The 462800-nt window shown below is 45.9% G+C and overlaps 1 protein-coding gene across 2 annotated transcripts; it reads left to right on the plus strand.

Moving 5' to 3' along the window:
• The first annotated feature begins 6820 nt into the window (after nucleotides 1-6820).
• On the plus strand, nucleotides 6821-454480 carry syne1b (spectrin repeat containing, nuclear envelope 1b). 2 transcript variants are annotated; one of them, XM_078556589.1, is made up of 145 exons: nucleotides 6821-6954; nucleotides 13304-13365; nucleotides 35979-36074; nucleotides 38995-39078; nucleotides 41878-41898; nucleotides 43186-43278; nucleotides 43382-43560; nucleotides 45361-45557; nucleotides 48205-48314; nucleotides 53679-53786; nucleotides 55342-55479; nucleotides 56599-56763; nucleotides 59932-60044; nucleotides 61242-61410; nucleotides 64504-64600; nucleotides 64727-64929; nucleotides 66886-67050; nucleotides 67908-68060; nucleotides 69739-69882; nucleotides 72254-72427; nucleotides 72522-72680; nucleotides 74801-74965; nucleotides 76809-76943; nucleotides 79902-80060; nucleotides 84725-84942; nucleotides 90483-90591; nucleotides 91418-91582; nucleotides 94504-94671; nucleotides 96310-96486; nucleotides 97138-97278; nucleotides 98114-98274; nucleotides 101666-101816; nucleotides 102231-102458; nucleotides 102861-102959; nucleotides 103701-103888; nucleotides 105431-105554; nucleotides 107411-107577; nucleotides 108707-108860; nucleotides 115463-116088; nucleotides 119977-120156; nucleotides 120744-120894; nucleotides 125863-126021; nucleotides 126481-126663; nucleotides 128773-128874; nucleotides 130346-130549; nucleotides 130638-130845; nucleotides 136455-136567; nucleotides 137556-137761; nucleotides 138790-138942; nucleotides 142696-142987; nucleotides 146866-147038; nucleotides 149469-149778; nucleotides 151882-152046; nucleotides 156558-156914; nucleotides 158868-159004; nucleotides 160173-160344; nucleotides 194981-195163; nucleotides 196881-197024; nucleotides 197443-197598; nucleotides 200133-200297; nucleotides 201682-201854; nucleotides 203651-203804; nucleotides 209116-209259; nucleotides 212917-213081; nucleotides 213619-213936; nucleotides 215354-215509; nucleotides 217535-217705; nucleotides 219959-220285; nucleotides 222352-222504; nucleotides 223083-223250; nucleotides 224627-224803; nucleotides 225726-225872; nucleotides 227435-227560; nucleotides 230256-230432; nucleotides 231806-232071; nucleotides 232824-234984; nucleotides 242457-242794; nucleotides 247191-247335; nucleotides 248617-248835; nucleotides 250878-251140; nucleotides 255018-255183; nucleotides 257687-257842; nucleotides 261977-262129; nucleotides 264811-264993; nucleotides 266312-266449; nucleotides 266592-266777; nucleotides 271113-271235; nucleotides 272932-273114; nucleotides 273894-274037; nucleotides 278197-278391; nucleotides 278802-278936; nucleotides 284702-284875; nucleotides 287602-287763; nucleotides 287979-288173; nucleotides 290999-291172; nucleotides 294199-294390; nucleotides 295475-295609; nucleotides 296510-296634; nucleotides 298660-298822; nucleotides 299593-299730; nucleotides 299818-299973; nucleotides 300280-300486; nucleotides 303068-303169; nucleotides 305202-305321; nucleotides 306228-306428; nucleotides 306827-307000; nucleotides 309225-309356; nucleotides 312131-312327; nucleotides 317137-317269; nucleotides 319400-319582; nucleotides 320485-320634; nucleotides 326699-326875; nucleotides 328896-329051; nucleotides 329748-329903; nucleotides 331048-331218; nucleotides 334634-334767; nucleotides 341840-342044; nucleotides 346391-346573; nucleotides 347521-347667; nucleotides 350162-350316; nucleotides 352693-352840; nucleotides 355213-355307; nucleotides 356909-357146; nucleotides 359905-360099; nucleotides 363197-363322; nucleotides 363544-363699; nucleotides 375847-376005; nucleotides 377624-377790; nucleotides 401995-402157; nucleotides 405064-405251; nucleotides 407382-407532; nucleotides 408874-409056; nucleotides 413947-414084; nucleotides 417512-417703; nucleotides 424617-424950; nucleotides 427647-427712; nucleotides 428160-428305; nucleotides 430747-430873; nucleotides 432833-433044; nucleotides 435151-435351; nucleotides 436210-436338; nucleotides 440557-440769; nucleotides 442096-442188; nucleotides 444571-444629; nucleotides 453325-454478. In XM_078556589.1, exons 1-145 carry the CDS (start codon nucleotides 6876-6878, stop codon nucleotides 453566-453568), a joined length of 26487 nt encoding a protein of 8828 aa, XP_078412715.1. In that variant the 5' UTR covers nucleotides 6821-6875; the 3' UTR covers nucleotides 453569-454478. The 2 variants fall into 2 exon arrangements, with proteins under 2 accessions (XP_078412715.1, XP_078412714.1); XM_078556588.1 differs by lacking the exons at nucleotides 6821-6954; nucleotides 13304-13365; nucleotides 35979-36074; ... (121 more) ...; nucleotides 363197-363322; nucleotides 363544-363699 and adding an exon at nucleotides 371454-371488 and having other exon boundaries at nucleotides 453325-454480.
• The last annotated feature ends 8320 nt before the right edge of the window (nucleotides 454481-462800 follow it).

Here is a 462800-nt window from a genome sequence, read left to right on the forward strand (position 1 = left end):
GGAGCAAGGATAACCTCCTCCGTTCCTTTGGACTGGCTGGTTTGGAGTGATCACCTTGTTCGCACAGTGTACTCCTGACTGGCTGTTTCTGAAGTTAGAGGATTTTGCAAAATTGCCTGTTATGGAAAATCTCAGCTCCCCGCTCCCCCCTCTCTCCCTCCCCCCCCGCCTCTCTCCCCCCTCCTCCCTCTCCCCCTATCCCCCCTCCCTCCTCCCGCCACCCCCTTCCCCCCCCCTCCCCCTCCTCTCCTGCCGCTGCGATGATCACAGAGATCAGGTGGTTAAAATTCATCTCTCTCACACACTGGTTAGCATCAGATTCCTCTACGTTATTTTAACGAAACTATTAAGCCTTAAAAATCAACTAGAATTAGCCAGCAGTGAAATTTTAAACCCCCAAATTACCACAGGAGGCGATTCTCATCTTCCTGTTAAACCATGAGCGAAAGGACAGAATTGAAAAGCAGGGAAGTTCTGTTAACTTTGCATCAAACTTTGGCCGGCCCACACTAAGAATACCGTGCACAATTCTGACCTTATGAAACAGACATATAGACAGTGGAGAAAGTGCCAAAATGGTTTACAAGGAGGATACTAGAACTACGAGGTTGTGCCTACTCAGACTGGAACAGGCTAGGGCTCTTATCCCTCGAAGAGAGAAGGCTGAAAAAGTTTTGATAGGGTGGACATAGAGAATGTATTCCCATTTGTGGGGGCTATAAGTATGTAATCATGAAAAAAATGCAATAGGGAATTTAGGAAAAGCACCTTTACTCAAGAGCGTGGTGAGAAATTGGAACTTGCTGTCCCATGGAGAGTGGTAAAGGCAAATAGCCTGGATGCATTTAAGGTCATCTTAGGTAAACACATGAGGAAGAACAGAATAGAGGATGGGGTTAGATGAAGTGCGTTGGGATGAGGCTTGCATAGAGCATATGCACACCAGCATGAACAATTTGGGCCAAATGGGCTCTACATTCTATGTAATACAGCATCAGGAGGGTATTAGCTGGGAGGGTTTCCTGAATCTGAGTTTCTAAAGGAGTTGAGTTAATACGGTCGTGAGCCCCCGAGCACCATGAGCACTCTCCTAAGATGAGGCTTTACTCAAAGTTGCTCTTTAAAAGTCAACCTCAGGGATGTATAAAGTTAGTTGTCCTTTGTTGTTAGTCTTTAATGTGATTCTGGTAGCAAGACCCCCTCTTCAATAGACCTTCTTGCACAGAGATTGAAACAGCAGTCACCAGTTTAACATGCCACACAATCGCTTGTGGTTTGCTCAAGTTCTAAACTGAACTTTAGTGCTGAATGATATCAGTGTAACATGAACAAAAGGCTATTGAAATGGCTGTAACGTCTTAATATACTACAGCAAGTAGAAAGGGCTTGTTGTTCACTAACAGTATGGAAAAAGTGACACTTAATCTCCTGCCATTTATTCTTAGTTTCCTGTTGCTTTACCTACTGAAATCATTGTTGCACTCAGGGAGTGTTTAAGTTGTGTTCGTACAGATATATTTACTTTGGAACAAAGTATTAAATGAAGGGCGCGATAAACAAACTGTTTCAGACCCCCAAGTTCTTGTTCAGGGTTGGAAATGCCTCTCCCTTTTCCATAATAATTTGGGAGGGGCGGCAGGCTGGGAGGAGTAGAGAAAGTGATGATGGGAGCAGTGCCTCTTGTGCACATACAGAAAAATAACGCCCACAGGAATAGCTCCCTGCCTACGGCTCGGTGTCAGGGTTCATTCACTCGCAGATGAAACGTTAACTGAAGCTTCGCCTGCCCTCCTACAGCACTATGTCGAAGAAGAACAGGGGTGATACCTCCAGTGCCCTGGCCAATTTGTAGCCCACAATCAACATCACAAAAACGATCTGGTTATTTTGGCATTGCTGTTTGGGGGACCTTGCGTGAAGTGGTTTCCCTAAATTACAACAGTGACTTTGAGAGTACTTCATTAGTTGTGTATAACATTGGGATGTCTTAATGTTCTGAAAGGCGCTATATGAATGCCAGTTTTTCTTTTATTCGGTGTATGAGTACAGAGTACTCCCAGGAGCAGAGTAGCTGTCAGTGATATACAAGGCTATTCTCCTCACTGTTCAGTGTTTCTTGTTCCCCTGTCCTTCTGTTGCCGCTAGCTAATGAGCCAAATTTAAAACCTCCCAGCTTCTACCTGAAGCTCTAGATCCCTCACCCTTCCCACCCGAGAACCTTGTTCTTCCACCCTTCCTCCTTTAGGAATCCCATCCCCCTCCCACCCAAGGACCTTGCTCCCCACCCGTAGTCTGCCGTGAAATGTGTGATGCCACACCCTGTGCTTCTCCCATAGTGAAGCTACAACCGGTGTGAGCAATGATGGGTGTGAGCAGTGATGGGTGTGAGCAGTGATGGGTGTGAGCAGTGATGGGTGTGAGCAGTGATAGGTGTGAGCAGTGATGGGTGTGAGCAGTGATGGGTGTGAGCAGTGATGGGTGTGAGCAGTCATATGTGTGAGCAGTGATGGGTGTGAGCAGTGATGGGTGTGAGCAGTGATGGGTGTGAGCAGTCATATGTGTGAGCAGTGATGGATGTGAGCAGTGATGGGTGTGAGCAGTGATGGGTGTGAGCAGTGATGGGTGTGAGCAGTGATAGGCGTGAGCAGTGATGGGTGTGAGCAGTGATGGGTGTGAGCAGTCATATGTGTGAGCAGTGATGGATGTGAGCAGTGATGGGTGTGAGCAGTGATGGATGTGAGCAGTGATGGGTGTGAGCAGTGATGGGTGTGAGCAGTGATAGGTGTGCGTGTTTGGCATCCTGGACTTCATCCCCACTTTGGGACCTCACAAGACGACTCATGCCAAAATTCGTCATTTCCTCGACCCGACCCAAAGACTGCTCCAAGCTGCCCTCTCCTCACCTGCCAATATTCCCTATTTATCCGTCTGGGTGTTCCCGAAGGTGAAAGGTGAGAGTCCAGTGGCCGAACATTCCTTCCACTTCCCCTCCCCCTCCATCATTGTAAACTTTACAATGAACTGGGGAGAAGTTAATTATCTAGAAAAGCACAATCAATAAACCAAAGGCAGTATGGGGATGGTGCATGGATGGAATGAAGAGCTGGGAGAAAGAAGCTGCAATCAAAATGAACCTAATTTATCAACACTTTTACAGGAGAGAAGAGCTTGAGGCAGAAATATGTTGACCGCGAGTCACCATGTGATATTTTTGTCTTGATCTGTCAGGTTGAGGTAGGGAAAAAGCAGGCCGATTGGGACTAGTTGGTTAGCTCTTTGAAAGAGCCAGTATAGGCTCAATGAGCTGAATGGCCTCCTTTTTCTTTGCTGTAAGATTTTATGCACGGCCTGTGACTGTAAACCCCCCCACCTTGGAATTGTCGGGTGCTCCTCATTCTGTTAATGGCTTCTTTCACTGTGGCCCTACTCCCTGTTTCCAGCACTTTCTATGAGGAAGTTGGTGGTTTCACTGAGGGGATGTTGGGGTTGGGTAAACCGAGGAGCCTTGGCTTCCTCCCACCGCCGCAAAACAGGCCTGTGAGAAAGGCCGGAGCTCCTCAGTAACTTGTTGGAAAGGAGCTTGCCTTTGTGCGTCTCCTGTAATTTTTTCACAGGCCATTAATATAACAGGTAGGGGGGTGGTTTGAGGATTCATGTTGGGGGCTCCTCACACCGAAGTGCTCAGTAAGGAGATGACGATCCAGGCCTCCGGATGAGGGTGGGAATTTTTTTTTTTTACACACGGGATCTGACCCTTCCCCATCTGAGTGGAAGTCTGGCCTCCCACCACCCCACTTCCCTCCACCCCCCAGCCACCCCTTAACTAACAAGCCAGTAGACATCCACTCGGCTTTCTGGCCTTCAACAACCAGCGGTGTGATACAGCTGCCCCCGTCTCCATTACCCTCAACCCCAAGGAGAGTCTCTGAGAGCTCCTGCAATGTTCCAATGAGGCAGGACAGAGCGTCCAATTTCTACCCGTGCTTAGGCCTCAGGCTTTCCAGCAGCCAGAAGGCCTCAGCACTAGTTACCAGGAGTTGGTCCAGCCAGCCTTGGGGGGGGGGAGGAAGGGCCTTGTGCAGAGAGTGTGTCTGGGCCATGCTAGTGACCTGGGACGGTGGGCACCCCACCCCTCTGGTACGCTGGGACACTCAAACTTAAAATCGGCCCCATTACATCTCAGTGTAGATACTAACTCGGAGACAGGGAGGGCAAGCTAGCTGTCAGGTCAGGTCGGGAAATCTGGGAGAATGGATGCTCTGCAGGTCCTGCTGAATTTAGTGGCAGGACCAGATTGAGAGGCTAACTGGTAGTCAGCCAGCAACAGGAGGCAGTTGGCAAGCGGAGAGGAGGGAGAGAGTAATCGGAAGCTTTGGTGGTGATGGTAAGGGGTGGGGGCGGTGGGGTGATGGGGAGCAGTGGAGGGAGCGATTGGAAGATTTGGGGGGGAGGGAGACATAAAGGTTGGAAGGGAAACAAAATACCTGGAAAAACTCAGCAGGTCTGGCAGCATCGGCGGAGAAGAGCACAGTTGACGTTCTGAGTCCTCATGACCCTTCAACAGAACTAAGTAAAAATAGGAAAGGGGTGAAATAAGAGTTCTGTTGAAGGGTCATGAGAACTCGAAACGTCAACTGTGCTCTTCTCCGCCGATGCTGCCAGACCTGCTGAGTTTTTCCAGGTATTTCTGTTTCTGTTTTTGTTTTGGATTTCCAGCATCCGCAGTTTTTTGTTTTTATCTCATGGTTGGAAGGGAGTTTGGAGGCCTCAAGAGGAGAGTGGGGGTGGGGGGGTGGGGGTGGGGGGGGAGTGGCGGTTGCTGCCTGACACAATCTTCCACTCTGAAGTGGGGACAGTTGGGGAATTGCGAGTGGTTCCCGCTGGGGCTGGGGACGGGATGGCTGAACACGCGCGATCTCGCACTGTTCAGCCCATTTACTTAAGCGTCCGAATCTTGTGGCGGGGCGGACAGGAAGTTACCGTCTGCGCTGTTACCTCACGGGCTCGAGGGTCCGGGCGCCACATTTAAAGGACAACTGGACAGCCTTCCTCCTGCCATCCCCCCCCACCCCTCCCCCACTCAGCCTGTCTCCCAGGTCCAGCCACTGTTCTGCCCTTCCACCCCACCCAACCCCGCCATTGCAGCCTTCGCGTTGTTTGTGCTATTGACACCTGGTAAGAGTCAAGTCGTGAGCAATCCCCAAGAAGGCGAAAGCAGCATCTCCGGACCTCACAGTCCATGGAAGAGGTAAAGCTGACCCGGTGCACCCCACTTTTTTACAATTGTAAGAGTGGACGTTCCTAATTTCTCACTGACGGCTACTTAATTACTTAAACTGGAGGGGGATCTTAATCCTGGTGAGGTGACCTCGTAATGAACGTGCATGACTTGCTAATGCCTTGTCAAAGGGCATCCCGACACTGTTCCTCAGGAAGCTCGATCCCCCTTTAAAGTCCCGGGAGCAAAATTCCAGAAGTTCACCCTGAAGTCGGGACGCTGGTTTTTGGCCTCACGCCAAATCAAGCTCCCTCGTTCGCCAAGCTTCCCGCTGCTGACGGGATTGGAAGGCGCCGCCCAAGGTGTGGGTGAAACACACAGTCCTCGCCTCCCTTTAGCTGCCGGCCCAGGTAATTCAGCCGGCCAGGGTTCAACTTAAAATGCTGGCCCAAACTCACCCATCTTGCAGGAGTTAAAACCTGCCTCTACCCACCACCCCCCTTCCCCCCCCCTCACTATTTCTGTATATTTGTTTTGTGAAATGCTGCAAACATACCCTGTACCACTCACCTCTGGCACAGCGACTCGAAAGTTTAAATAATCGATCACAAGCTTTCTCGTTTTATTCAATGCAGGCAGGGCAAATGGATTTGGACTACAGTTCATCATGATCTAATTGAATGACAGGACAGGCTCGAGGGGCTGAATGGCCTCCTGTCCTCAGTCTATAAGAGCATTACAAACGTGAGGTAGAATCGCGAGCGCGCAGTGAAGACAGGCTGCAGATGGCTCCTCTGATCACTACTTTCATCAGATCATTTTCTTTTAATGCGTGCTGAAGGGAAAGTGGACGGTTTGCATTCCAGTCAGTTCTAACTGTTTCTGGATTATAAGCACTAACCAATACAGGGGCCCCAGTTTAAATTCCTAGTCTGTGAGCTGAATTCAAGCCTTGTGTTTGTACCATGCTGGATTTGGATTTTTAAAAAAAAATTGGATGACAGTGCTGCATCATTTATCTTGTGTGTGTGTGTGTATGTGTGTGTGTATGTGTGTGTGTGGAAATGCATTCAGCACTCACTCTGCATTCCTGTAGCAGGAGGAGCACAGTGGAAGCTACGTGAGGGGTGAATTCTGTAGCTAATCTTCTCTGAGATGCTCTGTATGCTTGAGCGCAACTATTACTGCAGCAGGAAACCAGTTTGCTGTCAGCCTGTGCTTAGGCTGTACGCCTGCATGTGTCTCTGTACAATGTCTGCTGAGAGGCCATCTGCTGCTGTGTTTGATCGCTGGAGCTCTTCACTCTGACTGTCACGGTTACAAGGGCAGCACTTCTTCCTGAAAGCTGGATCGGCGCCTGTTGCCCTGCCAAACTAGCCCTCCAGGCGGGGGAAACTGCAGCAAGGTTGTGTCGGTGGAAGACCCCCGGCCCCGGCCTGATTGGCAAGCGGTTAGCTTCACAGGGCGCACGCCGTTGACAGGAGGAGGGAGCGAGAAGGAGTTGTGCTCTGGTCACGCACCCTGGGGAGACTCTGCATGCTCATCCAGAGCCACACCGCCCTTTCGGCAGTGGAGGGTATTCCCGCAGAATCAGACGCCCTCAGGGATCAGCAGGACCCGCATAAAAACTGGTTCATTCCAAGATGCGTCACACATAATGGCCAGCTGCAAGGGAGTCTCTGGGAAGCAGGTGACATCGCTGAACCTAGTGACTGGATTCTTTCAGTACCCCCACAGTAAGTTGTCAATAAAGCACAGACCCCTTTCGATGTCGGCGAACGAGCGACTTGTTTGAAGGTGGTGTCCTGTCAGCTGGAGCACTGAGAGCACAGGGCAGAAATTCCCTGTTAACTGAGCACACACACACTGGCTCTCGCAGTTCAGTGTTGCACAGTGTTCACTAACCAGCTGGCCTGCACCGTGAGTGCTCCAGCAGAATTGTGTTTTTGCAGTCTTAATCCGTGTCCTGGAAAATACAATACCCCATTATGGGCTGTAGGTTGGGAATGATTTGGTAGTTAACGCGGTAGCTTTGATTTATTTTATAACAGCCCCCGTCAACAGCCCGATTCCTTCTGATTGAAAGAAAAGTGCAAATTGAAACAGAAATCAGTTGTTGAAATCAGGTGGTAGAAATGAACCAGTGGGTATTTTACTTCTGGGTATGGCAATTACAGTCATAGCTTCATGTTTGATTATAACAGAAACCTCACTAACACGGGGTGAAGGCTTTTGTGTTTGTGTTTAATTTTCAGTAATTCGTTGTGGTATCAGTGCAGTCTCAGAATAATCTCTGCCAAGGTGTACTGGGTCACAGAGCAGCTATAAGGTCACCTTGCTGTGTGTCTTGTAGTCACTTGTGCTATTTATATGGCGCCCCTGGACCAGGAGGATGCACTGTTTCGTTGCAGCGATAAAGTATTTCTCATGTTTTAAATGAAGGGTCGGCCAGAAACCAGACTCCTTTCCAATCTCACCCAAAACTCTGCTGTCCGTATCCTAACTTGCACCAAGCCCCGTTTGCCCATCACCCCCTGCGTTCGCTGACTTACATTGGCTCCTGGTCTGACTGCGCATCGATTTTAGAATTCTCATCCTTGTTTTCAAGTCCCTCCCTGCCCTGTCCTCTCCCTATCTCTGGAATCTGCTCCAGCCCTGCAACATTCCGACAAATCTGCACTCATCTAATTCTGGCCTCTTGAGTTTCCATCATTTTAATTGTTCCACCAAGGATGGCCCCTAGCTGTGGAATTCCCTCCCTTAGCCTCTCCGACTGTCTGTCTCTCTCTTCTTTCAGATGCTCCTGCACTAAAGTCTCCCTATGTGGCTCAGTGACTAACCTTGTCTGATTTTAAACTCCTGTGAAGCACCTTGGGATGATTTACAATGTTAAAGGTGCTTTATGAATATAAGTTGTTGAACCTACACAGTGATGGAGCCAGGAAGGGCTGGTCATGACCCCTCCAGTAATTTTGAAGTTGACCAAATGGGTTTTTGAGGACCCCCCTCCCTCACTGCATCCTGCTCCCAGGAACCCTTGATACTCACTTGTAGAAGTCTCGAAATGGCTGTGAGGAAAAAACATGTTGCTTGCTGCAGTCAAAGCTCTCTGTAACAGGAATTAATTCTTGGCCTGTTATTAATATCTCCTGCTATCTTGCTGCCTTATTATCAAGGGACCCACCGGCACTTTTATTTTTTGCTTACTACCTGTGTCCAAAAGGAAATCTTTTCACCGCTCCCGGTGTCTCTTGTAATATATTTTTCTAATGTCGCTTTTGATCACGCATCAGACTTTGGTAGCCGTTTAGATTTAAAATGTTTTTTTTATTTAAACCTTCGCCGTTTCCTTAGCCTTTAATAAGCGAAAGGGAGCCAGCTCGAAACTGATCGCTGAGCAAGTGGTCAGTCTATGGATCAGGCTGCCTTGGGAGACAGGAGAAGCTGATGGTGTTGATTCATTAAAATGCTAATTAGGTAAATTTCTCTCAGAAAATAGTACTTTGGGCTACAGAACATGAGCAATTTCAGACATGACTGAGAAATAAAGAAAGAAAGGCTTCCGTTTATGTAGCACCTTTCGCAACCTCAGGGCACCCCAAAGTACTTTACAGCTAATGTAGTACTCTTGAAGTGCAATCACTTGTAATGTAGGGAAACAAGGCAGCCAATTTGCACACAGCAAGGTCCCACAACCAGCAGTGAAATAAATGACCTTTTTTTAGGTGTTCTTTGAGGAAGTAATATTGAACTGGACATTATTGCTCACTTTCGAAGAGTGGCGTGGGGTCTTTACCGTCCATCTTAGTTGGGGGGACTGCGGCTTGGTTTCACATCTCGGCGGAAGGACAGCATCTCCGACAGTGCAGCCGTCCCTCAATACAGCACAGGAGTGTCAACCTAGATTGTGGGCTCATTGCTTTCGACTAGGGTTTGAACCCACGACTTTCCGACTCAATGGCGAGACTGAGCCAAAGCTAACAATCTGAAGAAAAAATGCTTTTGGGTATTCATATGGTGAGCGTAGCATGGCTTGAGAGGAGCAGGTGAGTTTGGACCTATGGTTCTCAAAGCTCTCCACCAATGGGGCTTTCCTCACTGGCATGTCCGTATGTCTTGTAGACTAATTGATAGTGATCAATCGCCGTGATGAGTCAACAACTCCAGAATGGAAGAATGTGAGCTAGATGGATCTTAGTCTTTTTCACCTAGCAATTCCTATGTTCATTAGTTCCTGTTGCTTGATCAGATTGTGTTGGAGTTATCTAGAGGTGGTTATATAGAGCATATCAGATTATTATATGCATTAATTGTATTGCTCTTCTGTTATTATTTTTGTTTTTCTTTTTGGTAGAAGTGTATAGAAATTCTAGCCCATAACAATGGGCAGGATTTTGACCGTCAAGGGGGGTGTGTGTGTGTGTGTGTGTGTGTGTGTGTGTCGGGGGGGGGGGGGGGGGGGGGGGGGGGTGTAGCCGTGTGGTGGGGGGTTGGTGTTGAGTCCAGGTGGGAAAGCCCCATGAAGCTGCCGGGTAATGTGCATAAGTGCAGCTCCAACAACACCCGAGGCTTGACACCATCCAGGACAAAGCAGTCCACTTGATTGGCACCCCATCCACAAACATTCACTCCCTCCACTACCGACGCACAGTGACAGCAGTCTGTACCATCTACAAGATGCACTGCAGAAACTCACCAAGCCTCCTTAGGCAGCACCTTCCAAACTCACGAGCACTACTATCTAGAAGGACAAGGGCAGCAGACATATGGGAACACCACCACCTTGGAAGCTCCCCACAAAGCCATTCACCATCCTGACTTGGAAATATATCTCCCTTCCTTCACTATCGCTGAGTCAAAATCCTGGAACTCCCTCCCTAACAGCACTGTGGTTGTACCTACAAGAAGGCAGCTCACCACCACCTTCTCAAGGGCAATTAAGGATGGCCAATAAATGCAGGCCTAGCCAGTGACGCCCACATCCCATGAATGAATAAAAAAAAAAGTAATTTCAATATTGAAATAGCCAATTAATTGTGAATTTAACCCAGCATTTTGCTTTAACATCCAGCTCATGAGTTTATGAGCTGTGTGGAATTCACCTGGGTGGACAAGATGAGACCAAGGAGGTTGAGGGGATGGGGGTGGAGTGTGATGAACCATTGATCACTGAAACCGACAGGCTAGAAAGCCTTTAAACAGTGAAACTGCGTAGCTGCTGCCCTGCCTGTGTGAAAGACTCGTACTCAAAGCACTTATTCAGACAGCCAGATTTCACTGCTTCACAGGTGATTCCCACCTTTATGGCAGTCATTTCAGCTGCCTTGGGTTTTACTGACCTTCCCTGTTGCCAGCCCATGGGATCAGCTTCTGCCTCTGAGCTTCAGTGTCTCAGGTTTTCACAGCAGGTCATTGCTGACATCTGTAGCCTCCTGGAGTAAGGCTTTCTTCACTGTGGACCAGCTGGGTATGCATTACTAATGGCTGTGAAGATGGCTATCACTGCAAGGCCTCCCACAGTTCTGTCTCTCTCACTCTGGAGTCTTGCACTCTCTTCCACGGAGAGAGAAGCAGGGAGCTATGAGTGTGAGAAATGGATTGCAGGGAAGGGAAGGAATTGCAGCAATGGTGAAAGGTGACTGTGAGGAATGGGTGTGATGCGATGTCAATAAGATGAGGATGAGTGTGAGTGTTGGCTGTTCACAGGGGGATGTGAGGAGGTGCCGGGAGAGAGGGAGAGATGAGTGGAGCTGCAAAGTGTGTTGGTCTGAGTGTTGCGCAGGAGGATTCTGGGGAAGCCAGACCGTGGGGGCTAGTACCTGACAGTGGGATGCCACTTACTTTTGCTGCCCTCATGAGGTCCTTGAACCTCTTGTGGCACTCTCTCTGAGAGACCACATGCCTGCTGCTCACTCCCTTGGCCACTTGCATCCTCGCTTGCTTGGTTGGAGAGGCTAGCCTCTCCCTCTCATCTGCGGGAGACAATGTCTCACTTGGGTCCCTCAGATCCCGCAGCAAGATCTCCAGGGAAGAGTTGAGACTCCAGGAGGTAGCCTTTCCTCGTTTCCATCCCATATCTGTGTTTGCTGAAGCCTCAGGAATCAATGTACTGTTCGACCATTCTGAGCTCTACTGGGGCTCCGTTAAGAACAAATTGACAGATGCAGGTCGGTCAACATGCACGGCCATTATTATTGCTTGGAAATCTGAAAGTGGATCGCTAATGCCGTGGTTTGTCTAAACAGCCAAGGCAAAGGCATCTTCAATGATAAACAGGTTCTCGACCTGTTACCCGTCTCCTCACTGTGAGCGGGTCTGTTATGTCAAAGTTCCGCCCAGCGTCCCTAATTTTCTGTTTCATACATTACTGCACCAACAGACGTTTTGATCTGTGTTGATCTGCGTGGCTAATTTAACATGGAACCTGTAGTGTTAACTGTTCACACGCGAACGACAGATGTAGTTTATAATATGTCTCGAGAGGGAGGGGGGGAAAAAATGCGGTGAAACAAGATTGGCGATTAAAACAGAAAATGCCAGAAATCCATGACAGGTTCAGCAGCATGAGTGAATAGAGAAGAGCAGATTGAAGATGCATTTTAATAGGGGCCTCTGCCTAAAGCAATTAATAAACTCCCTTCTCCTTTCTCAGTACCTGTTGTGTATTTGCAGTTTATATTTTTGTTAATGCAAATTAGTTTGCTGAATTTAACTTTCCCTGCATGAATTCTTTGTTTGAATTCTCTGAATATGAATGCGTGCTAACCAGTCAGTAGCTTAAATTTACAAACGGCTGTAATGTTGAGTTGTGTGTTCTGATTTTAATTTTAATTCTGATCCATTCAGAGTGGGTGAGGAAAGGATGATTCCTCTTGTGGGAGAATCTAGAACTAAGTGGGGGGGTGGTCACTGTTTAAAAATAAGGGGCTGCCAATTTAAGACAGAGATGAGGAGAATTTTTTTTTCTCTCAGAGGGTCATGAGCCTTTGAAACTCTCTTCCTCAAAAGCCAGTGGAAACAGAATCTTTCAATATTTTTAAGGCAGAGGTAAATAAATCCTCGCTAAGCAAGGGGGCGAAAGGTTATCGGGGTAGGCGGGAATGTGGAGTTGAGGTTATAATCAGATCAGTCATATGTTAGTGAATGGCGGAGCAGGCTCAAGGGGCCAAGTGGCCTACTGCTGCTCCTAATTCATATGTTTGTATGTTCATTCGAACAAGGATGAAAGATACGCCTGTGTACTTCACATTCTGTGAAGATAGAAAGCAAAATGGTTCTTATTTAAACAGCACTTTGACACTTTCTCAGGAGGCTCTGTAATCCTTCTTACATACTAGTTACCTCCAAAGTGTAGTCACTGTTAATTTGCAGGTGAACACAACAGCACAGCAAGATCCCACAAATTAGATGAATGAACAATTAAGTTGGTGGGTGAAGGATAAATATTGGCCAGAATATCAGGGATAACTCTGCTACTGTTCTTCGAAATAGTGCCATGGGATCTTTCTCATCCAGTTGAGAGGGCAGGTGGGGCCTCGGTTTAACATCTCATCTGGAAGATGGCACTTCTGCCTGTGTAGCAGACCCTCAGCATTGTACTGGGAGTGTCAGTGGATTATGAGCTCCAGTTCTGCAACTGATACCTCTTGGTATATTTCCAACTCGTCACCATGGCAACGTGCATTCACTGCCCATTAGAGAAAGTGTCTGATTCTCGTTCCCATTGGGTGACCATTCAGCAAACTTTCCCATATCTGTGGTGGCGGATGATGGAAAAATAACTCTGGATGGTGGGGACTGGGAAGAGAGACCCCACGATTAACCTCGTTGGGAGCCCCAAAATCCTAAGTCAGGCTGTCGTGGGGAGCAGTTGCCATGAAGCTTTCCTCTACGTTTTCCACCAGAGGTGAAGCTCCATTGCAGCTCCTGCTCCCTCTTTTGTCCACCTTGATTTGCTTTGTGTGAACACTCGCTGTTTTGAAACCTTGCAGACAAGTGTCGGCATAACAGTGCTTCCTTGCTTCTGTGTAAATCTTATCGATTCCCTCCTGCATTTCTCACATCTGTTCCATCAATGTTTTGCAGATGAGCAGGAAGCTGTACAGAAGAGAACTTTCACTAAATGGATCAATTCTCATTTGGCCAAGGTAAGGAGCTTTTAATTGCCATGATATATTCTAGGGCACTCTACGCACCGTAAGGGTTGTTTTCCCATGACATTGGGGTGCTGGAGAGGGAAGTGTGCCTCGGTAACAACCTGCAGGCTTCAAGCATCCCCAAACCCTGCCAAACATTCCCTCAAAGTTTGGGTAACTTAACCCTGTCTGTGCTTGTATTTCCCGCTTGCTGGTTTGTCCTGGTAGAAGTTCCTGGCCTGGAAGGTTGGTTTTGGTGCTGTTGCCTCATTGATGGATAAATCCCAAATCAGAACACCATGATCACTTTGTATCAGCAATCAGCCATATCCGCAAGTTAATAAGAATAGGAGTTTAACCCGTGTGTGTGTCCCCTGAGGATCCATGGTGCGTGCAAAGCCCACGCACACCAAGAGGTTGGACACTCCTACCTTAAGGTAATTGCAGGTTGTGCAGGCGGAATCTGTCTGGAAACAAATAATGTCCAGCTTCATAAACCTACAGCAGAACCATGCTCGCCTCCTTCTGAGCACCATTGGCCTCATGAGTGTAGTGTTTGCTAAGCTTCTGTTTGGAGTGAGGGGAAAATGTTACGTGCTCGTCTTGTTACAATGCCGTCCCACTCAAGTGATGCATTGTTTTACAATACGGTTTATTCATAGAATGGTACGGCACAGGAGGCTATTCAGTCCATTATGCCTGTGTTGGCACCTTAAAAGAGTTGTCCAATTAATCCTATTCCCCCTGCTCTTTCCCCACAGCCCCCCAAATTTCCCCCCCACCACCCTTTTAAGTATTTATTCAATTCACTTTTGTAAATTACTATTGAATGCAATAATCCTGGAGGATTTAAATCTGCATATAGATTGGACAAGTCCAATTGGCAAAGGTAGTCTGGAGGATGAGTTCATAGAATGCATTGAGACAGTTTCCTAGAACAATGACCGTGGAACTAACCAAGGAAGAAGCTATTTTAGATCTTGTTTTGTGTAGTGTGATAGGATTAATTAGTGATCTCATAGTGATGAACTTAAAGCAATTAATATCAGCACGTGAAAAGAACTGGAGAGTCTAATGGCACGAAAAGCTGACAGATCCCCTGGGCCTTATGGTCCACGTCCTGGGGTTCTAAAAGAGGTAGCTACAGAGACAGTGAATACATTGGTTGTGGTCTTCCAAAATCCTCTCAATTCTAGATCTAGGTGGATTGGGAGGCAGCAACTGTAACACCGCTGTTCAAGAAAAAAGGATAGTGAAAACAAGAGACCACAGGCCAATTAGCCTGACAACTGTCATCAGGAAATGCTAGAACCTATAATTAAGGAAGTGTTAACTAGGCACTTTGAAACCATAGTATGGTTAAGCAGAGTCAACGTGATTTTATGAAAGGAAAATCATGTCTGACAATTTTTTTGAGTGTTTTGAGGATGTAACTAGCAGAGTAGATGAAAGTGGAATGAGTGGGTGTAGTAAATTTGTATTTTCAAAAGGCATTCAGCAAGGTGCCACCTAAAAGGTTATTAAACAAGCTAAGGGCTCATGGGGTTGGAGTTGATTTATTAGCATGGAGAGAGGAACGGTTAACAGGCAAAAAGTGCAGAATGAGGATAAATGGGGCATTTTTCAAGTTGGCAGGCTGTAACTAGTGGAGTGCTGCAAGGATCAGTGCTGGAGCCTCAGTTATTTATAATTCATGTAGATGAGGGTACAGTGAGTAATGTATCTAAGTTTGCTGACAGTACAAAACTATGTGGGAATGTAAGCTGTGAGGAGGACACAAAGTAGCTGCTAAGAGATGCAGTCAGGTTAAATGAGTGGGTAATAAGGTGACAGATGGAATATAATGTGGGGAAATTTTAGGTTATTCACTTTAGTAGGAAGAATAGGAAAGCAGAATATTCCTGAAGTGATGCAAAACTTTTAATATTCATGTTCAGAGAGATTTGGGCATCCTTAAAGAAACAGAATGTTAGCATGATTGTACAGCAAGCAATTAGGAAGGCAAATAGTTTGTTGACCTTTATTATAATGGGGCTGAAGTACAAGAGTAAGGAAATCTTGCTCCAATTGGCTTTGGTGAGACTACGACTGGGGCACTGGGCACAGTGTTGGTCTCCTTATCTAAGGAGGTGGATGCAGTGCAACACTAGATTGACTTCTGGAATGAGAGGGTTGTCCTATGAGGAGAGATTGAATAGATTGGGCCTATACTGTCTGGAGATTAAAAGGATGAGAGATGATCTCATTGAAATTTATAAGATTCTGAGGGGCTTTGACAAGGTAGATGCTGAGTGGTTGTTTCCCCTGCCTGGAATTTGAACTAGGGAGTGTAGATTCAAGATGAGGGCCTATCATTTAAAACTGAAATAAGAGGAAATTTATTGACTTAGAGGGTTGTGAATCTTGAGCATTCTCTATCCCTGAGGGTTATGGCTGCTCAGTTGAGTATACTCAAGGCTGAAATAGGTCTTTAACTAAAGGAATTAAGGGATATGAGGGTTATGCGTAAAAGTGGAGTTGAAATCAAAGATCAGCCATGATCTTATTGAGCGGTGGAACAGGTTCTTTGGGGCCGGATGACTTATTCCTGCTCCTATTTCTTATTTTCTTATAAAATCTGATTCCTCTATCCTTTCATGCAGTGCAACAACTTGCTGTGTAATGTTTTTTCTCATGTCACCGCGCTTCTTTTGCCAGTGATCTTGAATTTGTGTCCTCTGTTATTGACCCTCTGCCCCGGGAACAGATTCTCTTTATTTAATCTATCCAAACCCTTCACAAGGTTGAACACATCTCTCAAATCTCCCTTTAATCTTCTCTGTTTGAAGGGGAATAACCCCAGCTTCTCTAGTTTCTGCCCTTAACTGAAGACCTTCATCTCTGATACCATTCCAGTAAATTTCCTCCCTAAAGCCTTGACATTGTTCCTAAAGGGTGGTGACCAGAACTGCCTACAATTCTCCAGGTTTACCATAATGTATACATTTAGCGACTCTTTGTTTTTAGTTCATAAACACTTCTCCGGAAGACATTGTGGATCATGTCTTAGAGCGCACATCAGGAGTTCAGATATGGAGGTTGATGTGGCTGAGTTGCCACCTGCAGTTTTCTCCCCATTAAATTGGAGAATTAAGTATCAACTCAGATGAGAATTCCCATCACACACAAATTTGCGTGGGGAATGCTAAATAGTAGTAGTTACCCCGGTGCCGCCTCAGGGAGTGGATTTTGTAGGATTTTGAAGGATTTCTGAAATGAGACTTTAATGCGCTGTTAATGGTGACAGTCAAATCAAAGTTTGCACACTGCCATCATCAATGATTCGATTAGGTACTTAGACTTAGAAAATTCCCGCATCTAATGATGCACGAGACAGACGAAGCACATTTGTTTCCATGGCTGCTTTTTTTTGGAACAGGTCACCTGACTGCCGCCAGAGGCTATAGCTTGAGGGGTACCACTCCTCATCAAGCATGGCTGACCAGGGGTCTTTCCCACTCTTACCGCCTGTCACAGATGTATTGGCAGGATCCGCAGGTTGATGATCAACCTGTTCGGCCACATTATGAAAGCACATTCAAAGGCCATCAAGTCCTAGAATGGGACTCAAACTCTAAACTTTTGGCTTGGAGGCAAGCGTGCCACCAATTAGATACTGGCTACTTGAAAATGCAGTGACTTGGCTATTCATTGCCTTAAGCTTGATGGTATTGCAGGCAATAAATATCATTAGAAGCGTAGAGGTTGCTGGACAAAAGAAGACCAAAGTGTATTTAATAAAAACAGTAAATGCTGGAAAAACTCAGCAGGCCTGGCAGCGACTGTGGAGAGAGAAACAACGTTAACATTTCAAGTCCAGTATGACTTCTTTGGATGAGGCATATTAGACTCTAAAACTTTCCAAACAGGTTGGTTATCAACCTACAGATCCTGCCAATACATCCGTGACAGGCGGTAAGAGTGGGAAAGACCCCTGGTCAGCCATGCTTGATGCGGAGTGGTACCCCTCAAGCTATAGCCTCTGGTGACAGGCTGGCAACCTGTTCCAGAAAAAAACTAGCCATGGAAACAGAGGTGCTTTCCCTGCCTCATGCGTCATGCTGTCAGACCTGTTGAGCTTTTCCAGCATTTTCTGTTCTTATTTCATATTTCCTGCATCCACAGTATTTTGCTTTGGCCAAAGTCTATTTTGTTTGCCTTCTACCATCTTAGTCACATGTTGCAACAATAATAGAGTTGTTGGCTAATCACAACAGTTAATCTCCAACAATTAGTTTATAACAAACCCAAACATGAGGTGAGGAGAATCCCCCAGAGATGGAAAGCTTTGGAAACCATAGATCCAGAGTTGCCAATTCCTCCTAAGCATGGTGCATTTACCATGTATGTCACATCTCAATTTACTCGTGCACTGTACATAACCCTCATAATTGTGGCAATTGCAGGATGACAGAACCAAAAATTTTGTTTTAGACTTTTCAATGCAAGTCCAATGTTTGGAATCAGAGTCCTGATGGTTCACTCTACTCCATGAGCATTGTAGTGTCTTGTTTTTTTTTGGAGTACGTGGACAATTTGTTTAAGCCCATGGCCCCCTTATTTTTTTTGGCTCAGGCCATGAATGTGACTTAAAGGTGACGACTTGTGTGCAGCATATGTGGGGCCGCGCAGTTTCAAGGGAACGTTTGTCAAGGAGCAGCTACAAAGTCAACGGTTCCCAGTTCCCTCGCACCTCTGGCATTCCAAATTAGAAACCAGGAGATAATCTGTGTAAACCTGAAGGCTCCAATTTTGCATTAAAAATTTGGAGTTTCGAGTGGAAATGTTTGTTATCCTGGGGAAGGGAGATATGAGATTTGGTGGGATTAACTCTCCCAACCTTTCCTGAGAAAATTCTGCACAGTGTGTCGGAACATCTCTCTTTTTCACTATGTTGCCACTTAACACAGAAATGTGTTTGTGTGTGATCTTCCACTATTGGGATGACCATTAAATAGGCTAGTTAATTAAAAGCCTACGGCCGATAGGAAGTCACATACAGTACACCTATTATGTGAGAATTGTGCAGTCAAAAATTGGCATTCTTTAGGACATGAGCTAGCTCCTGGGAATCTGGGAGTTAATTAGGGTGAAGTGCAGGTAAATGGGGGAGGACGCCACTTTAAAAGATGGATTATGCATTCAGCAGGTAAGGAGAGACTTGACAACCAATTCAGAATCGTCAGTTAACTGCTGGGCCAATACAGGTATGGGATTTATATTCTCTTGTGTGAGTTGCCATGGAAACCGTTGCCTCTGCTGCGATTGCCGTTACCGTGGAGATCATTCTCACAAGAGAATGCAGCGCAGTGCAATTTTAATCTTCAGACACACCAAACAGAAAGTGGGCTTCTTGACTTAAATCTGCTGGCGTCATCTGCAGCGACCAATGCAGCCCTGGTTCTGATTTCCCCCAAGGACATTTCTTTTGGGTTTTATTCCTCACCCTTTAGCCCTCCCTGCCCAATATTTCCCTTCACAACCTGAAGGCGATTGTTGCATATCTTACTCAAGGTCACCCAGATATCGAGGTTTAGTACCTCAGTTGTGCATTGACAGACCTCACAGGATAACCTGGTCATCGTCTCCACATCACGCACACTCTCCAGTTGGACAGTGGTCAAGGAGCTCCAATCCTTGCTGATGTTTACCCCAGACCCTGATGATGTCCAGCCCAGGGTGCAGCTCGGACACATGTAGCCCAAACATTCACGGTTTCAAAAACAGAAATGTGATAATGACCAGATAACCTGCTTTGGTGATGCTAGTTGAGGGCTAAATGTTGGCTAGGGTGTCAAGGAGAACTCCTCAGCCCTTCTCCCAATTATTTCAGTTATGGCTCTGTTGGCAGCATTCTTGCCTCAGGGTCAGAGGTTGTGGATTCAAACCCCACTTCAAAGACTTGAGCAAAATATCTCAGTTGACACTCCAGTGGGGGAATGCAGCTCTCTCAGAGGTATTGACTTTCAGATCAGACTTTAAACTGAAGTCCCATCTTCCCTCTCAGGTGGGCATAAAGGATCCAATTGCACTATTAGAAGAAGAGCCGGGGAGTTCTCCCTAGCGTCCTGGCCAATATTTAACCTTCAAACAATGTCGCTGAAACAGATTATCTGGTCATGATCACCATGCTGCTTGTGGGAGGTTGCTGTGCACAAATTGGCTGCTATGGTCCCTACAGAGAGAACAGTTCAAAAGCACTGGCTCTAGAGTTCTTTAGGGAGGCCTTGCGGCCATGAAGGCTGCCACATAGATGTAAGTCTTTCTTTTAATGTCACGAGTTATTTATATCTCCCTGAGGGCAGACAGCTTGGTTTAACACCTCATTCAAAGAATGTCACCTCCAACAGCGCAGGAGTCCTGCACTAGCGTCTTTGTCTGGATGATGTGCTAAGACTCACTGCCGATTGGAAATTGCATTTTGGATGCCCCTGGTTTAAATGGCTTCAAGATATAGCAGGCATTCATAGTGCTCCATAAGCTATCAGGAAGCTAATGAAACCTCCCCCAGGAGCACCAATGGATTTGCAGGAACCTTATTCAACAGTATCAGTTGGTCTGGATGTTTTGCCTTTACTGTCACTACATGACTTTTAATTATTTCCTTTACGGCATATTTCTCTAATTTAAAAAAGAAACATTTATTAAAATGTATATTATACAATATTAATATATTAATAAACAACAGTTTGTATTTATATAGCGCCTTTGATGTAGTAAAACATTCTAAGGCGCTTCACAGGAGCTTTGTCAAACAAATACAAAAGCAAAATTCTGCGGATGCTGGAAATCCGAAATAAATGCACAAAGTGCTGGAAAAACTCAGCAGGCCTGGCAGCATCTGTCGAGCAAGAAACAGAGTTAACCTTTTAGGTCAGTGATGTTTGAAAGTTCATCAACCTGAAAGGTTAATTCCGCTTCTCCCCTCACTGATGCTGCTTTACCTGCTGGGTGTTTCCAGGATTTCCTGTTTTTTATTATCAAACAAAATTTGACACCAAGCCACATAAGGAAGTATTGGGACAGATGACCAAAGCTTGGTCAAAGAAGTAGGTCTTGAGGAGCAGCTTAAATGGGGAGAGAGAGGTAAGGTTGAAGTCTAGGGAGGGAACTCCAAAGCCGAGATCCTAGACAACTGAAGCTACTGCTGCCAATGGTGGTGTAATTAAAATTGTGTATGTGCAAAAGGCCAGAATTGGAGGAATGCTGAATTCTCAGAGTGTCGTAGGGCTGGAGGAGATCACAGAGATAGGGAGGGATGAGGCTGTGGAGGGATTTGAGCACAAGGAGTTCTGAAATTGAGGGGTTGCAGGACTGGGGGCCAATGTAGGCCAGTGAGCACAAAAGTGACGGACAAATAGGATTTGTGTGCGAGTTAGGATAGGGGCAGCAAAAGTTTGGATGAGCTAAAGTTTGAATTTGCTCAAACCTTAAAAAGCATGGTTCACAACCTAAGCTGCTGCCAACTCGTTGCACTTCAGTCCCCCTGTAGCCTCGAGAGCAATGCTCCTCATCTGATCAGTTTTTGTTGGATTTAACACAGGGTTAGACGGGTAGCTGACCCATTGCATTACTGAGCCTCTGGGGGAGAAACCACTTAATGACCCCGTGAATAAGATGCATTCTGTCCTTTTGCAAAGTCATTTCAGGAAAAGTGGCCATTATGGTGTAATTTAGCAAGATCCTGCTCTAATAAACAGGCCACAAGCCAGCCTTTCACAAGAATGTGGGTAGGTCTTGTGGGGAGTTGTAGCCTGTGGATCAAGGTCGCTGTGCTATGCATGAAACGAACTTACATACATCTGGTCATAGGAATCTTGGCATCATCAGATGCTCCGCAATGTAAGAGGAAGTGAGAGCTGTCAGTGGTTTTGCTGTGGGCTCCAAGAGTTGCCGTGGAATATTTTATTTAGCTCATGAAGGCTTGATAAATTCTAGGTGCCTGATTTATCCTGATTGCTGTGGGATCAGTCCAGCTCATTCCAGTTTTCCCTTCCAAAGACTAGTGCTGGAATTGTGTTTTATTTTTCATCGTACTGTGCAATACCCATATGGCAGTGCTGTCAAAAAGCAATTTTATTTGGTGTTCCAAAGTGCTGGTTTTTGTCTCTCAATCAGCTTTAATCACTTCATGTTCATTCATTTCAACTGTGTAGTTGACCAGAATTGCAGAATTCCGTTGAGATGATTATGAAACAACAAGCTGCCTTGATATTGGCAGAGAAGAACGCAGGGAAATAGAAGTATAGTGGACCATTTCAGTTAAAGGGATGGCATCTGTAATGCGCTGAATGATTCTATGTTTTTATATTAGATATCCCAGTTTAATTCGTGTGTTATTACAATCACCCGGTCTGATGCTAATAAAAAAAGAATTGCAATATGAATGAGAAGAAGGGAAGAGAAACTTGAGAATAAATAAAGTGTTCTTAAAAGTACTTTAGCTGCTGAAACACTGGCTTTTGTGGAGGCAGTGGATATTGGATTCTAATTGTCAAATATTTTAAGTCAGATTCTGTATAACGGGTGCGCTGTATACCCATTTAATATAACATACATAATTGTTCATTATGGGATAATGAGCCCTGAATTGTGCTTGGTGCCTGCAGTTTTACTCAAGGATTGCTTATGCGGTGTTAAACAAAGCATTTGAATGCTTTACAAGAGAAGAGTGAAGACAAATAGATCCTTCTGCTGTAAAATAAATAAGATTGAGGCTGCCAATATCGGCCTCTGAAATTCTGCTCAGTGGTGAAAATCTCCAGAAGGATCGGGGTTTTAAAAAATTCATTCATGGGATGTGGGCGTCGCTGGCTGGGCCAGCATTTATTGCCCATCCCTAATTTCCCTTGAAAAGGTGGTGGTGAGCTGCCTTCTTGAACCGCTGCAGTCCATGTGGTGTGGGTACGACTACAGTGCAGTTACGGAGGGAGTCCCAGGTTTTTGACCCAGCAACAGTGTCACGACTCACTGGGGACAGTGCGCTGTAATGTCAAGCCCCACTGCTCCCTGAGCCGCGACAAATGTGAAAAAGGTTTGATCAACCCACCTAATTGTTTAATTTAGGTTAACAGAATACGAGCACCAGATTTATAAACTTAACAAGTAAATAACTTTTTTGGACAAATTGTCTTTAACCAGTGGCAAAAAAAAAAGAGCTGCCAACTTCTAACTCTACAACTTAAACTCTACCCCTTCTTAAATCCCTCTACACACACATACAAGACACACAAAAACATGGATTTTAAGGGTGGGATAAAACAGTTCAATAGCAGCAATTCCGAAGTACAGAATTCTATGGGTTGATTTTGATCAACGTCTTCCAAATTCCTTTCAGTTCTTTGTTGATGACATGAGGTGGTCTTCCAGCACTTTCAGTCTGTAGTTCACTGGTTGAGCACTTGCCTTTCGATATGTCTAACAGTGATTTTCCCCTTTGCCTCTTGACAGAGGTTTTCAGAGAGAGAGAGCAGGTTATAGAGTTATGAGGAGAAAAAGCCAGCAAGCTATTATTGTAGACTTACTGGAATCTTACACACACAGGAGAGAGAGGTTTTAGGTCTTTTTCCTTTTAGGCTAGGAGCCATTCTCTGCTGCACTGCTCCCACACAAACCCTCGTCATCTGGTCAGGAGCCAATTAAAACATTGTTGCCAGGCAGTTTCCCTTTAGACCTTACTCCTCTTCGGCACCATCCTGTCTTTCATGAAACACTCTGTTCCAGGACAGCAGCATTGTATATATCCCTCACCAGTGGACATGTCCTTCAAACTGCAGCCATTGTAATTTTAATCCACAGTCCAACAAAAATAAAAAGATATGTTATTAACAACAGTGAAGGAATGGTGATATATTTCCAAGTCAGGATGGTGAGTGGAAGGAAAACTTCCAAGTGGCGATGTTCCCATGAGTCTGCTGCCCTTGTCTTTCTAGATGTTTGCGGTCATGGGTTTGGAAGGTGCTGTTGAAGGAGGCTTGGTGAGTTCCTGCAGTGCACCTTGTAGATGGTACACACTGCTGCCGCTGTGTTTCTGTGGTGCAGGGAGTGAATGTTTGTGGGTGGGGTGCCAGTCAAGCGGGCTGTTTTGCCCTGAATGGTGTCAAGCTTCTTGAGTGTTGTTGGAGCTGCTCTCATCCAGGCAAATGGAGAGTATTCCATCACACTCCTGATTTGTGCCTTGTAGATGGTGAGCAGGCTTTGGGGAGTCAGGAGGTGTGTTACTCACCACAGGATTCTTAGCTTCTGACCTGCTCTTACAGCCACAGTATTTATATGGCTAGTCCAATTCAGTTTCTGGTCAATGGTAACCCACAGAATGTTGATAGTGGGGGATTCAGCAATGGTACCGCCATTGAATTTCAAGGGGCCATGGTTAGATTCTCTCTTGTTGGAGATGGTCATTTCCTGGCACTTGTGTGGTGCAAATGTTACTTGCCGCTTGTCAGCCCAAGCCTAGATATTGTCCAGGTCTTGCTGCATTTGGACATTCAGTATCTGAGGAGTCGTGATTGGTGCTGAACGTTGTGCAATCATCAGCGAACATCCCCACTTCTGACCTTATGGTGGAAGGAAGGTCATTGATGGAGCAGCTGAAGATGGTTGGGCCTAGGACACTACCCTGAGGAACTTCTGCAGTGATATCCTGGAACTAAGATGATTGACCTCCAACAATCACAACCATCTTCCTTTGTACTGGTTATGACTCCAACCAGTGGAGAGTTTTCCCCTTGATTCCCATTGACTCCACCTTTTCTGGGGTTCCTTGATGCCACAATCGGTCAAATTTAGCCTTGATGTCAAGGGCAGTCACTCTCACCTCACCTCTGGAGTTCAGCTGTTTTGTTCATGTTTGAATCAAGGCTGTAATGAGGTCAGAAGCTGAGTGGCCCTGTCAGAACCCAAACAGAGCATCCGTGAGCAGCTTATTGCTAAGCAAGTGCCACTTGGTAGCACTGCTGATGACACCTTCTGTAACTTTACTGATGATGGAGAGTAGACTGATGGGTGGTAATTAGCTGGGTTAGATTTGTCCTGTTTTTGTGTACAGGACATACCAGGGCAATTTTCCACATTTGCTGGTTAGGTGCCAGTGATGTAGCTGTACTGAATAGCTTGGCTAGGAGCGCAGCAGGTTCTAGAGCACAAGTTTTCAGTAATATTGCTGGAATCTTGTCAGAGCAGAAAGCCTTTGCAGTATTCAGTGCCTTCAGTTTCTTGATAATCACGTGGAATGAATTGAATTGACTGAAGACTGGCACCTGTGATGCTGGCAACCTCTGAAGGAGGCCGAGATGGATCATGCACTTGGTACTTCTGGCTGAAAATTGTTGCAAATACTTCAGCCTTGTCTTTTGCACTGCTGTGCTGGGCTCCCTCATCATTGAGGATGGGGATATTTATGGATCCTCCTCCCCCGTGAGTTGTTTAATTGTCCACCACCATTCACGACTGGATGTGGCAGGGCTGGAATTGTTTAGCCCTGTCTGTCACTTGCTGCTTATGCTGTTTGGCATGCAAGTAGTCCTGTTTTATAGCTTCACCAGGTATGCCTGGTGCTGCTCCTGGCATGCCCTCTTGCACTCTTCATTGAACCAGGGTTGATCCCCTGGCTTGGTGGCAATGGTAGAGTGGGGGATATGCCGGGCCATGAGGTTGCAAATTGTGTTCATGTACAATTCTGTTGCTGCTGATGGCCCACAGCGCCTCATGGTTGCCCAGTCATGAGTTGCTAGATCTGTTTGAAATCTATCCCACTTAGCACAGTGATAGTGCCACACAACACAATGGAGGGTATCCTCAGTGTGAAGACGGGACTTCGTCTCCATGTCAATGATTTGGATGAGGGAACCAAATGTAATATTTCCAAGTTTGCTGACGACACAAAACTAGGTGGGAATGTGACTGGTGAGGAGGATGTAAAGAGGCTTCAAGATGATTTAGAGAAGTTGAGTCAGTGGGCAAATACATAGCAGATGCAGGATAACGTGGATAAGTGTGAAGTTATCCACTTCGGCTGGAAAAACAGAATGGCAGAGTATTACTTAAATGGTGATAGTTGGAAATGTTGATGTACAAAGGGGCCTGGGTGTCCTTGTACACCAGTCACTGAAAGTAAGCATGCAGTTGCAGCAAGCAGTTAAGAAGGTAAATGGTATGTTGACCTTTATTACAAGAGGATTTGAGTGCAGGACCAAAGATGTCTTACTGCAGCTGTACAGGGCCTTATAAGACCACACCTGGAGTACTGTGTGCAGTTTTGGTCTCTTTACCTAAGAAAGAATGTACTTGCCATTGAGGGAGTGCAGTGAAGGTTCAGCACACTGATTCCTGGTACGGCAGGATTGTCGTATGAGGAGAGATTGGGCCGACTAGACCTGTATTCACTGGAGTTTAGAAGAATGAGAGGGGATCTCATTGAAGTATTAAATTCTGACAGGGATGGACAGACTGGATGCAGGGACTATGTTTCCTCTGGCTGGGGGGGTGTCTAGAACAAGGGGTCAGTCTCAGGATACGGGGTAGGCCATTTGGTACTGAGATGAGGAGAAACTTCTTCACTCAGAGGGTGGTGAACCTGTGGAATTCTCTACCACAGAAGGCAGCGGAGGCCAAGTCACTGAATATATTTAAGAAGGAATTAGATAGATTTCTGGACTCTAAAGGCGTCAAGTGATATGTGGAGAGAGCGGGAGTATGGCATTGAGATAGAGGATCAGCTATGATCATATTGAATGGCGGATCAGGCTCAAAGGGTCAAAAGACCTACTCCTGCTCCTGTTTCCTATGTTTCTATGTTACCACAGGGGCTGTGCGATAGTCACTCCTACCAATACTGTCATGGACAAACAGTAACATCTGGGGCTGGCAGGTTGGTGAGGATGAGGCCAAGTATGTTTCTCCCTCTTGTTAGTCCCTTCACCACCTGCCGCAGACCCAGCCTAGCAGCTATGTCCTTTAGGATTCAGCCAGCTTGGATTATACTGACGCTACCGAGCCACTCTTGGTGATGGACATTGAAGTTCCCCCACCCAGAGTATGTTCTGTGCCCTTGCCACCCTCAGCTGTTCCTCCAAGTGGTGTTCAACATGGAGGAGCACTGACTCATCAGCTGAGGGAGGACAGTATGTGGTAATCAGCAGGAGGTTTCCTTGCCCATGTTTGACCTGATGCCATGAGACTTCATGGGGTCCGGTGGGACAGGACATACCCAGGGATGGTGATGGTGGTGCCTTGGACATTATCTATAAGGTATGATTCCGTGAGTATAACTACGTGAGGCTGCTGCTTGACTAGTCTGTGAGACAGCTCTCCCAATTTTGGCACAAGTCCCAGAGCTTACAGAGGAACAGTTTGCAGGGCCGACAAAGCTGGCTCGAGGGGATTGTCAGCCCTGGTTTATTGGTAAGTACTTTCACCTTTGAGCCAAAGGGTCATGGGTTCATCTGCTGCTCCAGAGACTTGGGGACATCATCCAGGCTGATAGTTCCAGTGCAGTACTGAGGGAGTGCTGCACCTTTGGGCATGCCAGCTCTCAGATGAACTGTTAAATTGAGGCCCCGTCTGTCCTCTAACATGGATGTAAAAGATCACATGATGCAAGTCACGGAAGAACAGAATGGTTATCCCTGGGCTGATATTTGCACCCTAACCAACACTGTTTAAAAGTGGATTATCTGGCCATTGCCTCATTGCTGTTTTGGGACCTTTCTGTGAGTAAATTGGCTGCTGCGTCTCCTACACTTAGTGTGGTACACTTAGCAGTGACTACACTTCAAGATAAAAACGTCCCTTTGTTTGGCTGTAAAGCACTTTGGGATGTCCTGAGGGTTGTGAAAAGTTGCCATGGAAATGAGAGTTTGTTCATTCATTCTTTTCTGTTGCTGGTAAGTTTGATTTACAGAGAGCTGAGTGGTAATCGTGTCTAACAGCAGGGTGGACGAGCAGCACAGACTTTGCTGTTTAGTGAGCGGTTTCCTCAGCCACTTTGACCAAAATGGGCACATTTCACGGTGACTTGGATCAAATGCTTGAATGGTTGGTGTTTATTCGAGGCTGAACAATCGACTGGTGCTTGACACCCTCCACCACTCTGACAGTTAGAAGCATGTTTACTGCCAGGGTCACAGGCTGCTGCTGAAATGTTATCCTTACATCCGTTACTCACTTGCTGTGATTCGAATCGCTTCGTCGGTTCCATTGTTTCTGCTGTCGTTATGTTTCCTGTGTGATTTGAGCATGCTTAGAGAGGTGGTTCGTTGCAATTTATAGTGAAACCCCATGTGGTCCCAAACACATTAGATTAGGACTACCTGATCTCCTGTGGTTTTTCTCATAGGTAGGCAATTGAGTGCGGGAGACGGGCTGGGGAGGTTGTGGGGGGAGTGTGAGAGGGAAGGGCGGGAGCAGGCTGTGTTTAAACTGGTTTGATCCTGCCTCAGGCACTCCCTCTAGGATTTGTAGTTCCAGAAAACCAGATCAGGGGTCAATTATAAATTAATTATAAATTAATTACTGGCAGCACAATGTAATCCCTTGTCCCATTCCCCTTTGATGGAAAACATGACCAAAGCCTGAAAGAAAAACAGCATGAGATGACTGGATTTCTTTTTTTTTGTCCTGACATACTTTTTATACACTTGTTGAGACCCCTAGTCAAAAAGAAGTGTGGTCTTCTGGTTACTTTAATTATTAGTTAAACCGTGAAACATAGGGCAGTTTGAGAGGTAGAGTTATCTGGAGTGTAGGAGTTTGTCTCCAGTACCAGGCTGAAGAGGCTGAAAGACTGAAGTACTATAGAGCCACCTATGGTGTGAAGGTGTAACTGCAGTGTAACACGTTTACATAGGCAGTTTCCATTATAAGTTTATGGGGAGATGGTGGCATAGTGGTAATGTCACTGAACCAGTAACTATAGAGGCCCAGGCAAATTTTCTGGGGACACAGGTTCAACCCTGGCAACTGGCGGATTAATAAAAATTAATAAAATCTTGGAATTGAAACCTAGTCACAAGAATGGTGACTGTGAAACTGCCATCAGTTCTTGTGAAAACCCATCTGGTTCACTGAGGGCTCCTGCCATCTTTACCCGGTCCGGCCTACGTGTGGCTGCAGACCCACAGCAATGTGGTTGACTCTTAACTGCCCTTGGAAATGGCCTAGCGAGCCTCGCAGTTCAAGGGAAGTTAGGGATGGGCAACAAACGCCTGCCTTGCCAGCGATGCCCGCATCCCACGAAGCAATCAAAGAAATAAATGCTGAAGTAGAAATTTATAATGGAGAAAAATGGGCATCACTTCAGTATCAGAAACATGACGGCAAGAAACGTGGTTTTGTAGACCTGGGCTGGGATTTTCCGGACCTGCCGCGGGTGAGGTGGCGCCCCAGCCAGAAGCCCGTTGACTTGTGGCAGGACCGGGAAGATCCCGGCCGTGGGCAGGTGTGGAAAATCCCGCCCATTTTGTAGCTATGGATGGGTTGTTTCCTTTTTGCCGGGCAATTAGAAGTCTGCTTCAGATTTAAGTTGCACCGTATGATTTGAAAGTAAACAGCGCCACACCATCACATGGGAAGGGTGCCACAGGAGAGGCAATCTCTACCTTTAAACAAAAGTTGTGCCATGACCACATGGCATTGGCAGCTCTCCCCTCGCTCCTTTCCTCTGCCCCTACACTGTGTGTCTCCCTTCGAGCTCAGTATACAAAGGGCAATCGGCAACCCTTGAAAAGCTGCTGGGACTCAGTAATGTGTATCGTGAAATATGTGCCTGGAGCATCATTAAATGACATGTGAGCTGACTTGGCTTTAGACGGGATTTAGGGGGCTGGTCTGTGTTAGCGCCCCCTACCCAGGAGGTGGTCCCTAGCTGTTTGCTAATGATTATCCTGATCAACTCTTTGCAACTCGTTCATTGCAATAGGAAAACCTAGTGCCAGAACTTTAAACTGCACAAATTATTTTAAACTGAAGTTTTTTTTTGCACCAGTTCTTTTTAAGAATGATCAGTCTGTCACGCATATAAGAAAAAGACCAGTGAGCACCTTGTGCCTAGGTAATAAGAGTGGCACATGGTCAACAGGCAAGCTTCAGGCCTGTGGCTGCAGTGGACCCTGATTGAGCTGTGTCAGTGCAAGGTGCCATGTTTTAGGTTCACTCCTTCCTGTGGCAGTGCCTCTTGTTACATATCTTCTTATTTCTCCACGGGACGTGGGCTTCGCTGGGTGGGCCAGTCCATGTGGTGTAGGTACACCCACAGTGCTGTTCAGAAGGGAGTTCCAGGATTTTGACCCAGCGACAGTGAAGGAACGGCGATATATTTCCAAGTCAGGGTGGTGAGTGACTTGGAGGGGAAGTTACAGGTGGTGGTGTTCCCATGTATCTGCTACCCTTGTCCTTCTAGATGGTAGCGGTCATGGGTTTGGAAGGTGCTGTCTAAGGAGCCTTGGTGAATTCCTGCAGTGCATCTTATAGATGGTACACACTGCTGCTGTGCATTGGTGGTGGAGGGGGTGAATGTTTATGAATGTGGTGCCAATAAAGCGGGCTGCTTTGTCCCGGATGGTGTAAAGCTTCTTGAGTGTTGTTGGAGCTGCAGTCATCCAGGCAAGTGGAGAGTATTCCATCACAGGCTTTGGGGAGTCAGGAGGTGAGTTACTCGTCACAGGATTCCTAGCCTCTGACCTGCTCTTGTAGCCACAGTACTTATATGGCTAGTCCAGTTCAGTTTTGTGTCAATGGTAACCCCCAGGATGTTGATAATGGGGGATTCAGTAATGGTAATGCCATTGAGCGTCAAGGGGCGATGGTTAGATTCTCTCTTGTTGGAGGTGGTCATTGCCTGGTGTTTTTTTTGCCGTGAATATTACTTGCTACTTGTCAGCCTAAGCCTGAATATTGTCCAGGCCTTGCTGCATTTGGACATGGACTGCTTCAGTATCTGAGGAGTCGTGAATGGTGCTGAACATTGTGCAATCATCAGCGAACATCCCCACTTCTGACCTTATTGTGGAAGGAAGGTCATTGATGAAGCAGCTGAAGATGGTTGGGCCAAGGACACTACCCTGAGCAACTCCTGCAGTGATGTCCTGGAGCGGAGGTGACTGACCTCCAGAAACCACAACCATCTCCCATTGTGCTGGGCATTACTCCAACCAGTGGAGGCTTTTCCCCCAATTTCCATTGACACCAGGTTTTTTAGGGCTCCTGATGCCACAATCAGTCAAATCCAAATGCTGCCTTGACGTCAAGGGCAGTCACTCTCACCTCACCTCAGGAGTTCAGCTCTTTTGTCCATGTTTGGACCAAGGCTGTACTGAGTTCAGGAGCTGAGTGGCCCTGGCGGAACCCAAACTGGGCATCAGTGAGCAGGTTATTGCTAAGCAAGTGCCGCTTGAACCGAATTGCCATGATTCCCCAATAGGGATGAAGGGCTCCCTGCCTAGACAGAGTGAGCCTCCCCATGAGTCCCATTGATCCATTTGAGCACAGACTGTGGTGTTCAATGGTTTAATAGATCTGTGTTTGCTTGTGAGTCTGGTAAAATCTCTATGCTCACTGCAATTGATTGGTTAAGCCTGGGTGTGGGCTCAGAGAAAAGTAAACAGACAATACAGAAAGAGCTGGAGGCTGCTAGAAGCATGGGAACAGCCATTTTATGGTTTGTATAAAACTCTGTAAATAATGTTCCGGCATCCTTAGAAACTAGTGTCATCTCAGCATTGCCCTGAGGCAAATCAAGTGCATTGAATATACAACCGAGAGCAATGGGCCCCTCTTGGAGGAAACCAGCATTGGAGGGATTCTGAGCAAGTTAAAGCCAGCCACACTGCTCCTATCATTGCAGGATGAAGATTTATCTCAACATCTTCATGTAGCCCCTAAAATATTCCAGGATGTAATCCTGAAGACTGCACCAGGATCATATTCTCCAGCACTGACCCTGCTAAGCTCTGTCAGGCCAGCAGATCGGCAGTGGGCATGCAGGCACTGTGAATTCCACAGGCTCATCATTGGCACTTGGCTGGCCGGGAGATTGGGGACCGTTCTATGGGCCTGATCCGTGGAGTTTCTTTGACATAAATAACTTGAAGCTCCTCGGGTGTCTGTGCCACTAGCTGCAGAGTGTAAACCCTCGCTCCCAGCTCTCCCCTGTGCCTGTCCTTTACCTCGTAAAGGATGGATGGAGTTCTCAACCTTTGCAAGGCATTGAAGAAACACTCCAAAGCGCTTCTGGGGGCCGCAGGGTGTCTCTTACAGGAGCATCAGCCACACAATATAAAGAGGTTCTCATTTCTGGCACACCATCAAAGAGGCTGCACAGTAGAACAATCTAGATTCGGTCGCATTGATTGCCTGGCCTTCTACAAAAGCCAGCGGAAGCAGATTTACTCAAATCTGCGCAGCCTGTCTTAAAGCTGACTGCATCTCCTGTCATCTCAGCACATTGCAATTCCGTAAGACAAGTGATCTAAAGCTTTCCAAATTAAATTGTCAGTCAGGGGAGATTTAATGGAGGTGTTCAAAATTGTGAGATGTTTTGATTGAGCAGATAGGGAGGGACAAAGCTGTTTCCATCGACAAGAGAGTAAATAACCCGAGGACACAGATTGAAGGTAATCAGCAAAAAAACCAAGAGCATGAGAACTTCTTTTTCATGCAGTGAGTTGTGAGCGGACAGGATGTGTGGAAGCTGATTCACTTTCAAAAGGGAATTGGATATACACTTGAAAAGGAAAAGTTACCAGGGCTATGGGGAAACAGCAATGGGACTAACTGGCTAGCCCTTTCAAAAAGCACCAATGGGCTGAATGGCCACCTTCTGTACTGTAAGATTCTATGATTCTCTATGATGAGAATGATTCCATGAAAATGCTCATACAGTATTGGCGGAAATAATATGAGATCACACCTAATAACCAGTGTTTGAGAGCTTAAGTCTCCTCGGGATTGTGACTTCTCGCAATGGTTGCACGTAGCATTACTGAGAAATGTGTCGTGGCATTACTGAGAAAAACAACGCTGTACATGGTGACATTATAGAACAATCGCATTTACTGAGCTTCCCACCAGCTCTCCTGGTGGAAGGGGGTGGGGGGAGGTGGAGTTGTGTTAGGATGCTAAGTAGCATGTCACTGCAACATTGTAAGAGTTCTCTTGCTCAGAGAATTCGAGAAGGAATGCGTTAGGAAATGAGCAGCACCTGACCTCCCACCCCCTGATGGGCATGAAACTGTGTTATGCAACATTGGATTGTCCTCTGTCTTAGTGGGGGAATCTGCCACATGCCCATGTGCGTGTGTGTGTGTGTGTGTACATGCATATGCATGCATTTGCATGTGTGTGCGTGCGTGTATCTGCTTGCGTGTTTGTGTCATGCGTGTGTGTGTGTGTATATGTGTGTATCATGCGTGTATGTCTGCTTGTGTGTTAGTATAAACAGGGAGGTGTCCCTCAATAACTTTGAAACACTGCACTGGACCCTAACCAGTTCAACAAATATCTTAAAAACAAAAAGCTAAAAGCTACTGCGGATGCTGGAAATCCAAAACAAAAATAGAATTACCTGGAAAAACTCAGCAGGTCTGGCAGCATCGGTGGAGAAGAAATCAGTTAACGTTTCGAGTCTTCACGACCCGAAGGGTTCTGCCGAAGGGTCATGAAGACTCGAAACGTTAACTGAATTCTTCTCCACCGATGCTGCCAGACCTGCTGAGTTTTTCCAGGTAATTCTGTTTTTGTTTTCAACAAATGTCTTCCCCTCCCCAGACACCAATTGCCATTTAAAATAATTCTAGAGTGATGCAGAAAAATAAACCCCAAGATACATAGCTGCTTTTTTCAGTCAAAATGTAGTGGAGACATATTTTTACATTATACGAGGGTGCTGCTCTTAAAAATTAGGCTATGGGTGGAAGAGAGACATACTGTTAGCTTCAATATCTTATCTTCAATAGCTTCAATAAACATACTGTTTACTGTCAAAATTGTGCTCCTGCAGTCTTCCATTTGCATTTTGTTCAGGCTTTATTATAATGAATGGAACACGAGTGCAGTGTGGGTAAGCTCCATCTGTAATATGTATTGGAGTACCATGTACTTAACCTTTTGTAACAGGGCCTTTTGGAGTTTTCTTATTTACTCACAAGATACAAAAAGTTATCATCGCTGCCCCCTAGTGCACTCCTCCTTGTATAGCCTCAGTCTTTGTGGTAATAGTGTTCACACAAAGGTGAGAGGTAGGGAGCCTTCCATGATGTTGATCCAGCAATAATGAAGGAACGGCAATATGTGTTCCAAGTCAGGATGGTGTGTGACTTGGCGGTGAACTTGGAAGTGATGGTATTCCCACAATGTTGTTCCTCATGCCCTTTGCAGTGATACCTGTCTCAGGTGAGGGAGGTACTGTTGAAGCCTTGCATGTACTGACACCAGAGATTCGGGAGCTCAGTGCCTGTGCCCAGCTCCTGGTGTTTCTCCTGATAAATCCTATTCTTGAAGCCAGGCAGCAAACCTGTAGACCCAATTTCACATGGGATTTACCAACGTAGGTGTGAGAAACTGATTCCCGGAGGCCAGAACACGATCAACACAGAGTTGGTATCAGAGTTTATTTTTTAAAGTGGTTGGCTGAAGACAAGTGCCCATCGCTTGTTGATTATCCTTGGACCAGGGCAGAACCATTCTCTCGGTCAGTGGGTAGCCCACTCATCCCTGAGTCAGAAGGTCGTGGGTTCAAGTCCCACTCTGGGGGCTTGAGCACATAATCGAGACTGACATCCAAAGGAAAAAAAGACTTGCACTGGATGTCTCAAAGTGCTTTACAGGCAATGAGTTACTTTTGAAGTGTAGTCACTCTTGTAATGTGGGAAATGTGGCAGCCAAGTTTTGCACAGCAAGATCCCACAAATTGAAATATGGTAATGAACAGATAAGCTGTTTTTTTTTGTGTGACGTTGATTGAGGGATAAATATTGACCAGGATACCAGTGTTAATTCCCCTGTTTCTATTCAAAATAGTGCTGTTGGATCTCTTACATCCACCAGAGCAGGCAGGACCTTGGTTTAACCAAAGTTTTTATCCAAGAGTTGGCACCTGACAGTGCAGCACTCCCTCAGTATTGCGCTGGAGGGTCAGCCTTGACTTTTGTGCACTCGCCCTGGAGTGGCACTTGGAGTGGGACCTGGAGTGCAGCACTCCCACTGAATCATGGCTGACACTGTTACCTAGTACTGAGGGAGTGCTGCACTTTTGGACAAGCTGGGCCTATTAAATTTAATTAGCTAAGAATTTCAAGGGCCATAAAGCAAAGTCCTGTGAATGGACCTGAAATACAGTTCAGCTACCATGTAAACAAATGGTGCAACAGGCTCAGAGCACAGAATGACCTGCCCTGGTTCCTAAATTCCCATTGGCAGCTCAATAGGTAGAATGTGTGTGGCATGTTCCTGCCACTAACTAGTTGGCCTTGGTTGTCATGTTGGCAAGTGGATGTCTGTCAGTGATGGATTATAATATTTGAGCATTTTATCAAGGACCTCAAGGTGTTCAAAGTTGTGGAGAACAGTTCAGAAAGTAGCTGGACTTTTATTGGTTTGTTAAAGATGTTGGGTGATTGCCTGAAATATAATTGGTAAAATCGTTTGTGCTTGCACATTGCCCGTTTAGTTTCACTTTGACTAATACCTGATTTATTAGTGTATATAACCTGAGAGATACATTCTGTCAGAACTTTGTTTCTCTGCCACTTAGTTGATGAGGAGAGTACTAAGTGTCTAGAAATATTTTCTAGTGAGTTTACCAGCACCTTGTTCACCTGGAGCATCTATGTCTCAGATTTGTTCATCCTAAGGCTGTGTTTGGTTTATAGGTTGGTCGACTTACCTTTGCTCTGGTCACAAGGGAATGTATCAGGGAAGTGTTGGACTCTTAAAGTTAAAACTTCATACTGCATTTTCTTATTTGAAATGACATTCCAGGAGCACTTTGTGTTTAACAGAAGCTGGACAAGGGGTGGGCAGCCAATCTACTCCTAGGAAGTGGGTTGGTAGTTTAAATATTTTAACAATGTTGGTAGTCTCTGAGCTAACCTGCTTTGCAGGTTTATCGATGGTCAGCTGGGTTTCCCAGGCCTCAGAAATCCTGGCAGCTCAAGGAAGGTGAAGACAGCCTTGGGGGAAAAGCTAAGTGACTTTATAGCACTGCTTGTGGGCCAGAAGAAACAGGAATGCCTCATCCCAGCCCAGCAAACTTACCTCTGTGTTTGGGATCAGACCATCCCACTGTCCCTTACTCCCCCGACTATAATCCAAATGTCCACCCTTTAATTGGGGATCGGACCTCCCCTGGGGTTGGAGATTGGATCCCTCTCCCTGCTATCAGATCATCCCCTGGGGTTAGGAATCAAACTCTCCTTGTGAGCCGCCCCTACCTGACTGGAAACCAAGCCTGTCGATCAGACTGACATCTTGGTTTCCCATCCAAAATCCTACCCCCTCACACCCACCCCATCCCACCCCACCCCCTACCTATGTAATCCACCCCTGTTAATATCCGGTCCTAAATGTTCTTGTTTCTTATTCTTGTGTTTCAGCGCAACCCCCCGATTATTGTCAATGATCTATTTGAAGATATCAAGGATGGCGTGATGCTACTTGCCCTGTTGGAAGTTCTGTCTGGACAGAATCTGGTGAGTTTATCAGCTTAAGTCAGCATGAAACTTGTGGTGTCCCACCACCCTTCCTGCTGATGGGTCAGGGAGCAGCTGAACAATACAGATCAGAAACAAGGCTGAAGTTGATCTGAACTGGGATTGTGGTACGAATGTTAAAGTTAATCTCAGTGCCCCTGGGTTAAGAAGGGAAAACTCAGAATCAAATACTTAATAAGCATAGAAGGAGGCTATTCAGCCCTTCACATCTTTGCCTGCTCTTTGAAAGAGCTATCCAAATAGTCCCACTGGCTTGGTCTTTTCTCACGCACATTTTTCCTTCTCAAGCGTTCCATTTTGAAAGTTACTGCTAAATCTGCTTCCACCACCCTTTCAGGCAGTGCATAATTACTCACTGGGTAGAAGGATTTCCCTCCACTACCCCCTGGTTCTTTTGTCAATTATCTTAAGTCAGTATCCTCTGGTTATTGGCCCTGCTGCCTGTGGAAACTAATTCTCCCTATCTACTCTATCAAAACCTTTTTGAAAACCTAATTTTTGAGCGCCTCTATTAAATCTCCCCTTAACCTTCTGTGCTCTAAGGAGAACAATCCCAGCTTTTCCAGTCTCTCCACAGAACTGAAGTCCGTCCTACCTGGTACTATTCCAATAAATCATCTGTGCTCTCTCTCTAAGGCTTTGACATTCTTTCTAATGTTTGGCACTCAAAATGGACACAGTACTCCAGCTGAGGATAAGCAGTGGTTTGTAAAGTTTTAGCATAACTTCCTTGCTTTTGCATGCTGCCTCTTTTTATATACAGAGGTACCCCAAAGGAGATTTCTATGCCCTTTAGCGCGCATGTGTGAAAGAGCGCACTCCCGACTCAGGGAACCTCTCCCCCGCCGCCCGCACAGGGAGCGCTCAGCGCTTCTGGGCATGCGTCATGATGAGGCCCGCCCATGTAAAATGGTGGTGCCCAGCCAATCGCAGGCGCCGTACGGGTCCGCGCCCACCCCCCGCACAACCCCTCCAATGGGGGAAGGTTCTCTCCATAAAGTCAGCAAACAGAGCCTATCTTCTTTTTTTAAAAGCCTTCTCAACCTGCCTTGCCACCATCAAGGATTTGTGTATGTGAACCTCCAGATCTCTCTGTAGCTGAATGCCTTTTAAGATTGTACCAAAGTTCCTACACCTGCTAGGCTTTCCGATAATCATCATTGGATGTACTTGCATGGATATTAAAATGAAGATATGGTTGGGTTTGGTTGCAGTGGACAATCAGCCACTGGACGCTGGCTACCAAAGCTCACATGTGAATGATCGCCACTTGGGTGAGGTACCTGGTCCTCAGTAAGGAGCTGACGCCCTCAGGAGGGGTAGTGAGAGGATGGGAGAGAAGCTGTGTGACAGTCTTATAGCCTAGGCTGCCGATGACTCTCTTAACCTTTGTGGGCCAATTCCACAATTAAAGGGAGTGTGACTTGTAGAGTTGGAGCGACAGGCCTGCCGCTGACCCATGAGCTCAGCTCCCACTGGATTGCATAATGGCAACGGGCCCCCTTTGACCTCATTGGCATCTGATGATTGTGTCACAGCCTCGTAAAGCACTGAGAAGTCCGACTTCTCAAAAGATTCATTCTTGGGATGTGGGCGCCACTCTTCTGGCCAGCATTTGTTGTTGCCCTTGAGAGGATGGTGGTGAACTCCCACCTTGAACTGCTATAGTCCATGTAGTGAAGATGCTGCAGGGTAGGACATTCTAGGGTTTGACCCAGCGACAATGAAGGTTAGGCAATATATTTCCAAATTTTGATGGTGTGTGACTTGGAGGAGAGCTTGAGGGCGGTGGTGTTTCCATGCATCTGCCAACCTTGTCCTTCTAGATGCTGGAGATAGTGGATTTGAGAGGTGCTATCGCAGAAGCCTTGGTGAATTGTTGCAATCTGTCTTGTAGATAGGAACACACTGCAGCCATGGTACACAGCTGGTGGAGGGAATGGATCTTTAAAGGGGGTGGGTAGGCTATCAGCCAAGTGGACTGCTTTGTTCTGGATGGTTCTGAGTTTCTTGAATGTTGTTGGAGCTGCACCTTTCCAGACAAGTAGAAAAATATTCCATCACACTCCTGGCTTATGCCTCCTAGATGGTAGAAAGGGAGTCAGAAGATGAGTTACTCACCACAGAACATTCAGACTCTGGCTTGCTCTTCAGGCATGGTATTTACATGGTTAGTCCAGTTGAGGCTCAGTGGCGAGTCCCTCAGGATATTGATAGTGGGGGATTTTTGGCAATGGTAGTGCCGATGACTTTCAATGAGAAATGGTCAGGCTTTCTGTTGTGTAACCAAAGGACACAGTGCCAGAGTAAGGGGTAGGCCACTTAGGACGGAGATGAGGAGGAATTCCTTCAGTCAGAGGGCGGTGAATCTGTGGAATTCTCTACCCCAGAGGGCTATGGAGGCTCAGTCACTGAGTACGTTCAAAGCAGAGGTTGATAGATTTCTGCGTACCAATGACATTAAAGGATACGGGGACGGTGTGGGAAAATGGTTTTGAGGTAGAAAGTCAGCCATGATCTTTTTCTATTCTTTGACGGGATTTGGGCATCGCTGGCTAGGCCAGCATTTATTGTCCACCCTACATGCCCTTGAGAAGGCGGTGGTGTTCTAGTTAAATGGAGGTGCAGGCTTGAGGGTCCGAATAGCATACTCATGCTCCTATGTTCTTATGTGGAATGGGGGTTGGGGTTGGAGGATTAAGAAGAATTGATGAAAGCCACTATTTCTCCAAATGCCTCACTGTCCCAGGTAAGTTTGCAGAAGTGAAGAGAAAGACCAACGACTCTTTGAAGCTACTGATTAAAACATTTAAATGTACAGTTTGCAACTTAAGTATTTTGAAGTAACGGTTTGAGGGGGAAAATGTATTTGTGATTAACTTGTGATCCATTTTTGCAGCCTTGTGAACAGGGCCGTAAGTTAAAACGCATCCACTGGTTGAGCAACATTGGAACAGCTTTAAAGTTTCTCGAGGGCAGACGGGTAAGTGTGAATATCAGTGTTACGTCTTTCTGGAGTGTTGAGCCTCTGTGTTAAACCCTTCTCTTCAGGACAGTTTTTCAGCGATCACAAGTACACCCAGTTGTGGCTAAGCGAGCGCTCATCCAAACTGGAAGTATTACCTAAATGTAGCTATTTGGACTGGGTGTGATATTAGTGGCAATGGATAAGTTTGCGGGTGTGTCAAACATTCTGAGACCCTTTACCTAACACTCTTTGATGGTCAGTGATCCGTTGGCACAGAGACCTCTCACTGATGTTCATACCTGAGGACTTTCACTTGTGTAGAGATGGGCATCATGCCAGGGCATGGTTTTTCTCAGTGGTCAGTTGGATGTAAATATCTGCCTGGTTTTGTGATAAGTCTGACATTTCGAGTAATGCTTTGCTGTTCTATTGGGGTGCGGGTGGGTGGGGGAAGACAGGTGGTGGGAGGGGTTAGGCCAGTCTGGCCAAATTGGTCGAAGAATGAATTTTATTCTATTCTGAAGTGTTTCTTGGTACAGTTGCTAATTTCCAAATATCAGTCTCTGTGATTGAAACCTAAAGGGAATAACACTGTGTGCCCATTCTGACATGTTGTGCATCTGCCTCAGAATATCCTCTCCACCTTGTTGGAATTCTGTCTTGGGGTGGGATGGGGTACGGGATCTGCCACACTTTCCCACTTTGGCCCATCCAGATTCCGGCCCCAGGAAGAACGAGGGATTTGAATCCTTGTGTCTCCACTGGTGTTGACTTACTGCCTCACATTGTTAGGCTTAACATTATCTTGAAGGCAGTTTCCTTGGTAACATGCTGGCTATATGGAATAAAATGTGCAAAATTTAACAGATAGAGAATAGAGAAAATAACAAAAAAATGTTAAAGCGCTTTGTTACAGTTCAGAAATAAAGGTGGTTCTTAATAATTACTTGTTAAAATTACAACAGGAATTCAAGGTTATATGACAAGCGCAATAAAGCGGGAGGCCAGAAATGTGCAGTGAAAACAGAAAATGCTGATTATTGAACTGAAATTTTGGGATGGATGTTAGCTCGTAACGGGGGACGGAACTGGGAGCTGCTTGAAGGTCGGGAAGTTGGAAGAATGTGTTTCCTGCTGAGCTTAGCGACGGGACCTGATTCCTATCATTTTTGTCTGTTTCCTGGCCACAACCAGCCAGATTGAGAGGCTGCTTGGCTGGCTGGCAGGTGGCTGGGTACGAATTCAGCATCAGGCTGTAGTCGGGGAGCAGAGAGGAGCTGCAGACGTTTGAGGCAGAGGTGACGGGGGGTGGTGGTGGTGTGGGCTGGGGGGGTGGTGGGGGGGGGTGGGTTGGGGGGGTGGGATGGGGGTGGGTGGGCTGTGGAGGAATATCGGAGCCTGCTTCGGGGCAACATCGGGGAGGCCGGGATTGGTTCGATCAGAGGCTAGAGGCAGATTGGAGGCCGGAGAGATCGGGAGCTAGAGGCAAATCTGGGGCCAAGGGGGGAGATCAGATGACTTGTGAAGGCAGTAAATCAACACCAGTGGAGACACAAGGATTCAAATCCCTCGTTCTTCCTGGTGCCGGCATCTGGACGGGCAAAAGTGGGAAAGTGTGGCAGATCCCGCACCCCATCCCACCCAGAGACAGAATTCCAACAAGGTGGAGAGGATACTCCTGAGGCAGATGCCCAACAGGTCAGAAGAGTCAGGGAGATATTGGAAGGGTGTGGGGTGAGGCGGGTGGCTTGGTCAATGGGAAGGGTGTTGGTGAAACAGGTAAACTGGATCCTGCAGGTCAGCGGAAAGGCACTAGCCTCCTGGATCCAGCAGTCCCCACCTCCCATTAGCTTCCCTATTTCCTGCAGCCCAGAAAATTCATCCGGCTTAGGTTAAATTTAAGAAGATGGTTAAAATGTTGGCAAAGCCAGAGCACGCTCCCTGGGCTCTCCACGTTTTATGTTTAGAGTCTTAACATTTTATTCTGAAGGTCAGAATGTTACAAGGGCTTAAAGGGTTAAATTCTGAAGAAGGGATGCAGTCGCATGGCTGGTATTTCATTGGGTTAGAAAAGATTGAAAGGTTGATTGAGGTGTTTAAAATGATTTAAATATAGTGGAAGGGTGGATGCAGAGAAACTATTTCCTTTGTTGGGGGGAATCCAGGACAAGGGAGCATAGCTTTAAAATTAGAACTAGGCTAGTTGGCAGTAAATTCAGGAAACACACATTCATGCAAAGGCTAGTGGAAATCTGGAGCTCTCTCCGCCAAAAGGCTGCGGCTGCTGGGGTGGGAGGAGGAGCACGGGGGGGTGGGGTGGTCAGTTGAGGCCTTCAGGACAGAGATCGATAGATTTTTTTTTGTAAGGCTGGGGAATAAAGGTGTGTGGAGCAAAGGTAATTGAAGGACAGAACAGGCCTGAGGGGCTGAGCGGCCTGCTCCTCCGCTCTGCTCTTGGCTTCCTGCAGGTTAATGCAGCGCATTTAAAGCAAACAGGTTAAGGCCTGACCTCAAATCACGGACAAAGGAATATCCTAAGAAGCCGTTAAGTGTTTGTGAGTCGACATTGCTGACAGGGGGCCACCAGCTGAAAAGGTGGTAAAGTGAAAAGGCTTGCGTTGCGAACTGACAGGGGTGCTCTGGAGCTCACTGTGAAATCTATGTTTAAGGCATAGAATTTGTAAATAATTGGGGCAGAATTGGATGGAACGGCTGACACTTTGTGCTTTGCATTGCGCGAAAAGGGAGTGGAGCACTGTGACTAACCAAACGCAAAATTCTCTTTAATTCCTTTGTCATGCTGCCACCTCCCAGTCCTTATACAGAGGATCACCGGTCAGTAGTTTCGACATCGTTAAATCTCATTTTACAGCATGGTTGTGCTTCTGTTATGTGCTGTTTGCTGATTTATACTCTCCACCTATGGAACAACATCGAGACAAATGCATTCTTTCCCTGCTCTTCGCCAAATAGAATTTCCCATGTGTGATGGTCTTTCCCGGTGGAAACATATGTGTCCCCTGAAATTCAGCATGAAATTTTCTCTACCTACACCCCACCCCCTGGAATTCCCTCCAGAGACCCCTCTGGCTCTCCCCTCCCTCTCCTCCTTTCAGACCCCTCTTAAAACCCACCCCTTTGACCACATTTTTGGCCACGCTTGCTCATACCTCCATCTCTGGCTCAGTGTCCTTTTTTTTTATATTGCACTTTTGGATGTTTTTCTACGTTAAAAGCGCTGCATGAATGCATGGTTTATTGACTGCTGAGTGCACTTACAGATATAGCTTCTTTCAACATCCCTCGCTTGATGTTGGAGCCTTGTCAACAGATTCCATTAGCAGAAACAAGCCTCCTACTCATTGAGACCTTCCTCATTAATTTAATACCTTTTTTTGATTGATGCCTTCAAACAACCTAGGACACAGTGCTCTGAATTTGTGTTGTTTTGGCATTTTTCCATATTTTTATTCTGTTGATTGGAAGTAGGGGCTGGAAGGCTGATACTGTTGGGAAGATGGGATGTTGGAAGGTGAGTGTTTTAAAAATAACTCTAGTTAGGGGATAAATAGAAAGAGCCTGTGTTCATAGGACTGGCCATTTTTTACAGCACCTTTTACCACCTTTGGTCCTAAAGCCAATGCAGTACTCCTGAAGAGTAGTAATGTAGCAAGTGGAGCAGCCAATTTGTGCACAGCAAGCTCCCATAAACAGCGATAAGATAAAGACCAGTTATCGGCTTTAATGATTGGCTGGCCAGGACACCAGTCTGAACTCCCCTCGTCTTCTTCCAGTAGTGCCATGGGATCCTTTATATTGACCTCAGAGGGCAGGCTACCCTTCTTTGGTTGTGAAGTGCTTTGGGATGCCCTGAGGTTGTGAAAGGTGCTATATAAATGCAAATTGTTTATTCTATTTCTCGACAATGGCTCGGGGAAGCAGGGCTCTTTCCTACCTCCATAACAGTTTACTAGTATGTGAAGAAACTATAATGCCAAGGGTTTGCAGGTGTGGAGAAGAGTTTGATAAGACTGAAGGACTGCACCGTACAGTGTGTTACCAACTTGTGGATTTCTAAAACACGCAATAAGATATTGAAAACAAGCTATGCTTTTCTTACAGATTAAACTGGTCAACATTAATTCCACCGACATCGTTGATGGAAAGCCATCTATTGTGCTTGGTTTGATCTGGACCATCATTTTGTACTTCCAGGTTGTATTTCCCATCTTTTTACACCAACTGATTTACAATTATGCAGCTAACAGTGTATTCCACTACAGCCATTGTTTTCATTGGTTTGTCTTCCGGCCCACAGATCGAAGAGCTGACCAGTAACCTGACGCTGCTCTCCTCGCTGTCCAGCAGCACCTCCTCGGTGGATAGCGTGGCAAACTCCGAGACTGGGAGCCCCCCGTCCAAGAGAAAGGTCGTCAGCAAATTTAAGGGAAGTGCCAAGAAGGCTCTCCTGAAATGGGTGCAATACACTGTAGGAAAGTGAGTTCCACTTCAAACCTCCTACCAGTAAAAGAGGGCAAGATGTGCAATTGGATTTTCCAACGTTTTTGCATTGATTTTGTTGTTGTGTCTGAGCTGGAGTTACGGCTCCCACTGGGGTGGGGTTCAAAAGCCATTTTGGAGAGGTGGGATTAGGGGCTGGTAGAGCCACCTGCCTGGCAGGTAGTTGATTTGATGTCAGTAATGACCACTTAAGGCCAATTAAAGGAGGCCGACTAGGGTTTTCCAGGTTCCTGCAGAGGCGGAGGCCAGTTTAGGGGCCTGGTGGTGGGCACCTGGCTGCAAACCAAGAGACCACTGCTTCAGGTAGGCCTACAGGTGTTCCCTGCCTGCCTGGGTGCAGGTGCGGCCCCAGGCCACCATGTAGAGGGCCTCCGCCACCCGCGGTGCTGGCCTTGCTGCTGAGTCATAGAGTCATAGTCATATAGTCATAGAGGTCTACAGCACAGAAAAAGGCCCTTCGGCCCATCAAGTCTGCGCCGGTCAAACAAGTACCTAACTATTCTAATCCCATTTTCCAGCACTAGGCCCATAGCCTTGGATGCCATGGCATCGCAAGTGCACATCCAAATACTTATTCAATGTTATGAGGGTTTCTGCCTCTACCACCTTTTCAGGCAGTGAGTTCCAGATTCCCACCACCCTCTGGGTGAAAAAATTCTTCCTCACATCCTCTCTAAATCTCCTGCCCCTTACCTTAAATCTATGCCCCCTGGTTATTGATCCTTCCACCAAAGAGAAAAGTTCCTTCCTGTCTACCCTATCTATGCCCCTCATAATTTTATACACCTCAATCATGTCCCTCCTCAATCTCCTCTGCTCCGAGGAAAATAACCCCAGTCTATCCAATCTCTCCTCATAACTAAAACTCTCCAGCCCAGACAACATCCTGGTAAATCTCCTCTGCACTCTCTCTGGTGCAATCACATCCTTTCTATAATGCAGATTCCAGAACTGCACGCAATACTCTAGCTGTGGCCTAACCAGCTTTTTATACAGTTCCAGCATAACCTCCCTGCTCTTATATTCTATGCCTCGGCTAATAAAGGCAAGTATCCCTTATGCCTTCTTAACCACCTTATCTACCTGTCCCGCTACCTTAAGGGACCGGTGGACATGCACACCAAGGTCCCTCTGATCCTTGGTACTTCCCAGGGTCCTACCATTCATTGTGTATTCCCGTACCTTGTTTGTCCTGCACAAGTGCATCACCTCACACTTATCCGGATTAAATTCCATTTGCCACTGATCAGCCCATCTGACCAGCCTGTCTATATCCTCCTGCAATCTAAGGCTATCCTCCTCACTATCTACCACCCACCAATTTTCATGTAATCCGCGAACTTACTGATCAACCCTCCTACATTCAAGTCTAAATCGTTTATATATACCACAAACAGCAAGGGACCCAACACCGATCCCTGTGGAACCCCACTGGACACAGGCATCCAGTCACAATTTTTAACTACAGATTTTGAAGTGCCCTCTCTCTTACTTACCTTCCATCAGAGCCCACTTACCCTCTTAAGCTGGAGGGCCTCTGATTGGTTCTCCAGCTTCGAGAGTTTGCCCACTGTCCTTAATTGGACGAAGAACCTGTCCCCATGCCAATTAAGGGGTTATGACTCATGGAGGTGTCCCTCTACGCTTTGCTCTCTGCCTTCTGCTCCCTGCCCCACAGCCTACGCCCCATGCCCCCTGTAGGGTTCTGTCTCAGTATTTTAATATAATATGGCTGCAGATATGGCTTCTCATAGGCACACGCTGTCTCTTTTGAAGGCGTATTGGCATCGAGGTGAAGGATTTTGGGCAGAGCTGGAGGACTGGACTCGCCTTTCATTCCGTTATTCACGCCATCCGTCCGGACCTGACAGACTTGGAGAAGGTCAGGAGCCGGTCAAGCAGGGAAAACTTGGAGAGTGCTTTCACCATCGCTGAAACTCAACTCGGAATTCCAAGGATCCTGGATCCCGAAGGTATCTGATATTGGTTGTGGGTTAGTTTTAAGACATGCTCATGTACGTTTGGCAGTGTTATTGTCGTGGGATCGTCCTGACATTTGTGGTGATTTAGGAAGGACATGGAGGTTTTGAAGAGGGTGCAGAAGAGATTTATTAGAATGATTCCAAGAAGATGAGGTATTAAAGTGAATGGACTGCTTGGTGGGGCGGGGGTTGCTCTCCTTAGAGTAGATAAGGCTAAGAGGAGATCTGATAAAATATTTAAAATCATGAAGGGCTTAGACAGAGTAAATAAAGAGAAACTGTCTCCAGCAGGTGATGGTCAACTGCCAGAAAGCACAGATTTAAGGTGATTGGTTAAAAAAAAGACAGAGGCAACATGAGGAAAAGTTTTTATCACTTAATGAATAATTAAGATTTGGAATGCATTGCCTGATAAATTGTGGATGTTGATTCCATAGGAGCCTTCCAAGACAATTGGATAAGCACTTGAAGCAGAGAAAATTGTAGGGATATAGGATAAGAACTGGAGAGTGGGACTAATTAGATGATACTTTGAAAGCGCCCATGCAGGTTTGATTGGACATGGGAGCTCCTCAACTATTCTATAATTCCCCCAAACACCCACTGTGAATCCAGTGGGAGTCCGGATTCACTCGAGGGAGCTTCCAGGTGGAGTCAGTCCAAGTAACTGGGGAAAATCCCTGCCGCATTTCAGGGCCCTTCATTTTCTTCAAGGAGATGAGCACCTTGCCAGCACCAATATTGAGGGAGTGCTGCATTGCCGGAGAGCAGTCTTTCAGATGAGGCGTTAAATCGAGGCCCCATCTGCCCTCTCGGGCGGACATAAAAGATTCCATGACACCATTCAGAGAAGAGCAGGGGATGCCTCTCGATACCCCAGCCAACATTCTATCCTCAACCTACACCACCCTTCCAAAAGATGAGGTAGTCATTCGTTTCTGTAGCCATTGTGGAATCTTGCTGTGCGCACTTGGCTGGGACCAATGCTTCAATCCGTAATTAGTTGTCTGGGAAGTGATTTGGGATACCCTGAGGGTGCGATAGATGCAGTAGAAATGCACGTCCTTTCTTAAAGTGTATTAAAGGGACTTCCTTTCCATGCGCTTTATCAAGCACTCCATAAAACCAATAGTATCCATCACAACTAAAGACAGTAGATAAACATCTGTCATCCCTCACAGTTATAAGGATCCTGGGTGAAGTGGGTTTGAGATCTCACTTTGAATCTGTGACTTCTCTGATGTGTATGGCTGACTTACAAATTCAGAGCCACCTGGAGACTTGCAGGGATTTGTGCTGATAGATTTTACATAGAATTATGTAAAACTTACACAAGGAATTGGAGCCTGACACTTTCCTGACTGGTAAAACCTCTCCTGTTCTGGTAACAGAACTACGTTCTAGTTGACACAGCTCTCAGTAATGGGAAGATGCCACAGAAGCTCTGATGAAATACAGGACCACCAGCAGGATCAGTGTCACCGACCCTGGACTGAGCGATGCTGGTTTAAGAGAGAGTTGTCGGCCTCTCCCTTTACCAGTGTTCCAGACTGGAAAGGTGGCCCTAACTGGGTCTTTCAGTGCAGCCACCCTATATAATCCCATGGGAGGTGGTGTGAGAAGACCTTCTGGTGTCATTCTCATGCCACCAGCACACTATTTGGATATTCCTACCTGTTCAAGGCAGGAGCTTCCTGTCCATCCCCAAAAGGTTCCAAGGGATTGGTGTCAAAACCCAGCCGCATGGTCCACTGGTCCTCCTCATAAAGCACCATCAGGTAGTACACATAGGCCATTCTCTGAGGCTTTGACTCTCTCCATCTCTGTATCCTCTTATGGCCCTGCAACTCTCCGAGATCTCTACACTTCTCTTGCACATCCCGATTTCCGTTCCCCCACCATTGGCGGCTGTGCCTTCAGCTGCCTAGTCCCCAAACTCTGGCCTCCCCTCCCTACAATAACAACAACAACTTACATTTATATAATGCCTTTAATGTGATGAAATGCTCCAAGGCACTTCACAGAAGCATTAGGAAAGAAAGTACGACACTGACCCCCATAAGGAGATATTAGGTCAGATGGCGAAAAGCTTGGTCAAAGAAGATGATTTTAAGGCATGTCTTAAGGGAGGAAGGTGAGGTAGAGAGGCGGAGAGATGTAGGTGGGAATATCAGAGTTCAGGGCCTATGGCCCACCAATGGCGGAAGCCGCTCCACCTCACCACCTCTCTCTCCGTCTTTGAGACGTTCCTTAAAACCCACCTCTTTGATCAAGCTTTTAGTCACCTGTCCTAATACCTGCTTAGTGGCTTGGTGCCAAACCTTGTCTGGTGGTGCTCCCATGAAACAACTTAGGACATTTTACTGTGTTAAAGTTGCTATGTAAAAGCAAGTTTAGAACCATAGAAAAGTTACAGTACTGAAAGAGGCCATTCAGCCCAGTCTTGTTAGGGACATATATCCACTGTCATCAGATACCACAATGTACACCTGCACCAATAAGTAGACCTGGAATGTACGATGACTTCACCGACAAGCAGGACACGGCTCGCCAATAAAAGAGCACAAATAATTGTATAGTATTTCAGAAGAGGAACAGAACCCGGTTTTCTAACAGAATTTATGTGCTTTATGTACAGATGTGGATGTTGACAAACCTGATGAGAAATCAATCATGACCTACGTAGCTCAGTTCCTGAAACTTTATCCAGATCCACGGGAGACAGAGAACGAACCTGTTGAGGAAGAGGTAAGTCCTTTCTAGTGTTTCCCTTTTGGCTCACTATGGAATCAAAGAATGATACAGTACAGAAGGAGGCCATTTATCCCAGCATTTTGGAAGAGCCATCCAATTAGTCCCAGTCCCACAGCTATATCAATTTTTTTCTCTTCAAATATTTATCCAATTCCCCTTTGAAAGTTACTGCTGAATCTGCTTCCATTATCCTTTCATTCAGCATGTTGCAGATCAGAGCAACTCACTGTGTAAATGTTTCTTTCCATGTGTATACCTATGGTTCTTTTACCAATAACCTTCAATCTGTGCCCTCTGTTTACCAACCCTTCTGTCACTGGGAATAAGTTCTCCTTTTTTACTCTATCAAGACGATTCATGATTATGAACACTTCAGTTAAGTCTCTTAACCTTCTCAGTCCCAGGGAGAACAACCCAGCTTCTCAATTCTCTTCACATAACAGATGAGCCTCATCCTTTGTACCATCTTAATAAATTTCTTTTGTACCCTTTCTGAGGCCTTGAAATCCTTCTTAAAGTCCGATGCCCATAATTGAACATAATGCCCCATCTGAGGTCTAACCTGGGTTTTGTAAAGATTTAGCGTTACTTCCTTGCTTTCGTACTCTTTGTTTCAAATTGAAATGAAATTGGGAAGCCTCCTTGTCTCGGTAAATGTACCACTATCTCCCTGAGTAAATGCATCGCTATCTGCAATGTTAAAGAAAGAACTTGCATTCGTACAGTGCTTTTACAACTTCAAGACCTCCCAACACGTTTTACATTGAAACACGGAAGCTAATTTCTGCACAACAAGGTCCCAAAAACAACAATGTGATAATGGTCAGATAATCTGCTTTAGAAGGGAGGTCTTGTGGCGCAGTGGCAACTCCCCTAACTCTGGGCCATGATGGCCACGGGTGGTGCGTTCATAACGTGGCCAGTCAGGTTAATTATCAGCTGGTAAATCTTTCCAATAAGCAGGCGGTGAAAGTAGGAGAGTTTCCTGGCCAGCCAAAGTGCAGAAGGCAATGGCAAACCACTGCAATACTTTGCCAAACATAATCATGGACCAATCCGCTGGAAGTACCTGAAGGAGGAGGAGGAGGAATCTGCTTCACTATAGTATGCTCAGGAACAGATATTGGCCAGGAGTCCCCTGCTTTTCTTCGAAAAGCAGCATCTCCCACAGTGCGGCACTGCACTTCGAGGTCTGCCTGGATTGTGTACTTAACGTCTCTGGAGTGGGGGTTGAACCCACACCTTCGGACACAGGTGAAAGTGCTGCCACTGAGTCGTGGCTGATATTGTTCAGATGTAGGTCTCTATGCTAATTGTTGACGGGCCACATAACTGCAGGGAGCATCTTGGCAGATCCCGATCCTGTTCACCCACAGACGTATATTTCTGCCAAAGTTACGGAAGAGCAACCAAGTCTCCTCAGTTCACAGCTCTTCCCCCAGGTGAAGAAGCTAGTTGTCGTGTCACATCAGGAGTATGATTCAGCATCTGAACCAATCCGTCAAGGACAGGACTGAACAGTGATGATACTAAAACTCAATCCCATGGTCACTCTTATTTGTTCCCATCGGGGCCCAGCCATATTTTAAACACATTGGGCAGAATTTTACGAGTCGGCGAGCGGGGGCGGGGTCCACTCACCGATGCGTAAAATGACGCGCGGTGACGTTGGGGGGAACTCCTGATGTCACCGTGCCCGATTTAAATTTTCAGGAAGGCGGGAGCGCAGCCAAATCAACTGCGGGCCCGCCGACCTGTCAATGGCCAGTTGAGGCCATTGTCAGGATCAATTAAGCAATTAAAGGACCTGCCTGTCCAACCTTAAGGTTGGCGGGCAGGCCAGGAGCCCTGGCGGGAACTAGAAAAAACATGAAACCTTATCCACGGGCGGGATGAGGCTTCATGTAGGCTTTAAAAAATTTAAATAAAGATTTTGTAAAAATTATGGACATGTCACAACTCGTGTGACATTGTCACATGAGGGGACATGTCAGGGAATTTTTTTTTTCTATTTTTAATATTTTTGAGAGCAGAGCTGATCACTCTGAGGCTGCACTTAGCCTCAGGGATTCCGCCCCCCCTGCCCGCACAGGGAACGCATAGCACTTCCCTGCGGACGTCACGCTGGGCGGGCCTTAATTGGCCCGCCCACGTAAAATGGCGCCGCGCCTCTGATCGGAAGCATGCCCGTACGTACCCGCCCATCAACTTCACCCCCACAACGGGGGAAAAATTCAGCCCATTGTGCCTACCAATCTCGGCTTCTTTCATCTGTCTGAAGCTGATTGTTGATGAGCATTCCCTCCCTGATGTAAGCCTTAAAATCACTGCAACTGTCCAAAATCCTTCTCTTGTGATTAAACAAAACTTGGACCATTCAATCTATCTGTCCTGAGTTTTATATCTGGAGTCTAAAACATTTTATTCATGCGGCATTTTAAAAGAAAAGAAGTTCCAACAATATTTTTGATGGTTTGGACTTGAAGTCTAAGTGGTTTATAAATGGAGCACTTTTCCACAGGTAACCTGGACCCTCAAGCTTTATACTCAAGTAGATTACTTCCTTAAACTTGAGCGTATCCAAAACTCTGCTGCCTGTATCCTAGCTCGCAGCATCATCCCATTTGCTCAGTACCCCTCTACTCGCTGGCCTACATTGGCCCCTGGTTTAGCACTGCCCCAAATTTAAAAATATCATCCTTGATTTCAAATTCCTTCACAACCTTTCCCCTCCCTATTGCTGCAACCCTCTCCAGCCCAACACCTCCAAGAACTCTTGTTTTCCTCCAATTCTGACCTCAATTTCTTTCATCCCACAGTTGGTGGCTGTGTCTTCAGCTGCCAAGGCCCGAAACTCTCTACCTCTCTCTCCTCTAACATTCTCCTTATAACCTACCAAGCGTTTAGTCATCCTTAAGTGACTTGGCGTTAAATGTTTTCTGATAATGCTCCTGTGAAATACCTTTGGGACGCATACTGCACTAAGGCTTTATACAAGTGCAAATTATTGTTGCTGAAGTGAGTAAAAACTTGAGTTCATGAGAGTTACGGGCACCATCCTGTACTTGGCATTATTCTTGCACAGTAGCATGCAGCTTTCCAAATTTCTGGTATTATTTTTGTGCGTTTGCACTGCAAGACTGAACGATTAATAATCATCCTGTCAGAAAGCATTGATACTAAAATGTGTACATTTTGAGAATTTTTTTTTCTTTCATGGGATGTGGGCGTCGCTGGCTGGGCCATCATTTGTTACCCATCCCTAATTGCCCTTGAGAAGGTGGGGATGAGCTGCCTTCTTGAACCGCTGTAGTCCATGTGGTTTAGGTACACCCACAGTGCTGTTAGGGTGGGAGTTCCAGGATTTTGATCCAGCGATAGTGAAGGAACGGCGATGTAGTTGCAAGTCAGGAGGGGAGCTTGCAGGTGGTGGTGTTCCCATGCGCCTGCTGCCCTTGCCTTTCTAGATGCAAATTTATCAAGACATGGGGCCTAAATGCAAGATCAAGCACTCTAGATGTGTCACATGGACTGGCTTTCCTGTTTGCTGTGCCATATATGCTTAGACTGGTGCCAAGTTCTCTCGATATCTTTGATCATTCTCATTGGTAAATGTTTCTGAAATCCTCTCGTGAAGTTGCACCTATTATGACACAGCCGATGGTAAAGGCTGAGTTGCTCAAATCCCACAGGGGAACTTGAAACAACTGTCATAACCCATTTTTTGCAATTTGTATATTTCAAGATGCAGGTTTGAATTCAGTACTATTAAGACCATCGAGTCTCAAGAGGTTTTTTATAAAACTAAATTAAACATTTATTAATACAAGAAGGATTGTAACCATATACATATGTCTACAAAATTACTGTAATAACTACATAAATCCCCTAATTAATCTGACTCTCAATTACACCCCTCGTAAGGCAACAGTAAAACTCATAGATTTAACAGACCTCTGGGAAAGCACATCCTGGACATTTGCATTCAAAATGAGTTTCTTTCAGCTCTGGGTCCTTGCAGACAGACTTGAGGCTCACAGGCTGGAGCCTTCTCATACTTGTTGGATCATAAAATGCCTCTACCTTACACACAATCTCCTTTCTCCTTTATACATATCTTTCTCTTTGAATGTAAATTTTCTATTGTATCACTCGGCTTTTAACTTTACTTCCTCTAACAATAACATCCTTTCATCCCACCAATTCTATTAGTAAGCTGGAAAAAAAATAAACACGTTGCTTGGCGTCTTCTAGCTAGGTGCAAGATTTCACCCACAGTCTTGAATGGATTCTAACAAATGCAAATTTACACTTTACCTTCTACCCTCCTTACATTTATCTAATTAACATCTCAAAACTACTGTATGTCAAAACACCCAGACTAGCTGGTTTTAATCCAATTAAGACACACACGTAGGCACAGACCACACTATTTTAAAAAATAATTTCTAATAACATTATAGACATTAATATCTCTTTATGACAGCATCTGTGTCATTCACAATAATCAGTGAAGTTTACCTAAGGCTTCACAAAAGGATTATGCAACATTGTGAATTTAGGTTTGAGCGAATGCAACTGGGAATAGACAGTAACAAAAACAGAAAATTCCAGAAATACTCTGCAGGTCTAGCAGCATCTGTGGAGAGAGAAGCAGAGTTAACATTTCAGGTTAGTGACCCTTTGTCAGAACTGGTAGTGCTTAAAGATGTTTAAGCAAGTCAGGGAAAGGAGGTAGGGTGAGGAAAGAAAATGGAAAAGAAAGGGTGGAAGTCAGCAGAGATTAAATGACGAAAGGGATGAAGATATGAGGCAAAAAGAGTTGATAATGGGACAAGTAAAGAAACAAAAGATGTGTCTAGAGGAGGTATAAATGGGAATAGCAGATTCACCGCCGGGGGGGCGGAGATCACATCGTGAGCAGTGAACAAAGTACATAAAATGGAAAGAAGTACAAGTAAATCGCCTTGTCACCTGAAAGCATTGTTTGGAGCCTTGGATGGTGAGAAGGGAGGAGGCAAAAGGGCAGGTGTATCATCCCCTGAGTGTGTACCGAAAGGTGCCGTGGGGACGACAGAGGGTGCTGGGGCTGATCGAGGAGTGGACCAGGCTGTCAGGGAGGGAATGGTCCCTTTTGAAGGCTGAGAGGGGAGGGGAAGATGTGCTTGGTGGTGGCATCACACAGGAGGTGGCGGAAATGGCAGAAGACGATCAGTTAAATGCGGAAGATGTTGAGGTGGAAAGCGAGGACAAGGGGAACCCTATCATGATTCTGGAAGGGTTGAACATTTTGCTTCTGCCATTGTTCAGCCTCTAATTACTTACAGCACCATCTTTCACTATTTTGTGTTCTGTCAGCGAGAGGACAGACTGATGCTGAGAGAGGCAAAAGCTTGGCTGGAACAGTTTGAACGAGACATCACAAGGATGCAAGTAGCTGAAGCAGGACTGCAGGAACGATACCGGGTGAGTCTGAATCTTCCACCCCCTTTTGAGGGGTAACCCAATCAATTCCTTTTGAACCTTGTCAGGCGAGATGGGGAGAAACAATTTCCCCATGAGAATCCTGAATAAGGTGGGGGAGTGGGGGCATAACCTTAAAATTAGAGTTAGGTCAGGTGTGAAACCAGGAAGTACCTTTTCATTGGAAGGTAGGAATTTACAACCCTCTCCCCCAAATGGCAGTGGATTTTGGAGCTCAGTTAAAACTTCAAAGACTAAGATCCATAGATTATTGTTGGGTCATGATATCAAGGGATATGGCAGCTAAATGGAGCTGATGTACAAGTCAGCCATGATCTAACTCAATTTCGGAGAAGGCTCAAGGGGCTGAGTGGCCTCATGTCCCTAAAGTTCTTGCCAGTTTTCTCTCATTCCCCTCGGTGGGTGTTGTCTCCTTGCTGGGCCACAGTGGACCTTCAACACCCGCCCCCATCCCCCCCCGCCATCCATATGGTCGAGATGTGTTTATCTCGGTGTTGAGTGGTCCTCAGGTTAATTGACCATGAGATGGGGAGAGCCATTGACAGCCGCGTCTACCTGCTAGAACTTCTAGCAAGAAACTGATCTGGAGTGGGAACTCCCTATCCAAAATGACCCAGGGGTTGTTGAAGACAGACGTAGCACCGCACCAGCTGAGACCAGTCAACTCAGACCAGGACTGAACTCACTGGATGAATCCTAGCTGGGATCCTCCCCTTTTCTGTACCTTTATTTGTGATGGACTACGCTCCACTTTCCTGTATGAGTGCAGCTGCAACAATGCTCGAACAGCTCGACGTTCTCCAGGGTATAGCAGTTTGCCTGGCCGACCAATTTGCCATCCTAACCATTGACTCTCCCTCCACCACTAGCGCACTGTGGCTGCAGGATGCACAGCAACAACTTGCCAAAGCTTCTTTGGTAGTTGATCCCAAACCCGTGATCTACATCAGCTAGAAGGACAAGGGCATCAGGCTGATACGGAGATCATCAGCTTCATGTTCCCCTCCAAGTGACATATACCGTCTAACTAGGACATATATCATTCTTGGTCAAAATCCTGGGACTCCCAGCCTAATAACGCTCTGGGAGCATCTTCACTACACAGGCTGTAGTCGGTCAAGAGGAAGGCCCACCATCACCTTCTCAAGAGTAACTGGAATGGGCTCTAAATGCTGGTCTTTTCCTGAGATTGAATTTGAAACATATCCCCATCACCTCTGACCACCCAATTATTCTGCAGTGAGAGGTGTGGAGGGAGGGGAGTACGGGAGGGGTGGAGAGGTGGGAAAGGGGTACGGGAGTGAAAGGTAGGCTTTCATATCGATGGTTGGCTGTTGCAGTTTTATTTTCGACTGGTAGAGCTATTCCTGATTTAACAGGCCAACCTCGAATAATTACAAAACCTGCTCGAGAATGGCTGCTAAGCAGGAAGTCAGACTGAGGGTTCTTAGCAACCGTTTCACTCTGGATATATATTTTTGGGTATGGTATCATTGCTCTGTTTTATGTATATAATTTTGTACATATTTTTCCTTAGTTGTTTAAGAGTTTTCGAGGTCAGTATGAAGCTAAAAAGAAGCATGTCGAAGCATTAATTCAGCCCGCACAGAAAGATGGAAAACTGTCCCTGGATCAGGTTACAGTGAAGCAGATATGGGAGAGAGTGTCGGCCAGAGTAAGTTATCAGAGTGACTCTGCAAAGTCTCACTTACGTCAGTCTTTCCCTTTTTCTGCTGCTTTTGTTGTAATTTGTTTGTTGTGCTGTGTGATGGTTCCCCGTTGGGATAAGTGCATTAAATGTGGCCCTTTTTGAGATAGGTGTTAGTTATGTAACTCGCACCCCTCTAGATGGTCCGAGACTTTGCATACACGTTGCCGTGTGAACCGCTGCTATTGAATTTTCATTCTGTCCTCACATTGGAGCTAGTGCCTGGAGTTGGATGAATGAGAAGCAGGAGTAGGCCATTCAGCCCCTTGAGCCTGCTCCACCATTCAGTAAGATCATGGCTGATCTGATTGTGGCCTCAACTCCACATTCGGCCTACCCCCGATAACCTTTGACTCCTTTGTTAGTTAAGAATCTATCTACCACTGCCTCAAAAATATTCAAGGACTCTGCCTGCACCGCTTTCCGGGGAAGAGAGTTATAAAGACTCACAACCGGCTAAGAGTAAAACATTCTTCTCATCTCTGCCTTTAATGGGAGACCTCTTATTTTTTAACTGTGTCCCTTAGTTCTAGTCTCCCCTACAAGGAGAAACATCCTCTCAGCATCCACCCTGCCAAGTCCCTCAGGATCTTACATGTTTCAATAAGATATCACCTCTCACTCTTCTTGAACCCACAACCTCCTAGCAAGAGTGCTACCCACTGAGTTAAGCTGTAATGAAATTACCAGCCTCTCTGATGTCGACTGTTTAGAATATATGTGACTACAAAAGTGGGAAAGAACTCTTTCTCCCCACATTTATTTCTCATTGTGATTGAACTTCTTCCACCAAGCAGACAGTCGGAGTTGTTCCCCCATTATTGGCAGGGTTGGAGTTTTGAAAATTCTCTCTCTCGCCGCCTTTCACATACTTCATAATGTACCTTTACTCTCTCCCAAGCAAGTACATCTTCTAAATATCACCATGAGTTAGGGCAAAGGGTTGTAGCCAGGGGCTATGTGTGCTGCTCATGGGCGACAAGGTTGTACTACCTACACAGAACCAAGTCGCACTTCATCTGCTTGCAATGAGACCATTTGATATCTAATAGGAAGCAAGTCTAATGTTTGCTTTGTCTTCCTCAGCTTCTCGATTGGCACATCATTCTGGACAAATCACTCCCTGGCCCTCTGGGCACCATTGGGGCGTGGCTGCACAGAGTGGAGGCTATTCTCGGGGAAGAAATTGTAATTCAGCAAGCGCACGACGAAACAGCCAACATCATCCACAGGAAACTGGAACAACATAAGGTGAGAGGGTGGTGGGGAAGGCGGAGGGGGTGCTGGGGTGTTTGTTAGGATACATCGCTGGGCAGTGCCAGGTCTCCCTCCATGGGAGCACCCATCAGACAACCCGCAATCCCGATTCCCTGGTGGTTCACTACCATTAATCATAAAATCTTATCCGAACCAGACTTGTTCAGGACTTCCTGAATAATGATTGCAGAGTAATATATAGTGTGGAATAACGGGAATATTATGGGAATGGCAGAGCCATTCCTATTGGATATAACTGGAATGACAGTCATTACACTCTGATGAAGAGCTGTTGATCAGAATTGTTGGGTTATATTTAACCTAGGGGTTTCAGGACCCCTCTGTCATGCTTAAGTAGGGCTCAGGAGCTCGCACTGTGTGGGGAACACTCGCTTACTTGTGATCTTTCCCAAATTAGTCAATGGCCAAAGGACAAGCTCGCTGCCCAGTTGAGGATGGATAAGACACTAGTTAGGCCTCATCTGGAATACTGTGTCCAGTTCTGGGTGCCATACTTGGGGAAGGATGTGAAGGTATTGGAGAGAGCACAGAGGAGATTCACAAGAATGGTTCCAGGGATGAAGAACTGTAGCTATGAGGATAGATTGGAGAGGTTGGGACTGTTTTCCTTGGAGGAAAGAAGGCTGAGGGGAGACTTGAGAGAGGCATTCAAGATCCTGAGGGGTATGGACAGAGTAAATAGTGAGAAACTGTTCCCATCCAAGCGAGCGTCAAGAACTAGAGGGCACAGATTCAAAATAATTGGCAGAAGGAGTAAAAGTGATGTGAGGAAAACTTTTTTCACCCAGAGGGTGGTTGGAGACTGGAAGGAATTTTCTGAGAGAGTGGTGGAAGCATGTTTGATCAAGGTATTCAAAAAAGAATTGGATTGCTATCTGAAAAAAGAGAATGTGCAAGGTTACAGGGATAAGGCAGGGGAGTGGGATTAGATAGAAGGCTCTTTCAGAGAGCCAGTGCAGACTTGATGGGCCGAATGGCCTCCTTCTGCACTGTAAAGATCCTGTGATGATGGGTGGACTCTCGAAGGTGGAGGGCCAATAGGAGGCCCTCCAGCACTGAAGCAGCAGCAGGATGCTATTCAAGGTAAGTGAGGGAGAGGGTGCCCAAAAATGGAGGTGCATCCTCTCCAGATTTTTAAATCTAAACACAATAAAAGACCTTATTCGCAGCCTGGCCACCGCTGAGGGGGTGGTGGGGTACCCTTCCACAGAGCGGCCTAGGGTTGATGCAGAAGCCAGCCAGGCAGGCAGGGAGGGCTCCAAAGCTTGCCTGGAGCATGGTCCCCCATTCTACTGCCTCAGAGACCTGGAGGTTGACTGGAAAACTCCAGCCGTGGCCAATAGGCCTCAAAAAGCCTTTGCACACTTTAATAAGCTACCTGCCACTTGTGGGTGGCTAGCCCTGCTTACCCCATCGCACCTTGGGGAAAATGGACAATTGGGGCTTAAAAATCCAATACGTTGACTCTTTTCTCTCTCTACATGTATTATGAGATCTGTTGAGTATTTCCAGCATTTTCTGTTTTCCTTACATTCCACTGTTTGTGTGTATCACAGGGAATGTGAAAGTTGGGTACATTTTGTTACCAGTTGCAAGCTGGCATTGAGTTAAATTAAACCAGTACTGGCCCCACCAGACACATTGATCATTTACACGTGGAACAACACATCTCATGCGTTCAATCTTTGTCAGGTCACAAGACTGGATTTAAGTTGTCTTACATCAGCAGTTTGACGAAATTGGTTCCAGGGATGAGGAACTTCGGTTATGAAGATGGATTGGAGAAGTTAGGACTGTTTTCTTTCGAGAAAAGAAGATAGAAAGGACTTTTGATAGAGGCTTTAAAAATCATGAAGGATCTGGACAGAGTAGGTAGGGGAAAAACTGTTCCCACTTGTGAAAGGATTGAGAACGAGAGGGCACAGATTTAAATTAATTAGTTAAAGAAGCAAAAATGATAAAAGGCAGCCAGCGGTTTGGATTTGGAATGCTCTGCCTGAGAATGTGATGGAGGCAGGTTCAATTGAAGCATCCAAAAGGGAACTAGACCCTTATTTGAAAAGGAAGAATGTGCAGGGTTATGGGGGGAAGGCGAGAGAATGGAACTAAGTGAGTTGCTCCTTCGGAGAGCCGATGCAGACACGATGGGCCAAATGGCCTCCTTCTGCACTGTAGCGGTTCTGTGGAGGCCTGTGTTGCACAGAATTTAAAGCCCAGAATCAGGCCATTCAGCCCAATAGGTCTAGGCTGATGCTAACCGCATGGACAAAGGGAGAGAATCTGCTTTGTGTTGTTACCTCAAGTGAGCTAGTCTCCTAGAACATACTGAGAGTGCATTTTTCTAGTGGGAAAATATCACCCGATGGTCATCCCAATTGAGAGTCAGCAGTGCGGGTGACTCTGGCACTCTCTAGTCAGGGCAGTTCCTTTGGTAACATTAGAGGCCGAATTTGTATTTGTTTAGAGTCTTTCACGTTATCAGAATGACCCAAAGTGTTTCACAGCCAATGAATGGCTTTTGAAGCACAGTCACATTATTTTGTAACCAAGCACAGCAGCCAATTTGTGCAGAACCAGCAGCAGTTTAAGCTGTCTTTGGTTGCGAGATAAAGCTTGGCCAGGAGGCCAGCTCCTCTTTGACATAGTGCCCTGGGGCCTTTATATCTGCAAGAACAGACTGGGCTCCAGTTTAACGTCTCACCTCTGACGGTGGAGTGCTGCACTAGAGTGTCATCCTCGATTATATACTCAAGTTTCTAGAGTGGGGCCTGAACCCTCACAACCTCCTGACTCGGAGGTGAGAGTGTTACCACTGACTATAACCTCACGAAGGTCTGGAGCAGCACTTCCTATCTCTCAGTTTCAACTTGAGCAAATGCTATCTGGTAGCATCTGAAGATATCCCACTAGCCAGTGTGGAGCCCAGGTCTAGTCTGAGACTAGCCCACCTTCTCAAGGTGCAGTCACACCTGGAGTCGCATGTGGAGTCACACCTAGAGTCAAATCCTGAAGCGATATAGTTTATTAACAAATTTGGCAGCTGCTTTATCCTATTAACGAGAACTAATGAGTGACTATCAAACTTGTGCTTTGATAATTTCTCAGAATTAACGCACTGACTTGTATCTGTTTCCTCCCCAGGATGTGATAAAGGCGTTAGAAAGTCATAAACAAACATTCCACCAGATCCACAGGGCAGGATCTGTGAATGGGATACCCATCCCGGTGGATCAGCTGGCAGATGCTGCAGAACGGTGAGCACAATATCAATTTAGGTAAACCCACATCAACTCAATGGTTGAAAGCCAGTGCGCCTGATTAAATACTGGAATGGGCAATTACACCGAAATTTCAAGTATGTTATTTACTGGAAGACTGATGCGTGTCCTGGAGTGTCTTTGTGGAATTTGACATTTTGGACCAGCACTGTGGCTGATTTAGAGATTTTGGGTATATGGTGATAGCTAACTGATGTCTCCTGAAAAAAGGAAGGCGCGATCTTGTATAGCACGCTATAGGTCCTCAAGATGTCTCAAAGTCTCGTGACCAATGATACTTTTGAAGTGTTGTCTCTCTTGTAATGTTGACAAACGCAGCAGCTAATTTGCACACAGCAAGATCCCACAGGCAGCAGTGAGATAACGGGCTGATAACCTGTTGTTTTTTTGAGGGATGAATGTTGACTCATCCAAATGATGTTGAGACAAGATGATAGTTGGTTCTTATTTCGATTTATCCTTTGCAATATCAGCACTAGTGTAAATTGGAAACCACATCGCTCTCTGATTTAGACAGCCCATGGTGCTTACCTGGTGGCCGCTTCCTACCTACCTCCAGTGTTGGGTAGATTTTCCTTGAGGCTGGTAGGTTGAACCTATGACAACACTCTCACCTCTGAGTCTGTAGGTTGTGGGTCTCGAGCCCCACTCCAGAGGCTTGAGCACAAAATCTAGGCTGGTACTCTAGTGTAGTAGTTAGGGAATGCTATACTGACTCAGGTAGCATCTTTCAGATGAGACATTAAACTGAGCCCCCGTCTTCCCTCTCAGGTAGACGTCAAAGATCCCACGGCACCATTTTGAAGAAATGCAAAAGGAGTTGCCCTTACCGCCCCCTGCCCTGGTGTCTTGGCCAATATTTATCACTCAACCAGGATCACAAACCAGGTGATCTATCATTACTACGTAGCGGTTTGTGGGATCTTGCTGTGCGCAAATTAGTAGCTGCATTTCCAACATTATGACAGCGACTACACCTCAAAATGTACCTAATTGGCTGTAAAGAGATTTGGAACATTCTGAGGTCGCAAAAGGCACTATATAAATGCAAATCTTTCTTACTTTTTCCTTTCTTTAAGAAAACAGTGATGTTAATTGTTCACCTTCATGCACCTATACCATTGCCCGTGGCCTGTTTCTAGCATTAACCTCACATTCACTCCCTCTTTCCAGGTTTGATTTCATTACAACTGCATCCAAGCTCCATTTAACAAGGCTGGACTTCCTAGAGTTGAAGTATCGTCTTCTGGCATTCCTGGTCCTCGCCGAAACCAAACTCAAATCGTGGATCATCAAATATGGCAGGAAAGAATCAGTTCAACATCTCCTCCAAAATTATATTGTGAGGAATATTTCAGTGAAATTACATAATCAGCAATACATCAGTGAAATTATACAATCAGGAATATTTCCGTGCAATTATATTATCAGGAATATGTCAGTGAAATTTTATTATGCAGAATATTTCACTGATATTGTATTAAGGGAGGAAGTCTTGTGCGCAGTGGATACCCTCCCTGCCTTTGAGCCAGAAGCTCTAGGTTCGAGTCCCATTCAGGACTTGATGGCCAAGGAAGGTGCGTTCATAACGTGGCCAAACAGGTTTAGTATCAACTTATGGAGGCTAATGGAATGCTGTCCTTTACTACGAGAGGGATTGAACATAAAAGTAGGGATGTTATGCTTCAGTCATACAGGGCATCGGTGAGACCGCACCTCGAATACTGTGTGCAGTTTTGATCTCCTTATTTAAGGAAGGATGTAAATGCATTGGAGGTGGTTCAAAGGAGGTTTACTAGATTGATACCTGGAATGAGTGGGTTGTCTTATGAGGAAAGGTTGGACAGACTGGGCTTGTTTCCACTGGAGTTTGGAAGAGCGAGGGGTGTTTGATTGAAGTATACAGGATCCTGAACGGCCTTGACAAAGTGGATATCGAAAGGATGTTTCCTCTTGTGAGTGAGTCCAGAACTAGGGGGCACTCTTTTAAAATTAGAGGTCACCCTTTAGGACCGAGATGAGGAGAACTTTTTTCTCTCAGAGGGTTGTGCAACTTTGGAATTCTCTGCCTCAGAAGGTGGTGGAGGCGGGGTCATTGAATATTTTTAAGGCACAGGTAGATAGATTCTTGTTAGGCAAGGGACTCAAAGGTTATTGGGGGTAGTTGGGAATGTGTAAATCGAAACACAAGATCAGCCATGATCTTAATGAATGGTGGAGCAGGCTCGAGGGGCTGAATGGTCTACTCCTGTTCCTATTTCTTATGTTCTTATGTTGTAAACCCTTCAAATACGCCTATGGCAGGTGGTAAGAGGGGTGGAGACTCCTGGTCAGCCATGCTTGATGTGGAGTGGCACCCCTCAAGCTATAGCCACTGGCGACAGGCTAGTGACCTGTTCTAGGAGAAAACAGCTATGGAAACAGACATATGCACATGCTTTGTCTGCCTCTTGAGCGAGTCGGTATGGGAAGAGAAAAGATAAAATGAGAAAGTAGATTATATTAAGGTATAGTCCAATTGCTGACATGTACTATAACGTTGTTAATGGCTGTGCTAATTGGATAAGCAATCATGAGTTCAGTCAGTTACATAAAGCTCTTGTTAGATCCTATCTGGAGAACTGTGTTCAGTTCAGGGCATCGCACCTCAGGAAGGATACAGTGACCTCGGAGAGGGTGGGGTGTGGATTCAACAGAATGATATTGGGGCTAAAAACGTTAAATAATAGGACAGGTTGCATAACTTAGCTTGTATTCTTGAGCATAGAAAATTAAGAGGTGATCTATTCAGTTGTTTAAAATCATCAAAGGATTTGATAGGTGTTACAGACAGGAGGGGGATTAATTTAAACAGCCCTGATTTCTCCTCTCACCACCCGTCCGGAAACAGAAAAGTGTTTTTGATTTTTGATTTCCCCCCTTTATATCTGCTGGCATATTTTCCCAACCCCTCAGTTTTGCTGTGATCCAATCCTCTATTAATAACTCCACAGCAAACTCAGGGTAGGGTGAACTAAAAGGGTTAATTTTACAGCCACTCAAAAATGTGGGAGGGGCTGTCACTACATATCCCCCACCCCAGTACATTCATACAATAAAAGAGGGATAAGGGAAAGAAAGAGGTACAGGGCGAAGACCACAGAGAAGATAAGAATTATTGTTTCACGTGAGCCCAGAGTCCAGAATCAAAGTCCAAGGGTGTATCCCTTCATAGAATCAGCAGGCTGAAGACTGATGCTGAATAATTCACTCCTCACAATGACTTTCACAATGGGAGAGGCACATAGAGATGAATTAGTCTTTAAGGCACTGGTACAGGTGTTCAGAAGTTCCAGTAGAAAACAGTGTAGGTGGAGAGCTAGGTAATCAAAAATATGGATCCAGCCCTTTTTCTGCTGCTGCCTGCTAGATGGGAAATGGCAGTCTGCCTTTTTTCAGCTCCACAAGGCAATATTACAGGTTCTTTCAGCCTGGGGGTGGGGCTGGGGTGTCATGTGGCATGACTCCCACTTCTCCACCTTGGTTTGGACAAAGGATGTATATTCCTGGTCCGGCTTCTTGAGATGGTTAATGTTTCACCCATTAATAAGTTCAACAGAGGTTTCCGGGTCCTTTTGCCCTCACAGACGAATTGTCTCCATTGGCCAGGGGCCTGGCTTTAGAGATGTAAAGGGTCTTTGTTCCAGTCCTGGGGATTTGATCTCCGCAATCACAGAGGCATTAGTACCTCTTTAGAGATAACGAGTTTGCTGCTGTTCTGAAGGCCAAAAATTCCTTTTGTGAGAGTCAAAGCCAACCATATCTTCAGTCACTTTAAAGGCTTTGTCAATTTTTAAGAAAAATAATTTTATAGATTAGCCAGGATGATACATATACTTATAATATATACATATATATTTTATAAAAGTATAGAATGAGGTCTTAGACCCCTGACAATAGGGTAGATAGAGAGAAACTATTTCCTCTGGTGGGGGAGTTCAGAACAAGGAGGTTTAACCTTAATATTAGAGCTAGGTCATTCAGGGATGATGTCAGGAAGCACTTCTTCACATCAAGAGTACTGGAAATCTAGAACACTCTGCCCCAAAAGCCTATTGAGATTCTGCACAACTGAAACTTCATTTCCTCCCCTTTGCACCCCCTCTTGAGATAAAGGCAACAACCCATTAGTCGTTTAAGACCGCATGACTCTTCTTCAGAGCTAAAGAGAAGTACGTACAGACTCAAAACGTTAACTCCGTTTCTCTCTCCACAAATGCTGCCACACCTGAGTTTTTCCAGCATTTCCTGTTTCTATTTCAGATTCCCAGCATCCGCAGTATTTTGCTTTTAATCCATTAGTCATATTTAAAATTACTTTTTGTTCCTACGACCTTTTAGTGATTTGTGTAAGGGCCACCCAAATCTCGTTGACATCTTTGATCTTTCTCTGAAGGCATTTGTCGAGGGCAACAAGTTTTTTGGACACTATGAGGTCACCTTCCAGTCTCTGAAGCAAGCGGCTGATGCCTATTTGAAAGTTGAGGATTCAGGTAACAGGCCGCTTGTTAACGTTATCCCTCTTCCCGTGCCGCGTGAATGTTCTGACAAGCGACATCCTCGCCCAATTTCTCTGTCCCACTGTTCGGGATCTTACCCTGTTATTTCTGTTCCTGTAGCTGAAGAGAGAGAGAATGTCAACAAGTTCCTGACCGATTCGATGGTCCAGTGGCGCAATCTATCTGTGGAGGTGCGCAGTGTCAGGAGCATGCTGGAAGAGGTGGTCACCAACTGGGACAAGTACACTAATACAGTGGGAGGCCTACAGGCCTGGCTGGAAGACGCAGAGAAGATGCTGAATCAACCAGAACTTGCCAAGAAGGTAAAACATGATCATATGACGTTAGTAAAATCTGTAGAGCTCTGATTGATACACTGCCACTGTAGAATGTAGAGACATCCAGTTTTATAATTCTTGTTTTAAACAGCTTAATGATCAGCATCATGACAAAGTGAACTGGTACAAGGGCAATGGTGAGCTCCAGGAGGCAAAATAGTGAGAAGGCATTGGATAATGAGCAGGGGTGGGGCAATGGTGAGTGGGAAGGGTCAGTGGTGGGCTTGTATAGGGGAAGAATGAGTCAATACAGTGTTAATAGTGAACGAATGTAGGCTAATGATGAACTGGTATAGGGAAAATTGTGAGCTGGTATAAGGCAATAGTGAGCTGATGGGATAATAGTGAGCTCGTGTTGGGGTAACAGCAAGTTTATCCAGTAGTAATAGCAAGTGGATACAGGGATCAGTAAAGAATCAACTCCCTTGTACACATTGTGTGAAGTGTGTGTTGGATATGACACATTTATAATCATGCTGGAATATATATGATGATATCTGAGAGTGAAGACTTGGGGTGAGTCTAGCATTTGAAAGAGATTCAGGATCAGTAGCTCTCACTGGGGTAAGTCAACTCATAGTCTACTTTGTACTTCTGTTCAGATACCCTACAGCAAAATCAAGGACTTTGTCTGTAAACAGTAAACTTCTAAGGATAGAGCTTAGTTCACCCAATATCAGTCAAATCAGCTCAAAAGACCGAGATATTTCAAAGGCAAATCTCTTTCAGTACAAATTGAGTTTCCGCAGTCTGCTTTTAAAAAGATTGGCTGGAAGCTGACCCCGCCCACAAAACCGACTGCAGCCCAGATTGAATTAATCACCATGGCGCCCAACTGTGGGCCTACAAGGAGGCTCTTCAAATTAACCTTCTATTTAGATGCGGGGACACCCAACAAGCGCTTTCTTGAAGTTTCTGAATATTAAAAAATATCTACTTCCTTAAGAAATTGGTTAGTATGCACTAGTGAAGCTAATAAATATTTTCTTTTAAAGTCATTTTCCCTTATTTAAAATCAGGTTACTCATAGGTGGGGGACTCCTTCTTATTAAAAATGCTTATTTTCTTTTGTGTGATGAACTCAATTTCAGCCTAATAAAACTGCACCAGGTTACCACTCTTAAATATACCAAGGAATATTTTTATTGGAAAAAATAAGCAATTAAATTCCAAAAAGCAGCCCCAAGATGCTGGTTCATGGTAGATTTACATTTGTGCTTATGCAAATGAGTTAGATCTGAAATTTGCACCATAACTTATCTTTGAAAAATAGACCTAAATTTCGGCACAATTTGTGCCCAAATTGGCGATTGCACCCAAAGCGGAAACTTGACCCTAGATTAAAGGAAACTGGAAACGCTTAACTAGCACTATATGGATCACTCAGAACCACCTCACTGCTCTTTAGATAAGGAATGACTTCGGACTGCAATTACTGTTGTTATGCAGGGAGATACAATGCCATTTTATGCATAGCAAGATCCCATAAATGGGGGTTTGCTGACTGACCAGTTAATCTGTTTTTGGTGATAGTTGAGGGAAGAATGTTGACCCTGAGCAAAGGTGAGAACTCTTTGCTTTTCTTCGAATGGGTGCCTGGGGCTCTTTAACACCCGCTTCTATCACACTGACAGAACCTCAGTGCGTTTCTTCAGACGGACAGAACCTGCAGAATATGCAGCACATCCTTGGTAACGTACAGCTGCAGAAAACTAAGGTTGTTGGCTCGAGCACTGGAGTGGAACATTCTGACTCTCAAGTCCCAGCACCTTGAACTGAGCTGACACTTTAAGAAGGTTATGCATTGGACCAGCTGTTGTTTCCCGTATTGTACATAAATGGCAAAGTCAGGTCGCTGCACAATTACCTCATCAAAAGCAATTGCTAATATTTAACGTTCAATGTTCCCTTCTTACATGGCTTATATGTTTGCGTTTGAAGGACTTCTTCCGACACCTCCCTCACTGGATCCAACAGCACTCCGTCATGAACGACGCGGGAAATTTCCTCATTGAGACTTGCGATGAATTGGTCTCTCACGACCTCAAACAGCAGCTGCTCCTACTGAACGGACGTTGGCGGGAGCTCTTCGTCAAAGTGAAACACGTAGGTTGTCCTGGGTCCAACTGTTCCTTCTTTTAGGATTGAATATCATAGAGAATCCTGGAGGCCAGCAGTGCCCAGTGCCCTGGATAAGCGCTGAGGAAAGCGCACAGCACTGCTGACAGGAGCAACTTGCCCGTTATTAGGACTTATGCTCAGCTGCTATGCAAAGAGAAGAGAGGCCACCATTATTTTTTTGTGGCTGTTGCTGGGAAGGCCAGCAATTGTTCCCTTATTCTCAGTTGCCCTGAGAAGATCCATGGTGGTTGTCCTTCTTGTGACTGTGTTTCCTTTCCCAATTGAGTGGCTTGCTGGGTCACTTCAGATCACATTAAAAGCCAAGCTCGTTGTGCTGGACTGGGGTCACGTGTATGCCCAAGCCAGATGAGGCTTGGCTGGCTCCATTCCCTGAAAAAAGCCAGTTAGATTTTTACAACAATCTGGCAGTTTTCAAGTGAGGAAATCATCTACTTCCCACCAAAAGGAGCTCTGAGAAATGATTAGGTATCGTTTTTTGATCAGAATACTTTAGTGGGAACCATTTTGTTCTGATTAATGGATGCCCCTGTTTAATTATGCATCAAGTAATCATTAAACTTAATGTTTTATTGCATTGTATGTTCACACCCTGCATATCCACAGTGATGATTGGGTGGGAATTAATATCTTCCAGCAACTTGTATTTAAATAAAGGTGAGGTGTGAAGAAATTATTTCTGAGTATTTGCACATCAATGGGATGTGTTATAAAATATCCTTTGGAGCCTCCACACTAACTGGCGAGGAGGTTACATCCTGTTACTTGAGGATGGGATTGCTTTCAATAGTCCCAGCGATGCAATGATGTGTTCCTGTTTGTAGTATGCACGGGCAGGTGAGGTGGACAAACTGAAGAAGGAATATCTGGTTGGAGTCTCTGCTTTGAAGAGCTTCGTGGAGACAGCGAATGAGAAACAAAATGCCCCCGTGGATGTGTCTTTCCTCAACGTCAAGACCTATGTGCAAGATATAGAGGTACCAGACTCTGTTGTGATGATGGACTGTGTGTGTGTGCGTGCGTGTGTGTGTGTGTGTGTGTCCATGATTCATTAAACTGGGGCAGGTTAATATAGATAATGTGTCTGTGAGAACTGAGATAAAAGGGTAAAGGTGTTAGGTTCATGCATTTGTAATGAGGGGCTATGGTGTGTTTGGGTCACAGGTAATTAGGTTGGATTTAAATTTTGCGTTATAAGATAAGTAGGGACTTGGCTTTTCAGCTGTTGAATTTCAAGGGGAAGAAGTGACAAAGAACTTTTGCAACTTACAAAGGTTTCAAGGGTAAACAGGGGAAGGTATATTAAATTTTACTGACCTGAACAGAAAGGCAATAGGAAAACATAACAGACTTTATATTTGGAAAAGTTGAGTTCAAAGAGGTGTTTGAGGACAATGGAATTAGAGATGAAAGGGAAAAAAGACATTTAAGGAAAGATGTTTAGCTTACTTGATGTGGCTGTATGGGGAAATGCCTTGAAGACCAAACCTGTGGGATGGCAAGGTGTGAAAGTTTTGAATTTGAAGCAGTCACCCAGTTTTCAAGCCAGAAAAGTCTTTATTCTCAGAAAGCAGTTTATTTCTGAACCTTCTTTTTGGATTTCCACATCAGAGTGGAAGTGTTTGAGGAGTCATGTGGTATACCTTTATTAAAGTGACAATTATTTGCTCTGGGTAATATTACTGGATTTTATAGTTGAAATCTATAAGGGAGTTGTTGCCAAGAAGATAGTTTACTTGTGTATTTTTGACCAGGTGGGTTTTTTGGAGGTTGCTCTCTGAGACTGTTTTAACTGCGTAACTTTAATCTTATGTGCTTACGTTTTATATTCTTTTTAACAAACCTTTTAATTTTTAAAGTTCTAAAGGTGCTACTGGAGTTCTATGATTTTTGGGGTCAGTAGCTCTTCCTCCTCATTTTCAAAATACAAAAACAAACGTTTATGATCAGTACGACAGGTTTTCCTCTGGGATCTGGCTTGCTCAGCAGTAACATCTGCTGTGGTCATAACACTGTACAGGTCGAGAGAGTGGGGCAGGTTTTTGACTTGACACGTGGGTATAAAGCTGCATTTCAGTTGCCTGTTGGGCGATTCCGCGACACCAGTGTTACACCCGGGCAGGCCCCTGCTGAAAACCTAACATGCATGGTGAGTGGAGGATTAGTTGTAGGAGATTTGTCAGGGCGGAATGTAGTGAAAACTAAAGTGGGAGAAGCAACTTTATGCTGAGGTAATTGTTGGATGCAATTTTATTTTGCGTGAAAGGTTGCAAGTAGTAGGTAAAAAGAAATTGAAGAAGAACATTCCTTAAAAGCATAAGAGCAAATGGTGCTCATAAATTTAACTCCTATGGTATTGTACAGAGAGAGGATTTTTTGTACAGATGCATAAAATATCAGTGCTGACAGACTGGGTGCCTGTTCAATGCAAGTCCACAGTGATGGCTTGGGTTTCTAATGTTGATGCGTGGATATGAAGACCTTATATAAGTGATAGTAACATTGACACCGCTGTAGTGTACAGTAAACTGAAGCACAACAGCTGGGCTCTGTAAAAGGCCTTGCTTCATTGATTTTAGTTTCAAAGAGCTGTTTGCTGGCTGACCTTGTTGGATTATCACGAGCTGTTGTTTGTGTTTCTGGTGTGCTTTGCAGGTTATAAAGCAAAAAGTGCCAATAATGGAAGCTCAGTACAAACTGGTCTCCAAGACAGCTCAACAGTTAACAAAAGACACACCCCAGGATGAAGTAACACAGACGCTGGCCACAATGTCGACTGTTAAGGACCAGCTGATAAAAGTAAGAATCGGCCTCTGAACGAGAGGTCAGAACCCTGAGTTGTAATCACCATAGAATTGTTACAGCAGAATCGTTACACAGAAGAAGGCCATTTGGCCCATTGTGCCCGTGCTGGCTCTCCTAAGGAGCGATTCACGTCCTGCCACTCCCCCGCCCCCTCCCCACATCATTACACACCGCTCCCCCCCCTCCCCTTTTCAGAGCTGTAGAAAATTTAGGAAAATTCATCAAACCCACATTCCAAGCGGAGAGTTGCAATCAGATGGAGCCTGGATCTGAAACCCAGTCCAAGCCCCAACCCTGCTCGGGGTTGATGGATTTATCCTTGCATTTAGAGATATTTCACATGGTAAAAGCTTTTTTTGCCACTTGACCACTTTTATTTTCAAGCTGTGGATTTTTAAAATTTCCTCACTTGTTTTCAAACTCCATGATTTAAAAAACATTTTTCTGTGAGTTTTTCTTTTGTGTTTATCAAGACGGGGCAACGATTTAACACAACTTATACAGATCAGCGTTATTCAATAAGGGGCTACTGGATAAATTCGTCAAACCCACATTCCAAGCGGGGAGTTGCAATCAGATGGAGCCTGGATCTGAAACCCAGCTCAACGGTCACCTCCGAGCCCCACGCTTGCTCGGGGCTGATGGATTTATCCTCGCGTTTAGAGATATTTCACATTGTAAAAGCTTTTTTTTACCACTTTTATTTTCAAGCTGCGAATTTTTTTTCATTTCCTCACTTGTTTTCAAACTCCATGATTTAAAAAAAACCTTTTCTGTGAGGTTTTTATTTTGTGTTTATCAAGACGGGGTTAAACAGTGTGAAGCACCAGTGGGGGTTGAATGAGAATCCTGCCTTTCACAACACCGAGACATTCCAGAGCCATTGAATTACTTTTGAAGTACAGGTGGAGTACCTCACATCTGGCTACCCAGAAACCAGTGGTGTCTGAAAACCGAACATTTTTACAATGTTTTCCATGCATCAATTTTAATTGAGTAAAATTTTTAAAAAATGTACCTGGATAATTTAGCTAGATGCATTGGTGCAGTGTGGCCCCCTCCTACTAGTTATCGGCTTCGAACGCCGCATTCCGAGCGATCCTCGACCCGGCTTGACCCGAACTCCCCGAACCGAAACCTGGCTGCATCCGAAATCCGGCACTGCCTTCATCCCGAGGGTACTGGATTTGAGGTACTGCACCTGTATAGTCACTCGTTTGCAGGGCAGTGCAGCATTCAGCTCCCACAAACGGCAAATGCGTTGTTACTCTGTCTTCAGTTGAGGGTTAAATATTCCAGGAGAAGGTCTTCTTCAAATAGTGCCATGAACTAGGAGATGGGACCCCCATTTTATCTCACCTGAGGCACAACATCCCTCGGTACCAATCTTTGACAGTGTAGCACTCATTCAGTAGTGCCCCTCTGATTGTGCAGTGCGCCTTCAGTACTGATCCTCTGACAGTGCAGCGCTTCCTCAGTAATGACACTCTGAAAGTGCAGTGATCTCTCAGTACTGTGCCCTGACAGTGCAGCACTCCTTCAGTACTGACCCTGACCCTCTAACAGTGTAGAAGTAATGACTCTCTGACAGTGCAGCACTTCCTGAGTACTGCTGCTCCAACTTTGCAGCATTCCTTCACTACTGTCCCAGACAGTGCAGCACTCCTTCAATACTGCCTCTCAGGCAGTGCAGCACTCCCTCTGTACTGCCCTTCAGACAGTGGAGCACTCCCTCAGTACTGCTGGTCTGACAGTATTCCCTTGGTACTGCGCCTCAGACAGTGCAACACAGTTTCAGTACTGACCCTCCAACAGTGTAGTACTCCCTCATTACTGCACTTGAGTGCCAGCCTACATTACATGTTTGAGTCCCTAGAGTGGGGCTCAAGTCCACAACCTTGAGAGTCGGAAGTGGCAAAGTCTATACTGATCTCCAAACTAACATTTATAGGACATAAAATTGGAAAATGCTGGAAATACTCAGTAGGTTTGGCAGCCTCCGTGGAGAGAGAAACAGATGAAACATCCCGACCTGAAACGTGAACTCTGTTTCTCTCTCCGCAGGGGCTGCCTGACCTGTGGTGTATTTCCAGCATTTTCCCTTTTATTTCAGACTTACAGCATCTGCAGTATTTGGCTTTTGGATTAACGTTCAATAGGATACAAGGAGAGGGGAGAGGTTGTTAGCCTGTGACTTTGGGGCGTGTTTCAAACGCTAGATCGGAGATGTGAAAGGACAGTGCTCAAACTCACTGTACCAATAGAAGTGTCCCGTAAGCTGCTTGATTTTTCATTAAGGTCCACTCTGATTTGCCTGGCTGATGTCTGTACTTGATCCCTGCCTGCTCTGCTGTGTTTTGTACAGGTTCGAGAGCGTTGCCAGGGTTTGCTCCTGGAAGCCCAGCAGCTGCTGACTCCGCTGGACGAGCTGGAGAAAGACATCACGGAATTCTTTGAATCGCTGAACAGGGCCAATCAGATCACCTCGCCCGGGGAAGCGGAGAGTCACTCCGTGGACAGTTTCAGGATGAGACACCAGGTTGGCAAAGATCATGCTTCTGTGCAGCAGAGTTTGATGACAGCATCTCGGAACTAAAACCTCTGCTCCTTTTATTCCCCCCCACCCACCATAGGAACTGACAGCGTGCCAAGACAAATGCAGGAGGGCGGTGGCTGCAGCAGAGAGGGATATGCAGACAGTTCAGAAACTGCTGACTTGCAGCAAAGTGCTGAGACACCTGGATTCCTCTGTCCTCCAGAAGAAGCTCCTTCAGATTCAAGCAACACTCCAGGTGGATCTCCATTGCCGCTACCCCGACCCGTGTTCAAATCTTCATCGACGCTGCACAGAGTGCCACAGAGCGAGCGTGTGTTTAGACAATTTTACTCACCATGAAAGCGAATTCCTGCAGTATTAGGATTCTAGCACCGTGCACTGTCTGGGGAGATGGTGTTAATGTCACTGGACTAGTAACCCAGAGACCCAGGCTAATGCTCTGGGAACATGCATTCAAATCCCACTATGGCAGCTGGTGGAATTTGAAATCAGTTAATAAATCTGGAATATAAAGCTAGTCTCAGTAATGGTGACCATGAAACTATCATTGATTGTTGTTACACCCTACCTGGTTCACTAATGTCCTTTAAGGAAAGAAATCTGCCATCCTTACATGTGACTCCAGGTTCACAGCAATGTGGTTGACTCTTAACTGCCCTCTGCAATGGCCCAGCGAGAAAATTAGAGTGGGCAACAAATGCTGGCCTTGCCAGTGACGCCCACATCCCAGAAAGAATTAAAAAAATTATAGCTCAGAAGGAGGCCATTCGTTCCATTGTGTCTGTGCCAGCTCTTTGTTCAAACTATCAAATTAGTCCCACTGTCCCATTCTCTCATCATAGCCCCCCCTATCAGTCTAAAACTAATCCCACTGCCCTGTTCTCTTGGCGGATGGTGAGATGGCTGAGTGGGAGAATTTGCTCCGGGCGTGAGGTGGGATAGACTAGGATAGAAGGCCACACAGATAGGCAAGGCTTACCACGGTGACACTTACAATGACAACTTGATTTTATATGTGGTTAAAAAGGAAATGTAAAATGTCCCAAAGCGTTTCACGTGCACGATTGGGAATATTTGACACTGAGCCACATAAGGAAACAGTGCGGAGGCTGACCAAATTCTTGGTCAAAGAGGTAGGTTTTAAGGATTGTCTTAAGGGAGGAAAGAGAGAGAGAGAGAGAGAGGGGTGGAGTAGGTTTAGAGAGGGACTTCCAGATCTTAGGGCTTTGATGGTGGAGCAGCTAAAATCGGCGATGCTCAAGAGACCAGAATTGGAGGAATCTAGTTATTTTGGAGGATTGTAGAGCTGGAGGAGGCTGCAAAGAGAGAGGGGGGAACAAGGCCATAGAGGGATTTGAACATAAGGGTGAGAATTTTAAAAGCGACGCATCACCTGCTGGTGGCCAGGAGTTGTGTCCACATTACAAAATCACACATGTCCTCTACAGTTTCCCATGTGCTATCCCATTGGGTGAGGGTCCCCCGGAAGGGCACAACCCTAAAGCAACTTCCTTCCAACACCTGCAGAGCAGCAGCCATTTTGAGTTAATCCAGAGAATTGAATACAAAATCCGTGCCGACGTTCCACTGCAGTGCTGAGGTAGTGCTGCACTGTCAGAGGTGCAGTCTTCAGATGTTAAACCGAGACTCTCAGGTGGGTGTAAAAGACCCCTGACACTGTTGGAAGGAGAACAGCAATGTCCTTGCTCCCGTTAATCAGTCAACCAGTGTGTAAAACAGGTTATCTGGCTGTTTGTTTCATTACTGTTTAGAATGAAAGAGCTTGTATTACCCAGAGTCATTCACAACCTCAGAACATCCCAAGATGCTTCATAGGAACATAGGAAACAGGAGCAGGAGTAGGCCATTTGGCCCCTTGAGCCTGCTCCATCATTCAACTAGATCATGGCTGATCTCCTACCTCAACACCATTCTCCTGCACTATCCCCATATCCCTTGATATCTTTAATAACTGGAAATCTATCCACCTCTGCCTTGAACATGCTCAATGATCGAGCCTCCACAGCCAATAGAATGGCAGATGGATGTATAAAATCACATGACTCTATTGAAAGAAGATATGGGGAATTCTCCTAATGTCCTGGCCAATATTTGTTTGTCAGCCAAGGTCTGAAACAGATGACCTGGTGATTATCACTTTGCCATTTGTGGGAGCTTGCTGTGCGCAAATTGGTTGCCACCTTTCCTACATCCCAACAGTGACTACACTTCAAAAGTATCTCACTGGCGCTAAAACACTTTGCGACACCCTGTGATCATGAAAGGAGCTAGGGCAATGCAAGTTCTTTTTTCTGTTCTTCATTAACCTTCATCTTGCACGCTGTTTTCCTACAGGACATGGTGAAGCAGGGGGCAGAGTGGAGGAAGTGTATGGAGACAAACAGCAGTCTGCTGAAGAGATTCGAGGATTGCAGGAAGGAGCTGGAAGTGACCCTGCAGTCGGCCCAGACAGCCATGATAGAGGAGGGGAACCCCGAGCGGCTTTTGCCAAGACACACGGTGAGAGCAAGGGAACTTGAGTGAAGCTGACTTTACGGGTGGTCCTCTCTGGCCCCTTCACTGCCTGATTCCCTGACTGAGACAGAGTGTGCTCAAGCACCTTGAAGCTGTGAGAGAGCATTGTGACAGAGGGCCGTTGACCTGGAATGCCAACCTTACATTCCTTTTTCCTCATAATGCTGCCTGATTTGCAGAATGTTTCATGCACTTTTTGCTAGATTTCCAGCATTCACAATATTTTGCTTTCAAGATCAGGGCTAACTTTTCCCACTGTGACCCCACCCCCTGCATGGAGCTGAACCATCGGGAACCCACATCAAGAGTTTGTGGACACCGGACCCGTGATTTGTTTTGTCGAATAATAGTTTGAGTTCTTGCTCGGTTATCTATGTACGCTTCTGGTAGACGAGACTCTCCGTGGGGAATTTCCCAAATGGAAAATTTATCCAACAATGCACAGACTTACCCATCTCTTCCTGTTCTGTGTGGTGGTAATCGGACTCGTAAAGCAGGTTTGGCTTAGTTATTAATTACCGAGGACATGGCATCAACAATTGAAAAGATCTGTTAATCTCTGGTTGGCAGCAGAGCTAGTGATAATGCTTATCTCTGACCATGACAGCTAGGCAGGGACTTGTTGTTGAGTAACCATTCTACAAATGTTAGTTAAACTGTTGCACAAAACCATTAACTGGATATAGATACTGATTGCAATAATGCTCAAAACCCTAAAAACGGAATGGTAAAAGGTTATTTAGTCCATCAAAGCGGCTCGTGTTTTTATTTGCTGTCGGATACACACACACACACACACACGCATTCGCTTCACTCTGTCACATGCTCACTCATTCACATTCCAACTCACTCACTTAAACATATACACGCACTCACATATACACGCGCTCACTCATTCACACCCACATTCACGAAGATTCACTCTCATTTTTTGTTATGGACAAACACACATGCACTGCAATTCTCAATCGTTTACTCATAGATGCAGACTTATACACACACGCACTCATTCAGCCACACACTCACACAGACTCCGTCTCACTCTGTCACAGTCATGCAATCGGATTCCCATTCATTCACTTACAGATACACGCACACTCATTCACTCACACATACACTCACTTATGAACTCACACACACTGTCACACACAAACTTTGTGCCTCTGTTATTCTTTCTTTCTTTCTCATTCCCCTCTCTGTCTTTCTCATTCCCCCCTCTTTCCTTCGCATTCTGCCCACCCTTTCTTTCTCATTCCTCCTCACACTCTCTCTCTGCCTCTCCCTGTCCCTGCCGCTTTTTATTGTTCTCTGCTATTCTGTGGAATGCTGAGATGAATTGCAGAGCATCCACTAGTGCCCTAGCTGAGACTAAGAACCCAATCCACCCTAACACAACCCATCCAGGGTTGTTGAGGGCAGCTTGTAGTGTCCCTTCCATCTCACCCCTCCCGGTTGCAGTCAGTTTACTCAGTGCAGGCCTAGAATCGAACTTGGTCACTGGGTAAACTCATGCAGCTGTTAAGGGAGAGACATTCAAGTTTTTTAAAATTCTTCCATGTGATGTGAACATCGCTGGCAAGGGCAGCATTTGTTGCTCTCCCCTTACTGTCCTTCAGAAGGTGACGGTGAGCCTCTGCAGTCCATCTTGTGTCAGGTTACGCTCTATCCCACTAAAATAAATCTATCCTTGTGAGTAATAAGTGATTGAGATTCTGTGTGTGCGCACAGCATGGGGTATAGGCAGTGAGTACGTTTACAATGTCGAGTTTGAGACATAGGCTGATTGGTGACGATTACTCTTATTCAAGACTCAATTGCTTCCCTCCAGGATTTCTTCGGCCAGTTGGATCAAAGAATACTGAATGCCTTTTTGAAGGCTTGTGATGAGCTGACTGACATTCTCCCTGAACAGGAGCAGCAAGGCCTCCAGGAGACTGTCCGCAGTCTGCACAAGCAGTGGAAGGTTGGTGCAAATAAAACTCAGGGTATTGGGTGCCTGGGGTTGAGGGGGAGGTGGGGGGGGAGGGGGGGTGGGGGTGGGGTGTCCATAGTTACATAGAATAGGAACAGGAGACGGCCATTCAGCCCCTCAAGCCTGCTCCACCATTCAATTAGATCATGGCTAACCTGCCAGGGTCTATTAACCATCAATATCCTACCGTTCAAAAATCCATTGATCTCAGTTTTCAAATTTTCTATTTTTCAGCCTTGGCATCCACAGCTTTTGTAGGGGAGAGAGAGGAAAAAATGAAAGTTACATAATGCATTTATATGGCATTTGTATTTCCAAGAAAGGGGACCTTTATTGCATAAAACAAAATTCTTTAACAAATAACTTGAGCTTTAGTCAAATAATGTGTACATTTTGTAAATATCTCCTGAAACAGAACTAAAAATGACTCGCATTTGGATAGTGTCTTCCATGACCATTGGACATCTCAAAGCTTTTACAGCCAGTGAAGTATTTTTGAAGTGTAGTCACCTTTGTAATGTCATTGCAGACTTTCACTATGCTTTGTGTAAAGAAATACTTTCTGGCATCTCGCCTTAACAGCCTGGTTCTAATTTTATTTGTTCTGTACTCCCCCATGGGAGGAAATAGTTTCTCTCTATTTATCCTATTAAATTTCTTAATTATCTTAAACATCTCAATTAGTTTGCCATTTAATCTTCACCACTCAAGGGAATACAAGCCTAGCCTATGGAACCTGGCCTCGTAATTTAACTCTTCAAGCCCTGATATCATGTGGTGAATTTGTGTCACACTCCCTCCAAACCAATATATCTGAGTATTGCCCAGAGGTCAACACTATGCTCCAGATTGAATCTGACCAAGGCTCCAAACAGCTGAAGCATCATTTACCTCCCCTTTGTGTTCCATCCTCCTTGAAATAAAGACCAGCATTCCATTAGGCTCCCTTTTTTTTTGTCAATGTACACATGCAGTAAGCGTGGTAATAGAGCTGGGGGCACGAGGTTAGTGAGTGAAGTATAAAAAGGCTTTTGTATTATACCACTACTGACATGCTGAAGGAGTCCTAAGTTTCAGTCCTAGTGTCCCTCAGTTTACCAATCCAATGTGCAGTAAGGCCTACTGTCACCCTGGATGTCGAACCAATGTGGGCCTAAAGCCTGGTGTCCCTCAGCGTACAAATTCTGAGGCCTAGGGCCAGATTTTCATTTTGGAGGCAGGAATTGGGAGTTGGTAGATTTCCTGACATCGCAATCCCACCTCCTGACCGGCAAAACCTGCCCATGCTATTTTCATGGTAGGGTGGTGGGAGGGGCTGGAGTCAGGCCTGAGGTGGAGACAGAGGGCGTTGGATGCTGAGGCAGGCAGGTTAAAAGGCATGCCTCCATTTGCTTGGACATCAGCACAGATCTGGAGATGGGTATAAGGTCCTCTAACCCTCACCCTCATCCCCTTACCAGCATACCCTCTCGATACTGTACCCCCTCACTCCCCCATATCCACTCACCCAGTATCCACTATATACGGAATGCATGAGCCCTACAATAACATTGGCAAGCCCTTGCGAAGCTCATAAAACTGCCAAAAATGAACAGACAGTACTTATTGAAACAATATTGAAACATATAAGAGATATGATCCTGAGGGGATTTGATAGGGTGGATGCTGAAAGGATGTTTCTCCTTGTGGGAGAGACTAGAACCAGGGGACACAGTTTAAAAATAAGGGGGCTCCCATTTAAGATGGTGATGAGAAGAAATTTTTTCTCTCACAGGGTCGTGAATCTTTGGAACTGTCTTCCCCAGAGAGTGGTGGAGGCAGGGTCAATGAATAGTTTTAAGGCAGAGGTAGATAGATTCTTGACTAACTGGGGAGTCAAATGTTATTAAGGGTAGGCGGAATGTGGAGTTGAGGCCACAATCGAATTAGCCATGATCTTACTGAATGGAGAAGCAGGCTTAAGGTTCCGAATGACCTACTCCTGCTCCTAATTTGTATGTTCATACATACTTCAAAATCCACTTTAAAAAACAAAGCATTATGAGTGGTTAAGAGGATTATCAATTTGATGAAGCTTATAGTCCTCTTGACAGCTGTGCCAACACCCTCTGCTGAGCCAGATCAATTGGTAAGGTTGGAACTCAGATAAACATTCATAATGAGATTCCATTGAACAGCTGTGTAAACAAAACTTCCAGAGCTGAATACATTAAAGCCTTTGAAGTCAGCCAGAAGCTCAGCCATCTGTCGAGGCTTTGAAATAGCCAAGCAGATGGCTGAGCTGACATTGACCTGAATGCAAATGGGACAGTTTACACAGTCAAATCTGAATTTCAATATTGCAGAATGTAGAATAGCACTTAATCAAATGGATAATGTACTCTAATGCATCTGAAGACTTTCCCACTTTCACAATGCTGTTCAATTTGATGGTCACTTACCGTTTCAAAACAAAGCCCTTTCATCAGTCACAGTATTAAAAACATTTCATAATGACATGTGTAGTTAGCAACACCTTTTGGACTTACCTGTCAAATGGCTCCTGTTTACAAATTAGGATCCCCCGTGGTTCAGAACAACTCTGGGCTGGTGTTATGCATGTCATCTTCAAAAGCCCCCTGACAGTATTAAAATTGTGGGGGGTCTGAAATGTCCCCTTCCACATTGGAACTGGCAATGTCAGGGCAGCTGGCTGCGGGCTCATGACCTGCAGCCTTATCCCGTGCTGATCAAAACTGCCAGCGACACAGGTTATGAGCAGTTAAGAGGATTATGTATTTTAAGGTGGATTTTGAAGTGCATGCGAAGCCCTGAATTTTTAATGCCCACCCAATGCGGGTCGCCCCCTCATCAGGAATACAAAATCCAGCCCCTAATGTTCACCAATATATAGATCCCAGGCTGTGAGTATTGGCTTTGATTTTAATAATATTTCTTGGATCATTTCAGGACCTTCAGGCTGAAGCTCCCTACCATTTGCTCCGTCTTCAGATTGAATCAGCAAGAAATAAACTGATAGAAACGGTTGAGGAGTGTAAGTTGGAACTTACTCGGGAGAACAAGCTACTAACTAGCACTAACAGTGAAGAGCTTATTACACAACACAAGGTAAGCACAGTGAAGGGTCACCTTGGCAGGCTTTGATCTGTACATAACCTGATTAGCAGCTGAGCTGCCTCCTTTTGCTTCATTTGTTCTTGGATGTGGGCGTCGCTGGCAATGTCATTATTTGTGGTCCATTCCTAAATGCCCTTGAGAAGATGGCGGTGAGCCAACTTCTTGAACCCCTGAATTCCATCTTATGTAGATACACCCAGAGTGCTCTTAGGATGAAGGTCCAGATTTTTGACCCAGTGACAGTGAAGGAAAAGTGATATATTTTCAAGTCAGGTTGGAGTGTGGCTTGGAGGGGAATCTGCAGGTGGTGGTATTCCCAAGCGTCTACTGCCCTGGTCCTTGTAGGTGACGGAGGCTGCAGGTTTGGTAGATGCTGTGAAGGAGCCTTGGTGAGTTGCTGCAGTGCATCTTGTAGATGGTACACATAGCTGCCACTCTACCCTGGCGGTTGAGGGAGTGAGTTACAGCGGTGAATGGGGTGCTGATCAAGAGGGCTGCATTGTCTTGAATGGTGTCGAGGTTCTTAGTGTTGTTGGAGATGCACTCATCCATCCAAGTGGAGATTATTCCATCACACTCCTGACTTATGCCTTGTAGATAGTTTGTAGCCACAGTATTTATGTGGATGGTTCAGTTCAGTTTCTGGTCAGCCTCCAAGATGGTGATGGTAATGCTGTTTAACTTCAAGGGGAGATGGTGGGATTCTCTCTTGTTAGAGATGATCATTGCCTGGCACTTGTGTGGCACAAATTTACTTGCCTCTTACCAGTCCAATCTTGAATGTTGGTCTGGTCTTGCTGCACATGGACATGGACTGGTTCATTATCATACGCTGCAAAAATTGAATTAGGATCTCGAGATCTCGAGAAGATAGTAAGAAAGAAACCTAAAGTTTTGAAAGACAGTACATTGAAACAACAATAAAAATGACATAATATAGCATAGAGTTTAATGAAATTACATAAACAGGCTATTTGGTCCAATGGCTCTCTGCTTGTGTCTATGCTCCACATGAGTGTGCCAGAGGATTGGCAACATGAGTTGGACATATTCCTGAAGATGTCATCACATGACCTCCTGTCTTCAAACGCCCCACCCCCATACTCCTGCCATTGGTCACCCATACTTGTGGCGCCCCATCTTCTACCACCAATAGGAAAGTGAACAGATTCTTCTTGACCTGATTGGTTGATTCTGGACTCTCAGTCAAATAGCCTTTTTCCCCCATGTTTGATATTTTTGTAACTAATGAACTAAATTAAAAACCCTAAACACAATTTTTAATGCCCCTGTGATTTTCCTCTGTGTTTCGTTCCCAGTGGTGTCCTGGAAGTTCATTTTTAATTCCTCCAGGGCAATCTGGGAGGGCTGGCAACTCTAATAAGCCTCCTCCCACCTTACTTCATCTAATGCTATCAACATTTTCTTTTATTCCATTCTTCCTCATGAGTTTACCTAGCTTCCCCTTAAATTCATCTATCCTGTTTTTCCTCAGCCTCTCCATGTGGTAGTGGGTTTCATATTCTAACCATTGTCTGGGTAAGGAATTTTCTCCTGAATTCCTTATTGAATTTATTAGTGACGATCTTATATTTTTGCCCCTTAATTTTGAAGTCCCTCACCTTCATTATGTCTACACTGTCAAACTCCTTCATAATATTAAAGAATTTTATCAGACTACTTCTCAATTGTCCCTCTTCTAGATAAAAGACCCCTGCTCTTGTATTATCCTTGCAAATCTCCTTTGCAATTTCTCCAGTGCCTCAATATCCTTTTTATAATATGGAGACCAGAATTGCACACACAAGTGTGATTTGACCAAGGTTCTATTTAAATTTAACCTAATCTCTCTTTAGGAATGAGCCCCAGTTCTTTGTTTGTACTTTTTATGGCCTTGTTGGCCTGCATTGCTGCTTTTAATAAAATCAAAATATTGCAGATGCAGGAGATCTGAAGTAAAAGCAGAAAGTTCTGGAAAATCGGTCTGGCAGCATCTGTGGAGAGAGAAACAGAGTTAAAGTTTCGAGTCCAATATGATTATTCTTCCTCCAAAGAAGAGTCATGTTAGATTTGAAACAATAGGTCTGTTTCTCTCTCCACAGGTGTTGCCAGACCTGCTGAGTTTTTCCAGAACCTTCTGCTTTTATTGCTACCTTTAATCATTAGTGAGTCTCTATCCCCTTGATCTCTCTGCTCCTGTACCCCATTTAGACCCTTATTTTCCATGGATTGCGTGGCTTCCATTATCTTCCCACCAAAATGCATCAGCCCTCACTTATCTATATTGAAACTTGTTTGCCACTTACATGTCAAATTATATAGGTTAAGTGGTTTCATTTTGTCTGATGGCTCATGGATTTTAGGCATATTTTGCATGCCATTGCATTCAAAAGCTCGCATTTCTTGTGGCTAAGGGACAACACCAGTCTCGGGTTGACTGGAGGGATGTTGCTTGGAGAATTAGTGCAACAGCCTATTGTCCTGTCACTGCTGGGAGCACTGAATTTACCCCAAGTTGCACTACCCACAGCTGTGACACCATCAAGTTATGTGTTACACTGCCAGCCATTTTGTGTGGCACTGGGTGCCATGTTCAAGCGCATTTAGGGACAGTCCCTTTGTCATATTTGTCTGTCCCGATTTAAACTGAATGCCTTGTTGTCCTGTATTTTTAATTCTCAATTGAGTCCCCGACCATTTTTCTGCCTCCCAAGCAACCAACCAGTACTATGATTAATCCTCATTTACATCTTTGACCTGTCCTTATAATATGCTGGGAGAAAGCTAACTTTTTCTTTTGCACTTCATCAGTATCTAATATTTTTTTCTACAACACCGGTCACCCCTGCCGACTTCACCCTAATGTAGAATGAGAGATGCTTCCATGCTTGCTCATTCAGTAGCACAGAAATCTCTATCGCCTGAACCACCCAAATGTTTATCTCTAACTTACTGCCAAATCTAGGATACTCCTTTTTGATTATCGAGTATATTTTTCAATGCCTTTCTCCAAGGCTTCTCCAGTCCACTCTATTCCCCAGTCAATGCGTGTGGCTCCCCATCCGGTATTCTTCTTTATGGGGAGGTTGTGGTGTAGTGGTAATGACACTGGCCCAATAATCCAGACGCCCAGACTAATGCTCTGGGACATGGGCAGAAATCCCACCATGGCTGCTGGTGGAGTTTAAGTTCAAGTGATAAATTCAATTAAAACAAATCTTGAATTGAAATGGTGCCCATGAAATGACCATAACTAAGATGAGGGCCGTGAAAGCATGATAGCTAAACTTGCAGATGACACAAAGATAGGTAGGAAAGTATGTTGTGAAGAGGACATCAGGAGGTCGCGGGCAGTTATAGATAGGTTGAGTAAGTGGACAAAAATCTGGCAGATGGAGTATAATGTGGGAAAATATGAAATTGTTCACTTTGGCCAGAAGAATAAAAAAAGCAGAGTATTACTTAAACAGAGAACAGCTGCAGAATTCCGAGCTGCAGAGGGATCTAGGTGTTCTAGTGCATGAGTCACAAAAAGTTAGTATGCAGGTACAGCAAGTAATTAAGAAGGCTAATGGAATGCTATCCTTTATTACGAGAGGAATTGAACCTAAAAGTAAGGATGGTATGCTTCAGTTGCACAGGGCACTGGTGAGACCACATCTCAAATACTGTGTGCAGTTTTGGTCTCCTTATTGAAAGAAGGATGTAAATGTTTTGGAGGTTGTTCATAGGAGGTTTACTCGGTTGATACTTGGAATGAGCAGGTTGTCTTATGAGAAAAGATTGGACAGACTGGGCTTGTTTCCACTGGAGTTTAGAAGAGTGAGGGGTGACTTGATTGAAGTATATAAGATCCTGAACGGTATTGACAATGTGGACGTGGAAAGGATGTTTCCTCATGTCCAGAACTAGGAGGCACTGTTTTAAAATTAGATGTGGCCCTTTTAGGACTGAGATGAGAATTTCTTCTTTCAGGGGGCTGTGCGATTTTGGAACTCTCTGCCTTAGAAGGCGGTGGACGCGGGGTCATTGAATATTTTAAAGGTGGAGGTGTACTGATTCCCTTGCCTAACAAGAATCTAAGGTTATTGGGGGTAGATAGGAATGTGGAATTTGAAGCACAAACAGATCAGCCATGATCTTAATGAATGGTGGACCAGGCTCGAGGGGCCGAATGGCCTACTTCTGCTCCTATTTCGTATGTTTGTATGTAATTGTTGTAAAAACCCATCTGGTTCTCTAGGGGAAGGATACCTGTCATCCTTACCTGGCGTGGCCTACAAGTGATTCCGGACCCACAGCAGTGTGGCTGACTCTTAACTGTACTCAAGGTTGTGGGCAACAAATGTTGGCCTTTCCAGCAATGCCCACATCCCATGAGCAAATAAATAAAAATGCCCATCAGTGGCCACACTAAGCTCATTTGGTCGAGCTTCTTGAGTGTTGTTGAAGTTGCATCCATCTAGGCGGGTGGAGAGCATTCCATCACACTCCTGTCTTGTGCCGTGTAAGTGGCGGAGAGGTTTTGGGGAGGTGCCTCAGAATATCCAGATTGAGTTCTGGGTGGACGGCCAGGTTTGAAAACCCTCTCGCAGCGCATTCAGCCTCTTACCAAACCCAACTAATCAGACTGATCAACCACTGATTTCTTTCAGGAATTTTTCTCGGAGACAGGAAAGTTCGAGTGGTGCAGGAAGCGGGGTAAGGTGATTGGCGACCTCTGCCAGAAGCTCCCGGAAACTCGGAAGTATGAAGGGATCAGGACAAAACACGAAATGGACAAAAAGACCCTGAGAGACTTGCAAGGACTCATTGACGCCACCTATCAGAAATTATTGGATCAGCCAGACAAGTGGAAGGAGTACATGACTAGGTAACAGTAGCGCACAACATAATCACCTAGAATTTATAGCACAGGAGCAGGCCACTTCGACAAACTGGTTCATGCTAGTATTTATGCATCATCTAACTCTATCTGGATATCCTCCTTACTGAATAAGTCATGGGTGGAGTTCTATGCACCGCCCACCCCCTCCCCCACCTCCGCCGCTGGCATATTTGAAAGCTGAGGGACAGAATTAAGGAGTGCCCAGCTCACCACCTTCCCACTCACCCCACAACCTGTCCCCTATGTTACAGCGGATGGGTAAGGTGTCAGGCAGCCTGCCCACCCTTAGGCCTATTGAGGTCCTTAAGTGGCCAATTAATCACAGAGTTGTTACGGTGCAGAAGAAGACCATCTGGCCCATCACGTCTGCACCAGCTCTCCGAATTAGCATTATGACTCAGTGCCGAGCTCCTGCCTTTTCCCCATAGCCCTGCACATTGTTTCTATTTAAATAATCATCTATTGTCCTCTTCAATGCCTCGACTGAACCTGCCTCCACCACACTCTCAGGCAGCGCATTCCAGACCTGAACCGCTCGTTGTGTGAAAAGTTTTTTCTCACGTCACATTTGCTTCTTTTGCAAATCACTTTAATTCTCTGCCCCTTGTTCTTGATCCTTTCACGAATGGAAACAGTTTCTCCCTATCTACTCTGCCCAGCCCCCTCATGATTTTGAACAGTTTTATCAAATCTCCTCTCAGCCTTCTTCTCTCCAAGGACAACAGTCCCAACCTCTCCAATCTATCTTCATAACTGAAGTTTCTCATCCCTGGATCCATTTTTGTAAACCACGTCTGCACTCTCTCCAATGTGTTCACATCCTTCCTGTAGTGTGGCGCCCAGAACTGTACACAATACTCCCAACTGAGGTCTAACTATTGTCCTATACAATTTCAGCGTAACCTCTTTGCTTTTGTACTCCATGCCTCTATTAATAAAGTCCTGGATAGTCTATGCTTTATTAACTGCTCTCTCTACCTGTCCTGCCACCTTTAATGTCCTATGCACATAGACAACCAGGCCCCTCTACCCCTTATTTTATATTGCCTTCCTATGTTCTTCCTACCAAAATGAATAATTTCACACTTCTCTGCATTGAACTTCATCTGCCACCTATCTGCCCACTCCACCAACTTGTCTATGTCCTTCTGAAGTTCTGTACTGTCCTCCTCACAGTTTACAATGCTTCCAAGTTTTGTATCATCTGCAAACTTTGAAATTGTCCCCTACACATCAAGATCTAGATCATTAATATATATTGGGAAAAGCAAGGGTCCCAATACTGACCCCTGGGGAGCTCCACCACAAGCCTTCCTCCAGCCTGAAAAATATCCATTAACCATTACTTGCTGTTTCCTATTACTCAGCCAATTTTGTATCCATGTTGCTACTGTCCCCTTTATTCCATGAGCTATAATTTTTCTCACAAGTCTGTTGTGTGGCACTGTATTGAATACCTTTTGGAAGTCCACGTACACCACATCAACAGCATTACCCTCATCAATCCTCTCCGATATCTCTTCAAAAAGCTCCAGCGTGTTAGTTAAACACGATTTTCCCTTAAGAAATCCATGCTGGCCCTTCTAATCAACCCACATTTTTCCACATGACTATTAATTCTATCCGGAACAATTGTTTCGAGAAGCTTCCCCACCACTGAAGTTAAACTGCCTGGTCTGTAATTGCTGGGATTATCCTTACAACCTTTTTTGAACAAAGGCATAATGTTTGCAATCTTCAGTCCACTGGCACCTCCCCTGAGTTTGGGGAAGACTGAGAGATTATGGCCAGTGCCCCTGCAACTTCCACACTCACTTCCTTCAATATCCTTGGATGTATCTCATCCGGCCTCAGTGCCTTGTCAACTTTAAGCACTGACAGTTTATCCAATACCTGCTCCTTATCAATTTTGGACCCTTCTAGTGATAGAATTTCCTCCTCTGTCACCATGGCCTGGGCAGCATCTGCTTCCTTGGTAAAGACAGATGCAAAGTTTTCATTTAACACCTTAGCCATGCCCTCTGCCTCCATGTGTAAATCCCCTTTTCGGTCCCTAATTGGCCCTACTCCTCCTTTTACCACCCTATCACTATTTATGTGCCTATAGACAGCCTACTCTCGATCATCACTAAAGTGATGGAAAGGGTCATCAACAGTGCTATCAAGCGATCAAGTGGCACTTGCTTAGCAATAGCCTACTCACTGATGATCAGTTTGGGTTCTGCCAGGGCCACTCAGCTGCTGACCTCATCACAGCCTTGGTTCAAACATGAGGTCAGAGTGACTGCCCTTGACATTAACACAGCATTTGACTGAGTATGGCATCAAGAAGCCCCAGCAAAACTGGAGTCAATGAGAATCAAGAGGAAAACTCTCCGTTGGTTGGAGTCATACCTAGTACAAAGGAAGATGGTTGTTGGAGGTCAATCATGTCAATTCCAGGATATCACTGAAGGAGTTCTTCAGGGTAGTGAGGCCCAACCAACTTCAGCTGCTTCATCAATGAGCCTCCTTCCATCATAAGGTCAGAAGTGGGGATTTTCACTGATGATTGCACAATGTCCAGCGCCATTCCCGACTCCTCAGATACTGAAGCAGTCCATGTCCAACTGCAACAAGACCTGGACAATATCCAGGCTTGGGCTGACAAGTGACAAGTAACATTCGTGCCACACAAGTGCCAGGCAATGACCATCTCCAACAAGAGAGAATCTAACCATTGCCCCTTGACATTCAATGGTATTACCATCGCTGAATACCCACTATTAACATCTTGGTGGTTACCATTGACCAGAAACTGAACTGGACTAGCCATATAAATACTGTGGCTATAAGAGCAGGTCAGAGACTAGGAATCCTGCAGCAAGTAACTCACCTCCTGACTCCCCAAAGCCTGTCCACCATCTACAAGGCACAAGTCAGGAGTGAGATGGAATACTCTCCACTTGCCTGGATGAGTGCAATTCCAACAGCACTCAAGAAGCTTGACCCCATCCAGGACAAAGCAGCCCACTTGATTGGCACCACATCCACAAACAGTCAATCCCTCCACACCGACACACAGTAGCAGCAGTGTGTACCATCTATAATATGCACAACAGGAACTTACCAAGGTCCCTTGGACAGCACCTTCCAAACCCACGACAACTACCATCTGGAAGGACAAGGGAAACAGCCCGATGGGAACACCGCCGCCTGGAAGTTCCCCTCCAAGCCACTCACCATCTGACTTGGAAATATATCGCCGTTCCTTCACTGTTGTTGGGTCAAAATCCTGAAACTCCCTCCCTAACAGCACTGTGGGTGTACCTACATCACGTGGACTGTAGCAGTTCAAGAAGGCAGCTCACTATCACCTTCTCAAGGGCAATTAGGGATAAGCAATAAATGCTGGCCTAGCCAGCGATGCCCACATCCCATCAATGAATAAAAATAATAGAAGGCTTTGGGATTCCGTTTTATGTTGGCTGCCAATCTTTTCTCATAATCCCTCTTCACTTCTCTTATTTGCTTCTTCACCTCTCCTCTAAACCTTCAATATTCAGCTTGGTTCTCAATTGTATTTTCTACCTGACACCTGTCATAGGCACAGTTTTTCTTCTTTATCTTAACTTCTATCTCCTTTTTCACCCAGGAAGCTCTGGATTTGTTTGCCCTACCTTTCCCTTTTGAGGTAATATACCTTGACTGTGCCCAAACCATTTTTTCTTTGAAGGTAGCCCATTGTTCAGCTACAGCTTTTCCCGCCAACCTTTGGTTCCAGTTTATCCAGCTCAGCTCTCTTGCCCCATTGAAGTCAGCTCTCCCCCAATTAATTATTCTTATTCCGGATCGCCCATTGTTCTTTTCTACCGTCATCCTAAATCTTACGATACAATGATCACCTGCCCACTTAAGGTCCTCATTCTACCTCCATTGCTATAGTGCGTGTGGCTGGAGAAGGTGGATGGAAGGTGACCAGCTTGGCTGTTTTAGTGCATGAGCTAAAGGTGGGCAAGAAGGTGGGGGGCATCTCCTTTGTGGGGGGTCCACTGTGTCCATTGGGGACGTACCCCTAAGATGATACCCTCTCACCCTACTTTGTGTGTCCCCCTACCCCAGCCTCTAAAACCTGAACCCCCCCATCCCCTTCCCACCCCCCAGTGGAGTCTCCAATCCCTGTCTGACCAAAATGCCCAGACTTACCTTCAAGTCCTGTGCCCATGTTCTTCCTTCCTGGGACTGCCTGTAGTCCTAGCAGTGGCCACTGCTGTCTTCTGGCGCTGCTATGACTGCAGAGCTGCCAGCCAATCAGATTGACGGACAGATCGAGGGCAGAACTTCCTGTCCCTCGGGCAGAATTCCCACCCTCATCTACTTATGGCCACCCCCAGCATATTATCAATATGGGGAAGCTGGATTTAAAGTTGGCGAGATGCTGACCAACTTTTCACCCTGGGGGGGGGTGGCGGTTGAGGCATATGACCCCCTCCCCCGGCCATAAACTTCACCCACTGACATATTGTTTGCCTTATCCTACATTTGTTTTGCCATTGTGCTTCCTGAAGACATAGGTTCCACTATTGACTTGGCCAGGTTTTCAGAGTAGGAGTGTGGAGTTTGTATCAAGAAACCTGGAAGTCCAGGATCCCCCGTGTGCTGTGGAGTTTTGACTCCACAGTGCACACTTTTTTAATGTAATTCCCACTATGGAGGTCACCATGATTGACAGGCTTGTTACCTACCGAGTAAGCAAGTTACCTACCGAGTCTGATGACCCCAAGGGGAAGATTGGGGCTGGGAACTGTGAAGGATCTGATGAGGAGCAAGGCGGCAAAAGCAGAAATGGGCCAGCTGTGGAGCAGGCTGACAGAGATAAGGGTGGGAAAACAAGAGGAAAGAAAGATAGCCAAGAACTCTTCAATTAGGGAGCTTCAATGGGTTTCTGGTCGGAGAATGGCGCTAGTGTTTTACCCCTTCCCCTAGCTTGGGGGGATTCTTCCAAGGGTGAGGGGTAAGGGTAGAGGGATTCCTAAAGGCTGAAGTGGACAATGATGGGACATTCTTGCTGTTGATTGGGATCTGAGAGATGATGAGGCTTTGTAGCATGGCAGGTTTGAGGCTGTGGGTGGGCCAGGGAGCTAATGTGGAGGTGAGGTTGAGTAGGATAGAGAATTTGGAGGAGAGAGGGCAAGAGGAATGCAGGAGTGGATGGAATGATGAAGCATGGGGTAGAGTTGAAGTGGGGAGGATGATGAAGCAATTTCAGTCAGAAACTAACATAGGGCTTGAGAAGATTCTGAGACACTGCAGCTCAGAAGGAGACCATTTGGCCCATTGTACCTGTGGTAGCTCTTCTGCTGGAGCTGCCTGCTCAAATCCCATTCCTTGCCATTTCTGTGTATCCTTCATATTCCTTTTGAAATACTCATCTAATTCTGTTGTAAATCAATCATATTATTAAGCCTCTGCTCCAATAACAACTTCGCATTTTAAGTTAGTGTGAACAGATTCCTTCTCCTTAAAATTTCCTCACTTTCTTGTAGATATTCCCAACTGTCAAAATGGCTTCTGACAAAGGACAAACAGCTAACAGAAATCAGACGTGCAGCCTCCAATCCCAAGAAGTATGGAAGTTTGAAATCTGCACTCGAGGTTTGTTGACCACATAATTATCTCCAATAGGTCGGAGACTCATAAAATACCGGGAGGAATAGGAAGTACCAAAAGTTAAAAAATCCTTGCCCCTCCATCATTAAAAGTATGATCTGAAGAATCATAGCCAATGAAGCAGGCTGACCAAGACAGACTGTCAGCTGGAAAGAGTCTGTCTGATACAATGGCAATAGATGTCTCGTAATGATGATGGGTCAGGGGAAATTCAGTGTTCCTTGTATGGAGCTTTGCTCTCAGGGCATAACTGTGTGGTAGCCCTTCTGTGGAGTGCTGCTCCCCACTGGAAGCACTTAGGTTATCTTGTAAGTATCTCACTGGTAGCATTCTTGCATCTGAGTTAACAGATTGTAGAGTTAAACCATTTAGTGTATAATCTAGCCCAGCAACAACAACAACAGCTTGCATTTGTAAAGTGCCTTCAATATAGTAAAGCATGCCAAGGCACCTCACAGGACATTATCAGACAAAAATGAACACCTAACCACATAAGGAGATATGAGGATTGTTGACCAAAATCTTGATCAAAGGGTAAGTTTTAAGGAGCATCTTAAAAGAGGAGAGAGATGGAGAGTTTTAGGGAGGGAATTCCAGAGTTCAGGGCCAAGGGAGCCAAAGGCACGGTTGCCAATGATGGAGAGAATGAACTTGGCAGAGCTCCAAAGGGAGGCCAGGATTGAAGGAGCGCAGTGATTGTGGAGACCTATGGGTGAGGCTAGACAGGGTTACACAAATTGGGATGGTCTGAGGCCATGGAGAGAGTTGGAAACAAGTATGAAAACATGGTATGTTTCTTTTTTGTATTTAGGGAATTAAGGAAGAGGCAAAGAAAGAGGAACCAAACCTTTCATGGTTGAGATCCAGACTCACTGCATTGGGAGAGATCTCTTCGGAGACTGAAGCAAAAAGAAAAGATCATGAACTGTCCAAACTAATGGCTGAATTCAACAAGCTCCTGACACAAATGGCTGAGGTAGGGGAAAGATCTGACAACGGTGACATGACATTGCAATAGTTTCTAAACATTTATTGCCTCTTGAAACCAAGCATTAGGAGCCTTCTGACTCACTGTGAAGCCCATTGTTTAATTTGCAGCTTCATAAACACATTCATTAACATCTCCTTGGCTCTATCACCCTCCCATTACAGCTCAGTACATGGCATTTTTCTTTTAGCAAAGAGGGGCGAGGCTTAGTGGGGTCAATTTGAGGTTGAGGTGACTCCAAGAATGCTCAAGTTTATTGACCTGATACATGAGCCCAGGAAGTCCACAGTTCTTAAGTCCATCTGGATCGGAGAGAGGATGGAGCGGGGAGATCTGTCACTGGGGCCGGGGTTTCTCCGCAGTTAGCTGTGGGTAGTCCTACAGACTAAGGTCCTCATGGGAAGAATTACTGTAGCCGGAGATGTGACAGGATATTTACCAGTTGGATAATTTCTGTCACCTAAGCTCCAGCTGTGCCCTTGCCCACTCAATAGGAAATGCTGGGCCTGGGCTTTGCACTTAAAGTAAATGAGATGCCTCTCTAAGGGGAGAGAGTGTTGTGCTATTAGGCAAACAAAGCACGACATTGTGGATTCAGATTTCTCAGTTGCTTGAATGGGAGCCTCTAACACATGGGGCAGAGTTTTGCCCTTGTTGGGCGGGCTTGGCGGGGGCGGTCAGGAAGCCGACTGCCGCCCGCAATCGGGGCTAGACCACGGTTTCATGCTGGCGGGCCAATTAAGAGCCGCCCAGCGTGAAACGTGTGTTGCAGCACTCAGTGCTGCCCGTGTTGTGGGGGCGGGGGGAGGAGGAGGGCAAACGGGGAACTTCACTCATGCCTGTGAGTGTGCACTTGAAAACCTCCCTGATGCACAGAGCTGCCTCAGGGAGATGACCAGTTTCCAAAAGAAAAGATTTAAAAAAACATTATGAAACATGTCCCCTCATGTGACTCAGTCACATGAGCAGGGACACGTTGTAAATGAGATGTAAAAATGTTTTTTTTTATTTGCTGCTGGAAACCTCATCCCGCCCCTGGATGAGGTTTCTTAAAAAGTGCAAAGAATGCTTGGCGTTTTCGCCTGCCCGCCAACCGTAAGGTTGGACGGGCAGCGAGGAATTTAACTTAATTACCTTTGTAATGGCCTTACTAGGCCTTTTAATTGTTGGCGGGTGCGCTACTGATTCTCGGTCGCGCCCGCCGACTGAAATATCACACGACTGCAGGTTGGTGTCAGGACGTTCACCCGACGTCAACTCGCGTCATTTTACACTCAAGAGGGTCAGGCGCGGGCCCGCCCACCCCCCAAGGTAAAAATTCTGTCAATGTAAATGAATACTCACATGTACTCTATACCCATGTAGATGAATACTCACGTGTACTCTATACCCATGTAGATGAATACTCACATGTACTCTATACCCATGTAGATGAGTACTCACATGTACCCTATACCCATGTAGATGAGTACTCACATGTACCCTATACCCTGGAAAAGGGAGGTTAATGTTCAATGCTGTGTACAGAGCCTTGGTCAGACTCCACTTGGAATACTGCATTCAGTTTTAGGTACCCCCACCTCAGGAAGGACATGTTGGTCTTGGCGGCTGCGCAATGCCAATTCACAAGAATGAAACCAGGACTTAAAGGGTTAAATTATGAGGGCAGCTGGAATAAATTTGCCTTGTATTGCCATAAATTTGATCTGGTCAAAGTGTTTTAAACTGATAAAGGATTTCACTGGAGCAGATAGAAGGGAACTGCTTCCTCTGCTGGGGGAGTCCAGAGCAAGGGGATATAAACTTTAAAATTGGAGCTGGTCTCTTTAGGGGTGAAATCAGGATATATTTTTCACATAAAGTGTAGTGGAATTCTCTTCCACAAAAATCTGGGGGACAGTTGGAGCTTTCATGACAGAGATTGACAGAATTTAATTAGCGAAGAGTGTCAAGGTGCATGGATCAAAGGCAGGAAGATGAAGTCAAGCTACAGACTGGCCATGATCTGATTGAATAGGCTCAAGGAGCTGAATGGCCTCCTCCTGTTCCTATGTCTTCATGGTGTAAACCTGCTGTTTTTGGGGTGAGAGACAGAGGAGTCTTCCATCATTCATTGAGGCAGGAGTGCAGAGAGCTTTTATTTTAAGTGTCATGCTGAGTGTCATGATCTTTTTTCACAGGTTGCTGTGTCCTTTCTGTGTACATTCAGAACTGGAAGCCATCCAAGTGTTTGTTAAAACAGCAAATCATTCAATTATCTACTTGGGTGCCGAGAGTTTGGGTTATAGTTCACCGACTGTGGAATTCGTTACCATAGAAAGTAGTTGAGACCAAAACATTGTATGTTTTCAAGAAGGAGTTAGATATAGCTCTTGGGGCGAAAGGGATCAAAGGGTATGGGGAGAAAGCGGGAGCAGGCTATTGAGTTGGATGATCAGCCATGATCATAATGAATGGTGGAGCAGGCTAGAAGGGCCGAATGGCCTACTCCTGCTCCCAGTTTCTATGTTTCTATGACTTGCCCAGCATCCCTGCTGATGGGATTAGGATGCAAAATGTTTATATTTCTACCCAGCGTTGAGATGGGTTTGGTGCATTCAGCTGAATGGGAAGACTAAATTTGGATATTTTCTGTTCCTACTGTTTGCACTAACATTCGTTCCTCGCTTCGTCATACTCTACTTTCCCTAAGACGGGTGTCTCGCTGAAAAAGCGATGCAAATTATAAATGAACAGGAGCGTTTGTGGATGTAATGTTCACGTGTCGAATAAAATATTTCCCAGTCGCAGCATCTGAACCTCCCAAGACAATTAGGTTTTATATTTCACATCACATCGCGTGCATGCAGTGGAGCAGTCGTCTCTTTCGTATTTCACGCTATGTTAACTTGCCCACTGTTTCCCCTCAGTCCGATAAACTGCTGTCCACTGTTGGTGAATGTATTCAGCACAGAGGGGAGGTGAAGAGTGCCCTGGAGCAGCTTATTGACTCCCAGAATCATCTGCAGGAGGAGAGAGCCCGGATGCTGGACTCTGACAGTCTGCAAGAAGCCCAGAAACTCCACCTGCATCACCAGGTATAGAGTCTGCACGGAAAGAAACATCTAAATATTTTTCTGAAGGTTCCTGTAGAGAAGTACAAATGGTTCTTTTTTAACTTTTCGACGATAGGAATTGCTAGTTAATTGGAGAAGACCTAGGCCCCTCAATGAGTCTAGAACAGTTTTGCGTATGATATGTGGAAAACTCCTCTGATGGGAGGTTTTGGGAACCCCAGGTCCAAAACCACTTGTTCCTCCCAAGCCATCATCTTAGGCAGTCCATTGGGATTGAAGATGCTTTGAAGGGTTCTGAGATGGCTGACAAGTCCAATGCGCAATGTCCAAAGCCATGCTACACTTCCCACATGCCTTGCCTTAAGTTACTCATAAACTGTATTCCAGAATGTCACTTTCTTGGAATGTGGGGAAGCCTGGAATTAATGACCTGTCCCTTGTTGGCAGGTGAAAGTGGTGGTATAGGCTGCCTTTAATCAATCACTTGTACTGTTGAGTGGTTTGCTAGGTCACTCTGCTAAGATTCATCTACCTAGTCTGGAGTAGTTGTACTTAGGAAAGTTTCATTTTCCTGAGGGGCAGTTTTGAACGGAAATCTAGGATCGATCCTGGTGCCAGTCTAAAAGAAAAAATGACCATATTTCACCTTTAAGGTGCTATTCCAGTACCAGAAGTTCTGGACTCCTATTCATGTTAGGGGCTGTGTGCATGCCATTCAGTAACTAATAACGATTCAGAAAGTCACACTGCCAGCTGCTTATAAAGAGAGACTGGCTTTTCTCTCTATGAGCTATCAAATGCAGGCTGAGGAGCCTTGCAGGAAGTTACTGGTATGGAGCCATGCTTTTCTGTCCATCAAACTTAATGGGCCAGGCACCTGTAACATCCGAAGATGTGTTTCCCGGTAAGCACTGCTCTCCACTCGGAGCTCTACATTGTGCAATGACACCTATGCTCTAGTGTTCTGAGTGTACGTCACAATATCCTATTAGAGGTTTTAATTCCAGCACATTGCATATTACATATGACGCACCTCAGTAGTAATTCCAGATCCCTTTCTACATGCTGCATACACACACACAGCAAGCAGAATGAACAAGCTTCATGAATTCTATATAACAATAAACCTTGGCTTCTGATGATGAATGAACCTGGGACCATTTCTCTCGAGGTTTGAGTTTCATTCTTAACAGTTGTGGTCTGAGCTGAACCAGTCCCTATTGTCTTGCATGTGCCCCATAACTATTTATTACCCAGTGTATCTCCCGTTCACCCATCACTCCTGTGCTTAATGGCCTACACTGACTCAGGGTCCCCATTCCAAAATCTCTGTGTTCCTCTAATTCAGGCATCTTGTCCAAACTCCACAATCTCAGCCCTCCATTGGTGGCCATGCCTTTAGCTCCCTGGGCCCTAAGCTCTGGAATTCCCTCCCTAAACCTCTCTGCCTCTCTACCACTCTCTCCTCCTTTAAGACCCTACTTAAAACTGACCTCTTCACCTATGCTAATATCTCCAGATATAGCTTGGTGTCAAATTTGGTGTGATCATGCTCCTGTGAAGCTTGGAATGTTTTACGGTGTTAAAGACACTATATAAATGATACCGTTGTTGCCTGCATGATGTTAGTAAAATTGTTTTGAATCCACAATTATGCAGCAACAAGTGAAGCAGTTAACAGTGAAGAGGCATGATGTACAGCAGCAGTTAGCTCGCGGGAAGGAGTTACAGGCAGCTGCTGAGCTGCTGAAGTCCTCCCAGGAAGAGCTGCAAAGCCAGGAGGCAGCACTCATCGCAATGGAGAAAACGATGGACACACAAGAGAAAGAACTAGAGGTAAAGTCCAGTCCTGGATACAGAACTACTGCCATGTCAGGATGGTGTGTGATTTGGAAGGGAACTTGGACGTGGTGGTGTTCCTATTGCATCTGCTGCCCTTGTCCTAGGTGGTGGGTTTGAGAGATGCTACAGTGCATCTTGCATTGCAACCATGGTGTACCAGTGGTGGGAGGATTGAATGTTTAAGTCACTGAATAGTGTTGGTCAAGCAGACTGCATTGTCCTGGAATGCGTTCAGCTTCTTGAGAACTGTTGCAGCTGCGTCCACCCATCACACTCCTGACTTGTGCCTTGTAGATGGTCGACAGCCTTTGGGGAGTCAGGCGTTGAGTCACTTGCCACAGGATACCCAGCTTCCAATCTGATTTTACAATGAAAGGCATTTCTGTGGTTGGACCAGTTGAGTTTCTGGTCAATGGTGACCCACCCCAGGATGTTCATGGTGAGGGATTTGGCAATGGTAGCGCTGTTGAATGTGAATGTGAAGGGGAGGGGGCTAGGTATGCCTGAAGGGGAGGAGGTTAGACATGCCTGACCCTTGTATGTGGTGAATGGTACTTGCAAATGAAAGAGTCAGCAATACCATCATAGGACCTGATGGCAATTATAGTGAGCCGAGTTGACATTTTGCTTTGCCTTGTGCTGAAGGAGACACTAAATCAGTGGCAGTGTTTTGAAGAGGAGAAGGGGCAATTGATGGAGTTCCTGAATCGTGCCGGAATGGCCATGGATCGCAATCGTTCATTCAGCAGCCTGGATAGCCTCAGATCGGAGCTGGAACAAACAAAGGTCAGAGCTCGCAGACTGTACTTTTTTTATTCATTTATGAGTTCGGGTGTCGCTGGGTAGGCCAGCATTTATTGCCCACCCCTAAGTGCCTTGAGAAGGTGGTGGTGAGTTGCTTTCTTGGACCGCTGCAGTCCATGTGGTGTAGGTATGTCCACAGTGCTGTTAGGAAGGGAGTTCCAGGATTTTGACTCAGTGACAGTGAAGGAACAGCGATATAGCTCCAAGTCAGGGCGACTTTGAGGGGAACTTCCAGGTGGTGGTGTTCCCACGTGTGTGCTGCCCTTGTCCTTCTAGATGGTAGCGGTTGTGGGTTTGGAAGGTGCTGTTGAAGGAGCCTTGTTGAGTTCCTGCAGTGCATCTTGTAGATGATACACACTGCTGCCATTTTGCGTTAGTGAATGTTTGTGGATGGGATGCCAATCAAGTGGACAGCTTTATCCTGGATGGTGTCGAGCTTCTTGAGTGTTGTTGGAGCTGCACTCATCCACAGCACACTTGGTAGCTGATCTGTAGAAATCAATGCAACCAGTTTAAATAAATAAGCAAATGGCTTTGAAATTGTGCGTTCCATGAAAATGAAATACTGGACTCCTTTTTCTGAAAATAGAAAATTATAAGCAATCTCTACATTTCTAAGATGCCCTGAAATGGTTTCCATAGCAGCAGTATATCCTGGGATTATGATAAGTATTAAACAATTTAGCTTTCCTCTTTCTTGAGGTTATGATGATCATCGCAAGTTCCCAATGTGTTATTGTCTTGAAGCACATTCCGTGTCTTGCAGTGAGCAGTGGCTGCTGATTACTGATGGCTCTTGCATTGCTTCTGCACGCAGGCCTGTTATGGAGACAGTGAAGTCAAGGCAGCTCTGGCTGAGGACCTGTTACAGAAGTTGGAAGGCATAAAGGTTGGTCCAAAGAGTAAGCGCTCCCTGCAGCAACAAACCAGACTGATGAGAGAGGAGGCTGAAAATGTACAGGAAAACCTGAACAATGAGTATGTGATCACACTTTTATCGTTACTTCTTATTAAGTCAATACTTAGGCTGTCCGGCTCAACAAATCCTCCACACAAGCAGTCATCCCGGTTGCAAGCTCCCACCCCTTTTATTCTTTTATTCCCCTTTTCCTTCAACCACCTATCTAATCTATTCTTAACCGTTAATGTTGCCTCTGCTTCAGTCAATCACCAGCTCCCACAGTGCATTCCACAGCCTCGTATCTCCCCTGTGTATAAAAGTAGTTTCTCCCATAAATCTCTTGGTTGTGTGACAAACACCCTCCAATTATAGTGAAATTGATCTCCAGGGTTGCATCTTGTAAGACATGTCAGTGGGAATGTACTATCATGTTCACAGGATACCTTAAACTCGGGACAGTGGACTTTCTATTGTCCACTGTGAGGACTACCATTTTAGCCCATTGTCCTCCACGATGGAGCACTCCCATTTTAGTTCATTTTCCACTATGATGGAAGCCAACCATTTTAGTTTATTGTCTATTACTGTATGATGGAAATCTATAATTTTAGGCTGTTATCCATTAGATGGAGCTCTACCATTTTTGCTCAATATTTACTGTGATGGAGACCCTACATTTTAGCCCATTGCCCACTAGATGGAGACTTATCATGGTAGCCCTTTGTCCATTATGATTGAGTTCTACCATTTAAAGCAATTTGTTCTAAGTTTCAAGTCATTACTGGTGTGTGTGTATCTTTTCCTAGCACAGACTAAGATTCCAGCCTCTTCCACTAACTGTAGGTGCAGGATCTCATTGAAGTGACATCTGTCCCTTTGGAGTGATTGTCCACACATATGCACACACACGTGCACACACACACACACGCACACGCACACACTCGTGCATGCGCACGCACACACACACAGGGCAGAATCTTTCCATTGGCGAGCTGGGGGTGGGGCCCCGACGTCATCCCGCCCCATTCAAATTTTCAGGAAGGCAGGCGGACAGCGAAATCAGCTGTCCGCCCGCCGACCTGTCAATGGCCAATTGAGGCCATTGACAGGATCATTAAGCCAATTAAAGGCCCTGCCTGTCCAACCTTAAGGTTGGTGGGCAGACCAGGAGCCCCAGAGGACTTCTGAAAAAACATGAAACCTCACCCACTGGGGAATCCCTCCCCCCCCTCGCAAAGGAAGCGCTTAGCGCTTCCCGTTGGGTGGCCCGCTGGGCGGGGCCTTAATTGGCCCGCCCACTCAAAATGGTGCCGGGGCCCGTTTCGGCGGCGGCGATCGGCTGCCTACCCGCCGCCGAGCTGGTGGGGGGGCCCGCCCACCCATCGAGGGCAAAATTCTGCCCACAGACACACGCACACACAGATGCACACATGGATGCACACATGGACACGCATGCACACACACACACACACATATATAGACGCACACGCTGTCACGAAAGTATAATAATTCTTATAATATTATTGTGATTTATTATAAAAGTAGGTTAATAGTGGGGTTTGGATAGTGTCTGTATGTGTGATTTAATTACATTTTGTAGCCAAGCAGACTGCAGGTTGAAGTTATCAAAAGAGGTAAGGTGTAGAAGTGTATTTAATATGTTAATAAGTAAACATAGCTGGGGTCTTAGCATGTAAGGTGTAAAGGGAATTTGCATTTTTAGATGGATGAAGGGGGATTTGGTTTTCAAAGGGAGCTCAGTCTGTTTACAAACAGACAGACAAGCAAGCTGAGGAATGTATTTATTTTTCTCAAAGGTTATTGACAATATATAGTGGCAACATGAAAGATTTATATTATGAAAAAGGTAAAATTCCAAAGACATGTGGAAACAATGGAATTTATATTGAAAAGGGAGAAACATGTATAAAGGAGGAAGGCATTGTAAGATCTGCCAGAAGTGTGAGAAGTCTGCAGTATTTGGGCATTAAGGCTGCTGTCTACAGAAACCGAAGTTGGGAAAGGCCACTTTGAATTCTACTGTCCGGGGTATTGTGTTTAACTTGCTGGACCTGTTTAAAATCTATTTTTTTTTACCATTGCCTTAACGGGGGTGTAAGTGGAAGCCAGATTAATTAGGGATTTTCGGAGTTATTATTGTAGTAATTTGTAGACCTATGTATGTACTTGAAATCCATTCTTTTGTTAATAGATGTTTAATTTAGTTTTTGAAAAAATCTCTGAAGTGTCGGTGGACTGATAACTTCTGAATTCAGGGCACGCATCTCAAAAAAATACAAATTGCAAATTTCCCTTGTGGATTCGTGCCATATCATACACACGCACACGCACACACTTTCCCACTGCAACCTATTCTCCCTGTGGTAAATATAGGGCAGCTGGGCAATTGGCAGATATTGAAGAACCACTTCAAGTGGAAGCAGTTAGTATGATTGGGGTATCAAGCATACCACCTGACTCCTGCTGATGGAGTTATATTTTGAACATGTGCTGTGATCTGTCCAATGGAACTTACTCCAATGGAGCAAGTCACAGTTGCTCTATTTTTGTAACCACCCAGGTTTGGCTGAATGCCAGTCCTGTTTGATGAAAGAACCCAAACATCCAAATGTGTCCTTGACAATGGATCATTCAACAAAGCAACTCAGACCTGCAGGCAAAATGGAAAGAGGAGATGATTGACAGTGAATGAGCCATAAAGGAGATTGTTATAAGTTCCAGCTCTCCTCTAGATATTCTCATGGGTTTCAGTGCCACAGGTTACTCCCTTCAACAGAACTTGTACCTGTTACATCCTAGAGTTAACTCAACAGCAGTAGCAAATTGCATTTATACAGCACTGACATGTAGTAAAACATCACAAGGTAGTTCACAGGAGTGGAATCAGGCAAAAAATTAACAACGAGGCAAATAAGGAGACATTAGGACTGGTGATCAGAGGTAGGTTTTAAGGAGCAGCTTAAAGAGGAAGGGCGAGGCGGAGAGACTTAGAGGGGGAATTCCAGAGGGACTCTTAAAGCCTAAGGTTCTTAAGGCGCAGTTGCCAAGGAAGGAAGTGTGGGACGTACAAAAGGCCAGTGTTGGAGGAATGCAGTGTCCTCGGTAGGTTGTAGGGCTGGAGCAGGTTGCAGAGATAAGGAGGGGCCATGAGGGAATTGAACATGAGGATGAGAATTTTCAAATCAGTGCGTTCAGGGACTGAGAGCAGTGGGATCAGATAGATGACCCTATATCTACCTGTATAATACCTAACCTGGGGATTTAGCGTTGTGCTCCTTGTCATACTGGATGCTGTGCCTTTCACACGTTTCCCCACCTGCACTGTTTTAATCTTTGGACTGTGAAACTAATGAACACTCTGGTAAGATGAGGTTTGGAGAACCAAGAAGCTGGTTAATTTTCCTTTATCGATTTTGATTTCACTCATGTATTTCCTCTTTGCTTTAGTGCGAAACATCTGGAAGAGATCAAGAGTCTGTGGGAGAGCTTATTAGCAAACTTTGAGTCATTGGGTCACTGGATGACAGAGAAACAGAAAGAGCTGGATGAAGTGGAGGATTTGTCTATCCCACTGGAGGAAAAGCTTTCCAAAGTTAAGGCACGTCTATCCCATCCAGCGACATTCTCTTTAAACCCTGAAGCCTGACTATGAGAGATAAGCAATCATCAAATTACAGTAATTAAAACAGAAAATGCTGGAAAAACTCAGCAGGTCTGACAGCATCTGTGGAGAGAGAAGCAGAGTTAACGTTTCGAGCTCGTATGACTCTTCTTCAGAGCTCCTGTCACCCTTCCTCCCCCACAGCTCTGAAGAAGAGTCATACGGATTCGAAACGCTAACTCTGTTTCTCTCTCCACAGACGCTGTCAGACCTGCTGAGTTTTTTCAGCATTTTCTGTTTTTATTTCAGATTTCCAGCATCCTCAGTATTTTGCTTTTATCAAGTTACAGTCTTGTTTCCAAGAAACAGCAGGAGAAAAAAAACTAAACAATCTGCTTTCTCGACTTGCAGCTTATTATTGACGCCGTTCTTGGTAAGTCAAAAGAGGTTAAAAGCTTGGAAGAGGAGTCACAGAACTTGGCCCAGTTTGTCAGCCCTGGCGAGATTGCCCGGGTCAAGGCTCGGTTGACCCAAATAACCAGGCAGTGGGAAGAGCTCCGCCAACACACTCAAGAGGTGGACAGCAAAGTGGAGAACCGAGTCTCACTGCAACAAAAGTATGAAGAGGGCCTCAAACAGGTAATGACGCAAATACGCAAGCAAACGTTTTAAAGTTATATTGTGTTCAGTCAGCATGTGAATGACTAAATGTAAGTAAAAACTCATGTACTGTTGGTGGATATTGGGTGTCTTTAGGTCTCATTGGAGGGATACTATGCCTTCAAAAATAGTCTCATGAGCAGCAGGGTAAAGTTAGAAAAATAGCCCGATTTTTGCACATTAAAGCTTTCTTTAGGTTATTATTAATGATGAACTGGTTATGCATTATGCAGTCAAGATGCAGATGTGAAAGTCTGCAGAAAGGCGGAGGTCTAAAGAGTTTCTCCGTCTTTTGTAAACAGATCCTCAAAACCTTGCTTCCTTCAATCTGAAGTAAAATGGACAAGTGATTTTATTTTTTTGCTCCTTTTTTTTATGTAGGTCCAGCAGACACTGATGGACATGGAGACTACATTGATGGGCAGGACCAACAAATGCTCCTCAGCAGTCGAGGCTAACCAGCTGTTAAAGGCACATCTGGTATGAATGTGCATTGGCGTCGTGTGTAAATCACATACCACAGGCACAGCAATAAATCTCTGCCTGTTGAACGGGAGAACAGCTCTTTACTGTCCAAATGGTTGAGGGCGTGCTTATTTTATAGCAAGGACCAAGAAACATAAAACATTAGTTATATTTTATTGTTTGCACTTGTCTTGCTTTATGAAATATCTCCAATCGAGCGGCGTGTATTCAAGCCAAATCTTCTGAGAAAATTTTTAAGCTGCGGCGCTTTCATTCAGAATCTCCCTCTGCGCTTGAATAATTTAGCGGTCCTTCCAGAAGTTGCTACCCATTTAAGAACCTGTCTTGGTGCATAAATAAAAGATGCGGCCGCCGTAATGCATTACAGCATATAAAGGACTGGCTTTTATTCCCCCCACTGGCTGATTTTCACTTTGGCTCTATCTGTGTTTGACCTTCTTGCTGCTCTTTACAGTACATCAGCTGATGTACTAGGGGGCCCATTTTCACTTTCTCTGATGGTGGAAGATGGCTGAAGAACCTGATTTTCATTTACCTTGACTTCCATAGCGCTTTTGCTTTTTCTGCAAATCCCTTTCTTGTAAAAAAAATGACCTCAGACTTCATGCTTTCTGATTTTTTTATTACTAAAAAATCAATTCCCTGCTGAATTCTGTAGGTTGAAGCGTCTGTGAAAAATGCACAGCCCATTGTTTTTACTCACCTGGATTTTCTGCTGCTCTGCTCCCTCCCCAGGAGTTCTGTCAGATTATGGAGCAGATAAAAACCCCGATGGCATCACTCTCAACGACTGCCCGTCGAATCAGCAATAAGGACAAAGCTGTTCAGGAACTGAGTGCCCTGCAGCAGAAGTATGAGAGGGTGCAGGATCAGGCCAAGGAGGCACAGGCGGTGCTGGAGAACCTGTTGTCACTCTGGCAGAAGTACGTAACCCTGTCAAATTCTCACCCATTTTGTTGCTAGAGCTTCGGTCCAGAATTAACCACATAGATCTCACACACATGTGCGCGTGCACATACCCTACACACACATACCACACACACACATACCACACACACATACATACACACATGCCTCTCACACACACACACCTCTCATGTACACGCCTCTTGCACACACACCCCTCATGTACACGCCTCTCACACACACACACACACCTCTCATGTACACGCCTCTCACTCACACACACACCCCTCATGTACACGCCTCTTGCACACACACCCCTCATGTACACGCCTCTCACACACACACACCTCTCATGTACACGCCTCTCACACACACACCCCCCTCATATACACACCTCTCACACACACACACCCCTCATGTACACGCCTCTCACACACACAGCCCTCACATACATGCCTCTCACACACACACACACCCCCCATTTACACGCCTTTCACACATACACACACACACCCCTCATGTACACGCCTCTCACTCACACACACACACACACCCCCCCCTTATATACACGCCTCTCACACACACACACACACCCCTCATGTACACGCCTCTCTCTCACACACGCACACACACACACCTCTCATGTACACGCCTCTCTCTCACACACACACACACATGGGTTTTGGTAGAATAGGTCGGGAGAAAGTGTTTCCACTGGCAGGTGGGTCAGTAACTAGAGGAGACAGATTTAATATAGTTGCCAAAAGAATGAGTGGGGGAGACGAAAGAGAACATGTGTTTTGTAATGAGCTGTTGTGATCTGGAATGCATTGCCTGGAAGGTTGCTGGGAGCAGATCAATAATAGCTTTCAAAAATGGGATTGGAAAAATACTCGAAAAGGAAACATTTTCAGGGTTCTAGGGAAATACCGAAAGAACAGGACAAGTCAGATAACTCTTTCAAAGAGCTGGCAAGGGCACACATGATGGGCTGAATGGCCTTCTTCTGCGCTGTATGATTCTATGATGCAATGAGCCATTTGAATATCCTTGCATATTCCGCCAAACTCTGATAAGTCTGAGGAAATCCCAGGTACTTTTTCTTCACAGAAAGTCTAAACTCTCACCTTCATCAAACGATCTCAGGAACATCCATTCAAGCTCTCCATGCCGGCAGAGTCTTGCTATAACACAAACTGCGTGCACTGGGGCCGGGATTGGAGGTTGCACAGCGAGTAGTCATGATCTGGAATGTGCTGCCTGACAGGGGAAGATTCAACAGTAATTTTTAAAGGGAAGTTGGATATAAACTTGGTAATGGAAAAGTTTGCAGGGCTGTGGGGAAAGAGAAGGGGAGGAGGACTAATTGGATAACTCTTTCAAAGGGCGAGCACAAACATGATGGGTCAAATGGCCTCCTAGGCTGTAAGCTATTGCAAGCTGCAACTGTAGGGCATCTATTCTTCATCGCTGAATTGATGGCGACATTATTGTCTCAACATGTTGAGATGTTTTGGTTTGCTTTTTCTTGGTTTGTAAAACTTTCTTTTTGTAACCAGGTATGAGAAGGACCTGTCCAGCTTTGGCTCGTGGCTTGAAAGGCATGAAGCAATTACAGGCTCCTGGTCCTCCTACCTTCCCTCTGACCAAGCCAAGCTGCAGAATGAAGTGCAGACTCTAAAGGTAAATACCAAACACTGCTGCAGTGTTTACAAAGCAGTCGATGTGCGGAGACCCGAGAACCATACAACTCAATTTGGGACCTAAACAAAAAGCCAGAACACAGCTGTACACCAGCACTCAAATTCAGAACGTCTGTCAGCACTGCCCATCATAGCCACGGCTCAACTCTTGCCCTCTCCCAAAATGAGTTGCCGGCTTAAGGTGGCCCTTTGTCCCTGCAAGAGGTCCCTCACGCACTGGAGTTCCTGAGATAACCATGGTTCTTTCTCTTGATGAAGAGCTACCTTGTCAAACACTACTTGCTTTTGTTAACAGAGTGAGAATCAGTTGTCATAAAATTCTGAAGAAGTCTAAGGGTGGCTATCTTATTTCCCAAGAGGAGCAGCATTAAGAACTTTCCAAACTGTTAAAAGGGAAAAAAGTAAAACTTTCATTTATATGGCTCCTTTGACAACCTCAGGCTGGCCCAAAGCACTTCACAGCTAATGAGGTACCTTTTTGAAGCATTATGACTGTTGCCCTGTTAGAAACATAGCAATTAATTTGTGCACATGGTGAGGCCCCACAGGCAGTAATGGGTTAATGACCAGATAATTTGTGACATTGAAGGAGAAGTATGCCAGGACACTGAGACGAAATCTCTGCTCTTCTTCAAAATAGTGCCATGGGATCTTTTACATCCACCTAGGAGGGCAGAGGAGGGGCCTCGGTTTAATGTCACATACGAAAGATGGCACCTTCAGCAGTGTGCACAGCATTGGAGTGTCAGGCAGGATTAGGCGTTCAAGTCTCAGGAGTGAGGCTTGAACTGACCACCTCCTGGCTCAGAGGCAAGCTCTGTGTCGCTGTATTTTTGGATAAATGTGATTAGGGCACATGTCATTGTCTCCATAATTCTTCCTGACTGTTATGAGACAGCTTTTCGGTAAAGCTGAGTTGTTTAAAAATCCCAGAGGGAAACTTTAAACAACTGTCATAACCTGTATTTTTAGTGATATGTTTGAGATGCAGCTCTAAATTCAGGAATCAGACCATCAGTTCTTGAGAGATTTTATATTAAATTAAATGAAACATTTTATTAAGTTACAACATATTGAACATGTATACATAGCTACAACTTACTACTATCATAACTTTTAACAAATTCCTGGACTAATCTCCATTAAGGCAACAGGAACCCATAGACTTTCAGCAGACACCAGGCAAAGCATTTTACAAATTCAAAGTGAGGCTCCTTTCACTTTGGTTCCTGTGGAGCCAGTTGTAAGCTTACAGCTATTTTGATCTTACATTGCCTCTACCCTGCACACACAAAACCGCTGAAGTTATACCTAGTACAGCTCATCAAATGTAACTTCTCATTGTATCACCAGCCTCTTTGAACAATAAGACCCCTTTCATCGTACCAATTTTATTAGTAATATAAACATATTGCTTAGTCTCTGCTAGCTAGGTGTCAGATTTCACCCACCTTCTTGAATGCTCTATTCAAAAAATGCAAATGCAATCTACCTCACTTACACCTCAAAACTGGTACATATCAAAGCACCCAGACGTGTTGGTTTTAATCCAATTAAGACACACCCACAGACTAAACCCCTGTTTTAAAAGAAAAATATTTTCCAATAATATTATATACATTAATAGCTTCACTGACCTGTACATCTCCTGAAGCTGGGTCATTAGTATAGTATATCAGATTCTAGTTTGCAAAAGCTGCGGCAAATAGCTAGCACGGACGCCGTGGATGGACTGAACAAGTTTGTTCTGTGCTCTCGGTACTTGTGGGGGAACTTTAGCAGGTGTGACAAGTTTGCCCATGGAGTACTGACATGTATTTCTCATCATCTCTCCAGGACCTGCAGTCTGAGGTGATGTCCCAGGAGTCAGTCCCCAGGGGCCTTGTGACGCAGGGAAAGGCCTTGTACCCAACCGCCTCAGAAGAGAGTGTGAAGACAATGAAAGCAGGCTTGCAGCAGCTGGATAAGAGGTGGCAGAGTCTGTCCCACACCATCAAAAAACAGTGAGATTAATTGAAACTTCTCTAAAGTGTGTTTTGAATCTGCTTGAAATGAATTTTTTTACATCAATAATTTTTCAGTTGACCTTGAGAGGTCATGTTTGCTTTTTGTGATGGAACTGTATAAAACACTGGTTCAGCCTCAACTGGAGTATTGTTTCCAGCTCTGGGTACCACACTTTAGGAAGGATGTGAAGGCATTAGAGAGGATGCAGAAAAGATTCACTAGAATGGTTCCTGGGATGAGGAACTTCAGTTACATGGATAGACTGGGGCTGTACTCCTTGGAGAAGAGGAGATTAAGAGGAGATTTGATAGAGGTGCTCAAAATCATGAGGGGTCTGTGCAGGGTAGATAGAGAGAAACTGTTCCCATTGGCGGAAGAGTCGGGAACCAGAGGGCACCCATTTAAGGCGATTGGTAAAAGAAGCAACAATGACAACAGGAAAAGTGTTAGGCTCTGAAACACACTGTCTGAGAGGGCGGTGGAAGCAGATTAACCCAGGCTTTCAAAAGGGAATTGGATAATTATCTGAAGAGAGAACATTTGCAGGCTATGGGGGAAAAGGGAGGGGTAATGGGACTAGCTGAGCTGCTCTTGCAGAGGGCCAGCATAGACACAACAGGCAAAATGGCTGCCTCATGCGCTGGAACCATTCCGTGATTCTAAGGCTGGCAGTAAGGCCGGCGTTTTCTGGCCCCGCCATGGTGGGACACGCTGCTGGGGAGGTGGCGGGCCAGCCAAAAGTCCATTGACTTTGGGGGTGGGGGGAACCAGAAGATGCCGTGGTGGGCGGGGCTGGAAAAAAATCCCAGCCTAAGTTGCCCCTCATAAATGTGAGGGCTCGATATGGTTAATGGCTGTGTTGGTGGACTAGTAGCCTAGAGGCCTGGACAAGTTATCCAGAGAGCGAGGAGAAATATTCTGAATTTGTAAAATTAGGCCATTGATCGTTTTTAAAGGCCCAACTGGTTCCCTGATGTCCTTTTAACAAGGGGAATTTACACTCCTTACCTGGCCTGGCCCCAATGTGACTTCAGTTCCACACCAATACAGCTCGCTGAGTGAATAAAGGAGCTGGAATATTCTAAGCCTGCGCACTAATTACGTAACACTGCTTTTGTTCCACAGGATTCGTCTCCTTGAGGAGGCAATCGAAAAACACCAGCAGTTTGATGAACGCTTGTTAAAGTTTTCTTTCTGGGTTGATCGCTTTCTAAGTGGCCTGCAGTCGACCTCTGAGATCAGCTCCACAGATCTACAAGCTGCTTTGAATCACATAAAGGTAACATTCTGAAGGTCCCTATATTTTTGAAAAAAAAATGTTGTTAAATGGGCGGAAGGGGGGTGTTGCTCGACTGGTAGCTCAATTTACACCAGCTCCATTTTCTTTGTTCACAATGGAAATAGTGTTTTTTTCCCCCCCACTTATCTTATCAAAGCCCCTTCTGGGGATGAGGGGCTTCAGAGAGGGGGATACGTTGGAGAAGCTGGGGCTGTTCCTTTTACAGAAGAGAAGGTTGAGTGGAGATTTGGAAGAGGTGTTCAAAATCATGAGAGGTCCAGACAGAGTAGGTAGGGAGAAACGTTTCCCATAGCAGAAGGGATTGAGAACCAGAGGACACCAACTTCAGCAGAATGGCAAAGGAACCAACGGTAACATGAGGAAAAAACCTTTTAATACAGCGAATGGTTAGGCTCTCGAATGAACTGCTTGAGAGTGTGGTGGAGATAGGGTCAGTTGTGGCTTCCGAAAGGGAATTGGATAATTATTTGAAGAAAAAAACATTTGTCGGTCCACGAGGAAAAGGTGGGAATGGCACTCGCTGAGTTGGCCTTGCAGTGAGCCAGCACAGACACGATGGGCCGAATGGCCTCCTGTGCTGTAACCATTCTATAATTCAATGGCTCTATAACTTTAAACTTTGAATCTGATCTAGTAATTAGTCAAGTGACATAATTAGAAAAAGTAAACAAATTACAGTGGATGCTGGAAATCTGAAATGACGAACAGAAAATGCCGGGGACACTCAGCAGGTGGGGCAGCATCGATGGAGGGAGAAGCAGAGTTAATGTTTCAGGTTGACAGCCTTCCATCACGACACAGATACTGCCTGACCAGCCGAGCGTTTACAGCATTTTCTGTTTTTATATTTTGTGAATAAGGTGTTTGTTTGACTGCACCGTGTCTCACTGAGCAAGACAAGAGACAGAGAAACGTGATTTTCAACATGAGTTCACACTCGAGGGATGCGACAGTGGGTTTTGTTGCAGACAGATTTCCCAGACCATTTTCAATGAACGCGCAGCCTCTGCCACAGGGCAGATAACTAGGGCAGTTAACATCACTGAAACGTACAAACGACTTGGGGTTCTGACAATAGAGAGGATGTTAACACAGTGGTTACGTTCTCTGACCTGCGATCCGGAGATCAGGAGTTCAAGTTGCCCATAGAAGTTTGAGAATTTGAATCCAGTTTAAAAATCTGGACACGAGAGACTGGTGTCAGCGAGAGTGACCGTGCAGCTGTCCGATTGTCATTAAAAATCCAGCTCGTTCACTAGTCCCCTTTAAAGAAGGAAATCTGCCACCTTCAGCTGGCCTGGCCTACATGTGATGCCAGTCCCACACCAACGGTGTTGACTCCTGAATGCCCTTTGAAGTGGCCTAGCAAGTCACGCAGTTGTATCACACTTTATCAGGGTGGCTAGGGACGGGCAATAAATGCCAGCCTAGCCAGCAATGCCCACATCCCGAGAATACCTCCTTTTACATGTTTTCAAAACTGTGCAACTTTCCAGATTTATTCAATTTAGCTTCACAATTTGCCGTGGTGGGATTTAAACTCCTGACCCATCTCATGCCTGGGCCGTAGCAGTTACACCAAACAATGACCCTTAGCTCAGTGATGACATGATTGCCTCAGTTTTAATGCAGACTGATAGGATCCCAATACCTGTGCCCTTCTACGTGTAGTAGGTGAGTAGATGTACCAGCCTTGGCTCAGTGATAGCACCTTTACCTCTTGAGTCAATGTTTGTGGGCTCCAGCCACACTCCAGAGACACAGGCCAGAATCTTGTGCTCTCGCTGGTGATGAGCTTGGGGGCGGGGAGGGGAGGGTATTAACTTGGGCGAGCTGGTAGCGTACTGGAACCCTGCCACCGTCCCGCCTCCACCAGAATTAAGCTCTGGGTTTTCTTTTTATTCGTTCATGGGATGTGGGCTTCGCTGGCTGGGCCAGCATTTATTGCCAATCCCAAATTGCCCCTGAGAAGGTGGTGGTGAGCTGTCTCCTTGAACTGCTGCAGTCCCTGTGGTAAGCGGTGGGAAGGCCTATGGACAACCTTCCACCCTGGTGCCAACTGAGGCCCTTCAGTAGCCAATTAAAGACCACTTAAGGACCTCATCCCACTGCCACTGGTATGAATCCAGCTGCCGGTGAGCCAGTCACCATGCGACGTGCTTGACAGGTCATGTGTGGCCAGCTTGTCACCTGGAGGGGCAGGAGGAAGGTGGGGGTGCCTTCGATCAAAGGCACTCAGTGCCTGATCAAGGGACTGGGTGTCGGGAAGGGGGGTTGGTGGCTGAGAGCCTCCCTTCCCTTGGTGCCGAGCCCCATGCACACTTCTTCCCATGACCCCCACCCCACGAAACCCCCCCCTCCCCGCCCAACATTACTTACTTGTGGCCCAGGTCGCTCTGCGATCCTGGGACTCTGGTGCCTGAACACAAGAGCTGCTGGCCTCTGATTGGCTGGCAGCTCTCGGTAGGCGGGACTGCCACCTTCGGGGTTGTGATTCCAGGGGAAGACTGGTTTGGCTGGTCCTCCCAAAAGAGGCAGCGTGGATCTCTAGCCGGCTGTCTAGCCAGCAGGGGAGACCCCCGACACCTCAATCAAATTCTGCCCATGATATAGCCTGATACTTCAGTGTAGCACTGAGGGAGTGCTACATTGTTCAAGATGCTGTCTTTAGGATGAGACATCAAACTTGCCCTCTCAGGTTGATGTAAAATTTCCATAGGCACTATTTTGAAGTAGACAGGGGAATTCTCCCTGGAGTCCTGGCAAATATATACCCCTCAAGCATCATTTAGGCCCAGACTATTGTCCCTGGGTCGAGTGCACAGACTCAGGAGATTTCCCAGCTCAGCGAACTCGATCTTTAAAATGTCCATCCATAGCTCGGAGTTTTGGTTGATGTTGGGGGCGGGGGGCGCAGTGCCAGGGGGGCAGGGGGCCTGGCAGTGGGGGGGAAGGCAGAGTGGCTGAAGTAGGAGTTGGGGCGGGTAACCCCGAGATGAGTGCGGAGGCTGCCAGGTGCAGAGGCAGGCTGGAGGCAAGGCCTGTCTCTGTGCTCTGGCACTGTGTTTAAGCACATTAAAAAAAAAATCCCTCCATCCTTCAACCCCCCCCAGACAACTCCCTTTGCCCCATCCATGCCAATCTATGGCAACCCATGCCCTCCCCACACACCACCCTTTTCCCTTACCCCCTCCATACCAACTCACCTAGTATCCTTGACACTTCCTGGACAGCTTTGAACTTTCCTGCACAGCTGGACTATGCCTTGATAGCTGGACCAATTCCCTGACAGCTGGACCAATTCCCTGACAGCTGGACAGTTCCTTGACAGCTGGACCAATTCCCTGACAGCTGGACAGTTCCTTGACAGCTGGACCAATTCCCTGACAGCTGGACAGTTCCTTGACAGCTGGACAATTTCAATGAGTTTGTGCGTAAAATATTGTATAATCATGTTTAATTCTAAGAATCACAAAGGGTTCCTTGGCTCTCCCGAAGGTGTCCCAGGACCCGATCCAAAGGGTACCTTGCCTGTCCAAAGGGGTACCTTGGCTATTCGAAGAATCCACCAAGTTCAGACCTCCTCTTACCTGGTCTGCTCTGTGCATTCCAGAATTGGGTTCAAAAATTGCAAGGCAGTGCAGGCAGCCAGTGATTTAAATAGTAAGCTGCCTCTGCGATTTGCACATGTATGAGCCCCAGCCTGACTCCAGCCTCACCCACTTTGGGACTTAGAAAATTTGGCTATTTCCAGGATCTCAGTGATGGTGAAAATCTGGGTCTTAGGTTATTATCACAATGCTGTTTGTGAGATCTTGCTATCTGCAAATTAGTTGCTGTATTTCCTACATCACAACAGTGACTACATTTCACATTGGCTGTGAAGCAGCTTGGAGCCACCTGTGGTTGTGAAAAGTGTTATATAAATGCAAGCTGGTTATTTTTATTTTATTCCTGACTTCACTGAACATCTGATTGCGCATCGTCCATCTGGGAAGAAGGTCATGAGTTAGCACTTCTATCTTGGATGCAACTTACAGGGCAAGATTAAGACTTATCCTATTCTCGCTTCCCCTCCTCAGTATATCCAACTTTCAACCCTGAAACTAAAGTTTATAACAAATTGAAAGCCCCATGAATCAGATAATGCTGGTCAGATCCTCGTGAGACTTCTTCTAATTCACTGGCCAATTCATTGCTTTGTAAGCATACCTAGCACAAAGGAAGATGATTGTGGTTGTTGGAGGTCAGTCATCCCAGTGCCAGGACATCACTGCAGGAGTTCCTCAGGGTAGAATCCTCTACACAACCATCTTCAGCTGCTGCATCAGTGACCTTCCTTCCATCATAAGGTCAGAAGTGGGGTTGTTCGCTGATGATTACACAATGTTCAGCATCATTCGCGACTCCTCAGATACTGAAGCAGTCCATGTCCAAATGCAGCAAGACCTGGATAATATCCAGACTTGGGCTGACAAGTGGCAAGTAATATACATGCCACACAAGTGCCAGGCAATGACCATCTCCAGCTAGAGAGAATCTAACCATCACCCCTTGATGTTCAATGGCATTACCATCACTGAATCCCCCACTATCAACATCCTGGGGGTTACCATTGACCAGAAACTGAACTGGACTAGCCATATAAATATCTGGCTACAAGAGCAGGTCAAAGACTAGGAACCCTGCAACGAGTAACTCACCTCCTGACTCCCGAAAGCCTGTCCACTATCTACAAGGCACAAGTCAGGAGTGTGATGGAATATTCCCCACTTGCCTGAATGAGTGCAGCTCCCACAACACTCCAGAAGCACTCCAGGACAAAGCAGCCTGCTTGATTGGCACCACGTCCACAAACATTCACTCCCTCCACCACTGAGCACAGTGGCAGCAGTGTGTACTATCTACAAGATGTAATGCAGGAATTCATGAAGGCTTCTTAGACAGCACCTTCCAAATCTATGACCACTACATCTAGAAGGACAAGGGCAGCAGATAGATGAGTACACCACCATCTGGAAGTTCCCCTCCAAGCCACTCACCATCCTGATTTGGAAATATATTGCTCTTCCTTCACTGTCGCTGGGTCAAAATCCTGGAACTCCCTCCCTAACAGCACTGTGGGTGTACCTACACCACATGGACTGCAGTGGTTCAAGATGGCAGTTCCCCACCACCTTCTCATAGGCAACTAGGGATGGACAATAAATGCTGGCCCAGCCAGCGAAGCCCACATCCCGTGAATGAATAAAAAAAAAGCTTGTCTACCACTATGTGAGGTGATCTTCAGGCAACAGAACCCCCTAATGGAGTGTGGACTGGATGTAATCCAACATCTCAGCACTCGAAAACCAATATTTCTGGTGTGATTGGGCCTGCCTCTGGGAGTAGGTTTTGAGTAAATGATGGATAAACTCTGGCCGGGGAAGGTTCACTGTCACAATTATTAAAAGTTCTTTCGGTCAACGAAAAATCAGAACAAATGAATGAAATGCAATGGGACTGAGGTAAAAGCAAAGATTTAGTCCTCGTTTCTGTGGTTTGCAACTCTCAACAAAAGCCATTTTTAATTCTATGCGGTCAATTTTTAACCTGGCGTGAGATTCAGGCAGGTGGTTGGTGTGCTGGGAGCAAAATGCTCTTGCTGGCCTAACATCAGGCCTAGGCTTCTTTAACTGCCAGGCTTCATTTGAACACCATTGATCTACACAGAGCAAGTAGCAGGAGGATACAGAGTGATTGCTAGGTCGGGAACTCTTTAGCCACTTCCCCGGTTGTAGGTAAGTAGCAGAGAGGGGATTTCCAGGAGGAAAGCGGAGGGGGAGCGCGAGGAACAATCTGGGACAATCTGGGATCCAAGACTTTCTCTGTGGAGCCTGGAGAATCTTCTAGGCCCCTCTCAGGGATGTTCTGGTCTTACAGGTTTGTGCTCCCTCGCGTATGGAAGGCTGAGGGATGATGCGATTGCGCTGTTTAAGATGATGAAAGTTGCTGGCAAGTTAAATATATTCTGGTGGGGAGCCCAGGATAATGAGACATGGCTTTAAGCTTGGAGCTAGGAGTTTTGGTTTGATATCAGGATGGACATCTTCACACAAATCTGGAACTCTTTCCATTCGCAAGCCATTGTGGCTTGGTTAGTTGAAATTTCGCAACTGTCTTTGATAGTTTTTTATTGGAGTTAAGGAACCAAGGCAGGTAGATAAAGTTATGATAGAGATCAGTCATGATCTAATTGAATGGTGGAACAGGTTTGAGAGGCTGACGGTTTCTCTGATCAAATCCTTTAATCAAATTAAACACCTCAATTTGATCACCTCCTAATTTTCTATACTCAGGGAAATACAAGCCCAGTCTATGTAATCGCTCTTCATAAATGTAATCCTTTTATCCCAGGTATCATTCTGGTGAATTTGCCGGCAGCTCATCCAAGGCCACTATACCCTTGCTGGGGTGTGGTACCCAGAACTGAACACAGTACCCTAAATGGGGTCTAACCAGAGCTTTATATATCTGTAACCAAACTTCCACCCCCTTGAGTTAACCCTTTGTAATTCTTGTCCTGTTGTCTCACTGTGTAGGACCAGGCGGGAGCTGTAGAGCAGCAGTGTGCTGAGCAACAAAGCCTGAAGGACCAGGTGGACTATCTGTGCTCCATGTGCGAACCAGCCGACCAGCTTCTCCATGGCAGGACCGAGGAGTGCTTTCAACTTTTCCAGGAGGCCAATCAGGTTGTTGAGCGAAGGAAAGAGGTCCTCAGACAGCTGGCTTCTTTCCTGGAGACCCACAGAGTTGCAGGAAACGTGCTTCACAGGATTAGGAAGACCGTTGAGACAGCAACTAACTGGGACAAGGTGAAGACGGAGCTGCTGGATAAGGAGCTGGGTGACGTGACGCCAGACATTAAACAATTGGATTCCCAAGCTACAGCCCTTGATGCCCTCATCAGTAAAGCTCAGTGCCATCTGAAGGATGTGGGTTCTGACTCCAGGACCTCCTGTAGGGCCTTGGCTGAAGGAGTAGAGGCAGAACTGGAGTCCGTCCAGAACATCCTGGGCACCAAGCAAAGTGAGGCCGAAGCACTCAACTCCCTGTGGAAATCATTTAAAGAGCGCAAGGAGCGGTTGTTGAAGACCATTGAAGACATTGAAGAAAAGGCAGACAATGCGGGTTTGAAAGAGCCTAATCTGCCAGCTTTACAACTCAGGTGAATATACTCCAAGGGGCTGTGCTGGGTACAATATTGGACACAAATGATAAAGCATGGTTATAAAATGAATTTATAGAATAGTGCTGTTTTTAGCTGATAGAAACAACAAAGGTCACACTGGTTTCCTCATGGACTTTAACCCCGTCAAATATTGGAGAGAAAAATGTTTAGAGTTGGAGTCATATTTGATCTACTTTAAACTCATTCTGCCATCACCCATTCTTCGTACCTTATTCTGAAAGCCCTCTGACATAAAGAGTTTAATTCAAAAGTCTATACCACTCAAAAGAGGGTATTGTCATCATCCTGGTGTAAACAATGAGCCCTTTGATTCTACCTGAAGTAAGGTAACAAAGGGATTCAACTATTGTACATAACTGGAGTAATCTTTCAAAGCCAAGCAATTGAACCTCATTCAACAAGCTGGCAAACTGATTTATTTCAAGGTCTGTTGAGTCATTGAAGCAAATAGCTCAATGTAGCTTCCTAGAAGGAATGATTTCAGTGCCAGCTTGTACAGGAATACTTTACAGACCTCACTTACTGCTGCTATATAACACATTGTGAGTTTTATTCTGAAAGTGCTGACACATAGTTAGCTTCTAATTCTTTTAAACATATTTATTGCTAACTGGTTCATTTTGGATTAAAGAAGGAAAACACTTGCATTTATATCCCAATGTTTCACAACCTCAGGACAGGGGATCTGAGACTTTCTTTGTGGAGTCTGGAGAAACGCTCCTAATCTTCCAGGCCCCACTTGGGAATGTTAGGGTCTTACAGGTTTGTGTTCCCTAGAGTAGGGAAGGTTGAGGGGCGATGCGATTGCACTTTTTAAGATGATAAAAGGAGTTGATAAGGTAAATCTTCTGGTGGGGAGCCCAGGACAATGGGACACAGCTTTAAGCTTGGAACTAACCTGTGAGATCGAGCCCCATTCCAGAGGGTTGAGTACATGATCCAGACTGACACTCCAGTGCAGTGTCGAGGGGGTGCTGCATTGTCAAAGACACTGTCTTTCAGGTGAGGCATTAAACCTATGCCTTGCCTCTCCCTCTCAAGTATTCATAAAATATCCCTTGGCACTTTTTGAAGAAAAACCTGGTGTCCTGGTCAGCATTATCCCTCAACCAAAAAGAGATGAGGTCATTCATCTGATTCTCTGTTTCTGTGAGTTTGCTATGTGCAATTTGGCTGTTGTGTTTGCCAGTGAAATATAGGGCTGGAATTTACAGCTGCAGATCGCCCTCCCACCGCGTGTACGTAAGATACAGCCCGATGACGTTGGGTTGGCTATCAGACATCATCACGCCAGGCTCTGAAATCAAAGATGATGAGCAGGTGTGGAAATTGGAAGCCCTTCGGCCATTTTGAAATAACCAATTAATGAGCTGCTGATAAAAGCAAAATACTGCAGGCGCTGGAAATCCGAAATAAAAAACAGAAAATGCTGGAAAACCTCAGCAGGTCTGACAGCATCTGTGGAGAGAGAGAAGCAGAGTTAACGTTTCGAGTCCGTGTGACGACGTTTCAGAGCTGCTATCGAGCTTGTTAAAGAGCCATTTGTCGGCAGTCTTTCATTCGCCACTCCATTTTTCAGGCGTTGGATGGGGAAATGTTTGGGAGTGATTTGCGCTGGGCATGATGAGGCAGCACAAAGGCAGAATAAAAGGCCTGCCACTGGGACCATGGCTGCATGTGGCTGCAGAGTCTGCTAGTGAAGATGGCTGCTGTCTGTATGTTTTTTGACTCCATTTATTCACTTTTTGGAGGCTGCCATAAGAAATAAGGAGAGACTGCTCGAGCAGGGGGGGCCTTTAAATTGGTGGCCGTGTTTGACTTCCTGTTCACGGTATAACCCTTGACCCTCATGATCTCCCGGCCTAGACTCCCGATTGGGTGCGGAGCCCCCTTTCACATCGCTGATTGGCTGCCTTCTCGGCGGGCAGCCTTTAATCGGCCACCTGACACTTGATTCGCTGAGCTGAGACGGGTGGGAGGGGTGCGGGGGTGAACAGACCAATCACTTTCTGTCCCCCCTCCTTCACCCCGTCGAAAAGGCAAAATCGAGCACATAGTCAAACACTTTGGGACACCCTGTTATAGGATGCTATATAAATATAATCCCTCCCTTTAGAAAACTTTAAGATCCCACTGGTTATTCCAGTTACAAGTAGCACTCTGGTCAGGAATCAGCTCTAAAGATCACCCAAATCCCAATGGAGATTTTCCTGTATGTGTGATTTTGGGATTAGGCTGGTGTGTTCACGTGTGAGCAGTTCCAGGCTCATGGGTTGGTTGGGAGGTAGGGGATATAGAATATGGATTAAGGGAACGCGCTTTGTTTGATGGGCTGTGACAGTGGTGTTCCTGTAGGGATCTGTTTTGGGGCCTCAGCTTTTCACAGATGTGGCACTGTTCATAGTTCATTTGCCTCTGAATCGCAAGATGTTGGGTTCAAGACCCACTCCCGGGCTTGAGCACAAAAATCAAGGCTGACACTCCGGTTCAGTACTGAGGGAGTGCTGCACTGTCGGAGGTGCCGTCTTTTGGGTGAGGCATTAACATGAGGCTCCATCTACCTACTCGGGTGGATGTAAAAGTTCCCATGGCACTATTTCGAAGAACAGGGAAGTTATCCCAGGTGTACTGGCCAATAGTAACCCCTTAATCAGCACCACAAAAAAAAATTATCAGGCCATTATCACATTCCTGTTTGTGGGACCTTGCTGTGCACAAAGTGGCTGCAGCATTTCCTACATTACAACAACAACTACACTTCAGAAAATACTTCATTGTCCGTAAAGCACTTTGAGATGTCCAGTGGTCATGAAAAGCACCATATAAATGCAAGTCTTTCTTTCTCTTGTATGTATTAATACTTTGGATGAAGGAATGGAGAGTTATCTATCCATGTTTGCAGATGACACTAAGTTAGGAGATGCCATAGGCTGTCGGCAATGGTGGTGTAGTGGTAATGTCACTGGACTAGTCACCCAGAGCCCTGGGAAGATAGGTTCAAATCCCACCACCACAGCAGCTGTGGAACTTCTTAAAAAAAAATCTGGCATAAAGCAAGTAATAGTAACCATGAAGCTATTATCAATTGTTATAAAAACCTATCTGGTTCACTAATATCCTCCCTTTAGGGAAGGGAATCTGATCCACAGTAATGTGGCTGACGCTCTGCAATGGCTGGTAATTAGGGGTGGACAATAATGTGGGTGATGCCCACACCTCATGAAAGAATAAATTAAATGGGAGCAGGAAGTTGCAGAGACTAAGTGAGTCAATGGTCATTGGAATTCAATGTGGGGAAGTGTGGGGTTATCCACTTTAAACCCAAGCAGACTAGGCCTGTGGAGGATTTAGGTGCCTGTACACAAATCAGTAAAACCTGGTACAAAAGGTAATCAAAAAGGCTAGTGGAATATTGGCCTTTTTCTCAGTAGTGCTGCATTCATTTATTTTTGAACACTGCACTTCAGGAAAGATATATATTGGCTTTGGAGCGGGTGCAGCAATGATAGAACCAGGATAATACCAAAAATAAAATAGTTAAATTAAGAGGACAGGTTGGATTCCTTTGAGTGTCAAATGTAGAAAGTTAAGGGGTGCATTAATCAAGGAATATAAAATGTTTAAGGGATTTGGTAGGGTAGATACAGTGAAACTAAAACAAAAACAGAATTACCTTGAAAAACTCAGCAGGTCTGGCAGCATCGGCGGAGAAGAAAAGAGTTGACGTTTCGAGTCCTCATGACCCTTCAACAGAACTGAAGTATAGTTACAGTTTGAAACTCGAAAGAGAGTTGGGGAAATTTTAAAACCTGGACCTCGCTGAGGTGCTTGAGCCTAACTAGAGAATTTCTTTACCTTCTGTAGGTTGAGGTTGTTTAATCAGTTTGAGGAAGATCTCGGCACCCAGCAGCATGAGCTGCAGTGGCTGATGGACAAAGCGAAACAACTGGCTCAGAGGGATAAGGTTTTAGCTGTGGAAGCTGAGAAAGAAATTAACCTGTTGGAGGTGACCTGGAATGACACCAAAAAGCTGATCAGTGACATGTGAGTACAGTAATAATGAATCAGAAGAGAGGTTGCATTATCTCACTGATTCATGACTAATTCAGGTTATTTTTATCTTCAGCATAACTAAATTCACCACATGAATAAAGATGTGCAAAACTTCAATAATTTAAATGTAATTTAAGTTGAATTAGATGCTGGATGACCAAATTAGTCGCACATGGCTTAATTTTGTGTGGGCCGTCATTTATTTACGCAGCCTTTCTTTTGAGTATGACACAGATTTATATTTTCTTGACATAGCAAAATTGAATGGGAAATGCTCACAACAATGGCAGTAATGCTTATGGATGGGAATAATGTGTCCTACATTACGTGGTAGAATTTTCTACAGGGGGTGGGTCTCCCAGTCCCCAGGAGGGGAATTGCCAAAGCTGTTTGCTCTGTTTCTCTGCGATTTCCACCAATGTTGCTTCAGGAGATTAGGAGAACGGCGCATGGAAATTCTGCCTCAAGATAGACTACAGATTTTTATTGAAGGACTCTCTGTGGAATTACGTGAATGAGGTACGTTCATCCTCCCCTCCTGCTACACGTCGCACTGAATCACTGTTTCTTCTTTACAGTCAGGAACAGGGCTGCTTCCTGGTTGGCCTCATGAGGGACTACCAGAGTTCAAAGTCTGCTCTTCTCAAAGTGATTGAAAATTCTGAAGCTGTAGCTTTGATCAAATCAAGTCTGTTGGATCAAGAAGACATAAGGAGAACGCTGTCCAGGGTATGTGTTGCTATATCCCATTAATCATCAGCTTCCACGAGTTGCCCTACAGAGTCGGAACACATTTTAACAGAATCCTAACATCAAACAGTTACAAATTCAAATAATGATTTTGGGGATTTTCACATCGCTTTCCCATCTGTTAGTATTCTTAACTGATCGATTCAGACTCTGGTGATCTCCATACAGGCTACATAGGCTGTAACACATGTTGTCATGTACTTTTCAGGCGTGTCTCTCCTTCCCCTGGTGCACAACCATTAGGAATGGGCTCCCTTGGTTAATCCAGAATTGAAATATCATTCGTAACCAGCTCTGATGTTCAAACTGAGGATCCAATACATGGTGTTGTAACCAAAGAAACATCTAGGGTGCAAATTTGGTTTCTGAAGTGCCACCAGGGTTGCCAACTGTGATTAAATGTATTCCTGGAGGCTTCAGCACATGACCTGCCTCCAAGCTCCAGCTCCAGCCATTAGCCGGACAACACATCCATCCTTGTAACACACTGCCTTCCTAGACCAATCGGAAAGCAAAAAGACTCATGTCCAAATGGGTGATGCTTGCATTTTTTTTTTCCTATTTCCAATATTTTTATATCTGGTAAAGAGAAATGTTCAAAGAAAATGACAAAATAACAATCTTTTCAAATGTCCTGATGGTTTTACTCCAGGGTTGTACACAGCAATGTCCTGGAGACTGATCTTCAAATCCTGGAGACTCCAGGCCAATCCTGGAGCGTTGGCCACCCAAAGTGCTATGTAAGTCTCGTACCCTCCTGAAGGTGCGGAGTGTGCAGCCAGCTGCTTCTTTCTGGTGCAGCCTGCACTGGAAGCAATCCTGGTGTCACACGACCCTACCAGTAGATGTGAATACAGACTTCCTAAATGAACCGTGAAGGTCTGTTGAATTAATTTGCGCATCACTGTGCAAAAGAAAAAGGCGGCGAGCTGCAAGATGGGCCTGCACCCAGGCTTTTTAAAGAGCCAGGCACTCAACTTGCAGGCAGGGTGGTTTTGAAGAACCTATCCTGTTGCAAACTTTTGTGGAACGTTTCTAGAGGCACTGCGGTGAGCTCCTGGACTTGCCAGTGAGCGTTGCTGCATCCCGACATGGGGCATGGAGTAGCGGACCTGTCCACACGCAGGCTGCCGCGGGCCTGGTGATTGCAGGCGCTACGCCTCTGGGTCTGCAGCACGTCAGGGAAATAGAGCAGAGGCTGCGGAGAGGGCAAGCTCTGCGTGATACTCTCTGCCAACTTGGAGCCACGCTCCTCCATGCTCCCTGAGATTGACGGGAGGCTACCTGATAGGCTGGCCAATGAACCCAGCATCTCCGTGTACGTGCCCATCAGCGTTCTACAGTATGCGCCCCCCCCCTTTGAGGTCCTCGCCCGAATACTCTGCAGCAGAACTCAGCTGCGATCTTGTCCTCCGGGGAGATGGCAAAAAGCAGCACCCTTTAGCCCTGGCCTGGCTGCAGCCCAGTCGTACCTGGTTGACTCACCCTGTGCTCCAAGGTCAGTAAGGTGCCACTTCCTGAGCTGGAGGCTGTGAGTGTCAGATCATGAGAGAGAGCCTCATCATGAGTGCTGAGCTGGTGCTCTCCTCCTCCTCCTCCTCCTCCTCCTCGGGAAGCTGTGGCTGTTCAGGTGCCAGCTCTTGGGTGTCATAAAGCAGAAAACCAGGAGAGGAAGGTTGATGTGAGGGAAGGGGGTGGGGTTGGAATCAAGAGGTCCATAGACTGACCATTAGCAGCTTGCTCATCAACCCAGACCTCAGGACTGAGGATGAGTTGGGTGTTGAGAAGGAGAATAAGGGAGGAACAAACAGTCACCCTCCATATTCTTCACAATGGCAGATGATAGAGGCTTTGTTGCAGCTTCCTCATGATGCTGAAAGCCATCTTCTCCCTGGGGCTCAGGAGGCGCAGGCATCATTGTTCCCTGCTGGTTCTGCTCTGCTCCCTTGTATTGAGTGCCACCTTGTCAGACAAAAGAGCGGGCAGAATGTCAGTGACTATGTAGCATTGTGTTTAAGTGATGTGCCTGCCATAGCTGAATAGCTGAAGGTATGTGGGGGCAGTGAGTAGTGCATGTGAGACTGGTAGCCTGGATCGGTGCGCGAGAGTGAGGTGAAGCACCTGGGTGTTAGACCTGAGTCCTGAGTGCTAGGAGGTGCTGCTGGGTGTGTAATGGGGCTGTGGTGCAGTGAGCAGCCTGAGAGGCTGGTGGAGCAGTGGGAGAGGTCAGGCGAAGATGCGTTCTTGACCACCTGCATGAGGTCATTAGACTTTCGTGTGGCACTCCTCCCAGGTTGTCAGGGCCACACACTGAGGATTGACTTCCCTGGTAACCTGTTCCCACCCCCTTCTGATGGTGGGCCTCCTGGCTGCCCGCACAAGCATAGCCTTTCTCCTCCTGTTCAATTCCACCCCCAGTGCTTCCAACACCATGGGCTGAATTTTGCCCTTGACGGGCGGGCGGGCCTGGCCGACTTGGCGGCGGGTGGGCAGCCAATCGCTGCCGCCAAAACGGGCTCCGCCGCTATTTTAAGTGGGCGGGCCAATTCAGGCCCGCCCAGCGTGACGCCCGATGGGAAACGCTATGCCCTCCCTCTGTGGGCAGGGGGGATTCCCCAAATGTGAGAGTGCGCTCTTTCGTGCATGCACACAAAAAAGTGCACATCTCCCTGAGGTAAAGTGCTGCCTCGGAGATCACTGAAAGGTTGTCAAAATGTAAAAATAGAAAAATAAAAAAATCACTTGAGATGGGACATGTTAATAAAGTGCACAAAAACTTTATTAAACTTTTTTAAAACCGACATGAAACCTCATCCCGCTGGTGGATGAGGTTTCATGTTTTTTCTAGTTCCCGCTGGGGCTCCTGGCCTGCCCGCCAACCTTAAAGTTGGACGGGCATGGCCTTTAATTGTTTTAACTACCCTGTCAATGGCCTCAATTGGCCATTGACAGATCAGCGGGCGCACAGCTGATTTCGCTGTCCACCCACCTTCCTGAATATTTAAATGGGGCGGGATGACGTCGGGGGTTCCGTCCCCAGCTCACCGACGGAAAAAGTCAGCTCCACACCTGTCACCTTGGAATGGCCTGATGTTCCATTTGCCTTGTTTTAAATTGTAGCAATAATATTCGGTGCAGCTTCCCTTTAAGAGGGTCAGACTGCCTTTAAGAACACGAGGCTGGTTGTATCACATGTTCTCAGGACACTGTTCAGGTCCCGAGGCAGCCAGAATCATGGCAGATGGTCGGCCCTTCGCTACAATCGTGATAATGAGGTGGCAGCAGCTAATTTATGTGCTGCCCGCCTCAATGGAGCAGGTTGCGACTCACATGCCTAATCAGGATGCAGATGAATTCCATCTCACCTTACACTCCAAGTGGCCTCTCCTTAAGTCCCTCTGGCTTGTTACCTCTTTCTCCCCTCCTTCAAAAGCCACCATCTACCTCACACCACCTCTTAATATTGGATCATTTTACTAACTTTTCTGAAGTATCTTTGGATATTTTAATATTTTGAAGATGTTGTAGGGGTAAATTTTGATCTTCACCGCATGGGCACTAATCTGACATTATTGGTTTCTGTAATGGGTGAAGGGGAGGGTTGAATTGTGATCTGCTAGATTACAGCCCATACTGTCAAGAAGAGCACTTGTCCCTCTATCAGTGTACACTGTTGTTCTAGGTTCTTTATTCAGATGATGCATTGACTAAGCATCAACAAAATGAGCCACTATTTTAAAGGCTAGAAAGTTTGCGAGCACACTGCCCGATACCGTAGTTCACCTGGAATCTGCAAATTATTAACACATACTACCTAAAGTGTAGAGAGTGCAAAATATTTTACAAGGCAGTAAATATTCTGTGAAGCTGAATAGAAAGATGAGATGAGAACAAACAAATTGAAGGTCATTGGAGAAAAGAAATTGAAGGTTGTCCTTGTAGAGCAAGAGGGATATGGTGAGAAAGTGGGAATAAGATGAACCAAAAACATGTGGGCTTCTTGACCCAAATAGATAGTTCCTCTTCCTGAATTTCCCATTGGAATCGTAGCATAAGTTCACCATTTTCATAAGGATCATTGTTGAATGTCCTTTCTTCTGTTTGTTCTCACCTATCATTCCAACTTCATAAAATCATAATCTGCCAAGGTGGTCTTTGAATTATCGGTTTCAGCTCTTGCTTGGCGGTTGCTCGGAGCAACAAGCTTGGACAATCCTTGGGTTGTGAGGACGATGATCCTTAATAAATCCTGGGCTTGTGTTGACCGTGTGAGTGAAGTCTTGCTTCAACTTTGGGTGATGGATAATGATGTGGACACCTCAACATGTTGCAACCCAAGCGCAAAGAGACACTTGGCGGGATTTTCCACGCCCGACCGCTTCCGAGATCTTCCGGTCCCGGCGCAAGTCAAAGGACTTCTGGCTGGGTCGCCGCCTCGCCCACGGTGGGTCCCGCCTGCAACTAGGCCGGAAAATCCCGGCCACTGCCTGCATTTGAAAGGCTGACAAAACTCTGCATTTGTAAATTTTTTTTTTAGTATTCGGTGATGCATTCACCCGCGTAATAGATTTTAAAATGCTTAACTCCACCATCACGGGTCAGTTTAGGTCATTAGAAATAATCCTGCAATGTGTTGCAAAAACTGGTCATGGACCGAGGCCAGGATTTTCTGGCCCTGCTGTGTAGCGGGACCTGCCGAAAGGGACGCAGCAGCCCAGCCAAAATTCGGTTGAATTTCGGCGGGACTGGACAATCCTGGCGGTAGGCAGGGCTGGAAAATTCCACCCTGAATCTTAAATTCCCTAAAAGGCCGCTTCCGCTGTTTGCTCTGTATCTGTGGATGTTCCTCCGATCTCCCAATGGAAAAAACGTGCGACAGGTCATCCTTAGTGTTGAGATCAAGTGTCGAATAAAGTCTTTCTCTGAATCTTTTTGTCTGTTGGTCAGCATGAAGTGGCGAAGTCCGAGTTAAACGGAAGTCAGGAGCAACTGGATGGATTCACCTCAAAAGCTAAACAGATGTTGGCTGAACTGAAGAAGATTCATGGCTGTGACCCAGTGTCTCTCAAACACGATCTGGACAACGTCTTGGACCAATGGCTAGATGTAAGCATAATCCATTGTTCTGTTATTTTGGGCCTCTTCTGTGCTCCTTTTTAATGGAAAGGAGAGAGAAACCTTTCCCGCCGGCTCCCTCATTCACAGGACTGCCCAAGCACAGGTATGGTAGCTGGTATTGGACGTCTTCAGCCCAAAACTTCTTCCTGTCAGGGAATTGCCAGTTAATTCTGTTCAGGGGAAAAGAAAATGGTCCTGAAACTATGAGATACAAATGTTGTGGACACTTTTCATGCTTGTCGAAAAATCTCTAAACTGCTGGAAAACTGCACATTGTTAGACATAACTTACATAATCATTGGTCAGAGTCCTCATATTTATAAACTCCTGACTGTTTCTGTGTTGATTAGGTTGTACATACAAAAAAGTGATGGAGCTAGAAGGTTTTGCTGTATATAGAATGGCCAGTTTTATGAACAGCTGACTGTGTACACTCTCCCCTAACAGGTATCCGAGCGACTGGATGACAACATTGAAAGGCTAAGTAAGAGCCTTGCGATGTGGGAAGATGTGCTCAACATCAGCGAGGAGGTTGATACATGGTCCAAAAGTTCTATCTCTGAACTAAATGAAATGGTTAGCAACTTGAACGACAGCCAGAGAGCAGAAGCGAAACTGCTGGAGTTCCAGGTAGGTGGCATGAGGTTACTTCTGGTGGGGTGATGAAGAGCTACTCTAACGTCCTGGGTTACTGTGTGCAATTGTCACTGTTGCCCAGTGGTCAGTTTGCTTGGGTGAGATAGGGAATCGATGATTAAATCTGGCAAACGTCCAAAAAAGCATTAATTAAACCAAGAAGTGAAATTGGGAATTCCTCCTGGCAATTGTGCGAGTAGGAGATGCAAGATTTAGGGTTGGTCAACTGGCATGCTTCTTTCATTGGCACGAGACAAGAGTCAGAGGCCCCACAATAAACACTTAACTGTGGGCTCCCCTTCCGTTGGACGGCCAGCTGATACACTGCACATGTTCTCATTAAATGGCAATTGAGATTCTCATGTAGGCTCTAAGACCCCAATTCGCACATTAAAAGGGCTAACCTCCTGATTCAGATATGTGCTTTGGCCGCCCGGCATTAAGCCCCTTTGGAAGTGGCAAGAGTCAGAGTTACAAATAGATCAGGACACATTCTTTGGTGCTGTTAAATGCCTCGAGTTAAAATCGAAACCCCGGCAATGACTTAAGCAAGCAGATAAGCCTAACCTGCATCTCACTCAGAACCTCACCCTGTGCCCATAGCACCCTGCTTTACAATGCCCAACCTCACTGCCTCCTTAATTTTGACGTGAAACTAGGCAGAACCTTTTGCCCTTTCCTAGTTCACCAGACCTCGGTGCTGGAGATATTTTAGAATGACTCAGATTTGTTCAGTGCAGAAACAGACCATTTGGCCCAACAGATCTGTGCCAGTCTTTATGCTCTACAGGAGCCCCCTCACACCCACTTCATCAAATCCTATGAGCATACTCCTCTATTCCTTTCTCCTTCATTACTTATCTAGCTTCCCTTAAACGTATCTATACTATTCACTTCAGCTATTCCATGTGGGAGCAAGTTTCACATTCTCACCATTCTCTGGATAAAGAAGTTTCTCCTGACTTCTTTATTGGATTTATTGGTGACTCTCTTATATTTATGGCCCCTAGTTTTAAACTCCCACAAGTGGAAATATATTCTCAGTAATCTTGCTGTTCCTGTTCTCTCATTACCTCCTAACTTGTCCTACGCGATTCTTGGTTGCAATGGAATCACCTTCTGCTTATCCGTAAAACCCTTATTTAAATTCCCTCATAAATCGTGATTGTTGCCCTTCAGTCTGTCAGTTAGACTTGATTCTGACTGGAACCTCAGTGGAATTTCCTTCTGTCCACACCTCAAGGACCCTCTTGGAACTAATTTTGCATTTCCCCACATTCAGCTCTTTTGAAATCCAATAGCTGGACTCCATTCTCCTTTATTGCTTAATATTCCTTCAAGAACGTTTCCTCTCAAAGGGCACTCGGGGGCAGGATTTTCGGGTGGTCGGGCGGACATGGCAGGCGGAGCCAGGAAATGGTCCGATTGGCCCCTGTCCGCGATTTCTCGCTGGCTGACCAATTAACGGCCAGCCAGCATGTAATGTGCGCTGAAAGGCGGGGTGGGGGTGGGAGTGGGAGGAGGGCGAGCGCTGAAGTCTGCACATGCGCTGGGAGAACGCGCACTGAAAGCTCCCTGAAGGCAGAGAGCTGCCTCAGGGAGCTGAAGAATTTTAAAATCAAACATAAAGATTTGGAAAATCTGAAAAAAAAATGTCCCCACATAGGCCTCACTCACACGAACATTGACATAATAAAATTTATGTCAAAACATTTTTTTAAAAATTAATGTCGGAAACCTCACCCCGCCCGTGGATGAGGTTTCCTCAAAAATGCAAAGGCCGCCTGGCCGATTCGCCTGCCCACCAACCGTAAGGTTGGACGGGCAGCGAAAAATCTCTCTTAATTAATACTTTAATGGCCTTAATAAGCCTCTTAATTGTCGGCGGGCGCGCTGCTGACTCTCGCACGCACCCGCCAACTGAAATGTCGCGTGAGCACTCGGTGACGTTGGGACGCTCGCCCGACATCACCACGCGCTATTTCACGCCTGATTGGGTCAGGCGCGCGCCCGCCCACAGGACGTAAAATTCTGCCCTAGGTTTTCCAATGACCGGATCTGACCATTAGTCAACTGACACTTCATTCTGTTATTGACTTGCAGTCTGAGGTCAAAATTAAAGGGGAGAAACTCAAGAGTCTACATTCTAAAGTCTGTGAACTGACAGAGTTATCCAAATGTCAGGAGCCACCGCCTGTGCTGCAGGTAAGTGAAAGCTTTCTATATGGTTCTCCCCCACCTTTGCTCATGCTCCACGATGAAATGCAAGGACAGAGATTGCGAGGCAGCACTGCTGGGTGCGGATGCAGAGCTGGACTTGCAGTGCTGAACCTTACCTATCCCTGTGGGGCTCCCTGGATTAATATCATTGAGCTATAAGGAAAGGGTTTGAAAGGTTTGTACTGTGTGCTCCCAGCCAGGATGGTAATTCAGTCACATTCATGGATCTGACCAGGGCCCATCATTCACAACAATCAGGCTTTCTAAGAGTAAGGGGCTTCACCCAAGCACCGAAAATTAAGAGGTGATCTAATTGACTTGTTTCTTCTTCTTCTTTCAGCTTCTCCCATTTTATTTGGGGTTTCCACAACGCTGGTTGATTCCCCTTCTCCTTCCCATTCCTCTTCCAATCCTGCTGCATTTAAGTCTCTCACCATTCCAACTCTCCACCTGGTCTTAGGCCCTCCCCTTCTTCTTCCGGGCCAATCCATCTCCAACACTCGCCTCACCACATTTCCTCTCTCTCTCTTTCCCTGCAACAGATGACCATACCGTTTTCCATCTCTTCTCGGTTACTTTCTTCGATACTCCCACAATCTTCACTGAGCCCCTAATGTACTGTTCCTTGTTTTTGCCCTTTCTCATTACCCCATACATTGATCTCAGCATCCATATCTCATTAGTATCCAGTTATTGTCCCTTTCTTCTTGATGTTGCCCAAGTTTCTGCATGATATAACAAGGCCGGTCTCGCAACTGTCTCGTAGAATCTTCCTTCAGTTTCAGTGATACTTTTCTATCACGTAACATTCCACTGCACTTCTTTCAATTACTCCAACCAGAGCTAATCCACTGCGTAACTTCCATCCCATACTTCCATCTCCTGCCATCCCTGACCCCCAGGTACCACTGACTTTCTCCAAGTCTTCACTCATTTTCTCTACACTTTCACTCTGATCCCCTTTCCTGGACTCAAATTGACAGTCCATAAATGATGGTTGATATGAATTGAGGTGTTTATGCTGATTAAAGAATTTGATGGGGCATAATCTTAAAATTAGACCTAGGCCACTCAGAGGCCCACTGTCAGGGAAGAGAGTGGAAGATTTGCATTTATATAGTGCCTTTCATGACGTTGGGGCATCCCAAAGCACTTTATAGCCAATGAAGTATAGTCACTGTTGGAATGTGGGAATATTTCTTCACACAAAGTAGATGGAAATCTGTTCCAGAAAGCTGTGAATGATGGGTGTCAATAGGAGCTTTCAAGACTGAGACCTTTTGTAAGGGGAAGCATTTCAAGGGATGTGGAACAAGCCGTGTAAATGGGAGTTGAGATACAGATCAGCTACCATCTAATTGAGGAGAAGAGCAGGCTCGAGGGATACAACTGCCTGCTTCCGTTCTCCCCTGTGTTTTGCTGAGTATTCTAACCGACCACTGTCCTACACCCACAGGCAATGGAAGCTGAGTCACAGAAGAAGCTAGAACATGCACAGGAAGTGTCCGAGGCGGCCAGAGAAACGCTGAGAGATTTCAGCGACCAGAAGAGTCAGATGGAGAGCTACATCGAGAAACTCAGCACCTGGCTACACACGGTGGAGCAGTCGCTCTCCGCTTGCACCGACAGCCGGGACACGGAGGGCCTGAGGAAAGTGAAGGTACGGAGGAAATGAGGAGGCGGGAAGCGCAGCCACGTTCGAGGGTCTTGCCCAACTTCTTGTTGATTATCTTGTCCCGTTGTTGCAGGAACTGGACGTGGAGCTGGTCAACCAGCAGAGCAGGATCGACTCTGCTCGAGAGAATCTCAACAGCCTCTGTCGCAAGTATCACTCCACGGAGCTGGAGGGACTGGGCGCCAGAGTCACCCAGCTGATCAAACAGTACGAAGCTGTCAACCAGCTCTCCGCCAAAACACAAGGCAGGCTCCAGGAAGCACTGGAAGATCATTTCAATGGTGAGGAGAACTCTCTACTCAAGTGTATTGCATAGAACGTATAGCACAGAAACAGGCCATTTGGCCCAACTGGTCTCTGCTGGTGTCTATGCTCTCCCACCCTCCTTCATCCCACCCTATCTATGGCTTCTATTCCTTTCTCCCTCGTGTATTTAGATAGTTTCCCCTTAAAGTGATGGAATCATAGAGAATGATACAGCACGGAAGGAGGCCATTTGGTCTATTGTTCCTTTGCTGGTTCTTTGGTTGAGCTTTTTTTTTGTAAAAATATACTTTATTCATAAAAAATCTTCAATCACATTCAAAACCATTTCAAAAACAGCATTACAAGGGTACAATCCAGGTTAAACTTTTACAAAATGTATCACCAGGTGCATCAGTACAAACAATATTACAATCATTTACAGCCTTTCATTTTGAGCTGTACAGCCCGAGGGGCTCTAAACAGTTCCCAGTCTCTCGGTGCGCTGTGGTAGAAAGGTCTTAGACAGCGACCCTTCCCCATTGCGCCTTTGTGGCAGCTGCCCCAAGCTTTAGTGCGTCCCTCAGCACGTAGTCCTGGACTTTGGATTGTGCCAGTCCGCAACAATCGGTCGGGGACAACTCTTTGTGCTGGAAGACCAACAAGTTTCGGGCAGACCAAAGCGCGTCTTTCACCGAGTTGATGATCCTCCAGCTGCAGTTGATGTTTGTCTCGGTGTGTGTCCCTGGGAACAGCCCGTAGAGCACAGAGTCCTGTGTCACAGAACTGCTCGGGATGAACCTCGACAGCAACCACTGCATCTCTCTCCAGACTTTCTTTGCAAAGGCACAATCCACAAGGAGGTGAACAACGGTCTCTTCCCCACCGCAGCCACCTCGAGGGCAACGTGCAGAGGGGGTGAGCTTCCTGGCGTGTAGGAAGGATCTGACGGGGAGGGCCTTTCTCACCACCAGCCAAGCTACGTCTTGGTGCTTGTTGGAAAGTTCTGGCGATGAGGCATTCTGCCAAATGACTTTGACAGTCTGCTCGGGGAACCATCCCACAGGGTCCACCCTCTCCTTATCCCTCAGGGCCTCTAGGACGTTACGTGCTGACCACTGCCTGATGGACTTGTGGTCAAAGGTGTTTTTCTGCATAAATTTTTCCACCAGGGACAGGTGGTACGGCACGGTCCAACTACTTGGAGCGTTCCGCGGCAGCGTGGCCAGACCCATCCTTCGCAACACCGGGGACAGGTAGAACCTCAGCACGTAGTGACACTTGGTGTTTGCGTACTGAGGGTCTACGCACCGCTTGATGCAGCCACACACAAAGGTGGCCATCAGTATGAGGGCGATGTTGGGCACGTTTTTTCCCCCTTTATCTAGAGGCTTGTACATCGCGTCCCTGCGGACACGATCCATTTTCGACCTCCAGATAAAGCGGAAGATGGCTCGGGTGATCGCCATCGCGTAGGAGTCTGGAATGGGCCAGACCTGCGCCACGTACAGCAACAGCGAGAGTACCTCACACCTGATGACCAGGTTCTTTCCCGCAATGGAGAGGGAGCGTCGCTCCCACATGCCCAGTTTCCTTTTCACCATAGCCACTCGCTCCTTCCAGTTTCTAACGCATGCCCCGGTCCCTCCGAACCATATCCCCAGCACCTTCAGGCCGTCAGCCCTGACAGTGAAGGGGACAAAGGATCGGTCAGCCCAGTTCCCAAAGAACATGGCCTCGCTCTTCCCACGATTTACCTTGGCTCCCGAGGCCAGTTCGAACTGGTCGCAGACGTGCATCAGTCTGCGCACCGACAGCGGATCCGAGCAGAAGACGGCGACGTCGTCCATGTACAGGGAGGCTTTAACCTGAGTGCCTCCACTGCCTGGGATCGTCACTCCTCTTATGCCCGGATCCTTCCTGATGGACTCGGCAAAGGGTTCTATGCAACACACGAAAAGGACAGGCGAGAGAGGGCAGCCCTGCCTGACTCCAGATTTAATCGGAAAGCTATCTGTTTCCCACCCATTGATTGAGACTGCGCTACTGATGTTAGTGTAGAGCAGTTGGATCCAATTTCGAATTCCCTCCCCAAAGCCCATTTTGGAGAGCACATCCCCCATGTGGGTGTGCGATATTCTGTCAAAGGCCTTCTCCTGATCCAAGCTGATGAGGCAGGTATCCACACCCCTGTCCTGTACATAGGCAATCGTATCCCTGAGCAGCGCCAGGCTGTCAGAGATCTTCCTGCCTGGCACAGAGCAGGTCTGGTCAGGGTGAATCACCAATTCCAGAGCGGATTTGACCCGGTTGGCGATGACCTTGGACAGAATCTTATAGTCCACATTCAACAGTGAAATGGGTCGCCAATTTCTAATTTCCTCCCTTTCCCCCTTGTGCTTGTAGATGAGGGTGATGATGCCTTTCCTCATGGATTCTGACATGCTGCCGGCCAGGAGCATACTCTCGTACACTTCTAGCAGGTCTGGGCCGATCAAGTCCCACAGAGCCGAATACAACTCCGCCGGCAAGCCGTCGCTTCCGGGAGTTTTACTCTTCTCGAAGGACTCAAGGGCCTTAGTCAGTTCATCAGGAGTTAGCGGTTTGTCTAGGCTCTCCCGCGTACTGTGGTCTAAGACCTCCGTGATAGAGGACAGGAAGGACTGGGAGGCCGTGCTGTCCGTGGGCTTCACGTCATACAGTCCGGCATAAAAGGATTTGCTGATCCTGAGAATGTCGGACCGTGATGACTTTACTGAGCCGTCTTCTTCCTTCAGGCTGCTGATCACAGAGCGCTCTCTGTGTACCTTTTCGAAGAAGAAACGTGAGCACGTCTCATCCTGCTCCACGGAGCGGACCTTGGAACGGAAGATGATCTTGGAGGCCTCCGAGGCAAAGTGCGAGGCTTGCTGGCCCTTCACCTCTTGGAGCTCCTCCTTGACATCGACCCCCATCGACTGCAGCCGGAGCAGATTCTGCATCTTTTTCTGGAGTCGGGACATTTCCCTCTGTTCCTTTCTAGCTTTCTGGGTGCCTTTGAGGATGAAAAACCTCTTGATGCTTCCCTTGATCACTTCCCACCAGTGTGTCAGGGACTCAAAGAGGGGTTTCACGGTTCTCCAACCTTTGTAATCCCTCTTGAGCTCCTCAATGTTCTCTGGGGTCAGCAGTTGCACATTTAGCTTCCATGCCCCCCTGCCCACCCTCAGGTCTTCCTCCAAGTGGCAGTCCGCCAGTAGGAGGCAGTGGTCAGAGAAGAACACCGGCTTGACCTCGGTGGATCTGACTGTGAATGCACGGGACACAAACAGGAAGTCTATCCTGGAACGAATGGACCCGTCTGGCCGCGACCAGGTGTATCTACGCTGCGCTCCGTCTGCAGGGTTGCTGAAGACGTCGTGCAGCCTGGCATCCTTAACTGTTTCCATCAGGGATCTGGACGTAGCGTCCAATCTGCTTCCGGCCCTGCCGGATCGTCCTGCCGCATCGATGATGCAGTTGAAGTCCCCGCCCAGAATGACCGGCCTGGAGGTCGCCAGCAGCAGTGGGAGCTGCTGAAAAACCTCCAGTTCTATCAGTCCCACCCCCTCCTGCTCCTTTCCCATTGCTCTGCAAATATTTTCCCTTCCAGTATTTATCCAATTCCCTTTTGGAAATTATTGTCCAATCTGTTCTCACCAGCCTGTCAGACACTACGTTCCAGTTTGTAATAGATCCAAGTCCTGTTCAGTCTTTTTTCCATCTGTTCCAAGTGCAGCTGAATTAATCTACTTTACTAAATGTTTTCCACATGACATTCAGATTGTGAAACTTTGGCCAATCAAATCCTAATGCCTTTTTTCTGTCAAAGTCAACCAATCAGGTTCCAGAGCCAGGAACCAATCAGATCATTGATTGATCTTTGTGGCGCCCTATTCATGATTAATTGGTTTTTGTCGCTGATGGTTCAGTTGGAAGTATTTTCCATGACGTGCAGTTAACACGAAAGCTCCTCAGCAAACTCACTGTATTTCCACCCAAATGATCATTTAGCACAGAGAGAGCGGGGAAATGCGATTAGTTTGGGATTGCATCAGCAAGGAGTTAGCATAAACACAATGGGCTGAATGACCCCCTGCTATGCTATAAACCTCTATGGTTCTAAATCCTCAAACAATGTGTACATAGCTGTGCAAAGTTAAGCACTTCACAGAAAATTAAGTACTTTTGAAATGTAGTTACTGTTGTGATGTAGGAAATGCAGCAGCCAATTTGAGCACAGCAAGCTCCCACAACCAGCAATTTGATAATGATGAGATCAGCTGGTTTATTTTGGTGATGTTGGTTGAGAGATCAAAAAAGGCCAGGGCACCAGGGAAAGCTGATAACTCTCCCATTCTTTGAGTACTGCCATGGGATTTTTTACATCCACCTGAGAGCACAGGCAGGACAATGGATTAATGCCTCATGCAAAAGACAGCACCACTGGCAATGCAGCTTTCCCTCAGTGCTGCACTGGAGTACTGGCTTAGATTATGTCCTCAAATTTCTGGAGTGGGTTTTGAACCCACAACCTCCTGACTTAGTTACGGTCCCTCAGTGTTACTGTTTGTTACTGTTTGTAACTGTCCCTCAGTGTTACTGTTTGTAACTGTCCCTCAGGCTTACTGTTTGTTATTCTCTCAGTGTAACTCTTCCTCAGTGTTACTTTCCCTCAGTATTACTGTTTGCTATTCTCTCAGTGTAACTCTTCCTCAGTGTTACTTTCCCTCAATGTTACTGTTTGCTATTCTCTCAGTGTAACTCTTCCTCAGTGTTACTTTCCCTCAGTGTTACTGTTTGCTATTCTCTCAGTGTAACTTTCTCTCAGTGTTACTGTTTGTTACTCTCCCTCAGTGCTATTGTTTGTTATCTGCTTCAATGTTACTCTCCCTCAGTGTTATTGTTTGTTACCCTCCCTCAGTGTTACCCTCCCTCAGTGTTAATTGTTACTCTCCCTCAGTGTCACTTTCCCTCAGTGTTACTTTCCCTCAGTGTTACTGCTTGTTACACCCCCTCAGAGTTACTCTCCTCCAGTGTTACTGTTTATTTCTCTCCCCCAATGTTACTGTTTGTTTCTGTCCCTCAGTGTTAGTTTGTTACCCTCCCTCATTGTTACTCTCCCTCAGTGTTATTGTTTGTTATCTCCTTCAGTGAGGGTTACTCTCCCTCGGTGTGACTGTTACTCTTCCTCAGTGTTACTCTCCCTCAATGTTACTCTCCCTCAGTGTGACTGTTACTCTCTCTGTATTACTGTTTGCTATTCTCTCTTGTGTTACTCTCCCTCAGTGTTACTGTGTGTTACTCTCCCTCAGTGTGACTGTTTGTTACTCTCCCTCAGTGTTACTCTCCCTCAGTGTTATTGTTTGTTACTCTCCCTCAGTGTTACTCTCCTTCAATGTTACTGCTTGTTACTCCCCCACATGTGTCATTCTTTGATATTACTCTCTGCAGGTATGACTATTGATGCTGGGTTTCCTGTTGAAATGTTTCCTGCTGCAGGAGTTACAGATCTGAGTGTGATTTACTTGTTATAATTTATTCAGCTGCATTTGCCAGTTTGGCTGGACAGTATTGGTGACATATGTGATGGGAACATTTATTAAATGCTATCTTTTATTTTTGGAAGGGTTTTTGCAGGAGTTTCAGCAGTGGCTGTGTGATGCAAGGGCGTCAGTGAAGGAATGTGGAGATCAGTCAGGAGATATGCATAACATCGAGGAGAAGCTGCAGAAACTTGAGGTGTGTGAACCCTTCAATGCATTGACTGTATCCTGGAGTATTTATGCAAGCCAGAATTTTAGTAAAAATATGAATTAGTGTGCCGGAGGGAAGATTGGAGCTGGCGAATGTTACCTGTTCATGAATCCTGAGGCTGCCGCGTAAACTCCCAGTATTTATGTGGAGCTGCCACCTTCCACTCTGTTTTCTCCCTGTTATTGCAGTGTAATTCTCACTCACTCACCCGCTCCCCATTGCGATTTTACACCCTGCAGGGTAGCGCGGCACCAAATGTCCAGCCCGCCAGGTAAAACCTAGCGGACTGGTGGCTGGGCAGGGGTGGGGCGCCTCCTTTTTCGGGCCCCTTGTTCCCCCCTGGAGGCACCCACTCTACAGATTTGTGACCCTGCTCCCTATGTTCCCTCCCCATTCCCCCCAACCCCCCCCCCCCCCCCCCACCCAAATCTGACCTGTCACTCCCTGAACCCACCCACTTCTCCCCCCCTTGCCGAGGCCTGCCAGTCTGGCTCCAGCAAGACCCGGGACTCACCTGATAGCCCAGGCTCCATCGCTGACTGCCTTCCTCAGAGACTGTTGCAGTCCTGGCAGTGGCCACTGCTCCTGGTGGCACTGCTGGGACAAGAGAGCTTCCAGCCATTTGGTTGGCCGGCTGCTCTTTGATGCAGGACTTTCTCCCAGACGGGGGCAAAAGGCCCACCTCAAGCCAATTAATGGCCTGACAGCTGTTAAATGTCTATGGGGGGAGGGCGGCCAAATGTACCCGCCCCCCAGCCCCCAGCATAAAATTCAGCCCATTCATACACTCTCTCACTTTCTTACTGACTCAACTATTCTGTAAGTATTTTTTATTGTGCTTATCATGTGTTTCTTAGCATGTTGGTGGTTTGTTTTCTGTTTGCACTGAGGTTATGCAGCCAGTCACCCTTTGGGGTATGTTTACAGGCTTTAGTGGAGCGAGTTTTGATCACGCACTTTTTTCCCCCCACAGGAGCTTCTGAGCAGGGTAAGTGTGGGGCAGAATAAGCTGGACACTGCAGTGGCTGAAGGAGACAAACTAGTCCCACATTTACCCAAACCCAGTGCTGCCCAGGTTCAACAGCAGCTGGCAAATAGTCAACAGGAATGGCAGAGCTTCTTGAATCAGTGCCAACAGAACAAGAAGACCCTGACAGACTACGCAGAAGAGTTGACGAGGTGAGTACAAAGCGATATCTTTGAGAATTAAGGCCTTTTTTTTTATTCGTGGGATCTGGGCATCACTGGCTAGGCTAGCATTTATTGCCCATCCATTTTTTAAGAGTCAACACTGCTATGGATCTAGAGTCACATGTAGGCCAGACCAGGTAAGGACAGCAGCTTTCCTTCCCTAAAGGGTATTAGTGAACCAGATGGGTTTTTATGACAATCAATCCAGTTATTTATTGAATTCAAATTCCACCATCTGCCCCATGGTGGGATTTGAACCCTGGTCCCCAGGGTATTACCCTGGGTCTCTGGATTACCAGTCCAGTGACAATACCACGATGCCACCACCTCCCCTTGTGGATCACTAAGATGTCAACTGCAAGGGTCATTTGAACGCTATCGCCGCTGAATCAGAAGGTTGTGTGTTCAAGGCCCACTCCTGAGATTTGAGCGCATAATCCAGGATGTCCCTCCAGTTCAGTACTGAGGGAGTGCTGCACTGTCGAAGAAGCCATCTTTCAGATGGAGTCATTAAACTGAAGGCCTGTCTGCCCGCTCAAGTGGTGTAAAAGATCCCATGGCACCATTGGAAGAAGGGCAGGAGTGTTCTCCCCAGACTGCTAATTATCCCTCACATTTATCACAGCTCAACCACTGAAAACAAATGATCTGCTCACTTCTATTGGTGGGACACTGCTATTTGCAAATTGGCTGCTGCATTTCCTTAGATTGCAACAGGGGCTACAGTTCTAAAGTATTGTAAAGTGCGTTGGGGCATCCTAAGATTATGATCGATGTCCTATAAACGCAAGTTCTTCATTTCTTTGTGTAAGCACACAGACCAGTGAGCATGGTGCAGAGACCATGGGGGAAACATTTCTGAATTTGCTCTCCCCAGCTGTCTTTCTGCAGGCAATGCACAGCGGGAATCTGTACCAGTATTCCCTGCTTAGACACCATGCGCGGGCACTCTGCCTGGTTCTATATCCTGATCATTGCCTTGTGTCCCGGCGACTAAACGTGCCCGTTTATTGCAGCTTTGAGAGCCATCACAAGAAGCTCAGTCTCTGGCTGCACCAGGCCGAAGAAAGGATGGCCACAGAGTCTATCGGAGAGAACAAGAACGTCCCAGTGATGCAAGTGGAGGTGGAGAGGATGGAAGATTTCTATGAGGAGGTTCAGGGACAGAGGTAGACAACTCCATTAGCTTAAAGAGTGAAAAGATGAAGTGACTTTCTTTCCTTAACGGTGTTTAACAGGTAGGGTGGAATTTAATTCCCTCCCCCGGGGGCAGAAACCCCGTCCTCAAGAGCTGCCATTCTGTTAGCCCTTCACTGCAGGCAGTGTCACTGGGAGCAGTGCCAGCTGCTGCCAATGCACCCACCTGAGGCCCAGGATCAGCAAGGGACTCAGGCCACAGTGGGGGTGTCAGATGCAAAGGGGGTGGCTCTGAGTGGGCCTCCCCTTCCCAATGCCAGTTTGGAAGCTGGGGTGGGGGAGGGGGAATTGGCACTTAATTGGGCAGGAGGGTGCCGGGTGGGGACCCTGCTGCGTTCCTGCCTCTGCTTCAATTAAATCCATGGCGGGAAGGCTTGTGGATGCCAACTGAGGCCCCTAAGTGGGCAATTAATGTGCTCTTAAGGGCCTCACTCTGCCACAGCTGGTATTGAACCAGCGGCAGGCAGGGCAGTCACCATGCGGGAAGCCTGAAAAGCAAACCTTGGCAGCTCGCTTGCAGGCTCCTGGGGTGGTGGGGGGGTGGAGAGGGGGGCGGGGAAGGAAGATCCCTTATTCAAAAGCTCTCAATGAGGCACCCAGCATCGGGAAGGGGAGGCCCACTGAGAGTTAGCCCCGGCCATTGCATCCGACCACTCCCATGACTCCCACCTCGCGACCCCGATCCCGCCCTCCCTCACTCACCTGCGGCCCGCGTCCCTCGCTGACCCTGGACCTCCGGTGGGGGGGCATTACCGGCAGCTGCCACTGCTCCCAGTGGCACTGCCTGCAGTGAAGAGCTGCCAGGCTCTAATTGGCTGGCAACTCTTGGGGGCGGGATTTCTGCCTCCAGGTCTTTGACCCTGGCGAAGGCCCGACAGCGGTCACTTGAGTGGTCACTTAATATGGTGGGCCTTCCCCACAGAAGCACCGTGGTTGCTTCAGCTGGTGGATGAGACCCTCATTGCTTCCATTAAATACACCCCATAAAGGGCACACAATGAGAGGCAGGTGCCCAGGTAAATTGTTATAAACGTGTATATATATATATATATATATATAGTTGTATGTATGGATCACAGATAGTATGTAGTATCTCGGCCCAGTGACCTCTCAAATGCGGGAACCTAGATAGTGGTCACTTGTTTTGGGGAATTTTAACAATAAGGGGGAAAAATAATGATCAAACTTGTGATATAAAGACCAGCAGGATACAAGTAAATGGAAATAAAATGGGCGTGGGTGACACCTGGAGCTTGTGACTTGGTCATTCTTTCTGGATTTTTCTTGCTTTCCCAGAACACTTTTCGCATCTTTTGTATTTTCTTTCTTCCTTCAAAATATCGAACGAGCCCGACGGCTTCACAGAATCACTCGGCGCTGCAGGAAGCCCCTCGAGTCTGTGCCCACCCCCCCACTTTGGCTATCCAATTAAGAGAGCAACGTTAAGTAAAGAAATGAACAAACCTTCTTCAAAAATGAAAGAAAATGGAATTCTAGGCAATGCCTAATTACACCAGGCCGGAGTGGGGGGATTTATGGAATGGGTTCCCCCACCCCAGGCCTGTGGTTCTCTCACACCTTGACTCCGGCAGTGTGGAGGAAGCTTGTTTCTAGGCCTCCTGCTGTGACCTGCCTTCTAGTGAGTGCACACTGGCAGCCCGAGCAGCTTGTTGCCTCTTTACCTGCGGAGGCTGAACAGTTACGATCAGCGACGAACACTGGGGAATCAGTGGCACAAACCCTGGCCTCTCACCGGCTACTACAGCAGGGTTGAGCACTCAGAGTGCAGCCCTCCTCTCTCCCCCTATCTGAGTGTTTCAGCTCATGGCAGATATCGATTTGTGAACGTGTGCGGTGAGTCTGAAGTAGGGGAACCTTTCGTTCTGAAACTGCAACGATACGTTTCTACAGAACCTTGAAGACAGAGCGGGAGATAATGAAACCGGGCAAGAGTCGTTTGGACAATTGTGCAAAATGACTAAAAACCAGGTTGAACAGATGGTGTTTCAAAAGATAGAGATGGAGAGAGGGAGAGACTGAATTCTCCTGGCCACAGGGTGGTGGGCTAGGAGGTTAGTGGGGTATGGGTGGGGGGGCCTAGGACAATACCGGGGAACCTTGTTGGGACGCCACCCTGACGCATCCCCGCCAACAGGGATGTTTCGGGAGGGGCAGCAGCAAGTGGATTTGATGCCCCCCCCCCTCATCAGAGATGGGCAGTCAGTTGAAGTAATGAAGGCCCCAATTAGGGCAATAGTTCACACTTGCTGGCTACAGCTCCCCGCCACGCGCAGAGACCATGAGCTTAACGGGGTCAGCTTCCCTGAGGATGTCCAGGGGGAGCCATCAGAGCCAGAGTGGGCTACAGACACCAGAGATCGCCTCCTTGGCTTGTAACCATCCCAAGAGGTTTCCCATTCGATCTGAGGGGCCTCCCACCTTTCCCCCTCAAATGACTCTTTAGGCACCAAGGATGCCTCAAGTGTGATGCTCCCTCGCATTCACCGACCTGCCTCAGCAGCGCCCACCTCTCCCAGCTTGTCGAGGCTCCAGAGCTTCCAGCCCTCTGATTGGGTTGTCAGCATCAGAGGGCCCGCCCGCGCTCCTTAATTTGACGAGTTTGGAAAGCAGCCAATGAGGAGACTGCTGTCGGGAATATCCCTGTGCAGGTCTTGCAGCCGCCAAGCCCAGGCTAGGGTACCCCATTTGGTTCCCAAAGTCCACAGGATAGCTCAGCCAAAGGGGAAAAACACAGTAAAAGCTGGGAAATAAGAGTACTGGTCCGAACTGGTCTTATATACATTAAAATAGAATGCCAGTTCGGACCAGTACTCTTATTTCCCAGTTTTTACTGTTTTTCCGTTCTGACAAGCAGAGTTCAAGAGAGCAGGGGCCAGAAATGTGAAGGAGAGAGGCACAGAAGATCCAAGTTACATAAGAACATCAGAACTGGGAGCAGGAGTAGGCAATTCAGCCCCTCGAGCCTGCCCCGCCATTCAATACGATCAAGGCCGATCTCATTTCGGCCTCAACTCCAACTTCCCGCCCTCTCCCCATAACCTTTCAACCCGATACTAATCAAAAATCTGTCTGTCTCCTCCCTAAATTTATTCAGCGTCCCGGCATCCACTGCACTCTGAGGCAGTGAATTCCACAGATTCACAGCCCTTTGAGGAAAGTAATTCCTTGTAAAAGTTGGGCTTGGAGGGGGTGGCAGGGACGTTGGGAGGGGGGTGGTGGTGGGTGGTGGATGGTTGGGGGGTGAGAGGGAATGTTGGTGGGGAATGGACAAGTGATAAAGTACAGACCGACAATGTATGTTTTATTTGCCTCTCCCAGGAGATTACATGTCTGAGGTGAGGAGGGCTGGGGAGCTGTGGGGCAGGTGGTGCATAGTCTCTAGTGCTCTAGCCATCATGGTATACAAAGCAGTCTTGACGGACTGGCCTGTTAATATTTCTAATACTCATGGGATGGGGTGGAGGGGTGGTGGTGGGCAGTGGGGTGCTGTTGGGGGTATGCTAGATTGATTTGGGAAAAAGCTAATGTTGTATCCTGAGTCCTTGTATCATCAGCATTTACATGACAGATTACAGCAAGGTCGCACTATATTGTATCACCACACTGCATTTTCTTCTGGCCTGTGAAGTTTCCCAACATCAAAGGTGCTATATAAAGACAGGTTGTCGTTGTTCTGATGCCTGCTTCTGTGTTTCACCATCCAGGGATTCTTTCGATAGCTTGTGCCAGAAGGCGCAGGCACTGAACGAGCTGGGCTACGGAGATGGAGGGGCAATGCGGCCGGCCTCCCAGCTGCTGTCCCGGCACCAGCAGCTGGCCAAGACGCTGAAGGAGAAGCTGAGAGCCAGCCAGCTGGGCCTGCAGGAGCACCAGGCCTTCGAGGAAACCCTGCAGAGCACCTGGTCCTGGCTGAGGGGGGTTCAGAGTAAACTCGTCACCGTAGACTGCACCATCGGCAGCAAGTCCACACTGGAGAAACAGCTGCTTCAGATCCAGGTGTGGTATAGATACACGCGGCAGATTTACACAAACTGCTATTCATAACTGGGAGCTTTCCTAAACTGAGCTGGACAGAGAACTGAAAATACCAATACACCCCCAGACTGTCCCTTTAAGTTTATTTCCCTGCCCCTTGCCACCCAACCTGTGAGTATATGGATCTTTTTTCGATTCATTCTCAAGATGTGGGCATTGCTGGCAAGGCTTTCATTTGTTGGCCTGTTCCTAGTTGCCCTGCTAATATGGTGGTGTGGCTTAGTGCCTTGTTAGGCCATTTCAAAGAGCAGTTATGAGTCAACCACATTGGTATGGGACTGGAGTCACATATAGGTGTACTGTCTACGCCACCTAGAAAGGCGAGGACAGCAGTCACATGGGAACAACCACCACCTACAAGTTTCCATTCTACTCACCACCCCGACTAGGAACTATATCACCATCCCTTCTCTGTCACTGCAGTCAAAATCCTGGAACTCCCTCCCTAACAGCACTGTGGGTGTACCTACCCCATGGTTCAAGAAGGCAGCTCACCACCACCTTCTCAAGGGCAATTAGGGATGGGCAATAAATGCTGGCCTTGCAAATGACGCCTGTGTCCTAGGAATGAATTAAAAAAATATATAGATCAGACCGTACAAGAACATCAGGTTTCTTTCCGTAAAGGACAAACTGTCCCGAATTGGGCCTGGGAAACGCCAATGATACTCTAAGATTTTAACGGCCTGCCACACACACCTTTTCAATATGAAGAGGGACCTCCCGAAGTTGAGAGTTATCCATGTAAAATCAGGCCTGGTGATCTCTGTAACCAACCCCTATCCTGTTGGGAGTGTGTTACTAATAAAAATTATCCCTGTGTCTCTCCATGTGCTTCACAGCATGGAGGCTGTGCCTTGTTGCGATGCCCAGTCTGGCCAGTGAGCAGGCCAGTGAGCAGTAGGTGTTTGAGGTTGAAAGGAGTTATCCATAAAGGGTGCCGTATTCAACCTGTGCCAATCATTGGTCAGGGCACAGTTAGAATACTGGCTCCAGTTTAGGGGCACCTTACTTCAGGAAGGACGTCAAGGTCATGGAGAAAGTGAAGACGAGATTCACGAAGATGATACCAAAGATGAGAGGCTCTGGTTATCAGGAGAGAAAATGGGACTATTTTCATCAGAACAGGGAAGTAAAAAGGGGATCATTTTTAAAATTTGTCCATGGGATGTGGACGTCGCTGGCTAGGCCAGCGTTTATTACCCATCCCTAATTGCCCATGGCATTTAAGTCAACCACTTTGCTGTGGTTCTGGAGTCACATGTAGGCCAGATACAATGGTTCAAAATTCTGAGGGATTTTGATAATTAAATTTGCACTGGTTGTCGATTCAGTAACTAAGGGCAGAATCTTGTTCCCTCCCCCTTGGTAGAAGGCCATTTAATCAGGCAGGATAGTGACGGGTGAGGACTCCACCACCTTTCCGCATCTATACCAACTAAGTTTGTGGCATGAAGGCACATGGACGGGTTTCCTGCCTGGCCACCAATTGAGGTCCTTAAGTGAGCAATTAACGCCAACTTAAGGGCATTATCCTGTCGCCACTAGTAATAATCCAGCGGCGGGTGGTGATCTCACTATGCGGGGAACATGACAAGCAAACCTTTGCCTGTGGGGTGTGGGGGTCGAGGGTCTCTTGTTCAAAGGCACTCAGTGCCTGATTGAGAGATCCAGCATCAGGAAGTGGATGCTGATGAAAGCCATCTCTGTGACCTTGCTGCTGACCCCCCCATGCCCCCTCCCCTGTGACCCCCTTGCTGTGAATCTCTCCCCACCATCATTCACCTGTGCTGGGGCCCCTCAGCAATCGGAGGCCTCGGGTGGTTGTAGTACCAGCAGCAGCCACAGTCTTCCCAGCGGCACTGCTGAGTACAGAAGGCCTGTTAGCCTCTGATTGAACTTCTGCCCCTGGGCTCCTTGACCCTGGTGGAAGGCCCAGTGCTGGCCTGTCAGGCGCCTTGGTGACACAAGATGCAGCTGACCTTCCTGAAAAGAAGCGATGTGGGGGTTTCACCGGCTTTTTAGCCGGCAGCCGAGACCCCCATCACCTCCACAAGATTCTGCCCTAAATGCAAAATTTAAGATCACCATCCAGGACAAAGCAGCTGCTTGATTGGCACATCATCCACAAACATTCACTCCCTCAACCAGCAACGCAAAGTAGCAGTAGTGTGAACCATCTACAAGATGCACTGCAGTAATTCACCAAGGCCCCTTGGACAGCATCTTCCAAACTGAAGACCACTAATATCTAGAAGGACAAGGGCAGCAGATAGATGGGAACACCACCTGGAAGTTCCCCTCCAAGCCACTCACCATCCTGACTTGGAAATATATCACCGTTCCTTCACTGTCGCTGGGTCAAAATCCTGGGACTCACTCCCTAACAGCACTGCAGGTGTACCTACACCACAGGGACTGCAGCGGCTCAAGAAGGCAACTCACCACCACCTTCTCAAGGGCAATTAGGGATGTGTAATAAATGCTGGCCTAGCCAGTGATGCCCACATCGCGTGGATGAACTAAAAAAAAAAGACTGAAGGGGTGTGTAGGAGGAATCTCTTTACACAGAGGGATTGTTAGGACATGGAATGTCGACCAGAAACAGCAGTGGATGTAACAACTGGAACAATTTTTGAAAACCAGATCTTGCTGGAAAGATAAGGTCGAGTTCAGAATACACATCATTATTAATGGGCATATTGGCTATCAAATTGAGGGAATTAAGAAAGAGACAGTGCGAGCCGTAACTCTCCAGAACCTGCTGGTCAATTTATGGCACTCCACTGTTTACTTCAAGCAAACAGATGCTTGCCCATAGCCTCCCCAAAATTTTTAAGAGCTTATGGATTTGCACACTAGTTGCCCACCAAACACGCCACAAAAATTGAAGTCCAGAAGATAAGAGTGTAAGTACCCTTTTAATGATGCGGTAATTGCTAATGCAATGCTAATAAATCTCTATGAACCAGAAAAGGAACAATTTAGCTTGTTCGATCTCATCCCTGCAAGAAGTCAATTGTTGTTGGAGATTTAAAAAAAATCATCTTCTTCCTTTGCCTTTCCGCCTCCTCCCTTGACCCAAACTCACCCTCCTTCTCCACTGTTCCTCCGTTACTTCCTCAGTCTTGGAATTTTGCTGTTTGAAGGGATAAACTCTGATGAGCTGAATGGTGCAGGAAAACATCTGATGATGTACTCCGTGAGATGCCCCACTCCAGCAAGATCCAGCTCAATAAATTTAGCAGGGTATTTGGAAAGGAGAGTGAATAAGATTGAACTTTTCAGAGAGCCAGTGCGCAGACATGATGGGCTGAATGGCCCCCTTCTGTGCTGTAAAATTCCATGAATTCTATGATTTGTAAATTCCTTAATATTACCAACTTAAGTTTGAAACTATCAGATGTTTATAAAGTGAAGAGATATTTGTGATAGGGCATTTAACTCAAGCTGCTTAAACTACAGCCAGGTGTAGCACATAATACAAAAGCAAATCACTGCAGATGCTGGAAAGCTGAAATAAAACCAGAAAATGCTGGAAACGCTCAGAAGGTCTGGCAGCATCTGTGGAGAGAGAAATAGAGTTAATGTTTCAGGCTGATGACCTTTCCTTCAAACAGTTCTGATGAAAGGTCGCAGACCTGAAACATCAATCGTATTTCTCTCTCCGCAGATGCTGCCAGACCTGCTGAGCGTTTCCAGCATTCCCTGGTTTTATTGTAAAATGTATCATCGTGCTACTTCCTGCAATGCCTGATGGGAGACTTAACAAAATGGCGTCGCGGGTTCTCTTGGTGCCGCCAGTGATTGTTTTAAACTTGCTATGTTGTCTCGTCCAGGAGATCGTGCTGATGAAGGGGGAAGGGGAGGTGAAGTTGAACATGACGATCGGCAAAGGAGAACAGTCCCTGAAGAGCAGTAACCAGGAGGCGGGGAAGGTCATTCACAACCAACTTCAGGCACTCAGGGAGGCCTGGGCGGAGGTTGTCAGTAACTCTGTGAACTGCCACAGGTACAGCCTGCGTCTGAAGCAACTATGGTCACAGTTTCCAATGCTCTAAACCACCTTTTCAAATTCTTTCTAGCATCAAGTAATGGCTAATTTTAATGATTATTTGATAAATCTATCATTGGAATTTGTGATCTATCGTTCATTTTCTTTAAAACATTTAGATAATATGGGCTGAATTTTAGCCTTAAAAGAAGAGGCAGGTTTTGGTCAGTTGGAGGGTTAAAGTCTGAAAAATCTGTTTCCCTACCTAAACCTGTCTCTAACCCAACTGTTTCCTGAGGCTGGTAGGTGGACAGACAACCAACCTGCTCACTCAGACTTGTCCACTGCTACACCCTTCACTGATTGGTCCCCCGCCCGACTGAAGGCACAGCCTTTCAATCAGGCCGAAATCCAGTTGGTGCCACCACAAGGCCACCTCCAGCTCAATCCTGGGCTCTGGCCTCAGGTGGGGTCCAGCCACCATCTTGAAGACCCTGGTGATGGTGGCGTTCCAGCCCCATTGGGCCAGTAATGGGCCTGATCGACTGCCTGCTGCTGTTGGGTGAGCATCCTTTGCTGTATTCACCCCGCCTCTGGCAAGACCCCTTGGAAACTGCTGGGTAGCTGACCCGACATGCTATTTTCCCATTTTTTTCTCCCAGTCCTGCCTCCTGAGAAAATTCAACCTGCTGCATCCATAACATCCCAAATTTCGGGATCCCCACAACCCTCTGACCTGCAAATGACCAGATGTATCAAACCCCAATTCACAGCTTGCACTGGCGAGATTTGAACTCTCAGCTTTTCTGACCAAACTCTCTCTCTGCGGGTCCACTAAGTAAAAACTCCCTCCTATAACTTAACAGTCCACCCACCCTCGCTGGTCACTGACTGATGCTGAGCCAGACTGTTTGCCAAGTCAGTGTCCCATTTCCACTTGAGGTGGGCTCGTGACCCCATATCCTTGTCACCACCAAGACTGCCCACTTCCACCGCTGTAACGTTTCCTGTCTCTGCCCCACCTCATTTCAGCCCCCGCTGAAATCTTCACCCATGCCTTTGTTCCCTCTAAACTCAGCTGTCCCAGTGTTCCCCTGGCCCACCTCTTGAACCCTCCATAAACTTCAGCTCATCCAAAGCTCTGCTGTTTGTATCTTAACTTAGCGCCAGGTCCTGTCCACACATTGCTCCAGTGCTCACTGTCCTATAATGACTCCTGATCCGCCAATATCTTAAAAATAAAATTTTCATCCTTGTGTTCAAGTCCCTCCATAACTTCACCCCTCCCCACCTCTGTAGCCCCCTCCCCCTCCAGTCCTCCAACCCACCGAGATACCCTTCCACTGCCAAGGGCCTAAGCTGAGGAATTCCCCCACTATGCCTCATCACCTCTCTACTCTTCTCTCCTCCTTTAAGTTGCTCCTTCAAAACCTATCTCTTTGACCGAGATTTTGGACGGCTGCCTGCATATCTCTTAATTTGACTTTGGTCTCAAATCCTGTCTGATTACACTCCTGTGACGCGCCGTGGACTGTTTTGCTGCATTATAGGCACCATATAAATACGAATTGTTGTTGTTGATTTTAACTAATTTTCTTTGGAATTTGGTGAGGGAGAGTAAATGTGCTTAAATTTGAGTATTTGCCTGTGATTAAGAGTGGGTGGGAATGTGAAAGGAAGTGCTGTATAAAAGTGTCACAAGGAGTGTCTAACAATGCATGCTGCAAGTCAGACCTTTAACATGTTCTAGATATGGATGGAGGGGTAGGCACCCTGTCAACTGAGGCAAAGATAATACTTATGAATGGTTCTAATTATTTATTTGTCCTCAGGATTTGAGCAACACTGGGGAGGCTACATTTATTGCCTGAGCGCATTACGAATCCAGCCCATAGTACAGGACCGGAATTACATGTAGGCCAGCTACCTAGACTGGGGGCAGGTTCCCTCCTCTGAAGGACAGTAGTGAACCAACTGGGTCTTCATGATCAACCCAACGGTTTCAAGGTCACTTTTCAGTTGTCAGCAAATGACCAGATTTATCGAACCCCAATTCACAGCTTGCCCTGGCAAGATTTGAACTTGCAACCTCTCGGATTGTTAGTCCAGGACCAGAATCACTGGGCTGCCAAATGCGTCACGGGATCGCCAATGGTTAACCATGTGGGGTAATGCCAGGGGAGGGCAACAATGTGCAGTTAAATAGTATGTTATGTGACCTTCCCTCTCCACACAGTGCGTATAATCTTGTTCTTAGTCTGTTCCCTTTACTCCTTCCCGGTTATTGTCAGGAGTCCTTGGTTTCTCACCCTTTGAGTTACAGTGGGCAAGATTTTAATTCACTTGAAGCCCATCCACTTGCCTAGAGTTAAAATTGGGCCCTGCGTTGCTTTCCCTCATCGGTGCCTCTTCAATAACTCTACATTCTGTTGCTCTTTTGCCTTTCAGCCAGCTTGAGTGGGTGGTGGCTCAGTGGAATAGTTACCTGGAAAGTAAGGGGCAGCTCCAGCAGTGGATGGAGTCCATGGAGCAGGAAATGAGCCAGGACCTGGAGCAGCAGCCCGACCTGAAGGACAAGCTCTCGCAGCTGGAGCGACACCAGAGCCTCTTGGCTGACATCGAGAAGCACTCGGTCATACGCAACCGTTTGATTGAGAAGGCCAAGGAGCTGCTGGAGAGAACGGGCGATGCGTCTTTTACAGAAGATGCACAGCTGGAGATGAGAACCCAATTTGCTGATATTGTTGTTGTTGCCAAGGTAACCGGCCCTTCCTGTTCATGTCCGATTCTCCAGAGTTATAATGGAAATAACATTTACAGCAACGGCGAGGTAGTGTAATGTGGGAGTTGCAACATTAGTTGCCGTTGCTGGCTTCTGGCTGAAAACCCTTCCTTTGCAGAATGTCGTTTGTGTACCAGCATACGCACAGGAAGAGAACAACTCTGTTAATGTTGACTGAGGAGTTAACTCTGTAACTGTAGGGAACCACCCCCAATTCTTAATGGACAAGTGGGAAAAGACACTGTCCTGCGAACTGTCCAGACTCAGTCCTCACACTCAATTACAAGTCTACACCAACCCGCCCAGTCGTCTTGGTGATAAGGTTATGGTTGTATGTTTATGGTGAGCAGGTTATGGTGATTTGGGGGAGAATTTTAATCTCCAAAAATGGGCGGGTCGGGGTCGGGTTAGACGTGAAAAGCTTACAATTCTCAAACCTGACCCCAGCACGCCTACAGACCGCCCACTTCTGGGGTTTAACAGAGGTGGGACAATGGAGGATGGACAGCCAACCTGCTCCCAGGAGGCGGGTTGGTACTTTAAATACGTGTGTTTCTGAGGCTGGCAGCCTCTGATGTAACATGCTTTGCAGATTTAATGGCAGCTGGTCTCAGGAAACCCGACAACTGAAGGGTGGTGAGGGCAACTTTGAGAAAAAGATAAGTGCCTTTTCAGCACTGCCTGTGGGCCAAGAGGAGCAGGAGTGCTTTCCCCCCACCCCTGATGACCCCACAAACTCCCCTCCTCCATCAACCCCCCACACCCCATGCAAAGACCCCCCACACCCCACCCCCCCCCACCCCCGGACAGTCAGAGATCGGACACTCCCTGGGATCGAATGCCCCTCCAGGATTAGGGATCAAACCTACCTACTCCCGCAGCCTGCACCTGAGCCCTCACTGGAGACTAGCTCAAGCAGGCCGACCTCTGGGTGGGCAACCCGTCAAGGCGTAGAACTGAGCAGGGAAACCCAGACTTTCTGGTTTCCCATCCGAAACGCCATGCTCCCCCACCCCCCCAGCCCCCAAGTCCCTCCCACCATTAATATTCAGGCCACAGTTGTGGCGCTGCAGTTACACCAATACACTTGACCTCTTCACTCAGGGCAGGGGTGTGGGAAACTAGCCAACTCTCTCATCGCTCTGCAGGTGTGGGGTGACGTTAGGGTCCCATATGTCTGTGATGAGCTTCATGCTGAAGTAACCATTACCATCGCTGAATCCCCCACTGTCAACATCCTAGGGGTTACCATTGACCAGAAACTGGACCGGACTAGCCATATAAATATTGTGACTACAATAGCAGGTCAGAGGCTAGGATTCCTGTGACGAGTAACTCAACTCCTGACTCCCAAAAGCATGCCCCCATCTACAAGGCACAAGTCAGGAGTGTGATGGAATACTCTCCACTTGCCTGGATGAGTGCAGCTCCAACAACACTCAAGAAGCTGGACACCATCCAGGACAAAGCAGCCCACTTGATTGGCACCACATCCGCAAACATTCACTCCCTCTACCACTGATGCACAGTAGCAGCAGTGTGTACCATCTGCAAGATGCACTGCAGAAACTCACCAAGGCTCCTTAGACAGCACCTTCCAAACCCACGACCACTACCATCTAGAAGCACAAGGGCAGCAGATAGTTGGGAACACCACCACCTGGAATTTCCCCTCCAAGCCACTCACCATCCTGACTTGGAAATATATCACTGTTCCTTCACTGTTGCTGGGTCAAAATCCTGGAACTCCCTCTCTAACAGCACTGTAGGTGTACCTACACCACATGGACTGCAGCGGTTCAAGAAGGCAGCTCACCACCACCTTCTCAAGGGCAACTAGGGATGGGCAATAAATGCTGGCCCAGCCAGCGAAGCCCACATCCCGTGAATAGGCAGGAGGGTGATGGGCCTCTAGAATCACAGGTCAACAGAAGTCACCACCTTCAGGAGAGGTGGGGGGTCTGGGGGTGCAGGGGTTATTGGGTATGTATGATCCAGTGCGGAACACATATGTTGCGGTCATAACAATATCAGTAATAAACATGGTGACATTTATAGCCCATTTGGCTTTGATTCTAGGGTAAAGTCAAAAAGCTGGAGGATATGGTACAGGACCATCAACAGTATAACAGCGCGGTGCAGGAACTGAGCAACTGGCTGACATCGGCTAAGGAGGAGCTCCACCGCTGGTCGGATTTATCTGGAGACTCAACTGCTCTACAGAGGAAACTGAAGAAAGTCATGGTGGGAATAATCACCCCTTATCTGATCTACAGAAGTTAGGCAGCAGGAATTTGTAAGGAGGAATGATAAATCTACATGGGATGTCAGCTGAGGCTTAGTGGGTAACATACTTGCTTTGGAGGCATTAAATCGTGGGTTTAAGCCCCACTCCAGAATCTTGAGCACATGACCTAGGCTGACACTCCCAGTGCAGTACTGCGGGAGCGCAACAATGTCGAAGGTGCCATCTTTTGGATGAGACATTAAATCAAGGGCCTGTCTGCCCCCTCAAGTGGACTTGGAAGATTCCATGGTATTATTTTGAAGAAGAGCAGGGGAGGTAACCCTGGTTTCCGGGCCGGTATTTATCCCTCAACCAACATCTAAAACCAGATGATCTGGTCATTGTCACGCTGCTGTTTACGGGAATTTGCTGTGCTCAATTTGTCTGACACATTTCCTACATGATAACAGTGCCTATACTTCAAGCAGTACTTCATTTGCTGTGTCCCACTCTCAAGAGGCAGGACACTTCAGTAGATACTTAAAACAGGCTCTAACAGTGCAATTAGATGCCTGACTTACAGTTTCCACGTGGGATTCCCATGGCTCAGGAAACCCGGCAGCGCATTGGAGGCAAGAGCTTCTGGAGCCAGAAGGTAAATGTCCTTTGAGAGGACTCCTTGTGGGCCAGGAGAGCTCACCGGTCCCTGAAGGAAGTCTTTTGGCTTCCCGCCCACCAATCACGGCCTTTCTCTCCTCACTGCCACTATCGGTGGCTTCATCCCACTCTTTTCCCCGACCTGCAGCCCCTGATTGCTGGGGACAATCCCCAAGGACCCTCATACTTACTAGTTTTATCCTTGCGTTTCTGTGCTGCCACACCCTCCTTACCTCCCCGTAAATATCAGGCCTATGGTGTTTTGTAAGAAATAGTAGTGTTATCACTCTGTGTTTTTGATTGTAAACCCTATCTCTGTAACCTCCTTCTGTCTTACAATGCTCCAATTCTAGCCTCTTGTACACCCCAGTTTCTTTTGAACCTTGGTAACCATGCTTTCAGCTGCCTGGGCCCCTAAGCTCTTTAAATTTCCTCCTTAAATCTCTCTGCCTCTCTATCCTCTCCTTCTGTAAGGCGCCTCTTAAAACCTAACCAAGTTTTTCGTGCCTAGTAGAATCACTGCATTATACAACACATGGGGAGGTCATTCTGCCCATCATTCCTATGCTGTGTCCTTGAACGAGCCATCCAGTTAATTCCCCTGCTCTTTCCACACAATCCTGCAAATGTTTCCTCTTCAAGTATTTATCCAACCCTCTTTTGAAAGTTACTATTGAATTGGCTGCTACCATCCTTTGATACAGTGCATTCCAGATCATAGCAACTTGCTGCATGAAAAAATTCTCCCCATCTTTGCATTGAGTCTTCTATGCAGTACTTTATCAAGAGCTTTTTGAAAACCCAACTACATTACATCTACTTCATTACCCTTGTCTACTGTTACGTTATTTCTCCAAAGAGTTCAGTAAGGTTGAAACCTATGCTGATTACTCTTCGTCATACTTCTGTTTTCTAGATGTCTTCCCATTATATCTTTGAGTAAGGATTCCATTATCTTTCCTACCACCAATGTCAAGCTGACTAGTTCATATTTCCCTGAACTTCTATTTTCCTTTTAAATGTAGGAATAACATTACCTGCCCCTGGTCCTCTGGCAGTATTCCCTTTTCTAATGAATTCTTATATATGTGTAATAGTGCCTCTGCTAAATCTTCCCTAATTCCTCTTTATGTGTGCAGACGTGATTGATGCAGACCATGGATTTTATTCTCTCTAAATTTGATTAGTTTATCTAATTATCTCTCTCTATCCGAAATGTCTTGATGGGCGGAGTTTTTACCTTGTCGGGTGGGCACATGCCCAACCCGCTCGAGCGTGCCCGATGTCAACGCGCAGCTGCGCAATATTCCGGTCGGCGGGCGCGCGCAGGAATTGGTAACGCACCCGCCGACAATTAAAAGGCTTATTAAGGCCATTAAAAGGATAATTGACTTAAATTTTTCGCTGTCCGCCCAACCTTGCGGTTGGCAGGCAGGCAAAAAGGCCAAGCGGCCTTTGCACTTTTTAGGAAACATCACGCACGGGCAGGATGAGGTTTCCAACAGTAAATAAAAATAAAATAAAACATTTTGTGTCTCATTTATGTGACAGAGTCACCTGAGAGGACATGTTTTGTTACATTTTTAAAACCTTTATTGTATTTTTTTGAAAATCGCTCACCTCCCTGAGGCGGCCTCTGTGCCTCAGAGATTTTCGAGTGCGCACTCGTGCGCATGCCCGAAGTTCGCACTCGCCCTCCTCCCCCCCGCCCGCATGGGCAGCGCTGAGCGCTGCTGCTCGCGTTTCATGCTGGGCGGGCCTTAATTGACCCGTCAGCATGAAATCACGGTCCAGCCCTGATCGCGGGCGGTGGTCACCCCCACCGAACTCGCCCAACCAGGGCAAAACTCTGCCCGATGTCTATTTTGACCTCTTCTTTTAATATCCTGTATCCCTTGTTAGCCTGCCTGGCGATTACTGAGGCAGTGTACTTATTCGGTATTTCTCTAATGTTGTCACTACCTGTGTGCTTGTGTGTATCCCGTAGGGCTCAACCCCCAGTCTGTTTTTTCCCTACGTTCCCTCCTCCAAGGAGGACCCATCCCGGTTTCTCTAGTCTTGACATATAGCTGAAATTCTTCATCCAAATAAACCTCCTCTACACTCTCTCCAAGGCCTTGACACCCTTCCTAAAGTGCAGTGCCCAGAAGGCCAAACTGAGGCCCGGTCAATGAGTTAGAAAGAAAGAAAGACTTGCGTTTATATAGCATTTTGCATGACTGCCGGACATCTCATCTCAATGCACTCTACAGATAATGAACTACTTTTGGAGTGTAGTCGCTGTTGCAATGTAGGAAACGTAGCAGCCAATTTGTGCACAGCAAGCTCCCACAAACAGCAAATATGATAATGGCTAGATAATCTGTCTTTGGGCTGTTGATTGAGGGGTAAATATTGACCAGGGATACCTCCCATGCCCTTCTTCGAAATAATGCCGTGGGATCTTTTATATCTACTCAAGCAGGCAGGTGTGGCCCTCAGTTTAACCTCGCCTCTGAAAGGCATTGCCTCCAACAATGCAGCACTCCCTCATTACTGCACTGTCAGCCTTGACCTTATGCTCGGGCCCTGCAGTGGCCCATGAACCTGGGACCTGATGAGACTCGGGCGAGACTGCTACCAACTGAGCCGTGCTGGCACACGATGCAATATAACTCCCTTGCTTCACAAAGGCTTGCTTTAGAGGTGTTGAAATTTTCCTTGGGGTGAATTTTTCGGTTGGTGGGTGGGCTGTTCGGGAGCGGGTGCGGGTGGGCGGGTGCAGAGCTGATCACCGCCCGCGATTAGCTGCGCGCTGCCACATTACGCGGGTGGGCCAATTAAGGCCCGCCCAGTGTAATGCGCAGCCGGAAGCGCTCAGCGCTACCTGCGTGGGTGGGGGGGGGAGCAGGAGGGAAAGCTGGGGCCTGCGCCCTTGCACAGGCATGCGCACACAAGAGCGCTGCAATCTCCCCGAGGGAGCTCCGTGCCTCAGGAAGATTAAGTTGATGAAAAAAATTTCTAATAAATAAAGTCAAAAATGATTTAAACATGTTCCCTCATGTGACAGTGTCAGAAGAGCTGGGACATGTTTGTGAATGTGGAAAAATTGATTAAATTGTTTAATAAAACCTTCGGGAGACCTCATCCCGCCCGTGGATGAGGTTTCCTGAAAAATGCAAAGGTCGCTTGGGCTCTTTGCCTGCCCCCCCCCCCCCCACCAACCTTAAGGTTGGACGGGCAGCGTTGTTCGTAAGCTTAATTACTTTTTTAATGGCCTTAATAGGCCACTGACAGTTCGGCGGGCGTGCAGCCGACTCCAGCATGTACCCGCTGAATGAAAGGTCAAAATGACGTGATGATGTCGGGAAGCACGCCCAAAGTCATCTCGCATCATTTTACGTGTCGGCATGTCGGGCCTGCCCCTGCACACCGACAGCAATGTTCTGGCCCTTAATTACCTCCCAAAATCTTACAACACAGGGTCAATGTTACTAAAATATAACTAGCTTCCTGAGGAATGCAGAGTGTAATATGTTTTTATCACATTCACCATCTGAAATTTTAAATTGCCTCTATTTATAATGCTAAGATCCTTGTTGACATTTTAAACGGTCTACTCATGTGGCTCGGTGTCAGTGTTTTGTTTGATGCTTCTGGGATGCTTCACTGTTAAAAGACGTCTCATAAATGCAAGTCGCTTTTGAAAATAAGCGCCGTGTGTCGTCAGGTTTGCGAAAATCAGCAGATACAGCTGCCCTTTATCCGGCAGAGTAAGGGTTAATATTTTCTGCAGGATGTTACGCAGCATTTGTTCAACTATGAACTTTCACGAGGACTTATATAAACAGTTATGACAGGGCTGGTAACGGTGCATGTTTTCCATTCCCAGGAACTGATAGTTTCCAGACGGAATGGCAGAGAGCGTTTAAACAGAGCGGAGGCTGTGGCTGGGGAAGTCAGACAGCACACAGCAGCCAGCGGGCGTGAGGCAATAGGCAGGGAGCTGGATGCCCTGCGGACTGACTGGCAGCAGTGGGAAGAGAGCACCCTGCAAGCACAAAACGGCCTGGAGAACATGCTCAGCCAGACCACCAGCTCCGAGCAGGAGTTCGAGGCGCAGGTCGCTCAGCTGGACAAGGACCTGCAGGACTTCAGTGCCAGTCTCGGGGCCTGTTCGCACAGCCTGTCTCAGTTGCAGGACAAAACCACAGATGAAGAAGCCGTAGAATGCTGGCAGAAAGCAAAGGTTTGCCTGGGGGCTCATAAAGGTCCAGTGGGGTCTGTGTAGGGGAGCGGAAAATCAGTAAGGAAAGCAAATTAGTGTCGGGTTGTTTTGGCTCTGGTAATGCTGAATGTTAATAGGGCATAAAAATAACTCCTTCCTAACAGATAATTGTACACCATTCACATCAGCATAGTTATATATTACTGAAGTGAAAGAGCTTTAACTAGACTCAGTGACAGAAATTTCATCTTTGAAAGCTGAAACTTCAGCTGTTTTCTGGGCACCGTACAGTACTGGTGAGTCATTAGACTGATGACTAACTCGGTGTCTCACAACTGAAGGAAAATGCTCCATTAGACTGTAAGACTTATCCAGACTAATATCACACTCTATCTTAAATTGAATTTAGTACAGAATAGATCGCTTTCAAAATGTGAATAGTTTGACAATTTTAAGTGTTATTAGTTGCATAGAACAGAACTCCAACCAGATCAAAAATAGCTCGTGTTCTGCTACACATGCACTATCTCTCCTATGCACAATCTCTGGTAGACCCTCCAAGCACGGAGGATACTTGGGGCGGCTGTTGCACTGTAGCTAGCACACATGGGATTCTGGCTGACCAGGAGATTCTCCCGCTCTTATTGCCTGCCATTGATGTGTTGGAAGGATTTGCAGGTTAATAATCAACCTGTTCTCCCATGTTGTAAGCTCACCTTCCATAGCCATCAAGTCCTCGAGTTGGGACTCGAACCTGAATCTTCTGGTTCAAAGGCAGGGGCACTACCTATTATGCCAGAAGACTTCCACGTATGCGCATTATCCCCTTGACCCACACTATCCCTCCGACACGCCCCATCCTCTCCGACACGCACGATCCTCTCCGACACGCCCCATCCTCTCCGACACGCCCCATCCTCTCCGACACACCCCATCCTCTCCGACACACACTATCCACAAACTACCCCTCCGACGCACACTATCTCTCCGACGCACACTATCCACACACTCCCCCTCTGATGCACACTCCCCCTTCGATGCACGCCATCCTTCTGACATACACTATCCCTCCAACACACCTCTCTGACATACAGTGTCACTCTAGCCCACAGTGGTTTGGATATTAACAGCCCTCTGTGAATGGGCTGGAAGGTTGGGGTCTTGTAAAATGACGAGAGGAGTTAGGGGTGTTGGTGTTCCCGTCAACTTCCTACCATCATGCCAGTGGTGGGGAAGGTGGAAGACGGCACTCCCGGCCAGAGGCCAATTGTTTCACTTGAGTGGCCAATTAAGGGCTTCTCCCCACTGTCACTGGCATTTTACCAGCGGTGATTGGGCCTCCGCCATGTCGGGGAAATGCCTGGTAAACCCTGGCGGGCCTCCCTACAGGTTTGGGTTGAGGTGCGGTCAGATGCCCTCCTATTTGGGCACTCTTAGACCCACGGGGGAGCCCCTGCAGCAACGGTGCTGCCTACCTTCCCCCTCCCTGACCCCACCCACCGCCTGGGCCTGCCTGACTGGCCCTAAATCCCACTTAACTTGCAAAGGCGGCCTGCTTCACCTTCAGCGTTTGGCCCGCTTCCATGGCATCCTCTTCCTCCAGGTGCAGTCCGAGTAGCATCCACCACTCCCGGTGGCGCTGCTGAGCTGCTGCGCCTTGCCATTGGCCTGCCACTCCTGGGGGCATCGGCAGTCCGTAACAGGGACGGCAGCCCTGCCAGCAACCAGTTAGTTGCCTGACCCCCACAGTAGGTCACCAGCGACTTTCAGGCCAATTGTCGGGATCCTTGCTATGAAAATAAAATTTCAGCCAGTGTCACTCCTACCTACACACAATGTAATTCCTACATGGTATCACATTCATGTAATAAAAATATGTAATATTCTATCATTGTACTTTGTGAAGAATGAATGTCATTGTAATCTGTGGCATCCCCTCAGTGACTCAGTATATAACTCTTGTTTCTGATGCAGGAAACAGAAGAGGCTCTGAAAGAGGCAGAAAGCACGAGCGAATCACTGAAGACGCAACTAAATGACCTCTGCAGGTTTTCCAAGGATCTGAGCTCACATTCCAACAAAGTTTCTTCTTTGATCAAAGAATACAACAGGTAAATGGCTGTCAGTCTGCTTCGTGCCGAAGCATTGTGTTTCTAGCCTGGGTTTATTGAGTAGTATTCTCACACCTGAACCAAATGGCAGTGGCTCCAAATGCCTCTTGAGGCATTGAAATCTATAACCTAGGCTGCCGCGTGGGTGTAAGTACTGAGGTAGTGCTGCACTGTTGGAGGTGCAGATTTTTTTGGAGGAAGCCTTAAACTAAGGCTCTATTTACCTGATTGGATGATCCCATGGCACTTTTTAGAGAATAACATGAGGGTGTCCAGCAGACTAAACTTGGAAGCCTTTCCATTCAGGTTGAGTTCCTCTCCGAGGGGACATATTGCCCTGACTGTTGCTCAGATTGATTTCTAAATTTCTTGGCTTTTCGGTCTGTGCGGCCTGCTCCCACCTGGCCAGCAGGACAATGCCAAAGCTAGAGTCAAGCACATGTGACCTTGGAGGAAAGGATGATATTGTCAGATGCTCAGCACAACACAGTGGCCGAAGGGGTTCATTTTCACCTTCAGCTAACTGGCAGAGAGGATTGCCCGACCTGCTATTCTCTACTCAGAGAGTAGTGAGAATGCACAACTCTCTACCACAAAGAGTGCATAGATGCACCTGTGGAAAAGCCAAACGAGGGGAAAGGAATAGAAGGATGTGGTGATAGAGTTAGATAAAGGAAGGCGTGAGGAGCCTCATGAAGGATAAACACCAGCAAAGGCTGAATGGCCTGTTTCTGTGCTGTAACATTCTCTCTAACTCTATGTTATGGAAGTCACCCCATTTGGGTTCGATTGATTTTGATGGAAGCGACATCCTGATTAAAAGTGCCAAGCGAGTCATGTTGCGGGTTGACTCACACTGGGCCAAGACTGTCTGCAATGACACAGCCTCCTCATGTCTCCAATGGCGGCTGGGTGTTGGAGCTGCCTTGGTATCGCAGGACATTGAAACAAAGGCCACGGTATTAACAGTGACCTGTCTGTTGGTCTAAGGGAATCCTGACTGCCACTTGGTAAGAAATATCAGAACCTCAGGCGGTGACCTTGTGCTAAAAACAGAACTTGCTGGAAAGTTTAGGCAGCCCCTGCAACGGGAAAAGACTGGCCACGGCATTTCTGATGCTTAACCCTTCATCTAACTTCTTGTCCCCTTGTTTCTTGCTCACCACAGCCTTTGTTTACAGACTGCGAAACATTGTCGGAACAAGGAAAAGGCACTGGAACAACGATTCCGTACAACTTTCAGAGAGTTTCAACAGTGGATGATCAACACTAAAATTACCACCTGCTTTGATACACCTCAAAATATTGATGAAGCAACTGCAATCATACAGAAACTTCAGGTAAACAGCTCTCAGAACACAGTTATTACAAGAATAGTTACTGTAATAAAACAAGAGAAGTGTTCAAAAGGAAAACATCTACAAAAATGCAAACTATTTGAAGGGGGAGGGAATAGTTAGAGAACTTCCAGTGTACTTTGCTCCTCCTGGTCTCTTAACCCTTTAGCTATGTTGGGTGATAATAAACTTGCAATAATTTGTATTTGATTTGGGGATATTGCAGGGTGATGTTTGTATTTGAATTGGGGATATTGCAGGGTGTTGTTTGTATTTGAGTTGGGGACATTGCAGGGTTTTGTTTGTCTTTGAATTGGGGATATTGCAGGGTGATGTTTGTTTTTAATTAGGGATATTGCAGAGTGATGTTTGTATTTGAATTGGGGATATTGCAGGGTGATGATTGTATTTGAATTGGGGATATTGCAGAGTGATGTTTGTATTTGAATTGGGGATATTGCAGAGTGATGTTTGTTTTTAATTAGGGATATTGCAGGGTGATGTTTGTATTTGTGTTGGGGATATTGCAGGGTGATGTTTGTATTTGAATTGGGGATATTACAGTGTGATGTTTGTATTTGAATTGGGGATATTGCAGGGTGATGTTTGTATTTGAATTGGGGATATTGCAGGGTGATGTTTGTATTTGAATTGGGGATATTGCCGGGTGATGTTTGTATTTGAATTGGGGATATTGCCGGGTGATGTTTGTATTTGAATTGGGGATATTGCAGGGTAATATTTGTATCTGAGTTGGGGATATTGCAGGGTGATGTTTATATTTGAATTGGGGATATTGCAGGGCCCTGTTTGTATTTGAATTGTTGATATTGCCAGGTGATGTTTGTATTTGAATTAGGGATATGGCAGGGCCCTGTTTGTATTTGAATTGGGGATATTGCCTGGTGATGTTTGTATTTGAATTGGGGATATTGCAGGGCCCTGTTTGTATTTGAATTGGGGATATTGCCGGGTGATGTTTGTATTTGAATTGGGGATATTGCAGGATGATGTTTGTATTTGAATTGGGGATATTGCAGGGTGATGTTTGTATTTGATTTGGGGATATTGCAGGTTGATGTTTATATTTGATTTGGGGATATTGCAGGGTGATGTTTGTATTTGAATTGGGGATATTGCCGGGTGATGTTTGTATTTGAATTGGGGATATTACAGGGTGATGTTTGTATTTGAATTGGGGATATTACAGGGTGATGTTTGTATTTGAATTGGGGATATTGCCGGGTGATGTTTGTATTTGAATTGGGGATATTGCAGGGTGATGTTTGTATTTGAATTGGGGATATTGCAGGGTGATGTTTGTATTTGAATTGGGGATATTGCAGGGTGATGTTTGTATTTGAATTGGTGATATTGCAGGGTGATGTTTGTATTTGAATTGGGGATATTGCAGGGTGATGTTTGTATTTGAATTGGGGATATTGCCGGGTGATGTTTGTATTTGAATTGGGGATATTGCCGGGTGATGTTTGTATTTGAATTGGGGATATTGCAGGGTAATATTTGTATCTGAGTTGGGGATATTGCAGGGTGATGTTTATATTTGAATTGGGGATATTGCAGGGCCCTGTTTGTATTTGAATTGTTGATATTGCCAGGTGATGTTTGTATTTGAATTAGGGATATGGCAGGGCCCTGTTTGTATTTGAATTGGGGATATTGCCTGGTGATGTTTGTATTTGAATTGGGGATATTGCAGGGCCCTGTTTGTATTTGAATTGGGGATATTGCCGGGTGATGTTTGTATTTGAATTGGGGATATTGCAGGATGATGTTTGTATTTGAATTGGGGATGTTGCAGGGTGATGTTTGTATTTGATTTGGGGATATTGCAGGTTGATGTTTATATTTGATTTGGGGATATTGCAGGGTGATGTTTGTATTTGAATTGGGGATATTGCCGGGTGATGTTTGTATTTGAATTGGGGATATTACAGGGTGATGTTTGTATTTGAATTGGGGATATTACAGGGTGATGTTTGTATTTGAATTGGGGATATTGCAGGGTGATGTTTGTATTTGAATTGGGGATATTGCCGGGTGATGTTTGTATTTGAATTGGGGATATTGCAGGTTGATGTTTGTATTTGAATTGGGGATATTGCAGGGTGATGTTTGTATTTGAGTTGGGGATATTGCAGGGTGATGTTTGTATTTGAGTTGAGGATATTGCAGGGTGATGTTTGTATTTGAATTGGGGATATTGCAGGGTGATGTTTGTATTTGAATTGGGGATATTACAGGGTAATATTTGTATTTGAGTTGGGGATATTACAGGGTGATGTTTGTATTTGAATTGGGGATATTGCAGAGTGATGTTTGTATTTGAATTGGGGATATTGCCGGGTGATGTTTGTATTTGAATTGTGGATATTGCAGGGTGATGTTTGTATTTGAATTGGGGATATTGGCGGGTGATGTTTGTATTTGAATTGGGGATATTGCCGGATGATGTTTGTATTTGATTTGAGGATATTGCCGGGTGATGTTTGTATTTGAATTGGGGATATTGCAGGGTAATATTTGTATTTGAGTTGGGGATATTGCAGGGTGATGTTTATATTTGAATTGGGGATATTGCAGGGCCCTGTTTGTATTTGAATTGTTGATATTGCCAGGTGATGTTTGTATTTGAATTAGGGATATGGCAGGGCCCTGTTTGTATTTGAATTGGGGATATTGCCTGGTGATGTTTGTATTTGAATTGGGGATATTGCAGGGCCCTGTTTGTATTTGAATTGGGGATATTGCCGGGTGATGTTTGTATTTGAATTGGGGATATTGCAGGATGATGTTTGTATTTGAATTGGGGATATTGCAGGGTGATGTTTGTATTTGATTTGGGGATATTGCAGGTTGATGTTTATATTTGATTTGGGGATATTGCAGGGTGATGTTTGCATTTGAATTGGGGATATTGCCGGGTGATGTTTGTATTTGAATTGGGGATATTACAGGGTGATGTTTGTATTTGAATTGGGAATATTACAGGGTGATGTTTGTATTTGAATTGGGGATATTGCAGGGTGATGTTTGTATTTGAATTGGGGATATTGCCGGGTGATGTTTGTATTTGAATTGGGGATATTGCAGGTTGATGTTTGTATTTGAATTGGGGATATTGCTGGGTGATGTTTGTATTTGAGTTGGGGATATTGCAGGGTGATGTTTGTATTTGAGTTGAGGATATTGCAGGGTGATGTTTGTATTTGAATTGGGGATATTGCAGGGTGATGTTTGTATTTGAATTGGGGATATTACAGGGTAATATTTGTATTTGAGTTGGGGATATTACAGGGTGATGTTTGTATTTGAATTGGGGATATTGCAGGGTGATGTTTGTATTTGAATTGGGGATATTGCAGGGCCACATTTGTATTTCAATTGGGGATATTGCAGGGTGATGTTTGTATTTGAATTGGGGATATTGCAGAGTGATGTTTGTATTTGAATTGGGGATATTGCAGGGTGATGTTTGTATTTGAATTGGGGATATTGCAGAGTGATGTTTGTATTTGAATTGGGGATATTGCAGGGTGATGTTTGTATTTGAATTGGGGATATTGCAGAGTGATGTTTGTATTTTAATTGGGGATATTGCAGGGCCCTGTTTGTATTTGAATTGTTGATATTGCCAGGTGATGTTTGTAATTGAATTAGGGATATGGCAGGGCCCTGTTTGTATTTGAATTGGGGATATTGCCTGGTGATGTTTGTATTTGAATTGGGGATATTGCAGGGCCCTGTTTGTATTTGAATTGGGGATATTGCCGGGTGATGTTTGTATTTGAATTGGGAATATTGCAGGATGATGTTTGTATTTGAATTGGGGATATTGCAGGGTGATGTTTGTATTTGATTTGGGGATATTGCAGGTTGATGTTTATATTTGATTTGGGGATATTGCAGGGTGATGTTTGTATTTGAATTGGGGATATTGCCGGGTGATGTTTGTATTTGAATTGTGGATATTACAGGGTGATGTTTGTATTTGAATTGGGGATATTACAGGGTGATGTTTGTATTTGAATTGGGGATATTGCAGGATGATGTTTGTATTTGAATTGGGGATATTGCCGGGTGATGTTTGTATTTGAATTGGGGATATTGCAGGTTGATGTTTGTATTTGAATTGGGGATATTGCTGGGTGATGTTTGTATTTGAGTTGGGAATATTGCAGGTTGATGTTTGTATTTGAGTTGAGGATATTGCAGGGTGATGTTTGTATTTGAATTGGGGATTTTGCAGGGTGATGTTTGTATTTGAATTGGGGATATTACAGGGTAATATTTGTATTTCAGTTGGGGATGTTACAGGGTGATGTTTGTATTTGAATTGGGGATATTGCAGGGTGATGTTTGTATTTGAATTGGGGATATTGCAGGGCCACATTTGTATTTCAACTGGGGATATTGCAGGGTGATGTTTGTATTTGAATTGGGGATATTGCAGGGTGTTGTTTGTATTTGAGTTGGGGATATTGCAGGGTGTTGTTTGTATTTGAGTTGGTGATATTACAGGGTGATGTTTGTATTTGAATTGGGGATATTGCAGGGTGATGTTTGTATTTGAATTGGGTATACTGCAGGGTGATGTTTGTATTTGAATTGGGGATATTGCAGGGTGATGTTTGTATTTGAATTGGGGATATTGCAGGGTGATGTTTGTATTTGAATTGGGGATATTGCAGGGTGATGTTTGCATTTGAATTGGGGATATTGCCGGGCGAGGATTGTATTTGAATTAGGGATATTACAGGGTGATGTTTGTATTTGAATTGGGGATATTGCACGGTGATGTTTGTTGTTAGTTAGGGATATTGCAGGGTGATGTTTGTATTTGAGTTGGGGATATTGCAGGGTGATCTTTGTATTTGAATTGGGGATATTACAGGGTGATGTTTGTATTTGAATTGGGGATATTACAGGGTGATGTTTGTATTTGAATTGGGGATATTGCAGGGTGATATTTGTATTTGAGTTGGGGATATTGCAGGGCCACATTTGTATTTCAACTGGGGATATTGCAGGGTGATGTTTGTATTTGAATTGGGGATATTGCAGGGTGTTGTTTGTATTTGAGTTGGGGATATTGCAGGGTGTTGTTTGTATTTGAATTGGGGATATTGCAGGGTGATGTTTGTATTTGAATTGGGGATATTGCAGGGTGATGTTTGCATTTGAATTGGGGATATTGCCGGGCGAGGTTTGTATTTGAATTAGGGATATTGCAGTGCCCTGTTTGTATTTGAATTGGGGATATTGCAGAGTGATGTTTGTATTTGAATTGGAGATATTGCAGGGTGACGTTTGTGTTTGAATTGGGGATATTGCAGGGCCCTGTTTGTATTTGAATTGGGGATATTACAGAGTGACGTTTGTGTTTGAATTGGGGATATTGCAGGGCCCTATTTGTATTTGAATTGGGGATATTGCAGGGTGATGTTTGTATTTGAATTGGGTATACTGCAGGGTGATGTTTGTATTTGAATTGGGGATATTGCAGGGTGATGTTTGTATTTGAGTTGGGGATATTGCAGGGTGATGTTTGTATTTGAATTGGGGATATTGCAGGGTGATGTTTGCATTTGAATTGGGGATATTGCCGGGCGAGGATTGTATGTGAATTAGGGATATTGCAGGGCCCTGTTTGTATTTGAATTAGGGATATTGCAGAGTGATGTTTGTATTTGAATTGGGGATATTGCATGGTGATGTTTGTTTTTAATTAGGGATATTGCAGGGTGATGTTTGTATTTGAATTGGGGATATTGCAGGGTGATGTTTGTATTTGAATTGGGGATATTGCACGGTGATGTTTGTTGTTAGTTAGGGATATTGCAGGGTGATGTTTGTATTTGAGTTGGGGATATTGCAGGGTGATCTTTGTATTTGAATTGGGGATATTACAGGGTGATGTTTGTATTTGAATTGGGGATATTACAGGGTGATGTTTGTATTTGAATTGGGGATATTGCAGGGTGATATTTGTATTTCAGTTGGGGATATTAAAAGGTGATGTTTGTATTTGAATTGGGGATATTGCAGGGTGATGTTTGTATTTGAGTTGGGGATATTGCAGGGTGATGTTTGTATTTGAATTGAGGATATTGCAGGGTGTTGTTTGTATTTGAATTGGGGATTTGCAGGGCCCTGTTTGAATTTGAATTGGGGATATTACAGAGTGATGATTCTATTTGAATTGGGGATGTTGCAGGGCCCTGTTTGTATTTGATTTGGGGATATTACAGAGTGATGTTTGTGTTTGAATTGGGGAGATTGCAGGGTGATGTTTGTATTTGAATTGGGGATATTGCAGGGTGATGTTTGTGTTTGAATTGGGGATATTGCAGCGCCCTATTTGTATTTGAATTGGGGATATTGCAGGGTGATGTTTGTATTTGAATTGGGGATATTGCAGGGTGATGTTTGTATTTGAATTGGGTATACTGCAGGGTGATGTTTGTATTTGAATTGGGGATATTGCAGGGTGATGTTTGTATTTGAGTTGGGGATATTACAGGGTGATGTTTGTATTTGAATTGGGGATATTGCAGGGTGATGTTTGTATTTGAATTGGGGATATTGCAGGGTGATGTTTGTATTTGAATTGGGGATATTGCAGGGTGATGTTTGCATTTGAATTGGGGATATTGCCGGGCGAGGATTGTATTTGAATTAGGGATATTGCAGGGCCCTGTTTGTATTTGAATTAGGGATATTGCAGGGCCCTGTTTGTATTTGAATTAGGGATATTGCATGGTGATGTTTGTTTTTAATTAGGGATATTGCAGGGTGATGTTTGTATTTGAATTGGGGATATTGCAGGGTGATGTTTGTATTTGAATTGGGGATATTGCACGGTGATGTTTGTTGTTAGTTAGGGATATTGCAGGGTGATGTTTGTATTTGAGTTGGGGATATTGCAGGGTGATCTTTGTATTTGAATTGGGGATATTACAGGGTGATGTTTGTATCTGAATTGTGGATATTACAGGGTGATGTTTGTATTTGAATTGGGGATATTGCAGGGTGATATTTGTATTTGAGTTGGGGATATTAAAAGGTGATGTTTGTATTTGAATTGGGGATATTGCAGGGTGATGTTTGTATTTGAATTGGGGATATTGCAGAGTGATGTTTGTATTTTAATTGGGGATATTGCAGGGCCCTGTTTGTATTTGAATTGTTGATATTGCCAGGTGATGTTTGTATTTGAATTAGGGATATGGCAGGGCCCTGTTTGTATTTGAATTGGGGATATTGCCTGGTGATGTTTGTATTTGAATTGGGGATATTGCAGGGCCCTGTTTGTATTTGAATTGGGGATATTGCCGGGTGATGTTTGTATTTGAATTGGGAATATTGCAGGATGATGTTTGTATTTGAATTGGGGATATTGCAGGGTGATGTTTGTATTTGATTTGGGGATATTGCAGGTTGATGTTTATATTTGATTTGGGGATATTGCAGGGTGATGTTTGTATTTGAATTGGGGATATTGCCGGGTGATGTTTGTATTTGAATTGTGGATATTACAGGGTGATGTTTGTATTTGAATTGGGGATATTACAGGGTGATGTTTGTATTTGAATTGGGGATATTGCAGGATGATGTTTGTATTTGAATTGGGGATATTGCCGGGTGATGTTTGTATTTGAATTGGGGATATTGCAGGTTGATGTTTGTATTTGAATTGGGGATATTGCTGGGTGATGTTTGTATTTGAGTTGGGAATATTGCAGGTTGATGTTTGTATTTGAGTTGAGGATATTGCAGGGTGATGTTTGTATTTGAATTGGGGATTTTGCAGGGTGATGTTTGTATTTGAATTGGGGATATTACAGGGTAATATTTGTATTTCAGTTGGGGATGTTACAGGGTGATGTTTGTATTTGAATTGGGGATATTGCAGGGTGATGTTTGTATTTGAATTGGGGATATTGCAGGGCCACATTTGTATTTCAACTGGGGATATTGCAGGGTGATGTTTGTATTTGAATTGGGGATATTGCAGGGTGTTGTTTGTATTTGAGTTGGGGATATTGCAGGGTGTTGTTTGTATTTGAGTTGGTGATATTACAGGGTGATGTTTGTATTTGAATTGGGGATATTGCAGGGTGATGTTTGTATTTGAATTGGGTATACTGCAGGGTGATGTTTGTATTTGAATTGGGGATATTGCAGGGTGATGTTTGTATTTGAGTTGGGGATATTACAGGGTGATGTTTGTATTTGAATTGGGGATATTGCAGGGTGATGTTTGTATTTGAATTGGGGATATTGCAGGGTGATGTTTGTATTTGAATTGGGGATATTGCAGGGTGATGTTTGCATTTGAATTGGGGATATTGCCGGGCGAGGATTGTATTTGAATTAGGGATATTACAGGGTGATGTTTGTATTTGAATTGGGGATATTGCACGGTGATGTTTGTTGTTAGTTAGGGATATTGCAGGGTGATGTTTGTATTTGAGTTGGGGATATTGCAGGGTGATCTTTGTATTTGAATTGGGGATATTACAGGGTGATGTTTGTATTTGAATTGGGGATATTACAGGGTGATGTTTGTATTTGAATTGGGGATATTGCAGGGTGATATTTGTATTTGAGTTGGGGATATTGCAGGGCCACATTTGTATTTCAACTGGGGATATTGCAGGGTGATGTTTGTATTTGAATTGGGGATATTGCAGGGTGTTGTTTGTATTTGAGTTGGGGATATTGCAGGGTGTTGTTTGTATTTGAATTGGGGATATTGCAGGGTGATGTTTGTATTTGAATTGGGGATATTGCAGGGTGATGTTTGCATTTGAATTGGGGATATTGCCGGGCGAGGTTTGTATTTGAATTAGGGTATTGCAGTGCCCTGTTTGTATTTGAATTGGGGATATTGCAGAGTGATGTTTGTATTTGAATTGGGGATATTGCAGGGTGACGTTTGTGTTTGAATTGGGGATATTGCAGGGCCCTGTTTGTATTTGAATTGGGGATATTACAGAGTGACGTTTGTGTTTGAATTGGGGATATTGCAGGGCCCTATTTGTATTTGAATTGGGGATATTGCAGGGTGATGTTTGTATTTGAATTGGGTATACTGCAGGGTGATGTTTGTATTTGAATTGGGGATATTGCAGGGTGATGTTTGTATTTGAGTTGGGGATATTGCAGGGTGATGTTTGTATTTGAATTGGGGATATTGCAGGGTGATGTTTGCATTTGAATTGGGGATATTGCCGGGCGAGGATTGTATGTGAATTAGCGATATTGCAGGGCCCTGTTTGTATTTGAATTAGGGATATTGCAGAGTGATGTTTGTATTTGAATTGGGGATATTGCATGGTGATGTTTGTTTTTAATTAGGGATATTGCAGGGTGATGTTTGTATTTGAATTGGGGATATTGCAGGGTGATGTTTGTATTTGAATTGGGGATATTGCACGGTGATGTTTGTTGTTAGTTAGGGATATTGCAGGGTGATGTTTGTATTTGAGTTGGGGATATTGCAGGGTGATCTTTGTATTTGAATTGGGGATATTACAGGGTGATGTTTGTATTTGAATTGGGGATATTACAGGGTGATGTTTGTATTTGAATTGGGGATATTGCAGGGTGATATTTGTATTTCAGTTGGGGATATTAAAAGGTGATGTTTGTATTTGAATTGGGGATATTGCAGGGTGATGTTTGTATTTGAGTTGGGGATATTGCAGGGTGATGTTTGTATTTGAATTGAGGATATTGCAGGGTGTTGTTTGTATTTGAATTGGGGATTTGCAGGGCCCTGTTTGAATTTGAATTGGGGATATTACAGAGTGATGATTCTATTTCAATTGGGGATGTTGCAGGGCCCTGTTTGTATTTGAATTGGGGATATTACAGAGTGATGTTTGTGTTTGAATTGGGGAGATTGCAGGGTGATGTTTGTATTTGAATTGGGGATATTGCAGGGTGATGTTTGTGTTTGAATTGGGGATATTGCAGGGCCCTATTTGTATTTGAATTGGGGATATTGCAGGGTGATGTTTGTATTTGAATTGGGGATATTGCAGGGTGATGTTTGTATTTGAATTGGGTATACTGCAGGGTGATGTTTGTATTTGAATTGGGGATATTGCAGGGTGATGTTTGTATTTGAGTTGGGGATATTACAGGGTGATGTTTGTATTTGAATTGGGGATATTGCAGGGTGATGTTTGTATTTGAATTGGGGATATTGCAGGGTGATGTTTGTATTTGAATTGGGGATATTGCAGGGTGATGTTTGCATTTGAATTGGGGATATTGCCGGGCGAGGATTGTATTTGAATTAGGGATATTGCAGGGCCCTGTGTGTATTTGAATTAGGGATATTGCAGAGTGATGTTTGTATTTGAATTGGGGATATTGCATGGTGATGTTTGTTTTTAATTAGGGATATTGCAGGGTGATGTTTGTATTTGAATTGGGGATATTGCAGGGTGATGTTTGTATTTGAAATGGGGATATTGCACGGTGATGTTTGTTGTTAGTTAGGGATATTGCAGGGTGATGTTTGTATTTGAGTTGGGGATATTGCAGGGTGATCTTTGTATTTGAATTGGGGATATTACAGGGTGATGTTTGTATCTGAATTGGGGATATTACAGGGTGATGTTTGTATTTGAATTGGGGATATTGCAGGGTGATATTTGTATTTGAGTTGGGGATATTAAAAGGTGATGTTTGTATTTGAATTGGGGATATTGCAGGGTGATGTTTGTATTTGAATTGGGGATATTGCAGGGTGATGTTTGTATTTGAATTGAGGATATTGCAGGGTGATGTTTGTATTTGAATTGGGGATTTACAGGGCCCTGTTTGAATTTGAATTGGGGATATTACAGAGTGATGATTCTATTTGAATTGGGGATATTGCAGGGCCCTGTTTGAATTTGAATTGGGGATATTACAGAGTGATGTTTGTGTTTGAATTGGGGAGATTGCAGGGTGATGTTTGTATTTGAATTGGGGATATTGCAGGGTGATGTTTGTGTTTGAATTGGGGATATTGCAGGGCCCTATTTGTATTTGAATTGGGGATATTGCAGGGTGATGTTTGTATTTGAATTGGGGATATTGCACGGTGATGTTTGTTTTTAATTAGGGATATTGCAGGGTGATGTTTGTATTTGAATTGGGGATATTGCAGAGTGATGTTTGTATTTTAATTGGGGATATTGCAGGGTGATGTTTGTATTTGAATTGGGGATTGACAGGGCCCTGTTTGAATTTGAATTGGGGATATTGCAGGGTGATGTTTGTATTTGAATTGGGGATATTGCAGGGTGATGTTTGTATTTGAATTGGGGATATTGCAGGGTGATGTTTGTATTTGAATTGGGGATATTGCAGGGTGATGTTTGTGTTTGAATTGAGGATATTGCAGGGTGATGTTTGTATTTGAATTGGGGATTTACAGGGCCCTGTTTGAATTTGAATTGGGGATATTACAGAGTGATGATTCTATTTGAATTGGGGATATTGCAGGGCCCTGTTTGAATTTGAATTGGGGATATTACAGAGTGATGTTTGTGTTTGAATTGGGGAGATTGCAGGGTGATGTTTGTATTTGAATTGGGGATATTGCAGGGCCCTATTTGTATTTGAATTGGGGATATTGCAGGGTGATGTTTGTATTTGAATTGGGGATATTGCAGGGTGATGTTTGTATTTGAATTGGGGATATTACAGAGTGATGTTTGTGTTTGAATTGGGGAGATTGCAGGGTGATGTTTGTGTTTGAATTGGGGATATTGCAGGGCCCTATTTGTATTTGAATTGGGGATATTGCAGGGTGATGTTTGTATTTGAATTGGGGATATTGCAGGGTGATGTTTGTACTTGAATTGGGGATATTGCAGGGTGATGTTTGTATTTGAATTGGACATATTGCCGAGTGATGTTTGTATTTGAATTGGGGATATTGCAGGGTGATGTTTGTATTTGTATTGGGGATGTTGCAGGGCCCTGTTTGTATTTGAATTGGGGATATTACAGGGTGATGTTTGTATTTGAATTAGGGATGTTGCAGGGTGATGTTTGTATTTGAACTGGGGATATTGCAGGGTGATGTTTGTATTTGAATTGTGGATATTGCAGCGTGATGTTTGTATTTGATTTGGGGATATTATAGGGTGATGTTTGTATTTGAATTGGGGATATTGCAGGGTGATATTTCTATTTGAGTTGGGGATATTGCAGGGCCCTGTTTGTAGTTGAATTAGGGATATTGCGGGGTGATGTTTGTATTTGAATTGGGGATATTGCAGGGTGATGTTTGTATTTGAATTGGGGATGTTACAGGGTGATGTTTGTATTTGAATTGGGGATGTTGCAGGGCCCTGTTTGTATTTGAATTGGTGATATTACAGAGTGATGTTTGTATTTGAATTGGGGATATTGCAGGGTGATGTTTGTATTTGAGTTGGGGATATTGCAGGGTGATGTTTGTATTTGAATTGGGGATGTTGCAGGGCCCTGTCTGTATTTGAATTGGGGATATTACAGAGTGATGTTTGTATTTGAATTGGGGATATTGCAGGGTGATGTTTGTATTTGAATTGGGGATATTGCAGGGTGATGTTTGTATTTGAATTGGAGATATTACAGAGTGATGTTTGTATTTGAATTGGGGATGTTGCAGGGCCCTGTTTGTATTTGAATTGGGGATATTACAGAGTGATGTTTGTTTTTGAATTGGGGATATTGCAGGGCCCTATTTGTATTTGAATTTGGGGATATTGCAGGGTGATGTTTGTATTTGAATTGGGGATATTGCAGGGTGATGTTTGTGTTTGAATTGTGGATATTGCAGAGTGATGTTTGTATTTTAATTGGGGATATTGCAGGGTGATGTTTGTATTTGAATTGGGGATATTACAGGGTAATATTTGTATTTGCGTTGGGGATATTACAGGGTGATGTTTGTATTTGAATTGGGTATATTGCAGGGTGATGTTTGTATTTGATTTGGGGGTATTGCAGGGCCATATTTGTATTTGAATTGGAGATATTGAAGGGTGATGTTTGTATTTGAATTGGGGATATTGCAGGGTGATGTTTGTATTTGAATTGGGGATATTGCAGTGTGTTGTTTGTATTTGAGTTGGGGATATTGCAGGGTGTTGTTTGTATTTGAATTGGGGATATTGCAGGGTAATGTTTGTTTTTAATTAGGGATATTGCAGAGTCATGTTTGTATTTGAATTGGGAATATTGCAGAGTGATGTTTGTATTTGAATTGGGATATTGCAGGGTGATGTTTGATTTTAATTAGGGATATTGCAGGGTGATGTTTGTATTTGAATTGGGGATATTGCAGGGTGATGTTTGTTTTGAATTGTGGATATTGCAGGGTGATGTTTGTTTTTAATTAGGGATATTGCAGGGTGATGTTTGTATTTGAGTTGGGGATATTACAGGGTGATGTTTGTATTTGTATTGGGGATGTTGCAGGGCCCTGTTTGTATTTGAATTGGGGATATTACAGGGTGATGTTTGTCTTTGAATTAGGGATGTTGCAGGGTGATGTTTGTATTTGAACTGGGGATATTGCAGGGTGATGTTTGTATTTGAATTGTGGATATTGCAGGGTGATGTTTGTATTTGAATTGGGGATATTATAGGGTGATGTTTGTATTTGAATTGGGGATATTGCAGGGTGATATTTCTATTTGAGTTGGGGATATTGCAGGGCCCTGTTTGTAGTTGAATTAGGGATATTGCAGGGTGATGTTTGTATTTGAATTGGGGATGTTACAGGGTGATGTTTGTATTTGAATTGGGGATGTTGCAGGGCCCTGTTTGTATTTGAATTGGTGATATTACAGAGTGATGTTTGTATTTGAATTGGGGATATTGCAGGGTGATGTTTGTATTTGAGTTGGGGATATTGCAGGGTGATGTTTGTATTTGAATTGGGGATGTTGCGGGGCCCTGTCTGTATTTGAATTGGCGGTATTACAGAGTGATGTTTGTATTTGAATTGGGGATATTGCAGGGTGATGTCTGTATTTGAATTGGGGATATTGCAGGGTGATGTTTGTATTTGAATTGGGGATATTACAGAGTGGTGTTTGTATTTGAATTGGGGATGTTGCAGGCCCCTGTTTGTATTTGAATTGGGGATATGACAGAGTGATGTTTGTGTTTGAATTGGGGATATTGCAGGGCCCTATTTGTATTTGAATTTGGGGATATTGCAGGGTGATGTTTGTATTTGAATTGGGGATATTGCAGGGTGATGTTTGTGTTTGAATTGAGGATATTGCAGAGTGATGTTTGTATTTTAATTGGGGATATTGCAGGGTGATGTTTGTATTTGAATTGGGGATATTGCAGGGCCACATTTGTATTTCAACTGGGGATATTGCAGGGTGATGTTTGTATTTGAATTGGGGATATTGCAGGGTGTTGTTTGTATTTGAGTTGGGGATATTGCAGGGTGTTGTTTGTATTTGAGTTGGTGATATTACAGGGTGATGTTAGTATTTGAATTGGGGATATTGCAGGGTGATGTTTGTATTTGAATTGGGTATACTGCAGGGTGATGTTTGTATTTGAATTGGGGATATTGCAGGGTGATGTTTGTATTTGAGTTGGGGATATTACAGGGTGATGTTTGTATTTGAATTGGGGATATTGCAGGGTGATGTTTGTATTTGAATTGGGGATATTGCAGGGTGATGTTTGTATTTGAATTGGGGATATTGCAGGGTGATGTTTGCATTTGAATTGGGGATATTGCCGGGCGAGGATTGTATTTGAATTAGGGATATTACAGGGTGATGTTTGTATTTGAATTGGGGATATTGCACGGTGATGTTTGTTGTTAGTTAGGGATATTGCAGGGTGATGTTTGTATTTGAGTTGGGGATATTGCAGGGTGATCTTTGTATTTGAATTGGGGATATTACAGGGTGATGTTTGTATTTGAATTGGGGATATTACAGGGTGATGTTTGTATTTGAATTGGGGATATTGCAGGGTGATATTTGTATTTGAGTTGGGGATATTGCAGGGCCACATTTGTATTTCAACTGGGGATATTGCAGGGTGATGTTTGTATTTGAATTGGGGATATTGCAGGGTGTTGTTTGTATTTGAGTTGGGGATATTGCAGGGTGTTGTTTGTATTTGAATTGGGGATATTGCAGGGTGATGTTTGTATTTGAATTGGGGATATTGCAGGGTGATGTTTGCATTTGAATTGGGGATATTGCCGGGCGAGGTTTGTATTTGAATTAGGGATATTGCAGTCCCCTGTTTGTATTTGAATTGGGGATATTGCAGAGTGATGTTTGTATTTGAATTGGGGATATTGCAGGGTGACGTTTGTGTTTGAATTGGGGATATTGCAGGGCCCTGTTTGTATTTGAATTGGGGATATTACAGAGTGACGTTTGTGTTTGAATTGGGGATATTGCAGGGCCCTATTTGTATTTGAATTGGGGATATTGCAGGGTGATGTTTGTATTTGAATTGGGTATACTGCAGGGTGATGTTTGTATTTGAATTGGGGATATTGCAGGGTGATGTTTGTATTTGAGTTGGGGATATTGCAGGGTGATGTTTGTATTTGAATTGGGGATATTGCAGGGTGATGTTTGCATTTGAATTGGGGATATTGCCGGGCGAGGATTGTATGTGAATTAGGGATATTGCAGGGCCCTGTTTGTATTTGAATTAGGGATATTGCAGAGTGATGTTTGTATTTGAATTGGGGATATTGCATGGTGATGTTTGTTTTTAATTAGGGATATTGCAGGGTGATGTTTGTATTTGAATTGGGGATATTGCAGGGTGATGTTTGTATTTGAATTGGGGATATTGCACGGTGATGTTTGTTGTTAGTTAGGGATATTGCAGGGTGATGTTTGTATTTGAGTTGGGGATATTGCAGGGTGATCTTTGTATTTGAATTGGGGATATTACAGGGTGATGTTTGTATTTGAATTGGGGATATTACAGGGTGATGTTTGTATTTGAATTGGGGATATTGCAGGGTGATATTTGTATTTCAGTTGGGGATATTAAAAGGTGATGTTTGTATTTGAATTGAGGATATTGCAGGGTGATGTTTGTATTTGAGTTGGGGATATTGCAGGGTGATGTTTGTATTTGAATTGAGGATATTGCAGGGTGTTGTTTGTATTTGAATTGGGGATTTGCAGGGCCCTGTTTGAATTTGAATTGGGGATATTACAGAGTGATGATTCTATTTGAATTGGGGATGTTGCAGGGCCCTGTTTGTATTTGAATTGGGGATATTACAGAGTGATGTTTGTGTTTGAATTGGGGAGATTGCAGGGTGATGTTTGTATTTGAATTGGGGATATTGCAGGGTGATGTTTGTGTTTGAATTGGGGATATTGCAGGGCCCTATTTGTATTTGAATTGGGATATTGCAGGGTGATGTTTGTATTTGAATTGGGGATATTGCAGGGTGATGTTTGTATTTGAATTGGGTATACTGCAGGGTGATGTTTGTATTTGAATTGGGGATATTGCAGGGTGATGTTTGTATTTGAGTTGGGGATATTACAGGGTGATGTTTGTATTTGAATTGGGGATATTGCAGGGTGATGTTTGTATTTGAATTGGGGATATTGCAGGGTGATGTTTGTATTTGAATTGGGGATATTGCAGGGTGATGTTTGCATTTGAATTGGGGATATTGCCGGGCGAGGATTGTATTTGAATTAGGGATATTGCAGGGCCCTGTTTGTATTTGAATTAGGGATATTGCAGAGTGATGTTTGTATTTGAATTGGGGATATTGCATGGTGATGTTTGTTTTTAATTAGGGATATTGCAGGGTGATGTTTGTATTTGAATTGGGGATATTGCAGGGTGATGTTTGTATTTGAATTGGGGATATTGCACGGTGATGTTTGTTGTTAGTTAGGGATATTGCAGGGTGATGTTTGTATTTGAGTTGGGGATATTGCAGGGTGATCTTTGTATTTGAATTGGGGATATTACAGGGTGATGTTTGTATCTGAATTGGGGATATTACAGGGTGATGTTTGTATTTGAATTGGGGATATTGCAGGGTGATATTTGTATTTGAGTTGGGGATATTAAAAGGTGATGTTTGTATTTGAATTGGGGATATTGCAGGGTGATGTTTGTATTTGAATTGGGGATATTGCAGGGTGATGTTTGTATTTGAATTGAGGATATTGCAGGGTGATGTTTGTATTTGAATTGGGGATTTACAGGGCCATGTTTGAATTTGAATTGGGGATATTACAGAGTGATGATTCTATTTGAATTGGGGATATTGCAGGGCCCTGTTTGAATTTGAATTGGGGATATTACAGAGTGATGTTTGTGTTTGAATTGGGGAGATTGCAGGGTGATGTTTGTATTTGAATTGGGGATATTGCAGGGTGATGTTTGTGTTTGAATTGGGGATATTGCAGGGCCCTATTTGTATTTGAATTGGGGATATTGCAGGGTGATGTTTGTATTTGAATTGGGGATATTGCATGGTGATGTTTGTTTTTAATTAGGGATATTGCAGGGTGATGTTTGTATTTGAATTGGGGATATTGCAGAGTGATGTTTGTATTTTAATTGGGGATATTGCAGGGTGATGTTTGTATTTGAATTGGGGATTTACAGGGCCCTGTTTGAATTTGAATTGGGGATATTGCAGGGTGATGTTTGTATTTGAATTGGGGATATTGCAGGGTGATGTTTGTATTTGAATTGGGGATATTGCAGGGTGATGTTTGTATTTGAATTGGGGATATTGCAGGGTGATGTTTGTGTTTGAATTGAGGATATTGCAGGGTGATGTTTGTATTTGAATTGGGGATTTACAGGGCCCTGTTTGAATTTGAATTGGGGATATTACAGAGTGATGATTCTATTTGAATTGGGGATATTGCAGGGCCCTGTTTGAATTTGAATTGGGGATATTACAGAGTGATGTTTGTGTTTGAATTGGGGAGATTGCAGGGTGATGTTTGTATTTGAATTGGGGATATTGCAGGGCCCTATTTGTATTTGAATTGGGGATATTGCAGGGTGATGTTTGTATTTGAATTGGGGATATTGCAGGGTGATGTTTGTATTTGAATTGGGGATATTACAGAGTGATGTTTGTGTTTGAATTGGGGATATTGCAGGGTGATGTTTGTGTTTGAATTGGGGATATTGCAGGGCCCTATTTGTATTTGAATTGGGGATATTGCAGGGTGATGTTTGTATTTGAATTGGGGATATTGCAGGGTGATGTTTGTACTTGAATTGGGGATATTGCAGGGTGATGTTTGTATTTGAATTGGACATATTGCCGAGTGATGTTTGTATTTGAATTGGGGATATTGCAGGGTGATGTTTGTATTTGTATTGGGGATGTTGCAGGGCCCTGTTTGTATTTGAATTGGGGATATTACAGGGTGATGTTTGTATTTGAATTAGGGATGTTGCAGGGTGATGTTTGTATTTGAACTGGGGATATTGCAGGGTGATGTTTGTATTTGAATTGTGGATATTGCAGCGTGATGTTTGTATTTGATTTGGGGATATTATAGGGTGATGTTTGTATTTGAATTGGGGATATTGCAGGGTGATATTTCTATTTGAGTTGGGGATATTGCAGGGCCCTGTTTGTAGTTGAATTAGGGATATTGCGGGGTGATGTTTGTATTTGAATTGGGGATATTGCAGGGTGATGTTTGTATTTGAATTGGGGATGTTACAGGGTGATGTTTGTGTTTGAATTGGGGATGTTGCAGGGCCCTGTTTGTATTTGAATTGGTGATATTACAGAGTGATGTTTGTATTTGAATTGGGGATATTGCAGGGTGATGTTTGTATTTGAGTTGGGGATATTGCAGGGTGATGTTTGTATTTGAATTGGGGATGTTGCAGGGCCCTGTCTGTATTTGAATTGGGGATATTACAGAGTGATGTTTGTATTTGAATTGGGGATATTGCAGGGTGATGTTTGTATTTGAATTGGGGATATTGCAGGGTGATGTTTGTATTCGAATTGGAGATATTACAGAGTGATGTTTGTATTTGAATTGGGGATGTTGCAGGGCCCTGTTTGTATTTGAATTGGGGATATTACAGAGTGATGTTTGTTTTTGAATTGGGGATATTGCAGGGCCCTATTTGTATTTGAATTTGGGGATATTGCAGGGTGATGTTTGTATTTGAATTGGGGATATTGCAGGGTGATGTTTGTGTTTGAATTGGGGATATTGCAGAGTGATGTTTGTATTTTAATTGGGGATATTGCAGGGTGATGTTTGTATTTGAATTGGGGATATTACAGGGTAATATTTGTATTTGCGTTGGGGATATTATAGGGTGATGTTTGTATTTGAATTGGGTATATTGCAGGGTGATGTTTGTATTTGATTTGGGGGTATTGCAGGGCCATATTTGTATTTGAATTGGAGATATTGAAGGGTGATGTTTGTATTTGAATTGGGGATATTGCAGGGTGATGTTTGTATTTGAATTGGGGATATTGCAGTGTGTTGTTTGTATTTGAGTTGGGGATATTGCAGGGTGTTGTTTGTATTTGAATTGGGGATATTGCAGGGTAATGTTTGTTTTTAATTAGGGATATTGCAGAGTCATGTTTGTATTTGAATTGGGAATATTGCAGAGTGATGTTTGTATTTGAATTGGGATATTGCAGGGTGATGTTTGATTTTAATTAGGGATATTGCAGGGTGATGTTTGTATTTGAGTTGGGGATATTGCAGGGTGATGTTTGTATTTGTATTGGGGATGTTGCAGGGCCCTGTTTGTATTTGAATTGGGGATATTACAGGGTGATGTTTGTATTTGAATTAGGGATGTTGCAGGGTGATGTTTGTATTTGAACTGGGGATATTGCAGGGTGATGTTTGTATTTGAATTGTGGATATTGCAGGGTGATGTTTGTATTTGAATTGGGGATATTATAGGGTGATGTTTGTATTTGAATTGGGGATATTGCAGGGTGATATTTCTATTTGAGTTGGGGATATTGCAGGGCCCTGTTTGTAGTTGAATTAGGGATATTGCAGGGTGATGTTTGTATTTGAATTGGGGATGTTACAGGGTGATGTTTGTATTTGAATTGGGGATGTTGCAGGGCCCTGTTTGTAATTGAATTGGTGATATTACAGAGTGATGTTTGTATTTGAATTGGGGATATTGCAGGGTGATGTTTGTATTTGAGTTGGGGATATTGCAGGGTGATGTTTGTATTTGAATTGGGGATGTTGCGGGGCCCTGTCTGTATTTGAATTGGCGGTATTACAGAGTGATGTTTGTATTTGAATTGGGGATATTGCAGGGTGATGTCTGTATTTGAATTGGGGATATTGCAGGGTGATGTTTGTATTTGAATTGGGGATATTACAGAGTGGTGTTTGTATTTGAATTGGGGATGTTGCAGGCCCCTGTTTGTATTTGAATTGGGGATATGACAGAGTGATGTTTGTGTTTGAATTGGGGATATTGCAGGGCCCTATTTGTATTTGAATTTGGGGATATTGCAGGGTGATGTTTGTATTTGAATTGGGGATATTGCAGGGTGATGTTTGTGTTTGAATTGAGGATATTGCAGAGTGATGTTTGTATTTTAATTGGGGATATTGCAGGGTGATGTTTGTATTTGAATTGGGGATATTGCAGAGTGATGTTTGTATTTGAATTGGGGATATTGCAGGGTGATGTTTGTATTTGAATTGGGGATATTGCAGGGTGATGTTTGTATTTGAATTGGGGATATTGCAGAGTGATGTTTGTATTTTAATTGGGGATATTGCAGGGTGATGTTTGTATTTGAATTGGGGATATTGCAGGGTGATGTTTGTATTTGAATTGGGGATATTGCAGGGTGATTTTTGTATTTGAATTGGTGATATTGCAGGGTGATGTTTGTATTTCAATTCGGGATATTGCAGGGTGATGTTTGTATTTGAATTGGGGATGTTGCAGGGCGATGTTTGTATTTGAATTGGACATATTGCCGAGTGATGTTTGTATTTGAATTGGGGATATTGCAGGGTGATGTTTGTATTTGTATTGGGGATGTTGCAGGGCCCTGTTTGTATTTGAATTGGGGATATTACAGGTTGATGTTTGTATTTGAATTAGGGATGTTGCAGGGCGATGTTTGTATTTGAACTGGGGATATTGCAGGGTGATGTTTGTATTTGAATTGTGGATATTGCAGGGTGATGTTTGTATTTGATTTGGGGATATTATAGGGTGATGTTTGTATTTGAATTGGGGATTTTGCGGGGTGATATTTCTATTTGAGTTGGGGATATTGCAGGGCCCTGTTTGTAGTTGAATTAGGGATATTGCAGGGTGATGTTTGTATTTGAATTGGGGATATTGCAGGGTGATGTTTGTATTTGAATTGGGGATGTTACAGGGTGATGTTTGTATTTGAATTGGGGATGTTGCAGGGCCCTGTTTGTATTTGAATTGGTGATATTACAGAGTGATGTTTGTATTTGAATTGGGGATATTGCAGGGTGATGTTTGTATTTGAGTTGGGGATATTGCAGGGTGATGTTTGTATTTGAATTGGGGATGTTGCAGGGCCCTGTCTGTATTTGAATTGGGGATATTACAGAGTGATGTTTGTATTTGAATTGGGGATATTGCAGGGTGATGTCTGTATTTGAATTGGGGATATTGCAGGGTGATGTTTGTATTTGAATTGGAGATATTACAGAGTGATGTTTGTATTTGAATTGGGGATGTTGCAGGGCCCTGTTTGTATTTGAATTGGGGATATTACAGAGTGATGTTTGTTTTTGAATTGGGGATATTGCAGGGCCCTATTTGTATTTGAATTTGGGGATATTGCAGGGTGATGTTTGTATTTGAATTGGGGATATTGCAGGGTGATGTTTGTGTTTGAATTGAGGATATTGCAGAGTGATGTTTGTATTTGAATTGGGGATATTGCAGGGTGATGTTTGTATTTGAATTGGGGATATTACAGGGTAATATTTGTATTTGCGTTGGGGATATTACAGGGTGATGTTTGTATTTGAATTGGGTATATTGCAGGGTGATGTTTGTATTTGATTTGGGGGTATTGCAGGGCCATATTTGTATTTGAATTGGGGATATTGAAGGGTGATGTTTGTATTTGAATTGGGGATATTGCAGGGTGATGTTTGTATTTGAATTGGGGATATTGCAGGGTGTTGTTTGTATTTGAGTTGGGGATATTGCAGGGTGTTGTTTGTATTTGAATTGGGGATATTGCAGGGTAATGTTTGTTTTTAATTAGGGATATTGCAGAGTCATGTTTGTATTTGAATTGGGAATATTGCAGAGTGATGTTTGTATTTGAATTGGGGATATTGCAGGGTGATGTTTGATTTTAATTAGGGATATTGCAGGGCGATGTTTGTATTTGAATTGGGGATGTTACAGGGTGATGTTTGTATTTGAATTGGGGATGTTGCAGGGCCCTATTTGTATTTGAATTGGTGATATTACAGAGTGATGTTTGTATTTGAATTGGGGATATTGCAGGGTGATGTTTGTATTTGAGTTGCGGATATTGCAGGGTGATGTTTGTATTTGAATTGGGGATGTTGCAGGGCCCTGTCTGTATTTGAATTGGCGGTATTACAGAGTGATGTTTGTATTTGAATTGGGGATATTGCAGGGTGATGTCTGTATTTGAATTGGGGATATTGCAGGGTGATGTTTGTATTTGAATTGGGGATATTACAGAGTGGTGTTTGTATTTGAATTGGGGATGTTGCAGGGCCCTGTTTGTTTTTGAATTGGGGATATGACAGAGTGATGTTTGTGTTTGAATTGGGGATATTGCAGGGCCCTATTTGTATTTGAATTTGGGGATATTGCAGCGTGATGTTTGTATTTGAATTGGGGATATTGCAGGGTGATGTTTGTGTTTGAATTGAGGATATTGCAGAGTGATGTTTGTATTTTAATTGGGGATATTGCAGGGTGATGTTTGTATTTGAATTGGGGATATTGCAGAGTGATGTTTGTATTTGAATTGGGGATATTGCAGGGTGATGTTTGTATTTGAATTGGGGATATTGCAGAGTGATGTTTGTATTTGAATTGGGGATATTGCAGGGTGATGTTTGTATTTGAATTGGGGATATTGCAGAGTGATGTTTGTATTTTAATTGGGGATATTGCAGGGTGATGTTTGTATTTGAATTGGGGATATTGCAGAGCGATGTTTGTATTTGAATTGGGGATATTGCAGGGTGATGTTTGTATTTGAATTGGTGATATTGCAGGGTGATGTTTGTTTTTCAATTGGGGATATTGCAGGGTGATGTTTGTATTTGAATTGGGGATATTGCAGGGCCCTATTTGTATTTGAATTGGGGATGTTGCAGGGTGATGTTTGTATTTGAATTGGGGATATTGCAGGGTAATGTTTGTATTTGAATTGGGGATATTGCAGGGTGATGTTTCTATTTGAATTGGGGATATTGCCGGGTGATGTTTGTATTTGAATTGGGAATGTTGCAGGGTGATGTTTGTATTTGAATTGGGGATATTGCAGGGTGATGTTTGTATTTGAATTGGGGATATTGCAGGCTGATGTTTGTATTTGAGTTGGGGATATTGCAGGGTGATGTTTGTATTTGAATTGTGGATATTGCAGGGTGATGTCTGTATTTGAATTCGGGATATTGCAGGGTGATGTTTGTATTTGAGTTGGGGATATTGCAGGGTGATGTTTGTATTTGAATTGGGGATATTGCAGGGTGATGTTTGTATTTGAATTCGGGATTTGCAAGGCCCTGTTTGTATTTGAATTGGGGATATTGCAGGGTGATGTTTGTATTTGAATTGGGGATATTGCAGGGTGATGTTTGTATTTGAATTGGGGATATTGCAGGGCCCTGTTTGTATTTGAATTGGGGATATTGCCGGGTGATGTTTGTATTTGAATTCGCGATTTGCAGGGCCCTGTTTGTATTTGAATTGGGGATATTGCAGGGTGATGTTTGTATTTGAATTGGGGATATTGCAGGGTGATGTTTGTATTTGAATTGGGGATATTGCAGCGTGATGTTTGTATTTGATTTGGGGATATTATAGGGTGATGTTTGTATTTGAATTGGGGATATTGCAGGGTGATATTTCTATTTGAGTTGGGGATATTGCAGGGCCCTGTTTGTAGTTGAATTAGGGATATTGCGGGGTGATGTTTGTATTTGAATTGGGGATATTGCAGGGTGATGTTTGTATTTGAATTGGGGATGTTACAGGGTGATGTTTGTGTTTGAATTGGGGATGTTGCAGGGCCCTGTTTGTATTTGAATTGGTGATATTACAGAGTGATGTTTGTATTTGAATTGGGGATATTGCAGGGTGATGTTTGTATTTGAGTTGGGGATATTGCAGGGTGATGTTTGTATTTGAATTGGGGATGTTGCAGGGCCCTGTCTGTATTTGAATTGGGGATATTACAGAGTGATGTTTGTATTTGAATTGGGGATATTGCAGGGTGATGTTTGTATTTGAATTGGGGATATTGCAGGGTGATGTTTGTATTCGAATTGGAGATATTACAGAGTGATGTTTGTATTTGAATTGGGGATGTTGCAGGGCCCTGTTTGTATTTGAATTGGGGATATTACAGAGTGATGTTTGTTTTTGAATTGGGGATATTGCAGGGCCCTATTTGTATTTGAATTTGGGGATATTGCAGGGTGATGTTTGTATTTGAATTGGGGATATTGCAGGGTGATGTTTGTGTTTGAATTGGGGATATTGCAGAGTGATGTTTGTATTTTAATTGGGGATATTGCAGGGTGATGTTTGTATTTGAATTGGGGATATTACAGGGTAATATTTGTATTTGCGTTGGGGATATTATAGGGTGATGTTTGTATTTGAATTGGGTATATTGCAGGGTGATGTTTGTATTTGATTTGGGGGTATTGCAGGGCCATATTTGTATTTGAATTGGAGATATTGAAGGGTGATGTTTGTATTTGAATTGGGGATATTGCAGGGTGATGTTTGTATTTGAATTGGGGATATTGCAGTGTGTTGTTTGTATTTGAGTTGGGGATATTGCAGGGTGTTGTTTGTATTTGAATTGGGGATATTGCAGGGTAATGTTTGTTTTTAATTAGGGATATTGCAGAGTCATGTTTGTATTTGAATTGGGAATATTGCAGAGTGATGTTTGTATTTGAATTGGGATATTGCAGGGTGATGTTTGATTTTAATTAGGGATATTGCAGGGTGATGTTTGTATTTGAGTTGGGGATATTGCAGGGTGATGTTTGTTTTGAATTGTGGATATTGCAGGGTGATGTTTGTTTTTAATTAGGGATATTGCAGGGTGATGTTTGTATTTGAGTTGGGGATATTACAGGGTGATGTTTGTATTTGTATTGGGGATGTTGCAGGGCCCTGTTTGTATTTGAATTGGGGATATTACAGGGTGATGTTTGTATTTGAATTAGGGATGTTGCAGGGTGATGTTTGTATTTGAACTGGGGATATTGCAGGGTGATGTTTGTATTTGAATTGGGGATATTGCAGGGTGATGTTTGTATTTGAATTGGGGATATTATAGGGTGATGTTTGTATTTGAATTGGGGATATTGCAGGGTGATATTTCTATTTGAGTTGGGGATATTGCAGGGCCCTGTTTGTAGTTGAATTAGGGATATTGCAGGGTGATGTTTGTATTTGAATTGGGGATGTTACAGGGTGATGTTTGTATTTGAATTGGGGATGTTGCAGGGCCCTGTTTGTAATTGAATTGGTGATATTACAGAGTGATGTTTGTATTTGAATTGGGGATATTGCAGGGTGATGTTTGTATTTGAGTTGGGGATATTGCAGGGTGATGTTTGTATTTGAATTGGGGATGTTGCGGGGCCCTGTCTGTATTTGAATTGGCGGTATTACAGAGTGATGTTTGTATTTGAATTGGGGATATTGCAGGGTGATGTCTGTATTTGAATTGGGGATATTGCAGGGTGATGTTTGTATTTGAATTGGGGATATTACAGAGTGGTGTTTGTATTTGAATTGGGGATGTTGCAGGCCCCTGTTTGTATTTGAATTGGGGATATGACAGAGTGATGTTTGTGTTTGAATTGGGGATATTGCAGGGCCCTATTTGTATTTGAATTTGGGGATATTGCAGGGTGATGTTTGTATTTGAATTGGGGATATTGCAGGGTGATGTTTGTGTTTGAATTGAGGATATTGCAGAGTGATGTTTGTATTTTAATTGGGGATATTGCAGGGTGATGTTTGTATTTGAATTGGGGATATTGCAGAGTGATGTTTGTATTTGAATTGGGGATATTGCAGGGTGATGTTTGTATTTGAATTGGGGATATTGCAGGGTGATGTTTGTATTTGAATTGGGGATATTGCAGAGTGATGTTTGTATTTTAATTGGGGATATTGCAGGGTGATGTTTGTATTTGAATTGGGGATATTGCAGGGTGATGTTTGTATTTGAATTGGGGATATTGCAGGGTGATTTTTGTATTTGAATTGGTGATATTGCAGGGTGATGTTTGTATTTCAATTCGGGATATTGCAGGGTGATGTTTGTATTTGAATTGGGGATATTGCAGGGCCCTATTTGTATTTGAATTGGGGATGTTGCAGGGTGATGTTTGTATTTGAATTGGGGATATTGCAGGGTAATGTTTGTATTTGAATTGCGGATATTGCAGGGTGATGTTTCTATTTGAATTGTGGATATTGCAGGGTGATGTTTGTACTTGAATTGGGGATATTGCAGGGTGATGTTTGTATTTGAATTGGACATATTGCCGAGTGATGTTTGTATTTGAATTGGGGATATTGCAGGGTGATGTTTGTATTTGTATTGGGGATGTTGCAGGGCCCTGTTTGTATTTGAATTGGGGATATTACAGGTTGATGTTTGTATTTGAATTAGGGATGTTGCAGGGCGATGTTTGTATTTGAACTGGGGATATTGCAGGGTGATGTTTGTATTTGAATTGTGGATATTGCAGGGTGATGTTTGTATTTGATTTGGGGATATTATAGGGTGATGTTTGTATTTGAATTGGGGATTTTGCAGGGTGATATTTCTATTTGAGTTGGGGATATTGCAGGGCCCTGTTTGTAGTTGAATTAGGGATATTGCAGGGTGATGTTTGTATTTGAATTGGGGATATTGCAGGGTGATGTTTGTATTTGAATTGGGGATGTTACAGGGTGATGTTTGTATTTGAATTGGGGATGTTGCAGGGCCCTGTTTGTATTTGAATTGGTGATATTACAGAGTGATGTTTGTATTTGAATTGGGGATATTGCAGGGTGATGTTTGTATTTGAGTTGGGGATATTGCAGGGTGATGTTTGTATTTGAATTGGGGATGTTGCAGGGCCCTGTCTGTATTTGAATTGGGGATATTACAGAGTGATGTTTGTATTTGAATTGGGGATATTGCAGGGTGATGTCTGTATTTGAATTGGGGATATTGCAGGGTGATGTTTGTATTTGAATTGGAGATATTACAGAGTGATGTTTGTATTTGAATTGGGGATGTTGCAGGGCCCTGTTTGTATTTGAATTGGGGATATTACAGAGTGATGTTTGTTTTTGAATTGGGGATATTGCAGGGCCCTATTTGTATTTGAATTTGGGGATATTGCAGGGTGATGTTTGTATTTGAATTGGGGATATTGCAGGGTGATGTTTGTGTTTGAATTGAGGATATTGCAGAGTGATGTTTGTATTTGAATTGGGGATATTGCAGGGTGATGTTTGTATTTGAATTGGGGATATTACAGGGTAATATTTGTATTTGCGTTGGGGATATTACAGGGTGATGTTTGTATTTGAATTGGGTATATTGCAGGGTGATGTTTGTATTTGATTTGGGGGTATTGCAGGGCCATATTTGTATTTGAATTGGGGATATTGAAGGGTGATGTTTGTATTTGAATTGGGGATATTGCAGGGTGATGTTTGTATTTGAATTGGGGATATTGCAGGGTGTTGTTTGTATTTGAGTTGGGGATATTGCAGGGTGTTGTTTGTATTTGAATTGGGGATATTGCAGGGTAATGTTTGTTTTTAATTAGGGATATTGCAGAGTCATGTTTGTATTTGAATTGGGAATATTGCAGAGTGATGTTTGTATTTGAATTGGGGATATTGCAGGGTGATGTTTGATTTTAATTAGGGATATTGCAGGGTGATGTTTGTATTTGAATTGGGGATGTTACAGGGTGATGTTTGTATTTGAATTGGGGATGTTGCAGGGCCCTATTTGTATTTGAATTGGTGATATTACAGAGTGATGTTTGTATTTGAATTGGGGATATTGCAGGGTGATGTTTGTATTTGAGTTGCGGATATTGCAGGGTGATGTTTGTATTTGAATTGGGGATGTTGCAGGGCCCTGTCTGTATTTGAATTGGCGGTATTACAGAGTGATGTTTGTATTTGAATTGGGGATATTGCAGGGTGATGTCTGTATTTGAATTGGGGATATTGCAGGGTGATGTTTGTATTTGAATTGGGGATATTACAGAGTGGTGTTTGTATTTGAATTGGGGATGTTGCAGGGCCCTGTTTGTTTTTGAATTGGGGATATGACAGAGTGATGTTTGTGTTTGAATTGGGGATATTGCAGGGCCCTATTTGTATTTGAATTTGGGGATATTGCAGCGTGATGTTTGTATTTGAATTGGGGATATTGCAGGGTGATGTTTGTGTTTGAATTGAGGATATTGCAGAGTGATGTTTGTATTTTAATTGGGGATATTGCAGGGTGATGTTTGTATTTGAATTGGGGATATTGCAGAGTGATGTTTGTATTTGAATTGGGGATATTGCAGGGTGATGTTTGTATTTGAATTGGGGATATTGCAGAGTGATGTTTGTATTTGAATTGGGGATATTGCAGGGTGATGTTTGTATTTGAATTGGGGATATTGCAGAGTGATGTTTGTATTTTAATTGGGGATATTGCAGGGTGATGTTTGTATTTGAATTGGGGATATTGCAGAGCGATGTTTGTATTTGAATTGGGGATATTGCAGGGTGATGTTTGTATTTGAATTGGTGATATTGCAGGGTGATGTTTGTTTTTCAATTGGGGATATTGCAGGGTGATGTTTGTATTTGAATTGGGGATATTGCAGGGCCCTATTTGTATTTGAATTGGGGATGTTGCAGGGTGATGTTTGTATTTGAATTGGGGATATTGCAGGGTAATGTTTGTATTTGAATTGGGGATATTGCAGGGTGATGTTTCTATTTGAATTGGGGATATTGCCGGGTGATGTTTGTATTTGAATTGGGAATGTTGCAGGGTGATGTTTGTATTTGAATTGGGGATATTGCAGGGTGATGTTTGTATTTGAATTGGGGATATTGCAGGCTGATGTTTGTATTTGAGTTGGGGATATTGCAGGGTGATGTTTGTATTTGAATTGTGGATATTGCAGGGTGATGTCTGTATTTGAATTCGGGATATTGCAGGGTGATGTTTGTATTTGAGTTGGGGATATTGCAGGGTGATGTTTGTATTTGAATTGGGGATATTGCAGGGTGATGTTTGTATTTGAATTCGGGATTTGCAAGGCCCTGTTTGTATTTGAATTGGGGATATTGCAGGGTGATGTTTGTATTTGAATTGGGGATATTGCAGGGTGATGTTTGTATTTGAATTGGGGATATTGCAGGGCCCTGTTTGTATTTGAATTGGGGATATTGCCGGGTGATGTTTGTATTTGAATTCGCGATTTGCAGGGCCCTGTTTGTATTTGAATTGGGGATATTGCAGGGTGATGTTTGTATTTGAATTGGGGATATTGCAGGGTGATGTTTGTATTTGAATTGGGGATATTGCAGGGTGATGTTTGTATTTGTATTCGGGATTTGCAGGGTGATGTTTGTATTTGAATTGGGGATATTGCCGGGTTATGTTTGTATTTGAATTGGGGATATTGCAGATTGATGTTTGTATTTGAATTGGGGATATTGCAGGGTGATGTTTGTATTTGAATTGGGGATATTGCAGGTTGATGTTTGTATTTGAATTGGGGATATTGCAGGGTGATGTTTGAATTTGAATTGGGTATATTGCAGGGTGATGTTTGTATTTGAATTGTGGATATTGCAGGGCGATGTTTGTATTTGAATTGGGGATATTGCAGGGTAATGTTTGTATTTGAATTGGGGATATTGCAGGGTAATGTTTGTATTTTAATTGGGGATATTGCAGGGTGATGTTTGTATTTGAATAAGGGATATTGCAGGGTGGTGTTTGTATTTGAATTGGGGATATTGCAGGGTGATGTTTGTATTTGAATTGGGGATATTGCAGGGTGATGTTTGTAATTGAATTTGGGATATTGCAGGGCGATGTTGGTATTTGAATTCGGGATTTGCAGGGCCCTGTTTGTATTTGAATTGGGGATATTGCAGGGTGATGTTTGTATTTGAATTGGGGATTTTGCAGGGTGATGTTTGTATTTGAATTGGGGATATTGCAGGGTGATGTTTGTATTTGTATTCGGGATTTGCAGGGTGATGTTTGTATTTGAATTGGGGATATTGCCGGGTTATGTTTGTATTTGAATTGGGGATATTGCAGAGTGATGTTTGTATTTGAATTGGGGATATTGCAGGGTGATGTTTGTATTTGAGTTGGGGATATTGAAGCGTGATGTTTGTATTTGAATTGGGGATATTGCAGAGTGATGTTTGTATTTGAATTGGGTATATTGCAGGGTGATGTTTGTATTTGAATTGGGGATATTGCAGGGTGATGTTTGTATTTGAATTAGGGATATTGCAGAGTGATGTTTGTATTTGAATTGGGGATATTGCAGGGTGATGTTTGTATTTGAATTGGGGATATTGCAGGGTGATGTTTGTATTTGAATTGGGGATATTGCAGGGTGGTGTTTGTATTTGAATTTGGGATATTGCAGAGTAATGTTTGTATTTGACTTGGGGATATTGTAAGGTAGTTTTTGTATTTGAAGGTATTCGAGAGTCCTGTTTGTATTTGTAGTGATATTACTTAAAAATCATATTTGTATTTGAATTTAAAGCTGCTGCCGATTATGTTTATATTTTAATTCAAGGCACTGCAGGGTGATGTTTGTATTTGACTTAATATTACTGCAGGATCATGTTTGTATTTCACTTGAGGGCTGTAGGATCATATTAGTATTTGAAATGAAGATACTGCAGGTTGGTGTCTATATCCGAATTGAAGATACTGCAGGGCCAAGATTGTGGTAAGGTTTGACAGCCTCAATGTGTTTGCCATATACTTGCCCAGCAGTAACAGAAGAATTTCTTCACAGTTCGTGTTTCTCCAATTGTGTGCTGGTGTTTTTTTCAATTAGGTGGTGATTAAACCATGTGGGAAGGGCAGGATCTGGGAGGGGATTCATACAATTCAACACTTGGCAGTGAACCTCTATGAGAAGAGAGATGTTAGGCCTAAAAACAAAAAACTACTGCGGATGCTGGAAATCCAGAACAAAAACAGAATTACCTGGAAAAACTCAGCAGGTCTGGCAGCATCGGCGGAGAAGAAAAGAGTCGACGTTTTGAGTCCTCACGACCCTTCAACAGAACTGAGTATAGTTAGGAGAGGGGTGAAATATAAGCTGGTTTAAGGTGGGCGGGGGGAGAGAGAAGTTGAGGGGTGGGGGTGGTTGTAGGAACAAGCAAGCAGTGATAGGAGCAGATAATCAAAAGATGTCACAGACAAAAGGATCAAAGAGGTGTTGAAGGTGGTGATATTATCTAAGAGAATGTGCTAATTAAGAATACTAATTTAAAAATAATGGAAATAGGTGGGAAAAGAAAAATCTATATAAATTATTGAAAAAAACAAAAGGGAGGGGGAAGAAACGGGGTTGGGCTGGGGGGAGGGTGGACCACCCCGTTTCTTCCCCCTCCCTTTTGTTTTTTTCAATAATTTATATAGATTTTTCTTTTCCCGCCTATTTGCATTATTTTTAAATCTACAACTAATACCTTGTCAGTCTTTCCACCCCACCCCCACTAGGGCTGTACCTTGAGTGTTCTGCCATCCATTCTTAATTAGCACATTCTCTTAGATAATATCACCACCTTCAACACCTCTGTGATCCTTTTGTCTGTGACATCTTTTGATTATCTGCTCCTATCACTGCTTGCTTGTCCCTACAACCACCCCACCCTCAACTTCTCTCTCCCCCCACCCCCCACCTTAAACCAGCTTATATTTCACCCCTCTCCTAACTATACTCAGTTCTGTTGAAGGGTCGTGAGGACTCGAAACGTCGACTCTTTTCTTCTCCACCGATGCTGCCAGATGTTAGGCCTTGTGTTAATAGTAGAGGGTTCACTGGTCTCATCATCCTACAGAGGAAAAATTGGTAGAGTTAGCATGAAGCACATTAGGAGGGAGGAGTGAAGGACACAAACCCCATGCAAGAGGCACAGGATATCAGTGAAGCCTTTCATCGGAATGTGGGAGTCGCTGACATTTACTGCCTTGAGAAGGTGGGGGTGAGTTTTCTCCTGGAAGCAATTGTGTCACATGCTTGCTCGCCCAACAGGAGAACGATAAGAATCAACCAAGTAGGGTGGGATTGGAGTCACATGAAAGCCAGACTGGGTAAGGATGACAGGCTCCCTTCCTCGAGGGGCATTGGTGACTCAGTTGGGTTTTTGCAACAACTTGGGCAATTTTTGTGGTCACTTTTCCTGGTGCCAGCCACATTGTGAATCCCTCGAGTTAAGGCGCTATGTACAAAATAAGACTTAAACCCCCATTACCTTGGGGGTCCAATGCACTTGGATTGTTATTGTTACTGAGTCACAGGGTGAATGCATTCCATGCTAATACTGCCTTTTTGTTACTCTCCAGCTACGGGTAGCCTTACATCCTACACCAGGAGTCCAATCAGGGCCTCTAGGGTCATGAGGATCACAGCAAAGCACTGTCAATGCGGCACATTAACACCTGCCAGTTCATTCTAGGACTGGGAGGACAGAGCCCTCTTGTCAGAATTTAACATTCAGGGCTGTGTAAATGCACTAATATTGTGGTGCAGGATTTTGACTAGCAGTGTCAGCTGTGGCTCAATGGGTAGCACTCTTGCCCCTGAGTTAGAAAGTGGTGAGTTCAAATCCTGCCCCACTTCAGAAACTTGAGCACATAATCTAGGCCAACACTCCAGTGCAGTAGCAAGGAAGTGCTGCATGGTCAGCGATGCTGTCTTTTGGATGTGGCCTTAAACTGAGGCTCCATCTGCCTGTTGAGGTGGATATGAAAGAAAGGCCTGTATTTATATAGTGCCTTTCACAACCTCTGGATGTCCCAAAGTACTTTATAGCTAAGGAATTGTAGTCACAGGAATTGTAATCTATGAAACGTTGTAGGATCCCACGGGTGGAATTTTACACCAGCTGGATTTTACGGTGCTGCTGCAGTTAATGCAGTTTGGAACGGCTCGCCGTGTTTTAAGGCCCTGTCATCGCCACGACAAGGCTGTAAAATTCCGGCCCACGTCACTGTTCAAAAAAGGAGCAGAAGATTTTCTTGGTGCCCCAGCCAATATTTACCCCTTAGCCAATACCATGCGAAAAATTTAACTGGCTATCTCATTTATGCATAGAAACGTACTGAAAGTAAAACCCAGAAAGAGATTATTTGACCCAACCAGTGAGTGCTGCTATTTTCTCTCCACACGTTTGACCCAACCAGTGAGTGCCGCTATTTTCTCTCCACACGTTTGACCCAACCAGTGAGTGCCGCTATTTTCTCTCCACACGTTTGACCCAACCAGTGAGTGCCGCTATTTTTTATCCACACGTTTGACCCAACCAGTGAGTGTCGCTATTTTCTCTCCACACATTTAGAGTCTCTAATGGCTTTCCATTGCGCCTGCCTATCTTTCAACAGTGATGGTAAATCATTGGTTCTGATGAACGTTGGAACATGTAGAGGACGTGATAAGCTGTTATATAAATGCAAGTTCTTCCACTGTTTAATTGCACACTGGTGCTGTAAGTTTCACCTTACAATGTAAACGTGACAAATTCACGGCAGCTGCTCTCTTAACACCTTGCTCTAAGTGGAACTGCTTCCGTGTTGTAGACATGCCGTAGGCTGATCTTGGCTGATGTCAGCCGTGAGCCAGTGGTAGCACTCCTGTCTGAGTCAAAAAGATGTGGGTTCGAGGCCATAATTCAGGCTCGCACTCCAGTGCAGTCGTGAGGGTGCAAAGCACTATTGGAGGTACCAAGTCTTTTGGATGCATAAGGTCTAGGCTTCATCTGCTCTTTCAGGTCGACGTAAAAGATCCTAAAATGCTGCTTTGAAGAAGAGGAGTGGCGTTGCCCTGTTGTCCTCGCTAGAAGTTAAGTCCTCAACATCACTGGAAAGGAGCAGATAATCTGGCCACTGTTAGATTGCTGCTTGTGGGAGCTTGCTGTGCGCAAATTAGTTGCCTCGTCCTCTGCATGATTTCACTTCATTGGTTGTAAAACACTTGGGAACATCGGGGGTATTGAGCTGCTGTATAGATACAAGTTCTTCTTCCTCTTCTACTAATGGCCATTTTGTTTCTGCTTTTAGGATTTCCTGTCAGAAAGCGAGACCTGTCAGAGCAAACTAAACACCCTGATTTCCAAAGGTGAGCTGCTGAGCAGAATTCTCAGCAAGGAGAAGGCTGAGGCCATCCAGGCCAAGGTGTCCACCGCCAAGGAGGACTGGAAGAATCTGCTCGCAAACCTTCACCAGAAAGAGGCTGCCTTACAGGTTGGAAGCCGCTAACAACAGCTGGTTAATCAGTACCCAGGAAACTTAAAGGAATGGATAAACCTTTTAGAAAGGGAAATTTCTTTCAGAGATCTAGTACGGACACGAAAGGGCCAAGTGGTATCCTTCTGCACCGTAAAAATTCACAGCTTATTCCTGGTCCCCACGTCTTTTCTAATCTTATTGTTTAATGGGCATTTTCAGGGACATAATTCTGTGGGGGCTGTATATTGAGTGATTCTGTGGGGATGTGTATTGAGTGATTCTGTGGGGGCTGTGTATTGAGTGATTCTGTGGGGATGTGTATTGAGTGATTCTGTGGGGATGTGTATTGAGTGAGTCTGTGGGGCTGTGTATTGAGTGATTCTGTGGGGATGTGTATTGAGTGATTCTGTGGGGATGTGTATTGAGTGATTCTGTGGGGATGTGTATTGAGTGATTCTGTGGGGATGTGTATTGAGTGATTCTGTGGGGATGTATATTGAGTGATTCTGTGGGGATGTGTATTGAGTGATTCTGTGGGGATGTGTATTGAGTGATTCTGTGGGGATGTGTATTGAGTGATTTTTGAGGAGGTTGTGTATTGAGTGCACTAATACTGATCCCCTATCACATGTCACTGTAACTACTGCCTGATAAAGGGGTTATTTTCAAACCTCCCCTTTAATTTCCTTTCCAATTATCTTGTGTTTCTGCCCTCTTGCTGATGAGCAGAACCAATCCAATGGCCTATACCTGCCATAATCTTTGTTTTATAGGTGTTAGTTTTTAAAAGCCTATTATAATCATCATTTTAAAGGGGCTCAAGTTTAGGATGAGGTGGTGGCCATGTCCCATCGTCTGAAAAGTCAGGTGGAGCCCCGCCTCCGCATTCTCTGTTAGCCGCAAATGATTTTAAGCCTGAGGTTGTGGCGTCCGCCCCCACGTTGGAGGATGTCCCGCCTCCAAGAACTGCCGGCCAATCAGGTGGTCAACGGCTCTCCAGCCCCAGCAGCACCACGGGAGCAGTGGCCACTGCTGGTACTGCGACCCGCGCAGGAGCATCTCTGGAGGCCGGACTGGAAGGTGTGGAGTGGCCTCACTGTGTCCAGCAAGGGGCTGGTGGAGCAGCGATTGGGAAGCCGGTGGAGTTTGGGGGATGGGCTGCGGTTCAAGCGGGGGTGGCCCTTTCTGCCAGGCTTGGGACCTTCCATTGCGAAAAGGACACCTGAACGGGAGGGACCACTCCCTGCTACCCCCAGCCTGACCCCCCCCTCCCCCGCCCCTGGCCCCCGGCACACAACCAGACTGCCAGGGTTTACCTAGCAGCCTCACCATGTGGCATGGGGAACCCCACCCCCACCACGGGCAACATACTAACGGCGACGGGAGGAGATCCTTAAATCGCCATTGAGAGCTTCAGTTGGCCTAAGGGTGGGCGGGCTACCTACCCTGCTGCTGGTCAAATACCTGTGGAAGCAGAAAGGCAATGGGCATGGCACCCTCTGGCATCCCACCCAATTTTACACCCTTCCCCCGCCCTCCTCGGTTGCTAGCTCGCTCCTGGGGGGGGGGTGGGGGAAGCGATTGGGGTCCGTAAATTCCGGCCAAAGTGTCACTTTTTTAAAGGGCCGCCATAATCATTGGTTCGGAGGTGTTGGGTTTGAAATGGTCTCCTCCACCAACGCTCTGTATTCTTTCTCCCCCCCTCCCCCCCCACCACCACCACCGCCCTCAGAACTTGCAATCACAGATGAAGGACTTCGAAGCTGGCGTTGGGCCTGTGCAGGAGTGGCTGGTCGCCACGGAAGCAGCTGTGCAAGGGAGCAGCAGCCAGCTGCCTGACCTGCTGGCGAAGAAAAACGAGCAGTTCAGAATGCAGGTAGATCACCCCATTGCAAACACCGGGCCGAGAATGTCCCTGAACACAGTGCGTCTTGCTACACACCCCACCGTGTGATTCACAAACCAGCTGCGGCTGATTTCTTTAAGCGGGACAGTCACCTTCATCACCACAATAGAACCTCCTCATCACCTCCACCCTACCCGGCTGAACTCATAAATTAGGACCTCCATTCTGCTTATCCAGTAACCTGGTGCTTGCCTTGTTGTTTGGCTGTGTACTGTGTCTCTTTTGTGTCTTTAACAAGTAGTTATGCGGGCCAAATGCTTTTAATGTGCTTGGTTTCCAGTTACCCACGTGGTAGCATTCACACTCTTCCTGTTCCTCAGTCCTGCCAGATATGATATGCACTGTAACATGTGTTTTGTTTTTTTGCGGACCTGCTTGTGCCTTCCAGTCTGTCCTAGAGGATATAGCCTGTCGTGAACCCCAGCTAAACAAGCTGAAAGAGAAAGCTCAGCACCTATGGGAAGAGCAAGCATCTAACAAAAGCTTTATGCACAGAGTGTCTCAGCTGTCCGCTTGGTATTTAGCCTTAAGTAACTTAGCCAAGGTAAGGCCCAGAAGTGAATGTGTTCTGCTCGGAAATCAAAAACCAATCAGATCTGTAACTTGCTAAACGCAAAACTTTGCAGTAAATTCTTGGATTTTCCTCTGTTGTTCTGTACCTGCTTACAGGAAGTGACTAGTCTGTCATTTTCTCAAAGTCATGTGAAATTCCCTGGTCTGGTTGTACTGATAGGATTGATTTATTTATCACCCCCACCCCACCACCCCCCCCCCCCCCCCCCACCCCCACCCCCCCCCCCCCCCCCCCCCCACCCCCGCTCCTGCTCCCACGGAAAACCCAGCATAAAGACCACATGGATGGAGTGCTGATGTTATAATATGGCAGGTGGTAATTGCCAGGCTGACCAAATCCCAAAGAGAATCTTGGCCAGGCTATCACAACAATTTGCAATTTGTATTTTATTGCGAGAAGGTATGTGCACTGACGTCAGAAGTAAAGATTCCACTACCACTTTTGGAGATTTTAAATATTAAATAAAAACATTTATTAACAAAGGAAAGAAAACTTAATGCCCAAGATTATAGTTACATAGTTAAATTTAGTCTTACCAAATTTCCCTAAAGATTTCTACTTAGCTAGACTCCCAAATAAACACCCTTTTCCAGGCCACAATCCAAATAGATTCCTAATCTATAAAACATCCAGTAATGTTACCACAAGGCACCCACTGTTGCTATAAGGGAGGTATTCCACAGGGCTTCCCTCTCCCTCTCTCACTTGACAATGGAAATCCAAGGCTTGTAGCAAAACCTTGCTTTCTGGAACAAACAAGCACTTCTCTGGGGCGGCTAGAGGCTGCTTTTCACATGTTTGTCTTCGCACAGCCCACACTTCAAAGATCTCACATGGCCACTCACCTCATACAGGTTTCAATCCTTCTTTAAATATATTTTCTCCCCTTTTATCTCTAATCTCATTGTTCTAAACTTACTTTGGAAGTTACCTTTCCTGGAATATTAAAATCTTTCATGTTGTTATTATGGCCAGTACTTTCTGGAAAAATAAACTTAATAACTTTGTCATATTTATTTACGATCTTTGCCAGTTGTAAAACTTCCTGTTATGCCCCCTTGAAATTCAACAGCTAACAATTCACTCCTCACTTATCTCTGAATGCAAACTCCATTCATACTGCATGTACTGGGATCTTATCTTAGCTTGTCCATTTCCATTTCAAAATGCCTACTTTTTCTTAAACCCTTCGATGATTTAAACCTTGCAGTCGACTGTCTTCAGTTTAATTAAATTAGTCACACACACCCAACGCACACACAGCTCCCACAAGCCTGCTTCACAGCATCCCACAGTAATGCTGGAAAAAAATAATATTTACACTGAGATCAGTAAATGTGCCTCAGGTTACAAAGCTTCCACTCACTGTTAATGATCTTTTTCAAGTTACTAACACCCTTGAAGTACAGTTCTCGAGCGACTGTCTCTGAGTGACAGAAGTACAGATGGACGAGAAGACCTGTGAGAGATTTGTGTGAAGTTTGAGAGCATTCAGAGCCACTTGTTATCCAAGTAGTTGATTCACTATCGCCTAGTTTCGGTTTCAAACGGTTGCACTGTGTCGTGATACTCTCATGCTAGGCAATAATATTTTGAAAGGAAGCAGGGTATGCACCCTCAGTGTACTCCCATTGAATATTCCAGTTACACGTTTAAGGGTAAATCGTATGAACTGGTATTCCCAGAGTGCAGCCTTGCCACATGGGAACACTCCCATTATTTTCAGGATACTGCGCCCTTAGTTTCTAATCGCTTTACCACGCTCGCCCACCCACATGGACCAACTGCGTGTCTACCTGTAGGTTGTTGTAGCCATGCTTTCTGTCCGCCCACCGCAAAGGTATCTGCCAATGTTTAGTAACCCTACAGCCTGACCATTAGCAGCTGCACGCTCCTCTTTGCTATTGTCTTCTTTGGTGGGGTCACCATGAACTAGTGACAATGGTGAAGGAATGATGGGGGCTCAGGAGGTAACTACGCCACTTGAGCTCAAGAACTATGCACATCAGCACCAGGCCGCAAAACAGGTACGTTCTTACCAGTAGAAGAAGCTCTGTGTTGGAACAGACTCCAGCTCCATGGAGAGACTGGACAAGGGTTTGTTCTCCAGATTTAACAGAGAGTTTTTCCAAAATGAAGAGGGGTTTGAGAGAGTAAATAAGGAGAAACTGTGTTTATTGGCGAGAGGTGGGTCAGTAGCAAGAAGGGCACAGATTTATGGTAACTGCCAAAAGAACAGGGTGGAGCTGAGAAACCTTTTTACACAGTGGATTGTTCTGAACTGAAATCCACTACCTGAAAGGGTGGTGGAAGCAGATTCACTATTAACTTTCGAAAGTAAATGTCGCATTGTTAGAAAGAACCCTGCTTTGTCCTACCGTTTCTCGCTGGCTTTGTTAGTTTTGGAAAACCCTCGGCCCCAATTACTTGTGGAAAGATAAAATGTAAAATTGTACCGGGAAGTATTTTTGTGATGGTTGCCTCTATCCCTTTATGGGTTCCAGGAGAAGGCTCTACGAGTTCAGCGAACTGTGTCAGAACATCAGCAGTTCTCGCAAGGACTGAAAGAGCTACAGGACTGGTTGGCCGATGCCAGGCATATGCTGGAGTCCTACTGCACTCCCACTGCCGATAAAAACCTGCTGGACAGTCGGATGGCAAAGGTTGAGGTGAGTTCAGTAAGGCATCTTTATCTGTCACAGGGCCGGTTTTCCATGTTTACACTCCCGACCCGGAGCCTTCATCCAGGGGATGAGCAGCTCGGGGTTTAAAATTCTCTGCCCGTTAAAAGTTGGTCAGCGCATGGGGGAAGATCCTCCCTACCCTTCTTCAAAATTGTGCCATGGCATCTTCTCCATCCGGCTGAAAGTGTCAGCCCGGATTAGGTGCCCAAGCCCTGTGTTGTTGCTACAGAAAGTGATTTATGTGCATGACATGTCTCTTTCAATGTTCTTCACTATTGCAGCTCTCCAGCAGTTTGCTGCCCAGTGGATTTTACCGAACAGAAGGGTTTGTAACACTGTAAAGCTCGTTGATGTTGCTGTAGAGGTTCAGGAATCCAGATATATATGAAGGTTGAAATTTGCAGGAGCTCTTGAATGTCATATAGCAGAGAAGGTATTGATTCTACTTTGTGGAAAGTTATGGAAGGTGATACACGCAGAAAAAAAACTGATTTTTGGGGAATGTGTCTACTCTTTGGTGTCACATGACACACAAAGGAGTAGGAGTTTGTGGTGGTCTGGCAGAGTAGAGGAGTGAAAATGATGGAATGTCCTATGAAGCAAAGGTGACTCTTTCTACTATGCAGGAGCAGGAAGACGAAAACCTGTCCTGTATTCTTTTATAGGAATGGCAGATATTGGCATCTTTTAAGGAAGATTCTAACCACTTTAATGTGAGGAACATACCTGTTTCTCAGCGCTATTTTGCTGCCCCACTTTCTCAATCTTGTATTCCTCAGTTCTCATTCACCCAAACCACTGGACTGAACAATCCACTTCCAGATGAATGCAATTAAACTCCTAACATGCATGGGCAAAATGCTACAGGCCACAGTGGTGGACAGAGTTATTCATGGCCTGGCAAACTATGACACATATTCTGAACAGACATCAACTCCTCCATAGTTAGGATTTCACAACCAGTGTATCCCACCTGAAGTGTGCATTATTTACACTGCAGCAACTCACCAAGGCCTTTTCAGCCAGCACCTCCCAGACCCACAAACTAGAAGGAGAAGGGCAGCAGGTGTTTGGGAACACTGTCCCTTCCCACATTCCCCTTCGAGACTCGCGCCAACCTGACTGGGAAATATATGTCACCGTTCCTTTATTGTTTCTGGGTGAAAATCCTTCCCTCCGAAACAGCGTTGTGGGTGTACTTTCATCACATGGACAACAGTCATGAAGAAAACACAAGTGCAGCTAGGCAATAAACGCCAACCCTGTCAGCGATGCCCCCATTCTGAGAATGAATTTTTGAAAGGCTCCCCTCTATGATGAGTGAAGCTGACAGCCTCTATTAATTGGGATGGAACTGTTCTTTCAACAGGCTCTGCTCGCCCTCAGACAGGAGAAGGAGATTCAACTGAAGATGGTGCTGACTCGCGGTGAGTCTGTCCTGAGGAGCACCTCCCCTGAGGGCACCGCCGCTATTCGCAAGCAGATGGAAGATCTGAAAGATTCCTGGGACTCTTTGCTCTCTTTTTCCATTCAGTGTAAAAGGTCAGTCCCTGCGATAGAATCAGTGGGGTGTGTCAAACTCAGCCAAGGCTCTGCAGTGCCAGTAATACGACCACCACTGGTTGAAGCTACAGGGCTGAATTATGTGGGGCGTCCTGGGCACCCCCCCTCCCCGCCCCAGCTAAAAAGTCAGGGGGAGCCCACCGAGGGGAGCCCCACCTGCCCTGTAGCCGCCGAGCTGGTGGGGCCCGCTTGCCCATCAAGGGCAAAATTCTGCCCTATGAATCAGGCAGGTTTGAGGACCCAGAATATAGTTACGGAGGAGCCTTGGTCCTCGACTTCTACCCAGCAGGTATGAGGTTGCCAGCTGTATGGATGGGGGCAAGGACTGCAGGGTGGATGGCCAAACTGACCATAGAACCATGGTACAGGAGACCATTCATGTGGGGGGAGTGAAAAGCAACGTGGTCGTGATGAGGGACAGGTTAGTCAGCGGATAGATGCTGTTTCTTGCAGCCAAGAAGTTCTGAAGGTTGTGATTCCTTCGCAGGCTATTCCCTCTCAGCTGGAGTGGGAGGAGGAGGATCCAGTTGTTGTGGTTCATGTAGGAAACTAAGAATAATGATGTGGTGAGAGAGTTTGCGGAGTTAGGGTCCAAATTAAAAGGCAGAAACTCAAGAGTATTAATCTCCTGATTGTTACCTGGGCCACACACTAATTGACATTTGGTTAAGCAGATTAGAGAATTATTCGCATGGTCAAAGAATGGTGTGGGAAGAAGGGCTTTTGCTCCCGGGGGCACTAGCATGAGTACTGGGGAAAGTACTGTTGGGATGGGCATCCACTTAAGCTAGGATCGGTGTCCTAGGGAATCATATAACTGGGCTTGTGGATAGGGCTTTAAGCTAAAACTAAAACTTGGAAGGTAGACACTGAGAGTTTGTTTCCCTGACTGGGGAATCTAGAATTCAGGAGCACAGTCTCAGGGTAAGGGGGTGATCATTTTAGGCTGAGATGAGGAGAAATGCCTTCACTCAGAAGGTTGTGAATCTTTGGAATTTTCTACCCCATTGTTGAGTATATTCAAGGCTGAGGTATGTAGATTTCTGACCTGTGAGGGAATCAAGGGATATGGGGAGTGGGTGGAGCTGAGGCAGATGATCAGCCATGATCTTATTGGATGGTGGAGCAGGTTCGAGGGGGCGTATGGTCTATCCCTTCTCCTATTTCTAAGGCATAGCACTGGAATATCGGCCTTGATTATGTGCTGAAGTTTCAGGAGTGGGACTTAAAACCATGAACTCCTGATTCAGAGAATACTGAGCCAGGAAGCGATTAAAAACATGTTTTTTTTAAAGTTCTAACAATTTTCCCAATTTTGCCTCACATGGTGATGAGGCTCAATGCACGCGTTCGCTCTTTGCCATCGCTCTTTTCAGTTCGTTGCTCCTTCTGATGCACTTTATCGCAGAGAAGGACTGACCGAAGTGATTGATTTTGAAATGTCCTTGCACACAGTGCCAAGTGTGGCTTCAAAAATCAGAAACCACTTATCCCTCATTGTAACGGTCACATTGCATATCAGCCCCAGTTCTTTCAATGACTGGGCGACACTGTCCCACAACCTTCACAACATGTTAGTGATCCCCCAGCTGAAATAAGGTGCAGTCGCACAAAGTGCTTAAGTGTCAGTCGGGTTGTAAGTGAAATTTTCCCGGGCGGAAAACACTGCGACAGTTTCAGTGGAAGGCTGATTCCCGACGGTGGGAAAGATTTTATGAATTAGCCACTCTGATAGATCACACTGATATAACTTTCTTTCTCAATTCGGTGTCCAGTCAATTGGAAGGTGCGTTATCCCAGTGGACCAGTTACCAGGATGATGTCCGGCAGTTTATGAGCTGGATGGATCGGATGGAGGGAGATCTGAAGGCCTCCGAACGACAGTGTACAGAACTCAGGGACAAGGCAACGGGACTGGGCAAAGCCAAGGTACGTGGAGGCTAGAGATGGATAAAACCTGTCATCTGGCAAGACAGGATGAAGTGCACTCGACTTAGATCAGAGATATGCTTCTATATGTCAGGAGGTTATTGCTAAAGCTCTATAAACCCATATAAAAGACTAGTTTGGCATGAGCTGGAATGTATTCTGTTCAAGTTAGGGTGTTGCATTTTAGGAAGGACATGAAGGCTTTGGAGAGCGCACAGAAGAGCTTTGCTAGAGTGGTCCCAGGGATGAGGGTATACAGCCACATGGATAAGCTGAAGAAGCTGGGGTTGCCCACCTCAGAGCAGAGAAGGTTGAGGTTGAGGTGATTACAATCATGACAAATTTAACTAGAGTAAGATGCACACGTACGCCAAAATGAGTAAGGGCAGCAAATTTCCTTCCCTAAAGGAACATTAGTGAACCAATTGGGTTTTTGTGACAACCTGACAGCTTCACGGTCACTTTTACTGATATCAGCTTTTTATTTCCATTTTTTGTTGAACCACATGCAAATTCTCAAACAGCTGTGGTGAGATTTGAACTTATGCTCCCTGAATGGTTATTCCAATTCTCTGAATTACTTGATAAAAGCAAAATACCACGAATGCTTGGAAATCTGCAATAAAAACTGAAAATGCTTGAAAAACTCAGCAGGTCTGGCAGGATCTGTGGAGGTAGAAACAGAATTAACGTTTCGAGTCCATATGACTCTTCTTCAGAGTAAAGAGGAGTAGAAATGTGATGGATTTTATACTGTTTAAGAGGGGATGGAACCGATGGAGCAAAATAGAAGGTTAGGGATAGGTGGGAGCTAAGGAGAGATTGACAAACACGTCATGGACACAAGACAAAGGGAGTGTTAATGGCAGTGTTAAAGAGTAAAGAAGGTGCTGATAGTGGCATAAAGGTAAGATAGCAGAATGTGTTAATAGCGGAACAAGGGTCAGCGCTCTGTGAAAGCACAGCATTGAAACAAGTGACAGATAGCCCTGGGGGTTGCAGGAGCAGTGGGTGTTAGGGAAAAAGGATTAAACAAAAAATCAATAAGTACATAAATAACAATAAATTTTTTTAAAAAACTTACATTAAAAAGGGGTAAAGATGGAGGAGAGAGTTCATGGTCTGAAGTTGTTGAACTCGGTGTTAAGTCCTGAAGGCTACAAAGTGCCTAATTGGAAGATGAGGTGCTGTTCCTCCAGTTTGAGTTGGGCTTCACTGGAACATTGCAGCAGGCCAAGGACGGACATGTGGGTATGAGAGCAGGGTGGTGTGTTGAAATGGCAAGCGACAGGGAGGTCTGGGTCATGCTTGTGGACAGACCAAAGGTGTTCCACAAAGCAGTCACCCAGTTTGCGTTTAGGCTCCCCAGTCTAAAGGAGACCACATTGGGAGCAGCGAATGCAGTAGACCAAATTGAAGGAGGTGCAAGTGAAGCGCTACTTCACCTGAAAGGAGCATTTGCGCCCTTGGATGGTGAGGTGGGAGGTGGTAAAGGGGCAAGTGTTGCAACTTCTGTGATTGCATGGGAGGGTGCCGTGGGAAGGAGATGAGATGTTGAGGTGATGGAGGAGTGGAAAGGGGTTTACGGAGGGAACAGTCCCTATGGAATTCTGACAGTGGGGGGTGAGGAGACGATGTGTTTGGTGTTGGCATCATGCTGGAATTGGCGGAAATGGCGGAGGATGATCCTTTGAATGCAGAGACTCCTGGGGTGAAAAGTGAGGACAAGGGGGACCCCATCATGGTTCTGGGAGGGAGGGGAAGGAGTGAGGGCAGAGATGCGGGAGATGGGCTGGACACGGCTGTGGGCCCTGTCAACCACAGTGGGGGTGGGGGGAAACCTCAGTCAAGGAAAACGGGAGACATGTCAGAAGCGCCGTTTTGGAAAGTAGCATTATCGGAACAGATGCGTTGGAAGCGGAGGAACTGGAAGAATGGGATGGAGTCCTTACAGGAAGCAGGGTGTGAGGAGCTGTAGTCGAGGTAGCTTTGGGAGTAGGTGGGCTTGTAATGGATATTGGTGGACAGTCTATCACCAGAAATGGAGACAGAGAGGTCAAGGAAGGGAAGGGAAGTGTCAGAGATGGACCATGTGAAGGTAAGAGAAGGGTGGAAATTGGAAACAAAATTGATAAATATTTCCAGGTCCAGGCGAGAGCATGAAGCAGCACCGATACACAACTCTTTTCTTGGTACACCAATGACTGTATCGGTGTCGCTTTATGCTCTCGCCTGGACCTGGAAAAATTTATCAATTTTGTTTCCAATTTCCACCCCTCTCTCACCTTTACTTCCCTTCCCTTCTTGATCTCTCTGTCTCCATTGCAGGTTATAGACTGTCTACCAATATTCATTACAAGTCCACTGACTCCCACAGCTACCTTGACTACAGCTCCTCACACCCTGCTTCCTGTAAGAACTCCATCCCATTCCCCCATTCGCATCTGTTCTGATGATGCTACCTTCCAAATCGGTGCTTCTGGCATGTCTTCCTTGTTCCTTAACCGAGGAAATACAACCCCCCCGCCATTGTAGTTGACAGCGCCTTCAACTGTGTTTGACCCATCTCCCGCACCTCTACCCTCAGCCCTTCCCTTCCCTCACAGAACCATGATGGGGTCCCCCTTGTCCTCACTTTTCACCCCACCTGCCTCCGCATTCAAAGGATCATCCTCCGCAATTTCTGCCAACTCCAGCATGATGCCACCACCAAACCCATCTACCCCTCATCCCCCACTGTCAGCATTCCATAGGGACTGTTCCCTCCGTGACCCCCTGGTCCACTCCTTCATCACCCCAACTCCTCATTCCCTGTCCACGGCACCACCCCATGCACCTGCAGAAGGTGCAACTCATACCCCTTTACCACCTCCCTCCTCACCATCCAAGGCTCCTTCCAGGTAAAGCAACATTTCACTTGCATCTCCTTCAATTTTGTCTACTGTATTCACTGCTTCCAAAACCATCCCCTCTACATTGGGGAGACTAAATGCAGACTGGGTGACCACTTTGCAGAACACCTTTGGTCAGTACGCAAGCATGACCCAGACCTTCCTGTTGCTTGCTCTTTCAGCACACCATCTTGCTCTCATGCCCATGTGTCCATCCTGCTGCAATGTTCCAGTGAAGCCCAACGCAAGCTTGAGGAACAGCACCTCATTTTCCTATAAGGCACTTTTCAGCCTTCCGGACTTAACACTGAGTTCAACAACTTCAGACCATGAACTCTCTCCTCCATCTTTACCCCTTTTTAATCCAATTTTTTTCAAATTTATTTTTTTTAATGTATTTATTGATTTAATTTTTAAATCCTTTTTTCATCCTTTTTCCTTAACACCCCCACACCCAACCCCCGCCAGGGCCATCTGTCACTTGTCTCTATGTTTTGCTTTCACAGAGCGCTGACCCTTGTTCCGCTATCAACACATTCTGCTATCTTACCTTTATACCACTATCAGCACCTTCTTTACTCTTTAACGCTATCATTAACACTCCCTTTGTCTTGTGTCCATGACATGTTTGTCAATCTCTCCTGAGCTCCCTGCCCTTCAATTTTGCACCACCTGCTCCACCCCCTCTTAAACAGTATAAAATCCATCACATTTCTACTTCTCTTTATCTCTGAATAAGTCATACAGACTTGAAATGTTAACTCCGTTTTTATCTCCACAGCTGCTGCCAGACCTACTGGGTTTTTCTAGCATTTCTGCTTTTATCTCTGAATTACTTGCCCAGTTCTCTAGATTACTGATGTAGTTCTTGGATTATTGACCCACTTCTCTGGATTACTGACCCAGTTCCCTGGATTACTGACCCAGTTCCCTGGATTACTGACCCAGTTCTCTGGATTACTGACCCAGTTCTCTGGTTTACTGACCCAGTTCCCTGGTTTACTGACCCAGTTCTCTGGATTACTGACCCAGTTCCCTGGATTACTGACCCGGTTCTCTGGATTACTGACCCAGTTCCCTGGATTACTGACCCAGTTCTCTGGATTACTGACCCAGTTCCCTGGATTACTGACCCGGTTCTCTGGATTACTGACCCGGTTCTCTGGATTACTGACCCGGTTCCGTGGATTACTGACCCGGTTCTCTGGATTACTGACGCAGTTCCCTGGATTACTGACGCAGTTCCCTGGATTACTGACCCAGTTCCCTGGATTACTGACGCAGTTCCCTGGATTACTGACCCAGTTCCCTGTATTACTGACCCGGTTCTCTGGATTACTGACCCAGTTCCCTGGATTACTAGTCCAGTTCCGTGGATTACTGACCCAGTTCCCTGGATTACTGACCCAGTTCTCTGGATTACTGACCCAGTTCCCTGGATTACTGACCCGGTTCCCTGGATTACTGACCCGGTTCCCAGGATTACTGACGCAGTTCCCTGGATTACTGACCCGGTTCCCTGGATTACTGACGCAGTTCCCTGGATTACTGACCCGGTTCCCTGGATTACTGACCCGGTTCCCTGGATTACTGACCCAGTTCTCTGGATTACGGACCCAGTTCTCTGGATTACTGACCCAGTTCTCTGGATTACGGACCCAGTTCCCTGGATTACTAGTCCAGCTCTCTGGAATACTGACCCAGTCCCCTGGATTACTAGTCCAGTTCTCTAGATTACTGACCCGGTTCTCTGGATTACTGACCCAGTTCTCTGGATTACTAGTCCAGCTCTCTGGATTACTGACCCAGTTCCCTGGATTACTGACCCAGTTCTCTGGATTACTGACCCAGTTCTCTAGATTACTGACCCAGTTCTCTGGATTACTGACCCAGTTCTCTGGATTACTGACCCAGTTCTCTGGATTACTGACCCAGTTCTCTGGATTACTGACCCAGTTCTCTGGATTACTAGTCCAGTTCTCTGGATTACTAGTCCAGATCTCTGGATTACTGACCCAGTTCTCTGGAATACTGACCCAGTTCTCCGGATTACTAGTCCAGTTCTCTGGATTACTGACCCATCTTGAAATGCCTTCCATGAGATGATAAAATACACGAGGGGAGAATTTCCTGCATCTGCACCTGGGGCAGTGGGTCACCTGGGCATGGCAAATATAAGAAAATCAAGATGGCTGCTTTGCATGTGCCATTTCTAATTGCCCAATTTTCCAATATTCATTGTGTCCAATGACCTGGTACCACTGGGTTCAGACCTGGGACAAGTCCCTCCACCTCGCCTCACTCCTGTGACCTGCTGTATCTGAAAGGTACGCCAAGTTTTACTTTGAAAGATGCATGAATGCTTTAACTAGGGCTTTCCCTTTCGTGTGATGAGTCAAGTGTGGATTCTGCTGTTTCAGTTGCTGTATGAGGATACTCTGAGTCACAGCCGCCTGCTGGAGACCATCCAGGCTAAAGGTGAGAGCATGGCCCAGCATTACGTGACACGTTTGGAACTGCAAGAGCTTCAGGAACGCTTTAGCAATCTGAGTGAAAAGGCAAAGGTATGCTGCACTGAAATAATTCAGTAAAAAGAAAAGAAAAACTTAGTTTTATAGCACCATTCAGAACCTCGGAGCACCCCAAAGTGCACTGAAGCACTATCTGAAGCATAATCACTGTTGTAATGTAGGAAACATGACTACCGAATCGTGCACAGCATGATCCCAGAAACGCCAATGTGATGGTCATTAGTAATGTTGCGCGAACATTAAGTATTGGCCAGGACACCAGGGAGAACTCCTGTGCTTTTCTTTGAAATAGTGCCATGGAGTCTTTTACACCCACGTGACTCAGCAGTAAGGACAATGCTTTGATGCCTCATCCTAAAGTTAGCAACTGTGACAGTGCAGTGCTCCCCCATGGTGGGATTTTCTGGCCCCGTCCACAGGCGGTACCTTCTGGTCCTGCCGAAGTCAATGGACATATGGCTGGCTCGCTGCATCCACTGTGGCACAGCCCGCAAATCCCCGCCCAGGTATTGCACTGGAGTGCCAGCCTAGATTTTGAGCTTAAATCTCTGGGAGTGGGACTTAAAACTTCTGACTCAGAGGAGAGACTGCTACTAGCTGAATCACAGCTAACACAAGCATCTATTTATTTTCATCATTGTGCACCATATTCTGTTAGTGCAATCTAAAGTTGTCTAATGCCTGCTGATGGAGATACATGTATGATACATGGTATAAGGGGTGACATGAATGACACAGGCTGCATGCAGGAGACCTGTCCCATAACTTAGGTGGCATATTAAATAGTGCAGCTGGGAGCAGAGATTTACAAGGGGGTATTGATAGATTTTTTTTATTTTGCATACCTTCGCACACTTTATTCTCTTTGGAGACTAGCGGGGAGGTGGTGGAAGGATTCTCAGCTGTTTATTTGTCCGTTGAACCACGCCATGAATGCTCGCTCTGTGGCCAGCAACTTCTAGCGTTTGGCTTGAGCTTAGAGCCTCTGGCCCAGGGGTAGTGACACTACCACTACACCACAAGACCTCCGCTGTTGATAGATGAAGTGATGGGGCAAAACCATGGCAGATGGAGTTCAATGTGGGCAAGTGTGAGGTCATTCCCTTTTGATCTAAGAAAGATAAATCAGAATACTTTCTAGATGGTCGGATGCTAGGAACAGAGTGATTTATGGGTCCATACATAGAAATTACTAATAGCTAGTGGAGAGGTACAAAAAATAATCAGATGTTAATGGGATTGGCCTTTCTCTCAAGACAGCTGGAATACAAAAGGATGGAAGTTATGTTACAGCTGTACAGAGCTCTGGTTACACCCATTTATAGCACCGCATTCAGCTCTGAGAATCAGACCTTAGGAATAATTTGTTGGCCTTGGACAGGGTGGAATGCAGATTCAACCAGGGATGCCAGGGTTGAATGGATTAAATTATGAGGATAGGTTTCATAGACTAGGCTTGTATTCCCTGATGATAGAAGAGTAAGGAGTTGATATAACTGAGGCATTTAAGATGATTACAGAGTTCATTGGGTAGAGAGAGAGAGAGAAACGATTTCCTCTGGTGGGGTAGCCCAGAACAAGGAGGCATAACCTTAAAAGAAGAGCTGCGTGGTTCAGGGGTGATGTCAGGAAGCACTTCTTCACACAAATGGTAGTGGCATTCTATCCTCCCAAAACTGTTGATGTTTAGGTTCAATTGAAACTTTCAAAACTGAAATAGATTTTCGTTGGGTAAGGATATCAAATGATATGCAACCAAAGCTGGTAAATGGAGTTGAGGTACCGATCAGTCATGTTCTGATTGGCTAGCAGAACAGGTTTGAATAGCTGAACAGCCTACTCCTGTTCCTGGCCTATCCTATTTACAGGAGATGACTATAATCATACACTTGGCTGTCCCTCCTGTTATCATGTGGCAGGTGATGCGTGCCAGGTGGACCAAATCCACAAGGGAAACTTGGTCACGCTATCACAACGATTTTGCAATTTGTATTTATTATGAGAAGATTTGGGCACTGAATTCAGAAGTAAAGAGTCCACTAACACATTAGAGATTTTAAAAAATAACTAAAACATTTATTAACAAAATAAAGGATTTCAAGATTATAGTTACCTAATATAACAAATCCCCAAATTCCTAATTAAACTGACTCACAACTACACACCCCCTTTAAGGCAACAGCCCAAAATAGATTTTAAATTTAAATAGCAAGCCAGAAAATTTACCACAGCACCCACTTGACAGTGGAATTCCAAAGGCTTTTCTCCAACTTTAGTTACTGGACACAGCAGACTTTTGCAAACATGGCTGGAGGCTTCCCTGAGGCTGTTTTGCACACCCCTGTTAGTTCTTATATGGCCCCAGAACATCACCTTCCTTCCTTCTTTATATATGTTTCTCTCTCTTTAATCTGTAAATTCCATTGTTCTATATATCTTTGGAACTTTGCTTTTCCCATAATATAAAAATCTTTCATGTTGCCAATATGGTCAGTACCTTTTTGGAAAAATAAACATAGGCCAGAATTTTACCTTTGGCGTGTGGTCGCTCGCCTGACATGCTGGAATGTAAAATGATGCATGGTGAAGTTGGGTGTGCGTCCCAACATCACTGCGCACCATCACGATATTTCGTTTGGCAGGCGCGCACCGGAGTCGACTGTGAAATTGAATTTGAATTGAAAGGCCTATTAAGGCCATTAACAAGGTAATTAAACTGAAGTTTACACTGGCGGGAGGCGAAAAGGCCAAGCGGCTTTTACATTCTTTAGGAAACCTCATCCACGAGCGGGATGAGGTTTCCTAAAGCTATGACAAATTAAATAAAAACTTTCTTTTGAAATTAAAAACATGTCCCACCTCATGTGACACAGTCATGAGGGGGTCATGTTTCATTGAATTTTTATTGCATTTATTAATTTCTTCAAAAAGCGCTTCAACCTCCCTGAGGCAGCTCCATGCCTCAGGGAGATTGAAGCGCTCTTTCGTGTACATGCATGAACTGCGCACTAGACCCAACTCTCCCTTCTTCCCCCCACCCCGGCCTGCACAGGTAGCGTGCTACCACTCACGATCCACGCAGGGCAGGTCTTAATTGGCCTGCCCGTGTGAAATCGCGGTGCGGAGCCGATAGCAGGCGACGTTCGACTCCCTGACTGCCCCCGCCCGCTCCTGCCTGACGCGGGAAAAATTCAGCCCATAATAACCTTGTCCTATTTATCTTGTTAGTTGTAAACATCCTACCATCCCTTTGAAATCCAAACAACCCTTTCACTTATCAAAAAATGCAAATTTCCTTCAAACCCTACATACTAAGACCTCATCCATGCCTTAGCATTTCAAATGCCTTTTACCCCTAACTTCTTTTGATAATTTCAGGCTTGCAATCTATCTGACTCTAATTTAATTAAATCACACAGACAGAACCGTCTACATTCACCCCCATAAACCTACTTCACAATAAACCACAATAATATTATGAAAAATATTGGAGCTTCGTGAGACTTCTGTTTAAGGGTAAATACTGGCTCCTTCTTCAGCTGCTACCCCTCCATTCTCAACACAAACTCATTTGAAGCTTTGCTGAGCCTACAACTTAACCGGTCATCCCTATTGTGCGCTCAGAAAATGACACCCACGGAATAGTTCTGCTGTTTATGCAGATGTGAAACCCTTTCCTTTGGTTTCCAGGAGGGCACCCGGAAGGCTGAGGAACTGGTTCAGCTCCACCAAGAGTACCAGCACGGACTGAAATCATTCGAGGAGTGGCTAGAGCAGGAGAAGGAGAAGCTCTGCTGCTGTTCGCACCTTGGGAATGACGTTGACACCCTTGAAAGTACACTCCAAGAGCTAGAGGTAATAAGAAACTTCCTTTGGCGCCTTTCGCAACCTCAGGACATCCCAAAGCGCTGCGCAGTCACTGATGTGCATTTTTTGAAGTGGTAGGCACTGTTATCATGTAGAAAACATTTTAGCAACACTGCACACGCCATGAAGAGAAATAAAATAAATGACCAGATCACCTGTTGTAGTGATATTAGCAAATATTAACCAGGAGAACTCCCCTGCTCATCTTCAAAATAGGACGATGGGATGTTTCATTCCATGTGAGAGGGCAGAATGGGCCTCAGGTTAATATCTCACCTGAGAGATGGCATCGCTGACAGTGCAGTGCCCTCTCAGCCCTGCACTGAAGCCTAGATTAGGGTGAGGTTCCTGGAGTGGGGTTTTAACCCATAAGCTTCTGAACCAGAGGCAGGAGTGCTCCCACTGACCCCAGCCTGATCTTAAAGACGATTAAATGTAGATTATGCAGTTCATTTCATGAATATATTCCAAGGAGCTGCCTTACGTTGTATTAATTGAGTCCAATATGATCATATTGTTCCACAGGACTTGGAGAGGCACTGCTCCGAGGGCCAGACTTTAATGAGCGCTGTCCTTAAGAGCCAGGAAAAGATGACCCTGTCTGGGTCTACATACATGGAGGATCGCATCCTTGAATCTGCCCAAAGGGACTGGCACCTGTACCAGCGGAGGCTCAGCGAGTCAAAAGAGAGGATCAATGCCACCCTGAATATGCTGAGGCGGCTGGAGAAGATGTTCCAGCAGGTGGACACGTGGCTCTCTGACCTTGAGAGCAAGGTCAACCTCCGGACAGGGAGAAAGTCTGACCGAGGCACCAAGGAGACTCAGCTTCAACAGTTACAGGTGTGTTCAGTGTAAGCAGCAGCAGCAGCACACCGCTCTGCAGTGCTGCTGACTGGGACTCATTCCAACAATCCGGTCCTTGTGTTGCGGCATCATGACCGAAGCTTGCCTGACTGACTTACCCAACCCATGTAAACGTCACACTCGACAAAGGTTTTATCTGAGGTTGAAATAACATTGGCTGTTGGACTTGGGAACAAGAGTAGGCTATTCAGTCCCTCTAGTCAGTTCCATTATTCAGTTAAATCTTAACCCCATTTAACTGCCTTGGTTCCATATCCGTAATACCCTTAACTAACAAAAATATATCAATCGCATGCTTTGCAATTTTCAACTGACCTACCCTCGACAGTTTTTGAGGGCGAAAGTTCCAGATTTCCACTACCCTTTGTCCGAAGCAGTGCTTCCTGACATCAGCCTGAGTGGTCCAGCTTGCATTTGATGGTTATACTCAGCTGGCTCTGGATTCCCCCATCAGAGGAAACTGTTTCTTTCTATCTGCCCTACCAAATCCTTTAACCATCCAAAACACCTCAATTTGATGATCCCTTAATACTCTATACTTAATGGAATAGAAACCTAGTCCATGCTACCTGTGCTCATAACTTAACCCTTTCACCCACGGGATCGTCCTGGTGAATCTGCGCTGCACCCATTCCTAGGTCAGTGTACCCCCCTGACGTGCAATGCCCAGAACTGAGTGCAGTACTCTAAATAGGGACTAACGAGATCTTTATATAACAAGTGCATTCTCCACCCCTTTATATTCCAAGACCCTGGAAATAAAGATCAGCATTCCATTTTTTTCCTTTTTAATAGTTCTTAATTATTTGGTACAAATGATGTTACTTTCTGGGTTATGTTGCATATACACCACCACCCATATCTTCTGCTGATAATCAGCCCCCACTAAGCAGAATTTCCATGGAGATCTCCTGTCTGACTCTGTCACTGAGGCTATCACAATTGGAAGTTTCACTTTTTAAAAAAATCCATCCCCACTGAGTTTTCTTATATAGCAGAGCTTTGGTACCTGAGGTTTTCAATGAGAAATAAAAAGCTGGCACCAAGTAACCATTGGGAGATAGTTCTGCACTTAGTACAATGGTTCGACTAGCACGAGTTATGTTTGGTTCCCCTTTCTGTAATCAGTCACATTATTACTCCTTTAGGGAAGGAAATCTGCCCTCCTTACCAGGTCTGGCCTCCAGACCCACAGCAATGCGGTTGGCTCTCAACTGCCCTCTGAAATGGCCTAGCGAGCCATTCAGTTCAAGGGCAATTAGAGATGGGCAACAAATGCTGCCATTGCCAGCAACTCCCACACCCCATGAAAGAATACGTTTTAAAAAATACATTATTGGTTAGATTTAAATGACAATGTATGGATCATTCATTTTCCCTTCTGCCTTATTAGAAATGGAATGAAGAAATCCTTGCCCGGAAGGACGAAGTGGAGAGGGTCGGTTTGCTAGCCCATCAAGTCCTGGAGGAGAGTCACATCAACAGCAGCGTGGGAAGTCAAGCTACCCATCTTGCAGCCCGATACCAAGGCATTCTGCTTCATGTGGTGGTATGGAACCAACAGCTCAAAAATCAAGATCTGTGCTAAACTGGTCTCTAGGCGCTCGAGCTTTCAGCAGAATTTCTCATGTGCATTTGGAGGCTTTGTACTCTTTCAAATGTGGTGCCCTTTCAGTCATCACTGTACCTCTGTCAAAACAGTGCTATTCAGTCAGTGCGGTCCGTTCCCTGGGGATGTTGCAGGGCTGAGGACTTACAGTTATGGTTATTTTTCTCCACTAGTGATGAGAAGGGTAAAGGGTGACCTGAATATTGTGAAGGATTATAGCACAGTAAATCATGACAAGCTGTTCCCACTGGTCAGACAGGTGGTATTAAGAGGGAAAGCATTTAAGGCTGTGATAAAAGAATTAAAGGGGAGGGAAGAAAAAATGCTCCTTTACGCCAAGGGTGATTAGAACGTGGAATTCCCTGGCACAAAAGTCATGTAACACAGCCCATAAATTCTCTTAAAAGAGAATTAGTTGCTTGAGAACGAGGGATATTAAAGGGAGAAGTGAGAGAGTGGGATTAGACTGAATGGGACATTAAAGCGCATGGAGTCAGCAAGAGAGTGGGATCAGACTGCTAGGGATATTAGTGTGTATGGAGATTGAGGAGGAAGTGGAATGAGACTGAGTAGAATATTAAATGGCACGAGGAGCGAGCAGGAGAGTGGATGAGACTGTCTGGTTCGTATGGAGAAGATAGCGGTACAGACATGAGGGGCTGGGTGTGCTGTTTATGTACTGGAGGATTCCCTGATTCAAAATCAATGAAGTACTTTTGAATTGTAGCCAGTGTTGAAAAGTAGGGATTTGTCAGCCAATTTGCACCCCACCAGGCCCCACAAACAGCAATGTGGTACTGGCCAGATCATCTGTTTTTAGCTGTTGGTTGAGGGCTAATTAATGGCCAGGATACTGGGGAGAACCCCCCCTCCTCTTCAAAATGGAATCATGGGATCTTTTATGTCAACCTGTGAAGGCAGACAGGGCATCAGTTTGACATCTCATCTGAAAAATGGCACCCCTAACAGTGCAGCACTCCCTCTGGGTGAGTCAGCCGGGATTCTGTGCTAAAGTGGGACTTGAAGCCAGGAGCCTCAGACTCAGAGGTGAGAATGTCACCCACTGAGCCTTGTTATAACAATAGGGATTAGCAGAGGCGGTGTTATGACCGAGCAGTTGGTAAAAGCTGAGTTATTTAAAAATCCCAGAGGGAAACTTAAAATTATAGGTTATGACAGTTGTTTAAAGTGTTATGTTTGAGACGCAACCCTAAATTCAGGTATCAGACCACCAGTTCTCGAGGTTTTACATTAACCTAAATGAAACATTTTATTAATTTACACAGGTTAAAATATGTATACACACAGCTAGAAATTACTACGATCATAACTTTTAACAAGCTCCCAAACTCATCTCCATTAAGGCAACAGCACCCCATAGACTTAACCAGACACCAGGTGAAGCACTTTCACCTTACAAATTCAAAACTAGGTTCTTTTCACTTTGGTTCCTGTGGAGACAGTGGTAGGCTCATAGCTGCTTTGATGTTCCATTGCCTCTGCCTGCACACACAAAACTGCTGAAGTTTTACCTAGCACCACTCATTGAATGTGAATTCTCATTGTATCACCAGCCTCTTTGAACTCCACCTTTCAACAATAAAACCCCTTTCATAGAACCAATTTTATTAGTAATATAAACATATATCGCTTGGTGTCTGCGAGCTAGGTGGTAGTTTTCACCCCACTTCTTGAATGCTCTATTCAAAAAATACAAATGCATGCTATCTCTCTTAAATCTCAAAACTAATACACATCAAAGACTAGCTGGCTTTAATCCAATTAAGACGCACCCACAGACTAAATCTCTATTTTAAAAGAAAAATATTTTCCAATAATAGTTATATACGTTAATAGCTTCATGACAGGCGGGTTGATATTGCAGTGTCGCTGTTCTGATATATCAGCCTCCTGAATGTTATGGGTGAATGTCATATCCCACACCGAGCAATCTATTTCTCATAGGACCAAACTAAGTTGCTGAGAGAGGAGCTGAGAGCCTTGGAAGAAGCTGGTTCAGCGCTGAGCACCTACACCGACTGGCTCAGGGCAGCGCAGAAGAACTTTAAAAACATGGCTGTGGCTTTGAGTGTGGTGGACAAAATCGCCATGGAAATCAAGATTAAAAAGTTTGAGGTAAGAGAAAAGGAAATGCGTGCACACAGCTTGGGTTCCTTCATTTCAAGAGTTAAAGACTTGTGCATAAATCTGCATGTGTATCTATAGCAAGCTGGATCTAGCACATCAGTGCTCCCAAAGCTCTACATAATATGAGCACATATTGGGAATTTAAAAGGTTGTCAGGAAAAACCATAAGACCATAAGACATAGGAGCAGAAATTAGGCCATTCGGCCCTTCGAGTCTGCTCCGCCATTCAATCATGGCTGATAAGTTTCTCAACCCCATTCTCCCGCCTTCTCCCATCTAGTTAAATGGCATAACCTTTGATCCCCTTACCAATCAAGAACCTATCTATCTCGGTCTTAAATACACTCAATGACCTGGCCTCTACAGCCTTCTGTGGCAATGAATTCCATAGATTCACCACTCTCTGGCTAAAGAAGTTTCTCCTCATCTCTGTTCTAAAAGGTCTTCCCTTTACTCTGAGGCTGTGCCCTCGGGTCCTAGTCTCTCCTACTAATGGAAACATCTTCCCCACGTCCACTCTATCCAGGCCTTTCAGTATTCTGTAAGTTTCAATCAGATCCCTCCTCATCCTTCTAAACTCCATCGAGTATAGACCCAGAGTCCTCAAACGTTCCTCATATGTTAAGCCTTTCATTCCTGGGATCATTCTCGTGAACCTCTTCTGGACCCTCTCCAGGGCCAGCACATCCTTCCTGAGATACGGGGCCCAAAATTGCTCACAATATTCTAAATGTGGTCTGACCAGAGCCTTATAAAGCCTCAGCAGCACATCCCTGCTTTTATATTCTAGTCCTCTCGAAATAAATGCCAACATTGCATTTGCCTTCCTAACTACTGACTCAACCTGCAAGTTAACCTTAAGAGAATCCTGGACTAGGACTCCCAAGTCCCTTTGCACTCCAGACTTCTGAATTCTCTCCCCATTTAGAAAATGCCTCTATTCTTCCTACCAAAGTGCATGACCTCACACTTCCCCATGTTGTATTCCATTTGCCACTTCTTTGCTCCTAAACTGTCCAAATCCTTCTGCAGCCTCCCCGCCTCCTCAATACTACCTGTCCCTCCACCTATCTTTGTACCATCTGCAAACTTAGCCAGGATGCCCTCAGTTCCTTCATCTAGATCATTAATGTATAAAGTGAAAAGTTGTGGTCCCAACACTGACCCCTGTGGAACTCCACAAAATGGGGCAGTCGGATTAGTTTTGGGGTTAATGGCTATGAAGAGAGAGTGGGACAGTGGGATTAATTTTGGGATTGCTACTGAACTATGGGGAAGAAGAGGATATTGAGATTAGTTCTGGGATTGATACAGGTTTGTGAGGAATGAGCAGAGCAGTGGGATAAGTTTTTGTGACTGATGGCTGAGGAGAGAGTGGGGCAGTAGGATTAGCTTTGGGATGGATACAGGATTATGAAGAAAGATTGAAGTGATTGGGCCTGTATTCCCTAGAGTTTAGAAGAATGAGAGGTGATTGGGTAGATGTAGGAAGGATGTGTCCCCTGTTTGGGGGGGTCTAGAACCAAGGGACACAGTCCCCGAATAAGGGATAGGCCATTTAGGACGGAGGTGAGGAGGAATTTCTTCAGTCAGAGGGTGGTAAGTCTTTGGAATTCTCTACCCCAGAGGGCTGTGGAGGCTCAGAATTGAGTATGTTCAAAGCAGAGGTTGATAGATTTCTATATACCAATGACTTTAAGGGATACGGGGATAGTGTGGGAAGATGGCAATGAGGCAAAGATCAGCCATGATCTAGTTAAATGGCGGAGCAGGCTTGAGGGGCCGAGTGGCCTACTCCAACTCCTGTGTTCCTATGATGTGGAGGAAAATGGGCATTGGGATCAGTTTTTGGATTGATATGGGGCAGCGGGAAGAGAATGCGGCAGTGGCGAAGGAAGCAAGGGGAGAATGGGGCACTGGGAAATTATTTTGGGATTGATACTGGGCTGCGAGGTTCATGTGGTGCATGTTCTGCAGCCTGAACACACTGGACATAGTTTCTGCTCCAGTCTGTCTTCTTGGCTTTATTAAAGTCTACAAGAAGCTGTGAGACCAATCACTTAACTTTGGCCAGCCCCAAAGCACCATGGGATCTTTTAGGTGATTAGTAAAGAAAAGGTGTATGAAAACCCTTAAAGTGGAGCTGACCATAAACCCGGAGGTTTCCTGGCTAACATTGCGGACAGTCTTGGCCTCTTGCCACAGCCTTTCCTTTTCAGTGACACTGTTTTCATTTTTAGGGCCTGCACAATGACATTGACATGGGGAACAGCTTGCTGAAGATGATTCTTGAGAAGAGTGAGAAGGCTATTGAGTACCTTGAGGGGCCGGAAGCTCAGAGTCTGCGGGAGTCAATGGATGGTCACATCGGCCAACTGAATGAGTTGACCAGCTCCATCAGGAGGGAGCGCGGCAACCTGGAGAAATGTCTGTACCTCACGAAAGAGTTCTTGGATAAGTACCAGAGCCAAACCAAGTGGCTGGCAGAGTATCAGGCCATCTTACAGATCCCGGTGGACCCAAAAGTGGAACTGTTTGAAAAGAAGGCCCAGCTAGCTAAGTACAAGGTAAAGGAAACTGAGAACATAATGCAAAAGCAAAATACTGCCGGAAATCAGAAATAAAATCAGAAAATGCTCAGCAGGTCACGCAGCATTGTGGAGAGAGAAACGGAGTTAATGTTTCAGGTTGATGGCGTTTCATCAGAACTGAGCAAAGATAGAAATTTAATCGGTTTTGAGCAAGCAAATGGGGGCGGTCGGGGGTGGGGGGGAAGGAGGAACAAAAGGGAGGGTCTGCGAAAGGGTGGAGTGCTGGACAAAAGGTTTCATGGAACAAAAGCTAAAGGGAGTGGCAATGAGAATAGTAAAAAAACAGAAGACATGTTCAAATGAGGTGTGAATGGCTGGATAGCAGCAGTCCGAATGCAAAACGAAGGAATAAAGAAACAAAAAAAAACTGAACCAGCAAAATGAAAAAAAGGAACAAAATGGAGGCAGAGGCTATGATCTAAAATGGTTCAACTCCGTGTTGATCGTTGAGTCGAAAGATGAAGTGCCATCGCTTGAACTTGCATTGAGCTTCATTGGAACACTATAGCAGGCCAAGGACAGAAAGGTCAGAGTGGGAACGAAGTGACAGGAAGCTCAGGGTCACACTTACTCAGGGTCAGGAGTGTGATTGAATACTTCCCACTTGCCTGGATGAGTGCAGCTCCATTTTTTTTTATTCATTCACGGGATGTGGGCTTTGCTGGCTGGGCCAGCATTTATTGCCCATCCCTAGTTGCCCATGAGAAGGTGGTGGTGAGCTACAACACTGAAGAAGCTGGACACTGTCCAGGACAAAGCAGTCCGCTTGATTGGCACCACATCAACAAACATGCACTCCCTCCACCACCGATGCACAGTAGCAGCAGTAACAAGATGCACTGCAGGAATTCACCAAGGCTCCTTAGGCAGCACCTTCCAAACCCATGACCACTACCATCTAGAAGGACAAGGGCAGCAGATATATTGGAACACCACCACCTGGAAGCTCCCCTCCAAGTCACTCACCATCCTGACTTGGAAATATATCGCTGTTCCTTCACTGTCGCTGGGTCAAAATCCTGGAACTCCCTCCCTAACAGCACTGTGGGTGTACCTACACTACATGGACTGCAGCGGTTCAAGAAGGCAGCTCACCACCACCTTCTCAAGGGCAACTAAGGATGGGCAATAAATGCTGGCCCAGCCAGCGAAGCCCATATCCTGTGAATGAATAAATAAAATACTTGAGTATTGAACATAAGTGTTCCACAAAGCGGTCACCCAATCTGAGAAACTGGCTATATAAAAATAACCAGACTTACTGTATGGTGAAAGGTTTATATTTATGTAGCCCTTCTTGACCTCCAGAAGTTTCAAAGTGCTTTCCAGCCAATGAAGTACTTTTGGAGTGCAGTCACTTTTGTAATGTAGGACACGCAACAGCAAACTGTAGCCTAGACCTCCTATCATGCTGGGGTGTCGAGCTTTCATATTTCCATGCATTTCATAGTAACAGTAGTGTGTTCATTCTTTTACTTCAATTGGATCTGAGCGCAAGGGAAAGAGGCGATAGGACAGAACAACAGCAACTTGCATTTATATAGCACCTTTAATGTAAGCAAAACATCACAAAGCCAGGAGCACTGACAGGCAATGTTTGACATCAGATCACATGAGGAGATCTTAGGACAGGTCACCAAAAGCTTGGTCAGAGAGATAGATTTGAAGAAGCATCTTAACGAAGGATAGAGCAACGGACAGACAGGGAGGGAATGTCCAGAGTTTAGTGCCTAGACAGCCTAAAGCATGAGTGTCAGCGTCGCAGCTAAAGAAATTCAGGACGTACAAGGTTCACCTGTCCAGGTGTATGAAGTATCTTAGCCTGAGCCTGTTATAGCCCAAGACAGGTAAAAGAAATGAACCCTAGGCTACTTTCTAGTGTTCTACTTCACTTCAAACACTCTCTATCTACTTTGCCCTATAATCATTGAAATTGTTCTCATTTTGCAGTCTCCAATTGATGATAATTCATTTTAAAACACGAGTATTGCGGAGTTGCTGACTGTATGATGCATAGACCTAACTTCTTCTATTTGTCTCAGGCCATTCAGCAAACGATTGTGTCCCATGAACCAGGGATTAAGTTGGTGATTGAGAAGGGTGAGGCTGTCTTCGAACTCATTCACGACCCTGCCGTCAACGACAATCTGAAGAGGCTGCTGTCAGATTACCAGGAGCTGTGCTCCACAGTAATGGTAAGGGCCCCAAGGTCTGGGTAAGTGCCCACAGTGAGGGTATGGGCCCCAGGGTCAGGATAAGTACCCACAGTGAGGGTACAAGCCTCGGGGGCAAGGTGAGGGCTCCAGGGTCAGGCAATGGGCCACAGAGTAGGAACTTGGCCCCATGATTAAGTTAAGGGAAGAAGAGTCAGGGTAAGGATCCTGAGTCTGGATAAGTGACTGAGGGTCAGAATAAGGGCCCCCGGATATGGTAAGGAACCAAGCTTCAGGGTAAGGGCCCACGGTATGGACAGCAGGAGGTGTTCCCCAAACTAGATACAGGCAGAACTGATGGATTGATTACCATACAGGAAATTTCTCTGGGAATATATGAGACTCCACTCCATACCAATGTGGTTGACTCTTAACTGCCCTCTGAAGTGGCTAACAATGCCCTCAGTTGTATCACCATCTTCTCAGGGCAGCAAGAGATAGGCAAAAGTGGCGGCCTCACAACATTCACATCCCAGGAATGCATTTGAGGAAAAATCACTGACTGTTACTGGGCTCCTGCGAGCAGAATAGTTAATATGTTGCTGCTCTTTCTTTTCAAGGTGTGCATGCAGAATTTGGAAGAGACAGTGAGGGAGCATGAGGATTATAACAGTAACCTACAGGAGGTGGAGAAATGGCTGCTACAGATCTCCACCAGACTGGTGGCTCCTGACACCACCCAAAGCTCCAACCTGGAGATGGCAACCCAGAACCTGGCAAGACACAAGGTGCAGAACAACCTTACATTTTAAGCAAATTGCTTTTATTAGGAAACTTTCAAGATCAAGATTGTGTGGGTATTCCTCCGCACTGGGTGCACACAGGAACATTGGAATGCGTGTCGATCATTCAGCCACTTGACCCAGTTCCGCCATTCAGTTGGATCATGGATGGCCTGTACCTCAATCCAGTTTGCCTGCCTTTGTTCCATATCCCTTAATATCCTAACCCAAAAACTCTATTGATCTCATTCTGGGAAGCTCCAATTGCTCCTGCGCATCCACAACCTTTTGGCGGAAGAGAATTCCAGATTTTGTGACTCTTTGAATGAAGAAGTGCTTTCTAACACCAATCCTGGATGACATAGCTCTAATTTTAAGGTCATGCCCCTTTGTTCTGGACTCCCACCAGAGGGAATGGTATCTGTCTGTCTGTGTGTCTACCTATCTATTCATACATCTATCTCTCCCTGTCTCTCCTTCTGTCTATTTTTCTATCTATGTATCTTCCTTTGCCTGTCTGTCTCTCTGTCTGTGTCTCTGTCTCTGTATCTCCCTGCCTCTCTAGCTCTTTATCTCTCTGTTTCTCTCTCTGTCTCTCTCTGTTTCTCTCTTGCTCCACTTCTTGCTCCACTTCTCGCTCCATCTCCCTCTACCTCTCTAATTCTCTCTATCTTATCAGTTCCGTTAATCAAACAGTTGTTTGGTCATACAGAACTCCAACATTGTTGAAAAGAGAGACATCTTGCTGAAGTTTTTCATCTTTGCACTCATCAGGACAAATGCAAAAACACCAAATTTCAAACCATCATAATAATTTATACTATAGGAGAAAAGGGTGCTGATTGGTTGGCAAGTTGTTCAGGTTCACTGGAATGATACCAGAGCGAAAAGGGCAGGTTGTGTAGACTTAACTTGTATAGAGGATGAAGGGATGATGTATTTAAGTGTTCAGGATGATTAAAGGAGTTTGTAGGGTAAATAGAGAAAAGTTGTTTCCTCGGGTGGAGGAGTCCAGAACAACTGAGCACAACTTTAAAATGAAAGCTAGGCCATTCAGGGAGATGTCAGGAAACACTTCTTCACACAAAGGAGAGTGGAAATCTGGAACTTTCACCCTCAAAAGGCTGGTAAGGCTGAGGATCAATTGAAAATTTCAGAATTGTGATTGATGCATTTTTGTTAGGCAAATGTATTAAGGAACCAATGCAGGTAGGGAGTAAAGATACAGACCAGGCATGATCCAACTGAATGGCAGAACAGGCTGAAGGGGCTGAATGGCCTCCACCTACTCCCGTATTCCTAGTAGCTCCTCAGTTACTGTCACACTGAGCACGATGTCTGTAGGATGACTCGAACTGACCCAGTTTTTTCTCTCCTAACAGCCAATCATGGAGGAGATAGCTGGTTTCGAACATGCCTTAGCAAGTCTGAGAAACAAGGGGGACAACCTGATTGCCAACTGCACGGAGGAGCTTCAAGGGAAGTTTAAGCATCAGATCCAAGGTCACCTGCAGGGAATTCGGGACAGTTATTCTGCCATCTGTAGCACAGCTCAGAGAGTAAGAAACAATCCCCAAACTCACAACTGTACTTGTTCTTGCCTCCTGCTGACTCTGGCGGGTAGATTTTAAATGGAGACGTAAACCAGGCAGTTTCTAAACCTGGTGGGCAAATTGAAAGTCTAACTCTGCACCTTGCTCTGTCAGAATGACGTTCTTGCCTCCTGTTGAACTCCTGAAACCTGCATTATTTGAATAAGACACCTGAAAGGCCCAATGGCATTGAGCCAGGTTTCAGCTGCCAAGCAAGATAATGTGGGCACCAAGCAGCTGGAACTATTCAGATGCAAGGGGTGCTTGCATCATCCTGGGGCCAGTCCCTTCTCGTGCCCTGCAGTCTGAGCGAGGCTGGTCACAGGGCAGCTTGATAGGCTTCCAACCAGCGGTTCCATGAGGTAGGAGCTTCTTTACCATTGCAGCTGCCTCCTTTAAATGCAATATGAATGACTGTTCCTGAGCGGTGGTTAGCATTCCACCCCCTCCCCACCCTCGGTTGTGGGAGGGAGGCCCAGAGAAATGGCCTGTCAAAACCTTTTGCCCTGTTTCCGATGTGGCTTTGCAGAGGAAGAATGCCCCATTGTGGCCACCGTTGTTGTACAGCGAGCTCTGAACTACAAAACAAAAACAGAATTACCTGGAAAAACTCAGCAGGTCTGGCAGCATTGGCGGAGAAGAAAAGAGTTGATGTTTCAAGTCCTCATGACCTTTCAACAGTTCTGTTGAAGGGTCATGAGGACTCGAAACGTCAACTCTTTTCTTCTCCGCCGATGCTGCTAGACCTGCTGAGTTTTTCCAGGTAATTCTGTTTTTGTTTTGGATTTCCAGCATCCACAGTAGTTTTTTGTTTTGAGCTCTGAACTGCACCCAGTTAAGCCTGCAGGTTGCTAACTCTGTGTCTCTGTCTGACCTGTTTTTGCCCCAGCTGTACCAGAGTCTGGAACGTGAGCTGCAGAAGCACGTCAGCCACCAGGACACGCTGCAGCAATGCCAAGCCTGGCTCCAGTCCGTGCAGTATGAACTGGATCCCCAACCTCGACCACCTATCAGCCCACAAAAATCACTCAAACAGGTAACAGCGCAAGCGCCTGAGCCAAACCCTGACAGTATCCCCGAAGGGGTAGAGTTATCTACCATGGACCTGCATCAGCTCTGGAGTGATGCCGCATCCAGGTTTCTGAAGCCTCTTGCACAGGCTACATTCAAGTGTAGCATCGAGGGCGACGTTTATGAATCCGTGTATATTTTGCGGGAACTGCTTGTGTAAACGCTAGTGTATCTCCATCTGTAAGTGCTGAGAGCTTGCCTTTATTAAAATCCACTTGTGAGATGTTAGCATCACTGGCAAGGCTGACATTTATTGCTGAGCCCTAACTGTCCTTGAGATGGTGGTGACGGACCTTCTCCTGGAAGTGCTGCTGTCCATGTGATGTAGGTGTTCCCATAATGCTGCCAGGATTTTGACCCATCGACAGTGAGGGAACGGCGATATATGTCCAAGTGAGAATGGTGTGTGACCTGGAGGGGAACTTGCAGGCGGTGGTGTTCCCATGCACCTGCTGCCCTTGTCCTTCGAGGTGGCAAAGGTCACAGGTTTGGAAGTTACTGTCGAAGAAGCCTTGAAAGGTTGCTGCTGTGTATCCTGCAGGGAGAATGCACTGCTCCCACTGTGCGCTAGTGGTGGAGGGAATTAATGTTTAAGGTGATAGATTGGCTGCCAGTAAAGCAGGCTGCTTTGTCCTGAATGATGCTGAGATTCATGGGTATTGTTTGAACTGCATTTATCAAGACAAGTCAAGAATATTGATTGGCAATGTAAATGTGAATCTTTTAAGCTAATTTTTAGAAAATTTTGGAAAAAAATTATTTTCATTTCAGCGTATTGATGAAGTCATTCATGAACGTTCTGTTGATAGAGTATATGGGATCTTTTGCTTTATAGCTAGAGGTATAGACTCTGAAAGCAAAGAAGTTATGGTAAACCTCCATTAATCAGGTGGTATATTGTATCCAGTTCTGAGTACCACTCCGTCTAGACCCTTCATGCTCTTAACCACCTCTATTAAATTTCTTCTTAAACTTCTTTAGGTAGAACAGCCCCGCTTCTCCAATCTAGCCATGTAACTAAAATTCTTCATCTTGTGAATCTTTGCTACACCCTCTCCAATATCTTCACACTCTTCCTAAGGTGTGATGCGCAGAATGGTACACAGTGCTCCCGCTGAGGCTGAACCACTGTTTTATAAAGGTTCATCATAACATCCGTGTTTTTATGCTCTGCCTGTATTTATAAAGCCCAGGATCTTGTATGCCTTTTTAACCTCTTTCTCAACCTGCCTTACCACCTTCAACAATTTGTGCACGTATACCCCCAGGTCCCTCTGCTCCTGCAGCCCCTTTAGAATTGTACCCTCTAGTGTATATTACCTCTGCTTGTAATTCCTTCCAAAATGACTCACCCTGCACTTCTGTGAAATAATTGTGATTTAGTCTACACTGCATACTACCTCAGTCTTTTGTTTTTTGGATGTACTAAAATTGTTAGCACTGTGAATGTATTGTACATGGAAAGTTATGTGTGTTGTACGATGTAAGGTGTTACTGCTAATAACCCTAGGCTCCACCTTGCTGCAGGTGAAGCACTATCGGGCTCTGCAGGAGCAGGCGAGTACTTACCTGGAGCTGCTTTGCTCCATGTGTGACTTATCCGACAACACTGTGAAGAAGGGAGCGGCAGACATCCAACACACCAAACAAGCGGTAATCCATCTGTCTCGCTTCTTTGGCTCCCGGACCCGCCTGCTGCAGACATTCTATTCCATTGCCAATTTATTCCTCACCCAAAACTATTCAGCCCAAGACCAAAATAAGTGGTTAAAAAGGCCTTTAGCTTTCAATCTTTATGGACTTTTAAAACCCGATTTACAGAATTTATTTGTTCTTACTGATGTCATCAACCTCTGAGTTTTCATACCCTTAACAAAGAGTAATTGACAATTCAGGTTTTATGTATCGTCTTTTATACCTAAAAGTTAAATTAGTTTCTTGCTTAGTATGACCTTTAAGGTTTTTAGTTAGCCATGAGGGAGAATGAAAAGCACAGCAGAGCATACACAGAGGCCAACATTTTCCCCCCTTCGGTGGGGGGGATGTGTGGGAGCGGGCGCAGGTGGACGGGTTCCTGATCGGCGCCCCTGTTTTGCATGCGTGGGCCAATTAAGGCCTTCCTAAAGTGACATCCGCCAGGAAGCACCATGTGCTCCCTGTGTGGGCCGGGGGGGGGATGTGGATTGCCTGAGCTGGGAGCGCACTCTTTCGCGCATACATGTGAAAGATTACACAGATCTCCCTGAGGCAAAGTGCTGTCTCAGGGAGGCCAGCTCAGACTTGAAACTTCAAATGAAAATGAGAGAAAAATTTTGCTGCCATGTCCCCTTTCGCATCCATGTCCCCTCATGTGACACAGTCACATGAATTGGGACATGTCCATAACTTTTATTTTGAAATATTCTGAGATTCTTAAATTCCTCATGAAACCTCGTCCTGCCCGTGGATGAGGTTTCATGCTTTCTCAGAACCCTGCCAGGGCTCCCGGCCTTCCCGCCAACCTTAAGGTTGGATGGGCAGGTCCATTAATGGTTTCTATTAGTTTTCTAATGGCCTGAATAGGCCGTTGACAGGTCGGCGGGTGAAAATCTAAATGACGCAGGGTCCTGACATCACCCCACGCCATTTTATATGTCCGCGAGTGGGCCCCCACACCCGCTCACCGAACAGAACATTCTGCCCAGAGGCTTTTATTCACCATTGAGTCGGATAATAATTTACGGGTCTTGATAGCACACAGAATAACAGAGAATGCCAGGCTTCCATAGGTTCTTGCAGATATAGATATAGAGCATCCTATAGTTCAGACTACTGTCGGGTTACTAATGTGCAGGAGTCCAAAACTTGAGTTATAAATATAAGATGATCACTAATAAATCCGAATAGGAATTAAGGAGAAACCTGTTTACTCAGAGAATGATAATAATGTGGAACTCGTTGACACATGGAGTGGCAAAGATGCATTTCAGAAGAACCCAGATAAACAAATGAGAGAGAAAAGAATAGAAGGATATGCTGATGGAGTGAGATGAATTAGGGTGAGAGGAGATTCATATGGAGCATAAACCCTGGCACAGACCAATTCAACATAATATTCTGTGCAACACCTGTCCAAAATGTCAAGAGGAAAATGTACGGTATATCTCTGCTTGTTATAGTGTGAGACAGGCCAAAGAAATAAACCCTCGGGCAATTTCTAGAATTCGACTTCACTTCAAACACCATTCTCCCAAAATTCATACCTACTTTGCCTGATAATCATCTAAATTGTTCTCATTTAAAGACAATGGTTGATGAGGTTTAATTTTGGAATATGAGTTGTGCCGCTTTGCTGGTAGTGTGACGCTCAGACAGGGTTGGAATAGTGATTTGTGTGTTGGCCGGGTGTTTGAGCAGGTTATTGCTCACATCTCCTCCAAGTACCAGCTGGCACAAATGGCGGAGTGGTTTTAAAGCCCTGGTGGGTGGTCAGAGAGATGGGTGAGGGCTTCGTCTTCAATGGTGTATCTTCTTCCTGACAGACTCCTCTCCGTCAAGTCCAAGCGCTGAACCAGTTAGGTTCAAAGTGCATCAAAATCCAGTTTAAGCAGATTCCTCACCAAACGTTACACTGCTCCATTGTGAATTAACTCCAGCTGAGGCAGGTCACCAGTTCCTTCCTGGCAATTCTTATCTCCAACCACATAAAGCTTTTTCCTAAAAGTTTGCCTGTTTAGACCTTTGACGAGCAGCCTTTTCTAAACAAAATTTTGAATTTTACTTCCCAAGTTTTGCAAAGCAGAAAAGAGGGAATAGAAAAATAGGGAAAAATTGGAAGGATTGCATTTAATATAATACCATTCAGGACCTCAGGATGTCCCACACCCAATGAAACACTTTTGAATTGGTGTCGCCATAGTAACGTTGGAAATGTGGCAGCCAATTTGCACACAGCAATTTCCCTCAAACAGCATTGTGATGATGACCAGATAACCTGTTTAGAGATAAATATTGGCCAGGACGCTGGAGAACTCCTCTACTATTCACTGAATAGTGCCATATGGGATCTTTCATATCCACCCGAAAGGGCAGATGAGGATTCAGTTTAACATCTCATTTGAAAGGTGGCATCTTCGATAGTACAGCACTCCCTCAGTACTGCACTTGAAGTGTCAACCTATATTTCGTGCTCAAGTCTTCGACATGGGGCTTGAACCCACAACCTTCTGACTCAGAGGCAAGAGGGCTACCCACTGAGCACCTCAACCAACCCAACGCCGTCTCTCGGCATTCTCCTGTTGCATGATGGTGCGGCCCTCGTGAGCTAATGTTTGTCTGTGAGCTGAACCCAGGCTGTGCTGTGTTTCAGATTGAGCAGCACCTGGTCAGGTCGCAGGAGCTGGCCCTCGGTTGGGAGGAAATAAAACGGCAGAAGGCAGAGCTTGTGGCTTACTTCCTGGACACCGAGCAGCAGCTCCAAAGCCTAAAGAGGAGGCCTGCGGAAATGGAGCTGAAAATTGCTCAGAAACAGTTGGCCCAGGTGCAGGTAAGAAATAATCCCAGAGAAGCATAGAACACTGAGATTGTCAGATCATAAGAACAGGAATGGGCCATTTAGCCTCTTGACTTCAGAATGATATAAATATTCAATAAAATCATAGCTAATCTGTGCCTCAATCCCATTTACGTCCCCCTCCTTTGCTCCATATCCTTCGATACCCTTAATTAACAAAATATTGTCGCTATCAATCTTAAACTCCAGTTGACACCCCCACACCCCCCACCAATGATTCAGAGCATCTAAGGGGAAGGAGTTCCATATTTCCACTACTCTTCCTGGTCTCCATTGAATGACCTGACTCTAATTTTTAAGGGAATGCTCCCTTGTTCTGGATTCCCCTACCAGAGGAAATAGTCCTTCTGCACCTTCCCCATCGAACCCCTTAATGATTTTAAACACCTCCCGATTAGATCACCCCTTAACCTTCTAAACTCAAGGGAATACAAACCCAAGTTGTTGCAACCTATCCTCATAATTTAACCCTTTATGCTGATGGTCCTGATGAACCTGCACTGCCCCCCTCCTCTCCCGCCCATGACCCATGTATCCTTCCTGTGGTCTGGTGCCCACAGCTGAACGCCGTACTCCAGATGGGGTCTGAAGAGCGCTCTGTACGGCTGAGGACTGTCTTTACCATTTTCTAAGTTGTACCCTTCCACCTAAATTTTAAAGCCCAGCAGGCTCATCGCATTCTGAAGTTTGCATAGCCTAAACTCACTTTGCACCAAAGAGGAAGACCTGTGGCTTCCTCTCAGACCTTTGCTGATTGCCCTTTTGCCCCGTGGCTGGCAGGCACCAAGGTTGCCCTCCTCAAGGTGGATTACCCTATCATCTTTCCCTTCTCCCTTGCAAGAGCGTTGCTGTAGCCTTTGTGCCTCACATCAGGGAATTGACTGGATTGACCTCCCATTAATTGACACTGAATGGCTGAGTTCGGGTACCCAGTATAGCAGTTTTAACCTTTCCTATTTAACTTTTCGGGTATTCATACTGTTGTGTTAAAGGCCACAATCCTAAAACATATCAGAATTGCCTTGGGTGCAGTTTCACTTTGAATCGGTCAATGGGGGCTTTGACACTTGATTCAGATTCCAGTTAGATTGCAGTATGCTGCCAGATGTTACAGAGGTTTGGGGTTTTTCATGTTCCATTCAGTTGAATCTGGGACTGAACAAGCCCAGGTCCCACATCTTAAGGAAGTGAGCAGCAACTTGGAGTGAGTTCCCTCACCTTTGACCCGAATGGTCTTTTGCTGATGAGGTCACACTCACATTTACCAGCTAAGTCCAGAATTCAGACTCATAAGCTGTTGGCATGTTAATACATTGAAAGATTCTGCATTTCTTTCTTCTATTTAGGAACTGGGTCATCAGTTCCAGTCCAAGCAAGCTAACATCACTGCGCTCACAGAGAAGGTCAGTAGTCTGACAGAAGGCCATGAATCACCAGAACACTCCGAGATCGGCCAGTTAAGCAACCAGTGGCTGGAGCTGTGTCACCAGATCAATGCTCTTCTCTCAATGAGAGAGGAGGACCAGCAGAGAGCAAGAGATTATCACGATCGAATGAGTATTGTGGAGGTGCTTTTGGACAAGTTCACAAAAGAATGGGACAACTTAGCCAGGTGAGTGTGTGGTTGGACAGACAGATTTATCCTATCCATCAAGCCTGTCTATCTATTAAGTTCTCTCATTGCTGTTTGATGGGGTCTTGCTGTGTGTACAATGGCTGCTGCATTTTCTGCAATACAGGAGTGACTACACTTCAAACAATACTTAATGGGATATGAAGCACTTTGGGCTGTACTGAAGATGTGGCAGATACTACATAAATGTAGCTTCTTTAGCTGTTTCTCCAACTATCTTGTCTCGCTATACCTAGTAATCTTTATCTGTCTGTCTGTCCATCTGTCCATCTAGCTATCTGCCTAGCTATTTAGCTACCCATCTATCTATTTGTCTAGTTATTTGTCTAGCTATCTATCTCTGACCTCTCTGTGTAATTTCTGTATCAGTCATGTGTGTCAGTGCAGCAGGAAGTATACATCAGTTAGGAAGTTTTGTGACATCTTTGCATTGTCGGGAACAGTTGCCGCTTTTGGCCTGTAGCAGGGAGGCCCACTCACCGAGAGCATACGATGGAAATCTCAGCGCCCGCTGCTTACCACCTTCTGTCACCAGACCACAGGAAGAGATCATATGTAACACTCCAGATTCCCAGCATGTTCTCCGGGTAGGTGAAGGGACCCTGCTTCAGAACTGAGCCTGAAAATGATCCCTCTAATTAAACCAAAGAAATTCACTGGGAGTAATCGTTGTCACTCTTCCGGGCAGAACACGGCACATTCTCATTCCGCTGTTGTTTTATTTGTTACAGAACCGATGCAGAAAGTACAGCTGAGCACCTGGAAGCTCTGAAGATGCTGGCGAGCGTCGTGCAGGCTCAGAAGTTTGTCCTGGACGACCTGAAGGAGCAGAAGCAAAAACTAATGGATCGCTTGAACCCCGAAGACAAGGAACTGATCAAAGAGCAGACCAGCCACTTTGAGAAGCAGTGGGCCCACTTGGAGGGCCTGATCGAAAAGAAAATCCAGGCCTCCGTCCTGACCTTGGAGGAATTGAGCCAGTGCCAGTCCAAGCTCGACGACCTGCTGGACTGGGCGGATGGCCAGACCCACCTCTTTGCCGAGGCCCTGAGATGCAGCCCGCCGGCAGAGCTGGCGCAGACGCTCCTCCTGGACCACATCGCCATCTGCAACGAGCTGGAGGCCCAGCAGCTGACTCACGGCGTGGTGACGGAGGAAGCCGAGAAGATCCTGGCCCGCCTGGGCCTGGACGAGAGGCAGCGGCTGCAGAGGGCCCTGAGCGCGCTGCACGGGAAGATCAGCTCCCTGAGCGAGGCGGTTGGCCAGCGGAGGAAGTACCTGAGCAAGGCCCTGTCGGACCGCACGCAGTTCCTCATGGCCGCCAGCCTCGCCATCAACTGGATCCAGCAGAACGAGCGGGTGGCCACGTCCCAGGAGCACGTGGCTCTCATGCCCCTCGACGTGGGCAAGCAGATCCGAGCCGGCAAGAACGTCATCAGCCGCCTGAAGGAGTATCAGGCGGACGTGACGGCCCTGTGGGCCCAGGGCAGGGAACTGGCCAAGGAAGCGACTGAGGAGGAGACGGCTGAGATCATGACCCAGCTGCAGGAGCTGCAGAGCATGTATGACTCTGCCCTGCAGCAGAGCGCCCAGAGGCTGCAGGAGCTGGAGAAGATCCTGGTCTCCCGGAAGTATTTCAAGGCGGATTTGGATACGGTGTGCCACTGGCTAAAGCAGGCGGATATTGTCACCTTCCCACAGGTCAGCCTCATGAGCAGTGATGCGGAGCTGACCTCCCAGATGAGCAAGTACCAGCAGGTTCTGGAACAATCCCCCGAGTATGAAAACCTGCTCCTGCTGGTGCAAAGGGCCGGGCGGGAATTGCTGCCTTCGCTGAGTGAGGCTGATCATTCCTTCTTGGACGAGAAGCTGAATGTTCTGCCCAAACAGTTCAACGGCATCGTGGCCCTGGCCAAGGAAAAGTCCGACAAGATCCAGGAAGTCATTGCGGGCCGCAAGGAGTACGTCTCGCTGATTGATTTAACCAGCAAGGCACTGAGCGAACTGGAGGACCAGCTGGTTCAGATGGGCAAAGGGCGCCTGAGCCTGTCCTCAAAGGAGGTGGCTTCAGTGCAGAGCGATTACAGAGCCCTCCTCGGTGAGGTGACGGGCCTCGGCAGGGCGGTGGACGACCTGAACCAGAGGAAGGAGACCTTCCGGGGCTCCGGCCAGCCGTGGCAACCTGACGAGATGGCCGGCCTGGCCAGCCTCTATGGCCGCCTGAAGCGGCAGACCGAGCTGCGAGTGGGGCTGCTGGACGACACCATCGCGGCCCACCGAGACCACGAGGCCGCGTCCCTGCAGCTGGAGGCACAGCTCCGGGCTCTGGGCCAAGAGCTTGTCCAAATCAACGAGGAGACCCTCTCCATCGAGGAGAAGCTGAAGAACTACCACGCCTTGGCGGGGGGCATGCAGGACGCCAGCTCCCTTTTGAAGAGGTTGGTCGAGCAAGTGGAACAGCTTTCGCCCGAGCTGGACAGCGGAGCCCATGAGGCAAGGAGCCAACAGATACAAGCCTGGAAAGAGGAGCTACAGTCGGCCCAAGGAACGATCAGTGCGAGGATAATGGAATGCGAGAGCAGGCTTATTCAAAGGATCGACTTCCAGACCGAAATCCAGCACACCCTGGACTGGCTGCGGCAGATTAAGGGAGACCTCAGCGCAGCCTCGGACCTGGACATAAAGCTTCAGAGCATCCAGGAAGAGATACGGAAATCCCAGATCCTCGAGGAGGAAGTGCAGTCAAGTCTTCGGATCATGGCGGCATTGAGCAGTAAAGAGAAGGAGAAGTACACAGAGACCAGGGAGCTGATGCCTCCACAGGTGGAGAGCAACCTGCTTGAGCTCTCCAAGCTCGAGACCGAAGTGCAGGAGACATTGAGCATCAAGAAGGTTAGTTAATAGGAATTGCTAGATAAGAAGAGGCCAAATCCTATCCAGTTGACCTTCTACCATCCTGTTAGTTATATGATGCACCAGTAATGGAATTGTTGACTAACCATAGCAATCAATTTCTTTCAAGTTAGTTTGGAACAGGCCCAGTCATGAGATGAAGAAAACACCAGTAGTGGAGAGCTTTAGGAGCCATTGGCCCAAAGTCACCTGCTTCTCCCAAGCCATGGTACACTTACCACAAGTCATGCCTCGATTTACTCATACACTGTATCCCAAAATGTTATTTTCTGAAAGAAATCTATCTAATTTGCATTTGAATTAATCCATACCATCTCCTTCCACCCTTCGGAACCTGTTGGTCACTTGCTCACTGAAATAGTGGCCCAGATCTTGCTGGAAACATAATAGTGTGTTAATGACAGATGCCGTTATTAAGGAAATCAGCCTGCAAGTTCAGAGGAATAAGAGATGCGCCTTGAATGGCAAATTTCCAAACTTTCTGGTTGGTTTCCATTTCTCCACCATTTGTTCTGCACAAATCTCACCCTTTTGCCTCAATCCTAATTTTAAAAACTTGCTGCACTTGCAAGTTAAACTTGAATCAAACTCACCACAGAATGATAGGGGTGGCACCCTGTTAACAAAGCGGTAATTATTAATGCCAGTCAACCTCTCTGACCTAGAGAGGTGAACAAATTAAACTGTTCCACCCCATCCCTGCAAGAAGTCACTAGAATCACAGAGTTGTTATGGTTGAGAAGGAGGCCATTCAGCCCATCGCGTCTACACTGGCTCTCTGAATGAGCAACTCACCCAGTGCCATTCCCCCGCCTTCTCCCTGTAACCCTGAACATTCATTCTTTACAGATAACAATCTAATTCCCTTTTGAATGCTTCAGTTGAACCTGCCTCCACCACTCTCAGGCAGTGCATTCCTAAACCCTAACCACTCGCTGTGTGAAAAAGTTTCTCCTCATATCACTTTTGCTTCTTTCACTAATGACCTTAAATCTGTGCCCTCTCATTCTCGATCCTTTCACGAGTGGGAACAGTTTCTTTCTATCTACTCTGCCCAAACCCCTCAATATTTTGAATACCTCTATCATCAAATCTCTCCTGAGCCTTCCTTTCTCTCAGGAAAACGGTCCTAACTTCTCCAATCTATCTTCATAACTCAAGTCCCTCATCCCGTGAACCATTCTCGTGAATCTTTTCTGCACCCTCTTCAATGTTTTCACATGCTTCCTAAAGGGTGGTGCCCAGAACTGGACGCAATACTCTAGCTGAGGCTGAACTAGTCAACTGTTGTTAGAGATTATAAAACAAATGTAACTTTTAAATTTTTACTTACTTTTCCTTTCTGCCTATTTTTATCTTTCCTTCAGTCAAATCTTTCTTGCTCTTCAATGTTCCGTGATAGGAGTTGCACCTGTGCCTGGACTCTAGATTACTAGTCCAATAATATTACTGTTACGCCACTGTTTGTTATAACAACTCTCCCTCCAGTATTACAGCTCTCTTTCTGATATTACAGCCCTCTCTCCAGTATTATAGTTCTCAGTCTAGTGTTACAGCTCTCTCTATAGTATTACAGCCCACTCTCTCCCATATTACAGCCCTCTTTCTCTCCAGCATTATAGCCGTCTCTCTGCAGTATTACAGCCTCTCTCTCCAGTATTACAGCCCACTCCAATATTACAGCCCTCTCTCTCCAGCATTGCAGCCCTCTCTCTCCAGTATTACAGCCCTCTCTCTCCAGTATTACAGCCCTCTCTCTCCGGTATTACAGCCCTCTCTCTCCGGTATTACAGCCTCTCTCCGGTGTTACAGCCCTCTCTCCGGTGTTACAGCCTTCTCTCCGGTGTTACAGCCCTCTGCCCAGTATTACAGCCCTCCCTCAAGTATTACAGCCCTCTCTCAAGTATTACAGCCCTCTCTCAAGTATTACAGCCCTCTCTCAAGTATTACAGCCCTCTCTCCAGTATTAAAGCCCTCCCTCCAATATTACAGCCCCTGTCTTCAGTGTTGCAGTTCCCTCTGGTATTACAGCCCTCTCCCAATATTACAGCTCTTGCTCCAGTATTAAGTCCTTTCTCAAGTATTACAGCCTTCTCTCCAGTGGTGTTGTGCTGTCAGAATGCACCAGAGCGCCAGTCCAGTCCAGCAGTTCCAACCAGGGCCCAAGAGATGGGGCACCAACAGCTCCAAACGCTGGGCCTGGGTTGGGGGTGGGGGGTGGGGCTCGGGCTTAGGACCTGACAGACCAGCTTTTAAAAAATTGGAACTTTCAGGTTGAGAGTTTGGATTTTTTGAAATGGATCTGTCAGGTTAATTTCACTCATCGCTGCACTGCTGCTGAGGAGGCTGGGTGATTGGGGAGTGAGGAGGAGGGGTGTTGGGGGTGGAGAGGGGCATTTGGAGGATGGAGAGGGGGGGATTGGGGGTTATTGGGGGGAGGGGTGTGAGGTTGTTGGGGAGGTTGTTGGGGAGGGGTGTGAGGTTGTTGGGGAGGTTGTTGGGGAGGGGTGTGAGGTTGGGGGAGGGGTGTGAGGTTGTTGGGGAGGTTGCGGGGAGGGGTGTGAGGTTGTTGGGGAGGGGTGTGAGGTTGTTGGGGAGGGGTGTGATGTTGTTGGGGAGGGGTGTGAGGCTGTTGGGGAGGTTGGGGGGAGGGGTGTGAGGTTGTTGGGGAGGTTGTTGGGGAGGGGTGTGAGGTTGGGGGAGGGGTGTGAGGTTGTTGGGGAGGTTGCGGGGAGGGGTGTGAGGTTGTTGGGGAGGTTGGGGGGAGGGGTGTGAGGAGGTTGGGGAAGTGGGGGGGGGAGGGATGTAAGGAGGTTGGGGGGAGGGGTGTGAGATTGTTGAGGAGGTTGGGGGGAGGTTGTTGAGGAGGTTGGGGGGAGGGGTGTGAGGAGGTTGGGGAAGTGGGGGGAGGGGTGTGAGGTTGCGGGGAGGGGTGTGAAATTGTTGGGGAGGTTGGGGGGAGGGGTGTGAGGAGGTTGGGGGGAGGGGTGTGAGGTTGTTGGGGAGGTTGGGGGAAGGGGTGTGAGGAGGTTGGGGGGGGGTGGGGTGTGAGGAGGTTGGGGGAAGGGGTGTGAGGAGGTTGGGGGGGTGGGGTGTGAGGAGGTTGGGGGAAGGGGTGTGAGGAGGTTGGGGGGGTGGGGTGTGAGGAGGTTGGGGGGAGGGGTGTGAGGAGGTTGGGGGGAGGGGTGTGAGGTTGTTGGGGAGGTTGGGGGGAGGGGTGTGAGGAGGTTGGGGGGAGGAGTGTGAGGTTGTTGGGGAGGTTGGGGGGAGGGGTGTGAGGTTGTTGGGGAGTTTGGGGGGATGGGTGTGAGGAGGTTGGGGGGGGGTGGGGTGTGAGGAGGTTTGGGGAAGGGATGTGAGGAGGTTGGGGGGAGGGGTGTGAGGAGGTTGGGGGGAGGGGTGTGAGGAGGTTGGGGAGAGGGGTGTGAGGAGGTTGGGGGTGGGTGGGGGTGAGGAGGTTGGGGGGAGGGGTGTGAGGAGGTTGGGGAAGTGGGGGGAGGGGTGTGAGGAGGTTGGGGAGGTTGGGGGGAGGGGTGTGAGAAGGTTGGGGGAAGGGGTATGAGATTGTTGGGGAGGTTGGGGGAGGGGTGTGAGGAGGTTGGGGGGAGGGGGTGTGAGGAGGTTGGGGGGAGGGGTGTGAGGTTGTTGGGGAGGTTGGGGGGAGGGGTGTAAGGAGGTTGGGGGGAGGAGTGTGAGGTTGTTGGGGAGGATGGGGGGGAGGGGTGTGAGGTTGTTGGGGAGGTTGGGGGGGAGGGGTGTGAGGAGGTTGGCAGGGGTGGGGTGTGAGGAGGTTTGGGGAAGGGATGTGAGGAGGTTGGGGGAGGGATGTGAGGAGGTTGGGGGGAGGGGTGTGAGGAGGTTGGGGGGAGGGGTGTGAGGAGGTTGGGGAGGTGGGGGGGAGGGGTGTGAGAAGGTTGGGGGAAGGGGTATGAGATTGTTGGGGAGGTTGGGGGAGGGGTGTGAGGAGGTTGGGGGGAGGGGTGTGAGGAGGTTGGGGGGAGGGGTGTGAGGTTGTTGGGGAGGTTGGGGGAGGGGTGTGAGGAGGTTGGGGGGAGGGGTGTGAGGTTGTTGGGGAGTTTGGGGGGATGGTGTGAGGAGGTTGGCGGGGGTGGGGTGTGAGGAGGTTTGGGGAAGGGATGTGAGGAGGTTGGGGGGGAGGGGTGTGAGGAGGTTGGGGGGAGGGGTGTGAGGAGGTTGGGGGGGAGGGGTGTGAGGTTGTTGGGGAGGTTGGGCGGAGGGGTGTGAGGAGGTTGGGGGGAGGGGTGTGAGGAGGTTGGGGAGGTGGGGGGGAGGGGTGTGAGGAGGTTGGGGGGAGGGGTGTGAGGAGGTTGGGGGGGAGGGGTGTGAGGTTGTTGGGGAGGTTGGGGGGAGGGGTGTGAGGAGGTTGGGGGAGAGGTGGGGGGGAGGGGTGTGAGGAGGTTGGGGGGAGGGGGTGTGAGGAGGTTGGAGGGAGGGGTGTGAGGAGGTTGGGGGAGGGGTATGAGGTTGTTGGGGAGGTGGGGGGGGGGGGTGGAGAGGAGGTTGGCGGCAGGGCAGGGGCATGGTGCTGCCGGAACATACCGGCCAGCACTCCACTCCAATTTAAAGGCTTTAACCATTCACCACTCGATGGCAAACTTCCCTTTGCTGATTGGCCATCCAATCCAGGCCCCACCTGGTTTTTCTTTCCATTGATCTCAGTGGAATCCACTCCATTAATTGTCTGACTGGATTGTCAATCTGTAAGATTGGTGTTGGTTTTAATCCTCACCGCCTCCAATATTGAAGCTACTTGTTTCCGGGAGTGTAACTTGCAGTGGGGGGGGGTTTGCCTCATTGATGACAACAATCAGAACTGGAGGGAAATCCTCTTGCAACCACATGGGGCTGCGGCAGCAGCAACAGCCCTGACCCTCCTGTACAGCCCTCTGATTGTAAAAAAAATACAGACCTTACAACTCCCTGCACACAGCTTTCCCATAAACAGACATTTCAGGAGCTTTATAACTCAAGGTTCCCGGGATCTAAACCAGCATCAGTATCCCCAAACACCCCGCTGCATTTGCCTACTGAACATCAATTCCTTGGCTGTGAAGGCCTGAGGATGTGAAATGCAATATAGTGTTTGTATTTCCTGCTGGCAGTTTTACATGGAATTTACAGCACAGAAACAGGCCATTTGGCCTACCTCGTCTATGTTGGTGTTTATATTCCACACAAACCTCCTCCCACCTTTCTTGATCACACTCGGGGTAGCCTTCAGCTTCTTTCTTCCTCATGTGTTTATTAAGTTCCTTCAATGTATCTATACTAGAATCATAGAATGGTTACAGCAAGAAGGAGGTCATTCAGCACATTTTCTCTGTGTCAGTTCTCTGCAACAGCAACTCAGCTGGTCCCACTCCTTCACCTTTTCCCTGTAGCCCTGTAAATTCTTTTCTCTTCCGATCATTATCCAGTTCCCATTTGAAAACCGCATTTGAATCTGGCTCAGGTCGTGCATTCCAGATCCGAACCGCTTGTTGCATAAAGAAGTTTTTCCTCATGTTCCCCCTGGTTCTTTTATTAATCACTTTAGAGTTCTTGACCTTCTGCCGATGAGAACAGTTTCTCCTCATTTATTATATCCAGACTCCCATGATTTTGAACACGTCTAACAAAGCTCCTCTCAGCCTTCTCTTCTCCAAGGAGAACACCCCCAGCTTCGCCAACCTATCCACATGACTGAAGTCTCTCATCTTTGGAACCATTCTTGTAAATCTTTTCTGCACCCTTTCTAAAACCTTCACATCCTTCCCGTTGAGGCTGAACCAGTGTTTTATGAAGGTTCATAACTTACTTGCTTTTCTACTCTTGTGCCCCTCTTTATAAAATCCAGGATTCAGTATAATTTATTAACTGCTTTCTCAACCTGCCCTGCCGCCTTAAATGATTTATTCGCACATACAGCCACGTCTCTCTGTTCCTGCATTTCCTTTAGAATTGTACCATTTATTTTACGTCCCCTCTCCTCATTCTCCTGACCAAAATAGATCACTTCATACTTCTCTACGTTAAATTTGATCTGCCACGTGTTTGCCCATTCCACCAGCCTGTCTATATCCACTTGAAGTCTATCACTATCCTCCTCACAGTTACCAATACTATCAAGTCTTGCATTATCATCAAATTTTGAAATTGTGCCCCATCCACCCAGCCCTAGGTTATTAATATAAATCAAGAAAAGCGGTGGTCTCTATATATACCATCCCCAGTCAGAACTAAGTAAAGTTTTCTGTAATTCATGTTTTTAATAGGCTTGAATTAAATAATTAAACTGCTGCATAATGAAATTCTAGCTATGCTAAAGATAATGTTTCAAAATACTACTTGGTTGGAAATTAAATACTACCGGCACTAATATTTAATATTTAAAAAGCATAGCCTTACTGACGTTTAGGGACTCAAATGATTAATACATAGAAAAACAACACAATAGTAGATCTAGAAATGATATGGCCGACATGTTTCCTTACAGCTCCACCTCAAAATTTGGTACTACACCCCTGCCTTTCTCCGGTATTATCACAGTTCACCCTCCAGTATTAGAGCCCTCACTCCAGTCGTATGGCTTTCTCTCTGGTATTATCACAGTCCACTCTGCAGTATTAGAGCCCTCACTCCAGTCGTATGGCTTTCTCTCTGGTATTATCACAGTCCACTCTGCAGTATTACAGCCTTCTCTTCAGTCGTTTGGTTTCTCTCTGGTATTGCAGTCCGCTCTCCGGAATACAGCCCCCTCTCCAGTCTTATAGCTTTCTCTCCGGTGCTACTATCCACTCTCTGTTATTACAGCCATATCCCCTGTATTAAAGCTCTCTCTCTCTCCAGTATTACAGCCCTCTCTCCAGCATTATGGCTTTCTCTCTGGTATTACAGCTCACTCTCCAGTATTACAGCTTTCTCTCCAGTATTATGGCTCTCTCCAGTACTACAGTCCACACTCTGGCATTACAGTGTCACTCTTCAGTATTACAGCACTCTCTCCAGTATTACAGCTTTCTCTCCAGTATTATAGCTTTCTCCCTGGTATTACTGTCCACTCTTGGGTATTACAGCTCTCCCTCCAGTATTATAGCTTTCTCTGCGGTATTACAGCCCACTCTCTGGTATTACATCCCTCACTCCAGTATTATAGCTTTCTCTCTGGTAGTACAGTCCACTCTCCAGTATTATAGCTTTCTCTCTGGCATTACAGTCCACCCTCCAGTCCAGCATTGCTGCTAAGCGGAAACTCTCCTTAGGCTATTGTCCCTCACTGGCAGGGAAATGAGATTTGTGAATCTTGTGAGAAATATTATGAACAAACCTAAGGAGTGACAGGACCCCTGTTGATTTTCCTGTCGGAGACTGCTCAGGTTAAGTAGTACTGCCCTGTCGATGTGACGACTGTTTTGACAGAGTGATAATGGTCATTTCTCTTCCCCCTCCAGACATCCCTAGACAAGGTGCAGGGCCTGATCCAGAGGTATCAGCGGGCAGCTCAGTCGGCTGGTGACTGGTTGGACGATGCCAGTGCTCTCTTGCAGCAGATGGGCGACGGTCTGGATGTGGAGGGTTCGGAGGAGACCTTGAGGAGGCACGACGAATTCTTCGCCACAGGAGCAGACCTAGCCAGCCAGCTGGGAGGGCTGGAGGCATTGATACCCGACCTACTGCCCTCGATCAACGTGGCAGGGCGAGAGCAAGTGGAACGGAGCTTGGCCTCATTACGGCAAAGAAGAGTAGACACTGAGCAACAAGCTCAAGGTCAGCAAGACATTCTCCAAAGGTAAATTCCTCAAATAGGTGGCAATATCCTTACATATACAATGTGAAGCTGCAGTGTCATTGAGTTGGTCATCGCCTAGCAATGATACCACAGGGGCAGATTTTCAACCAGAACTGGCTTGGAATACAGTGCCCAGTTCTTTTCTCCATATTACAAGAAGAATATAGGAGATTGGAGAAGATGCAAGAAAGACTCATAAGAACACTGGTGTGTTATAGTTCACTCAGGGAGTCCAAGTTGCTGTGGCAACGGGCATGTTGTAGTCTGGAGCTATGGATAGTGATGGTAGAGGCTCTAACATTCTTTCCATAATATGGCTGGCCAGGAATCTCTCCTGGAAGTTGATTCTCAACCTGTTTGGCCACATTATGAACACAGCTTCCTTGGCAGGACTTGAACCCAGAGCTTCTGGTTTAGAGGCAAGGATGCTTCCCACTGCGCCACAAGATCTTCACTGTATGAATGGTGCTAGAACTGAAATGTTACAAGTATCAGGAAAGACTGGAACTTTTTCTTTAGAAAGAGAAGGCTGAGTAGTGATCTGGTGTTTAAATTGTAAAGGCATTCGATGAGGTGAGTTTAGAGATGACATTTTCGATTGTGTGGAGTCCAAAACTAAAGGTAGAAGATAATCACTAATAAACCTAATAAGAAATTCAGGACAAACTCTTCACCCAGAGAGCCACTAGAATGTAGAACATGCTACCAGATGGATGGCTGAGATAATAAGCATAGATATATTTAAGGAGAAGCTAGATAAGTACATAGGGAGAAAAGAATAGAAAGATATGCTGATGGGATGAGAGGAAGCACATGTGGAGCATAAACACTGGCATGGATCTGTTGACCTTTTTATGTCTTATAAATTTTGTGTAATTAAGTTCCATTAAAATCTTGGAAAATCTGTTCAAGCATTTGCAGGAGGAGAAGTTGTGCAATGGTTTTATGATTTAGCCCGCCAAGCTCTGTCTGACAACCTCACACATATCAGATTGTCAGGCATCGAGGGGCACACACACAATTTGCAACTCACCTGGTTTTCCATCCATTAGCCTACCACTGGCCTAACTTGCTCACTCTTGCCACTGAGTCAGAAGGACGTGGGTTCCAGCCTCATTGAAGAGGTCTGAGCACAAAATCTAGGCTGACATTCTCAGTATGGTACTGAGGGAGTGCTGTTCTGTCAGAGGTACAGATGTCTTTCGGATGAGATGTTAAACTGAGGCCCTGTTTGGCGGATGTTAAAGATGCCATGGAATGATTTAAAGAGCATGGAGTTCTCCTGGTGTCCTGGCCAATTCTCCTCCCTTAACCAAATAGAAATTGACTTGTCATTCTTGTAATTTACGGTTTGTGTGATAGCTGTGTATAATTTGATCCATGATTCATTGAAAATTGGCTGCAAAGGTCAGGCTGAATTTGAGCAGTTGCTTCCATTGTGTCATTTGAGTGACCAGGTGAAGATTTGATGAGTTCTTCACACTGATGGACCAAAGGGTCTGGAATCACCAAAATTACAGAAGGATGCCATTTAGCCCTTCTTGCCTGGGCCGATGTTAGCTCCTCAACTGAAGCTGTTCATCCTAGGCCTATTCTATATCCTGAGGCCCTGTTGGAGTGGACATAATGACTGATTTATCCCATTGTGAGGCCAGAATTTTCCCTGAATTGCACCAAGTGTGGTGGCAGGCATGAAAAAAGATGTTTTTCCCGCCAGCAGCAAGAGCGGGTTTTTGCACCGTATCGTCCACTGCCCACCTCATTAATAATGCAGCCGTAGGAACACATGCTGTATGTCTGGCGGGCGGCTTCTGAATCGCCTGCCACGCCATTACCTCATTGTTTCCTCACTCTGGGTGCCATGTCTAAACTGCAGCCACTCACACAATTCTCAACACGTGCAGTCCAGGACTGCTCCAGTCAAGACATGGCCCCAAAAGCCAAGAAGAGTTCAGTGACCTGTCCCTGGAATGCCTTTCGGAGGCCCACCGTGGTGTCCCCTATCCCCACTCTGGCCGCAGGAGGTCCAGCAATCTCACCACTCCAGCTTGGGAGGCGATGGCCAGTGGTGGTCAGGGCCAACGCTGCACAGAAGACGTTGGCCATCCAGTGCAGAAAGAGGATGAATGATCCCATCCATGTTGCCATGGTGAGGCAACTGTCTCATCACTCTAAACTCCCACACCCAGTGAAGTGATGGATGGGGTCATCAACAGTGCTATCAAGTGGCACTTGTTTAGCAATAACCTGCTCACTGATGCTCAGTTTGGGTTCTGCCAGGGCCACTCAGCTCATGACTTCATTACAGCCTTGGGTTCAAGCATGGACAAAAGAGCTGAACTCCAGAGGTGAGATGAGAGTGACTGCCCTTGACATCAAGGCAGCATTTGGCCGAGTGTGGCATCAAGGAGCCCTTGCAAAACTGGAGTCAACGGGAATCAGAGGAAAACTCTCCACTCGTTGGAGTCATACCTAGCCCAAAGGAAGATGGTTGTGGTTGTTGGAGGTCAATCATCTCAGTTCCAGGACACCTCTGCAGGAGTTCCTCAGGGTAGTGTCCTAGGCCCAACCATCTTCAGCTGCTTCATCAATGGCCTTCCCTCTTATAATAAGATCAGAAGTGGGGATGTTCACTGATGATTGCACAATGTTCAGCACCATTCGCGACTCCTCAGATACTGAAGCAGTCCATGTCCAAATGCAGTAAGACCTGGACAATATCCAGGCTTGAGCTGACAAGTGGCAAATAACATTCACGCCACAAGTGTCGGCAATGACCATCTCCAACAAGAGAGAACCTAACCATCGTCCCTTGACATTCAATGGCGTTACCATCACTGAATTCCCCCACAATCAACATCCTGGGAATTACCATCGACCAGAAACTGAACTGGACTAGCCATATAAATACTGTGGCTACAAGAGCAGGTCAGAGGCTAGGACTCCTGTGGCGAGTAACTCACCCCCTGACTCCCCAAAGCCTCCCTACCTACATGGCACAAGTCAGGAGTTTTATGGAATACTCTCCACTTGCCTGGATGAGTGCAGCTCCAACAACACTCAAGAAGCTTGACACCATCCAGGACAAAGCAACCCGCTTGATTGGCACCACATTCACACCCTCCATCACTGACACAGTGACAGCAGTGTGTACCATCTACAAGATGCACTGCAGAAACTCACCAAGCCTCCTTAGATAGCACCTTCCAAACCCATAATCACTACCAGCAGACACATGGGAACACCACCCCCTTGAAGTCCTCTCCAAGCCACTCACCATCCTGACTTGGAAATATATCGCCGTTCCTTCACTATCGCTGGGTCAAAATCCTGGAACTCCCTCCCTAACAGCACTGTGGGTGTACCTACACCACATGGACTGCAGCGGTTTAAGAAGGCAGCTCACCACCACCTTCTCAAGGGTGTTTAGGGATGGGCAATAAATGCTGGCCTAGCCAGTGGCACCCACATCCTGTGAATGAATAAAAGATAACTCTCAAGGCCATTGCACATTCACTGGTATCTCACTCACTGCCAGCTCAAGGGACATCACCACTCACTCTCTCTCACACACCCTCACATCTCCATCTGGCCTCATCGGCTCTGGAGACTTCCTCCTCAGCTTCACCATCTTGAGGCCACTGACACAGATAAACATGTGCCCCCACACACTCCCTGGGACACCCCTCTTCCCCAAGCAAGCCCTAGCCCTGCAGCCATTGAAAGCAACCCCCACCTTACCGCTGGTCTGGCAGGTAGAGACCCGCCTGTGAGCCCCCCCTAAAAGTGATGTGGTGCTGCCTGCGAAGCCTGGTGCTATGACTGAATGCTGCCTGAAGCAAGGGAGGTAAATGAACCTCGAAGTCCCGAGTGAATTGCAGGTTTCCAGGTGCATGTCGCTCGTGTACCGTTATAAAACATGTTGGCGTGAGTGAGCTCATGATCCGGCATGGGGGGGGATGATTCCGGTGAGCAGGGCTTATAATGAGATGCTAAGGTATTGAAATGAGGTTCCCGACCGGCGGTGGGAAACGTGGCCCTGCCATTGACAGGTGGAGCAGACAACCACAAGCTGGTTTTACAACGTCGTGAAACTGATTCTTGCAATTTCCCAATATTTTATGCTTCCGCCAACTATGACGCCCACTGCAAACGGGAGCGGAAAATCCCGGCTTCTATTGCTGCTTGAAAATAAATACCATTACTCCCTTTTCAGTCATTAAGTGAACTGCCTAGTTTTTGCAACACCTTGGCACAGTAGAGTGTCTTTGAATTACAATTGCTAATGGTAATGTCAGCACTCCACATGAATGCATCCAGATCAGCACTGCTCCAGGGAGTGCTGACTTTTTAAAAACAAGAACTGATTTAAGTGTGGTTCCGGCTTTTTCCCTAGATGTGTGACCCAGTGGTATGACTACCAGGAGGCCAGGCAGCAGGTCATTGCTCTGATGAACCAGGCGGAAAAGAAGTTGTCGGAATTCTCTTCAGCTAAAGCAGCAACTAGCCATGAAAGTGAAGAGAAGCTGACTCAGCATAAGGTCAGTATGGCAACAGTAACTGGCTGACAATAATAACTAGCTCACATCAATAGCTAGCTCACACAATAACTAACTCACATCAAGAACTAGCTCACAATACCAGCTAACTCATTAATAGCTAGTTCACTGCAATAACTAATTCACATCAACAACCAGCTCACATCAGTAACCAGCTCACATCAATAACTAACTCACATCAATAGCCAGCTCATGACAATAACTAACTCATATCAATGACTAGCTCACATCAGTAACTAGCCCACAACAGCAACTAATTCATCAATAACTAGCTCACTACCATAACTAGCTCACATCAATAACCAACTCCCATCAATAGCCAGCTCACAACAATAATTAACTTATATCAATAACCAGCTCACTGCAATAACTAACTCACATCAATAACTAGCTCACATCAATAACCAGCTCACAACAACTAACTCACATAAATAACTAACTTACATCAATAACCATCTCACAACAATAACTAACTCATAACAATAACTAGCTCACAACAATAACTAGCTCATAACTAGCCCCCTACTCTCTATGTTATCTCCTTTTCATTCTTTAGTCTTTCAGTTTTTATGAATTCCAAGAATTGAAAAGTAGGAAGGCTGTGCTAATCTTGGTTAGACCATGCTCCCGGTACTGTGTACGGTTCTGGAATTGTAAAAAGTCCGTATTTTATAAATAGGATATCGAGGCAGTGGAGAGGGTGCAATAAGATTTTACAAGGACGATACCTGAATTGTGATATTATACCTGTCATGAAAGTATGACCAGGCTGGGTGTCCTTCTGTAGAAAAGAGAAGGTTGGGGGGTGGTGGTGGCAGTGAGGAGGTGATCTAATAGATGGCATTAAAATTATAGAAGGTTTCGATAGCGTGGATAAAGAGACAATGTTTTTAATTGTGGAAGAATTGAGGTCGTCAATATAAATAGTCACCAAGAAATCCAATAGGGAATTCAGCAGAAACTTCTGTATCCAGAGAGTGGTGAGAATGTGGAACTCACAACCACAGGGAGTAGTTGAAGTGAGTGGTATGGATGCATTTAAGGGGTGGCTAAATAATCAGATAAGGGAGAAGGATTATGGTGATATAGTTGGTTAAGGAAGGAGGAGGAGGTTCAAGTAGAGCTAAACACTGGCATGGACTGGTTGGTCTGAATAGCCTGTTTCTGGGCTGTATATCCTAAGTTCTAAGGTTTATGTGTTTGTGAAAGCATCACGTTCGAATTTAATCCACACGTTTCACCAGTATTTCTCTCCACTCTCAGTCCTTGCTCTCTGTGGTGAACTCCTTCCATGAGAAGATCACAACCCTGGAGGAGCAAGCCTCACACCTCGAGAGCTTGGGGAACGACGCCAGCAAGGCCACCATAAGCAGGTCGATGACAACCGTGTGGCAGCGCTGGACACGACTCCGCACTGTAGCCCGGGAACAGGAGAAAATGTTGGAAGAAGCTGCACGGGGCTGGAAAAACCTCACCGACAAGGTACAAAGCAGAGTGAAGGACATCGCTCCCAATAGAACGAAAGCTAAGAAATTTTCAATAAAAACAGAAAGCATTGGAAACACTCAACGGCTCAGGTAACACCAGCGGAGAGAGAAGAATGGAGTTAATGTTTCAGGTTGATAACTTTTCATCAGAACTGGGAGAAGTTAGAAACGGAAGGGGGAAAACTTGTTTGTGTAAGGCCATGCGGGTAGCGTTCCACGCTGTTGTCTGTCCTAGGGAATTGACATAAGTCTGCATGGCATGGGTGGACATGGTGCTACACGAACAAATTTCTTCCCCCGAGGAGTTTTTAAGCAATTCAGAGCCGGGGAAGAGCAGGAAAGAACGATAGGAAGGCCTGTGATAGGGTGGAGGGCAGGAGTGATCAAATGACCAAAGCGATGACTGGGCGAGGCAAAAGGGGGTTGATAATGGGGCAAGTAACAGAAACAAAAGATGGGATGGAGGAGGTGCAAATAGTTACAACAGAACAGCAGAGGGCGGGGGAAGCATGGAAATTCTGGCGAGGAGGAAATGACAGCCCTCCTTTCCACCCTATCACGGACCTTTCCCTTTGTTCCTTCCTTCCCACCCCTTTTTACCCTGGCTGTGCACTTGCTCAAGAACTCTTTCATTGCTAACTTCTAATAAAAGCTCTGATGAAAGTTGATCGAGCTGATATGATAACTCCGTGCCTCTCCCCACTGTTGCTGCCTGACCTGCTGAGATTTTCAGTCTTTATCCCCCTTCCCATGTATTTGGTTGAAGGTGTCATCTTTCCAAATAAGGGACAGGTTACATCCAGGGCACAAGGTCAGAGCCTGCCTAAAACCAATTGCAACACCTGTACTCCGTACATCCTGTTATAAGCTCATTGGTTAATGGCTATATTTTCCTCAGTGTGTTTGTTTTTACAGTGGAAATATGAAGGCCCAAACAGGGGACCCAATGATTTGAAGAACGAAGGAGCTCTTGGGCTGTTTGTCATGAAGCAAAATTGGGATGGGGGGTGAAGGACTGAAAGCAAGGACTAAAATGGATTTTCCCTTTGTGCTTGGGCAGAATTCTGGCAGGAAGACTGGATGCAAGAGAGAGATCATACAAAAATGAGAAGTCTGGGTCAGGATGGTGTTAATTGCGGGACCACAAGATAATGATGGTCCCGTCAACCTAACCCAACTCATCCATCTAAAGAAATCCAACCAAATCGGCATTTTTACAACACCATTCGGAGGTCCACTCTGTGTGGGTCAATTATTGCTGATTTCAATCCTAAATTTGCCCTTTGACCTGCTGGAATCTGTGTCTCCTTGTCCCCTTATTATGGTTTAATTTCAAATTCTGTTCCCAATTTACTTATTCTCTAACAATTTATATCCATAAAGTTCCCCTCAGTTGACCCATTCAAGTTTGAAAAGCCCAAGTTTCCTCACGCAGCCCTGCAGTTCAGTGGTCTTCCATACTGCTCCATTCTGATTGGTTATGTCAAGGCCAACTGCATTAATACCCACATATCTGTTTCAGTTTTACCCTTTGCTTGGGAGTGGGAACAAAGCCAGCAAATAACAAGGGTTGGCAATGTGAGCACAACATTCATCATTGTGTAAGTTGTCTGCACAGAATTCCTATGTATTTCAATTGTAATGCTGTTTTAGCGTTCTGCTCTATTGTCGTTCCTACGCTTTGTGTTTTGCCTGAATTTGGAATCAAGACCTAATTTTTTGAGTGAGTTACCACGAAACCTCAACGATCCCATTTCCCTAGCATTCTAACTCTCATCTTTGGAGTTACACAAGGTGGGGAAGTGGTGAAAAGACAGATTATCCCTGATGTCACTGAATGGTGGAACAGGCTTGAGGGGCTGAATGGCCTTGCCCTGATCCTATCTTCTGCCTCTGACCCTCACTCACTCACAGCAATATGGTGGAGTGAGGGCGGAGGGAAGGCGTGTATTCACCCGAGTGTTTTCTGTCGGTCACGTGAGTTGTTTTCATGTTAGTTACCCTATCCCCCGTGTTGGGATTGACTTTGGTTCCCAGATCGAGACAACCACTGTTGTAGTGGACCAGCTGCAGGACCGGCTCCCCGACAGCTCGGTTGAAAAGGCGAGGAAGACCGAGCTGCTCGAGCTCCTGGAGTACCATGATGCCTTCGCGCAGGAAGTGGAGCGGGAGCAGTCCACTCTGACCGTGCTCCGACAGCAAGCGCTGAACATGCTCCGTGATGTGGCTATGCCTTCCACCACTGTCGAGGACCTGCCTGTAATGCATGAGATCAAAGCCATGCAGGACAGATATGACAAGTAAGTGGATTGGATGGGCGGCTGGTGTTTACCCTTTAGATAAGGGGCATCTACCTCCCTTGAGTAAGAGGGGTAAATGAGTGATTTACCAGTGGGGAACTTTGACAATTGCTGTGAAGGGTTTTCTTAGTTAAGGAAAACAACAACAAGCAGGTTGTACTTCAGGACATGTTGGTGTTCAGGTGACTTTTGCAAGATAATTACAAAAAGGGCAAACTAGGGTCCATCCATTCAGAAAGATCCAACATTCCTACCCCATTGGAGTGTCCAATTGATTCCAGGGTTTTTCCCTCTGCTATACCACACTGGAGTCCATTTCATGATTATGTGAAGGCCCAATGTCAATCTGAAACTTGCTTTTGTTTGACTCCTTGTCCTACTGTCACAAATTAATATAAAGCCATTTCCAGATGTTCCTTTTCCATTCTATTAACGATCTTGTTAATCTCTGTGGCCTAAAAGGAAGCAACTGAACTGAAAATGCAACTTATATTTTGGTGCGCAGTTTAGAGCAGTGAAGTTAGAGCCTTCTTGCCTGTGCAGCTGTGTGAACAATCCAGATGTACACCTGTTATGCATCATGAACACACATCTAGCATCTGGCTTGCAGTGAGTAACGAGTGTGCAAACTCACTGCTCAGTGTCAGCCTCCTTCACTTGAGCTCTGCTCTTCGTGACTGCCACTTATTACAGTTCCCAGCCGCTTTCAACCCCAACCCAGACACACAGCCTCATTTCTCCCATTTAATTACTATTTATTCACCAATAGGTGCCTCACCAGGCTCGGGCTGCTCTAAGGTGGGTTGGGATTTTTCAAAATGAATAACGACAAGCAAGCCACAACTTATGTGATGTTTGACACAGTGTAATATCTTGTGCTATCATTATAGAATTATTAAATCAATATGTTGTTTATGTTATTACAAATACCATGAAGGAATGACCACCACAGCGCCAACCAACATTTTACAAGATGGAAGAATGCCACCGAGGCCCATGTACCATAACGTTAGAAACTAACTCTGTAATGTTCCCAACAGCACATGGCATGGTTCATTTTGTAGTTCTCTCTTGACTTTCTCCCCACTCCTCCAGGTGATCTCAAGCTGCGATGTATTTCCATCATGGCCATCATAGAAATTACCATTCAGCCCATTGCATCTGTACAAGCACTACCCCTTAAGCTAATGCTGTCTACTCTACACCTATAAGATTGCAAGATAAAGTTGCTAGAAAAAGTAGCAAGCCTGAGGATTGGGAGCATTTTAGAATTCAGCAAAGGAGGACCAAGAGATTGATTAAGAAGGGAAAAATAGAGTCTGAGAGTAAACTTGCAAGGAACATAAAAGCAGACTGTAAAAACTTCTATAAATATGTAAAAAGAAAAAGATTATTGAAGACAAATGTAGGGCCCTTCGAGTCTGAAATGGGAGAATTTATAAAAGAGAACAAGGAAATGGCAGAGCAATTAAACAACTACTTTAGTTCTGTCTTCATGGAGGAAGACACAAATAACTTCCCAGAAATACAAGGGAACCAAGGGCCTAGTGAGAAGGAGGAATTAAAGGAAATTAGTATTACTAAAAAAATAGTGCTGGAGAAATTAATGGGACTGAAAGCCAATAAGTCCCCAGTGCCTGATAATCTACACCCCAGGGTACTAAAGGAGGTGGCTATGGAAATAGTGGATGCATTGGTTATCATCTTTCAAAATTCTGTAGATTCTGGAACAGTCCCGGCAGATTGGAGGGTGGAAAATGTAACCCCACTATTTTAAAAAAGGAGGGAGGGAGAAAACAGGGAATTACAGACTGGTTAGCCTAACATCAGTGGTATTGAAAATGTTAGAGCCTATAATAAAGGGTGTGATAACGGGACACTTAGAAAATATCAACGGGATTAGACAAAGTTAACGTGGATTTATGAAAGGGAAATCATGTTCGACAAACCTACTGGAGTTTTTTGAGGATGTAACTGGCAGAATAGGTAAGGGAGAACCAGTGGATGTGGTGTATATGGATTTTCAGAAAGGTTTTGATAAAGTCCCACATAAAAGGTAAGTGTGCAAAATTAAAGCACAAGGGATTGGGGGTAATATATTGGCATGGATTGAGAATTGGTTAGCAGACAGGAAACAGAGTAGGAGTAAATGGGTCTTTTTCAGAGTGGCAGACAGTGTCTTGTGGGGTACCGCAGGGATCAGTGCTCGGGCCCCAGCTATTCACAATATAGATCAATGATTTAGATGAGGGAACCAAATGTAAAATTTCCAAGTTTGCTGACGGCATGAAGCTTGGTGGGCACGGAAGTGGTGAGGAGGATGTTAAGAGGCTTCAAAGTGATTTGGACAAGTTGAGTGAATGGGCAAATACATGGTAGATGCAGTATAACATGGATAAGTGTGAAGTTATCTACTTCAGTAGGAAAAACAGAATGGTAGTGTACTATTTAAATGGTGATAGATTGGGAAATGTGGATGTACAAAGGGACCTGGGTGTCCTCGTACACCAATCACTGAAAGCAAACATGCAGGTGCAGCAAGCAGTTAAGAAGGCAAATGGTATGTTGGCCTTCATTGCGAGAGGACTCGAGTACAGGGGCAAGGATGTCTTACTGCTGCTGTACAGGGCCTTGTTGAGACCACGCCTGGAGTACTGTGTGCAGTTTTGGTCTCCTTACCTAAGAAAGGATATGCTCCCCATAGAGGGAGTGCAGCAGAGGTTCACCAGACTGATTCCTGGCAGGATTGTCATATGAGGAGAGATTGGGTCAACTAGGCCTGTATTCACTGGAGTTTAGAAGAATGAGAGGGGATTTCATTGAAATGTATAAAATTCTGACAGGGCTGGACAGGCTGGATACAGGGATGATGTTTCCTTTGGCTGGGGGGGACTAGAACAAAGGGTCACAGTCTCAGGATACGGGATAAACCATTTAGGACTGAGATGAGGATGGTGAACCTGTGGAATTCTCTACCACAGAGGGCTGTGGAGGCCAAGTCACTGAATATATTTAAGAAACAAATAGATTTCTGGACTCTAAAGGTGTCAAGGGGTCTGGGGAGAGAGCAGGAGTGTGGCGTTGAGAGAGAGGATCAGCCATGATCATACTGAATAGCGGAGCAGGCTTGAAGGGCAGAACAACCTATTTTCCTCCTCCTGCTCCTATTTTCTATGTTCCTATTTCCCTAACCCTTGCACTCTACTGTTTCATATTCATCTTTTAGCAATCCTTATCCAGTTCCCTTTTAAGTGACATTACAGCCTCTTCTTTCATAGTCCTTTTTCATATAGCATTCTCTAGTCTAATAACCCTCTGTGTGAAAACATTTCTCCTGACTTCCCCTTTGACTCTCCCAGTTAATAATCCTCAGTTCATGCCTTATCACCAATTCACTAACTAGTGGAAATATTTTTCCACTGTTTATCTGCCAGAGCCCTTTCATTAGGCCCACAGTATCTCATCCAGTTGGCCTTTTCTTCGCATCTGAATGCACAAAGCTAGACATTCAGTGACAGCAGACTTCAACCAGACTTCATCACCTAACCTCATCCAGCATCCCTGCAAGATCCCTCAAATAGCGAGTGCAAGAAATTACTAGTTGCTCTGTTTTACTGGTATTGGTTGAGGGATAAATGTCAGGCCAAGTCAGGGCCTCTAATGCTTCGTCAATAGACAAACTTACCAAACAATGGTTAAACATTTCCTACTGATAGTTATATTCTCATAATCTTATTTGAACCTCATCAGGTTTTAAAAACGCAATGCATTTTGTCTTGAGGGAGGATTTTGTTCCATGGGCCCAATTTCCACATTGGGTTGTGCAAGGTATGGTTTGTGGTGAATACTGAGAAAAGTCTCTTTTCTCCAATTGAAGTGTTCGACAGAAGATAAGGAAGAGCAAGAAAATGGTCCAGCAGGAGCTGAAAGAGCGGGAGGAGGTGGAGAGTGAATTAAATGCTGTCAAACAGTGGCTCCACGAGACAAGAGAGTATCTGCTAAACCCTACCTCCGATGCAGTTACAGAGCTTCGGGAGTTAAAGGTATTTGCGTGTAAGGGGTAGCTGCTAGTTAATAGAAAAGAAAGAAAAGACATACAGTTATACAGCATCTTTCATGACCTCAAGATCTCCCAAAACACTTTCCAGCCAGTAAAATACCTTTGAAACATAGTGACCGTAGGAAATGACCTGGAACCCGCTGCCCACAAGGGGGGTGGAAGCAGAAACGATCATTGATTTCGAAAGGAAATTGGATGGGCACTTGAGGGAAATTGATGTGCAGGGTAACAGGGATAGAACAGGGGAGTGGGAATTAATGTGGTGCTCCACCAGAGAGTCAGCATGGGCCGAATGGCCTCATCCTGCTCCGCTACGACTCTCTGAAACCCAGCAGCCAGTTTGCACACAGCAAGCTCCCACAAACAGCAGAGTGATAGTGGCCCGATAATCTACCTTTGTGATTCTGGCTGAAGGATAAACATTGGCCGGGACACCAGGGACAACTTGCCTGTTTTTCTTCAAAATAGTGCCCTGGGCTATTTTACAACCAGCTGAGAGGGCAGACATGTCCTCAGTTCAATATCTCATTCGACAGTGCAGCACTCATTCAGTACTTCACTAGAGTGTCAGCCCAGGTATTGTGCTGAGCTCCCTGGAACAGGACTTGAACCCATCACCTTCTGACCCGGAGGCAAGAGCGCTGTTGAGCCCAGGTTGACACCCAACGGGCAAGTATTGGTGGCAGCTGAACGGACACTGGAGCAGATTTTTGCTTTTACTACCTGGGTATTAAACATTGACCGGACGGAACGCAGAATGGAAAACCTTCAATGAGGAGAGATTGGGTCGACTAGGCCTGTGCTCATTGGAGTTTTGAAGAATGAGAGGGGACCTCATTGAAACGTATAAAATTCTGACAGGGCTGGACAGATTGAATGCAAGGATGATGTTTCCTCTTGCTGTGGGGGGCAGTCTAGGACAAGGGGTCACAGTCTCAGGATATGGGGTAGGCCATTTAGGACTGAGATGAGGAGAAACTTCTTCACTCAGAGGGCGGTGAACCTGTGGAATTCTCTACCGCACGTGGCTGAGGAAGCCAAGTCACTGAATATGTCTAAGAAGGAAATAGATAGATTTCTGGATTCTAAAGGCATCAAGGGGTATGGGGAGAGAGCGGGAGTACAGCGTCGCGATAGAGGATCAACCATGATCGTATTGAATGGCGGAGCAGGTTCAAAGGGCAAAATGACCCACTCCTGCTCCTATTTTCTATGTTTCTATGAAGAGACTCACCATCCTCACCCCCCCCCCCCAACCCCCCCAAACTGCCACCCCCCAAACACCCACCACATCCTCCAGAACCTGCCTGATATTATTTTCATTAATTTCTGGAAGGATCCATTACCAGCTTACAATCCTCCCAGCTGGAGTATGCATTCCGTATTATGTCCAGGTGATGCCAATGTCACGCCTGGGTGGTAAGCAACAACAAATTGCACTTATATAGTGCCTTTAACATAGTTTAAAACACCCCAAGAGGTTTCATAGGGGCGTTTTCAGACAGAATTTGACACAGAGGCACTTAAGGAACAACAAAAACAGATGGCTGAAAGATTGGTCAAAGAGGCAGGTTTAAAGGAGCATCTTAAAGGGAGAGAAAGAGAGACAGAGAGCTGTAGGGAAGGAATTCCAGAGCTTTGGGCTTGAGCAACTGAAGGCACATCTACTAATGGTAGGGCATTTAAAATCAGGGATGCACAAGAGGCCAGAAATGGAGGAGTTTTTTCATTTACTCTTGGGATGTGAGCATCACTGGCAAAGCCGGCATTTGTTTCCCATCCCTAACTGCCCTTGATCTGAGTGGCTTGCTAGGCCATTTCAGAGGCTTGTTAAGAGTCAACTGTGGGTCTGGAGTCACATGTGGGCCAGACCAGGTAAGGATGGCAGATTTCCTTCCCTAAAGGACATTTGTGAACCAGATGGGTTTTAATGACAATCCAGTAGCTTCATGGTTATTATTAAAGAGGCTTTATAATAATAAACTTTAAAGCGAGCATTTCATTTCAGATTTAGTAATTAATTGAATTTAAATCCCCCCAGCAGCCGTGGTGGGATTTTAACTCATGATTCTGGAGCATTAGTCCAGGCCTCTGGGTTATTAGTCCAGTAACATCACCATACTCCTGACCCATATAGATAGTGTGGCTGTCTCAAAGGATTTTGGGGCTGGGGGAGATTACAGAGACAGGGATGGGTGAGGCCATGGAGGGACTTGAAAACCAGGATGAGAATTTTAAAATGGAGGAGGTAATGGATCAGGGGCCAGTATAGTAAAAATGAAAATTTGCCCAACTGAATTCTCACCCGGGCACCAGGGAGATTTTAATTGTACAAAATGTGAGTCTTGTGGTTGTGAAATGTGGTTGTGTTTACCCAACGGCAAAGGTGATTTGTAAATTCCTCCATTGTCTTTGCTGATTGGTTTTTTTAAATCAAAGGAATTGGGAAGCCTTTCTCTCACTGTAAAGCAATCTCTTGTGTTTAGGAACTGCACACCGAGGTAGCCGCTCGACACCAGACAGTGGAACAACTGGGAGATCGACAGCGCGATAAGTACCTGGAGCTTTACACCATTCTGCCCACTGAGCTCTCCGAACAACTGGCTGAGATCACACTGGCCCTTGGAGCCATTGAGGAACAGGTAAAGTCTGGGCTCAGTTCCTCCGTGGTCTACTTTTCTCAGGCGGTCCATCTAGTGCCACAAAATATCCACTTTCTCCACTACCAGTGCGCTGTGAGTGCAATGTGCATCATCTCCAGGAGACACTGCAGTAACTCGCCTAGACCTCTGCAATGACACCATCCAAATTCACAGCCTCCATCCTTTAGGAGGACAAAGGCAGAGGGCACTTGTGAACACCATCACCTCCAAATCACACTTCACCCCAACTTGGATGTATATTGCCATTCCTTTGTGGCCACCAGGTCAAAATCCTGCAACCCTCTCAGTTAACAGCATCCTGAGAGCACCTTCACTACACACACTGTAGCGGCTCAAGACAAAGACCCCTCCCTCCCACCCCCGGCATCTTCTCAAAGGCAGTTTGGGATGGGCAGTAAATGCTGGCCTTGCCAGCGGCGCTCACATCTCAAGAATGAACTTTAAGAAGTGATTCTCTACTTTATGTACTCTTTGTACATAGACTGAATAGCTTAGAGTCTTTGACATTAGTTAGAAGTGTGACATTTAAACCTTTATAGTTTTGTATTTGAGGAAGTAATAATCCTGTCTCACCCAGCAATATTTAGCAGGAAAAACAAAAATACCTGGAAAAACTCAGCAGGTCTGACAGCATCTGCGGAGAGGAACACAGTTAATGTTTCAAGTCCGAATGACTCTTCTTCAGAACTTCATCAAACGTTAACTGATGCTGTCAGACCTGCTGAGTTTTTCCAGGTATTTTTCTTTTTGTTCTAGATTTCCAGCATCCGCAGTATTTTGCTTTTAATATTTAGGAGGCTTTGGGAGATGGTGGTGATTCACCCTGCCCACCACTGCCTTATGAAGGACAACTAAGGACAGGCCATCAATGTCAGCCTTGCCAGGGATGCCCATACCTCAAGAATTTATTTTTAAAAAGACTTCTAATTTAATGAAACCACTTCACTTCTGCCATTACCTTTTATTCTGACTTAAAACATTCACAATTTTTCGAAAACAATTTGGAAAAAGCAGTTCCTTTATATTTTATTTTTCCACGGTCGGGTTTCCATTTCTTCTGCACGGATAGTGCAGGTCACACCGATCTGGGTTGATCACCAGAACTGAGTATTACCTGGGGACCAGTTTCTCTCTCAGCTGTGTCAAGTCAAGGCAAGGCACCTTGAGTCTCTTGGGCGACTGCTTAGTGCTCCAGTCTTAATCTTTAGGGAGCACCAGAAAGTTTGTCCCCACGGTTATGGTTGCTAAGACTCAAGTGTCTTGCATCCACTTTTTGATTGACCCACTAGAGATGATTCTCTGCGGGAGAAGCAAAGCTTTCCAACTGGGACAGATGTTTGTAATATTTACTTGGGTTTCCCCCCCTGCAGAAATATTTGTAGTCCTGACTGTCTTACCCTTTTTTATTATTCATTCATTGGATGTCAGCATTGCTGATGAGGCCAACTTTTGTTGTCCATCTTTAGTTGCCCTTGGGAAGGTGGTGGTGAGCCATCTTTTTGAATTGCTACAGTCCATGTGGTGTAGCTACACCCACAGCGCTGATAGGGAGGGAGCTCCAGGATTTTGACCCAGTGACAGTGAAGGAATGGCGATATATTTCCAAGTCAGGATGACGTGTGGCTTGGCGGGGAACTTGAAGGTGGTGGTGTTCCCAAGCATCTGCTGCCCTTGTCCTTCTAGGTACTAGAGGTTGCAGGTTTGGAAGGTGCTGTCGAAGGAGCCTTGGTGAGTTGCTGCAGTGCGTCTTGTAGATGGTACACACTGCTGCCACTGTGTGTCGGTGGTGGAGAGAGTAAATGTTTAAGGTGCTGGATGATGTGCCAATCAAGCGGGCTGCTTTCTCCTTTGGTTGGCGACAAACAGGAGACTGTTGTTTGCAGCAAAGAATGTATCATATTTCACTGAGACTTCAGTGCACAAAGGGGAAAAAAATGGGGCAAACTGGGTGACAGTGAGTGGATATCATTGGAACAGAACAAAAGGGACTTGTTTCATGTCAATACACAATGAATTTTGGAAGGAAGGATGGTACAATATTTAAGGGGATGCAGGAACAGAGAGACCTCGGGGTTCACATACACAAATCTTTGGAGGTGGCAGGACAAGTTGATAAGGTTATTTAAAAAAGTATATATTCTGTAATTTATAAATAGAGGCATGGATTACAAAAGCAAGGAAGTCATGCCAAACGTCCTGGATTGGCCTCAGTTGGAGGATTGTGTCCTTTCCTGGGCTCCTGAAATCAGGAAAGGTGTCAAGGCATTGGGAACAATGCAGAGGAAGTTTCCTGGCGTGGTAACAGCGATGAGGAAATTCAGTTATACAGAGAGACTATGGAAACTGGGATTGCCCCCCTTAGAGCAGAGAAGGTTCAGGGAGATTTCGTGGATTCGTTCAAAACTATAGTGGGCTTTGAAAGAGGAAATGAGTTGTTTCCAGTGGCTCGGTTGGTAATCGAGGACACAGATTTGAGGAAATGAGAATTTATTTAACACAGCGAGTTGTTACAATCTGGAATGTATTGCCTGAAAGGGTGGTGGAAGCAGACTCAATAGTAACTTTCAAAAGGGATTTGGACAAATAGTTGAAATGGAAAATGTTGCAGGTTCATGGGGAAAGAGCACGGGGTGGTGAGTGGGAGGGAGCTATGGTGTTAATTGGAGAGCTCTATCAGAAGAGCAGACACCGGCACAAGCGGACGTCCGGCTTCCTACTCTGCCGTGGGATTTTGTGATGCTGAGAGGCAAAGCAAGTGTGAGGAAAATACTCATTTGGTGAAACAAGTTAATGCGACTTCTTTATCTCAGCACCAAATGATCTCTTCCCTCCCAACACTTTACCCGCTCCTCCTCCACCACCCCCCATAACTCCTCCTAGAAAAAAATGGACATAGTTTTCAATTGTAAACAGGAAGGATAATGCAGACTGTGTTGACTGTGAGCTGTGATTTTCTACTTGCAACGTTTCCATGTGTTAATGTTACATTAATTGTATTGTTAAAGTTAAGGATAAACAGCTGGAGGGAATTTGATTAAGTATCTTGAGCATGTATAAAAAGGGACCAGGGGAAGTCTTGTGGTACAGTGGGAAGCATCCCTGCCTCTGAGCCAGAAGCTCCGGGTTTGAGTCCTACCCTAGGACTCGATGGCCAAGGAAGGTGCATCATAACGTGGCCAAACAGGCTGAGTGTCAACTTGTAAATTCTTGCAACGCAAGAAAATGACAGGCAGTAAGAGCGGGAGAGATTCCCGGTCGGTCAGCCATGTGATGGAGAGAAAGTTAGAGCCTCTACCATCACTATCCATAGCTCCAAGCCATAATGTGGATGTAAAAGTGCATGTTGCCACAGCAACTCAGACTCCCTGAGTGAACTGTAACATACGACAATACCAGATTCTCCAAATCTTGGTCCTCTTCACACCTCCTTTAAGAAACAAAGCCCCGGGAGCACTATTTTAATTTAATTTGATAAGTTTCCTTTGAAAGTTTTGTTTTTTTGTTGCAGTGCCCCTTGAAGGGGCTTTCAATTATTTGTTAAATTAGTTCATTTGCTAATTAGTTTATTTTATGAATACCAAAAGAGCATATAAAAGGGGGCTGTTGCGGGAAGTGTGGCTGGGTGGTTATGTCCCTGGGTTCCAGTTGTGCAGGTTATAAGTGCAATTCCTATTGGGCTAAGATTTATATTCACTCTTCCCTGGTGGTCCAGTGGTTAGGATTCTGCGCCTTTACCACCGTGGCCCAGCTTCTCCTCACGGTCAGGGAAGCATTTTTCTGCTGGTAACACCTGAGACCTTCCTTGACCGGTTCCTGGGGTGCATCATCAGCCCCAGGAACGTTATTTTAATTTGATAAGTTTCCTTTGTGGATTTTTATTTTTAGTTGTGGTACCCCTTTAAGGGGTTGTTATGTAGTTTATTTGTTTAACATTTACTCAAAAGAGTATAAAAAGGGACTGCTGGGACACTGGGTGGTTGGTCAGAAAGAGGAAGGCCCGTGTAATGCTGCATTCTGTGAATAAACCAACCATCGAGGAAAGGATCCTTGTCTAGTTTCATTCTCCACCATCTGGCTTGGGACCCAGCTAACGCGATGCTTCCATTTTTTTAGGTGAAAATGAAAGAGGGAGAGGCTCAGCAAATGCAGGCGGTGACCCTGGACTTTAACTGCAGGATGCAGCAGATCTCTGATGAACTGAATGACATTTCCAGAAAGCTGAAAGAGAAAGGAACTGATATTGTACAAGCCAAGATTGAGCATAAGGTGAGGGAGTAAAAACCATGGCCAGTTTATTTCATTCAATGTTTGAGACACAGAAAGCAGATTTTACTGTCTTCAGTTCACAGCACCCTACAATCAATAGCGTCTGTGTTCTACATCTATATATCCAAGGATTGATGAATGTTCTGTAAGCCACAGAGCCCGTGTTTGTCTTGCCCTGTTACATAAAGAGACTTTACTATCATTCTTACACCAGATTGGAACAGGAACAAGAGGGAAAGGACTTTAGCTAATCCAGCACCTTATCAGATCTCCCAGAAACTTCCCCAAGTGTTCCAACTGGAGCGAGTAGCTCATACTGTAGTTACTGCCATTGTGTACACAAGTGCTTCAGCCGAGACTCACGAACTGTCTTCAGACAGATGAGGAGTTAAACCGCTTTGCTTGGTGGTGTTGTCGAGGGAGGCTTGTTGGCTGGTATTCTGTTATCCAAACAGGACCATGGGATCTTCAGTGCTTGCCTTAGTCACCACGACAACTGAATGAGACCATAGGGTTGGATATTACAAGGCGCCGTATTCTCTGAACCTCCCCCCCAATAACATAAAGGTGGGTCGAGAGCCCACCCATGCAAAAGCTGGCTGCCACTCAGGGGGGACATCACTTGGCTGTGTGAGACCTCTGCCCCCCCCCCAATCTGGGGAGGAAGCCTCACCTTAGAGAGCTGTCAGCTAATCCAATTGGCTGGCAGCGCTGTAGTCCCAACAGCACCAGGTTCAAGTGGTGGCCAGAACCCAAAGAAGAGGAGGATGTGGAGGCTTGACTGAAGGTAGGTCCAGGTTATCGCTAGGCCTGGCTGGCAGGTCCCAGCTATGGGGGTGGAGGGCTGAGTTTCAGAGGCTGGGAAGGGGTGGGGGAGGGGTGGTTAAAGGTGGATGGATGACCTTGGCGGGGGAGGGAAATGCCTCCGATGGGTACAGGGGACCCCCAAAGAAGGTCCCCCACTTGGCTAACACCAGCCTGCCAAGGAAAAGCTGCCAGACTAGTCGCCTGGCATAGGTCTCCCCCACCGCGGGTAAAATAATGGCAGGGCAGGGACAGGGCGAGACACTTAAGTGGCCATTAATAGCTTGGCCCAAGGGCAAGCGGGCTGCCCAGCTCCTCCACTGTAACCCCCCACACCCCTCCAGGTAAAATGGGAGACAGGTCAGGGGTGGGTGGGTGGGTGGGAAGGTCACCTGCTGGATTTTATGAGCCACGCCCCCTCCCTCAAACACGCTGGCAGGGGACCGAGCGTTAAATCTAGCCCATTCAAAATCAGCACCCCCAACAGTGCAGCACTTCCTCTGTGCTGAGAGTGTCAGTATGGGTTATGTGCTCAAGCCTCTGGAGTGAAACTTGAACCCATGGCCTTCTAAAAGAGACAAGAGTGCTGCTTGCTTATTTTTATGGATTTCTCTTGCAATTTTCTCCTTCCTAAAAGTCACAGTTGACATTTGGGAAGTTTCAGCATTCTGTGGAACATCATTCTGTTGAGAAACCTTTCTTTTGAGTTCCCAAGTAATGGTGAATTATCAGAAAGCCAGACAATTCCAGTGAGAAAGGCCGTTTGGCCCAGTGCAGATCATTGATGCAGGAAGACCCGACAGTGCAGCAGTCAGTCAGTTCTTAAAAGGTTCCAGTGTTTTTTTTGCTTTCATTACTCCATGTTCAGCCTGAAGCTCCACAGGCTGTTATCAAGAATAAAAATTTCAGCATAGGCTATGAAGAAACGCCGACAGTTCTCCAAAGGAGCATCTGTTCGTTCTCTCCATTGTTTCAGAATCATCTGCGGGTTCTTGACCTTTTGGTATCCATGACCATACAGTCCATTTAAAATGCCACGTAGCTTGCTACTTGCTGCTTAGACATGACCCCTCCTTTCCCCTCAACACCACTCCCCTCTTGCTGTTACTCCTTGCTCAGCCACAGTTTGTAATTTGTCACCTTTCCAACTCTGACCCTACTCTTGACTAATCGATGGTCACACTTGCTGAGAAGGCACCGCTTCCTGATCTTTGCCGCGTGCAGATCTCTGTGGCTACACCTGCTCTGTGTCTGTTAAACCAGGGGAAAGCCAGTAGAAAACCCTACCCTAGTTATTCTTGCTGATGGGAAAGAAGGAAGAACTTGAATTAATACAGCACATTTCACGACCTCAGGGTGTCCCAAAGCAGTTTACAACTAAGGCAGTACCTTTCAAAACATTCTCACTGTTGTAATGAGGGCAACACAAGAGCCAATTTGCACACAGCAAGATCCCACAAACAACAATAAGATAACAACTGGATAGCCTAGATAGTAAGTGATATTAGTTAAGAGATAAATGCTGGCAGGATAGCAGGGAGAACGCCCCAGCTCTTCATCAAAATAGTGGGATCTTTCATGACCACACAAGAGGACAGTCAGGGCCCTCTGCTTAATGTGTCACCTGTAAGATGGGACGTCTAACAATGCAGAACTCACTCAGCACTGCACTGAAGTGTCAGCCAAGAGTCTGGAGTGTCTTGAACCCACAAACGACTGATTCAGAAGCAAGAGTCCTACCAACTGAGCCATGGCTGACACTGAAGAGGCCTGGGCAAAAGATTTTCTGTGCACACCCTGAGTTTAATAACTGGGCCCTGGGGGAACTTGCATTACACGGACGAATGGATTTATTGTGAGGGGATTTGTATTTGCAGAGACTCTGGGATAAGCTTGACTGCTGTAATGTGAAGCTTGTGGAGCTGGACGCAACAATGCAAGATTTCACAGAGCAGAACCCTCAACAGAGCAAGTGTCTGACAGACGACATGACAAAGCTGTCCGGCCTCTATCAACAGGTCTTCAAGGAGTCTGAGTACAAAGCCTCTAAACTCAACAAGGTAAGCAATGTCAGCTGTGTGCACACCTCAACATTAGCCCTCTTTACGTCATCACAATGTATTTTAAAGTTTCAGGACATTATCCCAGCCCACTTCTGCTTATCTTACCCTGCAACGGAGCTTAAAAGATTAGATTATAAGTAGAGGTTGCAAAGTCTAGGCTTGCATTACCGCGAGTATAGAAGTTTTAAGAAGTGATTCATTTGAGGTATTTAAGATGATTAAAAGACTTGGCTGGGTAGATAGAGAAATACTACTTCTTGTGGGAGAATCCAGAACAAGAGGGCATAACCTTAAAATGAGAGCGAGTTGCTCATAGTGTAGTCACAGTCATTGTGTACACTGCAGTGAGATCCCGCAAACTGTTGTGTGTTGTGTTGGTGCATGTGTGTATATGTTGTGTGTTGCGTTGGTGCATGTGTGTATATTTTGTGTGTTGCGTTGGTGCATGTGTGTATATGTGTGTTGCGTTGGTGCATGTGTGTATATGTTGTATGTTGCGTTGGTGCATGTGTGTATATGTTGTGTGTTGCGTTGGTGCATGTGTGTATATGTGTGTTGCGTTGGTGCATGTGTGTATATGTTGTATGTTGCGTTGGTGCATGTGTGTATATGTTGTGTGTTGCGTTGGTGCCTGTGTGTATATGTTGTGTGTTGCGTTGGTGCATGTGTGTATATGTTGTGTGTTGCGTTGGTGCATGTGTTTATATGTGTGTTGTGTTGGTGCATGTGTGTATATGTGTGTTGCATTGGTGCATGTGTGTATATGTTATGTGTTGCGTTGGTGTGTCTGTGTGTATATGTGTGTTGCATTGGTGCATGTGTGTATATGTTGTGTGTTGTGTTGGTGTGTCTGTGTGTATATGTTGTGTGTTGTGTTGGTGTGTCTGTGTGTATATGTTGTGTGTTGTGTTGGTGTGTCTGTGTATATGTTGTGTGTTGTGTTGGTGTGTCTGTGTATATGTTGTGTGTTGTATTGGTGTGTCTGTGTGTATATGTTGTGTTGGTGTGTCTGTGTGTATATGTTGTGTGTTGTGTTGGTGTGTCTGTGTGTATATGTTGTGTGTTGTGTTGGTGTGTCTGTGTGTATATGTTGTGTGTTGTGTTGGTGTGTCTGTGTGTATATGTTGTGTGTTGTGTTGGTGTGTCTGTGTGTATATGTTGTGTGTTGTGTTGGTGTGTCTGTGTGTATATGTTGTGTGTTGTGTTGGTGTGTCTGTGTTGTGTTAGGGGGTGTGTCTGTGTAAATGTGCACTGTCGGTGTGAGTGTTGTATCTGTTCTACGCTAACCTTCTACTCCTCTTGTTAATCGCTTCAGGCTGCTTCACAGTTGGAGGAATTCCATGAAATGCTTGACTTTGTGCTGAAGTGGTTGGAGAAAGCGAAGAATCTCGGGTACAGTGCCATCAGCTGGCACTCCGCGGCTCAGCTCAATGACCAGCTCATTACCTACCAGGTAGTACGCAAACACTTTAACCTGCCGGTTTAAACTGTTAGCACAAATTAATATTTGACTGCTCAGCTATCGACAACTCCTGATGTTCCGCCAGGAATCCCAAGGCCCAATGTCAATCCCAAGTCTTCATTTCCCCTTGTAGGCCACACTGCGCGAATCTGAGGAAATCCAGAGTGATCTGCAGGCTATGAGTGAGAAGTTAGACAGCGTCAGTGACGTGTATCAGACGGGTGCCATGTCTCAGCATGTGAGCAATCTCTGCCAACAGACAGAAGAGCTCCAGCAACTTATGCGAACACGCTTGCAAAGCCTGCAAGATGCAGCCAAGGTAAACCTGTGATCACTTTATGTAAAGCTCATCCGCTGTCCATTCTTACTGAAACATTTGGCAGAATTACAGTGAGTTGAGTGGGAGCAGAATGCTGCTTCCACAGAGCTTGGTAATGAACACTCAACGTAGCAATGTTGCTGATTAACACCAAAGGGTAGCTAGGGTACCAACATTTACATCAGAAAGTTGGATTAGATTCACACATTGCAATGATCTCAGTAGAGACCAGCAAAGTGTTTATTTTTATTAGAATCTGAAATCCCAGGTACTTATTAAAAGAATAAATCCATAAGTTCGCAGTTTAAATCAAAAGAATTTTACTGCACCAAAATCAAAGAACATGAATACTAATAGCTACACTCCAACTTGAATAGTCAATTACATTAAAGCTACTAAAAGTACAATGAACAGGTGCTTATACTTCAAACCAAACTTCTTAACTCAACTTTCCTTCTACACCCATTAGGCTTACAACCTCAATAACTCAAGTCAGACACTGACTGGAGATTGGAAAATGAACCACTTGGTCTGAGTACTATCTCAAAGATTCGTATAAGGGTCGAGACTTCTTGGGCCTTCCACGTACCTCCGGCAAGGTTTTTCCTTCAAACCTCCTCCAACAATTCCTCGGTTGTAGACACCCAATTCAACACGGGTGGCACTAATAACTTAAATGCAGCCACCTCAGGTCAGAGGTCTCCTGGCTCAAATATTCGTTAACTCTAGAGTGTTATGTCTAAAACTCACTTTCTCTTCTCAGCTTGACGATCCCAAAAGTTCACTGTTGGGTGAACTCACTGGTGAATCACTAACTCACTGTTGGTGGAATCATTCAGTTAACAAGAGTTTCGAATTCTTTTAGCAGCAGACAGAATTTTAATTGAATTCTGCTATGAAAAGATGTTTTCTAAGCTATGTGCTTGAACACAGAACCATACCCAGGGACCTACTTGCCCCTATAATTATCTTCTTGTTGACCCTTTTTCTACTGTTTTTCTCCCAGGCAACTTGGTCACACGATCAGTTCCTGGAAGCAAGGTGCTTTATAAGAAATCTTTCAGAGAAACCTAGCTCTTAAGGGGACCATCACCCCAACATAAAACATAGGCTTTTCCTTCGAAAGAACATGGACCATCACAACCCAAAAGAAAAATTGTGAATTCTTTCTGTGAAAAATATCATACTTTAATTTAACACTTGAAGCTGTATCTCATGTAATAGGCCACACAGGATTTAGAGCGCAGAAACAGGCATTTGGCCCAACTGGCCTGTGTTGGTGTTTATGCCCCCCCCAAGCCTCCTCCCGCCTTCCTTCATCTAAGGCTGTCAACAAATCCTTCTATTCCTTTCTCCCTCATGTACTTGTCTAGTTTCTCCTTATGTGCATCTATCCTTTTCACCACAACTGCTCCTTGTCCAACAAGTTCCACTTTCTCACTACTTCCTGGTAAAGAAGTTTCTCCTGAATTCCTTATTGCATGCTGACTCCTAGCCGTGCACCTGAAAAGTGCCACTTTAAATTAAACAACATTAAGCAAATCAGATTTTTCCCATTACAACCAATTTAAAAGCAGTAGTTAGGTTCTGTAGGTAATTTCCAGTCAGAAAAAAACCATTAAAACATTACTGTGCAAGTTGAAATACAGGTACGATACATGCCTAAATTCCTACATTTGTAAATTAATTAGCTTCTAAAATAAAAAAATAAAATATATCTTAAAATATGAATGAAGTACAGTACGAATGTAAATAAATGTAAAGATAAAGATTGCACTCACCATCCTCCTGGTTTTGGAGTGACCGACTCCATCTAGTGGCAGAAGTTGATCAGTTCAGGGAGCTGCTGAGGAAGTCCCACGACTTCAGTGATTGCTGGGGGCGGGAACAGGAACAAGGGGTAAGAGGAGCAGGTGAAGAAGTCCCCAGTGGTGGCAGCGGACACCAGGGACTTAAAAGGCAAGAACAGAAGGTGGGAACGGAGCAGGGGGAAACTCTTTCGAGTTACCAACAGTCACAGATTGCAACTTCTTTCGAGTACAATCACAGTTCTTGGTTTTCCGGGAGTGGGACATGAACCCACAACCCTCTGATTCAAAGGCGAGGGTGCTATGAACTGAGCCACAACAGCACTGAGGGTGGGAGCGTGGACAGGGAGAAAAGAAGCAGATGGAGAAGTCCCCAGAGGTGACAGCAGAGTGATTGATGTTTTTGTCCTTTGGGGTATTTCATTTTCCCCCCTCTGCAAGGAACTGTTAAACAGTGATATCCCTTCTGTAAACATCCCATCCTAAGGAACATGATTGTGTGAGAAACCACAATCCATGAACATGAATCAGAATAAAATGTTCCTGCTTGTGGGAGATGTCCAAAACTAGGGACCGTAAATATAAGATAGCCACCAAATGAATACAGTTAATCAATGTTGTTTCTCTATAACATTGGTCTTAATACAGGGTCTATATAGCTGTTTAACATTGCAACATTCACTATAATGTCGTTTGCCACAGGTTTCCTATTCTGTGGCCTGCACATCCCACATGCAAACACGGTAATTTCCGCCACTTTTCCCTGCATTGTTGGGGTCAGTGCACCACCACTGGGGATCTGGGACCTCTTCTATTGCTCCTCTTCCCCACCCCCTACCTCCAACCCCCAACCTCCTGCTATTGCAATCCAAGTGCTCTCTTCTATAATAACTATCACTTTCTCAACCAGTCCTGCCATCTTCCATGATTCATGCACACATGTGCCCAGGTCCCTCTGTTCCTGCACCCCCTTTAGAATTGCACCCTTTATTTTATGTTGCCTCTCCTCGTACATCCTATCAAATGTTTCACTTCAGGCTGCGCTGCATTAAATTTTATCTGCCAATGTCCACCCACTCCACCTCTATGCCTCTTGAAGTCTGTCACTATCCCCTCACAGTTCCCAATACTTTCATGTTTTGTGTCATCTGCAAATGTTGAAATTGTGCCCTGTACACACAAGACTAGGTCATGAAAATATATCAAAAAAAGCAGTGGCCCCAGTACTGACCCCTGGGGAATCCTACTGTAAACCTTCCTCCAGTCCTAAAAGCAACCGTTCACCACCACTCTCTATTTCCTGTCACTCAGCCAATTTTGTATTTGTGCTGCCACTGTCCTTTTTATTTCATGAGTTTCAGCTTTCCTGACAAGCCTGTTATGTGGCACTTTATCAAATACCCTTTGAACGTTCACATATACCACATCAAGCGCATTACCCTCACCAACCCGCATTGTTACCTCATCAAAAAACTCAATCAAATTCGTTAAAAATGTCAATCATCTCATTCTCCCACAGATCTGCTCTCGGGCCTTTCTTTGTCTACCACCCCTTCCCCCGTGCTCCTCGTGTAGGTTTACCAGCTGGAGGCCTTGTTTGGGCTTTCCCTTTCCCACTGGCAGCTCTCATTCCATACCTCGTTTTGTTACCTTGTCCCATTGTGAAGCTGAGTTAAGGAGAAGCACATCTTCAGTTCTTAGATGATCGACTCAGATCGGATGGGCAAGCTCTTTGTTGCTGGATTGTTCTTCATTGCCCCCAGCTCGTCTTTAAAATAGTGCCATGGGAATTCTAGAGCTTTGGGCCTAGGCAGCTGAAGGTATGGCTACCAATGGAGGGGCAAAGGGAATCAGGGATGCCCCAGAGGGAAGAATTAGAGGAGCACAGGTATCTAGGAGGATTTGAGGCCAGAGTAGGTTACAAAGATAAGGAGTGGCGAGACCATGGGGTGATTTGAAAAGAAAAATGGGAATTTTAAAATGGAAGTGCTGCTGACTGAGAACCGATGCCGGTCAACGAGCACAGAGGTTATAGGTGAACAAGCCTTGATGCAAATTAGGATATGGACAGCAGAGTTTTGGAAGAGCTCAACTTCATGGAGGATGAGAGGCAGGAGGACAGCTTGGAGAGCTTTAGAATATTAGAGTCTGAGGTAACAGAGACCTGGGTGACGGTTTCTGCAGCCAAAGAGCTGAAGCAAGGGAGCAGATAGTTGATGTTACATTGTTGCAAGATGGCAGAAACCTCTTGAGATATGCCCCCTTGATGTTGAGATGTAACATTACTAAGAGAACATCCCATGAGGGTAAAAACAAGATGCCTTTCCAAGAGTCTCGGGCTCTGTCCATTTTTCCCATCTTTGAAACACAGGAGATTCTCTCGGTCCTGTTAGATATTAAAAGCGTTCGGTCTGAATGGTATCGGGAAGGACAGCTGTGTGGGCACATCACCGCGGACAGGGAACGAGTGACCAGGCGACGCAGGTAACTAGCCGACATTGATTGATCAGCTCTGTGTGTCTCACAGGATATGGAGCAGTTTGAGACTGAGGTGAAGAGCCTGCAGGCGATGGTGAAGCAGGCCCAAGTCACTTTGACCTCCCCTGAACTTGCACGGCTGTGCCTTAAGGAGCAACTCTTTCAAAGACAGGTATCAGATAATGTGTCGAATCATAGAATCATGCCACGGAGGAGGAGGCCATTTGGTACATCTTGCTTGTGCTAGCTCTTTGAAAGAGCTGTTCAGTTTGTCGCTCACCTCTGCCCTCCCGTCAGAGCCGGAAGTACTTATCCATTCGGAAAATTATCAGTGAATCAGCTTCCACCACCCTTTCAGGCAGTGCATTCCAGATCATCATCATAACTAAAAACATAGCTCCCCTCTGGCTTATTGCCAATTATCTTAAATTTGTGCCCTCTGGTCACTGACCCTCCAGCCAGTGGAAGAAACCTCTCCCCATCCACTGTATCCAAACCCCTCGTAATTTCAAATGCTTCCTTGAAACCTCTCCTCAACCTTCTCAGCTCTATGGAGTACAATCCCAGCTTCTTTAGCCTCTCCATTAACTGAAGTTCCTCATCACTGGTACCATTCAGAGACTCCATGTGAGACCCCCCAGAGTGAGACTGGAGCCCACGACCTTTTGAGCAGCCAGTGAGAGCTTCTGCGAGTATCCACCACTAAAGCATCAAGGCGGGTCTGTGCACCCGTGGTTTGATAGGGCCTCGGCAGCTCAGGAAGGCCAAACTGCACCCTAGCAAAGGTAGGAGTGAGAGAGCGACTCACTTAGTCCACTCTGCGCTGTGATGGAACAACACCATACCATCTCGCTCCAATTTTAAGAAAAGCCAGGCCCTGGTGTTAATGGTGGCCTGCTCCCCACCAGTGCACGGGGTAGGATGGGAGTCTCGAGTCAGTCAGCCCATCCCAGATTCCGGAGCAAGGGGTGGCTAATGTAACCCACAAACTAGAATGTCGGGGTGGTCCCACGATACAGACGGGTTACTTTCCTGAGGGATCAAACCCCTTCGCTGTTAATTACTTTTCCCCAGTAAAACCTCGGAGATTCTGAAGGACTCTCACCACCTCAGCCGATGAGCGCTGGTCTATTGCACGTAAAGATTCGCACTTCTGGGGTTTCCCAGAACTCTCCTTCAAACACCACCCCCCCCCTCCCCCTCCCCCAACACTGCCCTCCTGAGACACCCTCTCAATGTAGAGAGGACATGGGTAGGAAGGTCCTTCCAATGGGAATTTGAAGTACCAGTTAGAGAGGATGGATCCTATCAAGGATTGGGCTTCACCCTAAATTCTTGCCCCCTACCCTACCCCCTCCATTGGCTTTCCACTCTCCTCCTCCCCACCCCGAGGAATTATGTGGAGGCAGCGAGATAGTGGCCTGGTGGTAATGTCACTGGACTAATAATCCAGAGGCCCATGCTAATGCCCTGGGGACATGGGATCAAACCCCTTCAATTCAGAAACCTGGAATATGAAACTAGTCTCAGTAATGGTGACAACTATCATCGATTGTTGTAAAAATCCATCCAGTTCATTAATGTCCCTTTAGGGAAGGAAATCTGGCCTGGCCTACATGTGATGCTAGACCCACAGCAATGTGGTTGACTCTAAACTGCCTTTTGCAATGGTCTAGGAAGCCGCTCAATTCAAGAGTATCTAGGGATGGGCAACAAATGCTGGCCTAGCCACACTGACAGTCGCATCCCATGAAAGTATAAAGGAAAAAAAAGGTGGAATTCAATATTTAAATGCCACACCTGACACACTATCCAGACGGTGACATGACTTACGCAATTAACCGATGGTGTGATTTCTGTCTTGCTAGAGGTTACTGGCCGACATGGAGAGATTCAAGCAGAAGGTGCAAGTGGTGCACAGGTATCAGGCTGCTTTGCGAATTCCTGAGGAAATTGTCACCAACCTCCCCATCTGCCAGACGGCACTGAGGCTGCAGGAACAGGCAAGTCGCCTGCAGCACACTGCAATCCAGCAGTGTAACATCCTACAGGTAAGTTATTGCGGGGGGGGGGCTTCATGTCTGGCCTGATTTGAAGTCTGCAATGCCACACTGTTTTTATAGTAAATTGTAGTAGGGAGGTGGCTGCGGGGGTGGGGGTGGGGGTTGGGGGGGCGGAATCATTTGGGGCAAAGCCCTTTGTTCGTCCACTGTCTTTCCACTGGAATTAATGTCTGCTCCCTTCGACACTGACGCACTTGTGATGGCACTACAGCAACTCGCCCGGGTTCCTTCCCCAGGATCTCCCAAACCCCCGACCCCCACCAATGAAAAGGACAAGGCAGCATGTGCATGGGGCCCTCCGTCATATCCAAGCTCCCCTCCACACTATCCTGGTCTTGGGAGTAGGTTGGTTGCCTTTCCTTCATTGCCACTGGGTCAAAATCCTTGGCCGCCCTGCCTAACGGCGCTGCGGGAATATCTTCACGCGGGCTGTAGCGGCTCACGGAAAAGGCTCAGCGCCTGCTCCTCAGGGTCACCTGGAAGGGGCTTCCCCGCTGAGAGGGCAGAATCAGAAAATTACCCCTCTTGATGTTTGGGTACAAACCGACCCCTCCTGAGATGAGTGCTGGACGAATGAAAGGGCATCCTCTCAATGGGCGCCCACTCGGTGCCAATCCCAAAAGAAGCCACAATTTCATCATTTACCTGGAATAAGGATTCGCTCCCCGTGGGCAGTGCAAATGGCGACGGGCTTAGCGAGGGTGTTGGCGGGCAGAGCAAGCTTGCCAGGTAATAAGCCTTTACTCTGGGCGTGCTTGGCGTTACAGGAAGCAGTGATCCAGTATGAACAGTACGAGCAGGAGATGCGACACCTCCAGCAGCTGATTGACAGAGCGCATCGCGAGATCCAGGAGAAGCCGGTATCTACCAGTAACATCCAGCAGCTGCAGGCCCAGATCTCCCGACACGAGGTAAAGACAGCGATTAAATCTCTCATTTCATCTGGTGCAAACCTGGAGGGGACAGTTCGACAGTTATTGCAAACCTTGTGGGTCCCAACAGCACCAAATAAAGAAAGCCCCGACATTTATTATAGAGCCTTCCACATCCTCAGGATGTCCCAAGGCAATTCACAGCCAATGAAATACTTTTGAATAATAATTTGTAAAATAAGGAACACAGCAGCCCACTTACACACAGCAAGATCCCACAATAATCAGTGAGTTTTTTTTTTAGTGGTGATGGATAAGGGATAAATATTAGTCAGGACGCTGGGTTGAACACCCCTTGCTCTTCTTCAAAATAGTACCGTGGGATCTTTTACGTTCAGCTGATAGGGCACATAGAGCCTCGGTATAACACCTCGTCCGAAAAGATGGTACCTCCCACAGTGCAGTACTTCCTCAGTGCGGGGACCATCAGCCTGGATTTTGTGCTTAAGTCTCTGGAGTAGGCCTCATACATGTCCTTCTAACTCGGAGGCATGATTGCTACCACTGAGCCACTGCTGACACATAATGAGTGTATGAACCTGGTGCGTGGGGACAGGAACGGGGTGCGTGGGGACAGGAACGGGGTGCGTGGGGACAGGAACGGGGTGCGTGGGGACAGGAACCCGGTGCGTGGGGACAGGAACCCGGTGCGTGGGGACAGGAACCCGGTGCGTGGGGACAGGAACGCGGTGCGTGGGGACAGGAATGCTGTTTGGAGGAACAGAAACAGGCTGGGCTGCAATGACGTTGATATGGGGCTCCTGAGGTGGTTCAGTCCTTGCGCTGACTCATTCTGTAGCTGGAAGTTGTATCTGTTGTAATGCTTGAAAGTTTCACTAGGACCCAGACTACACCTGACTCTCACAGCTACCTGGACTACACATTCTCACATCCTGCTTCCTTTAAGGTCTCCGTTCCATTCTGCTAATTTCTCTGCCTACGTCGCATCCGCTCTGGTGATGCAATCTTCTGTACCAGCACTTCTGATAGCCTTTCTCAACCAGTGACTTTCCCCCACCCCCCCAAAACCATGACTGACAGGGCCTTTGACTGTGTCCACCCCATTTCCCACACTTCTGCTCGCACCCTTTCTCCTCCCTCTTGGAACAATAACAGGGTTCCCCTCGTCCTCACCTTCCACTCCAGCAGCCTATCTCTGTAATCTCCTCCAGCTCCACAACCTTCCAAGATATCTGTACTCCCCTGGCCTCTTGCGCATTCCTGATTATAATCGCTTTAACAGCAGTGCCTGTGCCTTCATTTGCTTAGGCCCCACGCTCTGGAATTCCCTCCTGACATCTCTCTGCCTCACTTTCCTCCTTTAAAAATCTTCTTAAAACCCATCTCTTTGACCAAGCTTTTAGTCATCTGACTTAATATATCTTTTGTTGCTTAGTGTCACACTTTTTTTTATAATGCTCCTGTGAAACACCTTGGGACATTTCATTACAGTATATAAATATAAACTATTGTTACCCCTGCCACAGAAGGTGGACAGAGGTCATGTTTTCGACCTTGTTTTTAAGTTTCTTTGCCTGTGAACAATATATTTCAAACACTAATGGACGGATTTCAACAAAACTTGGTACACAGATTGGGTATGGCCCAAAGAAGAACTAATTAGTTTTTGGCGAAGATGCGGATCCAGATCCTGGAATTTTTTTTCAAAGAACCTGTTAACATTGGGAGTTAGGGCGAATTTATAGAACAGTGTGGGTTATTTGTTTAGAATGTTGTGGATTGTTTTAGAATGTTGCAAATTGTCTTAGAATGTTGTGGATTGTTTTAGAATGTTGCGAATTGTCTTAGAATGTTGTGGATTGTCTCAGCTGCTGTGGTGGAATTTGTCACAGCTGTCAAAATGTGAGCAGAGTTTTCAGAACAGGTTGTTGGATGTGTGTTAGCCTCAAGCCTTCTCAGTGAGCTGGAAGCTTTTGGTGAACTGATTTCTTTTTTCAGCTTTGTAGTTACAGGGCATCAACCAGGCGGGGAAGAGCTGCGTAATTATAATAATGTTGAGTTAGCACAGTGTGGCAGAGGTATGCGCTCTATTGAGTGCCCTCTTCACTTGTTGTTCTGATGAATGGTTGTTGACCTATATCACTATATCTCTCTCCCTCGATGCTGCCTGGCCTGCTGAGTTTTTCCAGCATCTTCAGATTTTATTTCAGATTTCCAGGATCTGCAGTATTTTGCTTTTATCCGCAGTATTTTGCTTTTATCCACAGTATGTTGTTTTGGTTTTACAGATCTTAATTATTGCTGGAGATTTAAAAAAAATAATTTTTCTTCTTTCTATATTTCTTAATCATTCCCTCACTTTCTGTACATGATTTACCCCTGAATTCACTATTCTAATTCACATTTCCTGGTTTAAACTCTGCTTTGCTTATGAAGGAGCCATGAATCTGATTGGTGAAGGGGGGTTCACAGGTCCAAGGGAGGGTGTTGAGGGGTTTTGGATTTCTAATGACTGCAAGTTCCAGGGCCAAGTTCTGTGGAACGTGGAAGTACTGTCGATCAGGCTAGAAACAAATTATTAGGAGTGGGTGTCTGTTTATAGTGGTCAAAAAGTAACTATGGTTGTAATGTGTACGTTCTCCTGAGCTACTTTCACAGAGTGGGCCATGGGCCCCCAAGGCTGCACCATTAGTGCAGTCACATTGCAGTAGTTTATTCCAGACTCTTTTTTTTATTATTCGTTCATGGGATGTGGGTGTCGCTGACCAGACCTGCATTTATTGCCCACCCCTAATTGCCTTTGTTCAGAGGGCATTTTAAGAGCCAACCACATTGCTGTGGGTCTGGAGTCACATGTAGACCAGACCAGGTAAGGACGGCAGATTTCCTTCCCCAAAGGAAGGACATTAAAACCAGATGGGTTTTTACGACAATCGGCAATGTTAGACCTTTAATTCAAATTTCACCATCTGCCCCACGGTGGGATTCGAACCCGGGTCCCCAGAGCATGACCCTGGGTCTCTGGAGTACCAGTCCAGTGGCAATACCACTATGCCACCGCTGGAGCCGGAACCGAGCCGGAGTTTTTGTGCGTGCTTGGACACTAGATCAGTGTCGGCGAGCATCAGTGTATCCTTCAAACCAGTATCATAACTCGCAGAGAGTGTAAAGTGGGTAGCAAAGCCTCGACTGGGTTGAGAAAAGCATCTCTGTCTGCTTCAGTTCAACGCCTGGTTCTAATCCTGACTCCAAGTCCAAACTGAATGCTGCAGCATTGCTGCAAAGCAAAATCATTTGACAACCGACTCTGGGTCGGCTGCAGGGTGAACCTGATCATGATTAATAGACCAGGAAGAGGGGACTGAGTTCCTTTGTGCAGCTTTTAACAAAAAAAAACCACATGATTCCTTTTCTCATCACCGCACACCTACGCAGTGATGGGGCCAGTACTACCGGATATTTAAAAAAAAACACACACACTGGGCTGATTTCTCAAACGATAGGGTTTTGTAGAAGAGAGTGCTGCAAGGATTTGGCAGAATGGTTAGATTGCATGGGTGTTATTAATATGCTACAGTTTAGCCCCAATAATGGGGCCAACTGGGAGAAAATGCTGTAAGCTTGAAGCATTAAGCAGACCGCTGCATGAAGCTGTTAGGCTGCGACTGATTGGAGAGCTAACGCTGAACCTAGCATTTCTAATCAGCCCCATCACCATGTGACCCAGATATTTAGCAGTCAGCCATCTGTTTCTCCGTTCACACAATGGAAAGACATGGATAGATTGCCTCTTTCCTCCTTCGCTGGTTCAGATCTGTGTGAAACCGGTAATGCAGGAGCTGCTTCTGTCAGATCTGTGTTTTCTGCACTGGGGGGATGGGAGAGAGCCAATCACTCAGCTCATTTCCTGTTTTGTGCAGTTCAGATTGCCTTTAGAGGTTGTGTGGTAGTAGCTCCTGCTTTGCTATCCTCTCGCTCTCTCTCTGCCTCAATCGCTCTCGCATACCCTGAAAATCGAGAGTACAGGGCTCGCTGTTGATGCGTGGATCTGGTCACAGCCCCGGCTCCTCACTCATTGGCTGTTCCAGCAGAGAAGAGGGGCTGGCTGGAGTGAACGTCTGAGGCGTTGGATGAGGCTCTGACCTATTCTTTTGTCCCATCAACAATGTCTCAGCAGGATTTCGCCCAGAAGATTAAGGGGTACCAGGAGCAGATTGCTGCGCTGAATACCAAGTGCAAGATGCTGACCATGAAAGCAAAACATGCCACGATGCTGCTGACAGTCACTGAGGTGGAGGGACTCTCTGAAGGGATGGAGGAGCTGGATGGTGAACCTTTGCCCTCACACTCGGCACACCCTTCTGTGGTGATGGTAAGATTCCTGGCTTTCTCCCTCTGACCATTGCTCACCGACTGGTGCTAACATAATATCACCCACCCTCCTGCTTTTATCACCTGCTTTATCTCATTGCCTGTTGTTTGTGAGTTAACCCTTTCCCCGCCCCCAACCCTGGAATGTTCCCCCCACCCCGTTAACACACTGTGATGGAGATTTCTCTCAGATAGTCAGCTGGGGTGGGGGGGGGCGTGGAATGGGTTAACGCTAGTTTTTGTTACCTTTTTTGAGTTTTTAATTCAGGCCTGTTTCACATTACTAAAGAAAGGTTGTAATATTTTCGGTGACTTGTGCCTTACAGTGTGATTTAATGTAACCCCTGTCCTGATCTCTCTCTCTCTCTCTCCCTTATTGAACCGTGCTCCCTCTGGCTTGGTTTGTATCAGATGACAGCTGGGCGCTGTCATACGCTGCTCTCACCTGTCACTGAGGAGTCTGGGGAAGAGGGAACCAACAGTGAGCTTTCCTCTCCAACCGCTTGTCGCTCTCCCTCACCTAATGCTGATGTGTCTGGTAACCAGGTACTATCTTCTGCTTAATCCTTTTCACTGTTCGCATGCTTAATCAGTAGTTAGACATCGCATTACTCTGGTATATCTTGGCCACTGCTCCCTCATATTCATGGGAAGGGCATATTCCTGTAAAATGTATATTGCTGAATAATGTACTTTGCCTCCGAAGCTCATCGTGTGTCAAGGGGGTTAGGGATAAATCACAGACCTGGATACAGCCCTGAGCTGATTTGTCACTGCTGCACAATGGAACATTCTGCTGAAATTCACGAGCGAGAAAGGACCATTTGTTCGTCCTGCTAGTGCCCTGACTTGTACACCGAAGCTCATCCCTCCAGCCCCCTACCTCATCCACTGAATGCCAACCCTCTTGTTTACTAACTCTCTCCCATTGAGAGTTACTCACGTTGTAAATCTTCATGCTGCCATTGGCGCTGCTCCAAGTGCGTCCTCCTCCCCTCACAATGGCAGCCACACTCCGTTCCCACCTCGCAGAAAGCCCCTGACCTGCTGCCGCTCACTGCCTTACTTTAGACCAAGTCTGGTGGCCGTTCGGAGGAGGTCGCGCTCTGTTCCGTACAGCTAAAAGCTGGTAATCTGAGTCCCATCCCCTCTCAAAGTTTCTGGGTGGAATTTTCCACCCTGGAGACTAAGTCTGGTGGCGGGCGGGAAAGTCAGCACGATTCCCGCCGGACGGGTGAACCCACGTGATCTTGTGCTTTTGAGCTCACCAATTGTGCATCAGTGAGGAGCTCGCGAATCTCATGGTGGGGGCGGGCAGGAAGTTGTCTGCCCCGCCATTACCTCGTGGGGTCAAAGGTCCTGGCGCCATATTTAAAGGCACCCGGACACACATTCACTCATTGCCAGGCCAGGAGCTCCGTATTACTCCTCCAGAGTCGTTGTGGCTGCAGCTCATACTAGAGAAGCTATGGCAGATGTGAGCAACCACATCCCGGGACATACACGGGCACCTCTGGCATTGCCTTTCGCTCATTTCTAGGTAAGAGCACCGCCCGCGGTACACCCATACTCGGGCCAATACTCGCCGTTGCAGTGGTCCATGTTCGCCAGCCTCTTGCTGCTCAGGCCCCTTGCTCCTCCTCGCCCTGTGCCAACCGGCAACGGGCCCTCACCTGGATGAGAGCTGTCACCAAGGCAGGGTTGCAGTGGATGTGTGAACGAATTGAAGTGATACATTTAGTGAGCACGTCTTTTACAGATTTCCCTCCACCTCAAAGCCAGCTGCAAATGCTAAGCCCTTCACCTGGCCTCTGTCTAGACATGGTGTCCCCACCCCACCCCTTCCAGGTAAAGGACATCCTGGAGGACCAGAGATGAGTGTTCCTCGTGTTCATACATAAATGCGTATGGAGACATTGCTCTTTAACTAGGCTGATGAGAGCCAGGTGCAGGAATCTTCACGCAGACATTTTTCGTTTGTCTCCAGTACTCTGGAAACCCTGTAGAGAGACCATTGCCTTGGTAGCATAGAAGGACAAGCCGCATGATCCTTTGTCAGCCATGACCATTCACCTGGGAGGATGACTGTTTGGAGTCACAGGTTGGCTGCCCTCCACCAGCCATGACCCTTGGAGGCATCCACCTCCCTTCGTCCCTTCATCCCTGCCTCTGACTGCAGCCGATAGCAAATGGCACAGGATGAACGGCAGCTCCACTTGCTGGGATCTCGATGTTATGAGGCCCATGAGTAGGGAACAAACTTGCCGCTGTGCAGGTTTCATCGTAAAGAGGAGAACACAACCGAGCATCTTTGACATCCAGTTGCCTCATGATTATTAGGGTGTCCCTTTAGTTGGCCACTTGTGCTGACCTTGAACTCCACCCACCCGAAAACTCTCCTCCCACTTGGAGGGATTACTGACTGACTAACTGTGTGGTCAAAGTCAGTTTAGAGAAATGGTCCACGTCACCTTTCAAACTTGCTCCACCACTTTCTACCCTCCCGCTGTCACCCACCAACTTCACCCCATCACCAGAAACCCACCCAATATCACCATTCCTCTCCACTCTGTCAGCCTTAAACCTCCTCCCGTTACCCGGGAGCCTATCACCATCCACCTCCATATGCCTTTCCTCCTCTCAGAACCGAAACCCGTTACCATCCCCATGCTCACCTGGACCCTGCCTCCTCCTGTTATCACCTGTCTAGTACCCCTCCTTGACACATCCTGACCTGCCACCCTACCGCATCACACTCCCCCCCCCGCCCCCCACCGCTGTTCCCTCCTATCACCTCAGTATCCTGAGCTCTCCCCTCACGACCCCACCATTGACACCAGCGACCACGTCCTCTCGGACACACTGTCCACTCTTTCCTGGACATTACCCCCACCCTCCTTCCCTGGACCCACTTTGCCCCCATGCTCCCCAAACATTCTCCCCCCCCCCCACTTCCTCAGATACTTTCCCCACCACCTTCCCCTGTAAGCCTGCCTCCCCCTGCCTCCACTCTGCCACCCTACCCCCCTCCTTACAGCCTTCACCTGCCTCCCTTATCCAGCCTTGGTGCAGTATTTGCGACCGGCACTTGAGTGAACTTATGCAAAGTCTTCAAGAAGGAGCGAGCTACATGTACGCACTTTAAACTCATGGAAGAGGTGAAGCTCGCCAGGTGCACGCCCCATATACACAGTCGTAAAACTGAATGCTCTAAATTCTCACTGGCAGATAACTCAATTTGGAGAGGAAACTTAATTCGGGCGAGGCACCTGGTTAATGAGCGTGCGTGAGATGCTAATGCATGAAAATTGGGTTCCCGACATTGTCCGTCGGGAAGCTCGACTCATCTTTAACCTGCCTTGAAAGTCGGGAGAACAAAATTCCAACAGTTTATCCCAATGTCGGGAAACAGATTTTTTGTCTCCTGCGAAATTAAGTGCCCCCATCAGCCACGATTCCCACTGCTTGCGGGAGGGGAAAATTCCGCCTGTGATTGTTGCTCCTCGGATTATTCCACGGTCTCCCGGGAAAGGTCTCTGCAGTCCTGTAGGGTTCCACTGGCCCCATGCTGAAAATCGCAGTTCGGTCGGATGAACTCAGTTCATGGGATGGATATGTCCCTGGTAACTTAACTCTTATTTTTAGAGTCATGCCTCTAGTTATCTAATACCCCCAGAGACGATTGTCCCTCTCCTACACTATTACCCATTTAAACCATCCCAGCTACAATTAGGATGACTCCAGTGTTTTGTCCCTGCTATCTAATCTGGTTCATAATTCTCCGATGACTGAAGGATTGTAACTATTCCTCCATACGTCTCTTGATTCTGACGTTCTGTACAGTGTATTATTTGCCCCAATTTTCCCTAGTTTCCTCCTTGTTGGCCGACGGCACATGCTCCCACATCAGTGTTCCAGTGCGAATGGGTTGTTCCAAATGTGTGTCGGGCTGGACTGTTAGTGCTGTCAAGCTATTCTACAATGGATGGCATCGCTTCAGAGCCACCAGGGAATCCTGGTTGTGCCCAGGAACCACAGATGGGCACTATGCGTGGCGGGTTTCTGGATAGCGAGCATGAGTTGGCCCCGCCAGGGTTTCAGACCTGGAGCCTCCTGCTTGAAAGCCACACCAAGTCAGCAGTTTGTTTAGAGAAGATACAATATGTAATAAGCATTCCCCTTCTTTCCCCCACACCCGCAAACTTTGAAAAAAAAAATCCTTGTTCTGTGCTGACAGAACAACAACTTGTGTTTATATAGCACCTTTAATGTAGTAAAACAATCCAAGATACTTCTCAAGAATTTTATCAGACAAAATTTAATAATGAGCCTCATAAAGAGATATTACTTCAGGTCACCAAAAGCTTGGCCAAAGGAGAGTCCTAAAGGAGCGAGATAGAGACACGGAGAGGTTTTGGGAGGGAATTCCTGAGCTTAGTGTTCACTTCCGGACGACCAGTTGGTGAAGGATAGTACTGGAGCCAATCTTTACTCAGTCTTACATTTATTTACAGAGTTAAACATTACAAGCATACACTTCCGAACTCAACTCCCTTCACATTTTCAATAAGCGTCCATTTCTGTGTGCTCACCAGTTAATGCCCACCACCTGCCTATAATTAAACACTGCTAATACACAATTCACACTTAGGCCTGAGCAGCAGAAGGCATGGCCAGCAATAGTGGAATGGTGGAAACCGATGACGTCTAAGAGGCCAGAATTGGAGGAATGTGGCATTCTCAGACAGTTGTGGAGCTGGAGGAGATTACAGAAAAAAGGAAGGGGGCAAGGTTATGGAGGGATGCAATATTGGGATCCCACCCACCGGGACCACCATGTTTACCTGAACGTTTGCGAGACATACGAGATGCAAATGTACAGGAATGTTACCGGTTCCGATGTGCAGTGGCCACAGAGGGTCAGGGCGAATGACTAACTTTGCTGTAATTGGGGGTGAGGAGAGGGAGACTAACCAATGGGAATAAAAATTACGAGGTGGCTTTACCCCTTAAAGATCATGGGGGTCAATTTCCTCCTTCGTCACCCAGCTTTTCTCCCTGTAACATCAGTAGAGCAGAAAAATGACTGACCGACAGGCGAACACACTGGAAATTCATCCCCCTCACTCCCCACCCCTCCATTAATTTAACATGCTGTGCTTATATTAAAACCATTATCTTCCTGTATGGTTTTTGTGAAAGCCAACCTTGGCTATGTTGGTTTGAGGCGACGGCACAGGCAAAAGGGTGTCGGTAATCGGGTAGCCGATAACTCATTGGGCAGGATTTTGACCCCGGCGTGTTTGGCAGGCCCAGGAGCGGCCGGGAAACGCTCAGCGCTGCCGGGGCGAGGGGAGGGTGAGCGTTGAAGTTAGCGCGGTCGTGGGGTGGTGCAGAAGGAAAGTTCCCCGAAGGCAGAGAGCTGCCTCAGGGAGCTGACCAATTTAAAATCAATACAAACAGTGTAAAATCTTGAAAAAATGTCCACGCATCAGAACGACTCATCGCAACATAGGGATGTTTAAAATTGTGTCCACACATTTTTATCTTTTTTCTTGAATTAATCTCGGAAACCTCATCCCGCCCTTGGATGAGGTTTCCTCAAAAATGCAAAGGCCGCCTGGCTGATTTGCGCGCCCGCCGACTGTAACGTTGGACGGGCAGCGAAAAGCCCCCGCTAATTGAGACTTTAATGGCCTTAATAGGCCTCTTGATTGTTGGCGGGGTGCGTGCTGCCGACTCTCACCCGCTGACCGAAATATCGCACGCTTTTTTAGGCTCGAGTGTGTCGGGTACCCGCCCGCATACCGAGCGAAAAATTGTGCCCATTATGTGGAAGGAGCATGGTGAGCTGGCCCGCCAGCCTGTCAATCAACCTGTGACTCCTTCACACTGCTTCGCACTGCCCTCAAACCTGGGAGCTGCGTAATGGCTGTTCTTTGTGCTGTTGCTGCAATGGCGGACAAGCCCCAAATCGGAGCACCAGGATCTGTTAGCATCGGCAACTCGAGATAGAGGGGAATTAACGGGAACAGGGATTTTACCTTGCGTGAGGTGCTGTGAGGCTTGTGTGGGTGGGGGAGGGCTGTTGGAAAATTGGAAGCCTGATGGATACAAGGGAAGAAGAAAATGGGGAGAAGCCAGATTTGCTTGTAACGCCATACCATAAAAGTTATTAGCGATGTTAACTGTCCATGTCGGAGCAATCTCAAGGCCTGACTTTTCTAACCCCGTAGCATGTACAGATACAGCTTATAGTCACTTGATCCTCTGTAGCCGTGAGTCTCAGTTCTAAATGTTTATGTTTCTAGGATAGTGCTTATTACGCAACATTATCTGCGGACGAATTGCAGACAGCAGCTCCTGACGCTCAGGACATGAACATTGCAGCATCTCTTCAAGAACCGTTTGAAACCACGCTGGGGGATGCGGCCTCCTCAAAGCTCGATGACCTGCAGCGCTCCTGGGAAACTCTAAAGAACGTGGTGAGCTGCTGACTGATGAATAACCTTCCTCCATAAATATTCTTCCTCCTTATCTGTTTTCTTCCCCTTGTTTCCTTCTCTTGCTCCTCTCCTTTGTCCCGGGCTGCTGATTCCCTCCCGTAGCTCTGATGGACCTGGAGAATTTTGTTCCTTCTTGGGTTGTGGGTGCCGCTGGTGAAGGTGGTAATGATTGCCCGTCTCTAGGTTGCCCTGAGAAGGTGGTGGTGGTGGTGGTGGTGGACCTTCTTTAACCACTTGCTAAATCTGAAGGCTTGGGACTGGAGTCACATGTAGGCCATATCGGGTATGGAAGGCAGGTTTCCTTCCCCAAAGGGCATCTGTGTGCCAGCTGCATTTTTACAACAATCCAATAGCTTCATGGTAGCTTCTGCTGACCCCAGATTATTTTTGAGCTGAATTCAAGTTCCCAAAGGGCTGTAGTGGGATTTGAGCTCATGTTCAATGGATTGCCAACCCAATAACATGGCCACTGTGCCGTTTCACCCCAGAATCATGGTTATGACAGCAGCACATAAGGAGAGCCATTCTGCCTTTTCAGATAACAGTCTAATTTCCTTTTGAATTCAGCCGGTTGGACCTGTGCTCTACAATTGGAGCTATCGGAGTTGACCTTCCTCTCTTGGTGCTACCCGGGAGTGCTCGGTGTGGGACACACGTGTGGTTTGTCCCACTATGCTGCATTTTGCATTCTGATATAATGAAACAGGAGCGCAAGGGGGCACGGGGCCAATCAGAGTGAGTGCAGCTGAGAACTTATTGACACTGTCACCATCAAAGGGGGTAGCTGCAACGAAAGCCCCATGACAGACATAGAAGGATTTTGAGTTGTACTCGTAGGACGATGAGGCAGGATTATTAACTGGACAAGCTTTCGATGAGGAAGGGTAAATTTTAAAAAAAACTTTCACTCTTTCTCGCGCTTTTCACAACCTCAGCACGTCCCAAAGTGCTTTACAGCCGGTGAAGAACTTGTGAAGCGCAGTCCCTTTGAAATGTTGGAAACAAGGCATCCAGATGGTATCCTGGAACTCCCTCCCTAACAGCACAGTGAGTGTACCTACACCACGTGGACTGGAGCGGCTCAAGAAGCAGCTCAACACCACCTTCTCAAGGGCAATTGAGGGATGGGCAATAAATGCTAGTCTAGTCAGCGATGCCCATATCCCACCAATGAATAAAAAAAAATGTCCAGAATATCTGTTTTAAAGATGTTGGCCAGGACATAGGGGAGAATTCTCCTGCTCTTCTATGAATAGTACCATGGGCTATAATGTCACTGGGCTACTAATCCAGAGGCCCTGGCTGATGGAACATGGGTTTAAATAACCACTACTACAGCTGGTGGTACTTAAATTCAATTAATTAATAAATCTGAAATTATAAAGCTAGCCTCAGTAATGGTACCATGAAACCATAGTCGATTGTTGTAAAAACCTATCTGGCTCTCGAGTGTTCTTTAGGGCAGGAAACCTGCCATCCTTATTTGGCCTGGCCTACATGTGACTCCAGACCTACAGCAAAATGGTTGCCTCTTAGCTGTGCTCTGATATGGCCTAGTTAGGCTACTCAGTTATACCAAACCTGCAGAAAAGTTGGTCTGTAGCATTTCAAGAAGGTGGCCCACCACTGCCTCCTCAAGGGCAATTAGGGATGGGCAGCAAATGTTGGCCTTGCCAGCAATGCCCACATCCCATGAAAGAAGAAAAACTGAGAAGGTAGAAGGAGCCTTAATGTCTCATCTGAAAGCCGGTACTTCTGACAATGCAGCACTCTCTCAGGTCTGCACTGGTTGTATCAGCCTGAAGCAAGTACTTCAAGTCCCTTGAGTGGGGCTTGAACCCACAAGCTCCTGACTCAGAGGATAATACTACTACTGAGGCATGGATGACTCCCAAGGAAAGCAAGTATGGTCTAAAGAATGATGGCATGAGAATAGGAGGAGAGAGCTGATTTGTCTGTAAATCTTATTACGGGGTAGATGCACAATTTGGGAGAAGAAATATTTAGTGTTTCAAGGTTGAACAGGTTGGGCCTATACCCATTGGAGTTTAGAAGAATGAGAGGTGATCTTATTGAAACACCTAAGATCCTGAGGGGATTTGATAGGTGGATGCCAGAAGGATGTTTCCTCTTGTGGGGGAGACTAAAACTAGGGGACACGGTTTAAGAATAAGGAATCTCCCTTTTAAGATGGGGATGAGGAGATACTTTTTCCTCTCTGAGGGTCGTTAGTCTGGGGAATTCACTCCCCCAGAAACCAGTGGAGGCTGGGCCATTGAAGGGTGAAATAGATAGGTTTTTGATGATCAGGGGAGACGAGGGTTATGGGGACAGCAGACAGGAAGTTGGAGTTGACACCACAACCAGATCGGCCATGATCTTGTTGAATGGTAGAGCAGGCTCGAAGGGCTGAATGGCCTACTCCTGCTCCTAAGTCCTATATTTCTATGTTCAAAATTTATGTTTAAGCTTGTGTGTAGACTGAAGGAGCCGGAGATTTTAATGAGTGCGCGTGTGTGCATGCGAGAGTGTATGTGTATGTGTACATGCTTTTGTTTTCTCCACCAGTCTACACTTTCCGGGGGAGGTGATCCTGGTCACATGGGATGCAGAGTAAATTCTGTTAGACTAACATGCATGATAACTAGCTATCTGACAGAGTTTGCTGTGTAAATATTTGCCCGCTAAACCCTCTCCTGTTGCAGATCAGTGAAAAGCAGCGCACTCTTTATGAGGCCCTTGAACGACAGCAGAAGTATCAGGATTCTGTCCAGTCAGTCTCAGCCAAGATGGAGTCGATCGAGGGGAAGCTAGGTGAGGCGCTCGATGCGGGCAAGAGCCATGACGTCCAGATGGCCGCGCACCAGGTATGGCTCTTGAGTAGTGTCTTTGATTAGCTCGTTACTGCTATCAATGAACTCTGCTTTTCCCCCAGGCATTCGTCTCTCTGACGCACAGACAGCACTAGTTCAAAAAGAAGCCAGCATCGCCCTCCACGCTCTGATCACAGTGACGGGTAACCTTTGAGTCTTGAGGTTTGTTAGATTTGGATTAAGGATATTTGTGGTTTTGTGTCTCCCAGGCACTGATGGATGAGATTGTGACGCTGCAGGATGAGATCAATGAGCTCCAGATCTGCTTTGCTGAAGAGCTGGTGTCCGACACTGTGGACACAGACACTTCTGACCAACTGGCTATGCAGTCCACGCTGACAGTCCTCGCGGAGCGCATGGCCACCATCAAGATGAAAGCACTGGGAAAGAAACAGCTTCTCGAGGTTTGCAAACTCTGAATTCTCCACCCACTCATGTTCTTAAAGGATTCTGCCTTTTCCATTCCGTCTTTGTCTGATCATTCAAAGGCTGCTGTTGTTACGTGTTGTTGCTAACCATCTATCAAATTCCAGAAAGGAGACTTGTGTGCACCTGGATAGAATTGGCCCAGGGAAGAGATACTTTACTTAGGAAAATTGGGGCTCTTTTCATTAGAGTTGAGAAGGTTAAGAGAGCTGAATGAGCAATGGGTTGGGAAAATGGTGCTGTGTAGTGATCTTTCAGACAGAAGGCACATGCGTGATGGACTGAATGGGGCAAGGGTAGGTGATGGGACTGAGAGGCGGATCAGTGGGAGGTGCAGATACTAGACGGTGTACAGTAACAAACGTATGTAAAGGGAGCTGACTGTAGTCAGGGCAAAGTTAAGCATCTGGTGACCTTAAGTGTTCATTTTGGGGAAACCGTTTAGAGCTTTCTGTGATGGAAAAGGCACAAAGGTAACGGTAAGCCTTGAGAATAAAATGTATAAGAATTGGCTCAACTTGGGGTTCTTCTCATTGCAGAGAGGACGGGGGGAGGGGGGAGGGGAACATGGCTGACTTTTTCAAACTAGTCAGCCTCCACGATGTAGAGGATTGGACATGGCTCTTTGAATTGGTGTGGGATAGCAGAACAAGGGGGTGAGTGCGAAATGGGAAGGACTGACTTGGCAGGACTTGAAACACCTATTTCACTGAGAGGATGGCCGGCTTTGTAAGTGCTTACCAAGAGGGGTTGGCTGGGCAAAGAGCTTGGGATCACGCCAGCAAAATTGGACAAGTACTTTGAAGAGAAACACATTATTGGATACAGGTGCTAGGACACCAGGAGGGTTGACTAGCTGGGCTGATGATATTTTCAACCCTTACGATTTTCCATGTTTTTAATTTGGGTCACCGAGTGCACCTCAAAAGACACCCCTAAAAGATGTCCACAGTTTTTTGACGCCTGTAATGTTCTGGCTGGATTAGCCTAATATTCTCAGCTGTGGGGAACTATCTTACTGGAGCTGATGAATATCTAAATAAATAAGCCTTCAAAAAGGAATGTTCCTGTGTGACTAGGTGATGAGCATATTGCCTTGTCTTTTAATCACTCGTAGGCACTCATTGTGCAGCAACATTATTCTACAATTCAAGTGGGACAAAAGCAAGCTTGAAGCAGTTGGGACTCATCCCAGCAGAGCTTATGATGCACGGCGCCTATTCTAGCAACACAACAAAATATTGCCCATTAAAACCCGTTTCACCCGTTTAGCTCTGTGACCTTAAAAGACGAAAATGCTGGAAATACTCAGTTGGTCGAGCAACATACGAACCCACGAATTAGGAGCAGGAGAAGGCCACTCGGCCCCTTGAGCCTGTTCCACCATTCAATAAGATCATGGCTGAGCTGATTGTAACCTCAACTTCACATTCCTCCTACGCCCGATCACCTTTCACCTCCTTGCTTATGAAGAATCTATCCACTTCTGCCTTAAAGATGCTCAAAGACTCTGCCTCAACCACCTTTTGAGGAAGAGAATTCCAAAGTCTCTCGATCCTCTGAGAGAATTTTTTTTTCTCATCTCTGTCTTAAATGAGTGACCCCTTATTTTTAAACAGTGACCCCTACTTCTAGATTCTCCCACAAGAGGAAACATCCTCTCCACATCCACCCTGTCAAGACCCCTCAGGATCTTATATGTTTCAGTCAAGTCACCTCTTACTCCTCAAAACTCCAGTGGATACAAGCCTAACCTGTTCAACCTTTCCTCATAAGACAACCTGCCCATTCCAGGTATTAATCCAGTAAACCTTCTCTGAACTGCTTGCAATGCGTTTAAATCTTTCCTTAAATAAGGAGACCAGCATCTGTGGAGAGGGAAACAGAGTTAATGTCAGAACCAGAAGATCTTAGAGAATTAAGAGCTTTTAAACAAGCACAGAGGCAGGGAAAAGTGGGGGCGTCGGCAGAGGGAGGAAGGAACAGAAAGAAGGCCTATGATTGGGTGGGGAGGCAGGAGTGACTAAATGACAAAAGAGATCATGGCGTAAGGCAAACATGGGGTGGTGATGGGACAAGTAAAGAAATAAAGGTGGGTCTGGAGGAGATGTAAATAGTCACAGCAGAATCATCACAAATGGAAACGGTGGCCCTGATCTGAAGTTTTTTCTCTGTGTTTGAGGTCAGAAAGTTGTAGTGGAGCAGGCCAAGAATTGAGAGGTCAACATGGGATGGAGTTTTAAAGTGGCAAATAGCTGAATGTCACACCTGTGAGCTGACTGGAGTGTTCAGAAAAGCAATGGCCTAATCTGGGGAGATGTTGGCATGGTGGTAATATCACTGAATTAGTAATCGAGAGGCCCAGGCTAATGCCCTGGGGGCAAGGGTTCAAATCCCACTAGGGCAACTGGTGGAATTTAAATTCAATTAATAAATCTGGGATATAAAGTTATTCTAGTAATGGTGACCATGAAACTATCATTGATTGTTGTAAAAATCCATCTGGTTCACTAATGTCCTTTAGAGAAGCAAATCTGCCATCTTTACCTGGCCTGGCCTACATGTGACTCCAGACCCACAGCAATGTGGTTGACTTTAACTGCCTCTTGAAATGGCCTAACAAGCCACTCAGCTCAGGGGCAACTAGGGCTGGGCAACAAATGCTGGCCTCACCAGCGATGCCCAGATCCCATGAGAGAATAAAGAAAAATAAAATCTACATTTGGTTTCCCCGATGTAGAGGCAACTGCATTTTGAGCAGCGAAGGTAGTGCATAAAAATGTTGCCTTGATTGCTTTTTCAGGAGAGGCTGAATGAGCAGGTGGAGGAACAGCGCCAGGAACAAGCTCTTCAACTATATCTCAGTGAGGCTGATGAACTGGACAATTGGCTTCTAATTACAAAGGCCACACTAGACGCTACGCTGAAGGTCCCTAAGGAGCAGATGGACATGGAGGAACAACTCATTGACTGTCAGGTATTGGCTCTAGCTCAAAGAAGTACAGATAATAAAGAATTACTTCCCTTGCATGTTTAGATTTTTATCTGAGATGAGTTGTGTCATTAAATAGCTTTTGTATAAGAACAAAAATGTTGGATTTGTATAACATAAGAACAGCATACATAAGAACATAAGAAATAGGAGCAGGAGTAGGCCATTCGGCCCCTCTAGCCTGCTGTGCCATTCAGTAAGATCTAATTGTGGCCTTAACTCCACTTTCCTGCCTGCCCCCTGTAACCCTTGACTTCCTTGGCAATCAAAATCAGTCCAACTCAGCCTTGAATATATTCAATGACACTGCTGTCTGTGGAAGAGAATTTCAAAGACTAATGATCCTCTGAGAGAAGCAATTCCTCCTCATCTCCGACTTTAATGGGGGATCCTTTATCTTGAAACTGTGCCTTCTAGTTCTGTATTCCCCCATGAGGGGAAAGATCCTTCAGCATCTACCGTGTCAAGTCCCCTCAGAATCTTATATGTTTCAATAAGTTTATCTTGCATTCTTCTAAACTCCAATGAGTGTGAGCCCAACTTGCTCAACCTTTCCTCATAAGGCAAACCCTTCATCCTTGGAATTAGCCTAGTGAACCTTCTCTGTGCTGCTTTCAATGCATGTATGTCCCTCCTTAAGTAAGGTGACCAAAACTGTACACAGTGCTCTAGGTGTGGTCTCATCAATGCCCTATACAGTTGTAGCAAGACTTCCCTACTTTTATACTCCATGACCCTTGCAATAAAGGGCAACATTCCATTTGCCTTCTTAATTCCTTGCTATACCTGCATGCTGACTTTTTGTGATCCATGTACAAGGACACCCCATTCTGCAGCATTCTGCAGCCTTTCTCCATTTAAACAATATTCTGCTTTTCTATTCTCCCCGCCAAAGTAGAGAACCTCACATTTTCCCACATTATACTCCATCTGCTAAATTTTTGTCCACTCACTTAACCTATTGATATCCCTTAGTATCCTCCTCATGACTTAGTTTCCTATCTATCTTTGTATCGTCAACAAATTTGGCCACAATACAGTTAGTCCTTCCATCCCAAGTCATTAATATAGATCATAAATAGTTGAGGCCCCAGCACTGATCATTACTAGTTTGTTTGTCATCTGAAAATGACCCATATATCCCAACTCTCTGTTTCCTATTAGTTAGCCAATCCGCTATCCCATGCTTATGTATCAGCCCCAACACCATAAGCTCTTACCCTGTGTAGTGACGTTTTATGTGGCACCTTATTGAATGGCTTTTAGCTATCCAAATATACTACATCTACTGGTTCTCCTTTATTCACCCTGCTTGTAACATCCTTAAGGAGCACTAATTTATCAAAAACTATTTCCCTTTCACAAAACCATGTTGACTCTCCCTGATTGTATTATGATTTTCAAAATGTCTTGCTACTACCTCTTTAATAATGGATTTTAGCATGACATCTGATTACACCCAGAAACGCTTTACAACCAATGAAATACCTTCAAAACGTGTAGTCACTATTGTAGGAAACCTGGCAGCCATTAGGGAGGAGGCTGCTGCTCTTCTTCTATTGAGTGTTGGGGAATCTTTTCAGCCCACTTGGCAGGCATCTCATCTCATCTCATCTGAAAGATGGCATCACTGGTAATACAGCACCCCTTCAATGCCATATTGAGAGTCTCAGCCTAGATTTTGTGCTTAAGTCTCTGGAGTGGGACTTGATCTTTTGACTCAGGCTACCACTGAGGCAAGGCTGGTACTGACATGTGTACGTATGAGTTTTAGATGGCCATTTAGCATAATCACCAAATGCTGGCCGCTGTGGAGGGACAGTCAATGGGGTAGTGTTGATAAGTGTTTTTCTATTGCTAGAATTTTCCCATAAGGAACACCTCATCATTATCTGTTGTTGCCACAACAAACCTTTCCCGGCTCGGTCTGCTGAGCATCTGCTGCAGCTCAATGGAAGAAAAGCAAACTTGCATTTATATAGTGCCCGTTATGACCTCAGAATGTCCCAAAGTGCTTTATGGTCAAAGCAGTTACCGTTGTAATTTACAAAACATGGCGGCCAATTTGTGCACAGCAAGATCCCACAGTCAGCAATGCAGTAGTGTCCAGGTAATTTGTTTTAGGTGTTGGTTGAGGGATAAATGTTGACCAGGACACACAGTCAATAACCTGTGCACCAGCCGTGTGAAGTAGGATGTTTCTGCAAAACATAAAGTGTTTCAGACTTTTAGATTCTGAACTATTTACAGAGTAGGTGTCTTGAAGGATCAGATTAACTGCTACTTATGATAAATATATGGGTCTAAATATATGGGTCTTCCCAGAGGCTGTGGTGTGTGTGTGTGTGTGTGTGTAGTGTGTGTGTAGTGTGTGTGTAGTGTGTGTGTGTAGTGTGTGTGTAGTGTGTGTGTAGTGTGTGTGTAGTGTGTGTGTAGTGTGTGTGTAGTGTGTGTGTACTGTGTGTGTGTACTGTGTGTGTGTACTGTGTGTGTGTACTGTGTGTGTGTACTGTGTGTGTGTACTGTGTGTGTGTACTGTGTGTGTGTACAGTGTGTGTGTACAGTGTGTGTAGTGTGTGTGTGTAGTGTGTGTATGTAGTGTGTGTAGTGTGTAGTGTGTGTGCGTGTGTGTGTAGTGTGTGTGTAGTGTGTGTGTAGTGTGTGTGTACTGTGTGTGTGTACTGTGTGTGTGTACTGTGTGTGTGTGCTGTGTGTGTACTGTGTGTGTGTACTGTGTGTGTGTACTGTGTGTGTGTACTGTGTGTGTGTACAGTGTGTGTGTACAGTGTGTGTAGTGTGTGTGTGTAGTGTGTGTATGTAGTGTGTGTAGTGTGTGTGTGTAGTGTGTGTATGTAGTGTGTGTAGTGTGTAGTGTGTGTGCGTGTGTGTGTAGTGTGTGTGTGTACTGTGTGTGTGTATGTGTGTACTGTGTGTGTGTACTGTGTGTGTACTGTGTGTATGTGTGTGTTGGAGGAAGGTTTGAGTTGATCTTGCTGTATTTGCTGCAACAGAACATGTTGGTGGAGATCGAGCAGAAAGTGGCATCCGTTTCTGAGCTCTTCATGAACAGCGAGAACCTGCTCATAGAGGGGAAGCCCCAGACCCGGGGGCAAGCGGAGCACCTGACCGAGAAACTCCGGAATCTAAAGGGGAGTTTGATGGAACTGCAGAAAATGCTGCAGGACAGAAGAATCACCATCAAAGTAAGGTTCTTACTCTCATCCTCTTGCTAACAGCATTGTTCACGGCGGAGCTCTCTCATTCCACGGCAATGTTTTGTGAGGGTATGCTACATTTTTAAAAATTCTCCCCCCTGCCCATCTCTTGCAGATGAAGGGGCAGATGGGTGGGTCACCTGGTCCCAAGCAACTTTCTATGTTGTCTTTGTGCTTGTTGCCAGGATTCCTTTCCTAATAGAAACCCCCTCCCCACCCAAACCTTGGGGATGCATTGGCCTATTCAATGCCAGACTGAAGCGATCTAGCAGTTGAACATACTTTGTCTGGCTTCATTGCTACAACATTCTGCGCCAGAGCTGTTGACTTATGTTATTTGCAATGCAGAATTTATTTTTTTCCAAAGACTGATTGACTTCAGTATAATTCTTAAACCCTTCGGTTCTGTTCCGAAGCAGAGTCATATTGGACTCGAACCACACACACACACACACACACACACACACGTGCGCGCGCACATACACACACACACACACACATACCACACGCACACGACAGACAGACACACATACCACACAAACACACACACATGACAGACAGACACACACACCACACACACACACACACAGATTTTTGGATACGGAGGGAATCCAGGTCCTTCCCTCCATCTCTCTCGTTAATCCGGCGAATGTGAGTCCAAATCCCACAGCGGAAGGTAGAGAATTTGATTTCTGTTTTAATTTGAAATATCTGGAAATTAAAAAAAATTGATAAGAGCGACCGTGAAGCTTGTTGGTTTGCTGTAAAAACCCAACAGGTTTATTCATTAGAAAAGGTGCCAGGCCATCCTTACCTGGTCTGGCCTATCGTTGTAAACTCTCACCAAAGTGATTGACACCTAATTGCTCTCTGAAGATGTCTCGCAAGCCACTGAGTTGCATCAAACTTGGGGCAATGGGGAAGGGCTATAACTATTGAGTTTTCAAGGTGCCCCTTCTGAAATGAATTTTTTAAAAAAAATTTGTCCCACAAGAGAATTAGGTGGGGATTGTTGCAATTGGTGATATAATCCCATCAAATAAGCATGTGGTTTGTTTTCTGTATGGTAAAGCACGGTGTGGTGCAGGAGAAGGAGGACACGGAAATAGATTCCACATTCCACTCGAGCCCCAGTGTCCAGGAGTGGCTGGTACAAGCTCGAGCCACTCGCTATCAACACCAGCAGAACAGCCTACTGAGGCAGAAGGCAAGTGGACCACTCGCTAATATTTAGCTCATAGATCAACACCAAGGATGAGGGTTTCTCATTACAATAAAGGCCAGCATTTTACTTTCCTTTGCAACAAAATCCGACCGGTTCACTAACTCCCTTCGGGGAAGGGACTGTTGTCACATTCCCCCTGGTTTGGCCTACAGGCACACGTTCTCACTGTATGTGGATGATGCCTTCTGACGTGGCCCAACAAACCACTCCTTACAAGAAAGAGATGGCGACCCACCGCCCCCTGCTCAGGGCGAACACGTTTGAGCATTGCATGCTGTCTTGCCGGTGCTGACCACGTCCCAAGAACACTTTTTTTTTACAAAAAAGTAAATCAATTAGCAGAAGGAACGATGCGCTGGAGATGTGGCATCAGTGTAAGAAATAAGGTGCTCCTCAAAGTCAATTGGGAAGGAGCACAGAGCATCCCTACAAGCAGGAATCCAGCAGAAAATGCAAACCTGACTAATATTCTTCTTATTAATTACTTCAAAAAAAAAAGCTGAAGACTGAGGAGCTCAGGCCTTCAACCATTTATCTATTCCACAACAGGTTTGTTGTGAGCCAATTTCCCACCGCCTGCACTCTTAACACGTTCAATATTGGAACAAGTTCAGGCGTTGTAGAAAACAGTAAACCCAACACGAAGTTTAGCTTCAAGCGCAAAACACAGGTTTTGGAAATCTGAAACCCCAGTGAAAATGCTGGAAGCGCCCCAGTGGTTCAGTCAGCAAGGTGGGATGAGCTAGTGATTCAGCAGTGAACCCTATCGCGTGTGTAGCGGACGCAGGGCCGGTGCTAACGGTCACTGGTCCGTTTCCTCCGTAGATGACGAGGGTTTTGTTTCCCAGATCTGTTTCGATTGTTTTCTCAATCTGTCTCCAGGAGTTGGAGCAGCAGCTTGCAGAGCAGAAGAACCTGCTGCGGTCGGTCGCCAGCAGTGGAGAGAAGATCATGACCCAACAAAGCAGCATGGAGGCTGTCGGTGAGGAGCAGAGGCCGCAGGCTGTGTGAGTACCCAGGCTTCCAGTTAAAAGATTGGGTGCCTCTCCCCAGCAACAGGGAAGCCTTGACTTTATTAACCTTGTCGGACTCAGTTTTGCCTGTTTCAGTAAATCCTCTTTGCCCGTTCTGCAAACTCCAACCCTGTGTTAGCCATCAGTTTGCGGCTGAAGGTTAGAGGCTTTGTTCAAGTGGAAACCTGCTGAAATCTGCTTGTAGTCACCAACACAAACATTGCCATGAAGTACAGTAAAAGAAAAAGACTTGTGTTCACATGGTGACTTTCACTATCTCAGGATGGCCCAGAGCACTTTACAGCCAATGAAGTACTTTTAGAACTGTAATGTAGGAAAAGCAGCAGCCAATTTAGTACACAGCAGCATCCCACAAACAGCAATGAGATAAATGAGCAGATTATCTGTTTTAGTGATGTTAATTGAGTGGTAAATATCTCCGGAGGGAGCCTTGAACCCATGATCTTCTGACTCAGAAGTGAGTGCAACCCATTGAGCTACAGCTGACTATTGGGATATAGCCTTCCTTCCTGGGTCCAATACTGGGAAGCCCAAAGGAGATTTTGTGTCTGGCTCCCTGATCTTTGTGGCTGTTAGATAGAGCTCCCGGTCAGCAATCCGGACTCATAAAGTGGCCTCTTGTATTTCATTAATTTACTTTACAACTGCATTCACATTCAATAAACCCACCTAAAGCCAGGTTTGTGATAAACACCTCAGGACAGAGGCGGGTGAATATCCTTGGAGGTTCTCCCATTCCTCCTGCGTGACCGTGGTTTCCATCGAGCTTAAAGGAGCTGAAGATGCCCTGGGGAAGTTCTACCACTGGAAATTTCTGGACTGAGGCTCCTGCACCCTAGATTTACTGGCTTATATAAATAAACCTCAGTAACTCAAAGGGAATGAGGTGGAGGGAGAGTCTCGTGTGTGTGTGTGAGCCATACGCACTGAGATGGACCTGAGTCTGTGCTGAGTTAGCTGACCTCACAGTGGTAAGCATGCTCCAATTGGCATCAGTGCCCCTGTGATAGTAACAGTAATATGAGTCCTGGATTCTTGCCCCCAAGGGTTATCTCACCTTCCTCCTCCTGCCCCGTTAAATGGCAATCTCAGGCATGGTTAGGTTCAATGGCAATGCCCATTGTGTGGCAGAGTTAGCTACTGACATTCGCTTGACCAGGATCATACAGCAGTGACTTGCGGAAGGCAGCTGGTGCACATGGAACAGTTCCCCAGAAAGGAGTTGGCACTTTTGGGATCACAGGGAAGAAGCTGGGCAAGTAGAGATAATGACCGGGCCAGGATTTTCCATAGGTCGGGCGGGCTCAGCGGGAGCAAGCAGGGCCGCCCGTGATTGGCTCCACACCGTGATTTCCCAAGCCAATTAAGGCTTGCCCTGCGTGGATCGCGAGCGGTAGTGAGCGCTACCTGTGCGGGCAGAGGGAGGAGGGAGGAGTCGGGTCCAGCGGTCTTTCACGCATGCACGGAGCTGCCTCAGGGAGATTGAAGTGCTTTTTAAAAAAAATAAATAAATAACAATAAAAATTTAATGAAACATGTCCCCCCTCATTGACTGTGTCACATGAGATGGGACGTGTTTTTATTTTTCAAGAAAAGTTTTCATTTGTAAAAGCTCTAGGAAACCTCATCCCGCTCGTGGATGAGGTTTCCTAAAAAACGTACAGGCCGCTCAGCCTTTTCGGTTGGACGGGCAGCGTGAAATTTAGGTTAATTACCTGGTTAATGGCCTTAATAGGCCTATCAATTATTGGTGGGCGCACAGCTGACTCTGGCACACGCCTGCCGAACGAAATATTGCGCGACTTCACGATGATGTCGGGATGCACGCCTGACATCATCGTGCGTCATATTACGTTCCGGCGTGTCGGACGCGCGCTCACACACCAAATAGAAATTTCTGCCCCGGGTGTTTTTCTGCCAAAATGAATTGACTGGCTTGTCAGTGGTTGGGGAGGCAGCATTACTGACCTTTAGGTTTTTTTTTTGGGGTTTCGTCAGTGAGACGGCCCGGTCTGAAACTTTACCTCAGGAGCTTGGTTTTGAGGGGGAGAAGCTATTTGCCTTGCAGCAACTGAGGATCAAGTGGCAGAACCTCCAGAAAGAGATCAGCACCAAGCAGAAGATGTTCAAAAACACGTTGGAGCAAAACCAGGAGCAACAGGTAAGTGGGTAACTGCTGGAACACACAGCCCCTATCCCGCAGTGTGGCGACCTCCACATAAATGAAGTTACATTAATACTGTACAGTGCCTTTCAGAATCCCAGGACATCCCCAAGTGCTTTGCTACAAAGTACTTTGGAAGTGTAGCCGCTGTTGTAATGTAGGAAATCCGGCAGCCAATTTGCGCACAGCAAGCTCCCACAAACAGCAATGTAATAATGATCAGATAATCTTTGATGATTGCGGGATAAGTATTGGCCAGGATACCGGGGAGAACGTCCTTGCTCTCCTTCGAAGAGTGCCACAGTACTTTTTGTGTCCACCTGAGAATGGGTGGTGGGTTAATGTCTCATATGAAAGACGGTGCCTCTGACAGTGGAACACACACTCAGTACTGCACTAAAGGCTCAGCCTGGATTATGTGCTCAAGCCTCTAGAGTGGTGTTTGAACCCAGGACCGGACTCGGGCAAGAGTACTATTGACTGACACTTGCAAGCCCTATCTCCAACCCTCTGTCCCTGTGGTCATGGCTTCCTGAAAGGTGTTCAGGATCAGAGCCTTTGACCTGACCTTGTCCCAGGGGGCTAGCAATGCCAGCCATTGCTATAAATATCCATTTATGATAGGGATTTGCTAATGACTAAAACAACACACTGGCCTAGCTGTTAATTGCACTCACTAATAGACTGCAGGATTGATTGCCCTTTGAACGAATGCAATTTGTGCCTAACAAGCACTTTTGAAATGACTCTCTCCTTACTGTTAGCAGGTTTATAGTCTGTCCAGTGCGGTGTCAAGTGGTATGGCTTTATTTAAAGGGGAAGCTCAGACATTGGACAAGTCGGTGCAGACAGCCAAATCCCTGTTGACTGGCTTGGGCCAAGCTATAGGAAATGTTTCCCCTCAGGTATAATGCACGCTTCCTTTCTCAATTTTATTAAAGTTTTTGATTGAAGCAGTCAGGCAAGCGGGCTCACTTTCCATCTCTGTGAAGGGTAAAGATGCTGAGGAGCAAAGCCTCCCCCTGGAGCAGAAGTTGTATGACGCGGCCTCGGTTACCTCCCACTGGATGGATGGTGTTGAAGATCACTTGTTTGCCAGTGCAAGTTTCCTCCCGGAAAAGGTTGAAGCACACCTGTATCATGATGAGGTAAGAAGCCATCAGTGTCATCCGTATTTAATGACGTTAACTTGGAATTGATTCCACCTCACAGTGCATTATTAAGGTTGTATTTGCGGATTGTAGTGGAGGGACCGGAGCTGTGTTTGCTTTGAGACTGTTATACGCCTGAGTGCAGGCGTTAGGGAAAGGTGAGGAGTGAAGACCAAGGATTTCCTCTTGGTCAGTCAAGGCAATCTTGTAACTGGGGATAGGTGACCCAGCTTCTCTAGTGTGTGTGGTGCAGGTTGACTCAACAGTTTGATGCCAAATGCTCCTTTTTTTTTTGTTACCTAGGCCCTCGCAAAAGATATCGAGGAAGTGATTGATGAAGTAAACGAGAAGAAGGATGCCTTCTTCCATGTTGTCCCGGAGCCCAAAAACCAGGATGTGATTGAGGACGCCCTGAGCTGCCTCCAGGACAGGCTGAGTGTGCTGGGGTTAACGGTGAAGCAACAGTGTGAGCACATGAAAGACCAATTGCAGCAGCTGATGGAGTACCAAGTAAGTGGTGCTCTGCATTCAGGATTCATTTCGTTTTACTTAACCATACTGGAGGATTAGCATGGAGTCCGGTTAGAGCACTCACTGCTTGTAGTGCCCCAGCAGATGTACTTTTCCATTTCCGAATTTTAAAAGCACAGAGGATTACTTTTAGTTAACATTTTAGCTCATGATAATATCAAATTAAATAGCAAAACGCAAGGCAGTTTGGAACAATTTAAGAAGTGGGGTGGACTGGCAGAGTGGAGTTACCCTGCAGTGCGGTTGAAATATGTAAAATTCAGGGACTAAGGTGTCACCACTGATGGGAGGGAGTAACTACTGTCTGTACTGAGGGAGTAACAGTCTGATCAGTTTACATAGAGAGTCCCTATTGTATAAACAGTCAGAGGATTTTATAATGCTGGAGGTTGATAGGAAGATTTTTAACATATATAGAAGTTAAATATTAAATTTCTATATGTGCTTTGATTGATTAAAATTGTGCTACAATTGTACTTATCTGCCAAATATTAAATATGTTTGGCAGGTTATAAGAAGAAGCCGTCAGAAACAGTGGCCCGAATTTTACCTTAGGCGGGCGGGCCTGATCGGTGGGCGGGCCTGATCGGCAGGCCTGGGAGCAGCCAGGGAAAGGACCCCCAACTGCAATCGGCCCCCGACCACGATTTCATGCTGGCTGGCCAATTAACGGCCCACCAGCATGAAAGGCCCACTGAAAGGCTCAGCGCTGCCGGTGTGGGGGGTGGCGGGAGGAGGGCGAATGCTGAGGTCGGCGTGGGGAAGCGCGCAATGAAAGCTCCCTGAAGGCAGAGAGCTGCCTCACGGAGCTGGAAGCATTTAAATGCCAAAAATAAAGATTCTAAAAACTAGGAAAAAATACCCACACATCAGAATCGGCCACCTGAACACATACCAGATGAAAATTCTGTTCACACATTTTTACTTAAAAAAATTTAATAACAGAAACCTCATCTCCCCCCGCCCCCTGTGGATGGACAGGCAACGAAAAATCTCTGCTAATTACTACTTTAATGGCCTTAATAAGCCTCTTAATCATCGGCAGGCGCGCGTGAGAGTCGGAAGCGCGCCTGCCGACCAAAATATTGCGCAGAGTGCACAGTGACTTCGGGACGCTCGCCCGACATCATCAGGTGCTGTTTCACGCTCGAGTGGGTTGGGCACACGCCCGCACACCAAGCGAAAAATTCTGCCCAGCAAGTGATTCAACGTGGGGCTGAATGATGAAATGTATCTGAAAACTGTTGGTGATTCTTTCCCGCTTAGGCTGGACAACTGGTCTGGTATGCCTGTATTACTTACACTGCGCTGTGGATAATTGAGACCAAAACGTAAATGGAACAACTAAGACCCATACTGGGCAGTGTGGGAAAGGCTGGAGGAGTTGTCTTCCAGTGCAGTGTGGCTAAATTATGCCAAGGTCTGGAAACAGCAGTCAGAAGTTGGAGCGCATAGTTTGTGTAGAACAGCAGTGTTAATCGAGCACACCTTGCATGGAAGAGCCTTTTCAGCGTTTTGCGAGGGGAGGAGGAGGGAAGTGAAGCACCATGTGGGAAAGACGGGAGAGAGCTAACAGTATAGTCGAAGGGAGATGGCTGATTAGGGGAGAGGGCTTAGGGGAACTGGCATTTCTGCATCTGTTCACGATGCTTTCTTCGCGAGAAAATGAGATAAGTGAGGTGTGGTTTGGAACTGCCTGGAGATGTTGGATTATGCTACCTCCACACTAATCAGACAGATACTCCTTGCTCACAAAGCAGCACTCGTTTGCTTGCATTGTCCTTGCCTGCCTCACTCACACAGTAGAAAGGAGTGCCCAAACTGTAGACCATCTTTGACTCCCAAACCATGACGATCTAACCTTTCAAAACCAGAGTATTTAGTTTACACTTAATTCCCACTTTCTGGTTTGTTCTGTTTGAGTTTGTCTACCTGGAGGTTTCGAAAGGGCTGTTTGTAGAACTGCAACCTAATTGATGGATAAATCACAAGTCAGAACAAGATATCTTAGCGTCACCAACCTGGACTATGTACAGCTTTGTGGGAACATAGAAAGGATAAAAGAACTTGCATCTATATAGCACCTGTCATGACCTCAGGACATCTCAAAGTACTTTACTGCCACTGAAGCATTTCTTAAAGTGTAGTCACAGTTGGAGGAAATGCAGCAGTCAATTTGCATACAGTAAGATCCTAGAAGCAATGAAATAAATGAGTAGATAATCTATTTTAGTGATGTTGGTTGAGAAATATGTATTGACCGAGACACTGGAGAGAGCTCCCCAGTTCTTTGAATAGAGACGTCAGATATTTTACGTCCACCTGAGAGAAAGGCAGCACGTCCGACAGTACAGCACTCCCTCAGTACTACAATCTGTCTACCTTAGGCTAAATTATGTGCCTGAGATTCAGTGCCTGGAAGGTACTTATGATTGCGTTTGTAGGTCAGTTTGATATACAGTACAGTACTTGGTGTGCGTCATCGCTTGTATGTCTCATAGTCGAAACTCATGTGGAAGTTTGACCCTATCAAAACCTCATTGGTGTTCTTTGCTTGTAGACTGAGTTGAAGCTGCTGATTACCTCCCTGGCTGACAGTAAATACATGGTCCTACAAAAACTGGCCGAGGCTTTGGAGCATACTGTCACAGAGCAACTGCAGGTAAAAGTAATTTCTGTCATTCCCAGGTATAAGGGGTAAAATGGAATTCCAAGACAGATATTGGAGGGAAGGGAAGCAACTTCTAAGATGATTACTTTTGTCCCTTTGAAGAGTTTGGGAATTTCTGACTTGCCGTTTTGGTCCATGATTCTTGTTTTGCTGCTAGTACTTCCACAGGAGCTGTTTACTCTAATCCCGTATCCATTTGTCCTTTTTGTATCCCTCCTTTCCAAATATCCATTTTCCTTTTTAACTGACGTTATAGTGTCTGCCTCACTAGTCCTTTGTAGAACCCTCTGTGTGAAAACGTTTTCTCACTTTCCACCTTCATTCTTCCAGTGATAATCTGCAAGATTAACCAACCAGTGAGAAACAGTCTTTCACTCTTTACCCTCTCAAATCCCTTCAGCTGACTTTATCTAACCCTATATAGGGCGGAATCTTCCACTCTGGGATTAGTCTTGTGGCGGGGGCAGGAAGGCTGAGGGACTCATGCCGCAGAGCATACTGGGTAAAGGCACCAAATCGTGCGATGTTCAGCTCGTTAATTATGCAGCCGCAAGGTTCACGCCAAATCTCGTGGCGGGCCAGGCAGGAAGCCGGCTGCCCCGCCAACATGTCCGGGTGACATATTTAAAAGGCAGCTGGACACGTCCCCTCCCCCAGCCCCTTGCAGAGTGGCCCTTCCCCGGACCCCATCGCCCCCTTGGGCCTCACCTCCTGACCTTTTTTCATGTGTTCCTACCTCCCCACCCCGCCCCCACTTCCTTCGTGTGCATGCCATCTGCTGCGCAATAGGCTGCCATCCCCGGGAGGCGAGCGGTACCAATGGCGAAAGCCGTGCCCAGTGGCAGGTAAGTGAGAGGTCTCCGGCGCTGGGGGTGCACACCACGTTTGCTGACCGGGTAACAGAACGGCCTGACTTCCTGCCAGCGGGGCGGAAGGTTTCACAGGGGGGTGCAAGATCCCGGCCTGTAGCCCTGGAGCCTTCAGGACACGCAAATTCCGATCTCGACGTTGACCAGGGGGAAAGGCAACCCGCCATGAACCCGCCACGAAAGCTCCGAAGGGAAGATTGCAACTTGTTTTCTTGCTGGCGGATTTTCGCCTTCTGGCCTCACTCCAAACCTTCCGGTCCCACCCGCCACAATTCCCGGAAGGTTCTACCCAAAGTATTGTGCTGTTAAACAACCATAAACATTGGCTGCTGTCCTGCGATTAATGTTCCCTCTAAACTGCGTGGCTACATTTCAATCGAAAATGGACTGCACGGGGCAATAAACAACCACCGTCCCTCCTCGGATACCCGCAGCCATGCAGCTCTCTGCAATACATCATGCAGAGCAATAAACCGATAGCACACACCAAAGGGAACATTGCCTGAAGTTGAAACCTTGGTGCACTTATAGACTAATTATGTTTATCCCTCCATTTCATGGGCATGTGATTAAGTCAGGTTCGATGTACAAGTGCTTATGTGTTGCCCAAGACCCAAATGACTGTATTACGAGTCGAAATACCATTCAGATCCTCGTTTTCCAGAAACACCGATTAGAAAATGCTTAGGTGATATTTTGACAGGAGTATCGGACCTGACAGCGCAGAAGGAGGTTATTCAGCCTATCACGCCCATGCTAGCTCTTGGAAGGAGCATTCCAATTAGTTCCGCTCTCTCATTTTTCCTTTTCAAATACACGTTCAATTCTCTGTTTGGAAGTTACTATTGAATCTGTTTCCACCACCCTTTCAAGCAATGCTTTCTGGTCAAAACAATGCATGGAGGATGAGTACACGGGATCATAACCTATCTGCCCGAGCAATCGAGTTAATTATCAATAAGGCTGATCAAAGTTATACAGAGGTCCAGCCATTAAAGATTGGACCACTTTTCTCTCATTATTTGTATGCTAGTGGAGGATGTAAAAGAGACCTCCCCTTACAATCTCCTCATCTCTCCCAGCCTGAGATGGTGGGGCTATGGTGAGTGTGTCCATGTGTAGGCTGCATTAAGATTTGTCATTTTCATTCACAGGCTATTTTGCAGGCGGAAGACGACCTGAGGGAATTTGAGACGCGAATTGGCCACTTAAAGGAGAGAGGAGAGGAACTGCAACCAGATCAGGCTATTCTGCTGGACCTTTCTAAAGTCCAGGTTTGGAGTCAATTACTGTAGAAATTTCCCGGGGAAAGGTCGCTGCCAAGATCAGCTCAACCATTGACTAAAACATCTTTTCTTCACAGAAACAGACACTATAGTGTGGGGGAGGGAGGAGAGGTGGGGGCTAATTCTGGCCTGTGCTGAATTCGGGGCCCCTTTCAAGGGCTGGTTTTACACTGCCCCATTTTGCTGTTTTCCCCTTAATAGGATTCCACATAGAAATCGTAGTGTCTGAGGTGGGTGTGATGTGTGTGGAGGTGCGGTTGTAAAAGTAATGTATTTTGTTGGTTGGTTATGTGCGTTGGTTATATATGTAATGGGTTGGTTGATAGGTTGGTCTCTGTGACGTATGTGACTGTGGTTAATTTATAATACTGATGCAGCATTTGGCTTTGGAAATAACTAACACGGATTAACGTGGATCTCCATGGATGTTAACATGGATCTCCATGGATGTTACTAACAGTATTGTGGGTTAGATAGTGCACTCCTGCAGATCCTGGGTACTGTGTGCGACTCTGCCTGAATGGACTGATAATGCAAGGTCAGCCCCTTAAGTATCTCCATGGCATTATCGGCAAGTAGCACTACATGGGTCATGAGAGGACGGGTGAATATTAAGCACCAGCAGGCAGAACAGAGATGCTGGCTATTCTTACAATGTTGGCAATTTTTTTTCAAATCCCTTCTTGGGGGTGGGGAGAGAAGGATTCTTTCAAGAAGTAGCCAAGCAAAGGCAAGGGCATAAATAAAGAGGGTCACGTGGGGAAAAAATTCAAAAGGTGAAATTGGGCCTCCCCTACAACATTGTTTGTGCCAGTTGCCTTCTATAGTGTAGCTGATAGGCAGTCAGTGCAGGCGATCCTGGTGCATTTCATAACACTTTCCATCCTCTTAAAGGATATGTACGAAGAGTTGACGATGATCATTGGGTCCAGCCGCAGCTCTTTAAACCAGAGCCTGGCACTGAGGAGCCAGTATGAACAAGCCCTGCAGGATCTGGCTGATCTGACTGACACAGGCCAAGAGAAGATGTCGCTGGATAAGAGGATCCTGGTCACCTGCAGGGAAGACGTCAAGAACCTTCTGGATAAGCACAAGGTGAGCATGGCGCGGAGGGTCGTAAGCTGTTGCCTATACCCCGCGGATGTGAGGACTGATGGCCAGAGGGGCGTTTCGGAGGCACAGCGAGTGCTCCATTTGACCCACCATCAGTAACAGCGTCTTGATCCTAGCATCCAGTTCTCCCTCCCTAACCCCTCTCCGTCTTGCTACTTCTCTTCCTGCTTTCCTTAACCTGTCTTTTCGAATGTGCTTTCAGCCACTCCCCTCTAGTACTGGTCACAGTTTGTTCCTTCCATGTGGTGTTAAAGGTGCTAAATTATTGTCAGCTGCAAAGTTCTTCAGCTGAAGATTCAAAAGGAGTGGAGTAATCACAGTGAAGTCTTTCCTGTAAGATTGCTTTCCAAATCAGTCCGGTGTTTGTATTTTTTTCACAGGAGTTTTTCCAAGGGTTAGAGTCTCACAAGATCCTTACAGAAACACTTTGTAAAAAAGTAAGCACCTGTACCCATCAAAAAGAAACCAACTCCCAGCAGGAGCTGATGAGCAAGACCTCAGCCTTACTGAAGGAGGCTCACAAGAGAGGTGTGGAACTAGAAAGCGTTTTTGAGGTAAGCTCTTTGACGCGGGGGTTAGAAATGACAGCAGTTTGTCGAGATTTGCAACGCATCCCCCATAAAGGGTAACACAAAAATACCCCCCAACGGCGCCCATGTTGGTCTCCAACCATATTTTCAGGATTCAGGATAATTGTTAGAAGTGAAGTAATCTCAGTTTGTGACGATCAAGCTGTATAATGCAAACACACGAATTAAGAGCAGGAGTAGGCCACTGAAGCCTCTCCGCCATTCAAAAAGATCACAGCTTGATCTGATTGAAACCTCAATTCCACATTCTCACCTACCCTTGATAACTTTTCACCCTGTTGCTTATCAGGAATCTATCTAGCTCTGCCTTAAAGATATAGCAAAGACTCTGATTACACTGCCTTTTGAGGCAGAGAGTTCCAAAGGCTCACAACCCTCTGAGAGAAAAACCTTTTCCTCTTCTCTGCCTTAAATGGACCTCTTATTTTTAAACAGTGACCCCTAGTTCTAGATTCTTCCACAAGAGGAAACACCCTCTCCACATCCACCCTGTCAACACCCCTCAGGATCTTATATGTTTCAATCAAGTTGCCTCCTACTTTTCTAAACTCCAATGGATATAAGCCGAGCCTGTGCAACTTTTCCTCATTAGACAACCTGCCTATTCCAGGTATTCGTCTAGTAAACCTTCTCTGAATTGCCCCAATGCATTTACATCCTTCCTTAAATAAGGAGACCAGTACTGTACACAGTACTCCAGATGTGGTCTCACCAGTGCCCTGCACAACCGAGGCACAACCTCCCTACTTTTGTATTTAACTCCCCTCGCAATAAACGATAACATTCTATTAGCTTTCCTAATTACTTGCTGATAATCTAATATGCACGTGGAACTAATTCCCAACCACATGACAGAGAAATGGCCCCCAAGCCGATTTAACCGGTTGTCCTGGGCTAAATGTTTCTATTGAAATCTCGCAGGAGTTACGTACAGGCTGTTGTAGCCTGCAGGGTGATTTAATAAAATCTCCCTGCTTTCGGACCTGACTATCACCTATTCAGGGCTTTTTCAGGCTCACTTGTGACATGTGTTGGTTCATGGTGTTGCTTTGTGGCACAGCTTCTGGAAGCTTCTACACTTCGTGAGCCTCCCTGGATTTGCTTCCCCCCCGCCCCCGCCATGTTGAATTTTTAACTATTGTTAGAAATGGCACAGGATGGATAATGAGGACCACAAAGGAGCAGCTGTGAGATGAGAGACCAGGGGCACTGGCTGCGCTGGGCAAAGTGTGAACGGTTGGGAGGTCTAAGGTACTTAATTAGGCTAAAGGACCTGAGATTTCACATTCTGTGGCAAGTATTGTTTGTCATGGGAATAGGGAAATGTAACCTCTTGTAATTAGTTTCTTATTTCCCTCAACATGAAAGGAGTTTGGATTCGAGTCAATGCTTGCTGTCCAAGCAACAGACAGAGTGTGTGTTAAAGATTGTGTCAGCCAATAGACAAGTTGGGCCAGTTATGTAAGCATTTCACAAGTTTCACAGTTTAAGAAATGAACTTCTGTTTTAAAGTCCATGTACAAAGAGAGAGCAAGGAGCTCAAGTGCATGACTCGTTTCCTCTCTGTGTCTGTCAATGGTGAGCTTCTCTTGAGTTTCCCTTCACAGCCTGGGAAACATCTGCTATCGGGCTGGGCTGGACTGCAGAACTGGGATGAAGGGGCCGGAGATCTGGGATAACGGGGCCAGAGACTTGGGATAACGGGGCCGGAGATCCTGGGAAACGGGGCTAGATATCTGGGATATTGGGGCCGGGGATTTAGGGTAGTGGCTACCCTCGATGCTGTGAATAGAGAATTCTCTTCTGTTTTGTAGCTCTCAGTAGTCCTGATTTATTTAGTAAATTACCTGTTAGCTTAGAGCCCGTGTCTCCTTTTGAGTGCATATTCAGTCTGCTTTTGAGAAGAGAATCACTGATACGTTTCTGTAGTCAGTGTACAGAGTGAAGATTATCTGTTTTGATTCCTATGCCTTGCAATAGTTTACCTGAATATTGGGCTAAAGAAGGGCACAGTCCAGTTTGCAGGGGACACAAGGTATGTTTTTGGGAGTGACGGGCAGCACTGAACCTAACATAATATCCAGCGGGGGAAAAAACCTGAAGTTGTCACTTACTTTCAACAATTCTTAATCTCCGCTAGCATTTGGAGGCGTGATATCTGAGGTATTCCACTGTCTCCCCTCTTTAGACCTGGACTAACCTGGCGAAGGATTATGAGGCTTTGTACAGGCAACTGGAAGGGGTGGAGAGCAATATCCCCGGAGCTGGACTCGTGGAGGAATCTGAGGAGCGCCTCACTGAACGAATCACTCTGTATCAGGTTGGTTTGCGTTTCGATTGCCGCCCCTTAGCAACGTAGGTACAGGAGGAGGCCATTCAGCATCGCGGGCCTGCTGCGCCATTCAGTTGGACCGTGGCTAATCTGCACTACAACACCATTTACTCACCTTTGCTCCAAGTCCCTGATCCCCTTGTGTAATAACCTAGCGATCTCAATCTCGAAAGCTCCAACTGGCCTCCGGCAACCGCTATCTTCTGGGATCAGAACTACCGATTTTTCACTAATCGTTTCTAATTTCACTCCTAAATGATCTAGCTGTAATTCTAAGATTATGCCCCCCTTGTTCTGAATTCATCCACCGAAGGAAATAGGTTTTGGAGCATAAGAAATAGGAGCAGGAGTCGGCCATTCAGCCCTTCGAGCCCGCTCCACCACTCAGTGAGATTGTGGCTGATCTTCAACTTCAACCCCACTTTCCCACACTATCCCCATGTCCCTTGATGTTTTAACATGTGGAAATCTATTGAACATACTCTTGAACATGTCTTGAACATACTGAGCCTCCACCGTCCTCTGGGGCAGAGAATTCCAAAGATTCACCGCCCTCTGAGTGAAGAAATTTTCTGTGTTTTCTCTGTCTTACCCTAATAAATCTTTTTAAGTTAAGTTTTAAACGCTTTGATCAGATCACCCTTAATTTCCTAAACTGGGGCCTTTAAATTTCTTAATGAGTCTTTTTCCTCATTCTAATATCATCAAACTCTATGTGTAACTGTAAGAATGCTAAAAGGTTCAAGGAAAATTAGTCTTGAAAGGCGTAGGACAGACCTAATGCGGTGTTTAGCCTGTCAGGCCCTGTATATCAAGCTTTGTCCTTGCTAACTTCCAAGTGAATCAACCACGTAAGCGCTCAATGGCTTTACCAAAACACATAGTACTCCAACTATAACCTATATTGCCATACACTTCCATTTCCAGGGAATTATGGATTTGAATCCTTAGTTATCTCCCTTCACCCACATACTACAATGTCTTGCCTTTGAATCCTCCCACATTATATTGCACCTGCCACCACCATCTCGAACCCGTTTGATTTCCCCCCGAAGTTTGTTGACAGTCCTTCTTGAAGTGCGACCAACACTCAGTCAGCCACTTTGCTATGTACTGCCTGAAGTGCGTTTTAACCTGTTTGCGACAAACCCTGGTCTTTGTGGAGTCCAGTCTGAAGGTGTAAATCAGCATTTCCGATTCTTGCAGTTCAGCATTCACACTTCTCGTTACAAGTTTAAAAGAAAATTGTCGTACCATTTACAAACGCAAATGATGTAAATTGTGCCACACGTGTCCAGTACAAGACTTAATGATGCAATAGTTCATGTTGAATCACAGGACACTTAAAAGTGAGAGTGTTGATAGCGAGAAACATTTTTCATTGGCATGAAGGTTAAAGCAAAAAACTGCGGATGCTGGAAATCTGAAACAAAAACAGAAAATGCTGGAAAAACTCAGCAGGTCTAGCAGCATCTGTGATGAGAGAAACAGAGTTAATGTTTTGAGTCCGTATGACCCTCCTTCAGAGCTGAAGAGGAGCGGAAACGTGATGAAATTTACACTGTTTAAGGGGGGGTGGGGCAGGTGGAGTTGGATAGAAGGCCAGGGGTAGGTGGGGACAAAGGAGGGATTGACAAAGATGTCATGAACTAAAGGACGAAGGGAGTGTTAATGGTTGTGGTTAGTGCTTAAAAAAGGTGCTAATAGTGGCATAAAGGTAAGAAAGCAGAATGTGATTATAGCAGAACAAGGGTAGCATTGTGTGAAAGAACAACATGGAACAAGTAACAGATGGCCCTGAAGGGGATGGGGTGGGGGGAGGGGGCAGTGGTAGGAAAAAAAGGATAGATAATGGGATAGAAGGAGGGATAAAACCACGGATAAATGAGTAAAAATAAAAATAAGTGGATAAAAAATTAAAATGAATGTGGAAAAAAGGGGATTAAAAAAGGGGGTGGGGATGGAGGAGAGAGTTCATGGTCTGAAGTTGTTGAACTCAATGTTAAGTCCGGAAGGCTGTAAAGTGCCTAGTCAGAAGATGAGGTGCTGTTCCTCCAGTTTGCGTTGAGCTTCACTGGAACAATGCAGCAAGCCAAGGACAGACATGTGGGCATGAGAGCAGGGTGGTGTGTTGAAATGGTAAGCGACAGGGAGGTCTGGGTAATGCTTGTGGACAGACTGAAGGTGTTCCGCAAAGCGGTCACCCAGTCTGCGTTTGGTCTCCCCGATGTAGAGGAGACCGCATTGGGAGCAGTGAATGCAGTAGACCAAACTGAAGGAGGTACAAGTGAAGTGCTGCTTCACCTGAAAGGAGCGTTTGGGCCCTTGGATGGTGAGGAGGTAAAGGGGCAGGTGTTGCACCTTCACTAGCATGGAGCTGGATTCAATAGTAACTTTCTAAAGGGAATATGATAAATACTTGAAAAGGAAATATTTCAGGGGTGTGAGGAAAGAGCAGAGACAACTGGGACTAAGTGGGTAGCTCGTTCAAAGAGCCAGTATGGGCACAGTGGACTGAATGGCCTCCTCCTGCCCTGTATGATACTATGATTCTAAAGTAAAGGTGAACGCTTGATGGTGGCTGTGTTTCAGATAACGAGTCAATATTTGTGGCTTTGAGTTGTGGATAGATTGGGATGCTGTATAGATGGACTCTTTGCAGGACTGCTCGGTATTTAGTGCCTGTGCTTAAAGAAGGAGAATGTTTCCTAGGTTGAATATAAGATTTAACAAATACATGTTCTGGCCTCTCTCCATTTCAGCGGTTGAAAGGCAGCTTGACTGAGCATCAGCCACAGTTGTACCAAGTGCTGGAAGATGGGAAGAGGCTCCTGACGTCCATCAGTTGTGCAGACCTGGAGGTTCAGATAGCCCAGCTGGGTGAGCACTGGCTCTCCAGCACTACCAGAGTGAGCAGGGAGTTACATCGGCTCGAGACTGTCCTCAAACACTGGAACAGGTAAAAGGGAGAATTTTTCCGTGAAGCTAAAATGTGGCTCCAGCCGCCAAAGGTTCAACCCTGTGATGTTTTCCGGAATAAAACACTTTATAGCATCTTTCACCTCGAGATCTGGGGACTTCAGGATCTCTCAAAGCGCTTCACAATCAAGTGCGGTCACTGTTGTCATGTAAGGAATGCGACAGCCAATTTGCACACAGCAAACTCCCACAAACTGCAATATGATAATGACCAGATAGTCTGTTTTTGTGATGCTTATTGAGGGATAATTATTGGCCAGGGCGCAGTGAATAATGCCCCTGCACATCTTTGAGCTAATGCCCCGGGATCTTTTACATCCACATGAGAGGGCAGGCGAGGCCTCAGCTTCAACCTCTCGTCCGAAAGACAACACCTCCAACATTGCCGAACTCCTTCCATACTGCATTGGCACGTCAGCCTAGATTATGTGCTCATGTATATGAAATGTGGCTTGAAGCAATGACCATCTGACTTAGAGGCAAGGGTGCTACCCGCTGAGCCAAACTTGCAGTCATTCGTTCAAACAGATGAAGAAAGAGCACTAAAAATAACCTTTTTACCTCACCACCATGCCCTGGTGGCTTAGGAATGGCTGAACTGTGTCACCTGAGCCAGTCATCCTTCAGGTGTGAGTTTGGAGCGAGAAGCTCAACAGGCTATTCAACTATAGAGTCATCACAGCCGTTTCTGATCCTGCCCTCAAATAAAATGCCCAAACGCAAGCTCACTGGATGGTGCCCAAGAACAGGCGCCCTGGCTCACTGAGGCCAGCTACCAACCCTAATGCCACAGAGGTTAAAGGTTACTATGACAGAACCTGTCCCTTAGATAACCTTATCCTCCTTCAAGTACCATGCCCTAAGAGGGTGTGGGCAAGGATGGACTTCCATTGGATTGGTCCATGGTTACGCTTGGCAAAGTACTGCAGTGATTTTCCGTTGCCTTCTGCCGCATGGCTGACTAGGAAGTCTCCCGCTCTTATGGTCTGCCATCGCCTGGAAGGATTTGCCAGCTGATAATCTACCTGTTAGGCCATGTTATGAACATGTCTTCCAATGACCAGTGGGACTTTTAAACCCAGAGCTTCCAACCCAGAGGTAGGGACTCTCCCATTGCGCCACAAGACTTCCCCCTCAGATATAAAGTTGCCTTTTACCAGCCGATTGATAAGGGGCAGTGAAAGGGTTTAACCTGAAACGAGAGCCACTCCTGCAGAAAGATCAGACACTAGTTTATGGAGGCAATTTGCATCACAGGGCAGAATCGCCCGGTCCCGCTGGCAGTGGGCATCATGGTGGGCGTGAGCAGACACTGTGGCGGGAAGGCCAGAAATCGGTTTTACACCGTAGCGAAGCCGGCTTGCGATCGTTCGCTCCGCCCGTCAAGCGGGGCTGCGTTTCCCACCTCCGCTCGTCGGGAACCTAATTTCAATACTTTAGCGTCTCATTACAAGCCCTGCTCGCCAGAATCATCTCCCCCACGCTGGATCATCCGATCACGCCAATGTGTTTCACAACTGTCCACAAGCAACGTGTCCCTGGCGAGCTGCACTTCGCTTGGGTCTTGAGGTTTGTTTGCCCACCTTGCTTCATACAGCGCTCGCAGTCATCAGCGCCAGGCTTCGCAGGCAGCACCACATCACTTTTAGGGGGGACTCATGGTCAGTTCTCTACCTACCAGACCAACCGTAAGGCAGGGGTGACTTTTCAATGCTGCTGGGCTAGGCCTTGTTTTGGGAAGGGGCAGAAGTGGCCTCCGGTAAGGGAAGAGGCTGCAGGGCGAGGTCTGTACCGGGGAAGTGGGATATCCCAAGGTGTGTGTGTGGGGGCACATGTTGATCTGTGCAAGTGGCCTCAAAATGGTGAGGGCTGAGGAGGCAGTCTCCAGAGGAGATGAGGCCAGATGGAGATGTGAGGGTGTGTGTGTGAGAGAGTGAGTGGTGATGTCCCTTGAGCTGACAGTGAGTGAGATGCCTGTGAATGTGTGATGGCCTTGTGAGTGTGTGAGTTTAGAGTGATGAGATGGTTGCCTTACCCTGGTGGCAGGGATGAGATCATTCATCCACTTTCTGCACTGGATGGCCAACCTCTTGTGTGCAGCGTTGGCACTGACCACCCCTGCCACTGCCTCCCGAGCCAGAGCAGTGAGATTGCTGGACCTCCTGCGGCCAGAGCGGGAGTGGAAGACATCATGACGGGCCTCCGAAAGGCATTGCAGTGACTGGTCACTGAACTCTTCCTGGCTTTCAGGGCCATGTCTTCACTGGAGCAGTCCTGCGCTGTGAGAACTGTGTGAGTGGCTGCGGTTTAGAGATGGCGCCTGGAGTGATGAAACAGTGTGGCGGGCGATTCAGAGGCTGCCCGCCAGAGACAGAGTGTTTCCTGTGGCTGAATAATTAATGAGGCGGGAAGCGGACGATAAAGCGCGAAAACCCGCCATTGCCGCCGGCGGGTAAAACGTCATTTTTCGCACCTGTTACCGCACTTGGTGCAAACCTGGGACGATTCCGCCCGGAGAGTTTGTTATGGAAAACGTTGATAAGTGCCTGCGGGTAATCATTTTCACCTGTGCTTTTGTGATAACTACTTTGCACACTTCCTGCGGCTTCACTTGTTTTATCTGGCGTTTAAAACTGGGGAAGCATGGAGCTTTGTCTCATTGCCATGACGATGAGTTCTTATGTGAGTCAGCTAACGGCCACTTTGTTCTTAAATGACGCGTTTTGATGTAGGCTCTGACCAACTGTTTTTACATTATTTTAAATGTGGCTTTTTGATCACTAAATTCAAAAATCTACCACTTTGTTCTTTTAAATGGTGGAAATTCATGTTTTCCTGGGCTACTTTTCATCCCCCCCCTTGCTGTGTTTACCTCCGTGTTATCCACAAGATTTTACAATGTTTTCTGTTCAGTCACTTCCTGCTGGTTTGTTACATTGCAGTTGGAAATAGTTCCTGTGCGTGGGATGTTTTTGTTTGAAATAAGATTTGATTTTGTTGGATACTTACTCCATCCCAATGTAAAATGTTAAGATGGGAGTGAGGTGGGATTTACGCTGTGCTTTTTCTGTTAGTTTAGGGTGTGAACCTACTGTCCTTGAATCAGTAGGGGGAGGTGGTAGGGTGATGGATAGGGGGCACGTTTAGTTAAGAGTATTAATAACCCAGAGGTTGGGAGTTCAAATCTCACCAGAGCTAATTACGAAATTGAACTCAGTAAACCTGGTGGATTTGCGAGGCTGTCAAATTGTAAAAAAACCCAACTGCCTTCACTAATGCCCTTCAGGGAAGGGAACCAACCACCACTCCCTGCCCTGAGCAAGTGACTCCGCGTCCACATTATATGGCTGACTCAACCCACTGGGTGGTCAGGGCAACTAGGGTGGGCACCAGACGCTCACTTGCTAGCATCACCCACATCTCAAGAACAAATAATAACAAAGAGACCATGGCCTAAGTTCCCTGAGTATGAGCCAGCACGAAGGAGCTATGAGAAAACTGTAGCTGTGAAGAAGCTTTATGGCAGGACGAGGGAAATCAGGGATGCGCAAGAGGCCAGTGATGGAGGGGCGCAGAGATCTCAAGGTTGTGAGGCTGGGGGAGGTTGCAAAGATCGTGAAAAATAGAAGCAGGAATAGACCACATGACTCCTTGAGCCTGTGCTGCCATTCAATAAGAATATGATTGACCTTCTACTTCAACTCCACATTCCTGCCCTTGCCCAATATCCTTTGATTCCTTTAGTGACTAATAAGTTGATAATCTCAGCCTTGAATATACTTAAAGACTGAGCTCTCCACAGCTCTCCGGGGTAGAGAATTTCAAAGATTCACAACTCTCTTAGTGAAGAAATTTCTTCTCATGTCACTCATAAAATGGCCAGCCTCCTACCCTGAGACTATGACACCTGGTCCTAGGTTCTTCAGCCGCGGAAACAGCCTCTACCTTTCAAGCCCTCTAAGAATATTATTGTGAGGGGAGAGGCCTTGAAGGGGTTTGAACACAAGGGTGAGAGTGTTGAAATTGAGATGTAGCTGGATCAGGACCCAGTGAAACTCAGTGGACACGAGTGAACGGGAGTTGGTGTCAGTTAGGACACAGGAAGTGTAAAAGACAAAGTGAGGATTGCTTTCGTACACCCCACCCTTTCCCCACACCCAATTCCTGGGGCGCACCCGATGTGCGCTACTTCACCTTATGTGACTTGAAACTGGCTGGATTTCCTAGGACAGAACCTCCCTGGAGCAACCCCACCCATGGGACGCTCTTGAGCCTAGAAATGGGCGGTGTGGAAATCCGACCAGCGGTTCAGGTCCAAGAGGCCTCTAGCCTCGCAGTGGTGGTGGTCGCAAGCCAGCAGCCCGAAACCATGCAGTCGCCAAGGTTAGTGTTCGGTTGCTGGCAAAGGAAGACTCCTTACCTTTGAGCCTCCATGCTCCTGGCGACTGCCCCCTGTGGTTGCCATGCTGGGAGAGAACTGCAGTCCTTACTCGAGGGGATGAGGGAACACAGGCCTTGGGCAGTGAGTAAATAAGCAGTGCAGGGTTGCAGCCTTAGCTTGCTCATAGTTGAGATGATACATTGTTATCACGTTCCAAAGAAACTATGTGCGATTCCATTCAGAGCTGAGAGTTCCCTCAAGACAAATAAATCCAGGTCTCCGCCCCATTAAATTTGCCCATTTGTTTCGCCACGGCATTGTTTTCAAAGCCCGTGTAGCTTTATCAACCTGACCAGTTGCCTCATTTCACTCGGATTAACTCTTCTTCAATACCTTGCTTCCTGCCAGGTACCAGGCAGAATATGCAGAGCTGAATCAATGGCTCCAGTCTGCAAAGGAGCGCCTGGAGTTCTGGAAGCTACAGTCGGTGACCCTCCCGCAAGAGCTAGACGCTGTCAGGAACCATCTTAGCTCGTTTCTGGTGAGTTGACACCCACTTCACGTCCTGACGTTTGCTATCTTTGTGGTAAATATCTCAATATCTGCTCGTTCAGTCATGATGTGCCTGTGCGCGACCTTATTGAAATCTCCCCGAGGCCACTAAGGGTTACGATGAGGTAACTGGTGAAGGATGGTGGCTGCTGATCAGTGAGAGGATTCATGCACCTCCTCCAGGTTAGGGATGAGCAATGACTGACACCCACATCCCATGAACGAGTAAAATTTTGTAAAGCAGACTTGAAGTGGAGGAGAGAAAAGATGTCCTTACATAGTTGGAATGTGGGAGTCTCTGCAATAAACCGTTGTTGATGCAGAGTCCAGAAATCAGAAATTAGATAGTTGCTTGAAAAAATAAGAGGAAAGTGGGATTAGAGTTGAGAAGCAAGTGGAGAAAAGCACTAGGATAGACTTGATGGACAGAGCGGTCTGTTTCCTGATAACTCAGTACTGTTAGCTCGGCAGTCTTGTTCAGTGTGAAAAGAAAATGTCTGACCAACCAGGTAGACAGTGAGCTGTCCCTCCCTGTGGTGCAGGACCTGTAGCTTAGGAAGTTGTGTCTCTTTCCCAAGTTGGTAAGAACATGGGCCAATTTGATGTGATTATTCTGACAAACCTGCTCTATAGTATTGAGCTGAAACTAGCAGAGTATTATTCTCCCTAAAGGTCATGTTACCATGTGTAAAAGGCACCAACAAGCTCCTAAAGTCTCTCTTGGCCTCCCATCTCCGCCAAGAAAGGAATTAACTGTTTGAAGGCACCCCTACCTCTTGAGTATTGTCAGATCGAGCCAGTAGCCCACCCATCATTACGTAGGACAATTTTAATTTCCACAAGGAGCCTGAGATTCTAAATCCGAATTCTTCACTCCTAATCATCATCCGTTTGAGTGAACAAGTAACATCTACACTTCCCCTGCAGTGTCCCACCAGTAATAATAAAAAGTAAGAATTGCATTTATATGGTGCCATTCATGACCACTGGATGCCCCAAAGTGCTTTACAGCCAAGGAAGTACTTTTGAAGTGTAGTCACTGTTGTAAAGTAAGATACTCAGCAGCAAATTTGCACACACAGCGTGCTCCCAAAGTCAGCAATGTGATAATGACTGGATAATCTTTTTTTTTTTCCTTTATTCTTTCATGGGATGTGGTTGTCAGTGGCAAGGCCAGCATTCGTTGCCCTTGAACTGGGTGGCTTGCTAGGCCATTTCGGAGGGCAGTTAAGAGTCAACCACATTGCTGTGGGCTCAGAGTCACATGTAGGCCAGACCTGGTAAGGACAGCAGATTTCCTTCCCTAAGGGCCATTTTATAACAATCATTTCATGGTCACCATTATGGAGACTAGCTTTCAATTCCAGAGTTTATTAATTGAATTTAAATTCCACTAGCTGCTGTGATGGGATTTGTACCCATGTCCCACAGCATTAGCCTGGGCCTCTGAATTGAAAGCTGGTCTTGGTAATGGTGACCATGAAACTATCATCAATTGTTGTAAAAACCCATCTGGTTCACTAATGGAAAGGAAATCTGCCATCCTTACCTGGTCTGGCCTACATATGACTCCAGACCCGCAGCAATGTGGTTGACTCTTAACTGCCCTCAGTCCAAGGGCATTCAGGTTTGGGTAACAAATGCTGGCCCTCACAGTGATGCCCACATCCCCTAACGGAATTTTTAAAAAATAAGGAAAAACTGATTCCACTGGCAGGAACGTTGATAGCCAGAACATTCAAAATAACTAGGAGAGAGATGAGGAGAGCTTATTTTACACAGAGTTCTTATGATCTGGAATGCACTCCCTGAAAGGATGTTGGAAGCAGATTCGGAAGGGAATTGGATATATACTTAAAAAGGCAAAGTTCGCACGACTATGGGACAGAGTGAGATAGTGAATGGCTCTTTCAAACAGTTGCCACAGGCACAATAGGCCTTCCCCTGTGCTGTATGATTCTAATAGCGCACGTTTTGAATAGGCTGATTTATGTTTTTTTTCCCCATGTGGTGAACCATTAATAACTGCACACAACTAGTTCTTTTAATAATGGTCTGGCTTAGAAGTAATGCTCGAGCAATTGTGCAAGCCTTCTCCTGACTTGATTTCCTTTTCCAGGAATTTTCTAAGGAGGTTGACACCAAGTCCTCCCTCAAGTCCTCAGTGTTGAGCAGAGGAAACCAGCTGCTGCGGCTCAAAAAGGTGGACACAGCAGCCTTGCGCTCCGGGCTGGCCCAGACTGACAGTCAGTGGACGGAACTCCTTACTCAAATCCCATTGGTCCAAGAGAAGCTGCATCAGGTATTGGAGGGATTCATGTGTCACCTGGTCAAGGGGATCTGTTCTGAACCTAGTGTGCGTGAAGAATTTGGTTGACACAGGTTTCCCAGTAGGAGTCTGCAGGAGGGAGAGAACTCACTGATTCCTTCCTTCTCATGTTCTCTATGGCATCTTGTTCAGAAAGACACAGACCTGGAGGGAGATATTGAGGCACAGCGGTTACTTTTGGGATTGATTCAGGTCCTTGTGTGGGGCACTGGGATTAGCTTTGGATTGTTCCAGCAATGAACCAGCACAGATTCAATGGGCTGAGTGGCCTTCTTCTGTACTCAAAAGGCCTGTGGTTTGTAAGCCACTGCTGCTGTTGTGTGAACGTAGATGTGAGTGTCTGGCAAATGTGTGACCACAAGGCACCTCAACCAAGCTAAATCTAGTCTTCAACTCTCGGGGTTTCCTGGCTGCTTCCCCTTCTCACCCACCCCTCCCCCACCCAATGACATGGGTACTGAGAATAACTGTAGCACACAGACCCCTAATCTGCTTGTGATTGAGCATTGGGTGTTGAAGCACGGCTGAGGAAGCAATCCCAGGACCTTCTGGTCTGTGTGGCTTCACTCACTGGACCATCCGAGGAGCCGACTAAGGCTAACGTCACCCATTCACACAGGAACTAACTGATTCTGTGAAGGTATTGGTTGGAGAGGTTGGACTCAGCAGTAAATATTAATCTTCTTGCCTATGTTTCAGTACATAGACATTTATCTAAAATGATTTACCCAAACCCACATGCCATCTTCTGTGGGTTTTATCATGCTGTTGATTGCGGCCCCTATTTTAATTTAAAGTATTAAGCCCCTACTTAAGTGTCAATGTGCAAGATTGATGTTGACAGTGGAGGGGGTTGAAAATCTTTCATTTCTCAGCTTCAGATGGAGAAATTGCCTTCACGTACAGCCATCAACGAGCTCATGAACTGGATCTCACTCATGGATCAAATCATTGAAGAGGATGATGAGAGGATCAAAAGTGCAGTGGGTTCACAGATGATAGAACAATGCCTCAAAAAGTACAAGGTAAGGAAGAAAATGTGTCATAGGCTTGTATTCCCTCGAATGTAGAAGATTAATTGAATTTAAGGTGATGAAAAGATTTGATAGGGTTGATGGAGAGAAACAGAACAGTAAAGGAGATAAGGAAACGGAGTTCCTCAAATGTGTACAAGCTTCCTTTCTAACTCACTATGTATAAACCACAACAAGGGAAGATTCACTATAGGATCTAGTAATTGGGAATGAATCAGAGCAGATAAGAGAAGTAAAAGTAGGGAAGCATCTAGGCAGTAGCGACCATAATATAATAATGCTTTAAGATGATGATAGGGAAGGACATAAGTATGATGAAAACCAAGTTAATCGATTAGAGAAAATCTGATTTGAGAGACTGAGAATAGAACTTGGGGAAAATAAAATAGGGAGCATTATTGGTAAACAGCGATGTAGAAAAACAATGGGAAACATTTAAAACGGTGTTCAGCAGAATGCAGGAAAATACACTCTGCTAAAAGGAAAGAACAAACTAAACACTAGTGAGACTCCATAGATGAATAAAGATATAAGGGGGCACAGCTGAGGGTTTGAAAAGGGACAATTGTTAAGTACATAGACAGCAGAGGAATACAAGATCAGAGAGAATATGAAGTGACTAGGAAAGAAGTTAAAATTAAACAATTAGAAAGGCAAAGAGGAACTATAAAATTAAATTATCAAGGAACATAAAACAAAATAGTGATGTATTTTACAGGCCCATCAGTAAAAAAAGGAAGGCTGTAATGAGAATGGGACCATTAAGGGATAGAAAGGATAATATCACAGGTAACAATAAAGCAATAGCAGAAATGTTAAATCATTATTTCACTTTGGTATTCATTGAGTAATGGGATGAGTAATAAGATAAAATAAAAAGGGAATTATTGAATAAACTAAACAAATTCAAAGAGGATTAACCCCTTGGTTGGGATAGATTGCATCCATGTACTTTAAAAGAATCTAGGGAAGAGATAGAGGCATTACTACGCACATTTAATAGTCTGTTAGAAAAAGGTGTAGTGCCAGGGGGCTGGTGGATGGCTAATGTAATGCCTATATTGAAGAAGGGGAACAGAACATTATCAGGGAATTAATTATAAGCCAGTTAGCATAATGTTGATGGTAGGAAAAATAATTGAATTCCTACAAAAAGAGAGATTAGAAGAACAACTAGAAATGAGAAATATAATAATGAATAGTCAGTATGGATTTCAAGAGGGAAAATCTTGTTTGACCAACCTCATTGATAATTTTGATGCGGTAACAGAGAGAGTAGACATTGATAATGCAGTAGATGTAATTTATTTGGATGTTCAAAATGCCTTCAATAAGGTGCCCCATAATAAACTAATGAATAAGGTCAGAGAATGTGGAGTCAGGGGGCAAGCAGCAGAATGGATTGCTAGCTGGCTTCAAGACAGAAAATGGAAAGTGGTGTTCCACAAGGATCAGTGCTGGTACCACTGCTGTTCGCATTTTACGTTAACGATTTGGACTTTGGAACCAAAAGCACAATTTCTAAATTTGTGGATGACACCAAATTGGTTTGGGGGTTGAGGGTTGGGGGCTGGTGGGTGGTCAAACTGAGGAGGACTGCGACAAATTACAGGAGGATATTAATAAAAGTGCAGAATGGGCAAATGATTGGCAGATTAAGTTCAATACATATAAACGCGAGGCAGTACATTTTGTTAGAAAGAATAGGGAGGTCAGTTATTACTTGGAAGGTACAATTCTTGGTGGGGTAGAGGAACAAAGAGATCTCAGAGTTCAAATACATCAATCACTAAAAATTGCACCATAGGTTAGCATAGAGAAAAAGCAAATCAAGCACTAGGCTTTATTTCTGGAGGGATACATTGGAAAAGTAGAGAAATTATGCTGAACTTGTATCGAACCTTGGTTAGACCACACTTAGAACACTGCGTGCAATTCTGGTCTCCATATTATAAAAAGGATATAGAGGCACTGAAAAGGGTGCAGAGATTTACAAGGATGATACCAGAACTGTGTAGGTATACATATCAACAATGGACTGACCAGGCTGGGTCTCTTCTCTCTTAGTAAAAGGTCTTTAAAATTATGAAAGGTTTTGATAGAGTGGATACAAAGAGAATGTTTCCTCTTGTGAAGCGGACATCAATATAAAATAATCACCAAGAAATCCAGTGGGGAATTCAGAAGAAACCTCTTTGTCCAGAGAGTGTTGAGAATGTGGATCTTGCTACCAAAGGGAGTGGTTGACGTGAATAGTATGGAATAGATGCTTGTAAGAGGAAGCTAGACAAGCACAAGAGGGAGAAGGAGAGATGATTACGATAGTAGATTTAGATGAGAAAAGATGGCAGAAGGCCCAAGTGGAACATAAACACCAGCACGGACTGATTGGACTGAATAGCCTTTTTCTGTGCTCTATATCTGATGTAAACTCCTTTCCCTGGTGAAAGAGTCCAGGACAAGGTGGCATAACCTTAAAATTAGAGCTGGATCATTCAGAGGTGATGTCAGAAAGGACCTCTTCACACCATGAGTAGTAGAAGTCTGGAACTCTCTTCCAAAAAGATGTTAAGGCTAGGGGGTCAGTTGAAAATTTCAAGACTGAGATTGACACACCTTTGTTAGGATAAAGGTATCCAGGGTTACAGAAGCAAGGCAGGTAGATGGTGTTAAGATACAGATCAGCCATGATCTAATTGGATGGTGGAACAGACTGAAAGAGCTGAATGGCCTCCTCCAGTTTGCATGATTCTAAAAAGTAGAAGGTAAAGATGAACCTGTATTTATATAGCTCCTTATCAGATTCTCAGAACATCCCAAAGTGCTTTGTAACCAATGAATTGCTTCTGAGGTGTGGAATTGTCCCAGATTTGCACTCAGTGTGGTAGCGGGCGTGAAAAAAGTCGTTTTACCGGCCGGCCGCAATGGTGGGTTTTCAAGCTGTACGGTCCCATGTCCGGTGCATCACACCTCAATAATAATGCATTCACGGGAAACACTCCGGATCGCTGCCTGCCCTGCCGTCACCTCAGGCCACCAATAACCCGGGCGCCACATTTAGACAGCGCCCCTGCACAGTGCAGTCTTTGTGTTCCTTTTGGCTTCGGTACCATCACAATAGGTGAACTCCAGTTGCTGCAAGTCAACTCAATAATGTCGTTCCTGAGCATCAATTCAATTTCGTTCTGCACTTGACATAATTTTACTGGATTCAACCTGTAAGGATGTTGCTTGATTGGAACAGAATTCCCCACATCTACATCATGTACAGCCACCTTTGTTTTTCCCAATTTATCCCTGCACTTAGTTCGATGTGACTGCAATAGCTCTCTCAAGTCCCTTCGATTCTTATCTGGAAGGTAACTCAGTATCTCATTCAAATTCTTAAGCACCTCCTCATTGTCCAATTGAATTCGAGGAAAGACCATTTCAGAATCTTCCTTTTCTTGATACATCGCTACTAATACTTCTTTTTGACTGTCCTCCCTATCGAAGTACTTTTTGACCATATTTATATGACATACCCTCTGGAGTGCTTACCAAATAACTCACTTCACTTAATTTCTTTTCAATTTGGCAAGGCCCACTAAACCTGGCTTTTAATGGTTTGCCTGATACTGGCAACAAAACTAACATTTTTTCCCCATCTACAAAGCTACGAGTCTTTGCCCTCCTATCTGCTTCTGTCTTCACTACCGGCTGTGATATTTTTAAATGTTCTTTAACTAATCCAAATGCTGTGTTCAATCTTTCCCTGAACTTTGATACATAGTCCAAGAGTGTGGCTTCTGAATTCTTACTCACTAACTTCTCCTTCACTCTCTGTTCCCGAACAATCTTATCAAAGACAGTATCAGCTAATTGCACTTCAGTCTCTTTGCCCTGTCTCCTAGACCCCTCTTCCTGTCTCAACTTATGCATCTGTTACCACACAGTCTGGAATCAAACCAGGATGTTCTTACTGCAATACTGATTGCTTTTCCACAGGCTGTTCGACTATAGTAGGCATCACCAACATATGTGACCCAGCTGCATAATTTCCTAAGATGACTTGAACCCCTGGAATTGGCAATTTCTCCACTACTCCTACAATCGCTTCACCTGTTTTCAAGCTACTTTTCAAATTCACCTTGCACAATGGAACTTTTTTAGTTTCTCTATAAATTCCCCTTATTTTAATATCTTCTCCTGCAAAATTCCCTCTGGACAACAAATGTCACTATCCCATATCATTAAGGACTGACTGGCTCCCGTATCCTTTAAAATCTGTATATCTTTGCCAACTCCACCTTGTACACATGAAAAGACTTTTCCCTCACAGATGAAATCTTCAAACATGTCTGCAATCTGCCTGTTGACATTCCTTTGAACAGGCTTTGAACCCATTTTCACACCTTCAGCTAATACCTGTGCTTGCTTTTCTACTTTAACAATCCTACTAGTTTGTCTTGTTCTAAAGCCACTGATTTTACAGCACCTTTCGTAGTTCCTCCTACTCCACAAGGTTTCCCACGTAACCCCCAGCACATTGACTTCACATGGCCAATCTTATTACAAAGAAAGCATTTAAGCTTTCTTACGTCCCTTCCACTCGGCACCTTTCTTCCTAGTCTGAGGTGAAATCTCCTTAGAATCTCCAGCTGTTCCTTCTCTTCCTTGACTACCTACCTACCTCTCACCTTCCCATTTACTATCCCTCTCAGATTTAAAAGGGTGTCGATAAAAAGGTTTTGATTTATGGACCAGCTCATAATTATCTGCTATCTCTGCTGCCTGCCTAGCAGTTTTAACCCTTTATTCCTCCACATGGGTTCTTACTACTGAAGGAAGTGAGTCTTTAAATTCTTCTGAAAGAATTACTTTTCTAAGGGCTTCATAGGTTCCCTCTATTTTAATGCCCTTATACCATGTCAAAATTACTTCGTTTGACTCTTTCAAACTCAATATAAGTCTATCCAGACTGTTTTCTCACATTTCAAAATTTCTGTCTGTATGTCCCTGGAACCAACTCACAGGCACTCAGAATAGCCTTCTTCACTGCATCATCTTCACCAGGTATTTCTTCTGACAGTGATGTATATAACTCATTAGCTCTACCCACCAACCCAGGCTGTAATAGCAATGTCCAGATTTCTTTTGGCCATTTCATCTGTTTAGCTATCTTCTCAAATGAGATAAAGAATGCTTCGACACCTCTTTCTTCAAACTTTGGAAGAGCTTGTACAAATTTAAAAATCTCCCCACTGGGCTCTGTTAAGTCCTTCCTCACCTTCTGGTGTCTCTTTTTTAACTGCCAGCTTTTTATGCTGGAATTCTCTGCCCCTCTCTTTTTCTCTTTCCTCCATTGCTAATTTCTTCAGTTCCAATTCCCTTTCCTGTTTTCCTTCTCTCTCTCCTGCCTTTCTGCTGTTCCTTTCGAAATGCTTGTTCCCTTTCCTCCAATTCAGTTTTTTTTCATTTGCAACTGAATTTGAGCCCATCCCAATGACTCGTCTCTTGGAGAGCTCAGTCTCTCGGGTATTCCTTCCAATTTCAAATGCTGTGCTATGCCTTCATTTATGTCTGATTTCCTTACCCCTTTCACAGCATCTACAAAACACATTTAATGTAAGTGGTTGCTGTTGTAGGGTTAGAGCTTTGACATTGCTTTGGTGGCACGCTATTGGAGCCATCAGTCCATTACTGTGTAGCAGTAAAGGGTGTACAGGGTAAATTTTGCACTGAGTCCATAACCTCAGGTACAAGGCAGAGAAGCTGAGCAGGTGCATGAGGAAGAGAGTCGATTCTGGGCAGGGTGTCCTTTTCCTTGTTAGAAATGTCGATTTGGGAGCTGATTTGTTACCGATGGCACACTGGGTCGGGAAAATAGGAAGACTGGGTGGGTGGAACAGAGATTGATGCTGTCAACAATCAGTTCAAAAATGTAAATTGCAATTACTTCAAACCTAAACCTTGCATTTGCCTAATTGGTTATCTGTAGATCCCAGGTGCATTGAGCTCTGTTGAACACTAACTCTCGGGATTGTTCTAATTATAACATATTTGTATTTTGCAGGCTTTCAAGATTGATTTGACCTGTAAGCAGCTGACAGTGGACTTTGTGAACCAATCAGTGTTACAGATCAGTAGTCATGATGTGGAGAGCAAGCGCAGTGACAAGACAGATTTCGCTGAGCGTCTTGGAGTAATGAATAGGAGGTGGCAACTGCTGCAAGGGCTCATTACTGAGAAGGTAACCGATAGATTCACTCATTATCCTGGACTGATTTCGATCAACCTGAGAGACTTGGAGAGGAATTTTCCAGATTACTTTTCTTCCTTTGTGGCCCTGAGTTTCTTGCTATTTGTTTTTTTTTTGCCTCTCTCAGGAGATTACCTGGCTGTGAAAAAGGCCAGGATGTGTCCAGTCCCGGTGCTCCAGGCATCATGAGTTGGGGTGGGCTTTATGGACCAGCCGGACTTCATTGTTGAGCAAAACAATACCTGGATTAATGACATAAGTAACAAGCAAGAATTGTTGAACTGGAGTGCCATGTTCAGCCATTGTAAGAGGCGCCTTTGTCACTATGTAATGCTTGTGGCACTAAACTCCTGCCAGTGGAGTTTGCCGATGACAAGTTTGGTGGCACAGTAAATAGTGTGGATGGGAGCAGACAATTGCAAAGAGACACTGATGGACGACATGAGTCGACAAAACTGTGGCAGATGGAGTTCATTTTGGTGAAGGTCATTGAGTGTGATCACCCACTTTCAGCCTAAGAAAGTTGGACTAGATTATTTCCTAAATGGTGAGCAGCTAGGAATTGGGAAGGAGCAGAGAGTTCCAAGTATAGGAATCACGAAAAGCTAGTTGGGCCGGTTCAAAAATAATTAAAAAGGCCCGTGGAATGTTGCCCTTTACCCCTAGGAATATAAAGTTGTGGAATATATTATTATTATATAAAGCTCTGGTTAGGCCACATTTAAATTACTACATTCAATTACTTGCACCGCAGCAACTCAGCAAGACTCCTTCGACAGCACCTTCCAAACCCCCGACCTCTACCACCTAGAAAGATAAGGGCAGCAGATGCATAGGGACACCACCACCTGCAAATTCCTCTCCAGCCGCACACTATCCTGACTTGGAAATATATCGCCGTTCCTTCACTGTTGCTGGCCAAGGTCCTGAAACTCCCTCCCTAACAGCGCTGCGTGTGTACTTACACCACAGGGACTGCAGCGGTTCAAGAAGGCAGCTCACCACCACCTTCTCAAGGGCAATTAGGGATGGGCAGTAAATGCTGGCCTAGCCAGCGATGCCCACATCGCGTGAATGAATAAATAAAAAATATTTCAGTTCTGGGCACTGCATCTCAAGAAGGATATATTTGTCTTGGATGGGGTGTAAGGCAAATTCACCAGAATGATACCAGGCTTACATTGAGGACAGGTTGCAGAGGATAGGGGTGAGATTTTAACTCACTAAAAACCCAGTCACTTACATCAAGTTAAAATTGGGCCATAGGCTTTGTGTTCCTTTGAGCAGAGAAAATTAAGGGATAACCTGATTGAGGTGGTTAAAATGATTGAAGGAGTTGGACGGGACAGATAGAGAGAAACTATTTCCTCTTCTGGAGGTATTCAGACAAAGGGGCATAATCTTAAAAGCCGAGCTGGGCCTTCAGGGGCAAGGTCAACAAAGGGGAATGGAAACCTGGGATTCTCTCTCCCACAAAAAGGTGTTAGAGCTGGATCAATGGAAAATTCGAAAAGGGAGATTGACGGAGGTATGTTAGGAAGGATATTAAGGGCTATGAAACCAAAGTGGATAGATGATGTTGGGGTACAGATCAGCTATCTGAATTGAATGGTCGAGCAGGCCTAAGTGGATGAATGGCCTACTTCTGTTCCTATATTCCAATGTACCTATCTCTTACACAGCTGACTAAAACCCAGTAGAATAATCTGCTGATGGCTCATGAACAAGAAATGGCTCATTGCAGCCCCTGAGAGTCCCAGTGGGTTTTACACAGTGTGAAATGTGTGGCATGGCCCATAACTCTGACCTGTTGTCAAACTGCAGCTGGGTGATCATCCCTTGCTCCCAGACAAGAGGTTGATTTCTGTTGTCTCTGTGTGAATGCTAAACAAGATCCACTGTCTTTTCAAAGACACTGTAGTTAAACCTGTCCACCAAGATAGTGGTCACTAATTTCTCATCGGCTGTGGTTTAATGACTGACTTGTAATAAAGTGAACTTATATCGACAGATAAGGTCATTAGAAGGCTCACTGGAATCATGGACGGAGTATGAGAATAGTGTTGAGTGCTTGAAAACTTGGTTGGAAACTCAGGAAGACAAAATGAAGAAGTGGCACTCTATCAGCGACCTTGCCTCTGTCCATACTGCACTGAAGGATTGCCAGGTACAGAATCAAATGCAAACCTCATTACTTCCTCAATTCTTTGGTGTCACGCCAGCCCATACCCTCTCATCAAGAGGTCACTGTCCCAGCTCTGTCTAAGCCTTTCTGTGCGCTTCTGTAAATCAAGTGAAGGTTTCTGGTATGGTTGCACAACTTTTTCTCGTGTAGTGGTACCAGTCCTCTGGTCAGTAGTTTGTCAATCCATTGGAATTGTAGAACATCCTTATCCTCAAATTGATGGGAGTTATGCTAAGTCTTCTTGCGTAATGGGAGCTGCATTCACCCCTACTCAACTCTCAGGAAAATCTCAGGGCTCCTGTCTCTAGAAAATGGAAGGGTGAGAGGAGGTTAGGATTATGAAGGACATCGATAAGGTCGACGTAGAGAAGAGGTTGCCTCTTTTGAGGAGTCCAAAATCAGGGGCAATGAATACAAGACAGCCACAAATAAATCCAATAAGGAGAAAATGTTTTCCTCAAAGACTAATGAGAATGTGGAATTTTCCATCACATGGAGCGGTTGAGGCACGTGGATAGACATAGAACAGGAAACTGGGGAAGCAAGTGAGGAAGAAGGGAATAGAAGGATACATTGATGGGACAGGATGAAGAGAGTAAAGTGGGAGAGACTTGTGCAAAGCATAACCATTGGCCTTTTTTCCTTGTGTTGTAAATTCCATGTAATTTTATTCCTTAGGAACTGGAAGGTCTGATCCAAGTGAAAGAAAAGGAAGTAGAGAAGGTTGAACAAAGTGGACTGCTCCTGATCCAGGACAAGAAAGAGGAGGCGTCCAGCGGTGTAATGGAGACACTCCGAGAACTCAGTCACTCCTGGGCTCATCTGGACCGCTTGGTAATCATGCGTGAATGATGCAGGATGGGCTGTGTTGCATTATAGAGAAATGATAGCAGACTGTGTTTGCATTTGCCGTTGCTGTGTTACGATTGGCTCAAAGAAGTGCTGTAGTTACCTTGCCTGAATCTCCGGCTCTTACTTTGAAGAGAAGGAAACGAATCACCCATCAGCTATCATTTGGTGAATGTGCGGATAATAACAGTGCAGTGCCCTTAGACCTCACTACCCGAGGCGCTGGCTGCGCATGTGCCCAATCGAGCCGAGCTCACTCGCTCCATCACATAGAATTGGATGGTACTCAGTGCTTAGGGCACGTTGACCTGGTGGTTCTGACACTGGATCAGGAACCCAGATGTTGTCATTCTAATCCCACCAGTTCAAGAAATCTGGTTATTTGTGGCCTGGCAAGAGACCTTGGAAGCTGTTGGCTTGTTGTAAAAGCCCAACAAGTTGGTTAATGCCCTTCAGGGAAAGGAATCTGTCACATCCTCACCTGGTCTGGCCTACGTGTGACTTCAGCCCTGCACAATGCAGTTAACTCCTAATGGGCTCACAGGAACCAGAGTTGGACAATAAATGCGGCCTTATCCCTGCTATAAATATCCCATGAAAATTTGTGTTGTTCGCTTAAAATAAAGTGTATTCAGGGTAGGATTTCTTGCACCTACACCATGCCAGTGGCTGCCAGCATGTTTAAACACCCTTTTCATAGAATCTCACAGCACAGAAGGAGGCCATTTGACCTTTCATGTCTGTGCTGGCTCTTTGTGAGACCTGTCCGGTCAGACTCACTCCCCCTTTCCCCTTAGCCCCGTGTCGGGGTGCGACAGGAGAGCAGGAAGCGAGCAAATTCATTTTTGGAGGCCCAGTGGTTGAGATGAAGCTCAGTTGAGGTGGATGACGCCAGAGAAAGGTCAGAGTGAGTCAGAGAATAGGAAGGACCTCCCCTTCAGTGGCTGCTAGTGCAGGCAATCATTTATTGTCACAATACTTTTATTATGAGGCAGGAAAGAGATACCGTTAATCAACTCCTTTTAGCCTAGATAGTCCCAAATACGTTTTCTTCGACTTCATCTGAGAGTTCCACGCGTGTTGTCTTTCCCAATCAGAATAATCGGTGCTCAATCTCGCTATGTTCCAGGTTGGCCAACTAAAGATTACTCTGCAGTCGGTGCTGGACCAGTGGAATATTTACAAGGAAGCCTATGAAGAGATTAATGGCCACTTGATGGATGCCAGATACTCCCTTTCACGTTTCCGTTTGCTGACTGGCTCTCTGGAAGCTGTAAAAATCCAGGTGGACAACCTACAGGTAAGAGCTTCACCTTAATACTCTTTGTGCACTTGTTCGGTCAGCGGAAGTGAAATGAACACCACCTCAGTTGAATCAGACTATGCTCCCTTGTATACTGATGATCTAGTACCCTTTGCAACTTAAGTGTTAACAAACAACATCTGTACAGATGTTTCCAGGAAATCAGCAACGATGCTCTAGATTAGAATTGTATAGAATCCACATCACAGAAACAGGCCAGGCCTATGACAATGTTTTCATGATCCACATGAGACCTCGTGTGCCTTACTTATCCCCATGTTCTTCTACCCCTTTCTCCCTCATACTATCTAGCTTCCCTTTAAATGTATCTATTCTATGCGCCATTGAACCTGTCAGAATAGCACTTTGGCCGGGATTTTCCGGCCCTGTCGCGGGTGGGACCTGCCATGGGCAAGGCGGCGATCCAGCCAGAAGCCCATTGACCTGCGGCGGGACCGGAAGATCCCAGCGGCGGACAGGTGCGGGAAATCCCACCCTTTGTGTTTAGAAATCTAACATCCCCCTTAAGTGCCCCTAGTGGTATAAAGCAGGGGCCCTCAGCTTTTTTTTGCTTCTGAGGCCTCCTTCCCATCTTGTAAAAGATGCAGGGACCCCCTACAATACAACACAGGTATCATTTCTGTATTAACATTAGTTATTCAATTAAACATATTTTTATTTTGCTTACTACTTGACTGCTAACTTCCCGTCTTTCCCCTTTTGGCCTGAGATTCTCTCTTACTCCACACTCCAAGTGGCCAGGAGCATCTCACGCAATTCTGCTCCCAATTTCCAAGTTCTTTGTACCTCAAACAAGCATTTAAAAAAAAAAAGCAGGGACTGTTTAAATATGATATTGGGCACAATTCTGGTTCCCAATGGTACAGCAGACGGTAACACCCTTCGGAGGGGAGAGTGAAATCTCACGCGCGCACACACGTACACACACACACACCATGCGCGTGCGCGCGCGCACACACACCAAACACACACACACCAAACACACACACACACCACGCACACACACACACCAAACACACACACACATACCACACACCAAACACACATACACACACCAAACACACACACACACCATGCAAACACACACACCAAACACATACACACATACCACACACCAAACACACCACACACATACACAGTGAATAAAAAACAGACACTGCAGAATCTTGCTGAGTGATTTGATGCATGTGATTGTCACTGAGGAAAAGAGAGTTGAAGCTTTAAGTCTGTCATTTATGCGCACTCTCTCGTGTTCTGCCCTCTAGCACAGCTTGACAATGTTGTTTGCTGGGCAAAGACTGAGGGCGGATTCCAGCGGCAGGAATCGTGGTGACGAGGGCACAAAATTTGGCATGATGGAAAAAGTTAGCTTCCCACCAGTGGGAAAGTAGTTTGGAATTCTGTTCTCCCAACTTTGGCGGCTTAAAGGCAGGTCAAGTTTCCTGCTGATCCATGTCCAGAACCATATTTGCATTTATTTGCATCTCATGAATGCTCATTAAAAGGCCGACACACCGGAATTACATTCCCCCTCCAAATAAGTGCCCCGCCAGTGGATAATTAGAATGGTCTGTTTCCTGACTGTATATAAGTGGCGTGCACCTGGCTAACTTCACTTCATCCTCGACTTTGAGGTCCGTAATGTTGCATTCTCCTTCGCAGGGACATTGCATAACTTCATTCATATCGAGTGCCAGTAGCAAACACTGCACCAAGGCTGGACATGGGAGGCAAGCAAAGGCTGGAAGGAGGGGATAAGGGGGAAGGAAGGGTAGAGTGAAAGCTGGACAAGGGATGCAGGCTTACTGGGGAAGGGTGGGGAAAGTGTCTGGGGAAGGATGGGGGGGAATGAGTGTCCGGGGAAGTGGGGGGAAAAAGAGTTTCATAGAGGGCTCGGTCAGCCGTATCGATGATGGGGTTCTCCCCCCAGGATCCCAGTGCGCACAGTGATATGGAGCATAACAGTTCCAATTTGTAGAAATGAGAATGTAGGTGGAAGTTGTCTGAGGTGGACATCTCCCCAGATTGTTTTACGATGTACGTTCTCCAATGAATTACACTTTTTGGACTTTCCATTTACACTGTGTCTCTTGAAAATTGAGAGAGGGGAATGTGCAACGAGACCTGGGTGTCCTCGTACACCAGTCGCTGAAGGTAAGCATGCAGGTGCAGCAGGCAGTAAAGAAGGCAAATGGTATGTTGGCCTTCATAGCCAGAGGATTCGAGTACAGGAGCAGGGATGTCTTGCTGCAATTATACAGGGCCTTGGTGAGACCACACCTGGAATATTGTGTGCAGTTTTGGTCTCCTTATCTGAGGAAGGATGTTCTTGCTATAGAGGGAATGCAGCGAAGGTTTACCCGACTGGTTCCTGGGATGGCGGGACTGACATATGAGGAGAGATTGAGTCGATTAGGATTATATTCGCTGGAGTTCAGAAGAATGAGGGGAGATCTCATAGAAACCTATAAAATTCCAACAGGACTAGACAGGGTAGATGCAGGAAGGATGTTCCCAACGGTGGGGGAGTCCAGAACCAGGGGTCACAGTCTGAGGATATGGGGTAGAGCATTTAGGACTGAGATGAGGAGAAATTTCTTCACCCAGAGAGTGGTGAGCCTATGGAATTTGTTACCACAGAAAGTAGCTGAGACAAAAACATTGTATGTTTTCAAGAAGGAGTTAGATATAGCTCTTGGGGCTAAAGGGATCAAAGGATATGGGGAGAAAGAGGGAGCAGGCTATTGAGTTGGATGATCAGCCATGATCATAATGAATGGCAGAGCAGGCTCGAAGGGCCGAATGGCCTACTCCTGCTCCTATTTTCTATGTCTCTATGAAAGGGGAAGAGCGTGAGGAGGAGGGGGAGGAGGAGGAGGAGGGGGGGTTAAGTCTCTGTTTTCAGTAAAAAAAAAAGTCTGTTTTCAGTCTCACTCTCTCGACAGCTAAAGGACCGCCGAATTTTGAAATTCGCGCATGCGCGACCCTTCCGATGTCACCATGCCCGTATGCAGGGTCGGATCTTAGTCATGCATGTGCGTGATGTCACTGTGCTAGAACATAATGACCTCAGAATGTTTGTATGTCATCAATGCATGTGAAGCAGTCTAGGCGCAGTTGTGTGAGGTCATTGAACTTCCGCACATGCATGGACCAGTGTGCATGCACAGATCGCTGTCGGTGACCACCTTGCGTTGGCAGGAGACACAGTGTTAGCTAAAGGCCACATTTGGTTTTAAGCACAAGATAGTTGATTTCATTGCCTCAGTTGCACTAGCTGAAAGCCAAAGTCAGTTTCCACCAATCAAAATCAAAAATGTGACCTATTTTCCTCTAATGTAAATGTTACCTGTCGTAACTTCATCAGCATTTACTCCAACTCTGTTGACAGCACTTGCAAGAGGAGCTGGACAGATCAGAGTGCAGCCTGCGGAAGTTTGATTCTGTATCCAACCAGCTGCTAAAGGAGTGTCACCCGCCAGTTAACAGCTTGCTGACGACTAATCTGAATGAAGTTAATACAGGGTAAGGATTCTGGGGAGCACGGCTCCCATTGTTTAACAATAATGCAGCTTTACAACAAGCTGATGGATAAAAGCCGCAGTATGACTCACAATGAGCCAGTTAGCCTTTTACGTCATGATGTGTCATCGGGTTTTACAGCATAGGAGGAGTCCATTCGGGCCATCATGCCTATGCTAGCTCTCTGAAAGAGCAATACCATTAGGCCCACTCAACTCCTTTAACCCTGCATGCCCTCTTAATATCTTTTTTTTTCAAATAAGCTATTTTAAATTCTGCTTCCACCACTGCTTCTGAATGATGATTCCATCTCATAAACCCTTTGCCCAAAAGAAAGATTGACCTCCACTCGCTGCTCCTCCAATCACACATTCCCTCTCTCCCACACTCACTGCTCCTCCAATCACACATTCCCTCTCTCCCACACTCGCTGCTCCTCCAATCACAGAATCCCTCTCTCCCACACTCGCTGCTCCTCCAATCACAGAATCCCTCTCTCCCATACTCGCTTCTCCTCCAATCACACATTCCCTCTCTCCCATACTCGCTACTCCTCCAATCACACATTCCCTCTCTCCCACACTCACTGCTCCTCCAATCACACATTCCCTCTCTCCCATACTCGCTGCTCCTCCAATCACACATTCCCTCTCTCCCGCACTCGCTGCTCCTCCAATCACACATTCCCTCTCTCCCGCACTCGCTGCTCCTCCAATCACACATTCCCTCTCTCCCATACTCGCTGCTCCTCCAATCACACATTCCCTCTCTCCCATACTCGCTGCTCCTCCAATCACACATTCCCTCTCTCCCACACTCGCTGCTCCTCCAATCACAGATTCCCTCTCTCCCACACTCGCTGCTCCTCCAATCACACATTCCCTCTCTCCCGCACTCACTGCTCCACCAATCACAGATTCCCTCTCTCCCACACTCGCTGCTCCTCCAATCACACATTCCCTCTCTCCCGCACTCGCTGCTCCTCCAATCACACATTCCCTCTCTCCTCCACTCGCTGCTCCTCCAATCACAGATTCCCTCTCTCCCACACTCGCTGCTCCTCCAATCACAGATTCCCTCTCTCCCACACTCACTGCTCCTCCAATCACACATTCCCTCTCTCCCGCACTCGCTGCTCCTCCAATCACACATTCCCTCTCTCCCGCACTCGCTGCTCCTCCAATCACACATTCCCTCTCTCCCACACTCGCTGCTCCTCCAATCACACATTCCCTCTCTCCCATACTCGCTGCTCCTCCAATCACAGATTCCCTCTCTCCCACACTCACTGCTCCTCCAATCACACATTCCCTCTCTCCTGCACACACTGCTCCTCCAATCACACATTCCCTCTCTCCTGCACACACTGCTCCTCCAATCACACATTCCCTCTCTCCCGCACTCACTGCTCCTCCAATCACACATTCCCTCTCTCCTGCACACACTGCTCCTCCAATCACACATTCCCTCTCTCCTGCACACACTGCTCCTCCAATCACACATTCCCTCTCTCCTGCACACACTGCTCCTCCAATCACACATTCCCTCTCTCCCACACTCGCTGCTCCTCCAGTCACACATTCCCTCTCTCCCATACTCGCTGCTCCTCCAATCACAGATTCCCTCTCTCCCATACTCGCTGCTCCTCCAATCACACATTCCCTCTCTCCCACACTCGCTGCTCCTCCAATCACAGATTCCCTCTCTCCCACACTCGCTGCTCCTCCAATCACAGATTCCCTCTCTCCCACACTCGCTGCTCCTCCAATCACACATTCCCTCTCTCCCACACTCGCTGCTCCTCCAATCACACATTCCCTCTCTCCCGCACTCGCTGCTCCTCCAATCACACATTCCCTCTCTCCCGCACTCGCTGCTCCTCCAATCACACATTCCCTCTCTCCCATACTCGCTGCTCCTCCAATCACAGATTCCCTCTCTCCCACACTCACTGCTCCTCCAATCACACATTCCCTCTCTCCTGCACACACTGCTCCTCCAATCACACATTCCCTCTCTCCCGCACTCACTGCTCCTCCAATCACACATTCCCTCTCTCCCACGCTCACTGCTCCTCCAATCACACATTCCCTCTCTCCTGCACACACTGCTCCTCCAATCACACATTCCCTCTCTCCCGCACTCACTGCTCCTCCAATCACACATTCCCTCTCTCCCGCACTCGCTGCTCCTCCAATCACACATTCCCTCTCTCCTGCACTCATTGTTCCTCCAATCACAGATTCCTTCTCTCCCGCACTCGTTGTTCCTCCAATCACAGATTCCTTCTCTCCCGCACTCGTTGTTCCTCCAATCACAGATTCCTTCTCTCCCGCACTCATTGTTCCTCCAATCACAGATTCCCTCTCTCCCGCACTCGCTGCTCCTCCAATCACAGAGTCCTTCTCTCCTGCACTCGTTGTTCCTCCAATCACAGATTCCTTCTCTCCCGCACTCGCTGCTCCTCCAATCACAGATTCCTTCTCTCCCGCGCTCGTTGTTCCTCCAATCACAGATTCCCTCTCTCCCGCGCTCGTTGTTCCTCCAATCACAGATTCCCTCTCTCCCGCGCTCGTTGTTCCTCCAATCACACATTCCCTCTCTCCCACGCTCACTGCTCCTCCAATCACACATTCCCTCTCTCCTGCACACACTGCTCCTCCAATCACACATTCCCTCTCTCCCACACTCACTGCTCCTCCAATCACACATTCCCTCTCTCCCACGCTCACTGCTCCTCCAATCACACATTCCCTCTCTCCTGCACACACTGCTCCTCCAATCACACATTCCCTCTCTCCCGCACTCACTGCTCCTCCAATCACACATTCCCTCTCTCCCGCACTCGCTGCTCCTCCAATCACACATTCCCTCTCTCCTGCACACACTGCTCCTCCAATCACACATTCCCTCTCTCCTGCACACACTGCTCCTCCAATCACACATTCCCTCTCTCCTGCACACACTGCTCCTCCAATCACACATTCCCTCTCTCCCACACTCGCTGCTCCTCCAATCACACATTCCCTCTCTCCCATACTCGCTGCTCCTCCAATCACAGATTCCCTCTCTCCCATACTCGCTGCTCCTCCAATCACACATTCCCTCTCTCCCACACTCGCTGCTCCTCCAATCACAGATTCCCTCTCTCCCACACTCGCTGCTCCTCCAATCACAGATTCCCTCTCTCCCACACTCGCTGCTCCTCCAATCACAGATTCCCTCTCTCCCACACTCACTGCTCCTCCAATCACAGATTCCCTCTCTCCCACGCTCACTGCTCCTCCAATCACATATTCCCTCTCTCCTGCACACACTGCTCCTCCAATCACACATTCCCTCTCTCCCGCACTCACTGCTCCTCCAATCACACATTCCCTCTCTCCCGCACTCACTGCTCCTCCAATCACACATTCCCTCTCTCCCACGCTCACTGCTCCTCCAATCACACATTCCCTCTCTCCCGCACTCACTGCTCCTCCAATCACACATTCCCTCTCTCCCGCACTCACTGCTCCTCCAATCACACATTCCCTCTCTCCCGCACTCGTTGTTCCTCCAATCACAGATTCCTTCTCTCCCGCACTCGTTGTTCCTCCAATCACAGATTCCTTCTCTCCCGCACTCGTTGTTCCTCCAATCACAGATTCCTTCTCTCCCGCACTCGTTGTTCCTCCAATCACAGATTCCTTCTCTCCCGCACTCATTGTTCCTCCAATCACAGATTCCCTCTCTCCCGCACTCGCTGCTCCTCCAATCACAGAGTCCTTCTCTCCTGCACTCGTTGTTCCTCCAATCACAGATTCCTTCTCTCCCGCACTCGTTGTTCCTCCAACCACAGATTCCTTCTCTCCCGCACTCATTGTTCCTCCAATCACAGATTCCCTCTCTCCCGCGTTCGTTGTTCCTCCAATCACAGATTCCCTCTCTCCCGCGCTCGTTGTTCCTCCAATCACAGATTCCCTCTCTCCCGCGCTCGTTGTTCCTCCAATCACAGATTCCCTCTCTCCCATGCTTGTTGCTCCTCTAATCGCAGCTACCGCCTCTCCTGCTCTCTCTTTAATCACTAACATTTTTACAGGTACCGTTTGATGTTTAACCCCACACTCCAGCATGTTATTGTGAACAGCCTGTTTATTTCAATGCACAGTACATTCCCGAAAGCGGTGTGCACATGCACTTTCATGGGAGTGTTGGTCCTGTGGTAGCAATTTCTAGTTGCTGTACCTCAGTACAATGGCAGTTGCTTTATTAAATGACTATAATCTATAAATACAGAATTTCCTGTTTGGAACAATCCCTTGGCATGTCGTGCAATGATCTCACTGGTCCTTGACTGCTCTGGGTGTGGTTTCCACAATTTCCTATTCATATGAGGGTCTTTTCAGAGATGTTCCCCTCTATTTTAATGAAACATGTTGATTCTAGCTCTGGTGGTTCTGGGTCTGGATACACAACACACAGAGGTCATGGGTTCAACTCTCATCGTGGAAAGCTGGATTCAACAAATTTGGTCATTTGTGAGCTGGCTACAGGAAGTTAGCCTGAGAAATGGCTGGGTTGGCGTAAGTGCCCAATTGCTTCACTGATGCCCCTCGGGGAAGGGATATCAGCATGGCATCACTCGAAGGGAAGTGTGTCATGTGATCCAGTTTTGGTTTCACTTTTGCTTTGAGCGGAGCACACAGACACAGCTCTGATGCCTTCAAGCTTTATTCTCGCATACAACTATTCTCATGTGCTTAGTCTTCATTAATGAACCCACAGCGTGCTTACCCAATCCCCTATGAGTGACTTGTGTCTTGTACAGTAAATAAGCCCAAGGTATTATATCATTATAATAACACAACGCATATTACCTAGTTGAATCTTAATGCCCTCGGGGCAACCGGGAATGGGTAATAAATGCAGCCTCATCATTGTCATCCACATCCTGAGAACAAATAAAAATAACACTTTTATGTTCTCCATTATTCTACCACCTATGCATGAGGCGGATTGTCACCAGCTGTCCCCAATACCACCTGTCCCGAATACCAGCTGTCCCCAATACCAGCTGTCCCCAATACCAGCTCATGCTCTCTGGAGATTCTTAAATATCTAACAGCATTGGATGACTGGGATCAGCTTCAAGGCTGTGATCTCATGGGTCATTTGAGTAGCACTCACAGTTCCCAGTGCCCCTCGAAGCTTTTCATGAGCTTGGTTATGAATGATCACTGCTGAGAAGTTCAAAATGTCAGAGGTCCCCAAAGATGAGATTCCAATCTTTTAATCACTTGTGTGCATCCGTTCTTTTTATTGTCTCTTATACATCGGTAAGATAGGACATTTTATCTTGATGTCCTTTTCCCTCAGGGTTAGTGCTCCCAACAACAAGGAGCTGCAATTGTATAGCAACTAGTAAACTTCACGGAGGCAGGAGTCGGAGTTGGCATTGCAAAGTGAACGCGAGAGAAAAGAAAGACTTGCATGTGTATAACACATTTCACAGCCGTAGGATGCCCCAAAGCACTTTGCAGTCAATAAAGTATAATTGAAGTCGAATCACTATTATATGCAGCAACCATATTATATAAATAAATAATGACTAGGACAGCACAGGGGAGAACTTTCCTGCTATTTTTTGAATAGTGCCAGGGGATCTTTAGCACCCACAGGAAAGGGCAGATGGAGGCCTCAGTTGAACATCTCACCCAAAAGACGGAACCTCACCAGACCAAGGAGGACTTGGGTGCCATTAGTGGAGGTCATTGATGGTATGGATAAAGATGTGGGCTAGGGTCTCTTGCTTCAGTGCCCCAGTGTGCCATGCTTATAATGTAGTATTGGCTGAAAGCCCAGACATCCATAGAGTATGAAAAGACCTGAACCCCAAGGAAACATCGCTTGATTGACAGCTCTGTCTCTCTGATCTGTGCTGCCAGTTGCACACTGTTTACGTACACAATGTAAAGGAATTTGAGGTGCTTGCAGTTTCAACTATTGATAGATGAAAGGGTCTGGATGATTGATATTTTTGTTGGCCTGTAGTAAAAAGGATTTATTTTTAAGGAAGTGGAAAGTTATCAATGAATGACTTTTTAAAAGCTTTTTTTAACACATCCTGCTGTCACTATAGGGTTTATTGGTTCTATATGGTGTAAAGTGGGTGAATGGGCATGGAAGTGCCATAGCTTGGCATGGGGGGGCATGAGGGGCCATAGGGGGTGAACGGTGGGCATGAGATTGCATGGATGGGCATAGAGAGTGTGCGAGGGTTGAGGGAGGGCTGCCTGTTTTTATTATAACTGGGACAAAGTCCCACAGCACTGAGGGTGGGCCTTTTAAACAGCCGGTCTCGGCACTGGGTGGCTGCCTCCGAACGTCTTCCCGGGTCGGCTGGCCCGACTCCAGCCTGCGCCCGCGCCCCCACCATGAAAATCCCGTCCTTTTGGGCACTTTCTTCTGAGGCAGACCGAGCTGGGGACTTTCCCGGATCCCCATTACCCACCTCGAGGATGAAAATTCAGCACATGGTATGGGAGGTGGGGTGGGTGGCAAAGGGGATGAGTGGCAATGACCCATTTAGAGCCTCGGAGTTGACCGGAGGTTTGGGAATGGTCTCGTTGATGAAGAGCCAACATTTATATCGACCCTGGGATGCTTTCCCACATTAGAGATGCAGGTTGTTGGTGAGAATGGAGGGGGACTGAAGGATGCTTTGAGGGGTGTCGGTGATAAAGATGGTCATGAATGGTGGTGGAGGCGAAGGAGGAAATAGTTGAGGAAAAGGAGCAGATGATTTTGGTGAGCGTTGAGTTGAAGGGGCAGATGGAGGCAAGGAGCCTGAGGGAGGTTAGGGGGGGGGGGATGCGACAGAATTTGGGGCCGGGTCTGGGTGAGGCGAACTGGGGTGAGAGAAGGAGCCGCCCGAGCCACTTGACTCAATTTTGGGGCGGGGGAGATTCATGGATTTGGCGGTAGGTGGTACCATCCAACCCCAAAGCTTACGTCCTGTTGCTGTTTGTTGATCCAAGGCTAAATGATTTACCCGTGCCTCTTAAATGACCTAATTTCGTTTTCACGGCCTCAGCTGGAATAATTTGCTTCAAGACATTGTGGAGCAGCTGCACTCGAGCAAGGTCCTGCTCCAACTCTGGCAGAAATACAAGGATTACTCGGGCCAGTGTACAGTCACGGTGCAACAGCAGGAGGAGAAAAGCAACGAGCTGATGAAGAAAGCCGCAAACAGGGATATCGCTGAGGAGGAGGTGACAAAATGGATCCAGGACTGTGACGTGAGTACGATAGACACGACGGCGCGAAAGTAAAGCCGGAACCCGAATTTGCTTTTAACCCTTTTAAAAATAAAACCGCAGTGACTTCGTACCATAGGTGCCCAGCGAACCATCACACAGGGATTCCTCAGCATCTATTTATCGAGGGGCGGGGATAGGGACTGGGGAGCAGAGTTGAAGTGTGTTGAGGTATGAGAATTTGTAAGCGGTAATTCCCAGTTTCTTTTTATGCCTATAGAGATATTCGAATGGAACAGCACAGACGGAGGCCATTTGGCCCACCAGGTTTGTGCTGGCTCTTTCGAAGTGCAACCCAGTTAGTCCCACTTGTCTAATCATTCCCTGTAATCCCTGTAATTTTTTTCCCCCTTCCAAGTGTTTATCCAGTTACCTTTTGAAAGCTACCATCAAATTTGTATCCACCGCCCTATCAGGGATCCCATTCCAAATCTTAACTACTCATTGCATTTTTTTTAAAAAATCCACATGTTGCTTCTGGTTCTTTCACCAATGGGCTTATCCATCGAAAACTGCTTTCTGCCAAGTAAAGCTGCTGGTATAATTGCACACTTCGGAGTGGAAGTTTTAAAAACTGCAGGGTATGGCAAGGTAACTCGACAGTTACTGCAAATGTATTTTCCTTTATTGAAATCATTGCAGGACATTATAAAGGGGAGATGGTGGCATAGTGGTTATGCCACTGGCCTAGTAATCCAGAGGCCCAGGCTAATGCTCTGGGGACATGGATTGAAATGGCAGCTGGTGGAATTTAAATTCAATTAACTAAAATCTGGAATTGTAAAGTAATCTCAGTAATGGTGACCATGAAGCACTAAATTCTAGTTTATTAATATCCTTTAGGGAAGAAAATCTGCTATCCTTACCTGGTTGGCAATGTGGTTGACTCTTAAGTGCCCTCTGATATGGCCTAGCAATCCACTCAGTTTAAGGTCAATTAGGGATGGGCAACAAATGCTGGCTTTGCCAATGATGCCATGAAAGAATTTTAAAAAAAACACACAATTTCTGGAGTAGAATTCTTGCTCAATTATCTTTCTGAAGATAGATCCCCTCATCTACCTAGCGTAAGCAATCAGAAATATAGCAGAGGATTTCCCCCTCATTGGGCGGTCACAGTGGGCCAGCTAGCGTGAAACGCTCAGCGCTGCCTGGGTCGGGGGCGAGCGCGGAAGTCAGCGGGTGAGCTCAGTGAAAGCTCCCTGAAAGCACAGAGCTGCCTCAGGTAGCTGAAGATTTTTAACTTTACAAATAAGGATGCTAAAATTAAGGAAAACATGTACCCGCTGATGTGACTCTGTCATGTGAGCAGGGACATGTTAAAAGTTAGTTTTAAAAGTTTTTATATTTTTTTAAATCACTCTTTGAAACCTCACCCCGCCCGTGGATGAGGTTTCGCAAAAAATGCCGAGGCTGCTTGGCCTATTCGCCCACCCGCCAACAGGCAGGGAAAAGTTGAATTTAATTAATTTATTAATGGGCTTAACAGCCCTCTTAATTGTCGGCAGGCGCACTGCCTATTCACGCACGCGCCGACTGAAATACCGCGCGAGTACGCGATGACGTCGGGGACGCTTGCCCGACATGATCACGAACTATTTTTCTCCCGTTCAGGTCAGGCGCCCAACGAGGGAAAGATTCTGCCCATAAACATTTCTACCTCAATATACAGAAACTAAAATGCAGAAACTCCAGGACTATTCCATTTTTTATCTGTTAGATGAGCTCCCAAAACCAGTCCTCATGGGCAGATGTTACATCTCACACCATCTTTCATGTTTTCTCTGCGCCAATCATTCGGCTGCCTGACAAGTATATCACTGTGGAAGTTGCTGCCACAGTGTGTGGTGGAGGCAATCAGCACAGATGTGTTTAAGGGGAAGCCAGACAGGCACATGAGGGAGAAGGGGACATGCTGATAGGGTTAGTTGAGCTAAATAGAGAGTAGGAAGAGGCTTGTGTGGATCATAAGCCTATAGACCAGTTGGCTTGTCCTTCATGCTGCATTTCCATGTACTCTCGGGCCTGAACTCAGACTCCCCAGTGGAAATGCAGGTTGAATTAGATTCTGTAAGACTATTATTTAACAAAACTTCGGAATTGAAGACCCATCTAGCCCCGCCTTCAAATATAATAGAAATTAGGATTGTCAAAACATTTTGAGGCATTTAAAGTTAGTCTTTAAAACTCACCCAACTCAACTTCACACCAAAATATACTGATGCCAACAATGGAAGATGGTGCACATTTTGGCCTAGAAAGCCCATTAAATCTTTAGTGTGAAAACAAAAGCACAACATTAACTAATGAACTGAAATCTTCTGCAACTTGTAATTTCTTAAGTCGATCTTTGTGCCAGATCATATAGTGATACAGCACAGGAGGCCACCCCCAGCCCATCGCCACCCCCAGCCCATCGCCACCCCCAGCCCATCGCCACCCCCCGCCCATCATGCCTGTGCCAGCCTATCCCAGAAAGAGCCATCCAATCAGTCCCCATAACTCAGCCAATCTCCTCACATTCAAGTATCAGGGTTTGTATGTGTGTGTGTCAGAGAGAGAGAGGGGGGTGGCATAGTGGTATTATTGGTGGTCTAGTATTCCAGAGATCCTGGGCAATTCACTGGGGACCTGGATTTGAATCCCACCACAGCAGATGGTGAATTTTGAATCTGATAAAAATCTGGAATTGAAAATCTGACGATGACCGTGAAACCAATGCCAATTGTCATAAAAACCCATCTGGAGCATGAATGTCCTTAGGGAAGGAAATCTGCCGTCCTTACCTGGTCTGGCCTACATGTGACTCTAGACCCACAGCAATGTGGTTGACTCTTAAATGCTCTCTGAACAAGGGCAATTAGGGATGGGTAATAAATGCTGGACTAGCCAGCGACACCCACATCCCATGAACGAATAAAAAAACCCTCTCTCTCTCACACACACACTCACCACCACTCACTCAACCATCCTCACCCACCCACCCTCACTCATTAACCCCCACTGACTCACCCACTCTCATTTTCTCACTCGCCCACCCTCACACTCACTTACTTACTGTCACTCACCAAATTGGCTGCGGGGATAGGGGGGGCGTACAATGAGAGCAGGAGAGAGGCCTGAGGCCTAGCAGTGTCTGAATATGGGTGCCCACCAAGGGGAGCACTGAGAGCCGGTTGAACGTGGGGAGGAACCAGGGGCGAACGTGGGGAGGAACCGGGTGGAACGCGGGGAGGAACCAGGGAGAAGCAGGGGGGCATGCGTGGAGGAACCGGGGGAACGTGGCTGGGGAGCTGGGCCAAAGCACGAAAAGCCAGGTTGGGGTGGGAGGGGAGCGTGATGAGTGGAGGTCCTGTGCGCTCCAGAGTTGCCGGTCTCCGCTATTCCACCATGTTTGCTGCTGATAGGCTCTCTATTGAACCAGGAGCAAAACAGGCCATGATTGGAGGAGCAGTCCCCTGCAGGTATCACCAAACTCACTGACCTGTCCTACTGGCATTTTCAACAAACTCATTGGGAGCCACATGGAGGGCAGGCTGTGGGCTGGACAAGCCTGGTTTAGAAGACTTTCACCTACCTGTTGATGGAGACCAGAGTCCAGCCCAGACTGGGTGCGTTAAAAGCCTGTTTTCTTAGCCAGCACCTTCAGCTGTCCTGTCAGTGGTTATGAGCCCAGCATTGCTTCGAATTTAGACCTGGTTGCCACCAGCTTGACAACCCCGATCACAAGAGGTTTATGCGATGTCGGAGAACTGGAAATGCCGTGACCTCTGGGTGTGTCTTGCTGAACTGTACCATTTTTAAACTGAGCGACTCTCGTTTCCACAATCTGCGACAGCTCCTGCAGCCGTTTTTTTTAATGTCTTTCCAATGGCCCCATGACACCGCACACCATGCTGTCTTTCCCAGACACGCTCAGTCCTAGTCAGGCCTATAGCATTGGAAGCCAGATGAGGTTTAAAGAAACATAATGTATAAGCTTGAAAATACAGCAGGTACCTCCTTCCGCAGAAGGCAGTGGGAATCAGGTACTCTCTTCCCCCGAGTGGCTGTTTTAGGTCAATTGAAACATTCAAAACTGAAATGGTTCGATTTTTTGTTAGGTAAGGTTATTGAGGGTTACAGAATGAAGGCAGGTAAATAAATGGAGTTAGGATACGGATCAGCCAGGATTTGAGGCACACGGGATGGCAGGAGGCTGGGGTGGGTTGGGGGGGTGGGGTTGTTGAATGTGAGGCGAAAACTCTCCAGTCCTTTTGAACTGGCCAGACTACACCGAGCCATGTCCTGAAGTGAAACCCTCTCTCTCTCTCTAATTCCCACTGCAGGTGCTGCTGGAGGAGTTGGGAACCGTGCGAGATTCTCTTCACGTTCTCTCGGACCTTGGAGAAGAACTGAGGCGGCAGGTGGACTCTTCTGCAGCGGCTGCTATTCAGTCTGACCAGCTGTTCCTCACCCAGCGACTGTCTTCCCTGGAGCAAGCTCTCAGCAGGCAGCGGAATGTGCTACAGGTACCTCCGACAATTCGGTGCCTGTAACTAATTCATCTAACAGGTGGCGTTTGCTTTAGCGCAATTAATTGCAACTTTTTTCTCAAGCCACTTGGGTAACAAGTCAGGCACAATTTTCGTTTATTCTCAGAATGCCTACAGAACTCAAAAATTCAAAGTATAGACAATTTACAGACCAGCTGTATGGCAGCTCCTGAGAGGAAGAAAGATCTTGCATTTATATAGCACCTTTCATGACCTCAGCATATCCCAAAGTACTTCACAGCCACTGAAGTACTTCTGAAATGTAGCCACTGTTGTAGTCTGTAAGTGTGGCAACTAATTTGTGCATAGCAAGATCCCACAAGCAGCACTGAGATAAATGACCAGATAATCCGATTCAGTGGTGAGCATTGATTAGTGAGCGCTGGACTAGACAGCTTCAATAATATAGCAGTCCCAGCACTCTGCTCCTGTCAGCCTGTATCATGTTTATCTGCATTACAACAGTCATTTCGTTCCAAAAGTACATCATTGACTTTAAAGCACTTTGGGATGCCCTTAGGTTGTGAAAGGAGCTATATAAATGCAACAACTGATTTGTGTACAGTAAGATCCCAGTGAATAATGAACAGGTCTGCTTTTGATGCTGTTGGATGAGGGAGAAATATTTGCCAGGACACTGGGAGAATTCCCCTCCTCTTCTGCCATGGGACCTTTTACATCTATCGAAGAGGGCAGATGAAACCTCTTTAACTTCTATCAAAGACGGCATCTTTGACAGTGCAGCACTCCCTCTGTACTGCAGTGGAGAATCTGACTGGGTTATGTGCTCAAGTCTTTGGAGCGGGAATCGAACCCAGGACCTCCTGACTCAGAGCAGGGAGTGCTACCGAGCGAGCCAAGGGGTCTGTAAAGGGAAATGCTGTGACTATAAAGCCTCTCACTGGGAACATTTCGCACCACAGGCTGGCATGCAAGATTATGAGGCATTCAGCGGGAGACTGGAAGCCCTGGAGAAATGGATTGTCGAGGCCGATGAGGTGCTAAAATTGCAAGATCCCAACCGATCGTCTGACCTGACCCTAATCCAGGATAGGATGGAGGAGCTGAAGGTAAGATTGTTGTCCTGTTTTATGGGTGAGATATTAAAGGGACATGAATGCACATGTACCTCTCCTTCCTGTTGGTTTGGATTTTCATGGTGTCTTGCTGTGCCTTCGCCCTCCCATTGCTGTCCTGGCATTCTCAGGCTTCAAATCAAGACCAGGGGCACACAGGCACATTTCACCCACACCTCTTTGTTGCTGCTCCGAGCCAACCTGTCATTAATGGATAAATCTTCTCAATCCACCTCCAGTCACCTAATACAAGGACACATGGCCTGGCCACTTGGTTACGGTTCCTTCTCACTGTCCACAGTGCATCTCGGACGGAGTGGCCTCTCACTCTACTGTATTCCCTTTTAAAGCTCCCAATTTGCAGCAGCACCACGCTGCTCCTCAGGAATTTGCTGGAAAATTTAAGTTGGAAATGACGTCCAACCTGTTAACCAGGGAGAAATTGGCCTCGGGCAGGGTTGAGTCACCCTGAAGAGAAGATCAGACTGGGTGTTGCCAATTCACAGTTGCCCGTTTGTCGTTACCCACCCACCACCGCCCCATCACGTACCTTCTTTAATTGGGACGTAAGTTAAATGATAGTTTAAAGTGAAAGGATTTTGTGTATTTGTCCTACCATAAATGAGGTGAATACATCGAACTGTGTGGATTTTTACAGCACAGAAAAGGCCCATTCAGCGCAACTTCTTTGTGCTGGTGTTTATGCTTTGCATGAGCGTCCTCTCACCTCACCCTATCACCATATCCTTCATCCTCTCACCTCACCCTATCACCATATCCTTCATCCTCTCACCTCACCCTATCACCATATCCTTCTATTCCTTTCTCTCTTAAATGCATGTGTTGCCATTTACCTCAATCCCTTCGTGTGGGTAGCGAGTTCCACAGCCTGTTCAGTCTTTCCTGGTCCTTGTACCACCCCACAAATCTGGTATCGTCCTTGTAATTGTTTTTGCATTTTCTCCAGTGCCTCTCTATCCTTTTTAAAATATGGACACTAGAACTGTGCACAGTACTCTTGAATGTCACCTGACTCAGGTTCAATGCAAGTTTAACACAGCTTCTCTGCTTATGATATTCTATTGACCCTGGCGCATTGTTCACATTTTTTGTGACGTTGCTACTTTTAATGATTTGTGTTTCTGTAACCCTAGACCCCTACTTTGCTGCAGAGTAATATCGTAATGGGGGCAGAGATGCTTAAGGCTGGACGTAGGAGCAGAGGGCTCTGTGTGCCCTGAGAACGGGAGTGGATTCTAATAACACAGTCGGTGATCGCATGAATTACCAATGAAACCATCCTACTACCTGTTCCTGTTTCAGTCAGTCTGTGGGGTGGGGGTGGTGGGGGGAATTGGGCTTTTTATGGTCCCTGATTGACGGGGTTGAATTTTCGGCAGATTCTTTCAGACCAAGTGGTTCAGGTGTTCAGACGAGATACTGATGTCACACCAGGATCTCCCCTCGCTGTGAGAAGGTTTGATCTCAGCAGTCCTGGCAGTGTCATTTAAAAGGAGCCTGCTTTATCGGCGGAATTGCTGTTTTGTTTTTGTTATCTCCCAGAAGGCAGATGTTCGCTCACAGGACAGTGCATAGTCAGACATGAAGCAGATCAGTACAAGTTTGCAGGCATAAAGTCTATTGTAACTCATTTCTCAGGTTTTTAATCCATCCGGTCAGGTTTGCTTGTGGACTGGAAACGTGCTGAGAATTTAGATTTTTCTTTCCTTTAAAGTGTCTGCAGGACAACAGGAAGAAATTGTATTTATATAGAACCTTTAACTTAATGAAAGGCCCCAAGGTGTATTATCAACCAATATTTGACACACAAAGAGGCAGTGGAACAGATGACAAAAAGACTGTTCCAGGATGTAGGTTTTAAGGAGCCTTAAAGGAAGCGAGAGGATAGAGAAGCTGAGAGGTTTCAGTGTGGAATTTCCACAGCTCAGGGTCTAGGCAGGTGAAGGGACAGCTGCCAATGCTGCAGCATTGAAACCTAGGGATGTGTAGGGCTGCAGGAGGGTACAGAGATAGAGAGGGGCAAGGCTGCAGTGGGGCTTGAAACCAAGACATCCAGCAATGCGGCATAAAAAGATCACAAAACTGAAAGTGAGAAGGGAACATGAAGGTTTTTGGCATTTGTGAAATTGCGGGATTACGTTAGAGGGTAAATTTCTGGGTATAGAACGAGGGGACAGCTTCCTAGTCCAGGGTGTGGAGCTATAGTCGTATCTGGGCCTAGGCAGTACAGGAAGACCTGATGATGCAAGGAGCTCCCATCCATGAGTAAGAAAGCGAATGGCTTCCTTCCGTCCTCAATATTCCTGTGAATTGAGGGTCCCCTCTGGAATCATTGAATGGACCCCGGTCATTAATTTTTATTCAAAGTGACCAGTTCCGAAATTGGGATTGGTGTTTAGGAAGCAATCTGCAGTGATTCCAGACTGAAGGTGGGGTGATAACAGTGGGTTATTTTTGCACTTCACAGGTCCAGATGCTAAGGTTCAGCAGTACGGTCCCTGACCTGGATCGTCTGAATGAATTGGGCTACAGGTTACCCCTGAACGACAAGGAGATCAAACGCATGCAGACATTGAACAGGCACTGGTCCTCGATTTCTGCCCAGACCACCGAGAGGTTTAGGTAAGTCCGCAACTTGCTGCTTGTGAGCTGCATTCAGTGGAATACAGTGTCAGACTTGTAAATCATTGCCAAATGTACTGAGGCTAAACATTCTGCATCACTCAATTGTTCAGAGAGAATGTGGCCCCTGGTTAGAAATGTGAATGGGTCTAACTGGATCCCAGTGATGCCAAAAATTAAGGGGTTTCTATTGGCGGAACTTGCACTAAAATTTCCCCTGGTGCTTATTTTCCCTTCACCAGAACATACCCGGGTTAAAACTGGCAGTGATCACAGTGCCAACAATACAGGGTAACAACGAGTGATCCTCTGCCCTGATCTCTCACTCCTGCCCCTGATGCTCTTCTTCCTGTTCCATTCTTATTCAGAACAGGAGTAACCCCAATGGGGATGCGTTGGGAATGCATGGGAGGAAGGGGCAGAGGGGGCCTCTGTTAAAATCTCGGGTGCATTGAGACAGACAGCAATTTGGAAATATCGCTCTGGTCTCAGTGAGAACAATTACAGGGGTAGCACCCTCATCTCTGAGCCAGAAGCCTGTGGGTTTGGGCCCCACTCCAGAGACTTCAGCCCATAATCCAGGCTGATATTTGTAGATGCATAGGGCAGAATTTAATGCCCTCCCTTGAGGTGAGTTTGGTGGCGGGGGTGGGGGGGCAATTAACCAGGGGTAGAGGGTGGGGACCCTGTCACCTTCTCACCTCTACCCCGATTAAGTCTGAGGCAGGAAGGCCCACGGATGGCATTCCTGGCCTGCTACCAATTGAGGTCCTTACATGGGCAATTAATACCCACCTAAGGACCTCTTCCCACTTCCGTTGGCATTAACCCATGCGGGAAGCCTGAAATGCAAATAAGCAAATGCTATTGGGGTCGCTTTTGGGTTTCCGGGGTGTGGAAGGGTGGGTTGTGGGTGGGGGGGCGGTGTGTGTCCCTCAGGCAAAGGTACTCAGTGCCTGGTCGAGGGACCTGGCATCAGGAAGGAAAGGGGCCACCGAGAGCCCTTGCCCTTGCTGCCAGCCCCCAGCCCTCCCCCGTGACCCCACACCACCATCACCTACCTGTGGCCCGGGTCCCTCAGCGATCCTGGGCCCCGGGTCGGTGCATTAACGGCAGCAGCCGCTCACCCACCCCGCCCAGTGATGCTGCCAGGAGATGCACAGCTGCTGGCCTATGACTGGCCAGCAACTCTTGGGGGGCACAATTTCCACCCCAGGGCCCTTGATCCCGGGGAAGCCCCACCACTGCCCAGTTAAATGATTGACACTTAATTCAGCAGGCCTTCCCGAAAGGTGGCAAGACCCCCATTGCCTCCATTAAATACTACCCATGTACCCATAGAATAGTACAGCACAGATGGTGGCCATTCAGCCCATCGAGTCTGTAACAGCCCTTTGAAGAGCAATGCAGTTGGTCTCACTCCCTTGCTCTTTCCCCATATCCCTGCAAATATTTCCCCCTCCACACATTTATCCATGCTAATACTGAAACTGTATCCACCACCTTTTCAGGAGGTATATTCCAAATCCTAACCACCCATTGCATACAAAGTATTTCCTTGTGCAGCCTCTGGTTCTTTTGCCAATTACCTTAAATCTCTGCCCTCTGGTTATCCACCCTTAAGACACTGGGAACAGCTTCTCTTTATTTACTCTATCTAAAACCCCTCATGATTTTAAGTACCTTTATCAAATCTCTTGGCCTCCTTTGCAGTGAGAGAACAATCCCAGCTTCTCCAGTCTATCCATATAACTGGAGTCCCTCATCAATGGAACCATTTTAGTAAACCTCAATGGATCCATCAAAATCTTCATATCCATTCGAAAGGGTGGTAGCCAGAATTGCATCCAATACTTCAGCTGGGACTGAACTAGTGTTAATGTATGGTTAGCTTAACTTCCTGGCATTTGTAAACCTGTCCAACCATATTCAAAGATTTATACAATCTCTCTCTTCCTGCCCTGCCTTTTAAGATTGTACCGTTTAACATCTATTGTTTCTGCCCATTCCCCCGACCAAAATATATTAGCTGTCACTTTTGGCCTTGTTAGCTCACTACAGTAAATATAGCATAAAATTAATCTAATTAACTAATGACCTGCACTGGGCCAGGGGGACATTTCCAGGTTCCACAGGGGACCAGCTGTTGTGGTTGCACCCATTGATCGATATTCTCCAGTCATAGAATCATACCGGACTGAAGGAGGCCATTTGGCCCGTTGTGCTTGGGTCTGTGTAGCATGATTGGCAGTTCAGCTTACTCCGATAACTAATTCCTGTGAGCTTGGTGGATTGACTGATTTTTCCTGGACTCTCGTGGTTTTCCTTTTGCTAAACCGATTGAATTTCCCACCTTCCCCTCCTCTGCTCTTGCAGTAAACTGCAAGCATTCCTGCTTCAGCACCAGACGTTCCTCGAGAAATGCGAAACCTGGATGGAGTTCCTGGTCCAGACCGAACAGAAGCTGGCCGTGGAGATATCTGGAAACTACCTGAACCTTCTGGAGCAGCAGAGAGCACACGAGGCAAGTGGAGATTCGGGGACACACACACACAGCAATAGGAACACCTTCACCTCCAAGCACTGTTCTGATTTGTATATGTAATCATTGACGCTGGGTTAAACTCCCTCATTAATCAGCACTGTGGGGATGCCTTCACCACACGAGCTGCAACGGTTTAAGGAGACCAACCGTTGGCTCTGGATTGGCTTCCTAAGGCAATCTATGGATGGGAAATGAATGCCAGAATTGTCAGTGATGCCCCACATTCCCGGATGAAATGAATAAGAAATCATTAGACAACATGGAATAGCAGTGGACAATACGACCACTGGCAGGGGTCCTCAGCTAAGCACATTGTGCACTGGTTATGAATGTCTTGTTGGAGTATTTTTTTTAAGTCCTGCTGCATTTTTGTGTCAAAGAACTAACGCATTGGTTAGTTATCTAATCCAGTATCATAGACTTATCAGTGACCGTTCCATTTTGTGATTGCTCTGCCCAAACCAGGCCCTTGGCTGATTGTCTGCTGCTTCATTCTGAGCAGTTCCCTTGGCTGTTTTCTTTTCCCCCCAGTGATGGTTTGCCATTGCCTTCCACGCTCAGGGGCAGAACGAGGAGGCAGGTCCCAAGTCGACCTCAGCTGGAACGGGAATGGCCTCTGGTGTTATTGTGAACCACACGCTAGCCATCTGGCCAACTGAGCTAACTGCCCCCCCCTCTACCCCTATCAGTGACCATGTCGCCAATAATGAATTCTGTTTTGTGGGGATTTGCACTTCAGATTGTTGACCATTTGAACTGGGTAGAGTCTAAACTCTGTATGTGAGGAAATTTTCACTAACTTTGATCACACCCCTGCCATGACAAGGCATGAAATTGAATTCAATAAATTCAGTAACAGGTGGTCTGGCACCAGTGAAATGACCAAGAACACTCCAGGATGGTCATAAAAAGCCCAACTGCCCTTTAAGAAAAGGAATCTGCTGGCCTCGCCCAGTCTGAGCTACACGTGACTCCAGTCCCACCCTATGTGATTGTCACTTAATGCCCGCTGGGTAGATAGGGATGGGCAATAATTACTGGCGTGCAAGTGTGGCCCACATCCCAAGAACAAAACAAAATCCCCTAGCTGAGTGTATTAAGCTAGAGGACAGCTAAGGCTGAATGTGACAAGCATACTCCTTGGGTAGGACCCCTTCCATCAGGAAATTGAGAGCACAGGCCTCTACCGTTTTCAGGCACTAAGTAGGAATTGTTATGGCCTGCACCCACTCTCTCCTGATGAATGCTCCTGTGGATGAAGTTGCACAACAGGAGGGTACATAAATTATACGAACATACGAAACAGGAGCAGAGGTAGGCCATTCAGCCCCTCGAGCCTGTGCCACCATTTAATAAGATCATGGCTGGTTTGTTTGTGTTGAGTTCCACATTCCCATCTAACCCTGATAATCTTTGATTTCCTTGCCTAGCAAGAATCTATCTACCTCTACCTTAAAAATATTCAGTGACCCCACCTCCACTGCCTTCTGAGGCAGAGAGTTCCAAAGTCACACAACCTTTTGAGGGAAAAAAATTTCTCCTCATCTCTGTGCTGTAAGGGTGACCCCTAATTTTAAAACAGTGATCCCTAGTTCTGGACTCACCCACAAGAGGAAACATCCTTTCTACGTCCACCTTGTGAAGACCATTCAGCATCTTATACACTTGAATCAAGTCACCACTCAGTCTTCTAAACTCCAGTTGAAACAAGCCCAGCCAAACTTTCCTCATAAGACAACCCACTCATTCCAGGTATCAATCTAATAAACCTCCTCTGAACTGCCTGCCCAAGTTGCCCTTCTTGTCAACCTAATCAATGTTTTAAAAAAAACTGGTGCTTCAAGGATAATATACAACAGCCTTTGGGTGTCTGTCCACTGCTCTGGGTACCTACCCTTGGCTCAATTGGTAACACTCTCCGCTCTCAGTTGGAAGGTCATGAGTTCAAGACCTACTCCAGAGATTTGCTTGCATAACCTAGGCCCACACTCCCGGTGCAGTACCTAGGAAGTGCTGCGTTGTTGGAGGTGGCGTCTTTTGGGCAAGACATTAAACAGAAATCCTGTTTCCCTCTTCAGGTGGATTTGTAGAAGAGCAGAGGAATTTTCCCTGTATCCAGATCAACAAACACCACCAAAGACAGATTAGTCAGTCATTTATCTGATTTGTGAAATATTGGCCCTTGCTGTGACCACACTAAAACTGAAGTGTTTACCTACACCAGTACCCACTGTTCAAAAGTAACTCATTGACTGCAGTGACCTTTGGGGCATTCCAAGCAGATGCGTTCAGACATGATATAACAGCAAATTCATTCCTTCTCACTGCTCCTCCTCTTTGTTCTGGTGCAGCTTTTTCAGGCGGAGATGTTCAGCCGTCAGCAGATCCTGCACTCCATCATCAGTGATGGACAGCATCTACTGGAGCAAGGCCAGGTTGACGACAGGTAAGACCCTCGCGGTCAGCATTCACTCTGAGGGGACTGGTGTACGGCTGCACCGCAGTCGAGAAGGGGACTGTGCGCAAGCAGTCGATCCCTTTCAGGCGCGCGGATGTGCAGGGACCATGCACTGCAAGAAACATGCAGTGCACTACAAAGGAAAACTAGAGGGAACATTGCTCACAGTCCTGTCACTGTGTCCAAGGGCACTAACACTGTCTTAGAGAATCCATTTTTTCAAAAGAATAAACCTTCTTTATGAATTGATATCTGATTAATTTTGGTGTAACAAAAATTCACTCAGTTCAAAAGAAATTCAGATGGACATATCAAATCAGGGTGGAATTTAAATGATTTTGACCTGCAAGGCCCATTTATTCATCATCCAGTCCTTGCAGGCCTCTACTGGCTACCCATGGCCTGGAGAATTGACCAAGTTCCTGTAGCTTATCTGTGATTCCCTCCATGTATTGCCTATCCCTACCGTCATGATCTGTTCAACCTCCCTGTGAGCACCCTCTGGTACCACCTTACTTCTCCACTCCGACATCAGGGGGTCCTTCTTCAGCCAATTTGCCCTGCTCTCTGGAACTCACTCCCTCAGAATGCTATCTCTGCCTCTGCTCCCCTGGCCTACATGTGCCTCTTGGAGGCCATGGGTTGCAATTGAGCATGTAAAGTGTGTGGATTGGCTTCAGATCACATGTTAATATTTTTACAAGATGAGCCCTGATCCCAACAACCCACTTCTGGGTTTTACAGAGGTGTGGGGCAAAGGGCAGGCAACCTACACATTCCCATATTCCTTTGAGGCTGGCAGCCTCCAATTTAATCTGTTTTGTAGATTTAACAGAAGCCAGTCAGGTCATGTTTCCCCAGCCTTGGGAAAGCCAAGAGCTGAAGGGAGGCAAGGACAGGTTCAGGGGAAGGTTTAGTGCCTTTACAGCACTGCTTGTGGGCCAGGAGGAGCAGGAACACGGGCATGTCAGCTTAAAATTAGAGCTGGGCTGGTCAGAGGTGACATCAGGGTGCTCTTCTTCACACACAGCATTGTGGAAATCTGGAACTTTTTCCACCAGAAAGCTGTTAAGGCTGGTGGGGGTGGTGGTGGGGAGTGGTCAATGTAAAAATTCAAGGATAATGGATAAACTTTTGCTTGGTAAGGATATTAAGAGATATGGAGGAAAAACGCATACATGGAGTTAAGATGCAGGTCAGTCATGACCTAAATGAATGACAGAGTGGGCACAAGACTGAATGGCCTCCTCCTGCTCTTATGTAACAGGTTTGAGGAGCTGAATTGCCTCCTCCTATTCCTGTGTAACAGGTTTGAAGAGTTGAATTGCCTCCTCATACTTCCATGTAACAGTTTCAAGAGTTGAATGGCCCCTTCCTATATAACAGGTTTAAGTGGTTGAATGGCCTCCTCCCATGTAACAGGCTCAAGGGGCCAAATGGCTTCTTGTGTTCCCAGATCACAAGTATTTTTCCACCTGAGAAACGCATAACAGATCCCAGAGCACCTGATGATGGAGACTAGGGGGCGCGAGCAATAGCTTGGCGATAATAAAACACATCATTTGGTTGTCTTTTGTTCTCCCCCTCAGGGATGAATTTAACTCAAAGTTGGCCATGCTAAGTAACCAATGGCAAGGAGTGATTCGCCGTGCGCAGCAGCGGAGGGGAATTATCGACAGTCAGATCCAGCAATGGCAGCGTTACCGGGAGATGGCGGAGAAGCTGAGGAAGTGGCTGTTGGACGTGTCTCAACAGCTTGAGCGGAGGTGGAGCAGTGCGGCTCCCATCGCCCTGCAGCAGGCCAGGGCTCTGCTGGATGAGGTGCAGGTGAGGGCAACAGTTACCAAAGTGAATCCAACATCACCGTCATATAGCCGTTTCATTGTCAGAGGGCGCAGCAAGTTAAAGGGATATGCACTGTAGAAGAGTAATCCTGAATTTCTGTTATGTACTATTATAGACTATTCCATGGTATAGTCCCGGTGTTCAATCCTGCTTTACCGTATCCATCTCCTGTCCTACGTTACAGTCCCTGTCTAGTCCCCCATGCTGCTGCATGTGCACTCAGTCCTCCCTGATGCTGCTTCTGCACCCATTTCCCTCGCGTTGTGGGCACATCTGTGCCCATTCCCCCGGTGCCACTGTGCCTGCCCCTGTTTCCTCCACTGCTGCTTCCACGACCAGTACCATTGAGGTACTTCCCTTCCTCATCTCCTTTGCTTCCATTTCTGGGAATAGGCTATCAACCGATATTCACTACAAGCCCAATGACTCCCACAAACACTGCACTTCCTCACATCCTGCTTCCTGTTCTACTCTCCCAGTTTCTCTGTCTCTATTGCATCTTTTCTGATGATGTAATCTTCCATACCAACGCTTCAAATATGTCTCCCTTTTACCTCAACCGAGGACCACCCCCTAACTGTGGTTGACAGGGCCCTCGACCGTGTCTGTTCTATTCCCCCCACTTCTGCTCTTACTCCTTCCCCTCCCTCCCAGAACCAGATGGGCTTCCCCTTGTCCTCAACTTCCACGGATCATCCTTCCCTATTTCCACTGTTTTTTCCTCAAATAGCCAGCCGGTGAAGGATAAAACCGGAGCCTAAACTTTACAAACTTGAAGCTTTTATTCAGAGTGACACACATTACAAACATGCACCTCCAAACCCAACAGCTGCAGTTTCAGTCTGTTCCGATTATGTAGGAGCACAAGTGAACCCCGCCCCCCCCCAGTTAATGTCCACCACCCTGAATACAAATAAACTCCAATTAACATCTGCCACCTCCTAATCTATGATTAGCGGGGTAAACAGGAAAGTAAAGGCCGCAATCAGATCAGCCACGATCTTATCAAACAGCAGAGCAGGCTCAAGGGGCCGAGTGGCCTACTGCTGCTCCTAATTCATATTTTCATAATCTGATGCCACCACCAAACACACATTCCCTTCATAATGTTCACTCCCTGTAAACCTGGTCCACTCCTCAATCACCCCCAACGCCCAATCGCCAGTTGCAGACATCTTTCCACGATAGCATAGGAGATGCAACATCTGGCCCTTTACCTCCTCCCTTCTCATCACTGCAAGGTCACAAACACTCCTAGGTGAAACAGTGACTTACTTGTACTTTCAAGTTTAGTATATTGGATTCACTGCTTGTGATATTGTCTCCTCTATATTAGGGAGACCAAATGCAGATTTGGTGACTGCTTTGCGGAACATCTCTGTTTAGTCCACAAGTGTGACCCCGAGCTTCCGATCACCTGTCACTTTAATTCCCCATCCCAATTCCACTCTGACCTCTCTGTCCTCGACCTCCTACTCCGTTCCAATGCAGTTCAACATAAGCTCGAGGAACAGCAGCTCATCTAGAGTTAGGCACTTTACAACCTTTTACACTCAGCATCGAGTTCAACAATTTCAAATCTTAATGATTACACCCTTTAGTTGTTTAATTTTGTTTTGGATGGCATCTGTTAATAATGATTCTGTTTTTCTCATTCACATGTCCTCTGGGCCCATCTTTTGTTTCTTTACTTTTCCCACTTCCATCTCCTTTCTCCTCGCACCATCTTCCCTTTTATCATTCAATCTCTTTCGCCTTCCATTCTATCACACATCTCTTTTGTTCTTTCCTCCCTTCCCCTTTCCCTGCCCCTGGATTTGCTTGAAGCCAATTACTCCTCTGACTATGCTCAATTCTAATGGACGGTCATTGACCTGAAAAATTAACTCTGCTCCTCTCTCTACAGATGCTGCCTGACCTGCTGAGCAGTGTTTTCAGTTTTTATTCCAGGTTACTGTATCCTCGCCCAATTCTGTCGCGCTGTGACACCGCCCAATCCCATCTGGCCATGGCAGTATCCAATCCCGTCGCGCCGTGACACCGTCCAATCCCATCGCGCCGTGGCACCGCCCAACCCCATCGTGCCGTGGCACCGCCCAATCCCATCAGACCGTGACACCGCCCAATCCCGTCGGACCGTGACACCGCCCAACCCCGTCGTGCCGTGACACCGCCCAACCCCGTCGCGCCGTGACACCGCCCAACCCCGTTGGACCGTGACACCGCCCAACCCCGTCGGACCGTGACACCGCCCAACCCCGTCGCGCCGTGACACTGCCCAACCCCGTCGGACCGTGACACCGCCCAATCCCGTCGCGCCGTGACACCGCCCAATCCCGTCACGCCGTGACACCGCCCAACCCCGTCGCGCCGTGACACCGTCCAATCCCGTCGCACCGTGGCAGCGTCCAATCCCATCATTCCATGTTAGTGCCTAATCCTGTTGCATTGTGGCAGCCTCTTCTAGTGTATTAATTTCTTACTATGTCTAACTCATTAATTACTGCGCTGCTTAAAGTCAAGAGTCCAGAAGAAATTCTTGTATGGTCAGCAGCTCTGGTATTTCGTAAGTGTGACCATTGCTGCCAACACTTCTTGGCCTTGGCCATCTTGACTATCAGCCTAATTCAGAGATAATCTAATATCTTGTGTCTCGGATCCCAACAGACCATCCCCTCAAGATATTGATGAATGTACTCTTCACCTTCTCTCTCTTTCTGTCTATCTCTCTCTCTTGCAGTTGAAAGAGAAAGTGCTGCAGCGTCAGCAGGGGAGCTACATCCTGACAGTGGAGGCGGGGAAACAACTCCTGCTGTCTGCTGATAGTGGGGCCGAGGCTGCCCTCCAGGCTGAGCTCACCAATATCCAAGAGCAATGGAGGGCAGCCAACATCCAACTGGAGGAACAGAGAAAGCAACTGAATATTTTATTAAAGGTAAGTGTCGACTCAGCTACTCTGGTGATGTTACGTTGTACAATTGGCCATGTCGTAATGTGTTGTGTAGCATCTAAAACGTCCTGAAACACTTCAGAGGAAGAAACAAATGGACATTGAGTCTTTATTGGAAGAATTTGGGGAGTCAAAAAATGTTGTGACAAAGGGGGCGCAGAATGGGGGCTGGGAACAGAAGGTGGGGAGGTAGCAGGGTGGAGGCTAAAAGCTGTAACGAGTTGTAGAACATTAGAGACTGAAGAGTTTAGGCACATCCTTCAAACACTGGAGGATCCAGTGAACACTGTAGAAAAATAGGAGTCCTGTCACAGATGGTCAGTGAAGAGAGATGGGAACTTGTCTCTGTCACAGATGGTTAGTGAAGAGAGTTGGGAGCTTGTCTCTGTCACTGATGATCACTGTAGAGATGGGAGCTTGTCTCTGTCATTGATGATCAGTGTAGAGATGGGAGCTTGTCTCTGTCATTGACGGTTAGTGTAGAGAGATGAGAATTTGTTCCTGTCACTGATGGTCATTGTAGAGAGATGGGAGCTTGTCTCTGTCACTGATGGTCATTGTAGCGAGATGGGAGCTTGTCTCTGTCACTGATAGTTGGTGTAGAGAGATGGGAGCTTGTCTCTGTCACTGATGGTCAGTGTAGAGAGATGGGAGCTTGTCTCTGTCACTGATGGTCAGTGTAGAGATGGGAGCTTGTCTCTGTCACTGATGGTCAGTGTAGAGAGATGGGAGCTTGTCTCTGTCACTGATGGTCAGTGTAGAGAGATGGGAGCTTGTCGTTGTCACTGATGGTCAGTGTAGAGATGGGAGCTTGTCTCTGTCACTGATGGTCAGTGTAGAGAGATGGGAGTTTGTCTCTGTCACTGATGGTCAGTGTAGAGAGTTGGGAGCTTGTCTCTGTCACTGATGGTCAGTGTAGAGAGTTGGGAGCTTGTCTCTGTCACTGATGGTCAGTGTAGAGAGTTGGGAGCTTGTCTCTGTCACTGATTGTCAGTGTAGAGAGATGGGAGCTTGTCTCTCTCACTGATGGTCAGTGTAGAGAGTTGGGAGCTTTTCTCTGTCACTGATGGTCAGTGTAGAGATGGGAGCTTGTCTCTGTCACTGATGGTCAGTGTAGAGAGATGGGAGCTTGTCTCTGTCACTGATGGTCAGTGTAGAGATGGGAGCTTGTCTCTCTCACTGATGGTCAGTGTAGAGAGATGGGAGCTTGTCTCTGTCACTGATGGTCAGTGTAGAGAGATGGGAGCTTGTCTCTCTCACTGATGGTCAGTGTAGAGAGATGGGAGCTTGTCTCTGTCACTGATGGTCAGTGTAGAGAGATGGGAGCTTGTCTCTGTCACTGATGGTCAGTGTAGAGAGATGGGAGCTTGTCTCTCTCACTGATGGTCATTATAGAGAGATGGGAGTTTGTCCCCAATGTTGGGACCAAGCCATTGGACAAAGACCTTGATAGTGAATATTAGAATGAGGTCTGTTTGCACGTGCTGGCTATTGGTCATTTTTAATGACAATGCACCCACAAAGTGACAGTGGTTGCCTTTGTTACAATTCTGGAGTGTAGAGAGACGAGAGTTTGTTCCTGTCATCAGTGACAAAGACAAGCTCCCATCTTGCTACAAAAAATTACACTTCCAAAAGCTGTTTCTCCTCTTGTGAAATGTGAGCTTATGCACAAAGTAATCTGGGTTAGCGACCCAGTAACCCTTGGGTACACAAAGATAGTCCAGGTAACAACTTAGGCCTCTCAACAGACAGATGTGGGTTTTAAAGTCAGGGGTCCTGACAGGTTATGTACTTATGTATTAATTTTCACTGCTGTTTTATTCCCTAACTCATATTTATATCACCATTAATAGCCTTGTATGCAGTTCAAACTTCAGAAATATTATAGTTACTTCCTGTTGCACTTCAGTACCATTGCTAATGTTATATCCTGTGTCTCACCTTATGCAGTACCACAGGCGATCTGCTAGTAATATAATAAAAGGCTTGTGTGTGTATACGTGCTGCCCATTACAAACAATCCCTGTCACGCTCACTGCCCCATTACCTTTTCCCCGTAGCAGCATCGTTGTTATAAAATGGTGGCTTCAATATAACCCCCACTCTTTGGCAGGTGGGAGGGCTGTTGGCAGGATGAAGGTTAAAATGGGAATGAAACACTCACCCTGTCAGCACTTGCCTTTCCCCTTTGTTAGAAAGGCAGGTTTCAGGGTGTCCGGCTGACCCAGCATGGAGAGGCGGGACACTTCATTAAATGTTTCCCAGGGACCGGAAGATCCAGCAGTGGACCGGGAGCAGGAGCGGCAGCTCCAGCATTCATTGCCGACCAGATAGCGGAGGAGCCCATCGAACTCTTGTGCTCGCCTCCTGCTGATCGTGGTTTCTTGCTCTCTCTCTTCGCCCTGCTGCAATTGCTGGCCTTCCCCCCCCCCCCGCCGCCCCCCCCACCACCCCCCTCTTCGCACCCTCCCTGAAGAAGATGACCGGGAGCCGCCCTCGAGGGTCTCCAGCTGGGCCCTCTGTCGCTGGTGTTCTTGCTCTGCCGCTGGCCAGGCTAGCCGGCTGCCGGATGGAAAACGGAAGAAAATATTGAAACTTGCCAGCGCTTCCCCCGCGTCACCAGACTCTCCAATAATCCCTCCCCCATAAATATCGGGGCTGGTGTGTCCTCCGATTCGTCGTGAGCAGTGTGAAGGGGGCTGATGGTATTGGAATGCTGTTTTAAATGCTTATGTTGTGCACATTAATTAAACACTACACTCGCACGGGTCTGCATGTTGTTCAATGACTTGATTAGGGGTTTGAACAACATTAGCATCTTATTTAAAATAAAAAAGTAGACAGGGCCACACTAAAATGTCTTCTGTGCGAATTGCCAAGTGCAGATGGTAGCTCTCCCTCCTTAAATACTGCATTATGTCTGGCCAACAGAGCTCGGCAGTTTATCGACTGAGCACTACCCCTGCAACCCTATTGAGCAAGGGTGTGGTTGAGATGAGATCTATCACTCAATTGTACGTGCTGAATCAATCCTTTTAAAAAAAAAGTTTCTAATTGATATCATTGATCCCTTTTAAAGGACTGGGAGCGGTGTGAGAAAGGAATCGCAGATTCCCTGGCCAAGCTGAGATCCTTCAAGAAAAAGCTTTCGCAGCCACTGCCTGACCACCATGATGAGCTACACACAGAGCAGATCAGATGCATGGTTAAGTTACATTTTCTGTTTTGTTCTGTCCAAATATTTCATTACCAGCGTTATTTTGAAACTTATCAATTCTCTGCAGTTCCCGTCCAGCTGGCTGCCCTACCAGCAGCTAAACCTCACGGGATAAGCTCTGTGTTAGAGTAGCCACTGACTGCGTGCTTCCTGCTGTGGTAACATATCCACCAGATCTCAATGAAAATGGTTTCATTCTCTCACTGCAGGAACTGGAAAGTTCTTTTGAAGGGTGGACTGATGACCTTGCCCACCTCTCCTTTCTGAAGGAGACATTGTCCAGCTACATTCGCGCCGATGATATTTCGCTCCTGCAGGAACGGATTGCGCTGCTGCACAGGCAGTGGGACGAGCTGTGCTATCAGGTAATGCAATTGCTGCTAACTGCGACCCTCATGCCCCTGCTAGTGTATTGGTATCTCCGCTGGTATGTATGACTTCGTTAGCACCTCCATTCAGCTCTCCAACGGTATCGTGGTGTCAGTGGTAATCCAAAGATCCATCTTGGAGTTTACACTTTGATTCCTTTTCTCTTGTAAATCCAATTCATTTGTTTTCCTTTACAGCACTGCTGTGCTCACTATGGAAATCCCATTTTGTGACTGCTGATAATAATGACTGATTTTTTAGTACCGTACCACTCTTAGTGTTGCTTCCTCTCCTGTTTAAGTCGCGTAAAGTTTCTATCTGCTAATGTGCAGAGTGTGGAGCCTGACTCTAAGCAAATCCTATCACACATGACAGTTTATGTTTTTAAATATAATTTTAGATGTTTTTCGGTGGTTCTAAATCCCAACCGTTCCAGTGTGGCTTTACCTGTTAATGTAATAGCTCTGGCTAAATTGGTACCACTTCCACCTCTGAGTCAGAAGGTTGTCTCACTCCATAGACTGGGGTGCATAAACCAGCCTGATGCTCCAATGCAGTATGGAGGGAGTGCTGCACTGTTGGAGGTGCTATCTTTTGGATGAGATGTTAAACTGAGGCCCTTTCTGCCCCCTCAGATGGGTGTAAAATATCCCATGAGACTATTCATAGGATAACAAGAAAATCCTCCTCGGAGTCCTGGCCACTATTTATCCCTCAACCACCATCGGTAAAATCAGATCGCCTGGTCATTTAACTCATTGCTGTCTGTGGGAATGTGGAACATAGGTACTTAAGAGCAGGACATTCAGCCCTTCAAGCCTGTGCTGCCATTTGATAAGATCATGGTTGATCTGATTGTGGTCTCAACTCCACCTTCCTGTCTGCCCCTGATAATTCTTGACCCCCTTGTCTATCAAAAATGTATCTAACTCAGCTTGAATAAATTCAGTGACCCAGTCTCCACTGCTTTCTGGGGAAGACATTTCCACATGCTAACAACCCTCGGAGAGAAAAAAAAATCCTCATCTCTGCCTTAAAAGGGAGACCTCTTATTTTTAAACTGTGTTTCTTAGTTTTAGTCTCCCGCACAGGAGGAAACATCTGCCCATTATCCACCCTATCAAACCCCCTCGGGATCTTATATGTTTCAATAAGGTCACCTCTCATTCTTCTAAACTCTAACAGGTATAGACCCAATCTGCTTAACCTTTCTTCATAAGATAAGCCCTTCATCCTAGGAATGAGTCAAGTGAACCTTCTCTGAACTGCTTCTAACATAGTTATATCCTTTATCAAATAAGGAGACCAAAACTGTACACAGTACTCCAGAGGTGGCCTCACTAAGGTGCTCTACACCTGCAGTAGAACTTCCGTACTTTCATATCCCATTCCTCTTGCAATAAGTACCAACTTTCCATTTGCCTTCTTAATCACTTGTTGTACCTGCATACTAATTTTTTATGACTCATGTCCCAGGACACCCAGATCCCTTTGTGCCATCTGTCTTAGGGATCTTGCTGTGCACAAATTGGTTGCCCTGTTTCCTGTGCTACAGCATATACTTCAAAAATATTTAATTCGCTGTCATGTAGTTTGGGTGTCTTGAAGTCATAAAGGCTCTATATAAATGCAGGATATAAAATGTAGCGAGACAAGGGATCGAACAGAATACCTCCTTAATGATATACTGGCTTTTGGCTCTAACGTGCCCTCAGCTGATCATAACTTTGGAAGGCCACATGCTGAGTGTCTCTCTGGCTGATCTCTGTTGGCTTCAGACAGACCACCCAGTCCTAACCAGACAGGCTCAGAAATGGTTTCCAAACCACATTTAAATAGGTGCCTCTATCAAACCCAAAATCCACGGCCCAGCTATGTGTAGAACACTCCCCAGTAAAGTGCTGAGGTTTCATTTTCTAATCAAAGAAGAATGTCCTGGATCTTCCGAGTCTTCGTTGGATTGCTGCTCCATTTAAACTTTCCCCCGGCTTGACACTGCTGGACATTTCTTGCCAGGTCTCCTGAGCCTGGCTTTATCAGAGATGCCGAGTGTAGTGTCCCTCGGAGAACTCCACCACAGCAGAGTAGAGTCGGGGGAAGACAGGATACGCCCCCTAAGCCTAAAGGTCCAGTTTGAATGTTAGTGAATGGGTGAATAGTTGAGCAGATGAATGAGTGAATAGGTAGGGTTTTAGGTTGGGTGATGTAATTGGGTAGGGTGGGTGAGGTGGCAGTCAGGGGGGGTTAGTTGGGGGATTGGGGTGTAGCCGAAGGGGTCAGTTCTGGAGTTACTCAGGAGTTAGATTAGGTTTTTTTCCTGTCTAATATTTCCTGGGTAAGTATTCAAGTATGTATATCAGAACTGTGAAGTTTCAGACTCTAACTCGGAATTGGAGGCATTCGTGGAGGGTGCCGGGAAGCAGGGGAATGGCCCATCGGAAGTTGACACTTCGGCAGGTAATTCCCACGTAGGTCAGCGCGTCAGTACTTCCGCAGGCTCCCAACACCCATCTCCAGCCGTACGTCTGGTCTGTGACCATCCGGCGACTGGAAGATTTGGGCCAAATTCACTATGCACTCCACTCACATTTTGTTGCAAGTTGCAACGACCCCTAATGTAAATGTGGTCAGTTATTTGAACGAGAGGTCAAGGAGTTCTCCAAGTGCCCTGAGCAACATCAAAAACTGACCAGCTGGCTGTTCATCTCACTTTGTTGTTGGAGAGCCCTTTGTGAATTAACTGCGCCATGACTTAAATCTGTCGTTTTCAGATTTCCAAAATGACCCTTTTTGGTCAAAACATGAAGCAATAGTTAGCAGGTTAAGTCGCATCCACCAGGAGAGTAAAAATCAGTTGATACTTCAGGCCTGGGCTCCGACCTCAAGAAGTGGAGAATGCTGAGCCTCTTAAAAGGAACAGAACAAGGGGGAAGGTTAAAAATGCAACAGTACACATGATCTGGAATATGTATTACATTACAACAGTGACTGGACTTCAAAAGTATTTGGTTGGCTGTAAAACTCTTTGGGACGTCCAAATGGTTGTGAAAGGAAAATGTGGCACTGTCTTGTTTTTTACTTTCAGACATATTCGCCTTAAGATGTGCTAATGCATCCATGTTAACAATGGTGCCTCCTGACGAGTGTCTCCCAGCGCAGATCTCTCCTAAACCAAAACATTCAAGGTTCCCCAAGACCCATTGCCAGGGAGAACTCTGTTTTGTCCACCAGGACTCAACCTTAGGGAAGCCCTTAAGATTTGGCTGTGGGGGAGCAGCTGGCTGTGCAGTATCTGTAGATCAGTATCTCCCAGTGTAAACAGGCTTTAGGTAGGCTGGTGAAACAGTTTGGAGAGGATGTGAACTGGATTCAATTGTTTCTGGTTGAAGAATATAGGAACAGGCCCTGACCAATCAGCCCTTTGAGCCTGCTCTGCCATTCAGTGAGATCACAATTGTTCTGAATCTTAACTCCAACAACCTGCTTTAGCTCCATAACCTTTAATATTGTTAACTAGCATTAGTCTATCAATCTCAGATTTCCACTACCCTCTGTGTGCAGATGAGGCTTCCAGGCATCACCCCTGAATGGCCCGGCTCTAATCTTAAGGTTATGGCCCCTCGTTCTGTGTCTTCCCAGCAAAGGACATGGGGAGAGCTTCTGCGGCGCTGACTCCAGCGGGCATGGGCGCGGGCGGGAGAGGAGAATTGGAGAGCCGTCGGCTTTCGTTTTCCCATTCCACCCACGACGATGCCCTCCAGTGTCAGGGCCGCAAAATCCCGCCCCGTGGCTTCCCCCGATCTACCCCACCAACTCCTCTAATCACCTTAAAGACCTCAATTAGATCACCCCTTAATCTCCCATACTCAAGGCATTACAAGCCGAGTCTCTCTGACCTGTCCTTACAATTTAACCCTTTAAGTCCCAATATCATTCTGGTGAACCAGCGTTGCATTCCCTCCAAGCCCAATATATTCCCATTGAGGTGCAGTGGCCAGACTGGAATGCAGTACTCTAAATGGGGTCGAGCCAGAACTTTAAACCTGTAACACAACTCCCACCCCTTTGTATTCCAGACCCCATGAGATAAAGACCAACATTCTTTAAGATTATTTTTTGTACCTTTTCTCCCTCGAAATGAGCCTGAAAAGGGCAAAGGTGGCATAATGTTGCACCCCAAGTACCTGATGATGAGAATTTTTTTCTTTTTCTTTCTTTGATGTAAATAAAGGCAGCTTGCTTCAGTGGTAACTCCTTCGTCTGCGGGTCACAAGGCTGTGGGTTCAAGTGCCAATCCAGAGATTTGAACACAATCTAGGCTGATGCTCCAGTGCAGTGCTGTGGGTGTGCTGCACTGTTGAAGGTGCTGCCACCTTTCGGAAAAGGCCTCATCTGCCCTCGGCACTATTTCAGAGACGAGCGGGGGAATCCTCTCAGTGTCCTGACCAATTTTTGTCCCTCCACCTGTACCTAAAACTGATTACCTGATCATTATTGAAGTGCTGTTTGTGAGACCTTGCGGTGCACAAAATGGCTGCAAGGATTTTCCCGACACTACAACAGTGACTGTGGGCGGAATCTTCTGATGGTGAACTTGGAGGCAGAAAGGGCCTTTAAATAGGCAGAATGGTGGCATACCTGAACCCTGCCATCTTCCCGCCTCCGCCAGGAAGGCCCATGGTCGCTCCTTGCCAATTGAAGCCTTCAAGTGACCAATTAATGGCCACTTAAGGACCTCACCCCACCACTGCTGGTATAAACCTAGCTGCAGGCAGGCCTGTCGCCATGTGGCACACACGACAACTGTGGGGGCTGCTTGCAAGCTCCCGGGGTGGGTTGGGGGTTTCGTGTCAGGTCCCTCAATCAAAGGCACTCTGCTTGATTGAGGGGCTTGACATTGAGATGGGGGAGCCCACTGAGAGGTGCTCAACTCCCCCTCGCCCCAACCCTGCAAAATCGCACAACCCCCACCCCCCCACCCACCCCCGGCCCCCGCCACATTACTTACCTGTGGTCTCAGTCATTCCACAAACCTGGGATTCCCGTGACTTTCCTTTTCTAGGCAGCCACGGCCCCCTCAGTGGTGCTGCTGAGTGCCAGAGGCCAACAGCTCTCAGCGGGAGAGACCTCTGCCTCCAGGGCCTTGATTCTAGGGTAAGACCCACGGGTGGCCTCACCGCCATCTGATTGGCTTGTGGTTCGATGGGCCTTCCCAAAAAGAGGCAGCGTGGGTCTGTCAATGGCTGTCCAGCCAGAAGGCAAGATGCCCCAGAACCTCAACAAGATTCCTCCCCTCACTTCTAAAAGCACTTCATTGGCTGTAAAGCCCTTTAAGATGTCCATAGATTATGAAAGGCGCGATATAATAATGTAAGTTCTTTCGTTTTTGCTAATATGTTTTAATCCCTCTTAAAGCTGTTTTAATCAGTGCTATCAAAATCATTCCATAAAACAATGCACCACATATGATTTCTTCACTCTAGTTTTGAATGGTATTGGCTTAATTTCTATGCTTTGGAGCTAAAACAGCCCTTGCTCCTAATTCAATAATTAGCACACAAGCCAGCTTCAACTGTAAGAATGCACTGCCTGAAAGAGTGATGAAAGCAGATTCAGCGGTAACTTTTGGAAGTGCATTGGATCGATACCTGAAAATGAAGCATTTTCAGGACAATGGGGAAAGAATCGGTATGGTGGGGTGGAGTGAGACTAATTGAATAGTTCTTTCAAAGAGCCGATACAGATGAGATGGGCTGAATGGCCCCCTTTTGTTGAGTTTCTATGAATGAGTTGTGACTACTGTATGATGTGTTGTTGAGTGTAATCCAGATTCTGATACAAAGGCTCACTCTTCATTGGAGTGCAGGCCTGGAATGCATCCCTACTTAGCTGAGCAAGTGGTGAGACATTTAAGAGGCCTGTATGATGGTGTTTAAGTCTTCATGGATGCTGAGTTATATGTGCGATGGACATTGCCCCTGCTCGGCTGAGTACAACTGGGAGTGTCCCCAGGCCGGAGGAGAGGGGGATTGCAGTCCATCCCATGGCTTCTCAATATCACCCAATGGTCAAGCTACAAAGCAGTAAAGGTCTGGCTAACCCTTTCTTCATACATGGTGGTAGAAGTGGGTTGAACTTTGTGGAAAAATTAAGGTAGTTCAAAACAAAATGCCAAAGCATTTGTTGAGAATTTAACACATTTTAGCTCTGAGATAATCCATTTTTGCTAAGACCTTTTTAAAATATTTGCAGTAGGAACATAGGATCAGGAGTAGGCCATTCAGCCCGTCAAGCCTGTTCTGCCATTCAATACAATCTTGGCTGATCATCCTCTTCAATGCCTTTTTCCCACACCATCCCCATATCCCTTTATGTCACTGGTATTTAGAAATCTATCGATCCCTACTTTAAACACACTCAATGACTGAGGTCCCATGGCCTTGTGGGGTAGAGAACGCCAAAGATTCACAACCCTCTGAGTAAAAACAATTCTCCTCATCTCGACCCTAAGCGGCTCCCCCCCCTTATTCCGAAATTGTGCCCCCAAGCAATGCTTGATGATCATAGAACAGACAGCAAAGAAAGAACTTATGAGCTGCATCTTCCGGTCGACGAGTGGGGGGTGGGGGGGGGTGGCGGGGCCCGCTCGCCAATGCGTAAAATGACGTCGGGTGACGCCGGGCGGGTGTCCCGACGCCAACCCGCGCGTCATTCACGTTTTTAGGTTGTTGGGCACGGAGCCGAGCCCACTGGCACCCGATGGTGGGGGGGAGACCCTGCCCCTACGTTTATAGAGTATCTTCTAAGACCTGAGAACATCTCAAACTGTTTTGCAGCCAATAAAATAATTTTTATTAATAATAGATTTTTTAACAATTAAATTTTAATAAGTTATCATCTTAAGATGGAAGCCGTATTGGAAAGGGACAAGCGAGGCCTTGAAAATAAAAGACTAAATTTAAATGCGACAAGGGTACCCCGAGGGCAAAAAGCCCTTCACGTTCTATCGGGAAGGAATGAGTGATTTTTTGACTGCGACTTTCTTTCGGTTAGTTCTCCCCCAGATTAACAGTCTCCATATAAGGTGAGAAGAAGGAGGAACAATTATATTGCGCTTTTTCTAACCACAGGATGTCCCACAGCACTTTACAGTCAATTAAGTACTTTTGGAGTATATCCACTGTTGAATGCAGGAAACACAGCAGCCAGATTGCACACGGCAAGGTCCCACAAACGGCAATGTGATAAATAATCAGATAATCTGCTTTTAGTGATGTTGGTTGACTCTCTGAAGCCAGGTTTGAACCCGTAACCTTCCAACTTTGAGGCAAGCATGTTACCGTTGAACCAAGGCTGCTACTTCAAGAATTTATTCAGAGGTAGAATTGATTCTTAGAAGAGAATTTAAAAAAACCTTGGTTAAATCTCTGCACGATGATTCGTCAAACACTGTGACGAGCTGTGTGTCATCACACCGTTAAAATATCCCTGAAAAGTGAATTGCCTTGCATGCGAAAAGCTCTCCGGTTTCCAGCCCCACCCTGGTATAAATAAAAATTTGTAAAGTGATTGGATAATAAAGTCATTAAGAGGTTTTTAATGAGGGCCAAATTTGCAGCGTCATCCCCTGTCTGCCTTTCTAAATGTTGGCAGCAGAGAGTCCTGTCACCTCAGTTTTACTCTGGTGCAGTATTTGCATCAAAACAGACCACAACAGGAAGTGTGTTAATCTCAGAACCTGAGGCAGGTCACCTGACAGCAGATGGTGGGAAGCAACGTGAACAGGTTCGTCTGGAATACTTTTGTTGTGCAGTTCAGCTTTTACGATGCAGAGCCTGTTGAAATAATTAAATGTTGCAATTAGGGCAGGTACGTTGCCCACCTTCTAAATAATGAAGCTCCAGCGATGGGGCAAGCCTCCAATAGTCAGCCTTTAAGATGAACGGGTGATGCAGATAGCTGTTGCGAGTATGCTTGATAGAGTGGCTCCCAACTTCCTTTTGGGTTAAATATGAGTAAATGTATAGATGTCTATACTTCCTGTCAAATGCTTGAGATCCGTGTACAATATGTCTGATGACATTTAGTGTCTCGGTGTGACATTTTAAATCCGTACGTACATTTAATTTTAATGAGAATATGCATCCATAATTAATGCAAACTGAGTAGCCCAGGCAGATTCTTTTTCCCCCAACGGTCAGGCTGTCTTTCTAAATAAGTCTCTTGCTTTTTTGGATGAATTGAACTGATTAAAGTTAACTCTGTATTGTGTGTAAACCTGCTGGTCAGCTGCATATTGGAAACATGGGCTTGTTGCGCATGAGACCCGTATTGGATTGTGTTGAGGGGACAGGACTGGGTGCCCCAACGCACACTTCCTGTGATATCAGTTACTGTCAAACTGATTAGAAAAGAAATTCAGTTTGTCTCTCCCCGAAACCAAAATAACCCCAATTAAATTCGTAAGTGACCTCTTCCTCAAAAAATGTTTAACGTGCCTCTTGATGGAAAGTTTGAAATAAGGTACTATAAAGTCAAGCCTCCCGATACAAATATGTATTTTATATAATGAAGTAATGCTGTTCCTTTTAATATGTGCTTTGACGTTTTTGCTTTAGGAAGCTGAATGATACCAAAAGCCGTTGAGACTATCACCAGGGGCAGAATTTTTAGTTCGGCGTGCAGTAGGGTGCCCAACCCGATTGGACGTGAAATCGCGCGAGATGATGTCGGGTGAGCATCCCGATGTCACCCCGCACTTGAGCGATATTTCAGTCTGTGGGCGAGCGCGAGTGTCGGAAGCGTGCCCGCCGACAATTAAAGTTGTCAAAGTTCCGGTTGTCCCCGATTTTTTTTTTGTGGCCCGCCCAACCTTACGGCTGGCGGGCGGGCGAATCTGCCAGGCAGACTTTCAATTTTTGCTGAAACCTCATCCAAGGGCAGGATGAGGTTTCCATTATTAAATTTAAAAAAATACGGACAGAATTTTCATAATGTACATGTTCAGGTGACTGATTCTAATGCGTGGACATTTTTTTCCAGATTTTAAAATCTTTATTTAATTGCTTTGAATGCTATGACACAGCAGTTGGTAAAGGCTGAGTTGTTTAAATCCCAGAGGGAAACTTGAATAACCGTCATAACCTATATTTTCAATTGGTATGTTTGAGATGCAGCTCTGAATTCAGTAGTAATAAGACCACCGAGTCTCGAGAGGTTTTTTTTACAAAACTAAATTAAACATTTATTAATACAGGAAAGATTGTACGCACTTACATGTGTCTACAAAATTACTACTATAATAACCACAAAAACCCCCTAGTTAAACTGGCTCTCAGGTACACCCCCGTTAAGGCAACAGCAAAACTCATAAATTTTTAAAAACCCCAGGCAAAGCATGTTCGACCCTAAGAATTCAAAATGAGGTTCCTCGCACACACAGTTGCAGGTGTACAGGATGGTTAGACCTTAAATGCCTCTGACTTACACACACAAACTCCTTCCTGTTTATATTTAACTTTTGCTTTGAATGTAAATTTTCCATTGTATTACTAGGTTTTTAAAATTTACCCCTCCTAACAATAATCCTTTCATTCCACTAATTTTATTAGTAATTGTTTGGTGTCTTCTAGCGAGGTGCAAAATTTCATCTTGAATGGTTTATTCAACAAATGCAAATGTACCCCCTTGACATCTATGTTTCTAAACTTCCCCATGTTTATCTAATTACCATTTGAAACCTACTTCTTTCTACACATCAATGCACCCAGACTAGCTGGCTTTAATCCAGTTAAGACACACACATAGACACACGCACATAGACGCAGACCCTACTACAATTCCAATTTAACAGTAATTTCCAATAACATTCTAGACATTGAAATCTCTTCATGACATGAAGCCTTCAGCTCCCTGAGGCAGCTCTCTGCCTTCAGGGAGCTTTCATTCAGTGCTTGCCCGTGCTTACATCAGCGCCCGCCCTCCTCCTGCCCCCACCTTGGCAGTGCTGAGCGTTTCAGCCCGTGCTTCACGATGGCTGGCCGTTAATTGGCGGTCGGGGGGGCTGATCATGGGCGGAGGTCCTTTCCCCGGCCGCTCCCGGGCCCGCCGATCGCGCCCTCACGCTGACCTAAAAATCCTGCCCCAGGAGTTCGCTGAGGGGGTCACTCTATGCAACTTCAGCAGGTGGCCAACAGATGGTACGGAGGAGCTTCACTAGAATATACCAGGAACTATGGTTATGTGGAGAGACTGGGACATTTGGAATTGTTCTCCATAGAATAAAGGGAGATTTAATAGGGGCGTTCAAAACGATGAATAGTTCTGACAGATGGGGCGAAACTGTTTGTACTGGCAGGCAACCAAGCAATGAGAGAACACAGATTTAAGCTAACCAGAGAAAAACCTGAGAGAGAAATGAGAAGGAGGGAAATGAGTCTTTTTTTCTTGTGCAGCGCATGAGTTACAATGATGTGAATTCACTGCCTGAAAGTGTGGAGGATTTTTTAGTAACCTTCAAAAAGGAGTTGGAAATATAGTTAAAAAGGAAAGGTTTGCAGGACAATGTGGAAGTGCAGGGGTGTTGGACTAACTGGAGAGCTTGTTCGAAGAGCTAAAACAGGTATTGTAGGCCTAACAGCTGACGTCAATGCTGCAAGATTCTATGATGAAGCTCCATTTACACGTCTACCAGAATTTTGACTGATGAAACCACGGTAACCAATATGGAGGGCCCCACACCCACCGAGTGGAAATTCTAGGTGTATATCCTTATGCTCCCTGTCACGTCAAAACAACTTTAAGCTAACTAAAAAATGTTTTTTTTCTCAATGGAGCGGTCAAGTGTCAGCTGTGGCTCAGTGGGTAATGTTCTTGCTTCTGAGTTGGAAAGTTGTAGGCTCAAGCCCCACTTTGAAGATTTGAGTCTGTAACCTGGGTCAACACTTCAGTGCAGTGGTGAAGAATTATTTAGAAGGGAGATATAGTTTTCATGAAAGGCCTCGATCCAGTGAAGGGACGACATGTGGACACTCTCCAGTCTCTGGAGTATCTGGTGTTGGAATCTATTTATAGCCAATTATAAAGGGGGTACAGCAATTTTCTCCTTAAGCTCAATCTGTAATCGTAACTCGTCTTGTCAGAGTTCAACCTTCATCGTCAAAGGGCAGGTAGTGTGCATCACGGCCATCTCTGAACGCTTCCCCAAAGACTGCTGGAAGAGACATTATTTGTACTTCCCTAAAATCCAAAGCCATAAATGTTACATTTGCAACAAGGACACCAAGCCTACTTCATGCCAATGTAAAGACTGCAAGAACCAGTGAATCACTTTTTGAAGTTCATTCGTGGGATGTGGGCGTCCCTAGTTTCCCTTGAGAAGTTGCTGGGGAGCCGCCATCATGAACTGCTGCAGTCTATGTGGTGAAGGTGCTCCCACAATCTGTTAGGTCAGAAGTTCTTGGACCTTTTACTCAGTGGCAGTGGAGGAATGGTGATATATGTCCAGTGCAGGAGCCGTGTGACTTGGAGGCGATGCTGTTTTGATGTGTTTGCTTGTAATTGCTCTGCTAGGTAGTGGAGGTCATGTGTTTGGATGGTGTGTTGAAGGAGCCTTGGCGAGTTGCTGTTGTGCATCCTGTAGATGGTACACACTGCTGCCACTGTGCACTGGTGGTGGAGGGAGTGAATGTTTAAGGTGATGGATGGGGTGCCAATCGAGCGGACTGCTTTGTCCTGGATGGTATTGAGCTGCTTGAATTTTATTGGAGCTGCACCCACCCAGGGCAAGCGAAGAGTATTCCAGCACCCTCCTGATCTACACCTTATGGGTGGTGAAGAGGCTAATCACCACAGGATACCCAGCTCCTGACCTGCTGCCGTGTCCAACGCTGGCCTAGTTGAGCTCCTGGAAGAAACTTGGCTGAATGTCAGACAAAGTGGTGCAAGACAGGAGATTGAATTTTTAATTCAGCAGCATGGGTCGCTCATGTTTGTAGGTGTGGGAGCACTGCTCTGCTAGCTCAGTGTTGAATTGTGCCCTGTTAGCAGAATGCTATATTGATAAATGAATATTTCATGCGCATTTTGAGGTTTCTTTTCGTAACGTGCATTAACGTGATCCTCCTGCTGTTGCACATCCCCAGGTCTCATTACGCAGGCAGCTGGTAACAGAGAAATTGAACGAGTGGGCGCTGTTCAATGAGAAAAACAAGGAGCTGTGCGAGTGGCTGACCCTGATGGAAAGCAAAGTGTCGCAGAATGGAGACATCAGCATTGAGGAGATGATTGAGAAACTGAAGAAGGTAAATCCTGAAACTCCACCCGAAACGTTTTTGGAACGATTATGAGACCCCGTTATTTAGAACGCACTGGCCCACATTTCCCTTTCTCAGTGCAGAGATGCAAGCACTATATATTCCCCATCTGGTCTTCAAGCGATTCAGAACTTCCTTTAACCCCTCCCCCACCAAAAAAAAAACGACTGCATTATCCAGGGGAAGTCGGCAAATTGAGAAACCGCCTGGTGCACGCTCGCTCGAAACCTCGCGCCGATTTTAAAATAGAGCTTTAAAATTCTGAGCAGGCCCTGTCTCGGCCCAAGGTGGGGAAATAGGTTTGGATGGAGCCCCCTTTGTCAGAGAGATTTGTGGGTCAGTAACATTATGCCTCTTTTGTAAGCAAAATCAATATTCCGCCTGGTAGCTTTCTCTACTGGGACCTGCTTCAAAATTTATATGGAAGGGAGGGGAAAGGGCAAGAAATCAAAACCGTGGGCTGGATTTCACGGGGCGCCATAGTCCCCACCAGCTCACCAGGCAAAAAGGCAGTGGGAAACCCTCCCAAGATTGCGTCGGTTTCCCCACAGCAAGTTAACACGAGGAGCAGCAATAATTGCTTTAAGGCAAGACTCCCATCCCTATCCCAAAGGAAATCCCGCCTTAGAGAGTTGCAGACCAATTGGATACCAGCAGCCCTATAGTCCCAGCAGCGCCACTGGGAGTGCTGGCCACTGTTGGGACTAAAGGTAGCCCCACCACGCCGAGGAGTGCAGGTGAGTCCGGTGTTGGGGGTCTTGGCAAGGGGAGGTCTGATGGGCCCAGGGGGCCGGCAAAGGAGGTTTCCCAACCCTCTGCCCAACACTAGCCAGTGCTGCTAATGCTGCCGGGCTTCCTACATTGCGGGGTCCTCCAACCTCTCTGGGTAAAATACCAGCGGCAGTGGAATACCTTAAGTGACTATTAAATGACCATTTAAGGGCGTCAACATGGCCAAGAGCAGATGGGCCACCCAATGCCTCCCCTGTACCCCCATAAAATTTCAGATAGGTCCGGTGTTGGGGAGGCAGGCAGCTGGAAGGGCACCTGCTTAATTTTACGTGTTTTCCCTGCCTTCAGATCTGCTGGTGTAAAATCCAACGCCAGGGCATTTTGGACTTTGTGTGTGCACAGAACATGGATGCACTCTGCACAGGGAGAGGCTGGTGAACTGCATGGCACCTCAAGGTTACCCTAGCTGACTCCATTAGGGGTCATTTTCATCCATGCACCCTCTTACTAAACTGGTGGAAATGATCACCAGCCTCTGGTAGAACCAGCCTGCCATTTTATCCCATTGAAGCCAGCAGATTGGGAATTGAGTAGGTTCTACAAAGGATGGGTGATTCCTCTCCCAGATTACCTCTCTGGCAGTGGCACTGAAAATTTCCCTCTTCCCCAGTTGATCCAAGCACAGGATCCCTGTGAATCCTCCCCTGCGGGACAAGACCACCTCACCAAAAGAGGAGGAGCTTGCAGATGGCGAGTGTGGTCTTTGGCCAGTTGATCTGGTTGCTAATCGAGAGCCTTTTCCCTTCCGATCGCCCAAACGATCAGCGCCAGCTGAGTGCAAACCTCTAACAGGAGCCTCCCACATTGTCCGCAGGACTATCAGGAGGAAATCACAGCAGCGAGGGAGAACAAAATGCAGCTGCAGCAGATGGGCCAGAGGCTGATCCGAGCAAGTCACGAGAGCAAAGCGTCCGAGATCGAATACAAACTGGGCAAGGTTGATGACCGCTGGCAGCATCTGCTGGACCTGATTGGTGCCAGGTAAGTGATGTACGATGACCTGTTGGACCTGTTTGGTCAATGACGCGTACAGTACCTATTAGATCCGATTGACACTTGTCAGACATAACACTCCATTTACATGGATGCTGAATATTGAAGGTCCTTTTAAGTTTGAGGTCTTATTGTCTTCACCGACTAATTGAAAGATGTCAATGTGTCTGCAGATCTGCTCCTTTCTGGTTTGTCTTTAGCTATAACTGGGGAAATTCCAACAAGTTTATTTTTTGGGTCGACTCACCAACTGCAGGAGATCAGAGGGTCAGAAAGGGTTATATTATGAGGACCATTTGCATCGACTTGACTTGTGTTTCTGTGAGTGTAGGAGATAAGGGGTGATCTAACTTAAATTGATAAAAAGATTTGATAGATTCAATACAAGGAAACAGTTTTCTTAAGAGGCAAACTGTGCTTTGGGAAGGATATCAAGGCCTGAGAGTGGGTGCACAGCAGATCTGCTAGAATTGCAACAGGAATTAAAGATTTCAGTTATGTGGAGAGACTGGAGAAACTAGAATTGTTCTCCTCAGAGCAGAGAAGGTAAAGGGATAGAGTAAATATGGAGAAACTGTTTCCATTGACTGAGGGGCGTGTAACCAGAGGATGCTTATTTCAGGTGACGGGTTAAAGAACCAGAGGCGGGGAAAGAAGTTGCATTTGCAAGTTATGACCTGGAATGCAATGCCTGTGAAGGGATGCTGGAAGCAGATTCAATCATTACTTCCAAAAGGCAATCAGATAGGTACTTGAAGAGGAAAAGTTTGTAGGCCTATGGAGAAAGAGCAGGGGACTGGAACTAATTGGATAGCTCCTTCAAAGAGCCAGCCCAAGCGCAATGGGCCAGATGGACCCCTCCTTCCCTGCAGTATCATACTATGATTTTATAGTTTTAAAATGAGAACCAGGCCAATTGAGGAATGAAATCCAGAAGCAACATCCTTCACACAAAAGAGCAGTGGAACCAGAACTCCCATCCAAAAAGGTTACAGATGCAGGAGATCAGTTGGAACTTTGAAGACTGAGTTTGATAGACTTATATTGGTTAAGGTTGTCAAGGGATTTGTATCAAAGCGGGGTGTCGGAGCATAGCGAGTGTGTGGTGTCAGAGCATAGCATGGTGCGGTGTCGGAGCACAGCAAGTGTGTGGTGTCGGAGCGTAACAAGCATGTGGTGTCAGAGCGCAGCGTGGTGTGGTGTCAGAGTGTAATGTGTGGTGTCAGAGCGCAGCGCGGGTGTGGTGTCAGAGTGTAATGTGTGGTGTCAGAGCGCAGCGCGGGTGTGGTGTCAGAGTGTAATGTGTGGTGTCAGAGCGCAGCGCAGGTGTGGTGTCAGAGCGCAGTGTGGTGTGGTGTCGGAGTGTAATGTGTGGTGTCAGAGCGCAGCGCGGGTGTGGTGTCAGAGTGTAATGTGTGGTGTTGGAGCGCAGCGCAGGTGTGGTGTCAGAGCGCAGTGTGGTGTGGTGTCGGAGTGTAATGTGTGGTGTTGGAGCGCAGCGCGGGTGTGGTGTCAGAGCGCAGTGTGGTGTGGTGTCGGAGCGCAGTGTGGTGTGGTGTCGGAGTGTAATGTGTGGTGTTGGAGCGCAGCGCGGGTGTGGTGTCAGAGCGCAGGTGTGGTGTCAGAGCGCAGTGTGGTGTGGTGTCGGAGTGTAATGTGTGGTGTTGGAGCGCAGCGCGGGTGTGGTGTCAGAGCGCAGTGTGGTGTGGTGTCGGAGTGTAATGTGTGGTGTTGGAGCGCAGCGCGGGTGTGGTGTCGGAGCGCAGTGTGGTGTGGTGTCGGAGCGCAGTGTGGTGTGGTGTCGGAGTGTAATGTGTGGTGTTGGAGCGCAGCGCGGGTGTGGTGTCAGAGCGTAATATGTGGTGTTGGAGCGCAGCGCGGGTGTGGTGTCGGAGTGTAGCAAGCGCAAACTGTCAGAGTGTACAGTTGAGATGCAGGTTGGCCATGATTAATTTGAATGTTGCAGCAAACCTGAGAGGTTGAATGGCCAAAGAAGCAAGCATTAATTCCAGATGTTGTATTCTTGGAGAGAATTAATAAAATCAGCATGTCTTGAGGAATTGGCAGCTCAACTTCATGCTACAATTGGCCAATGCACAACACAGCCGAAGAATCAGACCTAACACCTTCTGGTATGTGTTGCTCAGTGTCACATGATTTCCTTTGCCCCTCTTTTTGTTTCACCCAATGGGGCAAGAGTGTAGAATGGGTGATATTCATTGGCTGCCTTTTATATTTCCTGCCCAGTTGACTTCAGTTTGTCATTTTACACCATCAGCCAAAGTTAACATTACTGTGCCCCTCGTTGGGGTACAGTTCCATGGGTGCCACTTAACTTAACTTTGATACCTCTTCACAGGTGAGCTCAGGTAGCCCTACCTGGACTCACCCCCACCTGAAGCGTATGCACAGATGTTTCCAGCAGGTCAAGCTTAGTTAATGCACTGCAGACATGGGGATCTTTCTGGTCTCTAGCTTCTCACTGATCCCTAGGTACTTCCGTACGGAGAGGGATTTGGATTAATGCCCAAAGCCTGATCCCCACACACTCGATTGTGAGGCGAGCACAGAACTGAAGTTGGCCTTGAGGCGTACCCATTGCCCGTGGATAGCCAAGCTCCTGCTTTTGATATATTCTGGCAGTTCTAGCTTTAGCTCAGTGGTGGCACTCTCACCTCTGAGTCAGAAGGTTGCATGTTCAAACCCCGCTCCTGATGCTCCTGCACATAATCTCAGCCCACATTCCAGCGCAGCATAAGTTGATTTTATAACATTAGTTTTCCCCAGTAATAAAACCCGTGGGGCCTGATACACAGACGCAAGTATGGAGTCACATATAGGCCAGACCAGGTAAAGACAGCAGGTTTCCTTCCCTAAAGGACATTAGTGAAATTGTTGAGTTTTTACAACAATCTGACAGCTTTGTGGTCACGTTTACTGATATCGGCTGAATCCAACAGCTTTCTTCAGAACAGGACAATAGTATCCTGGCTTCCAAGATTTGAGGATCACACACCATGGCCGACTCCTTTTCATTAAAGAAAATGGCCACAGCACAGGGCAGCCCATAGTTGCTGCAAGAGATCTCCACTCAACCTGCCGGAGCTGAGCTTTCTGGAGAAACCCTTGACTTTTTTTTTCTTTTCACAACCATGAAAATCAAACTATAATCTGCTGTCATGTAATAAAACAGCTGTTAGATCCTTAAGCAGCTGCTCCTGCCATTTTGACAGCTCTCCTTTCATGTAGTTACAAAGGGACTTTGTGTGGTACTGCACGTCTGTCTCCCCGTGAGTTGGATGCAGGGCTCCTTTAACATCAGCTGCTGAACACGCTGCTGCGGTTGTTGTTGGGACAGATTCGTTGGACGGTCAGCTGTCCAAACGCTCACCGCACGTCGTTTTGAGCCGGAACCCCAACATCTGGTTCAAACCCAGGTCCCGGGCCTGCACCTAGTTGGGAGCAGTCGCCCACCATCGCTTTTGGATGGATTGGACAGTTAGTGGCCAGAGGGCTGGCTCACTGTCCAATTAAGGACAGCCAGAGGGCTCTCGCAGCTGTAGAGCCAAGAGGAGGCCCTTCGCACAGAAGGAGCTGCAGCCTGCCAAGGGAGAGAGACACGACGCCCCTGTCTTCAGACTCCCTCAGCACTTCAAAAAATATTTGAAATAGAAAATGGCTCTAGCTGCTGGACCACCATTCTGGAGTGTAAGTGGACAGGTAAGTGGGGCAGGGGGAAAGGGCCTCAAAGTCATCCTAGAGCCCTGGTCCCTTGGCCTGCCATTGGGAGGCCACCTCCAGACAGCTGCCAAGCTCCCGACGCCCCGGGGCAACTAGAAAATTCTGATTCGTGGCCTTAATCACGTGGCCTTTGAATTACCTTAAGCTATCCGCTGTTTGCAAGTGGGTAGCAGTTTCATGCCCCATCTGGCCTTCCCAAAAATGGCTGCAGGGCTGGATGGTGGAAAACCTGACATGCCGGCCGACAGCGCAAAATTACGCGCCCGCCTGCCCTCCCCGGTTCTGCCCCTTCCCCCACCAATCAGCCTCTGAAAATCCTACCCAATATTTCAACTTGGTGAGGGGGGGGTGGCGGGGGGCTGTGGTGGTGTGGGGGGGTGGGGGTGGGAGGAGCATTGTTGGATAGAGTAAGAGATGCACACCAAAGCAACAGTAGGCAATAGCCAAAGGAGCATCCCCATTGGCTGTATTCTGAAGCGTTTCCTAAGTTAGGAGTTAGACATTGCCCTTAATGTATTGGTAAAAGCCCAAACTGCATTTGTGGAGAAATCCCCAGTGAATCCCCATCTTCACTAATAGAGGGCTATTTGTTTCAGTGTTGCTGATGGTGTTACTCTTGTGCCCACTGTGAGAGTGCGGCTCACGATTGGTTGACATGATATACCACCACAAGTGCACTGATCAGCAACTTCGTTACCACGGTCAGATTAATTTCTTTCACTAATACAAGCTGAGCTGTTCGAAAAGAAAGAGCTCTGCACTTAACTTTCATGACATCAGGATTTCCAAAAGCATTCCACGGCCAATGAGATACTCCTGAAGTGTCTGAAGTCACTGTTGTACTGTGGGAATCCCACAGCAGCCAATTTGTGCACAGAAAGCTCCCATAAACAACAATATGATAATGACCAGATCAACAGTTTTAGTGATGTTGATTGATACTGCCCAGACTAATCTAAATTTGTTGCTTTTCTCTATCAGTACAAAAAAAGAGTAAGATACGTTTTTAATATTGTTTGGCATGTTTGATAGGTGGTTTGTGATGTTTTTGGCTGTATTGGCTCAATTGTTGAACTGTTAGAATGAAACCAGGAGACTGGTCCCACGCAGCGTAGTCCAGAATTTACCTCACTCTGCTTCATGGAGTTCACCCTGGCTGGTCCCAGCATGAGCGGCATGGATGAAAATGGTCTCAGGGAGATTTCAAAACCCTCTGTACTACACGTGGGATTGTGCCATGCTTTGGCGTTATTATGGTATGACGGGTGGTAATTGCCGGGCTGACCACATCCCAAATGGAAACTTGGCTGCATTACCACAACATTTTGCAATTTGCATTTTTATTACAAGAAGATATATGCACTGAAGTCAGAAGTAAAGAGTCCACGACCACTTTTGGAGATTTTAAATATTAAAACATTTATTAACAGAAGAAAAGAAAGCTTAGCACACAAGATTACAGTTACACAAGTAAATTTAGTCTTACAGCATTTACCAAACGATTTCTACTTAGCTAGACTCCAAATAAACACCTTTTTTCCAGGCAACAGTCCAAATAGATTCTTAATCTATAAGACATCCAGTAACATTACCACAAGGCAACCACTGTTGCTATAAGGGAGGTATTTCATAGCTTCTCTCTCCCTCTCACTCAACAATGGAATTCCAAGGCTTGTAACAAAACCTTGCTTTCTGGTAAAAGCAAGCACTTCCCTGGGGTGGCTAAAGGCTGCTTTTTCACAGGTCTGCCTTCGCACAGCCCACCTTTCAAGATCTCACATGACTACTCTGATACAGCTTTCAGTCTTTCCTTAAATATAGTTTCTCCCCCTCTTATCTCTAAACCCATAGTTCTAAACTTGCTTTGAAACTCAAACTGTTCCAAATATAAAACCTTTCATGTTTCCATCTCAACGAGATTTTCCCATGCTATCTCCATATCCCTTAATATAACTTGTCTCCAGAAACCTGTCGATTTCTGTTTTGAACACGCTCAATGATTGAGCTTCCACAGCCCTCTGGGGTAGAGAATTCCAAAGATTCACTATTCTCTGAGGGAAGAAATTCTTCCCCATCTCAGTCTCTCAAATGGTCCACCTATAAGACATACAAAGGAGCAGAAATTAGGCCATTCGGCCCATCGAGTCTGCTCCGCCATTCAATCATGGCTGATAAGTTTCTCAACCCCATTCTCCCGCCTTCTCCCCGTAACCTTTGATCCCCTCACTTCTTATTCTGAGACTATGTCCTCTAGTTCTAGACTCACCAGCCAGGGGATACATCCTACCTACCTACATCCTGTCATGCCCTGCAAGAATTTTGTAAGTTTTAATGAGATCACCTCTCGATTCTTCGAAACTTTACAAAATACAGGCCTAGTTTCCCCAGTCTCTCCTCATAAGACAATCCCAACAGCCCAGGGATTAGTCTGATGAACTTCCGTTGCACTCCCTCTATGTCAAGTATATCCTTCCTTAGGTAAGGAGGCCAAAACTGCACACACTAATTCAGCTCCTCGAGCCTGTTCTGCCATTCAATTGAATCTACGCTGGAGCTTTATCTACTCTTAATATCGTTCAAAAATCTCTCAAAAAAAATCACATTTTTGACATTTTCAAATGGTCCCTGGCCTTAAAAGATTTTTGATGGAAATGGCACCTTTCTCAATCTCAGGCTGTCCCAAAGGGCTTTACAGCCAATAGAATTCTTCTAACGTGTTGTCACTGTTGTAAATTGTGGCCAACAATTATTTGCCCATCCCTCATTGCCATGAGGGCATTGAGTTAACTATGTAGTGTAGGACTGCATTCACATGTATGTGGACTGCATAAAGATACCAGGTTCACTCCTCTGAAGGACTTTAGTGACCCCAGCTGGCTTGTTCACGACAGTCGGACAGTTTGTCACGGCCACATTTTCTGCTGTCAGCCTACAAATCACGTTTATACCTTGCCCAACTGGGATTTGAACTCATGACCACTGAGCTGGCTGCCTAGTACCAGAACCCTTCGGCCTCTGCGCCTTGCCTATGTTGTAATAGGGAAGTGCAGCCTTATTTCTGGTCATTCTGTTGCTTTGCTTAGAGAGCGGTGGTTGGATAGTTAATAAAGATTTGATAAAGGCCAGAAGTGTAGCTCGATGTTGAGCAAAGTACGCTGGCAGCAATGTGTTAAACAGCTCTGATTCACTTACTGTTTGTGTATGATGAATGAAGACAAAGAGAGCACAGTACTTGAACTATAATTCTTCTTAAAGAAATTGTGCTGAGCAACATTAGCCCTTGGAGAATGGAATGTTTCCATTTCAAATGCCCATTGTTGGCATTAGGCACTCCCAGGTGTGGCATATAGGCAGGCAGAAGCTATAGCAAAGCACTGAAAAACACCCCTCTGCCCCAGACTCAGAGGACCACCCTCTATTGCATCATTGTGACCATTTTAATTGTTTCCTACATCTGAGTAAGAAAGATTCCCCATTGGCGCTGCGTCAGGGTCCCTACACCTGGTGCCACATCCAGGCTAGACCAGTTGGTGCCAAATTTGGAGCAGTTCTTCACAGGTAGCATGTGTCCAATTCTTTTCACAAACAGCCATTACAGGATAACAGAGGAGCCTCCTATCCAAGCAATGTAGGCTGGATTTGAACTCTGCTCACTGCTGTAAAAGGCTAATATGCAATCCATCGTTCCCCTTAGAAAAACAATGACAGTCTGTATTATATAGTGCCTTTAACGTAGTAAAGAATGCCAAGGTGCTTTAAGGATTATTACCAGACAAATTTGAGACTGAACCGCACAAGAAGCCATTAGGGGAGGTAACCAAAAGCATGATCAAAGGGGTAGGTTTTAGGGAGAACTTCAAACAGGAGAGAGATATGGAGAAGTTTAGGGAGGGAATCCCAGTGAAGGATAAGGGTTACAACTTGCATTCATAGGCTAGAGGGAGGACCCCCAGCTCCCAATGCTGGATCTCATTGATGGGCGAAGCAGGCTGGCCTGTTATGTTACAGGCCGGCATGGCTGGGGGATGAGATTATTGAGACTGCCTCAGACAATCAGCTTGGTGTTAAATGCTTAGCCCTGTAGTGGTGACTTGCTGACCTACTTCTGAAGAAGTTGATGGTTAGGCAACAGGCACAGTTTGACCCCCTCCTCCCCCTTCCCTGGTCACAGTGGAGATGAAGAGGCTCAGGAGAGAATTCCAGAGCTTTGGACTGAGGCAACCGAAGGCACCGCCACCAGTGGTCAAGGGATGAAAATTGTGGATGTGCAATAAGTCAGAATCGGAAGAGCACAGAGATCTGGAAAGGGTTGTCAGCCTGGGGGAGGTCAGAGAGATTGGAAGGGCTGAGGCCACGGAATATTTGAAAATGAGGATGAAGCTTTTAAAATCAAGGTGTTGCTTGATCAGGAGCCAATGTAGGCCAGCGAGCACAAGGGTGATGGGCGAAGAGCCCTAGGTACGGGTTAGGAGACAGGCAGCAGAGTTTTGGACGAGCTCAAGTTTACGGAGCAAACTGAGTATTGAAACAGCCAAATCCAAAGGCATGGATGAGGGTCTCAGCTGTTCATTGGCTGAGGAGAGGAGTGAGGCAGTCTTAAGAACATAAGAAATAGGAGCAGGAGTAGGCCATTCAGCCCTTCGAGCCTGCTCTGGCATTCAGTGATATCGCACTGATCCACTTCAACACTATTTTCCTCCACTATCCCCGTATCCCTTGATGTGTTTAATATGTAGAAATCTATCTATCTCAGTCTTGAACATACCCAACGACTGAGCCTCTACAGCCCTCTGGGGCAGAGAATTCCAAAGGTTCACCACCCTCAGAGTGAGGAAATTCCTCCTCATCTCGGTCCTGAATGGCCTGCCCCTTATCCTGAGACCACGTCCCCTGGTTCTAGACTCACCAGCCAAGGGGGAAACATCCTTCCTGCATCTACCCTGTCGAGCCTTGTTAAGAATTTTGTATGTTTGAATGAGATCACCCCTCATTCTTCGAAGCTCCAGAGAATAAAGGTCCGGTCTGTTTAATCTTCCCCCCGGTGATAGTGATCGCCACAATGATTGGAAGCCAGGGTGAATGAGAGAGGAAAGTGAAATTTCTGGAATCGTTTAAGAAGCAGCTGGATGGGGGCGGGTCCGATGGCGCCAAACTGAACGGATGAACTATGATTGCCTCAACGGCCTTCATCATCTGTGACTAATGTGTGTGTGTGTGTGTGTGTGTGTGAGACAGTGTATTTAAGAAAAAAAATACACAAATCGTCCGTAAGCATCCTGAGTGCCAGTTTGGAACTGAAGTAGAAAAACAAGCTGAAATCAGAAGTAGATTGTTATCCCGTGAAGTTAGTAAAGCTCCATGAACGTGTGTGCACATTTGGGAACTGGAGCAATTGGAATTCAGATCATGGCTTTGCTTCCGTTTGAATCTGACCCCTAGACATGATGCCCTTTTAAATGGGTTTCTAGCCCCGTCAGTGAAGAGAACAGGAGCTGGAATGAGAGGCTTCTTTAAGCAGCTAAAATAATTAGCCGTGCGGACAGGAAATTCCCTTGTGCTGTGCTATCTTAATGCGTAAGGGACCCTTTAGAGAGATAAGGATGTGTCCTGTCGATGATTGGGGAGGTGGGGGGGGCTTTTCATCCAATATCCCTATTGGCACCGATTCCAGCCGCTTTGGGTCTCTCGCTAAACTGGGTTGTGGGAGGCTGAACAAAAGAGGGTTTTGTTTGCTGTGAAATAAAATTGCTGGATTCCAAACGGGCTGAGCTAAGTTTGAGAAGCTGCCGCTGGCCCAGGCCTCGAGGGATTGTTACCGCATTCTGACAGTGTCTGGCCAAGCTGAGCAGCTACACATATAAAACAGAGTGAGTCAGTTTAACTCCTTTTATGCCGGAACTTCCTGAGCGACGCTTCGAGTGCTCCAGCTCTCTCTGTGGGCCCCACATCCTGGGATCGGTCGAGAAGCCACACATTCACTGGAGCTGATTTATGCTCGACTTTGCTGCTGCTTTTAATGAGAAGGGGAGGCTGCTGGATTTTTTTTTTTTGCCGGTTGCTGGCAAATGTATGTGAGGCAAACTCTTGTGAACGAGTTTCTTGAGCTTTTTCAAAAACCCAATGTGTTTTTCTGAATGAAGCAGTAATTTTCCCCGTCTGGCTGGGCTTGAGCATTAAACTCGTTTGTCCTGGGGTCTCAGCAATGCTCGGATTTCATTCCGCTCCTGCCCTGTTTGCTTTCATCATTTTCCCTGCTTTTTTGTGAAGTCGGAGCTAGGATTGTGGGTCATGATGCCTGCCTCTTTGTTAATGTGCTTTGCCATTATAATGATACTTAATTATATTGAATGCTGTCCTTTAAGTCAATTTGTTTTATGACCTGAATTTAGCTCCGTTACAGGCACTGTAAGGCTGTTATGTCAGGATAGAAAGACTTGCATTTATATACTGCCTTTCTCAACCTCAGGACACCACAAAGGGCTTCACCGCTAATGAAGCAGGTCAGAGACTAGGGCTGGGATTTCCCGTGTCCGCCAGTGTCGGCCGTGTTTGGTGGCATGAGCAGACAATGTGGCGAGAAGGCCAAAAATCGGGTTTCACGACGTCATGAAACCGGTTTGCGATTGTCTGCACCGCCTGCCGATGGTGGGCCGCATTCCCCACCATCAGACGTCGGGAACCTCGTTGTAATACATTAGCATATCATTATAAGGTCACCCTGCCGGAGTCATCCTCCCCCGCCGGATCGTCTGCCCGTGTCGGTGGGAAAACACGCCAGCATGTTTCATAACAGCATATATAAGGAGTGCACCTGGTGGGCTGCACTTCACTCGGGACTTCGAGGTTTGTTTGCCTACCTTGCTTCGGGCAGCACTCGCAGTCATCAGCGCCAGGCTTCACAGACACAGCACCACATCACTTTTAGGGGGGCTCATGGGCAGGTTTCTACTTACCAGACCAGCCACGAGGCGGGGGTGGCTTTTCAATGGCTGCAGGGCTTGGGCTTGCTTGGGGAAGGGGGAGAAGTGGCCTCAGGCAAGGGAAGAGGCTGCAGGGCGAGGGCTGTACTGGGGAAGGAGGGTATCCCAGGGTCTGCGTGGGACACATGTTGATCTGTGCAAGTGGCCTAAGATGGTGAGGGCTGAGGAGGCAGTCTCCAGACAAGATGAGGTCAGATGGACATGTGAGGGTATGTGTGTGAGAATGGGTGGTGATGTCCCTTGAGTTGGCAGTGAGTGAGCTGCCAGTGAATGTGTGATGGGCTTGTGAGTGTGTGAGTTTAGAGTGATGAGATGGTTGCCTTACCCTGGTGGCAGGGATGAGATCATTCATCCTCTTTCTGCATTTGTTGGCCAACCTCTTCTGTGCAAAATTGGCACTGATCACCACTGCCGGCACCTACCAAGCTGGAGTGGTAATGTTGTTGCCCCTCCTGCAGCCAGAGCGGGGGTAGAGGACATCACAGTGGGCCTCCACGGTGTCCAAAAGGCCCTCGAGGGCTGCAGTCTTCTTGCCTTTTGGGGCCATGTCTTCTTTGCTGCAGCCCTGGGCTGGAAGCACTGAGCACGGCTGTAGTTTAAATGTGGTGCCTGGTGTGATGAAGCAGCGAGGTGATGGCGTGGCAGGCAAATGAGAGCCCGCCCGCCATGGAAATGGCGTGTTTCCCGGGAATGCATAATTAATGTGGCGGGCTTGGGAGGATATGGCGGGAAAACCCGCCACAGCGGCCGGTGGGTAAAATGTTGTTTTACTTGTGCACTGCCACACTTAGTGCAAATCTGGGATGATTCTGCGACTGGGAATCCTACGGCGAGTAACTCACCTCCTGACTCCCACAAGCCTGTCCCCCATCTACATGGCACAAGTCAGAAGTGTGATGGAATACTCCCCACTTGCCTGGATGAGGTGCAGCTCCAGCAACACTCAAAAAGCTCAACACCATCCAGGACAAAGCAGTTGCTTGATCGGCACCCCATCCACCACATTCAACATTCACTCCCTCCACCACCGACGCACAGTGGCAGCAGTGTGGACCAACTACAAGATACACTGCAGCAACTCACCAAGGCTCCTTCGACAACACCTTCCAAACCCATGTCCTCTACGCCTAAAATGCCAAGAGCAGCAGATACATGGGAACACAACCACCTGGAAGTTCCCCTCCAAGCCACGTGTCATCCTCACTTGGAACTATATCGCCACTCCCTCAGGACCCACTCCCTCACTGTCGGTGGGTCAGAATCCTGGAACTCCCTTCCTAACAGCACTGTGGGTGTATTTACACCACCTATACTGCAGCGGTTCAGGGAGGCAGCTCACCACCACCTTCTCAAGGGCAATAACTAGACAACGACGTCCCCACCCCGTGAAACAATAATAAAAAAAAACTACTTGTAAACTATAGTCACTGTTGTAATATAGGGAAACGCAGCAGCTAATTTGCCAATCGGGTTCTGCATTACTCAGTTCATGATAAGTAAGACTTGGCACACAATATTTGGTGTGGATGCCCAGAAATTCCAGCTAGCAGGCGTGTTACAAGCCGCCCTCTGCAGGGTCCTTCCACGCTGAGGGGGATATGTCCATCAGACAGCTTATGAAGCAATCCTGAGCTCTGCTGCCTAAATCCTAACATGCACCTACTCCCAATCACCATCGCCTCAGTCCTTGCTAACAAACATTGGCTCCTGGTCTTCTCAATTTAAGATTCCCATCATTGTCTTCAAATCCCTCTAATCTCTATAACCTCCTTCAGCCTTGCAACCACCCACGAACTCCAACTCTGGCCCCTTGCCCACCTCTTGCTTGCTTCATCCCGACACTGATTGCTGTGTCACCTTGGCGCATTGTTCTGGAATTTCCTCTCTAAATCTCTCTGCCTTTCCTGCTCCCTCTCCCCTGTGAGACCCTTTTTAAAACATAGCACATTGGCCAGACCTCTGGTCACCCCTCCTAACAGCTACTTCTTTGGTTAGCTGTAGATTTTTCATTGACGATGCCTCTTTGGAAGTGCCATGGGATGTTTTTCCACACTCTGTGGGTGCTTTCCAAATGCAAGTTGTTGTTGGTGAGGCCTAGGGCGGGACAACAGCTGCTGGAAGTTGCTAGCTGAGGCAGGTTTAGGGGAACGTGTCTTGGTGGATCCAGGGCTCAGTGCCTGCCTTGGTTGAGTGGCAGGCGGACAAACGACTGCTGCTGACACGCAGCACCTTGAACGAATGGAAATAATGCCCGAGGGCATTTGGTGTATATCTCCGTTGTGTTTAAGGGAATGGTGGCAGGACCCACTCATGTTTCAGGCTGGGCTCTGCTGCTCGTTGGCTCTCATGTGGAGTTCCAGGTGTCCGCTGTCTGACCAGCGAGCGCTCTTAACCTGTGCTTGTGGGTTACCTAAAGATTAACCAATCGCTGTCCTCCTCCAGGAGCAAGTCGGCCGGTGACTGTGGGGTCAGATGTTTGACGCCGAGCCAATCGTCTGTGACAGGCTCATTAACCTGATCCCCGGACCAGACCAGCCTGTGGCAGGAAGAGGGCTGCTTGGCTTATTCATACGATGAAGATGAGGCTGTCTCTGGGGGTCCCCTTTCCTCCAAGATGTAGAATAGCACAGCACAGAAGGGAGCCTGTATGTGACTGTCTGTGCCAACTGCCGATTCTTTCAAAGAGCACTTCAGTTCGTCCCCTCCCGGTCCTCCCCCGAGATGTGATGTACGCTTTCTCTGTCGGACAAGCGAGCTCGGTTTAACCTAGTTTCCCCAATGGCTCGGCGAGGAGATTCCCGGGTGTTGCAATGCGTCTTGCACACAGTGAGCCCAGCAGGCAGAAAGCCTTAATAAAGATCAGGCTGTGGAGCAAAATCTAGAGCTGAAATTCACAGCTGCAGGGGATTTCATTGCCCATTGTCCCAGTTCTTGGCAAAACACGCGCAAGAATTCAGAGTTACACAGTTCAGTGAGCCTCCGGCTAAGATGGGATGGCCAGAGAAAGATGACCAGTCGAAAACAGCCGATTGTGAGTGCGCAGTGAACATTGTGGGAGAGGCTGTCCCTTCTTGCAAATCTGTGTTAGGAGGGAAGTGCTTTCGTGGGATAGGGGAGGGAGAGAGAAAGACAGCTGCTGCTGTGCTTACAGCTTGTGCTTTGCCTTGCTGGCTTCCACACATCCCAGTGGAGAGACGTCATAGTTTAGGAATAGTTCGCAGTGTTTGCCTGCGTCTGCTGCAGCAAGGCACCAGATAAGTCTCTGCATTGAAGCCAGTGCTGGCCTCTTAACGCTGGGATCCCGGGTGCTGGAGAGCTGGGTCTGCTGTGCCGAGATTGGGTGCCCCCGTTCAGAAGGAGCTGTGCTTGGATGTCGCTGGCCTGATGCCCCAGGAATGTGAGCCGCAGCAACACATGCCGATGAGTGTAAGTTTTTATTTAGAAACCTGAACACTTGTCACTCCATTGTGCCAGTTGTCAGGCTGGCTCTAGTAACATTTGCTGAGTGTGACGACTGGCAAACGATTTGCTGGGCCACTGTCTGCTGTATGATGGTCTTGGCGTGCACTGTACTGAAGTTCTTCAGGTCTTTTTAGCGAGAGGTGGTCTCCTATCTCCTTGTCGCTGCAGTCGCCCTGGTAGAAGCAATGGCTGAGTGCTGCGATACAGACCCTGAGCTCCCCGAGTGTCACTGTGACGTTAACAGGCAGGTCTTTGCTTCTCCTTTTCAGTCGCTTTCTGCTGTTGCATGCTTGGTTAGAGACCCCCCCTTGCGCAGTTGTCCCCCCCCACAGACGTTTGCCCGCCCTGGTTGCTCCGGCGTTGCAGTCTCCAGGTCGTGGTTATTTGTGGCTGTTCCTTTACCTTGCTTCTGAAAAACCTGACTGCACATCCTGTTTCCTTCCTGTGCAAAGCCAAGTGCCACACTTCTTCATTCTGAGAATAGCACAAAGGGACAGCAGCATCCCAATAATTCTTGTGCAAGCGAGGTCACAGCCTGCCGGCTGTCTGCACACTGAATTACTGTCACTTAATTTAAGGAGGAATCTCTATGAGAGGTGCAGGCAAATGGAATGTGTGTGCTGAACTCCTGCTGTGACCTGTGATCGCAGAACGAGTAGTATTGTTATCTGCTCAGGATATCCCTCCATCAGAGACCATCTCGTCTTTACTGATACCATCTGACCCAGAAGGAGAAAAACAGTAAAAACTGGGAAATAAGAGTACTGGTCCGAACTGTTTTTTTCCTTATGGGGAATGGGAAGTTTATATCTAATTAGCTAAGTGAGCACTTAAAATTGGGATTACCAATTTAACCTTTTCTCTTCTGTAGGGAGTAAAACTGCTTTGAATGAAACAAGGACCTAGATTTTCTTTTGCAGTTTGTGGTGTGTGCTATTAGTTACCCTATCCTAAACCCTCCTGCTCAAAAATGCCTTGCTCTGTAAATTGTTGGCTAGTGAGGGCAACAGGGCATCTGGGATCTTCATGAGCAACAGGACAAGTAATCTATTGCCATAACCAATGAGATTTATGGATTGAGAAATAAACAGAGGAAGGACTGAGAAAGAGGGAGAATTAGAGTGGGTGAACTTATTGTCAATTCAGGTACAGCAAAAGCAACAAAGAGAGGGATGTGGAGATTAGATTAAGAGGAGAGGAAAGTAAGAAAAATGTATAAATTTAAAATTTGACGTTTTCTAAAATCTCCACAACAATCGATAATCGGAAGGAATCCGGCTCCACCCTTTTGATTATTCGCTTTCAGGGAAAGAGGTTGATTGCCAGTAATTGACAACTAGCATCTCGTTAGGTGGGTACTTACACCATTAATTAATGGACTTAACTTTCTGTGGCATGTTTAATGGACAACTAATGCGCAAGTGCGGCAGTTCCATGAAATGCATGGGGGAGGTTAATGGCAAGAGGCCACTTTGCAAAGCTGACGAAGGAGCACCATTGCATGCTCCAGCAACTTGCGCCCATCCACGTTTCATGGGGTAGCCCTTCCTCGCCACAAGCTGCAGGAAGATTTGCATATTAAACAGCGTGTTTCGTTCACAAAACATTACTTTATCAGCAGACTCTGTGGTAAATTTTGATGCAAGAGCTTTTGAGGAACGCAACATGACTTTTCGTTCATTTTAAGACAATCTTAAATACATGCACAATGAAGTCTTCCAGGTTCTAGAGGTGTTTTCGCCTGTGCAGCTTCCTGAACCACACCTATGAGCCCTTTCATAAATGACGGGCATTCAAAGCAATAAGACAGTCCATGGAGCAACAAGTTGGTAAGGGATCTATAATCTCACAAGGAGTTAACGAAGGATTTGGCCAAAGATGAGCCTGGCAGTCTTGATCCAGATTGGTTGTAAACCTAACCATCTTGACCCCAACTTCTGCCGTTGCATTCCCAAGTCCCATTAGTCACTGTGTTCTGTTTGACAGTCTGAAGCGGCTGTTGGTTACTGTTACTGTGTACACTGTGCCATTCATTTGTATCCTCTTCCTCACGTCACCTCACTTTGTTGCAGTTTTTGTGGTTTTTATCTCCATCCTAGTAAGCTTGCAGATTTAAAACAACATTTTCCACTAATTCAGGACACTTTACTTTTCTGAAGGTCATAAACACAAGAGAGTCTCTCATAAACCCTGTAGGGAATTCAGGAGAAGCTTCTCACCCAGAGACTGATGAGAATGTGGAACTCGCTACCACATGGCATAGTTGAAGTGAATAACAGATGCGTTTAAGGGAAAGCTAGATAAGTACAAGCGGGGAAAAAGGAATGGAAGGATGTGTTGATCAGATGACTTGAAGTAAAGTGGAATAGAGGCTTGTGTGGAGCAGAAACACCAGCCTAGACCAGTTGGGCTGAATGGCCTGCTTCTCTACGATCTTCTTAGGCAGTTCCTTGGGATCGAGGATGACTTGCTTATACCCGGTTTGATGGGTTCTGAGATGGTTGATAAGTCCAATGCGCGATCTGCACACTCTGCCACATGCGGGGCAGATGGTGCTTGAAGGGTTTGGGTAGACTGGTGGTTTGGAGGCTTGCGCACTCCCTCCGACACCTCAGCTTCGCCTCTGCATGTTCCCGACCAAGTTTCTCAATGTGTTCAGTGCCTTTCCCAGGGAGCTTCCTCCATTTTGATCAGTCACAAGCCGGGGACACTCATGAGTCAATGGGTATGTCTGACCTCTTCAGGGGTGCTTTGAGGACCTCCTTAAAGCGTTTCTGATGTCCCTCTTGGGAGTCTTCTGCCATGACTGAGTTCTGAGTAGAGCAGTTACTTCGGGATTCTGGTGTCAGGCAAACGAACGCTGTGTCCCGCCCAGCGGAGCTGGTTTTGAGTGTTAATGCATGTAAATTCTCTGCTGCAAATTCTATGCAAATCTATGCAACAGACAGCAAGAGTATTAAACTGTCTAAACGGCTTTAAAGCCCTGTCGCAAGTCACTTGAATTAGTTCATTAATTATACTTTTTTAAGTATTGCTGTCCTCTACACACATCCTTTTGAAGTATTGGCTGCTTTGCTTGTTTGTCGGAGCAGAGTTTGTTGAGAAATGAGCTTAAAGACTTTTAATTCATTGCCATTTAGGTGGTAGTTTTTTTCGTTAGATGTTAGGATAGCTTACCAAAGCTGAATTGATCTATGAAAGCTGAATTCAGCGTATTCTCGACCTTGCCCAGTTCAGGTCAGCACAGACTGGCTACTTTACTTTAGAAAGAAAAAAGAAAACCCCTGTATTTTTATAGCACCTTTCCCAACCTTGGGATGTCTAAAAGTGATTTACAGCCAATTAAGTGTAGACATTATTACCATGAAGAAAGCGCAGAAACCAGTTTGCAGACAGCAATCATATTCTCACAAACAGCAATGTGATAACGACCAGATAATCCCATTTTTGTGTTGTTAGTTGAAGGATAAACATTGGCTAGGTCACCAGGGAGAACTTCCCTGCTCCTCTTCAAAATAATGTCTTGAGATCTTTTACGTCCATCTGAGAGAACAGACCGGGCCTTGTTTCCATGCTTCACCAGATAACCTGCATCTCCAACAGTGCAGCACTCCCCCGCTAATGCAGTGGAGTGTTGACCTGGATTTTGTGCGTCAGCCTCTGGAGTGAGACTATCCACTCTCACTAACTCAGAGGACAGAGCGCTACCACTAAACTAATATAAAAACAGAAAATACTGGAAATACTCAGCAGCCAGGCTGCTGAGAAAGGCAGTGTTAACATTCCAGGTCAATGATCTTTCATCCGCTAAGCCATGGCCGACGCCAGTTGAGGTGAATACACTGGAGAATTTTCAGAGCATCGCGTGGCCTAGAAAAATCTGGAAATGATGGCAAAAAACACCCCTAAACTCAAGGGGTGAGTTGAAGAGCAGCAGGTTCCAATTTGGTAGAGGTTATATCTGGGATAGATTGCAGTTTACATTCATGACTTGAAATGCAGGGAGATTTCACTTTAATAAGCTAACCTTTCATAAGGCAGCTTTTAACAGTTGGTGTTGTGGGAGTTCTTCAGTCTGAAGGCATTCCTCAAGAACAGTGAGCTATAATTAATGCAACATTAAAAGCATAAGGCCATCAGCATTACAGAACACAGATATTCTTTTCTAAGCCGCTGCTTGAGTTTGGCAGCAGTTAAGTGATGAGTCATATATACGACTAAGTTGGTGATTTCTGCCTTGTGTGAATTATACGAACATACATTCGAACAAACTAACAAGGAGCAGGCCATTCAGCTCCTCAAGCCTGCTCTGCCATTTAATAAGATCGTGGCTGATCTGATAACAACCTGAAATCTGCATCCCACCTACTGCCGATAACCTATCACCCTGTTGCTTACCAAGCATCTATCCACTGCCTTAAAAATATTCAAAGCCTCCTTCCACCACCTTTTCAGGAAGAGATTGCCAAAGACACATGACCCTCTGAGTGAAAAAATTATGCCTCATCTTTGTTTTAAATGGGTAATCCTTAGTTCTAGATTCTTCCACAAGAAGAAACATCCTCTCCATATCATCCCTGTCAAGACCCCTCAGGGTCTTATATGTTTCAGTCAAGTCGCCTCTTACTCTTCTAAACTCCAGCGGATACAAGCCTAGCCTGTCCAACCTTTCCTCATAAGACAACCCACCCATTCCAGGTGTTAGTCTGGTAAACCTTCTCTGAACTGCTTCCAATGCATTTACATCCTTCCTTAAATAAGGAGACTAATACTGTATACGGTACTCCAGATATGGCTCACCAGTGCCCTGTGCAACTGAAGCATAACCTCCCTACTTTTGTATTCAATTCCCCTCGCAATAAATGACAGCATTCTATAGCTTTCCTAATGACTTGCTGCACCTGCATATAAGCCTTTTGAGGTATTGAGTGAAAATTTTAAAATATTTAATGAGGGAAAATGCTACCTGAGCTAGGACTGCCCCAGGACAGTAAAATTAGGATCATAAAACCTTACAGGCCAGAAAGGGGCCATTCGGCCCATTGTGCCCATGCTAGCTCTTTGAAAGAGCTATTTAATTAGCCCCTGCTCTCCTGCTTTATCCCCATAATCCTGCACTTTTCTCCATTGCAACCTGGAAGTTCTGCTAAGGGAGCTAGCTTAAATTGTTAATGGATCATCCATCCGTCGTGATCGTTACTGTCTTAGAGATACTTTTTGGCTATAAAGTGTTAAACCAGCTGACCTTTTACAGTATCATGCCCTGTCAAATAAATGATCTGCCAATTTTTTAAAAAGTTATAATATTCTAAGTTAAGTTTTGAATTTCTACTTTGCATGTAATTTCCCCAAGGGCTCTTTGAATTAACTGCTAGATTAACTGGATTTACCTGTTTCGTTACCATCTTGCTGTTTTTGTTACAAGCATGAATCTCTCCATCCCTCCCACTCTCTCTCCCTTTATCCATTCCTCTCTCCCTTCGTCCCTCATTTCCTCCTTCACTTCATCGCTCTGGTGATTTGGACAGCTTGACTTGTTTCTATGTGACAGCCCAGGAAACAATCCTGAGGGGGTGGGAAGATGGTTTTCTCAAGGTGCCTATGGAGTGGTTTAATCTCTATCACAATAATGCCTGTACCTTCTTGGGAAACCTGAAGTGCGTGAGTTGGCACCCAGCTCTCATCCACTCACTGTAAATGGGATAACTTTTAGTTGGGGCCCCACCATGAGCTCTGAGCCAAATGGGTTGTTTGACTTCCTCACTCAGCGATTCACTTACCTTGACTTTCAACATCTGTAAGCCGTTGTACAAACTACACAGCATGCACAATGTCCAGAAAATCTCAGCTTCTCTTTCCATGCAATGCAATGTTTAGCTTCAGTTTAGAAGCGTGAACTGCAGTTCACTAAGTTGTTTCTCTACCTTCTTCCCCTTTTATGGAGTGAAACTAAACCATGAGTGTGAGCAGACGAGTTGAGCGCAGAGAGCATCACAACCCAGCCTGATTTCGCCCTCAGCTGATGTCATGTTCATGCACCTTCCAGCCTGGAGGTGGTAGGGGTGTTTTTCTTCCCGTCCTTCCAGTCATGGGGTAATGAGGCCAGTTGGAGACCCCCCCCGCCACCTTCTCACCCCGTCCTTCCATTACCCTGATTAATGCAGCAATTCCCAATGGCAGTATTTTGCAATGCAACGTTTCCCAATGGTGGCATTTCCTGATGCAGTGTGCTGCAATGCAGTGCGGTTCCCAGTGCAGTGTGCTGTGTTGCAGTGTGGTTCTCGTTGCAGTGTGCTATATTGCAGAGTGATTCCCAGTTCAGTATGCTGCAATGCAGTGCGGTTCCCAGTGCAGTGTGCTGTGTTGCAGTGTGGTTCTTGTTGCAGTGTGCTATATTGCAGAGTGATTCCCAATGCAGTGTGCTGCAATACAGTGCGGTTCCCAGTGCAGTGTGCTACAATGCAGTGCGGTTCCCAGTGCAGTGTGCTGCAATGCAGTGCGGTTCCAAGTGCAGTGTGCTGTGTTGCAGTGTGGTTCTCGTTGCAGTGTGCTATATTGCAGAGTGATTCCCAGTGCAGTGTGCTGCAATGCAGTGAGGTTCCCAGTGCAGTGTGCTGTGTTGCAGTGTGGTTCTCGTTGCAGTGTGCTATATTGCAGAGTGATTCCCAGTTCAGTGTGCTGCAATGCAGTGCGGTTCCCTGTGCTGTGTTGCAGTGTGGTTCTCATTGCAGTGTGCTATATTGCAGAGTGATTCCCAGTGCAGTGTGCTGCAATGCAGTACGGTTCCCAGTGCAGTGTGCTGCAATGCAGTGCGGTTCCCAGTGCAGTGTGCTGTGTTGCAGTGTGGTTCTTGTTGCAGTGTGCTATATTGCGGAGTGATTCCCAGTGCAGTGTGCTGCAATGCAGTGCGGTTCCCAGTGCAGTGTGCTGCAATGCAGTGCGGTTCCAAGTGCAGTGTGCTGTGTTGCAGTGTGGTTCTCGTTGCAGTGTGCTATATTGCAGAGTGATTCCCAGTGCAGTGTGCTGCAATGCAGTGAGGTTCCCAGTGCAGTGTGCTGCGTTGCAGTGTGGTTCTTGTTGCAGTGTGCTATATTGCAGAGTGAATCCCAGTGCAGTGTGCTGCGATGCAGTGTGGTATCCAGTGCAATGTGCTGGTTTTCAGTGTGGTTCCCAGTAAAGTGTACCGAGTTGCAGTGTGGTTCCCAGTGCAGTGAGGTTTCCAGTAAAGTGTACCGAGTTGCAGTATGATTCCCATGCAGTGTGCCACGTTGCAGTGTGATTCCCATTGCAGTGTGGTTTATGGTGCAGTGTGCTGCATTGCAGTGTGATTCCAGTGCAGTGTGGTTCCCAGTACAGTGTTTCCCACTGCAGTGTGGTTCCCGTTGCAGAGTGGTTCCCAGTGCAATGTGCTGTGTTGCAGAGTGGTTCCCAGTGCAGTGTGCTGTGTTGCAGTGTGATTCCTTGTGCAGTGTGCTGTGTTGCAGTGTGGTTCCCAGTGCTGTGTTGCAGTGTGGTTCCCAGTGCAGTGTGCTGTGTTGCAGTGTGGTTCCCAGTGCTGTGTTGCAGTGTGGTTCCCAGTGCAGTGTGCTGTGTTGCAGTGTGGCTCCCAGTGCGGTGTGGTTCCCAGTGCAGCACATTGTATTGCAGAGTGATTCCCAGTGCAGTGTGCTGTATTGCAGTGTGGTTCCCAGTGCAGTGTGCTGTGTTGCAGTGTGGTTCCCAGTGCTGTGTTGCAGTGTGGTTCCCAGTGCAGTGTGCTGTGTTGCAGTGTGGTTCCCAGTGCAGTGTGGTTCCCAGTGCAGCACATTGTATTGCAGAGTGATTCCCAGTGCAGTGTGCTGCGTTGCAGTGTGGTATCCAGTGCAATGTGCTGGTTTGCAGTGTGGTTCCCAGTAAAGTGTACCGAGTTGCAGTATGATTCCCATGCAGTATGCCACGTTGCAGTGTGATTCCCATTGCAATGTGGTTTATGGTGCAGTGTGCTGCATTGCAGTGTGATTCCAGTGCCGTGTGGTTCCCAGTACAGTGTTTCCCACTGCAATGTGGTTCCCGTTGCAGAGTGGTTCCCAGTGCAATGTGCTGTGTTGCAGAGTGGTTCCCAGTGCTGTATTGCAGTGTGGTTCCCAGTGCAGTGTGGTTCCCAGTGCAGCACATTGTATTGCAGAGTGATTCCCAGTGCAGTGTGCTGTATTGCAGTGTGGTTCCCAGTGCAGTGTGCTGTGTTGCAGTGTGGTCCCCAGTGCAGTGCGCTATATTGCAGTGATTCCCAGTGTAGTGTGCTGTATTGCAGTGTGGTTCCCAGTGCAGCACGCTGTATTGCAGAGTAGTTCCCAGTGCAGCGCGCTATATTGCAGAGTGATTCCCTGTGCAGCGTGCTGTGTTGCAGAGTGATTCCCTGTGCAGTGTGCTATATTGCAGAGTGATTCCCTGTGCAGTGTGCTGTGTTGCAGAGTGGTTCCCAGTGCAGTGTGCTGTGTTGCAGTGTGGTTCTCGTTGCAGTGCGGTTCCCAGTGCAATGTGCTGCATTGCAGTGTGGTTCCCAGTGCAGTGTGCTGTATTGCAGGGTGGTTCCCAGTGCTGTGTTGCAGTGTGGTTCTCGTTGCAGTGCGGTTCCCAGTGCAGTGTGCTGCGTTGCAGTGTGGTTCCCAGTGCAGTGTGCTGTGTTGCAGTGTGGTTCTCGTTGCAGTGCGGTTCCCAGTGCAGTGTGCTGCGTTGCAGTGTGGTTCCCAGTGCAGTGTGCTGTGTTGCAGTGTGGTTCTCGTTGCAGTGCGGTTCCCAGTGCAGTGTGCTGCGTTGCAGTGTGGTTCCCAGTGCAGTGTGCTGTGTTGCAGTGTGGTTCTCGTTGCAGTGCGGTTCCCAGTGCAGTGTGCTGCGTTGCAGTGTGGTTCCCAGTGCAGTGTGCTGTGTTGCAGTGTGGTTCTCGTTGCAGTGCGGTTCCCAGTGCAGTGTAACTCCAGTGCAGTGTGCTGCATTGCAGTGTGGTTCCCGTTGCAGTGTGGTTCCCATTGCAGTGTGCTGCGATGCAGTGTGGTTCCTGTCGCAGTGTGCTGCGATGCAGCGTGGTTCCCAGTGCAGTGTGCTGCCCATTGCAACGTGGTTCCCAGTGCAGTGTGCTGCAATGCAGTGTGGTTCCTGCCACGGCATTGTTTTATTCCTTTATCCCAATTTGGAGAAGTTTCAGGGATGAATTTTCCCTTGGTGGAGCCTCACCCACTTGATGTGGCCTCTGGAATTTTCCACTCATTTAATTTAAATGGGGAAGAATGCCGTTTTCTTGGAGTGTGCTCCCAATGGGTGAGCCTGCGCACTTTGAGAAATGTTACCTTTTAAAGACCATGAACATGTCCATTGCTAAGATGCCCCGTTCATTTGAAATGTAATGTGACAATCTTTCAACCAGTCACAATAGAGTCAGGTTGGGTATAATGTCTGTTCAAAGCTCCAGTGACCAGAGTTCTAGGACCACAGGGACAGGAGTAGGCCATTCAGTCCCTCCTGCCTTTTCTATCACTGAGCTGTACCAGAATTCCGTTTACATGTACCTTGGTTTTATATCTCTTAATACCCTTCCCCAACAAAACTCCACCAATCCGAGTCTTGAAAGTTCTAATTCACCCTCAGTTTCCACAGCCTTTTGGAACCACAGGTTCTAGGTTTCTCCTGTTCTTTGTGTGAAAATGTGTTTCTTGATTTCACCCATGAACTGCTCAGCCCAAATTGTAAGGTTGTGTCCTCTTGTTCTCGACTTCCCTGCCAATTTCTCTCTATTGAACCCATTGAGTCCTTTAGTCAAATTAAGCACCATGATTAGATCCCGCCCCCTGCTTACTCTTCTAAATCCAAGCCAAGTTTATACAGTTCTCCCCACAGTTTAACCTTCTAAACCCTGCTATATCATTCTAGTGTAACTGTACTGCCAAGGCAAATACATCCTTCCTGAGGTGCAGTGCCCAGAACAGGAGTCTGGTTTTTTTTTGCTGACTATTTCTCACTTTCTCTTCGGTTTCAGAGTGAAGAAGCTGAAGGAGACACTGGTTGCCGTGCAGCAACTGGACAAGAATATGAGCAGCCTGCGCTCGTGGCTTGCCCAGATTGAAACCGAGCTATCGAGACCAATTGTCTACGACTCCTGCAACTCCCACGAAATACAACAGAAGCTCGCGGAGCAACAGGTAAGCGAACATTCGAGCTTCGCTGCTCTGGGAAATACTCAACTATTACCAGCGGAGGGGAAATCGACCATGGCTCAGTGGTGACACTCTCACCTCTTGAGTTAGAAGGATACTTATTCCAAGACCCACTGTAGAGACTTGAGCACGTATTGCAGTACTGAAGGAGTGCTGCACTGTCAGAGGTGCTGTCTCTCAGATGAGATGTTAAACCGTGGCTCCACCTGTTTTCTCAGGTGGATGTAAAAGATCCCATGCCACTATTCAGCAAAGAGCAGGGGAGCTCACCCTGGTGTCCTAGCCAATCTTGTTATGATCCCAGCTGATGTTACTACTGGACAAGCCGGGGGGGGAACCCGGCTTGCTAGATCCTAACTTTTATTTTTTGTTCAGGTACATGGAGAGTAGCTACTGAACAGAGTCACAGGAGTCAGCTGGTGAACTTCTAACAAAATAATAAAACATTCATTAAACAAGAAAAGATGAACTATATTACATTACTCCTTCATCCACAACTATACCTTTATAGATATATACAGGTTTGCAAGGATAACACAAGTTACAAAAGCTATCTTATACTCTAATGTTCACGGTAAGTACACAGTCCATGTAAAATAATAGGCGACCTGTGGTCAGACACACCACACTCTGAAACCAAGTGACAGATGCCACCCGAACAGATGCTCTGGATCTCTCCTCAATTCTTCCCCGACGCTTCTCACACCAAGAGCCAACCGGTCTCACCGAACTTCACAAGGGTTTCCAATCTTCGATCTTAAAGGACTCGCTTTGGAATCTTCTCCCAAACCTATGCTTTCTCTCAAACATCTTCCACAAGGGTCCACCTCCAGGGTTTCGAGCTCTCCTGGATCACCACATGCATTCAAGCTTCCTTCCACGTACTCTCTCTCTTGCTGATTCAGCCATGCCATCAGAACACCACTGCTTCATATCCCATAGTAAACAGACACAGACCTTCAGCTGTCTCCTTGGGTCTTCTGGTTTCTTGAAAGCCTATGTTGCTTTAAATCTGCACCTTGCAGTTTCTCCCTTTAAGCTTGGACCCTTTCTCTGCTCCTCACTTTTAACTTCACTTAACAGGACCTTTTCCAGATTCCTGTTCATTCCCTTTGACTAGAAGGTCTTCTTGGGGTCTTCCTCCTTCAATTCTTTGGAGAAACCTGCTTCCTGCAGCTCCCTCCTGTCCAGCTTCTCCTGGCAACTGATTTCAACTTTAATTTGGGACTTGCTATCTGTCCCTCTTCTATGCTGCTTCTGCTGGCAACTCCTTTCAGCTTTAGAACACACTGACCAACTGAACTCAAACTGTTTTCAGTTTCTGTGTGTGTATGTGTGGCCTCCCTCTCTGGACCCCTGTTGCTAGGCAACAGCACAGTTTTTTTTCTACCTTGATTGTTTTAACTTCCCTTCAAGAGTCATAAAATCTCATTAAAATGCAGGCATCTTTCAAAGTGAAACCAAAACTCAGGTTTCATCCTTTTAACCACAAAATACAGAAATACAAATTAAACTTAAAGATATACCTTATTCCTAACACACCCAAATACACATATAAACCACTTAAACCTATCTCTATTTTGTAACAACGTTTATTCCTCAACCAAAGCCTATTACAAGCATTCAGAGCATTAGTTTGCTGTACACAATTTGCCTTCTGTGTCCCCATCATTACAACAGTGAATATACTTCAAGAACTTCATTGGCTGTAAAGCACTTTGGGATGTCCTGAGCTGTACTTTCTGTTTGTGTCTCATATGTGCTCTCTCTCACACTTTTTTCACGCTTTCCCTTTCACTTTCTCTCCCTCTCCTCTATCTTTTCATTCCTCTCTTCCTCTCTCTTTCTCTCTTTCTTTCTCTCTCTCTCTCTGGATGTGGAACACCCCAGTCTGCTCTCTCCCATTTCTTATTAGGAGTGGGCAGCGTTTGATGCTCAAACTCTTCAGGAGAGAAGGGCCATAAAGCAACTTCCTTTCTTTATTCTTTCATGGGAAGTGGGTGTTGCTGGCAAGGCCAGCATTTATTGCTCATCCCTAAATGGCCGTGAGAAGGTGGCGGTGAACTGCCTTCTTTAGTTACTGCAGTCCATCGAGTGCAAGTGCACTCACAGTGCTCCTGCAAGTTCCAGGATTTTGATCCCACGACAGTGAAGGAACGACAATATCTTTCCAAGTCAGGATGGTGTGTGACTTGGAGGGGAACTTCCAAGTGGTGGTGTTTCCATGCATCTGCTACACTTATATCTCTAGGCAGTGGAGGTCGAAGGAGCCTTAGTGAGTTGCTGTAGTGTCTCTTGTATATGGTAAACACTGCTGCCATTGTGTGTTTGTGGATGGAATGGATGTTTAAATTGAATGATGGACTGCCAATCAAGCGGACTGCTTTGTCTTGGATCGTGTCAAGTTTCTAAAGTGTTGGAGCTGTACTCATCCAGCTAAGCAGAGAGTATTCCATCACCTTCCTGACTTGTGCTTTGCAGATGGTTGACAGGTTTTGGGAAGTCAGGAGGTGGGTTACTTGCCCCAGAATTCCCAGCCTCTGACCTGCTCTTGTAGCCACAGTATTTATATGGCTGGTCCAGTTCAGTTTCTGGTGAATGGTAACCCCCCAGGATGTTGACAGTAGGAGATTCAGTGATGGTAATGCCATTGAATGTCAAAGGGGAGATGGTTAGATTCTCTGTTGTTGGAGATGATAATTGCCTGGCACTTGTGTGATGTGAATGTTGCTTGGCACTTATCAGCCCAAGCATGAATGTTGTGCAGGCCTTGCTGCATATTGCCATTAGCCGCTTCAGTATCAAATGTTTAAAACTCATCCTGAACAATTATAAGGTGAAATGTGCTTTCCTTCTATGTTACACTAAACTCTATGACTTTGTTGTTGCAGGAGTTGCAACGGGACATTGAGAAGCACAGTACAGGCGTGGCCTCTGTCCTGAACCTTTGTGAAGTCCTGCTCCACGATTGCGATGCCTGTGCCACGGAAACGGAGTGCGACTCAATCCAGCAGGCAACTCGCAACCTTGATCGCAGATGGAGGAACATCTGTGCCATGTCTATGGAGAGGAGGCTGAAGTAAGAGCTCTTGTTTCATGCCTGTGGGAAGTGATGCAACATGTAGAATGTTTTAAAAATAGACAAGTGGCCTTCAAAAGAACAGCTTTAGGGAAATAAGTCATTCCAAGGGGTGGAGATATGACCACGCAAAATGTGCAGTTGACCCTGATCTGAGCATTCTAATATCCTCTCCATTACCAGGGCCGTCTAATTCCACCTCTGGAATATTGTGCATCTCCACTCCTGCTTCGGCCCATCTGCTGCTGAAACCCACATCTATGGCTTTGTTGCCTTCAGACACGAGTATTCCAATGTGCTCCTGACCGTTCTCCCATACTCCACCCCTTCCACTAACTTGAGACCATCCAAAACTTTGTTGCCTGTATCCTAACTCGCTCCAAGTTCTGTTCACCCATCACGTCTGTGCTCGCTGACCTATATTGGCTCCTGGATCAGCAATGCCTTGATTTTTAAATATTCTTGTTTTCAAATCCCTCCCTGGCCTTACCCCCGCTGTCTCTGTAACCTACCCCAGCCCCATAATCCTGCAAGCTCTCTGCGCCCCTCCAATTCTGGCTTCTTATACATTCCTCGCTCCCTTGGCCCTACCATTGGCAGCTGCACCTTCAGGCCCTAAACTCTGGAATTTCCTCCCTAATCTTCTCTCCTCCTTTTAAGAACCTTCTTAAAACCTTTGACTAAGCTTCTGGTTAAATGTTCCAATATCGCCGCCTTTGGCTTGGAGTCCATTTTTGCTTGATAACGCTCCTGTGAAGCCCCTTGGGATGTTCTACTATGTGAAAGGTGCTACATAAATGCACATCTGAGCGGAGCTGGTGCTAAGTTTAACAATCCCGACCATGTCGATGTTGGGACCCCAAACTCGACCTTTGCATGGGTTCTGTGCAAGGCAAAGGTCACCACTCCTCTCCCCTCCCCCACACAGCCATTCTGTGCTTTGGGTTCAGCAGTACAAGATGTTGAAGGTTTTAATGTAGGGTTACTTACAATAACTTTTTGGAAGCAAACTGCATTGATCAACCACTGCTACCTGATTGTATTGCCCAAGGTCATATATCCACCCCTTGGAATGACTGTATTGTGCTATAGCAGGAGGAGGTGGTGTTGTAGTGGTATTGTCACTGGACTGGTAATCCAGAGACCCAGGGTAATTCTCTGGGGACCTGGGTTCAAATCCCACCACAGCAGATGGTGAAATTTGAATTCAATAAAAATCTAGAATTAAAAGTCTGATGATGACCATGAGATGAATTTAAAAATCCAGAGATGGATTCTAAGCAGAGTTTCTATGTATTGGTCTGGTTCCTATGATAAATTTATTATTTATATAGCACCTTGAATATAGTCTACAACCTGAGATGCTTCACAGAGGCAAGAAAGGATATTGTAGTAATGGGGGCGGGGAGGTAGCTGAAGGCCTGGCCAGAGATGTCAAGCCTTGGGGTAGCAAGACAGGTGGCTTGGGCCTGTTTTCCAAAATGTTGGGCCAAGGCGGACAAAGGCGGTGCCATGAAAGGTGGAGTGGAGAAGGGGATGCAAAGAGTTGGAGTCCGGAGGATACACACTGCACTGTAGGACTGGGAGTGGTTACGGAGCAAAGTAACTCTATGGTCCCACTCAGCTGTCCCCAGCCTGGTTCCATTCTCCTGAACTGTCACTAACTGTCCTTGCTGCAAGGACCCACACTGTGCTTAGGACTGACTGGCCCCGGGTAACCATGCTGTAAATTCTCTCGTAGCCTACTGTGATCATCTCTGGGGCAAGACCCTACTCTCCCCACCTTGCAGTCCTTCTACCCTGTTCATGGGGAGGTTTATGCTCAGGACTAGGCCAAGTGAGGGAATAAAGGCAGAGGAGGCAGAGAGTGCAGCTCAGGTTTGAGTTACCTGTCCTCTCTAAAGCGGCCTGGCAGTTGTATCTAACTAGCATGAGTGGTTTAAGAAGCAGGCCCACCACTATCTGCTCACAGAACTTAGAGCTTGGAATCAGCCCATTCAGCCCAACCAGTCTCTGCTGGCGTTTATGCTCCACTGGAACTTCCTCCCACTTTACTTCATCTCAGCCTATCAACATATCCACAATTTCATTGTGTCTTAATTTCCAACCCCCACCATTTTTTTTCCTTAGGATTGAGGAAACCTGGAGGTTGTGGCAGAAGTTTCTGGATGACTATTCTCGCTTCGAAGACTGGCTTGAAACGTCTGAACGGACAGCAGCGGTGCCCAATTCCTCCGAGGTCCTCTACACGGTCGCCAAAGAGGAACTGAAGAAGTTTGAGGTGCTGTGATAAGCTGCAGATCAGTTGGTGCTGTATGGCCTCAACAGCGCAGCGGCTTAAAGTGGCCACTGTCTCCTGCATCGTCTTGCTAGCGCATATTTGCTGTTTGTACGCACTGTTCCTGGCTGTGTTGCTGATAATTATCTGGAATTAGGGAAGTCCCCTCAGCAAAGTTTACTCAAGGTGGAATTGGTTGAATTTACATCTATAATATCTTAAATATTTTAAATCTGTAGGCACTTTCTGTTGGTCTTTTCCATTAGAAATCGCAATGTCCACGTTTGAAGTGGGAGTTGCCTATGTAAACTTGTCACGCTGCACTCTGCTGCTAGTGGGGGATGGGGGTGCTGCAGCACACTCTGTTGACAGGAGCGGTTAATTACAATGTGAGCTGTCAACGTGGACACAGAATTTGTAATAGAATCACTAAAAGGTCTAACTTTGAAATGGTGACTGAATTATGTCTACATGCCCTGGTGCAATTATTACCCACCCTATAACCCCACTTCACCTGTAGTCTAAATATATTCTCAGTCGCCACCCCCTCGCCTATCCTGAACCCCTAAACCCACAGGTAATTTTGACAGTGCATAAATAAACATTGGGAGAGATGTCAAACTGGCTGCCAACTCATTCTAACCCATTTTACACTGTAGTGCAAAAGTCAAGCTCTCCAACCCCTGCCCCATTTGCACTGCTGCAGGAGATGACAACAACAACTTACATTTATTTATCACCGTTAACGTAATGAAATGTCCCAAGGCCCTTCACAGGAGCATGATAAAACTAAGTAGGACACCAAGCCACACAAGGAGCTATCAGGTCAGATGACCAAAGCTTGGCCAAAGGGTTGGGTTTTAAGCAGTGTCCCAAAGGAGGGAGGTGAGGTGAGGTGGAGAGGTGCAGGGAGGGAACTCCAGAGCTTGGGGCCTAGGCAACTGAAGACGTGGCCACCAGTGGTGAAGCAATTAAAATCGGGATTGCACAAGAGGCCAGAATTAGAGGAGCGCAGATATTTGAAGGCTGGAGGCGATTACAGAGATGGGGTGGGGACGAAGCCATTGGAGGGATTTGAAAACAGGAATGTGAATTTTAAAATCAAGGTGTTGCTTGACTGGCAGCCAATGTAGATCAGTGAGCATAGGGGTGATAGGGGGAACGGGGATTGCTGCAACTCATATTAATATTTTGGGCTTAAATAAGTCACCCTGTAGTTATGTAGTTGCACAAGACACTAGCTTAATTTTGCAGTGTTTGATATTTTTTTTAATGTGCTTGTAAATGTCCTCTGTGTATAATGAATTAGTGAGAATGTTCTGCTACTCTGTGTCCTGCCCTCAGGCATTCCAGCGGCAGGTCCACGAAAGCCTGACCCAGCTCGAGCTGATCAACAAGCAGTATCGGCGCTTGGCTCGTGAGAACCGCACGGACTCGGGCAGTAAACTCAAGGACATGGTCCACGAGGGAAACCAGCGCTGGGACAACCTACAACGCCGGGTGACAGCCATCCTCAGGAGACTGAAAGTAAGGCCCGAGCACCAAGGGTTAACTGTAAGGGACTCTCTGATCCAGACCTTTATATCAGAGTTTCAAAAACCGGTGATACAAATTACACTTGTATCACGCTTTTAGCATAATTAAGTGTGTCAAGGCACTTCACGGGAGTGGGCATCAGACAAAAATTTAGCACCGAGCAGCGTGAGGAGATATTAGGGCAGCTGGCCCCTAAGCTTGGAAAAAAAGGCAGGTTTTAAACAGCATCTTGAAGAAGGAGAGAAAAGCAGGAGAGGTTTAGGGATGGAATTCCAGTGCTCTAAGGTCTTAGCAACATCAGAATTTGTAATAGAACCATTAAAAGGTCTAACTTTGAAATAGTGACTGAATGATGTCTACGTGCCAAGGAACAGCCAACAATGGCAGAACGATTAAAATGGGGGATGCTCTAGAAGTTAGAATTGGAAGAGCTGCGATATCTCGGAGGGTTGGGGGCTGGAGGAGATGAGGGAGTTGGGAGGGGCGAGGCCATGGAGGGATTTGAGGAGTTTAAAATTGAGGTGTTGCTTAACTGGGAACCAATGCAGGTCAACGAGCAGAGCCGCAATGAATTTGACAACTTAAGCTGGTAGGATGAGATTCTTCTTTATTTACTGACCACGAGTTGAGTTTGGGAAATTTCAACTTAATTCCTAGGAGACACAGGGCCTACAACATAAAATTGTCCACAGTTTGTAATGACTGACAATCCCTCCCTGACCAGCCTAAAGGTGGCTTGTGGGAGGAATGGGAAAACTTGCCACACTGTGCACAACATGGAACCTCTCAATGCTTGGGCTGAGGTGCTTTGCTGGGGCAGATCAGAGGGAGCTTAACTCTGCATCGTGCTGTGTAGCACCTGACCGAGGAGTGCTTGAAACTGACTCTGGGGTGCCTGAAAGGGGGAAGAGTTTAATTCTTCAGGACTAAACAGGACCCCCCACTTGATGGAATAAATAATCAAAAAAAATCTTCATGAATGCCAATAGAATAAAATGAATCACTGTGGGAACTTTTAATTGTTTGATTTGATTTCCTCTTTCTGAAAAAAATGCTTAGGGGGTCTATGTGCCAGAGAAATTTTTGTAGCACAGATCGTAACGTTCATTAAATATCAGCAAAAACTACAATACTGAGAAAAAGCTCATCACTCAGCCATCTACAGAGCAGAGGAAAATAAAAATGGACACTGAGAATAAAAGGAGATGTTGAGGGGTAAATGGGAGAGTTTTTGGAAACAGCTGGGTGGTAGCTGTGATATAAAATGCTATGTGTTTTTGTAATCTGTGGTGTCTTTTTGCTTTAAAAAAGGTGCTATCCTTCGGCCTGAGCTCAGTAGGCGGGCATGATCAGCAGGCCTGGGATCAGCCGGGAAACAGACTGCCGACCGCGATTTCATGCTGGCTGGCCAATTAACGGCCAGCCAGCGTGAAACACGCACTGAAGAGCTCAGCGCGGGCAGGAAGAGGGCGGGCAATGATGTCAACGTGGGCGCCTGCCAGCTCTGACTGAACACTCCCTGAAGGCAGAGAGCTGCCTCAAGACCTGAAACAGTAAAAATAAAGGTTTCGAAAGCTGAAGAAAAGCGTCCATTGCTACCTAGTGGCGAAATTAAAACAACAAACAGGATATTGTGATTTTGGTGAAACCCTGAATGACATGCTAAGGAATCGTTTGGTCTGTGGCGTGCAAGAGGATGCTACTCAGCGAAGATTGCTGGCTGAAGTGGATCTTGATTTTGAGAAGGCGTTCGAAATAGCGCTTGCGATGGAAAGCGCTGTAAGGGATTCACAAGCGATTCAAGGTGTGCAAAATGGCACCGTTTTCCTAGTTGGGCGGGAACGGTCAGCCGATAGTGGCATGAAAAGCCAGGACTCCTCCACAAAGCGGGAAACAGCCCCCGCTACCTAAAAATTTAGATGAAACAGCTTAGCAGCAAATTCGAAAACTAATTTTTATTGACGAGGAAACAATCACACTCCTAACGATTGGCAATTTAAAAAGGTGGAGCGTTATTTTTGTCACAAAAATGGGCATATCTTGAAACATTGCAGAGCAAGATGAAAACAGACTTCCAGGCAACAAATGAAGTCCAATGAAGTCTATAGTGTGGAAGAGCCAGAAGCAACCAATTCTGACATTTCTTCCTATTCAACAAGAAAGTTGGGAAGACAGAGCCAATTATTGTCATAGTGCAAGTGAATGGTAAACCCTTCAGGTGCTTCTACCACTGCAATAGGGGAACACGCTTTCAGATATTTAAATAAAGGTGATCAACAGTTAAATTTGGAACAAACCTCTGCCAAGTTGAAAACGTGCATAGGCGAAGAAACCCAGGTAAAAAGGTATCATCAGAGTAACTGTTTATTATAGACACCAACCAGCACAACTACCAGTGATGGTGATAGAAGGCAGAGGACCAAGTCTTCTAGGTCGAAATTGGTTGAGGAAAATTAACCTTGATTGGCCAGTGAGATTTTAAAAGGAAGCAGGAAGAGTTCCTGAGTTGGAAAAGGAACAAGGCAAGGGACTTCAGAAAGAGCCTGGAGAGTCCAAGGACCACAACTGGATGAAAAAGGATGCAGGAGAGACACCTGAGGAAATGAAGACTTATCTTAAACAACAACATGGAAGAATAACAGAAGAAACTCAAGGCGACTCTGCTGAATGACGGAGTTCAAGATGAAGTGAGTGAGCTTCGCAAAGAAAAGGAAGACCCATTGAAAGACCTTCTCACACTACATGGATCCCTCAGGCCAAAGTTTGTACCTCTGGAAAATTACAAAGAGAAACAGGAAGAATTTAACGTCACTTGAACAAACTGAAGGACCAGTTGGAAGAGAAGATGCAGCAATGTTCAAGGTTCCAGGAGGAAGCCAACAGATACAAGAAAGAGACAGAGGAGCTGAAGAATCAGCTGAATGAAGCTAAAGAGGCTTTGAAAGAAAAAGTCATAGAACTTTCCAAGATGCGAGTCGATAATGAAATCATGGGTAGCTCAACTACTGAACTAAGACAAGTTGAGATTTCACCTGACAAAAGTCTGGCTGACAGTGAAGTCAAAAAGAAGGCCGAGACTAAATTCTTTGGTAGCAAGAAAAGACAATAAAAAGTGGGAATGTAAAAGTTAGCAGGCGAATCGTTGGAAGCTAAACTTGCTCGTTTCCTATGTCACTACAGAACAACCTCCCACACTACGACAGGTGCAACACCTGGGCCAGGATTTTTCATTGGTCGGGCGGGCTCGGCAGGAGCGGGCAGGGGTGGTGGGGAACCTGACTGCCGCCCGCGATCGGCTCAGCACCACCATTTTACGCGGGTGGGTAAATTAAGGCCCGCCCAGCATGGTACACGAGCGGTAGCGTTGAGCGCTACCTGTGCGGGAGGAGGAAGAGTTGGGTCCAGCGCTCTTTTGCGCATTGCTTGTGAAAGAGCATGTCAATCTACCTGAGGCACGGAGCTGTGTCACCTGAGATGGGACATGTTTTTTTTATATAATCATTATTAGCTTTAGGAAACCTCATCCACGTGCAGGATGAGGTTTCCTAAAAAACGTAAAGGCCACTTGGCCTTTTCACCTGCCCACCAACCGTTAGGTTGGACGGGCAGCCTAAAATTCATGATAATTACCTGTTTAATGGCCTTAATAGGCCTATCAATTATCAGCGGGTGCGCAGCCGACTCTGGCGTGTGCTCGCCGAACGAGATAACGCGAGACAGCGCGTTGACGTCGAGACGCACGCCTGACATCATCGCGTGTCATTTTACGTTCCGGCCTGTCGGGCCCGCCCCCGCACACCGAATGGAAAATTCTGCACCCTGCCGAATTATTGATGAGGGTTACAAGACTAAGCCCGATACTTGCCAATTTGGAGGGGAAGGTGGAGAAAAGTCGAGGGAACCAAAAAGCGACTCACGATTTGCATAGTCGTGAGCGACAGTTTACTGTTGGAGAAGCAGTTGTGTGTAAGGAATTTCGGTGGAGGACCGAGATGGTTACCTGGTAAAATAAGCTCTGTGATCGGACCATTGTCGAACCACGTGGAAGTGGAGGGCTGGATCACCCGTAAGCATGTGGATCATTTAAGAAGAAGGGAGGTACCCCAACAAAATGATTTTCTACTTGTAACCATTGTTGAACCTGTGGTTCCTGTTGAAGTTGCTCAAGCAAGGGACAGACATGCCCGATGTCTCTGTCGGAGCAGACGACGCTGAATTGCCTCTGCCTAATGAGGTACCTGATGTTAATGTGATTGAATGTGGTTCCTGCCAAAGAATGGGAAGCCGTGGAGCTACGACGTTCCACATGAATCAGGAAACTGCCTGAAAGACTAAACTTGTAATTTCATGACCTGTGTAAATATTGTAATGTTATGAGGTAAGTATCCTTATAAATACAAAATGCACAGAAAAGTTAAAGGGGAGGAATGTAGTAATTATAGTTTTGATAAACGTAGGACTGTAGCTTTAAGAACAATCCTGTGTTGTAAGATCACATGATTTGTGTAAAACAATGAGTTAGCAGTGCGGGGAACCTTTAGGAGAGAGTTCTTCTTTAGTTATAGAAATAGATGCACACGTGTAGCTGCTGATGCTGTCTTGTAAATAAAGCTCCTTGTTTCCAACAAGAAAGGTTGCCTGGAAAATCAACTCTTTATCAAAACTATTATTACTACAGGTTAGAAGGTAAAACCTGTTACGGTTCCAGGTGGGAAAGGAAAAGAGGCAAAAGGCATGAGGTACTATTATCCTCCTGACTTCTATCACAGATACTGTTAAGCACATCTGGTTTGGAAGAAGTCACAGAGCCTTGTATGTGGAAGTGATCTTCACATGAGTATGACTGGATTTACAGTAGGCTCTTTTGTCTTGTTTGTACAGCACTTTATTGGTCAGCGAGAGGAGTTTGAAACCACACGTGAGAGTATATTGGTATGGCTGACGGAGATGGACCTGCAGCTGACCAACATCGAGCACTTCTCTGAATGTGACGTACAAGCCAAAATCAAACAGCTAAAAGTAAGTCAAATAACTCGGCTCTTAAGGGGTGGCCTTCAGCCTGGACAGTAGCAAATTGTCACCCCGTTTGGCTCTCGAGGGGATTTATTTTCCCCCCGCTTCCTTATCATCTGAATATTAAGCAGCTGGCTGTGTTTGCTTTTTTCTTATTGGAGCACCAGATAAAACGGAATTAGTTTCCTTGGTCAACTCTATGGCCGAAATTTTCCAGCCCCTCACGCCGTCGGGATCTTCTGGCCCCGCTGATGTGAACGGAGATTTCAATGACTCGCCGGTCCTGCTGCGGGGGTGGGGGGGAGGAGGGGGCTGGAAAATTCCAGCCTATGAGTATGGTTCGCATCCACTCCAGAGAGGAGTGTCTCAACCGGTTTAGTAACCAAGAGAGGCAGTCCAGTCTTTATGATTTTAAAAATGTTAAATCTCAAGATTTTTTTTAAAAAGCTGTGTTCGCCCTTTCCCAAAACCTTCATGGCATCTAAACAAAATAATGAGGGGTCCTGAATTCATTGTCATATTCAAAAGTCTTAATCCCTGTAATGCTAAATACTGAAATATAATCTATCGTGGGCGGATTTGACCTTGGCTTATTTCTGGCTTATTTCTTGGTCTATAGTTTGCTTTTTTTGTCCTGATCCTGATTTTAACATCCTTCCAAAGCTCTGAGGCATTGCCTTGATTTCCAGGGAGAGAGGACACTGATTAGGACATCCCTTCAGGATGATGTGTCAATAACCGGTGGCAGTTTGTGGTGATTTATTTTGATATTAGTTTTCACTGTGGCCTAACTGTTGGCAAGGGGAAAACACAGCTTTGCCTCTCGTGTGATGTGTTGGACAATTAAATAAATCGCTTAAAACATTGAGTCAATGGTATTTCTGGCCTAGGTTGTGAAACAGAGTGAAGAGACAGGGGGCAGGATTTTGACCTCTGAAGTTGGGACACCGACATTGGGGTCACATGGGGTCACAACCCCACACTGTGGGGAGCCGTTACTTGACAGTAATTTCCCCCGAATTGCCCAATTATTGGTGAGAGTGGGCTCAATGTCCAATTAAGGACGGCAGCCAGGCTTTCAAAGCTGGAGGGCCAATAAGCTGTGGCTTACAGTTCAAGGAAGAGAGAGAGAGAGAGAGAGAGAGAAAGAGGGCACCTCTAGTTCGAGGCACTCCTGCTCCAAGTTCTTAAATTTAACTGTCTTCAGCAGCTGGGCCAATGTAGTGTAGGCGACACTCCTCCCCAGCACAGCCTACAACTGCAGGCAGGTCTGAAGGGCCCTCTGGATCACTGGACCTCCCCTAGTCTGCTGCCAGGTGGCCACCTCCAGCCAGCTGGCATTGTGCCCGATGCCTTTGGGAACACCGTGGCCAAGTGGAAAATTTCAGCCTCCTCTGACAATGTACCTTAATAGCTGAAGATCCTTATTTGGCTACCCGCTGTTTGTGGGTAGGTGGTTGCGCCAACCCCACCCCCCCACATTCCACCTCCTGGAAATAATGCCCACTCGCCCTTATCGGGGCCTAAAAATCCTGCCTAGGGTCTTCTGTATGGTGCACAAATTCTAAACCGAGTGCCGGAGAATATGTGTTAACCTTTAAGTGATGTCTGCCTCGGTCACACAAAGTGTCAGTTTATTTTTAAAAACCAAAACAGTTCACTAATGTCCTTTATGAAATAAAATTGTGAACCTCACCCAGTTTAGGTCTATTAATACAAACATATGAATTAGAAGCAGGAGTAGGCCATTCAGCCCCTCGAGCCAGGCTCCGCCATTCGGCCCCTCGAGCCAGGCTCCGCCATTCGGCCCTTGGAGCCAGGCTCCGCCATTTGGCCCCTGGAGCCAGCTCCGCCATTCGGCCCTTGGAGCCAGGCTCCGCCATTCGGCCCCTCGAGCCAGGCTCCGCCATTTGGCCCCTGGAGCCAGGCTCCGCCATTCGGCCCCTGGAGCCAGCTCCACCATTCGGCCCCTGGAGCCAGGCTCCGCCATTTGGCCCCTGGAGCCAGGCTCCGCCATTTGGCCCCTGGAGCCAGGCTCCGCCATTCGGCCCCTGGAGCCAGGCTCCGCCATTCGGCCCCTGGAGCCAGCTCCACCATTTGGCCCCTCGAGCCAGCTCCGCCATTCGGCCCCTCGAGCCAGGCTCCGCCATTCGGCCCCTCGAGCCAGCTCCGCCATTTGATAAGGTCATGGCTGATCTGATTGTGGCCTCAGCTTACTTCCTGTCTACCCCCTATACCCCTTAACTTCCTTGTCAGTCAAGAATCTGTCCAACTCCGCCTTAAAACACTCAGTGCCCCAGCCTCCACTGCTCTCTGGGGAAGGTAATTCCACAGACTAAGGACCCTCTGGGAGAAAAGATTCCTGCTCATCTCCATCTTCAATGGGAGACCCCTTATTTTTAAACTGTGCCCCCAAATTCCAGTTCTTTCCCATAAGGGAAAACACCCTCTTGGCATCCACCCTGTCAAGACCCTTCAGGGTCTTGCATGCTTCAATAAGACCCCCTCTCATTCTTCTAAACTCCAATGGATACAGGCCCAGCCAGTCCAACCTTTCCTCAAATGGCAATCACCCCCAGGTACCAGATGAGTGAACCTTACTGAACTGCTTCTAATGTAATTATATCCTTTCTTAAGTAAGGAGACCAAAACTGTACACGATACTATAGATACAGCCTCACCAACGCTCTGTACAACTGTAGCAGGACCTCTGTACTTTTATATTCCATTCCCCTTGCGATGAGCAACAACATTCCATTTGCCTTCCTAATCACTGGCTGCACCTTCATACTAACTTTCTGCATTTCAAATGACTCTGCTCCCACACCAATGTGGTTGACTATTTATTGCCCACCCACCCCCCCACCCCCGCCAAAGTAGCCTCACAAGCCACTCAGTTGTATGAAGTCACTCAAGAAGATGGCCCACCACCTTCTCGGGGAAACCAGGCATGGGTAATAAATACCAGCCAGCCTTGCCAGCAGTGCCCCACAACCCAAGAAGGAATTTTTAAAAAGTTACAAATCGCAATCACCAACCTATCAGAAGAGTGAAGTGTTCAACAAATGCCCCCAGGCAGCTCACAGGTAGCGTTAAGGTAAATGTAGATTTTGAGAATGTTTTATAAAGAGGGGAGATATAGGGAGGAAGATCTGGGAATTATTAGAGGTGAAGGTTCTGTCCCCGCTGTTGGGATGATGTGGGCCATCCTGATTCTGGGAATATGGAACAAGGGAATTGTTTTAATTGTTTAAAAGAACAGATCGGGTTAGAACCAGGCTTCTCTAACAAAAAATAAAAGCACCTCTGACTTTCAAATGTGGCTCATGTTCGAGAAATAAACCAGGAGACCATCGTTGGTCTTTGTAACTTCCCTTCCTTCACTGTGGCTGCTTCTGTCTCTGAGCACTGACTGGCCTCTTCCAATCTGCAGGCCTTCCAACAGGAGATATCCCTCAACATGAGCCGAATTAACCAACTCTTTGTCGACGGAGAGCAGCTTATTGAGAAGAATGAGCCTATGGACGCGGCAATAATCGAGGAAGAACTGGAGGAACTTCGCCGTTACTACCAGGAGGTCTTTGGTCGGGTAGATCGCTACTACAAGAAGCTGATGCAGCTTCCGGTACGTGTAACTGCAGTTCCCCATGCACATTTGCTGCTTTTCTCAACACTGTGCCAGTCCCCAACAACTGGCTTTCCACAATGCCTGACCCCATGGGGATTATTTCACTTTGCAGAAATTTATCACTGAATACTGGTAGGGATGCTCTGTTTCAAGGAGACTTTGAATGTATTAATTTGATGTTGTCCTGCTTTTCCCTTGTGTGATGACTTTTCAGCCGGAAGCAGTACAGTAATTTGTAATTTATTTAAAATGTCTGTGGAATTTGTAACTGTGTTTAAGAATGTTTGGAAAGGACTTTTAAGAGTTTGCATCAATTGTAATGTTCTTGGATAATAAGAAATAATGGTCCATGTGACCTGGCAACCCTTGACCTGAAAGCAGTACCAACAGGAAGGAGGTTAAGAAAGAAGCTGTGTGGCTGGCAGACACAAAGAGGAGCTACAAGCAGAGGAGCTGGAGGGTTTAGGCACAGAAGCAGGCACAAAGAGAAAGTAGACAGAGACAGAAAGAAGAACACACTGAATTCTTGTGAGGAGAAAGAGCAAATCTCAGGGAAGGTGCAGTTTTTTCTGTTTAGCAGGAGACCCGAGCTCTTGGAGGTACTGTGCGAGCTGGCTAGAAAGGGCAAAAACCTGGAAAGCTGTGTGAATAGCTCAGAGACGCTAAACAGCTTGGTGTTTTCCCAGAGGTGGCTAAACTATGAACCGGGTTGTTACTGGCTGGGTGGCTGAAAGGTATCTCTGGAAAGGCACACCATCAGGACTGTCATGGCCCAAGGGAGAGAAGCTTTGTAGAAGTGGGTCTTGGTGGCGATAATCCTACCTATGAAACTCAAAGGTGAAAGCTGTTGTCAGGTAGGTCTCCTGACCTATCCTGTGTTAATAGAGAATTGTTGTGGAACTGTGCCTCGTTTGCGCAGGGGATGGTGCGGCTGCTTGTGGCTACATAAGACATGTCTTTGTTGCATAGACTACGTAAAGTGAAATTTACCTTTATAGTTGAAGTATCATTTGCCTGTTAAGTCATGTTTAATTTGCATTGGTTCTGATTCATGATAAAGTAAAAGTTACAGAAGTTGAATTTTGTTGGTAATTTCTTCATTTGGAGGTTGTTTGGTAAATTCGATTATTTTAGCTTACGGTTCCCCCTTAGAGGTCGTAAAACTTGCCACAGTTGGTAGACAAATGGATTGAGTCATGTAATGGTGACTATATAATGTGGTGAAACATGGGGCAGAATCTGCTGCCTGTCGGGTGGGCCGCTTGGGAACTGGCACGGGTGGGCATGGAGCCGATCGTTGCCCACAATTGGCTGCGCGCCGCCATTTTATGTGGGCGGGCCAGTTAAGGCCCACCTCGCGTGACGCGCACCTGGAAGCACTACCTGTGCGGGCGGGGGGGAGGAGGGAGAGTCGGGTCTGTGCTCGTTCGTGCATGCGTGCCAAAGAGTGCAGAAATCTCCCTGAGTGTCACATGAGCTGAGACATGTTTATGAATTGTGAAAATTTTAAAACATTTATTTAATAAAACCTTCAAGTAACCTCATCCCGCCCATGGATAAAGTTTCCTGAAAAATGCGAAGGCCGCTTTGGCTCTTCATCTGCCCGCCAACCAATGTGGAGACATTTGTCCAGTTAACAGTTGATGCAGAGATTGTTTTGTACACTGTACACTGTAAATCTGTTACACTGAAGTAGTTGTCAGTAAAACCTTTGACTAAAGTCCAGATATTTGGAGCCTCATTCGATGGGCATTGGGGTATCAGAGTTGGTGCTGCAGCATCTTCTGTTACAGTGCCAGTTATCTGTGCTCCTATCGTTTGAGACTCCATGTTCTAAAATCTATCTTAACTAAGATATGTTCAGACTGTTCTGCTATGCTTTAGCCTTACGAACATATGAAATAGGAGCAGAAGTAGCCCATTCGGTCCCTCGAGCCTGCTCCGCCATTTAATAAGATCAAGGCTGATCTGTTTGTGTTTCGAGTTCCACATTCCCATCTACCCCCGAAAACCTTTGATTTCATTGCCTAACAAGAATCAATTTACCTCTGCTTTAAAAATATTCAATGACCCCCACCTCCACTGCCATCTGAGGCAGAGAGTTCCAAAGTCGCACAACCCTCTGGGAGAAAATATTTTTCATCATTTCTGTCCTAAAAGGGCGACCCCTAATTTTAAAACAGTGCTCCCTAGTTCTGGAGTCACCCACAAGAGGAAACATCCTTTCCACGTCCACCTTGTCAAGACCATTCAGGATCTTTTATATGTTAATCAAGTTACCCCTGACTCTCCTAAACTCTAGTGGAAACAAGTCCAGCCTGTCTAACCTTTCCTCATAAGACACCCGCTCATTCCAAGTATCAATCTAGTAAACCTCCTCTGAACTGCCTCCAATGTATTTACATGCTTCCTTAAACAAGGGGACCAAAACTGCACATAGTATTCGAGGTGCATTCTCACCAATGCCCTGTATAACGGAAGCATAACATCCTTACTTTTATGTTCAATTCCTTGTAATAAAGGACAGCATTCCTTTAGCCTTCTTAATTACTTGCTGTCCCTGCAAACTAACTTTTTGTGACTCATGTACTAGAACAACTAGATCCCTCTACACCTAGGAATTCTGCAGTCGCTCTCCATTTAAGTAATTTTCTGCTTTTTTATTCTTCCTGACAAAGTGAACAACTTCACATTTTCCCACATTGTACTCCATCTGCCAGATTTTTGCCCACTCAACTTATCTATATCTATCTGAAAACACTTTGTCTTCTTCACAACATATTTTCCTACCTATCTTTGCGTTGTCTGCAAATTTAACTACTATGCCTTTGCTCCCCTCATCTAAGCCATTAATGTAAATTACAAAAAGTTGAGGCCCCAGCACAGACCCCTGCGGGACTCCACTCGTCACATCCTGCCAATCAGAAAAAGGCTCATTTATGCATACTCTCTGTTTTCTGCCAGCCAGCCAATCTTCTATCAGTGTTAATATGTTACCCCCTACACTGAGTTTTTATTTTCCGCAATGACTTTTGATGTGGCACCTTATCAGATGCTTTCTGGAAATCCAAGTACAGTATGTTTACAGGCTGTCCTCTATCCACCGCACATGTTACTCTTTCAAAGATAAATTGGTTAAACATGATTTCCCTTTCATAAAACCATGATGACTCTTCCCGATTATCTTGTGTTTCTCTAAGTGCCCAGCTATAACCCCTTTAATGATCGACTCCAACACCTTCCCCACAACAGACGTCAGGCTAACTGGCCTATAGTTTCCTGTTTTTTGCCTCCCTCCCTTATTGAATAAAGGGGTTATATTTGCTAGTTTCCCATCTGATGGAACCTTTCAGAGTCTAGGGAATTTTGGAAACATAAGACCAATGCATCTAAGACCTCATTAACCACCTCTTTTAAGACCCTAGGGTGTAATCCATCAGGACCCGGACACTTGTCAGCCCACCGCTCCAACAATTTGCTCAGTTCCGTTTCCCTAGTGATTGTAATTCCACCAAGTTCCTCTCTCCCCTCCACCTCCCAGTTTACAGCTATTACTGGAACATGTTTTGTATCCTCTATAGTGAACACAGAAGAAAAATATATGTTCATTTCTTCCACCATTTCCTTATTATCTACTAATAACTCCCCATTCTCACTCTCTAAAGGACCAGCACTCACTTTACCTACTGTTTTCCTTGTTTGAATACCTATAGAAACTCTTGCTATCAATTTTTACATTTCTAGCTAGCTTCCTCTCATACTCTAATTTCTTTCTCCTGATTAACCTATTAGTTATTCCCTATCGTTCTTTATATTCTGAGCAATCATCTGACCTGCCACTCATCTTTGCCCAGTTATATGCATTTTCCTTAAGGTTGATGCTTTCCTTAACTTATTCTGAGTATTCTGAAATATCCCCTTAAATGTCTGCTACTTCTTCTCTATTGATCTGTTCCCTCGCCCAGTATCCCAGTTCACTTCAGCCTTGCTATATCTGAGCGTGGGTTAGGCTGTTAGAAGGTGTCCTGTCTATTCCCTCTGTTTGGATGCCAGCCCTGTTGCGATTGTCATGCATTCCTGATCCTTGCTCTTCTCTTCATCTCGCTGGAAAGCCTGTTAAACGCTCATCATCCTATGAAAATATGTCAGCAAATAAAGGATGTGACACAGTCCTATCTCACAGCACAATCAGCATTGGGGCTGATTTTCCCCAACCAATGTTCCCTGAGATCGGCACTCCTTGTTGGTAATCAGGGAATGCCCCCCTGTATCTCTGAGCAATATATATCTTCCCGATAATGCAGATTTTCACCACTTGGTTCATTGTTTAATGGTCTGATCTAAGCAACTGCAGGTTATTGGCCATGTGACCTGGTTACAATGTCAGCAGGCTGACTGCGTGTGTGTATCACTGTAAACCTGTGCACTGCTGCTATAGAACCATTGGGGATCAGTCGCTATCTCTAGCACTGGGTATATTTGTGGCTTGGCATCAACCTGCACTGCAGTTTTATATTACAATTCCAACAGTCTAAACGTGTCTGTGATCAGAAGGAAATATCTGCAGATGTCAGGGCTATTTATAGAGTGCATTCTGAGTGTTGGTATGCAACAAGTTGAGATGAGGTAAAGCAAAGCTGGGAATGAGCCCTTGACCAAAATGATGTAGGTGCCTCGTAACTCTCACCGGTTTCTACGTGTAATTATATATTCTCTAGACATGTCTACTTTTTACTGTATCAAGTTGTGCAAACAGCATTTTACGTAAAACATTTGTATTTATACTGGCGTTTAGATTGCCTGCACTCTGTCAAAGGGTGGCTGGGGGATGGGCTCTCTCCTTCACTGTTATGCGGTTTTTCACCGTGTCTGCTGCCTACCCCACATCATTCCATCCACTTAAGTGAACAAGAATTTCTAAAAGCTTAAACAGGAAAATTCAAGGCCTATATGCAAGCTGCACGTTGCTGTGTCGAGGTATCATACTGCATTAGGCTTGCAATGCTAACGTATTTTTTCCTCCCTCCTCCCAGACACACAGTGAGCCTCAAGGAGCTGCCAAAAAGTCAACAACTCTTCTTCCCGTCTCTCTCTTTTTCTCTCTCTCTCTCCTTCTCTCTTTCTCTCCCTCCCTTTCTCTCTTTTGATTTCATTCTCACTTTTTAAAAATCTTTCTCTCTGCCTGACTCCCACTTTGTCTCTTTTTATTACTGTTTCTCTCTCATTCACAAGTCACTGCGGCCTGCTCCTGTAGGCTTGTTGGCAGTCATGTTTGGAGCAGTTGCCTTGGGTGATGCATGCAGCAGAGAGACCAACTGAAGGAGGAACGTGCTAGAAATAAAAATTGCAACACAGGGAGAATGCCACCCTACAAAAAAATAAACAAAACCCTTGCTGTTGCTTAGTTTGTATGGATCCTTTCTTCTGTTCAGTCTTTTTGTTGTAGGCCATACTGAGTGTAAATGGTAATCTCTCAACTGTTCAATTCTGCACCGGGAATGAATGCCAAGAAGACCTCCCTTGACCTATAACAAGACAAATTAAATTTTTTTAAAATCCAAATACTGGAAATACCCAGCAGGTCCATCAAAATTGATGAAGAGAGAGGTCAAATTTACAGAGGATATATGGCACTGCAAGTGACCAATCAGTCCATGCTGGAATTCATGCTCCACTGAAGCCTCCTTCCATCTTTCCTCACCTAAATCTACTATCATTATTATCTCCCCTTCTCCCTCATATGCTTATCTAGCTTCCCCTTATATGCATCTACACTATTCGCTTAAACCACTCTTTGTGGTAGCGAGTTCCTCATTCTCACCACTGCAGGGTGAAGAAGTTTCTTCTGAATTTCCTATTGGATTTCTTGGAGACTATTTTATATTGATGGCCTCTCATTAGGCTCTTCCCCACAAGAGGAAACATTCTCCCTGTATCCACTCTATCAAAACCTGTCATAATTTTGAAGACCTCGATTAGTTTATCCCTCAGCCTTCTTTTTTTTCAAGAGAAAAGAGACCCGGCCTGTTGATCCTTTCCTGATACATATACCCATGCACTTCTGTTATCACCCTTGTAAGTTTTCCCTCCCCCCTCTCCAGTGCCTCTATATCCTTAGTTTAGACGTTTTGACAGAACGATCTGACAACAGAAATGTTGACCTTTTCCTTAGACAAACATTGGCTGACCTTAACCCCATGGTGCACTCACATTCTGTTCTCATCTCAGGTTCCACCAAGTCCAATGTGCAGAACCTTTTTCTCTGAGAGAAGGGTTGGGGGTGGGGGAGGGCAGTGGTCTAGGTGTAGTTGGCTGGAACACCCCTTGGGTTTGAGTTACCTGCAGCATCAGAATTGTGGATGCAGGCCTTTGCACAAAAAAAAAATGAAGCAAATATTTCCACATTTTAGGGTTCAGTGCTCGCTGCTCAGAACGCCACAGGATGGAGTTCCGGCCCCCAACCAACGTGATATATCGGTCTCTACCGAGTGCAGCATCCGAATCTGTCACTGGCCTGATCTTTGTTCCTGTTGTGGTGATTGTTCCAAACCATGGGGATCGCCCACTTCTGTAGTGCACCCATACAGAACGGAAAGGAAGAGGAACTTAGTACCACATGGAGTGGTCGAGGCACAAAATACCAATGCACTTACGAGGAAGCTAGAGAAGTACATGAGGGAGAAAGGGTGAGATGAAGTAAGGTGGGAGGAGGCTTGTGTGAAGCATAAACACTGGCATAGATCAGTAGGGCCAAATGGCCTGTTTCTGTACTGTAAAATTCCATGTTATAATATGCGAAGGGCAGATGTCACCTGTGTTTTGCGTGCAGTGTCCCTTTAGCTTTGCTTAAGTCTGGATGATTGTAGTTGCAGAGATCGTAATGGTTTCCCTTCTCTCCCCCTCTGTTTAGTTGACAGATGATGAGCTTGAGGTGTCTGACCGTGAAGTGGAAATGGACGATAACATAGAACTCTCCAGCATGCAGTGGCTCGACAGGGCTCCAGACAGTGCAGCAACCCCTCCGCTATCGCTGAGTAGGGGCCCAGGTCTGCAGCAGCCCAAGGACACCCGGTCGGGGCGTGATACCCCGGCCAGCGTGGACTCTATCCCCTTGGAGTGGGACCACGATTACGACCTGAGTCGAAACTTGGAGAGTGCCGTGTCACGAGCGCTGGAGGGTGCGGAGGAGGATGCGGGAGATGAGGACAGCGATTTCTACCTCAAAGGAGCAGCCGAAATCACCGGTGAGCTGCCGCAGAGAAAGCCGCCACGAGTGAGGGGGCGCCTGGGGGAGCGATGGAGCCCGAATGGGCAGTGGGCGTGGAGGGAAGTGTGCAGGTGTCTGGTGGGGGGGGTGGGAGGAGGTGAATGAGGGAGCTGGTGAGGTGGGAGCGAGGGAGGCTGGCGGAGGGATGGTGGTGTGGGGGAGTCATGCTGCAGTCGAGATTGGTGCCATCTTGTACCTGAGAACGCCATTGAAATATTTATTGGAATGAAATTCAAAATGTTAACTTATTGTTAATTGATTCCCTCTGCCTCATTAACTAACTGTTTGCTTCACCACAGGGATTGCTAGTCCAGTAGACTTGTTAGTGATTGAGAGGGACATTAACCCCCTCAAACGCTGCTTGTGACTCTGTGTTTGCCAAAAATGATGTCTTGAAAAGTGACTAGCAACAACAACAAAGAGGAGATAAAGAGTTACATATAGCGCCTTTTGCATCCTCACTTCACAGCCAGTGGGACTGTTCTGCCTGATTCAGTCCTTTTATACCACCCTTAAGTTTTTTCCGATGTGTTCTGGGGGATTGGGTGAATCAGTAGCTGGTGCCCATCACCTAAGCACCCTAAGAAGGCGGAGCCCACTTCAGGGAACTTTGAGTCAGCTTTGCTGTGCGACTGAAGCCATGTGTGGGCCCAGACCTGGTAAGGATGGCAGGTTTCCCTCCATGAAGGGAATTAGTAACCCAGTTGGATTTTTACGACAATCCGACAGCTGGCATTGGTTATTTGTTGCCAGCCTACGGATGACCAGATTTATCACCTTCAGTTTTGAATCCCGCCCCCTAACCACGAGGCTAATCAATGATTTTATACATTCAGAAATCGATCTTCTGCGTTTTCTATTAACGATTCACGAGTACTAGAAGAAGGCACTGAAAGATAACAAAGGAAATTGCATTTATATAGCTCCTTTCACAACCTTAGGATGCCCCACAAGTGCCTTACAGCCAATAAAGTACTAAAATCCCCCACTCAATAGGAGGATGGCAGTGTGACAGTCACAAAGTAGATGGGCTTGATTTTTTTCTGAATGGAGTGCGCTATTCACAAAGCTGCAGAGGGAGGAAGGTGGCTAAAGAGTTTGAATGGAAACACAGAATTCACAGGGCAGGAGGGCGGCCATTTTTGTCACACCCTTCTACTAGTGCCAGACTTATGGCTCCACTTTTATGAGGGAGAAGCAGTGGCCAGTGTAAACCGAGAGACGCTGACGCAAGGGAGGTGCTCTCTGAGAATGAGAGGGAAGCTAGTGGACAGGCAAGAAAATATAATTTCAAAAGGCTGATAGAAAATTAGCTTTTATCCCAAGGGAGCTGGAACAGAAAGGAGTGGAGGTTATGCTGTAATGTCTGTGGTCAGACATTATCTGGAATACTGCGTTCAATTCTGGGCATTGTATCTCAGAAAAGAAATATTGGCCTTGGAGGGAGTGCATCAGAAGTTCACCAGAATTATACTGGAGTTAAATGGTTTAAATTATGAGGACAGGTTGCATAGACTAGGCTTGTATTCCACTGTATATAGGGATGAAGGATGGATAGAGAGAAACTGTTTGCCCTATTGTGGTGAGAGGGAAGGGAGTTCAGGACACGGGAGCATTAACTTCAGATCAGAGCAAGGCCCTTCAATAGTGATGCCAGAGAGCACTTCTTCACTCAAAGGAAAGTGGAAATTTCGAACTCTGCCCCACCGCCAAAAGGCAGGGTGTTGATTGAAACTTTCATAACTGAGGTTGAAACATTTTTATTAGACAAAGGTAACAAGGGCGAAGGAACTGAGGTGGGTAGATGGGGAATGACACAAAGGGCTGAATGACCCACCCCCTGTTTCTGCGTTCCTTCCTAGAAGCAGGGCCAGTGTAGTGGCTGCGCAGGGTGTACAGTTTAAAAATGTCACGGCTGCGTTGAGGGTACACAACCAACGTGGGCAATCTGTAGCCTGAACCACCTTCAGAGGTTGCACGGCTTGAAGTGAGAGCCGGGTTGCCAACTCAGGTCGGACATATTCCAGAAGGTTCTATCACATGACCTCCACCCGTTCCACACCCACTCTCCTGCCATTGATTGGCCAAATGTCCATCCTTGCAGTACAAACTGTTTGCTTATCCGATTGGATGGTTCTTGACTATCAGGTAATATTCAGCCAAACAGCCTCACCACCCCCCGCCCAACCCCTAATATAACTGATAAATGAAGGTATTCAAAGAAGATGGCCCTATAATTTTTCTCCTGGGAAATTAATCTTTAATCCTGGAGGTTCCAGGGAAATTGGGGAGGGTTGAGGTTTAATTTTAGACACTGTTACATTGGTCGTTTAATTCCGATTCTGAGCACCAGGAGTGTAATAGTGTTAAATAAAGAGAGCCTGAACGCAGAAGGTAGGTTCCAAAAATCCAAATTCAGATGCTTTATAGTTAATTGTATCACTGTATCTTCAAGGATTGCTTCTCAAACTGCATAACCGGTCTGCACTCAGTACTCAGCGTTTTGTTTTAAGAATCACATGAAGGTCAGGTTTTTGACAAATGCTTGATGTGTCAGGCATGATGGATCCATCTGCCGACATTACGAAGAGCATAGCGGGTGAGGGGGGGCGAGAATGGCCATCACCCTATACTGATTGTGTAGCTGTTGAAATTGTACTCTTATTTTCACAGATGTAGTGATCCCAGAAAGCCCCGAGGCCTATCTAAAACTGACAGAAAGTACATTGAGATCCACTGGTAGGCATTCAACGATCCAAGCATGTTCTGGCTCACAACATCAAACCCTACCCTTAGTCATCCATCTTAACACTGACCTTGCATCACCCCTACCTGACCTCTCACTTGTTTGTGAAACGCAAATCCAACTCTGAACTGATTAACCTCTGGCTAACCCTGTTGAACCTCTTGGGCCAGTCTAGTGGCCAGTGCATGCTCACCCACTTGGGGGTTTGGCGTCGGCCTTGTACAGGTAGGTATTGGTTAGTTAGAGTTGCATGCACCTCACTGTCTAGTTCTGCAGTGCCATGAGCGCTGGGCTGAGGCTTGGGCAGCCACACGACTGAGCACCAAGCTTCAATTCCTTCAGCATCGATTGAATTTGCACGTGATTGTGATTCGTTAGCAGCAGCCGGTTCATTGAGGCCGAGATCCCTTCGTTCACTCGACTTTGTCTCCCGTCTCCAGCAGGGGAGCCCGGCCACTTGGAGACACAAATCCGCCAGCTGGACAAAGCCCTGGACAGCAGCCGATACCACCTGCAACAAACGGAAAATGCCATCCGCAGCAAGACGCCCACAGGCCCTGAGTTGGACTCCAGCTACTGGGGATATGTGAGTCCTTTGTCTGGGGCTCGGGTGGGGTGGCGACAGGGTGGATGGGGGTGGCGGTGGGGAGGGGGTCTCGTTCACCATGACTGTGGGTTGGAGAACCGGGCTCCAATGTCACAAACCTGTCTTCAGCCCAGAGGAGATGGAATAAATCCTTTATAACCTGAATAAATTTATAGATGATTGTTACTCATGTGTATGCAGCTCAGGAAGGATTTGAAACTGGGGCACACGTTGGTTTGTTGGTAAAAACTGTGGAGCTTCCCATCATGGGCACAGGACGAAGCCATTCAGCCCCACAGGCTTAGTTCGCCATTTAGTTCAGTCCTGGTTGATCCACTCCATTTAGCTGCCATGGTTCTATAACCCATAATAACTTTTTGCCTAACAAAAATCCAGCAATTTTGGTTTGAAATTGTCAATTGACCCCTAGCCTCAATAGATTTTTTGATGAGAGTTCTAGATTTTTACTACCATTTGCATAAAGACGCGTTTCCTGACATCACCCCTGAACGGCCTGGCTCCAATTTTAATGTTATACCCCCTTGTTCGGGAGTCCCCCACCAGAGGAAACAGGGTAGGTAGGAACAATGGGCGGGGGCAACAGACTTTTGGATGGTCCATCAAATGATCTGTCCGCCCGCTATGATTCCCGCGTCAGGCAGGACCAGAAAATTTAGTCCAATATCTTTTGATCATCTTCTTAGATCATCCCTTAACCTTTATACTCAAGCGAATACAAGCCTATCTTATGCAACCAGTCTTTTAATTTAACCCTTTTAGTCCTGATATTCTATTGAATCTGTACAGCATTCCCTCCAAGGCCAATATATCCTTCCTGTGTGCAGTGCCCAAAACTGAACACAGCAGTTTTTTTTAATGGAAGAAAAGCCCTTTGTCTCAATATCCATGATCCTTCTGCCATTTGACCGATTGGGAATCTGTTAGAAACACGATCTCGGTCTGGCCTTAAGATGGGGATTCCCATCAGGCTGTTGGGTACGAGGCCTCTGCCGATATCTCGCTGTGTGACCTGTGTAAAGGGGAGTGCGGCCAGTGAGGGCACAGACCCAGCCCTCAGTGAGACGGCAGAATGCAGTTATCTAGTTATCTATGGGAACCAGATGTTCTTCCTGGTAGGTTAGGGGCAGGGAGGTCGTGGGGGTGGGTGGGGTGTGAAGTGACTGGATCCTCCCGCCCCTTTAGCCAGCGAGCATCCTAGAAATGCCTCGAGTGGCATGGTCAGCCTGCCTTTGGTGAGATTTTGAGGAGCCTGCCCGCCGCTGCACTGGTGCCAGTGTCTGAGGATCCCATCGGAATCACCTCGGCAATTAATCCAGCATTTTTACGTTTAGCTCATTCTGGTGACATGGGCGTTGCTGGCAGTCATTGCCCAACCCCAGCTGTCCTGAGAAGGTGGGAGCAGCTGCTGCCTTAAACCGCAGGTAGTGAGTTAGAAACAGCTGAGTAGACCTCTTCAAAGGGGAATTAAAAGTCAGCGTTGGTGTGGAAGTTGGAGTCATGTTGAGCCGGGTAAGGACAACAAGTTTAGTTCCCTGAAAGACATCAGTTGACCAGTTGAGTTTATACGATAGCATCAAGCATCTTCATGGTCACTTTTGATACCAGCTTTTTATTTCCAGGTCCCTTTTTTAAACTAAATTCAAATACCCATTTTATTTCATGGGATTCCTGTGTTTTAAGGGGTGAAACCCATGCCTCCATCCATTTTTCCACAAGAAATGTAAACCAATGTTTCTGATGATTTCTGTTCCATTGCGGTAGCTGTAAATGATGGATCTAATTAAATGGGGGAACAGGTTTGAGGGGCTGAATGGCCTATTCCTGTTCCAGTCCTCCATTAACAAGGTGAAGGGAGGGGCAAATATAGGGAATCCACACCTTGATTTCTCAAAACGTGGGTTTTCATGGGTAACCAGGAGCTGCTGTTCTAAACTAAATGGTTGCATTGGGTTTGATTCATGTGGTCAAAGCCCTGTATAAGTTCTAAGATAAGAGCAAAATACCGCGGATGCTGGAAATATGAAAGAAAAATAGAAAATGCTGGAAAAGCTCAGCAGGTCTAACAGCATCTGTGGAGAAAAAAAAAAGAGTTAACGTTTCGAGTCCGTATGATTCTTCTTCAGAGCTGTCTGAAGAAGCGTCATCAGGACTCGAAACGTTAACTTTGTGTTTTTTTCTCCACAGGTGCTGTTAGACCTGCTGAGCTTTTCCAGCATTTTCTGTTTTTGTCCCTGTATACGTTCTGTTATCTTTGCTTTGTTTTCTGTGTAAATTAAATGCTGCGGCTGGTTGGTTGGTCATCAGCTCCACCAACAAGAGGTGTTGTGCTCTGTTGGCTAAGGATTTGCCCAACGCACCACGGCTGCCTGTTGAAGTCCCGCATCTGCTCAATCTTCCCCCACCCCTGTTCCGTTCCTCAGATGAAGCTGTTATCGGAATGCCGCGGTAGCATTGAGACAGTGAAAAGGGTGGGACATAAACTCAAAGAGGAGGAGGACAAGCTATCCGGCTTAATCAACCTAACTAGCACAGAGACACAGACTTCAGGTGAGTGATTGCTGATTTAATTATTGCAAGTCGGCGTCAGTTCCACAGTACAGCACACGTCTAATTTTGAAGCATAACTGCATGCTTGGGAGGAACTTTGGACTCTGGTTCCCAAAGCTCTCCACCACTAGGGGTTTTCTTCACCTCCTATCTGGGCCTGTTGTAGATGAACTGGTTGATTTTGATTGCTGTGGTTAGGCAAGGACTCCATTATCATCGCAATACATTAATACCAGAATGGTCAACGGTGAACTGGATGGACCTTGAAGAAAGGCTTCTAAACATGATATTTATAACTCATGGTCATGTGTCAGAATGGTTCCTCAGGTTCGTAAAGTCAAGACAGACCACATTTCTGTTCAGTGTTTAATTTCAGCGCCCTCTTTATTGGATTAATGAACTGTAAAGAATTACATGGAATCTACGGCACAGAGACAGGCTGTTTGGCCCAAATAGTCTAAGCAGCATACAAACCTCCTTTCACCCAACTTAATCTCACCCTATCAGCATATCTGCAGCCTGTTGGAGGTGGGGCAGTGAATGGTTCTGTTTGAATGTTAAGTATACCAAAGTGTAACTGGCCTGCATTCCCTTCTAGTTCTAGTGCTCCAAAATGGCCACAATCAGGTGGTGAGGTAGATAGGCTGAATATCCTTCCTGCTCTGTGCTTAAACAGCTGTACTGTTTGGGAATTAAGCAACAATATTTCCCTACTAAACGAATGAAGAGAGGCCTCACAAATCCCGCAGACGTTGGAAATCTGAAACAAAGAGGGAAAATTCTGGAAATACTCAGCAGGTTTGGCAGCAGGTTTTAGGTTGGTGACCATTTCCTCAAAATGGCCATTTTCACCTGCCTCATCCTTTGAACATTCGCTGCTAGATCACCACAGGATTGCGAAAATGAAGTAAGCTCAACATCGAAAGTTTGGGCTACATCTTGTAAATTGCATCCAGTGAGTGCGCAAGAATCGAAATATTCACACAAGGTAATGAAAACACACCTGTGTGCAACAGCTGTCGCTGAGGGTGGATCCTCAACACAGCTGGAATTTGAGCCACCATGAATTTGAACAGGAGAATGTATATTTGAATGGGGTTGGGGATGGTGGGGGCAGTAATGCAGGTCTTTGAGATAATGAATGTAGACCCCAGCCGGTGTGGAACACATTCATTTTATATCACATTGGAATTATTGGAATATAACTTGGGCAGATTCTACACCAAGTTTGACCAGGTTACTTATTTAACCGCCTGGGCTTCCTGCCATTCAACACCTGTTTGGAGTGGGCACTGAGTGGTGATATGTAGACAAGCCCCTGGCTTAAAACACCCAGGGCCTGAAATTTCAGTAATGGGTGACTTTCACACTTGCCCTGTCCCTGCCAGCCCCATAACTCACTCAGATTTATAATCCATGTACTATTTCTCTAACTATAGTTAATTGATAAATGGATCCCAAGCCAGATGGTGAAGTATGAAACTGGATACAAATCTTTTTCTTGATAGTTTATTTATTTACAGAATTCAGCATTATATGCGTCTGACCCCTAGCTACTAACCCAGTGTCCCAGCAGTATCTCTTTATAAGTACTCTAGGCACTTTAATAAACAATGCCCTTCACTTGTGTACCTTAGCAATAGAATTAACCTACCATTAACATCAATAACAGTGATGATTATCAGGAAGAAACTGAAATAGACTGCTGCCAATTCACCTCCCTGATATTCATCTAAACTCTTTGTGTGATAATGAAATCTGTAGGACACTTGGTCCTATGTGAGGCTAAATGCTTCACTAATATTACTATGTAACGTGGGGAGGAGTTCAAAGTTCGGCTATAAGAAGGATGCTGCACGTTAGTGTAATTTGAACTAATCCTGCAGATGATTGATCAGAATTGCTCAGCCGGCAGACCTGAGCTGACTTGTTACAGAGCTCTGTTGTTCCACTGTGCAGGTGTGATCGAACGCTGGGAGCTGATCCAAGCCCAGGCTCTCAACAAGGAGCTGAGAATGAAACAGAACCTTCAGCAGTGGCAGCAGTTCAACTCTGACCTGGACAGCATCTGGGAGTGGCTGAGTGAGACCGAGGAAGAGCTGGAGCACCTCAGCAAGCTGGACGTCAGCACAGATATCCAGACCATAGAACTGCGCATTAAAAAGCTCAAAGTATGTCCCAACTTTCTCCTCTGTTGAGCTACAAAGTGATAGAGGCCCATCATTCCCATAATAAACGAGACAATATTCTCCCCATCGCCAAGACTGCCTCCCTCCACCTCCATACTATTGTCAGTCTCTGCCCCAGCTCATCTGCTGTTAAAACCCTCCCCCATGCTATTTCCAGACTCAACTATTTTGATGCTGACTTGGCCAGCCTCCCACTTTGCACCCTCCACAAACTTCAGTTCATTCATAACTCTGCTGCCCATATACAAACTTGCACCAAGTCCCATTCACCCGCCAGCCCTGTGCTCGCTGATCTAAATTGGCTCCATTTCCAGCAGTGCCTTGACTTTTAAAGATATCCTCCTTCTGTTCTAATCCCTCCATGGTCTCACCCTTCCCTAACTCTGGCAACGTCTTCCGGCCCTCCAAGACCTCCTCCAATTCTGGCCTCTTCCACATTTCCTGCTCTCTTTGTTCCACCATTGGCAGCTGTGCATAAATCGGCACACTCCCCCGTGTATTAGGATTTTGGGTGTGGGAGTCAGCACACCCATGTACTCTAATCCCTGTAGGGATGTGAGAGCTGAGATTAGGAGGTGACATTGTGGCCTTGTTTTGGAGTGTACCATACAGCTCAGAATATTTACTACAGAGATGGACATGTGCCAAATGTAATGATGGGTACAGACCTTAACAGGAGTCTGGCCCTTAGTGTACGTTCACTAGTCCTGTACCATCCAAGATGGAGAATTGACACTAGTCTGTGCTATGATCCTGTCCCAGTCCCAAGCTCCTCCCAGTGTGTTGGTGACTTTACCCTGGTACCTTGCTTGGTCTGACCTGGCATTGGTCTAGTAATTTAACTGACATCCGGCCAGCGAGCAGCAGATGGTGTTTTGGTGGCTTAATTTAAAAAAAAAATATTCAATCAAGAAAATGGGACCACTAACGTCACTGGTAAATTTGCGTGCTGTGAAGTGGAACACTCCCATTGTAGTCCAGCTCTGTGTGAACGAGTAGATACCAATGTGATCAATCACCTCTATCACAACATCTCATCACTGATGTACATAGAGTTTGAAACACTGTGGACTTGGGACAGAGCCAAAGGGTCATTACATTTTTACCTTTAAATAGACACAGCCACAGATCAGTACTGATGCGTGAAGTGCATTTTGCAAAGAAGTCTATCCAGAAATTGCTGAATAGTCCAAACAACACAAGTAATTTATACCTCAGTAAGATGAAATTGAATATTAAATTTGGATTTATATGAAGTTCCACATCATCTTGTATGATGAGATTATTGATTGGACCAAGCTTGTATACAAACCATTTTTGACTGGTCACCACAAAAAACGTTCTGTATTTGGTAAGTCAGTTGACTGTTTTAATTGTAATTCACAGTGATGGTTTTCTTGGCACTTTTTCGAGGGGTTAATTTTATTTGGATTGGTTGAAGGATAGGAGTTGCTGGGAGAGGCAAAACCAAGATACTGCCCCCAGTGGTAGAGAGGTGTGACTGCAGAGTAACACATTTACATTGGGCATTTGCATCATATTAAATTCAGCAATGATAACTTGCATTTATAAAGCAGCTTTAATGTACAAAAAAGGCCCAAGGTACTTTACAGAGTCGCAGTTGAAAAATTGGATGCTGAGCCAAAGGAGATATTGGGAGGGGAAGACCAAAAGCTTAGACAAAGGGATGGGTTTTAAGGAGAGTGTTAGATTTGGGAAGCAGAGAAATAGAGGACCTGGGGCACACAAAACTGAAACATTCAGCACCACTTCTGGCCGGAGGCTGTAATTACAATGTGACAAGTTTACATAGGCAGATTCCTTTATAAGTGTTGACAGATCAATGGCGAAAGTTGGCAGAGGAAATGTGGGCAGATGTAAAATTTTTAAAATTTAAATGATGTATATTTTATTCCCTCTCCCAGTCATAATCAGCCTTGATAACATCTTGCGCTAATGGAAGGAGATCGGACTGTGGGATGCTTATATCCTCCATTCACTCAGTGGAGTGATGAAGGTGGCGGCTCAGCCACCTGTTCCGGAGATGAACGCGGTCACTTTCAGGTTGTTTCCTTGTGTCTGTTTCAGGAGCTGCAAAAGGCAGTTGACAACCGCAAAGCCATCATCTTGTCCATAAACCTGTGTAGTGCCGAGTTCACCCAGTCGGACACTAGTGACGCACTGGAACTCCGGGAGCGCTTGAGTCAGATGAACAAGCGGTGGGACCGGGTTGGCAGCCTGCTGGAGGATTGGCGGAGCACTCTTCAGGATGCCCTCATGCAGTGCCACGTGAGTAATACTGTGGGGGACCCCCACAGAGCTTATTAGCAAAGTTGCACATCATCTCATTTCTTCTGGACAAGAGTCTTGGACCAAAATAAGGTGTGTGATCATGAAGGGTACCAAACAACTTTGTTTAACCCAACAAATACAATCTACAGATCCCAAGGAAGGACAGGAGGTTAGGTTGTTGACACTCACTGTGTAGTTTCTTCATACTTTTTTCAAAAATACAGCCCTAATTGTTGAACAAGTGCTGTGAAGAGATGTAACTCATTAATACCTTGTGCGATGTACTTGAGTAACAAAGAAAAAAATAATTTGCATTTCTGTAACAACGTTCATGACCACAGGATGCCCCAAAGCACTTTACAACCAATGTGATGCTTTGAAGTGTAGTCATTGTCGTAATGCAGGGAAATACGGCATCCAGTTTTTGCGCAGCAACCTCACAGAACCGGTAATAACCTGACCAGATAACCCGTATCATTGCTGTTGGCTGAGGAAATAATGTTTGCCAGCACTCTGGGGAAAACCCCCCCAGCTCCTCATCAAACAGTGCAGCTTTTGCATTAACCTCCGAGGGCAGACGGGGCCTCATTTAACTTCTCGCCAAAAGATGGCACCTCTGACAGTGCTACAGTCCCTCAGCACTGTACTGGGACTGCCAGCGTAGATGATGTGCTCAAATATGTAGAGTGTGGCCTGAAGCCCCGACTCTCTGTGTCGGGTGTATTAGCGCTGAGTTGAGACGGCCGCCTGGATAGCAGGTTGCTGGCGTTGTTGCTATGTGAGCTTCCTGGTGCTTGGAACTGGCAGATGTGCTGTAACCCATCTGGGGTTGGCTTTCCCTTTCTGTGCCCGCAGGATTTCCACGAGATGAGCCACGGCCTACTGCTCTGGCTGGAGAACATAGACAGAAGGAGGAATGAAATTCTCCCCATCGACCCCAACCTGGATTCGGACACCCTGCAGGACCATCACAAGACATTGATGGTGAGAGCTACATTGGAATCTCATCCTCTGCTATTAATTTCTTTCATATATCATTGTTCTTTATGGATCGACTTAACTCTCGTGTCCAGTGAGAGGAGGGAGTATGATGTTAAGGATTGGAGGGACAGAGGATAATGTGAAGTAAAATGGAGTTTCCTGAAATTTAGCCCCTTTTCACCTTCCTGCATGGGTTGATGTTCAGCAGCAAACCTGAAGCACAAATTGCATAGCACTAGATATCCCATGCACACCCAACCTTAGACCATACCCATTGTTAATAACTTAATCTTTTTAAAATCCTTTCTCCTGCAACACAGCCAATCTCAATTCAATCCTCATACATCTCCATCTGCATCCCCATTTCCAGAAGTTCACCCCCCCCCCCCCGCCAACAATAGCGATCAGGAGTGAGATCCTAGCTGAACGCCTTCCCCCTTTTTCTGGTCCCCCCACTCCCTTCTCTCTAGCACTGGGGACCGTAGCCCCCAGGAGGGGAGCAGCGCTCCAACCAGCTAACCTAACAAAGACAGAGGGTCAAACCTGCAGCCAAGTGACTAAGCTCTTGCCAGAACCTGGTTTTTAAAACTAGAATTTCACTGGGATCTTCACCAGATGCACACTAGATGGCACTGTACCTCACTGTGTGATAAACCGAATAAAAGAGATTGTCGGGCAGAGAGAATCCTCTCACTCGGACACTAGCTCATTCTTTCCATCTGGGATGTTCCAGGCCATTCGTTATTGACATGTGCAGTTTCCGTCTCTTTGTATGTTTTTAATGCTCTGTGTTCATCTCTGTTTCTTTTTCTCTACCTTACTTTCTCTCTCTGTCTGCCTCTCTCTTTGTCTCTCTTACTTTTATCCCCCCCCTTAGTCTCTCTCCAATTTTGAGGGTAGCGCTGAAGGAGGGAGTGGAGGATCAGAGGGAGGGGAAATGAAGAGGTGGGGAGGGTGGGGGTGATGGATAGGGAAGGGATGGAGAGTAGGACAGAAGGAGGGTGTGGTGTAGGGGAGGCAGGAGGCGAGGGGTGGGATGGGTGTTATGGGTAGGTGGGTGATAGGAAGGGGAAGTGGGGGGGTGATAGGGAGGGGGAGTGAAAGGATGAAGGAGGGAGGGGAGGAACGGGTGGGAGGGAAGTGCAGTTCCGGTGTGGTGGTTTAACATTCATTTTGCTGCATTCAGACTTGTACAGGTATTGACACTGTAAATCAGGATTGTTTTTTGAGTTATGGCTGAGTCAGTTTTACTCCCACAGTCAACAAAGTGGCTGCTTTTCAATGTCTCCCAGCTATTTCCTGCCAGCACTATAAATGTTGCATCTACGTCAGTACAATCCATCATCTTTATCACTTTGACCTCCTACCATTTAATTTGAACTTGTGAAGTAATTTGGGTGTGTTACTATTTAACAATTGGTCCTAGTTGGCAACTTAATTATAGTGAAAACCAGATGCCACTTTTGATCGTTAAATATATTTTTAAATATAGCTCTGCACCTTATCCAGGCTGACGTTCTGGTGCAATACTGAGGGAAGGCTGCACTATCGATGCTGCCATCTTTCAGATAAGGCATCAAACCAAGACCTGTCTGTCCCCTTAAAATGGACACAAGAGAGTCCGTGGCACTATTTCAAAGAAGAGCAGACAAGATCTTCCTGGTGTCAGGTCAACATTGACCTCTCAGCCAACACTAATAAAAGAAATAGTGTTTGATCTCATTTCTGTTTGTGGGATCTTACTGTACTCCAATTGGCTGTCACAGTGATGTACAAACACAGCAGTGATTAGACTTCAAATTTTGTCCATAAAGCATTTTGGATGTTCTGAAGTTACTGAAGGTGTGTGAGTATTTATATTTATTATATATATGAGTTTGAACCTAAAAATAGGGAAGTTTAAAAATAGGGAAGTACAGGGTGTTAGTGAAGCCGCACCTGGAGTACTATGTACGGTTTTGGTCCCCATATTTAAGAAAGGGTATACTGGCATTGGAGGCAGTTCAAAAGAGACTCACTAGGCTGATTCCTGGGATGAAGGGGTTGACTTATCAAGAATGGCTAAACAGGTTAGGCCTTTATTCATTAGAGTTTAGAAGAATGAGGGTTGATCTTATTGAAACGTACAAGATTCTGAGGGGACTTGACAGGGTAGATGTCGAGAAGATGTTACCACTAGTGGGGGAATCTCGAACTAGGGGACATGGTTACAGAATAAGGGGACACTCATTTAAAACTGAGATGCAAAGGAATTTCTTCTCTCAGAGGGTAGTGAATGTCTGGCATTCCCTACCCCAGAGAGTTGTGGGGGCTAGATCACTGAAAGCATTTAAAGAGGAGGTAGATAGATTTTTGGAATATTGGGGAGTTGAGGGTTATGAGGAGCTGGCACAAAAGAGGAGTCGAGGCCTGGGGCAGATCAGCCATGAACTTATTAAATGGCGAGGCAGGCTTGAGGGGCTGAATGGCCTACTCCTGCTCCTAATTCTTATGTTCTAATCCACACTTTCGCACCTCCCTGGTTTATGTTTCAATTGTAACATTAGAACGGGTAGTATTCTCCCACATGCTGGCCTAACCAGGCCATTTTAGTTCATCTACCCAGAAAGATCCTAACTGGACCCCTCTTTGTGTCTATTAACGGCCCCATTATGAACCTACAGTTCTCTGTAAACAGCTTTAACTGTCTGGATTTTTCAACCTTAATAATCATTGTGACCTGCTGTACACTGTAATATGCAGCAAAGCATAATACACAGGTCTTCACAAACGTTTAAAAAATTCAATTACTTTTAACTTGGTCTCCCACAGAAATGTCAATTTGGCCCTTTGCTGCACCTCAGAACTGACCGACTGAGGGCAGTGCACAAAGCTGTCAATGTCGGAAAAGCCCCGGCTGTGAAATCTTCGCTCATCAGTCCTCAGTTAAAGTTTGCCCTTTCCCTCCAGTTTTAAAAGAACGAAAGACCAGCATTCATTGTGGCGGCATTCGGGATCGCAGGATGAGCCAAAGCACCTTACAATCGTTTTTAAGAACTTTCGAAGCAGAGTCACTGTCATCATGTAGGGGAATATGAGAGCTAATTTGTGCACAGCAAGATTCCACAAACAACATTGAAATAACTTACCAGATAATCTACTTTAGTGATGTTGGTGGAGGGATAAAGGTTGGCCACAGCATTGGGAAGAGCACCCCTTACTATTTGAAATAATGCACTGAGGGGGCAGACAGGGGCCTCAGTTCAACAACTCACTGGAACAATGACATTTCTGACAGTGCAGCTCTCCCTCAGGACTGCACTGAGAATGTCAGCCTGGATTATGTGCTAAAGTAAAAACGAAAATACCTGGAAAAACTCAGCAGGTCTGGCAGCATCTGTGGAGAGGAACACAGTTAACGTTTCGAGTCCGCTTGACTCTTCAACAGAACTAAGTAAAAATAGAAAAGGGGTGAAATATAAGCTGGTTTAAGGGGGGGTGTTGGGACAAGAAGACCTGGATAGAGGGCCAGTGATAGGTGGAGATAACCAAAAGATGTCACAGACAAAAGGACAAAGAGGTGTTGAAGGTGGTGATATTATCTAAAGGAATGTGCTAATTAAGGGTAGAAAGCAGGATGAGCAAGGTACAGATAGCCCTAGTGGGGGTGAGGTAGGGTGAAGGAATCGAAAAAGGCTAAAAGGTAGAGATAAAACAATGGATGGAAATACATTTAAAAATAATGGAAATAGGTGAGAAAAGAAAAATCTATATAAATTATTGGAAAAAACAAAAAGGAGGGGGAAAATCAGAAAGGGGGTGGGGATGGAGGAGAGAGTTCATGATCTAAAATTGTTGAACTCAATATTCAATCCGGAAGGCTGTAAAATGCCTAGTCGGAAGATGAGGTGCTGTTCCTCCCCTCTCCACAGATGCTGCCAGACCTGCTGAGTTTTTCCAGGTATTTTTGTTTTTGTTTTGGATTTCCAGCATCCGCAGTTTTTTGCTTTTATCTTATGTGCTAAAGTCTCTGACCCCACGACCTTCTGACGCGGAGTCAAAAGTGCCACCACTGTCCAGAGTAAATAGATTCTAAGCAGCTGATATGTATAAGGCTCATTGTTTGATACCCAGCGTTTGATAGTGGTAAAATAATTGTTAGTAAGGGAGATTATGCAGTGCATCCCATAATACTGCAGTTATAACTCCAACGTGAGTCTGTTATTTTGTACATTGATTTAGCAAATCAGACGTGAACTGCTGGACTCCCAGCTGAAAGTTGCATCACTGCAGGACATGTCCAGCCAACTGCTGGTAAACGCGGAGGGCAGGGATTGTCTCGAAGCAAAGGAGAAGGTTCATGTCATTGGCAACCGCCTCAAGCTTCTTCTGAAAGAGGTCACCCAAGACCTAAAGGAGTTGGAGAGACTCTTGGACAACTGTGGCAGTCAAGTGGTATGTCAATAGAATAAGTCCACAATGTGTAAATCTATTGTGCCTAATTCGACACAAGTGAAGGCAGCACCAGCTTCTTGAAACTGTCTGACTAACCTTCACCTGGGCTGAGAGGGCAAAGTGCTTTGTGTTTGTAATACTTGCTGGATGTTACACAGTGACGTGTATCTTCTGATTTCTTGTTTGTAAACAGAAGCAGCAATTTTCTGACCTCTTCAGGACAATATTTCTATTTTAAGGGGAGATGGTGTCCTGGTCGGATCCACTCACACTATAATTGTGCGTTCAGTGCTAGTTGGTGTCTATTCATACCGTAATTGTGTGTGTTGTGTTAATCAGGGTCCATTGACACTGTGTGTGTGCGTGTTTGCGCCCGTGTGTGTGGCCTATCTGTGTGTGGGTACGTATGTGTGTGTATGGTCTGTGTGTTGGCGTGGTGCGTGTCTATGTGCGGATGTGGTATGTATGGTCTGTGTGTGTATGGTCTCTGTGTGTATGGTCTCTGTGTGTATGGTCTCTGTGTGTATGGTCTCTGTGTGTATGGTCTCTGTGTGTATGGTCTCTGTGTGTATGGTCTGTGTGTGTGGTCTGTGTTGTGTGTGGTCTCTGTTGTGTGTGTGTGTGTGTGTATGGTCTGTGTGTGAGTGCGGTGTGTGTGTGTGTGTGTTGTGTGGTATTGTGTTGTCAATCAGGTCCCATTCAACTAGAACAGCATGTTGTTGCATTAGGCAGGGTCCATTGACAGTAATTGTATGTGTTGTGTTCGTCACAATTCATTTGCACTATAACTGTGTGTTGTGTTAATCAGGATCTGACTCTGCTCCAATGTAAGTGCAATTTCTGTCTGGATTGGAGACCTTACCTCACCCCATGGAGGTATTCTCCTTCCACTGCACCAGCGTCACTTTGGTTGTCACATCCAATTTAGACCTGAGGAGCTGATGAAAGTAGCAGTTTGTGCCATTTCTCCTGGATTCCTGCCCACAGACAGACAGGGGCTCCTCGAGATCTGGGAATATCAGTTTGGAAACCCTGGCACTCAAAATGATTTTGAGGTGGAGCTCCATCAAATCCAATCCAGGTTGACCTCCTTGCCAATAAACGTGAGGGCGAATGAGTTTGTGCTTAGAATTAAATATAAGTTGATAAGGCCTTTGGATGGCTACTTCTGTCCTTGTGTTTTTTTCCCCTCGCTATTCACGTTAGTCTGGCAAGTACATGAGCACCAAACCCTGGTACATAACTCCTAATGCTTGCATTTGTTTTCTTCCAAATACCGTTAAGTCCTTGTTGAGTACTGGTTCAAGGATCTCTTCTTCCTTTCAGGATCTGGTGTCATGGTCTTCAGCCGATGATTTGGACTCCTCGGGCTCCCTCAGCCCTGTGTCTAGTGGAAGCCTGCCCGCTCGAGCCAGACTGGTAATGCACTTCCACCAATCTCTATAACCAACATGGTAGGACGGTAACAAGTATTTAGCCCTTGCATCTGACAGCTGGTGCCATGATATCATACCAGAAAGAGTCCCCTGAACAGGATGCACAGGCCCTGCACCCCCTCCATGCTCTCTCCTGCTTACCTCCGCCCACCCCCATCTCCCCTGCATGGAATTGAGAAAAATCCTAAATTTTACCTTGGTTAAGTGTTTCCTTTGACTGTTTGTTATTTTATTGATTCAATTTTTCTGAGTCCTGACCGATATGTTTATTGTTTGTTCCGATATTTCTGTCTTGTTAATCAGCCCTAGTTCTTTGAATTGATTTTTCTCCATTCGCTAATGGTAGCTTCTCAAAAGGAATACTGGCTTTCCATCGCAGTTCAGACTCCCAAGGCCTGGGCCGCTAGCACACACAACGCGCTCATGCTCAGCATTGCATCCTCATTCTCCACCCCACCACACTGCCATCAGTATTTAACCGCCTTTCTCATATTTTTAACCGATCTGAAACCAAACACCACGATTATGTGGTGAAAAATTTGCACTTTAGTGTTTAGCCTGGTGGTAATGTCAAATCAACAAGCTAAATAGGAATGGCTAGTCACCACCCGACTCATGGATAAGTGTGCCGAGTGATACAGAGAGTCAGTCACACTGTGACCACCCCAGATTTGCTCCCTGATCACTGCTGACATTCAAGCACCTTGACTAGTGTGTAGGGTAAGGGTTAAGGGCAGCACATTTGACCCCTGATTGTTACAACAACTTGCATTTATGAAGCACCGTTTGACATGGTACAACATTCCCCAAGGCACCTCAACAAAAGCATTAAACAAACTTTGACAGCGAGCCACATGAGTTACTCAGGCTAGTGGCCAAAAGCTTGGTCAACAAGGTAGGTTTTTAGATGGGTCTTAAAGGAGGAGAGTGAGGCAGAGAGACTGAGGCATGTGCGTGACAAGGAGGGGAGTTAGCCAGTGTTCCCTATAATCTGCACTCACAAGCTGCCCCCTTTAAAATACCTAGTGTGCACGGCTGTATAGAAAGATTTATAGATGTAGCATATTCCAAAGCACAGGCCACACTCAGCAAGGTTGAGGGAACATTGCAGCCAGCATACCCTAGCTAGGCAGTGGAAGGACTGGCCTCCATTCTGATCAGACGGCCCCCACACTCCGCTCGCATGTTGCGGAGTTGAGGATTGGAAACTCCAGAGTTGAGACAGCATTGGGCTGCCTTCAGATGGAGGTTGCTGATGATCTTAGAGCGAAGTCGTTTCACCCCTGTCCACGTCAGCCCGTGCCTGGGACAAGCCCCGCCTATTACCTGATGGACTTACCTGGAGGTGGCAGGAAATTTAAGTCCAGAGTGAGAGGCTCAAAGTGTCTCCTTGTTGCCAGCTCAAGGGGACCTCCAGCACCGGTGTCTCAGCACTTCCACTGTTGCAGGGCCCTCAGCTTCCCGTCGTTGAACTAACTGACCTGAGCCATAGCTCTGAGGGGGGGGGTCACAAATGATTCTGGTGCTTACGGGTTAGTGAGAGGGAAGGGCCAGGGTCCCTATCCCCGACCACTCAGTGAGCTCTACTCAACGTCCCCGAGGACCGTGGAACCTGATGTGCTTCATGTGGTCAAATAGTGCTGACGCTCACCGTTGAGACTCACACCCGGGCAACTGGCACTGGGGCAAGATCCAGTGGGGGGCCAGTGGAAGAGCCATTTAGGGGGTGTTAACATTATGAAGAGTTAGCACAGAGTTGAGAGGAACTGACTCTTCCTCCAATGGTTGAGAATCTAGAATTCGGATGTGGATATAAGATTAAATGTAAGAGATTTAGGCCAGAGACAGCAGAAAACTCTTTTGCATAGTGCATCTCACAGCCTCACAGCCCTCTAGCGATCGTTAGTGAGTGAGGCAGCAGAGATATGAGAACAGAGCGGAGATCAGGATACGACTGAAGTGGAGGACAAACTGCCCAATGCGAACCCTTTCCATCTTGTTATTTTTATGTGGTCATTCTATAAGGAACTGACCTTTTCGGTACAAGAAGGGTTCAGGAGACGGGAAGTTAGGATTAAGGAAACCACATTAGTTGCTGAATTAAACAGACACCGGATAAACAATACCCGCAGTAAACTCCTTCCAATAACACAGTGGAGCCCTTTGATAAACACACACAAAAGGACACTGCAGTCGGGCAGCTCAATAAAGACAGGAGGAAGAGCCAGTTTCCTTGTTATCATGGATATTAGTCGCCTCATCTGATTTTTTGCTGCACTTTTTTGTGTTCTGTCATCAGTAGCTTTGCCTTTATTTGCCTGGACTGAACATTCTCTTTCTTTACCCCTTGGTTCATTCCAAACAGCCACGAGGCAAATGTAGCCTCTCCCAGCCTGGAGCCTCTGTCAGCAGCCCACACAGCAGGTACCTTGTTCTCCTGGTTACTACAGTTTACCTCTAGACCGCGGAGAGGATGATGGAAACTTCTAGAAAGCATCCAGCGTGCTAAACACTGAGGAGGAACCGGAGTAGAGCCTGAGTAGAATTTGCTTTTACAATGTGCAACATTCCCCCAGGTTCAATTTTGTGTTAACGTGACAGGAGGATCTGACTGTTGCTTAACGCACTTAAACTCCAATTCAAAGGGCATGCTCCAATGTGCAAAATGTAAAATTTGAAGTAGAAATACAGAACTCTGACCCCAGATTGCTTCAGAGGTATGCATTTAACAGATTTCTGAAGTGTCTCAAACTGCCTTTTACAAAAATGAGTCGGGCATTTCTATCACTCCAGAACATTGGATCATGTGGAATCCTGATTCCAAATGCGAGGTACAGTTTTAACCTCACTCCAGCTGTACACATTGGGAGACAGCTGTTCATATTGAACATCCTGCTGTATGATATCCCGTCTTATAAGCTTCCATCATCATCTTTGATCCTAGACTTTAAATGAAGCTAGTTATTAGGTTTTGCAGTAACGCAGTGCTTTATATACTCTTCGGACACTTAACTTGAATGCTTTCAATGCTGATTAACAGGAAACCTGACTGGCTTTGCCTCTACCCATTCTGCTTTGCACAACGGAGAGCGCTTGTATCCTAACTCAGCCACAAGAGGGCAGAACTGCAGCTGCATCCTGCTTCCTTACATCTATCTCATTTCTGATTGTGTCTCATCGCCCTGTGTGTCCAACCCTTCTGTTTATTCCTGTAAATGTTGCCCACCCTACTGAAACCCCCCCTCCCCCAACCGCTCGGGCTTTCTTACTCACTGCTAACACAAAATATGAAGAAATTCCGAACGCACCCTAGCCTTAGCAGCACCTCGAGGTTGCCTGTGTAACATCAGTGCAGCCATGGAGCTCTGCGTTGACTAACCTCTGTACTAGCCTATACTGCTTCAAGCGGCGTTGATGCAACACACTATTTTTAACAGCAGCAGCTCAAGCAGCTGGCTCTAAGTCACCTAACAGCACTTGAAACTTGCTGTGCAACTCACAATGAAAAGCTAATTCTGGCTGTGGCAATACCGTAAGGTCAGTGTGCTACTGCCTAGTTATTGTTATTATTATGTTTCTTGTCTGTGTACAATATTCAATTTGTTACTTTGACAAGCAGTGATATAAATCAGTTTTCACTGAATAGAGGAATAAATCAGGCACATAGGCCTGACAGCCTGTGGTCAGTGTGCCTAGGTATTATAAATGTTTGATCTCGAGCCTTATGGGCTATCAGCATTTGTTCTCCGATCAGAGTGCTTTGTGTTTGATCTCACAATGCATGAAGCAACCACAATCATGTGCAGTCTGGAATGAGTGTTAAAAGCAGCATTGTTTCTGAAGTTCTGCAGCATGAGTTTCACTGGTGAAGGAATGGCATGCGCAAGAACGAAGGGAGGGGAAAGGGGAGAGGCACAGTACGAGGGGAGAGGCCCTGAATGAGGGGGGGAGGAATGTCGTGACTCTAATCTATTCGTGGCAAGAGTTTGGGGGCTGCCGTTTCTTTTTCGCTGGTTTTTGCAACCAGCCAGCCCACAGTTGGAGTTTAGTGTTAGCTGCAGCCAGGAGCTTTGTTCTTGCAGAGCGAAGGTTCTCTGCTAGTGCACAACCAAGTGACTGTGCAGCACCCCCGCCCCAACCTTAGCCAAGAGGGTGAACTCTGAGGAGGAGTCAAACTCTCTGGGACAGGGGCAATTCATGGGCTGGAAGGGAAGCAGACTCATGTCAAGACGTGAGCCTTGGGATGAGGGGTAGAGCTGACTGGATGTCTTGTGAATGTCTCCTGTAGACTGAGACTGGCTCTGATCTTCCGCAGTAATAAAGAGAGGGAGCTTGTGCCTTCAGTGATGTTTCCATCTTTCTCATCAGGCCTTCAGATGATTGGTTCAATCGAGTCTACTGTCCGCTGACGAACCAATCAAACTGCATTGTTTTAAGAAAGTGGCCAGTCAAACTATTAGTTTCAATCACAGACCAGTCAGATATTGTCTTTATGAGGTTAACAAGACATCTTTGCAGTAAAAACAGTCTAACCCATCAAACTGTTGGTTTTATGAAACCAACCAATCAAATTGTGTTATTTTTAAGAAATCTCCTGGCGTAGTAATAAACGGTGGCAGATTCCACTGGGTTTTGTGATTTTAAATGAGGCACAAAGAGGATAGAGAACTTGCCCAAACCACATTACGAACAAAATATGGTCTCCCCACCTGGTCAACGTTTCTTCACGGCAGTAACTTGCAATGACAGAGCACCTTTCAGGAAAAGACACTTCAAAAGGTTCCGACATTTGTAGAGGGGACATTGGGCCCATCCCAAGGTGAAGTGAATAACTCTCGCCAAGCCCAGCATTGTCTTGTGAAACACTCCAGCCTAAACATCGTGTCGTCTTGTGTGTGGAGTTTGAGGAAGTTCACGATCTCCATCACAAGCCTGCCTCACAATGTGGGACCGCTCCACTGGGCATTAGAGACAAAGTTAGGGAGACAGTTCTGTTTGCCGTCTGGGGCTGTTGATGCTGCTTATGGCTGGCCTCATCCTTCAGTGTACGGTGAAACCCAAAAATAGATCTGGGATCCATATAAAGGTGACGCATGGCAGAGACAAAGAGGAAGATTCTCTGCCTGTGGTGGAGCTATATTTGGTTTAAATGTTTAATTTTAATAAAACAACCTGTTGGCGTGTGATGAGGCACTGCTTGTTCCTGTTGTGCCTTTTGCATTTCATTAACTCCCATTATTGGCATTCTCAGACAGTCTGAGGTAATGTATAATGGGATTTCAGTAAAGGAACACTGTGATGCTGTTTAATGTGCCATGACTTTACAGGGCTGTAATGGACTTTTGGAATGACTGGGAACGAAGTCACATCTGTAAACTAAATCCTGGAGCACTGATGCAGCCCTAGTCACCCTCAGTTCTAGAGGTTACCCACTGCAGCTGCAATCGAGTGTTATGCAGGTTTAGCAGGTCCTATTTACTTATGTGCTCGCAGCTGATCACTTGTGTAAGTGTAGGCGATATCAGTAATTGTACTCGGGAATCTGAATGAGCCTTGGGAGTCAGGTTGGAAGGGGACAGAGCCTCAACTAAGACAACCCTCCTGTATTGTGGCGGTTTTAGGGTCAAACACTTCCTAAAAATTCATATTTTAGAATGCAAAATCAGAACACCTCTGATAACGATATGTTAAACGAAGGTAATGCCGAGGTAAGGGGGGTGAGCCAGGGTCTGATTGAATGCTGGAGCAGGCTGAAGGGGCTGGATGGTGCACTCCTGTTCCTTAAAGTGAGTGTAGGCCGTTCAGCCCCTCCAGCCTGTTTCGTGATGTGTGATGATGGTAGTGTGTTACTGTTCACCCAGAATCCAAGTGGCTGTGGCAACATGCACATCTTACAGGCATGTCAGAGCCCACAGCTATTGATAGTGATAGTCGAGGTTCCAATGAGAGGATATACGTCCCATAGAGGGAGTGCAGCGAAGGTTCACCAGTCTGACTCCCAGGTGGCAGGATTGTCCTATGAGGAGAGATTGGGTCGACTAGGCCTGCATTCACTCGAGTTTAGAAGAATGAGAGGGGATCTCATTGAAACGAATAAAATTCTGACAGGGCTGGACAGACTGGGTGCAGGGATGATGTTTCCTCTGGCTGGGGGGGTCTAGGACAAGGGGTCACTGTATCAGGATACAGGGTAGGCCATTTAGGAATGAGATGAGGAGAAACTTCTTCACTCAGACGGTGGTGAACCTATGGAATTCTCTACCACAGAGGGCTGAGGAAGCCAAGTCACTGAATATATTTAGGAAGGGATTGGATAGATAGATAGATTTCTGGACTCTAAAGGCATCAACGGGTATGTGGAGAGAGCAGGAGTACGGCGTTGAGATAGAGGATCGGCCATGATCATATTGAATATCAGAGCAGGCTCGAAGGACTGAATGACCTACTGCTGCTCCTAATTTCCATGGGCAAGATTTTCAGGTCAGCGGGCAGGCACGATATCACCTCTCATTCTTCCAAACTCCTGAGAAAATAGAACCAATTTACTCAGCCAAACATTGGACTGTCTGATTCTCACCTTCCAAGTTGTGCATTAGTTTTGAGAGTGAGTGGTAAGTGTGCAGTGGGAAGTGAGGATCCCACCTACACGCTGGGGTTTGGGCACCTACCGTTTCTGGTGTGAAGCCCCCTGGGGGCCATCGCAGGAGCAACAGGTCACGTCCAGTGCTTCAGTCACTACCGGTTTACATAACAGGGCCAGCTAAAAGAAAGAGGTTGCATTTATGTAGCGCCTTCACAACCTTAGGCTCCTAAAAGTGTTTCCCAGTCAGTGGTGTACTTTTTAAGTGCAAGCACTGTTGTAAGGCAGGTAACACAGCAACCAATTTGCACACAGCAAGATCCCATAAACAACAGTGTGGTAATGAGCTGATGATGGAATCTTTTACTTTCTTCCAGGCATCCTTGGCCAATATTTATCCCTCAACCAACATCATTGAAAACATATTATCTGGCCGTTATCACATTGTTGATATTGGGACCTTGCTGTGTGCAAATTGGCTGCCATGTTTTTTAAGTTACCACAGTGACTACACTTCAGAAAGTGTTTTAATTGCGATGTCCTGAGGTCACGAAAGGGTCTATATAAATGGAAGTTTATCCTTGTGGGAGATGATGGAGGAAGAAGAGACTGCGGAATGAAGTTCCTGAAGCGAAAGAGAAATGTGGGAAATGGACTATATACAAATGTTGTCAGAGAAAACTGAACTGTGAGGATAGGCTTTCTCTTGGGCTCTGCAGCTGGTGGGTTCTGAAGGGGAAACTGACAGGAACTGGTGAAAAATGCCTCTGCGTAGTGAGCCCAAGGGATGTGTGTGCCTTATTCAGTGTTCGTTCAGGTCATATGATACACCCTTCCCCACACACTTAAAGTGGAGCAAAAATAGGCAGTTGAGCAGGAATGGTGGCTGTTGAAACATTGCAAGAACCCAATCTCCCTCTCTCTCTCCCTCTCTCTCTCTCAGCTGATACTTGGGTTCTGCTGCAGTAGGGAACTGGAAGGGCCCACATCACCATTTCATTAAACGGCTAAGACAGGAGCCACCAGATTCTGCTTAAAGAAGTTTAAATTAGAAAAGACTCTCACTCTCTCTCGGAGCTGACAGAAAAGAGCAAGCCGTGATGTTTACTTGAATTAAATTCTTTCAGCTACACTTTGGACCAGACCAAGCCCTGGTAGCTGATAAAGATCCCAACACACACCTATCCATTCAGCATGCAGGGTAACTATAATGTTCTGGACAAGCGTCCCAAGGGGAAATTCTGTTTGTATTAGCAGAGCAGGCAGTCTTGGGCAGCCCTGCTTTTTTAAAAAAACATCTTTCGTTATATGTCCACAAAGCAATCCTGAGGCACTTGCTACTGGCTGGCCCAACTTGTTCTATGTGGAGCAGAGAGCAGAGTTAACGCACTGTCGTGGTGACTAAATAATAGGCCAACTTTTTTAAGGGTGGAAATGGATGGGGGTTATGGTTATGGTACTGGGCTGAGAACTCAGAAGGTAAGAGGTTATACCAACGCTGCCCGTTGTGAAATTGGATTCAATAATAAGGGGCAACATGTCCAGAAACATGAACATGAAAGCTCAACTGGTTCACTAATGTCCTTCAGGGAAGGAAACCTACTACTCCTTAGCCAGCCTGGTGTACGTGTGACTCCAGTACTACATGATTCATTCTTAGAGTCCTCGGGGCTACTAGGGATGGACATCAAATGTGGCCTTGCCAGTGGTGCCCATGTCCTGTAAACTCAAATTTAGAAAGGGGAAGAGGGTGAGGATCTGAATTTCATTTTTGTTGTAATGAGTACAGGCGAAGGATCGGTGTGTGCCAGGGCAGTCCACATTATTTAATTGTGCATTTGTAAAGGAGCAGAAGGTGTTCCCAAACTTTGTCAGACCTGACGCACGCGCTCTCACCCGAACCTGATTACTTTGAAAATACCAGCTCCACAGCAACGGTGTAGGTGGGCCTGAGTTCCTTTTTGTAGTTAATTGTGTGCAATTGGATGGGAGCGAAGATGAAAATCCATATACTCTCGTACAGAGAAATAATGGAGTCCCACAGAGGGAGGAGGCCATGATCTGAAATTCCATTTCATGGATAAGACCAAGTTGAATGGTTGAGAAATCTGTTTTGCTCCACCTGATTGCACACAGCGACAGAATTACGGGCAGGATTCTCAGGTCGGCCTGCAGGCGCGATCGGTGGGCCCGGGAGCGGCCGAGGAACGGACTGCCGCCCGCTATCGGCCCCCAACCCGCGATTTCACACTGGCTGGCCGATTAAATGGCCGGTCAGCGTGAAGTGCGTGCTGAAATGCTCAGCACTGCCAGAGTGGGGGTGGGAGGAGACAGGAGCTGACATAAGCGCGGGCACGGGGTGGGGGAGGAGGGAGTGCGGAATGAAAACTCCCCGAAGGCAGAGAGCCGCCTCAGGGAGCCGAAGCCTTCAAAACTATCACAAAAAAAGAGATTTTAGAATCAGAGCACAAACGTCCAAGCATCACAAACCCTCACGTGAACACATGCGTTATAAAAACGCTGTCCATAGATTTATGGATGCTCTTGGATGAGGTTTCATGAAAAATGCAAAGGCCGCCTGGCTGATTCGCCTGTCTGCCAACCCGTGAGGTTGGACGGACCATGAAAAATCGGGGACAATTACAACTGTAATGGGCTTAATTGCCCTCTTAATTGTCAGTGGGTGCACTTCCAACTGTTGCGCGCACCCACTGACCAAAATATCGCGCCAGCGCGGGATGATGTCGGGACACTTGCCCAGCGTCATCACGCACTATTTTACACTCGAGCGGGTCGGGCACGTGCCCACATGCCAACCTGGAAATTCTGCCCTGTGTTAATTTGGATTAAGGAATTTGTCTGGAAAGCGTCACTGAATTTCAATCTAAATCTACTAGGCACTGACATAAACCAGGAGAGGGCAGCTTAAAGACTGCAAACCGCTAAAACTGCAGAGAGCCAGTACAGAAAAGACTGGGCTGAATGGCCACTTTCTGTGCTGAAACCTTTCTATGATTCTCGGTGATGTAGAGTAACTGCATTTTCAACATTCCAATAAGAGTCTGACAAATGCTGGGAGAAAGGTATTAATTTAGCAACCTTATAGCATTCACCAGGGGAATGGTGGAATCTGAAAGGTACAATATGTGATTCTGAAGCTGCTATGATGGGACTTTTGTTATTTAAACAGAGCTACATGGTGTCATTAGTTGCCTGAAGTGGAGACTATTTTGAATTGTCCTATAATTGCTGAGGGAGATATCTCCACATTTGCTGGTGTCTCTCAGTTGTTACTGTGCCTTGTGTTGTGATACGGTACATAGAAAATTGACGGGCACAAAAAGACCCCATCAGATTATCAAGCCTGACCACATGCTGGAGCATCCTGTCTAAGCACTTCTTCCCCACCTCCTCCCCAATCTACGCTGTGTCCTGGAGCTTGAAGCCAGTGCGGTTCAGGCCCGTTTGCGTATCTGTTATTTTTTTTTCCTTTATTCTTTCATGGGGTGTGGGCGTTGCTGGCAAGGCCAGCATTTGTTTCTCATCCCTAATTGCTCTTGGGCTGAGTGACTTGTTAGGCCATTTCAGAGGGCAGGTAAGAGTCCTCCAGTAGGTCTGGAGTCGCACATGGACCAGACAAGGATGGCAGGTTTCCTTCCCTAAAGGGGCTTTAGTGAACCAGATGGTTTTTACGACAATTGATGATAGTTGTCATGGTCACCATTACTGAGACTAGCTTTATATTATTTTATTTTTAAAAATTAATTTTATTAATTTTATTTAAATTCTACCAGTTGCCATGGTGGATTTGAACCTATGCCTCAAGCATTAGCCTGGGCCTCTGGATTACTAGTCCAGTGACATTACCACAATGCCACCATCTCACAATGGGTTTGTCTTTGCTCCAGGAACACTGCCTTCCTGCAGCCACTTGGGAAGCTAATTGGATTAGTCTTGACTGTTAGTCTTTTTTCCCCATTTCCAACATTTTTATAATTAATAAATTAAAGCCTTCAAAGAAAATGAAAAGAAGTCACAATTGTATTTAAAGCTCTGGTGATTGTTTCTTTGGCTGCCCCGCTGGAGTGTCCTGGAGATGAATCTCGAATTCCTGAAGACTATCCTGGAGTGTTGGCAACCCTAGGTCTATCCTCTTTGAATTCAATGGCTATTTGGAAAGAGCTGTTTTTAAGAAATGCCGCCTCATTGTCGGGTCACTCTAATCTAAGGCGTGTGTCAGCAGCTTGAGATCAATGGGGACATGGGGTTAACTTTACATATGGTCCCTGAAGCTCCATAATAAGGAGGTCCACAAAGACGTAAAGCGTGGTGTTGAGGTCAGCCATGGAAAAGTAGATTGAGAGCTAGACGTAGTTTCATTTTCTCAACAAGTTATTGAAAGCAAAGTATGCCAGGTTCCTGTAGTTAGTAGTTCAAACGTGAGATGAGGGCCGGAAATCTCTAAAGAGGCTTTTGTTCCAAAGGGATCTTTGCCTTGGCTGTAATTTTTTTAAATATATATTTATATTATAAATACAGGCCCCACAAAGGAAGCCAAAGAGATTCTTCCCGTTCTAAGGAGCTGGGAGCCCAGAAGAGTCCGTCCTTCTTCCTGCGAGTGATCCGAGCAGCATTACCCCTCCAGCTACTGTTGTTGCTTCTGATTGCTCTGGCCTGTCTGGTCCCCATGACCGAGGAAGACTACAGTTGTGCCACGTCCAACAACTTTGCCCGCTCCTTCCACCCTATGCTGAGATACACCAATGGCCCCCCTCCAATATGACCGGTCGGAACGCACTGAGGAACGGAATCATCCGCGGAAGGACTTTCTCATGGAGGAGGAGGTGGGAATGGCTCCTGTTAATGCTCTCCCCCGACATGCCATTGGCTGGTCTGTACACTGTCCTTCGAAACCACTCAGGTGAAACCTGTATCAAGACGGGCCTGAAGCAACCAACCAAGCTCCCGGGTCCCAGGATTTAAAGAGGAATGTGTAATATAAAATTTAAATAACTTTATAATGGTCATTTTTTTACGGTGTTTGCTTTAGGCATGGCCATGTATAACTTGAGCTTTCGAAATTAACCCTTTGAATGTCTGAACGATGTAAATCTGCAAGGGACTCTGTGCAGGATGGAAGTGAGGTGTAATTAAGATTTCTGGTGATGTTTACGAGGCAATTATTGGATGTAAACTAAAATTGAACAGATTATTTGTGTATAGATTGTTAAAGCTATTTTATGTTTTAATATTACCCTTTGCATTTAGTACCTATGCTGATCATTTTTACCCTGTGTGCTGCTTTTCAGAAACGTGCACAGAATGAATACTTCCCTCGAGTTTTTTTTTGGGGGCCGGTGGGGAGGGGAGACCTGGATGTGTACATAATATATAAATATAAATCCTCCTGCAGACTAAATCTTTTCCTCTGTCCAGTTGGTGTGACACATGTTTGAGGCAATCCCAACGTGAATCGGGAGATGTGATTTGGAACCAGGAAGGCCTCTTGAACAGTGTCACCCCTTTTAACTACTGTCATTGTCTAATAGTGGCATGTTCAGATAATGGTCGAATTGCAGCATGTTTTTCTATACAAAAGCAGCCTCGCGTGTCTACAAGTAAGAATATGGAAAGCTGGTTCTTTTTGGTGTACAGCGGAAAACTGGGTCTCCAATTAAAAGACCTACTTCTTTCATCCTTAGTCTTTGTGTCGTCACTGCTGTGTTCCTGCCTCACCCTGTCATCTGCCCCAGGTTCTGCCACTTTAGACCTGGACTTGATTCAATATATTCTCTTTGCCCCCTACCCACCCCACCTCCATGTAAGGGAATACAGGTGATTAACCCCTCACCTGATAACATGGGCACATGGAAAAGTGAAACTTGAGTTGGGAATGACCCATCATGGTCAACCCAAGGGGACCACAGAACCATACAGCACAGAAGGGAACCATTCAGCCCATCATGCCTGTACCAGCTCTTTGAAAGAGCTATCCAATTAGTGCCACTCCTCCGCTTTCTCCCCATTGCCCTGTAAAATGGGTCCTTTTCAAATATATATCCAATTCCCTTTTGAAAGTTATTATTGAATCTACTTTCACTGCCCTTTCAGGAAATGCATGCACCTTGCTTTGTATATCTTTTTTTTTTCATTTTCCTCATGTCGCCCCAGGTTCTTTTGCCAAGTACCTCAATCTGTGTCCTCCGGTTACCAGGCCTCTTGCAGTGGAAACAGTTTCTCCTTACTTACCCCCTCATACATTTGTATCCCTGCTAAGTCTCACCATGACCTTCTCTGCTCCAAGGAGAACAACCCCAACTTCTCTAGTTTTTCCTCCATAACTGAATTCCCTCAAACTGGTGCCATTATAGTAAATCACCTCTGCAGCCTCTCCAAAACCTTGGCATTTTTAACCTACGGTGCCCTGAATAGGTCAGCACACTCCAGCTGAGGCCGCACAACCAGTGATTTATAAAGCTTTAGCTTAACGCCCTTGGCTTTTGTACTCTCGCCTCGATCTTTAAAGCCCATATGCTTTTTTCACTTAACAGCCTTCTCAACTTGTTCTTGCCCCTTCAAACATTGTGACATCTCCTGTCTGTTGATGCACTCACTGTGCTTTCTTCCTCAACTTGTTTACCAAGCATGCAGCTGTCCATACAGCCCCTCACTGCTCTGAGCCTGTTCCACAGCAGTACTGATACTCTTTTCGAGTTATCAACAGTCACAGATTGCAACTCTTTCGAGTACAATCACAGTTCTTGGTTTCTGGGAGTGGGACATGAACCCACAACCCTCTGATTCAAAGGCGAGGGTGCTATGAACTGAGCCACAGCTGACACCTCCCAGCAGTAGTGATGTGGTAACGTGGAGTGACTCCACTGCATTGTGCAGCCCCGCCCGTACATGTAAACCTGGGGTCAAAGCAAAACGCAGTAACAGGTGCGTTAGGTCACTGTTTTATTTCACCCATTCAATATGCAAATAAAATCATTCTACATGCACGGGATTTCCTAAATTAAATCACACAGAAATTACAAACATTGTCAGCTGGTATAACATATTAAGGAAAGAAAAAAAGAAAAGTCCGTTACAAAACACTTTCTTGGTGCTACAAAGTGCAGACCCTTCGGGGGTTGGGAGAGGAAGGGTCACTATTCGTTACTAGGTAGTGCATTGCAATAGGTAGTTCAAACAATTCATTAATGTAGGTAGCGTTCATATAAGGTAGAATGTGTCGTGTGAAACATGAACAAGGGGGACTTTGGCATTCACATTACTGGATAAGCAGTTAATGCATCCCTGCTCCTGAGATTATACATCTTCATTTTGGAAAAGGATAATTCTGCCCTGTTGTTTTCACACAAAGGTTTAACTTTGAGCAATTGGCTCTCCTGCTAGAATTCCATGACCATGACAACGGGCGGGGTGTGAGCTGAGAAATCTTCAGCCGCAGCAACACATGACAGCCTCCGTCAGCTTCCCATTGTAACTGCTGCATCTCCGCGTAATTCCAGTGGGAAATCCCACAATGAAATTGGCAATAGTGGTTCCCATCTCAAGAGGAGGTGGCCTCATGGAGGAAGGTAGCAAATGTCCTGCAGCAACATGGGAAACCAACCACGTGCTTTTACGGACATCATTCACATTTCACAACGCGTGCAGGTCGCAACATAAGTGTGTAATCAAGTATTTTGTGAATGAGCCTTTCAGTTCTCCTTTAGAAATGGCTTGCGTGTTCTAATTTACAGACAGCATACAAGCTAGTCATTTGCGGACCTACATTTCATATTAGCAGCACTTAGTTCTGCTGCTTAAGACACACCGACATTTTTTTTTATACAACAGGCTAAATGCGAATAAAAAAAATACACACTTTTCTTTGGTTATAAAACTATTACTCTTTGGGATTGTGCTGAAGGGAGAGTGGGTTTGTCTGAAGGGATTTGGGTGGAGTGAGATCACCTAACCAATTATTAATGAACAAATTTACAGTACATTTTCACCCCTAAAATCCCCTGTTCTCACATTACATTCAACCTAGATCTTGTATCCATGTACACAGGCAGAATTGTATCACATACAAGATGAGCAAAGGAAAAAGGAATTTTAAGCTAAAATTAACAATGAATGTTTACATTTTAGAGTAAAAGCCAAGCATACAGTTCATCAGCTTTCCTCCACATTGCTTAGCCCAGACACGCCTGTGAAAGAAAGAATGATGCAGGAAAATAACTTTGTTAACAAAACATTTGACTTTTAGACCATTGCCAATGCTGACCTGTAATCAGAACTGTACCGCATTGGGTAGTTAGAACAAACTAGAATCAAGAGTATTCAGCAATTAAATATAAAAATAGATATAGTACACTTATAGGCTCTTCTTAAACATCACTGTAGACACTTTTCTTCAAAAGTTGTGAGACCAGTGGAGTTGATGGCACAATAGGACCACTGGAACTCGCTCGCAGTGTGTGAACGGGTTTGATTTGGTTGGTGGCTGGGTCACACCTGCAGATTGTACACTCGCTGAATTTTAAAACCAGTCGTATCAGGGGGCGAAGTCGCTATGAAAAACACTTTGGCCAAATGCAAACGACCTCTCCAACTGATGGAATCAAGGTGTGTGAAATCTTTGGACAATTTCAGTCTATCACTGTGCTCACTACCCTCTAGTTCTACTTCAAATAGCAGCAAGGGGTAAATTTTTAACGATCTGCACAATTCAACATTAATTGAAACATTAATCAGCTGCCTTTAAAAATAATCTAACTCCTGCCATTTCTTGCCTTTTTAATAACACTTAGTAACTAATATGCAGTGATGGTTGAGAATATGTAGTTAAGATGCAAAGCTATATATAAACTGCAATTCTTCTGTAAACTATGGTGGTGTTAAACCCTATGAATTCCCTTCTTCAATTAGTCCGAAAAGGAAAGTTTAAAAAAAAAACAATTTGCAAAGTCTCAGGCCATTCGGAGAAAATAGTTAATGCTTTGAAAGCTGCTATATTTGCAATGTGTATATCCATGATAACCCACAGAAATACATTCATCTTGTCTGTGTTTATGAGCTACAAAATAATAAATTGTCTCAAAATAATCTGCTGCTTCTAGCAGTGCTTCTGTGGCACAGTGTTGAAACAGGGGAGCGATAAACCTTGCTTTATCATTTGCAGTTCTGAAACAGAAACATTTTCAATGAAATAGTAACGAATTTACATGTACAAATGCATTTTTTGCCATGTGTGCGTGTGTGTGCGCGCGCGCGCAAGAATTCATGGTGTTACAACATTTACCTTTTAGTCTTAAAAATAAAGTAACATGGCCCATCACCATACTTGTTCATTGCAACTGGGAATCTAATCATTGTACTCTGGTCTCTATAAATGACAACCCCTTCCAGTAATGGGGATCCAAGGCAAACTAGAGATGTGACAGAACCTGCAACAATAAACTTTATGGCTGGGGCATAAGGGAGAAGGAAAGACCCAACGAATATCACACGTCTACTGCATCAACCCTTGGATCATGGCTGTGATGGTTTGGGAGATCTGTGTTTAACAGGACTTCAGGTTGTATTTCAAAAGTTATGTTCAGACAGAGGCCTTAAAGGAAGCTCAGCGTAGCCAGACTGAATGCAGGATGACTGCATCAAGACCACAGTAACCTTTCAACTGCAGCTCCTCAAGGACGGTGGGTATTTTATAGATTAACTCTGAGTTATGCCAATCAGATGAAGTCATTGTTGTCAAAAGTAAACAATTAGACAACCTGGAGACTACAAATCAAGCCTTATCTAGGTAAGTATTAAAAATGGTTAATGTCTTAACTGCCTGACCATCAGGAAGAAAGTGTTCAATCATCAAATTAAACTAGCCTTGTAGTTCCTCAGCTGCTTCACGTCACCTCAACTACATTAGCGAGCCAATAGATGTTCTATGCAAGGTCATCTCACACATACCAGCCACCTAGAAACCCAATCTTGCCTTTTTGATAACACTTAGTAACTAATATGTAGTGATGGTTGAGAATATGTAGCTAAGATGCAAAGCTATATATAAATTGCAATTTTTGTGTAAACTATGATGGTGTTAAACCCTATGAATTCCCTTCTTCAAGTAGTCCAAAAAGCAAAGTTTAAAAAACAGTCTGCAAACTCTCAGGCCATTCAGAGAAAATAGTTAATGCTTTGAAAGCTGCTATATTCGCAATATAGCAGGGTGAACATTGGATGACCAGAAACATTTCAGACTGTAGTTGATTTGCAGTCATTTATTGTGTTAACCTGATATTGTTCTGTTAGTGTCTCACTGCGTCTTACAGGTTCTCTGTATGGTTCTGCTTGTAAATAAATCTGACTGTTAGAGTTAGCCAGAATGCAGAAGTTGACCGTGCAGTATTTTGGCATGGACAAGAGAACATGGTACTAATGTGCAAACAGCTGCAGCTCAAGGGTTCCTTTCTTTGCTGTATTCATGAGATTGTACTCTGGAAATGTAGGGCCAGTTTTTAGAGGTACCTATGCAAATGTTTCTCCCCAACCCCACCAATCCCAAAAGCAGGTTCTTCTGAGTTTATCCGGCTGGAACTATGGAGTGCCCAGTGAAAAATAGAATAGATGGGCTCACAACAACAAATTACATTTATATAGCGCCTTTACAGAAATGAAACACCTCAAGGCATTGCAAAGGAGTGTTGTAAAATGAAAAATGACACCGAGCCACATAAGGAGATATTTGGTCAGATGACCAAAAGTTTGATCAAAGAGGTAGATTTTGAGAAGTGTCTTAAAGGAGGAAAGTGAGGTAGAGAGGTGTAGGGAGGGAATTCCGCAGCTTAGGCCTAGGCAACTGAAAGCACAGCCACCAATGGTGAAGCAGTTATAGTTAGAATGCACAAAGTCCAGAATTAAAGGAGTGCAGATATCTAGGAGGATTGTGGGTTTGAGGGGATAACAGCGATAGGGAGGGCTAAGGCCATGGAGGGATTTGAAAACAAGAATAAGAATTTTAAAATCAAGGCGTTGCTTGACCTGGACCCAATGTGGGTCCGTCAGCACAAAGGCACTTAATGCATTCAATTAAGGCAGAGAAAGCAGGACAGTGGAATCAATTTGGGATCAATATAGGACTATGGGGAGAGAGTGGAAGCAGTGGGATTAGTTTGAAGTTGACAATGGGCTATAGCCAAAGAGTGGAGCAGTGAGAGTGGGGATTGACAAGGTTACAGGGAAAGAGTGCAGGACAGAGTGATTAGTTTGGGATTGATTCATGAGGGTAGAGGAGTATGATGCAATGCACAAGCAAAGGTACAGCACAGGCAGGATGAGCTGAACAGCTTCCTTTGATGCCGTATAATTCTATTGTTGCTCAGTTACTGACAGCAGGGGCCCCATAGCAGTAAACAAATTTAATGATTTAATATCCTTTAATAAGACAGTTTACAAAATTATTTGCAATTTTACTATGTGCACAGAACTGAACCATTACCAGATGGTTCTGCTTTGGTGCAAAAGAGGAATAGAATTCAACAAAGTAAAATACAGGACTAAAATACATTTATTCTGAAATGCTAGTTCCAATTCTGATATGTGCTGACAGTGAATCCTCACTCAATCAGAATACATGGACATATACCCCAATATCATTTTTGATTAAATGTCTGTTTATCATTGTTTAACAAAAAGCACACCATAGATTACTGTGTCTCTTGGAAAGGTTTCCCCCACATCCTGGTTGTAAAGACATTGATTCTCAAGGATTCATGTGTTTGCTCATTTAAAGAAATATCAGCTTTTCTTTCTGATATCTGTGGCTCCCTACTCCCCTGTCTTGTACTAAGTTGCTGTCTTATGATCTGTCTCAACTGTTTGCCTTCAGAGGCAGAACAGAGTTGTGGAACTAATAATGCAGCAAAATAACCCCAAACATTGCACAACTAGGAAAAGCCACAAACTTGAAAACTGGCTTTTGACTCTGATTCCAAGTACCTTTAAGACAGTAGCAGGTAGAGGTGTGTGAGAAAGACTCTACATGTATAGAATAAGGGCAGGTGCAAATCCTCCCCCCCAACCCCCATCTCCCCCCTCCTCCTCACCTCCCCCCGCCTCCACTGCCCCATTCCTCACCTCACTTGTACTTAATAAACTGATGCTGCTTACAAATTCACCTTGTAGTAGAGAAAGGATGAGGCTAATAGGATCAGGAGTAGGCCATTCAACTCCGCCATTCAATACAATCATGGCTGATCAAACACTTCAATGCCTTTTACACACACTATCTCCATAACCCTTTACGTCATTGTTAATCAGAAATCCATCAACCTCCACCTTAAACACACTCAATGACTGAGCTTCCACGGCCCTTGGGATAGAGAATTCCAAAGATTCACAACTCTCTGAGTAAAGAAATTTCTCCTCATCTCAGTCCTAAGTGGCTTCCCCCTTATTTTGAAATTGTGTCCCCTGGTTCTAGACTCCTCAGCCAGGGGAAACATCCTACCTGCATCTACCCTGTCTGTCCCTTTAAGTATTTTTTGTAGGTTTCAATTAGATCACCTCTCATTCTTCGAAACTCTAGAGAATACAGACCCAGTTTGCCCAATCTCACTTCATAAGACAGTCCCGCCTTCCCTGGAACAAGTCTGGTGAACCTTCGCTGCACTTCCTCTATGACAATAACATCCTTTCTGAGGTAAGGGGATCAAAACTGTTCACAGTACTCCAGGTGCGGCCTAACCAAGTTTCTACACAATTGAAGCAAGACTTCACTACTCATGTACTCAAATCCTCTTGCGATAAAGGCTAACGTTCCATTAGCCTTCCTAATTGGCTGCTGCACCTGCATGTTAGCTTCCAGTAACTTATGGACAAGGAACCCAGGTCCCTTAGTACATCTACACTTTCTAATCTCTTACCATTTAGGAAATAATCTATGGATTTATCAACCAACACAACAAAAGCACCAGACCTTCTGCATCAGGCATAACTCTCGCACTGTGAAAATGATAGCATATGTAGCCGGAGCACAAAAGGACTGCTGTAGAATCATACAGCACAGAAGGAGGCCATTTGGCCCATTGGGCCTGTGTCAGCTCTTTGATAGAACTGTCCAATTAGTCCCACTCCTCCGTTTTTTCCCCATAGTCCTGCAAATGTCTCCCTTTTAAGTGTACATCGAATTCCCTTTTGAATGCTGCGATTGGAACTGCTTCCACCACCCTTTCAGACAGTGCATCCCCAAGTATGACAACTTGCTGTCTAAAAAACTTTCTCCTCAACACCTCCCGGGCTTTTTGCCAATTATCTTAAATCCGTCTCCCGTGGTTGCTGATCCTCCTGGCAGTAGAAATAGTTTCTCCATATCTACTTTATCAAAACCCTTCATAATTTTGAACATTTTGAAATAATTTTATGTTATAACTTTACTTGGGAGAGAAAATTCACCTCATCTGTTGCATGGTGGAACCAGAAACCTAATAAACTCAATACTATGGAATGCAAACTGTTGAGTAAGCAGTGTAATGAGCGGTTGGGTGATTCGAACTGAAGTCAGGAAAGGGAGAGTAGGAAGATTCCTATATGGCTGATTTCACTTATTGAACCCGAGACTGAATCAAGACTGAGGATGGACCCCAGGAAGGTTAGTGGTACTTCACTCATTCAACATACAAAATATGTCATTGCTGTATCTTTATCGCATCAGGCAAGACCATCCTAGATCTAGTTTCATAAATATTCTACCCACCTTTGGAATTGCAGCAGCTTGAATTCAAAACATAAAACATCAATATGTCCCCCCAGTGGTGCCATATGTTTTAATGACATCTAAACAATAAACCTCTGGTGCAATAATACAAAGAATCACAGAGTGCAGAAGAGGCCCTTCAGCCCATCAAGTCTACACCAACATGTGAGAAACACCTGACCTACCTACCTAATCCCATTTACCAGCACTTGGCCCATAGCCTTGAATGTTATGACGTGCCAAGTGCTCATCCAGGTACTTTTTAAAG

This window comes from Cetorhinus maximus, chromosome 14 (genome assembly GCF_964194155.1).
Source record: "Cetorhinus maximus chromosome 14, sCetMax3.hap1.1, whole genome shotgun sequence".
In the NCBI taxonomy this organism is placed as follows: Eukaryota; Metazoa; Chordata; class Chondrichthyes; order Lamniformes; family Cetorhinidae; genus Cetorhinus; species Cetorhinus maximus.

Excerpts from the sequence above, each read along its gene's own strand:
- syne1b (XM_078556589.1), top strand. The coding sequence starts at position 6,876 with ATGGCCAGCTGCAAGGGAGTCTCTGGGAAGCAGGTGACATCGCTGAAC. Across the intron at positions 284,876-287,601 it reads GGGAAACTCTAAAGAACGTG|ATCAGTGAAAAGCAGCGCAC; the intron begins GTGAGCTGCTGA and ends CTCCTGTTGCAG. Across the intron at positions 442,189-444,570 it reads TGCCCGCTCGAGCCAGACTG|CCACGAGGCAAATGTAGCCT; the intron begins GTAATGCACTTC and ends CATTCCAAACAG.